Source organism: Ranitomeya variabilis, chromosome 2 (assembly GCF_051348905.1).
Source record: "Ranitomeya variabilis isolate aRanVar5 chromosome 2, aRanVar5.hap1, whole genome shotgun sequence".
Lineage (NCBI taxonomy): Eukaryota > Metazoa > Chordata > Amphibia > Anura > Dendrobatidae > Ranitomeya > Ranitomeya variabilis.
The window spans coordinates 495,909,906-496,458,438 of NC_135233.1; the positions used below are offsets into that span (position 1 = coordinate 495,909,906).

The following is a 548,533-nucleotide window of genomic DNA, read 5'->3' on the forward strand; positions in this document are numbered from 1 at the left end:
TTGGTGGGTTGAGGGGTTGAATAATAAATGACCCTCTGAAAAGACTTTTCACAATTTAAAAAAAAAATAAACAAAGAAATAACATTCTTTTTTGCTGCAGTGCATTTCACACTTCCAGGCTGATCTACAGTCCAAATGTCACAATGCCAAGTTAATTCCAAATGTGTAAACCTGCTAAATCTGCAGGGGGTTGAATACTACTTGTAGGCATTGTATACTTTTCTTAGTGGTGGTCAAACCACCTTTTGTAGACCAGAATAAGATTAGAAAATGTAAAGAAAAAAAAAAACAACAGTAAACCAGAAAGGTAAGAAAATATGATAAATTTATTACCACTATATTCGAGCAGCAGTGATTTGGTGTAGATCAGACGTTGGAGAAAGGAGCAGCATTAGATCATTTCGTTAATACTTAGAGGTAGATATTGAAGTTGATTTGCTAAGACTGACAATAAATATCATATGGTTTAAATTGTTTCAAGATTACAACACACGAGAATTTTAGTTCAAGGCATGAGCCAAGGGCAAAGTATCTAGGAAGGAAGTTACACAACTGGATGTTACCAGTGGGGAGAGACGCTACACAGTCTGACACTGTCCGACCAGAGCGAAAATGTATATGTGACTGGTCTAAATGTTTGGCACTGATAAAACAAAAAAGCCTATACTCACCTATACTGGTGACATTCCCGGGGTATTGGCACTCCCGGTCCTGAGGCTCTCGTGCGGTTCTTATGACATGTGACCTCGGCGCCCAATCAGCGTCACTGTCTCCGCCTTTGTATAAACTGACCATAAAGAGGAAGCTGGGGATCAGCTGCATCCCGGACTTCCTCTTCATGTTTAATTTGTCTGAAAGTAGGGCCAGTGCTGATTGGGCGACAGGCATCACGTCATAACAATGGCATGGGAGCCCCAGGACCGTGAGTGCCGATACCACAGGAGTGGCACCGGAATGGGAGGTGAGTATAGGCTTTTTTATTCTATTGGGGCCGAACATTTAGATCAAGAAGGGGTTGTCCTAGTAGTGAAGAATGCAAGCCATATCGGAATCTTGATTTATGATAGGAGGTATATTATCCTTATTAATTAAAATACACATTCTGAGAAGGTTTTCCCGGTAAAAGATTTTCAACCACTACGGCTTGCTCTAGGTGAAAATAATAATCTCAACCTCCCCTGCTCCGGAGACGCCACTGCTGCTCCTATCTTTGTTGATTGGTTGCAGCGGTGATGTCATGGCTACAGCTGCAGCCAATCACTGGGTTCAGCGCTCTAAGGCCGGCGTCACACTGGCGAGTTTTACGGACGTAAGAGCGCAGAAAATACGTCCGTAAAACTCGCAAAATAAACGGCACAATTATTCTCAATGGGGCTGCTCCTATCAGCCGTATATTACGGTTCAGTATTATACGGCTTTCTACGGCCGTACAAAATCGCAGCATGCTGCGTTTGTCAGCGTATTGCGCAAAAAAATCGCCAATGAAAGTCTATGGGGGCGAGAAAAATACGGATTCCACATGGACCATCAGTGTGACTTGCGAGAAATACGCAGCGGTGTTAGTGAAAAGTCGGTAATTCAATTGCCGGCTTTTCATTTCTCCTGCCTAAACCCGACAGGATATGAGACATGGTTTACATACAGTAAACCATCTCATATCCCCTTTTTTTTGCATATTCCACACTACTAATGTTAGTAGTGTGTATGTGCAAAATTTCAGCGCTGTAGCTGCTAAAATAAAGGTTTAAATGGCGGAAAAAATTGGCGTGGGCTCCCGCGCAATTTTCTCCGCCAGAGTGGTAAAGCCAGTGACTGAGGGCAGATATTAATAGCCAGGAGAGGGTCCATGGTTATTGGCCCCCCCCCGTGGCTAAAAACATCTGCCCCCAGCCACCCCAGAAAAGGCACATCTGGAAGATGCGCCTATTCTGGCACTTGGCCACTCTCTTCCCACTCCCGTGTAGCGGTGGGATATTGGGTAATGAAGGGTTAATGCCACCTTGCTATTGTAAGGTGACATTAAGCCAGATTAATAATGGAGAGGCGTCAATTATGACACCTATCCATTATTAATCCAATTGTTTGAAAGGGTTAAAAAACACACACACACATGATTTAAAAGTATTTTAATGAAATAAACACAGCGGTTGTTTTAATATTTTATTGCTCTCTCAATCCATTTGCAGACCCTCGCTTGGCAAAACAATAAACCCACAATATACATACCTTCTGCTGACCCGTCACGTCCCACAAGGTAATCCATCTGAAGGGGTTAAAATAATTTACAAGCAGGAGCCCTGCAAATGCAGCTGTGCTCGTGCTTATAATTCCCCGGCGAATGAAGGAAATGTAGGTCATTGACCTACATTTCCTTCAGTCGCGGTGATGCGCCCCTGCTGGATGTTCTCATGAACTGCAGCCTGGGAACTTTTTCCCACGCTCCAGGTCATATGAGGACATCCACCAGGGGGCGCATCACCGCGACTGAAGGAAATGTAGGTCAATGACCTACATTTCCTTCATTCGCCGGGGAATTACAAGCACGAGCACAGCTGCATTAGCAGGGCTCCTGCTTGTAAATTATTTTAACCCCTTCAGATGGATTACCTCGTGGGACGTGACGGGTCAGCAGAAGGTATGTATATTGTGGGTTTATTGTTTTGTCAAGCGAGGGTCTGCAAATGGATTGAGAGAGCAATAAAATATTTAAACAACCGCTGTGTTTATTTCATTAAAATACTTTTAAATCATGTGTGTGTGTGTTTTTTAACCCTTTAAAGCAATTGGATTAATAATGGATAGGTGTTATAATTGACGCCTCTCCATTATTAATCTGGCTTAATGTCACCTTACAATAGCAAGGTGGCATTAACCCTTCATTACCCCATATCCCACCGCTACACGGGAGTGGGAAGAGAGTGGCCAAGTGCCAGAATAGGCGCATCTTCCAGAAGTGCCTTTTCTGGGGTGGCTGGGGGCAGATGTTTGTAGCCAGGGGGGGGGGGCAATAACCATGGACCCTCTCCTGGCTATTAATATCTGCCCTCAGTCACTGGCTTTACCACTCTGGCGGAGAAAATTGCGCGGGAGCCCACGCCAATTTTTTCCGCCATTTAACCCTTTATTTTAGCAGCTACAGCACCCAAATTTTGCATACACACACTACTAACATTAGTAGTGTGGAATATGCAAAAAAAAAGGGGATATGAGATGGTTTACTGTATGTAAACCATGTCTCATATCATGTCGGGTTTGGGAAGGAGAAATGAAAAGCCGGCAATTGAATTACCGGCTTTTCACAGATATCGCGCTGTACAGACTATATATATACACTCACCGGCCACTTTATTAGGTACACCATGCTAGTAATGGGTTGGACCCCCTTTTGCCTTCAGAACTGCCTCAATTCTTCGTGGCATAGATTCAACAAGGTGCTGGAAGCATTCCTCAGAGATTTTGGTCCATATTGACATGATGGCATCACACAGTTGCCGCAGATTTGTCAGCTGCACATCCCAAAGATGCTCCATACAAGGCAGGATGGATCCATGCTTTCATGTTGTTTACGCCAAATTCTGACCCTACCATCCGAATGTCGCAGCAGAAATCGAGACTCATCAGACCAAGCAACGTTTTTCCAATCTTCTACTGTCCAATTTCGATGAGCTTGTACAAATTGTAGCCTCAGTTTCCTGTTCTTAGCTGAAAGGAGTGGTACCCGGTGTGGTCTTCTGCTGCTGTAGCCCATCTGCCTCAAAGTTCGACGCACTGTGCGTTCAGAGATGCTCTTAGGCCTACCTTGGTTGTAACGGGTGGTGATTTGAGTCACTGTTGCCTTTCTATCAGCTCGAACCAGTCTGCCCATTCTCTGACCTCTGGCATCAACAAGGCATTTCCACCCACAGAACTGCCGCTCACTGGATTTTTTTTCTTTTTCGGACCATTCTCTGTAAACCCTAGAGATGGTTGTGCATGAAAATCCCAGTAGATCAGCAGTTTCTGAAATACTCAGACCAGCCCTTCTGGCACCAACAACCATGCCACGTTCAAAGGCACTCAAATCACCTTTCTTCCCCATACTGATGCTCGGTTTGAACTGCAGGAGATTGTCTTGACCATGTCTACATGCCTAAATGCACTGAGTTGCCGCCATGTGATTGGCTGATTAGAAATTAAGTGTTAACAAGAAGTTGGACAGGTGTACCTAATAAAGTGGCCAGTGAGTGTATATATGTGTCTCAATGACATATATATATATATATATATATATATATATATATATATATATACTGTATATATGTTTTCCCGAACATTTGAGCACATAAATCCATTAGATGTCGGTTTTGCAAGCCTGCAAGAAAATATTGCAGTACGGATGCCATACGGATTACATACGGAGGATGCCATGCGCAAAGTACGCTGACACACCCTGCCTACGGATCACTATTTTGGGAACATTTCTCCGTATTACGGCCGTGTTACGGCCGTAAAATACGGACCGTATTGTCTTACGCCGAGTGTGACGCCGGCCTTATACCAACTACCTCAGCATCACGAATGAGCCCAGAGATGGACAGCTGAATTTATCTTTCTCATCTAGATTAAGCCAGTGGTGTTGAAAAATGGTACCATTGACCCCCTTCCTTTAAATGTATATTCTCGTTATTATGAATAATATACCTTCCCTCCTACTGAAAACTGTGAACTATATTAGATGACACATCACCATTCTGTGACTCCTTGGAATATTCCTACAATTTACAGCAGAGGCTACGTAAAGAGCCAGCTCTCCTGGTTTGCATTCTTCATTAAATGACAAGAAAGTCTGTCCACCAGTGATATGAAATTCCTTCTTTCCTTTCAAAGAAGAAAGGTCTGCAGCATTTGAGCGGTGTACTATGCTTTTCCTCAGAAGCTGCTATACAATGCAGCTGGTGAATACTCTCTTTTTTAAAAACAGAGGAAACACTTAATGCCAATCAATTAAAGGGAATATGTCAGCAGGTTTTTATCTGTAATCCGAGAGCAACATGATGTAAGAACAGAGAACCTGATTCCAGTGATGTATCACTTACTGGACTGATTGATGCAGCTGTGATAGAATTGCGGTTTTCTCTGTTGTAGAGGTAGCTGTTCTGAAATGCTGAGCTGTGTATAACCCTGCCCACTCCCCTGATTGGCAGCTTCCTGTGTACATTGACAGCAAGCTGCCAATTAGTGGTGGGGGTGTGGTTACGCAGATTAGCCTGACTGGTCTACAGGTGACACCTAGTCAGGCAGTGATAATCTCCTGCTGATAAAACACTGTATTGAAACTAGAACACACAGCCTAGTACGTAAGAAATCATTGGAATCAGAGTCTTTCGCACTATATTATGCTGCCCTCAGATTAAATAGCATGCTGACAGTTCCCCTTTAAGTCATTAACCTCCTTCTGAAGTGATTGGTGAAAGATGGCTTTCTCAGGAAGAGATGAGCAGTGGTGCCGCTCATGTTGTGCTGCTCATCTCTGTATAACCATCACGCTCTGTCATCAAAATGGGTCTCTAGAAATATTATTTACAGAACTTTTAGTAGAATGTGTCCATTACAAATGTTTAATTCTCGGAGTGCCATAAGATGCACTTATCATCTAATAAGAGTCACTTCTACTTAGTGTTCTTAGAAGGGAAGCACAGGTTTGTAATAAGTGACTTGCCCTATGGCGTTTTCTTTATAAAAACAGGAATTTGGTGCAGACTGCAGTTATAGTCCTGTAGTACTGTGCCTCCGTCAAACACCCGGGATGTGCTCATGTCCATCCATTTATAGTCTTTTCCAGGAAGGAAAACATCTCTTTGAATCTTGCCTTTCTCAGTGATGGGAGCGACAAGCATCTGTGAACAGAGACATAAAGACACTATAAGTCTTCTTAGTGCTTATTGGGGATAGAGTGGGATAACTTACAACACCCATCCTTGCACGATAAACCATAAAGACAAATGATGCTACAAAATATCTTAAAAATATATAATCTGTAATAGATATAAAATAAAACGAGTTTTGTAAAAAAAAAAACTCAGAGTATCACAATGATGGGCTAACAACAACTTCCCGAAACTATAAACAGTATATATAATTAATGTGCCCACATATCTATCGCAGTATGTTCCCTAATGGTCAAAACATACATCAGATTGAAGAGTATAGGAAGCAAACTTACAAAGCAATAATGTGGAGCTCTGATGGGTGTGTAGCCCTGTGCCCCAACATACGTGTCACTCAGAACATGTCCCCTGACGAAGCTGAGTGAAACGCGTGTCGGGGCGCAGGGCTGCACATCTCTCAGGGCTCCACATTATTGCTATGTAAGTTTGCTTCCTATACTATTTTATATCATGTAAATTTTAACCATAAGGGAATGTACCGCAATAGATAAGTGGGCATACTAATTATGTTTATATATTTATTTTATACTAGATGGTGGCCCGATTCTAACACATCGGGTATTCTAGAATATGTATGAGTAGTGTATAGCACAGCCCACGTAGTATATTGCACAGCCACGCAGTACATTGCGCAGCCCACGCAGTACATTGCGCAGCCCACACAGTACATTGCACAGCTCACGCAGTACATTGCGCAGCCCACACAGTACATTGCGCAGCCCACGTAGTACAATGCGCAGCCCACGTAGTACATTGCGCAGCCCACGTAGTACATTGCGCAGCCCACATAGTACATTGCGCAGCCCACGTAGTACAGTGCGCAGCCCACGTAGTACATTGCGCAGCCCACGTAGTACATTGCGCAGCCCACGTTGTACATTGCGCAGCCCACGTTGTATATTGCTCAGCCCACGTCGTATATTGCGCAGCCCACGTCATATATTGCGCAGCCCACATTGTATATTGCGCAGCCCACGTTGTATATTGCGCAGCCCACGTAGTATATTGCCCAGCCACGCAGTATATTGCCCAGCCACGTAGTATATTGCCCAGCCCATGTAGTATATTGCCCAGCCACGTAGTATATAGCACAGCCCATGTAGTATATTGCCCAGTCACGTAGTATATAGCACAGCCCATGTAGTATATTGCCCAGCCACGTAGTATATAGCACAGCCCATGTAGTATATTGCCCTGCCACGTAGTATATCGCACAGCCCATGTAGTATATTGCCCAGCCACGTAGTATATTGCCCAGCCCATGTAGTATATTGCCCAGCCCACGTAGTATATAGCAATGTGGGCATCATATCCCTGTTAAAAAAAAGAAATAAAATAAAAAATAGTTATATACTCACCTTCCGGAGCCCCTGGATCCAAGCGAAGCGGTTACCGATGCTGCTCGTGCACTCCGGTCTCAAGAGTGCATTGCGGTCTCGCGAGATGATGACGTAGCGGTCTTGTGAGACCGCTATGTCATCATCTCGCGAGATCGCATCATGGACCTGTTACCGGAGCGTCGCGAGCGGGAAAGGCCTGTTGTCGATCCGGGGGCCGACGAATGGTGAGTATATAACGATTTTTTATTTTTTTTATTATTTTTAACATTAGATCGTTTTACTATCCATGCTGCATAGGCAGCATGAATAGTAAAAAGTAGGTCACACAGGGTTAATAGCAGCGGTAACGGAGTGCATTACACCGCGGCATAACGCGGTCCGTTACCGCTGCCATTAACCCTGTGTGAGGGCAGACTGGAGGGGAGTACGGAGCGGGCACTGACTGCGGGGAGGAAGGAGCGGCCATTTTTCCGCCGGACTGTGCCTGTCGCTGGTTGGTCGTGGCTGTTTTGCCATGACCAGTGACTTGGGTTCCATGACAGACAGAGGCCACGACCAATGAATATCCATGACAGACAGACAGAAAGACAGACAGACAAACAGAAAGACGGAAGTGACCCTTAGACAATTATATAGTAGTTTTAATAGAGTTGATCTATTTGTAAGATATTTTGCAGCACCATTTTTCTTTTTGGGTTATCTCTTGATACTTAGGTGCATCATTATAGGGCTATTGGTTGACCCATCCTTACATGCAGCAGTTACCAGATGTAGGAGCCATACAATTTTTTTGAGAAAAATATATTAATTGCAGTTTGGGAAAATAACCATCCCATTGCCTAAGAAATCTGTCTGCCGTCTGTGAATAGGCTGCAGATTACAGACTGTCATAAAAAGGGACATTTTGATTAAATAAGAATGTTCTCTAGAATAAAACAGGCAAGGAAATGTGTTACTTTAGAAATTAGCAGCTGTGAGCCCCTGCTGTATCGTCTGTGTACTCACTTATCATAAGTGACTTATAAGTCCTCACCTCTGCCCAGGAGCTGAGGTATGATCAGACACAGCCATTACACAGAACACCCCAGGGGCACATCTATAAGATTATCTCAGCACAGGAACATTTTTAACACATTCAATTGTGGAACTTATTATTGTTCCAAGATCTATTAATTCAAATGTACTTTGTTCATCGGATAACCATCTTTAACTTAAAGAGAATCTTTCAGTAGATTTTTGCTACGTAATCTCAGGACAGCATGACGTAGGAGTTAAAACACAGATTTCAATTATGTGTCACTTATCAGGCTGTGTGTTGTTGTTTACTTACAACAAAGGTTTTATTTTTAGGACATTATTGTTGCCGTGAGCACATAGAGAGTCTGGTGTGGGCAGGGGCAGCTTTCTCAATTCTACTTCATGCTAAATCTAAGAACTGTGCTGCACCCAGTAATCAAAGTGATGCAGTGTTGGATTCAGCTTCTCTTTTTCTACATCAAGCTGCTCTCAGATGTGGTAGAAAAAATCTGCTAACAGATTTTATGCATCTATTTATATAATTATGGTGGTGTCCATGTACTTTTGCTCATGCAATGCACATTTTTAATATCCCTATAAAAAACATGAAGTTTATCTCAAATTTGTACAGACGATAATCACTGTTACATAAGTGTTAAAAAGACCACAGTCCATCAAGTTCAAACTTTCTCCAATTGTACATTTTTGTCACTAAATAATCTATAACGCACAAGGTTGTGTGTACTGAGGAAATCATCCGTCCCTTATATAAAAGTTGTTCTAGTGACTGACATTACTACCTCTTGTTTTTGGGCATTGCACAATCTGACTGCTCTAACTGTAAAGAACCCTTTCCTATTTAGTTATTGCCAATAATTTTACTTTATTGTTGTATACTAGACATTTTTTAGTATAGAGAAATGTTGCAGAAACAAATGCCCCTTGTTTTTTTTTTTTAACAATGAGAGTGAATAGGCGACATATGCATCTTCTATCTACAAATACGAGGTGAACGGAGACTAACATGGAAAATCAATAACAGGTGCAAAAAACTGTTGTACCAAAGGAATGTTTTACAATGAAAGAGCCTGTGTCTTGTCCAATCTCTTCTAAATATATTCTGTGTTTCCAGAGATTCTACTTTTGTAATGGAAAGGATGATTAATTGGCTTCAACTTCGGATAAGTGTGTGCGCCTCTCGCCTTATACTTTGGCCCCTGTAATGTATTTATGTGAATGTGTAAAACATTTGGCACAATGAACGAAATCAACATCAAAGCATCAGACACTAATATGATCCATGAAGGGGATCACTGCTTAACAAGGCTGATTTTTACCAATAAACTTTGGAATGTTAACAATCACAATGTGATGGGCAAAATTTCCAAAACTGCCCTGATGCCACATCCAGCAACCTCCATATATAAACCTATTAGAGCCTTAAGTGGGAACACATGGAAATAGTAAATTCTTTTACCTTATGACTTGGATAATATTTTGTTTTTTTATTGTATGATTTCTGTACCGCCACAATTATGTGCAACACTTATGGCCAAATCTATTAATCCTCTCTTTTTTACACATCGTTAGCTTGACTTAGATCAAGAAATGGTGTAACATTCTTTAAGGTGGCTCATGCTATCTAATAAATGTGGTCTGTCTGTCTACTCCGCTACATCTCATTCAGAAGTCCGGGCACATCAGTCCGAGATCGAAACACTAATGCACAGACTGGCCATGGGTTTCCTGACCCAAGTGTGGCTTCATGTGTTTCTATGAGGCTGATCCGCTCTGGCCAGTCTGTTCATTGCGTTCTGATCTCAGACTGATGTGCATGGACCCCGGAATGCCGAATGAGCCTTTATTGGCAGATCTTTGAAGCAGCATGTGGCGGCACACTGGGTGCTCCTTGTGACAAAGTTACTGAGACTTTTTATGCCTATGCACAGCTTTCGGATAATACAATTGTGCGAATGAGGCCTTTATAGAAAAATGCAAATTGTCTCTTCAGAGAGGAAGAGGACTAGAACTCTAGTGCCACCTATTGGAATGTAGCAATCCTACAAGTCAATGTCGACCCTTTAACGAGCCTTGTCACATGACAGGATAAAAGCCAAACCAGAATCTCAATTTGAAGACACTGTGTTTCGGGGTACTGCCCCTCGTCAGTGTAAAGTGTGAGATCTGGTTTGGCTGTGTGAGAGGCGTCTGACCAGGATCCAAGAAGTAACGTTTCTCCTTGCGGCGAGTGGAATGTTAAGCAAGGAGAAGCGATGCTGCCTTTATAGAAAGGAATTTAGTACAATTACTGTATTTGCAAGAGCCTATTTTTTAACATAGTCTTTAGATTTGTGTGTATACAGTAACATAGTGTTTTTTAAAATGGTGGTCTATGGACAACATATGGACGTGTATGGCATACATGGTAACCATAGTTATTTGACTTTCAGTCTGTCAGAAAGGGCTTTGCAGGACACCATTCTCTGGGTCACTGGGGTACTAGCTGTCAGACCTCCAGCAATTAATAAATTATTATCTATCGTATTGATAAAGGATAACTTTTAATCTTCAGAGAACCCCTTCAAGAAGAGTTCATATTACTACTGGTTTATTTGCCATTACCTCATCTCCAATCAGAAACTCATTGTCTACTGTGAAGGCCACTGGGTCATACGGACTGAGCCACCAGACAGGTCTAAAGATGGGGACACCTGTGTTCAGCCAGTCTTCTGAATATCTTAGTAAGAGTGGGGAGACCAAATCTTGATGCTTTTGTACGTATCGTCTTGTAAGGTTCAGTACCTGAAATTAACCAAATGATTGATCAAGAGTTTCAGTAATTAAACCACAAAATGCAGAATATAATAAGATGGTCCACTCTACCTTCATGATGTATGCGTTTGTATAAAACGGAAAAAAAACTTTTTAAGGTTATATGCATACAAGTTTTCTTTTCTGTGGGGGCAATGCTTATGACTTTTCTCAGAGGAAGATGTGTAGAAAGATGGACCGGGCCAGGGATGCTTCTCTCATGCTGGTTCTAGAACTATTGAGGCTGTCACCATTGTTGCAGGGGAAAGCTTTCCAACCCGGACAAACCTTTGCACTTGACTGTAGGGGGCGTGTTGGGTATAAAAGGGATGGTGAGCGGGAAAGCTGGACACTTGGCAGGAAGACTACCGGAGCTCTCACCCTGCAACGCTCCGCTACCGGCCGTGAGTGTGCGGCCTAGAACTGACCAGGCAGACCGTCGAGGACCTGGTACCTACACCCCTGGCACCAGGGCTGTTCAGCAACATCTTCCAGTGGAGGCAGAGACTGCGACACTTGGTGAACTTTGCCCCGGTAACCCGCTACCTCGTCTGAAGTCGTCAGGACACACTGTTTCCGTCGATATACAGTGCTTTACCTTCCTCCAGGAACAGGCCAGAGACTTCACACATCACCTACGCCGCCGCTGTGGGATTCCAAGCTTCCACCGCCCAGAAACCATCAGACTGATAAGTTTACCAGTTTCCTGTTTGTTCCTACCCTTATAACAAGCCCAAGTTTATTCCACTTTAACCCTGTCTCTCTCTGTGTGGAGTAATACCTGTAATAAACCTGTTAACTCTTGTTCTGCCTCCTGCTCATCACTGCATCCCGCGTTCCTGCTATCTCACATTTGGCATAGTTGGCAAGATGCAGTCTAACAGCACGGAGGCGGCAGATCAAGCAGTTGGGGTGGGCCCTAGGTCCAGTATATCTCTGGGGGCCATGCTGAATAATTTCCCTAAGTTTGCGGGGAATAATACTATGCTTTGGAGCTGGACTGAGAATCTGAGAGGGATGATGTGGATGCATCCCATGGTTCCTGCATTAGAGGCCGAGGTGGCCATGATGGCTTTGAATGGAGAAGCCAGAGACTCAGTCATGTTATGACCCCCCAGAGAACGAGACACCTTTATCAGAGTGTTAGAAATTTTGGAGAAGACTCATGGGGACCCTACGGACGTAGGGAAGTTAAGAAAGCGCCTATTTCGCCTTGTGCAAAGGGAGGGAGAGACGGTAATGCAGTACATGAACGCTCTCCAGGAAATTCACACTGCCATTGTTAGAAAAGACGACCAAGGCGTAGGACCGACTGATGTGATGTTGCGGGACCAGTTGGTGACAGTCTTGTGGGATGTGCTGACAAAGCAGGCCTTGAGGGAATGTTAGATCCACACATGACATTCTCTGAAGTGGGAAGTGAAGCACGCACACGCGAGCTAGAGCAGGGGGTGACAGTCCCGTTGCGGCTGCTAGACAGCTTGAATACATGTGGGGATTCCCTTGCAACCCCCACCTGTATTCAGGCTGGCTAGCAGCCATAAGTCATGCAGCTGCATCAACAAAAACTAAATCTCTGAGTAGTTACAAATACTCGGAGACCACCCGAGCATACTCGGGAAAACCTGAGCAACGAGTATACTCGCTCATCACTAATTAGCAGTCAAAATATTTGGCACCTAATGTGTTAATTTTTTTTTAAGTCATAGTGGGTATTATCAGGTAGAAGAAATTCTCACCCCCAGTGAAATGTGTATGCAATGTGTGTATGTAATGTTTGTAAATGTTTATGCAATGTGTGTATGTAATGTTTGTAAATGTGTATGCAATGTGTGTATGTAATGTGTGTACATGTGTATGTAGTGCAGGGCTGGACTGGCCATCGGGCAGTTCTGGTAAATGCCAGAAGGGCCGGTGCTAGTAGTGGGCAGCTGCGCGCCGACTCACCCTCCCCCCCAGCGCTGCCGCCGCCGCATTCAACTATACAGTTGAATGCAATGATGTAGGAGAGAGTGTCACCTGATGCTACCTCTCCCATCATTCCCCGCTCTGCTTGTGACACTGCGGGTGCGCGCGCACTCACTGTGTCCCAGGTAGTGCAGCGGCAGCCACCGAGACAGGAGGAGGGAGCACCGCGGGCACGAGGTGAGGTGAGGAGTGTGTTTTTTTTTTACTGGACTGTGGGGCCATTCTAGGCAGGGGAGGAGAGATATGGGCTCTGCTGTATACTATGTGGGCTGTGCTATATAGTACTGTGTAGGCTGTGCTGTATACTACTGTGTGGGCTCTGCTGTATACTACTGTGTGGGTTGTGCTATATACTACTATGTGGGCTCTGGTGTATACTACTGTGTGGGCAGCGCTGTATACTACTATGTGGGCTCTGTTATATACTACTGTGTGGGCTGTGCTATATACTACTGTGTGGGCTCTACTGTATACTACTGTGTGGGTTGTGCTATATACTACTATGTGGGCTCTGGTGTATACTACTGTGTGGGCAGTGCTGTATACTACTGTGTGGGCAGTGCTGTATACTACTATGTGGGCTCTGCTATATATTACTGTGTGGGCAGTGCTGTATACTACTGTGTGGGCAGTGCTATATACTACTATGTGGGCTCTGCTATATACTACTGTGTGGGCTGTGCTGTATACTACTGTGTGGGCTCTGCTATATACTACTGTGTGGGCTGTGCTATATACTACTATGTAGGCTGTGCTGTATACTACTGTGTGGGCTCTGCTATATACTACTGTGTGGGCTGTGCTGTATACCACTATGTGGGCTGTGCTGCATACTACTGTGTGGGCTGTGCTATATACTACTATGTGGGCTGTGCTATATACTACTATGTGGGCTCTGCTGTATACTTCTGTGTGGGCTGTGCTGTATACTACTGTGTGGGCTCTGCTATATACTTCTGTGTTGGCTGTGCTATATACTACTATGTGGGCTCTGGTGTATACTACTGTTTGGGCAGTGCTGTATACTACTATGTGGGCTCTGCTATATACTTCTGTGTGGGCTGCACTGTATACTACTGTGTGGGCTCTGCTATATACTACTGTGTGGGCTGTGCTATATACTACTATGTGGGCTCTGCTGTATACTACTGTGTGGGCTCTGCTGTATACTACTATGTGGGCTGTGCTATATACTACTGTGTGGGCTGTGCTATATACTACTATATGAGCTGTGCTGTATACTACTATGTGGGCTCTGCTGTATACTACTGTGGGGGCTGTGCTGTATACTACTGTGTGGGCTGTGCTATATACTACTATGTGGGCTGTGCTACATACTACTGTGTGGGCTGTGCTATATACTACTATGCAGGCTGTGCTATATACTACTATGTGGGCTGTGCTAAATACTACTGTGTGGGCTGTGCTATATACTTCTTTGTGGGCTGTGCTATATACTACTATGTGGGCTGTGCTATATACTACTATGGGCTCTGCTGTATACTACTATGTGGGCTGTGCTGTATACTACTATGTGGGCTGTGCTATATACTGCTGTGTGGGCAGTGCTGTATACTGCTGTGTGGGAAGTGCTATATACTACTATGTGGGCTGTGCTATATACTACTATGTGGGCTGTGCTATATACTACTGTGTGGGCTGTGCTATATACTACTGTGTGGGCTCTGCTGTATACTACTATGTGGGCTGTGCTGTATACTACTGTGTGGGCAGTGCTGTATACTACTGTGTGGGCAGTGCTGTATACTGCTGTGTGGGCAGTGCTGTATACTGCTAAGTGGGCTGTGCTGTATACTACGTGGGCTGTGCTGTATACTACGTGGGCTGTGCTGTATACTGCTATGTGGGCTGTGTTATCTCCTATGCAGGTTGTGCTATATACTATGGGGGGTATATTATATTCTATGGGGAGGCTGTGTATATACTAGTGGCTGTGTTATATACTATTGTGGGTGTATTATATTCTATGGGGAGGCTGTGTTATATACTATGGGGGGCTGCATTATATTCTATGGGGGCTACATTATATATTATGGGGAGGTGGGCTGTATTATATTCTATGGGGTGGCTGCATTATACTCTGTGTTGGCTGCATTATACTCTGGGGTGGCTGCATTATATTCTGTAGGGTGGTGGCTGCATTATACTATATGTGGGCTGCATTATACTGTATCGAGGACTATGGGGAGTACATTATACTATATGAAGAACTATGGGGTGCATTATACTATGGGAAGTGAATTGTACTACATGGATGACTATGGCGGTGCATTATACTATATGGAGCACTATGAGGAGTGTATTATGCTATATGGATGACTGAGCAGTGTATTTTAATATATGGAGGACTATAGGGAGTGTATTATACTATATGGAGGACTGTGGAGCACATTATAATATATGGAGGACTATGGGGTGTATTTTACTAAACAAGTAAAATGCTGCATATTCAGATTGTTTTTGCTGGAACAAAATCCTTGTTCTCAGCAGCACATCGTCGGTGTAAACTGTAGATGTGCTGCTGATAACATGATACTGCATACCTCCCAACTTTTGAAGATGGGAAAGAGGGACAAAGTTTGCAGCTTTGACACAAATGCATCACACATGCAGCCATCACACACACACACAGCCATCACACACACACGCAGTCATCACACACGCAGACATCACACACACGCAGCCATCACACACACACGCAGCCATCACACACACCAGATACCTCATACACACATGACACACACACAAATGCAGCATCACACATCTCACACACACACACACATCACACACACATCACACACACACAATCTCCTCTGTGGTGCAGGGGCGGCTGATCTGTCCATGTGCACTGCAGCTCTTCAGTTTCTCCGGCTGCTCACAGCTCTGCACTGTCCCGGCACCTCCCCCGTCTCTCCTTCGCCGGGATAGCAGCTAAGAGCAGGAGACGCCGGAGCTCCGTACACACACAGGAGGAAGTGAGTCGCTGACCTCTCATCTTGATCGCTGCTGGCTCTCTTCCTCAGCGTGGCAGCGCCGCACACACAGGGGGCGGGGGCAGGGGCGGGGGGGGTTGGGGGCGGGATCGGTCGGGAGGAGACCCAGCATGTATAAGAAAAAAAAAACAGCCACAAACCTAAGCTACTCAGGTGCCGCCCCCTGCATTGTCCCTGCCCTAGACACGGGACATTAGTGTCCCGCCCGGGATCCCGGGGCTGGCTGTCAAAATCAGGACAGTCCCGCGGGATCCGGGACGGTTGGGAGGTATGGATACTGTATGGTGATCTGTTAGTGATCTATTAGTGATCGTTCTGTCCCATCATTATTCCTCAGCTGGTGGAAAGAGGCCGGGAAACAAGCACTGAACAACTTCAGTATTGTCGATCAAACTCATTTAGCGGCCTGAACTCAGCGCTTGTAAATACAACCGAAATGCTTTTGTGTGATGTGCAATATGTTAGCATTTGGGGTGCCATTATAAACTTTGCCTAGGGCCCCACTTTGCCTAAAACCGGCCCTGCCTACAAGTGTACAAAGATATTATACAGTCACCATGTGACAAATGGGCCTGTGTAACTTCAAATGCCAGGGCTGAATTTTAGTCCCAGTCCGGCCCTGATGTAATGTGTGTCCATGTGTATGCAATGTGTGTATACAATGTATGTAATGTGTGTATGCAATGTGTGTATGTAATGTTTGTAAATGTGTATGTAATGTGTGTATGCAATGTGTGTATGTAATGTGTATACACGTGCATGCAAAGTTTGTATATGTGTATGCAATGAGTTCCTGAATAACCTTATAACAAAAAAAGTCTAGAATGAGACTCTTACTAAAAAAAATAATCTGTTTGGTAACATGGGGTCTGCAAGGGTTTTGCACATAACCTAGCCTGCCCTTGCTCTCTGGAGCTGCCCTCACAGCACTGTTAACATATCACAAGTGCTATTTATGACACCAATATGCTGTAAATGCAGAAATTAGAGGAGCAGTCTTTTACAGAATATAATCCCAATAATCCCTAGATAGATTACCCAATTATCACAGCAAACCCACGGAGGAGTATTAAATGGCATAACAGGTAGAAATGTGACAATTTGCAGCCACCGGATAAAAAGTTCTTCATCTGTTATGAATTCATCAGCTAGAGTCCCACCTGGAATAAAAGTGAAGAAAATACAGTTATTGTACTCTGAATACATAGAATCCAGGAAATGCTTATATTGCTAATGGGTACAAAAAGGAAAATTTAGCATTAAAATCAGCCGCCTAGTGCAAATAAAGGGCATCAACCATTAGCCAGAAGCTTGTGTTTTCAATATAATTCCTATCTGATAGATAATGACAACAGCTATATTCCAGACTTAAGGCCCCGTCACACTTAGCGACGCTGCAGCGATACAGACAACGATGCCGATCGCTGCAGCGTCGCTGTTTAGTCACTGTATGGTCGCTGGAGAGCTGTCACACAGACAGCTCTCCAGCGACCAACGATGCCGAGGTCCCCGGGTAACCAGGGTAAACATCGGGTTGCTAAGTGCAGGGCCGCGCTTAGTAACCCGATGTTTACCCTGGTTACCAGTGTAAAATGTAAAAAAACAAACAGTACATACTCACCTTCGCGTCCCCCGGCGTCCGCTTCCTGCACTGACTGAGCGCCGGCCCTAACAGCAGAGCGGTGACGTCACTGCTGTGCTGTGCTTTCACTTTACGGCGGCAGTCAGTCAGTGCGGGAAGCAGACGGCAAGGGACCTGACGGACACCGGAATGTGAGTATGTAGTGTTTGTTTTTTTTGACATTTACGATGGTAACCAGGGTAAACATCGGGTTACTAAGCGCGGCCCTGCGCTTAGTAACCCGATGTTTACCCTGGTTACCAGTGAAGACACCGCTGAATCCGTGTCACACACACCGATTCAGCGATGTCAGCGGGACCTCAACGACCAAAAAAAGGTCCAGGCCATTCCGACACGACCAGCGATCTCACAGCAGGGGCCTGGTCGCTGCTACGTGTCAAACATAGCGAGATCGCTACTGAGGTCGCTGTTGCGTCACAAAACTTGTGACTCAGCAGCGATCTCGCTAGCGACCTCGCTTAGTGTGACGGGGGCTTTAGTCTAGGGTTTTTGTTTAGGTTTTTTTTACTTGATTGTCAAAGGACCCCATAGAAAACTAATGGGTAATTTATCAGGTCTAATAGATCTATGTGAAAAATTAGACAGCATTATTGGATAAACACCAATAAGGGAAAATGCAAGCCATTAAAATCATTATAAATTTGTATTTGATATAATTATACAGACAATATTAAAAAAAAGTAAGAAAAGTGAGACACCACAGAAAAAAGTAAAACAATGAAGAACACCTATAAAGCAGAGTTGGAGCTATAGTAGGAATCTTACTATAGCTCAAACTCTGCTGTATAAGTGTCCCCCTTTTTTTACTTTTTCCTGTGGCGACTCATTTTTCTTATATATATATATATATTTTTTATATTGTCTGTGTAATTATATAAAATAAAAATGTATAATTATTTTAATGGCTTGCATTTTTTCCCTTATTGGTGTTACTGCTTGTTAATGCCTTACTGCATTGATTGTAAATGTAGGTGTTTATCAGAAATGGATAGCCACAGTGACATGAAGGGGTCTTGAAACAAATAAATATTACCAGTAGTGTTGAGCATTCCGATACCGCAAGTATCGGGTATCGGCCGATACTTGCGGTATCGGAATTCCGATACCGGGATTCCGATACTTGCCGCGTATCGGATACCGGAATCGGAAGTTCCCAGATTCAAAATGCACAAATTCATCCAATGAGAATGATTCCAAGTGTGGGCACATCCTGTTCAGCATGGAGGGCATGAAACAACTGGCAAGGCTGTGATTGGCTGCTGAAATGATGTCATGATGCAGTTTAAAAGTCGCTGGCGCCATTTTGCGCTCACTCTGCTGTGAATTCAGTTAGTGACAGGACGCTGTTTGCTGACTGAGGGACAGTTTAGAGATAGCGATTTGCTTCTTTGTGCTTTCCAAAGGCTAATTTAGCAACCGCTGTGTTCACCTACTATTCACCTTGCTTTTGCCTTGTAGCGCTGTTTTCACAGCGATCTGCAAGGTCTGTGTGTGTGTGTGTGTGTGAGTGCAGCCCACTCTCTAGTCTGAGTGCAGCCACATAGGCCATCCATAGCTGGTTGTATTCAGTTCAGGGAGGGTGGTTCATTGCCTCATACTGTTCTTTTTTTTTTTTTTTTTTCCAAGTAGTGTAGTCTGCTGCTAATTTTTAACAAAAAATCCTATTAGGGTATGTTTCCACGTTCAGTTTTGCTTCAGGCTTTGGTCAGGATTTTATGCAGGTAAAATCCTGACCAAAACTGCACCTGAGGTCACTGGCAGGTCACCTGCGGTGTACCTGCGTGTTTTGCTCATAGTAGCAACATGCTGCGTTTCGAAAAAACGCACCACGCATGCGTTTTCGCGGCAAAAACGCATGCGTTTAACGCATAGTGGAGTCTGGATTTCATGAAATCCCATCCACTATGCTGTAACATCTGGACGCTGCGTTTTTGATGCTGCGGAAAAACGCAGCGTCAAAAACGCAGCGTTTCCTGAACGTGGAAACATACCCCTAGTGTCTTTCCACCCGTCTCCAGCTAATTTGTGGAAAAACACTACATAGGATAACGTAGAGGAGGGTTTTTGGGCCTTGCAGCGCCGTTTACGGCTGTCTGCACGGTCTCCGTGTGACTGCAGCTCGCCCTGTAGTCTGTGAGCAGCCATAGCCTGGTTGTCTCCAGCTCAGGGTTGTTCACTGCGTCATACCGCCAAATCAATTTTCATTTTGTTTTAAGTAGTGCAGGCTGCTGCACATTTTTTCAAAAAATTCCTATTAGTGTCTTTCCACCTGTCTCCAGCTAACTTGTGGAAAAACACTACATAGGATAACGTAGAGGAGGGTTTTTGGGCCTTGCAGCGCCGTTTACGTCTGTCTGCACGGTCTCCGTGTGACTGCAGCTCTATCTGTTGTCAGTTCAGCCCCCAAAAAATAAATAAATAATAAAGTTCACCAAACACACCAGTGACACCACTTTACATTTGTGTAGGCCACATTAGCTCATATTAAAGTCTAGTCCACACTTTAGAAAATTAGTGTTTCTTATACCTGTTAGGAGGAGTTGTTCAGGAATAAGCACACAAATCCGTTAGTACTTTTCTGCTTATCTTTATCAGTCAACCAAGATGAAGAAGGCAGTGAGTAAGGCACGTGGGCGTGGGCGCGGAGCAGGGACGTGGGGATTCTGTGCCTGCTGCGGGCACCGGTGACTCATCAGCACCCACTTTCACAAGGGAACAGTCATTCATGCGCAGCTTTGTCGCAGAGCGCCGTACACCGCTGCTGCGTGAAGAACAAATTGAAGCCGTTGTCGGATGGATGGCAGCTAATGCATCAACTTCAATTAGTGCCACATCCTCTCAGACACAGAGCACTGGAGAGCAGCCATCTGTCTCTTCACCACCTGCCAAATTGCCCAGGCAGACAGAGAGCCCAGGACAGGAGCCGTCTCTACTTCTGTTCTCTGAATCTCTTGGCTTGGAAACAGGGGGCCAGCCAAGCAGCATTGGAGAAATGGAAGAAGAGGCAGGGTGCAGTGATGCCCAACAGCTTTTTCTCTCTTCCTCTGAAGAGGCGGGTGGGCCAGTGGCTCCGGTCACCACATCGCAGGCCGCATCAGCTGATGATGACACTCAGGTGCCACTTACTGGTGCGTGCTCTGCTGCTGAGACTACCCAGGAGGAGCAGTTGGGGGCAGAGGGTAGTGTAGATGATGAGGTCCTTGACCCATCTTGGCGTGAGGGACAGGAAGGTGGTGGGAGCAGCTCTGAGGAAGAGATTCCCCGTACGGCCCAAAGAGGGAGAGGGAGGGGGAAGACTGCGGATCCTGCAGCCTCCGCTTTGGCACCCGTTAGGAGCATGTCTCTTCCAAAAGCCAAAAAGGGCGCTCCCAAGACTTGCAGTGCCTGGTCCTTTTTTGACACAGTTGCAGATGACATATGCTATGTCAAATGCAAGGTGTGTCATCACAAAGTAAAAAGAGGTCGAAATGTCAGCAACCTCAATACCTCCAACATGTGGAAACATGTGCGCAACAGGCACGCGGCGGAGTTACAAAAACACACTGAAGAGCTAGGCCAAACAACAGCGGCAGCTACCACCTCTTCAGCTCGTGTTGCCTCTTTCTCCAGCTCACACGCAGCTGGTTCGGCTTCCTCCCAGGATCGCCGTGGAAGAACCTCTGGCCCTGTTGTCCAGAGACCCGCTGTAATTCCACCCGCAGCACCACTTTCCCAGTCATCCACACACTCCCAGCCCAGTCTACAGCCATCGGTAGTACAGGCATGGGAGAAAAGGCGGCCTTTCTCGTCAAACCACCCACGAGCACAGGCTCTGACTGCAGGCATTGCCAAACTTCTGTCACTGGAAATGCTGTCATTCAGGCTGGTGGAGACTGACAGCTTCCGTGACTTGATGTCATTGGCAGTCCCACAGTACAATGTGCCCAGCCGCTTTTACTTCAGCAGGCAAGCCGTCCCTGCCCTGCACAAGCATGTGGAGGGACACATAAAACACGCGCTACTGAACGCCATCAGTAGCAAGGTCCACCTCACCACCGATGCGTGGACCAGTCAACATGGACAGGGGCGATACCTTTCCCTCACTGCCCATTGGGTTAATGTCGTTGAGCCGGGTACAGACCGTGCGAGTGGCGCAGGACGTGTCCTGCCCACTCCAAGGATTGCAGGAATCCATTCTGTACGCATTGACTCCTCCTCCTACACCAGTTCCTCAGAATCATCGCTGCAGGAGCCGTCACAGTCCACCTCCACATGGACCCGTGATGAACGTGTACCTGTTACGACCGACATGAGCACAGCGGTGGCCAAACGTCAACAGGCCGTCTTGAAATTAATTTATTTGGGGAATCGAAGCCACACAGCGCAGGAGCTCTGGAATGCCATCAAGCAGGAGAGCGATGTGTGGTTTGTGCCAGCGAATCTCCAGCCAGGCATGGTAGTGTGTGATAATGGCCGAAATCTGGTGGCAGCTCTGGGCCTCGGCAACCTCACTCACATCCCATGTCTGGCACATGTGCTCAATTTGGTCGTGCAGAGTTTTCTGAGGGACTATCCGGATCTTGATGCACTGCTGCACAAGGTCCGCCTAGAGTGTGCTCACTTGCGGCGTTCCAGCACGGCAAAAGCGCGCATTGCGGCTCTGCAGCGCCGACACCGCCTGCCGGAACATCGCATCATATGTGACCTACCTACCAGGTGGAATTCCATGTTACATATGTTGGAGCGGTTGTGTGAGCAGCAGCAAGCTGTAATGGAGTACCAGCTGCTTCAGGCGCAAAGAAGTCGCAGTCAGCGCCGTACAGACTTCACAACCACAGAGTGGGCCACTATGAATGACGTCTGCCAGGTTTTGCGTCCCTTTGATTATTCCACGCGGATGGCGAGTGCAGATGATGCACTAGTCAGCATGACTGTCCCCCTTATCTGCCTGCTTGAAAAATCACTGCAAGCGCTAAGGGATAATGTTGTGGAAGAGGTGGAGGATGAGGATTCAGCATTTCCATCATCTTCTGGACAGTCAGCGCCACGTGGTTCCTCACAAACGCGTAGGCAGGGGACAGTTTGTGAGGAGGATGAGGAGGAGTCAATGGAGGAGGAAGACATCCGTCCAGAGGAGGGAGTTACACAATTGTCCAGTACTCAGTGTGTACAGCGAGGGTGGGGTGATGACGAGCGGGCAGAGATCACGCCTCCAGCAGGGGACAGCGTTTCTTGGGCAGTTGGCAGTCTGCAGCACATGGTGGATTACATGCTGCAGTGCCTGAGAAACGACCGCCGCATCGCCCACATTCTCAACATGTCTGATTATTGGGTGTTCACCCTCCTCGATCCTCGCTACCGGGACAACGTAGAAAGCCTCATCACACCGTTGAACCGGGAGCGAAAAATGCGGGAGTACCAAGACACACTGGTCAATTCCATCATCTTCTCCATTCCAACTGAGAGAAGTGCTGCTAGTGCATTCCAAAGCAGCTCAGTGCGTCCAGGCAGTGGTGGAGGCTCTGCACAAAGAGGGAGCAGAAGCAGTGCCTCTGCCCAAGGCAAGACCAGTATGGCCCAACTGTGGCACAGTTTTCTGTGCCCGCCACAAAAGTCTACACCATCACAGACGGCTCCAGTCAGCAGGAGGCAACGGTTCCGTCAGATGGTGACAGACTACATGTCTTGCCCTCTTGCTGTACTCCCAGACGGCTCTTCTCCTTTCAAGTTTTGGGTCTCAAAGCTGGATACATGGCCAGAGCTAAGCCAGTATGCATTGGAGGTGCTGTCTTGCCCTGCGGCCAGTGTATTATCGGAACGTGTCTTTAGTGCTGCAGGTGGTGTACTAACTGACCGTCGCATGCGACTATCCTCCGATAACGTTGACCGGCTTACTTTCCTGAAAATGAACAAGGCCTGGATCTCGCAGGAATTTGCCACTCCTCTTCCTGATTAAATAATTAGGTGACTGTCTACAGTATCCAGGTCTCCTGTTGTGTTCATCTTTCTACCACCTGAACTTAAATTCCTGGGCTCCAACACCGCCAGTTGAGGCTCAGAAGTGCCGTCTGCACAGTCAAAACATACGACCCAGTGTTATTGGGTTTCAGTAACGTCAGCTGATCCCCAGCTGTGTAGCCGGCAATGTGTCCTGCGACCGCCACGCTGACTGTCATGATTCTCAATGGCGAGAGAACATAGCCCAGCATATATGAGAACTAGCTCTTGGAAGATGGAAACTATACTGACCATGAACTAAACCTGCCGCACAACTAGAAGTGGCCGGGTAGCATGCCTACGTTTTTTATCCCTAGATGCCCAGCGCCAGCCGGAGAACTACCTAATCCTAGCAGAGGAAAAGACAGTCCTGGCTCACCTCTAGAGAAATTTTCCCAAAAGGCAGACAGAGGCCCCCACATATATTGGCGGTGATTTAAGATGAAATGACAAACGTAGTATGAAAATAGGTTTAGCAAAATCGAGGTCCGCTTACTAGATAGCATGAAGACAGAAAGGGCACTTTCATGGTCAGCAGAAAACCCTATCAAAACACCATCCAGAAATTACTTTAAGACTCTAGCATTAACTCATAACACCAGAGTGGCAATTTCCGCTCACAAGAGCTTTCCAGACACAGTAACGAAACAGCAGCTGTGAACAGGAACAAAATGCAAAAACACACAAGGACAAAAGTCCAACTTAGCTAGGAGTTGTCTAGTAGCAGGAACATGCACAGAAGGCTTCTGATTACATTGTTGACCGGCATGAAACTGACAGAGGAGCAAGGTTATATAGCGACTCCCACATCCTGATAGGAGCAGGTGAACAGAGGGGATGATGCCCACAAGTTAAATTCCACAAGTGGCCACCGGGGGAGCCCAGAATCCAATTTCACAACAGTACCCCCCCCTCAAGGAGGGGGCACCGAACCCTCACCAGAACCACCAGGGCGATCAGGATGAGCCCTATGAAAGGCACGGACAAGATCGGAGGCATGAACATCAGAGGCGGTGACCCAAGAATTATCCTCCTGACCGTATCCCTTCCATTTGACCAGATACTGGAGTTTCCGTCTGGAAACACGAGAGTCCAAGATCTTTTCCACAACGTACTCCAACTCACCCTCAACCAACACCGGAGCAGGAGGCTCAACGGAAGGCACAGCTGGTACCTCATACCTGCGCAACAATGACCGATGAAAAACATTATGAATCGAAAAGGATGCAGGGAGGTCCAAACGGAAGGACACAGGGTTAAGAATCTCCAATATCTTGTACGGGCCGATGAACCGAGGCTTAAACTTAGGAGAAGAAACCCTCATAGGGACAAAACGAGAAGACAACCACACCAAGTCCCCAACACAAAGCCGAGGACCAACACGACGACGGCGGTTGGCAAAAAGCTGAGTCTTCTCCTGGGACAACTTCAAATTGTCCACCACCTGCCCCCAAATCTGATGCAACCTCTCCACCACAGCATCCACTCCAGGACAATCCGAAGATTCCACTTGACCGGAGGAAAATCGAGGATGAAACCCCGAATTACAGAAAAACGGGGACACCAAGGTGGCAGAGCTGGCCCGATTATTGAGGGCGAACTCCGCCAAAGGCAAAAAAGCAACCCAATCATCCTGATCCGCAGACACAAAACACCTCAAATATGTCTCCAAGGTCTGATTAGTCCGCTCGGTCTGGCCATTAGTCTGAGGATGGAAAGCAGACGAAAAAGACAAATCTATGCCCATCCTAGCACAGAATGCCCGCCAAAATCTAGACACGAATTGGGTCCCTCTGTCAGAAACGATATTCTCCGGAATACCATGCAAACGAACAACATTTTGAAAAAACAGAGGAACCAACTCGGAAGAAGAAGGCAACTTAGGCAAGGGAACCAGATGGACCATCTTAGAGAAACGGTCACACACCACCCAGATGACAGACATCTTCTGAGAAACAGGCAGATCCGAAATAAAATCCATCGAAATGTGCGTCCAAGGCCTCTTCGGGATAGGCAAGGGTAACAACAATCCACTAGCCCGAGAACAACAAGGCTTGGCCCGAGCACAAACGTCACAAGACTGCACAAAGCCTCGCACATCTCGTGACAGGGAAGGCCACCAGAAGGACCTTGCCACCAAATCCCTGGTACCAAAGATTCCAGGATGACCTGCCAACGCAGAAGAATGAACCTCAGAGATGACTCTACTGGTCCAATCATCAGGAACAAACAGTCTACCAGGTGGGCAACGATCAGGTCTATCCGCCTGAAACTCCTGCAAGGCCCGCCGCAGGTCTGGAGAAACGGCAGACAATATCACTCCATCTTTAAGGATACCTGTGGGCTCAGAATTACCAGGGGAGTCAGGCTCAAAACTCCTAGAAAGGGCATCCGCCTTAACATTCTTAGAACCCGGTAGGTAAGACACCAACAAAATTAAACCGAGAGAAAAACAACGACCAGCGCGCCTGTCTAGGATTCAGGCGCCTGGCAGACTCAAGGTAAATTAAATTTTTGTGGTCAGTCAATACCACCACCTGATGTCTGGCCCCCTCAAGCCAGTGACGCCACTCCTCAAAAGCCCACTTCATGGCCAAAAGCTCCCGATTCCCAATATCATAATTCCGCTCGGCGGGCGAAAATTTACGGGAAAAAAAAGCACAAGGTCTCATCACGGAGCAGTCGGAACTTCTCTGCGACAACACCGCCCCAGCTCCGATTTCAGAAGCGTCGACCTCAACCTGAAAAGGAAGAGCAACATCAGGCTGACGCAACACTGGGGCGGAAGAAAAGCGGCGCTTGAGCTCCCGAAAGGCCTCCACAGCATCAGGGGACCAATCAGCAACATCAGCACCCTTCTTAGTCAAATCAGTCAATGGTTTTACAACATCAGAAAAACCAGCAATAAATCGACGATAAAAGTTAGCAAAGCCCAAAAATTTCTGAAGACTCTTAAGAGAAGAGGGTTGCGTCCAATCACCAATAGCCTGAACCTTGACAGGATCCATCTCGATGGAAGAGGGGGAAAAAATGTATCCCAAGAAGGAAATCTTCTGAACCCCAAAAACACACTTAGAACCCTTCACACACAAGGAATTAGACCGCAGAACCTGAAAAACCCTCCTGACCTGCTGGACATGAGAGTCCCAGTCATCCGAAAAAATCAGAATATCATCCAGATACACAATCATAAATTTATCCAAATAATCGCGGAAAATGTCATGCATAAAGGACTGGAAGACTGAAGGGGCATTTGAAAGACCAAAAGGCATCACCAAATACTCAAAATGGCCCTCGGGCGTATTAAATGCGGTTTTCCACTCATCCCCCTGCTTGATTCGCACCAAATTATACGCCCCACGGAGATCAATCTTAGAGAACCACTTGGCCCCCTTTATACGAGCAAACAAATCAGTAAGCAGTGGTAACGGATATTGATATTTAACCGTGATTTTATTCAAAAGTCGATAATCAATACACGGCCTCAAAGAGCCGTCTTTCTTAGACACAAAGAAAAAACCGGCTCCTAAGGGAGATGACGAAGGACGAATATGTCCCTTTTCCAAGAACTCCTTTATATATTCTCGCATAGCAGCGTGTTCAGGCACAGACAGATTAAATAAACGACCCTTAGGGTATTTACTACCCGGGATCAAGTCTATGGCACAATCGCACTCCCGGTGCGGAGGTAGTGAACCAACCTTGGGTTCTTCAAAAACGTCACGAAAGTCAGACAAGAATTCAGGAATCTCAGAGGGAATAGATGATGAAATGGAAACCAAAGGTACGTCCCCATGAGTTCCTTTACATCCCCAGCTTAACACAGACATAGCTCTCCAGTCGAGGACTGGGTTATGAGATTGCAGCCATGGCAATCCCAGCACCAAAACATCATGTAGATTATACAGCACCAGAAAGCGAATAACCTCCTGGTGATCCGGATTAACACGCATAGTCACTTGTGTCCAGTATTGTGGTTTATTACTAGCCAATGGGGTGGAGTCAATCCCTTTCAGAGGTATCGGAGCCTCCAATGGCTCCAAATCATACCCACAGCGTTTGGCAAAGGACCAATCCATAAGACTCAAAGCAGCGCCAGAGTCGACATAGGCGTCCGCGGTAATAGATGACAAAGAACAAATCAGGGTCACAGATAGAATAAACTTAGACTGTAAAGTGCTAATTGAAACAGACTTGTCAGGCTTCTTAGTACGCTTAAAGCATGCTGATATAACATGAGTTGAATCACCACAATAGAAGCACAACCCATTTTTTCGTCTAAAATTCTGCCGCTCGCTTCTGGACAGAATTCTATCACATTGCATATTTTCTGGCGTTTTCTCAGTAGACACCGCCAAATGGTGCACAGGTTTGCGCTCCCGCAGACGCCTATCGATCTGAATAGCCATCGTCATGGACTCATTCAGACTCGCAGGCACAGGGAACCCCACCATAACATCCTTAATGGCATCAGAGAGACCTTCTCTGAAAATCGCCGCCAGGGCGCACTCATTCCACTGAGTAAGCACAGACCATTTGCGGAATTTTTGGCAGTATATTTCAGCTTCATCTTGCCCCTGAGACAAGGACATCAAGGCCTTTTCCGCCTGAAGCTCTAAATGAGGTTCCTCATAAAGCAACCCCAAGGCCAGAAAAAACGCATCCACATTGAGCAACGCAGGATCCCCTGGTGCCAATGCAAAAGCCCAGTCTTGAGGGTCGCCCCGGAGCAAGGAAATCACAATCCTGACCTGCTGTGCAGGGTCTCCGGCAGAGCGAGACTTCAGGGACAAAAACAATTTGCAATTATTTTTAAAATTTTGAAAGTGAGATCTATTCCCCGAGAAGAATTCAGGCAAAGGAATTCTAGGCTCAGACATAGGTGCATGAACAACAAAATCTTGCAAATTTTGTACCTTTGTGGCGAGATTATTCAAACCTGTAGCTACACTCTGAAGATCCATTTGAAACAGGTGAACACAGAGCCATTCAAGGATTAGAAGGAGAGGAAGAGAGGAAGGCTGCAGTATAGGCAGACTAGCAAGAGATTCAATTAAGAGCACACTCAGAACTAGAGGGAAAAAAAAAAAAAAAAAAAAAATTGTAGCAGACTTATTTTTTCTCTCCTTTCTCAGCCAGTAATTTAACCCTTTTTTGGGCCAGTCAAACTGTCATGATTCTCAATGGCGAGAGAACATAGCCCAGCATATATGAGAACTAGCTCTTGGAAGATGGAAACTATACTGACCATGAACTAAACCTGCCGCACAACTAGAAGTGGCCGGGTAGCATGCCTACGTTTTTTTATCCCTAGATGCCCAGCGCCAGCCGGAGAACTACCTAATCCTAGCAGAGGAAAAGACAGTCCTGGCTCACCTCTAGAGAAATTTTCCCAAAAGGCAGACAGAGGCCCCCACATATATTGGCGGTGATTTAAGATGAAATGACAAACGTAGTATGAAAATAGGTTTAGCAAAATCGAGGTCCGCTTACTAGATAGCATGAAGACAGAAAGGGCACTTTCATGGTCAGCAGAAAACCCTATCAAAACACCATCCAGAAATTACTTTAAGACTCTAGCATTAACTCATAACACCAGAGTGGCAATTTCCGCTCACAAGAGCTTTCCAGACACAGTAACGAAACAGCAGCTGTGAACAGGAACAAAATGCAAAAACACACAAGGACAAAAGTCTAAGTTAGCTGGGAGTTGTCTAGTAGCAGGAACATGCACAGAAAGGCTACTGATTACATTGTTGACCGGCATGAAACTGACAGAGGAGCAAGGTTATATAGCGACTCCCACATCCTGATAGGAGCAGGTGAACAGAGGAGATGATGCACACAAGTTAAATTCCACAAGTGGCCACCGGGGGAGCCCAGAATCCAATTTCACAACAGCTGACACAACAACTGAAATGTAAGGGAACCTGTCCCCCCCCCCCCAAGGCGTTTGTTACTGAAAGAGCCACCTTGTACAGCAGTAATGCTGCACAAGGAAAAGGTAGCTATTTTTGTTTAGCTCCTTGCACACACAGAACTTAACACTTATAAAAGGTGTCCACTGATACCGTAAATCCGTCCCTGAGGTGGGACTTTCCTTCGTAATATGACGCAGCACAGCCGTCATTCCTACCCCCTTGGCGCCGTGCCCCGGCTCCTCAGCGTTGTTTGATTCCGTCCCGGAGCCTGCGCTGTTAAGTTATCCCTTGGCCAGGCACACTTAGCGCTGCCCGTCTTCTGACATCATTTGGTGTCAGGATGGCTGCGCCTGTGCGGCCGCGCTGGCCGACAGCCCGCCTCGCAGTGTCTTCTGATTTAATCCCACTGGGGGCCTGAGATCCATGGACATGCGCAGTGCATATCTGAACCTCCACCTCTCACTCATCTCCCTACGGCTTCTTCAGACTGTGCGGTGTCAGCTGGTCCCTAATAGCATGCCACGGCCGTGACACCGCACAGTCTTAAGAAGCCGTAGGGAGGGGAGTGAGAGGCGAGGATATGCACTGCGCATGGCCACGGATCTCAGGCCCGCGGTGGGGTTAAATCAGAAGACACTGCGAGGCGGGCTCTCGGCCAGCGCGGCCGCACAGGCGCAGCCAGCCTGACACCAAATGATGTCAGAAGACGGTGTTATGACCCCAATGGCGAGGGTCTCAGAGAAATAGGTAAGTCTGCGAAGTACAAAAATCCAGCTCATAGGGCAGTGGTAACTGGGTTGACCATATATCTACTCCTAACGCCAACACTAGAAGTAGCCGGGGAACATGCCTACGTTGGTCGCTAGATGTCTCGCGCCAGCCGGAGAACTAACTACCCCTAGAAGAGGAAAACAAAGACCTCTCTTGCCTCCAGAGAAAGGACCCCAAAAGTAGGATACAAGCCCCCCACAAATAATAACGGTGAGGTAAGAGGAAATGACAAACATAGAAATGAACTAGGTTTAGCAAAGAGAGGCCCGCTTACTAATAGCAGAATGTAGTAAGATAACTTATATGGTCAACAAAAACCCTATCAAACATCCACGCTGGAAATTCAAGAACCCCCGAACCGTCTAACGGCCCGGGGGGAGAACACCAGCTCCCTAGAGCTTCCAGCAAGGACAGGATACAGATTAAGTACAAGCTGGACAAAAATGCAAACAAAAACAAACAGCAAAAAGCAAGAAAGCAGACTTAGCTTAATCTAGCAGGAACCAGGATCAGTAGACAAGAGCACAACAGATTAGCTCTGATTACAACGTTGCCAGACATTGAACTGAAGGTCCAGGGAGCTTATATAGCAACACCCCTGAACTAACGGCCCAGGTGAGCATACAAGGGATGACTGACATACCCAGAGTCAAATCACTAGTAACCACTAGAGGGAGCCAAAAAGCAAATTCACAACAAGACGGGCAGCGCTAAGTGTGCCTGGCCAAGGGATAACATAACAGCGCAGGCTCCAGGACGGAATCAAACAACGCTGAGGAGCCGGGGCACGGCGCCAAGGGGGTAGGAATGACGGCTGTGCTGCGTCATATTACGAAGGAAAGTCCCACCTCCGGGACGGTCACACGGTATCAGGGGACACATTTTATAAGTGTTTAGTTCTGTGTTTGCAAGGAGCATCATGAAAAGAGCCACCTTTTCCTTTTGCATCTTTTTTGCTGCACAAGTTGGCTCTTTCAGCTACAAACGCCTTGGGGGGGGGGTTAAAGGTTCCCTTTCGACTTTCTCCAATCAGGCTTCGGCCTACATTGTGTTCCTCTGCTTCTCCTCCTGTCCCTGGGCTCCAACACCGCTAGTTGTTGCCTGGTAGTGCTGTACGCACAGTCAACAGTCCCTCCTCTGTTATTGGGGTTCAGTAACGTCAGCTGTTCCCCTGCTGTGTGTGTGGCAATCCCTCCTATCTCCTCCACCTCCACCTCCCCCTCCTGTCCCTGGGCTCCAACACCGCTAGTTGCCGTCCAGTAGTGCTGTACGCACAGTCAACAGTCCCTCCTCTGTTATTGGGGTTCAGTAACGTCAGCTGTTCCCCTGCTGTGTGTGTGGCAATCCCTCCTATCTCCTCCACCTCCACCTCCCCCTCCTGTCCCTGGGCTCCAACACCGCTAGTTGCCGTCCAGTAGTGCTGTACGCACAGTCAACAGTCCCTCCTCTGTTATTGGGGTTCAGTAACGTCAGCTGTTCCCCTGCTGTGTGTGTGGCAATCCCTCCTACCTCCTCCACCTCCACCTCCCCCTCCTGTCCCTGGGCTCCAACACCGCTAGTTGCCGTCCAGTAGTGCTGTACGCACAGTCAACAGTCCCTCCTCTGTTATTGGGGTTCAGTAACGTCAGCTGTTCCCCTGCTGTGTGTGTGGCAATCCCTCCTACCTCCTCCACCTCCCCCTCCTGTCCCTGGGCTCCAACACCGCTAGTTGCCGTCCAGTAGTGCTGTACGCACAGTCAACAGTCCCTCCTCTGTTATTGGGGTTCAGTAACGTCAGCTGTTCCCCTGCTGTGTGTGTGGCAATCCCTCCTACCTCCTCCTACCTCCTCCACCTCCTCCTCCACCTGTCCCTGGGCTCCAACACCGCTAGTTGCCGTCCAGTAGTGCTGTACGCACAGTCAACAGTCCCTCCTCTGTTATTGGGGTTCAGTAACGTCAGCTTTTCCCCTGCTGTGTGTGTGGCAATCCCTCCTACCTCCTCCTACCTCCTCCACCTCCTCCTCCTCCACCTGTCCCTGGGCTCCAACACCGCTAGTTGCCGTCCAGTAGTGCTGTACGCACAGTCAACAGTCCCTCCTCTGTTATTGGGGTTCAGTAACGTCAGCTGTTCCCCTGCTGTGTGTGTGGCAATCCCTCCTACCTCCTCCTACCTCCTCCACCTCCTCCTCCACCTGTCCCTGGGCTCCAACACCGCTAGTTGCCGTCCAGTAGTGCTGTACGCACAGTCAACAGTCCCTCCTCTGTTATTGGGGTTCAGTAACGTCAGCTTTTCCCCTGCTGTGTGTGTGGCAATCCCTCCTACCTCCTCCTACCTCCTCCACCTCCTCCTCCTCCACCTGTCCCTGGGCTCCAACAACGCTAGTTGCCGTCCAGTAGTGCTGTACGCACAGTCAACAGTCCCTCCTCTGTTATTGGGGTTCAGTAACGTCAGCTGTTCCCTTGCTGTGTGTGTGGCAATCCCTCCTACCTCCTCCTACCTCCTCCACCACCTCCTCCTCCTCCTGTCCCTGGGCTCCAACACCGCTAGTTGCCATCCAGTAGTGCTGTACGCACAGTCAACAGTCCCTCCTCTGTTATTGGGGTTCAGTAACGTCAGCTGTTCCCCTGCTGTGTGTGTGGCAATCCCTCCTACCTCCTCCTACCTCCTCCACCTCCTCCTCCTCCACCTGTCCCTGGGCTCCAACACCGCTAGTTGCCGTCCAGTAGTGCTGTACGCACAGTCAACAGTCCCTCCTCTGTTATTGGGGTTCAGTAACGTCAGCTGTTCCCCTGCTGTGTGTGTGGCAATCCCTCCTACCTCCTCCTACCTCCTCCACCACCTCCTCCTCCTCCTGTCCCTGGGCTCCAACACCGCTAGTTGCCGTCCAGTAGTGCTGTACGCACAGTCAACAGTCCCTCCTCTGTTATTGGGGTTCAGTAACGTCAGCTGTTCCCCTGCTGTGTGTGTGGCAATCCCTCCTACCTCCTCCTACCTCCTCCACCACCTCCTCCTCCTCCTGTCCCTGGGCTCCAACACCGCTAGTTGCCGTCCAGTAGTGCTGTACGCACAGTCAACAGTCCCTCCTCTGTTATTGGGGTTCAGTAACGTCAGCTGTTCCCCTGCTGTGTGTGTGGCAATCCCTCCTACCTCCTCCACCTCCCCCTCCTGTCCCTGGGCTCCAACACTGCTAGTTGCCGTCCAGTAGTGCTGTACGCACAGTCAACAGTCCCTCCTCTGTTATTGGGGCTCAGTAACATCAGCTGTTCCCCTGCTGTGTGTGTGGCAATCCCTCCTACCTCCTCCTACCTCCTCCACCTCCTCCTCCTCCACCTGTCCCTGGGCTCCAACACCGCTAGTTGCCGTCCAGTAGTGCTGTACGCACAGTCAACAGTCCCTCCTCTGTTATTGGGGTTCAGTAACGTCAGCTGTTCCCCTGCTGTGTGTGTGGCAATCCCTCCTACCTCCTCCACCTCCCCCTCCTGTCCCTGGGCTCCAACACCGCTAGTTGCCGTCCAGTAGTGCTGTACGCACAGTCAACAGTCCCTCCTCTGTTATTGGGGTTCAGTAACGTCAGCTGTTGCCCTGCTGTGTGTGTGGCAATCCCTCCTACCTCCTCCTACCTCCTCCACCTCCTCCTCCTCCACCTGTCCCTTGGCTCCAACACCGCTAGTTGCCGTCCAGTAGTGCTGTACGCACAGTCAACAGTCCCTCCTCTGTTATTGGGGTTCAGTAACGTCAGCTGTTCCCCTGCTGTGTGTGTGGCAATCCCTCCTACCTCCTCCACCTCCCCCTCCTGTCCCTGGGCTCCAACACCGCTAGTTGCCGTCCAGTAGTGCTGTACGCACAGTCAACAGTCCCTCCTCTGTTATTGGGGTTCAGTAACGTCAGCTGTTCCCCAGCTGTGTGTGTGGCAATCCCTCCTATCTCCTCCTCCACCACCTCCTCCTCCTCCTGTCCCTGGGCTCCAACACCGCTAGTTGCTGTCCAGAAGTGCTGTCCGCACAGAGCCAAACACCTCGCCAATGTGTTGGTGGGGTTCAGCACCGCCAGCTGTTCCCCTGCTGTGTATACGGCAATGTGTACTGCGACCGCCACGCAGGCACAACAAGTTAAATTTAAGGGAACCTGTCCCCCCCCCCCCAGGCGTTTGTTACTGAAGGAGCCACCTTGTGCAGCAGTAATGATGCAAAGGGAAAAAGTGCCTCTTTTCGTGGTGGTCCTTGCACATGCTGAACCTAACACTTATGAAATGTGTCCCCTCCTACCGTGATATCGTCCGGAAGGTGGAACTTTCCTTTGTGATGTGACGCAGCACAGCCGTCATTCTTACCCCCTTGGCGCCGTGCGCCGCCTCCTCAGCGTTGTTTGAATCAGTCCCGGAGCCTGCGCTGTTAGGTTAGCCCTTGGCCATGCACACATTTTGCGCTGCCCGTCTTCTGACATCATTTGGTGTCAGGCTGGCTGCGCCTGTGCGGCCGCGCTGGACGAGAGCCTGCCTCGTAGTGTCTTCTGATTTAATCCCACTGGGGGCCTGAGATCCATGGACATGCGCAGTGCATATCTGAACCTCCACCTCTCACTCATCTCCCTACGGCTTCTTCAAACTGTGCGGTGTCAGCTGGTCCCTAATAGCATGCCACGGCCGTGACACCGCACAGTCTGAAGAAGCCGTAGGGAGATGAGTGAGAGGTGGAGGTTCAGATATGCACTGCGCATGTCCATGGATCTCAGGCCCCCAGTGGGATTAAATCAGAAGACACTACGAGGCGGGATCTCGTCCAGCGCGGCCGCACAGGCTCAGCCAGCCTGACACCAAATGATGTCAGAAGACGGGCAGCGCAAAATGTGTGCATGGCCAAGGGCTAACCTAACAGCGCAGGCTCCGGGACTGATTCAAACAACGCTGAGGAGGCGGCGCACGGCGCCAAGGGTGTCATGATCTCCATGGCCAGAGAACTAGCATAAGCCTCTATAGGAACAAGCTCTTGGAAGATGTAACTATACTGACCATGAACTAAACCTACCGCATCATCTAGAAGTAGCCAGGTAGCATGTCCTACTTTTTATCCCTATATGCCCAGCGCCGGCCGGAGAACTAAATAATGCTAGCAGAGGGAAATATAAGACCTGACTCACCTCTAGAGAAATGCCCAAAAAAAGGAGACAGAGGCCCCCCACATATATTGGCGGTGATTTTAGAAGAAATAACAAACGCAGCAGGAAAATAGTTTTAGCAAATTTGAGGTCCGCTTTCTAGATAGCAGAAGACAGAAAGCATACTTTCATGGTCAGTAGAAAACCCTAACAAAACACATCCAGAAATTACTTTAGGACTCTGGCATTAACTCATAATACCAGAGTGGCAATTCCTGATCAACAAGAGCTTTCCAGACACAGTAACGAAACTGCAGCTGTGAACTGGAACCAAAATACAAAAACAAAACATGGACGAATGTCCAACTAATCTAGTAGATGTCTGGGAGCAGGAACAAGCACAGAGAGGCTTCTGATAACATTGTTGACCGGCAAGCATCTAACAGAGAAGCCAGGTTATATAGCGACACCCAGATCTAATCAGAACAGGTGAACAGGGAAGATGATGTCACAAGTTCAATTCCACCAGTAGCCACCGGGGGAGCCCAGAATCCAAATTCACAACAGTACCCCCCCCTCAAGGAGGGGGCACCGAACCCTCACCAGAACCACCAGGGCGATCAGGATGGGCCCTATGAAAGGCACGAACCAGATCAGAGGCATGAACATCAGATGCAGTGACCCAAGAATTATCCTCCTGGCCATATCCCTTCCACTTGACCAGATACTGGAGTCTCCGTCTGGAAACACGGGAGTCTAGGATTTTTTCCACAACGTACTCCAACTCACCCTCAACCAACACCGGAGCAGGAGGCTCAACGGAAGGCACAACCGGTGCCTCATACCTGCGCAATAACGACCGATGAAAAACGTTATGAATAGAAAAGGATGCAGGGAGGTCCAAACGGAAGGAAACAGGGTTAAGAATCTCCAATATTTTATACGGACCGATGAACCGAGGCTTAAACTTAGGAGATGAGACCCTCATAGGGACAAAACGAGAAGACAACCACACCAAATCTCCAACACAAAGCCGAGGACCAACACGACGGTGACGGTTGGCAAAAAGCTGAGTCTTCTCCTGGGACAACTTTAAATTGTCCATCACCTGCCCCCAGATATGATGCAATCTCTCCACCACCGCATCCACTCCAGGACAATCCGAGGATTCCATCTGACCGGAGGAAAATCGAGGATGGAACCCCGAATTACAGAAAAACGGGGAAACCAAGGTGGCAGAGCTGGCCCGATTATTGAGGGCGAACTCCGCCAATGGCAAAAAAGCAACCCAATCATCCTGGTCAGCAGACACAAAACACCTCAGATATGTCTCCAGGGTCTGATTAGTCCGCTCGGTCTGGCCATTAGTCTGAGGGTGAAAAGCAGACGAAAAAGACAAATCTATGCCCATCCTAGCACAAAATGCCCGCCAAAATCTAGACACAAATTGGGTTCCTCTGTCAGAAACGATATTCTCAGGAATACCATGCAAACGAATAACATTTTGAAAAAACAGGGGCACCAACTCGGAAGAAGAAGGCAATTTGGGCAGGGGAACCAAATGAACCATCTTAGAAAAACGGTCACACACCACCCAGATGACAGACATCTTCTGAGAAACAGGCAGATCTGAAATAAAATCCATCGAGATGTGTGTCCAAGGCCTCTTAGGAATAGGCAAGGGCAACAATAATCCACTAGCCCGAGAACAACAAGGCTTGGCCCGAGCACAAACGTCACAAGACTGCACAAAGCCTCGCACATCTCGTGACAGGGAAGGCCACCAGAAGGATCTTGCCACCAAATCCCTGGTACCAAAAATTCCAGGATGACCTGCCAACGCAGAAGAATGCACCTCAGAGATGACTTTACTGGTCCAATCATCAGGAACAAACAGCCTATCAGGCGGACAACGATCCGGTCTATCCGCCTGAAACTCCTGCAAGGCCCGCCGCAGGTCTGGAGAAACGGCTGACAAGATAACTCCCTCCTTAAGAATACCTGTGGGGTCAGAGTTGCCAGGTGAATCAGGCTCAAAACTCCTAGAAAGGGCATCCGCCTTAACATTCTTAGAACCTGGTAGGTACGATACCACAAAATTAAACCGAGAAAAAAATAATGACCAGCGCGCCTGTCTAGGATTCAGGCGCCTGGCGGTCTCAAGATAAATCAAATTTTTGTGGTCAGTCAATACCACCACCTGATGTCTGGCCCCCTCGAGCCAATGGCGCCACTCCTCAAACGCCCACTTCATGGCCAAAAGCTCCCGATTCCCAACATCATAATTCCGCTCAGCGGGCGAAAATTTACGGGAAAAGAAGGCACAAGGCCTCATCACGGCGCAGTCAGAACTTTTCTGCGACAACACTGCCCCAGCTCCGATCTCAGAAGCGTCGACCTCAACCTGAAAAGGAAGAGTCACATCAGGCTGACGCAACACAGGGGCAGAAGAAAAACAGCGCTTAAGCTCCTGAAAGGCCTCCACAGCATCAGGGGACCAATTAGCAACATCAGCACCCTGTCTAGTCAAATCGGTCAATGGCTTAACGACATCCGAAAAACCAGAAATAAATCGACGATAAAAGTTGGCAAAGCCCAAAAATTTCTGAAGACTTTTAAGAGAAGAGGGCTGCGTCCAATCACAAATAGCTTGAACCTTGACAGGATCCATCTCAATGGAAGAGGGAGAAAAAATATATCCCAAAAAGGAAATTCTCTGAACCCCAAAAACGCACTTAGAACCCTTGACACACAGAGAATTAGACCGCAAAACCTGAAAAACCCTCTTAACTTGCCGGACATGAGAGTCCCAGTCATCCGAAAAAATCAGAATATCATCCAGATACACTATCATAAATTTATCCAAAAAATCGCGGAAAATATCATGCATAAAGGACTGGAAGACTGAAGGGGCATTAGAAAGACCAAAAGGCATCACCAAATACTCAAAGTGGCCCTCGGGCGTATTAAATGCGGTTTTCCACTCATCCCCCTGCCTGATCCGCACCAAATTATACGCCCCACGGAGATCAATCTTAGAGAACCACTTGGCCCCCTTTATGCGAGCAAACAAATCAGTCAGCAACGGCAATGGGTATTGATATTTAACCGTGATTTTATTCAAAAGCCGATAATCAATACATGGTCTCAAAGAGCCGTCTTTTTTTGACACAAAGAAAAAACCGGCTCCTAAGGGAGATGACGATGGACGAATATGTCCCTTTTCCAAGGACTCCTTTATATATTCTCGCATAGCAGTATGTTCAGGCACAGACAGATTAAATAAACGACCCTTTGGGTATTTACTACCCGGAATTAAATCTATAGCACAATCGCACTCACGGTGCGGAGGTAGTGAACCCAGCTTGGGTTCTTCAAAGACGTCACGATAATCAGACAGGAACTCAGGGATTTCAGAGGGAATAGATGATGAAATGGACACCAAAGGTACGTCCCCATGAGTCCCCTTACATCCCCAGCTCAACACAGACATAGCTCTCCAGTCAAGGACTGGGTTGTGAGACTGCAGCCATGGCAATCCCAGCACCAAATCATCATGTAGATTATACAGCACCAGAAAACGAATAGTCTCCTGGTGATCCGGATTAATACACATAGTCACTTGTGTCCAGTATTGTGGTTTATTATTAGCCAATGGGGTGGAGTCAATCCCCTTCAGAGGAATAAGAGTTTCCAAAGGCTCTAAATCATACCCACAACGATTGGCAAAGGACCAATCCATAAGACTCAAAGCGGCGCCAGAGTCGATATAGGCGTCAGTAGTAATAGATGACAAAGAGCAAATCAGGGTCACAGACAAAATAAATTTAGACTGTAAAGTGCCAATGGAAACGGATTTATCAAGCTTTTTAGTACGCTTAGAGCATGCTGATATAACATGAGTAGAATCCCCACAATAGAAACACAACCCATTTTTCCGTCTAAAATTCTGTCGCTCGCTTCTGGACAGAATTCTATCACACTGCATGCTTTCTAGCGTCTTCTCAGTGGACACCGCCAGATGGTGCACTGGTTTGCGCTCCCGCAGACGCCTATCGATCTGAATGGCCATTGTCATGGACTCATTCAGACCCGCAGGCACAGGGAACCCCACCATAACATCCTTAATGGCATCAGAGAGACCCTCTCTGAAAGTAGCCGCCAAGGCACACTCATTCCACTGAGTAAGCACAGACCATTTACGGAATCTTTGGCAGTAAATTTCAGCTTCATCTTGCCCCTGCGATAGGGACATCAAAGTTTTTTCTGCCTGAAGTTCCAAATGAGGTTCCTCATACAGCAAGCCCAAGGCCAAAAAAAACGCATCCACATTGCGCAACGCAGGATCCCCTGGTGCCAATGCAAAAGCCCAGTCTTGAGGGTCGCCGCGGAGCAAGGAAATCACAATCCCAACCTGCTGTGCAGGGTCTCCAGCAGAACGAGATTTCAGGGACAAAAATAGCTTACAATTATTTCTAAAATTCTGAAAGCTAGATCTATTCCCTGAGAAGAATTCCGGCAAAGGAATTCTCGGCTCAGATACCGGAGCATGAATAATAAAATCTTGCAAATTTTGTACTTTCGTGGTGAGATTATTCAAACCTGCAGTTACACTCTGAAGATCCATTATTAACAGGTGAACACAAAGCCATTCAAAGATTATAAGGAGAGAGAAAAAAAAGAAAGACTGCAGCATAGACAGACTGGCAAGTGATCCAATTAAGAGCACAGAGAAAAAAAAAAAAAAAAAAAAAAAAACTCTCAGCAGACTTCTTATTTCTCTCCTTTCTCAGCCAAGGATTTTAACCCTTTAGTGGGCCGGTCAAACTGTCATGATCTCCATGGCCAGAGAACTAGCATAAGCCTCTATAGGAACAAGCTCTTGGAAGATGTAACTATACTGACCATGAACTAAACCTACCGCATCATCTAGAAGTAGCCAGGTAGCATGTCCTACTTTTTATCCCTATATGCCCAGCGCCGGCCGGAGAACTAAATAATGCTAGCAGAGGGAAATATAAGACCTGACTCACCTCTAGAGAAATGCCCAAAAAAAGGAGACAGAGGCCCCCCACATATATTGGCGGTGATTTTAGAAGAAATAACAAACGCAGCAGGAAAATAGTTTTAGCAAATTTGAGGTCCGCTTTCTAGATAGCAGAAGACAGAAAGCATACTTTCATGGTCAGTAGAAAACCCTAACAAAACACATCCAGAAATTACTTTAGGACTCTGGCATTAACTCATAATACCAGAGTGGCAATTCCTGATCAACAAGAGCTTTCCAGACACAGTAACGAAACTGCAGCTGTGAACTGGAACCAAAATACAAAAACAAAACATGGACGAATGTCCAACTAATCTAGTAGATGTCTGGGAGCAGGAACAAGCACAGAGAGGCTTCTGATAACATTGTTGACCGGCAAGCATCTAACAGAGAAGCCAGGTTATATAGCGACACCCAGATCTAATCAGAACAGGTGAACAGGGAAGATGATGTCACAAGTTCAATTCCACCAGTAGCCACCGGGGGAGCCCAGAATCCAAATTCACAACACAAGGGGGTAAGAATGACGGCTGTGCTGCGTCACATCACAAAGGAAAGTTCCACCTACCGGACGGTATCACGGTAGGAGGGGACACTTTTTATAAGTGTTAGGTTCAGCATGTGCAAGGACCATAATTAAAAGAGCTAAGTTTACCTTTTCCAGCATTAGTGCTGTACACGATGGCTCTTTCAGCTACAAACGCCTGGGGGGGTGTTAAAGTTTCCCTTTCAACTTGCTCCAGTGCAGGCTTCGGCCTACACTCTGCTCCCTCTCCTCCTCCTGCTGACCCTGGGCTCTAACACCGCCAGTTGGGGCCCAGATGTGCTAGCTGCACAGAGCCAAACACCAGCCAATGTGTCAGTGGGGTTCAGCACCGCCAGCTGTTCCCCTGCTGTGTAGCCGGCAACGTGTCCTGCAACAGCCACGCAGACACAAGAACTGAAATTGAAGGAAACCTGTCCCCCCTCCCCCAGGCGTTTTTACGTTTTACAGCCACCTTGTACGACAGTAATGCTGCATGTGTGCAAGGTGGCTCAGAAACGTATTCTCCTTGCCCATGTTGAAGTGAACACGTCTAAAAATGAGTCCTCTGCGACCATTAAAACGTCCCTCAGGTGTGATTTTCCTTTGTATTGACACGCAACAAGCTCCTTGGTAGCGCTGCCCGTCTTCTGGCATCATTGTTTGGCAGCCTGCGCCTCTGCGGCCGCCTTGCCCCACACAACGCCCCTCGGTGTCTTATTTATTTGGACTGCGAGGGTGTGATTGATGGGCATGAACGGTGCATTTCTTCGCCTGTCCCTCATCTCCTTCCGCCTTCTTCGGACTGTGCGTCTTCACGGCCGTGGCATGCGATAAGGGATCAGCTGACGCCGCATAGTCTGAAGCGGGTGTAAGAACCCAAGCGAGAGGCGAACATATGTACTGCGCCAGGCTATGAATCCCAGCCCCGCAGTGTTTTAACAATGTTAAGACACTGGGGGGCTGGGATTCATGGTCATCGCAAACCGCAACAGCCGACATAACATGATGTCAGAGGATGGTCAGCGCTAACAGCGCAAGGCCAAGGGATAACACAAAAGCGCAGACTCCTGTGCAACAAATAACGATGCTCAGGAGGCCGCGCAAAGCACCAAGGTGGCATTTTTGCCAGCTGTACTGCGTCTCTTTACGAAGGGAACTCACGCCTCAAAATCAGTTTGACTGTGTAAGGGCCTAAATGTTATACGTGTTCCTTTCAGCGTGTGCAAGGAGCAAAATTAAAAGAGCAACCTTTGACTTGTGCAGCACTACTGCTGCATAAGCTGTGGCTCTTCTACTTTGTAACCCCTGAGTCGGGGTTAAAGGTTATCTTTGAAATTGGTTCAATTAGGCTTCGGCCTACACTCTGCTCCCCCTGCAGAGCCCGGGCTCCAACACCGCCAGTTGGGGCCCGGTACTGCTAGCTGCACAGAGAAAAACACCAGCCAATGTATCAGTGGGGTTCAGCACCGCCAGCTGTTCCCCTGCTGTGCAGCCGGCAGCGTGTCCTGCAACTGCCACGCAGGCACAACAGACCCAAAGCTGCCGCCAGTGCAGGCTTCGGCCTACACTCTGCTCCATCTCCTCCTCCTGCTGACCCCGGGCTCTAACACCGCCAGTTGGGGCCCGGTACTGCTAGCTGCACAGAGAAAAACACCAGCCAATGTGTCAGTGGGGTTCAGCACCACCAGCTGTTCCCCTGCTGTGTAGCCGGCATCGTGTCCTGCAAAAGCCACGCAGACACAAGAACTGAAATTGAAGGGAACCTGTCCCCCCTCCCCCAGGCGTTTGTACGTTTTACAGCCACCTTGTACAGCGGTAATGCTGCATGTGTGCAAGGTGGCTCATAAACGTATTCTCCTCGCACATGTGGAACTGAAAACACGTCTGAAATGTGTCCTCTGTGTGACCATTTAACCGTCCCGGAGGTGTGACTTTCCTTTGTAATGACACGCTGCAACCCCCTTGGTAGCGCTGCCCGTCTTCTAGCATCATTGTTTGGCTGCCTGCGCCTCTGCGGCCGCCCTGACCCACACAACGCCCCTCGGTGTCTTATTTATTGGGACTGCGAGGGTGTGATTGATGGGCATGAGCAGTGCATCAGTTCGCCTGTCCCGCATCTCCTTCCGCCTTCTTCAGACTGTGCGGCTTCATGGCCGTGGCATGCGATAAGGGATCAGCTGACGCCGCACAGTCTGAAGCGGGTGTAAGGACCCGAGTGTGAGAGGCGAACATATGTGCTGCGCCAGGCCATGAATCCCAGCCCCGCAGTGTTTTAACAATGTTAAGACACTGCGGGGCTGGGATTCATGGTCATCGCGAACCGCACCGACCGACATTAAATGATGTCAGAAGATGGGCAGGGCTAACAGCACTAGGCCAGGGGATAACACGACAGCGCAGACTCCTGTACAGCAAATAACAACGCTCAGGAGGCTGCACCCAGCACCAAGGTGGGATTCTTGACATCTGTGCTGCGTCTCATTACGAAGGGAACTCGCGCCTCCAACACAGTTTGACTGTATAAAGGGCTAAATGTTATACGTGTTTCATTCAGCGTGTGCAAGGAGCAAAATTAAAAGAGCAACCTTTGACTTGTGCAGCACTACTGCTGCATAAGCTGTGGCTCTTCTACTTTGTAACCCCTGAGGGGGGGTTAAAGGTTACCTTTGAAATTGGTTCAATTAGGCTTCGGCCTACACTCTGCTCCCCCTGCAGAGCCCGGGCTCCAACACCGCCAGTTGGGGCCCGGTACTGCTAGCTGCACAGAGAAAAACACCAGCCAATGTGTCAGTGGGGTTCAGCACCGCCAGCTGTTCCCCTGCTGTGCAGCCGGCAACGTGTCCTGCAACTGCCACGCAGGCACAACAGACTCAAAGCTGCCGCCAGTGCAGGCTTCGGCCTACACTCTGCTCCATCTCCTCCTCCTGCTGACCCCGGGCTCTAACACCGCCAGTTGGGGCCCGGTACTGCTAGCTGCACAGAGAAAAACACCAGCCAATGTGTCAGTGGGGTTCAGCACCGCCAGCTGTTCCCCTGCTGTGTAGCCGGCATCGTGTCCTGCAAAAGCCACGCAGACACAAGAACTGAAATTGAAGGGAACCTGTCCCCCCTCCCCCAGGCGTTTGTACGTTTTACAGCCACCTTGTACAGCGGTAATGCTGCATGTGTGCAAGGTGGCTCATAAACGTATTCTCCTCGCACATGTGGAACTGAAAACACGTCTGAAATGTGTCCTCTGTGTGACCATTTAACCGTCCCGGAGGTGTGACTTTCCTTTGTAATGACACGCTGCAACCCCCTTGGTAGCGCTGCCCGTCTTGTGGCATCATTGTTTGGCTGCCTGCGCCTCTGCGGCCGCCCTGACCCACACAACGCCCCTCGGTGTCTTATTTATTGGGACTGCGAGGGTGTGATTGATGGGCATGAGCAGTGCATCAGTTCGCCTGTCCCGCATCTCCTTCCGCCTTCTTCAGACTGTGCGGCTTCATGGCCGTGGCATGCGATAAGGGATCAGCTGACGCCGCACAGTCTGAAGCGGGTGTAAGGACCTGAGTTTGAGAGGCGAACATATGTGCTGCGCCAGGCCATGAATCCCAGCCCCGCAGTGTTTTAACAATGTTAAGACACTGCGGGGCTGGGATTCATGGTCATCGCGAACCGCACCGGCCGACATTAAATGATGTCAGAAGATGGGCAGCGCTAACAGCGCTAGGCCAGGGGATAACACGACAGCGCAGACTCCTGTACAGCAAATAACAACCCTCAGGAGGCTGCACCCAGCACCAAGGTGGGATTCTTGACATCTGTGCTGCGTCTCATTACGAAGGGAACTCGCGCCTCCAACACAGTTTGACTGTATAAAGGGCTAAATGTTATACGTGTTTCATTCAGCGTGTGCAAGGAGCAAAATTAAAAGAGCAACCTTTGACTTGTGCAGCACTACTGCTGCATAAGCTGTGGCTCTTCTACTTTGTAACCCCTGAGGGGGGGTTAAAGGTTACCTTTGAAATTGGTTCAATTAGGCTTCGGCCTACACTCTGCTCCCCCTGCAGAGCCCGGGCTCCAACACCGCCAGTTGGGGCCCGGTACTGCTAGCTGCACAGAGAAAAACACCACCCAATGTGTCAGTGGGGTTCAGCACCGCCAGCTGTTCCCCTGCTGTGCAGCCGGCAACGTGTCCTGCAACTGCCACGCAGGCACAACAGACCCAAAGCTGCCGCCAGTGCAGGCTTCGGCCTACACTCTGCTCCATCTCCTCCTCCTGCTGACCCTGGGCTCCAACACCGCCAGTTGGGGCTCTAGGAAGACAAGCTTGAATAGGTCCCCATCCTGGTTCCAGCACCGTCAGCTGGTTCCAGGCAGAGCCTTTGGCTTAGGTGCCTCCCTCTGGGTATCCGAGTTCCACCAATGTCAGGTGGTCCTTGGTAGTGCTTTCAGGCACGGGTACCTCCTGCTTAGTAACCGGGTTCCAGTAACGTCAGCTGGTCCTCGGTAGTTCCATTGGCTCTTGGACCTTCGGCTACCCATCCGGGTTCCAGCACCGTCAGCTGGTTCTCGGCAGTGTCTTTTGCTCTTATACCTTCTGCTCCCCATCCTGGTTCCAGTACCGTCAGCTGGTTCCGGGCAGAGCCTTTGGCTTAGGTGCCTCCCTCTGGGTATCCGAGTTCCACCAACGTCAGGTGGTCCTTGGTAGTGCTTTCAGGCACGGGTACCTCCTGCTTAGTAACCGGGTTCCAGTAACGTCAGCTGGTCCTCGGTAGTTCCATTGGCTCTTGGACCTTCGGCTACCCATCCGGGTTCCAGCACCGTCAGCTGGTTCTCGGCAGTGTCTTTTGCTCTTGTACCTTCTGCTCCCCATCCTGGTTCCAGTACCGTCAGCTGGTTCCGGGCAGAGCCTTTGGCTTAGGTGCCTCCCTCTGGGTATCCGAGTTCCACCAACGTCAGGTGGTCCTTGGTAGTGCTTTCAGGCACGGGTACCTCCTGCTTAGTAACCGGGTTCCAGTAACGTCAGCTGGTCCTCGGTAGTTCCATTGGCTCTTGGACCTTCGGGTAGCCATCCGAGTTCCAGTTCCATCAGCTGTTTCTCGGCATTTTCTCAGCCTTCTTGTACCTTCTGCTACATTTCCAAGTTCAAGAGACTAAACACGATGACCCGGAAGACCACCCCTAAGATGACGACGACACCAGAGACGACAACCACCGTGATGACGACGACCCTGGAGACGATGACCCTGAAGACCACCCCGATGACGACGACCCCGGAGACGACAACCACCGTGATGACGACGACCCTGGAGACGATGACCCTGAAGACCACCCCGATGACGACGACCCCGGAGACGACGACCCTGGAGACGACGACGACCTGGAAGACCGAGAAGCAGAAGAACAAGAGGCTGCAGAACAAAGAGCAGAAGAACATTAAGCATAAGACTAAATATCAGAGCAAAAGATATTATCTAAATTATAAGCAGAAGAAGACTAAGCAGTGTATGGGGGTGAGTCCGTTCCTCCTCGTGGTGCCCCTGGATAAAGCCTGATGCTGCAGGCCAAACTGAACGCGGACAAATGTAACTGTTTTGTGACAGGCAGAACGGAAGGTGTAATCTTCAAACTTTTATAGATAACAACTACGGGAATGCCTGTCACAAATAAGAATATGATGAAGAAGTTGAATATGAAGAAGATAATAGTAAAATAAAAAGAATATGAACAATGTAACAAAAAAAATAATAGGTAGAAGACGAAGAAGAAGATGAATAAGGTGAAGAAGTTGATGTCAAAGAAGCTGATGATGAGGATAATGAAGAAGAAAGTGTGGGAGAAGTAAAAAAGAAGGTGAATGGCATGGAAGTAGTGAAACATCAATATCTGACAAAATAAAATAAAAAAAAATAACAGTCAAAATCTTTCTAACGCCAAACGTCATAAAAAAAAATAAAAATCCTGCTATTCTATTTGATTGGGCTAAACCTCTGTGCCTTTAATGTCTCCGCCACCTCCCCCAATACATCCTACATTATTCTTAGTTGTTTTCCTTCATGTAGAATGAACCTACAAGTTTATAAAGGGTTTATTTTAATTCCGATATTTTCGTCCCATTGACTTGCATTGGGATCGGGTATCGGTATCGGATTAGATCCGATACTTTGACGGTATCGGCCGATACTTTCCGATACCGATACTTTCCGATATCGGAAGGTATCGCTCAACACTAATTACCAGTGCACGAGAATTAGTGAATTAGTAAACTTGCACACGGCATATTACTTGATGTGGCCCTAACTTTCGAAGTGAACAGCAAGCATAACAGACAAAGCCCAAATGGCCTTACACAATCCTTTATCTCCTTGGTTGGTCACACCCTTTTCCACCCCCGGGAGGGTCCTTATCCACCTCCCCTGCAAGTTTGTAGATATCCTTCCCCCCCATCCTTCACATTATCGTTTTACTATAATCTGTCACTGTAAACAGGCTGCTAATACACTCAATGTTGGATTGAATGATCTTTTGCACAGAGCAAAAGTTCATCGCTCTCGCCAGCACAACGCCCTATATTAATCGTTCTCACCAGCACTTCACCCTATGAAAACAGGACCTGTGCTGCCAAAAACAATGGCAGCCTATGTTCATTGAGTGGTCTGCTACAAACTGTTCAATGCACATCGTTTACTTGTCTGCCTGAGTAAACAGGCCATTAAACAACCACCGATATGTAAAGGTATCGCGCCATCAGTCCATCCGTGTGAACAGGTTCTGCAGAATGCCAGGTTTATGGTACTGAGTGAGAAGGGAAAGGCAGCTGATAATAGAAGAATGTATCTGTAGTTGGCCGAGTTATCTATGGCTGGTTGGTGATAGAGCAACATTACTCACTCAATTGGCTGACACTGTGAGTAAAGTAATAAAGTAATATTAAACCACTTTAAATAAAAAAAATGATCTTATCCTTTTTAGAACTGAGAACTGAATCAACATTTGTTGCGTTGTTTATACTCGTGGTTGCATTTTCACACTTGGAAAATGACATATAAAAAAAACCTGTGCTACATAATATGTTTATATTTTCTACTCGTTTTTAAACTCACTTGAATAAAATTAGCATGAAATAAATGTCTGCGGTGGGTAATTACACTGTCTAAGAATTTCTGGGCAATGATAGGCCAAATAAATCTGTTATGAATAATTAGATGAATGTTTTAAGTTGTTTCAAAGCTAAAAATGATCTTGTTGCCTTTCCCCATCCATAACAGGTGTCAAGAACTAGAGGTTGAGCTTCAACAAGAGTACAAGGCAGTCAGTTGACTAGATGAACATATTGGCCCAGAGTAATCATTGGCTTTGCACCTGTTTTCTTATTTAGTTTTGTGTCTTTTGTACCCTTTTTTCTTTGCACCTAATTCATTATTGTATTAGCACCTATTTTTATTTTGCAACCAATTCATTATTCTATTTGCACCTTTTTTTCTTTGCACCCAATTCATTATTCTATTTGTGCCCTTTTTTGTTTGCACCCAATTCCTTATTCTATTTGTGCCCTTTTTTATTTGCACCCAATTCATTATTCTATTTGTGCTGTTTTGTTTGCAGCCAATTCATTATTCTATTTGTGCTTTTTTGTTTGCACCCAATTCATTATTCTATTTGTTCCATTTTTTGTTTGCACCCAATTCATTATTCTATTTGTGCCCTTTTTTGTTTGCACCCAATTCATTATTCTATTTGCTCGTTTTGTAAGTCTATTTTATATGTACTCGCCTGTGGTTTTTTTCTGCTTTGTGGGAAGAGTTTAGCAATTCTAGATGTTTGCACCTGATTCATCAATGTTGATTTTTTTTTTTTTAAGTTGACTCATTTTGCTCAACTTCACCCCAAACCACCCTGGACTGATTTTCTGCTCTTAAATTTAACGTTGCATCTTTTGCGGCATTTTGAAAAAGTTACGACTTTTTGCTCAAAAAGCTGCAAAAAAAGCCCTTTTTTTTACCTTGCACCAAGTTCACAAACCATGTGTGCCAAGACTAGAAAAGGCGACTTAATAAAAAAACAAACATGATGAATCGGGGTCACTGCATTTATTCACATATATAGGTTGCCCAGAAGCTTGAGAACAAAACCATCTCAGAAAGAAAACTGCGGCAACAATTCTGTGTTTTTCAGCAGACTAATATTAGCGGCTCTGCGAATTTAAATGGAAGTAATCATCACAGAGTTCGAAGCTAAATAAGATGGCATGTTGTTAACTAGAAGCAACTTCTGCAGCTTACCAGGACTTCACTGCAGCGCATGCAACAAATGGCTAGTGCCAACATCAGGATGTTCTTAGTGCGCGGAGTTAGTGTCCTATGCCCCTGTCCCAAAGATGAAGGGAGCAGTTGCAGTATCTCCTATGTAATCCACACAGCAGCCGGTGTATCCTTAGTGATGTTCCGCCATGGCCGAAAGTGTTGAAACCCTTGAAATTGTTCCAGAAAATTAAGTATTTCTTCCAGAAAATTATTGCAATTACACATGTTTTGTTACACGAAATTTTATTTCCTTTATATGTACTGGAACAACACAAAAAAAACAGAGAAAAAAGGCAAATTGGACATAATTTCACACAAAATCCCCAAAATGCACTGGACAGAATTTTTGACATCCTCAATTTAATATTTGGAATAAATGACAGCAATCAATAACTTCCTATAACCATCAACAAGCTTTTTACACCTCTGTCAGCTGGAATTGTGGACCACTCTTCTTTTGCAAACTGCCCCAGGTCTCTTATTTTAGAAGGGTGTCTTCTCCCAACAGCAATTTAAAGATCTCTTCACAGGTGTTCAATAAGATTTAGTTTCAGACTCATTGCTGCCATTTCAGAACTCTCCAGCGCTTTGTTTTCATCCTTTTCTGGGTGCTTCTTGAAGTATGCTTGGGGTCATTATCCTGATGGAAGACCCATGACACAATCCCAGCTTTCTGACACTGGGCACTACTTTACAACCCAAATCCATTGGTAATTGTGGCGACAAAGTGTTCTTAATTATGCAAGATGTATTGCTCAGTACGTGATTGGACATGAGTAGGGTTGAGCGAAATGGATCGGTCATTTTCATAAGTCGCCGATAGGGTTGAGCGACCTTAGCTTTTTTAGGATCGAGGTGGGTTTTGTGAAACCCGACCTTCTCGGATGTCGGATCGTATGGAATCGGCCGATTCTACTGTAAAGTCGGGTTGTATGTCAATGAAATAATTTTTTTTATTCTCTCTCTCTCTCTCTCTCTCTCTCTCTCTCTCTCTCTCTCTCTCTCTCTCCCCTCCGTGCAAGGCATATGTTATTTTTTGACTCCGGAAATTACTACGTCCGAAAACGTAACATAGCACTATGATGCCGCAGGAGCCGGAACCTATGTCATCACGCTGCCCACAATTAATTGGCTCAAAAAAATGGCGGGGAAGGCGTCATTCGAAACGCGACTTTGGCGCCAAGTTCGCGTTCCACGTGGCCGACCCACACTGGGATCGGATCGGGTTTCATGAGACGCCGACTTTGCCAAAAGTCGGCGACTTATGAAAATGAACGACCCGTTTCGCTCAACCCTAGTCGCCGACTTTTGGCAAAGTCGGGTTTCATGAAACCCGACCCGATCCCAGTGTGGGATCGGCCATGCGGTACACGATCTTCGCGCCAAAGTCGCATTTCATATGACGCTTTCAGCGCCTTTTCTCAGCCAATGAAGGTGGACGCAGAGTGTGGGCAGCGTGATGACATAGGTCTCGGTCCCCACCATCTTAGAGAAGGGCATGGCAGTGATTGGCTTGCTTTCTGCGGCGTCACAGGGGCTATAAAGGGGCATGCACGCCAACCGCCATCTTACTGCTGCTGATCTGAGTATAGGGAGAGGATGCTGACGCTTCGTCAGAAGCAGGGATAGCGTTAGGCAGTGTACATTAACCCCCAAACCGCTTGTGCTGTAGCGATTTCCATTGTCCAACACCACCTTTTCTTTGCAGGGACAGTGGAGGCTCGATTTCTGTGCAACAGCTCTGTAGCTTATAAGGCTCCCTGATAGCTGCGATGCTGTGTGTACGCCGCTGTGCAAACCAACTGCTTTTTTAAAAGCAAAAATCCTGTTGCTCCTTCCTTTCTGCACAGCTATCTTGTTTGTTTGTCCTCATTTTTTGTGTGCAGCAGTCCTTTTTATTGCTGCTTGACATACTTTTCAGAGATTATTGTAGGGAGATAGTAATTGTAGTACAGTCCCCCTTTTTTTTTTTTAATATCTTCCAGCCCCTGAAACTGTGTAGTGTAAAACAGTGGGCCTGTATTTTTCTGCACTGTCCCACACCTAAGAAGGGAGATTTATATTGCCAATCAGTGCATCTGTGCCAGTGCTGTCTGGTATCTCTGTCAGTCATTTTGTGCCACAGAAACTATACTGTGATATAGTGGGCCTGATTTATTCACTTGTCTCCCATATCACAAAAAAAAAATTAAAATAAAGGGAGAATAATCTTGCCAAATCTGTGCATCTGTGCCAGTGCTGTCTGTGGTATCTGTCATTCATTTTGTGCCACAGAAACTATACTGTGATATAGTGGGCCTGATTTATTCACTTGTCTCCCATATATAAAAAAAAAATTAAAATAAAGGGAGAATAATCTTGCCAAAATCTGTGCATCTGTGCCAGTGCTGTCTGTGGTATCTGTCATTCATTTTGTGCCACAGAATCTATACTGTGATATAGTGGGCCTGATTAAATCACTTGTCTGCCATATAAAAAAAAATAATAAAATAAAGGGAGAATAATATTGCCAAATCTGTGCATCTGTGCCAGTGCTGTCTGTGTATCTGTCATTCATTTTGAGCCACAGAAACTATACTGTGATATAGTGGGCCTGATTAAATCACTTGTCTCCCATATAAAAAAAATAAATAAATAAAGGGAGAATAATCTTGCCAAATCTGTGCATCTGTGCCAGTGCTGTCTGTGGTATCTGTCAGTCATTTTGTGCCACAGAAACTATACTGTGATATAGTGGGTCTGATTTTTTCCTGCATTCTCCCACACATAAAGAGGGAGATTTCTATTGCCAGTGTGTGCATCTGCGTGCGTCAGTCCTGTTCGTGGCATATCTGCCAGCCTCTTTCTGCCAATCAAACTGTGTAGTGTAATACAGTGGGCCTGATTTTTTCCTGCATTCTCCCACACATAAAAAAGGGAGATTTAAATTCACAACAAGTTTACGTACACCTTCTACCTGCTTGTACAGGACCACATAACGGTTGTTAGTTTTGGTTACATTTTTCCAAAAATGAGGAAGTCTGGTGGAAGAGGTCATTGGCAGCTGGTAATGATGGTAGTGGTGGTGGTCGTGGAGCATCAGGTGGTCGTGGGAAAAGCAATATAGACCCTAAGTCTCGAGTTGTTGAGCCAGCGTCATCGTCTGGCTACTTTCTATCAACACTGAGCGATACCGTCCGATATTTGAAAGTATCGGTATCGGATTGGATCGGCCGATATCCAAAAAATATCGGATATCGCCGATACCGATACCCGATACCAATACAAGTCAATGGGACACAAATATCGGAAGGTATCCTGGATGGTTCCCAGGGTCTGAAGGAGAGGAAACTCTCCTTCAGGCCCTGGGATCCATATTCATGTAAAAAATAAAGAAAAAAAATAAAAAATATGGATATACTCACCTTTCCGGCGGACCCTGGACCTTAGCGATGTAACAGGCAGCCTCCGTTCCTAAGAATGCAGTGAGTGAAGAACCTTCGATGACGTCGCGGTCACGTGAGCGATCATATGAGCGGTCACGCGACCAATCACAAGACCGCGACGTCATCGCAGGTCCTGTACACTCACTGCATTCTTAGGAACGGAGGCTGCCGGTTACACCGCTAAGGTCCAGGGTCCGCCGGAGGGGTGAGTATATCCATATTTTTATTCTTTATTTTTTACATGAATATGGATCCCAGGGCCTGAAGGAGAGTCTCCACTCCTCCAGACCCTGGGAACCATACACTAGGAACTTCCAATTTCCGATATCACAAAAATATCGGAACTCGGTATCGGAATTCCGATACAGCGAATATCGGCCGATACCCGATATTTGTAGTATTGGAATGCTCAACACTACTGGCTACACAAGGCCTCGTACGCTCCCTTTTCTGGGAATAGGAAAACCGCTTTTAAAGCCGGAGCAGCAGGAACAAATTTTGGCTTTCATTGCTGACTCTGCCTCTAGCTCTTTCGCCTCCTCCTCGGAAAGTGCAAAATGTAAAAGCAGCGTGTCGTCAGTGGATGATCCCGGTCAGGGACAAGTCACTTCCTTGTGTTCTTCACCCAGAACAACAGAGAAGGATGTGTCAGGCGACACAACAGGTTACTCCATGGAGCTCTTTACACATACCGTGCCTGGGTTAGAAAGGGAAATTGTTGACAGGCCTTGCCCATTACAAGATGAATCGGACATGGAGTGCACAGATGCACAGCCACAGCCCGATTATTATGCTGCTCCTTTGACCCAGATCAGAACATTGCCCTCGCAGTGTACTGATCCAGAATCTGACCCTGATGAGACTATGGAGCCCCGTCACGAACGCTATAGCACCGGCTTACATGGTGACCCAGAGGAAGGTGCACAGGACATAGAAGAGGAGGTCATAGATGACACAGTTGTTGACCCTGATTGGCAGCCATTGGGGGAACAGGGTGCAGGCGGCAGTAGCTCTGAAGCGGAGGAGGAGGAGCCGCAGCAGGCATCAACATCGCAACAGGTTCCATCTGGCAGGCCCGTATCTGGCCAAAAACGTGTGGCAAAACCAAAACCTGTTGTAGGACAACAACTGGCGTGGCCATCCTGTTAAAGTAGCTCAGTGTGCAATGCCTGAAAAGGTATCCGATAGTAGGAAGAGTGCAGTCTGGCATTTTTTTTAACCAAGATCCAAATGATCAGTGCAAAGTCATCTGTAAGAAATGCTCAAGGACCTTCAGCAGAGGTCAGAATGTTAAAAATCTAAATACAAGTTGCATGCGTAGACATTTCACCACCATGCACTTGCAAGCCTGGACTAACTACCAAACGTCCCTTAACGTTGTAGCACCCTCTCACAATGAAGCTAGTCAGCAACGCTACATCCCTTCCCTCACTGTAAGCCCACCGTTTACCACACCACCTGCAGCGGTTTCGTCGCAAGGCCAAAGCAGTCAGGGAATCACCAGGTTCGTGGTAGGAAACACTGTATGTAGGGCAACAGCAAGAATACCATCACCAACCCTCTCTCAGTCTGCCATGTCCACCGGCACCCCCGCTAGTTCCACCTTATGCAGCTCTCCAGTCCAGCTCACCCTACATGAGACTCTCGTTAGGAAAAGGAAGTACTCATCCTCGCATCCGCGTACACAGGGTTTGAACGCCACATTGCTAGACTAATCTCGTTAGAGATGATGCCCTACCGGTTAGTTGAAAGCGAAGCTTTCAAAGCCCTGATGGACTACGCTGTACCATGCTACGAGCTACCCAGTCGACACTTCTTTTTGAGAAAAGCCATCCCAGCCCTCCACCAGCATGTAAAAGACCGCATTGTCCATGCACTCAGGCAATCTGTGAGTAGAAAGGTGCACCTGACAACAGATGCATGGACCAGTAGGCATGGCCAGGGGCATTACGTCTCCATCACGGCACACTGGGTTAATGTGGTGGATGCAGGGTCCACAGGGGACAGCAATATTGGGACAGTTCTGCCTAGCCCACGGTCTAGGAAACAGTTGGCTGTAGGCGTTCGTCCCCCCTCCTCCTCCTCGTTCTCCAGCAGAAGCGAGAGCTCGTCCACAGACCGCAGTCGCACGACCACTCCATCCGCAGCTGCCACTGTTGCACACGAGGTGTCCCATTATGGAACAGCAAGTGGCAAGCGTCAGCAGGCTGTATTGGCAATGAAGTGTTTGGGCCACAACAGACACACTGCGGAAGTTCTGTCCGAGTTCTTGCAGCAAGAAACTCAGTCATGGCTGGGCACTGTACATCTTGAGGCAGAAAAGGTAGTGAGTGATAACGGAAGGAATTTTATGGCTGCCATAGCCCTTTCACAACTGAAACAGATTCCTTGCCTGGCTCACACCTTAAACCTGGTGGTGCAGTGCTTCCTGAAAAGTTATCCGGGGTTACCCTACCTGCTCCTGAAAGTGCACAGACTTTGCTCGCACATCCGCTGTTCGCCCGTCTACTCCAGCCGTATGCAGAACCATCAGCGGTCTTTGAAACTTCCCCAGCATCGCCTAATCATCGACGTTGCAACAAGGTGGAACTCCACACTGCACATGCTTCAGAGACTGTGCAAACAGAGGCGTGCTGTTATGTATTTGTGGGAGGATACACATACACGGGTAGCCAGTTGGATGGCAGACATGGAGTTTTCAGGTGTGCAGTGGTCGAAGCTACAAGACCTGTGTCAAGTCCTTCAGTGTTTTGAGGAATACACACGGCTGGTTAGTGCAGACAATGCCATAATAAGCATGAGCATCCCCCTAATGCATCTGCTGATGCAGTTTGACGCACATAAAGGAGCAGGCCTCTGCAGCCAAGGACGAGGGAAGCCTTGATGACAGTCAGCCATTGTCTGGTCAGGGAAGTCTACAGGACGAGGTGGCGGGTGAAGAGGAGGAGGATGAGGAGGATGATGGGGATGAGTATTTTTTGGATGAGGAAGCTTCTCAGGGGGCAATAGAAACTGCTGGTGTTGCAAGGCCGGAATCAGGCTTTTTGAGGGAGACAAGTGACGTTGATTTGCCCGAAAGTGCTCCTCAACCCAGCACATGCACTGATTTGACAACTGGAACATTGGCCCACATGGCGGATTATGCCTTGCGTATCTTCAAAAGGGACCCACGCATTATAAAAATGATGACCGATGACGATTACTGGTTGGCCTGCCTCCTTGTTCCTCGCTATAAAGGCAAATTGCAAAATATCATGCCACATGAGAACCTTGAACAAATATTGGCAACCAAACAAGCAACTCTTGTAGACCTTTTGATTCAGGCATTCCCAGCACACAGCGCCGGTGATGGTTCTCACACGAGCTGCAGGGGGCAACAGGGCAGAGGTGTTAGAGGTGCACAAATCAGAAGTGGTGTTGGAAAGAGGGGTTTTCTGACCAGGTTGTGGAGTGATTTCGCAATGACCGCAGACACGACAGGTACTGCAGCATCAATTCAAAGTGACAGGAGACAACATTTGTCCAGTATGGATACAAACTATTTTTCCGCCATTATCGATGTTCTCCCTCAACCGTCATTCCCCTTTGATTACTGGGCATCCAAAATAGACACCTGGCCTGAATTGGCCGAATATGCATTGCAGGAGCTTGCTTGCCCAGCAGCTAGTGTGCGATCAGAAAGAGTATTCAGTGCTGCTGGTTCAATACTGACCGAAAAAAGGACTCGTCTGGCTACCAAAAGTGTTGATGATCTAACCTTCATTAAAATGAACCACTCATGGATTTCTAATTATTTTGCCCCACCTTTCCCGGCTGACACCTAGCTTTCCTGAAAAAAGGTCTTGCTTTGGGACTGGTGTTACTGACTGTTCCAATCTCTTAATTAGCAGCTACTGTTTATACAGCATACGACATGTTTACACCTCCCTAAATGGCCTAACTCCCCCCACGGGGCCGTGGTCTCGCCACTTGGCACAAGCACCCGGCAGAGTGCCGTTTGTTGGAAGAGGTGGGTGTGCACACTTTTGGCCGACGGCACTGCCACTGGGTCCCTCATAGTACAATGAAGTGTCTCCGGCGATGGTGGCGCGCTCCCAACGTCAGACACACCGTTGTAACATGAGGGGCCCTGGGCCTGTACCGCCGGCCACGAGAGAGTGCCCCCCCCAGCTCAAACAGTGCTCTACCACTTGCAAAATTATCTCTCACTGCTCCACCACTGTTTAGTCTATGCGCTAAATCCTTCAATGCCTGGCACTGACAATAACAATTTGTTGACATGTATGATGCTAGTTAAAATAGGCGGGGCCCTGTCCTACATTTACACCAGTAAATACTTTGCGCCAAATTACAATGTCTGAAAGTCAGCATAGGAGCCCACCCCTGTACCTAAGTATGCCACCCTTTTTTTTTTTGGTTTTGTTTTTTTGCAAGACATTAACATCTATTTAGTTTTTGGGAGTACTTACTGTCTGCGGTCCCTCCTTCCAATTGTCCTCCGCTGACCACACCAATGCTGCCTGTGTACCCCTGCCACATAATGGAAGCTGCATAGAGCCTATTTTGTTATTTTAGGCCTACTAAGTCTGTCTGCGGTCCCTCCTTCCAATTGTCCTCCGCTGACCACACCAATGCTGCCTGTGTACCCCTGCCACATAATGGAAGCCGCATAGAGCCAATTTTGTTATTTTAGGCCTACTAAGTCTGTCTGCGGTCTCTTCTTCCAATTGTCCTCCGCTGACCACAACAATGCTGCCTGTGTACCTCTGCCACATAATGGAAGCCGCATAGAGCCTATTTTGTTATTTTAGGCCTGCTAAGTCTGTCTGCGGTCCCTCCTTCCAATTGTCCTCCGCTGACCACAACAATGCTGCCTGTGTACCCCTGCCACATAATGGAAGCTGCATAGAGCCTATTTTGTTATTTTAGGCCTACTAAGTCTGTCTGCGGTCCCTCCTTCCAATTGTACTCCGCTGACCACACCAATGCTGCCTGTGTACCCCTGCCACATAATGGAAGCCGCATAGAGCCTATTTTGTTATTTTAGGCCTACTAAGTCTGTCTGCGGTCCCTCCTTGCAATCGTCCTCCGATGACCACAGTAATGCTGCCTGTGTACCCCTGTAGCCTAATTTAAACCGCATCGAGCCTGCTTTAATATTTTAGGCCTAGGAAGTCTGTCTGCAGGCCCTCCTTGCAATCGTCCTCCGATGACCACAGCAATGCTGCCTGTGTACCCCTGTAGCCTAATTTAAATCGCATCAAGCCTGCTTTATTATTTTAGGCCTAGGAACTCTGTCTGCGGTCCCTCCTTGCAATCGTCCTCCGATGACCACAGCAATGCTGCCTGTGTACTCCTGTAGCCTAATTTAAACCGCATCGAGCCTGCTTTATTATTTTAGGCCTAGGAAGTCTGTCTGCGGTCCCTACTAGAAATCGTCCTCCGCTGACCACAACAATGCTGCCTGTGTACCCCTGTAGCCTACTTTAAACTGCATAGAGCCTACTTTCTATTGTAGGCCTACTACCTGTGTCTGTCTTGGCCAGTCCACTCCGTACAGTTGTCCTCCACTGAACAAAGCTATGCCGCTTGTGTACTCCTGTTACCAATTTTGAATTGCATTTATCCTACTTACTTATTTGTGCCTAGTAACTGTGTAAGCCTCTCATAACAGTTGTCCTCCACCACAGAACCCAGCTATGCCACTTGTGTACTCCTTTTACCAATTTTGAACTGAATATAGCCTTCCTTTTTATTTTAGGCCTACTCCGTGTGTCAGAGACACTAATTACACATGCCCTCCTCCGCTGAACCACGCTATGCTGCAAGTGTACTCCACTTACCAATTTTGAACTGCATTTTGCCTAATTACTTATTTAGGCCTACTTATTGTGTCTGTCTCCCATTACAGTTGTCCTCCACTGTACAAAGCTGAGCTTCAGTCTTCAGCCTCTCATTAAGTAGTTGTTGTTAATATAGCAGTGCAGTTGGCCTACTATTTTGGTTGGGGACTACTAACGGTGTCTGCCGCTCCCTGGTGTTGTCCTCCACTGCACAAAGCTGAGCTTCAATCTTCAGGCTCTCATTAAGTAGTTGTTGTTAATATAACAGTGCAGTTGGCCTACTATTTTGGTTGGGGCCTACTAACGGTGTCTGTCGCTCCCTGGTGTTGTCCTCCACTGCACAAAGCTGAGCTTCAATCTTCAGGCTCTCATTAAGTAGTTGTTGTTAATATGTGTGGTTGGGGCCTACTAACGGTGTCTGCCGCTCCAAGGTGTTCTCCAGGTCTACTTGCCTGAGCTTCAATCTTCAGGCTCTCATTAAGTAGTTGTTGTTAATATGACAGTGCAGTTGGCCTACTATATTGGTTGGGGCCTAATAACGGTGTCTGCCGCTCCCTGGTGTTGTCCTCCACTGCACAAAGCTGAGCTTCAATCTTCAGGCTCTCATTAAGTAGTTGTTGTTAATATGTGTGGTTGGGGCCTACTAACGGTGTCTGCCACTCCAAGGTGTTCTCCAGGTTTACTTGCCTGAGCTTCAATCTTCAGGCTCTCATTAAGTAATTGTTGTTAATATGACAGTGCAGTTGGCCTACTATTTTGGTTGGGGCCTACTAACGGTGTCTGCCGCTCCCTGGTGTTGTCCTCCACTGCACAAAACTGAGCTTCAATCTTCAGGCTCTCATTAAGTAGTTGTTGTTAATATGTGTGGTTGGGGCCTACTAACGGTGTCAGCCGCTCCAAGGTGTTCTCCAGGTTTACTTGCCTGAGCTTCAATCTTCAGGCTCTCATTAAGTAGTTGTTGTTAATATAAAAGTGCAGTTGGCCTACTATTTTGGTTGGGGCCTACTAACGGTGTCTGCCGCTCCCTGGTGTTGTCCTCCACTGCACAAAGCTGAGCTTCAATCTTCAGGCTTTCGGCCTATAGTATCAGATATTAAACTGCATTAGGCCTACGAGTTTGGTTGGGGCCTACTAACGGTGTCTGCCGCTCCCTGGTGTTGTCCTCCACTGTACAAAGCTGAGCTTCAGTCTTCAGGCTTTCGGCCTATAGTATCAGATATTTAACTGCATTAGGCCTACTTGTCTGGTTGGGCCCTACTAACGGTGTCTGCTGCTCCTGGGTTTTCTCCTGTTTGGTTTTCTTGAGCTTCAATCTACAGGCTCTCATTAAGTAGTTGTTTTAAATATAACACTGCAGTTGGCCTACTAGTGTGGTTGGGGCCTACTAACGGTGTCTGCCGCTGCTTTCTGTTCTCCACTGAACAGAGCTGAGCTTCAATCTTCAGGCTCTCATTAAGTAGTTGTTGTTAATATGTGTGGTTGGGGCCTACTAACGGTGTCAGCCGCTCCAAGGTGTTCTCCAGGTTTACTTGCCTGAGCTTCAATCTTCAGGCTCTCATTAAGTAGTTGTTGTTAATATAAAAGTGCAGTTGGCCTACTATTTTGTTTGGGGCCTACTAACGGTGTCTGCCGCTCCCTGGTGTTGTCCTCCACTGCACAAAGCTGAGCTTCAATCTTCAGGCTTTCGGCCTATAGTATCAGATATTAAACTGCATTAGGCCTACGAGTTTGGTTGGGGCCTACTAACGGTGTCTGCTGCTCCCTGGTGTTGTCCTCCACTGTACAAAGCTGAGCTTCAGTCTTCACGCTTTCGGCCTATAGTATCAGATATTTAACTGCATTAGGCCTACTTGTCTGGTTGGGCCCTACTAACGGTGTCTGCTGCTCCTGGGTTTTCTCCTGTTTGGTTTTCTTGAGCTTCAATCTACAGGCTCTCATTAAGTAGTTGTTTTAAATATAACACTGCAGTTGGCCTACTAGTGTGGTTGGGGCCTACTAACGGTGTCTGCCGCTGCTTTCTGTTCTCCACTGAACAGAGCTGAGCTTCAATCTTCAGGCTCTCATTAAGTTGTTGTTTAGATAACACTGCAGTTGGCCTACTATTTTGGTTGGGCCTAGTAACGGTGTCTGCCGCACCTTGGTGTTGTCCTGTGTTATTTTCCAGAGCTTTAATCTTCAGGCTTTCGGGCTATATTTGTAATATTAAACTGCATTTGGCCTACTACTGTGGTTGGGCCCTTAAAACGGTGTCTGCCGCTCCTGGGTTTTCTACTCCACTGAACAAACCAATGCCGCCTGGTTAGTCCTGTTACCAATTTTGAACTGCATTTAGCCCACTTTATTATTTGGGCCTATATCTTGGTTTCATCCTCATCCTGCCCATTGCCCAGCCAGTGCTAGATGAGTCTTGTGGTACATTGACCCAGACCACTACATTCCCCTTGCACGCTACACAGCAACAATCTGACCCTGCTGAAAGTCAGGTTCCCCTTCCCGCATACTATACCACCTTACACAGGGACAAAGAGGAAGGTGCAGATGAAAGTGCAAGTTCCTTCATCAGGTGGGGGGGCATACTCATTGGCGATGTCACAGGCACAGGACCCCTCAGAGTATGCAAAAGTGTCGCTGCCGGTGGGAGGCGCCCCCGCCGTGCAAACACACCGCCGTACTTTGAGGGGCCCTGTAGCAGTGCCAATGCGAACAAGTGGGCCCCCCCTGCTTGCTCAGGATCACAGCACTTGCAAACTTGAAATACTTACCTCTCACTGCTCCACCGCCGTGACGTAGTCCACATTTCCTGGGCCCACTAAAAACTTGAACCAGCCCTACCCCCCACAACTTTAGCCAAATGACCCCCAATTTCCAATGCCTAACTATTATTATAAAGTTAATTAAGATTGACAAGCCTCAGTAACAAGAATGGATGTTTTTGCCACTAAAATGGGCACTGTAGGTGTTTTCCTGGCCCCCACTCACTGCCGACTATGCTTCCCCATTGATTGCATTGGCTTTCGTGTTTTGGTCGATCCCCGACTTTTCGCGATAATCGGCCGATTGCACTCGACTCAACTTTTGAGATAGTCGGGTTTCACAAAACCCGACTCGGCCCAAAAAAAGTAAAAGTCGCTCAATCCTAGACATGAGCCATTGTTTCATATGAGCCTGTATTTTGACTCTTATTGTGTACTGTTTTTTATTCAGTAGGTCAAGAGACATGAGCATTGTTTTGTATTAGCCTGTATGTTGACTCTTGTATGTTAATTTGTGAATGCCTGCTGATTACATATTTCTTCAGCGTTCTTCAGTTTACTAATATAAACACTTTAGGACAAAAATACAGGTTAATTGAGCAAATGAACAATGAGGCATTATCTCTCCCCTATTCTGTAAACGAATGTCCTGAATGGTAGCTGTGGGTATAAAGTCTCTGGTTCCCTCTGCAGAGGGACTCTTGGGGAACAGCCCAAGGGAATCATGGCTCCATTTGGTTGACTACAGATCTGCTCCAATGCTCATCACTGAACTCGCAAAGACATTTGGGACACTCAGGTAACCTGACAATATACCTCACGGTGCTTGGTCATCTTCCTAAGCTTGCCACTACCTCCTCTCTGAGTGTGCCCACCAAAAGCAGGATGCTACTGGTTAGGGTAATTGGCCCTGAAGTCACAGAGGTTCTAATCTCTGGCAAGCCATCAGAAGGGTGAGACTGTCATTTTCAGCATTTTTTGTACTTGCTGGGACTGTACTGTATGTTGTTACTGGCTGGAGCCGGATGCACGAGTAAGGTTGTGGTATCCATCATTTGGAGGAGCATGGACTGTGACTACAAAGTTTACTGGTTGGAAATACAAAGCTATGGGCAAACCAAAACTTGGGAGACAGTGGGTATCACCTGGTACAGGGGCAGTGGAACTATGAGTTCCAGGCTGGGATCTTGTGGACTGAGGGCATTATATTTTGGCCATCTAACCCAATTTGCTGTAAGACCATTGATGTAAGGAATTAAAAAATAGTTGCATAGTTAACCTGTCTAGGTGATTATCATAGCCCACAACCTCAGATCTTCACAGTAATTTCATAATGCCTTGCACACAGCCAAATCAGCCAGTATCAGAGGCAGCAAAACAAAGCCAAAACATCTTTGAACCTCCACTATATTTGACTGTAGGTACTGTGTTCTTTTCTTTGTAGGTCTCATTCCATTTTCTGTTAACAGTAGAAGGATTGGCTTTACCAAAAAGCTGTATCTTGGTCTCATCTGTTTATAAGACCCTTTCTCAGAAGGATTTTGGCTTACTGACATACATTTTGGCAAACTGCAGTCCAGCCTTTTTATGTCTTTGTGTCAGCAGTGGGGTCTTGCTGGGTCTCCTGTCATAGCATTTAATTTCATTCAAAAGTTGATGGATAGTTTGAGCTGACACTGATGCACCCTGAGCCTGCAGGACAGCTTGAACCTCTTTGGAACTTGATTGGGGCTGCTTCTCCAGCATCTGGGCTATCGTGCTATGTAACCTTTCATCAATTGTTCTCTGACCTTCATGTCGAGGGAGATTATCTACAATACCATGGGTTGTAAACTTTTTAAATATGTTGCGCACCATGGACAAAGACTCATCAAGATCTCTGGAGATGGACTTGTAACTTTGAGATTGTTGATGTTGTTCAACAATGTTGGTCCTCAGACAGTTCTCTTGTCTGCATTCTGCTCTCCATGCTTAGTGTGGCACACACATACACACAATGAGTCAACTTCTACACTTTTTATCTGAATTCAGGTGTGATTTTCAAATTGCCCACACCTGTTACTTGCCACAGGTGAGTTTGAACGCGCAACACATGCTTGAAAGCTTGAAACAAAGTTGTTTACTCACAATTTTGGAAAGGTGCAACAATTTTGTCTGGCACATTTTTTTGTGATATGATGTTCAATTTGCTTTTTCTTCTCTATTTTGGTTTGGTTTTCAAATACTCACAAAGGACATAAAAATGTGTATAACAAAACATGTGCGATTGCAAAAATTTCTGGGAGACAGACTTCATTTTCTGGAGCAATTTCAAGGGTGACAACACTTTCAGCCATGACTGTATGTACACCAGTCCCAGTGTCTACTATGTGATAGGGACTGGTGTATATACAGCACATGGGAGACACTGGGACTGATGCATACACAGGATAAAGGAGACACATGGACTGGTGTATATATGTGTCTCCTATGAGCCCCAGTGTCTCCTGTGTGATGTATATACAGTACAGACCAAAAGTTTGGACACACCTTCTCATTTAAACATTTTTTCTGTATTTTCATGACAATGAAAATTGTACATTCACACTGAAGGCATCAAAACTATGAATTAACACATGTGCAATTTTATACTTAACAAAACAGTGTGAAACAACTGAAATTATGTCTTATGTTCTAGGTTCTTCAAAGTAGCCACCTTTTGCTTTGATGACTGCTTTGCACACTCTTGGCATTCTCTTGATGAGCTTCAAGAGGTAGTCACCGGGAATGGTCTTCCAACAATCCTGAAGGAGTTCCCATAGATGCTTAGCACTTGTTGGCCATTTTGCCTTCACTCTGCGGTCCAGCTCACCCCAAACCATCTCGATTGGGTTCAGGTCTGATGACTGTGGAGGCCAGGTCATCTGGCGTAGCACCCCATCACTCTCCTTCTTGGTCAAATAGCCCTTACACAGCCTGGAGGTGTGTTTGGGGTCATTGTCCTGTTGAAAAATAAATGATGGTCCAACTAAACGCAAACCGGATGGAATAGCATGACGCTGCAAGATGCTGTGGTAGCCATGCTGGTTCAGTATGCCTTCAATTTTGAATAAATCCCCAACAGTGTCACCAGCAAAGCACCCCCACACCATCACACCTCCTCCTCCATACTTTACAGTGGGAACCAGGCATGTAGAGTCCATCCGTTCACCTTTTCTGTGTCGCACAAAGACACGGTGGTTGGAACCAAAGATCTCAAATTTGGACTCATCAGACCAAAGCACAGATTTCCACTGGTCTAATGTCCATTCCTTGTGTTCTTTAGCCCAACCAAGTCTCTTCTACTTGTTGCCTGTCTTTAGCAGTGGTTTTCTAGCAGCTATTTTACCATGAAGGCCTGCTGCACAAAGTCTCCTCTTAACAGTTGTTGTAGAGATGTGTCTGCTGCTAGAACTCTGTGTGGCATTGACCTAGTCTCTAATCTGAGCTGCTGTTAACCTGCGATTTCTGAGGCTGGTGACTAGGATAAACTTATCCTCAGAAGCAGAGGTGACTCGTGGTCTTCCTTTCCTGGGGCAGGCCTCATGTGAGCCAGTTTCTTTGTAGCGCTTGATGGTTTTTGCCACTGCGCTTCTGGACACTTTCAAAGTTTTCCCAATTTTTTGGACTCGGACTGACTGACCTTCATTTCTTAAAGTAATGATGGCCACTCGTTATTCTTTACTTAGCTGCTTTTTTCTTGCCATAATGCAAATTCTTCAAAACAGTCTTTTCAGTAGGACTATCAGCTGTGTATCCACCAGACTTCTGCACAATACAACTGATAGACCCAACCCCATTTATAAGGCAAGAAATCCCACTTATTAAACCTGACAGGGCACACCTATGAAGTGAAAACCATTCCCGGTGACTACCTCTTGAAGCTCATCAAAAGAATGCCAAGAGTGTGCAAAGCAGTCATCAAAGCAAAAGGTGGCTACTTTGAAGAACCTAGAATATAAGACATAATTTCAGTTGTTTCACACTTTTTTGTTAAGTATATCATTGCACATGTGTTAATTCATAGTTTTGATGCCTTCAGTGTGAATGTACATTTTTCATAGTCATGAAAATACAGAAACATCTTTAAATGAGAAGGTGTCCAAACTTTTGGTCTGTACTGTATAATAGCACCAGTATCTCCTAGGTGATATATACTGTATACTCCAGTCCCAGTGTCTCCTATGTGATGTACATACAATAGCCTCAATGCCTCCATTGTGATGTATATACTAGTTCCAGTATCTCCTATGTGATTATTTATATATATATACATATATACTGTATATATATATATATACACACACACATTTCCCAGTGTCTCCTAAGTGATGTACTGTATATATACCACTCCCAGCATCTGCTATGAGATATATTTACTCCAGTCTAGTGTCTTCTAAATTATGTATATATACCAGTCCCAATGTCTCCTATGTGATGTATATACCAGACCCAGTATCTCATCTGCGATATATGTACCTGTCCCAGTGTCTCCATGGTAATATATATGCACCAGTCCCAGTATTTCCTATGTGATATATACATATACCCCAGTCCCAATGTCTCTTATGTGACATGCATACATCAGTGCCAGTGTCTCCTATGTGAAATGTATACACCAGTTCCAGTGTCTCCTATGTGACATATACACCAGCCTCGGTGTCTCCTATGTGATGTATATACACCAACCTTGATGTTTACTATGTTATGTGAATAATAGAGTCTCAGTGTCTCCTATGGGATGTATATTGTCAAGGTGTGACTGCGGGATAGCAAATGTGCACCTATACTGACTCTCAGACTAGGGGTCCCTAGCCATCTCTGTCCCCATGATTACCCTTGAATTTGAGGATGCCTGGCCCCTTTCCTTACTATGCTCCTAAATAGCACTAGTTTGTGCAGTGTATGGGGAAATACAAACAAGACAGACAGGGCAAAAAAGGAAGCACAATCACACAACACTCTCTCAGGGAAATACACAAAGGAATATAGAGTGTAAAAATGGAAAGGCAAGAAAGTAACATAAAGACTTCTAAGGAAAAATGAAAGGGTTAACCAATCACCACTTGTAAAACATTTGGAAATAACCACTAATGACCAGGAGATGTTCACTTCTCTAGACCAGGAAAGAGAAACTATTGCTGGCATTACCTGTAAAGCAGAACTAGATTAAATAGAGAAAGGACAGACATGCTTCCCCCTCAACATGTGACCAAGCAATTAACAGCCTCAGCCCAGAAAAGATTTAACTCTTGCTAACCTGACCAGGAGCTGCAGCTCTAAGAGTCGATGCCCTAGTCACCCTGAGCAGATCATAGCTATCAATGGAGTCACAAGGAGGAGTTTAAGAATCTGTAGAATCCACAGACTCCGACACCTCTATGACAGTTGGTGATATTAGAGAAAACCTCCTTGTGACATATATACGCAATTTTGATGTTTCCTATGTGATGTGTAAATGGCAGTCTTACTGTATCCTATGTGATGTATATACAGCAGTCTCAGCCTATCCTATCTGATATATATTCAGCAGTATCAGTGTATCCTATGTAATGTATACTCCACACCTCCCACTGCTTGAGTTCTGTGTTATGTGAAAGTGGTGAATTTCCTTCTTTGAGAAAACATGCAGTATATTATACATCTGTGTTCAGAACAATTTTCTGCTGTGAGTTATTTACAAAACGTATAATTGCAAAGAGGTCACAGCTCTCCAAACAGACTCAATTGTGGAAAGCAGTCCATCATCAATACCATCTAACATAACAGCCACACCAATGAGAAGCAGTAATATTTAGACTGCAGACTTATGAATCTCCCCAGCACACACTGGATGGTCGCATCACTATTCGGGTGTGGCCACTATCCACACAAGTATATGGAGCAAGTCCGCGACCACTGGATGGGCTCTGGCTGGGAGTATGTATAACACATACATACCTTCCGGTCCCGACTCAGAAACTGGTGAATCCCCGCAGCTCACAACTGCGTTGGGGGGATTCATAGGTCTGCAGTCACACAGAGTGACTGCAGACTTATCGATTTGGACCAGACAGCCCCTTTAATGAAATGTTAGACAAAATATAGCAGGGTAACTTTTTTAGGTTGATCATTTTGTATTGCCCCCGCAGTATGGTATAAATATCCAAATGGACCTTGGCAGAAAAAAAAGGTTCCCCACCCCTGACTTGGTACCCTGAGTCCTGACTAAAACTGGCCATGTACATTAGATGAATGTTAATGGAACCTGTTAATTTCAGCAGGATCAGTCCACCATTTGCTGGGCATGGGGGCCTCCCAACTTTCCCCTGATGGCTGATGTCACAGGACAAAATGTTTGGGGGTTGCATTTAATCATACCTGATCCTTTCATTTCCGTACAAGATAAGCCTCCACCAGAGATTTTTGGCTGTGGCTTACTCCCCTCTCCCCAAACAGAACATACCCACACCATATGCCACTTAATATTCATGCAGTGTATGGGGGATTGAGATAGATAGCTGGTGGCCAACAAACATTCTGCTATTGGGTTTCTGATGTGAATGGCCAGCCTTGGTCTTCAATTGTTTAATAATATATTCAGTTTTAGGTACCATCATGTGTCACAATTGTTTAGGTCTGTTTGGACATTGAAGATTTTTAGTAGCACCAGTGCCTAATGGTGGAGATGTTAGTAATGGCAGGAACAGACCAAGTAGTATAGAAAGGTTTCAGGAATGAAAAAACAGGAAACAAACAATCATTTCTGCTAATAAAGTCAACAAATGCAAAAAAAAAAAGAAAAGAAACCTTTACCTACGGCATCTGGAATGAAAAAATTGTATCCTAACAAACTGTAGTGTAGAACAGATGGGACGATTCCTTTTAGTCCATGGTAACTCCAATCTGAACGAAGTGGATGCATCTGAACAAAGAGTGGCAAATGATTTGATCTGATGGTGAAAAACAGATTTTTGGAATCAAATTTTACTCAACCCATTATCTTTCAAACCATGTTGTAAAGCTCAACCCGAACATACAGTGAGCGACCTCTATATTAAAGACACCTGCCCTTTCTCACTTCTATCCTCCCAGTATGGAAATTAGCATCACATTAAGTGAGCAAGTTTAGCGTCAATCAGTTTCTGTGTAAATCCACTTTAAAATGCAAAAATTGGATGAATTGAGCAACTTTAAACAAGGCAGGGTCATCAGTGCTAACCTAGCTGGGGGATTTGTGCACTGATATAAAAATACTAAACATAGTATGATCGAGAAAAAACTCAAGTGAAAGGGGATTCTGTGACAAGTAATGACAAAACAGGTCACAGAAGGATGTCAAGAATCATGCTGACGGACAAGCAGGTCAGAAACAAATAAATTATAGCAAACACTGGTGTTCCAACCAACGTATTGTCTGCCCAATGGGCTATAACAGCAAATGACCCGTCTGAATGCCATTGTCGTCTAAATGATACAGAAAATCATGACTCCAAAGGGCAAAAAAGCTTAAAGGGAATCTGTCCCCCCGGGACGTATATGACCTATTAATGACATACAGGTTATAGAAATGTTACACTAGTCCTACCTCTATGCCTCATATTAATGGTCTTATAGCTGAAAAATATTACATTCCTTCCTTATCATAATGATTTCTTCCAGGCTCCGAGGCGTGTGGTGCTGTAAAGAATCCTTACCTCCTGTCCTCATTGTAATACTACCCCCTCCCATGTATGACAGTTACGGAATCCTGCGCCTGCATTCCCTCAGAAATACACACCTCTTCCTCTCTTCTGTGGGCACTGCATTCAGGGATCTTCTGGGCAGGCGTCGATGACTTCCTCTCCAGTGACCTCCGATGTGCGCACCAATAAGGTGCTCTCCCCACTTCCTCCCTGCACAGTCATCGCCATGTACCCTATGGTTTCTAGCGATGACCATAACTGACGCTGATGGGAGGGAGTAGTATTACAATAAGGAGAGGCGGCAGGGATTTCTTACAGCACCGCACGCCCCGGAGCCTGGAAGACATCATTAACTTATAGAAGGAATATAACATTTCTCAGCAACAATTCCATTAATATGAGGCATACAGGTAGGACTAGTGTAACATTTCTATCACCTGTATGCCCATATTAATAGGTCGTACATGTCCTGAGAGGTGACAAATTCCCTTTAATAAAATGGATCTTGGAGCAGTAGAAAATCATTGACTGGTCAGATGAATCTGGATTTCTTTTGCTCCATGTTAATGAGTAGGTCAGAATTTGGTGCAAGCAGCATTAATAGACGAACCTTTCTGTCTGCCGTCAACACTTCTGACAGCGGAAAGTGCCCATTGAGTGTGTCCCCAATAATGTTTCCACCAAATACAGTTATTCTAATACTTTCTTGTCATTCAAAGACTATAAATTGATATTTCAGTATAAAAAATGATGATGGTCTCATTGAAGGGAAGGCCACCAAATGGGTTGACCAGTAGAATATCTGCATATTGGCATTCATTGCTGACTTCTCCTTCAGAAGTGTTTTTCTGGAATATTTATTGACAAACGACCTCCAGCCCCATGTAACTATTCCGTCGTCTACATCCCTTAATAACTGACCATATCATACAGCTCCAAAGTACTGACCATCTTAATTGTAAAAGGATCTAAAAGAGAGAAAACAGGAGACTGTGCCATAAACAATATATTTTCTGTTTATGGCACCAGACAGGGCATTAATTTATTGTACTCTAGTCTTAAATTGCACCCAATGATCAAAAGTATTTCTGTTATGACAATGATATATTATAAGAAGGAATATTAGTATACATACAGTATATGCTTTATAAATGGTTGGAAATTACAAGAGGAAATGCAATTACTTATTAATAATTTGATTCAATGTTACATTTTTAATTTTTTAATTGTCTTTGTACCAATAAGATTCAATGGAATTGGCCAAAAATGTAAATACGCTGTATGATCAGAAATCAGTTGTCTTACCGAGTACTGGCAGTAAGAATTGCAGAATTTCCAAGCTTTGTAACGGCGGCTACTGCTAGATATTCGGTGTAAGAGTCCCCCTCCATTTCTTTGGGAGCTTGTATTGAATGCTCCAGAAATGTATTCCCTTCTGCCCCTTCGAAGATGACATATTCGGCCCCAAGCCTCTTTATTAAATTATTCACATTTGTAAAGTACCAGTGAATCGCAGCGTCATTGGTGATATTAAGTCTCGCAGCAAACTGGTCCTTCCATTTTGCCAGGATTGGTGTCTATAAAGAGAAAATCATAAAAATCAGTTTTGTCTAATCTGTGAGTATTAAGGGTGGTGCACACGTAGCGTAAGATCTGCAATTGGAATTAACGGAAATCAGTATCAAATTCTCAAAAAAATCAGGATTTTTTGCTGAGGATTTGCTGCAGATTTCACCGTCTATATTAAATGGGGTGAAATGAGTGTAAAAAAATCTACAACAGAAATTAACTTTTAATGTCACAGCTCAATTACTCACAGCTCAATGCTGAGTGGTGCAGAAAAATTCTAATGTGGATAAGATTTTTTTAAAGAATTCTTCCACATGACCGGTAATGTAATCTGCTGCAAATGTTCTGTGTGTAACTCTGCGGCATTTCCATTACAATTGGTGGGTGCCCAACACATTACAAACTGTGCAGAGAGGTACAATTGGTCTCTGACGCACCCCATCCGAATGGAGTTATGGAGATTCATGCGTACCACCATTACATTCATTGTCTAAGGGACTGCCGGATGTTGTAGATGACAACAAGGAAGTTCTATGGACCATAAATGGAGTGAAGGTATGAATGTGAATCCATCGCTTTATTAAAACAAGGGAATTCAGATCCCCATTCTCTGGAACATTGGGGGTCCCAGTAGTACTCTATAGTTAAAGTAATAATTTGCTGAGCAATTCACCATCAATTTTTATAGCATGAACATTTTTTAAAATATATGTTTTAATCTGTTCATTAAAAAATACTAAACATACAAAAGACTAAAAACACCAAAATGACAATATATACAGCAAAGGGGGCACAATCTACCCCTGTGTATATGCAGCGCCCCAGAGTCCTGGTCGTTGCAGTGATGTCGCTCTGCCACTAAGGGGAGTGATGGTACGTCTGATTGCACGAAAGGAGTTCACCTGACCAGGTATCACAGTCACACATTACACTTCACACTCTGGCCACCAGGGGGAGCAAAGGGTTCTATGTATTAGGCCACTCCTCACACTCTGGTAAAACTGGGGGTTGGATAAGAAGTTAGGGAGAAGCTGACTGGGTTTTGCCCAGGCAACATCCTGTGAGAGAGGGAGTTCCTGGGAAGATTCAGGGGGTCTCTGTCAGGGGTGGGATCCTGACAGTGACCTAGCGAACAGAACAGAACGTTACCGAGCCGCGCCTGCACCTGTTGCGGCGGCATCCTAAGAAAGGACATGAAGCGAGGTTTATTGTGGAGAAGTGAGAAACGAGATCGCAGCAAAAAGGAGATAAAGCCAGTAGGAGTCGTGCCATAAGATCGAGGTAACATCCTACTGAGGCGCGTAGCCGGTGGCCAGAACGCCGAGGAAGTATTAGGCTCCAAGCAATACTTCAAACAGCGGCAGGACAGTTAACTCTAGGTTGGCTGTCTCACCTAAATCACCTAAGCAGACAACGGAGGCAATTGTGGGAGAGGGGCGTCTCTAGGGTCCCAGAATAACTCCAGGCCTACCCCATCATACGGGTGCGTCCTAGCCATATCATCTGGGGGACGGAGAGAAAGAACATCAGAATAGATACGAGTTGTGAGAAAGAACATCAGAAACAGACACAACAGTTGTGAGGACTATCCCGTGGTGCTCAGCAGGGAGGTACTACAACACACAGGTGCTAGAAGGTAGGCACTGATTTCCACCTGCAAAGGAATCTCTGGATGTGCCTTCGGACCGGCCGGTCTCAGCCAGCCCTGTTAGCAGTACTCTGGATTGCGGATCCTGAAGCCTTCAGTAAAGAGGTAAAGAGACTGCAACCCTGTGTCCTCGTTATTCATCGCACCTTGCACCGCACACCATCATCACACCTTTCATTGGACGCCCCTTAGCAGGGTCACGGACCGGGTCTAGCCACCGTGACAACCCCAGGACCGAGACAGAAGAGGTCCGGTACCGAGTACCCTGCGGCCCTGTGTCTGGGGGCGCTCCAACTATCCTTATTCTTTCTCCTACCTTGCACTTGCAGTGGAGGTTGATATTCTAAACCTGCGCAGTTGGTTCCCCATTTGATGGCGGCTGACCCTTCTCACCCTATTATACCCTGCTGATGTGAAGAGGGAAGTATTATCGAAACAATCATTATATACTATAGCTGTCTGTGGGTGTATTGTTGTTCAAAAACTGGGAAGGTGAGAAGTTAATATCAGAGCATATGATACCAAAACTCGATGTGCAAGGTACCGGTACTAACCTGTTGTTTCTCTATTTGTATTAAGCCTTTTTGGACATGTGCACTCCCAATAGCCACACGTGATTTCTAGTAGTTAGCTGGTCAACTCCTGACCCTTAATTTGCAGGCTTTTTTTGCCCAGGAGAGGTGACAAAACAGAACAGGGACCCAATTTACGAAGGACGCCTTGACATGGCAATAGGGATCACATACATTGGCCAATCTATGCGCGAAGTACATTGCTTTTTTCATAGCAATTTTTGCAGATAAATATTTCATGTGTACATTATATAGCGCTTTTTCCTCATTTTCTATGGCAGTAATGGATTTTCAATGTTCTAGAGTAATCATTTTTGGTAAATCATGGTGCAACCTTTATCGTGTAACAATTGTTTAACATACCTTAACTTCTCTTCCTATACCAAGAGTGATTATTAGGGTGAGAAGGGTCAGCCTCCGTCGAGTGGGGATGAAAGATTGTGTTCTTCTAGTTGTAGCTATTGCAGTCTTGTTCTTTTGCTTTACCTTTATCAGATTGCATTGGCACATACATTACATAGGGGACTTCCCTCGATACGATACCCCTATATCGGTAAGGGCTGTTGACTTGTCAACAGTAGGTTAGTACTAGTACCTTGTACATCGACTTTTGGTATCCTATGCTCTGACATTAGCTTCTCCCCTTCCCAGTTTTGCGACAGACAGCTATAGTATATAATAATTGTTTTGATAATACTTCTCTTTTCACATCAACAGGGTATAATAGGGTGAGAAGGGTCAGCCGCCATTGAGGGAGGTGCCAGCTGCACAGGTTTAGGGTGCCAACCTCCGCTGCAAGGTAGGAGAAAGAATAAGGATTTAAACAGGGATAGATTGTGTATATATTGTCATATCGGTGCTGAATTTTGTATGTTTTGCATTTTTAATCAACGGATTAAATGTTATATTTTAATAATTTTTCATGGTACAAAAATTTGCGGTGAATTAGTCTAAAATAGTTTGTACCTTAATATCTGATATCTTGTGATTTTAATAATTTGCTAAGGCGGTATAACCCTTTAGATATAGAACAGATAATAAAAGCATGATATATACCAGCGAGCCGTCTAAGTGAGAACGCAGGCTGAGCCAGTAGTTATGTCCTCCTTCATTTAGATAGTTCTGCAGTTGTTCAGAGTTAACACTTTGGTATAGGGATACAGTTATTGATATATTGAGGTTCTTAATACTATATGGATCCCTCCGATGTCTTTGAGTCTCTCCACCTTGGTCTGTGATTGATATGTGGTCCTTTTAAAAAAAAAGTAAGAAATAAAATATTTTTACAGTAATTAAAATACATTTTTTTATTACGTTGACTTGTAGTTTTTTATATGAATTTTTTTATTATTATTGTGGAACAATTTTTCTTCTACATATTGCAAGATGTAACCGACAAGTAAGCCTACCTTCATAGAGAGTACCATAGTGGAATGTTCATTGAGGGAGATCAGGCATTCCCCCAGCCCATGCCTCCTCAGCTTATTATGGAACGATCTCACTTCTCTTTCAAGTTTTGCTGCAGAATCCGACACCCCATAGTGTTTCCAGATTGGCATCCTGTTTTTGTGATAAAATAATCTTCATTAACTTGTACTGCTTCATACTCTAATCAGTGTAAATTTAGGGTCATGGAGACAACCGTATTTTCAGTCCAAATATGATCTGACAAAACAGTGGATCGCAGTAGTACCGATGGTATTCTATGGTGCCATGCACATGTCCGATTTTCCAGAAAAATTGCAGCATGCTTGATTTGCATCTGATATTTGAATCGCACTTGGCCATGCAAATCAATGAGTCTCTGGAAAACATTGTACTGCACTCAGATGCCATCTGAGTGCAGTCCGATTATCACAGACTGAAAAAATGGAAAAGATGGCGACATTTTTTTTCTATCTTCTCCTCAACCAAGAAAATTGGATCACACACAGAGTTTGATGAGAGTATGAGAAGCATAATCAGCCGTATTCTCGCAGATGAGACACAATATGGCGGAGTGACCCAAACCTTAGGCTGAACTGTTAAAACAGTTGGGCTATGTTCCCACAATGAGGTTTTTATGCTGTGTATTTTGGAAAAAATGTAAGTGACCCAACTTCGTACATTCACAGGTTCAATATTTGGTCAGTATTTTACATTATAAGCCAAAACCAGGAGTGGGTGATAAATACAGAAGTGGTGACGTGTTTCTAATATAAAGTAAATAGAGGTAAACTGACTGAACAGCAATCTAGACTGAACTGGTGCATAACCAAAAAAAGGACTTACATAGCAAATAGATCAATGGCTGCACTCAACTGTACTAAAGCAAGGAAATGTGCGATACATGAAATGTGAATAGCATAATGGCTTGTGAAATCTATGAAAAAACACATGAGATGCTTAGCACAAGATTTGGCCAAAAAATGTGAGCCCATCCACCAAACGTCAAGGTAATCTCAAATCGGATGTTATACAATGTTATTAGCCAGAGGTAAGTGTTCACACTAGGCAGTCAGGTCAGGGACCCATCTGATCTGAGATTACCTTGACGTTTGGTGGATGGGTTTACATTTTTTGGCCAAATCTTGTTGCTAAGCATCTCATGTGTTTTTTCATAGATTTCACAAGCCATTATGCTATTCACATTTCATGTATCGCACATTTCCTTGCTTGAGTACAGTTGAGTGCAGCCATTGATCTATTTGCTATGTAAGTCTTTTTTGGTTATGCACCAGTTCAGACTAGATTGCTGTTCAGTCAGTTTTCCTATATTTACTATGTACTATTTTTTCTGACTTGAACGCCCCGCCCTTCACCATGCTGTGATTTTAATTACATCCAAACACAATTGGTTCCGACCTTCCTATAAATGCAGGCTTTACCATGTTATTAGCCAGAGGTAAGTGTTTTGGCCAAAATCTTGTGCTAAGCATCTCATGTGTTTTTTCATAGATTTCACAAGCCATTATGCTATTCACATTTCATGTATCACACATTTCCTTGCTTTAGTACAGTTGAGTGCAGCCATTGATCTATTTGCTACTTTTCCTCTGATTGTTCCTCTCCTGGTTTTGGCTTAAAAATCAAATACTGATGTAAAATACTGATAGTGTGAACGTGGCTTTACAGATACAGACAGACAGGAAACATTGTGGTGTCATCACTGCATAGTCTATACTGATTTACACATTGCATGTATTGTATATGATTAAGTAACACCTTCCTGCTGGACAAGCATAGTAATGTACCCCTGTATCGCGCTTTAGGGTATAAAATATACAGCATACATGTAGAGTTGGCTGCCGGCACCTGGGAAAAGACAAGTATTTTGTCCCCCTAAATCATGGACTGCTCACACTCTGAGTCTCTTCCACCAGTCCAGCATAGACCCCACTAGCACATGTATTTAAAAAAATACTGATGTATTCATATTTTGTAGATTGCCATTTGTTACTCTACTTTATTCTGCTTTTTACTTAAATCTGTCACTAGGAATACTACAGGGTCTGCCTGTGGGAGGGGATGCTGCCTTATACTACAGTCTGCCTGTGGGTGGGTGCTGCCTTATACTACAGGGTCTGTCTGTGTGGGGTGCTGCCTTATACTACAGAGACTGCCTGTGGGGGGTGCTGCCTTATACTACAGAGTCTGCCTGTGGGGGGTGCTGCCTTATACTACAGGGTCTGCCTGCGGGGGGGTGCTGCCTTAAACTGCAGAGTCTGTCTGTGGGGGTGCTGCCTTATACTGCAGAGTTTGCCAATGGGGTACTGCCTTATACTAAAGGGTCTGCCTATGGGGTGCTGCCTTATACTACAGAGTCTGCCTATGGGGTGCTACATTATACTACTGTACAGAGTTTGCCTATGGGGTGCTGCCTTATACTACAGAGTCTGCCTATAGGGTGCTGTCTTATACTACAGGGTCTGCCTATGGGGTGCTGCGTTATACTATAGAGTCTGCCTATGGGGGGCTGCCTTATACTACAGGGTCTGCATATGGGGTGCTGCATTATGCTATAGAGTCTGCCTATGGAGGGCTGCCTTATACTACAGGGTCTGCCTATGGGGTGCTGCATTATACTACAGTTTGCCTATGGGGTGCTGCATTATATTACAGAGTTTACCTATGGGGTGCTGCCTTACACTACAGAGTTTGCCTATGGGGTGCTGCCTTATACTACAGGGTCTGCCTATGGGGTGCTGTCTTATACTAGAGTCTGCCTATGGGGTGCTGCCTTATAATACAGTGTCTGCCTATGGGGTGCTGCCTTATACTATAGAGTCTGCCTGTGGGGGGCTGCCTTATACTACAGAGTTGGGGACGCAGGATGAGAGCACCACATTACAGGATAGGGGTGCAGAATTGGAGTACCACATACCAGGATGGGGCAGCACATACCAGGATTGGGGCGCAAAATGGGAGCACATGACAGGATGAAGGCACAGGAAGAAAGTATCACATGACAAGATGGAGGCACACAAAACAGGATGAGGGCACAGGATGGGGGCTGCACATGACAGAAAGGGGGTGCAGGATGTGGGCTGCACATGATAGGAAGTGGGCGCAAGATGGTAGCAGCACATGACAAGATTAGGGCACAGGATGGAAGCAGCACATACCAGGATGGAGACCATATACCAATATAAATGCTCTCCACCCGGCCGTACAAAGGGTTCAATAGCTAGGAGATATATATATACTGTATATATATATATATATATATATATATATATATATATATACTGTATATATGTACAATATGTGTAGGGAATGGGGTGAGGGGTGTTGTTACAGTTATTTTGTACAGAGAAATATTATTCTCTACAATTATTCATTAAAAGGACAGAGATTGGACCTATCAAATGGGGAGAAAATGATGAAATGACAGCTCCAGGATGCTGCAAAAATGCTAAGATGATCCGTTTGCTTGTGGTTTTGGGGTTACCTGACAATGCTGAGGTTGGGGAGCTTCCTCTGGTTCTTGTACAGCTGGTTTCCTATTTCTTGATGGACAGTCTGGATGGTTTGCCCAGCACATATAGTATATTGCAATGGAAACCTCTCAGGGCTCGCTGGTGTCTCCACACAGAAATATTTATTCCTCTCAATTGTCATGGAAATCGGAGTATCTGAATTGATTAGCACTGAAACCCCTGGTAAATAATAATAATAATAATAATAATAATAATAATAACACATCATCCACCAAATGCAGAGAATATTGTACAGTTACAAAGAGAATCCTTCCTAGTTTTCCTTACTTAATCTTGTGGTGGTATGATGACTGACAATGCCTGTCAACCATTGTTACTGTCTAATAAAGGGTTAGAGGTTCCTAATTCAGTAGGCACTAGATAGGCAGTCATGTGAGGTAAGGTAGGGAAATGCCTTCTGTACTGTTATTTTATCATATTGGTAACAGCTCAGAAAAGTAACACTGATCAATGCTTTATTTCACATTTCTCCAAATCTGAGGAATTCCCTGAATTTGGATTAAAAAAGTCCTAAATTCTGGATCATGAAGCTGATTGATTATGTGAGGTCCTGCCACCAGGACTTACTGCAACCAATCAGTATTTCTGTAGAACCGGGTATCAATAGTTTAATTTCCCTCATGCGGTTGTTGTGACACGTGACGCCGACACCCAATCAGCCCTGACGTCAATGTCTCCTCCTTCGAACAGATTGAATGTAAAGAGGAAATCCAGGCTGCAGCTGATCCCGGACTTCCTCTTCATGTTCAAAATGTCCGAAGGTGGAGACAGTGACGTCAGCGCATGAGAGCCCCGGGGAGAGCGAGTGCCAACACCACAGGAATGGCGCCGACATGGGAGGTGAGTATAGGCCTTTTTATTGGCCCCAAACATTTAGATCAAGATGGGGTTGTACTAGTAGTGAACAATCCCTTTATCAGGCAGGTAGTTGCTAACTACCTGCATGTTCTGCCCACTGCCAGCACAGATCGGTCACAGACCACTCCTGCTGGCAATATTGCTGCTTCACATCAACCGAGTAGCTGTTCCTCCTCTTCCGCTCTGCTTTGTTAATTGGGTGTGACTGTTAGCCTCATACTGATTGACAGCCAGCTCCCTGCAGTTAGGCAGTGGGAATCTGCCTGTCAATCAGCATGACATTGGCAGTGACGCCTCATTGATAGAGTAGATCAGAAGAGAAGCAGCTGCCCTGTTGATGTTAGCAACTACCTGCCTGTAAGTTCTTAGGTCCATAAGAAACAAATAAATTAGTTGATGATAATATGATGTGGCAGATGCATATTACCTATCTGAAGTTTAGATGCAACCCTATTTATGAAGTCTTAATTTTCTAATAATATTTAGGGAAATACAGTCTTTAAACCAGATCACTAATTTCATCATTTAAGGGCTCATTAATTGGTGAAAGAGTATATCAACCATTGCTTGTAATGCTCAAATGGATCTAAAATAAAAGATTTAGCAACTTTTAAAATAGCAATTTGATGTATTCTGTTGTCTGTATACAGCTCCTATGCAGAGCTATGCTGCTTCTCCGTGGCAACGGACTAGTTCTGCAGCGCTAATCCTTTCAGTCTGTCTTCTTGGTAGATTACAACAAGGCAGGTATAAATGCAGGGGAAATGTAGTGCACAATCTAGTACTTGTCTTTGATGAGTCCTATAGATTGTCTCCTATTGGCTAATATAGGGGGATTCTAAGAGAGGAAAACGCCTTAATGATTTTCATACACCCTTATTATCCGATTTGGAAAGTAGTTATAAAAAGACATTACATTCATACAGAAATATCCATTTTCATTTTGTTGCAAATATTACACAATTTAACTTTACAATAATCAATGTCACAATTACCCTAAGGCCCCCAATGACCGGGCTGCCTTCTGCACTTCTTTTCCACCATAGTTGGTGTACCTGTTATAGAAATCAAAAAATACTGTACAAGACATGACTGTCCTGAGGAGACTATCATACAAAATACCGTGTGCACTACTGAAAAGGGTGGTGCTTAGGTTAGGTTCCCAAACCTTCATAGACCATAATCAAAAAGAACCTAGCACTCAACTTGATGCCTTTAGCGTGAGTTTTATTTGTAGTGGTACAAAATAAACGTTTCGGTCCAACACCTGGACCTTCGTCAGTAACGTACTGCTGTAATAGCAAGTGAGACAAAAGGGATGGTAGACACACAGTAACGGCGTCTTAAAGCTGTAATATACAGGGTCGGTACTTATAGAGACCGTGGCTGGATTAGGTGGGAGCAGACGCGGATTCCAGTCCGCGTCTGCTCCCACCTAATCCAGCCACGGTCTCTATAAGTACCGACCCTGTATATTACAGCTTTAAGACGCCGTTACTGTGTGTCTACCATCCCTTTTGTCTCACTTGCTATTACAGCAGTACGTTACTGACGAAGGTCCAGGTGTTGGACCGAAACGTTTATTTTGTACCACTACAAATAAAACTCACGCTAAAGGCATCAAGTTGAGTGCTAGGTTCTTTTTGATTATGTCCTGAGGAGACAACCTCCAGCATTTACTTGTGATTGCTCTGTTTTATTTCACATCTGCAATGATCCATTAAGAGATCCATCAATAATTTAGGAAGGTCTCAATTATTTACAATTTTCTCTTCTTCTCTCTCTAAGGGGAACTTGTGATCGGGATTTGGCCCACGAGACTCCTCCTAGGTTAAGCTATCTAATAGGAAAGTACTAATAGTAATAAGCGATGCTTTAAAATACAGCAAATGTTTAAATAGACATTCCCAAATTTCATAAAGTTTATTGTAGCCAATATAATGTGACAGTGGTGGTCAATACCTGGGCCATCACAAATCAACGGTTCTCAGTGGAGCATTTTCCATATACAAAGTCACTGGATAAGTCTTTCTCTTGTATATAGTAATGTCTTATGAAGGGCGGGGTCCCTCTCTCTTCCTCCTGTAGAGTGTAAGCTCTTATGATCAGTGGGGTCCTATCTCTCCTGTAGAGTGTAAGCTCTTATGATCAGCAGGATCCTCTCTCTCCTGTAGAGTGTAAGCTCTTATGATCAGCAGGATCCTCTCTCTCTTCTGTAGAGTGTAAGGTCTTATTATCAGCGGGGTCCTCTTTCTATCCTGTAGAGTTATTATACAAAGAGATAGTGGATTATATCCGCTCTGCCAGACAACTCAGAATACAAAATACGGTTAAAGGATGATGGTGGTTTATTCTACGCGTTTCGAAGTCATCAGGACTTCTTCAGGAAATACCACAAGTCCTGATGACTTCGAAACGCGTAGAATAAAGCACCATCATCCTTTAAACGCACTTTGTATTCTGAGTTGTCTGGCAGCGCGGATATAATCCACTATCTCCCTGGATAATAGCTGTAATTAGGTCGCTTGTTGACCCGTGGATCTGCAGCAGCTGACATACAAGCCTTGTTTCTACACCACCAGGTGAGCAGTTTTTGATCAAAATTGCACATTGTATAACGTGGGATAAGACCCTATCTGCGCTCCTTGTTTTCCTATAGTTTGCACTACTAGTATCCTGTAGAGTGTAAGCTCTTGTGATCAGCAGGGTCCTCTATCTCTCCTGTGGAGTGTAAGCTCTTATCGTCAGTGGGATCCTCTCTCTCTTCTGCAGTGTGTACACTGTTGTGATTAGCGAGGTCCTCTTTCTTTCCTGTAGAATGTAAGCTCTTATGGTCAGCGGGGTCCTCCTTCTTTCCTGTAGAATGTAAGCTCTTGGTCAGCAGGGTCCTCTCTCTCTTCTGTAATGTGTAAGCTCTTATGAACAGTGCTGTCCTCTTTCTTTCCTGCAAAATGTAAGCTCTTATGGTCAGCGGAGTCCTCTTACTCTCTCTCTCTTGCCTGTAGAGTTTAAACTCTTATTGTCAGTGAGGTTCTCTCTCTTTCTTTCTCCCCATGTCTATATTTTGAGTAATTACAATTTTCCAGTTTTGAGTTCCATGCAAATTTATTTGCTGTGAATTGTATTTTTGTGTGGGTATTTGGCAAAACTGGCAAATTATTTATACGTATTTCAAAATATCCGCTCATCTCTAGTGCCCATGAGTTGCTAGTGGTGAAACCTACGTTATATAAATGGCAACATCGCTTTGAGGCTGCAAAATTTCCTTTTTTGATCATTACTGACAACAACAATTTGGAATATCTCAGTTGACCCAAAGATGCAACCAATGTTAAGCACACTGGCTACTCTTGTTCTCTTCATTTTATTTCACCTTTGTATACTGTCAAATGGAGAAAATTTGAAGAAAGACACTATCTCCATGTCCTTTGGCCCATTTAACTCGTTTCCTGCAGATCCAGTACATATTATCAATCCAAATTGCATTCTACGGTAGCTGCCGTGACCGAGGTACACATCCTCTGTGGCCTGTCATTCTACGGGAAAATGGGAGTCCAGGCTGGGAGTGTGTGCTTCTGTTACTTTGGCAACATACCTCTGTGGACTGCATGCTGCCACTTGACATGGCAGGCCAAGATCAGATGAAACAGAGATTAATGAGAGAGACCAAAGTCCAAAAATAAAATTTTCTTCTCTGAACAACTTGATGAGAAGTATATACATCAAATAGCAACAACAACGCTTTAAGAACACTTCTTCTGCGCAATCCAGAGACAAAAACCTTACGGTTATATGTGGCAGTACATTGCTTCTGTTACAGGTTCCATCAGACCAGCAAACCATTATGGGAACCTCCATATTCCCCTGTGATAACCGCATGGGTTGAGGTGTGTTGCTATGGCCCCTCACAGCTAGTCTCAACTCCCAGTTGATTCATGAGGACCTCACTGGCTGAGTTACGTTGGTATGACACCTCACTACAACTCTCCTAGTGCATTTGATGAAGGCCACAGCATCCTTCCCATGCCACTGTGTCATGATATGTACTTTTTTCCCTGTCCTGTATTTTGTATAATATGTCATGATGTGGTGCGACTTCTCTTTGGTTGTATTTACTGTACACTTTGCAATGTCATGGCATGTATGTAACTCAACCTGTCTCCTTCTCCCAATACTTGCAGCCCTAAGCTATAATGTAATTAAGCTTTGTCAACACCACTAGTGAAGGAATAGCCATTCTTCCTCACAGCAGGTGGCTAGTCAAATGCACATACTGGATAGACTAAGCGGAGCCGACCAGTCTAGAATCTTCTGGTGGACCCAACCATTGAATAGAAGGTGTGACCCCTACCCCCTTCGTGGGCTGATCCCAGGAGCTCAGACAATCCATTCTTATTTTTGAGATCAGATGTGAGTTGACCCTTGAAGGAGAAGGAGTGGGGATTCTTAGCTGAGGCAAGACCCCCACGTCCATCTGTGACTGCGGAAGCGAACGGGGCGAGACTTGAGCTGAGGACATATCTCGTCATTCGTGGGATTGTTTTAAGATCCCTTGGACTCGTGTGGACTATTGCTTTGTTAGCTGGCACAATGATTATCGGGAGGTGCCCCCGAATCTGTTCCGTTGGACTCGTGTGGACTATTGCTTTGTTAGCTGGCACAAGGATTATCGGGAGGTGCCCCGAACCTGTTCCATTGGACTAATTGTGGACTCTGTAGATCTACCTGCATGTGTTGTTCCAGCGTTCTTGATAATAAATCTGTTGAATCATCCCTTGGCCTGTTGTCCCTTCTTGCTCTGCCGTACACCTCGTCACAAACAGGTGGCAGCAGTGGAATCAGAGCAGAAGGAATGGAGGACAAAGGCCCATCAACATCGGGAACCAGCACCGCAGAGTACAAGAACTGGACTGCGATGAACCTACAAACAAAGGTCCGTGAACTGGGAGTCGGCTACAAGGGACTCTCCAAGGAGCAGCTAATTGAGGCTTTGGAAGGAGTTCGCCTGCAAGATTACGCTGAGGAAGGATCCCCACAGCAAACGGAGGAAAGACGGCAGCCGGAGGTAAATACCCAAAAAAGTCAGTGGGTTGTGTGGTACAAGGAGGAGTTGGCATTGCTGGGAGAAGAGGCCACCATAGACGATAAGAGGGAGGCCATTCACAGAGCTCAGGAGATGGCATTGCTGGAGAGGCAGATCGCTTTGGAAGCAGCTAGAAGCTCCAGACAAACTGTAACCCCAGCACCCACCATGAGGGAACTCCCCATAGTGTCCCACAAAGACTTCAAGCCGTTTAATGAGGCTGCAGGTGACATTGAGGGCTTCTTCCAGGACTTTGAGCATCAGTGTCGATTAATGGAAGTCCCGCAAAGGGAGCGAGTCCGACATCTGGTGGGTCTCTTAGAGGGTGGAGCTGCCGCAGCCTATAGAGCTATGGACCCTCGGGGGAACTGTGAGTATACGGAGATTAAACAGACTATTCTAGAACATTATGCTGTTACCCCAGACACTTATAGGACTCGGTTCCGTACTTTAGCCTGTGATGAGGAAGTGTCTTTCAAGATATATGCCCATAGACTCAAACAAATATGTCATCGCTGGCTGGAGACCGAGGAGGCCTTAACCTGGGAGACCTTCCTCTAGGTTATCCTAAAAGAGCAGTTTTACTTCAAGTGCCCTGCTGAGATCCGGGAATGGGTGCGTGAGAGGAGACCAGCCACTGTGGAGAAAGCTGCTGCTTTAGCTGATGAGGTTCTCACCATCAAGCCTCAGTGGAAAAATTTACTGGTGGATGGAGTAAAAACTACCAACACCCCACCACCAGTGGTCTCTTGTCCTTCAGTCCCCAAAGTTTGCTGTCCCACTAGACCACCACCTCATGTTGATACCCATGTGACTCACCTTCCAGCTAGTCCTGCCCCTTCCTCTGAAATGCGAAAGTAGTAGAGCGCAGGTGTTATGGATGTGGGCATCCCGGGCATCTGCAGGCCACCTGCCCAGCTATACAGTGGAGAAATCAGTCTCAACCCCAACAACCACTGCATGCACTATCACATAGATATCAGCCTCCAGGTTCCCTTACCTCCATCCCCAGAGTGCACATGGGAACAAGTGCGATACAGCGCAGATGTTACCGATGTGGGTCAATTGAGGAATGACCCTGCACCAAATCGGCCTATCGATTATTTACAGCCAAATACAATGGAAGAAGAGGTGCCACCGCTACAAATTGATTTGCCTAATAGCTCAGAAACCCATGTTCGACCATTAGGGGTTTATGGGGTGCGGGCCACAGCCACAAGTTCCTTTAATCCGCAAAGAAAGCACGTACAGGAGGTCATGCTGGATGGTCGTAGAGTTCTTGGCTTTTGCGACTCTGGGGCATTTCTCACCATAGCTGATCCCAGAGTGCTTCAGCCAGAGGCAATACAGCATGGACCTGGGATTACCATTGAATTAGCTGGAGGCCAATGGAAGAATATCCCAAAAGCAACTGTAGAACTGGACTTTGGCTTTGGGGTCAAGCAAAGCATGGTTGGGATGATGAGGGGCCTGCCTGCAGATATTGTCCTAGGAAATGATGTGGGAGAGCTACAATGTCGATTTGTGGGTGCAGGAAGCAGAGTTTAAGTCAAAGAGGATGTAAAATGGAGCCCGCCTTTAAGCCTACAACTGCACCATACAAAAAAGATGAGCTAGTCGACACACACGCTAATGGATTGTCCCACCAGGAGCCATGAGTTATGTCGGCCATATTTATGTGTACTTAACCAGCGACCTGTAGAGGTCCCTAGTACGTACACAAATTGGGAGGGTAAGGGATTGTCATGATATGTACTTTTTTCCCTGTCCTGTATTTTGTATAATATGTCATGATGTGGTGCGACTTCTCTTTGGTTGTATTTACTGTACACTTTGCAATGTCATGGGATGTATGTAATTTAACCTGTCTCCTTCCCCAATACTTGACAAAGCTTAATTACATTATAGCTTAGGGCTGCAACACCACTAGTGAAGGAATAGCCATTCTTCCTCACAGCAGGTGGCTAGTCAAATGCACATACTGGATAGACTAAGCTACACTCTAGCTTCTTAAGGTACCGTCACATTAAGTGACGCTGCAGCGATATAGACAACGATGCCGATCGCTGCAGCGTCGCTGTTTCGTCGTTGTGTGGTCGCTGGAGAGACAGCTCTCCAGCGACCAACGATGCCGAAGTCCCCGGGTAACCAGGGTAAACATCGGGTTACTAAGCGCAGGGCCGCGCTTAGTAACCCGATGTTTACCCTGGTTACCAGTGTAAATGTAAAAAAAACCAAACACTACATACTTACATTCCGGTGTCTGTCGCGTCCCCTGGCGTCCGCTTCTCTGCACTGTGTAAGCGCCGGCCCTAAAGCAGAGCGGTGACGTCACCACTGTGCTCTGCTTTATGGCCGGCCAGCGCTGACACAGTGCAGGAAGCGGACGCCGGGGGACGCGACAGACATCAGAAGGTGAGTATGTAGTGTTTGGTTTTTTTTACATTTACACTGGTAACCAGGGTAAATATCGGGTTACTAAGCGCGGCCCTGCGCTTCGTAACCCGATGTTTACCCTGGTTACCAGTGAAGACATCGCTGGATCGGTGTCACACAGACCGATCCAGCGATGTCAGCGGGTGATCCAGCGATGAAATAAGGTGCTGGCCTTCTAGCTCAGACCAACGATATCACAGCAGGATCCTGATCGCTGCTGCGTGTCAAACACAACGATATCGCTATCCAGGACGCTGCAATGTCACGGATCGCTATCGTTATCGTTGTTAAGTTGTTCAGTGTGAAGGTACCTTTACTAGTATAGATAATGTGTTACTTAAGACCAGCTTTCCTGAGAGATAAGGAATCCTTCCTGAAGCTTAATTCTTGCTTTAGGCCTCCTTGCCTGAGTTCATACATCCCTCTGCCACTTAGTCCTTATTTCTTTCAGAACATGCTATCTGATATGGCCTCCCTTTCTTGTCAAAGAAGCACCCATTTCAAAGCAGTTCTGCAAGCATTAAAGACCATAGATCTTTCCACTTCTAAATACTTCACCCTATTTCTTTAACAACAGGAAAATGAACTGTCTTGTGCCCATATAATTCATGCCATTCTGGTCCTAATAATTAACACTGTCTTTGGCTAACCCACTGCTGCAGAACACAAACCAGGAAAAACAACATTTATCACATAGCAATGCATTATATAACCATAACATCTTCTAGATGATGAGGGATGCTTCTCCACTCCTTTACACAACCATAGCCAATGCTTCCCTTGAAGTTTTTCCCATAGGACAATCATTTTGAATCTTCTTATCTACACCATAAGGTATTGTCTTGGACTGAGTCCTTTCCTTACGCCCAATAGTCAGACTCAATTGTGAATTTGCCTCTCAATATTATTGGTGACCAGAGTAAGTACGTCAAGGAGATGAGGATTGAAAGGTGGACAACCAAAGTAATAAAAAAAGAGGACTAGAATACTCATACAGATTATCAAAATTAGGATTATTTAGTTCAGAAAAAAACGATGTGTAAATGTGTAAAGATATCAAACATCAATACCAGCAAATACCAAACATCTGTGTCAGGACTCTGAACATTTTTTACCTTTTGTGCATTACTGCCCTTTTTCAAGATGGCGTCTTTGGTCTCATGTGCACTGTGTCTCCTGCTATAAAAATCCACCCCAGCCTTCAGTCTGTGCTAGAGTATTCTGCCTTGCATCCAGCTCCTGACCTCTGATTACTCCCTGGCTATACACCTGCTCCTGTGAACCTGTGTGGTGATCCTGCTACTCTGCTCTGAGTTCCTGCTGCATACACAAGTTTCCAGTAATCCTCCTTCATCTGCTGTTCGTGTTTACTTCCATCTGCATTTGCTGGTCATGTAAGCTGTTGCTGCTTTGCAATAACCTGAGACTATTAACCAGGCCTCCCTGGTTGAGCTAAGATATGATTTGAACTGCCTAATAAGCATATCTATCTGTGCCTGGACTAAGACAAGGATTTATTTCTGTCAAGTATCCTCAAGAATAACTGTGCTTCATAGACTTTCTGCTTGTTTGCATTTTCCTCTGAAGTTTCCTATAGACTGCTAAGCTGCGTTTATTATTTGCACCAAGTGTTGTGGACTTGAGTTTCTCTCTGCACCTGTTTGAATCACCGTGTGATAATATAGACTTTACCACTTATAAAACTGTGTCCTGTAGTTGTCTTGTTCCACGCAAAGAGTCTCCTGAGTTATCCCCTATATTTATTACAATCTGCTTCCCCTCAAGCAATGAGTACTCTGCCAGAGGATGTTTTTATGGTGAAATCATTAAAACGGGTGAAAAATAGCTCCTTTGTAGTACATCTGCCTTTACAGGCTCTGGCAATGTCTCTGAAACCAGCAATTAGCTCTATTGGGTTGACATGGTGAGCTGCTACAGCTGATGAAGTCAGACCTGACAGTCTATGTCAAGCAGTAGCTGCCATGAATTCCTGCTGGTTAAGGTACGGTACATCCGTTATTTGTCTTTTCTTTCTGATTCCTGATTCAGATCCTGACTTTGGATTTTTTTAGACTGCTTCCATTTCACTCCTTGGATTTGGTGCCTGATGTGTTATCCTATGCCTTGTGCTGGCCCTTGTCCTGTTCTCAGATTACATCTTGATCCTATCCTCTCATTCTTGTTATATTTCTCAGATTACATCTTGATCCTATCCTCTCATTCTTGTTATATCTTGACCACTTTCTTGGTGACAAATCCTGGCTCCATTTCTGTCTAAACTACCATCATTCTCTTTTTGCATCAAAGAAGATTTATCCAACACTTGTCCCGAAAGACTGAACATCTGTTTATTAGAACACGTTAAGATCCACCAATACAAAGCGCCCTTTCTAGGACATATTATACCGCTGAATTTTAACACGTTCTTGTAAAAGAGGACTTGTTCCAATCAATCTGGATTGTGTGCTGGATCAATATTCTCTAATGCTCTACTGACTGTGACTGTCATGCAATACTGTTCAATGCATCATCAAGCAAATATTGGCTGTGGATTTAGGATCTACTATAGGTTGAGCGAAAACCAAACCCCTTTCTCTGTTTGAAACATTTTCGTTGCTTTGCGCAAACAAAAAAATGATCTAAAAAGATATAAAGGTATTGATGTTCCTACAAATACAGTTCGAATCAGAGTTCTCAAGTTCAATGTTAAAAAGAACTCTGGATATGCTACCTGGACATGGCAGAAAGAGAAAGTTGTCACCAGTAGCCACCACATTCCTGAGAAGGCAGGTGGTCAAAAATGCTGAAGGAAAAGGAAATCCAGCTTCCAAAGTTTGCAAATTTATTGAAAAAGTTCTAAAATAACACAGTATGTATGTCGGGAGTAATGTGTTTCAATCACAACAAGCGCTTGTTGTCATAGTGCTTCATTTTCCTTCATGGTTTCCTTCACAAGCAGTCCCTTGGAACATGTAACTGCTTCCGATAACCGGAACAGCTAATTGATGGAAGTTCTGGGTGTCGAATCCCCACAGATCTAGTATTGATTACCCACCCTAAGGATGGGGCAACAACAGTAAAATACCAGACAATATCTTTAAATTCAGGCATCTAGAAGAAATATTTCCATAAGATGTCCAATGTCTGTTACTTGCTTCCAACAACTCACCATTGAACCAAACATAATAGAATTTGATAGGCATTATGCCATAAGTTGTTTTTTCTTTGGATTAATTTATGAAAAAATACAAAAGCCATCAAAAACATCAGCAGACAATAGGCAATAAATATCTTGAAGATTGTCCTCACAGTCCACTCATCAGCCTAGGCATGTGGTCTCAAAACTATAATAAAAAATGTAAGTATTTAAACTTACCAGTTGATCCTAAAAAATATTTTTCTAAAACAGATCCATAGGCACCATGGCTGGATTTCAGGTTACTTATCACAAATTGTTGTAAAGCCACATTTGCATTGTTCATGGGCCAGTGTTGAGCGCTGAGGCTTGCTCCACCATACCATGATACATTTGTCATTGAAAAGCAATCCTAAAATTAAAAAAATATGTATTAGATAAAGGGAACCATTAAGAACTATATACAGACTGGGCACAGGTGAGTAGTACAGTTCCTCAGATTTATTTTACATCTTAAAAAGTCACACTGTACCTCCTTAAGTTATGCACTTTCTCCTCCTTTTGCTTCATTGTCCTATTCATGGATTCTGAGGAGCAGCAGGTGTAGATGTAAGAGATCACATCTTAAAAATCCTTGCCCATTCTTTAACTTATTCTACATTTCCGCATTATCTGGATGATCTCCTGCAAATGTTATAGTGTTCCCCCATAAGACCCTGATCAGTATTGGAAGGCAGAACTAAATGGATTCTGACCCAATTGTCCTCAAGCTGATAACATGAGTCTTGGAGCTACTTATGTATTTTTCGAGTTGTTACAAATATTGTGTGTTGCGAATAATATTCTGTGGTCAATCTTCAATGCCTAAATTGAAGTTATATGAGACGTGTAGCCAGATCTGTTTGCACATTGCAAATAATTTAATAAACACCAGCTAATATGGATGACTGGACATTTAGGAGTAATGTAACCTCCAATGAGGGGTGAGGCACGCTTATGAGTTATGTCAGCAATTTGCTTTTTCAGCAGTGGTAGCCATTTGTCTAGATGGAAAAAAAAATGTCCAGTCGTCTTCTCCTTTCACCACGGCTACATTTCTTCTCTACCATGTGTTCAGCTCTTTCATTGCTGTAACTTACATACACCATCTCTTGTAACTCTACAAAATAATTTGTTTACACTGTCTCTCAATTCCTTGGTTAGGGTGGTGACCTCTTGTACTAAGAACCAAATCTAAATTGGGTGACAGCTTTTAAATTACTTTAGTCATGCTGTGTCACCTGAGAATTCAGATAGAGGAGCTATATTTAAACGCATAGAAGGATGTTAGCATCTATCGAATCTATAGTTTGGACGCTTTGTTTAAAACACACAAAAAATATTGCTGAATCCTCTTAGGTCTATCTAGCGCCGGTAACAGCTGATCGTGGGTGTGCTGGATGTCTCACCCCATATTGATCACAAACTGATGAAATATCCTAAGGAAAGGCCATCAATGCAAAAGTCCCGGACAACCCCTTGAGTAACTCCTCGTCAAATATACATGTATTTTATGATGATTTGTCACAGACTGAAACTGAAAAATAACATTCAGAATAGGGGCACTCTTTGAGGGAGAGGGACAGCGTGGAAAAAGATGGATAGGGAGATATGGAGTAAAAGGCGGATGAGGAATATGGGGGGGTCAGACTATCAGAGAAAGAAAGAATGGAAAAAAATCTATGAAGCAAAGGAAGGGAAATACCCTATATGATGTGAAGAGGATTGGGGATCAGTCTGGGAAAAAGAAGAGGAGTAGGGGTAAACTATTAAGAACACTGAGTCATGGAGGGGACTTTATAAGTGTTTCAGAGATGAAGCTTCAGGAACAGTCTGCAATGGCGGAGCGGGCACAGTGGGAACGTATGGGCATAGGGGCTGTCTGTGAGGAAGATGTGACATAAGGGAAGGCTCTAAGCAACAAGTGCATGGAGGGCTGTTTATCAGGGTGAGGGTGGTACATGAGGTTGAGGGAAACATGGAGGACAGTTTATGAGGTGGAGGCAGACATGGAGGGTAGTCTATGAGGGTGAGGGAGACATACAGGACAGTCTGAGGGTGAGGCAGACATGGAGAGTAGTCTATGAGGGTGAGTGAAACCTGCAGGACAGTCTACGAGGGTGAGGCAGACATGGAGGGTAGTCTATAAGGATGAGGCAGACATGGAGGGTAGTCTAGGAGGGTGAGGGAGACATGGAGAACAGTTTATAGGGTGGAGGAACACATGTAGGGTAGTCTATGAGTGTGAGGGAGATGTGGAGACAGTCTATGAGAGTAAGGCAGACATGGAGGGTAGTTTATGAGGATGAGGCAGACATGGAGGGTAGTCTACGAGGGTGAGGGAGACATGGAGAACAGTTTATAGGGTGGAGGCACACATGTAGGGTAGTCTATGAGTGTGAGGGAGATGTGGAGACAGTCTATGAGAGTAAGGCAGACATGGAGGGTAGTTTATGAGGATGAGGCAGACATGGAGGGTAGTCTACGAGGGTGAGGGAGACATGGAGAACAGTTTATAGGGTGGAGGCACACATGTAGGGTAGTCTATGAGTGTGAGGGAGATGTGGAGACAGTCTATGAGAGTAAGGCAGACATGGAGGGTAGTTTATGAGGGTGAGGGAGACATGGGGGACAGTTTATGGGATGGAGGCAGATATGTAGGGTAGTCTATGAGGGTGAGGGAGACATTGAGGGTAGTGAAAGGGAGGTATGGTGTAATCTGTGAGAGAGAGGGAGAGGAGTAATGAAGGGCAGTCAATGAGAGGGACCTCCTTTTAACCCCTCTATTCAAGGTTCAAACCTGTGCCATATTGAATTAATTCATCCTGAATAGAGATCCATCTTTGGCATTAATATTGCTGATCCTCCACCAATACCACATAACTCAAGCTTCTGTGTCCCTCATGCATAGCCCATGTCACCATCAGGTACTGGGACTTGGGACCTAATACTTTTTATCAAACTTAAAGGTGAATGAGCCTTATGATGAGCATGCTTAACGGCTTTTCTTAAAAAAAAAAAAAAAAAAGTCTACTTTCTCTTTAGAAGCAGCTCCACAATACAAATGACTGAGTCTAAGCTGTAATACTGGTGGACACTGACCAATGACAAAAGTCTAGCTCTTCTTAGGAATATATAAGACTTTTTTTCTTTTTCCAGGGTCCATCTTTAAAGCTAGTTGTGGATGTGAGGAGTTGTACTCATCAATATGATTGCATTATGGCGAGGAAATGGGTCCAATCACATTACACTGATTGACCGCACGGTTGCAGCATTGTCCCATTCATGGTGACACTGTATCTGCTGCTTATCTGGTCACTGCATACCTGTGTACGACACTGTTTATCTGGAAGCTCTACAGGTGTAATTGATACCGGGACTTACATCCATTCAATGAATATCACCACACATGAGACGGGACAAGGTACTAGAAGACAGAGAGGTGTGACTGGACAATTCTTATGTTTTTTGCTACTTCTTTATTTTAAGCAATGAGGACTGTTCTTACATGGAGCCACTTGCTAGTTTTGCATGGGACTGCTGTGCCGTTAAAAGTCGGCAGATAAAATTAGGCCACTAATGGATGAAAATACCAATCTAGCAAATACTAAGAACCCTTACTGGATCAAGTCCTTTTCTCGCATCAACCATAGATTGGAAAGTTGTGTTTTGGGACTTGGCTTTCAACATGTTCTTCAACAATCCTCCCAGCATCCAGGATAAACCTGAAGGATTATTACTGCAATCTTTTTTTAAAGATGAATTGTTTATCATAATAAGGATATAGTAGATCAATCTCAACCCTTCATTGGAGCTTCTGATACCCCTGGTCCACAACCACTTCTTTTTGCCTAAAAATAGTCTTTGAAAATGCAAAAAAGGAGTCTTTTTAATCTGCAAAAAAATATTTAGTGCTTCCTTTAAGCAGATGTAAGTGTAGTTTATCTCAATGATAGATGGACTATTTCTTTGCTGAGCATGCACGATTTGGTCTGTGTGTTCACTATTTTTTGGCAGCTGTTTGTACCAGTCGGTTGCTGTGTGCCATAATTATTTGGTTGGTCTTTTCACTACATATTTGCTCTCTATGTCAAAATTGCATTAACTTTTACAAAGGGGCTAACATTTTCCAAACAGCCCAGAACCTGATGGTCCTCCTCATTCATCCATGCTTTTGGCAGGTTTCATAACAACTACAGATAGTTTGCTGTTCATAATTAAAGAAGCCCTCGTCCTCCTATCAAAGTTTATATCTTTTTAATATATTGTGATCATCATGTATCATATACAGTAGCTCTGTGTTCTTACAATTGCACCTTTTACCTTTCTACCAAGTTAATGCTTCTCTTTTCTCTGCTCTATGTAGAAACACGAAGTCTCTTGTAATTGCATTTATCATTCCGCTATTCTGCTCCTGTCCCAGCTGCTCCCTTCTGCCCCTGCCAGGAACATTTGCAGTGACGTATGACTCACACAGGAAATATTGACTTCCTGTTTCTACATAGAGCTTAGAAGGATTCAGCTAGTCAGTAATTAATCATGTGACGTCATAGACCTAATGAAAAAGAGAAGAATTAATTGGTTAGAAAGGAAAAATTACAATTGTAAGTACACAGTGCTGTATAATATGGTGATTGCAATGTATTAAGATGATAAAAACTTTGATGGGAGGAGGAGAAGTGCTTCTTTAAAAGTAATTTATCTTTGGCTTGTTCCTGATTGTCTCATTGCCACTCATCACAGGGCTGTCAGCTGTTCACTAAACTGCTCCATGATGTGAAGAGATTACTTGCTGGACTTTTGCAGTTTAATAACACTCAATGATAGATCTACAGCAAAAAAAGCAAAACTATTTTGGAATCCAGAGTTTGGTAAATGGAATCTGAAACCTATTGGCCTCATTACTAATCTTATATATCAATTAACATTTTTTTTTCTAATTCCCAAGAGAAGATTAGCCAGATTTAGCAATTCACATGACTTCTTAATGGTGAAAATCATATTACTAAACCAAAGCGCTGTTGTTCCCATAGATGATCCTGGAGGCACAACGTGATTGTGGAGGATTGGTGACCTGTTGGAACATTGCATATATAGAATTGTACAACAAATGCAGCATAAACCATATTTCTATTTTATTTTAATAATCTTTTTATCACAGGTAAAGATGCCAACATAGAGATGGGAAGCATATTCCTACCAGCAAGGTACGGCAAACTGTTCCAATGTAGAGTTGAGCAGATCGCTTCTCACAACCCCGGTCGATGGTCAATGTCAGTGCTCTCTGGCCATACACAATAGCTGTGGGAATTTCCTGAGCAGCATTAGATTCACTGGCCTGACGTGACATCACCTGTGTGGTGTGTACCAGGGAAGTGACATCTTTCCAGTCCAGCTGGAAATAAGTCGAGGCTGGGATCCCCAAGAATAAGGAAATTTGGGCAGATCATGTCCATGGCCGGAAAGCTCTGACCTGGACCGTGGACTGGGTTTGCGAGAAGTGATCTGCTTACCTCTACTTTAAAGTAATCAGAATATAGCAGAGCTAGTTTAACCAATACAATCCTAGTGGCACAAGGGGGATCGGTTACCTACTAAACTAGGAAATAATGCATGAATGCACTGAAAAACTTCACTCATATATAAAAAAAAAATCGATGCCTTAATTAGGCATTCTGAATGTTGTGGGTATAAAAAAAGGTCCACCCGTAGCCATTCGTGACCTTAAAGAGGATCTAAATAACAAAAGAATGACAGTCACTTCCAAAAAGAAAACTGGTGTGTACAGGTGCATACTAAGAGCAGCCATGTCCATACATAACCAACAAATAAAGTTGCACTCTGTAGCACTATAGAATGTAAGCATGAAATATAAGAAATATGAATTGCATTACTGCTCTAGAAAATAAGAAAAAACAGATTGTGGTTGTTGTGAAGAAGAAATATGTATACTTCGAAACTCGTTGACAAATAACCCACCTACACTCGGATTGGCATGCTTCATCTTTTCAACATGGCAGTGCAGATTTAACCCATTCGTTTCTCCATTACCTGCATTTTCATCTTTTCGTAGGTCTGCAGCAGCCGAAGCGTTATCAGTGGTTGTGTGTGCACAACCAAAGCAGGTGAGCGCCATGATACAATTCTTTGGCATTTTGTACCCAGATAAGACCCAATTTGCGCTTTGTGTCTTTTCAGTCTTCTTTTATTTGGTTATTTATACATAGGCTCTCTGACCGAGCACTCCACCATTCAGCCCGTGGCAGTTTTAATTACAGCAAGATCCTACCTACCCATATACATAAATGCAGGCTTCAGCCTAGGAGAGGATTCACATTAGGATAGGTTCCCAGCAACAGGAGATCTCCTTGTCGCTGGCTGCTGGGCATGCATGAATTGGCAAAATTATGTGCTAAGTATCTAAATTTTTTCCTATTATCTAGAGCAGTTTTTTTTATTGATATTTCATATATTTCATGTTTAATGCTATAGCTCTGCAGTGTGCAACTTTATTTGTTACTTAAAGAGAATCTATCACAAAACCAAAATTGGTCAGTTTTTCCCATTATTTTATGCCTGCTGCCCTCCTAGGTATTCTTGTTTTTTTCTTTAAAAAAAATCCACCATACATATGACACTCTTTATTTAGTGCATCAAATATGCTAGTTTTTATGTTAATTTTATATGGTTTATTATTAAGGGGGCGTTGCTGACATAGTAACTCTGCAGAGCAAGCTTAAGACGTGTTCCGGGAAACTCCTGTGTGAGTAACACCCCTATAGTAATAACTTTCCAACTAAAATAAAACTTACAATATTGGATGCACTAAATAAAAAGGTCCATATCTCTGGACCCATAAGGGAGGTTAAAAAAACAGTTATGGGAGCAGAAGGAGTGAAATAGGATAAAGGGGTTGTACAGCTAAAAAAAAACCTTTAAATGTGTTTAAAATGGCAATATAAACTTATTAATATACTTTAATTTACAACGTTATTCCAATCTCCAGATATCAGCATGGTTTGCGAGGCTGGGCAGATTCACTTCAAGAATTGATAGACGCAGGAGAGCCGCTCCTGTGTTGGCACATGATCATTGTGAGTTCACGGTGCAGCATGACTGCTTTACATCAATGGCTAAGCCAGTTCCCTTTTCTGTTGGCATTGGCTGTATCAGCGCATAGGTAAGGTATTTTTTGTTAATTTACTACATACACAGCAGCCAGAATTATTATTTTTTTTAAACCGAACACCGGCCGTAAATTATAGAGTTACAAGCATCTGATCTTCCCCAGTGAGTATGTGCGCTATTAAAAATCTGACATATCGTCCTGGTTCAAGAACCACAAGATTACTAGAAAATGACTACCGGTTTGTTTTGAATAAAGTCTACACAACCTGAAAAGTCATAGTATGGAACATGGATCCTGACACTTGACAAAGAGCTTTAACCCCCTAATGGGGGGGTTCAACTAACAGACTCCTATTGGTTTTCTAACATCTTTTGGATGAAGACAAGGTTTAGTGCTAAATACCATCAATGGTACTCATACTTTGAAGTAGCTTTTCTGAATAAGCTGCTATGGGTGTAGATGAAGATTGCCACCACATCTGGCTATTAGATGACTTGTTTCCTGGGTTTTAACCAGTTTTCCTTTCTGCGGGCTGTATGTATTAATTTGCAATCCACTCTGAGCTGGAGGGTGGACACTATGTGCTATGTGCTATGATGTCTCCCATACAGAACACAGTGGTGTATTCCTGATCTTCATTCCTTTTTTAGCACATGGAGACAAATAAAAAGAGCATGGAGGAGATTATAACGCAGTAGTGATGACTGTAGATTTGAATCCAGCTCTTGGGTGTGACTTGTTAGAAAGCTCAGCTCATTCTTTATCTCTTTTTCTGGCATAAATTACAATTGATGAATTTGCCAGGCAGTCTTTGCCCTTCGCTGAGCTGGCTGGAACTGGCATAAAAATGACAAAAGTTGTAAAGTTTTGGGGAACCTTTAAGTTGTCTAGTAATTTGACATAATTTCATGGTGTTTCACACCAGAAAACTTTCCAAAACACCTTGATAAATCGGTCCCAAAGTGCCTTCTAATGACATTAGGAATTTTTGTATACATAAATAAGGTATACAAAATAATATAAATAAGGTATAAAAATAAGGTTTCACAATGAACTGTGAAAAAAATAGAGTTGTGACTAAGTGGTTGTTCCACCTTAAAGTGTGTCATCATCAAGATTCTCCAAAGATTATAATCGGAAATTATTAAAAGTGTGATAATACCAAACCATAGAATTCTCATAAACTGTACTAAGATCTCCTTCTCAATCTACTATTGCCAGTCAGCAAATATGCATGTCTGTCTTGTGTATGATCCGCACAAGTTGAAGATAATGAATGATATAGATAAAGCCAAAAATATAATCAAACCAACATATTACATTCCATTATCTGTGTTTGCCTTCATGATTCCATTAAACAAGGCTGAGAGTTAGCAAAAAAGTGAAGCCAATAGACTTAAGAAAATAAAACACAACAGGGATCTACAACACATATGAAAAATAGTCAGGTGGCTTAGATATGTAGCTAGGAGATATGGGCTCCCCGTACTGGCGTTCTATTTGGGTCCACAAAAAAAATCTGTGGCCGAGCGTTAGTTGAAAGCAGGATAGTATTGGAATATACTAAAATGTGTAGAGGCTCAGATGAAGAATTATTACTCAGAATGCGATCCTTTATTCCTTGGTGCCAGTTTTGTGACCTCCATGTACCTAAACCTTTTAATTTGACTTTTAGGGTATGTACATATGTTGAGTATTTGGATGCATAAATTTTTGCACCATTTCTACACATCTTGGCAAGAAAAACACAGCCTGCACTCTTTTATGCGTTTTTGCATGTATTTTTCATTTGCGTTTTTGTAGCATTTTTGCACCACAATGAATAATTGCACCCTGTGGAGCTTACTGGACAGATTTTTATGGTTAAATAAATAAATGAAAAAAATTACGTTGGGTCCCCCCCTCATTTTTTGTAACCAGCAAAGGTAAAGCAGGCAACATATTTTTTTATTACGGGGTTAGTAATGGAGGTTCTGATAGACACTTCTCGATTACTAACACTAGGGCTTGATGCCAGCTATGTTTTTGGACAATTCACTTCTGACATTAACTCCAAGCCCCATTACCCCGATTGCCACCAGTGCATCGGGAAGAGCCAACTAAAATGATGCGCCACTTCAGGAGAGGCTGTGGGTTGTTATTTTTAGGCTGGGAAGGGTGCAATAACCATGGGCCTTCCCAGTCTGATAATATAAGTCCACAGCTGTCTACTTTACCTCTGCTGGTTATCAAAAATAAAGGGGGGGGCGTCATTTTTTCAATTACTTATTTAATCATAAAACACTGTCCTATAAGCTCCACAGGGTACAATTTTATAAAATGTCAGGGGCATGTGCACTATCTATATGTCTGTGTGTCTATATGTCTGTCTGTTGTTCTCTATATATCCAACAGAAAAAAGAGACTCTCTTCTCCAATGATTAATGTAAAAACCTTTTATTGGTACATCAATAGGAATGTGTAGGATGCAAAAAACAGACCCAGGGCACAATATAAAAACACCACATTGGTTGTAAAGCCTTCAGGTTTTTGTGACAAATCCCACGCCTAAAAAACGCACACAGCCTTAGGCAGGTCATTCCCATACTCTCAGCATTATGAGCATGGAAGCCGCAGTATGAGAATAGTCTTTGAGAATAACAAGACAAAGTGAAGGCTAATACTTTCACGACATTTCCCATGTCACCGTTAGTTGCCTTTGATATGTAATGAAATAGTAATGACATCAATCCAATTATAGGACTCTTTCAAGGTCCTGTAATTGGGGCAAGTAAACTTCACATCCTTCTTAAGTATACAGCGGAGAGAAGCCTGGTTTCAGCAGGTGCAGAAATTTCATCTTCAATACATATATTTATATTTCTGGAGCTAAATTCTCTAACTAGTGATTTACAATATGAGTGAATCCTTCTCTCCAGGAGTGTAAGTACTAAGGTACAGAGGCGGCAGTTGTATGTGTCACGTTAAGCCTATGGTGGCTCAAAAAAAGACTGTTTTTTAAAAAGACTAATAAGAAAGCGAAGTGTGATATTTGGACCATATTATAAATTTTGCATTTTGTCCAGAAATGTAAAGATACACCTCTCCTTTTCTATTGAAATTTGCAAATAATATGTTTCTAAAAATGAAAAAGCAGAAAACTGCCAACAACTATCAGCATCTATACATTTGTATGGTGGATATTTGAACTGGACTTAAAAGGGGTTGTCCGGCCTTATGGTACAAGTCTGCAGTTAATGTATGTGACTGCAAACTCATGAATCCTCACATCTTGCGCACTGCACATTATAGGATTCTCCTGTGCTGGCAAGTAACCACAAGTATTCTATTTCCATGCTCCCAGCTACTATTCTTGTCCAACCTTTCTCAATTCACTTGTATTGAGCAAAGTCGCACCTATCTAGTCTGCATGTGACCACATGTGTGCCAATCACATACTTAGTGTCAAGTTCTTGTTGTTCCTGGCATGGGAATCGGAGAAGCCTCACAGTGCACATTCCACACGATGTGAAGATTCACAAGTCTACAGTCACATAGTTTGATTGCAGACTTGTATCCTAAGGGCGGACACCCTCTTTAAAAGCTTTTTATTTGGTGGATACACCATGAGAAGCTGAAATGAAAAGACTTTAAAAAGGTTGTACAACAAAGAGATATTGTTGTTGTTTAGGTATAGATGGCTTTAAAACAAAAAAACAGAGGCATACTCACCTTACAGCACCCCCAGGAATACGGCACATGCTGCTCCGGAGACCTATGCCAGCTCCGGAAGAGATGTTTACTTCATTCAAAAGGCAATAGTACTGCTGCAGCCTGTGATTGGCTGGAGACTGGAAGAGTACCTTACCAGAGAAACATGTTTTACTAGTAAACTCACCGCTGCAGCCAATCACAGGCTTCAATGGTCCTTATTATTTCCAAATGGAGCAGATATCACTTCTGGAGCCGATGCAAACCTTCCAAGTGCCAAATCTACTCGTGTGCTGGAACGTGAGCATGCATTCATTTATTATTTTTAAATCATCAAAGGTAAAATAAATATATATATATATATATATATATATATATATACATATACACTACCGTTCAAAAGTTTAGCGTCACTTAGAAATGTCCTTATTTTTGAAAGAAAAGCACAGTTTTTTCCAATGAAGCTAACACTTAAGAAATTCAGAAATATACTCTATTCATTGTTAATGTGGTAAATGACTATTCTAGCTGCAAATGTCTGGTTTGTAATGCAATATCGTCATAGGTGTATAGAGGCCCATTTCCAACAACCATCACTCCAGTGTTCTTATGGTACTTTGTGTTTGCTAACTGTGTAAGAAGGCTAATGGATGGTTAGAATACCCTAGAAAACCCTTGTGCAAGTATGTTAGCACAGCTGAAAACAGTTTGGCTGATAAGAGACCCTATAAATCTGATCTTCCTTTGAGCTAGTTGAGAATCTGGAGCATAATAATAATCTTTATTTTTATATAGCGCTAACATATTCCTCAGCGCTTTACAGTTTACACTACATTACATTACATTTGTTGGTTCCATTAAACTCTCAAAATGGCCAGAAATAAAGAACCCTTCATGTGAAACTAGACAGTCTATTCTTGTTCTTAGAAATGAAGGTTATTCCATGCAAGAAATTGCCAAGAAATGAAGATTTCCTACAACGGTGTGTACTACTCCCTTCAGAGGAGAGCACAAACAGGCTCTAACCAGAGTAGAAAGAGAAGTGGGAGGCCCCGCTGGTCAACTGAGCAACAATACAAGTACAAAGAGTCTGTAGTTTGAGAAATCAACGCCTCACATGTCCTCAACTGGCAGCTTCATTAAATAGTACACGCAAAACACCAGTGTCAATGTCTACAGTGAAGAGGCGACTCCGGGATGCTGGCCTTCAGGGCAGAGTGGCAAAGAAAAAGCCATATCTGAGACTGGCTAATAAAAGGAAAAGATTAATATGGGCAAAAGAACAAAGACATTAGACAAAGGAAGATTGGAAAAAAGTTTTATGGACAGATGAATCCAAGTTTGAGGTGTTTGGATCATACAGAAAAACATTTGTGAGATGCAGAACAACTGAAAAGATGCTGGAAGAGTGCCTGACGCCTTCTGTCAAGCATGGTGGAGGTAATGTGATGGTCTGGGGTTGCTCTGGTGCTGGTAAAGTGGGAGATTTGTACAAGGTAAAAGGGATATTGAATAAGGAAGGCTATCACTCCATTTTGCAACGCCATGCCATACCACACCCTGTGGACAGCGCTTGATTGGAGCCATTTTCATCCTACAACAGGACAATGACCCAAAGCACACCTCCAAATTATGCAAGAACTATTTAGGGAAGAAGCAGGCAGCTGGTATTCTATCTGTAATGGAGTGGCCAGCGCAGTCACCAGATCTCAACCTCATTTAGCTGTTGTGGGAGCAGCTTGACCGTATGGTATGCAAAAAGTGCCCATCAAGCCAAACCAAGTTGTGGGAGAGGCTTCTGGAAGCATGGGGTGAAATTTCTCCAGATTACCTCAGCAAATTAACTACTAGAATGCCAAAGGTCTGCAATGCTGTAATTGCTGCAAAGGGAGTATTCTTTGACGAAAGCAAAAGAAAAAAATATTATTTCAAATAAAAATCTTTTTTTCGAACCTTGTCAATGTCTGGACTAGATTATAAATTTGTTTGGCAACTCATTTGATTAATAAAAGTATGAGTTGTCATGGAAAACACAAAATTGTCTGGGTGACCCTGAACTTTTGAACGATAGTGTTTTTATATATATATATATATATATATATATATATATATATATATATATATATATATATATATATATATATAAATATAAATATATATATGTATATATACTGTATATACATATATGTATTATGTTATATTTTGTATTATTATATATATTGTATCTCTCTCTCTCTCTCTCGCTCCTCTCTCTCTCTCTCTCTCTCTCTATATATATATATATATATATATATATATATATATACAGTCATGGCCAAAAGTATTCACACCCCTGCAATTCTGTCAGATAATACTCAGTTTCTTCCTGAAAATGATTGCAAACACAAATTCTTTGGTATTATTATCTTCATTTAATTTGTCTTAAATGAAAAAACACAAAAGAGAATGAAGCAAAAAAGCAAAAATTGATCATTTCACACAAAACTCCAAAAATGGGCCAGACAAAAGTATTGGCACCCTCAGCCTAATACTTGGTTGCACAACCTTTAGCCAAAATAACTGCGACCAACCGCTTCCGGTAACCATCAATGAGTTTCTTACAATGCTCTGCTGGAATTTTAGACCATTCTTTTTTGGCAAACTGCTCCATGTCCCTGATATTTGAAGGGTGCCTTCTCCAAACTGCCATTTTTAGATCTCTCCACAGGTGTTCTATGGGATTCAGGTCTGGACTCATTACTGGCCACCCTAGAAGTCTCCAGTGCTTTCTCTCAAACCATTTTCTAGTGCTCTTTGAAGTGTGTTTTGGGTCATTGTCCTGCTGGAAGACCCATGACCTCTGAGGGAGACCCAGCTTTCTCACACTGGGCCCTACATTATGCTGCAAAATTTGTTGGTAGTTTTCAGACTTCATAATGCCATGCACACGGTCAAGCAGTCCAGTGCCAGAGGCAGCAAAGCAACCCCAAAACATCAGGGAACCTCCGCCATGTTTGACTGTAGAGACCGTGTTCTTTTCTTTGAATGCCTCTTTTTTTCTCCTGTAAACTCTATGTTGATGCCTTTGCCCAAAAAGCTCTACTTTTGTCTCCTCTGACCAGAGAACATTCTTCCAAAACGTTTTAGGCTTTTTCAGGTAAGTTTTGGCAAACTCCAGCCTGGCTTTTTTATGTCTCGAGGTAAGAAGTGGGGTCTTCCTGGGTCTCCTACCATACAGTCCCTTTTCATTCAGATGCCAACGGATAGTAAGGGTTGACACTGTTGTACCCTCGGACTGCAGGGCAGCTTGAACTTGTTTGGATGTTAGTCGAGGTTCTTTATCCAACATCCGCACAATCTTGCGTTGAAATCTCTTGTCAATTTTTCTTTTCCGTCCACATCTAGGGAGGTTAGCCACAGTGCCATGTGCTTTAAACTTCTTGATGACACTGCGCACGGTAGACACAGGAACATTCAGGTCTTTGGAGATGGACTTGTAGCCTTGAGATTGCTCATGCTTCTTCACAATTTGGTTTCTCAAGTCCTGAGACAGTTCATTGCTCTTCTTTCTTTTCTCTATGCTCAATGTGGTACACAAGGACACAGGACAGAGGTTGAGTCAACTTTAATCCATGTCAACTGGCTGCAAGTGTGATTTAGTTATTGCCAACACCTGTTAGGTGCCACAGGTAAGTTACAGGTGCTGTTAATTACACAAATTAGAGAAGCATCACATGATTTTTCGAACAGTGCCAATACTTTTGTCCACCCCCTTTTTTATGTTTGGTGTGGAATTATATCCAGTTTGGCTTTAGAACAATTCTTTTTGTGTTTTTTTCATTTAAGACAAATTAAATGAAGATAATAATAACAAAGAATTTGTGTTTGCAATCATTTTCAGGAAGAAACTGAGTATTATCTGACAGAATTGCAGGGGTGTGAATACTTTTGACCATGACTGTATATTATGTTATTTATTACTATAGATTTTATTTTTTTATATTGCAACACTAAATATTATATATACCGTATATACTCGAGTATAAGCCGAGATTTTCAGCCCAAATTTTTGGGCTGAAAGTGCCCCTATCGGCTTATACTCGAGTCATGATCGGCGGTGGGGTCGGCGGGTGAGGGGGAGAGAGGACTGTCGCATAGTCACCTAGTCCCGGCGCTCCTGGCGCTCCCCCTGCCCGTCCCACGGTCTTCGGTGCCCGGAGCTCTTCCCCTGTTCAGCGGTCACGTGGGACCGCTCATTAAAGTTATGAATATGGACTCCACTCCCATTGAGGTGGAGCCGCATATTCATTCCTCTAATCAGCGGTAACGGTGACCGCTGACAGAGGAAGAGGCTGCGGCACCCGGAGACCATCTGTCCGGGATAAGGAGCCAGGGACGCCGGGAGCAGGTTAGTATGTCATAGTTACCTGTCCGCGTTCCAAACGCCGGGCACCGCTCCGTCTTCCCGTCCTCTTGCTCTGACTGTTCAGGTCAGAGGGCTCGATGACGTACTAGTGTGCGCGCCGCCCTCTGCCTGAACAGTCAGTGTGGAGAGATGCTGAGACGGGACGCTGAGGAGCTGCGGGCAGCAAGAGAGGTGAGTATGTCATTTTTTTTTTTTTATTGCAGCAACAGCAGCAGCATTATATATTGCACAGATTTATATGGAGCATCTATGGGGCCATAATGAACGGTGCAGAGCATTCTATATGGCACAGCTTTCTGTGGAGCATCTATGGGTCCATACTGAACGGTGCAGAGCATTATACATGGCACAGCTTTATGTGGAGCATCTATGGGACCATAATGACTGGTGCAGAGCATTATATATGGCACAGCTTTCTATGGAGCATCTATGGGGCCATAATGAAAGGTGCAGAGCATTATATATGGCACAGCTTTATATGGAGCATCTATGGGACCATAATGAACGGTGCAGAGCATTATATGTGGCACAGCTTTATGTGGAGCATCTATGGGGCCATAATGAACGGTGCAGAGCATTATATATTGCACAGATTCCTATGGAGCATCTATGGGACCATAATGAAAGGTGCAGAGCATTATATATGGCACAGCTATATATGGATCATCTATGGGGCCATACTGAACGGTGCAGAGCATTATATATGGCAAAGCTTTATGTGGAGCATCTATGGGACCATAATGAAAGGTGCAGAGCATTATATATGGCACAGCTATATATGGAGCATCTATGGGGCCATACTGAACGGTGCAGAGCATTATATATGGCACAGCTTTATGTGGAGCATCTATGGGGCCATAATGAACGGTGCAGAGCATTATATATGGAGCATCTTATGGGGCAATAATGAACAGTATGGAGCATTTTATATGGCACAGCTTTATGTGGAGCATCTATGGGGCCATAATGAACGGTGCAGAGCATTTTATATGGCACAGCTTTATGTGGAGCATGTATGGGGCCATAATGAACGGTGCAGAGCATTTTATATGGCACAGCTTTATGTGGAGCATCTATGGGGCCATAATGAACGGTGCAGAGCATTATATATGGCACAGCTTTATGTGGAGCATCTATGGGGCCATAATGAACGGTGTGGAGCATTTTATATGGGGCAGCTTTATGTGGAGCATCTATGGGGCCATAATGAACGGTATGGAGCATCTATTTTTATTTTTGAAATTCACCGGTAGCTGCTGCATTTTCCACCCTAGGCTTATACTCAAGTCAATAAGCTTTCCCAGTTTTTTCTGGCAAAATTAGGGGGGTCGGCTTATACTCGGGTCGGCTTATACTCGAGTATATACGGTATATATATATATATATATATATATATATATATATATATATTTGTGTCGGAATACCACTATAAGCCTTGTGACTCTAATGTGATGTGAACAGGGCAAGTGAGCTTACACACTGTGTGACCCATGGGCTCTACTCAAGTCACTGTATGAGAGTCGTATTTTGCACTGTACTTGAAGGCAATGCTTCCTTTCTAATATGACTTGATGTATACTAGAGGTATGAGGAGGTCAAGATCCTCGGTAGCTTCACATTGTAGTTTGCTTTCACTTCTGCAACTTTTTCTAATTCTATTTAAAGCATTAAAAATCTGAAGAAGTCCCAAACTAACAGAACATGAGATGTGTTCTAGCTTTCTAATACACTTTCATGGAATGCAGGTCCCTCAAGTCAGACATCTGTCTTCTGACTGCTTTAATTAACAATTCTTTTCAATTTTCTCTTTACAAATATTCTGTTGTGCCTTATTTGCATGAAAATCTCACTGGATGCACAACTACACGTGACTGGCACACGACTCAACACATCTGTACTGTCATTTATACTTTTATATGAAGAAAAGAAAAACTAACTGCACTTCTGGCTCCACCACAAGGACCCCAACAGCGCTTGATGGATCTCTTTGACGGTGGTAGGGTTTGTAGAGTTTCCATCATGGTGTACGTCATCTTAGCAGAGCAAAATAATATACTAAGATATATATTCTGGATTATTTGACAGAGCCTGAGATTGATGGGCCGTAACAGGTGTGAATTTAGCCTAACGACACTTTATAAAAGTTCTGCCATGTCATCAAAGTACATTGTATGTACACATAGATCCCTAAGGATGTCTCCGCTTTCCATAAATAATACGTGTTAAAGAATTTTTTTCACTTTGCAACCAAATCAAATCAAAAATATATTACAATTCCAGTTCATGTTTGCGCTGTAGTCATTTTTACATCTCTATGGAAGTGACCTTAAATTGCCACCTTGCATGATCCATGTACACTGCCTAGAAAGAAAATCACAGATTCAGCCATGGACTGGCACCATCCCTAAAAAATGGACTTAACGTTCAGTTAAGATTGTTTCCTTTTCTTTGTAGTTTGTAAACATAAGCATTGATTAGTTCTTATTTAATAAACATACCTTTAACTTCACATCACAGTGTATCGGGGTCCAGGTTATACTGTAGCACTCAGTACCAGCTGAGAATTTTCGGTCTAGTGTGATCTTAAGATCTGTTATAGAATCCCAAGTATAACAAAAGTCACTCTTATTCAGCCAGCATAAGTTTTTAACAAAATTTTGCTCCATGTCGGGGAAATTTCCAACATCTATCTCCACGTAAGTCTTGTTCTCACTCAGTGTCTGCAGTATCAGAGTGTGAGTATTCCTCTCCCATATCAGCCCGCTGACTGCTCCTTTCAGGATCCAGTTTTTGTTAGGTTGGTCCATCACCTGCCAATAGATAATGCCAATCGTCATAATGAAGAATATTGCAACCCCAATACAGGCAACAGCTCCTTTCCATGTTTCGTTCATTTCCTTGAGCCCAACATCCCAGTTAACATCAGGGATAGGGCTGGAGCTCCTTGTACGTGTGTGAGGCATTGCAATCAATAGCAAACTGGTTATAATATCGCTCCTCCAATAAAATCTGTTTCTTCTTTATAAGAAAAGGACATCAAACATTATGTTGGATAAAGCATTTTCATATGGGAACTTTGCAAAGCCATCTCCAACCTAACACATGTTGTAATAAGTAATGGGAAGTTATTCTAGTCTAGTTGTACTCTGTACTCTCAGCGGAAGAGGAGAGTCTTGAAATAGCTACAACTGGCACTAAAAGGAATCAGCTCAGAGCCGTCCCCCTGCCAGATTTGTCTCAGGTGCTTCAGCAATGACGTCTAGAGCATGTGGACTGCACCTAATCAATTACACCACTTGTCGCCCTAAAAAGCTTCCTTCACATTCCAAGAAAATTAAATTTACCATACATACTAACCAGTACAGTTACTTCATTATTTATTTATTTGCATTCATTGTGTATTAGAATTTGTTCCTTTTGTAAACAATGGGAGTCTGCAAAATTGTCAAGCATGGCATGTTACATTTGACCGGTTAGCTACTGTATGTTGAGGCAGAACTGTCGGATTCCACAACACAAGCAGTATACATTATTATATAGATCTCCTAGACCTAATGAGGGTGGTGTAATTACTTTGAAAATCTTTTCCAAAATGACTATAAAATCCTGAACTAAAAATGAGCATTTTATGAGTACAGCTAGAGTTAAAAATAAAAATCTGATCTGCAGTATCCGGCAACAGCTGCTACACAGTGAACAGAGTTGTGCTGCTATCTATGCTCAATGTTTACATCAGGCAGAGCTAATAACAGATTGTAAGGCCATGTGCACACGTTCAGTATTTTTCGCGTTTTTTTCGCGTTTTTTCGCTATAAAAACGTGATAAAAACGCAAAAAAACGCTAACATATGCCTCCCATTATTTTCAGGGTATTCCGCATTTTTTGTGCAAATGTTGCATTTTTTTCCGCGAAAAAATCGCATCGCGGAAAAAAAAGCAACATGTTCATTAAATTTGCAGAATTGCGGGGATTCCGCACACCTAGGAGTGCATTGATCTGCTTACTTCCCACACGGGGCTGTGCACACCATGCGGGAAGTAAGCAGATTATGTGCGGTTGGTACCCAGGGTGGAGGAGAGGAGACTCTCCTCCATAGACTGGGCACCATATAATTGGTAAAAAAAAAAAGAATAAAAAAAAAAAAATAGTCATATAGTCACCCTCTGATGGCACCCGCAGTCTTCCCGCCTCTCCGGTACATGCCGCTGCTTCGGTTCCTATAGCTGGTGTGTGTGAAGGACCTGCGATGACGTCGCGGTCTTGTGATTGGTCACGTGACCGCTCACGTGACCGCTACTTCATCGAAGGTCCTGCGCACACACACCATCTAAAGGAACGGACGCCGCTGAGGAGATCGGCTGTCTGCAGGAGAGTATAACCATTTTTTTTATTTTTTTTATTTTTTTTAAACATTCTATCTTTTACTATTGATGCTGCATAGGCAGCATCTATAGTAAAAAGTTGGTCACACTTGTCAAACACTATGTTTGACAAGTGTGACCAACCTGTCAGTCAGTTTTCCAAGCGATGCTACAGATCGCTTGGAAAACTTTAGCATTCTGCAAGCTAATTACGCTTGCAAAATGCAACAAAAAGCGCAAAAAAAACGCAAAAAAAAAAATGCGGATTTCTTGCAGAAAATTTTTGGTTTTCTTCAGGAAATTTCTGCAAGAAATCCTGACGTGTGCACATACCCTTAGGGTACCAGGTCTCGGACCTCTACTGATTGCTTACCTAAACTACGAACAGCTTGTCAATATTTTATGGCTCTTTACGTGTATACTCACAGGACCTCAATATTGAGTTGAATGCCAACTTAATACAGAGGCATGCAGGTTTAAAAAAGAAAATTAGATTCTGTATGAATAAACAGAATAACACATAGTGGTATGCTCCACTGGATACTATATATATATTTAAAGATTTTTCTGTATTTTCATGACTTTGAAAATTGTACATTCACACTGAAGGCATCAAAACTATGAATTAACACATGTGGAATTATATACTTAACAAAAAAGTGTGAAACAACTGAAAATATGTCTTATATTCTAGGTTTTTCAAAGTAGCCACCTTTTGCTTTGATGACTGCTTTGCACACTCTTGGCATTCTCTTGATGAGCTTCAAGAGGTAGTCACCGGGAATGGTCTTCCAACAATCTTGGAGGAGTTCCCAGAGATGCTTAGCACTTGTTGGCCCTTTTGCCTTCACTCTGCAGTCCAGCTCATCCCAAACCATCTCGATTGGGTTCAAGTCTGGTGACTGTGCACCCCATCACTCTCCTTCTTGGTCAAATAGCCCTTACACAGCCTGGAGGTGTGTTTGGGGTCATTGTCCTGTTGAAAAATAAATGATGGTCCAACTAAACGCCTGGTTGCTGCTGCCGTCCCAGGTCCAGCTATAGTAACCAGCATTAGTCATTTGCAAGCAGACGCTCCTGGGACTAAGTCCTGCTTTTTGCCTGCTGAGCATGCCCATGAGATGACCACTCATTGGTGGTCAGAGGTCACATGCCCAGGTCCTCAAGCAGCTCTGCTTGGTCAACTGGCAAGGTCCCAGAAGGCTGCAACTATAAATGGATCGCATGGCCATGCGCTAGTATATCCAAATTGTGTTGTGTGTGTGCAAGCGAGTCTGTTTCTGTTGAAAGCTCCTAATGATCCCCTTCCCTCTGGTTGTGCATGTGTAAAGGGTGATTGGAGTCAGAAGCAGCGCCTAGTAAGTGGCTTTGCCTGTATACCACTGTGCATTCAGTCCGCACTCCACAGTAGCCAGCGTCTATTAGTGGAGTTCGCCAGTGTGACGCCGTGCGCACTCAGTGCACTAAATCTATTAGCCAGGTTTTGTCCAGGCATCGCTGGTGCAATGCCATGCCCTTAGTGGGTCTAAAGAGGCTCTTACCCCACGTCCTTGGGGTTGAGTCTTGTGACCAAACACTAGCGCTGTTTCAGCTGTGCCCTGTGACAGTTAACAAGGTACCGTATCTGTGCTCTGTGGTTCCGTGGCTCTGTAAGGTAACAGAGCTTGTCATAGGTACACACCACGTGTGTTCTGTGCGATACCGCCATTTTGTGTCCGCCATTACCGAGCAGCAGTTAACATCTCTGCACGGTGGACCCAGGGCCGCGAACGCACCTTATTTCTTATATTATTTGGTGCCTTCCGCCAGCCCTAACATTATACTAGCTCCAGGGTCTGGCTTGTAATGGCGGACGAGCAGTGACTGCAGTGTTACATCCAGCAGCTGGAGGGCAGGTTGGCATCTCTCGAGCATACAACCTGTTGTGAACTATATTTCTTGGCTCCCTCTTGTGGTCACTAGCGGTATGGCACTTGGATTGTTTTTCCCCAGGTTGGTCCTCACCTGGTTCGTTAGGCCTTGGGTGTTCCTATTTAGACTTCCTGGAAACTCAGTCTAGTGCCTGGAATCGATGTAATCAGTCTATGTCTGTTTTCTCCTGACTCCTGGTCTCCTGATTTTTGCAAGATAAGCTAAGTCCTGCTTTCTTATTTTTGTTCATTTGCATTTGCTCTTATTTTGTTCCAGCTTGTTCAAAATGTGATTCCTGTTCTTGCTGGAAGCTCTAGGGGGCTGATATTCTCCCCCCACACCGTTAGTCGGTGTGGGGGTTCTTGGATATTCAGCGTGGATATTTTTGTAGGGTTTTTTTTGCTGACCGCATAAGTTTGCTTCCTATTTTCTGCTATTAATTAGTGGGCCTCTCTTTGCTAAATCTAGTTCATTCTTGAGTTTGTCTTTTCTTCTTACCTCACCGTTATTATTTGTTGGGGGCTTGTATTATAACTTTGGGGTCTTTTCTCTTGAGGCAAGTGAGGTCTTATTTTCTCTGAAAGGGTTAGTTAGTTCTCCGGCTGGTGCGAGACGTCTAGAATCAACGTAGGTACGTTCCCCGGCTGCTTCTAGTTGTTGTGCTAGGATCAGGTATGCGGTCAGCCAAGTTACCACCTCCCTATGAGCTGGTTTTTGTGTTTGCGGACTTAGCTGGAACTCCTGAGATCCTCTACCACTAGGATCATAACAGTATTCCAGGCCAAAAAGTGAATATTTAATGCATTGCAGAAGCGGGATTAAAAGAAAAGAAGTTCTGAGTTTTTTTTTTTTTTTTTTTCTTCTTCCCCTTTTTCTCTGAGTGTCTTGAAGCTCTGCTGCAGACATGAATGTTCAGACTCTGATTACTAGTGTGGATCAGCTTGCTGCACGAGTGCAGGGCATTCAGGTTTTTGTTATTAGTGGTCCTATGTCAGAGCCTAAGATACCTATTCCTGAGCTGTTCTCTGGAGATCGATTTAAATTTGGGAACTTTCGGAATAATTGTAAATTGTTTCTATCTTTGAGACCTCGTTCGTCTGGAGACTCAGCTCAGCAAGTTAAAATTGTTATCTCCTTCTTGCGTGGCGACCCTCAGGATTGGGCTTTCTTATTGGCATCAGGAGATCCGGCATTGGCAAATATTGATGCGTTTTTTCTGGCGCTCGGATTGCTTTATGAGGAGCCCAATCTTGAAATTCAGGCAGAAAAAGCGTTGCTGGCTATCTCTCAGGGCCAGGATGAAGCTGAAGTGTATTGCCAAAAATTTCGGAAATGGTCCGTGCTTACTCAATGGAATGAGTGTGCTCTGGCCGCAAATTTCAGAAATGGCCTTTCTGAAGCCATTAAGAATGTGATGGTGGGTTTTCCCATTCCTACAAGTCTGAGTGATTCTATGGCTCTGGCCATTCAGATTGATCGGCGTTTGCGGGAGCGCAAATCTGCTAATCCTCTGGCGGTGTTGTCTGAACGGACACCTGACTCAATGCTCTGTGATGAGACCTTGTGCTTTTTTTTCTAGGAAATTTTCGCCTGCTGAGCGGAACTATGATGTTGGTAATCGGGAGTTGTTGGCTATGAAGTGGGCATTTGAGGAGTGGCGTCATTGGCTCGAGGGAGCTAAGCATCGTGTGGTGGTCTTGACTGATCACAAGAATCTGATGTATCTCGAGTCTGCTAAGCGCCTGAATCCTAGACAGGCTCGTTGGTCGTTGTTTTTCTCCCGTTTTGACTTTGTGGTCTCATACCTGCCTGGTTCGAAGAATGTGAAGGCTGATGCTCTTTCTAGGAGTTTTGTGCCTGACTCTCCTGGAGTCTCAGAGCCAGCTGGTATTCTTAAAGAGGGAGTAATCTTGTCGCCCATTTCTCTTGATTTGCGACGTGTGTTGCAGAGATTTCAGGCTGGTAGACCTGACCCTTGCCCACCTGATAGACTGTTTGTTCCTGATAAATGGACCAGCAGAGTTATTTTCGAGGTTCATTCCTCAGTGTTGGCAGGGCATCCTGGGATTTTTGGTACCAGAGATTTGGTGGCTAGGTCCTTTTGGTGGCCTTCCTTGTCGCGGGATGTGCGTTCTTTTGGGCAGTCCTGTGGGATTTGTGCTCGGGCTAAGCCTTGCTGTTCTCGTGCCAGCGGGTTGCTTTTGCCCTTGCCCGTCCCGAAGAGGCCTTGGACACACATTTCCATGGATTTCATTTCAGATCTTCCGGTGTCTCAGGGAATGTCTGTCATCTGGGTGGTGTGTGATCGTTTTTCCAAGATGGTCCATTTGGTGCCCTTGCCTAAGTTGCCTTCCTCTTCCGATCTGGTTCCTTTGTTCTTTCAGAATGTGGTTCGTTTGAACGGCATTCCTGAGAATATCGTGTCTGACAGAGGATCCCAGTTTGTGTCCAGATTCTGGCGATCTTTTTGTGCTAAGATGGGCATTGATTTGTCGTTTTCGTCTGCCTTTCATCCTCAGACTAATGGCCAAACGGAGCGAACTAATCAGACGCTGGAGGCTTATTTGACATGTTTTGTTTCTGCGGATCAGGATGATTGGGTGACCTTCTTGCCATTGGCTGAGTTTGCCCTCAATAATCGGGCTAGTTCCGCTACTTTGGTTTCGCCATTTTTCTGCAACTCTGGTTTTCATCCTCGTTTTTCCTCGGGTCATGTTGAGCTTTCTGACTGTCCTGGGGTGGATTCCGTGGTGGATAGGTTGCAGTGGATTTGGAATCATGTGGTGGACAACTTGAAGTTGTCACAGGAGAAGGCTCAGCGTTTTGCCAACCGCAGCCGCGGTGTGGGTCCCCGACTTCGTGTTGGGGATTTGGTTTGGTTGTCTTCTCGGTATGTCCCTCTGAAGGTTTCCTCTCCTAAGTTTAAGCCTCGCTTTATTGGTCCTTATAAAATTTTGGAAGTCCTTAACCCGGTGTCTTTTCGTTTGGATCTTCCGGTGTCGTTTGCCATTCACAATGTGTTCCATAGGTCCTTGTTGCGGCGGTACGTTGTGCCTGTGGTTCCTGCTGTTGAGCCTCCTGCTCCGGTGTTGGTTGAGGGCGAGTTGGAGTACGTGGTGGAGAAGATCTTGGATTCTCATCTCTCTAGACGGAGACTTCAGTATCTGGTCAAATGGAAGGGCTATGGTCAGGAGGATAATTCCTGGGTGGTCTTGGTGAGGGTTCGGTGACCCCTCCTTAAAGGGGGGGTACTGTTGTGAACTATATTTCTTGGCTCCCTCTTGTGGTCACTAGCGGTATGGCACTTGGATTGTTTTTCCCCAGGTTGGTACTCACCTGGTTCGTTAGGCCTTGGGTGTTCCTATTTAGACTTCCTGGAAACAGTCTAGTGCCTGGAATCGATGTAATCAGTCTATGTCTGTTTTCTCCTGACTCCTGGTCTCCTGATTTTTGCAAGATAAGCTAAGTCCTGCTTTCTTATTTTTGTTCATTTGCATTTGCTCTTATTTTGTTCCAGCTTGTTCAAAATGTGATTCCTGTTCTTGCTGGAAGCTCTAGGGGGCTGATATTCTCCCCCCACACCGTTAGTCGGTGTGGGGGTTCTTGGATATTCAGCGTGGATATTTTTGTAGGGTTTTTTTGCTGACCGCATAAGTTTGCTTCCTATTTTCTGCTATTAATTAGTGGGCCTCTCTTTGCTAAATCTAGTTCATTCTTGCGTTTGTCTTTTCTTCTTACCTCACCGTTATTATTTGTTGGGGGCTTGTATTATAACTTTGGGGTCTTTTCTCTTGAGGCAAGTGAGGTCTTATTTTCTCTGAAAGGGTTAGTTAGTTCTCCGGCTGGTGCGAGACGTCTAGAATCAACGTAGGTACGTTCCCCGGCTGCTTCTAGTTGTTGTGCTAGGATCAGGTATGCGGTCAGCCAAGTTACCACCTCCCTATGAGCTGGTTTTTGTGTTTGCGGACTTAGCTGGAACTCCTGAGATCCTCTACCACTAGGATCATAACAACAACCTCAGCTGTGGATGTTCCGCTGTAGCCGTTCAGGCTGCTAGTGAGGCTGCAGCCCATATGTCTGCTGCCACCCCTGGTCCAACATTATCCTATGTCCCGCTGCCAGACAAGTACTCCCGCGATAGCAAGTCATGTAGGGGATTTGTGAACTAGTGTGCGATACACCTTGAGCTCCTGGCTGCACGTTTCCCCTCAGAGTGGACTAAAGTTGGATTTATAATATCTCTCTTGTCAGACAGGGCGTTGGAGTGGGCTACGCCGCTGTGGGAGCGTGACAATTATGTGGTACAGAGTGCTCCACAGTTTCTCAGCACTCTGAAACGGGTCTTCTTGGAACCGCGAGTCACCCATTATGCAGCACCCCAACTGCTGGCACTGACACAGGGCTCATCCATGGTCAGTTACTTTGCCGTCCACTTCCAGACTTTAGTATCAGAGCTGGAGTGGCCGGATAAAGTCTTCATGCCCGTATTTTGGAGTGGGCTGGCTGACCATATGAAGGATGCTCTGGCCACTAGGGAGATTTTCGCCACACTGGAGGAACTAATAGCAGTCTCCACTCGCATAGACCTTCGTTTTACCGAGCGAAGGTTGGAGCGAGCCCAGATTAGGCAGAGGTTTCGGCTGGCTCCTAACTTCGCCAGACCTCTGGAATCCCTGGATCAGGCATCCAAGCCACAATAGGCTATGGAGGTTTCTCGAGTGGGATCTAAGTCCCTGGTCGCTCGTGTACCCATGGTCTGACTTGTCTGCCAGCAGTCGGGACATTTTGACAAGAAATGTCCCCAGCGGTCGGGAAACGACCGTGTCTAGTGGCCATAGGAGGGGGCTCACTAGACACAGCAGCGTTTTCCTCCAAACTGTCCTTCAAAGGGACATTCACAGTAGGCCCATCCACTCATGCGGTAGAGGTTTGTGGGTATTCCGGGGTGGAAGGCAATTTCATGTCTTCTGCCTTTGCCCAATGGCATGCAATACCAATCATCGTCCGAGTGGTAAATGGGTTAACACTGCCCTCACAGATCACACACCAGACCATCCCACTTACTCTCACCATGTCTCCAGCCCATCAGGAGATAATCACCCTATTAGTCATACCCGAGGTTATTGATGTGGTCCTGTTAGGGGTACATTGGCTGTGCCACCACTCTCCTCATATTGAGTGGTCCTCTGGGAGAATTGTGGGATGGAGTGACTCTTGTGAGGACAGATGTCTGAGGGAGTGCGTTCAGTTTGCTACTACAGGGGTACCCGCAGATCTTTCCTCTCTCCCCAAACACTATTGGTGCTATGCAGATGTTTTCTCCAAAAGGGCTGCGGAGACCCTTTCGCCTCGCCGCCCCTATGACTGCCCTATTGACTTCTTGCCAGGTGCAGAGCCTCCCCGGAGTCGAGTCTATCCGTTATCTCTCCTGGAGACAGAGGCAATGTCTCAGTACATCAAGGAGAATCTGGCGAGAGGGTTCATTACGAAGTCAGTGTCGCCTGCAGGGCCTGGATTCTTCTTTGTGCAAAAGAAGAATGGAGAATTGCTTCCATGCATAGACTACAGGGGTCTTAACGCCATAACCGTCGAGAATAAATACCCTCTGCCTCTTATTTCGGAGCTCTTCGATAGGTTGTGGGGAGCGAGGGTATTTACTAAGCTTGATCTGCGGGGTGCTTACAATCTGATTTGCATCCATGAGGGGGATGAATGAATGACGGCATTTAACACCAGGGATGGCCATTATGAGTACCTGATGATGCCCTTCGGCTCTGTAATTCCCCAGGCATCTTCCAAGACTTTGTGAATGACATCTTCCGGGATCTGTTATCCACCTCAGCCATGGTCTGTCTGGATGATATCCTCATCTACTCTCTAGATATCGACTCCCATCAGATTGATGTCTGCAAGGTCTTCGACCTCCTATGGGATAACTCCCTCTATACAAAGCTTGAGAAGTGTGTGTTTGATCAGGAGTCCTTGCCTTTCCTGGGCTATATCATCTTGGCTCAGGGATTGGCTATGGATCCAAACTGGAGTCCGTGATGAACTGGCTAGAACCCCACTCTCTTAAAGGGGTGCAGCACTTTATGGGGTTCATTAATTATTATTGACAGTTTATTCCCCACTTCTCAACATTGGTAGCTCCTCTGGTTGCCCTCACCAAAAAAGGAGCTAATACCCAGTTGTGGTCGGAAGAGGTCTCGAAGGCCTTCCTGTCTATTAAGTCACACTTCGCTAGTGCTCCCATTCCACATCACCCCGATGTTGATAAACCATTCATTATGGAGGTGGATGCCTCTTCCGTCGGTGCAGGAGCTGTCCTTTTCCAGAAAGATGCTCAGGGTTGGAAACATCCTTGTTTCTTTTTCTCTAACACCTTCTCACCGGTGGAGAGGAATTATTCCATCGGGGACAGGGAGTTGCTAGCCATGAAGTTGGCCTTTTCAGAGTGGAGGCATCTCCTTGAGGGGGCCCGTTACTCCTTCCAAGTGTACATCGACCACAAAAACTTGGTGTATTTGTAAACAGCACAGTGGCTGAATTCCCGCCAGGCAAGATGTCCTCGTTGTTCTCCCAATTCAATTTTTCCCTCCATTTTCTTTCCGGGGAGAACACTCTTGCTGACGCTCTCTTCCACTCTGTAGTTTCATCTGAGAAGGGAGAGGAGCCGCGGCTAATTGTCCCTTCGGAGAGCATGAGAACCATGGCCCCGGACTCGCTAGAGTCTGTGCCCCCGGGCAAGACTTTTGTCCCATTTAATTTGTGACTGGAGGTTCTCTCTTGGGCTAATTCCTCCAGGGTAGGGGGACATTTTGGGACCAAAAGGACATCTGAGCTCCTGGCGAGATCGTACTGGTGGCTGCATATGGCCCGGGATGTGGGAGACTATATTCGGATATGTGTCTCCTGCGCCAAGAATCGGTCCCCCCGGCAGCCTGCGGGTGTACTGTATCCCCTGCCGGTGGTGGATAGGCCCTGGGAAATGGGATGGATTTTGTTGTGGGTTTACCCAAGTCCTGGAATTGTACCATCATCTGGGTTGTCACCGATCATTTTTCTAAAATGGTGCATTTAGTGCCTCTCCCTCGGGTACCTGCTGCACGGGCTTTGGCGGCGCTGTTCATTAAACACGTCTTCTGTCTCCACAGTATGCCTGACAAAATTGTCAGTGACCAGGGACCCCAGTCTAGGTTCTGGAGAGAGCTTTGTCGTCTGCTCAGCATTGAGCTAAACCTCTCTTCAGCTTACCATCCCGAGACGAATGGGTTGGTAGAGAGGGCCAACCAGTCCCTGGTCACATATCTGCGACATTTTGTTTTGGCCAGGCAGGATGACTGGGCATCCTTGCTACCGTGGGCGGAGTTTGCCCTTAACAACGCCGTTGCAGATTCCACTGGGCAGACCCCTTTCCTCCTTAATTGTAGCCAGCATCCACATGTCCCTGTGCCCATGCCCATGTCGTCCACTGACTCTAGGGTAGCAGACTGGGCAGTGGAGGCATGTGACATTTGGGAACGCACACAAGAAGCCATCCGAGTCTCCAAGGAGAGAATAAGGGTCTCTGCCAATGCGCATCGGTGCCCCGCTCTGACTTTTGCCTTTGGCGACTTAGTGTGGATCTCTGCCTGCAACATCAGGCTGCAAGTTGAGTCCACTAAGTTTGTGCCTCTCTATATCGGTCACTTCAAGGTCCTGGAACAGTTCAATCCTGTGGCCTACCATCTGGCCCTTCCTCCACGCCTGGGTATCACCAATACCTTCCATGTGTCCTTCCTAAAACCCGTTCACATGTCCCAGTTTTCTGAGTCATCTGCCAGGACATCGGGCTCGTCTGCGGATGATTATGAGGTGAACGCCATTGTTGGGTCCAAGGTGGTACATGGCAAGAGGTATAATCTGGTGGACTGGAAGCGTCACGGTCCAGAGGACAGGACCTGGGAGCCTATTGAACATCTCCGGGCTCCTCAGCTCATTGCAGCCTTTGAGCATGGTGAAGTCCAAGGGGTGGGCCCTAGGAGGGGGGCAATGTTAGGCATCGAGATTTGACCAGCATCTTGCTCAGGCTAATGCTATGCGTCTGGTTGCTGCTGCCATCCCAGGTCCAGCTATAGTAACCAGCATTAGTCAGCGGCAAGCAGACGCTCCTGGGACTGTCCTGCTTTTTGCCTACTGAGCATGCCCGTGAGACGACCACTCTTTGGTGGTCAGAGGTCACATGCCCAGGTCCTCAAGCAGCTCTGATTGGTCTACTGGCAAGGTCCCGGATGGCTGCGATTATAAAAGGATCGCATGGCCCCACGGCCATGCGCTAGTATATCCAAATTGTGGTGTGTGTGTGTGCAAGCGTGTCTGTTTCTGGTGACAGATCCCCTTCCCTCTGGTTGTGCATGTGTAAAGGGTGGAGTCAGAAGCAGCGCCTAGTAGTGGCTTTTCCTGTACACCACTGTGCATTCAGTCCACACTCCACAGTAGCCAGCATCTATTAGTGGCGTTCGCCAGTGCAACGCCATGCGCAATCAGTGCGCTAGAATCCCTAGTCAGGGTGGTTAGTGATGTTCGCCAGCTCGACACTGCGCGCACTCAGTGCGCTAAATCTATTAGCCAAGTTTTGTCCAGGCATCGCAGGTGCGACGCCGTGTGCTTAGTGGGTGTAGAGAAGCTCTTACCCTGCGTCCTTGGGGTTGAGTCTTGTGACCAAACACTAGCGCTGTTTCAGGTGTACCCTGTGACAGTTAACAGGGTACGGTATCTGTGCTCTGCGGTTCTGCGGCTCTGTGTGGTAACAGAGCTCGTGGCAGCTACACACCGGGTGGCGTATAACCCACGTGTGTTCTGTGCGATACCGCCATTTTGTGTCCACCATTACCGATCAGCAGTTAACATCTCTGCACGGTGGACCCCGGGCTGCGAACGCACCTTTTTTCTATCGTTATATTATTTGGTGCATTCCGCTAGCCCTAACACATATTGCTTGAAACCTGTGGCCTGCATAATAGTGTGGAACATACTCCAGCAACATATACTAATAACATACTCCAACAGCAATACTAATGTTTTAACTCAGGAAGAGTTCAGAAGTCAATATTTTGTGGAATAACCATGATTTTTCATCACAGCTTTAATGCGTCTTGGCATGCTTTTCACCAGTCTTTCATACTGCTTTTGGGTGACCTTATGCCACTACTTGTGCAAAAATTTAAGCAGTTCTTTGTTTGATGGCTTGTGATTATCCATCTTTTTCTTGTTTACATTACAGAGGTTTTCAATCGGTGTCAGGTCTGGAGATTGGGCTGGCCATGACAGGAATTTGATGTGGTGGTCCATCAGCCACACCTTGATTGACTTAGCTGTGTGGCATGGCGCATTGTCCTGCTGGAAAAATCAGTCCTTAGATTTGGGGAACATTCCTTCTGCTCAGGCAATCAACTGTTTATCCAGGATAACCTTGTATGTGGCGTGATTCATACATCCTTCTCAAAGACAAACCTGCCCAATTCCAGCCTTGCTTAAGCATCCCCATATCATCACCGATCCCCCACCAAGTTTCACAGCGGGTGCAAGACAATGTGGCTTGTATGCCTTTCCAGGTCTCCATCTAACCATTAGATGACCAAGTGTTAATCTGAAGATGCTTCAGCAAGGCTGGAATTGGGCAGGTTAATCTTTGCGAAGGACGTATGAATCAAGCATACAAAGTTATCCTGGAAAAATAGTTGATTCCTTCTGCTCAGGCAATGTTCCCGAACTCCGAGGGCTGTTTTTTCCAGCAGGACAATGCTCCATGCCACACAAATAGGTCAATCAAGGTGTGGATGAAGGACCACCACATCAAATCCCTGTCATGGCCAGCCCAATCTCCAGGCCTGAACCCCATTGAAAACCTCTGGAATGTAATGAAAAAGATGGGTAGTCAGTAGCCATCAAAAAAAAAAAAACTGCTTACATTTTTGTACAAGGAGTGGCATAAGGTCACCCAAAAGCAGTGTGAAAGACTGGTGGAAAGCATGCCAAGATGCATGAAAGCTGTGATGAAAAATCATGGTTATTCCACAAAATATTGACTTTTGAACTCTTCCTGAGTTAAAACATTAGCATTGTTGTTTCTAAATGATTATGAACTTGTTTTTTGTTTTTGTTTTTGCATTATTTGAGGTCTGCAAGCAATGCATTTTTTTTGTTATTTTGACCATTTCTCATTTTCAGAAAACAAATACAAAATTTATTGCTTGGAACTTCGGAGACATGTTGTCAGTAATTTATAGAATAACAGAACATTTTACTAAAAAATATACCTATAAAGCGAAAAATCAGACAAACTGAAAATTTTACAGTGGTCTCTTAATTTTTGCCAGAGCTGTATATGGTCTGTTGGGCACTGGTGATGTCCTGATATTCCCATTATATGGTCACTGAATCAGTCCTAGGACAGTGGTTTTAATAAATGATCAGTATGGTGGTATTATCACTACTGCATATACTAGTAATATTTGGTTATGTCTGGTGGTATTTGTCTGTCATATTGCAGTATTATTATTATTATTCTTATTATTATTTCTTATACACTCACCGGCCACTTTATTAGGTACACCTGTCCAACTTCTTGTTAACACTTAATTTCTAATCAGCCAATCACATGGCGGCAACTCAGTGCATTTAGGCATGTAGACATGGTCAAGACAATCTCCTGCAGTTCAAACCGAGCATCAGTATGGGGAAGAAAGGTGATTTGAGTGCCTTTGAACGTGGCATGGTTGTTGGTGCCAGAAGGGCTGGTCTGAGTATTTCAGAAACTGCTGATCTACTGGGATTTTCACGCACAACCATCTCTAGGGTTTACAGAGAATGGTCCGAAAAAGAAAAAAAATCCAGTGAGCGGCAGTTCTGTGGGCGGAAATGCCATGTTGATGCCAGAGGTCAGAGGAGAATGGGCAGACTGGTTCGAGCTGATAGAAAGGCAACAGTGACTCAAATCGCCACCCGTTACAACCAAGGTAGGCCTAAGAGCATCTCTGAACGCACAGTGCGTCGAACTTTGAGGCAGATGGGCTACAGCAGCAGAAGACCACACCGGGTACCACTCCTTTCAGCTAAGAACAGGAAACTGAGGCTACAATTTGTACAAGCTCATCGAAATTGGACAGTAGAAGATTGGAAAAACGTTGCTTGGTCTGATGAGTCTCGATTTCTGCTGCGACATTCGGATGGTAGGGTCAGAATTTGGCGTAAACAACATGAAAGCATGGATCCATCCTGCCTTGTATGGAGCATCTTTGGGATGTGCAGCCGACAAATCTGCGGCAACTGTGTGATGCCATCATGTCAATATGGACCAAAATCTCTGAGGAATGCTTCCAGCACCTTGTTGAATCTATGCCACGAAGAATTGAGGCAGTTCTGAAGGCAAAAGGGGGTCCAACCCGTTACTAGCATGGTGTACCTAATAAAGTGGCCGGTGAGTGTATAATGGTGTTATTAAAAATATTGGTCTAGTAGGAAATCTTGATCTCCTACAGGCAGGGTAATATTAGTAATAGAGACCCCATTTGGGCCCCGTGGGCAGGGACAGCATGGCCTTGTGAGCTTCCAAATGCTCAGGCTGAATTTCCATTGCCGTCTCACTGCATGCAAGAGTGTTATTTGAGAGGCCGCAGTAGTTGAGGCGGGAGATGATGAGAGCATGCACTAACATTGTTGTAGATTCAAGGTTGAGGAATGGATGGATTTTGAAAGTATTTTTGAGTTAGAGGTGGTAGGACAGAGTGAAGGGTTTCTCTGATACTGCAGAGCTGTGATACAGGGGAAAGCATGATGTAATTTATTGTGACACTTAGATATGGAGATTGAGTGAGATGGAGGAAAGATGATGGGTTTAGTTTTATCCACATTGAGTTTTAGAACGCGTGAAAGAAGAAGAAGAATATAGCTAATTGACTCTATTGGATTCTGGAGAGCAGAGAGGCGACATCTGGGCTAGACAGGTAGATTTATTGTCATCAGCATATAGGTGGTACTGGAATGTCACTTGTGCAAATCCTTTTGTCTCTTCATGTAATCCCAGACGGACTAGATGATGTTGAGATTAGGGCTGTGTTGGGACCATAGCATCATGTTCTTCTTTACGCTGAAAATGGTTCTTAATGACATTGGTTGTGTGTTTGGGTTTGTTGTCCAGCTACAAAATAAATTTGGAGCTTATCAGAAACCATCTTTTTTCTCAGCATTATGGACACCAAGAAACGGACAATGCTGTGTACTGTAGATGCAGTGGTCGATCAATAAAGCTTAGTGCAGCAGATGAAAGAAATGTCATGCATACTTTTGAACTTGGAATATGTTCTGCAGTGCCATCAACTCAGAGCTGGAAACAACCAGTAGGACCCAACTATACCCATCTATTCTTCAGAGAAGTCTGGTGAGGAGTGGTCTCCATGGAAGAATTGCTAAACATGGAAACAAGGATAAGTGACTTAATGATGAAAAATTTGCACGAACACATCATTTATTTGCCTGTAAGCATTACCACCAATCCACTAACCACTTATTTTAGTCTAAGCCAGAAACAGGACAAGCCTCGTAAAGGTTTCATTGTCCAGTGAATGGTAGCCCTCTTATGAGGTAGGAATGGTGATACAGATGGTGATGCTGACACAGATAATCAAAAGGGAGGAAATTCCTAATAAATTAGATGCTTCCTTCTCTGGCCGGCTTTATAGTTCTTTTTTATATTTAAAAACTGAGATGATATAATTTAATTCTGTAAGTTTTATTTAGAGAAAACTATTCTGAAACAGGTAAAGAATATATATTTTCCTGCAAATGTTCTCATCACATCAGTTCAATGCTTGTTTGTTATTTTCTTTTAATTTTAGATGCTGCACCTGCACATGGATGATAATTATCTAACTGCAGAATTTTTTAGTGAAAAGGTAAATATGGCAGATGTAGAATGGGCAAAAAAATGGGAATCATTGTATGTTTGGGGTAATGTACATTCTACATGACAGGTACCTATGAATGCCCAACCACTTGACACCTCTGTACAATTCTTTAATATCCTGCAGGATGTCTTCACCTATGGTCAATTCTTTTTTGATCCTTACGGCATATGCAATGGAAAAGCTCAAGGGACAAATGCCATAAATACATAGGCCCCTGTTCTCTCCACAAAGTCCCAAACAGTATCTTTTGTCGTGATCATACCTTTGTTAATTGGTAGTCATTACAAGACCAGTGAGCCCAGTAATTGACTGCGGTGGTGATTGAGTGTGCGTGTGCATAGAAGAGTTTGCTATATTTAGCCTCGACAAGCCTTATCTGTAAAAAATGATTTTTTGGGGGGGAAAAATCCTTTCAATGCCACAGACAGGGCTTTATAGAAGATCACTAAATGAAGAATGCACCGCTAAACGTAAGTATTGCAATGTATTGTATTTGCAATCAAATGCTTTAAAGTTCAAGTCCTCCGGGGGAACTAAAAAAAGACTTAAAAGAATAATAAAATAAAATACCCCTCTTTTTTGCAATCTATAAATCTACAAGTGCTTCTCACTTAATTAGAATATCATCAACAAGTTAATTTATTTCAGTTCTTCAATACAAAAAGTGAAACTCCTATATTATAGAGTCATTACAAACACAGTGATCTATTTCCAGTGTTTATTTCTGTTAATGTTGATGATTATGGCTTACAGCCAATGAAACCCCAAAAGTCATTATCTCAGTAAATTAGAATACTATATAACACCAGCTTGAAAAATGATTTTAAAATCCAAAATGTTGGCCTACTGAAATGTATGTTCACTAAATGCACTCAAAACTTGGTGAGGGCTCCTTCTGCATCAATTATAACAATATAATAATAATTTGTATTTATATAGCGCCAACATATTCCGCAGCACTTTACAATTAAGTGGGGACATGTACAAACAATAAATTCGGTACGAGTTAAGACAATTTAAACAGTGACATTAGGAGTGAGGTCCCTGCTCGCAAGCTTACAATATACAAGGAAATGGGGGGAATTACAGCCTCAATGATTGTGGACCCTACTGATACAGACTAAAGGCCTTTTTTAAACGCTTAGCAAGCCTTTGCAGGTGTTTTTGTTCATTATTCTATTTTTCTGCTATAATGACTTTTGGGTTTTCATTGGCTGTAAGCCATAATCATCAACATTAACAGAAATAAACAATTGAAATAGATCACTCTGATTGTAATGACTATATATAATACTTGAGTTTTACTTTTTCTATTGAAGAACTGAAATAAATTAACTTTTTGATATTCTATTTAAGTGAGGAGCACTTGTATGTGTTATGCATACTTGCGGCCAGAAACCGACTATTGGGCGTAGTATCTCTCGATAAACTTGTATTGAGCAAGGCCGCGCATGGTAGATGGGTTCTTCTCAGGAGTATGCATATCCCATACGTAGTTGCCAGTCCTGTCTCAGAAACCACTGAACCCTGGTAGCACACTGTGCGTGCGCTGGGGGATTCATAAGTCTGCAGTCACACAGAGAGACTGCAAACTTATAATTTTAGACTGGACAACACCTTTAATGGTTAGTTAGGAATTAAGTGGCCTTCAATCTATATAAAGTGAGATCTCCCAGGGTCAAAAGCCTTTTCACCACAGTTTTTTCCTACCCTCCCTCCTTGAATACTATATAGAGGAATATGGGTAGTGCATTATACTATATGGAGGACTATGGGGAGTGCACTATACTGTATGGAGGACTATGAGGTGCATTGAACCATATGGAGGACTTTGGGGAGTGCATTATACTATATACAGAACTATGGGGAGTGCATTATACTATATTAATCCCTTTCTGCCAGCTGACGGAATAGTACGTCAGCTGGCAGATCCCCTGCTTTAAGGTGGGCTCCGGCGGTGAGCCCACCTTAAAGCCGCGACATGTCAGCTGTTTTGTACAGCTGACATGTGCACGCAATGAGCGCGAGCGGAATCGCGATCCGCCTGCGCCCATTAACTAGTTAAATGCCGCCGTCAAGCGCTGACAGCGGTATTTAACTAGCGCTCCCGGCCGTGCGGCCGGAAGTGCTCGCACCGCTGACCCCCGTCACATGATCGGGGGTCAGCGGTGCATCGCCATAACAACCAGAGGTCTCCTTGAGACCTCTATGGTTGTTGATGGCTGATTGCTTTGAGCGCCACCCTGTGGTCGGCGCTCATAGTACACCTGCCTTTCTGCTACATAGAGATGATCTGTGCTTCACCTCTATGTAGCAGAGCCGATCGAGTTGTGCATGCTTCTAGCCTTCTATGGAGGCTATTGAAGCATGCCAAAATTAAGAAAAAAAAGTGTTTAAAAATATAAAAAAAATAAAAAATATATAAAAGTTCAAATCACCCCCCTTTCGCCCCAATCAAAATAAAACAATAAAAAAAAAAATAAACCTACACATATTTGGTGTCGCCGCGTTCAGAATCGCCTGATCTATCAATAAAAACAAAGGATTAACTTGACCGCTAAATGGCGTAGCGAGAAAAAAAATCAAAACGCCAAAATTATGATTTTTTGGTCGCCACGACATTGAATTAGAATGCAATAACGGGCGATCAAAAGAATGTATCTACACCAAAATGGTATAGTTAAAAATGCCAGCTTGGCATGCAAAAAATAAGCCCTCACCCGACCCCAGGTCATGAAAATTGGAGACGCTACGGGTATCGGAAAATCGCACAATTTTTTTTTTTTTTAGCAAACTTTGGAATTTGTTTTTACCACTTAGATAAAAAATAACCTAGACATGTTAGGTGTCTATGAACTCGTAATGACCTGGAGAATCATAATGGCAGGTTAGTTTTAGCATTTGGTGAACCTAGCAAAAAAGCCAAACAAAAAACAAGTGTGAGATTGCACTTATTTTGCAATTTCATCACACTTGGAATTTTTTTCCCGTTTTCTGTTACACGGCATGGTAAAACCAATGGTATCATTCAAAAGTACATCTCGTCCCACAAAAAATAAGCCCTCACATGGCCATATTGACGGAAAAATAAAAAAGTTATGGCTCTGGGAAAGAGGGGAGCAAAAAACGAAAACGAAAAAACGGAAAAAGCTCCGGGGGTGAAGGGGTTAAGGACTATGGGGGTGCATTATACTATATGGAGGACTAGGTGGTGCATTATACTATATGAGGCACTATGTGGTGTGAGTCGCCCTGCCAGGGCCGTGGGGTACCCGGTACCAGGTCCAGTGTTCACAGGGGGATGTCACGGTGGCGACCCGGTCCGTGGCCCTGGGCACCCATGTAACAGGGTAAAGTCTTTAAAGGGATTTAGTGAATACAGTTTATGTTCGTCATGCCACCTGTGGTATTCGGTCAGTGGGGACCGACGCTGCTTTAAGGGGTCCACTGGGGTGATGTTATTGCAGCTAGATGGTATAACTTCCCACAGGTGAAGTATATCCCCAGGGCTCCCGGTGTGTAGATGGAAGATGGTGAATGGTGCAGAAAAGAACGAGGACACAGGTTTGCAGACTCTTTACCTGGTTTACTGAAGACTTCAGGCAGCCACAGTCCAGGGCACCAGGTCACAGGGCAGGCAGGGTCTGGCCGGCTTGGAAGTGAATCCAGAGTCCCCTTTACCAGGTGGAGTTAAAAGCCTTCCTCTAGCACAGTGGTGTTGTAGTCCCTTACTGCCTATGGCTTCACATAAGGTCCTCACAGTTGTTCTCTCTGTCCCCCATATAGGATAGGACATAACCTGTATGACTGGTGACTTGAGCCTTTTTACAGGTACTCTAGCATGCCCCGGGCTCTATAGGTGTCCTGGGTATTAAGGCGGACAGGTAACTTGCAGTTCAGCTGCCCTGCCGGTCTCTGATGTAAGTCGTAGAGTCCTTACAACCTCGGTGGTCTGGCTATCGGTTATCTGCGCCTTCGAGGGAGGCAGCCTGCTCTTAGCTGGTCTCCCCTGATGTTCCTCTTCTGTGCTTCGCTCTCTTGCACGCTCACTGAACAATGTTCGGCATTCTGTATATCTCTTTCCAGGAGCTGTGGTACTTCAGATCACACGGCCCCTTCAGACCTTCTGACCCTCTAGGTCGGTCTGCTCTCTCCTCTGTGAAATGACAGAAAAACGACTGGCACATCCAAACTAGTGTGAATAGGTGCATACCAGGAGCAGCTACCTCCATATACAATATACAATAAAGGTTGCACTCTATCATGCCAAAGCATGTCTAATATGAAATACATGAAATATGAATAGCAAAATGGCTTTTGAACATTAGGAAAATATTTGAGAGATGCTTTGCACAGAATTTGATCAAATAGTGTGAGCCCATCAACCATCGTCAAGGTGGTCTCATTAATCTGATGAGTCCCTGACCTCCCTGTCCAAATGTGAACACTTACCGAAGGCCAATGTCTGTATGTCTGGGTGAATGTGGACACCTCTGTCAGCAAAGCCTACATATGGGTTGTCAGGAACCCGGATGTTTTTAATTACATCTAATCACACTTGGTTCTGGCCAACCCATATGTAGGCTTTGCTGACAGAAGTGTCCACATTCACCCAGACATACTGACATTGGCCTTCGGTAAGTGTTCACATTTGGACAGGGAAGTCAGGGACCCATCAGATTAATGAGACCACCTTGATGATGGTTGATGGGCTCACACTGTTTGATCAAATTCTGTGCAAAGCATCTCTCAAATATTTTCCTAATGTTCAAAAGCCATTTTGCTATTCATATTTAATGTATTTCATATTAGACATGCTTTGGCACGATAGAGTGCAACCTTTTTTGTATATTGTATATGGAGGTAGCAGCTCCTGGTATGCACCTATTCACACAAGTTTGGATGTGCCAGTCGTTTTTCTGTCATTTCTATGTTCGCTTACTGACTGAGCACCCCTGCCTTCACCATGTGGTTTTTAATTACATCTAATCACACTTGGTTCCGGCCAACCAATATGTAGGCTTTGCTGACAGAGGTGTCCACATTCACCCAGGCATACAGACATTTGCCTTCGGTAAGTGTTCACATTTGGACAGGGAGGTCAGGGACACATCAGATTAATGAGACCACCTTGACTATGGTTGATGGGCTCACACTATTTGAACAAATTCTGTGCAAAGCGTCTCTCAAATATTTTCCTAATGTTCAAAAGCCATTTTGCTATTCATATTTCATGTATTTCATATAAGACATGCTTTGGCACGATAGAGTGCAACCTGTTTTGTATATTGCTCTCTCCTCTGTCTCAGACTGCTCCAGCCTGCTATCTGGCACAAACTACCTAACTTTCCCTCCAAACCACAATATATACAGGTCCTTCTCAAAAAATTAGCATATAGTGTTAAATTTCATTATTTACCATAATGTAATGATTACAATTAAACTTTCATATATTATAGATTCATTATCCACCAACTGAAATTTGTCAGGTCTTTTATTGTTTTAATACTGATGATTTTGGCCTACAACTCCTGATAACCCAAAAAACCTGTCTCAATAAATTAGCATATTTCACCCGGCTAATCAAATAAAAGTGTTTTTTAATAACAAACAAAAAAACCATCAAATAATAATGTTCAGTTATGCACTCAATACTTTGTCGGGAATCCTTTGGCAGAAAGGACTGCTTCAATGCGGCGTGGCATGGAGGCAATCAGCCTGTGACACTGCTGAGATGTTATGGAGGCCCAGGATGCTTCAATAGCGGCCTTAAGCTCATCCAGAGTGTTGGGTCTTGCGTCTCTCAACTTTCTCTTCACAATATCCCACAGATTCTCTATGGGGTTCAGGTCAGGAGAGTTGGCAGGCCAATTGAGCACAGTAATACCATGGTCAGTAAACCATTTACCAGTGGTTTTGGCTCTGTGAGCAGGTGCCAGATCGTGCTGAAAAATGAAATCTTCATCTCCATAAAGCATTTCAGCCGATGGAAGCATGAAGTGCTCCAAAATCTCCTGATAGCTAGCTGCATTGACCCTGCCCTTGATGAAACACAGTGGACCAACACCAGCAGCTGACATGGCACCCCACACCATCACTGACTGTGGGTACTTGACACTGGACTTCAGGCATTTTGGCATTTCCTTCTCCCCAGTCTTCCTCCAGACTCTGGCACCTTGATTTCCGAATGACATGCAAAATTTGCTTTCATCAGAAAAAAGTACTTGGGACCACTTAGCAACAGTCCAGTGCTGCTTCTCTGTAGCCCAGGTCAGGCGCTTCTGCCGCTGTTTATGGTTCAAAAGTGGCTTTACCTGGGGAATGCGGCACCTGTAGCCCATTTCCTGCACACGCCTTTCCACACCAGACTCAGTCCACTGCTTCCTCAGGTTCCCCAAGGTCTGGAATCGGTCCTTCTCCACAATCTTCCTCAGGGTCCGGTCACCTCTTCTCGTTGTACAGCGTTTTCTGCCACATTGTTTCCTTCCAACAGACTTACCATTGAGGTGCCTTGATACAGCACTCTGGGAACAGCCTATTTGTTGAGAAATTTCTTTCTGGGTCTTACCCTCTTGCTTGAGGGTGTCAATGATGGCCTTCTTGACATCTGTCAGGTCGCTAGTCTTACCCATGATGGGGGTTTTGAGTAATGAACCAGGCAGGGAGTTTTTAAAAGCCTCAGGTATCTTTTGCATGTGTTTAGAGTTAATTAGTTGATTCAGAAGATTAGGGTAATAGGTCGTTTAGAGAACCTTTTCTTGATATGCTAATTTATTGAGACAGGTTTTTTGGGTTATCAGGAGTTGTAGGCCAAAATCATCAGTATTAAAACAATAAAAGACCTGACAAATTTCAGTTGGTGGATAATGAATCTATAATATATGAAAGTTTAATTGTAATCATTACATTATGGTAAATAATGAAATTTAACACTATATGCTAATTTTTTGAGAAGGACCTGTATATAGGGGAGTCACCTATCAAATAGGATCACAAGCTCCCTCTTGTGGCCTGGAGTGTGAACATGTTGTGTGTATGATAGTTACCTGATAAGAGTTATCCTTCATCGCTTCCAAACGTAACATCACTCTCCCTGTGAGGAAAGCAATGCTACTGTGATGACCAGGACCCTGGGGCGCCACAGGTGCATTATACTATATGGAAGACTATGTAGTGTACATTGTTCTGTATGGAGGGCTAGGAGGAGTGTATTATACTATATGGAGGACTATGGGGAGTGCATTATAATATATGGAGTACTATTGGGAAGTGCACTACAATATATGGAAGATTGGGGAGTGCATTATACTGTATAGAGGACTATGTGGTGCATTACACTATATAGAGGACTCTGGGGTGCATTATACTATATGGAAGCTACTTAGGGGGCCAACATACAGCGTGGGGGCTACTGAGGGGACCATCAAATAGTGTAGGGACTACTGTGATGGGGCCACTATATAGTGAGGGGCCATCATACACTGGGGGCCACTATACAGTATGGGAGCCATCATACAGTGTGGGAGCTAATGTAGGGCTTTTGTACAGTGTTGGGGCTATCAAACAGTCTGGGGGCTCCAATATGATCAGTATACTGTGTGGGGGTACTATAAAGTGTGGGGCCATTATACTATGTATAGGAGAGCATCATACTGTGTAGAGGGGACCTGTACAAGGGGGGAGACTCAGGACATTATTAAATGTTACGTGGGTACTTATTATTATAGGGGAACTGAAGTTATTATGACTGTCCAAGGGGCACAAAGAGGGCACTATTACTTTGTAGGGGCAAAATGTAGACACTGTTTTCTAGGACCCTTGAACAGGGCATTAAAATATCCTAGAGTTTTGTTTAACCATCTAGAGAGCACACAGTAAAGCACAGTAGGTGCAGTAATAGGGGCACATACGACAGCAGCGGCTCAGCATTGGGGTATCAGTAGATGATGAGTTTGTGCAGGTTGGGGATAGATGGGGATGGTGCTGGAAATGTGAGAAGTTATATATGTATTTTTTGTAATGTATAATGTAAAGTGCTGCTGAATATGTTGGCGCTATATAAATAAAATTATTATTATTATTATCTCCGCAGCTGTCCTGGCTGTAAGAAGTTGACATGTCGGTCTGGGCCAGAGGGAAAAAAGGAAAAGGTGAATTACTTCATCAGAAAGAACGTCAGCGGTAAGTCATGTGGTAGATCGGCTCACTTGGCTGCACATAGAGGTAGACACAGGAACACTGTCTCTTTAAATCTTCCACTGGTTTATTAAAAGTACTCCATAAACCAGTGCAATGTTAGCAAAAACAAACCCGGCCTTCCTGGCCTAACAGGGATACAAAAACAACATATGGCACAGTCCTTGTTGCTACGGGAATCCTCCCGCTTCAGGAACAAACAACCAAACTTTCAGCTTTCTTAACATGAAAAACACAGCTCCGAGCTTTACACCTCTAGGCCCACCCATTCTGAATGCTCTAGAAGGCTGGGTATTTATCCTCTGTACTCCTCCCACTCTACAGCTATTCAATCAACCTAGCACTAAACTTTGCTGATTAACCCCTTTCAGCACTTAGTGTGCTGGAGCAATTTCCTAGGTTGCTATCACTAAAGCTAACACCCTTAGTGAAACACAGCTCCCCTCAAGTACTTTGCCAGTGCCTTTGTCACATATCCTCCCCCCTCTACCCAAAGCTGGGGGTTTTGGCACCTTCAGTCACCAAACAGGAAAGTCTAGACAGTGCATCTGTGTTACCTTGCAGCTTCTCGGGCCTGTGTTCCATATGAAAGTTGAAGTCCTATAGCCCTGAGTTTCAACTCTTGGAATGCCATCTGTCATGTTCTCAATGGCAAGAGAACATAGCATCAGCATATATAGGAACTAGCTCTTGGAAGATGGGAACTGAGCTGACCATGAACTAAACCTAACACACAACTAGCAGTGGCCGGGTAGCATGCCTACGTTGATTCTAGATGCCCAGCACCAGCCGGAGGACTAAATAATGCTAGCAGAGGAAAATATTAGTCCTAGCTCACCTCTAGAGAAATACCCCGAAAGGAGACAGAGGCCCCCCACATGTATTGGCGGTGAATTAAGATGAAATAACAAAACGTAGTATGAAAATAGGTTTAGCAAATTTGAGGTCCACTTACTACATAGCAGAAGACAGAAAGAACACTTTCATGGTCAGCTGAAAACCCTATCAAAACACCATCCAGAAATTACTTTAAAACTCTGGCATTAACTCATAACACCAGAGTGGCAATTCCTGTTCACAAGAGCTTTCCAGACACAGTAACGAAACTACAGCTGTGAACTGGAACAAAAATGCAAAAACAAACATGGACAAGAGTCCAACTTATCTAGTAGTTGTCTAGGAGCAGGAACAAGCACAGAGAGGCTTCTGATAACATTGTTGACCGGCAAGCAACTAACAGAGCAGCAAGGTTATATAGCGACTCCCACATCTTGATGGGAACAGGTGAACAGAGAAGATGAAGACACCAGTTCAATTCCACCAGTAGCCACCGGGGGAGCCCAGAATCCAAATTCACAACAGTACCCCCCCCTCAAGGAGGGGGCACCGAACCCTCACCAGAACCACCAGGGCGATCAGGATGGGCCCTATGAAAGGCACGAACCAGATCAGAGGCATGAACATCAGATGCATTCACCCAAGAATTATCCTCCTGGCCGTATCCCTTCCACTTGACCAGATACTGGAGTCTCCGTCTGGAAACACGAGAGTCTAAGATTTTCTCCACAACGTACTCCAACTCACCCTCAACCAACACCGGAGCAGGAGGCTCAACGGAAGGCACAACCGGTACCTCATACCTGCGCAATAATGACCGATGAAAAACGTTATGAATAGAAAAGGATGCAGGGAGGTCCAAACGGAAGGAAACAGGGTTAAGAATCTCCAATATCTTATACGGGCCGATGAACCGAGGCTTAAACTTAGGAGAAGAGACCCTCATAGGGACAAAACGAGAAGACAACCACACCAAATCCCCAACACAAAGCCGAGGACCAACACGACGGTGGCGGTTGGCAAAAAGCTGAGTCTTCTCCTGGGACAACCTCAAATTGTCCACCACCTGCCCCCAGATCTGATGCAATCTCTCCACCACAGCATCCACTCCAGGACAATCCGAAGATTCCACCTGACCAGAGGAAAATCGAGGATGAAACCCCGAATTACAGAAAAACGGGGACACCAAAGTGGCAGAGCTGGCCCGATTATTGAGAGCGAACTCTGCCAATGGCAAAAAAGCAACCCAATCATCCTGGTCAGTAGACACAAAACACCTCAGATATGTCTCCAGGGTCTGATTAATCCGCTCGGTCTGGCCATTCGTCTGAGGATGGAAAGCGGACGAAAAAGATAAATCTATGCCCATCCTAGCACAGAATGCCCGCCAAAATCTAGACACGAATTGAGTCCCTCTGTCAGAAACGATATTCTCAGGAATACCATGCAAACGAACAACATTTTGAAAAAACAGAGGAACCAACTCGGAAGAAGAAGGCAACTTGGGCAGAGGAACCAAATGGACCATCTTAGAGAAACGGTCACACACCACCCAGATGACAGACATCTTCTGAGAAACAGGCAGATCTGAAATAAAATCCATCGAGATGTGCGTCCAAGGCCTCTTAGGAATAGGCAAGGGCAACAATAATCCACTAGCCCGAGAACAACAAGGCTTGGCCCGAGCACAAACGTCACAAGACTGCACAAAGCCTCGCACATCTCGTGACAGGGAAGGCCACCAGAAGGACCTTGCCACCAAATCCCTGGTACCAAAAATGCCAGGATGACCTGCCAACGCAGAAGAATGAACCTCAGAGATTACTCTACTGGTCCAATCATCAGGAACAAACAGTTTATCAGGTGGGCAACGATCAGGTCTATCCGCCTGAAACTCCTGCAAGGCCCGCCGCAGGTCTGGAGAAACGGCTGACAATACCACTCCATCCTTAAGGATACCTGTGGGCTCAGAGTTACCAGGCGAGTCAGGCTCAAAACTCCTAGAAAGGGCATCCGCCTTAACATTCTTAGAACCCGGTAGGTATGACACCACAAAATTAAACCGAGAGAAAAATAATGACCAGCGCGCCTGTCTAGGATTCAGGCGCCTGGCGGTCTCAAGATAAATCAAATTTTTGTGGTCAGTCAATACCACCACCTGATGTCTGGCCCCCTCAAGCCAATGGCGCCACTCCTCAAAAGCCCACTTCATGGCCAAAAGCTCCCGATTCCCAACATCATAATTCCGCTCAGCGGGCGAAAATTTACGGGAAAAGAAGGCACAAGGCCTCATCACGGAGCAGTCAGAACTTTTCTGCGACAACACTGCCCCAGCTCCGATCTCAGAAGCGTCGACCTCAACCTGAAAAGGTAGAGCAACATCAGGCTGACGCAACACAGGGGCAGAGGAAAAACGGCGCTTAAGCTCCCGAAAGGCCTCCACAGCATCAGGGGACCAATCAGCAACATCAGCACCCTTCTTAGTCAAATCGGTCAATGGCTTAGCAATATCCGAAAAACCAGCAATAAATCGACGATAAAAGTTAGCAAAGCCCAAAAATTTCTGAAGACTCTTAAGAGAAGAGGGCTGCATCCAATCACAAATAGCTTGAACCTTGACAGGATCCATTTCAATGGAAGAGGGGGAAAAAATATATCCCAAAAAGGAAATCCTCTGTACCCCAAAAACACACTTAGAACCCTTCACACACAAAGAATTAGACCGCAAAACCTGAAAAACCCTCCTGACTTGCTGGACATGAGAGTCCCAGTCATCCGAAAAAATCAGAATATCATCCAGATACACAATCATAAATTTATCCAAATAATCGCGAAAAATATTATGCATAAAGGACTGGAAAACTGACGGAGCATTTGAAAGACCAAAAGGCATCACTAAATACTCAAAGTGGCCCTCGGGCGTATTAAATGCGGTTTTCCACTCATCCCCCTGCCTGATTCGCACCAAATTATACGCCCCACGAAGGTCAATCTTAGAGAACCACTTGGCCCCCTTTATGCGAGCAAACAAATCAGTCAGCAACGGCAATGGGTATTGATATTTAACAGTGATTTTATTCAAAAGCCGATAATCAATACATGGTCTCAAAGAGCCGTCTTTTTTTGACACAAAGAAAAAACCGGCTCCTAAGGGAGATGACGATGGACGAATATGTCCCTTTTCCAAGGACTCCTTTATATATTCTCGCATAGCAGCATGTTCAGGCACAGACAGATTAAATAAACGACCCTTTGGGTATTTACTACCCGGGATTAAATCTATGGCACAATCGCACTCTCGGTGCGGAGGTAACGAACCAAGCTTGGATTCTTCAAAGACGTCACGATAGTCAGACAGGAACTCAGGAATTTCAGAGGGAATAGATGATGAAATGGAAACCACAGGTACATCCCCATGAGCCCCCTTACATCCCCAGCTCAACACAGACATAGCTCTCCAGTCGAGGACTGGGTTGTGAGATTGCAGCCAAGGCAATCCTAGCACCAAATCATCATGTAGATTATACAGCACCAGAAAGCGAATAATCTCCTGGTGATCCGGATTAATACGCATAGTTACTTGTGTCCAGTATTGTGGTTTATTATTAGCCAATGGGGTGGAGTCAATCCCCTTCAGAGGAATAGGAGTCTCCAAAGGCTCTAAATCATACCCACAGCGTTTGGCAAAGGACCAATCCATAAGACTCAAAGCGGCGCCAGAGTCGACATAGGCGTCCGTGGTAATAGATGACAAAGAGCAAATCAGGGTCACAGATAGAACAAACTTAGACGGTGAGGTGCAAATGGAAACAGATTTACCAAGCTTTTTAGTGCGTTTAGAGCATGCTGATATAACATGAGTAGAATCACCACAATAGAAACACAACCCATTTTTCCGTCTAAAATTCTGCCGCTCGCTTCGGGACAGAATTCTATCACACTGCATACTCTCTGGCGACTTCTCAGTGGACACCGCCAGATGGTGCACTGGTTTGCGCTCCCGCAAACGCCTATCGATCTGAATAGCCATTGTCATGGACTCATTCAGACCCGCAGGCACAGGGAACCCCACCATAACATCCTTAATGGCATCAGAGAGACCCTCTCTGAAAGTCGCCGCCAGGGCGCACTCATTCCACTGAGTAAGCACAGACCATTTACGGAATCTTTGGCAGTAAATTTCCGCTTCATCTTGCCCCTGAGATAGGGACATCAAAGTTTTTTCTGCCTGAAGCTCCAAATGAGGTTCGTCATAAAGCAACCCCAAGGCCAGAAAAAACGCATCCACATTGAGCAACGCAGGATCCCCTGGTGTCAATGAAAAAGCCCAGTCTTGAGGGTCGCCCCGGAGCAAGGAAATCACAATCCTGACCTGCTGTGCAGGGTCTCCGGCAGAGCGAGATTTCAGGGACAAAAATAATTTGCAATTATTTCGAAAATTCTGAAACCCAGATCTATTCCCCGAGAAAAATTCCGGCAAAGGAATTCTCGGCTCAGATACAGGTGCATGACAAACAAAATCTTGCAAATTTTGTACCTTCGTGGCGAGATTATTCAAACCTGCAGTTACACTCTGAAGATCCATTACAAACAGGTGGACACAGAGCCATTCAAAGAGAGAAAAAAAAAAAAAAAAATTTCAGCAGACTACTTATTTCTCTCCTTTCTCAGCCAAGGATTTTAACCCTTTAGTGGGCCGGTCAAACTGTCATGTTCTCAATGGCAAGAGAACATAGCATCAGCATATATAGGAACTAGCTCTTGGAAGATGGGAACTGAGCTGACCATGAACTAAACCTAACACACAACTAGCAGTGGCCGGGTAGCATGCCTACGTTGATTCTAGATGCCCAGCACCAGCCGGAGGACTAAATAATGCTAGCAGAGGAAAATATTAGTCCTAGCTCACCTCTAGAGAAATACCCCGAAAGGAGACAGAGGCCCCCCACATGTATTGGCGGTGAATTAAGATGAAATAACAAAACGTAGTATGAAAATAGGTTTAGCAAATTTGAGGTCCACTTACTACATAGCAGAAGACAGAAAGAACACTTTCATGGTCAGCTGAAAACCCTATCAAAACACCATCCAGAAATTACTTTAAAACTCTGGCATTAACTCATAACACCAGAGTGGCAATTCCTGTTCACAAGAGCTTTCCAGACACAGTAACGAAACTACAGCTGTGAACTGGAACAAAAATGCAAAAACAAACATGGACAAGAGTCCAACTTATCTAGTAGTTGTCTAGGAGCAGGAACAAGCACAGAGAGGCTTCTGATAACATTGTTGACCGGCAAGCAACTAACAGAGCAGCAAGGTTATATAGCGACTCCCACATCTTGATGGGAACAGGTGAACAGAGAAGATGAAGACACCAGTTCAATTCCACCAGTAGCCACCGGGGGAGCCCAGAATCCAAATTCACAACAGCCATCTCTGCTTCAAGAGACCATTTGGCCATCCACGTCTTCGTCAGTCAGGGGTGCAGCTATCATGGCGAAATTCGGGATAAACCGCCGCTAGACTCCCACTATTCCCAGACTATGCCCAAACCTATTTCTTGGAGACTGGTCAAAGACAATTTTGGATTGCTTCTCCTTTATTCACTTGCTGCTTTATGTAGACTTTTCCAACGATGTATCCAAAATATTTTTTTCCTTCCCTTTACCCATAGCACACATTGTGTTTATAGTAACCACTCCCCATCCCCACAGCACATCCAGCATGGCTTGGACCTTCTGCAGATGACTTCCCCAATCCAGGCTGAATGTCACAATGTCACAATATCGTCAAGTTAAGCTGCAGTGTACTTTTTGTGAGGGCCTAACATCCGGTCCATGGCTCTCTGTAAAGTAGCTGGGGCTCCTTGCTACCCGAACGGAATTCTGACATACTGGAAGAAAGTGTCAGACTTAGAAAAGGCTATCTTCTCCTTTGCACTCTAAGAGAGAAGGATTTGCCAGTAACCTATCATTAAGTCCAGACTGGTGATTAGTGATGAGCGAGTATACTCGTTGGTCGGGTTTTCCAGAGCACGCTCGGGTGGTCTCTGAGTATTTGTAACTGTTCGGAGATTTAGTTTTCATTGCCGCAGCTGAAGGATTTACAGCTGATAGACAGCTTGATTACATGTGGGGATTCCCTAGCAACCAGGCAACCCCCACATGTACTCAGCCTGGCTAGTAGCTGTAAATCATTCAGCTGTGTCAACAAAAACTAAATCAACGAGCAGTTACAAATACTCGGTGACCACCTGAGCATGCTCTGGAAAACCCGAGCAACGAGTACACTCGCTCATCACTAGTGGTGATGTATCTGGCTGAACCTAGCTTCTCTATGAGATCATCGACGAGGTGCTTTGGATATGCGACACATTTAGACACCACATTTAGTTTCCTGTGGTTGTTGCCAAAACGCCACTCTCTACCAGGCTTCCGCATAAGGACAGTGGGGCAGGACCAGCCGCTCTTTGACTCCTTTGCAATGTCTAGGCTCACCATTTTTTTTCACCTCCTTCTAAATCACCTCGTGGTGGGCTTTGGGAATTCTATATGGCTTTTGGTTCACCCGCACATGTGGTTCCATCAGGATTTCATGTTCAACAACCTATGTACGCTCTGGCAACCCTGAAAACAGGACCCTGTTCTGCTGAAGCAGTTGTTGGAACTGTTGGATCTGAGCTGTGACAGTATTTCTGGCACTGTGACATCCTTAATATCCCCTTCTGGCTTGTCCAGACAACATGGAGTTTCAATGGGGCCCCTCTCTTGCCTTGACTTGATCGGTAGCTGCTCAAGAGGATTTTGGAAGTGAGAGGTTGTGGCAGGTAACTGGCAGGTGGGACAGGACTTGCAATATCTTAGCATTTTCCAGTGACATCCGGGTCAATTAAACCTTCACATGACCTGTTCTTGAATTTGCTCCAGCCCCATATGGCCACCAAAGACAAGATAATGGGTCACGTCCAACAACCTTTGTCTATAGGGTCCTGGTATCAACAATTTCTCCACTATCTCCTGCCTCCCCTTAGTGACCCAGTTCAATAAGTCCCCACTCAACATGAAATAGGAAAACCTGGGGTCAGCTTCTTCGGGATCTTGCCGCATTCTCCACCAATTGTTGTAGATCAGCTCACTTGGCTGCACATAGAGGTAGACACAGGAACGCTGTCGCTTTAAATCTTTCACTGATTTATTAAAAGAACTGCATAAGCCAGCGCAATGTTAGCAAAAACAAACCCGGCCTTCCTGGCCTAATAGGAAAGCAAAAATATAACATGTGGTACAGTCCTTGTTGCTACGTGAATCCGCCAGATTCAAGAACAAACAACAAAAGGTTCAGCTTTTCTTAACATGAAAAACACAGCTCCAGAGCTTTGCTCCTCTAGGCCCAACCTTTTGGAATGCTCTAGAAGGTTGGGTATTTATCCTCTGGACTCCTCCCACTCTACAGCTGTTCAATCAACCTAGCACTAAACATGGCTGATTAACCCCTTTCAGCACTCGGTGTGCTGGAGCAATTTCCTAGGTTGCTATCACTGAAGGTAACACCCTTAGTGAAACATAGCTCCCTTCAGCGTCGGACTGGAGCACCTTGGGTCAGCCAAAGAAAATCATTCTTGGGGCCCATTATGTACAGCTACATAAAAATAAATACAAGACCACCAATTGTGAGGTAAAACACGCTAATTTCAGGGTATAATATAAGGTAGTACACATCTTAATTATATAGCAGGGATTGGGGTAGCCCCCCTCATAAAATATAATGTAGCCCCCCTCATAGAAATATGATGAAGCGCCCTCATAGGATATAATGTAGCCCCCATAGGGTATAATGCAGACCCCTCAGTGGGTATAATGAAGCCCTCCCCATAGAATATAATGCAACCCCCTCAGAGTATAATGCAGCCCCCCATAGAATATAATGAAGCCCCATCAGCGTATAATGCAGCTCCCTCATAGGGTATAATGCAGCCCTCTCATAGGGTATAATGCAGCCCCCTCATAGGGTATAATGTAGCCCCCTCATAGGATATAATGCAGTCTCTGTTGTGAACTCTATTTTTGGGCTCCCTCTAGTGGTCACAAGCGGTACTGTGTAGTGTTGTCTTTCTGCAGGTTGGCAGCATCAGCTGGTTCGTTATCCTTGGTTGGTTTCCTATTTAGCTCACCTGGATACTCAGTTCCTTGCCTGCTCTCAATGTATTCAGTGCTCTTCAGATTCCTTGTGACTACCTTGCTCCCAGTCTCTCCAAGACAAGCTAAGTTTTTGTTTGTTTATTTTTTGATTATCAGCATTCATCATGTTTCTTGTCCAGCTTGCTAAAATGTGATTTCCTCGCTTGCTGGTTGCTCTAGGGGACTGAGTTTCTCCCCCCACACCGTTAGTTGGTGCGGGGGTTCTTGAAATCTCCGTGTGGATATTTTGTAAGGGTTTTTTACTGACCGCACAGACCCCTTTTCTATTTTCTGCTATCTAGTATTAGTGGGCCTCATTTGCTGAATCTGCTTTCACCCCTGTGTATGTGCCTTCCTCTTACCTCACCGTTATTATTTGTTGGGGGCTTCTATATCTTTGGGGATTATTTCTCTGGAGGCAAGTGAGGTCTTTCTTTCTCTCTAGGGGTAGTTAGTTCCTCAGGCTGGCTCGAGACGTCTAGGATTTTAGACACGTTCACCGGCTACCTTTAGTGTGTTGGATAGGTTCAGATTTGCGGTCAGTCCAGTTTGCCACCTCTCTAGAGCTTGTCCTATGCTTTGTTACTTAGCTGGAGTATTTTGTGATCCTCAACCACTAAGGATCATAACAAGTCTCCTGATGGAATATACTGTAGCCTCCTCATAGGGTATAATGCAGCCTCCCCATATTATGTAGCCCCCTTATAGGGTATAATGCAGCCCTCCCCAGAGAATATAATGCATCCCCCTAATATAGTTTAAAGCAACCTCCCCATACAATATAATGCAGCCCCCTCATAGGGTATAATGCAGCCTCTCATACTGTATAATGCAGCCCCCCATAGAATATAATGTAACCCCCCTCATAGGGTATAATGCAGCCTCCTCATAGGGTATAATTAGCAATCCCCATAGAATATATATTGCAGCCCTCTCATATAGTATAATGCAGCCCCCCATAGAATATAATGCAGCCCCCTCATGTGGTATAATGCAGCCCCCGTGGAATATAATGTAGCCCCCCTCATAGTGTATAATGCAGCCCCCATAGAATATAATGTAGCCCCCTCATAGGGTATACTTGCAGCCCCCCATAGTGTATAATGTAGCCCCTCACAGGGTATGATGCAGCCCCCCTCATATAGTATCATGCACCCCCCTCATATAGTATAATGCAGCCCCACATAGAATAAAATCCAACCCCACAGTATTAGGGCCACCAGTACCCACACACTGATATATACATAAAAAAACACAATATTCACCTCTCCTCCTCATTCCCCCGCTGATCCTGGCTCTGCTCCGGTCTCAGAAGATGAAGTGACATCATCACACACCTGCTGTGTCAGAGGCAGAGGGGATTATGGGGGAGGGAGCATCATCTGATGCTCTCTCCTCCATTATTGCTTTCAACTGCATCAGCATTTATGATGCCGATACAGTTGAATTCTGCTCGCGCTGGGGGGCAGTGCTGGCGCTGGATGGGCCTCCCGACTCACGGGCCCAATAGCAGCCTAGTGGTGTGTCATTATTAACAGCACACTACTGGCTAGGGGTCTCTGAGGGCCAGTCTGCCAGCCCCTAACACCGCCACCGATAGTGTGCAGCTGCTGCAGGAACCAGTGGCTGTAGCAGCGGGCACAGGCTTTAGCCGCAGAAGCCGGCTCCTGCCTCCTGTCATCCGCAGCTCCACCGCTGCTGCTCTGCTGGAGCCAGGCGGGCCCCCCCGACTCTTGGGCCCCATAGCAGTTGCATGGTGTGTCGCTGTATGCCAGCAGATGTCAGTGTCTGGGCCCACCGGAGAATCCTCCGATTCTCCGGTCGGCCAGTCCGACTGTGGATCCCCTCCAGTACTTTTTCAGTGACTTTGTTACAGTCACTATTTGTAACTGTACTGTAATTTCTTACATGTTCTGCAGGTGTTATGGAGTGACCTGAGTTAGAGTAGTGGTATTGAAACCACTAGGGGCAGCAGCGGTAGGTAGCATAGTCAGGGATAGCCAATGGGTCGTTACACGGAGCAGCAATGTAGTTTTAAGGAGCAGCACATAACGTAGTAAGGGATAGCCAGGGAGTTGGTACACAGCAGCAGCAATCTAGTTTTAAGGAGCGGCACGTAGCATAGTCAGGGATAGGCAGTTTTCCGTACACAGAACGGCAGTAGAATCTTGAGTATAAGCAGCAGATGAAAGGATGCTTGACTAGAGGCTGGTAGCTCAATAACCTCGCAGGGGAGTTTAATGCCAGGTTTAAAAAGGGTGTTCATTCAATGAGGATGGAGACAATCAGGAACTCAGGGTGGAGACAAACAGGAACGCAGGGTGGAGATAATCAGAAACAACACAGGTACACGTATTTGGGTTAGCACAGAACTGTCCAATGAGCTGAATAGCTCAAAGGACAGAGTTGCTGCCTGGTGCACAAGAGCTGCTAGGTTTGAATTTTGACAGCAGGACTGATGTTTACCACTAGCTCTATATGATCACTATATGGTGGTAATATCAGTGTTGGTCTTTGTATAGAGTCATCTGCTGAGGTTCTCCTACATCCACTACTAGCGTGTGCCACCATAGTTGTAATCAGGGTTACCAGACTAGGGGCCCACTCAGAAGTTTCGCACCCTCTGACCCAGACCCCTAGCTACGCTTCTGCTGGACCATCTTCTGATTTGTAAGCCCAACGTGAAATCATTATCACTGTGTGACACTTTACATTGTACCAGGCTTACTAATCATAAGAGATGCCAGGCAGGTAGGAGGTAATTCTCAGGGCTTCTGAGCAGCGGTCATGGAATACTGATGTGGCCAATGGTATAAGGTCCTATGAATGGATTTGTACATCTCTGCTTATTATCTGGATTAAAGTAATTTAGCTGTAAATTAAAATGTTAACTTACGTTTATTAATGATGCTGTTTCCGACCACAAAGTCAACCCGAGATTTAATGGAAAGTTTGTTATCTCTATTAGTAAAATCATTGTTTAGGGACTGAGTGTAGTAGTTAGTAAAATCATTGTTTAGGGACTGAGTGTAGTAGTGAAAGTCGATTAGATTTGGGTAATTCTCTGTTGAAAGGGTCACAGTCATCTGGCCCTATTAAAATCTTATTTTCTGTTAGTTTAGGTTACCATCTAGTGGTTACTCTGTGTAAAAAGAGGTTTGAAAGAAAATGCAACTAGTTAGCAATGCTAAATTGCACACTTATAAAATGCCTGGGTCTACCACACTCTTTCATTTGGGCGAGTTAAAGAAACACAGCTGGTTCTATTTCTTAGATATCAGATATATATGTCACCATAATGATGGTGAAAATAAAAAGTTAAAGGGTAGCTAAAAGTATAAAGGGAATTGATCACCAGATTCAAACAACGGGCAGCATGAATCAGAAACTTGCTGTACGGTTGCAGACAGATATGCTTTACTCTGAAATACTGTAGCCTTCCATAGTTAATAAATCTGAAAAAGCTGGCCAGGGACTATCTTTCTCTGCTGACTAGTGAGAGGTGAGGTCCCGGCCGGCTTCACCTTCCGCCTGTATCCCTTTGACTGACAAGTCTCTAACCTGTCAGTCAACTGCAGTGGAGTGGGGAGAAGCCAATGACGTGAATAAGGAGCCCAGCAGGACTGTCCAGCCGCATCAAGATTTTGTCCGGATTTCTAATACTCACCTCTCTGCCCTACAACGACTTCATCATAGCTCCTTTTCCTTCTCCTCAGGGGCAGGGATCTCTGCTCATACCTAAATTAAATTAACCCATTCCCTTGTTCTCAGGTCTTCCTGAGTCTCAAACTCCTAACACCAAATTTGCAGGCAATAGCGCTAGCTATGAACCACAGCCCACAATCATATAGACAGTAGAATTTGATAATATTGAGCTATATTTCAGGCAGTGAACTCAGAAGTAGATTATACAGTACATGCACCTAGAGATACATTGTGTACAGCAGTGTATATCTATGTCATTTTTTTACTAGAGGTGAAAAAAAAGTCAGGTTTTTTAATCCTATAAAACACTTTTAATCCTAATAAAAACACAATTACAAAGTTGTCATTGTGGATCACCCCCAGTGTAGGGCAATGGGGTACTCGGCACCGGGTCCTGGGGTTCGGGGGATGTCACGGTGGCTGACCCAGTCCGTGGCCCTCAGGGGTGTCCAGTAAAAGAGTTTATATATGGGCAAGGTGCAATAAAGAACGAGGAGACAGGTTTGCAGTCTTTTACCTTGTTTACTGAAGACTTCAGATGGTATCCTCAGCCTGGAGCACCAGATGACAGGGCAGACAGGGTCCGGTCAGTCTGAAGGCAATTCCAGAGTCCCCTTATCCAGGTGGAAATCAGTAGCCTTCCTACTAGCGCCTGTGTGTTGTAGTACCTCCCTGCTGAGCACCACAGGATAGTCCTCACAACTTTCGTGGATGTTTCTGATGTTCTCTCTCTCTCTGTCCCCCAGATGGTATGGATAGGACAACTCATATGACTGGGTAGGCCTGGAGCTTATTTATAGGGACCCTAGAGACGCCCCTCTCCCACAATTTGCCTCCGTGTCTTCTTAGGTATTAAGGTCGGGCAGCCAACTTGGAATTGACTGTCCTGCCGGTCTCTGGAGCAAGGCTTGGAGACAGTTACTCCCTCGGTGTATCTGGATACCGGCTTCTGCGCCTCAGAAAGGAGAAGCTTGTTCCTGGCTGTTCTCCCTCTGGTATTTCTCTCCTATGCTCCGCTTTCCTGCACACTCTCTGCAGTATATTCACCTTTTAGTGTCTTTTCCCAGGAGTTGCAGCACGTAAGGCCAGCAGAGCTCCTCTCCTCTCTGCCTGACAGGAACTGAACTCTTTTTCTCCAAATCAGGATGTAAATAGGGGAGTTCGCCCTAAACAGGCTTAGAGCTCCTCCTTCTGGTCTGGAGTGTGAACATGTTGCATGTGTGTAATACCTGAATGTGGTTGTCTTTCATTGCCTTCAGACATGACATCACTTCTCCCCTGAAAGGATAATGACATCACTGCGACGACCAGGACAATGGGGTGCCGCACTCCCCCCTGTTAAATCCAGTACTCCGGGACTGGGAAAAGAAGAACAACAATACATTAGCAAAAAGACATACAAAATTTTGAAATGCTTTAAAACAAATTAATTTAACAGTGCTTCCCTTTGTGGGAGATGAGGACACTTGAACGTTGCGAAAGTCTCGGTCATGCACAGTTCATTACTCCCAGTTCAGTGAGTGCAAACTTGAAACAGCAGGTATCCCGGGTATACAAAGGGATCCCTTTTAAAAGTATAATGAAAGTTTTGGAGCAATTGACTGTCCATTACTCCATTGTCCATTTTAAATCTGTAACAAAGATATATATACAAACATTTTCAACCAAACAGAAGCAACCGTTAATATTTCCAAGTTTTGTAGTGAATTGGGGTCTGATTTTTAGTGCTACGTGTAGACCTCCGCAATGCAGGGGTTGCTAGTGACCTAACAGGGTCCACTGTGCTTGCTATCGATGGTGTAGTGCACTGTCTTTTGGCTACACTTCTAGTGAGTCTAGGTAGCACTGGTATGCTGGAGCTCTCAGGACCACTTCTACTACTTGTAGGCATGGCAGATTCACCGACAGCAGAGGATGGACTTGCCGATTCAACTGTTGGCATGGCGTCCTCTGTTGGAGTCTGCTGTTGGTGAGTTACGGCTGGGATCGCGTCGGCTGTTGGAATCTGTTGGTGCAGAGTCTCACTTGGCTCCAGATGATCTGGCATCACATTTGGTTCCGGCGGTTTCAGCTGATGAAACGTCAAAACAGGTACCACGATGGCCTGATTTATTTGAGTCCAAGACTGGGGAAAGTCCCCAAGAACAGTGTGCATCACCTTCTCCTCTTCCACAGGTGGCGATGTTCTTGGATCTGTTTCTCTATCTCTCAGCTTGTCAGGGCATACTTTGAGGTGGTCCCTGGATATTGCTGTCGACATTTCTCCTCCATCTTTGCTGATGAGACAGATCTTTGTTTTGTCAAAGTCGGATGGCAGGATGGTATATGGTTCCGCTTCCCATTGGTCGTCAAGTTTGTGTAGTCTCCTCTTCCTTTTGAGTACTGCAGGAGCATGCTGGTTGTAGTCCCTTTCTTGATTTTGTCTGGCTTGGGCTAGACTTCTTTCCATGCATTCCTGTACTTTGCTGTACCTTTGCTGCCTTTCTGTATCCCAATCTGCATCTGGCGAGGTATCTTCTGGGGTTAAGACCCCCATGTCTAGATCAACAGGTAACTTGCTGGATCTTCCTCTCATCAGGTATGCTGGGGTACAGTTGGTGGAATTCACTGGGATGTGGTTGTACATGTCTACCAAGTCGGGCAACTTTGCTGGCCATAAGTTCCGTTCCTCCACAGGCAAAGTCTTCAGTAAGTCAATTACCACTTGGTTCATCTTTTCACACATCCCGTTGGTTTGGGGGTGATACGGTGTCGTCCTGATCTTTTTACACCCGTATAAGTTGCAGAATTCCTGGAACACTTCTGCTTCAAAGGCTGGTCCTTGATCAGTCAGGACCTTTTCCAGGTACCCGTGTGGTCTACAGAAGTACTGCTGGAAGGCTTTGGCTGCTGTCCTTGCTGTCAGATCTTTGACAGGCACAACTACCAGGAATCTAGAGTAGTGATCTACGATGGTTAGGGCGTAGACATAGCCTGACCGGCTGGGTGGTAGCTTCACATGATCTAGCGCGACCAGTTCGAGCGGTCGTTTGGTGATAATGGGCTGGAGGGGAGCCCTTTGGCTGTCACGGTCCTTCCTGCATAGGCTACATGGGCCACACTCTCGGCACCACTTTTCGATGGCTTTCTTCATGCCAATCCAATAGAACCTTCCACGAAGCAGACTCTCCAACTTCCTCCATCCAAAGTGTCCTGCTCCATCGTGGTACGCTTCCAGAACCATTGGCGCATCTTGCTTTGGGACTACTATCTGCCATACCAACTCATGGGTGCGTGGGTCGATGCTTCTTCGGCACAGCTTACCATCGTAGATAAACAGCTTGCCTCTCCCCTTCCACAGCTGTTGCGTCTCCTGTGGATCCTCTGGGCCAGGGTGCGAACCTGCTTGCGTCAGGAGCTCTTTCACCCGATGGACCGCGGGGTCACTGTCCTGAGTCTCTGCCCATCCATGGTGTGGCAGAGGATTCAGCGTGGTGTCCTGCTTGTTCTTGCGCCTGTTCCCCACATGATGGGAATACTGGGTGGCCTTGGGGCGATGGAAAGCTGGCAACTCTATTTCTTCGAGTGCTTCCGAGTCTTCTCCCGTTTCTGGTAAGTTGGGCATCCTGGACAATGCATCGGCATTCGCATTCTTGTGCCCTGCCCGGTACTTGATGGTGAAATCGTAATTGGACAACCGGGCCATCCACCGCTGCTCTAAGGCACCAAGTTTTGCTGTGTCCAAGTGTGTCAGTGGATTGTTGTCCGTGAAGACGGTGAATTTTGCTGAGGCCAGGTAGTGCTTGAACCTCTCCGTCACTGCCCAAATGATGGCGAGGAACTCCAGCTTAAAGGAACTGTAGTTGTCAGGGTTCCTTTCAGTGGGACGAAGTTTCCTGCTGGCGTAAGCAATTACCCTCTCTTTGCCTTTCTGGACCTGGGACAACACAGCTCCCAGTCCCATGTTGCTGGCATCCGTATACAGCACAAACGGTTGGTCATATTCAGGGTAGGCCAGTACCTCTTCTCCCATCAGCGCCAACTTCAAACAAGTGAAGGATCCCTCCAGTCCATCGTTCCAGTCAAATGGGGTATTCTTACCCTTGGTTTTCTTGGATTGGCCCACCAACAGGTCTTGCAATGGCACGGCTTTCTTGGTGAAGTCTTTGATAAACCTCCTGTAGTAGCCTACCAACCCGAGGAACTGCCGGACTTCATGGAGGTTGCTGGGCTTCGGCCAGTCTCTGATCACAGTGACCTTGTCAGGGTCTGGGGCCACCCCTTCGGCACTCACTACATGGCCCAGGTACTGCACTTTGGGCTTTAACAGATGGCATTTGGACGGTTTTACCTTTAGGCCAAAGTTGGACAGGGCTTCGAACACCTCTGCCAGGTGCTTCAGATGGTCCTCATAAGTCTTGGAGAAAACACTGACATCGTCCAGATATAGCAACACGGTTTCAAAGTTCTTGTGTCCAAGACAGCACTCCATCATCCTTTGGAACGTTCCTGGGGCGTTGCACAGTCCGAATGGCATGTAGTTGAATTCACAGAGACCCATCGGTGTGGTGAAGGCCGTCTTTTCCTTGTCCGCCTCTGCTACGGGAACCTGCCAGTACCCACTGGTGAGATCCAAGGTAGAGAAGTAGTTAGCAGATTTTAAAGCAGCTAAGGACTTCTATTCTGGGCAGCGGGTATGCATCCTTATGTGTAATGCGGTTTATCTGCCTATAATCAACACACATCCTCATTGTGTCATCCTTCTTTCTGACAAGGACTAATGGAGCTGCCCAGGGGCTACAACTGTCTCTCACTACCCCAGCCTCCTTCATCTCTCGCAACATGTCTTTGGCACACTGATAATGAGCTGGGGGTACAGGACGGTATCTCTCTTTAATGGGTGGATGATCTCCTGTGGAGATATGATGTTGAATCCCTTTTACCTGCCCAAAATCATACAGGGCAGACAGGGTCCGGTCGGACTGAAGGCAATTCCAGAGTCCCCTTATCCAGGTGGAAATCAGTAGCCTTCCTACTAGCGCCTGTGTGTTGTAGTACCTCCCTGCTGAGCACCACGGGATATTCCTCACAACTTTCGTGGATGTTTCTGATGTTCTCTCTCTCTCTGTCCCCCAAATGGTATGGATAGGACAACCCGTATGACTGGGTAGGCCTGGAGCTTATTTATAGGGACCCTAGAGACGCCCCTCTCCCACAATTTGCCTCCTTGTCTTCTTAGGTATTAAGGTCGGGCAGCCAACTTGGAATTGATTGTCCTGCCGGTCTCTGGAGCAAGGCTTGGAGACAGTTACTCCCTCGGTGTATCTGGCTACCGGCTTCTGCGCCTCAGAAAGGAGCAGCTTGTTCCTGGCTGTTCTCCCTCTGGTATTTCTCTCCTATGCTCCGCTTTCCTGCACACTCTCTGCAGTATATTCACCTTTTAGTGTCTTTTCCCAGGAGTTGCAGCACGTCAGGCCAGCAGAGCTCCTCTCCTTCTCTCTGCCTGACAGGAACTGAACTCTTTTTCTCCAAATCAGGATGTAAATAGGGGAGTTCACCCTAAACAGGCTTAGAGCTCCTCCTTCTGGTCTGGAGTGTGAACATGTTGCATGTGTGTAATACCTGAATGTGGTTGTTTTTCATTGCCTTCAGACATGACATCACTTCTCCCCTGAAAGGATAATGACATCACTGCGAGGACCAGGAAACTGGGGCGCCGCACTTGCTCTCCCCATTACTTGAACTCACAATCTTCAACATTACATGAAGGAGTTAAAGGGATTGAATCACATGTTCTGAAGATGTCACTGGGAGAATTTTGTGTACTTGGCCTGAATTGCAGGCTCTGATTTCACAGACAGATTGTCACACATGTGTGGTGCACGTGGTTCATGGACCCACTGTGCCACAGGGCCGAGGTTACCTAGCAAGGGTGTGGCTACCTAGTTTTCTTTGGAGCTCCTGATGGTGGATTCAGGCTTCAACTGCAGGTAGCCACCATATGCCACTGCCAGGCAGTCCCCAGTACTGCAGCAGACTTGCAGAAATGGACTGGACTCAGCATAACTGTCAGGACAGGGATCGGACTCTGTTCAGACTACACAGATTCTGAATCCTTGGGCGGAATGGATACTGTCACGGAGTCACACACAGGGATGGATTCGGATACTGCAACAGGCTCCGACAGTATGGACACTGGAACACTAACCAAGACTGACACTGATGCAGGTTCAAGTACTGCCGGAACGGTTGCAGGTTTGGGTACTGCCGGTGAGGCTTCAGGTTCATGGACCACTGGGTTTTGGCTTCAGGTTCAGTCACTGGCCACACAAGGGTCAGGAGTTCATGTTCATCTACTAACTGCACAGGATACTAGGATGGGGGACCTGGCAACATACAGTTGCACACACACTCTATGTAAGGAACTACAGGGGCTGCTCAGGCACCATCCTGCTGGGGAGGATACCTTTAATATTAGATGCCTCCGAGCTATTGGTTGAGGGCATTATTAAGGTGTGCACTGCCCTTTTATGAAAAGGGGAGCACACGTGCACTAGACGCACCACCAGGAAGTCTGTGTGTCATGCATAGGAAGCAGGAGACGGAGAGGTCACCGCGCTGCCGGGACAGTAAGTATGTCGGCATCCCTGCATGGAGGGGTAAGAAGGATCATGCAGAACACCGGCATTAGTGTTACACTGATACATCTGTATATAACAGTGTATTTCTATGTCCCTGGATTCTAGAGGGAAAATAAGAGATGTGTTTTTTTCTATAAAATTACCAAAAGCTATGAAAAGCAATTTCAATAATAACAAAACACACAGATCAGATAATTTACCGGGATCGGTAAATGGCATAAAAAAGGATCGGTAAAGGGCATAAAAAAATGAGTTATTGATTTTTTTCTATTAAATCCATAAAAAATGGAATACAAATGTAAAGCTGAGGCCTTGTTCACACGTAACGTAAATGCTGAGTTTTTTCTACTCCTTTTTTCCGCATGTTTTCTGCAGGTGTCTTCACGACATGACACAATAACGATCTTCTCTGATTATTGCGTGTTTGCTGCATTTCTCTGCAGCGTCCAGATGTTACAGCATAGTGGAGGGGATTTAATGAAATCCCGTCTCCACTGTGCAGGAAAAAACGCATGCGTTTTTCCCGCGAAAACGCACATGTGGTGCGTTTTTTGTCAGAACGCAGCATGTTGCTACAATGAGCAAAACACGCAGGAACTCCGCAGGTGACCTGCCAGTGACCTCAGGTGCATTTTTGGTCAGGATTTTACCTGCATAAAATCCTGACCAAAGCCTGATGCAATCCTGAACGTGGACACATACCCTTAGGCTGTGTTCACATGTAGCAAAAATACTGCATTTTTTCTGGTGCATTTTTGTACAGAAATTCTGCTGTGTTTAACTGTCCAATCAAAGTGGATGTGATTTCATGAAAACTCCTGTCCACTGTGGTCTAAAGATGCTACTGAGCTGTGCGGTTTTGGTGCTTTTTTTTCTCTAGAGGCTTCTATGTGGAGCCTAAAAATCGTATGTATGAAACTTCAGTTACTTTTTAAGTGCCGAATAGAAGCTTTCTGTACTATTAAAAATACATCCAAAACACGGCTTCACATCCAAAACACATGAAATAAGGGGGAAAAGGTATACAAAAGTTTGTGATTGTTTAGTTTGGTGAGACACCTGCAGAAAACAAAAAAAACACACAGTATTTCTGCAACATCTGAGCTTTGCCTTACAGACAAAAAAAAAGCCAGATGTCATATAGTGAAGCTGCATAAAGATGAGAAAGGTCTGGCTACTTTGACTGTGAAAGAAGGAGCAAAAACTAAATCCAACTAAAGGTGAGCAGGATGCAAAGATGATGTCACACCACCTCTGGCTAATCAAAACCCACACAGGGGAAACCACGAATCTCTTACCTTCCGGTGTCCATGGCGTGGCTTTTGATTAGCCAGTGCCAGCATGATGTCATCTTTGCGTCCTGCTCATCTCTAGTTGGTACTTATGGATTTATATTTGGCTCATTCATTCACAGTCATAGGAGCTAGGACTTTCTCATCTTCATGTAGCTTCACTATATGACATCTCAGCTGGACGGTGGACTGGAGTCCTGTGAATCAATTCGTTCAGCTCTATTCCCAACTGTCCAGGATACAGCAGACAGTCCTGGATTTGGGTCTCTGCCCTGCAGTCTCAGGCATCTGCTGAATGTCCCTCACTGCCACCGCCCCTCTGACATCTTCTGCCAGCTTGAAAGAAATGGGCGTGAATTAGGGTGTGGCCAGGGCGTAGCCACAACTTGCTGTGAACATAGCACACTACATACTTTGCCCCTCTTTCTGTTCTTTAAAAGTTGGGAGATACAGTATGGGAACTTATAGCATTTCAGGGTTAACATACTTTGAAAAAGGACTATGTGTCTTGGCTGACTATTTTGTTGCAGCCCCCAGCTGGCTTTTTCAAGTATGTTAACTTCAAGCTGCTACAAGGTCCTCTTCATCCTCCATTTCTAGGGGCTCTGTTCGATATAGTGATGAGCGAGTATATTCGTTACTCGAGATTTCCCGATCATGCTCGAGTGTTCTCCGAGTATTTGGGTATGCTTGGAGATTTAGTTTGTGTTGCCGCAGCTGCATGATTTGCGGCTACAAGACAGCCTGAATACATGCAGGGATTGCCTGTTTGTTAGGGAATGACCACATGTATTCAGGCTGTCTAGCTGCCGCAAATCATGCAGCTGCAGCGACGCAAACTAAATCTCCGAGCACACCCAACTACTAGGAGACCACCTGAGTGTGATCAGGAAATCACGAGTAACGAGTATACTCGTTCATCACTAGTTCAGTAGAATCATAGAACCATAGAATGTTGGAGTTGGAAGGGACCTCCAGGGTCATCATATCCAATCCCCTGCTCAACTCAGGATTCACTAAGCCATCTCAGACAGATGTCTGTCCAGCCTCTGTTTGAAGACTTCCATTGAAGGAGCCCGGTGGCTCAGTGGTTAGAACTTCAGCTTTGCAGCGCTGGAGTCCTGGGTTCAAATCCCACCAAGAACAATATTTGCAAGATGTTTGTATGTTCTCCCTGTGTTTGTGCGGGTTTCCTCCAGGTTCTCTGGTTTCCTCCCACATTCCAAAAGACATACTGATAGGGAATTTAGATTGTGAGCCCCATCGGGGACAGCGTTGATAATGTGTGCTAACTGTCAAAGGTTTTTTCTAATATCTAAGGGTGGTTTCACACTTGCGTTGAAAAGGGCTGCGGATGGCAGCTTAATTCCTCCTTTCTTCATCCGTGAAGCTCCACGAATGCTTTCACTTCACACCTCAAATCGCCGCATGCGGACACATCCTCATACAATGCATGTCCCTGCGTAACTAATGTTAAAGGGAACCTGTCACCCCCAAAATGGCTGGTGAGGTAAGCCCACCGGCATCAGGGGATCAGGGGCTTATCTACAGCATTCTGTAATGCTATAGATAAGCCACCGATGTTACCTGAAAGAGGAGAAAAAGACGTTAGATTATACTCACCTGGGCGGTCCCGCTGTGGTCCGTGGTCAAATGGGTGTCTCCGGTCCGCTCCGGCACCTCCCATCTTCATTCCATGACGTCCTCTTCGGGTCTTTACGCCGCGGCTCCGGCGCAGGCGTACTTTGTCTGCCCTGTTGAGGGCAGAGCAAAGTACTGCAGTGCGCAGGCGCCGGGCCTCTCTGACCTTTCCGGCACCTGCGCACTGCAGTACTTTGCTCTGCCCTCAACAGGGCAGACAAAGTACGCCTGCGCCGGAGCAGCGGCATAAAGACCAGAAGAGGACGTCATGGAATGAAGATGGGAGGTGCCGGAGCGGACCGGAGACACCCATCCGACCTGACCACACCGGGACCGCCCCTGGGTGAGTATAATCTAACGTCTTTTTCTCCTCTTTCAGGTAACATCGGGGGCTTATCTACAGCATTACAGAATGCTGTAGATAAGTCCCTGATGCCGGTGAGCTTACCTCACCAGCCATTTTGGGGGTGACAGGTTCCCTTTAAAGATAGGTACGCAGGAAAATGCAGGACACATGCGGCAGTAGGCGGAGCATGGGCAGAGCTTCACGGAGGAAGAAAGGAGTAAGTAAGCTGCCATCTGCAACCCTCCTCAATGCAAGTGTGAAACTACCCTAATCTGTATCTTCTCCCTTTCAGTTTCATTCCATTGCTTCTTGTGTTTCCATGTGCAAATGAGAATAAGAATGATCCCTCTACACTGTGACATCCCTTCAGTTCTAATCCCTGTAGTTCTAATGCTGTCAGTATAGCATGCACAGATTTGCCTAATGAACCTGTCTAAAATGCTGTGCTGCATATCCCTTAGAAATCACACAGTGAAGCAAAGGAAGAAACCTGTAGCACTGTGAGGTAGCAGGGTGCTACCAGTCTTATATAATAAGTGCAGGACTTCCCATTCAGGTCTGTCTATGAAACTAGATGTACAGAGGGCCAGGAGAAGATGAGAAAAGACAGAAAAGGTACAGTGCAGACCAAAAGTTTGGACACACCTTCTCATTTAAAGATTTTTCTGTATTTTCATGACTATGAAAATTGTACATTCACACTGAAGGCATCAAAACTATGAATTAACACATGTGGAATTATATACTTAACAAAAAAGTGTGAAACACCTGAAATTATGTCTTATATTCTAGATTCTTCAAAGTAGCCACCTTTTGTTTTGATGACTGCTTTGCACAATCTTGGCATTCTCTTGACGAGCTTCAAGAGGTAGTCACCGGGAATGGTTTTCACTTCACAGGTGTGCCATGTCAGGTTTAATAAGTGGGATTTCTTGCCTTATAAATGGTGTTGGGACCAACAGTTGTGTTGCGCAGAAGTCTGGTGGATACACAGCTGATAGTCCTACTGAAAAGACTGTTAGAATTTATATTATAGCAAGAAAAAAGCAGCTAAGTAAAGAAAAACGAGTGGCCATCATTACTTTAAGAAATGAAGGTCAGTCAGTACAAAAAATTGGGAAAACTTTGAAAGTGTCCCCAAGTGCAGTGGAAAACCATCACCTCTGCTTCTGAGGATAAGTTTATCCAAGTCACCAGCCTCAGAAATCGCAAGTTAACAGCAGCTCAGATTAGAGACCAGGTCAATGCCACACAGAGTTCTAGCTGCAGACACATCTCTACAACAACTGTTAAGAGGAGACTTTGTGCAGCAGGCCTTCATGGTAAAATAGCTGCTAGGAAACCACTGCTAAGGACAGGCAACAAGCACAAGAGACTTGTTTGGGCTAAAAAACACAAGGAATGGACATTAGACCAGTGGAAATCTGTGCTTTGGTCTGATGAGTCCAAATTTGAGATCTTTGGTTCCAACCACCGTGTCTTTGTGCGATGCAGAAAAGGTGAACGGATGGACTCTACATGCCTGGTTCCCACCGTGAATCATGGAGGAGGAGGTGTGATGGTGTGGGAGTGCTTTGCTGGTGACACTGTTGGGGATTTATTCAAAATTGAAGGCATACTGAACCAGCATGGCTACCACAGCATCTTGCAGCGGCATGCTATTCCATCCAGTTTGCGTTTAGTTGGACCATCATTTATTTTTCAACAGGACAATAACCCCAAACACACCTCCAGGCTGTGTAATGGCTATTTGACCAAGCAGGAGAGTGATGGGGTGCTACGCCAGATGACCTGGCCTCCACAGTCACCAGACCTGAACTCAATCGAGATGGTTTGGGGTGAGCTGGACCGCAGAGTGAAGGCAAAAGGGCCAACAAGTGCTAAGCATCTCTGGGAACTCCTTCAAGATTGTTGGAAGACCATTCCCGGTGACTACCTCTTGAAGCTCATCAAGAGAATGCCAAGAGTGTGCAAAGCAGTCATGAAAGCAAAAGGTGGCTACTTTGAAGAACCTAGAATATAAGACATAACAAAAAAGTGTGAAACAACTGAAATTAAGTATATAGTTCCATATGTGTTAATTCATAGTTTTGATGCCTTCAGTGTGAATGTACAATTTTCATAGTCATGAAAATACAGAAAAATCTTTAAATGAGAAGGTGTCCAAACTTTTGGTCTGTACTGTTCAAGAAATAAACTTTCCATTTGGCTTCATGGGCAGACATACCGCAAGTGCAGTCGGTGCGGCTGCTCTGGGGTCCAAAGGTGGAGGGGGGCCACTGCAGGGTGGCTAACACTGAGAGCAATCTGGCCAGGCTCTGCTGCCTATGTGAAAAAATGGCAACGGAACTGCACAGATTCGTTCTGCTTCCTGCCATGCTTCCTGTCTGACACAGCAGCGCAGCTGGATGACGGCAGCATTCAGCGCACAGCTGTTTCAGAGAGAAAGCTGCCAGCAACAAAGATGCTGCAGGGAACATGCAGAGAGGTGAGTGGTGTGGGTGTGTGTGTAGGTGATGGAGAGGGCAATGATGGGGGATGATGGAGAGTGCAGTGATTGGGGTGGTGGAGGAGAAAGCAATGATGGAGGTGGTGGAAAGGGCAATGATGGGGTGGTGGGGGAGAAGGCAATGATGGAGGTGGTGGAATGGGCAATGATGGGGTGGTGGGGGAGAAAGTAATGTTAGAGGTGGTGGAAAAGCCAATAATGGGGTAGTGGGGGAGAAGGCAATGATGGAGGTGGTGAAGAGGAGAATGATTGGATGGAGAGGGAGAGCAATGATGGGGTAGAGGGGGAGAACAATAATGGAGGTGGTGGATGAGAACAATGATTTGGGGTGGTGGAGAGGGCAATGATGGAGGTGGTGGAGAATGCAATGATGGGGTGGTGGAGAAGGCAATGATGGAGGTAATGGAGAGGGAAATGATGGCAGTGATGGAGAGTACAATGATGAAGGTGGGGGAGAGGACAATGATGGGATGCAGGGGAGGAGGATAATGAGGGATGTGGGGGATTGGGATGGGAGGAAGGGGGACTTATAATGGACTTACAAACAGGGGGAGGGGAGGAAGACATTAGATATGGATGTAAAATTAATTTGGTGTTGGAGGAGGGTGCTAAGCCCTTGATAGTATCCTCCCCATCTCACAATTCATTGTGATGCTATCAGGACTTAAAATTTATTGGGTTTGGGAAAGGAGGCGATAAAGTGTATAGGACCATTTATAATGAACTGAAAAGTGGGAGAAGATGCTGCCAGGGAATTGTAATGAATTGGGAGGTGGCGAAGAATACTCAGTACATGATAGTGTCTTCGCCCACCACCAAATTCATTATGAAGCTATCAAGTGCTTATAATGAATAGGGAGGGCACAGGACAGGGACAAAGGCAATGTGCACACGTTCAATATTTGAAGGAGAAAATTCTGCTGCATGTCCTAATGTGTTGGCAGGAAGCAAGTTGCGTAAAATACATTTTTTTTTTCCACGTTTTTGCCATGCTTTTGTTACGTATTTTTCCCAATTAATATGGGTGAAGTGGGCTGCAGGAATTTACATTATGCAGATTTTAATCTGCTGCAAATCTGCAACGAAAAAATAAGCAACATGTGCATGAGACGTCAGAGATGCATACTTTCCGTGTGCACATAGCCTTAGAGTTAAATGGGGAGAGTCACAAACTGAATAATTTATATTAGTGGGAGTCAGAGATTATAGTGAATGGGGGGCACACTGCTGCTTATCACTATGTTTTTAATGGTGAGGTACATATTTGTATTCAGGGGGGGACACATGTATGTGTACAATGTATTGTTATTTTCAGGGCTGCAAAGATCATCGTGACAAGACGAGTTGTGGCTGGGAGAGGTCGACATGAAGGTCTGACCAGATGGAGAACATAGAGGAGAAAATGGCTCTAATCAGACGAGACGTCAGCGGCAAGTGCCTGGCTGTAGATATTATTCTGTATCTGTTCTGTGTGATTTGGAGCGATAATGTTTTTTTTGTAAAATCCCTTATTCTACATTCTCACATTTGTGTGGTGAAATATCTGTGTGCTTCCAGGTTTATTTTTGTCACAAGCCAAAAGGGGAGAGGAAGCTGATGCTTCCTGAGAACTGCCTGGGACTCTGGTCAGGGCAGACGTGATTGTCAGACGGTTCACTACCAGACCCCCCAAACAGAAGAGGTCTGTTGCCCCAGACTCAAAGCACTCAAGAGGGGTCCCAATGACTCAAAGGACTCAAGAGGGGCCCCAAGGACTCAAAGGACTCCAGGGACTCAAGAGGAGTTCCAAGGACCAGAGGATTGAAGATCACAACACGAGCCCTAGGACTTTAGAACGGCCCCCGCTTCTGAAGTGGTAATCACTGCGTGTAGACTACTGTCTATCTGTGGCTGCTGCAGCTGCTGTGGGTGCAGCTGCGAAGCATGTTAAGGAGATTGATCAGGAATCCAGTGCTGTATTCTTCTGTTATTCTGCTCCATTCCTGTTTATTAAAAGTTATGTTTTTTGCTGTTGGAGAACAGCTGTCTTTCTGGAGTATTAATCGCCTGTCCTGCTGTGACCAGAACAGAGAAGGCAACTCTTATTGGGGGAAAAGCTGAATCCATCCCAGATTGCATGTACAACGGGCCGGGGTGTCTACAGACTGTGTTTAGTGGGTGAGCTCGGTCCGGACTACCACCCCGTTGCCCCTTGTTACACATCAGCCATCATTGCATTATATATCTAACCAGACAGGATGGTATGTAATAAAGACAGGGCTCTATATAATCTGATATGTAAGGGACGGTGCTGTTCATAACAAGAGAGAGGGCACTGTGTAAAAAGGAATGGCAATATACATAAAATTAGGCTTGTACTGTATATTTCCAATAGTATTGTAGATACTGTACTATGTAAAAAAAAACTGCCATTGTGGAAATAACTGTTTAATTAACTATATATAAATGTATCTACATAGCACAGACAGATATTAGGGTCCATCCTCCAAGGTCCAGAGTCAGAGAAGGAGCAATCAAACCATTTCATCAGCATCCCATGAGACACATACAGTGAGACTGGACCTCTCAATTTATTTTAGAGAAGCCAACAGTCTTAATCAGAGTGCTGAAAAAGAGTGCCGATCTAATGCCGCTAGGCAAAAATATATATAACTGAACATGAGGTTCTTAGTTTAACATTGTGATCAGACTGTATGAAGCCCACTGCCATGTCATACCTCTTAGTAGGTCCCTATCACCCTAACGGAGTAGAGCCGTGCACCGACCACCGCCACAGCGACAATGCACCAACGGTGAATGGCCTGGTGCCTCAGAGCACCCATGCTGGAAGACTGAGTCCCCATGACTTCCGACTGCGCTGCGCCACTTGCACAGAACCGCAGCAACAATGTCTGCCTCACAGCACCAACCCCAAGTGAAAGAATTGAAACTCGCCTTCCTCAAGCTCTCCAGTGAGAGCTTAAATGGGCTAGACCCCTTTCTTTGCAGTCTCCTGCTACTTCAAAATCACCTGTGCCAAATGGGAGGAGTGCACATCTAAAGAATAAAAAAAACAGATCATGCAATATGCTGAAAAAGAGAATGGACAGCACCTCCAAAAATCATACAATAATCTAATGTCGCTAGGCAAACATATATACATAACTGAACATGAGATTCTTAGTTTAACATTCTGATCAGACTGTATGAAGACCACTGCCAAGTCACGGCAAACCGTGATTTTTGGAGGTGCTGTCCATTCTCTTTTGAGATGTTAAGATTATTGTTATTAAGTATAAAGAGTATCTATTGTCCCTTCCAACACAAACCAAACATTGTCCATTTTTGTACCCATTGTATTTTGCTGATGGTATCTCTTTGGAAGATTTCCCTCTCTTCCATGCACCCAAAAGGCGTTGGCATAGGAGGGGGCACAGGAGGCCCCCATAGCAGTGCCCTGGGTTAAGAGATAAGTGTGTTTTTTGAAGGTAAAGATGTTATAATTTAGGACAAATTCCAATAGAGTTAATATTAAATCAATCATGGCAGGCTCGATATTGCTGATTTTAAGGTACCAATCCGCTGCTCTGAGGCCATCTTCATGTCTGATGGAGGTGTATAGGGCCTCAGCATAAGCTGTGAGCATTACCATGTGATCCTCAAGGCATAGATGGTTTAATTTTTGTAGGGCTACAGTAGTGTCTTGAATGTAGGATGGAAGTGTGTTATGATCCGGTGGTAGGATCTCAAAACTGACCTGACACATATGACCAGAATATAGGACAAGTTCTGGGGATGTGGAAGCTATACTGACCGCAATCCTGATCCTATCCACAAACACTAAAGGCAGCTGTGGAGCGTTCCTAAAATCCTAGACGCCTCGTTCACAGCCTGAGAAACTGACTACCCCTAGAGAGAAAGCAAAGACCTCACTTGCCTCAGAGAAATAACCCCAAAGTTATAGTCAGCCCCCCACAAATAATAATGGTGAGTTAAGGGGAAAAGACAAACGTAGAAATGAAACAGGTTCAGCAAATGAGGCCCGCTAACACTAGATAGACTGAAAATAGATAGGAGTCTGTGCGGTCAGTACAAAACTATCAAAAATAAACCACGCAGAGAATACAAGAACCCCCACACCGACTCACGATGTGAGGGGCGCACTCTGCACCCCAGAACTAACCAGCAAGCGAAAAATCACATATAAGCAAGCTGGACTGAACTCATCATATACAGAGAAACGTTTTCAAGGAAATAATGAGCAAAATTAACAAACAAACTTAACTTCTCCAGCAGGAGACTGGTCACAAGGAATATTCAGGAGCTCTCAGAAACAGGACTAAATACACCGACAGCAGGCAACAAATGAAGGTCCAGGTGAGTTAAATAGGCCCAGCATAGAAGGAAATGAAGCAGCTGAGCCCAGCCATATCGCTAAAGGCCACCAGAGGGAGCCCAAGAACAAACTCACACAGTACCACTCATGACCACAGGAGGGAGCCCGAGAACGGAATTCACAACAGTACCCCCCCTTGAGGAGGGGTCACCGAACCCTCACCAGAGCTCCCAGGCCGATCAGGACGAGCCGAATGAAAGGCACGAACCATGGACATCGGAGGCGACAACCCAGGAATTATCCTCCTGACCATAGCCCTTCCATTTAACTAAGTACTGAAGTTTCCGTCTCGAAATACGAGAATCCAAGATCTTCTCCACCACATACTCCAACTCCCCCTCGACCAAGACAGGAGCAGGAGGATCAACAGAAGGGACCACAGGCACCACATATCTCCGCAACAATGACCTATGGAACACATTATGAATGGCAAACGATGTTGGGAGGTCCAAACGAAATGACACAGGGTTGAGGATTTCCAAAATCTTATAAGGACCGATGAAACGAGGCTTGAACTTAGGAGAGGAAACCTTCATCGGGACATAACGAGAAGACAACCACACCAAATCCCCCACACGAAGTCGGGGACCCACACCGCGGCGGCGGTTAGCAAAGCGCTGAGCCTTCTCTTGGGACAACGTCAAATTGTCCACCACATGGTTCCAAATCTGCTGCAACCTATCCACCACAGAATCCACCCCAGGACAGTCAGAGGGTTCAACCTGACCCGATGAAAAACGAGGATGAAAACCAGAATTGCAAAAGAAAGGTGAAACCAAAGTAGCAGAACTAGCCCGATTATTGAGGGCGAACTCAGCCAATGGCAAAAAAGTCACCCAATCATCCTGATCAGCAGAAACAAAACATCTCAAATAAGTTTCCAAGGTCTGATTAGTTCGTTCGGTTTGGCCATTCGTCTGAGGATGGAAGGCCGACGAAAAAGACAATTCAATGCCCATCTTAGCACAAAAGGACCGCCAAAATCTGGACACAAACTGGGATCCTCTGTCAGACACAATGTTCTCCGGAATACCATGTAAACGAACCACATTCTGAAAAAACAGTGGCACCAAATCAGAGGAGGAAGGCAGCTTAGGCAAAGGTACCAAATGGACCATTTTAGAAAAACGATCACAAACCACCCAGATGACAGACATCCTCTGAGAGACAGGAAGATCCAAAATAAAATCCATGGAAATATGCGTCCAAGGCCTCTTCGGGACAGGCAAAGGCAAAAGCAATCCACTGGCACGAGAACAGCAAGGCTTGGCCCGAGCACAAATCCCACAGGACTGCACAAAGGAACGCACATCCCGCTACAAGGAAGGCCACCAAAAGGAACTCGCCACCAAATCCCTGGTACCAAAAATCCCAGGATGACCTGCCAACACCGAAGAATGAACCTCGGAAATAACTCTACTGGTCCATCTGTCCGGGACAAACAGTCTCTCCGGTGGACAACGGTCAGGTCTATTGGCCTGAAACTCCTGCAACACCCGTCGCAGATCAGGAGAGATGGCAGACAAAATCACCCCCTCTTTGAGGACACCAGTCGGTTCAGAAACTTCCGGGGAGTCAGGTACAAAACTCCTAGAAAGGGCATCAGCCTTCACGTTTTTCGAACCCGGAAGATATGAAACCACGAAATTGAAACGAGAGAAAAACAGCGACCATCGAGCCTGTCTCGGATTCAACCGTTTGGCAGACTCGAGATAAGTCAAATTCTTGTGATCCGTCAAGACCACCACACGATGCTTGGCTCCCTCAAGCCAATGTCGCTACTCCTCAAATGCCCACTTCATTGCCAACAACTCACGATTACCAACATCATAATTCCGCTCGGCAGGTGAAAACTTTCTTGAAAAGAAAGCACATGGTCTCATCACAGAGCCATCAGAGCTTCTCTGCGACAAGACAGCCCCTGCTCCAATCTCAGAAGCATCAACCTCGACCTGAAAGGGAAGAGAGACATCGGGCTGGCGCAAGACAGGAGCCGAAGAAAATCGACATTTCAGCTCCTGAAAGGCCTCCACGGCCGCAGGAGACCAATTCGTCACATCAGAACCCTTCTTGGTCAAATCCGTCAAAGGCTTAACCACACTAGAAAAATTAGTGATGAAGCGACGGTAAAAATTAGCAAAACCCAAGAACTTCTGAAGACTCTTCAAAGATGTAGGTTGAGTCCAGTCATAAATAGCCTGGACCTTGACTGGATCCATCTCAATAGTAGAAGGAGAAAAAATAAAGCCCAAAAAGGAAACCTTCTGGACTCCGAAGAGACATTTAGAGCCCTTCACAAACAAGGCATTGGCACGCAGGACCTGAAATACCATCCTGACCTGCTTCACATGAGACTCCCAATCATCAGAAAAGACCAAAATATCATCCAGGTACACAATCATAAATCTATCCAGATACTCTCGGAAGATGTCATGCATGAAGGACTGAAACACAGAGGGGGCATTAGAAAGCCCAAAAGGCATCACCAAGTACTCAAAATGGCCTTCGGGCGTATTAAATGCTGTTTTCCATTCATCGCCTTGCTTTATGCGCACAAGATTATACGCTCCTCGAAGATCTATCTTGGTGAACCAACTGGCCCCCCTAATCCGGGCAAACAGATCGGACAACAGTGGCAAGGGGTACTGAAATTTTACCGTGATGTTATTTAGAAGGCGATAATCTATACAGGGTCTCAGAGAATCATCCTTCTTGGCCACAAAAAAGAACCCCGCACCTAAAGGGGACGAGGACGGGCGAATATGCCCCTTCTCCAAGGACTCCTTTATATAACTCCGCATCGCGGCATGTTCTGGTACAGATAAATTAAAAAGTCGTCCCTTAGGGAACTTACTACCAGGAATCAGATTTATAGCACAATCACAATCCCTATGAGGAGGTAGAGCACTAGATTTGGGCTCATCAAATACATCCTGGTAGTCCGACAAAAATTCAGGGACTTCAGAAGGAGTAGAAGAAGCAATTGACACCAAAGGAGCATCGCCATGAATTCTCTGGCAACCCCAACTTGACACAGACATAGCTTTCCAATCCAGGACTGGATTATGAGCCTGCAGCCATGGCAGACCCAACACGACAACATCATACAAATTATGTAGCACAAGAAAGCGAATCACCTCCTGATGTGCAGGAGCCTGTTGTGGATTCTGTTTTTGGGCTCCCTCTGGTGGTTACAACTGGTACTGGGTGACTTTGGTGGGTTGCGGTCTCTGGTTTCCACCTGTCCATCAGTGGCTGGGTGTTTCCTATTTAACCTGGCTTTCCTGTCATTCCCTTGCCGGCTATCAATGTATCAGTGTGTGTCTCTGTTACCTGCTCCTAGGCCTTCAAGACAAGCTAAGTCTGTATTTCCCTGTTTCATGATTGCTTTCATGTTTTTTAGTCCAGCCTGCAGATATGTAATTCTCTGCTGCTGGTTGCTCTAGTGGGCTGAAATTACCACTCATGTACCATGAGTTGGCACATGAGTTCAAGTAATTTCAGGATGGTATTTTGAAGGGTTTTTCAGCTGACCGCGCAGTTCACCTTTTGTATCCTCTGCTATCTAGCTTAAGCGGGCCTCATTTTGCTGAATCTGTTTTCATAACTACGTTTGTGCCTTCCTCTCATTTCACCGTCATTATATGTGGGAGGCTGCTATCTCTGTGGGAATATTTCTCTGGAGGCAAGTGAGGTCTGTTATTCTTCTGATAGGGGAAGCTAGATCTCCGGCTGGCGCGAGACGTCTAGGGCCCCCCAGGAACGTCCCCCGGCTACTGTTAGTTGAGTGTTGAGGTTCAGGATCGCGGTCAGCTCAGGTTCCATCACCCTAGAGCTCGTCCTGTTTTTGCCCGTGTTATGTTGACACATTCCCTGCCATTGGGAATCATGACAGTATAGCCGGCCCACAAAGTGTTAATTGTTTGGGCTGAAGCAGGAGAAAAAGAAGTGTTGAAGGGAATTTTTTTTTTTTTTTTTTCCCCTCAGAGTTTTGCTGCCTAGCCCTTAATTGCTTTCTAGCTGCTTCTTACCTCCTCTTAACCCTTGAATGGCTCTGACCTTAGCTGTTTAACATGGATGTCCAGAGTTTGGCTTCCAGCCTGAATAATCTTGCTGTTAAAGTTCAAAATATACAGGATTTTGTTGTTCACACTCCTATGTCTGAACCTAGAATTCCTATTCCAGAGTTTTTTTCTGGAGATAGATCTACCTTCCTGAATTTCAGGAACAATTGCAAATTGTTTCTTTCTTTGAAATCTCGCTCCTCTGGAGACCCTGCTCAGCAGGTCAAGATTGTAATATCTTTCCTGCGGGGCGACCCTCAGAATTGGGCATTTGCATTGGCACCAGGGGATCCTGCATTGCTCAGTGTGGATGCGTTTTTTCTGGCACTGGGATTGCTCTATGAGGAACCTAACCTGGAGATTCAGGCTGAAAAGGCTTTATTGGCCCTCTCTCAGGGGCATGATGAAGCGGAAGTATATTGTCAAAAATTTCGGAAATGGTCGGTGCTTACTCAGTGGAATGAGTGCGCCCTGGCTGCAAACTTCAGAGATGGTCTTTCTGAGGCCATTAAGGATATTATGGTGGGATTCCCTGCGCCTACAGGTCTGAATGAGTCTATAACTATGGCCATTCAGATTGATCGGCGTTTACGGGAGCGCAAACCTGTACACCAGTTGGCGGTGTCTTCTGAACAGGCACCTGAGACTATGCAATGTGATAGAATTCAGTCCAGAAGTGAACGGCAAAATTATAGGCGGAAAAATGGATTGTGTTTTTATTGTGGTGATTCAGCTCATGTTATATCAGCATGCTCTAAACGCACAAAAAAGGTTGATAAATCTTTTGCCGTTAGTACTATGCAGTCTAAGTTCATTTTGTCTGTAACTCTGATTTGTTCACTGTCATCCATTTCCGTCGATGCCTATGTGGATTCGGGCGCTGCCCTGAGTCTTATGGATTGGTCTTTTGCCAAACGCTGCGGTTTTAGTCTGGAGCCTCTGGAAGTTCCTATTCCTTTGAAGGGAATTGACTCTACACCATTGGCTATGAATAAACCGCAGTACTGGACACAAGTGACCATGCGCATGACTCCCGTTCATCAGGAGGTGATTCGCTTCCTTGTACTGTATAATTTACATAATGTACTAGTGCTTGGTCTGCCATGGTTACAAACTCATAATCCAGTCCTGGATTGGAAAACAATGTCTGTGTTAAGCTGGGGATGTCAGGGGGTTCATGAAGATGCACCTCTGATTTCAATTGCTTCATCTACTCCTTCTGAGGTCCCTGCGTTTTTGTCTGACTATCGGGATGTTTTTGAGGAGCCTAAGCTCAATTCGCTCCCTCCTCATAGGGATTGTGACTGTGCTATAGAATTAATTCCTGGCAGTAAGTTCCCTAAGGGTCGTTTATTTAATCTGTCAGTGCCAGAGCATACTGCTATGCGGAATTATATTAAGGAGTCCTTGGAAAAGGGACATATTCGTCCATCTTCGTCCCCTCTGGGAGCAGGTTTTTTTTTCGTGGCTAAAAAAGATGGTTCCCTGAGGCCTTGTATAGATTATCGCCTTCTGAATAAGATTACAGTCAAATATCAGTATCCATTGCCATTATTGACTGATTTGTTTGCTCGCATTAAGGGGGCTAGGTGGTTCACTAAGATAGATCTTCGCGGTGCGTATAATCTTGTGCGGATAAAGCAGGGTGATGAGTGGAAAACCGCATTTAATACGCTTGAGGGCCATTTTGAGTATTTGGTAATGCCTTTTGGACTTTCTCATGCTCCTTCAGTCTTTCAGTCCTTTATGCACAATATTTTCCGTGAATATCTGGATAAGTTTATGATTGTGTATTTGGATGATATTTTGGTGTTTTCTGATGACTGGGAGTCTCATGTTCTACAGGTCAGGAAGGTGTTTCAAGTCCTGCGGGCCAATTCTCTGTTTGTGAAGGGCTCAAAATGTCTCTTCGGAGTCCAGAAGATTTCTTTTTTGGGGTACATTTTTTCTCCTTCTACTATTGAGATGGATCCCGTCAAGGTTCAGGCGATTTGTGACTGGACACAACCTACATCTGTTAAGAGTCTTCAGAAGTTCTTGGGTTTTGCTAATTTTTATCGTCGGTTCATTTCTAATTTTTCCAGTGTTGTTAAACCTTTGACTGATTTGACTAAAAAGGGTGCTGATGTTGCTAATTGGTCTCCTGCGGCTGTGGAGGCCTTTCAGGAACTTAAGCGCCGGTTTTCTTCTGCTCCTGTGTTATGTCAACCAGATGTTTCACTTCCTTTTCAAGTTGAGGTTGATGCTTCCGAGATTGGAGCGGGGGCGGTTTTGTCACAGAGAAGTTCCGATGGCTCGGTGATGAAGCCATGTGCGTTCTTTTCTAGAAAATTCTCGCCCGCCGAGCGCAATTATGATGTGGGTAATCGGGAGCTTTTGGCCATGAAGTGGGCATTTGAGGAGTGGCGTCATTGGCTTGAGGGTGCTAGACATCGTGTGGTGGTCTTGACTGATCACAAAAATCTGATTTACCTTGAGTCTGCCAGGCGTTTGAATCCTAGACAGGCTCGTTGGTCGTTGTTTTTTTCTCGTTTCAATTTTGTGGTTTCATACTTGCCAGGTTCAAAGAATGTGAAGGCAGATGCTCTTTCCAGGAGTTTTGTGCCTGACTCTCCTGGAGACTATGGGCCTACTGGCATCCTTAGGGATGGGGTAATATTGTCCGCCGTCTCCCCAGACTTGCGACATGCATTGCAGGAGTTTCAGGTGGATAAACCTGATCGGTGTCCACCAGAAAGACTGTTTGTTCCGGATGATTGGACCAGTAGAGTCATCTCCGAGGTCCATTCTTCTGTGTTGGCTGGTCATCCTGGAATATTTGGTACTAGAGACTTGGTGGCCAGGTCTTTTTGGTGGCCTTCCTTGTCAAGGGATGTGCGCACCTTTGTGCAGTCTTGTGAAGTGTGTGCTCGGGCTAAGCCTTGCTGTTCTCGGGCCAGTGGGTTGTTGTTATCCTTGCCTATTCCGAAGAGGCCTTGGACGCACATTTCCATGGATTTTATTTCAGATCTCCCTGTCTCACAGAAAATGTCCGTTATCTGGGTTGTGTGTGACCGCTTTTCTAAGATGGTTCATTTGGTACCCTTGCCTAAGTTGCCTTCCTCCTCTGAGTTGGTCCCTTTGTTTTTTCAGAACGTGGTTCGTTTGCATGGGATTCCGGAGAATATCGTTTTGGACAGGGGATCCCAGTTTGTGTCTAGATTTTGGCGGACGTTTTGTGCTAAGATGGGCATTAATTTGTCTTTCTCGTCTGCATTCCATCCTCAGACGAATGGCCAGACGGAGCGAACTAATCAGACCTTGGAAACTTATTTAAGGTGTTTTGTTTCTGCTGATCAAGATGACTGGGTTGCCTTTTTGCCACTGGCCGAATTTGCCCTTAATAATCGGGCTAGTTCTGCTACTTTGGTTTCTCCTTTCTTTTGTAATTCGGGGTTTCATCCTCGTTTTTCCTCTGGTCAGGTGGAGCCTTCGGATTGTCCTGGAGTGGACGTGGTGGTGGATAGGTTACATCAGATTTGGAATCAGGTGGTGGACAATTTGAAGTTGTCTCAGGAGAAGGCTCAGCAGTTTGCTAATCGTCGTCGCCGCGTGGGTCCCCGACTTCGTGTTGGGGACTTGGTGTGGTTGTCTTCTCGTTTTGTCCCTATGAAGGTCTTTTCTCCCAAGTTTAAGCCTCGGTTCATCGGTCCTTATAAGATCTTGGAGATTCTTAACCCTGTATCTTTTCGTTTGGATCTCCCAGCATCGTTTGCTATTCATAATGTGTTCCATCGGTCGTTATTGCGGAGGTATGAGGTGCCCGTTGTTCCTTCGGTTGAGCCTCCTGCTCCGGTGCTGGTGGAGGGAGAATTGGAGTATGTTGTTGAGAAGATCTTGGATTCTCGTGTTTCCAGACGTAAACTTCAGTATTTGGTTAAGTGGAAGGGTTATGGTCAGGAGGATAATTCCTGGGTGGTCGCCTCTGATGTTCATGCGACTGATTTGGTCCGCGCCTTCCATAGAGCTCATCCTGATTGCCCTGGGGGTTCTCGTGAGGGTTCGGTGACCCCTCCTCAAGGGGGGGGTACTGTTGTGGATTCTGTTTTTGGGCTCCCTCTGGTGGTTACAACTGGTACTGGGTGACTTTGGTGGGTTGCGGTCTCTGGTTTCCACCTGTCCATCAGTGGCTGGGTGTTTCCTATTTAACCTGGCTTTCCTGTCATTCCCTTGCCGGCTATCAATGTATCAGTGTGTGTCTCTGTTACCTGCTCCTAGGCCTTCAAGACAAGCTAAGTCTGTATTTCCCTGTTTCATGATTGCTTTCATGTTTTTTAGTCCAGCTTGCAGATATGTAATTCTCTGCTGCTGGTTGCTCTAGTGGGCTGAAATTACCACTCATGTACCATGAGTTGGCACATGAGTTCAAGTAATTTCAGGATGGTATTTTGAAGGGTTTTTCAGCTGACCGCGCAGTTCACCTTTTGTATCCTCTGCTATCTAGCTTAAGCGGGCCTCATTTTGCTGAATCTGTTTTCATAACTACGTTTGTGCCTTCCTCTCATTTCACCGTCATTATATGTGGGAGGCTGCTATCTTTGTGGGAATATTTCTCTGGAGGCAAGTGAGGTCTGTTATTCTTCTGATAGGGGAAGCTAGATCTCCGGCTGGCGCGAGACGTCTAGGGGCCCCCCAGGAACGTCCCCCGGCTACTGTTAGTTGAGTGTTGAGGTTCAGGATCGCGGTCAGCTCAGGTTCCATCACCCTAGAGCTCGTCCTGTTTTTGCCCGTGTTATGTTGACAAATTCCCTGCCATTGGGAATCATGACAGGAGCCATGCACATGGTCACTTGGGTCCAGTACTGAGGTTTATTCTTGGCCAATGGCGTAGCATCAATTCCCTTTAGTGGGATAGGGAACTGTAAAGGCTCCAAGATAAAACCACAGCGCCTGGCAAATGACAAATCCATCAAATTCAGGGCGGCACCTGAATCCACAAAAGCCATAACTGAGTAGGATGACAGAGAGCAAATCAAAGTAAAAGACAAAATGAATTTAGGTTGTACAGTACCAATGGTGACAGACTTGGCGAACCTTTTTGTGCGCTTAGAACACTCTGAGATAACATGAGTAGAATCACCACAGTAAAAGCACAACCCATTCTGACGTCTGTGGTTTTGCCATTCAACTCTAGTCAAAATCCTGTCGCATTGCATAGGCTCAGGTTTCTGCTCAGAAAATACCACCAGATGGTTCACAGGTTTGCGCTCCCGCAGACACCGATCTATCTGAATGGCCAAAGACATAGACTCATTCAGACCCACAGGCGTGGGGAACCCCACCATAACATCTTTAAGGGCTTCCGAAAGACCCTTTCTGAAAATCGCCGCCAGGGCGCACTCATTCCATTGAGTGAGCACAGACCACTTCCTAAACTTCTGACAGTAAACCTCTGCTTCATCTTGACCCTGAGAGAGAGCCAGCAAAACCTTCTCTGCTTGGTCTACCAGATTAGGTTCCTCATAAAGCACTCCAAGCGCCAGAAAAAACGCATCCACATTTCGCAATGCAGGATCTCCTGGCGCCAGAGAGAATGCCCAATCTTGAGGGTCACCACGTAACAAAGAAATAACAATTTTAACTTGCTGAACAGAATCACCAGAGGAGCGAGGTCTCAGAGAAAGGAATAACTTACAATTATTCTTAAAGTTCAAAAACCTAGATCTATCTCCGGAAATCAGCTCAGGAATTGGTATTTTAGGCTCTGACATAGGACTGCGGACTACATAATCCTGAATGCCCTGTACCCTTGCAGAGAGATGATCCACACTAGAAGACAGACTCTGAATGTCCATATCTGCAGCTGAGTTCAGAACCACCCAGAGATTAAGGGGAGGAGAGAGACTAAACACAATGCAGAGGAAAAAAAAAAATGACTTCAGGATTTCTCTTCTCCCTCTTCTGCTGCATTAACACTTTTTGGCCTGCTGTACTGTTATGATCCGGTGGTAGGATCTCAAAACTGACCTGACACATATGACCAGAATATAGGACAAGTTCTGGGGATGTGGAAGCTATACTGACCGCAATCCTGATCCTATCCACAAACACTAGAGGCAGCTGTGGAGCGTTCCTAAAATCCTAGATGCCTCGTTCACAGCCTGAGAAACTGACTACCCCTAGAGAGAAAGCAAAGACCTCACTTGCCTCAGAGAAATAACCCCAAAGTTATAGTCAGCCCCCCACAAATAATAACGGTGAGTTAAGGGGAAAAGACAAACATAGAAATGAAACAGGTTCAGCAAATGAGGCCCGCTAACACTAGATAGACTGAAAATAGTTAGGAGTCTGTGCGGTCAGTACAAAACTATCAAAAATAAACCATGCAGAGAATACAAGAACCCCCACACCGACTCACGATGTGAGGGTCGTAATCTGCACCCCAGAACTAACCAGCAAGTGAAAAATCACATATAAGCAAGCTGGACTGAACTCATCATATACAGAGAAACGTTTTCAAGGAAATAATGAGCAAAATGAACAAACAAACTTAACTTCTCCAGCAGGAGACTGGTCACAAGGAATATTCAGGAGCTCTCAGAAACAGGACTGAATACACCGACAGCAGGCAACAAATGAAGGTCCAGGTGAGTTAAATAGGCCCAGCATAGAAGGAAATGAAGCAGCTGAGCCCAGCCATATCGCTAAAGGCCACCAGAGGGAGCCCAAGAACAAACTCACACAGTACCACTCATGACCACAGGAGGGAGCCCGAGAACGGAATTCACAACAGAAGTGTAAATACCAATAGTTTCAGATATTGATCAATAAAATCAAAAATAACCTCACAAAGACCTCCATTACCAGATATGATTGGCCTGCCTGAGGGATCCATTGGGTCTTTGGGAATTAGGTACAGTGTTGGTAATTTAGGGTGAAGATTACGAATGGTGTCAACGATATTTTTAGGGATGATGCCATGTTGGAAAACTTTCTCTATAATTGAAAGGAGTTCGGCCTGGAACTTGGGAAGGGAATTGTATACTAGTTTGCGGTGACACAAGGGGGCGTTTAGTAACTTATATGCTTGTTTCTCATACAAAGTTATTGGCCAAACCACCAAATTAACCCCTTTGTCCGCAGGTTTAAACACTACGTCTTGGAGTGATTGTAGGTTAACAAGAGCTTGCTTTTCTTCCCTATTTAAGTTTGATGTCCAGGAAGGTTTTTGTAGAAGGGCTTCAATCTCCAAGGTGAGAACATTGGTAAAAACTTCTATGGCAGGGCATATACTAATAGGAGGGAATTTCATTGATTTGCTAAATAGCTTGTGGAGAAAATTTCTTACCTGTGGTATTTTGCTTTCCGCTAAAAGTTCTTCTAAGTTTCTCAAGGCTTCCCTCTCTTCCATCGTGGTAAAGGTGTCATTGATGTGATTCTTGTGATGCATTTTTTTGAAATTAGCTTTCTGACAAAAAGGTGTAAGTCTCTCACCGTCGTGAACCTGTCTAAACGACATGAGGGTGAGAATGCCAAACCCCTCTCCAGGAGCCCAACCTGGGCTTTAGTTAATATATGTTCAGACAGATTAATTACCTTGAGTTGGTCTTCCTGAGTGCAGTGGTTCATAGACCTCGGAGTCTTTTTTCATTTCTTAAGACCCTCTGGGTACTGGATGTCTCACTATTTATCTCACCATCACTTAATGAGGTGTTGTTATCCGATGTAGACGGAACACAGCTTTCAGAGGGACTCTATGGTAGGAGAGTCTTGTCTTTTGGTTTATATTTTTTCCTTTGTTAGGTGGATTGTTTTTTTTTTTGCTTTGCCAACAGTATATTTTATTAATGTTATAGTCATTTAGATCTCTTTGGAATTTTTTAATTTTGTTCTACCTTTTGAAGCTCATCAAGAGAATGCCAAGAGTGTGCAATGCATCAAAGCAAAAGGTGGCTACTTTGAAGAACCTAGAATATAAGGCATATTTTTAGTTGTTTCACAGTTTATTTTTAAGTATATGATTTCACATGTGTTAATTCTTAGTTTTGATGCCTTCAGTGTGAATTTACAATTTTCATAGTCATGAAAATACAGAAAAATCTTTAAATGAGAAGGTGTGTCCAAACTTTTGGTCTGTACAGTACTGTACTTCACTTTCCCACTTATCCGCATCCTTGTTAACGTCCATCAGGATTTTATCAATATTTTCCACAAGTACATCTTTTAGAATTAGCTTTTCAAGATCCTCAATGTCTGCGTCAATATCTTTTAAACACGCACTGTCTTTGTCAATAATAATGTGGATGAATTCCAGTGAGCAAGTACTGTAGTTGCTGCTGAAATCCATTGTTTGATCAAAACCCCTGCATCTGTGGTACTTCCTGATGAAGAAGTCATAGAACTTCGAAACGCATAGAATAAGGCTACTTTCACACTAGCGTCATTTGCAATACGTCGCAATGCAACCCATTGCTAATGCGACACATTAGCGACCCATTGTGACGTATGGCCACACGTCGCAACCGTCGTGCGACGGTTGCGTCGTGTTTTGGTGGACCGTCGGCACAAAAAACGTTACATGTAACTTTTTTTGCGAGTCATGTCCGCCATTTTCGACCGCGCATGCGCGGCCGGAACTCCGCCCCCTCCTCCCCGGCCTTTATAATGGGGCAGCAGAAGCGTCGTAAGGCTGCTTCCGCTGCCCACGTCGGGCATTACTTTCACAATGCGCAACGGCCCTGTGCCGACGCTAGTGTGAAAGAAGCCTTAGCCACACTTCTTTATGAGTGCACGTCCGGACCTTTAGTTATTCGGCAGTGCAGATTATTTGCACACTTACCCATGTCTTTTAACTTGAATATTAAAAGATTCCCTCATCTTCACCATAAAAATCTGATTATTTGTAATATTTATTTTTATAAAGCACATTATAAAAATGTGATTATTGTAATTATTTATGTCATTGCACCAATATATTTAGCAACTGAATAGAAAATATATATTTTGTTACTTTTTAGGTTTTTTTAACTTATAGTGTAGATGTGTTAAGAGATGTATGTCTATGTACCAGTACAATATGCCTGTAAAGAAAAAGAATATCATTTATATGTTTAGGCAGAGAAAATTCAGATTTCTTAGCTTCTGCTTACCTTTGTACATATCCAGAATATAAGTCCTGTGAAAGGCTAGCTAAAAGGAAAACAAATAAATCTATAAAGACATCTACCGAGCAGTCTCATCTCCCAACTTCTTGTAATGTTAGAGTAAAGGACACAGCAGATAAATACATCTATGGAAATATTGGCAGAAATTACCTTTCACATGGGACCTTTTTTCCACACAGGCCTTTGTGCCACTGAACAGGCTGTGCTGGTGGTATATCTACCCCTGGTCTTCAGATCTCGCCAATCGCTCAAACCAAGGTTTAGCAAAATATCTTATGAACCAGACCCCACTGATCAACTTTACTGAACAGTAGCCATAACATAAAAACATGTTAAAAAGTTTAGTTAATACTAGAGGTTGTGTGGTTTGACCCACTGGGCGCAGATGTAACAAGTCTTCTGATTCCATGAACAACTGGATAATTGGAAGGTTTGAGGAACCCAAGAGTCCCACTGAGATTCATGATGAAGTCACAGGTGCGAGTACGGAGTGGCTGCACTACACACAGCATTCTTCATAGATTACATACAGAAATGTAGACATTACACTATTGGTACACATGTAATAATGTGAGGCACTTTTAATCACGGTGTGAGAGCGCTTTGAGGTACTTCAATGTACTACACATATATTGTATGTGTGTATCATCTTTGTAACACGCAAACACATAATTTACTGTGTAAAATCTTTTTATTCAATATAAATCATGGTATGATGGCAGGATGAGCAAAGCCTAAATCTAACAACTTCTATTGTGCCATGTAGACATCTCCGGAGTCCAGTCTGAGACATTTGGGAGATTTTTAGTTTTAAACAATCCAAGAAACTCAAAATACATTCAAAGGTGTTAAGGTCTGGGCTCCTCATCTGGTAAGCACTTACCATGGGTTTGGGGTTGTTATCTTATGAAGGAATACATTTTTCAGAGGGTATTTCATGTATTACAGCTAACCCAAAAGTTTTAGGCATCCCATAAAATGCTGTGATTGCCCATTATTCGAGACCAGTAGATGTAGACATGGTTATATGGGATTTTCATTACTTTAAGTCTCAAATAAGGACCCCTCAGTGTTTAAGAGCTTACTCCAAGTGTCACGTGGTCAGCTTCAGTTGTCCAGATGGAATATTTTTATTTTTTGTCTTTTTCCTTCTAAACATTGCTTAACCTTACAGGCCCATAGCATGTAAGCTCATGTAGGCCCATTCTTCCTCACAGAAGAATAGGTAGAAGCATCTGTGGATATTTTCAGAACTGTCTTAAACCTTCTCAAGATGATGTTTTTCTGATGGTGACAAAAACAGAGCAGTGTCCTAACAGTGTGTACATTACTCACTGTTAGGATTCAAAATCATACAGTCAGATAAAGTCCAGGCCAAAATGTATCTGTCGCCAAGAAAACTCCTATAATTTATTTTTAACTCCAAATGTCAACATTCTATTGTTTTCTACTTGTCTGTCTTTGACTTTCCTGTTCCTCATAGAAATAGACTATGAAATATTTGAGAAAAAAAGAGTGGGAAACCCTAATATTTTACCACGTGCATACAGGTACGCGCAAAGAATATGATAAAACAGGTTCGACCTTTTTAGTTAATAGCAGAATCTTCCTACCTCCATAGATGGGTGAAGGTCCGTAATGTTTCTGCTTACGTTCCGGAGTCCAGCAGATATCGTGGTAAGAACAGGTGGCTGCCCCGGCCGGCAGCAAGCCACCACTAACTAACCTCCTATGAAGAGCGGGGTCCAGCAGAGTTTGGTGCCGCAAGAAGTTCCAGCGGTAAATGCAAGCGGCGTACAGGCATGCAGGACCTGTGTGACACACCAAGTCACGTGACCGCAATTCTTGGAGGGTGAAGTACGGAGTGCGGATGGGATCCGTACTTCACCCTCCAAGAATTGCGGTCACGTGACTTGGTGTGTCACACAGGTCCTGCATGCCTGTACGCCGCTTGCATTTACCGCTGGAACTTCTTGCGGCACCAAACTCTGCTGGACCCCGCTCTTCATAGGAGGTTAGTTAGTGGTGGCTTGCTGCCGGCCGGGGCAGCCACCTGTTCTTACCACGATATCTGCTGGACTCCGGAACGTAAGCAGAAACATTACGGACCTTCACCCATCTATGGAGGTAGGAAGATTCTGCTATTAACTAAAAAGGTCGAACCTGTTTTATCATATTCTTTGCGCGTACCTGTATGCACGTGGTATACTATTACGTTTATTTGGACTATTTACAAACCGTTAGTGGAGGTTTGTTTGGTAGCGCTGCAGGAAATCCATACCAGCACCTAGACTTCGCGCCACCTTTTTGATTGTAAACCCTAATATTTAGTGGAGTATTTGCTTTGGAATTTGTCAGTGTCTCTTTGAACAGAGCTATATAGTTAATGAGATCAGAAAAATAAATATTTATTAATAAAGTTCAATGCGGGGAGAGAATATACAAAGGGAAGGAAAGTAAAATAGAAAATAATTAAAAAAACATACATAACAAATAACGTTGTGTATGGGGCGCCTTTTTGTTAGAAGTTAGAAGGTTTTGGTTTCCAGATTAGAAGAATGGAAGTTTAGGGTGATACATTTAATATAATTTACCTCTGGGAAAAACATACTGTGTCTGCTATTTTTTCTGATACTGGACTGTTTGTAACAATTTTTGTCTGCGTTATTCCTCAGCATATACATTACTGTGCTAAAGTTTTAGGCAGCTGTGGAAAAAATGCTGCAAAGTAAGAAAACTGTAAAAAATGCAGGTGTTAGTTTGTTTTAATCAATTTATAAAATGCTAAGTGAATGAACAAAAGGGAAAAAAAAGCAAACAGATATTTGGTGTAACTGCTCTTTACTTTCAAAACACAATTAATTCTTCCAGGGTAAATACTTGTCACTTGCACATAGGTTTTGAAGGACTTCAGCAGGGAGACTGTTCCAAACATCTTGTAAAAGTAACCACAGATCTCCTGTGGATGTCGCTTGCACAAATCCTTCATGTAATCCCAGAAAAACTCGATGATGTTGAGATCAGGGCTCTGTTGGGCCATAACATCACTTCCAGGACTCCTTGTTCTTCTTTACACTGAAGATAGTTGTTAATGGCATTGGCTGTATGTTTGGGGTCATTTTCCTGCTACAGAATAAATTTGGATCCAAATGCCTCCTGATGGTATTGCACAATTAATACGTTTCTGCCTGCATTAATCACATTGAAGATATCATTAATCTTGACCAAATTCCCAAGTCCATGTGATTAAATGCCGCCCCAAATTGGCAAGGACCCTCCACCATGCTTCACTGTTATCTGCAGACGATCATTATGGTACCAGCCTCCAGTGTGTAGGCAAACAATCCATCTTATGTTACAGCCAAATATTGCACACTGTGACTCGCAAGTCCAGAATACATGCTGCAATTTTCTGCACCCCAGTTCCCATGTCTTCATGCACAGTTGTGTCACTTAGCTTTGTTTCTATGTCCTTGGTATGGTTTTGTCCACAGCTCTTTAAGGAATACCACTTATGGTCAGACATCTCCGAAAAGTAGATGGGGGTAGCTGGGTTTCACTGGTTGCTTCCAGTTTTGATGGCGCTGCTGGACATCTTCTGATTTCGAAGGGAAGTCGGCATTAAGTTTCCTTGGCCAATAACTACATTACAATCGTTAACATTATTCATTTTTGGTGTCCTCAGTACTGAGAAATACAGGCAGATACTTGTCCATCATGCAATACCATCAGGGAAACGGCTTATTGGCTCCAAATTTAATCTTCAGCAAGACAACAACCACAAACAATGTTACTATGTCCAGGGTAAAGAAGAACAAGAAGTTCCCGGAAGTGATGATATGGCCCCCACAGAGGCCTGATCTCATCATCATGGAGTCTGTGTGGGATTACATAAAGCGACAGAAGGATTTGCGTAAGCCTACATCCACAGAAGACCTGTGGTTACTTCTCCAAGATGTTTGGAACAATCTCTCTGCAGAGTTGCTTCATAAACTGTGTGTAACGACAAGAATTGATGTTTTGATGCTATTTTGAAAGCAAAGGGTGGTCACACTAAATATAGGTTTGATTTAGATTTCTCTTTCGTTCATTCATATTGCATTTTGTTAATTGTTAAAAATAAACTTTTAACTCTTCTATTTTTGAAAGCATTCTATGCAGCATTTTTTCCCACCAGCCTAAAATGTTTTAATGATATTGAGTATTGCGGGGGCAAGATGCCTGAGTGAAAGTAATGTGATTTGGATAGTAATGTATTTTTTTTCTTATGTTGGTTATAGGGAAAGGACAAAATGCACATTAGAGAAATGTGTCCTTCTAATGTGTACCGTGTACTGATTGGCAAAGCCACAGCTCCGGCAGCAATCTTGGGAATGACAATGGCCCAGTACTGAGAGGTTGGAAACTGCCTTACTGCGAAGATTAATATTACAGAGCTGTAACATGCAGAAAGGAAATGAGTCGTGGGAGAGCGAACATTACCTTCTAGAGTTCATCCTTACTGACACCTAGGTTTGCAGGATTAAATCAGTTGTAAAAAAAAGCTCATGCCTCTGCTATTTTTTCCTGTGCCAAGAAAGAGGTGTATATTGAACCCCATAGTCACAGAGCCAGCTTTGGCTAGCATGTATAAAGCATATTTATGCAGGTCACCATGAGCTCAACAACAAACTCATTTCATCAGATCTCACAAATTATTTACAATATTATTTTTTTTCATACAAATCTTATTTACAATATTTTATACAAATATAAACATTTCTCTCATCACTTTTTTATACTTTAAATTTCTTTCCTTGTCTCAGTTCCCAACAAATTATATAATTCCAGTTCTTAAAGGCAAACTACCAAGAGATCTATGTTCATGGCCTTAGTAGACGTACGTATTTCTTTCAATATCTCAACCTTGAATCTGTCACCAATTCAAAAGTGGCTAGCTTTTGCTCTTATGCTATTCCAACTACTCCCCTGAGTAAATAATTTTTATTTTTTCTTTCTAAATCTGCCATACTGTTCCAGAGAAATTGACCTTTTTATTTGGCGATAATTTGTATGGTCCTTACTAATGGGTCATGGCTGAAATGATCCTCTGGGGCGGGTCTTTCAGCTTCTCTTCAGTGTTACCCTGTTCGCCACACCTTCTTAGTAAAGATCATAAAAATCAGCACTAAATAAAAAAGCCCATATCTCTGGAGCCGCATGGTGGATGTATATGGAACAAAAAACTGAATACTCAGGTGAGGAGCATGAATAAAATAACAGCAAAAATGCCCACTTATGAGCAGGTGATAGGTCCCTTTAAGCTACCAGAGGTTAAAATTGCAATTCAACACTCCCTGTCTTTTCATTGTTAAAAAAGAGACCACAAACCATGTAATTGTCTCCTTTTTACAGTGGCATGTAGAAGTTTGAGCACCCCTGGTCAAAATTACTGTTACTGTGAACAGATAAGCAAGTTGAAGATGAAATGATCTCTAAAAGCTCTAAACTTAAAGGTGACACATTTCCTTTGTATTTTAGGAAAAAAAATCTATATGTACCAAAAGGATAATTGACAAATGCAAAAACTTGGCCACCCTTGGATAGTTGTGTGCTCAGATAACCTTGACCATGGTTTCAGACCTTACTTAGCCTGTTAGGGTTACAGCTTGTTCGCTATCATCATTAGGAGCAGCCATGTGATGCAAATTTCCCAGCTTTATAAAAACCCAGCCTTCTCTACCCTTGTGCCAAAAAACTGCAGCTTATGGGATCTTCTAAGCAGCTGCCTAGTACTCTGAAAATTAAAATGGTGGAGGCACACAAAACAAGGTAAGGCTATACGAAGATAATAAAGCTTTTTAAAGTTGCCTTTTCCTCATTTCAACATGTAATTAAGAAATGGTAATTAACAGAAACAGTGGAGGTCAAGATAAGGTCTGGAAGACTAAGGGTACTAAGGGTTACACTAAAAAACTTACCAACGATCACGACCAGCGATATGACCTGGCCGTGATCGTTGGTACGTCGTTGTGTGGTCGCTGGGGAGCAGTCACACAGACAGCTCTCTCCAGCGACCAACGATCAGGGGAACGACTTCGGCATCATTGAAACTGTCTTCAACGATGCTGAAGTCCCCCTGCAGCACCCAGGTAATCCAGGGTAAACATCGGGTTAGTAACCCGATATTTACCCTGGTTACCATTGTAAAAGTTAAAAAAAAAACCACTACATACTCACCTTCTTATGTCTGTCACGTCCCCCGGCATCCACAGGGTTACGCGCTGCTGCCGAGAATTTCCTGCACTGAATGTATCAGCGCCGGCAATAAAGCAGAGCACAGCAGTGACATCACCGCTGTGCTCTGCTTTCCGGCCGCGCTGACACAGTCAGTGCAGGAAGTTCTCGGCAGCAGCACGTAACCCTGTGGACGCCGGGGGACGTGACAGACATCAGAAGGTGAGTACGTAGTGTTTTTTTTTTTACTTTTACAATGGTAACCAGGGTAAATATCGGGTTACTAAGCACGGCCCTGCGCTTAGTAACCCGATATTTACCCTGGTTACAAGGGAACACATCGCTGGATCGGTGTCACACACGACGATCCAGCGATGACAGCGGGTGATCTGATGAGGAAAGAAAGTTTCAAACGATCTGCTACGACCTACGATTCTCAGCGGGGTCCCTGATCACAGTAGCGTGTCAGACACAGCGAGATCGTAAGTATATCGCTGGAACGTCACAGATCGTGCCGTCGTAGCGACCAAAGTGCCACTGTGAGATGGTACCTTAAGCTAAATTTCAGTGATAGCTGCTCGTAGGATTGCTAGAGAGGCAAATCAGAACCCCAGCTTGACTGCAAAAGACCTTCAGAAAGATTTTGCAGACTGTGCAGTTGTGGTACACTGTTCTACTGTTCAGAGACAACTGCACAAATATGGCCTTCATGAAAGAATCATCAGAAGAAAACGTCTCCTGTGTCCACACCATTAAATTCAGCATCAAAAGTATGCAAAAGAACATCTAAAAAAGCTTGATGCATTTTGGTATGTGTGGAGAAAAAAGGGAACCGAATTTCAGGAAAAGAACATCTCGCCAACCATTAAGCTTTGGGGTTTTGTTGCAGTTAATGGCACAGGGAACATTTCACGGGTAGAGGGAAGAACGGATTCAATTAAATTTTAACAAATTCTTGATGCAAACAGAACACCATCTGTAAAAAAGCTGAAGTTGAAAAAAGGATGGCTACTTCAAATGGATAATGATCCTAAACACATGTCAAAATCCACAATAGACTACCTCAAAAGGCGTAAGCTGAAGGTTTTACAATGGCCCTCACAGTCCCCTGATCTGAACATTATTGAAATCTGTAGCTACACCTCAAAATAGCAGTGCATGCAAGACAACCCAGGAATCTCACAGAACTGGAAGAATTTTCCAAGGAAAAATGGATTAACTATGCAGGGTGCCTAAATTTTGTATTGGACCGTTTTCCTTTTTGTAATTTTTAAAATGTAAAAAATAACAATATTTTTTGCCTAAAATACAAAGGAATGTGTCTTCTTTATCTTTAGGCCTTTTAGAGATCATTTCATCTTCAACTTGCTTAACTGTTCACAATAACAGTAATTTTGACCAGGGGTGCCCAAACGTTTAAATGCAACTGTATGTACATACGCTTTAGTTTCTAATTGGTTGATATCATGACTAGTCCAGATATACACTAGACACAGACACATTTGCTGGGATACTTGTCAGATCAGGAATACACCTAAGAGAGGTTCTTAATATCTGAGCTCCTAATACTTAGAAACTGAGGTTCTAAGAAATGACATTGTTTTAGCTGCAATGTGGCTGAGCTCATAGCCTGCTGCTTTACTGTTAAAGGGGTTTTGAGTTTTGTTAAAAATGCAGTCAGATAAGTTTATTCTCAAGCATCATGGCACTTACTAATGTAGATTAATTTTCCATCTTTCAATCCCTCCATGCTATTGACATCTGAGGCTGCAGCACTGGCAATAGTCTCGGAGTGCATCATTTTATAGCCAAAGATGGGAAGACCTGCAAGATCCGATCACATGCCATGTGACTAACATGTCTGTGCTTACAGCCTGCTCTCGTCACTATACAGGACACATGTACTGATTTCACTGTACAGTCCATTACATATTGCTTCATGCTGTGTCCCATCCAGAGCCTTTACACACTGTCGGGAATATGTAACATGTCTGGAAGGGGCAGAGCATGGTGAAATGTATTGGATTTACAGTGACATGGCATGACATTATTGCTGAGATGTGATACCCATGTGACATCCCTCCATGACAGCTAATCACAAGAAGAGCAGCAGATGCCGTCAGTTAGGGGGCAGTTCAAAGGACTCCCATAAAGGGCCACAGATTATTAATGTGGCCCCTGGACCGGCTCTACTAATCAATTTGTATTTATTTTTATTGGGAGCTCTATTATTCCTTATGGATTAGGCTTCATTAGTGGTGGCTACTAGGAAATCAACATATCATGTAACTGTATACAGTAGATATATGAGGAAAGGAAAGAGGATTTAGAGCTTGGTATTAGAAGAAATGTGTCTACTTAAATGCAATGCAAACCTTAGGTAACATCCTTGTCCTAAAAATCGCAAACAACTGAGACATCGCTCGCAGGACTATAACCCTAAGGAGTAAATTTCTGTCTCATCTGGAGTAAGAAGGATGTGCTAGGTCACTGGACATAACCATTACATCTAGGGACCAGGTAGCCTTTCCAAGAATCAGACACAGTCTCTCGGTTCAAGGAACATCCACACTGGAGATCGCTGCTTTAGGCCAAACTCCAAACAGTACTTGATTGGGGTGAATAGCAATGTTAAGATATGAAAAAAAGAAGAAAAATTATTAATTTTTCATCATCTTAAATCCCCTCCATTAACCACTGCTTCATTTCAAAAGATCAAGAATATGACACGTTAGACAAATTCTTGGACAATAATTATAATGAAAGAGGTGGGAGTATTTAGTTGTCTCCAAAATGGATAACGCCACGTGTGAAAACTTCCCATTAAAAATTCTCTATCTGGACACGGCCAGAGAAGCTGTTCTTGGTGAAGCCTTTAACTTCAGTCTATGGTAACGTGGCACAATAACACTAAAGAAACACTGGTATAGCTCTTATGTCACCTCTCCATAAAGGACAGAAGAATAATCCATCCGATAAGGTGAAATAAAGAAAGCATCATGCCGTTGATGCAATGCCTTCATCTTAATTAGGTTAATTAGTCCTCTGGTGTCATTCTCCTAAATATCTTGGGCCACTTGCCAAACAAACAACATAAATCTAAGTATTTTAGTGTGTTGTGGCAAACGTGTATCCACCCTGCTGACCATACCCCACTAGTGAAGACATCCGCATGTCTTTTCATTCTAGCATACTCAAGAGTTGTGCTCAACATTCATGTAGTAAATCAGAATTCTCCTTCATTGCTTTTTATCAATGCAAATCATTCCTGAATATAATCTCGAAAAGAATTGAAACTTAAACTTCGACCATTCGCATTTAGAGCAGAATTGGCATAAATTTTGGGAATCTTTTCCATCAATTTGGATACATTTCTTTTTTTGAAAGTCCCAGGAGAAAGGCTTCCTTGTCTAAGTAGTTCATAGTAAAGTGTGTTGAAGACCAGAGCTGTTTCTTCATAACTGTCCCTGGTGGAAATTTCATAGTATGGATGCTTCAAGGCCTTTGAGAGTTTTTCCCCATCTTCAGTGGACACCATGCGATCATACTGGAGATCTTTCTTGTTCCCCACAATAACTATAGGGGGTTGCTCTGTTGCTCCTTTCTTATTTGCAGAGTGAATGTGATTAATTAAGAAGCATAATCTCATGACTTCATCGAAGCTGCAGCGATCTGTTACGGAGTACACCACTGCAAAACTATCGCCCCATTTAATTTTCTCTTCAATCTGAAGGGAGTCCTCCTCCTTTAAAAAAAAAAAAAAGTAATGCATTAAAACAAGGAAAAGATGTAATTTCCTATATTATTTGTAATGAAAGCTAATTAATACCTTCCAACATCAAGATATCAGTGGGGGCTGTCCACTGAAATGGACCTTAGAGGTGAAGTCTTGGCAAGTGTGCCAAATAGATGGTTGTGTGGCTAAAATATAGAGAGGCTTGAAATAAAATTACAAAATGTATAGCGCTCATAGTCATAATATAGCAACAAATTTATTTTATTCTCTTTTGTAAAAAATAAAACATAGCAAAAACAATATAAATTTGGTATTACCATTATCATACTGACCCACGCAATAAAGTTAAAAGGTAATTCCCAAAAAAATCAAATTGTTCCTATATATGCGAAAGCGGTTGCATTGCTGATCACTGGGGGCCCGACATCTTGGACCACCAAGGCTCCCAAGATTGTGGTTATTGAACCAACCCCCATAAAAGGGTACTGCAGTCCCATCATGAATATAGCGGAGATGTGTATGTGAGGCCCAGGACCGCTACAAAATATCTTGGTGCCTTAGACAGCTGAAGCCAAAGGCGCCTCCCCCCAAGCAAAGGAATGGGTCGCAGACTAAGGTGACAGGACCCCCAACGCAGCGCCTCCACCCTCTGATCGGTAAGATAACAAGCACTGATGACCACTTCCACTGAAATTGTTACCTTTATCACCAAAAGATACTAGGAAAAATAAAACATTTGGTGTACTTTAGGGGTGAGGCTTAATAGGGAGATAAAAGTTATACTGTATATAGAATCATTCATTGTTTGTGGATCATTTAAACAATACAATAGACAAATAGAGATATTCACCCTAACATTTAATATTTTAAATGTCAGGTCCAGACTTAGGAAGGCAAAAGGTAGCGCCCTAGGCAAGTGCCTACCCTGCCTACCCCTCCTCCCAGCCCTGGGTAAGAACTTTGCTTTACTTCCTGCCATAAATCTTTCATGTATAATGTGGATTAGTATTGATTCTGCCTTTCAGAGTGTTATATATTGTGAACGTGTTCTGTGCTTACATTTTGTCACATCTTTCAGCTGTCGTGCACCAGCGTCAGAAAAGTGATCTAGTAATGGACTTACCTACATTTCAGTCATTTACACTACTTTTATGGTGTAGATAATGATGAATTACATTACTTTCCCTGAGGAAGCCACATTCACTGTGGCGATACACGTGGGCTTTTTCCCACATTATTCACCTCTTCAGCACTTATGGCTCTATTCAGGTCCTGAGAACGTTTGCAACTTTTGGCCCAGGTCACCTCTTGTTCCTCTGACTTCAGAGAAAACTGGGTAATCTTTCAATCTCCATGGCTTTATTTTGTGCCTTGATAAGCTATTAGACTTGTAATTCGGCATATGCATCTACATGGCATTTATCTATACTTTCAAAAAACTGACCGTCACATCCAAACATAGACCAAGTGTGAACAGGTGCTGAACCTAGAGTCACCAACTCATATACAGTCAAGTAAATAAGGCAGCACACTGCAGCGCTGAAACATGCAAACATGAAACATGAAAACTAAACTGCATTACTGCACTAGAAATATGAAAAATGAGAGCGTTTAGCGCATAAAATGGCCAATTTTATGTGTACCTGGTAGCCACTTTAGGGCATTTCTCGTATACCAGGTCCTATGCTTTCCTTTCCTCGCTGAGAATAAACGTCTCCATCTGAATGGGTACCTGTGAAACCTCTTCTTAGACTAGCATTCTCTCTCTCTGTGGAGGGGTAATGGACCTGTTGCGATTAAAACACCTGTGGCTAAGAGGCGGAGTGCTCGGTCAGAAGGCTAAAGAATACATTTCAAAAAACTGACCGTCACATCCAAACATAGACCAAGTGTGAACAGGTGCTGAACCTAGAGTCACCAACTCATATACAGTCAAGTAAATAAGGCAGCACACTGCAGCGCTGAAACATGCAAACATGAAACATGAAAACTGAACTGCATTACTGCACTAGAAATATGAAAAATGAGAGCTTTTAGAGCATAAAAACAGGGAGAGAGAATGTTAGTCTAAGAAGAGGTTTCACAGGTACCCATTCAGATGGAGACGTTTCATGGAGATGTTTCATGTTTCATGTTTGCATGTTTCAGCGCTGCAGTGTGCTGCCTTATTTACTTGACATTCATCTACACGTTAGGTCCTTTCAATCTTATGGTGGCTAACTGGTCCATTTCTATGGTACTGTGAATGAATTTGATTCAAGATGCATTCATCTATCTATTTTGTGTAATTTAACTACTATGTGGTGACTATTGCAACTACTTGTTGGTTTTTTGAGCCATACTGAAAACATATATGTATCTTTTCATGTGTTGAGAATTATTGTGTGGGCAGCCTTGGCCTTTATATTAAGGCATGGCTAGGCAAAACGTTCTTTGCAGATTTTAAATGTTTTTATCTGTTACTGTGTCCTGTTCAGAGTTGTGTTTTTTCAAATAAAGTACGTATTACTTAAATTATATATTTGGGTGTTCCCATTCTTGGGGGTGTAGTCTTTTTTCTTTTGTTGTTCCAGTGCTTATTACATGCTCATGGAGAACCCCTGTTGTACTGTTTAGTGGTGCCCTCCAAAGCCCTTACAATTCTCAATAATGATGAATTTGTCGCCCAAGCTGTGGCACAATCCCCTGCATCCTTTACCCACTTTTCAAAACGTTGGTGGAACGGAAACGTAAAAATATGAAAAGTTGCAAAATTTCACGACATTTCAAAAAGTTTTATGCCCAACTTGTTAGGCAAACTTTTTGATGAATGTTCATGTTCCCATGAAGCAATGGAGTTTCTAAAGTTAGAAAGGGTGTTACGTAGCCAGATCTGATGGAAAAGCCCATGCCAGCCTCTGCAGGGAGAAACAATACCAGATCTGATGGAAAGGCCCATGGCAGCCTCTGCAGGGAGAAACAATAACAGATCTGATGGAAAGGCCCATGGCAGGCTCTGCAGGGAGAAACAATACCAGATCTGATGGAAAGGCCCATGGCAGCCTCTGCAGGGAGAAACAATAACAGATCTGATGGAAAGGCCCATGGCAGCCTCTGCAGGGAGAAACAATACCAGATCTGATGGAAAGGCCCATGGCAGCCTCTGCAGGGAGAAACAATACCAGATCTGATGGAAAGGCCCATGGCAGCCTCTGCAGGGAGAAACAATAACATATCTGATGGAAAGGCCCATGGCAGGCTCTGCAGGGAGAAACAATAACAGATCTGATGGAAAGGCCCATGGCCGCCTCTGCAGGGAGAAACAATAACAGATCTGATGGAAAGGCCCATGGCAGGCTCTGCAGGGAGAAACAATAACAGATCTGATGGAAAGGCCCATGGCAGCCTCTGCAGGGAGAAACAATACCAGACCTGCCGACATCAGAAAACAGAAAGATGCAGAGTTATTTGAAGAACTTACAGAGGGCAGAAAATCCTTTAAAAGATTTTTTTTAGAACAGCGATGATTATTTAATTACATATGTAGCATGGCTAAAGGGTGTGTAGTCGACGGGAGGTATGTGCCACATAAGTGCCTTGTTGCTGTAATGTAGCCCGGAGTATTTCTTTGTTGTATATAACCATGTATATATGTGTGTTCCAGGACCTGTGGTGATGTCAGACCACATGGCTAATCATGTGATGGGTTACTGGGTGTGGTTAGCTCTATATAAGACAGGCAAATGCTTAACACAGGGGATATGTGTGGAGGTGAAACCCTCCTGAGTGTGTTAAGGCTACAGGACTGAGCCTGGTGGACTGGACACTTTGTTTTGCTTTTCCTGAACTTAAGGCTATTTGTTTGCTGTTATTTTTCCATGTGGTTTATGACGTAATAAACCCTGTGAACTTTAAAGGAACGTGCCTCCTGAGTGTCAGCCGTCGCACCTGAGTGAGTGAAATCCCTACAATTGGTGGTAGACGTGCGGGCAGCGTTCCCAGCGGAGACGAAAAGTCTGTTATTGTATGTCCTGGGTCAAGTCTGTTGTAAGTCAGCCGGGGAAAATAGAGGAACTGCTGAAACACTTGGTCCAGTTGCAGTCACAGCAGCAAGAGACCAACAGGCAGTCGCAGTCACAGCAGCAAGAGGCTAACAGGCTGTTTATGCAGCAGTTGCAACAGAACCAGCAAGAGACCAACAAGCTGTTGACTCAGCAAATACAACAGAGTCAGCAGGAGCAACAGCAGAGCCAGCAGGAGCAACGGCAGCAGATGCAGCTTCTGGCAACCGCCATCCAGGGCAAGACGAGTGCCCCAACCCCAGGTCTGGCTGATGACACCCACGTCCGGAAGACGGTAAGACGCGCATTGCAGAAAATGACCCCCGGGGATGATGTTGAGGCCTTCCTGACGGTGTTTGAGAGGGTCGCTGAGAGGGAAAAACTCCCGCCAGAGCAGTGGGCAGAGGTACTGGCACCATACCTGACGGGAGAACCCCAGAAGGCATACTATGATTTGAATTGCAGGATGCCAAAGAGTATCACAAGTTGAAAGTCGAGATTCTCGCACGTTTGGGGGTGACACTGACTGTCAGGGCACAGCGAGTTCACAGCTGGGCCTACCACCGGGACAAACCACCTCGCTCTCAAATGTTTGATCTGTTGCACCTGGTCCAGAAATGGCTGCAGCCAGAGTCATGTACACCTGCACAGATGGTGGAACGAGTGATGATGGATCGGTTTGTGCATTCCCTCCCGAGGTCCATACAGACTTGGGTTGCCCAGGGTGATCCCCAGAATGCCGACGAACTGATCGGACTGGTCGAGAGATACCAAGGGATGGAAGGCTCCTTTGGGAGGCAGCCCGTGCCGTACTGGGGGTCCCAGAAAGCTGCTGAGTCCCAAAAAGGGGTGGCGCGTCCAAGGTCACAAAGGGCGGGGGAGGTGGTGCCCAAGGTCCCTACGGGTGATATTATTTGCTGGAGGAGCCACGGGCCAGGACATATAGCTGCCCGTTGTTCCCAGACCACTGAGCAGATGGACTGCAGCATGGGACGCCGTTGTTCATACTATGCGTATCCAGCCTGCAGTGTGAACTCTCCGCCCAACGAGGGACCTCAAGCGTGTCCCGTAAAGGTGAACGGTCGAGCAGTAACGGCACTGTTAGACTCGGGGAGCCTAGTGACTCTGGTGAGGGCCACTTTTCCTCTCCACCTGCTCCCGGGAAGGAAGGTCGGAGTGCGGTGCATACATGGTGATGCAAAGGACTACCCTTTGGCCAGGGTGGACATTGAAACGGCATGTGGCACTGAGTCCCACATAGTCGGCGTCGTGCAGGACTTGTTGCACCCTATAATTATTGGCCGGGATTTCTGTTTGTTTTGGGATTTGTGGGGAAAAGGTTCTGAGCTCCCTAGCAAGAGTAGGGAACCAATGAACCCTGGAAGAGTGTCGCCACACCCGGAGTCAGACAGGTTTCCTTTTTGTGTTCTGGTTGGGGATGAGGAGGAAGTGTCCCCTGCATCTGACATTCTGGAGTTAGAGGTAACCGGTGAAAATTTTGGGACTGCCCAACATAGGGACCCCACTCTGAGGGAAGCCTTTAATAATATCACAGTTATTGACGGGGTGGTACAGGAGCCAGGGGCAGACACAAGATTTCCCCATTTTCTGATGAGTGGGGAGTTGTTGTACCGGGTCACGAAAATAAGGGAGGAGTTGGTAGAGCAGTTGCTAGTGCCGGGTCCATATAGACGGAAGGTGTTGGATATGGCCCATTCACACATCTTGGGTGGACACCTAGGGGTGGAAAAAACGCAGGAACGGGTTGTGCAGAGGTTCTATTGGCCTGGGTGTCACCGGAAAATAGTGAACTACTGCAGGTCCTGCCCTACATGTCAGCTAACTGCTCCCACTCCTCATTTCCGGAACCCCCTTGTGCCCCTGCCCATTATTGAGGTGCCGTTCGAGAGAATTGCCATGGACTTGGTCGGTCCCTTAGTTAAATCAGCCCGGGGCCATCAGTATATATTAGTCATCCTGGACTAAGCCACACGCTATCCTGAGGCAATTCCTCTGAGAAATTCTTCCTCGAAGAGTATAGCCCGCGAGTTGGTCCATGTCTTTTCCCGGACAGGTCTGCCAAAGGAGATCCTGACTGACCAGGGGACACCTTTCATGAGCAAAGTGATGAGGGAGTTGTGCAAAGCCCTGAAAATCTCCCAGTTGAGGACCTCGGTGTACCATCCCCAGTCAGATGGCCTTGTTGAGAGATTTAACAAGACACTGAAGAGCATGCTGAAAAAAGCTATAGAGAAAGATGGTAGAGACTGGGATTGTCTCTTACCCTACCTGATGTTTTCCATTCGTGAAGTTCCACAGGCCTCCACAGGATTCTCACCGTTTGAGCTTCTATATGGCCGACATCCGCAAGGACTCCTGGATGTAGCCAAGGAAACCAGGGAAGCCGAAGCCACGCCCCACAGAAGCGTCATTGAGCATGTGGCCTGATGCAGCAGAGGATTGCAAAGGTGATGCCTATTGTGAAAGAACACCTCCTCCAGGCACAAGAAGCTCAGGCCAGAGTCTACAACCGGTCTGCAAGACTGAGGCAGTTCAATCCGGGAGAACGAGTTCTTGTGTTAGTTCCGACGGTGGAGAGCAAGTTCTTGGCCAAATGGCAAGGGCCATATGAGGTTGTCGAGAAACTTGTTGAAGTAAATTATAAAATTCACCAACCAGGAAGACGGAAACCATTCCAAGTATACCATGTCAACCTCATCAAGCCGTGGCAAGATAGAGAGCCGACAGTAACTCCATCGCTGTTAAGCAACCCAGAAGGTGAGGTTGGAGCGGTTACTATAGCGGAGACGCTATCGAAGTCCCAGAAACAGCAGTGCCGGGAGTTACTCCAGAAAAACAGGGACCTGTTTTCAGAGTTGCCAGGACACACGAAGGTCATAGAGCACGAGGTCCTAACAGAGCCACATGTGCGGGTGAACGTGAAGCCCTATCGTATTCCTGAGGCTCGTCGAGAAGTTATCTCCAAGGAAGTGGAGCGTATGTTGAAGCTTGGAGTCATTGAGGAATCCAAGAGCGGTTGGTCGAGCCCAATTGTCCTGGTCCCAAAACCTGATGGAGAGTGGAGGTTTTGCAACGACTATCGGAAGTTGAATGAGGTCTCCAAGTTTGACGCTTATCCCATGCCCAGCGTTGATGAGCTCATCGAAAGGCTTGGGCACGCCAGATATATATCCACCTTGGATTTGACAAAGGGGTATTGGCAGATCCCCATGGCATGGGAAGCCAAGGAGAAGACAGCCTTTTCGACACCTGATGGATGCTTCCAGTATGTCCGGATGCCGTTTGGCCTACAGGGAGCTCCGGCGACCTTCCAGAGGGCTATGGATAGAGTCCTTGCACCCCATAAGGCCTACGCTGCTGCGTACCTAGATGATATCGTCATCTTTAGCCCAGACTGGGAGAGTCATCGGGAGAACGTCCAAGCGGTGTTTGATGCTCTAAGAGAGGCGGGGTTTACAATAAACCCGAAGAAGTGTGCCTTGGGTAAGGAAGAAGCTAAATACCTAGGCTATATAGTGGGTCGTGGAGAAATAAAGCCCCAAATCAGGAAAGTGGAGGCAATCCAAATATGGCCGAAACCACTCTCCAAAAAGCAAGTTAAAGCCTTTCTGGGAATCGTGGGATATTACGCGTTATTGCGCCTCTGACTGATCTGCTAAAGGGGACAAAATCAGTGATGGTTAAATGGTCCGAAGAGACAGAGTCAGCCTTCCAAGAGTTGAAAGGGGCTCTATGTAAGCAGCCCGTTCTGATGGCCCCAGACTTTAATAAAGAATTTATTCTTCAGACAGATGCCTCAGATGTTGGGGTAGGAGCAGTTTTTTTCCCAAGAGCTACATGGGGAGGAGCATCCTGTCCTCTATCTGAGTAGAAAGCTGTCCTCATCTGAGAAGAACTACTCAGTCGTGGAAAAAGAGTGTTTGGCCATAAAGTGGGCGGTGGACACGTTACGGTACTATCTGCTGGGTCGTAAATTCAGATTGATACCTGACCATGCCCCACTAAGATGGATGAGGGAAACAAAGGGTAGAAATGCTAGGGTCACCCGTTGGTTCTTAGCCCTGCAGGACTTCAGTTTCCATGTGGAACATAGGGCCGGAAAGCTGCACGGTAATGCGGATGCCCTATCAAGAATCCCTTGTTTAGTGGGGAAAAGTGCCAAGCCCCACGGCTTTAGGCAGAGGGGGGTGGTATGTAGCATGGCTAAAGGGTGTGTAGTCGACGGGAGGTATGTGCCACATAAGTGCCTTGTTGCTGTAATGTAGCCCGGAGTATTTCTTTGTTGTATATAACCATGTATATATGTGTGTTCCAGGACCTATGGTGATGTCAGACCACATGGCTAATCATGTGATGGGTTACTGGGTGTGGTTAGCTCTATATAAGACAGGCAAGTGCTTAACACAGGGGATATGTGTGGAGGTGAAACCCTCCTGAGTGTGTTAAGGCTACAGGACTGAGCCTGGTGGACTGGACACTTTGTTTTGCTTTTCCTGAACTTAAGGCTATTTGTTTGCTGTTATTTTTCCATGTGGTTTATGACGTAATAAACCCTGTGAACTTTAAAGGAACGTGCCTCCTGAGTGTCAGCCGTCGCACCTGAGTGAGTGAAATCCCTACAATATTAGATTCCAATAAGATTATTGCAGAAGGTGCTGATAATAGTGTAAGTTGCTATGTCCATTCCTCTTTACTAACTGTGACTTAACAGCTTCCTTTACAATCGTAGTGAGAGGATGGGAGTTGTTGTTACCAGCAATCACCAGATGACCTAATGTAATTATGGAAGGGGATGAATAATTCATATAGAATGCTGCATACAGTAAAATATTTAAAGGGAATGTGTCACCAGACAAAACGCTGTTAACCTGCAAATATGCGGTCAATCTGCAGGTTAATAGCATTACTAACCTGGCCGGTGCCTTATCGCAGCTGAATGCACAGGGGAGAAAATGAACTGTATTCCCCCCTTCAGCACTCAGTGTCAGTCATGGGGGCGGTGCCAGCGCTGGATCAGTCACTGCTCTGAGTATACAGAGCAACCGCTGTAACCACATCCCGGCCCTGATTGACAGCTGGCCACAATGTAGAGCCAGTGTCAGTCAGGGCCAGGGGTGCAGTTACAGCGGCCGCTCTGTATACTCAGAGCAGTGACTGAACCAGCGCTGGAGCCGCCCCGTGACTTAATCTGAATGCTGGCGGAGAGAATAAAGATCATTTTCTCCCTGCTGCATTTGGCTACATGCAGGCGCCAGACTAACCCCATATCTGCAGGTTAACAACATTATTTCTGGTCACAGGTTTCCTTTAAGTTCCAAAAAGATGAGCAAATTTATTCAAGTGGAATTAAATACCACTCAAATTTTACAAAAATCCACATTTGCCAAAATGCGGATTACTTCGTAATTCGCTTCTCCACAGATTCAGCCAGCCACCAATTTACCAAATTGAAAAGAACCATCAAAACGTTACCAAAAATACTTACAGCATACTCACCTTACTGCTCATCAAGTGCTGTCATATTCCAGAAATGCAACCTCCCTGGAGTGCCCAGGTGCTCGGAGAAATGGCCGAGGTAAAGGAGGCTGAAACCTGACCACCACTGAACTCCATCTCTGAGGAGTCCAGAGCAGAGGCCAGCGAGGAGAGGTGAGTTTTTAATTTTTTTTATATATGTTTGGAGCAATATATGGGGACCATTATATGGGGGGCCTTTATATATGGAGCATTATATGGTGCCAATCATACACTGGAGCATCATATATGGGGCCTATCATATAATGAAACATCATATGGAGACTGTTATATATGGAGCCCATTATATATGGAGTATTATATGGGTCCAATTATATATGGAGCATTTAATGGGGTCCATTATGTTTTGAGCAATATATGGGGCCGATCATATACTGTATGGAACATTATAAGGGGCCCATTAAGTATGGATCATTATATGAGGACCATTATACAGTACGGAGCAATATATGGGGCTCATTGTACTGAATGGAGCAATATACAGAGAATATTACATAGTGTATGGAGAAATATATGGGGCTCATTATTCTGAGAGGAGCAATATTTGGGACTCATTAAACTGTATGGAGCAATATATGTGACTCATTATACTGTATGAAGCATTATATGGGGTCAATTATTCTGTATGGAGCAATATATGGAGGTCATTATTCTGTATGGAGCACTATGTGGTGCCTATAACACTGTATGGAGCAATACATGGGGCTCATTATTCTGTATGGAGCAATATATGGGGCTCATTATACTGCATGGAATATATAGGGCTCATTATTATATGGGGTACATTATTCTGTATGGAGCAATATATGGGGCTCATTGTTCTGTATGCAGCACTATGTGGTGCCCAAAATACTGTATGGAGCATTATATGGAGCCCATTATACTGCATGGAGCAATATATGGAGAATATTATATAGTGTATGGAGAGAAAAGAGGGAGACACAAAAGTGCAAATAGGGTCTTATCAAACGTTACACAAAGTTGCCCACCAAGAGAACTACTCACCTGGTGAGATTGAAGGAAGGACATATATTAATGGCGGCTGCTGCAGATCCACAGGTCAGTGCAGGACCTGATTGAAATGCACACTTAGGTAGGAGAAAAAAGGATCATCCCCGCGCTGCCGCAAGAAGAATTCCAAAAATTGTAGAGGTTTCAACGTGGTTTATTCTACGCGTTTCAGGGTTCAGGTGACCCCTTCATCAGGACATACCACAAATATTGTACAGGGTTTAAAGGGAAGGTGCCATCAAAAAATTTTTTTTTACAGAAATTGTAAAAATGTAGAGAATTAATGTTTACATTTTCTTAAAAAATATTATCATTTGTTTATAATTTAGTAAAATATGAAAAATAATTTGAAAAGTTTTGGAATTTCCACTTTTAAACACTAGGGGGAGCAGCTGCTGAAATTTCAGAAAAACCTCGTGTACAACTAGCTCACATTACTGCACTGCAGTAATTATGGGCGGAGTCTGCTGACGTGTGTGATGTCACTCCTCTCCTTCCCTTCTGGGTGTCTGCTAAGGGATAAGAGAGGATGATATTCAGGAACCCAGTGAGCAGCCATTTTGTTGGTGACTGCAGAGTAAGGCTGCCGTCACACTAGCAGTATTTGGTCAGTATTTTACCTCAGTATTTGTAAGCCAAAACCAGGAGTCGAACAATTAGAGGAGAAGTATATAACAGAAACATATGCACCACTTCTGTATTTATCACCCACTCATGGTTTTGGCTTACAAATACTGAGGTAAAATACTGACCAAATACTGCTAGTGTGACGGCAGCCTTAGGCTACTTGCACACTAGCGTTGTTGGCTGTACGTCGCAATTCGTCGTTTAGGAGAAAAAACACATCCTGCAAAGTTGTCTGCAGGATGCGTTTTTTCCCCATAGACTTACATTTCCGACGCGTTGTGACGTATTGCCACACGTCGCAACCATTGTGCGATGGTTGCGTCCTGTTTTGGCGGACCGCCGCCACAAATAAAACATTACATGTAACTTTTTTTGTGCGTCGAGTCCGCCATTTTCGATCGTGCATGCGCAGCCGAAACTCCGCCCCCTCCTCCCCGGACCTTACAATGGGGCAGCGGAAGCGTCGTAAGACTACATCCGCTACCACGTCGGGCATTTATTTCACAGCATGCGTCGGTATGTCGGCCCGACGCACTGCGATGGGCCCGTACCGATGATAGTGTGAAAGCAGCCTTACACTGACAAGTAGACAGTCACCGAGGATGGCAGGCAGCAAGGATTCTGGGAGATATGTGGTGGAGGGAGCAGGGTGACAGCAGCACAGAGTATTTCAGGAGAGCAGTGTGCTGGTCTATGGGAAGGCACCATGTTCAGTGTGCGGAGCAGCCAGGGATTGTACATAGAGCACTGTCTTTTATACACGTGGATGGACCGTCTGCTCCACAGAAATCCAGGAAACATTTCTGTGGATTGATGGCCTGTTCTGATCCAGACTTTGCATGCAGACCCCATTCCCCTCCTTAGATCCTGTCTTCTCCATCCTGTCCTGGCGATGTGTGAAAGTGAGGCGACAGGCGAAGTACGGGGTGACGCTGGGAAGGAAATGTAGCCATATAGTAACGATAAAAATGAGACCCCTCTCTTCAGCTGCCTCACCAGCCTTCCCCTGACTGCACCTAACTGAAGGTCATGCTGCCCCTCTATTACCCCAGACCCGTGTGCAGGTGCTCAGCCAGAACCACCATAGAATGGGTCTGCTTTCTGAAGATAATACTGCCATAGTGTTCTCACATAATACCGCCATATAGATCACACACAATACCATCAAATAGATCACACAATACTGTCATACAGTTCTCACATACCACCATATAGATCACACATAATACCGCCATATAGATCACACACAATACCATCAAATAGATCACACAATACTGTCATACAGTTCTCACATACCACCATATAGATCACACATAATACCGCCATATAGATCACACACAATACCATCAAATAGATCACACAATACTGTCATACAGTTCTCACATACCACCATATAGATCACACAATACCGCCAGTGTTCTCACTTACCGCCATATAGATCACACATAATACTGCCAGTGTTCTCACATAATACCACCATATAGATCACACAATACTGCCAGTGTTCACATAATACCGCCATATAGATCACACACAATACCACCGTATAATTCTCACAATACTGATCAAGCATAATCACCACCATACAGATCACATAATACCATCATATAGATCTCACATAATGCCATAATACAGCATGACCCCTGCAGCTCCTGTTATCGCACGCATTGAGTTGTGTGTGCAATGGGGAAAGATATGCAGGGGGGAGAGGAGTGCATAGGAGAGGATTAGATACACGGTTCACCAGACAGTATCACACAGGATAGGATTAGATACACGGCTCAGCATTCAGTATCACACAGTATAGGATTAGATACACGGCTCAGCACAGTATCACACAGGATAGGATTAGATACACGGCTCAGCATTCAGTATCACACAGTATAGGATTAGATACACGGCTCAGCACAGTATCACACAGGATAGGATTAGATACACGGCTCAGCATTCAGTATCACACAGTATACGATTAGATACACGGCTCAGCATTCAGTATCACACAGTATAGGATTAGATACACGGCTCAGCACAGTATCACACAGGATAGGATTAGATACACGGCTCAGCACAGTATCACACAGGATAGGATTAGATACACGGCTCAGCACAGTATCACACAGGATAGGATTAGATACACGGCTCAGCACAGTATCACACAGGATAGGATTAGATACATGGCTCAGCAGACAGTATCACACAATACAGGATTAGATACACGGCTCAGCATTCAGTACAGTATAGGATTTGATGCATGGCTCAGCATAGTATCACACAGGAGAGGATTAGGTACAGGGCACAGCAGACAGTATCATACAGGAGAGGATTAGATACATGGCTCAGCACAGTGTAGTGATAGATACACGGTCTGATGTCCTTGATCAGTGGCTGCAGTGAGTCAGGGTCGGAGCAGCACAGAGCCTCCCCCGTTACCTCTCTGCAGCTCCTGATAGAGGACATCAGACCCCAGCACTTCACCCTCTCTAGCGATTCTAGAGATTAGAGCCAGGGCACCAGGCAGCAGAGGACAGGGAACGGCCGACTGCTGACAGTGTGAGAGGAGAGGCAGCTGGAGCTGCCCCTCCAACAGCACAGCTCTCAGTCACAGTGGAGCTCACACACTGTGGGCTGAAGAAACATGGCACCGACCTCCTGCCTCTGCTGTAGTGATGTGGAGACAGCCCAGGGGGCGTGGCCAGATCAGAGCAGGAGATAACGCGGTCGGCTCCCGACTGCTGAGTCCTATGCACAGAGCTGCCGTAAGTGCAGAGAGAAACTGTCGTGCTGTGACTCTTACACTCCTGCAAATCAAAATGGCGGCGCCCAGTGGCTGCAAAAATTATTAATAATAAAAAAGATATTAAGGTTAAAAAAAATAATTTTGTATTAAAGATAATTGTTTCTATAAACAATCATTTTTAATACAAAAACAAAATTGCGGCACCTTTCCTTTAAGTACACGTCAGCATTTAGAAGCGACGCCCAATGGATCAGATAACACCCAGTGTCAGAGTTCAGGCTCATCAGGAAGTTCACATGACAAGATTAAAAATCATCAGAGAAATACAAATTGATATTTTACACATTTAGCCTTATTTTTGTTTATAGGATAACAAAAATTGAAAAGAGAGAAAGACAAGAAAAAAAAAAAAAAGAGAGAGAAGCACGGTCTCACTGAGAGTGGAACCGAACTTACATTGGAAAAAATGAAACAAATTCTGAGGTGAAGGCATTTACTTTGAGCTACTGAGCTCTGTGCTCTGTACTGTGTACTGTGTACTGTGTACTGTGTCCAGTTTTGGGCACCGGTGCTCAGGAAGGATATAATGGAACTAGAGAGAGTACAAAGGAGGGCAACAAAATTAATAAAGGGGATGGGAGAACTACAATACCCAGATAGATTAGCGAAATTAGGATTATTTAGTCTAGAAAAAAGAGGGGCGATCTAATAACCATGTATAAGTATATAAGGGGACAATACAAATATCTCGCTGAGGATCTGTTTATACCAAGGAAGGTGACGGGCACAAGGGGGCATTCTTTGCGTCTGGAGGAGAGAAGGTTTTTCCACCAACATAGAAGAGGATTCTTTACTGTTAGGGCAGTGAGAATCTGGAATTGCTTGCCTGAGGGGGTGGTGATGGCGAACTCAGTCGAGGGGTTCAAGAGAGGCCTGGACGTCTTCCTGGAGCAGAACAATATTGTATCATACAATTATTAGGTTCTGTAGAAGGACGTAGATCTGGGGATTTATTATGATGGAATATAGGCTGAACTGGATGGACAAATGTATTTTTTCGGCCTTACTAACTATGTTACTATGTTACTATGAGCTGGAAGGATAGCCTCATGGAGAACACAGGTTGTCAGTGTTGAACCATAGTTAAAATACTTTTTTATTAATAAATATTAAAATTACTTTTTTATATTAAAAGTGGAAATGTGTTTGTCAAATTATTTGGGAGTATGTCATACCACAAAAAGAAATAATTAAGAAACGGGGAGATAAAACACTGGAGCATACACCAAATGAAGATCACTTCACTAGGAGAGAGAGAAAAAATGAGCACATCTGATCGATTCATGGATAGTCCAGAGGACAAATGCTCCCCCAGTCATATGGAATAAAGCTGACGGGTTCAAGCACCAGCAGAGCGCAAAAAGGGGTTTGGCTTCCCAGAAAGGCACAGAAACTTAATGATTTAGACAAAGAAGAAGCACATAGACATAATATATAAATATAAACAAAACCTTACAGCCATTAAAACTTAGTATTAAGGTAATTTTTAGTTCTACAAAGATATATAAAATATGTTAATGATAAATATATAAATAGATATAAAAAATATAAAAATATATATATATATGAAAAAATAAAAATAGGTAAACTGACTGAACAATATATATAATAATTTATACTAGTGCATAGCCAAAAAAGATACATACAAAATAGATTATGGCCGCACTCATCTGTGCTAAAGTAAGGAAATGTGAAATATAAGGAAATATGAATAGCATAATGGCTTGTGAACTTTATGAACAAACACATGAGATATTTAGCACAAGCACTCCTATATAAGTAGGCTTTATCATGTCATTAGCCACAAGTAAGTGTTCACATTGGGCAGTCAGCTCAGATACCATAGGTAAGTGTTCACACCAGGCAGTCAGTGTAGTTACCCATTCGATCTGAGATTACCTTGACGTTTGGTGAATGGGCTCACAACGTTTGGCCAAATCTTGTGCTAAATATCTCATGTGTTTGTTCATAAAGTTCATAAGCCATTATGCTATTCATATTTCCTTATATTTCACATTTCCTTACTTTAGCACAGATGAGTGCGGCCATAATCTATTTTGTATATGAAAAAATAGTCAGCCCACATACATTAAAAGCCTGCAAAAATCAGATAAAAACTTCAGTAATTTCATTAAGACCATGAGGTTTCAGGCTGCCTAGCTTGTAAATCGAATAAACCTCTTTTCTGTTCAGCTTCATGACTCTGTTAGGGACATGTGCTGGGATATGATCAATAGGACTAATTTTTACAGCTTTAAAATCTTTATTATGTACCAAGGTATAGTGCCTAGAAAGGCCATAGGTGAGGAGACCATTTTTTATATTATATCGATGCGAATTAAGTCGGAGGGGTAATGCTTGTGTAGTTCTCCCGACATATTGTTTTCCGCAGGGGCATTCAATAACATAAATCACAAAATCGGAGTTGCAGTTCAAGAAAAAGGGGACCATAAAACTCTCTTTGGTAGTGAAAGAAATAATATTCTTAGTTCTGTGATTAATACTGAGGCAGCAAAGGCAATTCTTGGTACCACATTTAAATATGCTCTTATTTGTAACCTCATTAGCATTAATATTTCTTTTCAGGCGACTGGGGGCTATTAGGTCCCTGATAGTGGGAGCCCTTCGGAATGTGATAGAGGGATTCCTTGGAAGGAATTTATTCAATATAGGGTCGTTCAGTAAAATATGCCAATTTTTTTGAAGGACATCACGAATCTTTTTGTGCTCATCAGAATATTGTGTAATAAAATTCAATACATGCTTGCCTATAACAGGGTTTTTTCTCTATGTACAAGTAATGAAAGCTGGTCTAATTTTGCCGAGTTTTTGAAGGCGTTAGAAATAAGATAAGAAGGATATTTTTGGACAGCAAATTTATTCTTCAATAAATTAGATTGTTCCTTAAAATCATCAGCAGTGGTACAGTTTTTTCTAATCCGGCGAAACTGGTTATTATTATTAGGGATGTTTTTGAGCCATTTCTTGTTATGCCCACTGCTAAAATGAATGTACCCATTAGTATCGACTTTTTTAAAAAACGTTTTACTACATACTTTATTATTTACAATAAATAAGGTGACATCTAAAAAATTAATAGAAAGATTGTTATAAAAAGCCATAAAGGAAAGACCCCAATTGTTAAAATTTATTTGCTGAACAAAATCCTCAATATTGTTGTCAGAATTATCCCAAATAAAAAATAGATCGTCTATAAATCTCTTATAAAAAATTATGTTTTTGCCCCAAATGCCATTTAGAATAAAAATCTCTTCAAAGACCCCCATAAATAAATTTGCATATGTCGGTGCTACTTTTGAGCCCATTGCGGTGCCTTTGATCTGATGGTAAAATACATTTTCAAAAGTAAACAAATTATTATTCAATATAAAATCAATACCTTTCAGAATAAAGTGCTTCTGTGCCTCAGATAATCTATTGTCGAATTTTAGAAAATGATCAAAACAAATCAAACCGATATTATGTGGAATGTTGGAGTAAAGTGATGTTACATCCATGGTAACAAAAATATAGCAAGGTCTCCATGGTATTTCATTAAGAAGCCATAATAAATGCATGGAATCCCGAAGATGACTCTTAAGATTAAAAACATGGGGTAACATGATTCTGTCTACATAGTGTGCCAAATTAGATGTTAGTGAGTTGATGCCAGCAATAATGGGTCTGCCTGGTGGATTATGCAAATTTTTGTGCACTTTGGGAAGGTGGTAGAAGAATGGAATACTGGGGTTTTTTATGCACAGAAAGTTTTTTTCTTTATTATTAAATATATTAGAAACTACCCCTTCAGTAATGAGATCGTTGTATGCCTGGATTGAACGAAAATATATCTCATATGAACTTTTTATATAATAACTTGTATCAGAAAGAATTCTTAATGCCTCATTGACATAGTCACATCTATTTGGGATTACTATGCCCCCTCCTTTATCCGCTGATCTGATGATTATTGAATTATTCATAGAAAGAGCTTTCATTGCTTGCCTTTCTTGTGGATTTAAATTCATTTTCTTTTCGGTAAACCCCTCCTTAGATGTACTTCTCGGGTCACGAACAATACTCTCAAATTGTTTCAATAAAAGGTCGCTGAAAACATTGAGATGGTGACTTTTGTCCTCAATAGGATAAAATTTAGACTTAATAGGTACATTCAGGTGAAAAGAATCATGTGTTTCCTCAGTATTTTCTGTATTAGTTAAAGGAGTGTATTTATTTTCCTTAATAAAAAAAAGTCTTTTAAGGGTTAATTTCCATATGAAAATTTGTAAGTCTAAAAATAAATCAAAATCCTTAGGTTTGTTGGAGGGACAGAAGGACAATCCTTTAGAGAGGAGTGATTCCTCACTTTCAGAGAGTTTATAGTCAGAAAGATTAAAAATATTAGAGGTTAATTCATTAGCAATAGAGGGGGTTAGGGTGCTATTTTTCCTCTCTTTTTTCCTCCCTCCCCTAGTTCCTCTGTAGTGCTTTTTCTTTTTACGGTTTTGGGTGCAAAAAATTGGTTCAGTTGGGAGTTTTTTATTACCCGGGGTAAAAAAGGAACTGTGCCGGATTTTGTGGCATTTGAATTATCCAATACAATAGTATTATTGGAAAGGGTTGATACAGTAGAGGTCTCAGGATTGTCAGGACCTATTGAAATAGTGGTTTGCGAAGGTACCAACATGCTTGGAGTGGTATCATGAATGGATAAATCAAGAAGTGAGATGGGAAAGGAGTTGGACAGATCAGAATTAATGTTGCCCCCTTTTGTCCCAGAATTATTGTTACCTATTGATGTCTTTGGGACAGCAGTGGTTTTATTTTTAGCTTTATCCTCATTTATTTGATTAATTTGTAATCTAATCTTTTCTAGATGCTTCCTGGCTTCGGATAGTGTTTGAGAGTGATTTAAAAAACTGTCGTTCATTGTTTTAGAAGCGGCTTTTGGTGTACTCATATTTCCAGGGTGGTTGACAGAAATAGAATTTTTATCACCGTTAGTTGTAGATAAGGCTAAATGTGTAAAATATCAATTTGTATTTCTCTGATGATTTTTAATCTTGTCATGTGAACTTCCTGATGAGCCTGAACTCTGACACTGGGTGTTATCTGATCCATTGGGCATCGCTTCTAAATGCTGACGTGTACTTAAACCCTGTATACCTATGACTCTTGTACAATATTTGTGGTATGTCCTGATGAAGGGGTCACCTGAACCCTGAAACGCGTAGAATAAACCACGTTGAAACCTCTACAATTTTTGGAATTCTTCTTGAGGCAGCGCGGGGATGATCCTTTTTTCTCCTACCTAAGTGTGTATAGTGTATGGAGAAAAATATGGGGCTCATTATTCTGAATGGAGCAATACATGGGGCTCATTATACTGTATGGAGCAATATATAAGGCTCATTATACTGTATGAAGCATTATATGGGGTCCATTTTTCTGTATGGAGCATTATGTGGTGCCCATAATACTGTATGGAGCAATATATGGGGCTCATTATTCTGTATGGAGCAATATATAGGGCTTGTTATACTCTATGGAATATATTGGGCTCATTATACTGTATGAAGCATTGTATGGGGTCTATTATTATGTATGGAGCAATATATGGAGCTCATTATTCTGTATGGAGCACTATGTGGTGCCCATAATACTATATGGAGCAACATATGGGGCTCATTAATCTGTATGGCGCACTATGTGGTGTTCATAATACTGTATGGAGGACTATACTGACTGTTCTAGAATGATAAGTCTGCAGTGACTATGTGTGCTGTGTGCTGCAAGGATTCACCGGTTTCTGAGCTATTGTAGAATTTACCATAGATATCACTCATGTAATGTAAGAAGTAAGTGAAATTTGTGGCATTGTGCTATACCTATATTTCTTATCTGTGAATCATAAATCGTGGTATGTTTTAAAAGGGCCCACTGAGACTCTTTCGCCTGTGGCCCACGAAAACTTGGAGCTGGCCCTGAATACTGCTATGAGCTGGAATTATTAAAGATTAGCTAGTTGGATCCTTTTGGGTAAAGTATGGACTCAAGATCAACTCCCAAACCTACTGTCAGTTTTTAGAACAGACTTTCTTTCAACAGAGGTGCTGGAAAACATTTGCATCTTTCAAGAAAACCATGATTTTTATGCAGGACAGTGTTCCATCGCAACATCGAACTCTCCACTGGTGGTCTTCCAGGAAAGCCTGAAAAATGAAAGGATAAGGACATGGCCCCCTCCTCAACTGACCTAAACCCTATTGAGAACTTGTGGACCTTTTTTAATCAGGAGATTTACAGTGAAGGAAAACAGATACTTCTCTGAGCAGTGTCAGGGAGGTTGTGGTTGGTGCCAGGGCTGCCACTAGGCATTTCAGGGCCCCATACTGACCAAATTTTAGGGGCCCCCTTGAGAGCCCACCCAGGCTCCACCCCAGCCCCACCTCCACCCCTTGAACCGTCTACAGTCCCACTATCCTCTCGGAGAAACTCCACTTCTTCACCACATCCTCACCAATCACACATTTACAGTTCCCATCACCACATATATAGCCAATAGCTTTTTTTTAGCCAAAAGATTTTTTAATCCGCCATCATGACATGGTAGACTCTTTTGGCCGGGTTCTACTCTACTGTAACTTACTAACCATTTGTTCAAATATCCATTACAAATTAGGTATATTTTTATTTATTTTTCAATTTTTAAAATGACCAATAATATCACAAACATTGAATAAACACCACCACACCATGTCCAGACCACATATTACTACCATATAGTCACCAAATAATACCACATACAAGGAACAAATACTGCCACACCATGACCAAGCAACATATTACCACCACATAGTGACCGATTAATACTACATACAAGGAACAAATACCGCCAACCATGTCCAGACGACATATTACCACCATAGTGACTGAATAATAGCACACACAATTATCACCACATAGTGACCACATAATAGCACATACAATGAACAAATAGCACCACCCCATGACCAGATCACAAATTACCACAACATAGTGACCGAAAAGTACAATGTTGATCATTAGTAAAAAAAAATAAACACAATACTAATATCACCATAAGTGCCATTATACACAGGAGATATGTCCTTTGTATACAGTGTCCGTGTACAGGTAATACAGTGATCACTGGTGACATTATACACAGAAGCTCTGTATATAGTATACAGTGTATAGTGTCAGTGTACAGGTAACACACTGACTCATCAGACAAGTCTCTATTTGAAGTCCTTCATCTTCGCTTTTCATCTTCATCCAGCGCAGACCGTCATCACTTCTTCCAGCCAGGACTCGTCTCTGCAGAAAATGACACAGTTATCTATAGCACATTCCCCATTTTTCCCCAACCTCTACACTAGGCTAGATGAAGAAAAAAGCAACCATATCGCCGGCACAGTAACAGGACCTTTCCTCCCCACACTGAAAAGAGTATCCTCAAAAATAATATCCGATAATTAGCTCTACAGTAATAATATCCCACATTCTGGACCCCACGTGTCCTCCCATTCTGGACCCCACGTGTCCTCCCATTCTGCCTCATGTCTCTCCATACTTCCCCCATGTCTCTCCATATTACCAGCATAGTAATCCATGATACTATAATGTACCTCATAGTCATATATAGCAGTATAATGGACCCCCATAATAGTATAATATACTCCATAGTCATATATAGTATAATGCACCCCAATAGCAGTATAATGCACCCCCATAGCGGTATAATGCACCCCCATAGTGGTATACTGCACCCCCATAGGTGTATAATGCAGCCCCATAGTAGTATAATGCAGCCACATAGTATAATGCACACCCATTGGAGTATAATGCACCCCCATAGCAATATAATGCACCCCAATAGCAGTATAATGCAGCCCCATAGCAATATAATGCAGCCCTGTAGTAGTATAATGCAGCCCCATAGTATAATGCACCCCCATAGCAGTATAATTAGCATAATGCACCTCCATAGCAGTATTATACATCCCCATAGTAGTATAATGCACCCAAAGAGCAGTATAGCGCACCCCAATAGCAGTATAATGCACCCCCATAACAGTATAATGCACCCTATTGTACTATAATGCACACCATAGCAGTGTAATGCACCCTATAGTACTATAATGCACAACCATAGGATTATAATGTACCCCATAGTATAATGCAGTCCCATTGCAGTATAATGCACCCCCATAGTAGTATAACGCATCCCATAATATAATGCAGCCCCATAGCAGTATAATTCACCTCCATAGGATTATAATGCACTCCATAATATAATACTGAATATTACTGAAGCGGCCGCTGGGTCCCGGTGAGCAGAAAAGAGGAGAGGGGCCTGCTGCGGGCCCCATCTGCTTATCGGGCGCCATTCGCCAGTAAGGGCAGTACTGCCCAAAAAGTTGATTCTGAACAGATTAAGAAACTGACAAATTCCATGGATGAGCGGCTTATGAATGTTACTGAACAGAAGGGCGGCTATATTGGGCACTTACCGTATTTTCTGGCGTATAAGACGACTTTTTAACCCCTAAAAATTGTCCCAAAAGTCGGGGGTCGTCTTATATGCCAGGTACGGCATGTGCAGGGAGCGATCCTGGATGTTCCCAGGGTCTGAAGGAGAGGAAACTCTCCTTCAGGCCCTGGGATCCATATTCATGTAAAAAATAAAGAATAAAAATAAAAAATATGTATATACTCACCCCTCCGAGAAGCCTGGCTGTCACTGCTGCAAGCGTCTGCCTCCGTTCCTAAGAATTGCAGAGCGTGAAGGACCTTCGATGACGTCACGGTCAGGTGACCGGTCACATGAGCGGTCACGGACCAATCACAGGACTGCGACGTCATCGAGGGTCCTTCATGCTCTGCAATTCTTAGGAACGGAGGCAGACACTTGGAGCGGTGACAGCCAGGCTTCTCAGAGGGGTGAGTATATTCATATTTTTTATTTTTATTCTTTATTTTTTACATGAATATGGATCCCAGGGCCTGAAGGAGAGTCTCCTCTCCTTCAGACCCTGGGAACCACACGCCGTATAAGATGACTGGGCGTATAAGAAGACCCCAGTCTTATACAGCGGGCATATCCCAAATTCCATATTTTATATGGAAAAGTTGGGGGTCGTCTTATACGCCCAGTCGTCTTATACACCAGAAAATACGGTATATTTTTTTAATTGTCAGAAAAGTATTTTTATACATTTTGATTTGTTTGTTTATTATTCTCAGTTTAACAGATGACAATAAACAATTGAGATCGGAAAGTTATATTTTTCATTTAGTTGCATAATAATTCTGCACACAAATAGTTGCCCAGTAATTCTGAACATCGAGATATTCCCCTAAGAAAGACAAAACCTCATTTTTAATTTTCTAAATTTTTCAGGTTTCAGGTTTATTAACCTTTGAATTAACCAACAGCACTGTAGTTGTTCAATAATAAAATGAATCATAAAAAATACAAATTGTGCACACAGTGTATATATGTACATGTATACATCTGCAAAAGTTTGGTTCAGCATACTTCAAATTTCATGTCTATCTATTATCTATCTATCCATCTATCATCTATCTATTCTATCTATGTATCTATCTATTGAATATCATCTATTCTATATATCTATTATCTATCATCTATCTATTCTATGTATTATCTATCTATCTATCTATCTATCTATCTATCTATCTATCATCTATCTAACTATCTATCATCTATCGATCTATCTATATATCTATCTATCTATTATCTGTCATCTATTTATTCTATCTATTTATTTATCTATCTATCTATGCTCTATCTATCTATCTGGAGAAAAATAATCATTTAATAGTTACTTACAAGTGGGTGCCAGGCTTACAAGCAAATGTCAAATTTGTTTCATAATAAGAATCCCATAGAAGGCAGCACTCCAAGTAAAACGAAAGAAAATTGAAAAAAAAAGGACTTTATTGAGCCCAAATGGGGCAATGTTTTGGTTTATAGAACCTTACTAAAGTCATTTATCTATCTATCTATCTATCTATCTATCTATCTATCTATCTATCTATCTATCTAAAATAGATAAAGTAACAGAACAGTTAAAAATAAGGTGGTTCCAAGCCTCACAGGTACATACCAGTCCTTATGAATAACATCAAACAGATTGAGGCAGCATACCGTAATCAAATAGAAAAAAGTGTTCCTTTAATGGCCCATATGGCGATGTTTCGATCCAAGTGTGGATCTTTCTCAAGCAATTGCTTGAGAAAGATCCACACTTTGATCGAAATGTCGCTATATGGGCCATTAAAGGAACACTTTTTTCTATTTGATTACGGTATGCTGCCTCAATCTGTTTTAAGTTATCTATCTATCTATCTATCTATCTATCTATCTATCTATCTATCTATCTATCTGTCTGTCTATCTATCTATCTATCTATCTATCTATCCCATATCTATCTTTCTATCTATCTATCTATCTATCTATCTATCTATCTATCTATCTATCTATCTCTATCATCTCTCTCATGGTGACATCAGAATAAAACCGATGTCACAAGTGATGTGATGACATAATCACATTCTATATTCCAATATTACAGCCTAAGGCCGGCGTCACACTAGGCGTAAGACAATACGGTCCGTTTTTTACGGCCGTAATACGCAGAAATGTTCCCAAAAGAGTGGTCCGTATGTCATCCGTAAGCAGGGTGTGGCAGCGTATTTTGCGCATGGCATCCTCTGTATGTAATCCGTATGGCATCCGTAATGACCTCAGGTTAGCATCCTCAATAATCAGAACCTCCCACTCCCGTCTCCAAGACTTTACACGTGCTGCGCCGATTCTTTGGAATGCACTACCTAGGTTAATATGATTAATCCCCAATCCCCACAGTTTTAAGCATGCCCTAAAAACTAATTTGTTCAGATTGGCCTACCGCCTCAACGCATTAACCTAACGATCCCTGTGTGGCCTATCATAAAAAAAAAATTTTTAAAAACCCATAATCAGGTTCCTCATATCATGTTCTCATACACTTTATGCAGTTAATAGCCCTCTGTGTCTGTACTGTTACATACTTAGGCAGTTAACTGGTTCATGCAGCTTTACATGAACACCCGAGCCTTAAGGTACCTTCACACGAAACGACTTTGTAACGATATCGCTAGCGATCCGTGACGTTGCAGCGTCCTGGCTAGCGATATCTGTTGTGAATTCTGTTTGTGGGCTCCCCCGGTGGTGTTTTATGGTAGTGCCACTTATTTGCCTTCTTCTATCCTTGATCACCTGTTGACACCCATTAGGGGAGTTTCCTATTTAAGGCTGCTTGGCTGCTGGTCTGATGCCGGCCAACAATGTATCAGTAGCATTCTGTTGCATTCTCCTGCCTCAAGATCCTGTTCAGCTAAGTTGAATTTTGTTTCTAGTTTATGCTATTTTTGTCCAGCTATTTGCAATGTGACTCTCTGTAGCTGGAAGCTCTCGTGGACTGAAATTGCCACTCCAGTGGCATGAGTTGTCACTGGAGTTTTAAAGTAATTTCAGGATGGTGTTTTTGAGTAGTGTTTTGAAGTTGACCGTGAAGTAACTCTTTCCTGTACTTCTGCTATCTAGTAAGCGGACCTCACTGTGCTAAATCTGCTGTTCATCCTACGTATGTCTTTTCCTCTTGACTCACCGTCAATATCTGTGGGGGGCTGCTATCTCCTTTTGGGGTTCATCTCTGGAGGTAAGGCAGGCCTGTATATTCCTCTGATAGGGGTAGTTAGATCTCCGGCTGGCGCGTGGTGTCTAGGGCATCGTAGGAAACACTCCCCGGCTACTTCCAGTGTCGTGTCAGGTTCAGGTCACGGTCACTTTAGTTCCCATCACCCGAGAGCTAGTCCGTTGTTATTTTGATTTCCCTGCCATTGGGAAAATCATAACAGTTTGGCCGGCCTACATGTGTTAAAACTATGCACTAAAGCAGGAAAGGATATGAAAAGGTTTTTTTTCCTTCTGTGTTTGGAAAGTGCACCTTAGTGCTTATTTGTACTCCTTGCTTAAACTGCAGTCTTCAGCCTTTTTTTTTTTTTTCCTCTCCTCTTAATCTCTGAATGGCTTTGGTTACACCTGTTTGAATCATGGATCCACAGAGTTTGGTTGCAGGTTTGAATAACCTGGCTACAAAGGTCCAGAACTTACAAGATTTTGTTATACGTGCTCCAATGTCTGAACCTAAGATCCCTATGCCTGAATTTTTTACCGGAGACAGATCCCGTTTTTTGAATTTCAGAGAGAATTGTAAATTGTTTTTGTCTCTGAAATCTCACTCTGCTGGTGATCCTGCGCAACAGGTTAAAATTGTTATTTCTCTATTGCGGGGTGACCCACAAAGTTGGGCATTTGCATTGTCGCCAGGGGATCCTGCGTTATTAAATGTGGATGCGTTTTTTCTGGCTTTGGGGTTGCTTTATGAAGAACCTAATTTAGAGATTTTGGCTGAGAAAGCCTTGATAGCTCTTTCCCAAGGGCAAGATGAAGCTGAGATATACTGCCAAAAATTTCGTAAATGGTCGGTGCTTACTAAATGGAATGAGTGCGCTCTAGCAGCTAATTTCAGAGAAGGTCTCTCTGATGCCGTGAAGGATGTCATGGTGGGGTTCCCTGTGCCTACAGGTCTGAATGATGCCATGAAATTGGCTATCCAGATTGATCGGCGTTTACGGGAGCGCAAATCTGTGCACCATATGGCGGTATCTTCTGAGCAAAAATCTGTGCACCATATGGCGGTATCTTTTGAGCAAAAACCTGTGCACCATATGGCGGTATCTTCTGAGCAAAAACCTGTGCATCATTTGGCGGTGACCTCTGAAAAGGCACCAGAGCATATGCAATGCGATAGTGTATTGTCTAGAGGCGAACGACAGAATTACAGGCGCAAAAATGGGTTGTGCTTCTATTGTGGAGATCCAGCTCATGTTATATCAGCATGCTCTAAACGCATAAAGAAGGTTGATAAAAAGGTTGATAAATCTTTTTCTATGGGTACCTTGCAGTCTAAATTTCTTTTGTCCGTGACATTGATTTGTACTTTATCATCTGTTACTGTGGATGCTTATGTGGATTCTGGCGCCGCTCTGAGTCTCATGGATTGGTTCTTTGCCAAGCGTTGTGGGTTTGATTTAGAGCCTCTGGAGGTTTCTATTCCCTTAAAGGGTATTGATTCTACACCTTTGGCTAGCAATAAACCACAATATTGGACACAAGTGACTATGCATCTTTCCCCAGACCATCAGGAGATTATTCGTTTCCTTGTGTTATATAATCTACATGACGTATTAGTACTTGGATTACCATGGTTACAAATTCATAATCCAGTCTTGGACTGGAGATCAATGTCTGTGCTGAGCTGGGGATGTCAGGGGATTCATGGGGATGCACCTTTGGTTCCCATTTTTTCATCTACTCCCTCTGAGATCCCAGCATTTCTGTCAGATTTTTATGATGTCTTTCAGGAGCCTAAAACTGATTCTCTCCCCCCTCACAGAGAGTGTGACTGCGCTATTGAGTTGATTCCCGGTAGTAAATTTCCTAAGGGTCGCTTGTTTAATTTGTCTGTACCTGAACATACTGCTATGCGGGAGTATATCAGAGAATCTTTGGAAAAGGGTCATATTCGCCCCTCTTTGTCTCCACTGGGGGCAGGGTTTTTCTTTGTGGGTAAAAAGGATGGTTCATTGAGACCTTGTATCGACTATCGACTTCTGAATAAGATTACAGTTAAATACCAGTACCCGTTACCTTTACTGACTGATCTTTTTGCTCGCATAAAGGGGGCGAAGTGGTTCACTAAGATCGATCTACGTGGTGCGTATAATTTGGTGCGGATTAAGCAGGGGGATGAGTGGAAGACCGCATTTAATACGCCTGAAGGCCATTTTGAGTATTTGGTAATGCCTTTCGGTCTCGCGAATGCCCCTTCCGTTTTTCAGTCCTTTATGCACGATATTTTCCGTGAATATCTGGATAAATTTATGATTGTGTATTTGGATGATATTTTGATTTTTTCGGAGTACTGGGAATCTCATGTTCAACAGGTCAGGAGAGTTTTTCAGGTTTTACGAGCTAATTCTCTATTTGTGAAGGGCTCAAAGTGTATTTTTGGGGTTCAGAGAATTTCCTTTTTGGGATATATTTTTTCCCCTTCATCTATGGAGATGGACCCTGTTAAGGTTCAGGCTATTTGTGATTGGGTACAACCTACTTCTCTAAAGAGTCTTCAGAAATTCTTGGGATTTGCTAATTTCTATCGCCGATTCATAGCGGGTTTTTCTGCCATTGCTAAACCTTTGACTGATTTGACCAAGAAGGGTGCTGATGTTGCTAATTGGTCCTCTGCGGCTGTGGAGGCCTTTCGGGAGCTTAAGCGCCGCTTTTCTTCTGCTCCTGTGTTGTGCCAGCCTGATGTTTCGCTCCCGTTCCAGGTTGAAGTAGATGCTTCCGAGATCGGAGCAGGTGCAGTTTTGTCTCAGAAAGGTCCTGACTGCTCAGTGATGAGACCATGTGCGTTTTTTTCTCGAAAGTTTTCGCCCGCTGAGCGAAATTATGATGTTGGAAATCGGGAGCTCTTGGCCATGAAGTGGGCATTTGAGGAGTGGCGTCATTGGCTTGAGGGTGCTAGACACCAGGTGGTGGTCTTGACTGACCACAAAAATCTAATTTATCTTGAGTCAGCCAGGCGTCTGAATCCTAGACAGGCGCGCTGGTCGTTGTTTTTCTCTCGATTTAACTTTGTGGTTTCATATCTGCCTGGGTCTAAGAATGTGAGGGCGGATGCCCTCTCTAGGAGTTTTGAGCCTGACTCGCCTGGTGATTCCGAACCTACTGGCATCCTGAAGGATGGGGTGATATTGTCAGCTGTCTCCCCAGACCTGCGGCGCTCTTTGCAGGAGTTTCAGGTGGATAGGCCTGATCGCTGTCCGCCTGGTAGACTGTTTGTCCCTGATGACTGGACCAGTAGAGTTATTTCGGAGGTTCACTCTTCCGCGTTGGCAGGTCATCCTGGAATTTTTGGCACCAGGGATCTGGTGTCTAGGTCCTTCTGGTGGCCTTCCTTGTCTCGAGATGTACGTATTTTTGTGCAGTCTTGTGATGTTTGTGCTCGGGCTAAGCCCTGCTGTTCCCGGGCCAGCGGGTTGTTGTTGCCCTTGCCTATTCCTAAGAGGCCTTGGACGCACATCTCTATGGACTTTATTTCTGACCTTCCTGTTTCTCGTAGGATGTCCGTCATCTGGGTGGTGTGTGACCGTTTTTCCAAGATGGTTCACTTGGTACCTTTGCCCAAATTGCCCTCCTCCTCTGAGCTGGTCCCTCTATTTTTTCAGAATGTTGTGCGTTTGCATGGTATTCCTGAGAATATAGTGTCTGACAGGGGTACTCAGTTTGTGTCTAGATTTTGGCGGGTGTTCTGTGCCAGGATGGGCATCGACTTGTCTTTTTCGTCTGCATTCCATCCTCAGACTAATGGCCAGACTGAGCGTACTAATCAGACCTTGGAGACTTACTTGAGGTGTTTTGTGTCCGCTGATCAGGACGATTGGCTTGATTTTTTGCCATTGGCAGAGTTTGCCCTTAACAATCGGGCCAGTTCTGCCACTTTGGTTTCTCCATTTTTTTGTAATTCAGGGTTTCACCCTCGCTTTTCGTCCGGTCAATTGGAGTCTTCGGATTGTCCTGGAGTAGATGCTGTGGTTGATAGAATGCATCAGATTTGGGGACAGGTTGTGGACAATCTGAAGTTGTCCCAGGAGAAGACTCAACAGTTCACTAATCGTCATCGGCGTGTCGGTCCTCGTCTTTGTGTTGGGGACCTGGTTTGGTTGTCTTCTCGATTTGTTCCTATGAAGGTCTCGTCTCCTAAGTTTAAGCCTCGGTTTATCGGCCCTTATAGGATTCTGGAGGTTCTCAATCCTGTGTCCTTTCGTTTGGACCTCCCAGCATCTTTTACTATTCATAATGTTTTTCATCGGTCATTGTTGCGGAGGTATGAGGTGCCGGTTGTTCCGTCTGCTGATCCTCCTGCTCCTGTGCTGGTTGAGGGTGAGTTGGAGTATGTGGTGGAAAAGATCTTGGACTCCCGTGTTTCCAGACGGAAACTTCAGTATCTGGTTAAGTGGAAAGGCTATGGTCAGGAGGATAATTCTTGGGTGACAGCATCTGATGTTCATGCTCCTGATTTGGTTCGTGCATTTCATAGTGCTCATCCAGATCGCCCTGGTGGTTCTGGTGAGGGTTTGGTGCCCCCTCCTTAAGGGGGGGGTACTGTTGTGAATTCTGTTTGTGGGCTCCCCCGGTGGTGTTTTATGGTAGTGCCACTTATTTGCCTTCTTCTATCCTTGATCACCTGTTGACACCCATTAGGGGAGTTTCCTATTTAAGGCTGCTTGGCTGCTGGTCTGATGCCGGCCAACAATGTATCAGTAGCATTCTGTTGCATTCTCCTGCCTCAAGATCCTGTTCAGCTAAGTTGAATTTTGTTTCTAGTTTATGCTATTTTTGTCCAGCTATTTGCAATGTGACTCTCTGTAGCTGGAAGCTCTCGTGGACTGAAATTGCCACTCCAGTGGCATGAGTTGTCACTGGAGTTTTAAAGTAATTTCAGGATGGTGTTTTTGAGTAGTGTTTTGAAGTTGACCGTGAAGTAACTCTTTCCTGTACTTCTGCTATCTAGTAAGCGGACCTCACTGTGCTAAATCTGCTGTTCATCCTACGTATGTCTTTTCCTCTTGACTCACCGTCAATATCTGTGGGGGGCTGCTATCTCCTTTTGGGGTTCATCTCTGGAGGTAAGGCAGGCCTGTATATTCCTCTGATAGGGGTAGTTAGATCTCCGGCTGGCGCGTGGTGTCTAGGGCATCGTAGGAAACACTCCCCGGCTACTTCCAGTGTCGTGTCAGGTTCAGGTCACGGTCACTTTAGTTCCCATCACCCGAGAGCTAGTCCGTTGCTATTTTGATTTCCCTGCCATTGGGAAAATCATAACAGATATCGTTTAGTTTGACACGCAGCAGCGATCAGGATCCTGCTGTGATGTCGCTGGTCGCTGAATAAAGTCCAGAACTTTATTTGGTCGTCCGATCGCCGTGTATCGTTGTGTTTGACAGCAAAAGCAACGATACCAGCGATATTTTACACTGGTAACCAGGGTAAACATCGGGTTACTAAGCGCAGGGCCGCGCTTAGTAACCCGATGTTTACCCTGGTTACCAGTGTAAAATGTAAAAAAAACAAACAGTACATACTTACATTCGCATCCCCCGCCGTCTGCTTCCCACACTGACTGAGCGCCGCAAAGTGAAAGTGAAAGCACAGCACAGCGGTGACGTCACCGCTGTGCCCTGCTACTGCCGGCGCTGTCAGTCAGTCAGTGCAGGAAGCGGACGCCGGGGGACGCGAAGGTGAGTATGTAGTGTTTGTTTTTTTTACATTTTACGCTGGTAACCAGGGTAAACATCGGGTTACTAAGCGCGGCCCTGCGCTTAGCAACCCGATGTTTACCCTGGTTACCCGGGGACCTTGGCATCGTTGGTCGCTGGAGAGCTGTCTGTGTGACAGCTCTCCAGCGATCAAACAGCGACGCTGCAGCGATCGGCATCGTTGTCGCTATCGCTGCAGCGTCGTTTCGTGTGAAGGTACCTTTACACTATGGCTGGTCCAAATAACTAAAGCAATTGTTACCATCCACCTCTCGTGTCTCCCCTTTTCCTCATACCGTATATACTCGAGTATAAGCCGACCCGAGTATAAGCCGACCCCCCTAATTTTGCCACAAAAAACTGGGAAAACTTATTGACTCGAGTATAAGCCTAGGGTGGAAAATGCAGCAGGTACCGGTGAATTTCAAAATTAAAAATAGATACTCCATACCGTTCATTATGGCCCCATAGATGCTCCACATAAAGCTGTGCCATATATACAATGCTCTGCACCATTGCCCCATAGATACTCCACATAAAGCTGTGCCATATATACAATGCTCTGCACCGTTGCCCCATAGCTGTGCCATATATATAATGCTCTGCACCGTTGCCCCATAGCTGTGCCATATATATAATGCTCTGCACCGTTGCCCCATAGCTGTGCCATATAGTGCTCTGCACCATTGCCCCATAGCTGTGCCATATAATGCTCTGCACCGTCCATTATTGCCCCATAGCTGTGCCATATAGTGCTCTGCACCATTGCCCCATAGCTGTGCCATATAGTGCTCTGCACCATTATTGCCCCATAGCTGTGCCATATAGTGCTCTGCACCATTATTGCCCCATAGCTGTGCCATATAGTGCTCTGCACCGTTGCACCATAGCTGTGCCATATAGTGCTCTGCACCATTGCCCCATAGCTGTGCCATATAGTGCTCTGCACCGTTGCCCCATAGCTGTGCCATATAGTGCTCTGCACCATTGCCCCATAGCTGTGCCATATAGTGCTCTGCACCATTGCCCCATAGCTGTGCCATATAGTGCTCTGCACCGTCCATTATTGCCCCATAGCTGTGCCATATAGTGCTCTGCACCATTATTGCCCCATAGCTGTACCATATAGTGCTCTGCACCGTTGCCCCATAGCTGTGCCATATAGTGCTCTGCACCATTGCCCCATAGCTGTGCCATATAGTGCTCTGCACCGTTGCCCCATAGCTGTGCCATATAGTGCTCTGCACCATTGCCCCATAGCTGTGCCATATAGTGCTCTGCACCGTTGCCCCATAGCTGTGCCATATAGTGCTCTGCACCATTGCCCCATAGCTGTGCCATATAGTGCTCTGCACCATTGCCCCATAGCTGTGCCATATAGTGCTCTGCACCGTCCATTATTGCCCCATAGCTGTTGCTGCTGCAATAAAAAAAAAAAAACATACTCACCTCTCTTGCTTGCAGCTCCTCGGCGCCATCTTCCCGGCGTCTCTCTGCACTGACTGATCAGGCAGAGGGCGGCGCGCACACTATATGCGTCATCGCGCCCTCTGCCTGAACAGTCAGAGCGGAGAGACGCCGGGAAGATGGCGCGACACCCGGCGTATGGAACGAGGACAGGTGAATATGTCATACTTACCTGCTCCCGGCGTCCTGCTCCTTCCCCCTGCCTGTCTTCGGTGCCGCAGCCTCTTTCTCTATCAGCGGTCACCGGCACCGCTTCATTAGAGAAATGAATAGGCGGCTCCGCCCCTATGGGAGGTGGAGCAGCCTATTCATTTCTCTAATGAGCGGTCCCACGTGACCGCTCAGGGGAAGAGGCTGCGGCACCGAAGACAGTGTGACGTGCAGGGGGAGCGCCAGGAACGCCGGGACTAGGTAAGTATATGACAGTGCTCACCCGCCGACCCCACCACCGATCATGACTCGAGTATAAGCCGAGAGGGCACTTTCAGCCCAAAAATTTGGGCTGAAAATCTCGGCTTATACTCGAGTATATACGGTAGTTTGTAAGCTTGCGAGCAGGGCCCTCACTCCTCTTGGTATTTGTTCTAATCTGTGATTATTATGCTGTAATGTCTATTGTCTGTACAAATCCCCTCTATAATTTGTAAAGCGCTGCGGAATATGTAGGCGCTATATAAATAAAATTATTATTATTATTATTATCCGTACTGCGATATTTTCTCGCAGGCTTGCAAAACCGACATCTAATGGATTTATGGGCTCAAATGTTCGTTAAAACATATATACAGTCTATATATATATATATATATATATATATATATATATATATATATATATATATATATGTCATTGAGACACACATATATATATATATATATATATATATATATATATATATATATATATACTGTATTTATATTTAATTCAGCGCGAGATAGCACAAAAGCCGGTAATTCAATTGCCTGCTTAGGCTATCTCCTTCACAAACCCGACATGATATGAGACATGGTTTACATACAGTAAACCATCTCATATCCCTTTTTTTTTTGCATATTCCACGCTACTAATGTTAGTAGTGTGTATGTGCAAAATTTGGGCGCTCTAGCTTGTAAAATAAAGGGTTAATTCACGGAACAAATTGGCGTGGGCTCCCGCGCAATTTTCTCTACCAGAGTGGTAAAGCCAGTGACAGAGCAGATATTAATAGCCTAGAGAGGGTCCATCGTTATTGGCCCCCCCTGGCTAAAAACATCTGCCCCCAGCCAACCCAGAAAAGGCACATCTGGAAGATGCGCTTATTCTGGCACTTGGCCACTCTCTTCTCACTCCCGTGTTACGGTGGGATATGGGGTAATGAAGGGTTAATGTCACCTTGCTATTGTAAGGTGACATTAAGCCAGGTTAATAATGGAGAGGCGTCAATTATGACACCTATCCATTATTAATCCAATAGTACGAAATGGTTAATAAAACACACACACATTATTAAAAAGTATTTAATGTAATGAAGACACAGGTTGTTTTAATATTTTATTATACTCTTAATCCACCTGAAGACCCTCATTCTGTAAAAAAGGAAAATTAAAAAATCAACAATATCCCATACCCTCCGTTGTTCAGTTACGTCCCACGACGTAAATCCATCTGAAGGGGTTAAATCATTTTACACCCAGGAGCTCTGCTAATGCAGCTGTGCTCCTGTCTGTAAAATGTTGTGAATGAATGGAGTGCAGGGGAATGTCCTGTAGTTACCTTGAGTCGCGGTGATGCGCCCTCTGCTGGATGTCCTCATATGAACTCGAGCGTGGGAACTTTTCCCAGGCTCGAGTTCATATGAGGACATCCAGCAGAGGGCGCATCACCGCGACTCAAGGTAACTACAGGACATTTCCCTGCACTCCATTCATTCACAACATTTTACAGACAGGAGCACAGCTGCATTAGCAGAGCTCCTGGGTGTAAAATGATTTAACCCCTTCAGATGGATTTACATTGTGGGACGTGACTGAACGACGGAAGGTATGGGATATTGTTGATTTTTTATTTTTCCTTTTTTACAGAACAAGGGTCTTCAGGTGGATTAAGAGTATAATAAAATATTAAAACACCCTGTGTCTTCATTTCATTAAAATACTTTTTAATAATGTGTGTGTGTTTTATTAACCATTTCGTACTATTGGATTAATAATGGATAGGTGTCATAATTGACGCCTCTCCATTATTAACCTGGCTTAATGTCATCTTACAATAGCAAGGTGACATTAACCCTTCATTACCCCATATCCCACCGCTACACGGGAGTGGGAAGAGAGTGGCCAAGTGCCAGAATAGGCGCATCTTCCAGATGTGACTTTTCTGGGGTGGCTGGGGGCAGATGTTTTTAGCCAGGGGGGGCCAATAACCATGGACCCTCTCTAGGCTATTAATATCTGCTCTCAGTCACTGGCTTTACCACTCTGGCAGGGAAAAATGCACGGGAGCCCACGCCAATTTTTTCTGCGACTTAACCCTTTATTTTTCAATCTACAGCGCCCAAATTTTGCACATACACACTACTAACATTAGTAGTGTGGAATATGCAAAAAAAAAGTGATATGAGATGGTTTACTGTATGTAAACCATGTCTCATATCATGTCGGGTTTGTGAAGGAGAGAGGAAAAGCCGGCAATTGAATTACCGGCTTTTCTATAGAACACCGCTACGTATTTCTCGCAGGTCACACTGCTGGTCCGTGTGTAATCCGTATTTTTCTTGCCCCCATAGCCTTTCATTGGCATATTTTTTGCGCAATACGCTGACAAACGCAGCATGCTGCGATTTTCTACGGCCGTACAATACTGTATATTACGGATGCGTAATATACGGCGGATAGGAGCAGCCCCATAGAGATTCATTGGGCCGTGTGTAATGCGTATTTTACGGACGTATTTTCTGTGCTCATACGTCCGTAAAACTCGCTAGTGTGACGCCGGCCTAAGGGAATCACTGTCTTACAGACTCCGAAGGGTAGGTAGCCCCTTTTGTTTTTCGTGATAAACGAAGCAAAAATTGATCATTAAATGGATAAAGAGAGAAGAGCCCAAAGAGATCGGGTTCTGAGAGAGAGGAGAGGAATCAATGAAGAGCAGGTACCATTGTTCGCTTTAGGGCGAAAAGACTCTATACTACCGGACATAGACACTGACGCCTCAGAAATGGCGTCCAAACGTCAAAATCTGAAAAAAATGAGAAAGAACGAAAGACAAGAGATCCTTACAAAGAAAAGGAATATGGAGAACCTCATGGGGGATCAGGAACAGCAGAGACTGGGTTGTCCAATGTAGTACACGTCCCATCTATGCCAAACCTATTATAAATGGGAATGGTGCATTACGGAGGTCCAGGACATCAGCTGAGAACATCTCCATCCCAGAGAACAAACAGCTGAGTGATTCTCCACCAAATACACCACTGGATAAAGAGGAACCAGGTAAGATGGAAACTGCTCTGCATAATAAGACTGGGGTGAGGGGGATTATACTCCGAATATTATGTACTGCCACAATTATCAAAAGTTGTCCATAGCAACCAATCACTATACAGCTTTCATTGTTCCATGGAATGTGAAGAAATGGAATCTGTGCTGTGATTCGATGCTATGGGCAACAGGGATGTTTTTACTATTTCCTGCTCATTTACATAATTCTGTTTAAAATTGTAATATTTGCTCTGGAGCTATGTTTGTTAACCCCTTTTTGACAGTGCAACCTTCTGGGTTTTTTTTCCTCCCTCCTCCGAAAACCCATAACTATTTATTTTTATTTTTTTCTTCCCATGTAGCCGTATGTGGACTTGTTTTTTTAGTAGGCCGAGCTGTAATTTTGAAAGACATTGTTTATTTTGACAAGTGTGGTAAAATTGTGAAGAAAAAAGTGTTTCCACTATTGTTTTTTTTACTGAGTTCATTGAGTGGCAAAAATGACGTCATAAAATGTTTCTCCACGTCTGTTACGACTGCAGTAATGCTGAACAGGCAGAGGGGGATCTTCACTTAACTGGTGAAAGAAAATTAGGAATTTTATTAATAAAACCAATTGGTTTGTGTCTCCATATTGTGAGACATTGTAACTTTTTCATTTTGATAGCTCGATGAAGCTGTGTGAGGGCTTGTGTTTTTGAGTGGCGAGTTGTTGCTTTTCTTGAAACCTTTCCTGGGTAGACCGAACATTGGGATATACTTTTATTGCAATTTTTTTTATGAGGATACGGTTTCCTAAAAAAAAAACACAATCCTGGTAAATCAATTTTCTTTCTCATGTTAGTGTTTACTGTTTAGGATCATTGATTTTATATTATTTGCATATCACACTTATACAGATGTGACGATACCAGATATGTATTATTATTATATTATAAGCCGTTATGCGCATTTAACAGCCACAGGTGGAGCCGAGCTCCTCACACAGCTCTTAGGCCTCTTTCACACTAGCGTCGTGCACTGCACGTCGCTATGCGTCGTTTGGTTGAAAAAACGCATCCTGCAAAAGTGCTTGCAGGATGCGTTTTTTCACCATTGATTTGCATTAGCGTCGCATTGCGACGCTTTGCCACATGTCGCAACCGTCGTGCGACGGTTGCGCCGTATTGTGGCGGACCGTCGGCTGCAAAAAACGTTACATGTAACGTTTTTTGCTGCCGACGGACCGCCATTTCTGACCGCGCATGCGCGGCCGGAACTCCGCCCCCACCTCCCCGCACATCCCCGCACCTCACAATGGGGCAGCGGATGCGTGGAAAAACAGCATCCGCTGCCCCCGTTGTGCGGCGCAATCACTGCTAGCGTCGGTACGGGAAGTAGGGACTGCACAGTGCCAGGAGCAGGTGAGTATAACGGGGAGGGGAGCGCTGCGCTGCGCGATATTCATCTGCTCCTCGTTCCAGCCGCCGCTCCGTCTTCTGCAGTGACGCTGAGGTCAGAGGACGCAATGACGTAGTTAGTGTGCGCCCTCTGCCTGAACGTCAGTGGAGAGGAGGCGGAAGATGGAGCGGCGGCTGGAACGAGGAGTAGGTGAATATTGAAAGTGCCGGGGGCCTGAGCGACGGAGAGGTGAGTATGTTGGGGTTTTTTTATCACAGCAACAGCAAATGGGGCAAATATCTGTATGGAGCATCTATGAGGCCATAACGTTTGTGCAGCACTATATGGGGGCCATAATGTTTGTGCAGCACTATATGGGGGCCATAACGTTTGTGCAGCACTATATGGGGGCCATAACCTTTGTGCAGCACTATATGGGGCCATAATGTTTGTGCAGCACTATATGGGGGCCATAACGTTTGTGCAGCACTATAACGGGGCAAGTGTCTGTATGGAGCATCTATGGGGCCATAACGTTTGTGCAGCACTATAACGGGGCAAGTGTCTGTATGGAGCATCTATGGGGCCATAACATTTGTGCAGCACTATAATGGGGCAAGTGTCTGTATGGAGCATCTATGGGGCCATAACATTTGTGCAGCATTATATGGGGCAAGTGTCTGCATAGAGCATCTTATGGGACCATAACATTTGTGCAGCACTATAACGGGGCAAGTGTCTGTATGGAGCATCTATGGGGCCATAACGTTTGTGCAGCACTCTATGGGGCAAGCGTCTGTATAGAGCATCTTATGGGGCCATAACGTTTGTGCAGCACTATATGGGGCAAATGTCTCTATGGAGCATCTTATGGGGCCATAATCAACGTTTCTGCAGCACTATATGGGGCAAATATCTTTATGAAGCATCTTATGGAGCCATAATCAACGTTTCTGCAGCACTATATTGGGCAAATGTGTCTATGGAGCATCTTATGGGGCCATTATTAACCTTTATGCAGGATTATATGGGGATCCTGATTCAATATGGATATTCAAAAACACTTAACCTACTGATGTCTCAATTAATTTTACTTTTATTGGTATCTATTTTAACATTATGGGGATTCAGGAACGTACCTTGGCTCAGTCATACAGTTTCAATAGAGTTAAGGTTCAAATGGGGGAGGGTTTTTTTTTGGGGGGGCACCAAACTGATTCTTTGCCCCGGGTGCAGGAAAGGCTAGATACACCTCTGGGTATCTGCGCTCTGCCAGGCAGGTAGCCCAGTCGCTGCTATTCGCCCTTGTTGTCACTCTCCTGTGCTTCCCTCTCCGGCACGTAAGCTAAAAGTTGTTCGTCCTTCTGTATCTCACTATTTAGTAGTTACAACACCTCAGGCTGTACGGCCTCTCACCCGTCCTTCTGCCTCAGACTGCTCCAGTCTGCTGTCCAGCACCGTCTAAATCTTCCTAACTGCTTAGCAACTAACTCCTCTTCCCGACCAGAGAAAATAGCTCCCCTTAAGTGGGTTGTAGAGCTCCCCATTCTGGCCTGGAGTCAGAAGGGTGTTGTATGTGCAAATTACCTGTTAAGAGGAATCTTCCATTGCTCCCAAGCGTGACATCACACTCCCCGTGAGGAAAGCAATGCCACTGTGACAACCAGGACCCTGGGGCATCACACTCCCCAGATAAATCCAGTACTCCCGAATTTGGAAACGAAAACAACAGTTACAGGTTATTAAAACTTTTTCTTCTCTTTATGGGAGGCATTTCTTTAACGTTGCATTAACTATATAAAGTGCAGAAAATAACTTTGCTTCCCTTTATGGGAGGTTTCTTTCTTGAACGTTACATAACACAAATGTAAACATTTTTCAAGTGCACATTACATTAATAACACTTTTGGTTCCAAGGCAGGTCCTCAGGCCTGCATCCTCCTGGACTGGACTTAGCTGGATCTTCTCCTTTGGGGGCATTGGCATGGACTGCACGATTTTGGCTAGTGCAGCCACACTTTTGGTCAGTTCCTGGATCTGGAGATGTAGGTCTGCAGAGTATTTTTTCAAAGTCACTGAGCGTGTGGGGCTTCTCCAAATATTGTGGCAACAAGGCCACTCCTGGTATATAGGGCATAGATAGCAGCATTATTGGAGCTGTTACTGTGGTGGGGTCTGGCCTATTTGCAGGAGCTGCGGGCACTGTGGGGACTGGTGGCATTATGGGACCTGCGGCTGCGACCGCCGCTAGTCCTCCTCCCAGGTCCGACATTTCCATTCCCCCGTGCTAACCTTCAGTCTGGCTGACATCTCTCCTCCGGAGTCTGCAGCGGTTCCTCCTGTGTGCAGTTAGTCACTCTTTCCAGTCCTCCGTCCAGGGCTTTGCAGCGTCTTCACTTGCGTTCTCCTGCATGGCATCCTCACTTGCGGCTTTCACTTCAGGCTCCACCCACAATAGCACACCCTTTTTTTCCTGCGCTCCTCGCAGCACTCCTTCTTGCGGCTGTTGGTGGTTATTTTGAAAATAAAGTGCTCGCACCATGTGACGCAGTGATGGCGGCAGTTATGGTGTGACGCAGTTATAGCGATGTTTTGATGGCGATGTTTTAGAAACCCATTAAAGTCTCTGGCATACAACTTAATAAAGTCTTTCTTTTAACCACAGTCTCATAGGTGCACAAGACCCGCTTACTGGGTTGGTCCATCCTGTTCGTGACGCCAAAGTGAAACGCCCACCAGGCCCGTGGGGTACATAGTACCGAGTACAGTACTTAAAGGGATGTTTCACGGCGGTGGCGACCTGGTCCGTGGCCATGGGTGCCAATGTTAAAGGGAAGGTCTTTACAGGGGTGTGTGAATTAATAAAAGTTTGTGATGCCACCTGTGGTATTCGGTCAGAGGTGACCAACGCTGCTTAACCCCTTTCTGACCTCGGACGGGATAGTAAGTTTGAGGTCAGATCCCCTGCTTTGATGCAGGGCTCCGTGGTGAGCCCGCATCAAAGCCGGGAGATGTCAGCTGTTTTGAACAGCTGACATGTGCCCGCTATTAACTAGTTAAATGCCGCTGTCAAACGCAGACAGCGGCATTTAACCGGCGCTTCCGGCCGGGCGGCCGGAAATGAGCGCATCGCCGACCCCCGTCACATGATCGGAGGTCAGCGATGCTTCTGAATAGTAACCATAGAGGTCCTTGAGAACATCAGATCGCTGCTATGTAGCAGAGCCGATCGTGTTGTGCCAGCTTCTAGCCTCTCATGGAGGCTATTGAAGCATGGCAAAAGTAAAAAAAAAATTGTAAAAAAAATGTGAAAAAAAAAAAAAAAATATAAAAGTTTAAATGTTTCAATGTTTAGGCACATCAGGGGCTCTCCAAACGCAACATGGCGTCCCATCTCAATTCCAGTCAATTTTGCATTGAAAAGTCAAATGGCGCTCCTTTCCTTCCGAGCTCTGCCATGCGCCCAAACAGTGGTTTACCCCCACATATGGGGTATCAGCGTATTCAGGACCAATTGTACAACAACTTTTGGGGTCCATTTTTTCCTGTTACCCTTGGTAAAATAAAACAAATTGGAGCTGAAATAAATGTTGTGTGAAAAAAAGTTAAATGTTCATTTTTATTTAAACATTCCAAAAATTCCTGTGAAGCACCAGAAGGGTTAATAAACTTCTTGAAAGTGGTTTTGAGCACCTTGAGGGGTGCAGTTTTTAGAATGGTGTCACACTTGAGTATTTTCTATCATATAGACCCCTCAAAATGACTTCAAATGAGATGTGGTCCCTAAAAAAAAATGGTGTTGTAAAAATGAGAAATTGCTGGTCAACTTTTAACCCTTATAACTCCCTAACAAAATAAAATTTTGGTTCCAAAATTGTGCTGATGTAAAGTAGACATATGGGAAATGTTACTTATTAAGTATTTTGCATGACATATGTCTGTGATTTAAGGGCATAAAAATTCAAAGTTGGAAAATTGCGACATTTTCAAAATTTTCGCCAAATTTCCGTTTTTTTCACAAATAAACGCAAGTTATGTCAAATAAATTTTACCACTAACATGAAGTACAATATGTCACGAGAAAACACTGTCCGAATCGCCAAGATCTGTCGAAGCGTTCCAGAGTTATAACCTCATAAAGGGACAGTGGTCAGAATTGTAAAAATTGGCCCGGTCATTAACGTGCAAACCACCCTTGGGGGTGAAGGGGTTAAGGGAAAAAGAAAACCAAACCTACAGGGCCCTGTGTACAAAAGTGATTGACTCCTCAACATAGTAACTGGTTGGGCCACCCTTAACATCAATAACTGCAATCAAGCGTTTGTGATAACTGGCAATGAGTCTTTTACAATGGTCTGGAGGAATTTTGTCCCACTCCTCCTACAGAATATTGTAATTCAGCCACATTGGAGGGTTTCCTAGCATGAGCCACCTTTTTAAAGGCACACCACAGCATCTCAATCGGATTAAGGTCAGGACATTAACTAGGCCACTACAAAGTGTTAATTTTGTTTTTCTTAAAGCATTCACTTGCTGGTATGTTGTGGACAAACATGCAAAAGAATAGGAAATCAGGAAGGTGGAAAAAAACTTTTTTACACAATTGTATATGGGACCGGAGGAAATAGCTGAGCACTGTGCCCTGCAGTCCCATAGACAATGAATGGAGCAGAGGTTCCAGAGCACCAATCTTGAGATTCATGAATGTCCCAGCAGTGGCAACCACCAATGATCAGCAAGCCATCCCCTATCATGGGGATACCAGATAACTTTCTCCAATGGCTTCTCCTGCTGCATGCCAGTCTCTGTGTATTGGACCTTCATAAGAGTGAGATGGCATTTTTCCCCTTTTTTAGAATATTTTTTATTTGCAATGCATTATATAATACATTAGATTGTGCCATTAAAAATACAACTTGTCCTGCAAAAAAACAAGTTTATTATATGGCTGTGTAAACCTGCCAAAAATATCTGTAGAGTCCATAGGCAAAAAAGGTGAACGAAACCTCTGCACAGGAAATTTCCAATGTTTGAGTGTTTACCAGTAGTCTAAATCTAAAATTATGAATTATTTTGCTTACTTTACTCAAAGTTCTTTAATAATTGTGTTATTCTCAATATAAGACTGAAATCCTAATGTATGGTAATGACAGCAATGCTGCCAGCAACTAACCCTAATAAACAATAGCGCCATCAGAGTGACTCACATGCCAGCCATTACCCAATAATCAATGCCGCCAGGAGAACGTTGTATTATACATAAGGGCATTTAATAATTATGTAAAAAGCATACTGTTATCTACCAGAAGATGGCATCAAGAGAAAATTTTAGGCCGCTGGTGTATAGAAGGAACGCTGATGCATTGTATTCCGGATCACTGTTTTAACCCCTTTCCGACATTGGGCATAATAGTACACCCTCTCTTTGATGTGGGTTCCGGCGGTGAGCCCACATCTTTTCTGGCACATGTCAGCTGTTTTGAATCGCAATCCACCAGCTACTATTAACCTGTTAAATGCCACTGTCAAACACTGACAGCGGGATTTAACATGCGCTTCCAGCAATCGCTCCCGAAACCCACCCATCGGTGACCCCCATCACGTGATCGCTGGTCAATGATGGATTGGCATGACAACAAGAGGTCCCCTGCAGACCTCTATGGTTGTCAATGCCGGATTGCTATGAGTGCCGATCACCATAATGAGTAATTCTGCTACATACAGACAATTTGATCATCGCCTGCATGTAGCAGAGCCGATTGGTTAAGGCAGCTTCTAGTCTCCCATGGAGACTATTGAAGCATGCCAAAAGTAAAAAAAATGTTTTTAAAAATATTTAAAAAATATAAAAGTTCAAATTGCCCCCTTTTGCCCCATTCAAAATAAAACAATTAAAAAAATCAAAATACTCATATTTGGTATAACCGTGTTCAGAATTGCCCGATCTATAAATAAAAAAAAGACTAACCTGATCGATAAACGGCGTAGTGAGAAAAAGTCAAAACACCAGGATTACGTTTTTTTTGTCGCCGCGATATTGCATTAAAATGCAAAGATGGGAGATCAAAAGATCCGTATCTGAACCAATATGATACCATTAAAAATATCAGCTCAGGTCCTCAATGCAGAAATAGGCATCAGGACCTGAAATTACGTCACGGCTTGCTGTGATTGGTCGCGTCGCGGTCACATGGGCGGCACGCAACCAATCACAAGCCGTGACGTAATTTTAAAAATGCGCGCGTCTCCTGCCTCCCGTGACGTCACGGCTTGTGATTGGTCGCGTCGCCCATGTGACCGCGACGCGACCAATCACAAAGCCGGAACGTAATTTTAAAATACTGAATGCCTAGAAGGACCTGAAAATTACGTCACGGCTTGCTGTGATTGGTCGCGTCGCGGCCACATGGGCGGCACGCGACCAAACACAAGCCGTGACGTCACGGAAGGAAGTAAAAGCGCGCATTTTAAGCAAAGAACGCTGCTGGTTCCCTCGGTGAGGTCCAGGCTGCGTCGGAGAGGTGAGTATAGCAATATTTTTTATTTTAATTCTTTATTTTACACATTAATATGGTTCCCAGGGCCTGAAGGAGAGTTTCCTCTCCTTCAGACCCTGGGAACCATCAGGGATACCGTCCGATACTTGAGTCCCATTGACTTGTATTGGTATCGGGTATCGGTATCGGATTAGATCCGATACTTTGCCGGTATCGGCCGATACTTTCCGATACCGATACTTTCAAGTATCGGACGGTATCGCTCAACACTAGTCTTCACCCAACCCGAGATCATGAAAAATGGAGACGCTATGGGTCTCGGAAAATGACGCAATTTTTTTAAAATAAAGTTTGGAATTTTTTTTCACCAGTTAGATAAAAAAGAACCTTTACATGTTTGGTGTCTATGAACTCGAAATGGCCTGGATAATCATAATGGCAGGTCAGTTTTAGCATTTAGTGAACACAGTAAAAATGGAATACAAAAAACAACTGTTGGATTGCACTTTTTTTGCAATTTCACCACATTTGGAATTTTTTTCCCGTTTTCCAGTACATGATATGTCAAAACCAATGATGTCGTTCAAAAGTACAACTTGTCCTGCAAAAAACAAGCCCTAACATGGCCATTTTGACAAAAAAAATTTAAAAGTAATGGCCGTGGGAAGAAGAGGAGCAAAAAACGGAAAAGCAAAAATGAAAATACCTCTGGTCATGAAGGGGTTAATAGAGTTTGTCTTGCACCTGGCAAATAAATCTCATTTACTGGCATAGGAGAGTTGATCTGTTTGGTCAATGAAGAAGTAAAGATGTAATAAAGGCAACATTGTCACTAAACTGCATTATGACTAATTTGCTGGATGCCAGAAATACAGTCAGGAGAGGTTGTCTTCTCACCTCACCTCATTGAGATGAGGATCTCATGGTGGACTCCTGTGTACTACAGCATGATATGGAACTGCACACACGCACGTTTTGTAAAATGAATCCATCAACGCAGTATGTGGGGGAAAGCCACTGTTTGGGCACATGGCAGAGCTCAGAAGGGAGGGAGCACCGTTTGAGTTTTTGAACATAAAATTGTCTGGAATCAATGGCGGGGCCGTGTCGCATTTGGAGACCCCCTGATGTACCTAAACAGTGTAAAAACCCCAATTATAACTCTAACCCTAACACAGCCCTACCCCTAACCTTATTCCCAACCCTAACCGCAACCATAACCCTAACCACAGCCCTAATCCCAACCCCAACACCACCCTAACACCTCAACCGTAACCTCAACACAACTCTAAACCTAACACAACCCTAACCCCAACACAACCCCACCCCTTGCCCCAACCCTAACCGTATCTCTAACCCCAACCCTAACCCTAGCTCAACCCTAACCCTAGCTCTAACCCGACTCATAGGGTCTATCACAGTGATCAAAATGAACCAATAGGAAAAATCTATTGTTGCCGGGCACCGGCCGGCAGATCTCGGCGGGCACACTCTGCATGTGCCCACCATTTTCTTCCAGGAAGAAGACGCCAAGGGCCGGTGGACAAAACCGGAGGGTCCAGGGATGGCGGAGGTACCGGGGGGGGGGGGTGTTGGGGGACCCCATTTCTCTCTTCTCTGGTCTGCTAGATTATATCAGAGGAGAGAGAAATGAATGGGAAATCTGACTTTTTTTTGCGATCGTTGTTATTTGGTGAATAACAGCGATCACAAGACTGGAGACGGTAAGAACCAAATCCCTCGGTAGCTGCTATACCCTTATTTCTCAGCGCCGTATAATAGTGGTGCTGCGGAATAAGGCCCCTTAACTGCCCAGGTTAAAAAACGCATCATGGTCGTTAAGGGGTTAAGGCCAAGTCACATGACCATATTTTCCTCCAATATTATTCCATGGCGCAGTGCAGATGAGCGATTTTCTGCACTAGTTTCTGCAGTATGTCGGGTAATATTTGTCTAACTTTGGGTGCGAAAAAAATAGATCCCATGCGGATCAGCCATCAGTTTTTAGAGACACAATTTTTAACAAAATAAACTGTATTTGCTTTTGTAAATGTTAATAACTGATGATACAAAAACTGTTGCCATATGGATTACATACTGATCACAAAACAGAAGGAAATTGTCCATTTTTTCTGGATGAGAAACAGACTTTTTTATACACTGGTGTGAACCCGGCCATTTTACAGGATTTGCGCTCGTTCTCCACCTCATTCGCTTAACACTTTCCTGGTTTCCATACCTTGTGTCCTAGCTCCACATCCTACAACCTGCAGGAACATTGCTCCATTATATGAGCCTACTGCTGGACTCCAGCACTGTAGCTGTATGGATCTGTGAATGGAAATGTACAGAAAGCTCCTCACACCCGTCCTGCAAGCTGCATGCATTTTACTACAATGGAAGACTAGTAGCGGCCAGAGTTGCGTTCTCTTATATTCCTGACTACCCACTACCAATATTCCTGACGTTCTTGGTACCATTCACTTTATGCATACATGCTGAGCAGCATCCGGGAGATACTCAGAGCAAACGCACTGACATCAGCCCTGACGGCTTGAACATTTACTGCATGGAAGCTAAGTAACAAGGCAGAGAACTTCATAAGCTTCCTAGGAACATAGGAACAGCTTACTGTACTTTAATAGCTGTCACCCCCCGGCCATCAAAAATGCTATCCCTAAATCTCAGTTCCAACGGGTTAGTAGGATAGTCTCTGATGAGACTACAAAAGTAATTAGATTAGATGAGATGCAGGACAAATTTTGCACAAGGGGATATCCAAACGCAACATTGACTAAGGCCAGACAAGGTGGTGCTTCCACAAGGGCCAATGACAGTGGTAAACGTATTCCTTTTGTCAGCACTTTTCACCCTTTTTCAAATCTAGTACAGTCCACTATCAGACGCCACTGGAATCTATTGTAAAAAAGTTATCCTACCATCCCGGAAATTAAGTTGCCCTTCCTCTCATGTTTCTGCAGGGCTAAGAATAGGGATAAATATAGGGATAAATTGATAAAGGCTGATGTGGGTTCTAAAATTCTCATACCCAGGCAAACTTTTTTGCAGACACAGAAACAAGGTACCTTTCCTTGCTTGAGTTGCCTACAATGCAACAACGTACAAAAAGGTCATAAAGTCTTCCATCCCCATACGGGGCAAGGTATCCCAATTAAGGGCTTCTACACATGTGAGTCCTCTTTTGTTGTTTACCTAATAAAGTGCCCATGCGGCCTAGCCTACGTGAATGAAACTACTCAGCCGATCAGGGATAGGGTGTCACAGCACAAGTCTACCATTCGTTGCAAGAAAAACCATTTGCCCCTCTCATATCACTTCCACGAAAAGAATCATAACATATCCCAGCTTAGGTTCCAAGTTCTAGAACAAATTGACCCCAATTGAAGAGGTCTTAATAGGATCAAAATGCTTAAAAAAAGGAAAGCCTTCTGGATATTCACACTCCAGACCGTTGAGCCCAAAGGGCTTAATAGGGAATATGATCTAGCATCCTTTTTGTAAATGTATATACTGTATATGCTTATTGTGATATGACATAATACTTGTTTATTGTTTTTAATTATTTCTTTCCTTTTATTCTAGAATCGGTAACACAACACCATTCACTGCACTGGGCACCACTATCGTCCTGCATGGTATAGTGCATATAATATTGAGCACCGCTGTATTCGCCCTTGGTCTCATATTGGTTCGTTTGTGCCTTCTCTATTACCTTTTAGCCCAGTTTTCTTCTTTTCTTTCCTTTCTTTTCCTCTTTTTCCTCTTCCTCTTATTGGCCCTAGTTTGCCTCCGATATATTCTATATATCTTCCTTGGCATAGCTCTAGATCCCGCCTTCCATATATCCCATATATCTTATATGTCTTGGCTATTCTCCTTATACCAATAATGATGAGTCCCCTTTTTTTCGCTCCCCATCTGGGATTCTGCGCATGCGCTCTTTTCCCTAGGCGGTCACATGACCACTATGGCGCTACCGCCAGCCGGGATTTAAACCCGGAAGTAATACAGCACTGCGGCGTACCTCCTGCTGCACGGCACGCTCTTACGCCCCCTCTTCACTGATCCAGACACAGGTAAATACAGGGAGACATTGTCCCCCATGCCCCCGATTAGCTCTCAGGTTTTTACAGTATGTACACCTTCATTACAGCGCTTTGCTCCCGCAACTTCTGTTGCTCCAGACCCCGGCGCTGATTCTCCTTTCTTGATTGGTGTCCTTCCCTTCAGCTATTAGGCACAAATGTGCTATATTCTCTATGCCCCTATTTCCTTTATCTCGTGATTCATTATATGTCCTGTGATCTTTGTTTGCCCTCTATAGTATTTTTCCATCGCAGCAGGCTTTCAGAGTGTGGACGCACTTTTTTTCTCCTTTATTGCCTCTACATCCAGGTATATTTTGCCTCAGTGTAATCTATTTCTTTATATTTCTTTATATTTCCTTATTCTTTTTTTTCCTGGGCTATCTATTTCTACCACTTTTTAGTGGGCACCATATATGTCAACCCTCTCACCAGATACGACATAATATCTGGTTTATACTATGTACACATGCCATTAATGCCTGCTCATATTTTCTAGGTCTCTCACTTGATACTCACTATTATTGGCTGTTTAGACCATCACAGATACAACTATCAAAGTCTCTATATTATCATATACTGTGTTCACTCTATGGAAGATATATCATACTACGTATCCTTCACTATTTAGTGTTATTGGGATTCTATGCTTCATTATAAGTAGTCATGTATATAGTTGCGTCACTGTGTATTTCCCTTAACATGCTACACAGCACGATCTGCAGCCTCACTGGAACCTCCAATAGTCACGGAGCACTCACTCTGTTTTTGTACATATGTTCTTGTTTGAATAACATATGATCATTAATATTGTATATCATTTCTCTGATTCTATTTGCATCATATGACATTGCGTGTTTACTGATGGTGTTTTCACCTTATGTATTCGTAGAACATGTCAAAGAATTGTCTGATGAAGGTCCTATGCCAGACCGAAAACGTTTATTAGTTATATTTTTTGTCTGGATGCATTAATAAAAAGGAAGCAAAAATACTTTTCAAATATCGAGTGCCAAGTTCTCTTGCTATTAGTATATGAGACATGGTTTACATAAAGTAAACCATTTCAAATCCATTAGATTTTTACATATCCCTCACTAATGATGTTAGTAGTTTGTGTGTATAAAAATTTTGGAGCTCTAGGTGTTAAATTAAAGGATTAATTCACAGAAAAAACTGGCGTGGGCTCCCGCACAATTTTCTCTGCCAGAGAGGGAAAGCCAGTGACTGAGGGCAGATACAGTGCCTTGCGAAAGTATTCGGCCTCTGGAACTTTTCAACCTTTTCCCACACGTCATGCTTCAAATATAAAGATACCAAAAGTAAATGTTTGGCGAAAAATCAACAACAAGTGGAACACAATTGTGAAGTTGAACGAAATTTATTGGTTATTTTAAATTTTTGTAGAAATTCAAAAACTGAAAAGTGGGGCGTGCAATATTATTCGGCCCCTTTACTTTCAGTGCAGCAAACTCACTCCAAGAGTTCATTGTGGGTCTCTGAATGATCCAATGTTGCCCTAAATGCCTGATGATGATAAATATAATCAACTTGTGTGTAATCAAGTCTCCATATAAATGCACCTGCTCTGTGATAGTCTCAGGGTTCTGTTTGAAGCACAGAGAGCATCATGAAGACCAAGGAACACAACAGGCAGATCCGTGATACTGTTGTGGAGAAGTTTAAAGCCGGATTTGTATACAAAATGATTTCCAAAACTTTAAACATCCCAAGGAGCACTGTGCAAGCGATCATATTGAAATGGAAGGAGTATCATACCACTGCAAATCCACCAAGACCCGGCCATCCCTCTAAACTTTCATCTCAAACAAGGAGAAGACTGATCCGAGATGCAGCCAAGAGGCCCATGATCACTCTGGATGAACTGCAGAGATCTACAGCTGAGGTGGGACAGTCTGTCCATAGGACAACAATCAGTCGTACACTGCACAAATCTGGCCTTTAGGGAAGAGTGGCAAGAAGGAAGCCATTTCTCAAAGATATCCATAAAAAGTGTTGTTTAAAGTTTGCAACAAGCCACCTGGGAGACACACCAAACATGTGGGAAAAGGTACTCTGGTCAGATGAAACCAAAATCTAACTGTTTGGCAACAATGCCAAATGATATGTTTGGCGTAAAGGCAAAACAGCTCATCACCCTGAACATACCATCCCCACTTTCAAACATGGTGGTGGCAGCATCATGGTTTGGGCCTGCTTTTCTTCAGCAGGGACAGGGAAGATGGTTAAAATTGATGGGAAGATGGATGGAGCCAAATACATGACCATTCTTAAAGAAAACCTGTTGGAGTCTGCAAAAGACTTGAGACTGGGATGGAGATTTGTCTTCCAACAAGACAAGGATCCCAAACTTAAAGCAAAATCTACAATGGAATGGTTCACTAATAAATGTATCCAGGTGTTAGAATGGCCAAGTCAAAGTCCAGACCTCAATCCAATGGAGAATCTGTGGAAAGAGCTGAAAACTGCTGTTCACAAACGATCTCCATCAAACCTCACTGAGCTCGAGCTGTTTGCCAAGGAAAAATGGGCAAGAATTTCAGTCTCTCAATGTACAAAACTGATAGAGACATACCCCAAGCGACTTGCAGCTGTAATCGCAGCAAAAGGTGGCGCAACAAGGTATTAAGTTAAAGTGGCCGAATAATATTGCACGCCCCACTTTTTAGTTTTGAATTTCCACAAAAATTTAAAATAACCAATAAATTTCATTCAACTTCACAATTGTGTTCCACTTGTTGATTCTTCACCAAAGATTTACATTTGGTATCTTTATGTTTGAAGCATGATATGAAGGAAAAGGTTGAAAAGTTCCAGGGGTCCGAATACTTTTGCAAGGCACTGTATTAATAGCCTAGAGAGAGACCATGGTTATTGGCCCGCCCCTGGCTAAAAAAAATCTGCCCCAGCCACCCCAGAAAAAGCACATCTGTAAGATGCTCCTATTCCGGCACTTAGCCTCTCTCTTCCCACTGCCCTGTAGCAGTGGCATATGGGGTAATAAGAAGTTAATGTCACCTTGCTATTGTAAAGTGACATTACCCCTGGTTAATAATGGAGAGGTGTGAATTAGACACCTATCCATTATTAATCCAATAGTATGAATGGGTTAAAAAAATACACACACATTAAGAATAAAGTATTTTAATAAAACAATTAAATACAGGTTTTCCATCTTTATTACACTCTCAATACAAGTGAAGCCCTCATTCTTCTTTAAGAAAAAATCCAAAATAAAAAAGCAACAATAACCCATACCTGTTCGCTGTACAGTCAAGTCCCACGCTGCAATCCATCTCAAGGAGTTAAATAGTTTACAACCGGGAACAATGCTAATGCTACTGGCCGGGCTGTAAACCATGGAGGAATGAATGAAAATCTGCCTGCACAGCCTCCCTGCATGACCGGACATGAACTCATTAGCGTGGGAAAGTTGCTGAACAGTTTCCCATGCTGTCAAGTTCACCTCAGGTCAGGCTGTAAATCTGCGCAGCCTCAGTGATGTCAGCGGTAGTCATCCCCGCCTGACACATGGTAAACTGACAGCGTGGGAAAATGTTCAGAAACTTTCCCATGCTAATGAGTTCATGTCCAGTCAGGCGGGGAGGCTGATCAGGCAGCTTTTCTTTCATTGCTCCGTGGTTTACAGCCCGGCCGGTAGCATTAGCACTGCTCCCGGTTGTAAACTATTTAACCCCTTGAGATGGATTGCAGTGTGGCACTTGACTGTACGGTGGACAGGTATGGGATATTGTTGCTTTTTTAATTTTGGATTTTTTACAGAAGAACGAGGGCTTCGCTTGGATTGAGAGTGTAATAAAGAGGGTAAACCTGTGTGTTTAATTATTTCATTAAAATACTTTATCCTTAATATGTGTGTATTTTTTAACCCACTCATACTATTCTTATTGACACCTCTCCATTATTAACTAGGCTTCATGTCACCTTACAATAGCACTCCTTATTACCCCATATGCCACCGCTACAGGGCAATGGGAAGAGAGTGGCTAAGTGCCGGAATAGGCGCATCTTACAGATGCGCCTTTTCTGGGGTGGCTGGGAGCAGATGTTTGTAGCCAGGGGGGGCAATAACCATGGTCCCTCTCTAGGCTATTAATATCTGCCCTCAGTCACCTGGTTTTCCCTCTCTGGCAGGGAAAATTGCGCTGGAGCCCACGCCAGTTTTTTCCGTGAATTAATCCTTTAACTTAACACCTACAGCTCAAAAATTTTACACACACACACTACTAACATTTTAAGTGGGGGACATCCATGTGTCATATCCTGTCGGGTTCTGTAATGATTTTACAGATGTCGACAATTGTATTATCGGCTATTCTGCTACTTAACTCTATATGAAATATAAATAAATAAATATATATATATATATATATATATATATATATATGCACCTATACTATGTGTAGACATTTAGTCTATCTATTCTATTTTAACCTGTCAGTGTGGTTTTACATTACACCACTGAATTGCCGGCTTTTCTAAAGGACACCGGTGCGTTTTTCTCGCAAGTCACACTGATGGTCCGTGTGGTGTGCAAGTTTTTCTCGCACCCATAGACTTTCATTGGAGAGTCTCGGCCGATATACGGTGCAAATTGCAGCATGCTGCGATTTCACTAGCACATGTAATATGGCCGAGAAAACAACGGATGATGGAAGCTGCCCCATAGATTAACATTGGTCTGAGTGCTGTGCGATTTTTTTCTCACATAGCACTCGTCCGTATTTCTTTCTAGTGTGACCCCGGCCGTATTTTGAGTCTGGGCCACATTTAAGGGCTCCATCTAGTCCGCTCCTTCTGTTGCCTGTAGGTTAGCAAAAAAGAGGAAGAAGGGAGAATCTACCCACATTATTTGTAGCCCATAACCATAGATCTAGATTTAATCAAGACTATTAGCAAAGTTGTATCAACTTTTAAAGCACTTATGCAATACTAATGACTGAAAGATTGATATTAAACAGGTCAGGAAAATAGATCCTACCTGACCGGCGGTGTCCAGGATTTCAAAATGGACAAATTCTCCATCTATTGCAGCCGTGTGTCTATAAATCATTTCTGTGAAGAGAGGAAATATTCTTTACCATGACAAGAATAAAATCACATCCATTAAAATGTCTTCATACTGTATGTATTATCATAACTAACCTCAAAATGAACGCTATAGACTAGCTGATTGCAATCTGTCACTCTCAAGTTACTGTGAAACTACAACTTTCAGCAAGATGTCCACCAATCTCATGATCTGCTGTAGATGTATGCAGATGTACGGTGGGTGTACATGTGTAAGGAGGTGACAGAGTCCATCATGTGTCTTCCCCTCTTTGGACACTGTACACATGTATCACTTGCGGCACCTTGTAATTTACTAATATTAATGTAATGTTGCTGTACTGTTTATGTACTGTAATATAGATATGTGTCATGTATAGAAGTAGGGATAGAATAGAAGATAGCATAGGACAATAATGGGAATAGATTAGTGGGGCACATTAGAGATAGGGAATAGGATTATTAGCTTAGTTTTAGTTAGCATTAGGGGTTTGTCAGTTGGGAGTGGCTACAGAGCTGTGCAGCATAGAGCAGTGGGATATGGAGAGGGAATTCCTGGTCAGGGTCAGTCAGGATGCAGCAGTGAAGAAAGACAGTCTTCTAGACATGGGGATAAGGCTGCTAAGGCAGGAAGGGGTCCCAGGCTGAGTGACGTGCAGGTGGTCACCAGCGTGAATAGAAACCAACCCGAAGAGGACCCGGGGTCTGTGACTGGGGCAGGTGAAGCTGAGATGGTGAGCCTGGCACCTTTTCCTATTGAAGCCGGACCAGGGGATGGTAGGAAGCTGGTGAGCCTAAAGGCACGGACAGGACAGAGATTGTCCAGAAGCGGGACAGAGATTGTCCAGAAGCGGGACAGAGATTGTCCAGAAGCGGGACAGAGATTGTCCAGAAGCGGGACAGAGATTGTCCAGAAGTGGGACAGAGATTGTCCAGAAGTGGGACAGAGATTGTCCAGAAGTGGGACAGAGATTGTCCAGAAGTGAGGCGGGGACTGCCAGAAGGAACAGAGGTTGCCGAGAAGGCAAGGAAAGCTTGAGAGATGCCCCTCTGTGTTCACTGCGCTGCACGTGTGATGGATACCCTACTGCTCAGTAAAGTTAAACTGTTGAAAAAGGACATTGTCTCTGAAGTGGTTGTGGAGCTCGTAGATCAAGAGCTGGAGTGACAGCAGCCGAGGGGACTTTGACAGTGAATGTGAGAGTACTGCTGCGCACGCTGCACATGCAGCAGAAGGGACATTGTATTTCATCTGTGGGGAACCAGGGGGTGGGAACGCTACAGCCTTTTGCCACGACTACCACCCTGGCTGCCATACAGAATTGGCGTAATCGACAGGATTGCGATGCCTTGTATGCAGAGAGTGGAGGAGCCTTGAAAACGGCAAAGATGGTGGTCGTTAGAGACTTTAAGATGGCGCTGAACGCTGACATGAAGATGGCGGTCAGTGGCACAAAAAATGGGAGTGGTGCCGCCAATCGTGAGCTGAGCATCCTAAGTAGAAAAGGGTGTGAAGACCAACTTGGCAGAAGCAGTGGCCTGAGCCAAGACCACCTTCCATAGTGACTGGTGCCCATCTGAGATGGGCACTGCAAAGGAAGAAGCCCAGACCCCTACTGCAGATCCCTGAGGAATGGAAGGAGACTGAAGCCGAACGGGTGGGGCAGCCGGAAGTAGCTCCACCCACGAACAGTCAGAGTCCAAGAGAGACGCCATTCCCACCCGAGTTACCTGTCTCCATGCAGCAGCAGAGTATGTCCTTCAGCGGAGGAATTGGGCGGCAGGACTGGAAGAGGTCCGTGGCCCAGGCGAAGTCAGACTCTCATCCTGGGGGCTGGTGGATGGCAGAACTGGAGGACTGGTTCCCATTTAGCTGGCTGGAAAGGAAGAAGATTGTCTGGAGCTGGAACACTGCGGGTTCAGAGAAGCAGGAGCTGGAAGCAGCGAGAAACCGGAAGTTGTGGAGAGAAGGATCGTTGCAGCCGTGACCCCGAAATCGCGTGGGTGCAGTGGAGGACCGTCGCAACCGGATGCAGCCCCGGTGAGTGTGACACCGACCCTCACCCCAGTCCACGCACCTGCTACTGCCCAAGCATTTTCTCCAGTCCCCGCACCTCCCCACGGCGGCTACCTAGATGAGCCCCGGGTGTTGTGAGTTTGGATTCTGGGCTCCCCCGGTGGCCGCTTGTGGAATTGGACTTGTCATCCTCTTTCCTGTTTCACCTGGTTCCATCAGTAGTGGGTGTCGCTATTTAAGCTCATTTCTCTGGTGGTTTCTTGCCGGTCAACAATGTTATCTGATGCCTCTCAGTGCTTGTTCCTGCTTCTAGACAACCACTAGATAAGTTGGACTTTTGTCCATGTTTTGTTTTGCCTATTTGTTCCAGTTCACAGCTGAAGTTTTGTTACTGTGTCTGGAAAGCTCTCGTTGATCAGGGATTGCTACTCTGGCGTTATGAGTTAATGCCAGAGTTTAAGGTAATCTCTGGATGGTGTTTTGTTAGTGTTTTTCTGCTGACCATGAAAGTATACTATCTGTCTTCTGCTATCTAGTAAGCGGACCTCAAATTTGCTAAGACTATTTTCCTGCTGCGTTTGTTGTTTCATCTGAACTCACCGTCATTATATGTGGGGGGCTACTGTCTTCTTTGGAATATTTCTCTAGAGGTGAGCCAGGTCTTATATTTCCCTCTGCTAGCTATTTAGGTCTTAGGCCAGAGCTGGGCATCTAGCTATAAATAGGAAATGCTACCTGGCTATTTCTAGTTGCGCGGCAGGCTTAGTTCATGGTCAGTATAGTTCCATCTTCCGAGAGCTTGTCCCTCTATAGGCTTGCTATGATCTCTGCCTGCAGAGATCATGACAGTTTGACCGGCCTATAAAGTGTTAAAGACCCAGGTTGAGAAAGGAGAGTTATAAGAAGTCTGCTGGAATATTTTTTTTTTTTTTTTTTTTTTTCTCCTCCAGTCTGCCTTGCTGCAGTCTTTTTTCTCTCTCTCCTCCTAATCTCTGTATGCTCTGTGTGCACCTGACAATAATGGATCTCCAGAGTGTAACTGCGGGTTTGAATAATCTCATCACGAAAGTACAAAATTTACAAGATTTTGTGGTACATGCTCCGGTATCTGAACCGAGAATTCCTTTGCCGGAGTTCTTCACAGGGAATAGAGCTAGCTTCCAGAATTTCCGAAATAATTGTAAGCTTTATTTGTCCCTGAAGTCTCGTTCAGCTGGAGACCCTGCTCAGCAGGTTAGGATTGTGATTTCCTTGCTCAGGGGTGACCCTCAAGATTGGGCCTTCTCATTGCCAGCAGGGGATCCTGCGTTACGCGATGTGGATGCGTTTTTTCTGGCCTTGGGCTTGCTTTATGAGGAACCTCATTTGGAACTTCAGGCAGAAAAAACTTTGATGGCACTATCTCAGGGGCAAGACGAAGCTGAAGTTTTCTGCCAAAAATTCCGTAAATGGTCTGTGCTTACTCAGTGGAATGAGTGCGCCTTGGCGGCAACTTTCAGAGAAGGTCTCTCTGATGCCGTTAAGGATGTTATGGTGGGGTTCCCTTTGCCGGCAGGTCTGAATGAGTCCATGACAATGGCTATTCAGATTGATAGGCGTCTGCGGGAGCGCAAACCGGTGCACCATCTGGCGGTGTCTATGGAAAAGACGCCAGAAAGTATGCAGTGTGATAGAATACTGTCCAGGAGCGAGCGACAGAATTTTAGACGGAAGAATGGATTGTGTTTCTATTGTGGGGATTCTACTCATGTTATATCAGCATGCTCTAGGCGTACAAAGAAGCTTGATAAGTCTGTTTCCATTGGCACCATTCAGTCTAAGTTTATTTTGTCTGTAACCCTGATTTGCTCTTTGTCATCCATTGCCACGGACGCCTATGTTGACTCTGGCGCCGCTCTGAGTCTTATGGATTGGTCCTTTGCCAATCGTTGTGGTTTTGATTTAGAGCCTTTGGAGACTCTTATTCCTCTGAAGGGGATTGACTCCACCCCATTGGCTAATAATAAACCACAATACTGGACACAAGTAACCATGCGTATCAATCCGGATCACCAGGAGATTATTCGTTTCCTGGTGCTGTATAATTTACATGACGATTTGGTACTGGGATTGCCATGGTTGCAGTCTCACAACCCAGTCTTGGACTGGAGAGCAATGTCTGTGTTGAGCTGGGGATGTAAGGGTATTCATGGGGACGTACCTTTGGTTTCTATTTCGTCGTCCATTCCCTCTGAAGTCCCTGAGTTCCTCTCTGATTATCAAGACGTCTTTGACGAACCCAAGCTTGGGTCGTTACCTCCGCACCGTGAGTGCGATTGTGCCATAGATTTGATACCGGGTTGTAAATATCCAAAGGGTCGTTTGTTTAATTTGTCTGTGCCGGAACATGCTGCTATGCGGGAATATATAAAGGAGTCTTTGGAAAAGGGACATATTCGTCCATCTTCTTCTCCCTTGGGAGCTGGGTTTTTCTTTGTCTCAAAAAAAGACGGCTCTTTGAGACCATGTATTGATTATCGGCTTCTGAATAAGATCACTGTTAAGTATCAATACCCATTGCCATTGCTTACTGATTTGTTTGCTCGTATAGAGGGTGCTAAGTGGTTCTCTAAAATTGATCTTCGTGGGGCGTATAATTTGGTGCGGATCAGGCAGGGGGATGAGTGGAAGACCGCATTTAATACGCCCGAGGGCCACTTTGAGTATTTGGTCATGCCTTTTGGTCTTTCTAATGCCCCTTCAGTTTTCCAGTCTTTTATGCATGATATTTTCCGCGATTTTCTGGATAGATTTATGATAATATATCTGGATGATATTCTGATTTTTTCTGATGACTGGGACTCTCATGTCCAGCAGGTCAGGAGAGTTTTTCAGGTTCTGCGGTCTAATTCTTTATGTGTGAAGGGGTCTAAGTGCGTTTTTGGGGTCCAGAAAATTTCCTTTTTGGGGTATATTTTTTCTCCCTCTTCCATTGAGATGGATCCCGTCAAGGTGCAAGCTATTTGTGACTGGACTCAGCCCTCCTCTCTTAAGGGTCTTCAGAGATTTTTGGGCTTTGCCAACTTTTACCGCCGATTTATTGCTGGTTTTTCGGATGTCGTTAAACCACTGACTGATTTGACCAGACAAGGCGCTGATGTTGCTGATTGGTCCCCTCATGCTGTAGAGGCCTTTCGGGAGCTTAAGCGCCGTTTTGCCTCTGCCCCTGTGTTGCGTCAGCCTGATGTGAATCTGCCTTTTCAGGTTGAGGTTGACGCTTCGGAGATCGGAGCTGGGGCAGTGTTGTCGCAGAAAGGTTCCGACTGCTCCGTTATTAGGCCTTGTGCCTTTTTTTTCTCGCAAATTTTCGCCCGCAGAGCGGAATTATGATGTTGGGAATCGGGAGCTTTTGGCCATGAAGTGGGCGTTTGAGGAGTGGCGCCATTGGCTCGAGGGGGCTAGGCATCAGGTGGTGGTATTGACTGACCACAAAAATTTGATTTATCTTGAGACTGCCAGACGCCTGAATCCTAGACAGGCGCGCTGGTCTTTATTTTTTTCTCGCTTTAATTTTGTGGTGTCATACCTACCGGGTTCTAAGAATGTTAAGGCAGATGCCCTTTCTAGGAGTTTTGACCCGGACTCTCCTGGTAATTCTGAACCCACAGGTATCCTTAGGGAGGGAGTAATTTTGTCGGCCGTTTCTCCTGATCTGCGGCGGTCCTTGCAAGAGTTTCAGGCGGATAGACCGGATCGTTGTCCGCCTGATAGACTGTTTGTTCCGGATGATTGGACCAGCAGAGTCATCTCTGAGGTACATTCTTCTGCATTGGCAGGTCATCCCGGAATTTTTGGTACCAGGGATTTGGTGGCAAGATCCTTCTGGTGGCCTTCCCTGTCACGAGATGTGCGAGTCTTTGTGCAGTCATGTGACGTTTGTGCTCGGGCCAAGTCTTGTAGTTCTCGGGCTAGCGGACTGCTGTTGCCCTTGCCTATTCCTAAGAGGCCTTGGACACACATCTCGATGGATTTTATTTCAGATCTGCCTGTTTCCCAGAAGATGTCTGTCATCTGGGTGGTCTGTGACCGTTTCTCTAAAATGGTCCATTTGGTTCCTCTGCCCAAGTTGCCTTCTTCTTCTGAGTTGGTTCCTCTGTTTTTTCAGAATGTTGTCCGATTGCACGGTATTCCTGAGAATATTGTTTCTGACAGAGGTACCCAATTTGTGTCTAGATTTTGGCGGGCATTCTGTGCTAGGATGGGCATAGATTTGTCTTTTTCATCTGCTTTTCACCCTCAGACTAATGGCCAGACCGAGCGGACTAATCAGACCCTTGAGACATATCTGAGGTGTTTTGTCTCTGCTGACCAGGATGATTGGGTTGCTTTTTTGCCATTGGCAGAGTTCGCCCTCAATAATCGGGCCAGTTCTTCCACCTTGGTGTCCCCGTTTTTCTGTAATTCGGGGTTTCACCCTCGATTTTCCTCCGGTCAGGTGGAATCCTCGGATTGTCCTGGAGTGGATGCGGTGGTGGAGAGATTGCATCACATCTGGGGGCAGGTTATGGACAATTTGAAGTTGTCCCAGGAGAAGACGCAGCGTTTTGCCAACCGTCATCGTCGTGTTGGTTCTCGGCTTTGTGTTGGAGATTTAGTGTGGTTGTCTTCTCGTTTTGTCCCTATGAGGGTCTCTTCTCCTAAGTTTAAACCTCGGTTCATCGGCCCTTATAGAATATTGGAGATTCTTAATCCTGTTTCTTTCCGTTTGGACCTCCCTGCGTCCTTTTCCATTCATAACGTTTTTCATCGGTCGTTATTGCGCAGGTATGAGGTACCTGTTGTACCTTCAGTGGAGCCTCCTGCTCCGGTGTTGGTTGAGGGTGAGTTGGAGTACGTTGTGGAGAAAATTTTGGACTCTCGTGTTTCCAGACGGAAACTCCAGTATCTGGTCAACTGGAAGGGTTACGGCCAGGAGGATAATTCTTGGGTCAATGCATCTGATGTTCATGCTTCTGATCTTGTTCGTGCCTTCCATAGGGCTCATCCTGGTCGCCCTGGTGGATCTGGTGAGGGTTCGGTGCCCCCTCCTTGAGGGGGGGGTACTGTTGTGAGTTTGGATTCTGGGCTCCCCCGGTGGCCGCTTGTGGAATTGGACTTGTCATCCTCTTTCCTGTTTCACCTGGTTCCATCAGTAGTGGGTGTCGCTATTTAAGCTCATTTCTCTGGTGGTTTCTTGCCGGTCAACAATGTTATCTGATGCCTCTCAGTGCTTGTTCCTGCTTCTAGACAACCACTAGATAAGTTGGACTTTTGTCCATGTTTTGTTTTGCCTATTTGTTCCAGTTCACAGCTGAAGTTTTGTTACTGTGTCTGGAAAGCTCTCGTTGATCAGGGATTGCTACTCTGGCGTTATGAGTTAATGCCAGAGTTTAAGGTAATCTCTGGATGGTGTTTTGTTAGTGTTTTTCTGCTGACCATGAAAGTATACTATCTGTCTTCTGCTATCTAGTAAGCGGACCTCAAATTTGCTAAGACTATTTTCCTGCTGCGTTTGTTGTTTCATCTGAACTCACCGTCATTATATGTGGGGGGCTACTGTCTTCTTTGGAATATTTCTCTAGAGGTGAGCCAGGTCTTATATTTCCCTCTGCTAGCTATTTAGGTCTTAGGCCAGAGCTGGGCATCTAGCTATAAATAGGAAATGCTACCTGGCTATTTCTAGTTGCGCGGCAGGCTTAGTTCATGGTCAGTATAGTTCCATCTTCCGAGAGCTTGTCCCTCTATAGGCTTGCTATGATCTCTGCCTGCAGAGATCATGACACCCGGGCCCCTACAGCAAGAGGGGCTCAGTGGGTGAAGGGAGTCAGAAGAAAAGAAACAGCTGGAGTGCCAGATACATGGGAAGCTGCGTCGCCCCTGGTGGAGGAATCATGTCTGGTCAGATGACATGCGGCCTGCTGAGGTACTTTAACCATACCCGAGGGTATAGGTTCATCCAGGAGGCCAAGACTGAAGACAAAATATACGTAAATGTCGGGTCCATTACACATAATGGACCCTTGCAGGAGTGGGACCAGGTGACTTTTGTACGAGAGGAAGGACCCCAGGGACCGTATGCCGTGGTGGTCACAGTGGTTGCTGGGAGGCACAGTGTGATTGGCGGCACGGGAGCGGGAGGCTCCAAGTTTGCTGAGCCGATCGCTAGAGGAAAGGAGTCAGAGCCACAGTGGGGAGTCATCCTCTGATGGTACTTCCTCCTGAGCCTCGGCAATCTCAGCCTCAACCTCTGTCATGAGAGCTGAGACCACTACACCCTTTTGAAGGATGGGTACCGGATCTTTCCGAGGTTTCCCCCCGGAAAACACCTGGATAAAGCATCTGCCTTAGTGTTCTTAGACCCCGGACGGTACGTGACAAAAAAGTTAAATTGCGTGAAAAACAATGCCCAGCGAGCCTGCCTGGGGGACAGACGCTTGGCTGACTCTAAATAAAGCAGATTTTTATGGTCGGTGATAACTGTAACCTGGTGGACCGACCCCTTCAAGAAGTGTCGTCATTCCTCAAACGCCAACTTGATAGCCAACAACTCCCTGTTGCCGATATCGTAGTTACGTTCGGCGGGCGACAGCTTCTTGGAAAAGTAGGCGCATGGACGCAACTCGCCCAAGGATGAGCCTTGTGACAGCACCGCCCCCACTCCAACCTCAGACGCATCGACTTCCACGGTAAATGGTTTTGATACGTCCGGTTGCACCAGAATGGGGGCCGAAGCAAAACTGTTCTTCAGAAATTCGAATGCGCGCACAGCAGCCTCAGGCCAGGTGGAGAAATTGGTACCCTTTTTCGTCATGTCAGTAAGCGGTTTAGCAATGGTAGAAAAATCTTTGATAAATTTTCTATAATAATTAGAAAATCCAAGGAACCGCTGGAGTGCTTTTAGGTTATCAGGCCGTTCCCAATGCAGCACCGCTTGCACCTTAGCGGCATCCATTTTAAACCCTGAAGCAGACACAATATGGCCCAAGAAAGGCAACTCCTTAACCGAAAATACACATTTCTCAAGTTTTGCATAGAACTTATTTTCTCTGAGTAGCTGTAACACCTGCCTCACATACTCTAAATGAGTATCACAGTCGCATGAATAAATGAGAATGTCATCTAGGTACACACTAACGAATTTCCCCAGTACATGCGAGAACACATCATTTATGAAATGTTGAAATAAAGCAGGCACGTTTGTCAACCCAAATGGCATCACCAAATTTTCGAAATGACCCTCAGGAGTATTAAAAGCCATCTTCCACTCATCACCTTGACGGACTCATATGAGGTTGTACGCCCCCCTGAGGTCAAGCTTGGAAAACCACTTAGCACCAGCCACCTGGTTGCACAAATCAGGTATCAGTGGCATAGGGTATGGATCACGAACCGTAATCTGTTTTAACTCCCTGAGGACGAAGGCCTGATGTGCCCTTTGCTCAAACTCTCAGCAATGTAGTCTTTTAAAGCTTGCCTCTCAGGACCAGAGATGTTAAACATCCTAGCTTTAGGCAATTTGGCCCCTGGTTTAAACCTAATAGTACAGTCATAGGGTCGATGTGATGGCAATTCTGAGCAACCCTTCTCAGAGAACACATCTGCGAAATCCAGCAGTGACTCAGGAATGCTGGGAGTCACAGCGGACACATGTGGCCAGGCAATTCTCCTGGCAGAATTTGCTCCACTGAATTATGTCCTGAGTTTTCCAGTCAATCAACTGGGTTGTGCATAGACAACCATGGAAAACCCGGAACCATTTGTGCAGGAAGATTACTGAGCACCCTACATGTAACTTGCTCAGAATGTAGGACCCCAATGTGGAGTTTAACCTCAGCCACAAACTCAGTAATCTCCCCCCTGTGGGAGTGGAGTAGCATTGATGGTGACCACCAGGATAGGATGAGGCAGTTTTTCGACCGTGAACCCGGCCGTGCGCGCAAACTCCTCATCAATGAGATTAGTGGCCGACCCACTATCCACAAAAACAGTGATTGGCAGCTCTCTGCCAGCGACCATAACTTTGGCAGGGAGCATACATTGAGAGACCACCATGGGGGATATGCATAAGCTCAGATTGGCCTCCTCCACACCCTCTGAGCTTAGTAGTTTTCCGCCGTTGCGCTTTTCTTAGAAAACAGAGGACAAGCATTTACATAATACCCTTTTTTACCACAGCAAAAACAGGCTCCCTGCTTCCTGAGTGAGGGGGCTCGATGATGTGATACCCCTGCGATTTGCATAGGCTCCGTGGGCTCACCTGCAGCAACCTCACGTGCACCTACGCCCTCCCCCATAAGCGGCGTCTCTTGCACCCCCTGACGAAAACGGCGATGAATGCGGACAACAAGACTCATGGCAGACTCTAGAAAAGCAGGAGTCTCATACATCAGGAGGGCTTGTTTAACCCTTCTCGAAACCCCATGTACAAACTGACTCCACAGCGCAGGGTTATTCCATTGTGTGTCCACCGCCCAGCAGCGAAATTCAGAACAGTAATCTTCCGCCATTCGCTCCCCCTGGCGGAGAGTGCATATTTTAGATTCTACTAGAGCCAATCTGTCAGGGTCATCATATATGAGTCCAAGAGCAGAAAAAAAATCTCCACAGAGTTAAATGCAACTGAATCAGATGGTAATGAAAATGCCCATGCTTGGGGGTCTCCGTTCAGTAATGACAATACCAGGCCCACACGCTGAGCCTCATTACATGAGGAAACCGGGCGCATACGAAAATATAATTTGCAAGCTTCACGAAAAACAACAAATTTACTGCGTTCCCCAGCAAACCTCTCAGGTAAAGGGATCTTTGGCTCTGCAACTCTACCTGCAGTTTCAGCTTGCCCATTAGATACTACAAGACCCTGTTGCTGAACTGCCCCCTTCAACTCAGTGACCTGTAAGGACAGCGCCTCCAACTGGCGGGTTATGGAAGTCATAGGATCCATGGCATCCAAAATTTATTTAGGCCGATTATAATGTCACGGGGGTACTGGGTAGACTACAGCTGATTACCCGGGCCCATGCGATATCCCTCAGACTAGGGAAAACCCTGTCTGTCCCTCTCCCAGAATTTACACTGATGGTGTGCTTGTCTGGGCCGCCAGGCCTGACCCTGACTCCTGTTTCAGCCCTATGCTGAAACCTCCACCCGCTACCTCGTGATTAGACCACACACCAACCTCCACAGAAATCACAGACAGGGAAAACTAAAAAAACGCACCATGCCGCAGACACACAGGAAAACACTATAATGTGCACAGGGCAAAACAAACACAAATATAGGAAGGAGAAATATGACAAAGGATAATACACCACCAGATACGATATTTCTTCTCCTAGACCACCACTCCAGACAGAGATCACCAGGCACAAGACACAAGCTATAATCGGCGACACCCAAAGTCCAGAATGACTATTTAAAGGCCACGGGCGTGACCCAGCCTCCAACCAGATTACCAGCTACATTAACCCCGGACAACCTGGATAAAATCTAGCCGGCGCCACTGAGCGTATAGTGGACGAATGTGGAATTACCGCTGTCTGTCGGATGCCCTAGTGTGAATAGCGTCCGACATGACAGTGCATCTGCGTCAGTCCTGTTTGTGGCATATCTGCCAGCCACTTTCTGACACTCAATCTGTGTAGTGTAATACAGTGGACCTGATTTTTCTGCTGCCTCCCACACATAAAAAGGGAGATTTATATTGCCACTGAGTGCATCTGCGTCAGTCCTGTTTGTGGCATATCTGCCAGCCACTTTCTGCCACTCAAACTGTGCAGTGTAATACAGTGGGCCTGATTTTTTCCTGCATTCTCCCACACATAAAAAGGGAGATTTATATTGCCACTGAGTGCATCTGCGTCAGTCCTGTTTGTGGCATATCTGCCAGCCACTTTCTGCCAATCAAACTGTAGTGTTATACAGTGGGCCTGATTTTCCCAGCAGTCTCCCACACCTATAAAGGAAAATTTCTATTGCCACTGAGTGCACCTGCGTCAGTCCTGTTTGTGGCATATCTGTCAGCCACTTTCTGACACTGAAACTGTGTAGTGTTATACAGTGGGCCTGATTTTCCCAGCAGTCTCCCACACCTATAAAGGGAAATTTCTATTGCCACTGAGTGCACCTGCGTCAGTCCTGTTTGTGGCATATCTGCCAGCCACTTTCTGCCACTCAAACTGTGTAGTGTAATACAGTGGGCCTGATTTTCCCAGCAGTCTCCCACACCTACAAAGGGAGATTTTAATTCACAAGTCTACGTACACCTTCTACCTGGTTTTACAGTACCATATAACGGTTGTTAGTTTGGTTACAGTTTTCCAAGAATGAGGAAGTCTGGTGGAAGAGGTCGTGGCCGTGGGCGGTCATTGCCAGCTGGTAATGATGGTAGTGGTGGTGGTCGTGGAGCATCAGGTGGTCGTGGGAAAAGCAATATAGCCCCTAAGTCTCGAGTTGTTGAGCCAGCGTCATCGTCTGGCTACACAAGGCCTCGAACGCTCCCTTTTCTGGGAGTAGGAAAACCGCTTTTAAAGCCGGAGCAGCAGGAAAAAGTTTTGGCTTTCCTTGCTGACTCTGCCTCTAGCTCTTTCGCCTCCTCTTCCGAAAGTGCAAAATTTAAAAGCAGCACGTCGTCAGTGGATGCTCCCGGTCAGGTACAAGTCGCTTCCTTGTGTCCTTCACCCAGAACAACAGTGAAGGATGCGTCAGGCGACACAACAGGTTACTCCATGGAGCATAGAATATATGTAACTATATGATCATGGATTATACAATTTTGAATGGACATGTATTATCATTTACACAATTTTATGAATATCTAATTGGTTGTTTTGTTCTGTTTGTATACTTTAGTCTGACGAAGGTCAATGTAAAGACCGAAACGTTACAGCATAATTTTGGAACGTGTTGCTTCAATAAAGATACTTTTGTCTAAATAGTACCACTTTTTGAGTGCCGGGACTTATTTTTCTTCCTTGCTGACTCTGCCTCTAGCTCTTTCGCCTCCTCTTCCGAAAGTGCAAAATTTAAAAGCAGCACGTCGTCAGTGGATGCTCCCGGTCAGGTACAAGTCGCTTCCTTGTGTCCTTCACCCAGAACAACAGTGAAGGATGCGTCAGGCGACACAACAGGTTACTCCATGGAGCTCTTTATACATACCGTGCCTGGATTAGAAAGGGAAATTGTTAACAGGCCATGCCCATTACAAGATGAATCGGACATGGAGTGCACAGATGCACAGCCACAGCTAGATCATTATGCTGTTCCATTGACTCAGATCACAACATTGCCCTCGCAGTGTACTGAGCCAGAATCTGACCCTGATGAGACTATGGTGCCCCGTCCCGAACGCTATAGCACTGGCTTACACGGTGACACAGAGGAAGGTGCACAGGACATAGAAGAGGAGGTGATAGATGACCCAGTTGTTGACCCTGATTGGCAGCCATTGGGGGAAGAGGGTGCCGCTGCCTGTAGCTCAGAAGCGGAGGAGGATGATCTGCTGCATCTATCTACATCGCAAAAGCTGTCATCTGGCAGGCCCGCATCATGCCCAAAACGTGTGTCAAAAACCACAACATGTGTAGGACAGCGTTGCAATCCGGTGATAGTAGCACGGCGTGCAAAGCCTGAAAAGGTATTCCATAGTAGGACGAGTGCAGTGTGGCAATTTTTTAACCAAGATCCGAATGATCAGTCCAAAGTAATATGTAAGAAATGCTCCAAGACCTTTAGCAGAGGGAAGAATCTACAAAGTTTAAATACAACGTGCATGCGTAGACATCTAACCAGCAGGCACTTGGAAGCATGGACTAACTACCAAACTTCCCGTACCGTTGATGCACCTCCTCATATTGAAGTTAGTCAGCAACGCAACTTTGCTTCCCTCACTGGAAGCCCACCGGTTATGGCACCACCAGTAACAAATGTGGAGGTATTGTTGCAAGGCCAAAGCAGTCAGGGTCCTGGAATCACAAGGTTCTTGGTTGGAAACACTGTAGGTAGGCCCACATCAAGAATACCATCACCAAGCCTCTCTCAATCTGCCATGTCCACCCCCCCCCCGCTAGTTCCACCATATGCAGCTCTCCAGTCCAGCTCAGCCTACAAGAGACTCTAGATAGGAAAAGAAAGTACTCTTCCTCTCATCCACGTACACAGGGTTTGAACGGCTACATTGCTCGACTAATCTCGTTAGAGATGATGCCCTACCGGTTGGTTGAAAGCGAAGCTTTCAAAGCCCTGATGGCCTACGCAGTACCACGCTATGACCTACCCAGTCGACACTTCTTTGCGAGAAAAGCCATCCCAGCGCTCCACCGACATGTCAAAGAACGCATTGTCCATGCACTGAGGCAATCGGTCAGTAGAAAGGCGCACCTAACAACTGATGCATGGACCAGTAGGCATGGCCAGGGACGTTACGTGTCCATCACGGCACACTAGGTTAATGTGGTGGATGCAGGGTCCACAGGGGACAGCCATAGTGGCACAGTTCTGCCTAGCCCACTGTCTAGGAAACAGTTGGCTGTAGGCGTTTGCGCCTCCTCCTCCTCCTCCAGAAGCGAAAGCTCGTCCACAGAGCTCAGTCGCACGAACACTCCATCCGCAGCTGCCAGTGTTGCACCCGTGGTGTCCCATTATGGAACAGCTTGTGGTAAGCGTCAGCAGGCTGTGCTGCAAATGAAGTGTTTGGGCGACAACAGACACACCGCTGAAGTACTGGCCGAGTACTTGCAGCAAGAAACTCAGTCATGGCTGGGCAGTGTACATCTTGAGGCAGGCAAGGTAGTCAGTGATAACGAAAGGAATTTTATGGCTGCCATAGCCCTTTCCGAAATGAAACACATACCTTACCTGGCTCACACCTTGAACCTTGTGGTGCAGTGCTTCCTCAAGAATTACCCTGATTTACCAGCCCTGCTCCTGAAGGTGCGCAGACTTTGCTCGCACATCCGCCAGTCGTCCGTACACTCCAGCCGTATGCTTAACCATCAGCGATCGCTGAATCTTCCCCAGCACCGCCTAATAATAGACGTTGCAACAAGGTGGAACTCTACACTGCACATGCTTCAGAGGCTGTGCGAGCAGAGGCATGCTGTCATGTATTTGTGGGAGGATACACATACACGGGCAGGCAGTTGGATGGCAGACATGGAGTTGTCTGGTGTGCAGTGGTCGAAGCTCCAAGACCTCTGTCAAGTCCTTCAGTGCTTTGAGGAATGCACACGGCTGGTCAGTGCGGACGACGCCATCATAAGCATGAGCATCCCTCTAATGCGTCTGCTGATGCAAAGTTTGACGCATATCAAGGAGCAGGCGTCTGCGGCCGAGGAGGAGGGAAGCCTTGATGACAGTCAGCCATTGTCTTGTCAGGGAAGTCTCTGGGACGAGGTGGCGGATGAAGAGGAGGAGGAGGATTATGGGGCTGAATATTTATGGGAGGAGGATTGTTGTGAACTATACTTCTTGGCTCCCTCTTGTGGTCACTAGTGATTTGGCACTTGATTGTCTTTTACCAGGTTGGTACTCACCTGCTTCGTTAGGCCTGGGGTGTTGCTATTTTAACTTCCTGGATTCTCAGTCCAGTGCCTGGCATCGTTGTAATCAGTTCATTTCTGTTTGCTCCTGTCTTCAGGTCCTGGTTCTTTGCAAGATAAGCTAAGTCCTGCTTTCTTATTTTTGTTTATTTGCATTGTTCTTATTTTTGTCCAGCTTGTACAAAATGTGATTCCTGATATCGCTGGAAGCTCTAGGGGGCTGATATTCTCCCCCCTCACCGTTAGTCGGTTTGGGGGTTCTTGGATACTCAGCGTGGATATTTTGCAGGGTTTTTTGCTGACCATATAAGTCATCTTTCTATCTTCTGCTATTTAGTCAGTGGGCCTCTCTTTGCTAAAATCTAGTTCATTCTTACGTTTGTCTTTTCTTCTTGCCTCACCGTTATTATTTGTTGGGGGCTTGTATTACTTTGGGGTCTTTTCTCTGGAGGCAAGAGAGGTCTTATTTTCCCTGATAGGGTTAGTTAGTTCTCCGGCTGGCGCGAGACGTCTAGGATCAACGTAGGCACGTTCCCCGGCTACTGTTAGTGTTTGTGCTAGGATCAGCTATATGGTCAGCTTAGTTACCACTTCCCTATGAGCTGGTATTTATGTTTGCAGACTTTGCTTTAATCTCTGAGATCCCTTGCCATTTGGATCATAACAGTATGCCAGGCCATTAATAGTTAATGCATTGCAGAAGTGGGATTAAAAGAAAAGGAGTTCTGAGTTTTTGTTTTTTTTTTCCTCCTCTTTCTTCCTTCCCCTTTTTCTCAGAGTGGCTGTAAGCTTTGCTGCAGACATGAATGTTTGGACCTTGATTACTAGTGTGGATCAGCTTGCTGCACGAGTGCAGAGTATTCAGGATTTTGTTGTTAGCAGTCCTATGTCTGAGCCTAAGATACCTATTCCTGAGCTGTTCTCTGGAGATCGATTTAAATTTAGGAATTTTAGGAATAATTGTAAATTGTTTCTATCTTTGAAACCTCGTTCGTCTGGAGATTCAGCTCAGCAAGTTAAAATTGTTATCTCCTTTTTGCGTGGCGACCCTCAGGATTGGGCTTTCGCGTTAGCGCCAGGAGATCCGGCATTGGCGGATGTTGATGCGTTTTTTCTGGCGCTCGGATTGCTTTATGAGGAGCCTAATCTTGAAATTCAGGCAGAAAAAGCTCTACTGGCTATCTCTCAGGGCCAGGATGAAGCCGAAGTGTATTGCCAAAAATTTCGGAAATGGTCCATGCTTACTCAATGGAATGAATGTGCTCTGGCCGCAAATTTCAGAAATGGCCTTTCTGAAGCCATTAAGAATGTGATGGTGGGTTTCACAATTCCTACAAGTCTGAATGATTCTATGGCGCTGGCTATTCAGATTGATCGGCGTTTGCGGGAGCGCAAATCCGCTAATCCTCTGGCGGTGTTGTCTGAACAGACACCTGTTTCAATGCAATGTGATAGAAACCCCGATCCAGCAATGCAATGTGATAGAATCCTGACTAGAACCGAACGACAAAATCATAGACGACAGAATGGGCTGTGTTTTTACTGTGGTGATTCTACACATGTTATATCAGCATGCTCTAAACGCCTAACCAAGGTTGTCAGTCCTGTCTCCATTGGTAATTTGCAGCCTAAATTTATTTTGTCTGTGACTTTAATTTGTTCATTGTCTTCCTACCCTGTTATGGCGTTTGTGGATTCAGGTGCTGCCCTGAGTCTTATGGACTTGTCATTTGCCAAGCGCTGTGGTTTTGTCCTGGAGCCTTTAAAAGTTCCTATTCCTCTCAGAGGAATTGATGCTACGCCACTGGCGGAAAATAAACCGCAGTTTTGGACACAAGTGACCATGTGCATGACTCCTGAACATCGGGAGGTGATTCGTTTTCTTGTTCTGCATAAAATGAATGATTTGGTCGTGTTAGGTCTGCCATGGTTACAGACCCATAATCCTGTTTTGGATTGGAAGGCTATGTCTGTGTCGAGTTGGGGTTGTCAGAGAATTCATTGCGATTCTCCGCCGGTGTCTATTGCTACTTCTACTCCTTCAGAAGTTCCTGAGTATTTGTGTGACTATCAGGATGTATTCAGTGAGTCCAGGTCCAGTGCTCTTCCTCCTCATAGGGACTGTGACTGCGCTATAGATTTGATTCCTGGCAGTAAATTTCCTAAGGGACAATTATTTAATTTGTCTGTACCCGAACATGCCGCGATGCGTTCTTATGTCAAGGAGTCTTTGGAGAAGGGGCATATTCGTCCATCCTCTTCCCCTCTTGGTGCGGGATTCTTTTTTGTGGCCAAGAAGGACGGGTCTTTGAGACCTTGTATAGACTATCGGCTTCTGAATAAAATCACTGTTAAGTTTCAGTATCCTTTGCCACTATTGTCAGACTTGTTTGCTCGGATTAAGGGTGCCAAGTGGTTCATAAAGATAGATCTTCGTGGTGCGTACAACCTTGTGCGCATTAGGCAGGGAGATGAATGGAAAACTGCATTCAATACGCCCGAAGGTCATTTTGAATACTTGGTGATGCCCTTTGGGCTCTCTAATGCTCCTTCAGTGTTTCAGTCCTTTATGCATGATATCTTCCGGAAGTATCTGGATAAATTTATGATTGTTTATCTGGATGATATTCTGGTTTTCTCGGATGATTGGGATTCTCATGTAAAGCAGGTCAGGATGGTGTTTCAGGTTTTGCGTGATAATGCTTTGTTTGTGAAGGGCTCAAAGTGTCTCTTTGGAGTGCAGAAGGTTTCCTTTTTGGGTTTTATTTTCTCCCCTTCTGCTGTGGAGATGGACCCAGTCAAGGTCCGAGCTATTCATGATTGGACTCAGCCCACGTCTGTTAAGAGTCTTCAGAAGTTCTTGGGGTTTGCTAATTTCTACCGTCGCTTTATCGCTAACTTTTCTAGCGTTGTTAAACCTTTGACGGATATGACCAAGAAAGGTTCTGATGTGGCTAATTGGGCCCCTGCAGCCGTGGAGGCCTTCCAGGAGCTGAAGCGCCGGTTTACTTCGGCGCCTGTTTTGTGCCAGCCTGATGTCTCACTTCCCTTTCAGGTTGAAGTGGATGCTTCTGAGATCGGTGCTGGGGCTGTTTTGTCGCAGAGAGGCTCTGGTTGCTCTGTGATGAGACCATGTGCTTTTTTCTCTAGGAAGTTTTCGCCTGCTGAGCGGAACTATGATGTTGGTAATCAGGAGTTGTTGGCCATGAAGTGGGCATTTGAGGAGTGGCGTCATTGGCTCGAGGGCGCTAAGCATCGTGTGGTGGTCTTGACTGATCACAAAAATCTGATGTATCTCGAGTCTGCTAAGCGCCTGAATCCTAGACAGGCTCGTTGGTCATTGTTTTTCTCTCGTTTTGACTTTGTGGTCTCATACCTGCCTGGTTCGAAGAATGTTAAGGCTGATGCTCTTTCTAGGAGCTTTGTGCCTGACTCTCCTGGAGTCTCGGAGCCAGCTGGTATTCTTAAAGAGGGAGTAATCGTGTCGGCCATATCGCCTGATTTGCGACGTGTGTTGCAGAGATTTCAGGCTGGTAGACCTGACTCTTGTCCACCCGACAGACTGTTTGTTCCTGATAAATGGACCAGCAAAGTCATTTCCGAGGTTCATTCCTCGGTGTTGGCAGGGCATCCGGGAATTTTTGGTACCCGAGATTTGGTGGCTAGGTCCTTTTGGTGGCCTTCCTTGTCACGGGATGTGCGGTCATTTGTGCAGTCCTGTGGGACTTGTGCTCGGGCTAAGCCTTGTTGTTCTCGTGCTAGCGGGTTGCTTCTGCCCTTGCCCGTCCCGAAGAGGCCTTGGACACACATTTCCATGGATTTCATTTCTGATCTTCCGGTGTCTCAAGGAATGTCTGTCATCTGGGTGGTGTGTGATCGTTTTTCCAAGATGGTCCATTTGGTACCCTTGCCTGTTGTGAATTGACTTTTTGGCTCCCTCTTGTGGTCACTAGTGGTATGACTCTGGGATTGTCTTTCTTCAGTTTGGAACTCACCTGGGTCGTTAGTCCAGGGGTGTAGCTATATTAACTTCCTGGATCCTTAGTCCAGTGCCTGGCATCGTTGTAATCAGATCCTTCTGTTGCTCCAGTCTGCTGGTCCTGGCTCTTGCAAAATTAAGCTAAGTCTTGCTTCTTTGTTTTTTGAGTTATTTGCTTTGCTCCTATTTTTGTCCAGCTTGTACTAAATGTGATTTCTGACCTTGCTGGAAGCTCTAGGGGGCTGGTGTTCTCCCCCCGGCCGTTAGTCGGTTCGGGGGTTCTTGAATATCCAGCGTGGATATTTTAATAGGGTTTTTGCTGACCATATAAGTCATCTTACTATATTCTGCTATTAGCTAGTGGGCCTCTCTTTGCTAAATACCTAGCTCATGCTTATGTTTGTCTTTTCCTCTTACCTCACCGTTATTATTTGTTGGGGGCTTGTATCCAACTTTTGGGGTCTTTTCTCTGGAGGCAAGAAAGGTCTTTCTTTTCCCTTCTAGGGTTAGTTAGTTCTCCGGCTGGCGCGAGACGTCTAGAACCAACGTAGGCACGTTCCCCGGCTGCTTCTATTTGTGGTGCTAGGATTAGATATATGGTCAGCCCAGTTACCACTGCCCTATGAGCTGGTTTTTTCTGTTTGCAGACTTGGTATTATTTCCTGAGACCCTCTGCCATTGGGGTCATAACACTTGCCTAAGTTGCCTTCCTCTTCCGATCTGGTTCCTTTGTTTTTTCAGAATGTGGTTCGTTTACACGGCATTCCGGAGAATATCGTGTCCGACAGAGGATCCCAGTTTGTGTCCAGATTCTGGCGATCTTTTTGTGCTAAAATGGGCATTGATTTGTTGTTTTCATCTGCCTTCCATCCCCAGACTCATGGTCAAGCGGAGCGAACTAATCAGACACTGGAGGCTTATTTGAGATGTTTTGTTTCTGCGGACCAGGATGATTGGGTGACCTTCTTGTCATTGGCGGAGTTTGCCCTTAATAATCGGGCTAGTTCCGCTACTTTGGTTTCGCCATTCTTCTGCAACTCTGGTTTTCATCCTCGTTTCTCCTCTGGTCATGTTGAATCTTCTGACTGTCCTGGGGTGGATTCCGTGGTGGATAGGTTGCAGCGGATTTGGAATCATGTGGTGGACAACTTGAAGTTGTCACAGGAGAAGGCTCAGCGTTTTGCCAACCGCCGCCGCGGTGTGGGCCCCCGACTTCGTGTTGGGGATTTGGTTTGGTTGTCTTCTCGGTATGTCCCTCTGAAGGTTTCCTCTCCTAAGTTTAAGCCTCGCTTTATTGGTCCTTATAAAATTTTGGAAGTTCTTAACCCGGTTTCTTTTCGTTTGGATCTTCCGGTGTCGTTTGCCATTCACAACGTGTTCCATAGGTCTTTGTTGCGGCGATACGTTGTGCCTGTGGTTCCTGCTGTTGAGCCTCCTGCTCCGGTGTTGGTTGAGGGCGAGTTGGAGTACGTGGTAGAGAAGATCTTGGATTCTCGTCTCTCTAGACGGAGGCTTCAGTATTTGGTCAAATGGAAGGGCTATGGTCAGGAGGATAATTCCTGGGTGGCCGCCTCTGATGTTCATGCGGCCGATTTGGTTCGTGCCTTCCACGCTGCTCATCCTGGTCGCCCTGGTGGTCTTGGTGAGGGTTCGGTGACCCCTCCTTAAAGGGGGGGTGCTGTTGTGAACTATACTTCTTGGCTCCCTCTTGTGGTCACTAGTGATTTGGCACTTGATTGTCTTTTACCAGGTTCGTACTCACCTGCTTCGTTAGGCCTGGGGTGTTGCTATTTAAACTTCCTGGATTCTCAGTCCAGTGCCTGGCATCGTTGTAATCAGTTCATTTCTGTTTGCTCCTGTCTTCAGATCCTGGTTCTTTTCAAGATAAGCTAAGTCCTGCTTTCTTATTTTTGTTTATTTGCATTGTTCTTATTTTTGTCCAGCTTGTACAAAATGTGATTCCTGATATCGCTGGAAGCTCTAGGGGGCTGATATTCTCCCCCCTCACCGTTAGTCGGTTTGGGGGTTCTTGGATACTCAGCGTGGATATTTTGCAGGGTTTTTTGCTGACCATATAAGTCATCTTTCTATCTTATGCTATTTAGTCAGTGGGCCTCTCTTTGCTAAAATCTAGTTCATTCTTACGTTTGTCTTTTCTTCTTGCCTCACCGTTATTATTTGTTGGGGGCTTGTATTACTTTGGGGTCTTTTCTCTGGAGGCAAGAGAGGTCTTATTTTCCCTGATAGGGTTAGTTAGTTCTCCGGCTGGCGCGAGACGTCTAGGATCAACGTAGGCACGTTCCCCGGCTACTGTTAGTGTTTGTGCTAGGATCAGCTATATGGTCAGCTTAGTTACCACTTCCCTATGAGCTGGTATTTATGTTTGCAGACTTTGCTTTAATCTCTGAGATCCCTTGCCATTTGGATCATAACAGAGGATGCTTTTCAGGGGGCAATAGAAACTGGTGGCATTGCAAGGTCAGGTACAGGGTTTTTGCAGGCCACAAGTGACTCAGGAATGCTGGGAGTCACAACGGACACACATGTGGCCAGGCAATTCTCCTGGCAGAATTTGCTCCACTGAATTATGTCCTGAGTTTTCCAGTCAATCAACGGGTTGTGCATAGACAACCATGGAAAACCCGGAACCATTTGTGCAGGAAGATTACTGAGCACCCTACATGTAACTTGCTCAGAATGTAGGACCCCAATGTGGAGTTTAACCTCAGCCACAAACTCAGTAATCTCCCCCCTGTGGGAGTGGAGTAGCATTGATGGTGACCACCAGGATAGGATGAGGCAGTTTTTCGACCGTGAACCCGGCCGTGCGCGCAAACTCCTCATCAATGAGATTAGTGGCCGACCCACTATCCACAAAAACAGTGATTGGCAGCTCTCTGCCAGCGACCATAACTTTGGCAGGGAGCATACATTGAGAGACCACCATGGGGGATATGCATAAGCTCAGATTGGCCTCCTCCACACCCTCTGAGCTTAGTAGTTTTCCGCCGTTGCGCTTTTCTTAGAAAACAGAGGACAAGCATTTACATAATGCCCTTTTTTACCACAGCAAAAACAGGCTCCCTGCTTCCTGAGTGAGGGGGCTCGATGATGTGATACCCCTGCGATTTGCATAGGCTCTGTGGGCTCACCTGCAGCAACCTCACGTGCACCTACGCCCTCCCCCATAAGCGGCGTCTCTTGCACCCCCTGATGAAAACGGCGATCAATGCGGACAACAAGACTCATGGCAGACTCTAGAGAAGCAGGAGTCTCATACATCAGGAGGGCTTGTTTAACCCTTCTCGAAACCCCATGTACAAACTGACTCCACAGCGCAGGGTCATTCCATTGTGTGTCCACCGCCCAGCAGCGAAATTCAGAACAGTAATCTTCCGCCATTCGCTCCCCCTGGCGGAGAGTGCATATTTTAGATTCTGCTAGAGCCAATCTGTCAGGGTCATCATATATGAGTCCAAGAGCAGAAAAAAAATCTCCACAGAGTTAAATGCAACTGAATCAGATGGTAATGAAAATGCCCATGCTTGGGGGTCTCCGTTCAGTAATGACAATACCAGGCCCACACGCTGAGCCTCATTACATGAGGAAACCGGGCGCATACGAAAATATAATTTGCAAGCTTCACGAAAAACAACAAATTTACTGCGTTCCCCAGCAAACCTCTCAGGTAAAGGGATCTTTGGCTCTGCAACTCTACCTGCAGTTTCAGCTTGCCCATTAGATACTACAAGACCCTGTTGCTGAACTGCCCCCTTCAACTCAGTGACCCGTAAGGACAGCGCCTCCAACTGGCGGGTTATGGAAGTCATAGGATCCATGGCATCCAAAATTTATTTAGGCCGATTATAATGTCACGGGGGTACTGGGTAGACTACAGCTGATTACCCGGGCCCATGTGACAGGGTTTTTGCAGGCCACAAGTGAGGTATATTTTCAAGAAAGTGCTCCTCAACCCAGCACAAGCAGTGAATTGACTCCTGGAACTTTGGCCCACATGGCAGAGTATACCTTGCGTATCCTAAAACGGGACCCCCGCATTATCAAAATGATGACCGATGACGATTTCTGGTTGGGCTGCTTCCTGGATCCACGATACAAAGGCAAATTACAAAATATCATGCCACATGAGAACCTTGAGCAAATATTGGCTACCAAACAAGCAACTCTTGTAGACTGTTTGGTTCAGGCATTCCCAGCACACAGCGGCTCTGATGGTTCTCAAACGAGCTGTAGGGGGCAACATGGCAGAGGTGCTAGAGGTGCACAAAGCTGAAGTGGCATTGGACAGAGGGGATTTCTCACCAGGTTGTGGAGTGATTTCGCAATGACCGCAGACATGGCAGGTACTGCAGCATCGATTCAAAGTGACAGGAGACAGCATTTGTCCAGTATGGTTACCAACTATTTTTCCGCCATTATCGATGTTCTTCCTCACAGATCATTCCCCTTTGATTACTGGGCATCTAAACTAGACACCTGGCCCGAATTGGCAGAATATGCATTACAGGAGCTCGCTTGCCCAGCTGCTAGTGTGCTCTCAGAAAGAGTCTTCAGTGCTGCTGGTTCAATACTGACCGAAAAAAGGACACGTCTTGCTCCCCGAAATGTTGATGATCTAACCTTCATTAAAATGAACCAATCATGGATTTCAAATTATTTTGCCCCACCTTCCCCTGCTGACACGTAGCTTGCCAGAAAAAAATTTCTTGTTTTTGGCCTCCTCTTACTGACTGCTCCAATTCCGCCATTTGCAGGTGCCAAATGTTCACCATAGGCCATTTGTATACCTCCCTAAATGGGTGGACTCCCCCCACAGGGCCGTGGTCACAACATGGCGCAAGCACCCGTGTGAGTGCCGTTTGCCTTGACAGGTGGGTGTGCCCACTCTTGGGCCACGGCACTGGCACAGGGTCCCTCATAGTACAATAAGGTGCCCTGGGCCAGTACCGCCGCCCACGAGACAGTGTTCCCCCCAGCTCGAACTGTGCTCTACCACTTGCAAAACTTTCCTCTCCCTGCCCCACCACTGTGTAGTCAGTGCTGTTAAATCCTTAAATGGCACTGCCATAACAAATTTGTTGCAATGATAGATGATAGTAAAAATATACAGGGGCCCTGGCCTCCATTTAGACCCCTTAATACTTTGCGCCAACTACCCCTGTCTGCAACTCTGCAGAGGAGCCCACCCCTGTACCTCGCTATGCCACCAGTTTATTTATGACCAATTCCTTGGCTGACATTTAGGCCACTTTAGTATTTTGGCCTACTAACTGTGTCAGCCACTTCTAACAGTTGACCTCCGCTGAACAAAGCTATGCCACCTCTGTACTCCTGTTACCAATTGTGAACTGCATGTAGCCAACTTACTTATTTGTGCCTAGTAACTGTGTCAGCCTCTCATAACAGATGTCCTCCCATGCTGAAACAAGCTAGGCCGCCAGGTTAGTCCTGCTAGAAGTTTAGAACTGCATGAAGCCACCGTTTTTTAGTTTAGGCCTCTGTCTGTCTGTCTGTCGGCGCCACACATTACAACAGTCCCCCCCTGAAACAAGCTAGGCCGCCAGGTTAGTCCTGCTAGCAGTTTTTGAACTGCATTTAGACACCGTTTTTTAGGTTAGGCCTCTGTCTGTCTGTCTGTCGGCGCCACACATTACAACTGACCCCCCCCCCGAAACAAGCTAGGCCGCCAGGTTAGTCCTGCTAGCAGTTTTTGAACTGCATTTAGACACCTTGTTTTAGGTTAGGCCTCTGTCTGTCTGTCTGTCTGTCGGCGCCACACATTACAACTGCCCCCCCGAAACAAGCTAGGCCGCCAGGTTATTCCTTCTAGCAGTTTTTGAACTGCGTTTAGACACCTTTTTTTAGGTTAGGCCTCTGTCTGTCTGTCTGTCTGTCTGTCGGCACCACACATTACAACAGTCCCCCCCTGAAACAAGCTAGGCCGCCAGGTTAGTCCTGCTAGCAGTTTTTTAAACTGCATTTAGACACCTTTTTTTGTAGGTTAGGCCTCTGTCTGTCTGTCGGCGCCACACATTACAACTGTCCCCCCCCCCTGAAATAAGCTAGGCCGCCAGGTTAGTCCTGCTAGCAGTTTTTGAACTGCATTTAGACACCTTTTTTTAGGTTAGGCCTCTGTCTGTCTGTCTGTCTGTCTTCGCCACACATTACAACTGTCCCCCCCGAAACAAGGTAGGCCGCCTGTGTACTCCTCTTACTAATCTAGAACAGCATTTAGCCTACTTATTTATTTTGTCCTAGTAACTGTGTCAGACTCTCACAACAGTTGTCCTCCACCGCTGAACCCAGCAAGGCTGCCTGTGTACTCCTCTTACCAATTGTGAACTGTATATAGCCTTCTTTTTTATTTTACGCCTACTCAGTGTGTCAGAGCCACTAATTACACTTGTCCTCCTCCGCTGAACCACGCTATGCCGACTGTGTACTCCTATTCCACATTTTGAACTGCAATTAGCCACCTTTTTTAATTGTAGGCCTACTCTGTCTGCCTGAGCCTCTTATTACAGTTGTCCTCCGCTGAACAAAGCTATGTCGCCTCCACTGTACTCCACTAACCAGTTTTGAACTGCATTTTGCCTACTTTCTTATGTATGCCTACTAGCTGTGTCTGCCTCCCATTACAGTTGTCCTCCAGTCAACAAAGCTGAGCCTCAGTTTTCATCCGATGTCAGATATTTAACTGCATTTGGCCTACTTGTTTGGTTGGGCCCTAGTAACGGTGTCTGCTGCTCCTTGGTGTTCTCCTCCACTGAACAAAGCTGACCTTCAATCTTCAGGCTTTCGGCCTATAGGAAATTTTAAACTGCATTTGGCCTACTACTTTGGTGGTTAGGCCCTAGTAATGGTGTCTGCCGCTCCTTGCTTGTCTCCTCCACTGAACAAAGCTGAGGTTCAATCTTCAGGCTTTCGGCCTATAGGAAATTTCAAAATGCATTTGGGCTACTAGTTTGGTTGGGCCCTACTAACGGTGTCTGCCGCTCCTTGGTGTTCTCCTGTGCAGTTCTCCTGAGCTTCAATCTTCAGGCTTTCGGCCTGTATTTAGAATTTTAAACTGCATTTGGGCTACTAGTTTGGTTGGGCCCTACTAACAGTGTCTGCCGCTCCTTGGTGTTCACCTCCACTGATTAAAGCTGAGCTTCAATCTTCATGCTTTCGGCCTGTATTTAGAATTTTAAACTGCATTTGGCCTACTAGTTTGGTTGGGGCCTACTAACGGTGTCTGCCGCTCCTTGGTGTTCTCCAGGGTTTTTTTCCTGAGCTTCAACCTTCTGGCTTTCGGCCTATATTTTTAATATGAATAATCAGGAGAAAAAAAGGAGCGTTCAAACTGTAATATTAAAAGAGTATAAATTTTATTAAGACACTGAAAATACACATACAAACACGTATTTAAAACTAAGGACACTAAGACCCATCCCCTAGGCCTGGACAGTGTTACAAGAAGATCACATAGTAGTAAAGAGGTTATGTCATGTCCAAAAAACATATACAAAATCATACATCCATGATCCAATCCATGGACCTATTTGGCAGCCTCTGGGTGGTGCTGATGTATTAATGATCCGGACTCCGGAAAGAACTACAAAAGGCCCACCATACCGCTGGTACCATAAATGCAAATAGTGTAAAAAAAGTTGCGGTAATGGTGCTACTGCTAACCTAGGATACCTCTTACCCAGGTGCGGGAGATGGGTCAAGTTGGGAGACACCCCCGATGCACGTTTCGCTCCAGCGTTCTGTTAGCTTTCTCAAGGTTTGGACTGCAGTGCGCAGGCGCCCGTTTGCTCACTGCTCCGCCCCTCCTCGGTCCGGCCGCTTGGTGTCGCTGACCGGTGACTGGGTGTCATGGCAACGCCATGCTCTCACTCACCCGGCCTGTGAACCTGGATGGGCGGGGTGGTTGCGGCGCCGGGGGCCATGGACGCATGCGCCGCTTACAGGCAGTCCTGCAGACTTCCGGGTCACATGTCCTTTCATGTGACCGGAAGCATTGGATATAAGGCTCTTTCGGTGGAGCGAGGACACTTCCCCTTGAGAAAGCTAACAGAACGCTGGAGCGAGACGTGCATCGGGGGTGTCTCCCAACTTGACCCATCTCCCGCACCTGGGTAAGAGGTATCTTAGGTTAGCACCATTACCGCAACTTTTTTTACGCTATTTGCATTTATGGTACTAGCGGTATGGTGGGCTTTTTGTAGTTCTTTCCGGAGTCCGGATCATTAATACATCAGCACCACCCAGAGGCTGCCAAATAGGTCCATGGATTGGATCATAGATGTATGATTTTGTATATGTTTTTCGGACATGACATAACCTCTTTACTACTATGTGATCTTCTTGTAACACTGTCCAGGCCTAGGGGATGGGTCTTAGTGTCCTTAGTTTTAAATACGTGTTTGTATGTGTATTTTCAGTGTCTTAATAAAATTTATACTCTTTTAATATTATAGTTTGAACGCTCCTTTTTTTCTCCTGATTAATCAGATTGCCATTTGGAGCAGGATTTGGTGGTGTCCAGGACATGGTGTCTGGACACTTGGCATTATGAGTCTGGGTATATATATAATGATATATGTTTCTGTGCTTTTCACAGCAGGTCCCAGCATTACTAGGATGGACTTTCGGGCCCGCGATGGTGCATGGCTTACGCAGTTAAATGATGTTTTTAAGGACACTAAGGAGTTGGGCTCGGAGGGGAATAATGTTGGGCTACAGGACACGGTGTTGAGATTCAAAGATTTATTGAGAAAAAGAACCAAGATATGGTGGAATCATGCCTTTCTTGACAAATACCTACAAAAGGGATTAATTCCAAGGGGCCTTCGGGTACAAGTGTTCCCCTCCTTCCCGGTGGAAGATGCTAGCATCAGGGAAAGGTGGGAGAAATGTGCCAGTAAATGTTCTATGGGCTTCATGGAAATCCTTAAAGAGATGAACTCGGTCTCTATTAGAGAAATTGAGAGCGAAATTGAGGCTCTACAAACTACAATAAAAAAGGACATGTCCAGTGAAGCCCTAAATAAATTTAACAAGGAAGTAGAGGTTGAGGTTCAGAAATGGGTGGAGGATATTCAGCAAATTAAATCTAAGAAGTTTCAACGGGATATTAATGACAAACAAACAAATAAAATGTATAGATGGAGAAGTGGGAACGAACGGTCACGCCCATATCAAAGGAGTGGGTCACGGTCAAGGTCCCGATCCACATCCTATAAATCCTCTACATCTATGGATGATAGACACACAGCAAGAAAGGGTGTCCAAGACACGGATAAGGATGATTCCCAAACCAGTACAAGAATGACTACAAGACAGAATGTTAAAAGGGGCCCGATGGGGAAACAGTCGGACGGTCAGAGTCAGGGGGGAATTCAGGTAATCAACCTGTCTGACCATGTCCTCTCTGAGAGCCAGCTAAGTGTATTGAGTAGAGGCTTGTCTTTTTCTCCCACTAATGGGTTTGATTTTTTCACAGCTTTAAAAGACTTGCACTTGTTCTCAAGAAAGTTGATCCTTAAAAAGTTACACTCCAGAGGTGGACATGGATCAGATGCTACTGACTGCACTGAGGAGGAGGCTCTCCGGATTTTGGAAGAGTTGCTGGAGGAGCAGTCTGCCCCTGCTAAAGGTGAGTTCCCACCGGCGATACTTCCGAAATCCACAAAATTTCCCCCTTTATCCTTGTGCCCCGCGGTGGAGGTGTTCACCAAATTGGTGACTGAAGACTTCAAAGAGCTCTCCACGCGGAGGCGTTTCGATAATTTAACATGGAAAGAGAGGGAGGCTATTAAACAACTTCAGTCCCTCAATGACGTGGTTTTTAAGGCCGCGGATAAGGGGGGAAATATTGTGGTATGGCCGGTGGAGAAGTATGAAACAACTACGTAATCATAATATCTATTCCAGGCTCACCCATAACCCGGTTGCCTCCTTCTCGGTGCAGTTACAGGCTATTCTTTATAGGGCCTTTGAGGTGGGAACAATCGATAAGAAGGTTTTAGATGGCCTGACGGTCAAATTTCCTAAAGTACCTACATTCTACCTTCTTCCAAAAGTCCACAAAGACCGTGTCAACCCTCCAGGACGTCCCATTGTGTCAGGGATGCAAGGCTTATGCGACCCAATATGTAAGTTCGTGGATTTTTATCTTAAGAAATTGGTGGAAACACTACCATCATTTGTGAAGGACACAACGGACGTCCTGGCGAGGGTTGACGGAGTCTCTGTGGACCCGGACACTTTATTAGTCACAGCGGACGTGGAGGCCCTGTATACCTGTATTGATCACACCGATGGCCTTCGGGCGGTCTGCTTTTTCCTGGAGGCCTCCGACCTGGACGGCCCATTGTGTGAGCTTATCCTCGAGCTGCTGGAATTCGTTCTGACGCATAATTTTTTTACTTTTAAAGATCTTTTTTATCAACAGAAGCGCGGCGCAGCCATGGGGGCGCCCTGTGCACCGGCTTATGCCAATCTCTTTTGGGGTTTTTGGGAGAGGTTGGTGTTTGGTGGTGCAGGGGGGGAGGCCGCCGACCATGTGCTGTGCTGGTGGCGCTATATTGATGATGTTTTGTTTTTATGGCGTGGAACTGAACATCAGCTAGGGGATTTTATGACTGTGCTCAATACTAATAGTTTTAACATCAAATTAACCTATAAGTTTGATCCCCATGAAATTGACTTCCTGGATATACTTCTGAGGGTAGGAGAGAATCAGCTTATAGAGACAGAGGTTTTTCGGAAGTCCACAGCGGTGAACGCCTTAGTTCATGCTACCTCTGGGCACAGTCAAGCCACAATTAGGGCTGTCCCGGTCGGACAGTTTCTCCGGGTTAGGCGGATCTGCTCAAATGATCAAACCTTTGAAAGACAGGCAAGTGATCTGAGGGAACGCTTTCAACAACGCGGATATAGCCATCGGTGTGTGAAATATGGGTATAACAGGGCCAAAAATACCCCACGGAATCGGTTGTTGTACTCCAAAAAGGAGAAAAAAGGGATGGATGAGTCAATACGATTCATATCCGAATTTAACCATGAATGGGATAGTACTATCCTAAGTAAACATTGGCAGATCTTGAGCACCGAGCCCTCCTTGAGTACGTAACACTGTCCAGGCCTAGGGGATGGGTCTTAGTGTCCTTAGTTTTAAATACGTGTTTGTATGTGTATTTTCAGTGTCTTAATAAAATTTATACTCTTTTAATATTATAGTTTGAACGCTCCTTTTTTTCTCCTGATTAATCAGATTGCCATTTGGAGCAGGATTTGGTGGTGTCCAGGACATGGTGTCTGGACACTTGGCATTATGAGTCTGGGTATATATATATAATGATTTTTAATATGAAACTGCATTTGGGATACTGGTTTGGTTGGGCCTACTAACGGTGTTTGCCGTTCCTTGCTTTTCTCCTCCACTGAACAAAGCTGAGCTTCAATCTTCAGGCTTTCGGCCTAAAGGAATTTTTAAAATGCATTTGGCCTACTAGTTTGGTTGGGCCATAGTAACGGTGTCTGCTGCTCCTTGGTGTTCTCCTCCACTGAACAAAGCTGAGCTTCAATCTTCAGGCTTTCGGCCTATATCAGATATTTAACTGCATCGAGGCTACTAGTTTGGTTGGGGCCTACTAACGGTGTCTGCCGCTCCTTGATGTTCTCCTCCACTGAACAAAGCTGAGCTTCAATCTTCAGGCTTTCGGCCTATATCAGATATTAAACAGCATTTGGCCTACTAGTTTGGTTGGGGCCTACTAACGGTGTCTGCCGCTTTTTGGTGTTCTTCTCCACTGAACAAAGCAGTGCCGCCTGTTTACTCCTGTTACCAATTTTGAACTTTATTTGGCCCACTTTATTATTTGGGACTACTAACTGTGTCTGCCTCTCATTACAGTTGTCCTCCACTGAACAAAGCAATGCCGCCTGGTTAGTCCTGTTACCAATTTTGAACTGCATTTAGCCCACTGTTGTGAAATTGGATTTTGGGCTCCCCCGGTGGCCACTGGTGGAATTGAACTGGTGTGCATCATCCTCTCTGTTCACCTGTTTCCATCAGGATGTGGGAGTCGCTATTTAGCCTTGCTCCTCTGTCACTTCCATGCCGGTCAACATTGTAATCAGAAGCCTTTCTGTGCATGTTCCTGCTGCTAGACAACTCCCAGCTAAGTTGGACTTTAGTCCTTGTTTGTTTTTGCATTTTGTTCCAGTTCACAGCTGTAGTTTCGTTTCTGTGTCTGGAAAGCTCTTGTGATCTGAAATTGCCACTCTGATGTTATTAGTTAATACTAGAGTCTTAAAGTAATTTCAGGATGGTTTTTTGATAGTGTTTTCAGCTGACCATGAAAGTGCCCTTTCTGTCTTCCTGCTATCTAGTAAGCGGACCTCAATTTTGCTAAACCTATTTTCATACTACGTTTGTCATTTCATCTAAAATCACCGCCAATATTTGTGGGGGCCTCTGTCTGCCTTTCGGGGAAATTTCTCTAGAGGTGAGCCAGGACTATATTTTCCTCTGCCAGGATTAGTTAGTCCTCCGGCCGGCGCTGGGCGTCTAGGGATAAAACGCAGGCTACGCTACCCGGCTACTGTTAGTTGTGTGTTGTGAAATTGGATTCTGGGCTCCCCCGGTGGCCACTTGTGGAATTGTACTTGTGTGCATCATCCCCTCTGTTCACCTGCTCCTATCAGGATGTGGGAGTCGCTATATAATCTTGCTCCTCTGTCAGTTTCATGCCGGTCAACAATGTAATCAGAAGCCTTCTGTGCTTGTTCCTGCTACTAGACAACTCCTAGCTAAGTTGGACTTTTGTCCTTGTGTGTTTTTGCATTTTGTTCCTGTTCACAGCTGCTGTTTCGTTACTGTGTCTGGAAAGCTCTTGTGAGCGGAAATTGCCACTCTGGTGTTATGAGTTAATGCTAGAGTCTTAAAGTAATTTCTGGATGGTGTTTTGATAGGGTTTTCTGCTGACCATGAAAGTGCCCTTTCTGTCTTCATGCTATCTAGTAAGCGGACCTCGATTTTGCTAAACCTATTTTCATACTACGTTTGTCATTTCATCTAAAATCACCGCCAATATATGTGGGGGCCTCTGTCTGCCTTTTGGGAAAATTTCTCTAGAGGTGAGCCAGGACTGTCTTTTCCTCTGCTAGGATTAGGTAGTTCTCCGGCTGGCGCTGGGCATCTAGGGATAAAAAATGTAGGCATGCTACCCGGCCACTTCTAGTTGTGTGGCAGGTTTAGTTCATGGTCAGTATAGTTTCCATCTTCCAAGAGCTAGTTCTCATATATGCTGGGCTATGTTCTCTCGCCATTGAGAATCATGACAGTTTGACCGGCCCAAAAAAGGGTTAAATTACTGGCTGAGAAAGGAGAGAAAAAAGAAGTCTGCTACAATTTTTTTTTTTTTTTTTTTTCCTCTAGTTCTGAGTGTGCTCTTAATTGAATCACTTGCTAGTTTGCCTATTCTGCAGCCTTCCTCTCTTTCTCTCCTTCTAATCCTTGAATGGCTCTGTGTTCACCTGTTTCAAATGGATCTTCAGAGTGTAGCTACAGGTTTGAATAATCTCGCCACAAAGGTACAAAATTTGCAAGATTTTGTTGTTCATGCACCTATGTCTGAGCCTAGAATTCCTTTGCCTGAATTCTTCTCGGGGAATAGATCTCACTTTCAAAATTTTAAAAATAATTGCAAATTGTTTTTGTCCCTGAAGTCTCGCTCTGCCGGAGACCCTGCACAGCAGGTCAGGATTGTAATTTCCTTGCTCCGGGGCGACCCTCAGGACTGGGCTTTTGCATTGGCACCAGGGGATCCTGCGTTGCTCAATGTGGATGCGTTTTTTCTGGCCTTGGGGTTGCTTTATGAGGAACCTCATTTAGAGCTTCAGGCGGAAAAGGCCTTGATGTCCTTGTCTCGGGGGCAAGATGAAGCTGAAATATACTGCCAAAAATTCCGCAAATGGTCTGTGCTTACTCAGTGGAATGAGTGCGCCCTGGCGGCGATTTTCAGAGAAGGTCTCTCTGATGCCATTAAGGATGTTATGGTGGGGTTCCCTGTGCCTGCGAGTCTGAAAGAGTCCATGACGATGGCTATTCAGATCGATAGGCGTCTGCGGGAGCGCAAACCTGTGCACCATTTGGCGGTGTCTACTGAGAAAACGCCAGAAAATATGCAATGTGATAGAATTCTGTCCAGAAGCGAGCGGCAGAATTTTAGACGAAAAAATGGGTTGTGCTTCTATTGTGGTGATTCAACTCATGTTATATCAGCATGCTTTAAGCGTACTAAGAAGCCTGACAAGTCTGTTTCAATTAGCACTTTACAGTCTAAGTTTATTCTATCTGTGACCCTGATTTGTTCTTTGTCATCTATTACCGCGGACGCCTATGTCGACTCTGGCGCTGCTTTGAGTCTTATGGATTGGTCCTTTGCCAAACGCTGTGGGTATGATTTGGAGCCATTGGAGGCTCCGATACCTCTGAAAGGGATTGACTCCACCCCATTGGCTAGTAATAAACCACAATACTGGACACAAGTGACTATGCGTGTTAATCCGGATCACCAGGAGGTTATTCGCTTTCTGGTGCTGTATAATCTACATGATGTTTTGGTGCTGGGATTGCCATGGCTGCAATCTCATAACCCAGTCCTCGACTGGAGAGCTATGTCTGTGTTAAGCTGGGGATGTAAAGGAACTCATGGGGACGTACCTTTGGTTTCCATTTCATCATCTATTCCCTCTGAGATTCCTGAATTCTTGTCTGACTTTCGTGACGTTTTTGAAGAACCCAAGGTTGGTTCACTACCTCCGCACCGGGAGTGCGATTGTGCCATAGACTTGATCCCGGGTAGTAAATACCCTAAGGGTCGTTTATTTAATCTGTCTGTGCCTGAACACGCGGCTATGCGAGAATATATAAAGGAGTCCTTGGAAAAGGGACATATTCGTCCTTCGTCATCTCCCTTAGGAGCCGTTTTTTTCTTTGTGTCTAAGAAAGACGGCTCTTTGAGGCCGTGTATTGATTATCGTCTTTTGAATAAAATCACGGTTAAATATCAATATCCGTTACCACTGCTTACTGATTTGTTTGCTCGTATAAAGGGGGCCAAGTGGTTCTCTAAGATTGATCTCCGTGGGGCGTATAATTTGGTGCGAATCAAGCAGGGGGATGAGTGGAAAACCGCATTTAATACGCCCGAGGGCCATTTTGAGTATTTGGTGATGCCTTTTGGTCTTTCTAATGCCCCTTCAGTCTTCCAGTCCTTTATGCATGACATTTTCCGCGATTATTTGGATAAATTTATGATTGTGTATCTGGATGATATTCTGATTTTTTCGGATGACTGGGACTCTCATGTCCAGCAGGTCAGGAGGGTTTTTCAGGTTTTGCGGTCTAATTCCTTGTGTGTGAAGGGTTCTAAGTGTGTTTTTGGGGTTCAAAAGATTTCCTTCTTGGGATACATTTTTTTCCCCTCTTCCATCGAGATGGATCCTGTCAAGGTTCAGGCTATTGGTGATTGGACGCAACCCTCTTCTCTTAAGAGTCTTCAGAAATTTTTGGGCTTTGCTAACTTTTATCGTCGATTTATTGCTGGTTTTTCTGATGTTGTAAAACCACTGACTGATTTGACTAAGAAGGGTGCTGATGTTGCTGATTGGTCCCCTGATGCTGTGGAGGCCTTTCGGGAGCTCAAGCGCCGCTTTTCTTCTGCCCCAGTGTTGCGTCAGCCTGATGTTGCTCTTCCTTTTCAGGTTGAGGTCGACGCTTCTGAAATCGGAGCTGGGGCGGTGTTGTCGCAGAGAAGTTCCGACTGCTCCGTGATGAGACCTTGTGCCTTTTTTTCCCGTAAATTTTCGCCCGCCGAGCGGAATTATGATATTGGGAATCGGGAGCTTTTGGCCATGAGGTGGGCTTTTGAGGAGTGGCGTCACTGGCTTGAGGGGGCCAGACATCAGGTGGTGGTATTGACTGACCACAAAAATTTGATTTACCTTGAGTCTGCCAGGCGCCTGAATCCTAGACAGGCGCGCTGGTCGTTGTTTTTCTCTCGGTTTAATTTTGTGGTGTCTTACCTACCGGGTTCTAAGAATGTTAAGGCGGATGCCCTTTCTAGGAGTTTTGAGCCTGACTCCCCTGGTAATTCTGAGCCCACAGGTATCCTTAAAGATGGAGTGATATTGTCTGCCGTTTCTCCAGACCTGCGGCGGGCCTTGCAGGAGTTTCAGGCGGATAGACCTGATCGTTGCCCACCTGGTAGATTGTTTGTTCCTGATGATTGGACCAGTAGAGTCATCTCTGAGGTTCATTCTTCTGCGTTGGCAGGTCATCCTGGAATCTTTGGTACCAGGGATTTGGTGGCAAGGTCCTTCTGGTGGCCTTCCCTGTCACGAGATGTGCGAGGCTTTGTGCAGTCTTGTGACGTTTGTGCTTGGGCCAAGCCTTGTTGTTCTCGGGCTAGTGGATTGTTGTTGCCCTTGCCTGTCCCGAAGAGACCTTGGACGCACATCTCGATGGATTTTATTTCGGATCTGCCTGTTTCTCGGAAGATGTCTGTCATCTGGGTGGTGTGTGACCGTTTCTCTAAGATGGTCCATCTGGTTCCCTTGCCTAAGTTGCCTTCTTCTTCCGAGTTGGTTCCTCTGTTTTTTCAAAATGTTGTTCGTTTGCATGGTATTCCGGAGAATATCGTTTCTGACAGAGGGACCCAATTCGTGTCTAGATTTTGGCGGGCATTCTGTGCTAGGATGGGCATGGATTTGTCTTTTTCGTCTGCTTTCCATCCTCAGACTAATGGCCAGACCGAGCGGACTAATCAGACCTTGGAGACATATTTGAGGTGTTTTGTGTCTGCGGATCAGGATGATTGGGTTGCTTTTTTGCCTTTGGCGGAGTTCGCCCTCAATAATCGGGCCAGCTCTGCCACCTTGGTGTCCCCGTTTTTCTGTAATTCGGGGTTTCATCCTCGATTTTCCTCCGGTCAAGTGGAATCTTCGGATTGTCCTGGAGTGGATGCTGTGGTGGAGAGGTTGCATCAGATTTGGGGGCAGGTGGTGGACAATTTGAAGTTGTCCCAGGAGAAGACTCAGCTTTTTGCCAACCGCCGTCGTCGTGTTGGTCCTCGGCTTTGTGTTGGGGACTTGGTGTGGTTGTCTTCTCGTTTTGTCCCTATGAGGGTTTCTTCTCCTAAGTTTAAGCCTCGGTTCATCGGCCCGTACAAGATATTGGAGATTCTTAACCCTGTGTCCTTCCGTTTGGACCTCCCTGCATCCTTTTCGATTCATAATGTTTTTCATCGGTCATTGTTGCACAGGTATGAGGTACCGGCTGTGCCTTCCGTTGAGCCTCCTGCTCCGGTGTTGGTTGAGGGTGAGTTGGAGTACGTTGTGGAAAAGATCTTGGACTCTCGTGTTTCTGGACGGAAGCTCCAGTATCTGGTCAAATGGAAGGGATACGGTCAGGAGGATAATTCTTGGGTCACTGCCTCTGATGTTCATGCCTCCGATCTTGTCCGTGCCTTTCATAGGGCTCATCCTGATCGCCCTGGTGGTTCTGGTGAGGGTTCGGTGCCCCCTCCTTGAGGGGGGGGGTACTGTTGTGAAATTGGATTCTGGGCTCCCCCGGTGGCCACTTGTGGAATTGTACTTGTGTGCATCATCCCCTCTGTTCACCTGCTCCTATCAGGATGTGGGAGTCGCTATATAATCTTGCTCCTCTGTCAGTTTCATGCCGGTCAACAATGTAATCAGAAGCCTTCTGTGCTTGTTCCTGCTACTAGACAACTCCTAGCTAAGTTGGACTTTTGTCCTTGTGTGTTTTTGCATTTTGTTCCTGTTCACAGCTGCTGTTTCGTTACTGTGTCTGGAAAGCTCTTGTGAGCGGAAATTGCCACTCTGGTGTTATGAGTTAATGCTAGAGTCTTAAAGTAATTTCTGGATGGTGTTTTGATAGGGTTTTCTGCTGACCATGAAAGTGCCCTTTCTGTCTTCATGCTATCTAGTAAGCGGACCTCGATTTTGCTAAACCTATTTTCATACTACGTTTGTCATTTCATCTAAAATCACCGCCAATATATGTGGGGGCCTCTGTCTGCCTTTTGGGAAAATTTCTCTAGAGGTGAGCCAGGACTGTCTTTTCCTCTGCTAGGATTAGGTAGTTCTCCGGCTGGCGCTGGGCATCTAGGGATAAAAAATGTAGGCATGCTACCCGGCCACTTCTAGTTGTGCGGCAGGTTTAGTTCATGGTCAGTATAGTTTCCATCTTCCAAGAGCTAGTTCTCATATATGCTGGGCTATGTTCTCTCGCCATTGAGAATCATGACAGTTGTGCGGCAGGTTTAGTTCATGGTCAGTTTAGTTTCCATCCTTCCAAGAGCTAGTTCTGATGTTTGCTGGGCTATGTTCTCTTGCCATTGAGAACCATAACAGTTTGACCGGCCGGAAAGGGTTAAATTAATTGACAGAGAAAGGAGAGAAAAGAGAAGTCTGCTGAAGATTTTTTTTTTTTTTTTTTTCCTTCAGTTCTGAGTGTGCTTGTATTGAATCTCTTGCAAGTCTGCCTATATTGCAGCCTTTCTCTCTCTCTCTCCTTCTAATCCTGGAATGGCTCTGTGTTCACCTGTTTAAAATGGATATTCAGAGTTTAGCTGCAGGTTTGAATAATCTCACCACGAAAGTTCAAAATTTACAAGATTTTGTTGTTCATGTTCCTATATCTGAACCTAGAATTCCTTTGCCTGAATTTTTCTCGGGGAATAGATCTTGCTTTCAAAATTTCAAAAATAATTGCAAGTTGTTTTTGTCCCTGAAATCTCGCTCTGCTGGAGATCCTGCTCAGCAGGTCAGGATTGTGATTTCCTTGCTCCGGGGCGACCCTCAGGATTGGGCTTTTGCATTGGCTCCAGGGGATCCTGCGTTGCTCAATGTGGATGCGTTTTTTCTGGCCTTGGGGTTGCTTTATGAGGAACCTCAGTTAGAACTTCAGGCGGAAAAGGCCTTGATGTCCCTATCTCAGGGGCAAGACGAAGCTGAAATATACTGCCAGAAATTCCGTAAATGGGCTGTGCTTACTCAGTGGAATGAGTGCGCCCTGGCGGCGAATTTCAGAGAGGGTCTCTCTGATGCCATTAAGGATGTTATGGTGGGGTTCCCTGTGCCTGCGGGTCTGAATGAGTCCATGACAATGGCTATCCAGATCGATAGGCGTCTGCGGGAGCGCAAACCTGTGCACCATTTGGCGGTGTCTACTGAGAAGACGCCAGAGAATATGCAATGTGATAGAATTCTGTCCAGATGTGAACGGCAGAATTTTAGACGAAAAAATGGGTTGTGCTTCTATTGCGGTGATTCAACTCATGTTATATCAGCATGCTCTAAGCGTACTAAGAAGCTTGATAAGTCTGTTTCAATTGGCACTTTACAGTCTAAGTTTATTCTATCTGTGACCCTGATTTGTTCTTTATCATCTATTACCGCGGATGCCTATGTCGACTCTGGCGCCGCTTTGAGTCTTATGGATTGGTCCTTTGCCAAACGCTGTGGGTATGATTTGGAGCCTCTTGAAACTCCTATACCCCTGAAGGGGATTGACTCCACCCCATTGGCTAGCAATAAACCACAATACTGGACACAAGTAACTATGCGGATTAATCCGGATCACCAGGAGATTATTCGCTTTCTTGTGCTGTATAACCTACATGATGTGTTGGTGCTTGGATTGCCATGGCTGCAATCTCATAACCCAGTCCTTGACTGGAAAGCTATGTCTGTGTTAAGCTGGGGATGTAAGGGGACGCATGGGGACGTACCTGTGGTTTCCATTTCATCATCTATTCCCTCTGAGATTCCTGAATTCTTGACTGAATATCGTGACGTTTTTGAAGAACCTAAGCTTGGTTCATTACCTCCGCACCGGGAGTGCGATTGTGCCATAGATTTGATTCCGGGTAGTAAGTACCCTAAGGGTCGTTTATTTAATCTGTCTGTGCCTGAACATGCTGCTATGCGAGAATATATAAAGGAGTCCTTGGAAAAGGGACATATTCGTCCTTCGTCATCTCCCTTAGGAGCCGGTTTTTTCTTTGTGGCTAAGAAAGATGGCTCTTTGAGGCCGTGCATTGATTATCGGCTTTTGAATAAGATCACGGTTAAATATCAATATCCGTTGCCACTGCTGACTGATTTGTTTGCTCGCATAAAGGGGGCCAAGTGGTTCTCTAAGATAGATCTCCGTGGGGCGTATAATTTGGTGCGAATTAAGCAGGGGGATGAGTGGAAAACCGCATTTAATACGCCCGAGGGCCACTTTGAGTATTTGGTGATGCCTTTTGGTCTTTCAAATGCCCCTTCAGTCTTTCAGTCCTTTATGCATGACATTTTCCGTGATTATTTGGATAAATTTATGATTGTGTATTTGGATGATATTTTGATTTTTTCGGATGACTGGGACTCTCATGTCCAGCAGGTCAGGAGGGTTTTTCAGGTTTTGCGGTCTAATTCCTTGTGTGTGAAGGGTTCTAAGTGCGTTTTTGGGGTTCAAAAGATTTCCTTTTTGGGATATATTTTTTCCCCCTCTTCCATCGAGATGGATCCTGTCAAGGTTCAGGCTATTTGTGATTGGACGCAACCCTCTTCTCTTAAGAGTCTTCAGAAATTTTTGGGCTTTGCTAACTTTTATCGTCGATTTATTGCTGGTTTTTCTGATGTTGTTAAACCATTGACTGATTTGACTAAGAAGGGTGCTGAATTGTTGCTGATTGGTCCCCTGCTGCTGTGGAGGCCTTTCGGGAGCTTAAGCGCCGCTTTTCTTCCGCCCCTGTGTTGCGTCAGCCTGATGTTGCTCTTCCTTTTCAGGTTGAGGTCGACGCTTCTGAAATCGGAGCTGGGGCAGTTTTGTCGCAGAGAAGTTCCGATTGTTCCGTGATGAGACCTTGTGCCTTTTTCTCGCGTAAATTTTCGCCCGCCGAGCGGAATTATGATGTTGGGAATCGGGAGCTTTTGGCCATGAAGTGGGCTTTTGAGGAGTGGCGTCATTGGCTTGAGGGGGCTAGACATCAGGTGGTGGTATTGACTGACCACAAAAATCTAATTTATCTTGAGTCCGCCAGACGCCTGAATCCTAGACAGGCGCGCTGGTCGTTGTTTTTCTCTCGGTTTAATTTTGTGGTGTCCTACCTGCCGGGTTCTAAGAATGTTAAGGCGGATGCCCTTTCTAGGAGTTTTGAGCCTGACTCCCCTGGTAATTCTGAACCTACAGGTATCCTTAAGGATGGAGTGATATTGTCTGCCGTTTCTCCAGACCTGCGGCGGGCCTTGCAGGAGTTTCAGGCGTATAGACCTGATCGTTGCCCACCTGGTAGACTGTTTGTTCCTGATGATTGGACCAGTAAAGTCATTTCTGAGGTTCATTCTTCCGCGTTGGCAGGTCATCCTGGAATCTTTGGTACCAGGGATTTGGTGGCAAGTAGTGTTGAGCGATACCGTCCGATACTTGAAAGTATCGGTATCGGAAAGTATCGGCCGATACCGGCAAAGTATCGGATCCAATCCGATACCGATACCCGATACCAATACAAGTCAATGGGACTCAGGTATCGGACGGTATTCCTGATGGTTCCCAGGGTCTGAAGGAGAGGAAACTCTCCTTCAGGCCCTGGGAACCATATTAATGTGTAAAAGAAAGAATTAAAATAAAAAATATCGCTATACTCACCTCTCCGACGCAGCCGGGACCTCACCGAGGGAACCGGCAGCGTTGTTTGTTTAAAATTCGCGCTTTTACTTGGTTACGTGAGGTCCCGGCTTGTGATTGGTCAGGGCGGCCATGTTGCCGGGACGCGGACCAATCACAGCAAGCCGTGACGAAATTACGTCACGGCTTGCTGTGATTGGTCCGCGTCCCGGCAACATGGCCGCCATTAACCAATCACAAGCCGTGACGTCACGGGAGGCTGGACATGCGCGTATTTTGAAAAGCGCGCGTGTCCAGCCTCCAGTGACGTCCCGGCTTATGATTGGTCACGGCGCCATGTTGCCGGGACGCGGACCAATCACAGCAAGCCGTGACGAAATTACGTCACGGCTTGCTGTGATTGGTTCGCGTCCCGGCAACATGGCCGCCATTAACCAATCACAAGCCGTGACGTCACGGGAGGCTGGACACGCGCGCTTTTCAAAATACGCGCGTGTCCAGCCTCCCGTGACGTCCCGGCTTGTGATTGGTTAATGGCGGCCATGTTGCCGGGACGTCACTGGAGGCTGGACACGCGCGCTTTTCAAAATACGCGCATGTCCAGCCTCCCGTGACGTCACGGCTTGTGATTGGTTAATGGCGGCCATGTTGCCGGGACGTCACTGGAGGCTGGACACGCGCGCTTTTCAAAATACGCGCATGTCCAGCCTCCCGTGACGTCACGGCTTGTGATTGGTTAATGGCGGCCATGTTGCCGGGACGTCACTGGAGGCTGGACACGCGCGCTTTTCAAAATACGCGCATGTCCAGCCTCCCGTGACGTCACGGCTTGTGATTGGTTAATGGCGGCCATGTTGCCGGGACGTCACTGGAGGCTGGACACGCGCGCTTTTCAAAATACGCGCATGTCCAGCCTCCCGTGACGTCACGGCTTGTGATTGGTTAATGGCGGCCATGTTGCTGGGACGTCACTGGAGGCTGGACACGCGCGCTTTTCAAAATACGCGCATGTCCAGCCTCCCGTGACGTCACGGCTTGTGATTGGTTAATGGCGGCCATGTTGCCGGGACGCGGACCAATCACAGCAAGCCGTGACGTAATTTCGTCACGGCTTGCTGTGATTGGTCCGCGTCCCGGCAACATGGCCGCCCTGACCAATCACAAGCCGGGACTTCACGTAACCAAGTAAAAGCGCGAAATTTAAACAAACAACGCTGCCGGTTCCCTCGCTGAGGTCCCGGCTGCGTCGGACAGGTGAGTATAGCGATATTTTTTATTTTAATTCTCTTTTTTACACATTATTACATTAATGTTGTTGCGATACCCGATACCCGATACCACAAAAGTATCGGATCTCGGTATCGGAAATTCCGATACAGCAAGTATCGGCCGATACCCGATACTTGCAGTATCGGAATGCTCAACACTAGTGGCAAGGTCCTTCTGGTGGCCTTCCCTGTCTCGAGATGTGCGAGGCTTCGTGCAGTCTTGTGATGTTTGTGCTCGGGCCAAGCCTTGTTGTTCTCGGGCTAGTGGATTGTTGTTGCCCTTGCCTATCCCGAAGAGGCCCTGGACGCACATCTCGATGGATTTTATTTCGGATCTTCCTGTTTCTCAGAAGATGTCTGTGATCTGGGTGGTGTGTGATCGTTTCTATAAGATGGTCCATTTGGTTCCCCTGCCTAAGTTGCCTTCTTCTTCCGAGTTGGTTCCTCTGTTTTTTCAAAATGTGGTCCGTTTGCATGGTATTCCGGAGAATATCGTTTCTGACAGAGGTACCCAATTCGTGTCTAGATTTTGGCGAGCATTCTGTGCTAGGATGGGCATAGATTTGTCTTTCTCGTCTGCTTTCCATCCTCAGACTAATGGCCAGACCGAGCGGACGAATCAGACCTTGGAGACATATTTGAGGTGTTTTGTGTCTGCAGATCAGGATGATTGGGTTGCTTTTTTGCCTTTAGCGGAGTTTGCCCTCAATAATCGGGCCAGCTCTGCCACCTTGGTGTCTCCCTTTTTCTGTAATTCGGGGTTTCATCCTCGATTTTCTTCTGGTCAGGTGGAATCTTCGGATTGTCCTGGAGTGGATGCTGTGGTGGAGAGGTTGCATCAGATTTGGGGGCAGGTACTGGACAATTTGAAGTTGTCCCAGGAGAAGACTCAGCTTTTTGCCAACCGCCGGCGTCGGGTTGGTCCTCGGCTTTGTGTTGGGGACTTGGTGTGGTTGTCTTCTCGTTTTGTCCCTATGAGGGTTTCTTCTCCCAAGTTTAAGCCTCGGTTCATCGGCCCGTACAAGATATTGGAGATTCTTAACCCTGTGTCCTTCCGTTTGGACCTCCCTGCATCTTTTTCTATTCATAATGTTTTTCATCGGTCATTATTGCGCAGGTATGAGGTACCGGTTGTGCCTTCCGTTGAGCCTCCTGCTCCGGTGTTGGTTGAGGGCGAGTTGGAGTACGTTGTGGAAAAAATCTTGGACTCCCGTGTTTCCAGACGGAAACTCCAGTATCTGGTCAAATGGAAGGGATACGGTCAGGAGGATAATTCTTGGGTGACTGCCTCTGATGTTCATGCCTCCGATTTGGTCCGTGCCTTTCATAGGGCTCGTCCTGATCGCCCTGGTGGTTCTGGTGAGGGTTCGGTGCCCCCTCCTTGAGGGGGGGTACTGTTGTGAAATTGGATTTTGGGCTCCCCCGGTGGCCACTGGTGGAATTGAACTGGTGTGCATCATCCTCTCTGTTCACCTGTTTCCATCAGGATGTGGGAGTCGCTATTTAGCCTTGCTCCTCTGTCACTTCCATGCCGGTCAACATTGTAATCAGAAGCCTTTCTGTGCATGTTCCTGCTGCTAGACAACTCCCAGCTAAGTTGGACTTTAGTCCTTGTTTGTTTTTGCATTTTGCTCCAGTTCACAGCTGTAGTTTCGTTTCTGTGTCTGGAAAGCTCTTGTGATCTGAAATTGCCACTCTGATGTTATTAGTTAATACTAGAGTCTTAAAGTAATTTCAGGATGGTTTTTTGATAGTGTTTTCAGCTGACCATGAAAGTGCCCTTTCTGTCTTCCTGCTATCTAGTAAGCGGACCTCAATTTTGCTAAACCTATTTTCATACTACGTTTGTCATTTCATCTAAAATCACCGCCAATATTTGTGGGGGCCTCTGTCTGCCTTTCGGGGAAATTTCTCTAGAGGTGAGCCAGGACTATATTTTCCTCTGCCAGGATTAGTTAGTCCTCCGGCCGGCGCTGGGCGTCTAGGGATAAAACGCAGGCTACGCTACCCGGCTACTGTTAGTTGTGCGGCAGGTTTAGTTCATGGTCAGTTTAGTTTCCATCCTTCCAAGAGCTAGTTCTGATGTTTGCTGGGCTATGTTCTCTTGCCATTGAGAACCATAACAGCCCACTTTATTATTTGGGCCTATATCTGTGTTTCCTCCTCATCCTGCCCATTGCCCAGCCAGTGCTACATGAGTCTGCTGGTATATTAACCCAGACCGCTACATTCCCCTTGCACTCTACACAGCCAGAATCTGACCCTGCTGAAATTCAGGTTCCCCTTCCCGCATACTATACCACCTTACACGGGGACAAAGAGGAAGGCGCAGATGAAAGTGCAGGTTCCTTCATCAGGTGGGGAGGGCATACTCGTTAGGGACGTCACTGTCACAGGGCCCCTCATAGTACGTAAAAGTGTCTCTGCCGGTGGGAGGCGCCCCCGCCATCAAACACAATGCTGTACTTTGAGGGGCCCTGTGCCAGTGCCAATGCGAACGAGTGGGCCCCCCCTGCTTGCTCAGGATCACAGCACTTGCAAAGTTGAAATACTGACCTCTCCCTGCTCCACCGTCGTGACGTAGTCCGCGTTTCCTGGGCCCACTAAAAACCTTGAGCCAGCCCTAACCCCCCACAACTTTAGTCAAATGACCCCCAATTTTCAATGCCTAACTATTATTATAAGGTAAATTAAGATTCACAAGCTTAAGTTACAAGAATTGATGTTTTTGACATTAAAATGGGCACTGTAGGTGTTTTCCTGTCCTCCACTCACTGCCGACTTTACTCCCCCATTGACTTACATTGGGTTTCGTGTTTCGGTCGATCCCCGACTTTGCGCGATAATCGGCCGATTTCACTCGACTCGACTTTTGACAAAGTCAGGTTTCGCAAAACCCGACTCGATCCTAAAAAAGTAAAAGTCGCTCAAGCCTATTCTTCATGCCTTAAGCTCTCTTCAAGTCCCTCTCTCAGCCTGTCCTTTAAGTGGAACACTAACCACATGGCGGGCAGATCAAGCTTTTTCTTGGTGTCACTCCCTCGTGGTGCTCCAGGCTCTAGTTTGTTGCGATGCCTTCAGGCGTCAGATGTGGCCAGAAGACCTGCAATCTCCTGTTCTCCGGATTCAGTTGCTGGGCATGCAGTTCCCACACAACCACGGACTCCGGTGTCCGGTCTGTTGCGCTTAGTCCTGGGGTGAGCTCAGTCGCAGCTCCAGTCCACAGATTCTCCTCACTTGCTTTCTCTTCCTTCATTGTCTCACACTAAACTCACTCTGACTGACCCAGCCTCCAGATCAGAACTTGTAGGGAAGCTCCCCTGAAACCGGGTTTAGAACTCCCCCTTCTGGTCTGGAGTCAGGAAGGTGTTGTATTCCAGTGTTACCTGCTAAAGGGATCCCTTCTTGCTTCCAGGCTTGGCATCACCCCCTGTGAGGGAGGCAATGCCATTGTGGCAACCGGACTCCTGGGGTGCCACATTTATACTATATTAAGGACTATGGGGAGTGCATAATAGTATATGGAGGACTGTGGGGTGCATTATACTATATGGGGGACTATGGGGTACATTATACTAAGTGTTAGACTATGGGGAGTGCATTATACTATATTGAGGACTGTGGGGGTGCAATATACTATATGGAGGCTACTCAGGAGGCCATCATACAGTGTGGGGACTACTGGGAGGGTCCATCATTCAGTGAGGGGCTGTCATGCAGTGAAGGGGTCATTATACCGTGTGGGAGATAATGTGTGGCATTTGTACAGTGTGGTGGCCATTGTAGTGTTGAGGCCATCAAACAGTTTGGAGGCTACTGACGGAGCAGTATACTGGGTAGGGGGTTCTATACAGTGGGGGGCATTATACTGTGTATAGGAGATCATCGTACTGTGTAGAGGGGAGCCTCAGGACATTATTATATTTTAAACTTATTGTTATAGGGGCACTCAAGTTCTTGTGACTGTCAACTGAGCATACAGAGGGCATTACTACTTTCAAGGGATAAAATGTTGGTACTGTTTCATATTAATATATCCTACAACCCCTGGCAAAAATTATGGAATCACCGGCCTTGGAGGATGTTCATTCAGTTGTTTAATTTTGTATAAAAAAGACATAGCACAAAACTAAGGTCATTTCAAATGGCAACTTTCTGGCTTTAAGAAACACTAAAAGAAATCAAGAGCAAAAATTGTAGTAGTTAGTAATGGTTACTTTTTATAACCAAGCATAGGGGAAAAATTATGGAATCACTCAATTCTGAGGAAAAAATTATGGAATCAGCCTGTGAATTTTCATACCCAAAAATAACACCTGCATCAAATTAGATCTGCTCGTTAGTCTGCATCAAAAAAGGTGTGATCACACCTTGGAGAGCTGTTGCACCAAGTGGACTGACATGAATCATGGCTCCAACACGAGAGATGTCATTTGAAACAAAAGAGAGGATTATCAAACTCTTAAAAGAGGGTAAATCATCATGCAATGTTGCAAAAGATGTTGGTTGTTCACAGTCAGCTGTATCTAAAATCTAGACCAAATTAAAACAACATGGGAAGGTTGTTAAAGGCAAACATACTGGTAGACCAAGGAAGACATCAAAGCATCAAGACCGAAAACTTAAAGCAATATGTCTCCAAAACAGGAAATGCACAACAAAACAAATGAGGAACGAATGGGTGGAAACTGGAGTCAACGCCTGTGACCAAGCTGTAAGAAACTGCTTAAAGGAAATGGGATTTACATACAGAAAAGCTAAACGAAAGCCACCATTAACTCCTAAACAGAAAAAAACAAGGTTGCAATGAGCTAAGGAAAAGCAATCGTGGACTGTGGATTACTGGATGAAAGTCATATTCAGTGATGAATCACGAATCTGCATTGGGCAAGGTGATGATGCTGGAACTTTTGTTTGGTGCCGTTCCAATGAGATTTATAAAGATGACTGCCTGAAGAGAACATGCAAATTTCCAGTCATTGATGATATGGGGCTGCATGTCAGGTAAAGGCACTGGGGAGATGGCTGTCATTACATCTTCAATAAATGCACAAGTTTATGTTGATATTTTGGACACTTTTCTTATCCCATCAATTGAAAGGATATTTGGAGATGATGAAATCATTTTTCAAGATGATAATGCATCCTGCCATAGAGCAAAAACTGTGAAAACATTCCTTTAAAAAAGACACATAAGGTCAATGTCATGGCCTGCAAATAGTCCGGATCTCAATCCAATTGAAAATCATTGGTGGAAGTTGAAGAAAATGGTCCATGACAAGGCTCCAACCCGCAAAGCTGATCTGGCAACAGCAATCAGAGAAAGTTGGAGCCAGATTGATGAAGAGTACTGTTTGACACTCATTAAGTCCATGCCTCAGAGACTGCAAGCTGTTATAAAAGCCAGAGGTGGTGCGAGAAAATACTAGTGATGTTTAGGAGTGTTTTTTTGTTTGTTTGTTTTTCATGATTCCATAATTTTTTCCTCAGAATTGAGTGAGTCCATAATTTTTCCCCTATGCTTGGTTAAAAAAGGTAACCACCGTCGGACTGGGGCACCGGGACACCGGAGAATCCTCCGGTGGGCCCCGCCCCCAGCCCCTGCCTCCTTCATTTGTGCCTGCCCTGCATGCTCATAGCTGCGGGAAGCAGGGCGCACTTTATTGTATAGCCGGCAGCGGCTGGCAGACTGCACAGGTGATGGGAAATGCAGGCACAGCTCCTTCACATCACCTGCTGCCGCTGCCGGCTTCTATTACTCTGCCAGGAGTTGTGTGTGTGCCGACCCTCACTTCAGCCAGCACAGTCAGCAGAACAGCTGACTGTGAGGCTGAGTCTGAGAGGAGACACACACTGGCACACAACAGTTGTCCCGCAGTCACCTGTCTCCTGTGCTGCGTATCTCTGCTCCTCTTCCACAAAGCCCTGGGCAGCAGTGTAAACGCTGATTGGCTGCAATTCAGCCAATCAGTGTTAGTTTTCTTTGTGTGAGCTCACAGCACAGCTCAGGCAAGGAGCTGTGCTGTGATTGGTCAGCAGTCCTACCCAAGCAGCGCACGGCATGGCCATGTATTGTGCAGTGGAGCAGAGGGAGTCTGATGGCTGTAAGTAAATATCTATATGATGCCTGCACCCTGACTAGATCTCTGGCCATAGAGGCAGTTAGGGGAGGGGGCCTCATGCATCCTAAAGGTAACGGGAGGGGGCCCACAGTGATATTCCAATTTTCTTGTGGGTCCCCTCCCCCATTGTGTCAACCACCTCTATTTTACTGTGGCTCCCCTTTCCCTCTCTCAGTAAGCCCACAGGAAAATAGAGGTGACACAGTGGGGGAGGGGCCCACAGGAAAATAGAGGTGACACAGTGGGGGAGGGGGCCCACAGGAAAATAGAGGTGACACAGTGGGGGAGGGGGCCCACAGGAAAATAGAAGTGACTCAGTGGGGGAGGGGGCTCACAGGAAAATAGAGGTGACACAGTGGGGGAGGGGGCCCACAGGAAAATAGAGGTGACACAGTGGGGGAGAGGGCCCACAAGAAAATAGAGGTGACACAGTGGGGGAGGGGGCCCACAAGAAAATAGAGGTGACACAGTGGGGGAGGGGACCCACAAGAAAATAGAGGTGACATAGTTGGGGAGGGGGCCCACAGGAAAATAGAGGTGACACAGTGGGGGAGGGGGCCCACAGGATATTGGGTGACACAGTGGTGAAGGGGGTCCTCAGGTAATTAACACCTTTACGACATCTGCCTTACATGTATGGCTCGTGTTATATGCCACTGTCAATCTCTGACAGCAGCATATAACACATGTCAACATGCGTGCGCGTCATTCTCTCACCCATTGGTGCCCATGATGTGATCGTGGGTCGCCGATGGGTTGTAGCGACAGCCAGGGGTCTTCTTCCTGTGGCCAGGCCATAATTTCTGCTATATGCAGTGATGCTGTGGCATCACTGTATATAATAGCACATGCGATCGGATGATCGCATTTTCATGTCCTCTAAGGGGGCTAACTGTACCAGTGAAAGGTAAAAACAAAATTAAAAAAATTCCTAAAAGTTCAAATCACCCCTTTTTATCCAATTGAAAATAAATATATTTAAAAAAATAAAAAACAACACATATTTGGTATTGCTGAGTTCAGAAAAGTCTGATCTATCAAAATATAAAAACAATTAACTCGATCAGTAAACACCGTAAACAGAAACAACTCAAGAACGCCAAATGTCCTTTTTTCTGTTCGCCACAATTACACAAAAAAAGCTATAACAAGTGATGAAAAAAATCACATCTATCCAAAATCATACTAATAAAAACAATGTCTCGCCCCAACAGAAAGCTTCCCTGTGTGTAATAAAATATGCAGCAGTCGCCGTCTTCTGCCGCTGTGTCGTTGTTTCTGTCAGATGCACAGTGACACCATCTGCAGCAAGTTGATGCTCCAGCTCTCTGGAGGTGGTCTGAGGATTGTCCTTGCCTGATCTCACCATTCTTCTTCTCTGCCTTTCTGATGTTTTTCTTGACCTGCCACTTCTGGTCTTAACAAGAACTGTACCTGTGTTCTTCCATTTCCTTACTATGTTCCTCACAGTGGAAATTGACAGGTTAAATCTCTGAGACAGCTTTTTGTATCCTTCCCCTGAACAACTATGTTGAAAAAACTTTGTTTTCAGATCATTTGACAGTTGTTTTGAGGAGCCCATGATGCCACTCGTCAGAGGAGATTCAAACAGGAGAACAACTTGCAAGTGGCCACTTTAAGTAGCTTTTCTCATGATTGCATACACCTAGCTATGAAGTTCAAAGCTCAATGAGGTTACAAAACCAAAAAAAGTGCTTTAGTAAGTCAGTAAAAAGTAGGTAGGATTATTTTAAACAAGAAAATGATAAGGGTGCCCATACTTATGCACCTGTCAAATTTTGTTTGAATGCAGTTTGCTTATTTTCTGTTAGCACAATAAACCTCATTTCAAGGCAGAAACATTACTGTGTCCAACAGTTATTAGTAGTGTTGAGCATTCCGATACCGCAAGTATCGGGTATCGGCCGATATTTGCTGTATCGGAATTCCGATACCGAGATCCGATACTTTTGTGGTATCGGGTATCGGTATCGAAACAACATTAATGTGTAAAAGAAAGAATTAAAATAAAAAATATTGCTATACTCACCTCTCCGACGCAGCCTGGACCTCACCGAGGGAACCGGCAGCGTTCTTTGCTTAAAATGCGCGCTTTTCCTTCCTTCCGTGACGTCACGGCTTCTGATTGGTCGCGTGCCGCCCATGTGGCCGCGACGCGACCAATCACAGCAAGCCGTGACATAATTTTCAGGTCCTTCTAGGCATTCAGTATTTTAAAATTACGTTCCGGCTTTGTGATTGGTCGCGTCGCGGTCACATGGGCGACGTGACCAATCACAAGCCGTGACGTCACGGGAGGCAGGAGACGCGCGCATTTTTAAAATTACGTCACGGCTTGTGATTGGTCGCGTCGCCCATGTGACCGCGACGCGACCAATCACAAGCCAGAACGTAATTTTAAAATCCTGAAGGACCTGAAATTACGTCACGGCTTGCTGTGATTGGTTGCGTCGCGGCCACATGGGCGACGCGACCAATCACAAGCCGTGACGTCACGGGAGGCTGGACACGCGCGCATTTTAAAATGCGCGCGTCTCCTGCCTCCCGTGACGTCACGGCTTGTGATTGGTCGCGTCGCCCATGTGACCGTGACGCGACCAATCACAAAGCCGGAACGTAATTTTAAAATACTGAATGCCTAGAAGGACCTGAAAATTACGTCACGGCTTGCTGTGATTGGTCGCGTCGCGGCCACATGGGCGGCACGCGACCAATCAGAAGCCGTGACGTCACGGAAGGAAGGAAAAGCGCGCATTTTAAGCAAAGAACGCTGCCGGTTCCCTCGGTGAGGTCCAGGCTGCGTCGGAGAGGTGAGTATAGCAATATTTTTTATTTTAATTCTTTATTTTACACATTAATATGGTTCCCAGGGCCTGAAGGAGAGTTTCCTCTCATTCAGACCCTGGGAACCATCAGGGATACCGTCCGATACTTGAGTCCCATTGACTTGTATTGGTATCGGGTATCGGTATCGGATTAGATCCGATACTTTGCCGGTATCGGCCGATACTTTCCGATACCGATACTTTCAAGTATCGGACGGTATCGCTCAACACTAGTTATTAGATATATGAAACTGAAATAGCTGTTGCAAAAAAAACAATTTTTATAAAACATTAAGATTAATAGGGGTGCCCAAACTTTTTCATATAACTGTATAAAAAGGATTTGTCAACTCTCTTGTGTGGTGTAGTATATAGAGGATCTGTCAGCTCTCCTGTGTGGTGCAGTATATAGAGGATCTGTTGGCTCTCCTGTGTGGTGTAGTATATAGAAGATCTGTCGGCTCTCCCGTGTGGTGTAGTATATAGAGGATCTGTCAGCTCTCCTGTGTGGTGTAGTATATAGAGGATCTGTCGGCTCTCCCGTGTGGTGTAGTATATAGAGGATCTGTCGGCTCTCCCGTGTGGTGTAGTATATAGAGGATCTGTCGGCTGTCCAGTGTGGTGTAGTATATAGAGGATCTGTCAACTCTCCTGTGGTGTAGTATATAGAGGATCTGTCGGCTCTCCTGTGTGGTGTAGTATATAGAGGATCTCTCAGCTCTTCTATGTGGTGTAGTATATAGAGGATCCGTCAGCTCTCCTGTGGTGTAGTATATAGAGGATCTGTCAGCTCTTCTATGTGGTATAGTATATAGAGGATCTGTCAGCTCTCCTGTGTGGTGTAGTATATAGAGGATCTGTCAGCTCTCCTGTGTGGTGTAGTATATAGAGAATCTGTCAGCTCTCTTGTGTGGTGTAGTATATAGAGGATCTGTCAGCTCTCCTGTGTGGTGTAGTATGTAGAGGATCTGTCAGCTCTCTTGTGTGGTGTAGTATATAGAGGATCTGTCAGCTCTCCTGTGTGGTGTAGTATATAGAGGATCTGTCAGCTGTCCTGTGTGGTGTAGAATATAGAGGATGTCAGCTCTCCTGTGTGGTGTGGTATATAGAGGATCTGTCAGCTCTCCTGTGTGGTGTAGTATATAGAGGATCTGTCAGCTCTCCTGTGTGGTGCAGTATATAGAGGATCTGTCAGCTGTCCTATGTGGTGTAGTATATAGAGGATCTGTCAGCTCTCCTGTGTGGTGTAGTATATAGAGGATCTGTCAGCTCTCCTGTGTGGTGTAGTATATAGAGGATCTGTCAGCTCTCCTGTGTGGTGTAGTATATAGAGGATCTGTCAGCTCTCCTGTGTGGTGCAGTCTATAAAGGATTTGTCAACTCTCTTGTGTGGTGTAGTATATAGAGGATCTGTCAGCTCTCCTGTGTGGTGTAGTATGTAGAGGATCTGTCAGCTGTCCTGTGTGGTGTAGAATATAGAGGATGTCAGCTCTCCTGTGTGGGGTAGTATATAGAGGATCTGTCGGCTCTCCCGTGTGGTGTAGTATATAGAGGATCTGTCGGCTCTCCCGTGTGGTGTAGTATATAGAGGATCTGTCAGCTCTCCTGTGTGGTGTAGTATATAGAGGATCTGTCGGCTCTTCTGTGTGGTGCAGTATATAGAGGATCTGTCAGCTCTCTTCTGTGGTGTAGTATATAGAGGATCTGTCAGCTCTCCTGTGTGGTGTGGTATGTAGAGGATCTGTCAGATCTCTTGTGTGGTGTAGTATATAGAGGATCTGTCAGCTCTCCTGTGTGGTGTAGTCTATAAAGGATTTGTCAACTCTCCTGTGTGGTGTGGTATGTAGAGCATCTGTCAGCTCTCTTGTGTGGTGTAGTATATAGAGGATCTGTCAGCTCTCCTGTGTGGTGTAGTATATAGAGGATCTGTCGGCTCTCCCGTGTGGTGTAGTATATAGAGGATCTGTCAGCTCTCCTGTGTGGTGTAGTATATAGAGGATCTGTCGGCTCTCCCGTGTGGTGTAGTATATAGAGGATCTGTCAGCTCTCCTGTGTGGTGCAGTATATAGAGGATCTGTCAGCTGTCCTATGTGGTGTAGTATATAGAGGATCTGTCAGCTCTCCTGTGTGGTGTAGTATATAGAGGATCTGTCAGCTCTCCTGTGTGGTGTAGTATATAGAGGATCTGTCAGCTCTCCTGTGTGGTGTAGTATATAGAGGATCTGTCGGCTCTTCTGTGTGGTGCAGTATATAGAGGATCTGTCAGCTCTCTTCTGTGGTGTAGTATATAGAGGATCTGTCAGCTCTCCTGTGTGGTGTGGTATGTAGAGGATCTGTCAGATCTCTTGTGTGGTGTAGTATATAGAGGATCTGTCAGCTCTCCTGTGTGGTGTAGTCTATAAAGGATTTGTCAACTCTCCTGTGTGGTGTGGTATGTAGAGCATCTGTCAGCTCTCTTGTGTGGTGTAGTATATAGAGGATCTGTCAGCTCTCCTGTGTGGTGTAGTATATAGAGGATCTGTCGGCTCTCCCGTGTGGTGTAGTATATAGAGGATCTGTCAGCTCTCCTGTGTGGTGTAGTATATAGAGGATCTGTCGGCTCTCCCGTGTGGTGTAGTATATAGAGGATCTGTCAGCTCTCCTGTGTGGTGCAGTATATAGAGGATCTGTCAGCTGTCCTATGTGGTGTAGTATATAGAGGATCTGTCAGCTCTCCTGTGTGGTGTAGTATATAGAGGATCTGTCAGCTCTCCTGTGTGGTGTAGTATATAGAGGATCTGTCAGCTCTCCTGTGTGGTGTAGTCTATAAAGGATTTGTCAACTCTCTTGTGTGGTGTAGTATATAGAGGCTCTATCAGCTCTCCTGTGTGGTGTAGTATATAGAGGATCTGTCAGCTGTCCTGTGTGGTGTAGAATATAGAGGATGTCGGCTCTCCTGTGTGGTGTGGTATATAGAGGATCTGTCAGCTCTCCTGTGTGGTGTAGTATATAGAGGATCTGTGAGCTCTCCTGTGTGGTGTAGTATATAGAGGATCTGTCGGCTCTCTGGTGTGGTGTAGTCTATAGAGGATCTGTCAGCTCTCCTGTGTGGTGTAGTATATAGAGGATCTGTCGGCTCTCCCGTGTGGTGTAGTATATAGAGGATCTGTCAGCTCTCCCGTGTGGTGTAGTATATAGAAGATCTGTCAGCTCTCCCGTGTGGTGAAGTATATAGAGGATCTGTCGGCTGTCCCGTGTGGTGTAGTATATAGAGGATCTGTCTAACTCTCCTGTGGTGTAGTATATAGAGGATCTGTCAGCTCTTCTATGTGGTGTAGTATATAGAGGATCTGTCAGCTCTCCTGTGGTGTAGTATATAGAGGATCTGTCAGCTCTTCTATGTGGTGTAGTATATAGAGGATCTGTCAGCTCTCCTGTGTGGTGTAGTATATAGAGGATCTGTCAGCTCTCCTGTGTGGTGTAGTATATAGAGGATCTGTCAGCTCTCCTGTGTGGTGTAGTATGTAAAGGATTTGTCAACTCTCCCGTGTGGTGTAGTATATAGAGGATCTGTCAGCTCTCCCGTGTGGTGTAGTATATAGAGGATCTGTCGGCTCTCCCGTGTGGTGTAGTATATAGAGGATCTGTCAGCTGTCCTGTGTGGTGTAGTATATAGAGGATCTGTCAGCTATCTTGTGTGGTGTAGTATATAGAGGATCTGTCAGCTCTCCTGTGTGGTGTAGTATATAGAGGATCTGTCAGCTCTCTTGTGTGGTGTAGTATATAGAGGATCTGTCAGCTCTCCTGTGTGGTGTAGTATATAAAGGATTTGTCAACTCTCTTGTGTGGTGTAGTATATAGAGGATCTGTCAGCTCTCTTGTGTGGTGTAGTATATAGAGGATCTGTCAGCTCTCTTGTGTGGTGTAGTATATAGAGGTCATGTCAGCTCTCCTGTGTGGTGTAGTATATAGAGGATCTGTCAGCTCTCTTGTGTGGTGTAGTATATAGAGGATCTGTCAGCTCTCCTGTGTGGTGTAGTATATAGAGGATCTGTCAGCTGTCCTGTGTGGTTTAGAATATAGAGGATGTCAGCTCTCCTGTGTGGTGTGGTATATAGAGGATCTGTCAGCTCTCCTGTGTGGTGTAGTATAAAGAGGATCTGTCGGCTCTCCCGTGTGGTGTAGTATATAGAGGATCTGTCAGCTCTCCTGTGTGTTGTAGTATATAGAGCATCTGTCAGCTCTCCTGTGTGGTGTAGTATATAGAGGATCTGTCAGCTGTCTTGTGTGGTGTAGAATATAGAGGATGTCAGCTCTCCTGTGTGGTGCAGTATATAGAGGATCTGTCTGCTCTCCTGTGTGGTGCAGTATATAGAGGATCTGTCGGCTCTCCTGTGTGGTGTAGTATATAGAGGATCTGATAGCTCTCCTGTGTGGTGTAGTATATAGAGGATCTGTTAGCTCTCCTGTGTGGTGTAGTATATAGAGGATCTGTCAGCTCTCCTGTGTGGTGCAGTATATAGAGGATCTGTCAGCTCTCCTGTGTGGTGTAGTATATAGAGGATCTGTCAGTTGTCCTGTGTGGTGTAGTATATAGAGGATCTGTCAGCTCTCCTGTGTGGTGTAGTATATAGAGGATCTGGTAGCTCTCCTGAGTGGTGTAGTATATAGAGGATCTGTCAGCTCTCCTGTGTGGTGTAGAATATAGAGGATGTCAGCTCTCCTGTGTGGTGTAGTATGTAGAGGATCTGTCAGCTCTCCTGTGTGGTGTAGAATATAGAGGATGTCAGCTCTCCTGTGTGGTGTAGTATATAAAGGATCTGTCAGCTCTCCCGTGTGGTGTAGTATATAAAGGATCTGTCAGCTCTCCTGTGTGGTGCAGTATATAGAGGATCTGTCAGCTCTCCCGTGTGGTGTAGTATATAGAGGATCTGTCAGCTCTCCCGTGTGGTGTAGTATATAAAGGATCTGTCAGCTCTCCTGTGTGGTGCAGTATATAGAGGATCTGTCAGCTGTCCCGTGTGGTGTAGTATATAAAGGATCTGTCAGCTCTCCCGTGTGGTGTAGTATATAAAGGATCTGTCAGCTCTCCTGTGTGGTGCAGTATATAGAGCATCTGTCAGCTCTCCCGTGTGGTGTAGTATATAGAGGATCTGTCAGCTCTCCTGTGTGGTGTAGTATATAGATGATCTGTCAGCTCTCCTGTGTGGTGCAGTATATAGAGGATCTGTCAGCTCTCCTGTGTGGTGTAGTATATAGATGATCTGTCAGCTCTCCTGTGTGGTGCAGTATATAGAGGATCTGTCAGCTCTCCCGTGTGGTGTAGTATATAGAGGATCTGTCAGCTCTCCCGTGTGGTGTAGTATATAGAGGATCTGTCAGCTCTCCTGTGTGGTGTAGTATATAGAGGATCTGTCAGCTCTCCTGTGTGGTGCAGTATATAGAGGATCTGTCAGCTCTCCCGTGTGGTGCAGTATATAGAGGATCTGTCAGCTCTCCTGTGTGGTGCAGTATATAGAAAATCTGTCAGCTCTCCTGTGTGGTGTAGTATATAGAGGATCCGTGAGCTCTCCTGTGTGGTGTAGTATATAGAGGATCTGTCAGCTCTCCTGTGGTGTAGTATATAGAGGATCTGTCAGCTCTCCTGTGTGGTGCAGTGTATAGAGGATCTGTCAGCTCTCCTGTGTGGTGCAGTATATAGAGGATCTGTCAGCTCTCCTGTGTGGTGTAGTATATAGAGGATCTGTCAGCTCTCCTGTGTGGTGTAGTATATAGAGGATCTGTCAGCTGTCCCGTGTGGTGTAGTATATAGAGGATCTGTCAGCTCTCCCGTGTGGTGTAGTATATAGAGGATCTGTCAGCTCTCCCGTGTGGTGTAGTATATAGAGGATCTGTCAGCTCTCCTGTGTGGTGCAGTATATAGAGGATCTGTCAGCTCTCCCTTGTGGTGCAGTATATAGAGGATCTGTCAGCTCTCCTGTGTGGTGCAGTATATAGAAAATCTGTCAGCTCTCCTGTGTGGTGTAGTATATAGAGGATCCGTGAGCTCTCCTGTGTGGTGTAGTATATAGAGGATCTGTCAGCTCTCCTGTGGTGTAGTATATAGAGGATCTGTCAGCTCTCCTGTGTGGTGCAGTGTATAGAGGATCTGTCAGCTCTCCTGTGTGGTGCAGTATATAGAGGATCTGTCAGCTCTCCTGTGTGGTGTAGTATATAGAGGATCTGTCAGCTGTCCTATGTGGTGTAGTATATAGAGGATCTGTCAGCTCTCCCGTGTGGTGTAGTATATAGAGGATCTGTCAGCTCTCCTGTGTGGTGTAGTATATAGAGGATCTGTCAGCTCTCCTGTGTGGTGCAGTATATAGAGGATCTGTCAGCTCTCCCGTGTGGTGCAGTATATAGAGGATCTGTCAGCTCTCCTGTGTGGTGTAGTATATAGAGGATCTGTCAGCTCTCCTGTGTGGTGTAGTATATAGAGGATCTGTCAGCTCTCCTGTGTGGTGCAGTATATAGAGGATCTGTCAGCTCTCCCGTGTGGTGCAGTATATAGAGGATCTGTCAGCTCTCCTGTGTGGTGCAGTATATAGAAAATCTGTCAGCTCTCCTGTGTGGTGTAGTATATAGAGGATCCGTGAGCTCTCCTGTGTGGTGTAGTATATAGAGGATCTGTCAGCTCTCCTGTGGTGTAGTATATAGAGGATCTGTCAGCTCTCCTGTGTGGTGCAGTGTATAGAGGATCTGTCAGCTCTCCTGTGTGGTGCAGTATATAGAGGATCTGTCAGCTCTCCTGTGTGGTGTAGTATATAGAGGATCTGTCAGCTCTCCTGTGTGGTGCAGTATATAGAGGATCTGTCAGCTCTCCTGTGTGGTGTAGTATATAGAGGATCCGTGAGCTTTCCTGTGTGGTGTGGTATATAGGATCTATCCTGTGTGGTATTTTTAAACAGCATGATGGGCCCCAAGAAAGATTTTTCTCTGGTGGGCCCAAGGTTCTCCAGTCCGACGCTGAAGGTAACCATTACTGACTACCACATTTTTTGTTCTTGATTTCTTTTAGTGTTTCGTAAAGCCAGAAAGTTGTAATTTGAATGACTGTAGTTTTGTGCCATGTCTGTGATCTGCTTTTTTTCTACAAAATTAAACAACTGAATGAACATCCTCCAAGGCCGGTGATTCCATAATTTTTGCCAGGGGTTGTAGTCGTTTGTTTTTGAGGGCACACAGTACCAAACAGTAGGTGCAGTATTAGGGACACATACGGCAGCAGCTGCTCCGTATTGGGGTGACAGAGGAGGAACTTGTCCAGGTTGGAGATAGATGGAGCCATTGCTGGAAATGTGAGAAGTCATATATGTCTTTGTTGTATCCTCTGCAGATGAGTTCTGGCTGGAAGAAGTTGTCATGTTGGACTGGGCCAGATGGAAAATACAGGAAAAGTAAATGACGCCACAAGGTAAGAACTTCAGCGGTGAGTCACCATCTGTAACTGTGCTGTAATCTCTCACATGTTCTGCAGGACCGGTATCTACCACTATATGGTCATATGGCGGTAATATCAGTGTTTGTCTTTGCATAGAGATTTTTTTAGTAACAACATAGTCATCTGCTGAGGTTCTCCTAATTCCAATATGAGGCCGGGGTCACACAAGCGTATGTTCACTCATGCGGCAGAATCGGGACGATAATGCTAATGACACTCGGCTCATACTCTGCTGTGAATGTGAGCCGAGTGTCAGTGCTCTGTGCTCCGATCCTCTCACGTGACAGAATCGCAGCACAGGTGCGTAGGAGACGGTGAAAGTAATTTATCCATCTCCTCTATTGCCGGTATCCTTGGTAGTCACACTTCACTTGGATGACATCAGAGTGCAGTCCATTGTTTCACACACACCCATAGACTTGTATGTGTGCGTATGAGCAGAGTCTTAATGCCAATCGCAGCGATTGTTGTCTCATACCGAATTAGCATGAGAAAATAATCTCAGATCTGAGCTGCCCCATAGAATAACACTGGTCCGAGTGCTATGCAATGTTTTATGTTTTACGCTCGTGTGAGCGAGCTTTTAGGCTGTGCCACCATAGATATAACCAGGATTGCCTGGTTAGGGGCCCACTCAGAGGTTTTGCCCCCCTGAAGCAAACCCCTAGCTATGCCTCTGGTTATACAGATATAATTTCACATGTAACATGAAGAAACTCCCACATATTTGTCATCCCCATGTTGGTGGCAGCCTAACCTTTTTTAACAAGTATTTTTTATTTTGCTTGTACCACAACATTAAATTAATTAAAACAAAATTACCACTCTAAGTATACCCCAAAATGGCAAAAAGAGAAAGCACATGTTCCACAGATTCATTCAGGTTGATGCAAAAATAAAAGTAAAAAATAAAGAAAAAGTTTTATTTTGCTAAACACCAAGATGAAAAATAATAATAAAAAAAAAATTGGCCAGTTCTTCAGAGGTTAAAGAATTATTTATTCCTACAATTTATTCTACAAATCATTTATTTTCTTTAGGATTCTTTATTTAATTGTAAAGTAATTCACTAGTTGCTTGCTCGTACAAACGGTTCATTCAATAAATGAGAGGATGAGGGTTCACTTGAATATGTCATTGTATCGCTCCAAAAACAACAACAATATAAAACATAAAACATCGTTATGTTAAAGTGTCTATTTAAAAAAAAGTATAAAACATTCTGAACATTTGGAAATTAATCAAACAAATAAATGTTTCTTCTCTGGGATATACAGTGACTCATTTAAGTGACTACTCACCATCTGCCTTCACTTGTGGGTGCTGTTAGTTGTACATGAGATTTCATGTCCTTTGGTTGTGCAATAACATATATCTACGATACTTGTTGTACAGGATAAGACATGGCTGCTAACCTCTAGGAACAGTGATATACACCTCCACGAGCTGTATCTGGTTTTGCTGCTCAGCTCCATCAATACTACACACAAACTGTGGACAGTTGTGCATCAAATCTGGGAACAGCCATCTTTTTGGTCTCTCTGCCAGCCTCTCTCATCCTTAGGCCGGGGTCACACTGGCGAGTTTTACGGACGTATGAGAGGCGCAGAAAATACGGATTGCATACGGTACAATGATTCTCTATGTCCCAGCTCCTGGGAACTTTTCAGAATATTTTCCCAGGCTCGAGTTCATATGAGTTCATCCAGCAGAGGACGCATCACCGCGACTCGAGGTAACTACAGTACATTCCCCTGCATTCCATTCATTCACCAAGTTTTACAGACAGTAGCACAGCTGCATTAGCAGAGCTACTGGGTGTAGAATGATTTAACCCCTTCAGATGGATTTACAGCGTGGGTCAAGACTAAACGACGGAAGGTATGGAATATTGTTGTTTGTTTTTATTTAACTTTGTTCCAGGTGACAAGGGTCTTCAGGTGGATTAACCCCTTAATGACAGCCAATACGTCTTTTAACTGACCTGAGATATAAGAGAATAGCCTCCCCATACAGGTGACAATCCAGCAGCTGTCAGCTGTCCACTATAGCTGACAACTTGCTGCATCAGCCACGATCAGTATTTGCACCGTCCATATCTATTTAACCCCTTAGATGCTGCTGTCAATAGTGACTACATCATTATAAATGGTTAACAGAATGTGGGAGCTTCCTCTTTATCCCAATTGGTGCCCTCAGTTCATGATTTTGTGGTCCTTATGTTTGCCATGGCAATTCATGACCAAGTAGCGGCCTTAGAGTCTGATGGCTGTAGTAATCTGTTCAGAAGTTAGAGGCATTGAGGTGGTAAAAATACACATTTTCATTTCTATCATGCCACTTTGCATTAATTCCTGAAAAGCACCTGAAGGGTTAATAAACTACCTAACAGCAGTTTTCAATATGTCAGGGGGTGCTGTTTTTAAAATGTTATAACTTTTGGGGGTTTCCCAATATATTGGACCCCTAAAGGCACTTCAAACCTGGATAGGTCCCTAAAAAAATAAATTTTGTAAATTTCCTTGAAAAAATGAAAAATGACTGCTACATTTTTAAACCTCCTAAAATGCTAGCAAAATAAAATAACATTTTACAAATGGTGCTGATGTAAAGCTGACATGTGGGTAATGTGATTTATTAATGTTTTGCTGTGGTATGACTATCTGGATTAAAGGGATAATCATGCAAAGTTTGAAAATTGCTAATTTTTTTACACTTTTCTCAAATTTCTGGTATTATTTATAAATAAACACAAAACGTATCGACATAAATTTACCATTATCATAAAGTATAATGTGTCACGAAAAAACTGTCTCAAAATCACTGGGATCCGTTGAAGCATTCCAGAGTTATTACCACATAAAGTGACACTGGTCAGATTTTAAAAATTTGGCTCCGTCACTAAGGGGTTAAGAGTATAATAGAATATTAAAACAACATGTGTCTTTAGTTCATTAAAATACTTTTTAATAATGTGTGTGTGTGTTTTATTAACCATTTCGTACTATTGGATTAATAATGGATAGGTGTCATAATTGACGCCTCTCCATTATTAACCTGGCTTAATGTCACCTTACAATAGCAAGGTGACATTAACCCTTCATTACCCCATATCCCACCGCTACACGGGAGTGGGAAGAGAGAGGCTAAGTGCCAGAATAGGCGCATCTTACAGATGTGCCTTTTCTGGGGTGGCTGGGGGCAGATGTTTTTAGCCAGGGGGGTCCTATAACTATGGTCCCTCTCTCGGCTATTAATATCTGCCCTCAGTCACTGGCTTTCCCACTCTGGATTTTTTCCGGGATTTAACCCTTTAATTTAATAGCTAGAGACCCCAAATTTTACACAGAGACGCTTCTTACATTAATGAAGAGGAATATGTAATAAAAGAAGGGATATGAGATGGTTTACTGTGTATGTAAACTATGTCTCATATCCTGTTGGGTTTGTGAAGGAGAGAGCAAAAGCCGGCAATTGAATTACCGGCTTTTATGCTATCTTGCGCTGAATTAAATATAAATATATATATATGTCTCACTGATATATATATATATATATATATATATATATATATATATATATATATATATAGACTGTATATATGTTTTAACGAATATTTGAGCCCATAGATCCATTGTATGTCGGTTTTGCAAGCCTGTGAGAAAATATCGCAGTACGGATGCCATACGGATTACATACGGAGGATGCCATGCGCAAAATACGCTGCCACACCCTGCCTACGGATGACATACGGATCACTATTTTGGGAACATTTCTGCGTATTACGGCCGTAAAAAACGGACCGTATTTTCAGACGCCTAGTGTGACGCCGGCCTTACTGTGCTGCAGATCTAGCAGAGCTCGGAATGCTGATTCCTGTATAACCCCGCCCACACCACTGATTGCCAGCTTTCTGTGTACACTGTGTATTGGCAGAAAGCTTCTAATCAGTGCTGAGGGAGTGGCTGGACCAGTAGGCATGAGACAACTAGTCCTGCAGTGATTATCTCCTGCTGATAAAACATTGACTATTCACATAGCAAAACACAGTACAGTAAGTGATACATCACTGTAATCAGGGTCTCAGCTAGTGATGAGCGAGTGTACGCGTTGCTCGGGTTTTCCTGAGCACGCTCGGGTGACCTCCGAGTTTTTATGACTGCTCGGAGATTTAGTTTTCATTGCCTCAGCAACATGATTTACAGCTATTAGCCAGCTTGATTACATGTTGGGATTACCTAGCAACCAGGCAACCCCCACATGTCCTCAGCCTGGCTAATAGCTGTAAATCATTCAGCTGCCGCGATGAAAACTAAATCTCCGAACACTAACAAATACTTGGAGGTCACCCGAGCGTGCTGGGGAAAACCCGAGCAACGAGTACATTCGCTCATCACTAGTCACAGCCCCTACAACATTCTGCTCTCAGATTATATAGCAACAATCTGCTGACAGATTCCTTTTAAGTTCCCATGAGTTTTTTACAGTTCTAGCAAAGTGAATGTGATTTATAGAAATGTCATATCCACTGTGCTTTTTTTTTTTTTAAAGTAACATAAACTGACCTGCAGTGCGTTTTTTTTTAAATATTCAACATGTGAATTTCTCTTGCTGGAATGCTGAGTTTTATGTGTGCAGATTTTCCCCATAAAATTTCAATAGATGTTGAAAACTCGTAGGTAAAAAGTACATGCATTTTTAGTGAGTTTCCACAGCGGAAATGCACCGAAAACACATGCACTCTAAAATAAAGTTTTATCAAAACCAAATACCAGAAAGTACCAAAAAGAAAGCAGCTTTATTCAAAACATAATATACCAAAAAGAGACAAAAACCGCAGCAGAAAAAATTCAATAAAAAAGCATGTATAAAAACGCACTCAAAAACGCAATGAAAAAACCCAAGTAACCTAATTTACTCAATAAAGTGAAAATGTAGAAGAATCCAGCGGTAGGTGGAGGTAGCTAAAAATAACTTCTTCCAGGCTAGAAAATAGACTACACATATTGTGTAAGCACTAGCACACTGTTAGGAAAGATCAACGTGATTCGACTTGCGTCTTAGTCATGATCTGACCTAGTGGCAAAAAAACACAAATATACAATAATCTAAAACATCTGATTAGTTATATAGTTAAAATAATTAACATATATGCAGGTAAACTGACTTTTCCACCTTTTCTTCCTAATTTACTCAATAGGTGCAGAAATGGTGCTGAAAACCTACAACATCTAAAACTTACCAAATATTCATTATGGGAACTTAGCCTTAAAGAGGTTCTGTCACTAGGTCAAAAGTGTCCAGGTTTTGCGCTGATTTTATTCTCGCTGCTCCCCTAAGCACTCCATTCTTTGATTTTTGTAAATCTGACATACGAATCCAGAGATATGGACCTTTTTACACAGTGCTAGTTTTTTGGATTCTATTAAGGGGGTGGGGCTCAAATGATTCCTCATGGGCGTGGTTTCAGGCTGTTCTGCATTATTACCCTGAGAGTCACGCCCCTTCATAGGGACCAGAAAATGTAGCAATACATAAAAAACATAAAAAGGCCCTATCTCTGGAACCATATGGCTGATTTACAAAAACAAAATACAGATTACTCAGGGAAGCTGTGGAAATAAAGTGAGAGCACAACCTTTCTACTTTTGACCTGGAGACAATTTTTCTTTATTGTGCCCTGTTGCTGTGTGTCCATCACATGACCTTGACAGATTTGTATCCCCAAAAAGTAAGATATAACATCTCCCTATTAAACCTCAGTAAGCAGAGATCTGAATAACACTGATACAGAAAACATTAAGAAACTGAAAAACTTTTCAGTCTACAAAAAATGTTACTTTTGTACCATTTCATGCCAAGAATTTATGGAACAGAATTACTGTTTTAACTTAAATTGCTTGTTTTCTCGGAACTTCTTATGTCCCCAAATAAACAGATTAAGTGGAACTAACTCCCAGAACTGTTTTACCATAAAAGGCACACGCAATGAATGATGGAGTGGATTTTAAGACCAGAAAAAGATAAATGCCCTGGATTTACTTGAAGACCAAGTTACGAAGGGAATTAAAAGAGCAGATCAGCAGCAGAACAAAGTGTCTTCGTGTAACAGAGAAACATAGAGCAACACTGAATGAAGCGTACAATAATTCATAAAGAATATATTGATCATCTAATCTATTTTTTTTACAAGATACATGATAAAGGGGATTTCCAGTTTCACTATATAATTATACCTATTTGAATAATAAAAATATTACAATTTTTGTTGCAGTCAATAAATACAAACCTTTAACCTCTTAGTGACAGAGCCAATTTTGAACTTAATGACTGACCAATTTGTACAATTTTGAACACTGCCAATTTATGAAGTTATAGCTCTGGAACATTTCAACGGATCCCACTGATTCTGAGGCTGTGTGCACACGTTCCAGATTTTTCACGCTTTTTGTGTTTTTTCGCTATAAAAACGTGCTAACAACGCATAAAAAAAGCATACAGACTGTATGCATCCCATCATTATAATGCATTCCGCAATTTTTGTGCATATGTTGCATTTTTTTTCCGTGATTTCCCACTATATTATTGCATTGGGAACCTCCGGAGAAATCCGCAAAAAAAACGCGAAAATATCGCATGCGGATTTCTTGCAGAAAATGTCCGGTTTTGTTCAGGAAATTTCTGCAAGAAATCCTGACGTGTGCACAGCCTGAGATTGTTTTTTGTGACATATTGTACTTCATGTTAGTAGTAACATTTATTCGATATGACTTTCATTTATTTATGAAAAAAAAACAGATATTTGGCAAAAATGTTGAAAATTTTGAAATTTTCTAATTATTTATTTGTGTGCCCTTAAATCAGAGCGTCGTGTTGCACAAAATAGTTTACAAATAACATTTCCCGCATGTCTACTTTCAATCAGCACAATTTTCGAAACCAAATTTTTTTTGTTAGGACGTTATAAGGGTTAAAAGTTGAAAACAAAAAATTGATGTAATAAGGAATTAAATTAATTTTTGTGAACATAAACTCCTATAAAACTGAATTTTATTATAAATATTTAAAAAGATCACCCACCCAATGTGACTAAACAGGTTAAATACCATCAATAAATGTCCTAGAAGGGCATATACAGTATATGATGTGTATTACTGTGGAAAGTGTCTCTGGTGGGAGCAGTATTAATGGCTGATCACGGATGTTTTTGTTGTTGTATCTTTAATTTTTTCATACAATATTCCTGCTGAATTAGGTCTATTAAGTGTTTGTTATCCAAAAGACTCTCTTCATCCCTATTCTGTTTGCATATTGTTTTCCAACCTTGTGGCAAGGGTTGTGATAGGGAAGACAGGGATAGACTACGGTGAGTGGGGGTGCCAGACAAAATTTACAAAACTATTTTTTTTAGGGACCACCTCAGATTTGAAGTGAGTTAGGGGGTCAATATGACAGAAAATACCTAAGAGTGACACCATTCTAAAAACTGCACCCCTCAAGGTGCTCAAAACCACATTCAAGAAGTTTATTAACCCTTCAGGTGCTTCACGAGAACTAAAGCAATGTGGAAAGAAACAATGAACATTTTACTTTTTTTCAGAAAAAAATTACTTTAGACCCAAACTTTTTTATTTTCACAAGGGTAGCAAGAGTAATGGACAACAAAATTTGTTGTTCAATTTCTCCTGAGTACACGGATACCCCGTATGTGTGGGGAAAACCACTGTTTGGGCGCATGGCAAGGCTCAGAAGGGAGGGATCACCGTTTTCACTTTTTGAACGCAAAATTTGATTGAATCAATAGCGGACGCCATGTGGCATTTGGGGACCCCCTGAAATACCTAAACACTGGAAACCCCTCAATTCTAATTCTAACCCTAACACAGCCCTAACCACAACACACCCCTATCACTAATCTCAACCCTAACCGTAATCCCAACTCTATCCACAACCATAACCCTAACTACAAACCTAACCCAAACACCACCCTAACCCCAACACCACCCTAAACCCAACACCACAACCGTAAACACAACCCTAACCCCAACATAACCCTAACCACAACACAACTCCAACCCTAACCCTAGCCACAACTCTGACCCTAGTCCCAATTCTAACCCTAGCCTAACCCAAACCCTAGCTGCAACCCTAGCCCCAACCATAACCCTAGCCCCAATTCTAACCCTAGCCCCTAACCCTAACCGTAGCCCAACCCTAGCTCTAACCCTAGCTCTAACCCTAGTCCAACCCTAACCCTAGCTCTAACCCAAGCCCCAACACTAACCATAGCCCAGCCCTAAACCTAGCTCTAACCCCAACCCTAACCCTAGCCCCAACCCTAACCCTAGCCAACCCTAACCTTAGCTCTAACCCCAATCCTAACCCTAGCTCCAACCCTAGCCCAACCCTAACCATAGCTCTAACCCCAACCCTAACCCTAATGGAAAAAATATATATTTTATTTTATTATTTTTACCTAAGGGGGTTATAAAGGGGGGTTTGATTTACTATTTTTTCTATTTTTGTCACTGTGATAGGGTCTATCACAATGATCAAAATGAACCAATAGAAAAAATTTCCTATTGTTGCCAGGTGCCGGCCAGCAGATCTCGGCGGGTGCACTTTGCATGCCCCCACCATTTTCTCCTGGAAAAAGACGCCAGCGGTTCAGGGGACTTCATGGGGTTTGCCGGGTGCCACCATTTTCTTCCGGGAAGCTGATGTGGAGGCCAGGGGACCCGAATGGTCCAGGGATGTCGGAGGTACCGGGGGGGCTTGGGGGACCCCATTTCTCTCTTCACTGGTATGCTAGATCATATCAGAGGAGAGAGAAATTGGGAAACCGATCTTATTTTTTTAACCATTGACGTTATTCGGTGACAGAAAAAAAACGACCCAAATAATGTTCTCTGGGGTCTCGGCTACCCCCGCTTGGGGGCGCTATACCCTTATTTCTCAGTGCCAGTAAAAAGCATCCTAGCATTAGGAATTGCTCTGTTCGAGTAATGAGCATCTGAGCATTAGGAATTGCTCTGTTCGAGTAATGAGCATCTGAGCATTAGGAATTGCTCTATTCGAGTAATGAGCATCTGAGCATTTTAGTGCTTGTTCATTTCTACTGATTGTATGATAATATAATCATCCCAGCAGAATCTGGCAAGGAGAAACAAGTATTATTCAAGTGGAAAATCACCGTACACACAGCAGCCGCGTTCATGGGCAGCTGGCTAAGAAATTAATTCTGTTCTGGCATATGTGGGAGGTAAAGGAATTCATTTACGTATTTATAGGATTTATTATCATTGTTATTTATCATGCAATTAAGCATATTAAATAGAAGCAAAATGTGGCTAATATCCAGTAAACAGAAACAAAATATGTGACCTGTAATAATGTTTGGTCAGTGGAATGAAAAGATCTGACCCGACAGTGCATTTGGTTACCCCTTAAAAAATATTTCTGCATAGTCAGTGCTTAGAGAGAAGCTTATCATTAGAAAATAACCTATTGTTTAAATCAGGATTTTGTGTTAAAGGGAACCTGTCACCTGAGTACTAATATTGCCTTGCGCAGGCATGTACTCCGGAGGACAGAGAATGAACTTCAATCCAGTATTGCGGCCAGCATGCAGCCAGCGGGTAAGGAAAGGGTGAATCAAACACCCAAAAACCCCGCCCATATGACCCAAAACTGGTCCCGCCAAACTCAGGTGACAGGTTCCCTTTAAAGGCCGGGGTCACACTTGCGAGTGCAATGTGAAAAACCCGCTGGAGTCTCTCGCATCAATGCCTGGCACTGCCGCCTGCATTCGGGACCGGACCTTTCAGCTGCGTAGAAATACATGCAGCCGCATGCTCCGGTCCCAAGTACCGGTGGCAGTCCCGGGTATTGATGCGAGAGACTCGTGTGAGATTCTCGCATTGCACTCGCAAGTGTGAGCCCGGCCTAAGGGGTGTTCACAAGTTATTCAATTGTTTTAATTACCGTATTTTTTGGACCATAAGACACACTTTTCCCCCCTCAAACTTTCTAAGGAAAATCGGGGTGCGTCTTATAGTTCAAATGTAGGGTTTCCGGAGTTTTGCTGCTGTGGTGCAGCAGGGTCCCTTTCTCAGCCGACACCCCCCCCCCCCCCCATTTTCCTTCCAAATTTTGGGGGAGGGAAGTGTGTCTTATAGCTTGAAAAATACGGTAGTTAAAATAATTGAATAACTTGTTAACACCTCTTTAACACAAAATCCTGATTTAAACAATAGGTCATTTATGAGAACTGCCTCACAGTAAGATCGATCAGGTTGCCTACGGCCACTACAGTAATAACTGGGGCCTCATTTATGAGAATTGTCTCACATTAAGATCGTTCTGGTTATCTATGGCCACTACAGCAGTAACTGGGTCTTCATTAATGAGAATTGCCTCGCAGTAAGATCGTTCAGGTTGCCTACGGCCACTACAGTAGTAACTGGGGCCTCATTTATGAGAATTGCCTCACAGTAAGATTGTTCAGGTTGCCTATGGATACTACAGTAGTAACTGGGGCCTCATTAATGAGAATTGCCTCGCAGTAAGGCCGTTCAGGTTGTCTATGGCCACTACAGCAGTAACTGGGTCTTCATTAATGAGAATTGCCTCGCAATAAGGCCGTTCAGGTTGTCTATGGCCACTACAGCAGTAACTGGGTCCTCATTTATGAGAATTGCCTCACAGTAAGATCGTTCAGGTTGTCTATGGCCACTACAGCAGTAACTGGGTCCTCATTTATGAGAATTGCCTCACAGTAAGATCGTTCTGGTTGCTTATAATAACCAGAGTGCAGCTTTCAGCATTGAAGCTGCTGAGGTAGAGTGAAAGCTGAGCTCTGATTGGTTGCTGTGGACAACTAGAAGAGTCTGACTGTGAGGCAGTCGCACATTTTCTGCTGTATATGTAGTGATAAACAAAAAGTAGAAAGAGATGCGGCACTCACCCTTTTTGCTTGTGAAATTGTGCTGTTTTTATTTGGATCGACATGAAAAAGTTGTTACATGTCCATGTAATACATCAGGCATACAGGAGGGTGCGGGGAGAGAAGGTGGACATGTAACAACTTTTTCATGTCGGTCCAAATAAAAACAGCACGATTTCACAAGCAAAATGGGTGAGTGCCGCATCTCTTTCTACTTTTTGTTTATCAGATTACATGCTATTAATGCTGAGCACCTTAAACCCTGGGATTTCGTGCAGGCTGTTAAATTGGATTCACGTGTATCCGAGTCCGGATGGTGTACTCCTCTGGTGCCGTTCATACTACAAACTTTTTCTCTTTTTGGTCTTTATATATATAGATTGACCTATTAGATCTCTGATCAGTCTGAGTTGATTACTAAGGATCTGAATCTACTGGGCAAGTTAATCTAAAAGCTAACAAAGCAAAACTGTCTCAAAGACTGGAGACAAATGAACAATGTGAGCCCCTGCTTGAAAGGAAACTGATGAAACAGGCTGAAAAAAATGTGTTAAAAAATTAGTTGTTGTTCGCCTCAGTGTTAGGGTATGTGCACACGTCCGGATTTCTTGCAGAAATTTCCTGAAGAAAACCGGAAATTTTCTGCAAGAAATCCGCATTTTTTTTTTGCGTTTTTTTCCCGTTTTTTTTTTGCGTTTTTTTAGCATTCTGCAAGCGTAATTAGCTTGCAGAATGCTAAAGTTTTCCAAGCGATCTGTAGCATCGCTTGGAAAACTGACTGACAGGTTGGTCACACTTGTCAAACATACTGTTTGACAAGTGTGACCAACTTGTTACTATAGATGCTGCTTATGCAGCATCTATAGTAAAAGATAGAATGTTTAAAAATAATTAAAAAAAAAAAAATGGTTATACTCACCCAGACGATCTCCTCAGCGGCGTCCGTTCCTATAGATGCCGGTGTGGTTCAGGACCTGTGATGACGTCGCGGCTTGTGATTGGTCGCGTGAGTCACATGAGCGGTCACGTGACCAATCACAAGACAGTGACGTCATCACAGGTCCTGAACCACACCATCTATAGGAACCGAAGAGAGAGCATGCACCGGAGAGGCGGGAACACTTCGGGGTCCATCAAAGGGTGAGTATAGGACTATTTTTTATTTTAATTCTTTTTTTTTTGACCAATTATATGGTGCCCAGTCCGTGGAGGAGAGTCTCCTCTCCTCCACCCTGGGTACCAACCGCACATAATCTGCTTACTTCCCGCATGGTGTGCACAGCCCCGTGCGGGAAGTAAGCAGATCAATGCACTTCTAGGTGTGCGGAATCCCCGCAATTCCGCATTTTTAATGAACATGTTGCTTTTTTTTTCCGCGATGCGATATTTTCGTGGAAAAAATCGCAACATTTGCACAAAAAATGCGGAATACCCTGTAAATAATAGGAGGCATATGTAAGCGTTTTTTTCACGTTTTTATCACTTTTTTATAGCGAATAAACGCGAAAAAAACACGAAAAATCCTGAACGTGTGCACATGGCCTTACGACAAATTTGTAAAAATAAATAATTGTTAAAGCCAAACTAACAAAAAAGAAGAGTTGAAAAAACTAATTTTAAAGCTGAAGATGTCAGCTTTGTGGTGAAACTGAAAATAAACTCTTAGCAAAAATAACCAACAATTTAACACATCATTTTTCAAGAGCAATGCCACGTGTATTTTGCTAGTAATAATATATAGGAGAATAAGAGGTTGCACTCCAAACATTGCAAAAAAAGTGAAAAAGAAAATGTATTCTATGCCAAAAAGTATGTAACCCCTTTCTCATGTACAGCACCATGGAATTAATGGTGCTATATAAAGAAAATAATAAGAATAATAAAAAGTACACAATGTTTTGGTTTAATGTCTGAGCCTTTCTCAAGTCTTTTTCATAGATAGATAGATAGATAGATAGATAGATAGATAGATAGATAGATAGCTAGATAGATAGATGATAGATAGATAGATAGATAGATAGATAGATAGATAGATGATAGATAGATAGATAGACGATAGATAGATAGATAGATAGATAGATAGATAGATAGATAGATAGATAGATAGATGAAAGATAGATGATCGATAGATAATAGATAGACAATAGATAGATAAATAATAGACATATAATAGATAGATGATTAGATAGATAGATAGATAGATAGATAGATAGATAGATAGATAGATAGATAGATGATAGATAGATAGATAGATAGATGATAGATAATAGATAGATAGATAAATAGATGATAGATAGATAGATAGATAGATAGATAGATAGATAGATAGATAATAGATAGATAATAGATAGAGAGATAGATATTAGAGAATAAAAAGAGAGACTTACCAAGGGTTGGATCATAATCTCCAATAAACCGTTTAGTGATGAATCTGACAGTAAGTGCTGATAAGAAAAAGAAAGTCTGATTATAAAAGGCACATTAGTGAAATGAATTACTGGCAATATCAGCTCCATACTGAATACACATCATACTTTCATTAGTGCTACAATCTGTGATTACTCAGAGAACATAAGGATGTACCTTCCCCCCTTCTCCCAGTAATGGCAGCAGGCATTTGTGATCAACCTGTCATTGGGAACTGCAATATGAAAGCCGTTCGCTGGGACCCGACCACCCCTCTAACATATGCTCTTTAACTTATACCGGCAGCAGCCATATTATAGCTATTCAAAAACAATATGGAAACATAACACAGGTGAGCCTTTGGAGGAATTTTCTAAGACTCACATTTCATGCATTGTTCTCTAACAGAAGCCTTATTAAACAACTTGGTGGGCCCTGAGCTGTCTATGAGACAACACATGGTCCGCTATTTGTTATTTGCCAGTGTGGTTGGCACTGTGAAAAGAATTTCTTACAAAAACATAATGAATCAAGACTTGAAAGTGGAGTTATTGATGGAACCTCTTTATTATGCCAACTGCATTATGCCAAGTGTAACCCCGGTGAGGTTTGTGCTGTACACCAGGAGGACCCTCATTACTGCTCAATATACGGTAGTTAAATGCCCATGGCAGCTCCCAGACAGGGGTCACGTTTCTGAAACCAAGTGCTGAAGATCAGAGAACGGTGTAAGAATGAGCTAGGCAAAGAAAATGTGAATACAGTCAAAATAGGTCAATGCATTTCTAAGCTCTTATTTCTAATTTCAGTTACCTAAATCTGATCAAAAGCTGGACGAATAAGCCCTGACAAGTAAATCTGAGATGTGGCTCATTAGAAAGAAATTGCTAAAACTGGTAAAAGTACAAGTCTTTCTTTTGAGGTCAGTAGATCTGTCAGCAAACTGACCATACGTCCCATGTCCATGTCTTCAGGAGGTTGGTACAGTTTATTAGGTATTTATGTGCAAGTAACTAAAGAAATAACAGATATATTGTATAACGAAAAAATCCTATTGTACTACTGTGTCAGCCCAACCCAATTTATGGACCTCTAAACATAGTTTACAATGCATAGTGAGTCTCAGAATAACCCCTTAAGCCCCAAGGGTGGTTTGCACGTTAATGACCGGGCCAATTTTTAAAATTCTGACCGCTGTCCCTTTATGAGGTTATAACTCTGGAACGCTTCAACGGATCCTGATGATTCAGAAACTGTTTTCTCGTGACATATTGTACTTCATGATAGTGGTAAAATTTCTTTGATATTACCTGCGTTTATTTATGAAAAAAATGGAAATTTGGTGAAAATTTTGAAAATTTCACAATTTTCCAACTTTGAATTTTTATGCCCTTAAATCACAGAGATATGTCAAACAAAATACTTAATTAGTAACATTTCCCACATGTTTACTTTACATCAGTACAATTTTGGAACCAAAATTTTGTCTTTGTTAGGGAGTTATAAGGGTTAAAAGTTGACCAGCAATTTCTCATTTTTGCAACACCATTTTTTTTAGGGACCACATCTCATTTGAAGTCATTTTGAGGGGTCTATATGATAGAAAATAACCAAGTGTGACACCATTCTAAAAACTGAACCCCTAAAGGTGCTGAAAACCACATTCAAGAAGTTTATTAACCCTTCAGGTGTTTCACAGGAATTTTTGGAATGTTTAAAAAAAATGAACATTTAACTTTTTTTCACAAAAGATTTACTTCAGCTCCAATTTGTTTTATATTACCAAGAGTAACAGGAGAAAATGGACCACAAAAGTTGTTGTACAATTTGTCCTGAGTACGCCGATACCCCATATGTGGGGGGGAACCACCATTTGGGGGCATGGCAGAGCTCGGAAGGGAAGGAGCGCCATGTTGCGTTTGGAAAGCCCCTGATGTGCCTAAACATTGAAACCCCCCACAAGTGACACCATTTTGGAAAGTAGACACCCTAAGGAACTTATCTAGATGTGTGGTGAGCACTTTGACCCACCAAGTGCTTCACAGAAGCTTATAATGCAGAGCCGTAAAATAAAAAATCACATTTTTTCACAAAAATGTTCTTTTCGCCCCACATTTTTATTTTCCCAAAGGTAAGAGATGAAATTGGACCCCAAAAGTTATTGTGCAATTTGTCCTGAATACGCTGATACCCCATATGTGGGGGTAAACCACTGTTTGGGCGCATGGCAGAGCTCGGAAGGGAAGGAGCGCCGTTTAACTTTTCAATGCAAAATTTACTGGAATTGAGATGCGACACCATGTTGCGTTTAGAGAGCCCCTGATGTAATAATAATAATAATAATAATTTTTATTTATATAGCGCCAACATATTCCGCAGCGCTTTACAACTTACAGAGGGGACTTGTACAGACAATAGACATTACAGCATAACAGAAATCACAGTTCAAAACAGATACCAGGAGGAATGAGGGCCCTGCTCGCAAGCTTACAAACTATGAGGAAAAGGGGAGACACGAGAGGTGGAAAAAATTTTTTTTACTTCAGCTCCAATTTCTTTTATTTTACCAATGGTAACAGGAGAAAATGGACCCCAAAAGTTGTTGTACAATTTGTCCTGAGTACGCCGATACCCCATATGTGGGGGTAAACCACTGTTTGGGCGCATGGTAGAGCTCGGAAGGGAAGAAGCGCCATTTGACTTTTCAATGCAAAGTTGACTGGAATTGAGATGGGACGCCATGTTGCGTTTGCAGAGCCCCTGATGTGCCTAAACATTGAAACCCTCACAAGTGACACCATTTTGGAAAGTAGACCCCCTAAAGAACTTATCTAGATGTGTTGTGAGAGCTTTGAACTCCTAAGTGTTTCACTACAGTTTATAATGCAGAGCCGTGAAAATAAAAACTCTTTTTTTTTTTCACAAAAATTATTTTTTAGCCCCCAGTTTTGTATTTTCCCAAGGGTAACAGGAGAAATTGGACGCCAAAAGTTGTTTTCCAATTTGTCCTGAGTAGGTTGATACCCCATATGTGGGGGGGAACCACCTTTTGGGTGCATGGCAGAGCTCGGAAGGGAAGGAGCACCGTTTGGAATGCAGACTTAGATGGAATGGTCTGCAGGCGTCACATTGTGTCTGCAGAGCCCCTAATGTACCTAAACAGTAGAAAATCACCACAAGTGACCCCATATTGGAAACTAGACCCCCCAAGGAACTTATCTAGATGTGTGGTGAGAACTTTGAACCCCCAAGTGTTTCACTACAGTTTATAATGCAGAGCCGTGAAAATAAAAAATCATTTTTTTCCTCAAAAATGGTTTTTTAGCCCCCCAATTTTTATTTTCCCAAGGGTAACAAGAAAAATTGGACCCCAGAAGTTGTTGTCCAGTTTGTCCTGAGTACACTGATACCCCTGTTTGGGCACACGGGAGAGCTCGGAAGGGATGGAGCACTGTTTTACTTTTTCAAAGCAGAATTGACTGGAATTGAGATCGGATGTCATGTCACGCTTGGAGAGCCCTTGATGTGTCTAAACAGTGGAAACCCCCAATTCTAACTGAAACCCTAACCCAAACACACCCCTAACCCTAATCCCAACTCTAACCATAACCCAAACCACACCCCTAACTCGAACATGCCCCAACCCTAATCCCAACCACAACCCTAATCCCAACCACACCCCTAACCCCAACACACCCCTAACCCCAACACACCCCTAACCCTAATCCCAACCCTAACCCTAACTTTAGCCCCAACCCTAACCCTAACTTTAGTCCCAACCCTAACCCTAGCCCCAACCCTAGCCCCATCCCTAGCCCGAACCCTAGCCCTAACCCTAGCCCTAACCCTAGCCCTAACCCTAACCCTAGCCCTAACCCTAGCCCTAACCCTAAACCTAGCCCTAACCCTAGCCCCAACTCTAACCCTAAAGGGAAAATGGAAATAAATAAATTTTTAAAATTTTATTATTTTTCCCTATCTAAGGGGGTGATGAAGGGGGGTTTGATTTACTTTTATAGCGGGTTTTTTAGCAGATTTTTATGATTGGCAGCTGTCACACACTAAAAGACGCATTTTATTGCAAAAAATAGTTTTTGCGTCTCCACATTTTGAGAGCTATAATTTTTCCATATTTTGGTCCACAGAGTCATGTGAGGTCTTGTTTTTTGCGGGACGAATTGATGTTTTTATTGGTACCATTTTCCGGCATGTGACATTTTTTGATCGCTTTTTATTCCTATTTTTGTGAGGCAGAATGACCAAAAGCCAGCTATTCATGAATTTCTTTTGGGGGGGGGCGTTTATACCATTCCACGTTTGGTAAAATTGATAAAGCAGTTTTATTCTTCAGGTCAGAATGATTACAGCGATACCTCATTTATATCTTTTTTTATGTTTTGGTGCTTTTATACGATAAAAACTATTTTATAGAAAAAATAATTATTTTTGCATCGCTTTATTCTGAGGACTATAACTTTTTTATTTTTTCGCTGATGATGCTCTATCGTGGCTTGTTTTTTGCAGGACAAGATAACGTTTTCAGCGGTACCATGGTTATTTATATCCGTGTTTTTGATCGCTTGTTATTCCACTTTTTGTTCGGCGGTTTGATAATAAAGCATTGGTTTTTGCCATTTTTTTTTACGGTGTTCACTGAAGGGTTTACCTAGTGGGACAGTTTTATAGGTCGGGTCGTAACAGACACGGTGATACTAAATATGTGTACCGTTATTGTTTTTTTTTATAAAGAAATGTATTTATGGGAGCAATATATATTTTTTTTCTTTATATAGGAATTTTTGTTTATGTATATATAAATATTTGTGAATATTTTTTTTTTACTTGACAAAATTGCCTCGGGGGGGGGGGGGGGGGGGCATCATGTTATAGGGTCAGATCGCTGATCTGACACTTTGCAGAGCACTGTGTCAGATCAGCGATCTGACATGCACTGCTGGAGGCTTGCAGGCACCTGCTCTGAGCGGGCGCTTGCAAGACACCTCCCTGGACCTCCTGGGACCTGGAAGCAGCCCCGCGGCCATATTGGATCCAGGGCCTGCAGGGAGAAGGAGATAGGAGACCCTCGGAGCAACGCGATCACATCGCAGGGAAGCACGCAGGGAGCCCCCTCCCTGCTCGATGCTTCCCTGTACCGCCGGAAAATTGCAATCATCTTTGATCGCAGTGTGCTGGGGGTTAATGTGCCAGGGGTGGTCCGTGACCGCTCCTGGCACATAGTGCCAGATGTCAGCTGCGATAGTCAGCCCCCCCCCTGTGAGCGCAGCGATACACTATGACGTACTATCCCGTCACTGGGAATTAAGTCCCAGGTCACTTTGACGGGATAGTACATCATATGGGGTTAAGGGGTTAAAGGATATCTGTCAGTAGGATGAACCCTCGTAAGTCGCCTATTATTATTATACATTTTTATAGCGCCGTTTATTCCATGGTGCTTTACATGTGAACAGGGTGTTAGGTGTCGAGTTCCCACCTCTGCACAGGGGGAATCTCGAACCAACTCCGCTGCAGTCTCCCATTCTTTTCCAGCCGCAGTGGAGTCTGCTCAGCTGAGACGTCGGTCCCTACGTCTTGCTCAGTCTGACTCTGTGCAAAGGGTTACTGCTGCCTTTCCAGCTTCTGCCATTGTAGCCAGTACTGGGCAGCGGCGAGCAGACGTTTTTGGGACTAAGTCCTGATTTTCCTCTTCTGAGCATGCCCAGGGCAAGATCTCGTTGGAGATCAAGGGTCACATGCTTAGATACTGCAGCAAATCCCATTGGTCCTCTAGGAAGGTCCTGAAGGTGCTCAACTTCTGTGACAGCCTCCCATTGGTCCTTCTGGGAAGGTCCTGTACTTGCTGCCGCTATAAAAGGTTTGCATGGCTGCTCGGCCATGCGTTAGTGTACACTTGTAAACGTGTGTGTGTTGATGTGTGAAAAGTTGTTCATTAATTATCCCCTCCCTTGTGTATGACTGCTCGCGTAAGGTGGATGATTGCTATCTAGTGCCCGACTTAGTCATCAGCACGTGACACACAATACAGCATCTATTTGCTGTGCCAGTGCGGCGCCGTGCGCTTTCACAGTGCTTTCCTTATCCAAGCCTGGGTGGTTAGTGGCATCTGCCAGAGCGGCACCGCACGCACTCCCGTGCATCTAAATTATTATTTTGGTTACGCTGACACCCCAGTTGCGGTGTCGAGCGCAAGAGGTCTAGTTGTACTCTAATGCCGAGTCTAGGGGTAGAGTTCTGTGACTCCTTGCTTGCATTCTGGCCCTGTGACGCAACAGGGTTCGCTTTCTTCATACTGGGTGAAGTTAACCCGTGTGTGAATCCATATTGTACCGCCATCTAGTCCGTCATTACTTAGCAGCAGGTTCCATCTCTGCACGGTGGACCCCGGGCTGCGAACGCACCTTACTCTATCTTTCTAATTATTTGGTGCGTTCCGCTAGCCCTAACACAGGGCAAATATAGACAAGTACAATAAACATGAGTAAAACAAGGCACACACAAGTACAGAAGGAGAGAGGACCCTGCCCGTGAGGGCTCACAGTCTGCAGAGAATGGGTGAGGATACACTAGGAGAGGGTAGAGCTGGTCGTGTGGCGGTTCAGTAGGTTGAGGATCACTGCAGGTTATAGGCTTGCCAGAAGAGGTGGGTCTTCAGGTTCCTTTTGAAGGTTTCCTTGGTAGGTGAGAGCCTAATGTGTTGGGGTAGAGAGTTCCAGAGTATAGGGGAAGCACGGGAGAAGTCTTGTATGCAGTTATGGGAAGAAGCGATGAGAGAGGAGTAGAGAAGGAGATCATGAGAGGATCGAAGGTTGTGTGTAGGTAAGTATCGGGAGACCATGTCACAGATGTATGGAGAAGACAGGTTGTAAATGGCTTTGTATGTCATTGTTAGTGTTTTGAACTGTAGCCTCTGGGCAATAGAAAGCCAATAAAGGGCCTGGCAGAGAGGAGAGGCTGGGGAATAACAGGGAGACAGGTAGGTTAGTCGGGCAGCAGAGTTTAGGATGGATTGGAGTGGTGCCAGACTACTAGAGGGGAGGCCAGAGATTAGGAGGTTGCAGTACTCGAGGCGAGGGATGATAAGGGCATGCACTAGTGTTTTTGTGGTTTCGTGGTCAAGGAATGCACGGATCCGGGAAATGTTTTTGAGTTGGAATGGGCATATAGATCACAGAAAGCTGAATATCAGGATACCTTGATATTTGCTATCCAATGTCTTATTCCAGAGAAATCCACATTTTTCTTAGTATGTAAATGAGCTGTTAAGATCTATCGGGTTGACATGGACCTCCCTGAGAATCTGCCTCCAGAGCTTATTGTAAATGAAAGGGAGAGATACCAGTGTGAGACATGTAGATGAGGAGAGCAGACTGTCAGTCATTACATGTCTCACACTGGTAACGCCTCATTGTCATTTCCAATAATCTCTGGGGACAGGTTCTCAGGGAGATCTATGTCCAGCCCATAGATCTAACAGCTCATTTACTGTACATATTAAGAAAATGTGGATTTCTCTGTAATAAGGTATTGGAACGCAGATATCAAAGTATCATTTTATTCAGCTTGCTATGACCTGTATGCTATACAAAAAGAAACACGTTAGTGGGTCTTGGACTGCGGCAATGCACAATCAGTTTATTTATGTGAAAAATGCTTGTATTGTGCAAAAAGTAGTAAAAAGCTTTATTATATTAATAATTCACTGAATACAGTTAACAACATCTTTACTATACAGCCTATGCCACAAAAATAAAGCCAGGAAAAAATGTCCGAATTGTAGTTTTATTCAGTCTTCACTCCTTCACAGAAAAAAATGTAAAAGTTATTGGATACATCATACTGAAAAGAGTTGTAGTAAAAATAAAATGTACCCTATAAAAACATAAGCAGTTGTACATAAAAGGAGTGGGCACATAGGTACAGGAAAAGGTATGTGTCCATTTTTCACCTCGAGCAGACAAAGTTGTCAACTGACTAGTTCCACCCATCAGTGCAAATCAGTCTAAGACTGGTCTACAATGCATGGACTGACTGCGGGTCTCCGGACCGGAAAATCCATCTGCAGAATTTTGTAGTTTGCTAATATATCCTATTGATCACAGCATCAAATGTGCACAGGCTGGAAAAGAAATGATACAGAATTACTTTCCTGGATTGAACGTTTCTGCCAACCAGTTAATGCAGAAATGTTATAGAAAGGTTGACGGCTTGCACATTCCTTCCTGTGGCTGGATATATGAAGCCTGTACATCTCCCAGCCTGCCAGCATAATCTGCCATTTATCAAGCTGGGAATCATCTGCCTTGTAGTGTACGACAAGGTCACTAAACAAGACATTTGTTGCAATGTTTACAATGTTTTGGGGACTTGGTCACATTATTTCTCTTACAAATGTGCTCCGCTTTGCCCTACTATTGTCATTCCATCTCCATCAGGCTCAGGTCACACCTGTATTGTCAATTCTGGAATAAAAGCAAAAAAGAAAAAATTGAAGGAATGCTGGATCCATGACACGATGGGCACTAGCAGTCGCTGATGCACCCCACTAATTTAATGCATTAATACTAATAATGCTTGCCAGAGACAAATTAAAGGGCCTCTGTCAGCACAGAATGACTGTTCAAACCAAGCACAGGCACTCGGTGCTTCATGGCGGCCAATCATTTATACACACCTTCTCCCACCTGCTTGTTTTCCCTCTATCTCCACCCCCCTCTTCTTTGACTGACAGCTCTCACTTCATAGAATCAGAGAATGTATTTCCATTGACATTGGCATTTTTTCTTTTACCATAGATCGTCACTACATTATAACTAACTTTTGGAACTGTTTTCAATCACAATTTCCCCATTTCCTAAAAGGATTGAAAAAAGAAAACTGCTAGGTAGGATTCTTAAAAACTTCATCTGCAACAGGACACGATGTGGAGTGTAAAACAGGTGCGCAAAACTACTGTAGTTTGTGACACACACACTTTGTGAGGGAGACAGTCACAGTTAAATGTCGGGATAATTTCATATTTTCTTTTGCATTTTTTTTTTCAATACAAATTATTACCCTATTCCCAAAAAGAACTAATTAACAAATGCTAAAAAAAATCCTTAAAACACCATTGGCAACAGGCAGTATTGATGTTGGATGTCAAATTTGACTATTAATATAATAATAAATTAGGAAAGGTAGTAGCGTTTTCACTAGACTTCTATTCATCAAGAGCATGCAGACATCCTAAAGTGGTGAAAATTGCATAAACTCATCTAGCACAATAGTTACTTAAGACTAATCAACCCCTTATAGTGCTTGTCCGGCTTTATCCTACAAGTCTGTGGACCCTCACAGTAATGGCGGGCATGTGGCTGCCACAATGTGATTTGCATATATATAATCACATGCTTACTAGACTCTATCCAGCCTCGCTCAATGCAAATATATTGAGCGAGGCCGGACAAGACTAGTTGGAATGTGACTGATAGTATGCAAATTGTTTATTTGCAGACACATGACCTTCTGCTCCCGGGGAAACCTCACAGCGCACACAGCACACGATCTGAGCATTCACAAGTCTGCAGTAACATACAGTGACTGCAGACTTGTAGAATAACGGTGGAAAACCTCCTTAAATGTTTTTTTCTAATAGTTATAATCCAAACCATTTAATGGTTGGATTGCACAAAATGTCAGTTCTAAGCGATGGAAATCTGATCCACTCCTCAAATTTGCCAGTCATCCACATAAATGCAAGGTCTAATTTAATGAAATAATACATTTTCTGCTATACGAACTGGAGGTGAAGAATAATTTTTTAAACCAATGATATTTTCACCAATATTTTCCACATTCAAATGCAAATGTATTATTTGTTCCGTAGTTCCAGTATTTTTGCATTGTTCACACCACAAGGTATCCCAGTTGTGACGAGCCCATTGCTACATACTATAAGTACGTTACAAAGAAAATAGAAAAATACTGATGGAAACCGTCAGGGACTGATATAGCCCCGCTCATAGTGAATAGTAGAGCAATCACAGGCTTATCACATTCCTCTTTATGTACTAATTACCAATCTACAGAGACACTCTATTTTACCACTTCCAATCCAGATTTTGTGAATAGCTTACACATTTTTTGATCATCATACATTTCATTAATGACAATGTGGTGGGGGGGTGAGACAAATAACATAACGCACCATAGCAAAACTCAGGATGGGCCACACTTCCTACTTTTGTCATTGACTTTGTGCATGAAAGAGTTCACTTTCCTCTCAGTAAGCAATGTCTGTCCCACATCTGAGACCCTCACCAATTGTCGGTATAGAAAAGGCTGCAGTTCTGCTTCACTACTGCATCTCTTGAAAGGAATCTGTCACCAGGTTCTTGCTAACCCACGTGAGAGCAGCATGATATAGTGGAAGAGACACTGATTCCTGGGAGGCGTCACTTACTGGGTGGGCTGTTTGCTGCAGTTTTCATAAAGTCCCTCTTTTATCTGCTGCACATTTGTCTGTTGTCTGAGTGCTCGGCTGATTGGCAGCTTTCTGTGTACACTGTGCATAGGCAGAAAAATGGCTATCAGTGATGGGGTGGGGTTGTACAGAGCTCATGAATATGGAGAACTACATGGCCTTATGTTTACTAGTCCTCTAGAGATAATCTGCTGATTAACTTTGATTTTACCAAAACTACAGCAAGCAGCCAAGTAAGTGACACATCACTGGAGTCAGAGTCTTTGTCACTACATTATACTGTTTTCAGATTAGGTGGACAAACCTGGTGAAAGATTCCCTTTAACAATTTTTCTTCTACAAAGGGGCAGCCCAGCTCCATACAAATAAATAGGGCCAAACTGCTGTCCCTTCAATATTTTGGTCTCTAATAGTGATGAGCAAACGTGCTCAGTGCTACTCAGTTATCACTCGATGGGCTCAGTACTCAGTAATGGAAGGTGCTTAATGTAAAACTCGAATCCCCGCAACGCATCTTTGTCGCCTGTTGCTCAGCCAATAAGCATACTGTATTGGGATTGCCTGTGAGTCACTGTAATGCTGTAGCCATCTTGGTAGTGGCATTACTGTGATTGGCTGGCCGTCGGACATCATCAGAGGTTATAAAAGGACAGGCACCTCCTGGCTCGGCACACTGCCGCCATTGTACAGCTCTGTGACACTTTGTATTGGAGGTAGAGTGCTTGTCTAGGCCTGTGTATGCACAGTATAATGAATCAGAGGCCTGTAGTGTTTATACTGGTGCTGAAGCTGATCCATCATACTAACAGCCCTTCTAAGGGCTAATCGTTTGCTTTTCTGTATCACATACAATCTGCATTTAGCCTAGGGAGGGAGAGAGAGTGGCAGGAGCAGGGAGAGTGACAGAATCCAGTCTGTAGACAGGGATTAGGCCTGTGCAGTCCGGTGGCAAATACTGTATATAGCTGCAGGTTTTTTGTGGGTGCTGGAAAGATGAAATATATTTTGATCCATCGAGTTTTACATGCTTTCAGGTAATTTTTTGTGTTATATAACACACCCAAAAATCGTTGAAACATTTCCCTGGATTGTTGCATTGCTGCATTGTTTAGCTATATAGTGTTCCATGTTCTGGGAACATTTCTGTGATCTGTAAAACTGCCAAAAAGCTTTTAAAAATGTTGTAGGTTTCCATTTCTCAGACATAGAGTATTACTTCATCTGTGAATATTTTTGTGATCTCTAAAAGCGAACAAAAGCTTTCAAAAATTTTGTACAAAAGTATTCATAGTCTTTATGAATGTAGGAGACCACTACATGACAATTTGAACAGAATGTGTATGACGCCCTCCTTTATGTCTAATACAGGGTGTATCAGAGTCCCTTATTTTTGCCAGTTCTTGCTTCCTTCATAAATTACACTGAAATTATCTATTTTGTAATTAAAAAATCAATTTTGATTTCCTTAAATTATATTTTTTAAAATTATTTTTCAATTTTTGCCTCATATACTGGAAAAAAAGTTTCTTAACATTTTCTTGTAAAATGCAATTTCTTGTCGGTTTGGAATGTTTTATTGTCAGTCCTTAAAGTGGAGTAAAAGTGTGACACCATTGTTTTCAGCAGCGATCTGGGCGTCAGAGATGCTTTGCCATGCTGTTCTCCTTCCAGTCAGCACTTTTCCCATCCATTTGAACATTCTCACTGCCCCCCAGACCTCTTTGTATGGTCTGACGGAAAAAAAACTCAGCTTTCCCATTGACTTCCATTATACTCGTTATTTGAAACGAGCATGCGAGTATTAGGAATTGCTCGGTTTGAGTAACGAGCACCCGAGCATTTTTAGTGCTCGCTCATCCCTAGTCTGTAACCTTAGCAAAAACTGCAAGCTCGATGAGGTCAGGAAGGGTTCCCGGACTCCAACTCTAATATTTTTTCTTCCAGTACTCATCTTCGGATTGCTTGTTATTATGGCTCTTGAATCTCTGTTAACTTGACTTTGATAATTTCCCAACAAGAACATTATTGATTTGAAAGAAGATTGCTTCTTTGCTTTGTTTGTACAAAGTTCTTATACTTACATGACCCTTTTTAAAAAGGACTAAAAATGGGTTCACCTCCTTATTACAAACTACATGGATTGTTGTTCCCGCCTCAGCTCCACTTTTACGTGCTGACCTGTCCAGGATTGTCACCTTTGCCAGTTGTTATGGGTTAACACTGAACCTGTTGCATTGGAGGAGGTACCAGTTTGTTACCAAAGTTGCAGTATTACTATACTTATATCATATTAAAGGGGTTGTCGGGTCTTAGGGTACAAATCTGCAGTCACTCTATGTTGTGCACTGCATGCTGTGGTGAAGATTCTCCGATGGAGGCAGCGGTTATGTGACCACAAGTATGAGATTTGCATACTTACGGCCACATTTTGACTAGACTGCATCCGGTCTCACTGAATACACTTGCATTGAGCGAGGCCGTGCCCATCTAGTCAGCACGTGAGCACATGCTAGCAAATCACATAATTGCTGTCACGCACTCTGTGCCGGCACCGCAGCATCCTCACAGCGCAGTTGCGACCGATGAGAGGATTCACAAGGCTGCAGCCACATTAAGTGACTTAAAATCAGACAACCCCTTTAATGCTAAACTAATTTGCCACATGTGAATGTGTGACAGATCTAGTGAAGTGCCGCATGCGTGATGCAGAAGATTCATAATGTGTGAGTCAGTACGTTCTATGGGAGGAGAGCCCAATATTTTACATGGCCAGAGAGGGTGCTACTTGTACTAGTAGTGAGGTATGAAGTGCAGAATGTAGAGCATGATAAGGTATAATACCAAACTTGCTTTGTGAAATGTTTGGTCTTGGGGTACAGCATTAGCATGCATGCGTAGGAGCCCTGAGTGCGTACAAGGAGCTTAAATGCTCCTGTGTTTCCATCTTGTAGAAAGCAGATACATGAAGACTAGCAGTCTTGCAAACAGTGGCAAGTAGCACCTCCTCCCAATTGTTGAGCTGCCTCGGGCACCAATGGCCAAAGGGTAACATGCTACAAGCTTTAGCCTGAGTCTCTTGTGTCATTTGTCCCAGGTGAAGAAGTGCAGACAACTTACATGAGAGTACAGCCATTTGTGAGGATTGGCAACCCAGAGGAGAACATAAAGGCTCAGTACTGTGAGTGAAGAAAATTTTGCAGAGATGGCGATGTTCCTTAGTAGTGTTGAGTGATGCCTCAATGTCAAGGTTGCCACATAAGAGCAGGTCAGAGACTAGTTTCTGTGTGTGAGGAATTATGACACAAGAGTGCACAAATTGCCTACAAAACCGAAGTGTAGTGAGTCAACTAAAGCAGGACTGCTCAACCTTTTTTTCTAGGGCATCACCAGGCAAACCAAAATGATGCCGGGGTCTCAATATCAGTAGTGTTAGATTTTACGTGTCATGTCAGCTTTGTGCATAGTACCCTGGTAGCTCTCAATACGACTTCCACAGACAGGCTTTACCCTAGCCATTCTGTATAGAAAATCCTAGGGGGTGCCATGGCCTTCAAATTTTATAGATATCTGGATTTACACAGGGGCACTCTGGGCTGAGTCCACGGAGTCGCTGCTGACCAATGAAGTGGGCTGGCATGGGATGTGCAGAAAGCTGTATCAATACCAGAAGGTCAGGATTCAGGAACAGAAACAGAATTGTGAGGAAGAAGAATGGGCAATATGCAGACCAAAATCAGAAACCCGAGTCAACAAGCAGAGAAGTAGCAGAGAAACATATGGGAACTGTTGTGATCCACTTTTTGGCTCCCCTGGTGGTGGCTGGTGGTACTGGAGACTTGTGTGTGCTTTTCTGCCTCAGCTCACCTGCTTCCATCAGTTTTGGGAGTTCCCTATTTAGCCTTGCTCTCCAGTCACTTCCTTGCCGGTCATCATTGTAACCTGAGTCATTCAGTTGCATGTTCCTGCTACTAGTCTGCTGATCAGCTAAGTGGACTCTTGTCCTTATTGTTTTGTTTTTCTTGTCCAGTTTACAGTTTTGTCATTTCCTGTTACTGGAAGCTCTTGTGGACTGAAATTGCCACTCCTGTGTCATGAGTTGACACAGGAGTCTTAAAGTAATTTCAGGATGGGTTTTTTGAAAGGGTTTTTCAGCTGACCGTGAAGTCCTCTTTTGTATCCTTCCTCTATCTAGTAAGTGGACCTCGCTTTGCTAAATCTACCTTCATACTGTGTATGTCTTTTCCTCTGAACTCACCGTTAATATATGTGGGGGCTACTATCATCTTTGGGGAATTTCTCTAGAGGTAAGCCAGGTCTGTTCCTTCCTCTTCCAGGCGTAGTTAGTTCTCCGGCTGGCGCGTGGCATCTAGGCAGCCGTAGGAATGCTTCCTGGCTACTGTTAGTTGTGTGGTAGATTTAGGTCACGGTCAGCTTGAGTTTCCATCACCCGAGAGCTAGTCTGTTATTTTTGTGTTTCTGATGTTCCCATGCCATTGGGGAATCATGACAGTATGACCGGCCAATGTTAAAGTAATTGGCAGAAGAAAGGAGAGTAAAAGAAGTCTGTAGATTTTTTTTTTTTTTTTCCTCTCATGTTTGCTACTTAGTTGGCTCAGTTGTATTTCTGCTCTATTTACAGCCTTGCCTTTCTCTCCTTCTAATCCTTGAATGGCTCTGATCTCTCCGGTTTAAGGATGGACTCTCAGAGTTTGGCTGCAGGTTTAAATAATCTTGCTACGAAGGTTCAGAATTTACAAGATTATGTTACACGTACTCCTATTTCTGAACCTAAGATTCCTACACCAGAGATATTTTCCGGAAATAGATCTCGGTTTCTGAATTTCAAATGTAATTGTAAATTATTCCTTTCTCTCAGACCTCACTCCTCTGGAGATCCTGTTCAGCAGGTTAAGATTGTGATTTCTTTGCTGCGAGGTGACCCTCAAAATTGGGCATTTTCATTGACACCAGGGGATCCTGCGTTGCGCAATGTGGATGCGTTTTTTCTGGCTTTAGGGTTGCTGTATGAGGAACCTAATTTGGAGATTCAAGCTGAAAAAGCTGTAATAGCCCTGTCTCAAGGGCAAGATGAAGCTGAGATATACTGCCAAAAATTTCGTAAATGGTCTGTGCTTACTCAGTGGAATGAGTGTGCCCTAGCGGCAAATTTCAGAGAGGGCCTTTCTGATGCCGTTAAGGATGTCATGGTGGGGTTTCCTACGCCCACAGGTCTGAAGGAGTCCATGACAATGGCGATTCAGATTGATCGGCGTTTGCGGGAGCGCAAACCCGTGCACCATTTGGCGGTATCTTCTGAAGGGACGCCAGAGAAAATGCAATGTGACAGAATTCTGTCAAGAAGCGAGCGGCAGAATTATAGGCGCAAAAATGGCTTGTGCTTCTACTGTGGTGATTCTGCTCATGTTATATCAGCATGCTCTAAACGTACTAGGAAGGTTGACAAGTCTGTTTCTATTGGCACTTTACAGTCTAAATTTCTTCTGTCTGTAACTCTGATTTGTTCATTGTCAGTTATTACCGTGGATGCCTATGTGGACTCTGGCGCCGCTCTGAGTCTCATGGATTGGTCCTTCGCCAGGCGCTCTGGGTTTGATTTGGAGCCTCTGGAAGTTCCTATACCTCTGAAGGGTATTGATTCTACACCTCTGGCTTGTAATAAACCACAGTTCTGGACGCAAGTGACTATGCGTATGACTCCAGACCATCAGGAGATGATTCGCTTCCTCGTGTTGTATAATTTACATGATGTTTTAGTGCTTGGATTACCATGGTTACAATCTCATAACCCAGTACTGGACTGGAAAACTATGTCTGTGTTAAGCTGGGGATGTCGGGGGGCTCATGGGGACATACCTTTGGTTCCTATCTCGTCATCTATTCCCTCTGAGATTCCTGCATTTTTGTCGGATTTTGGGGATATTTTTGAAGAGCCTAAAATTGGTTCTCTCCCTCCCCACAGAGAGTGTGATTGCGCCATAGATCTGATTCCAGGCAGTAAATTTCCAAAGGGTCGTTTGTTTAACCTATCTGTACCTGAGCATGCTGCCATGCGAGAATATGTTAAGGAGTCCCTGGAAAAGGGACATATTCGTCCTTCTTCATCACCTTTAGGAGCTGGGTTTTTCTTTGTCTCTAAAAAAGATGGCTCGCTGAGGCCTTGTATTGATTATCGACTCCTGAATAAAATTACTGTCAAATATCAGTATCCGTTGCCGCTGCTTACTGATTTGTTTGCTCGCATAAGGGGGGCTAAGTGGTTCTCCAAGATTGATCTCCGTGGGGCGTATAATTTGGTGCGAATTAAGCAAGGGGATGAGTGGAAAACCGCATTTAATACGCCTGAGGGCCACTTTGAGTATTTAGTAATGCCTTTCGGCCTTTCTAATGCGCCTTCAGTTTTTCAGTCCTTTATGCATGATATTTTCCGTGAATATCTGGATAAATTTATGATTGTGTATTTGGACGATATTTTGATTTTTTTCTGAGGACTGGGAGTCTCATGTTCAGCAGGTCAGGAGGGTTTTTCAGGTCTTGCGGGAGAATTCTCTGTGTGTAAAGGGTTCTAAGTGTGTTTTTGGGGTTCAAAAGATTTCCTTTTTGGGGTACATTTTTTCCCCTTCTTCTGTTGAGATGGACCCTGTCAAGGTTCGGGCTATTTGTGACTGGACGCAGCCTACTTCTCTAAAGGGTCTTCAGAAGTTCTTGGGCTTTGCTAATTTTTATCGTCGATTTATAACTGGTTTTTCTGGTGTTGCTAAGCCTCTTACGGATTTGACTAAGAAGGGTGCTGATGTTGCCAATTGGTCCTCTGCCGCTGTGGAGGCCTTTCGGGAACTTAAGCGCCGCTTTTCGTCTGCCCCTGTGTTGCGCCAGCCCGATGTCTCTCTCCCCTTTCAGGTTGAGGTCGATGCTTCCGAGATCGGAGCGGGGGCGGTTTTGTCGCAGAAAAGTGCCGATTGCTCAGTGATGAGACCTTGTGCGTTCTTTTCTCGAAAATTTTCTGCCGCCGAAAGAAATTATGATGTCGGTAATCGGGAGCTTTTGGCCATGAAGTGGGCATTTGAGGAGTGGCGTCATTGGCTTGAGGGTGCTAGACATCAGGTGGTGGTTTTGACTGATCACAAGAATCTGATTTATCTTGAGTCTGCCAGGCGCCTGAATCCTAGACAGGCGCGCTGGTCGTTGTTTTTCTCTCGGTTTAATTTTGTGGTCTCATATCTACCAGGTTCTAAGAATGTGAAGGCGGATGCCCTTTCTAGGAGTTTTGAGCCTGATTCCCCTGGTGATTCGGAACCTACAGGTATCCTTAAGGATGGGGTGATATTATCCGCTATTTCCCCAGATCTGCGACGTGCTTTGCAAGAGTTTCAGGCGGATAGACCTGATCGCTGTCCACCTGGTAGACTGTTTGTTCCTGATGATTGGACCAGTAGAGTCATCTCGGAGGTTCATTCTTCTACGCTGGCGGGTCATCCTGGAATTTTTGGTACCAGGGATTTGGTGGCTAGATCCTTCTGGTGGCCATCTCTGTCTCGTGATGTGCGTGTTTTTGTGCAGTCTTGTGATGTGTGTGCTCGGGCCAAGCCTTGTTGTTCTAGGGCTAGTGGGTTGTTGTTGCCCTTGCCTATTCCGAAGAGGCCTTGGACGCACATCTCGATGGACTTTATTTCTGATCTTCCTGTCTCTCAGAGGATGTCTGTTATCTGGGTGGTGTGTGACCGTTTTTCTAAGATGGTTCATTTGGTGCCATTGCCGAAGTTGCCTTCCTCGTCTGAGTTGGTTCCTTTGTTTTTTCAAAATGTGGTTCGCTTGCATGGTATTCCTGAAAATATCGTTTCTGATAGGGGTACCCAGTTCGTTTCTAGATTTTGGCGGGCATTCTGTGCCAGGTTGGGCATTGATTTGTCTTTTTCGTCTGCCTTCCATCCTCAGACTAATGGCCAGACGGAGCGAACTAATCAAACTTTGGAGACGTATTTGAGGTGTTTTGTGTCTGCGGATCAGGATGATTTGGTTGCCTTTTTGCCGTTGGCGGAGTTTGCTCTTAACAATCGGGCCAGTTCTGCCACTTTGGTTTCCTTTCTTTTGCAATTCGGGGTTTCATCCCCGTTTTTCTTCTGGTCAGGTGGAGTCTTCGGATTGTCCTGGAGTAGATGCTGTGGTGGATCGGTTGTATCGGATTTGGGAACAAGTGGTGGACAATTTGAATTTGTCCCAGGAGAGGACTCAGCGGTTTGCTAACCGCCAGCGTCGGGTTGGTCCTCGCCTTTGTGTTGGGGACTTGGTGTGGTTGTCTTCCCGTTTTGTCCCTATGAGGGTTTCTTCTCCTAAATTTAAGCCTCGGTTCATCGGTCCCTATAGGATTTTGGAGATTATTAACCCTGTTTCCTTTCGTTTGGACCTTCCGGCATCTTTCGCTATCCATAATGTGTTCCATCGGTCGTTGTTGCGGAGATACGAGGTGCCGGTGGTTCCTTCTGCTGGGCCTCCTGCTCCTGTGCTGTTTGAGGGTGAATTGGAGTACGTTATAGAGAAGATCTTGGACTCCCGTATTTCCAGGCGGAGACTCCAGTACCTGGTTAAATGGAAGGGCTATGGTCAGGAAGATAATTCTTGGGTAACTGCCTCTGATGTTCATGCCTCGGATTTGGTTCGTGCCTTTCATAGGGCTCATCCAGGTCGCCCTGGCGGTTCTTGTGAGGGTTCGGTGCCCCCTCCTTAAGGGGGGGGGTACTGTTGTGATCCGCTTTTTGGCTCCCCTGGTGGTGGCTGGTGGTACTGGAGACTTGTGTGTGCTTTTCTGCCTCAGCTCACCTGCTTCCATCAGTTTTGGGAGTTCCCTATTTAGCCTTGCTCTCCAGTCACTTCCTTGCCGGTCATCATTGTAACCTGAGTCATTCAGTTGCATGTTCCTGCTACTAGTCTGCTGATCAGCTAAGTGGACTCTTGTCCTTATTGTTTTGTTTTTCTTGTCCAGTTTACAGTTTTGTCATTTCCTGTTACTGGAAGCTCTTGTGGACTGAAATTGCCACTCCTGTGTCATGAGTTGACACAGGAGTCTTAAAGTAATTTCAGGATGGGTTTTTTGAAAGGGTTTTTCAGCTGACCGTGAAGTCTTCTTTTGTATCCTTCCTCTATCTAGTAAGTGGACCTCGCTTTGCTAAATCTAGCTTCATACTGTGTATGTCTTTTCCTCTGAACTCACCGTTAATATATGTGGGGGCTACTATCATCTTTGGGGAATTTCTCTAGAGGTAAGCCAGGTCTGTTCCTTCCTCTTCCAGGCGTAGTTAGTTCTCCGGCTGGCGCATGGCATCTAGGCAGCCGTAGGAATGCTTCCTGGCTACTGTTAGTTGTGTGGTAGATTTAGGTCACGGTCAGCTTGAGTTTCCATCACCCGAGAGCTAGTCTGTTATTTTTGTGTTTCTGATGTTCCCATGCCATTGGGGAATCATGACAGGGAACCACCCGAGTAAGATAGTTAATAACTGGTGGCTCGCACCCCAAGGGCCGTGGGGTACTCGGTACCGGGTCCTGCGGTTCACAGGGGGATGTCACGGCGGCTGACCCGGTCCGTGGCCCGTATAAAAGTGAAAGGTCTTTAAAGCGATAAAGTTTATGTTCGTGACACCACCTGTAGTATTCAGTCAGGGTGACCGACGCTGCTTTAAGGGGTCCGCTGGGGTGATGTTATGGCAGCTAGATGGTATACCTTCCCACAGGTGAAGTATATACCAGGGCTTCCCGGTGTGTAGATGGTGGTATGGTGAGAGGCGCAGAGAAGAACGAGGACACAAGGTTGCAGTCTCTTTACCTTTACTGAAGACTTCAGCATCCAGAGTGCATGGTACCAGATCACAGGGCAGGCAGAGTCCGGCCGGTTTGGAGGCAAGTCCAGAGTTCCCTTGTCCAGGTGGAAATCAGTAGCCTTCCCTTGCACTGCGGTGGTGTAGTCCCTTACTGCCTATGGCTTCATATAAGGGTCTTACAGAAGCGATGTCAACGTCAATTTGCATGCTAAACCAGAGATTTCTGCTGCCATAAAAAGGTTGTATCAGAGTCAATGTAAGACGGTCATTTAGGAGAGCTGAGGAGGCAGCCCCAGGGATAAGGGAAGTGCCAGGAACCGCAGCAGCTCCAGCCGAAAACCTCCAAAGGAAAGGAGGATAGACACAGGGTTAAAGGTAGAAATCGGTGACAGGAGTGCTGAAAGGAGACATTGACACAGGATAAGAGTTTAGCCACAGCGCGCTTCAACGGACATGCTGTCTTCATGAAAACTGCCACCTGATGAAGACAACATGCCCGTTGAAACGCGTTGTGGCTAAACTGTATCCAGTGTCAGTGTCTCCTTTCAGCGCTCCTGTGACCGACTGTCCTCAGCTGAGTCTTCAGAAATAATGGAGCACCTTACTGGTAATGGCAGCCTAACAAACTGGGAAGCACTGTCCTAGAGTACAGTGGGGACATATAAAAGAGAACTACCATTATAGAGTTCTCTGCGAACCCCAGAGATTGTCACTAGGTAGCAGAAAGAAAATTCTTGACCACCTTTTCCAAGACTACTTAGATAAATTCACAAGAGAAAGGCGAGGAGATAATATCCACTGAAAAATAATAATAATAATCTCTTTATTTTTAAGAAGATGCCCTCTGAGGTAGCAATGCAAACTCTTTTGTTCAGGATCTTTATAATTGTGTGGGAGAAAATTAGATTTTTCAGTAGCAAAAATAAATTTGACTGAATCTTAACTATGCTGTTATCATCCCGTTTGTCACAAAAATGAAGGAACCTTGGTCAAGTTGACTTTTTTCTTCCACACTACAGCTTTTTCATGTGGTCCTACAAGATTTCCACCTTCTAAATCGATAAAAAATAAGAAAAATGAATGAGTGTGTAAGTGAAAAGCCACATACAGTAAAATGGTTAGCAAAAATGAGCACAAATGTTATAGGGCTTGTCCTCCGTAAGAAAACCTTTTTTTTTCTTTTACAAGCTACTGTTTTCATAAAAAAAACAACTGAGTATTACTTTCTGTACTTTCTCCGGTACCAGCAAGTTTTCTCTGCTGCCCCAATCTCTTTTGTTTGTATGCAGTATGTAGATTAGCGCTGCAGTCAATCAATTAAGTCAGGGGCTCTGACCATGTACATGACACAAGCCGTTGATGGGAGGTCAGTACTGCAGACACTTAATCAGCAGGAAAGCACCAATAGAAGGTCGAATCAATAGTTTCAATAGTTAAAACCTAACTTTTATTAATCAATGATAAAATCTCTGAAATATAACACAAACAAGGTGATCAGCAAAGAGTAAAATCGCATATGTATGATAATAAAGTGCTCCGTGATACCAGTGCTTCATCAGCCTTGTACTTCTGTTTTCGTGTGTGACTTTGCTTCCCTACAAGAATTGGATGAGATCAAACCTTTTTATTGACACTGGTATCACTGAGAGAAGAAATGACACAACTGCTGACACTATACAGGGCAGATTATAGTCATTTTTTAATTACTGGTAAATTAATTTGGGTTGTGGTTTATATTCCATTATACAAATTATATTTATTTTAATCCAATTGGTCCTCGATGTTTGATGTTGAAAGAACTATGAAGAAATTGAACTAATTTACATTTAGCAGAGCACTACATTCCTAGAGAACAAGCACTATTACTACACTATAACCCCAAAATTGTTGCATTATTATCTTTCCAGGTGGGTGCACACAGTCATGATGAGACATTAGATGAAATTTGGCAAATCATGCCTATATCCATGGGTTCAGATGACTGTGCAGTACGGAGGTCCCTGACTTTCCCTCGACAAAGGATGTCGGGGGACAGAAGGATCCAGGATGGGAAGTCTAAAGGCCCCGTCTCACATAGCGATTTACCAACGATCACGACCAGCGATACGACCTGGCCGTGATCGTTGGTAAGTCGTTGTGTGGTCGCTGGGGAGCTGTCACACAGACAGCTCTCTCCAGCGACCAACGATCAGGGGAACGACTTCGGCATCGTTGAAACTGTCTTCAACGATGCCGAAGTCCCCCTGCAGCACCCGGGTAACCAGGGTAAACATCGGGTTACTAAGCGCAGGGCCGCGCTTAGTAACCCGATGTTTACCCTGGTTACCAGTGAAGACATCGCTGGATCGGTGTCACACACACCGATTCAGCGATGTCAGCGGGACCTCAACGACCAAAAAAAGGTCCAGGCCATTCCGACACGACCAGCGATCTCACAGCAGGGGCCTGATCGCTGGTACGTGTCACACATAGCGAGATCGCTACTGAGGTCGCTGTTGCGTCACAAAACTTGTGACTCAGCAGCGATCTCGCTAGCGATCTCGCTATGTGAGACGGGGCCTTAAGTTCAGATCGCCAAAGCTTTTGTTCTCTAAAAGATAAGCAACCACCAGAGATGTCTACAGGCAGCTCTCTCATAGAGAACACAAGAGCGCGCCGCTCAGTGAAGTGAGCGCTCCTATGTATCGGAGAGTCAGGCGATATAGCTTCTGCCCAAACTATCATCTGAACCATCATTTGTTGGCCAGCTATTTAATGTGTATAGGGGCTTAAGGATACCTTTTTGGTGTTCTTGAGAAAGCAAGAACAGGAGTAAAAAAAATAAGTTATCCTCCATGAAGTATCCAATAGAGACTTCTATTGTACCTCCTTAAAGTTTTGATGTAATTTTGTATGTGAGAGATAATATATCCCATATATTCCTCCCAAACGTGGATTCTTACAGTGACACACAGAATCTCTGCTACATCGGACTCTACGTCATGGCTTTACACTGTGCAAGAGATCTAATATGTACAGAATGAATACCTGAAGAAAATGTACTGTATAAGGTGTGAAAATGTTCCCTTTAAGTGAGAATATCACATTGTCCATGAAGGATCAGTGTATCCACACCATTTAAAGGGGCACCCCACGTGACTATAACCACAACATCCTACCCCTGGTAACATAAAAGAAAACAGCCCTGGATTTAAAAAATATATACGGTATATCAATTCACGTATTATTATGTCCCAACTACATTTGTTCTAGAAAAAAACTGCTAGCTGGAACTTCTACAGTCGTCACATTGAAGCATATAAGCTAGAATGTCTTCTCCTTACTGTCAATAATGACATTTTTATTTTTGGATTGGAGGTATCCAAGGAATGACCATATTGCACCATCTCAAGTAGAAAAGTTTTTAACCATCCAGTTAGATAGCTCACTATGGCCCCGGTTCATCGAAGCAATTTCGCCAGAATTATAGCATGAATTACTTTGAAAAGACACAAAATTTTGGCACAACTCGGATTTGAGCAAAAATGTTGTGGTCACTCCCAGCTCTGCCAAAAAGGACAGAGCTGGGGAGAGACAAGGACGCAAAGGGTGCGTGATACTGTAGAAATCGCAGGAACGCGGGATGTCGCCACGGACAGGAAGCAGATCAAGAGTTAAAGTATTTATTGAACAATAAATGCACTCCACGCAGGGAGTAGTGGGTTGCAGGGTGGTGGTAGGAAATGAGGCAGAGCTAGAAGAGTGGCAGAGTAGGACAGGGACGAATGAAAGATCAGAATTAAAGGGGTGAGACTTATCAGACTGTAGTCTTCTTCTGTGTGGCATCTCTGGGTTCAGCGGTGGCACCGACAACAGCGGCACGTGATGTCTCAGCGAAGTCTGTAGCAGATAGGAATCCAGTGGCGGCACTGACAACAGCAGTGCGTGACATCTCAACACAGTCTCTGGGAGCGGGTGGATTTCCCTTACTTAAAGGTGTCTAGCACGGTACTGAGTCCAACATAAGAGCCTGCCGGAACAGGATTTCGCTCTGCGGCGTACACTGGTCCTGGGTGACAGGGCTCAGGCCTAGTCATCTGCCGTCGCACACCTGATACAGTCCCCGATGTCAAGTCTGCATCTTCTCCAGTCACGGAGGATGGCGGGGGTCTGTCGCCTAGTAGTACATCAGCGGTGGGCCTATGTAAAGGAGTACTGTCGGCTCGGGCTATATGCACGGCACGCTCTGCCCTGTCAGCAGACACCCGACTCACCACTCGGCTTTCCTGCCCCTGCTCTGGTCTGTACACATAGCTCTGCACGGCTCCGCTGACACACTAATCCCCCCAGCACTACAGCTGCTTTCCTGCTGGATGGCAGCAGCATGGCCTTTCGCAGGCCTGGTACTCTCAGGTGGGGGAAGGGGCATCCCAGCTCACTGCTCTCCTCTGCGCTGCTCTGCGCTGGCGTCTGACTGACTGGCTTCGCGCGCTTTTTCCTTTTTTGTCTCTGATGCTGCGTGCTCTCCAACGGCTCTCCCTGCCCCCTTCTGTCAGCAGAAAGCTCCGGCTTGCAAGTGCTTCCCCACGGCTGCAGAGGAAGAACCGCCTTCTTAAAGCTTCCCCCCGGGAACAGGATGCAGCCTTTTCAGTTCCGGGCCCTTTCAGATACCACGGCTTATCTGATTCATGAAATCTTATTCCAGTCGCTGACTAGAGTAAAATTTCTGGCATGGCAAAAGGAGGCATGCACATGTTCATGAATCAAGAGCGCCTGACTCTACCATGTGTTGTGAATTAGACTTTTTTGGCTCCCTCTTGTGGTCACTAGTGATATGACTCTGGGATTGTCTTTCCTCAGTTTGGCACCCACCTGGGTCGTTAGTCCAGGGGTGTTGCTATATAAACTTCCTGGATCCTCAGTCCAGTGCCTGGCATCGTTGTAATCAGATCCTTTCTGTTTGCTCCTGTCTGCTGGTCTTGGTTCTTGCAAAATTAAGCTAAGTCCTGCTTCCTTGTTTTTTTGGTTATCTGTATTGCTCTTATTTACTGTCCAGCTTGTACTAAATGCGATTCCTGATTTTGCTGGAAGCTCTAGGGGGCTGGTATTCTCCCCCCGGGCCGTTAGACGGTTCGGGGGTTCTTGAATATCCAGCGTGGAAATTTTGATAGGGTTTTTGCTGACCGTATAAGTCATCTTACTATATTCTGCTATTAGTCAGTGGGCCTCTCTTTGCTAAATATCTAGTTCATTCTTACGTTTGTCTTTTCTCCTTACCTCACCGTTATTATTTGTGGGGGGCTTGTATCCAACTTTTGGGGTCTTTTCTCTGGAGGCAAGAAAGGTCTATCTTTTCCCTTCTAGGGTTAGTTAGTTCTCCGGCTGGCGCGAGACGTCTAGAACCAACGTAGGCACGTTCCCCGGCTACTGCTATTTGTGGTGCTAGGATTAGATATATGGTTAGCCCAGTTACCACTGCCCTATGAGCTGGTTTTTTTTATGTTTGCAGACTTGGTATGTACTTTTGAGACCCTCTGCCATTGGGGTCATAACAGTATGCCAGGCCAAAGTTGAATGTTTAATGCATTGCAGAAGTGGGATAATAAGAAAGGAAATTCTGAGTTTTTTTTTTTTTTCCCTCTCTTTGTTCCTCCCCTTTACCTCTGAGTGGCTTGTGCTTGCTGCAGACATGAATGTCCAGACCTTGATTACAAGTGTGGATCAGCTTGCTGCTCGTGTGCAGGGCATACAAGATTTTGTTACCAGTAGTCCAATGTCTGAACCTAAAATACCTATTCCTGAACTGTTCTCTGGAGACCGATTCAAGTTTAGGAATTTCAGGAATAATTGTAAATTGTTTCTATCTCTGAGACCCCGTTCATCTGGAGACTCAGCTCAGCAAGTTAAAATTGTTATCTCTTTCTTACGGGGCGACCCTCAGGATTGGGCCTTCTCGCTAGCGCCAGGAGATCCGGCATTGGCAAATATTGATGCGTTTTTTCTGGCGCTCGGATTGCTTTACGAGGAACCCAATCTTGAAATTCAGGCAGAAAAAGCCTTGCTGGCTATTTCTCAGGGCCAGGATGAAGCTGAAGTGTATTGCCAAAAATTTCGGAAATGGTCCGTGCTTACTCAGTGGAATGAGTGTGCTCTGGCCGCAAATTTCTGAAATGGCCTTTCTGAAGCCATTAAGAATGTGATGGTGGGTTTCTCCATTCCTGCAAGTCTGAATGATTCCATGGCGCTGGTTATTCAAATTGACCGGCGTTTGCGGGAGAGCAAAACTGCTAATCCTCTGGTGGTGTTGTCTGAACAAACACCTGATTCAATGCAATGTGATAGAATTCAGACTAGAAATGAACGGAAAAATCATAGACGTCAGAATGGGTTGTGTTTTTACTGTGGTGATTCTACACATGTTATATCAGCATGCTCTAAACGCCTAACAAGGGTTGTTAGCCCTGTCGCCATTGGTAATTTGCAACCTAAATTTATTTTGTCTGTGACTTTAATTTGCTCATTGTCTTCCTACCCTGTTATGGCGTTTGTGGATTCAGGTGTTGCCCTGAGTCTTATGGATCTGTCATTTGCTAAGCGCTGTGGTTTTGTTCTTGAGCCTTTGGTAAATCCTATCCCTCTTAGAGGTATTGATGCTACGCCATTGGCGGAAAATAAACCGCAGTTTTGGACACAGGTAACCATGTGCATGACTCCTGAACATCGGGAGGTGATTCGTTTTCTTGTTCTGCATAAAATGCATGATTTGGTCGTTTTGGGTCTGCCATGGTTACAGACCCATAATCCAGTCTTGGATTGGAAGGCAATGTCTGTGTCAAGTTGGGGCTGTCAGGGAATTCATGGTGATTCCCCGCCGGTGTCTATTGCTTCCTCTACTCCTTCGGAAGTTCCTGAGTATTTGTCTGATTATCAGGATGTATTCAGCGAGTCCAGGTCCAGTGCTCTGCCTCCTCATAGGGACTGTGACTGCGCCATAGATTTGATTCCAGGTAGTAAATTTCCTAAGGGAAGACTATTTAATCTGTCTGTACCTGAGCATACCGCAATGCGTTTGTATATCAAGGAGTCTCTGGAGAAGGGGCATATCCGTCCATCCTCTTCCCCTCTTGGTGCGGGATTCTTTTTTGTGGCCAAGAAGGACGGATCTTTGAGACCTTGTATTGACTATCGGCTTCTGAATAAAATCACTGTTAAATTTCAGTATCCTTTGCCTCTGTTGTCGGACTTGTTTGCCCGGATTAAAGGTGCCAAGTGGTTCACCAAGATAGATCTTCGTGGTGCGTACAACCTTGTGCGCATTAAGCAAGGAGATGAATGGAAAACTGCATTTAATACGCCCGAAGGTCATTTTGAGTACTTGGTGATGCCTTTTGGGCTCTCTAATGCTCCTTCAGTGTTTCAGTCCTTTATGCATGATATTTTCCGGAAGTATCTGGATAAATTTATGATTGTTTATCTGGATGATATTCTGTTTTTTTCTGATGATTGGGACTCGCATGTAGAGCAGGTCAGGATGGTGTTTCAGGTTTTGCGTGAGCATGATTTGTTTGTTAAGGGCTCAAAGTGTCTCTTTGGAGTACAGAAGGTTCCCTTTTTGGGTTTTATTTTTTCCCCTTCTGCGGTGGAGATGGACCCAGTCAAGGTCCGAGCTATTCATGATTGGACTCAGCCCACGTCAGTTAAAAGTCTTCAGAAGTTCTTGGGTTTTGCTAACTTCTACCGTCGTTTTATCGCTAATTTTTCTAGCGTTGTTAAACCTTTGACGGATATGACCAAGAAAGGTTCTGATGTTGCTAACTGGGCTCCTGCAGCCGTGGAAGCTTTCCAAGAGTTGAAGCGCCGGTTTACTTCAGCGCCTGTTTTGTGCCAGCCTGATGTCTCATTGCCCTTTCAGGTTGAAGTGGATGCTTCTGAGATTGGGGCAGGGGCCGTTTTGTCGCAGAGAGGCCCTGGTTGCTCTGTAATGAGACCTGTTGTGGATTCTGTTTGTGGGCTCCCTCTGGTGGTTACTGCTGGTACTGGGTGACTTTGGTGGGTTGCGGCCTTTGGTTTCCACCTGTCCATCAGAGGCTGGGTGTTTCCTATTTTACCTGGCCTTTCTGTCATTCCCTTGCCGGCTATCAATGTATTCAGATGTGCTCTGTTTGGTTCCTGCCTACCTGCTTCCAGATCTTTCAGGATAAGCTAAGTGCTGATTTTCAGTTGTTTGGTTTTTGTCCAGCTTGCTTATTATGTCTCTATGCTAGCTGGTAGCTCTAGTGGACCGAGGTTCTCCCCATGTGCCATGAGTTGGCACATGGGTTCTTGTAATCTCAGGATGGTTTTTTTTGATTAGGGTTTTTTGCTGACCGCTCAGTCCCCTTTTGTATCGTTCTGCTTTCTAGTTTACAGCGGGCCTCAATTTGCTAAAGCTATATATATCATCTCTATGTGTGTGCCTTCCTCTCATTTCACCGTCAATACATGTGGGGTGCAACTATATCTTTTGGGGTTCATTCCTCTGGAGGCAAGTGAGGTCTTTATTTTCTCTGCAGTACTAGTTAGCTCTTAGGCTGGTGCGTGGCGTCTAGAACCAACGTAGGCACGCTCCCTGGCTATCTCTAGTTGCGTTTGTCAGGCGTAGGGCAGCGGTCAGCCCAGGTTCCATCACCCTAGAGCTCGTCCGTTATTTATTTGTACTTTGCTTGTCCTGTGCTATCCCTAGCCATTGGGATTCATGACAGTATAGCCGGCCCACAAAGTGTTAATTGTTTGGGCTGAAGCAGGAGAAAAAGAAGTGTTTAAGGGAAATTTTTTTTTTTTTTTTCCCTTCAGAGTTTTGCTGCCTAGCCCTTAATTGCTGTCTAGCTGCTTCTTACCTCCTCTTAACCCTTGAATGGCTCTGATCTTAGCTGTTTAACATGGATGTCCAGAGTTTGGCTTCCAGCCTGAGTAATCTCACGGCAAAAGTTCAAAACATACAGGATTTTGTTGTTCACACTCCCATGTCTGAACCTAGAATTCCTATTCCAGAGTTCTTTTCTGGAGATAGATCTACCTTCCTGAATTTCAGGAACAATTGTAAATTGTTTCTTTCTTTAAAATCTCGCTCTTCTGGAGACCCTGCTCAACAGGTCAGGATTGTAATATCTTTCCTGCGGGGCGACCCTCAGAATTGGGCATTTGCATTGGCACCAGGGGATCCTGCATTGCTCAGTGTGGATGCGTTTTTTCTGGCATTGGGATTGCTCTATGAGGAACCTAACCTGGAGATTCAGGCTGAAAAGGCTTTATTAGCCCTCTCTCAGGGGCATGATGAAGCGGAAATATATTGTCAAAAATTTCGGAAATGGTCGGTGCTTACTCAGTGGAATGAGTGCGCCCTGGCTGCTAACTTCAGAAATGGTCTTTCTGAGGCCATTAAGGATATTATGGTGGGGTTCCCTACGCCTACAGGTCTGAATGAGTCTATGGCTATGGCCATTCAGATTGATCAGCGTTTACGGGAGCGCAAACCCGTGCACCAGTTGGCGGTGTCTTCTGAACAGGCACCTGAGACTATGCAATGTGATAGAATTCAGTCCAGAAGTGAACGGCAAAATTTTAGGCGGAAAAATGGATTGTGTTTTTATTGTGGTGATTCAGCTCATGTTATATCAGCATGCTCTAAACGCACAAAAAGGGTTGATAAATCTTTTGCCATTGGTACTCTGCAGCCTAAGTTCATTTTGTCTGTGACTCTGATTTTTTCACTGTCTTCCATTTCCGTCGATGCCTATGTGGATTCGGGCGCTGCCCTGAGTCTTATGGATTGGTCATTTGCTAAACGCTGAGGTTTTAGTCTGGAACCTCTGGAAGTTCCTATTCCTCTGAAGGGAATTGACTCTACACCATTGGCTATGAATAAACCACAGTATTGGACACAAGTGACCATGCGCATGACTCCCGTTCATCAGGAGGTGATTCGCTTCCTTGTACTGTATAATTTACATGATGTACTAGTGCTTGGTCTGCCATGGTTACAAACTCATAATCCTGTCCTGGACTGGAAAACAATGTCTGTGTTAAGCTGGGGATGTCAGGGGGTTCATGATGATGCACCTCCGATTTCAATCGCTTCATCTACTCCTTCTGAGATCCCTGCGTTTTTGTCTGACTATAGGGATGTTTTTGAGGAGCCTAAGCTCAATTCGCTCCCTCCCCATAGAGATTGTGACTGTGCTATAGAATTGATTCCTGGCAGTAAGTTCCCTAAGGGTCGTTTATTTAATCTGTCACTGCCAGAGCATACTGCTATGCGGAATTATATTAAGGAGTCCTTGGAAAAGGGACATATTCGTCCATCTTCGTCCCCTCTGGGAGCAGGTTTTTTTTTCGTGGCAAAAAAAGATGGTTCCCTGAGGCCTTGTATAGATTATCGCCTTCTGAATAAGATTACAGTCAAATATCAGTATCCATTGCCATTATTGACTGATTTGTTTGCTCGCATTAAGGGGGCTAGGTGGTTCACTAAGATAGATCTTCGCGGTGCGTATAATCTGGTGCGGATAAAACAGGGTGATGAGTGGAAAACCGCATTTAATACGCCTGAGGGCCATTTTGAGTATTTGGTAATGCCTTTTGGACTCTCCAATGCTCCGTCAGTCTTTCAGTCCTTTATGCACAATATTTTCCGTGAATATCTGGATAAGTTTATGATTGTGTATTTGGATGATATTTTGGTGTTTTCTGATGACTGGGAGTCTCATGTTCTACAGGTCAGGAAGGTGTTTCAGGTTCTGCGGGCCAATTCTCTGTTTGTGAAGGGCTCAAAGTGTCTCTTCGGAGTCCAGAAGATTTCTTTTTTGGGGTACATTTTTTCTCCTTCTACTATTGAGATGGATCCCGTCAAGGTTCAGGCGATTTGTGACTGGACACAACCTACATCTGTTAAGAGCCTTCAGAAGTTCTTGGGGTTTGCTAATTTTTATCGTCGGTTCATTGCTAATTTTTCCAGTATTGTTAAACCTTTGACTGATTTGACTAAAAAGGGTGCTGATGTTGCTGATTGGTCTCCTGCGGCCGTGGAGGCCTTTCAGGAACTTAAGCGCCGGTTTTCTTCTGCTCCTGTGTTGTGTCAACCAGATGTTTCACTTCCTTTTCAGGTTGAGGTTGATGCTTCCGAGATTGGAGCGGGGGCGGTTTTGTCACAGAGAAGTTCTAATGGCTCGGTGATGAAGCCATGTGCATTCTTCTCTAGAAAATTCTCGCCCGCCGAGCGCAATTATGATGTGGGTAATCAGGAGCTTTTGGCCATGAAGTGGGCATTTGAGGAGTGGCGTCATTGGCTTGAGGGTGCTAAACATCGTGTGGTGGTCTTGACTGATCACAAGAATCTCATTTACCTTGAGTCTGCCAGGCGTTTGAATCCTAGACAGGCTCGTTGGTCGTTGTTTTTTTCTCGTTTCAATTTCGTGGTTTCATACCTGCCAGGTTCAAAGAATGTGAAGGCAGATGCTCTTTCCAGGAGTTTTGTGCCTGACTCTCCTGGAGACTCTGGGCCTACTGGTATCCTTAAGGATGGGGTAATATTGTCCGCCGTATCCCCAGACTTGCGACGTGCATTGCAGGAGTTTCAGGTGGATAAACCGGATCGTTGTCCACCAGAAAGACTGTTTGTTCCGGATGATTGGACCAGTAGAGTCATCTCCGAGGTCCATTCTTCTGTGTTGGCTGGTCATCCTGGAATATTTGGTACTAGAGACTTGGTGGCCAGGTCTTTTTGGTGGCCTTCCTTGTCTAGGGATGTGCGTACCTTTGTGCAGTCTTGTGAAGTGTGTGCTCGAGCTAAGCCTTGCTGTTCTCGGGCCAGTGGGTTGTTGTTATCCTTGCACATCCCGAAGAGGCCTTGGACGCACATTTCCATGGATTTTATTTCTGATCTCCCGGTTTCACAGAAAATGTCCGTTATCTGGGTTGTGTGTGACCGCTTTTCTAAGATGGTTCATTTGGTGCCCTTGCCTAAGTTGCCTTCCTCCTCTGAGTTGGTCCCTTTATTTTTTCAGAACGTGGTTCGTTTGCATGGGATTCCGGAGAATATCGTTTCTGACAGGGGATCCCAGTTTGTGTCTAGATTTTGGCGGACGTTTTGTGCCAAGATGGGCATTGATTTGTCTTTCTCGTCTGCATTCCATCCTCAGACGAATGGCCAGACGGAGCGAACTAATCAGACCTTGGAAACTTATTTGAGGTGTTTTGTTTCTGCTGATCAAGATGACTGGGTTGCTTTTTTGCCACTGGCCGAATTTGCTCTTAATAATCGGGCTAGTTCTGCCACGTTGGTCTCTCCTTTTTTTTGTAATTCGGGGTTTCATCCTCGTTTTTCCTCTGGCAGGTGGAGCCTTCGGATTGTCCTGGAGTGGACGTGGTGGTGGACAGGCTACATCAGATTTGGAATCAGGTGGTGGACAATTTGAAGTTATCTCAGGAGAAGACTCAGCAGTTTGCTAATCGCCGTCGCCGCGTGGGTCCCCGACTTCTTGTTGGGGATTTGGTGTGGTTGTCTTCTCGTTTTGTCCCTATGAAGGTCTCTTCTCCTAAGTTCAAGCCTCGGTTCATCGGTCCTTATAGGATCTCGGAGATTCTTAACCCTGTATCTTTTCGTTTGGATCTCCCAGCATCGTTTGCTATTCATAATGTGTTCCATCGGTCATTGTTGCGGAGGTATGAGGTGCCCATTGTTCCTTCGGTTGAGCCTCCTGCTCCGGTGCTGGTGGAGGGAGAATTGGAGTATGTTGTTGAGAAGATCTTGGATTCTCGTGTTTCCAGACGCAAACTCCAGTATTTGGTTAAGTGGAAGGGTTATGGTCAGGAGGATAATTCCTGGGTGGTCGCCTCCGATGTTCATGCGACTGATTTGGTCCGCGCCTTCCATAGAGCTCACCCTGATCGCCCTGGGGGTTCTTGTGAGGGTTCGGTGACCCCTCCTCAAGGGGGGGTACTGTTGTGGATTCTGTTTGTGGGCTCCCTCTGGTGGTTACTGCTGGTACTGGGTGACTTTGGTGGGTTGCGGCCTTTGGTTTCCACCTGTCCATCAGAGGCTGGGTGTTTCCTATTTTACCTGGCCTTTCTGTCATTCCCTTGCCGGCTATCAATGTATTCAGATGTGCTCTGTTTGGTTCCTGCCTACCTGCTCCCAGATCTTTCAGGATAAGCTAAGTGCTGATTTTCAGTTGTTTGGTTTTTGTCCAGCTTGCTTATTATGTCTCTATGCTAGCTGGTAGCTCTAGTGGACTGAGGTTCTCCCCATGTGCCATGAGTTGGCACATGGGTTCTTGTAATCTCAGGATGGTTTTTTTTGATTAGGGTTTTTTGCTGACCGCTCAGTCCCCTTTTGTATCGTTCTGCTTTCTAGTTTACAGCGGGCCTCAATTTGCTAAAGCTATATATATCATCTCTATGTGTGTGCCTTCCTCTCATTTCACCGTCAATACATGTGGGGTGCAACTATATCTTTTGGGGTTCATTCCTCTGGAGGCAAGTGAGGTCTTTATTTTCTCTGCAGTACTAGTTAGCTCTTAGGCTGGTGCGTGGCGTCTAGAACCAACGTAGGCACGCTCCCTGGCTATCTCTAGTTGCGTTTGTCAGGCGTAGGGCAGCGGTCAGCCCAGGTTCCATCACCCTAGAGCTCGTCCGTTATTTATTTGTACTTTGCTTGTCCTGTGCTATCCCTAGCCATTGGGATTCATGACAGAGACCATGTGCCTTTTTCTCTAGGAAGTTTTCGCCTGCTGAGCGGAATTATGATGTTGGCAATCGGGAGTTGTTGGCCATGAAGTGGGCATTTGAGGAGTGGCGTCATTGGCTCGAGGGTGCTAAGCATCGTGTGGTGGTCTTGACTGATCACAAAAATCTGATGTATCTCGAGTCTGCTAAACGCCTGAATCCTAGACAGGCCCGCTGGTCATTGTTTTTCTCCCGTTTTGACTTTGTGGTCTTGTATTTACCAGGTTCAAAGAATGTGAAGGCTGATGCTCTTTCAAGGAGCTTTGTGCCTGACTCTCCTGGAGTCGTAGAACCAGTTGGTATTCTTAAAGAGGGAGTTATCTTGTCAGCCATTTCTCCGGATTTGCGACGTGTGTTGCAAAGATTTCAGGCTGGTAGACCTGACTCTTGTCCACCTGACAGACTGTTTGTTCCTGATAAGTGGACCAGCAGAGTCATTTCCGAGGTTCATTCCTCGGTGTTGGCAGGGCATCCGGGAATTTTTGGCACCAGAGATCTGGTGGCTAGGTCCTTTTGGTGGCCTTCCTTGTCACGGGATGTGCGGTCATTTGTGCAGTCCTGTGGGACTTGTGCTCGAGCTAAGCCTTGCTGTTCTCGTGCCAGCGGGTTGCTCTTGCCCTTGCCTGTCCCGAAGAGGCCTTGGACACACATTTCCATGGATTTCATTTCAGATCTTCCGGTGTCTCAGGGCATGTCTTTCATCTGGGTGGTATGTGATCGCTTTTCCAAGATGGTCCATTTGGTATCTTTGCCTAAGCTGCCTTCCTCTTCCGATCTGGTTCCTTTGTTCTTTCAGAATGTGGTTCGTTTACACGGCATTCCTGAGAATATTGTGTCTGACAGAGGATCCCAGTTTGTTTCCAGGTTCTGGCGATCCTTTTGTGCTAAGATGGGCATTGATTTGTCGTTTTCGTCTGCCTTTCATCCTCAGACTAATGGACAAACGGAGCGAACTAATCAGACTCTGGAGGCTTATTTGAGGTGTTTTGTTTCTGCAGATCAGGATGATTGGGTGACCTTCTTGCCGTTGGCTGAGTTTGCCCTTAATAATCGGGCTAGTTCCGCTACTTTGGTTTCTCCTTTTTTTTGCAACTCTGGTTTCCATCCTCGTTTTTCCTCGGGACATGTGGAGCCTTCTGACTGTCCTGGGGTAGATTCCGTGGTGGATAGGTTGCAGCAGATCTGGAATCATGTGGTGGACAACTTAAAGTTGTCACAGGAGAAGGCTCAGCGTTTTGCCAACCGCCGCCGCGGTGTGGGTCCCCGACTTCGTGTTGGGGATTTGGTATGGCTGTCTTCTCGATTTGTTCCTATGAAGGTCTCCTCTCCTAAATTTAAGCCTCGCTTCATCGGTCCTTACAAGATAATGGAAATCCTTAATCCTGTGTCCTTTCGCTTGGATCTTCCGGTGTCGTTTGCCATTCACAACGTGTTCCATAGGTCTTTGTTGCGGCGGTACATTGTGCCTGTGGTTCCTTCTGTTGAGCCTCCTGCTCCGGTGTTGGTTGAGGGCGAGTTGGAGTACGTGGTGGAGAAGATCTTTGATTCTCGTCTCTCCAGACGGAGGCTTCAGTATCTGGTCAAGTGGAAGGGCTATGGCCAGGAGGATAATTCCTGGGTGGTTGCCTCTGATGTGCATGCGGCCGATTTAGTTCGTGCCTTTCACGCTGCTCATCCTGATCGCCCTGGTGGTCCTGGTGAGGGTTCGGTGACCCCTCCTTAAAGGGGGGGTACCGTTGTGAATTAGACTTTTTTGGCTCCCTCTTGTGGTCACTAGTGATATGACTCTGGGATTGTCTTTCCTCAGTTTGGCACCCACCTGGGTCGTTAGTCCAGGGGTGTTGCTATATAAACTTCCTGGATCCTCAGTCCAGTGCCTGGCATCGTTGTAATCAGATCCTTTCTGTTTGCTCCTGTCTGCTGGTCTTGGTTCTTGCAAAATTAAGCTAAGTCCTGCTTCCTTGTTTTTTTGGTTATCTGTATTGCTCTTATTTTCTGTCCAGCTTGTACTAAATGTGATTCCTGATTTTGCTGGAAGCTCTAGGGGGCTGGTATTCTCCCCCCGGGCCGTTAGACGGTTCGGGGGTTCTTGAATATCCAGCGTGGAAATTTTGATAGGGTTTTTGCTGACCGTATAAGTCATCTTACTATATTCTGCTATTAGTCAGTGGGCCTCTCTTTGCTAAATATCTAGTTCATTTTTACGTTTGTCTTTTCTCCTTACCTCACCGTTATTATTTGTGGGGGGCTTGTATCCAACTTTTGGGGTCTTTTCTCTGGAGGCAAGAAAGGTCTATCTTTTCCCTTCTAGGGTTAGTTAGTTCTCCGGCTGGCGCGAGACGTCTAGAACCAACGTAGGCACGTTCCCCGGCTGCTGCTATTTGTGGTGCTAGGATTAGATATATGGTTAGCCCAGTTACCACTGCCCTATGAGCTGGTTTTTTTTATGTTTGCAGACTTGGTATGTACTTTTGAGACCCTCTGCCATTGGGGTCATAACAACCATGCCTCCTCTTCAGGACCGGTGAGAAAATAATAATAATATAATTTTTATTTATATAGCGCCAACATATTCCGCAGCGCTTTACAGCTTAACAGTTTCAAACACAACAGTCATAAGTAACAACGTTAGCAATACAATAATTAAAGCAAAATAAGACGACCCTGCTCGTGAGAGCTTACAATCTACAATGAGGTGGGGAGATACAAAGTACAGATGTGTATTTACAATGATGTATTTACAATGATGGTCCAGCCATCTTCAGGGGGTGGGGGATAGATGGAAGTAGTGAATGGGCTACACACAAACAAACATAAAATGACTTTGATTAGTAAACGTGGTAGGCTGCTCTGAACAAATGTGTTTTGAGGGAGCGCCTAAAACTATGCAAATTGTGGATGGTCCTAATATCTTGGGGTAGAGCATTCCAGAGGATTTGCGCAATGTGGGAGAAGTCTTGGAGTCGGGAGTGGGAGGTACGGATTAGTGCAGAGGTTAGTCGAAAGTCATTTGCAGAGCGCAGTGGTCTGTTAGGCCGATAAACAGAAATGAGGGAGGAGATGTAAGGGGGTGCCGCACTGTGGAGAGCTTTGTGGCTGAGAACAAGTACTTTGAATTGTATCCTGTAATGAATAGGCAGCCAGTGTAACGACTGGCAAAGAGCGGACGCATACGAGTAACAATTAGCTAGATGGACGACCCTGGCTGCTGCATTAAGGATAGACTGGAGAGGGAAATTCGAGTAATGGGGAGGCCAATCAATAAAGCATTGCAGTAGTCCAAGCGGGAGTGGATCAGGGCGACAGTGAGGGTTTTTGTTGTTTCCATGGTGAGAAAAGGGCGGATTCTAGAGATGTTCTTTAAGTGTAAGCGGCACGAGCGGGCAAGAGATTGTATATGGGATGTGAAGGAGAGATCGGAGTCAAACATAACACCCAGACAGCGCACTTGCTGCCAGGGTGTTATTATGCTGCCACCCACGGAGAGGGAAATGTCAGATTTAGGGAGGTTAGTAGATGGTAGGAGCAGGAGAAGTTCAGTTTTGGAGAGGTTGAGTTTCAGATAGAGAGCGGACATGATGTTGGTGACTGCGGACAGACAGTCACTGGCGTTCTGTAGTACAGTGGGGGTAAGGTCCGGGGATGACGTGTATAGTTGGGTGTCATCAGCATAAAGATGGTACTGAAAGCCAAATCTGCTGATGGTCTGTCCAATTGTGGCCGTGTAAAGGGAGAAGAGAATGGGGCCAAGGACTGAGCCCTGAGGTACCCCAACAGTGAGAGGAAGAGGAGATGAAGTGGAGCCAGAGAACAGAAAATCACTGATCTTGATGAATTGGAGTCTATGTTCCTAGTCCTTTCACTCCTGATAAGTGTTATCATATCTGCCTTGCAATTTCCTTTAGTATTTAGTATTTGCCTTTGTGTTTTATTAATCAGTAATTTATAATTGAAATAAACTGCAATGTTTTCCTTATTATTAATTCCAAGTGTTCTACGTAGAGAGTCTGGACAGAGAGCCATTATGCAGGGCATATTTCCAGGCCACCATGCATTAAAAGCAATTTGCTTCACCAATAACTTCAGTGAATGCTCACTGTCTGATGACATTAATTGGGTGAATGTGTTTAGTATCGAGCAGTGTGCCCCAGACAGAGGACACAGAGAACATACCACCAACCCTGCACATCCAGCATTGTCTCACAATGAGAAATGAGCTACAATGTAACACAATCAACTTTTCTGATTATTTCATATTATTTTAATATTTCTGACTGTTTACACCACTTACAACTGTTTTAGTTTTCAAGGAGATATACAAATGCATCATAGCATTATAAAATGTGTTATCCTGCTCATAGCAGCAGTTTCAGTTTTTTCTTCATTCTATTGCAGAGATAAGCGCTCCAAAATTACTGTGGGTAATTTTCTTATCGTTCACCTGGGTGTTTTCTTTTGGCTTTGTGGGCTTTTTTTTTGCAGCCCACTAGGACGCTGTCCAATCATAAAAGGCAGAATTATACGGATGAAAAAGTAGACGCCCACTGTTCTGACCGAAATAACACACCCATAGAGAAGACCAAAACTGTGCGTGTATGATCACGTGAGACTTTATCTCTCACATACATAACCTAGCATGACCACACCTCATTCCCAGCACATCCTGTTATTAAAGCACCAGGAAAGGAAGCGGAGAGCAGAATAAAAGTGAGTAGCATTGTAGGATCAGCTGAGGAGGACAGACCTACTGCGCTGTCTGTTGGAATTGTTGTGGACCAACGTGGCCCACTGGTGGACCTGCCCACCTCGCATTTGCAAGAATTGATGGTATTAGATGATAAGTCTGGTCATGCTTGGGGACCATGAGCAAATAAAACAGTCAAACAATCTGGGTCATAACGTAAAAATAAACAAATATTAACAGGATACAGGGCATTAAACACTATAATGTCAAGTTCACATACTGTATTTTCTGCCTGAGTGCTGTCTGTGAAAAAAGGACAGCACTTAAATGTTATTGTTATCTTCACCAGGTGAGGTGGATCCTTAAAGCCCTAGGTCCAAGTGTGCACACCGGACAAAGGCATCGGTGCAACAGATAGGTGGGGAACGCGGGACACCCGAGGGAAGAGACTGCAGGCAGAATGTAGGAAACCGCAGGCAGGAATACGAGGTCCAGGATACCGCAGGCAGATGGGCGATGTCCAGCAAACCACAGGCAGGATGATGGAAACCGCTTGCAAATGATCACAGCAAGAAGGTGAGAGATGTCCAGGAGGCCCCAAGCAATCAAACAGGAATTGTCCAGGAGACCACAGGCAAGCAGGTGGGAGAAATTCAGTAAACTGCAGACAAGCAGACGGGAAATGTCCAGTAGACCTGCAGGTGGGAAATGTCCAGAAGACAGCAGGTAGTCAAGCGGAAGATGTCTAGGGGTCCGCAGGCAAGCAGGCGAGAGACTTCAAAGAGACCGCAGGTAGGCAAGCGGAGGATGTCCAGGAGACTGCAGACAGCAGCTGAACAGGTCAAGGTGTATAGAGCAAGTCAGACTCTAGTTACACTGAAGCCTTAATACCAAGACACAGATGTGTGTCTTGGTGAACCTTATATAGGCCCTGGTAGATGCTCACATGGGATTATGCCGAGACATCTCTAAAGCCCAACATATAGCACTACAGAGTCTTGAAGATTGGTATGAAAGAAGCAATGCGCAGATCTGGGACAGGTGCATATCAGTTATTCAATGGGGCACTGCAGATTAGTAATATTTTTCAAGGGGCAAATCTCTGCATGAAAAAAATCACAGCATGCACTAGTATCTTCCATGTGTCGTATGAGACTTGTACATGGGTGCACAAAAAAAATTGGATCCCGTACGCAGCCACAATTTAGTATCAGATTTTTATGGCTATGTTGCACTTCTTTATCATAAGAAACTGGAAATTGTATTTTAAATTTTTAATAACTGCTGCTATATAAAAACAGATTTCACAGGTATGACACGAGAAAAAAAAAAATCAACTTTTCTGGATGAAATTAGACCGTTTTTCATAGGCTCATGTGAACTTGGCCTTAACAAAAGCAGATGAAATCAAGTAATAAGGCTTCCCCATCTCTGCTTTGTTCACTAGTAGTGATGAGCGAGTGTACTCGTTGCTCGGGTTTTACCGAGCGCGCTCAGGTGGTCTCCGAGTATTTGTAAGTGCTCGGAGATTTAGTTTTCGTCACCACAGCTGCATGATTTACGACTGCTGGACAGCTTGAATACATGTGGGGATTCGCTAGCAACCAGGCAACCTCCATATGTACTCAGGCTGTCTAGCAGCTGTAAATCATGCAGCTGAGTCAACAAAAACTAAACCTCAGAGCACTTAAAAATATTTGGAGACCACCAGAGCGTGCTCGGGAAAACCCGAGCAACGAGTATACTCGCTGATCCTATTCACTACCCATGCACAGCTCGCCATCTTTGCTGGCTCCTCCAGAAGCACAGTGCTGCAGGTTATTAGAATGATAATCCTCACTTGAGGAGCATTGCCCCAGCAAGTTTCTGTATAGCATATAATATCTTAATGGGATATGCAGAGTCATGGCTTCATCTCTGTCCCATCACATATAGTAGGATTTATCTGATATCTTTTTGGCCTTATGAATTCAGACCATGTTTTAGATATTTCTGTCTGAGATACACTGATGAGTGAACAGACAGATTTGCAGTTTGTATATCTGTAATATCGCCCATATTTTACACACATTTCGAAATAGTTTCTCTCTAGTAACCAAACTTTTTAGTAAAAGAGAATTTTGTTTTACACCCTACGGAGTAGCTCTATTAAGCCACACATAGATTTCAGTGTTGAGATCTCATCTCTCGAGATCTTGGTCCCGAGATCTCCATCTGCGCATGCGCCACCTCCCGGCGGCCATTTTTCCGAAGTCCACCGCACAGGAAAGCATGGACGAACTGCCAGGGAGCTCTGGCCTTTCACAAAATGTCCGCAGAGCCCCCCGCAGCACTGGAGATGCCAGCATCACCCTGGGTGGCAGCAGACACCCCCTCATCCCAGCCTGCAATGGTACATCTGCATTGTAAGACGCACCCCCATTTCCCCCCCAAATTTGGTGGAAAAAGTGCGTCTTCCAAAGTGAAAAATACGGTATAACGATGCTGTTGCTTCTCCTCAAATATCTGTTCTAGTAAATGCTTACATTACACATAAGATAAAAATTCTAGAGCGTCTTTACTTAGAACTAAGTTTTTTGTTTTCCTCTGTCAATACTACTTGGAAGAGAGTGTCTGTCCCTAATGGGATACTTTCTATGATGCAACTGATTTTAATATAATGGTCCAGCATGTCATTTTCTGGAGGGCAGCTGTCATCTGTTAACAGTAAAACCAGGAGTATTCGGACAGGCAGAATCTCTCTAGCCTCTATTATTATCTTTTATCATGGTAGATGTGCCACAATTAGGACTCTACTAGTGGTGGGGTTGAAGTGAAGACTGTGAGCAAGAGTGGGAATCGGCCATTCTCCTAGCAGGTTATCAAACTGACACCTGGTAAGGAGAACATGTTCCTGGCTCTCATCATTCAAATATATTTGCATCTTTCAGGCTTGAGGAGACAGTATGGGGTGCGGAGTAATGTGTGAGGAGACAGTATAAGAAGTGAGGAAATGTGCAAGGACACAATATGAGTAGAGGGAGTATATGAAAGGCCAGTATTGGGAGGAGAAAGAATTTGTAAAGAGACAGTATGGGCACGAGTAGGGAATATGTGAGGAGACAGTATTGGGAGAAGTCAGTGGGGGGTAGTGTGAGGGCGCAGTATGGAAATGGGGAGTGGATAGTATGAAAAGTGGGGGAATTTGTGAAGAGACATTATAGAGGAGAAATATGTAAGGGTATGTGTCCACGTGCCGTTTTACATCCGGAACCGCAGCATCCAGATGTTACAGCATAGTGGAGGGGATTTTATGAAATCCCGTCTCCACTATGCTTCGTGACATGCACCCGGTGGCCCTGCGATTACGGACATGTGGCGCGTCTTTTTAGATCGCAGCATGTCCGTTTACCTTGCGGCGACGCTGCGACGCCGCAAGGTAAATCACAGGGCCCTATGTGTGGGGTGCGATGATGCCGGATGTGTGCAATGAACACATCCAGCATCATCGCGTCTCCAGAAGGGGGCGGAGCTTTGGGCGGAGCAAGTTTGCCGCTCCGTCCAAACCGCCGGCCATCCTGAAAGTGGACACATACCCTAAGGGGACAGTATGTGGAGAAAAGTGTGGAGGACAGTATGGGGGAGTAAATTGTGAGGGGACAGGATGTGGGGAGAAAAGTGTGAAGTGGCACAGTATAGAGCCTGGGTAGAGTCAAGGTCTGTATAGAGGGGGCTTAGGCTTGGGGAAAGTGTGAGGGCACAGTATGGAGCGGACAGCATGCAGAGGGAGGAATGTGATGAGAGGACAAAGTATAGAGACTGGCCAGTATAGGGAGGAGGCATTAAGAAGAAGGGGTACAGTATGGATTGAAGAGGATAGTATGGAGGGAGCACAGTGAGGTAAATTATTCATGGACACAGCATATGGAAGATAATTTTATTCTGAAGCATTATAATGACAATTTTATTTAAGGGCACTGTATTGGGATGTGCTGCAGAAGACTAGAGAAGATGGAAATCTGCAGATAATAGCTATGAATGTGAAACGTCATCATGGCTTCTGTAAAAGATGGAGGAGGATTCAAACAGAATGACTCCAATCAGAGAAGTTGTCACTAGGGTTGAGCGACTTTCATTTTTTTAAGGTCGAGTCGGGTTTTGTGAAACCCGACTTTGTCCAGAGTCGAGTCGAGTGCAGTCGGCCGATTATCGCTAAAAGTCGGGGATCGACCGAAACACGAAACCCAATGCAAGTCAATGGGGAAGCATAGTCGGCAGTGAGTGGAGGCCAGGAAAACACCTACAGTGCCCATTTTAATGCCAAAAACATCCACTCTTGTTTCTGAAGCTTGTCAATCTTAATTACCTTTATAATAATAGTTGGGCATTGGAACTTGGGGGTCATTTTGCAAAAGTTGTGGAGGGTAGGGCTGGTTCAAGCTTTTAGTGGGCCCAGGAAACGTGGACTACGTCATGGCGGTGGAGCAGTGAGAGGTAAGTATGTCAAGTTTGCAAGTGCTGTGATCCTAAGCAAGCAGGGAGGCCCCCTCGTTGGCATTGGCACTGGCACAGGGCCCCTCAAAGTACAGCGGTGTGTTTGCACGGCGGGGGCGCCTCCCACCAGCAGCGACACTTTTGCGTACTCTGAGGGGCCCTGTGCCAGTGACGTCGCCAACGAGTATGCCCCCCCACCTGATGAAGGAACCTGCACTTTCATCTGCACCTTCCTCTTTGTCCCTGTGTAAGGTGGTATAACATGCGGGAAGGGGAACCTTACTTTCAGCAGGGTCAGATTCTGGCTGTGTAGAGTGCAAGGGGAATGTAGTGGTCTAGGTCAATGTACCAGCAGACTCATCTAGCAGTGGCTGGGGAATGGGCAGGATGAGGAGGAAACAGATATAGGGCCAAAGAATAAAGTAGGCTAAATGCAGTTCAAAATTGGTAACAGGACTAAACAGGCGGCATTGCTTTGTTGAGTGGAGTAGCAAACCCAGGAGCAGCAGACACTGTTTTAAGGGCCCAAACACACTAATAGGCCAAATGCAGTTTAATATTTGCTACTGTAGGCCAAAAGCCAGAAGGTAGAAGCTCAGCTTTATTCAGTTGAGGACAACACCAGGGAGGGGCAGACACCGTTAGTAGGCCGGAACCACCAATTTTTTAAAAAACAGCACTTAATGAGAGCCAGAAGGTAGAAGCTCAGCTTTATTCAGTTGAGGACAAACACCAGGGAGCAGCAAACAGAGGTATTAAGCCCCATACAGCAATTAAAAAAAAAAAAAAAAAAAAAAAGCTTAATCAGAGCCAGAAGGTAGAAGCTCAGCTTTATTCAGTTGAGGACAACACCAGGCAGGGGCAGACACCGTTAGTAGGCCCATAACCACCTATTTTTAAAAACACAGCACTTAAAGAGAGCCAGAAGGTGGAAGCTCAGCTTTGTTCAGTTGAGGACAACACCAGGGAGGGGCAGACACCGTTAGTAGGCCGGAACCACCAATTTTTTTAAAAAACAGCACTTAATGAGAGCCAGAAGGTAGAAGCTCAGCTTTATTCAGTTGAGGACAACACCAGGCAGGGGCAGACACCGTTAGTAGGCCGGAACCACCAATCTTTTAAAAAACAGCACTTAATGAGAGCCAGAAGGTAGAAGCTCAGCTTTATTCAGTTGAGGACAACACCAGGCAGGGGCAGACACCGTTAGTAGGCCGGAACCACCAATCTTTTAAAAAACAGCACTTAATGAGAGCCAGAAGGTAGAAGCTCAGCTTTATTCAGTTGAGGACAAACACCAGGGAGCAGCAAACAGAGGTATTAGGCCCCATCCAGCAATTAAAAAAAAAAAAAAAAAGCTTAATCAGAGCCAGAAGGTAGAAGCTCAGCTTTATTCAGTTGAGGACAACACCAGGCAGGGGCAGACACCGTTAGTAGGCCGGAACCACCAATCTTTTAAAAAACAGCACTTAATGAGAGCCAGAAGGTGGAAGCTCAGATTTATTCATTTGAGGACAACTTGAATTAGGGACTGCAGACAGACTTACCAGGCTGTCCCCTGTGTGGACCATGCATCCAATACATTAACCCATTGCGCCACAAAGGACACGTAACCTTCCGTGGCCATGCCTACCGCTCCATGTGTCTGTTGTCAAGTGTACCTTTGGACTCACAGATTGACAGAATGAAAGGACAATGTGGTCTTTAACATGCTGGTGGAGGGGTGGGATGGCTTTTCTCGCAAAAGAATTGTCAACTGGGTAGCTCATAGCGTGGTACAGCGTAGCCCATCATGGCTTTATTAATATTAAATAAAATAAAAAATAGGCTCTATGCACTGTAAAATAGGTTCCAGGGGTACACTGGCAGCAGTGGTCTGGTCATTGGAGGCCTAGTGGAAGGAGGGACCGCAGACAGGCTTCGAAGGCCTAACATAATAAAATGGGCTGGCTGTAGGCACTTTATAATTGGTTCCAGGGGTACATGGGCAGCAGTGGTCAGGTCAGTGGAGGCCTAGTGGAAGGAGGGACTGCAGACAGGCTTCCAAGGCCTAACATAATAAAATGGGCTGGCTGTAGGCACTTTATAATTGGTTCCAGGGGGACACGGGCAGCAGTGGTCTGGTCAGTGGAGGCCTAGTGGAAGGAGGGACCGCAGACAGGCTTCCAAGGCCTAACATAATAAAATGGGCTGGCTGTAGGCACTTTATAATTGGTTCCAGGGGTACACGGGCAGCAGTGGTCAGGTCAGTGGATGCCTAGTGGAAGGAGGGACCGCAGACAGGCTTCCAAGGCCTAACATAATAAAATGGGCTGGCTGTAGGCACTTTATAATTGGTTCCAGGGGGACACGGGCAGCAGTGGTCTGGTCATTGGAGGCCTAGTGGAAGGAGGGACCGCAGACAGGCTTCGAAGGCCTAACATAATAAAATGGGCTGGCTGTAGGCACTTTATAATTGGTTCCAGGGGTACACGGGCAGCAGTGGTCTGGTCAACGGAGGCCGATTGTAATGAGTGTCTGCCAGTTAGTAGTCCAAAACAACAAATAAATGTGAATGTCTCGCATTAAAACAAAACAAAAACACTAAAGGGTGCAATCATTAGATTCAGGGGTGGGATCCTCTGCGTTGTTTCAGACCTACTAATTTAGCGCAAAGTATTTACTGTGGTAAATAGAGGACACTGCCCCTGACTATGTTAAGTACCATCATACATGTCAACACAGTGGTATTGTCAGTGGCAGGTATGGAAGGATGTCAGCGCATAGACTAAACATTGGTGGAAGTGTGAGAGATAACTGTGGAAGTGGTAGAGCAATGTTTGACCTGGGGGTGGGTGAACTCTCTTGTGGCCGGCGGTACAGGCCCAGGGCCCCTCATGTTACAACAGTGTGTCTGACGTTGGGTGCGCACCACCACCGCCAGAGACACTTTATTGTACTATGAGGGACCCAGTAGCAATGCCGTCGACCAAAAGCGAGCACACCCACCTCTTCAGACAAACAGCAGTCTCACGGGTGCTTGCGCCAAGTCGCGATACCACGGCCCCGTGTGGGGAGTTTGGCCATTTAGGGAGGTGTAAACATGTCGTATGCTGGACAATCAGCTGCAGCAAATTAGACATTAGAAAAGTAATTCACAGTAGTCCACAGGCAAGAGCTTTTCATAGGAAAGCTAGGTGTCGGCCGGGCAAGGTGGGGCAAAAGATTTTGAAATCCAGTTGTGGTTCATTTTAATGAATGTTAGATCATCAACATTTTGGGTAGCCAGACGAGTCCTTTTTTTGGTTAATATTGAACCCGCAGCACTGAATACTCTTTCTGATAGGACACTTGCTGCCGGGCAAGCAAGCTCCTGCAATGCATGTTCTGCCAATTCTGGCCAGGTGTCTAATTTTGATGCCCAGTAATCAAATGGGAATGACGGTTGAGGGAGAACATCGATAAGGGATGAAAAATAGTTAGTAACCATACTGGACAAATGTTGTCTCCTGTCACTTTCAATTGATGCAGCAGTACCTGTCCTGTCTGCGGTCATAGCAAAATCACTCCACAACCTGGTCAGAAAACCCCTCTGTCCAACGCCACTTCTGATGTGTGCACCCCTAACACTCCTAGTCTGCTGCCCCCTGGAGCTCGTGTGAGAACGATCACGTGCACTGTGTGCTGGGAATGCCTGAAGCAAACGGTCAACAAGAGTTGATTGTTTGGTTGCTAATATTAGTTCCAAGTTCTCATGTGGCATAATATTTTGCAATTTGCCTTTATAGCGTGGATCAAGGAGGCAGGCCAACCAGTAATCGTCATCGTTCATCATTTTCGTAATGCGTGTGTCCCTTTTTAGGATACGTAAGGCATAATCCGCCATGTGGGCCAAAGTTCCAGTTGTCAAATCTCCGGTTGTGATTGGTTGAGGGGCAGTTTCAGGCAAATCTACGTCACTTGTGTCCCTCAAAAAACCAGAACCCGGCCTTGCCACGCAACCAATTTCCAGTGCCCCCGGGAAAGCTTCCGCATTCAAAATATACTCATCCCCATCATCCTCCTCGTCCTCCACCTCCTCTTCGCCCGCTACCTCGTCCTGTACACTGCCCTGACCAGACAATGGCTGACTGTCATCAAGGCTTTCCTCTTCCTCTGGTGCAGACGCCTGATCCTTTATGTGCGTCAAACTTTGCATCAGCAGACACATTAGGGGGATGCTCATGCTTATTATGGCGTTGTCTGCACTAACCAGCCGTGTGCATTCCTCAAAACAATGAAGGACTTGACACATGTCTTGTATCTTCGACCACTGCACACCAGACAACTCCATGTCTGCCATCCTACTGCCTGCCCGTGTATGTGTATCCTCCCACAAAAACATAACAGCCCGCCTCTGTTGGCACAGTCTCTGAAGCATGTGCAGTGTTGAGTTCCACCTTGTTGCAACGTCTATGATTAGGCGATGCTGGGGAAGGTTCAAAGACCGCTGATAGGTCTGCATACGGCTGGAGTGTACAGGCGAACGTCGGATATGTGAGCAAAGTCCACGCACTTTGAGGAGCAGGTCGGAGAACCCAGGATAAGTTTTCAATAAGCACTGCACCACCAGGTTTAAGGTGTGAGCCAGGCAAGGAATGTGTTTCAGTTGGGAAAGGGAGATGGCAGCCATGAAATTCCTTCCGTTATCACTCACTACCTTGCCTGCCTCAAGATCTACTGTGCCCAGCCACGACTGCGTTTCTTGTTGCAAGAACTCGGACAGAACTTCCGCGGTGTGTCTGTTGTCGCCCAAACACTTCATAGCCAATACAGCCTGCTGACGCTTGCCAGTAGCTGGCCCATAATGGGACAACTGGTGTGCAACAGTGTCATCTGCCGATGGAGTGGTTGGCCGACTGCGGTCTGTGGAAGAGCTGTCGCTTCTGCAGGAGGACGAGGAGGAGGGGGTGCGAACGCCTACAGCCAACTGTTTCCTAGACCGTGGGCTAGGCACAACTGTCCCGAAATTGATGTCCCCTGTGGACCCTGCATCCACCACATTCACCCAGTGTGCCGTGATGGACACATAACGTCCCTGGCCATGCCTACTGGTCCATGCATCTGTAGTCAGGTGCACCTTTGTACTCACAGATTGCCTGAGTGCATGGACGATGCGCTGTTTAACACGCTGGTGCAGGGCTGGGATGGCTTTTCTGGAAAAAAAGTGTCGACTGGGTAGCTCGTATCGTGGTTCAGCGTACTCCATCAGGGCTTTGAAAGCTTCGCTTTCAACTAAACGGTAGGGCATCATCTCTAACGAGATTAGTCTAGCTATGTGGGCGTTAAAACCCTGTGTACGCGGATGCGAGGATAAGTACTTCCTTTTTCTAACCAGAGTCTCATGTAGGGTGAGCTGGACTGGAGAGCTGGAGATCGTGGAACTTTCGGGTGTGCCGGTGGACATGGCAGACTGAGAGACGGTTGGAGATGGTATTGTTTCCGCCGGTGCCCTAGATGCAATATTTCCTCCTACAAAACTGGTGATTCCCTGACCCTGACTGCTTTTGGCTGGCAAAGAAACCTGCACAGATACTGCCGGTGGTGCGGAAAATGGTGGCCTTACAGTGACGGAAGGGATGTTGCGTTGCTGACTAGCTTCATTGGCCGAGGGTGCTACAACCTTAAGGGACGTTTGGTAGTTAGTCCAGGCTTTAAAATGCATGGTGGTTAAGTGTCTATGCATGCAACTAGTATTGAGACTTTTCAGATTCTGACCTCTGCTTAAGCTAGTTGAACATTTTTGACAGATGACTTTGCGCTGATCAATTGGATGTTGTTTAAAAAAATGCCAGACTGCACTCTTCCTAGCATCGGATCCCTTTTCAGGGATTGCAGACTGAGCTTTAACCGGATGGCCACGCTGTCCTCCAACAGGTTTTGGCTTTGACACGCGTTTTGGCCCAGATACGGGACCGGCAGATGGAACCTGTTGTGATGTTGATGCCTGCTGCGGCCCCTCCTCCACCTCCGCTTCTGAACTACTGCCGCCTGCACCCTGTTCCCCCAATGGCTGCCAATCGGGGTCAACAACTGGGTCATCTATTACCTCCTCTTCGAGCTCGTGTGCAACTTCGTCTGTGTCACCGTGTCGGTCGGTGGTATAGCGTTCCTGGCGGGGCAACATAGTCTCATCAGGGTCTGATTGTGGATCAGTACCCTGAGAGGGCAATGTTGTGGTCTGAGTCAAAGGAGCAGCATAGTACTCTGGCTGTGGCTGTGCATCAGTGCACTCCATGTCAGAATCTACTTGTAATGGGCATGGCCTGTTAAGTGTTTCACTTTCTAAGCCAGGGACGGTATGTGTAAAGAGCTCCATGGAGTAACCCGTTGTGTCGCCTGCTGATCCTTCTCTCTTGTTGTTGTTTTTGCTGAAGAGGACAAGGAAGCGACTTGTCCCTGACCGTGAACATCCACAAGCGACGCGCTGTTTTTACATTTACCAGTTTCAGAAGAGGAGGCAAAAGAGCTAGAGGCTGAGTCTGCAAGGTAAGCCAAAACTTGCTGTTGCTGCTCCGGCTTTAAAAGCGGTTTTCCTACTCCCAGAAAAGAGAGCGTTCGAGGCCTTGTGTAGCCAGACAACGAACCTGGCTCCACAGCTCCAGACTTAGGTGGAATATTTTTATCCCCTCGACCACCTGATGCTCCACTACCACTACCATCATTACCAGCTGACAATGAATGCCCACGGCCACGACCTCTTGCACAAGACTTCCTCATTGTTTTAAAAACTTAACCAAAGTAACTTTATTTGTTGCTGTCAAACAACTTACACGGTGAGCTATAACTTCAGTATGATTTCAATATCCCTTTACAGGTTGGTGAGACCACAAGGAAAATCAGGCCCAATGTTACACACTCTGTTTTCTGTGGCACCAAATCACAGAGATGCCACACACGCAGGACTGTCACTCAAGCACAATATGTCAATATTAATCTCCCACCTATTTTATTTTATTTTTTTTTCAGGGAGACTTTAGAAACCAAATAAGATAAAATGATTTTTTCAGGGACAATTTAGAAACCAAATAATAAAAAAAAAAAGGCTTTCTATGGCCCACTGAGTGAGAGATGGCACACACAGGAGTCAGGAGTGGCACACAAGCCCTGAGGCCAATATTTTTCTCCCACTGATTGATGTAGGGATTTTTTTTCAGGTAGATTTTAGAACCCAAATCAAGCAAAAAAATTAATAGGCTTTTTATGGCCCACTGAGTGAGAGATGGCACACACAGGAGTCAGGAGTGGCACACAAGCCCTGAGGCCAATATTTTTCTCCCAATGATTGATGTAGTGATTTTTTTTCAGGTAGATTTTAGAACCCAAATCAAGCAAAAAAATTAATAGGCTTTCTATGGCCCACAATTTGAGAGAGAGAGATGGCACACCCAGGAGTTAAGACTGGCACACAAGCAGAAAGGGCAATATTAATCTCCCACTGTTTTAATTTTTATTTTTTTTTTTCAGGGAGACTTTAGAAACCAAATAAGATAAAATGATTTTTTCAGGGACAATTTAGAAACCAAATAATAAAAAAAAAGGCTTTCTATGGCCCACTGAGTGAGAGATGGCACACACAGGAGTCAGGAGTGGCACACAAGCCCTGAGGCCAATATTTTTCTCCCACTGATTGATGTAGTGATTTTTTTTCAGGTGGATTTTAGAACCCAAATCAAGCAAAAAAATTAATAGGCTTTCTATGGCCCACAATTTGAGAGAGAGATGGCACACCCAGGAGTCAAGACTGGCACACAAGCAGAAAGGGCAATATTAATCTCCCACTGTTTTAATTTATTTATTTTTTTCAGGGAGACTTTAGAAACCAAATAAGATAAAATGATTTTTTCAGGGACAATTTAGAAACCAAATAATAATAAAAAAAGGCTTTCTATGGCCCACTGAGTGAGAGATGGCACACACAGGAGTCAGGAGTGGCACACAAGCCCTGAGGCCAATATTTTTCTCCCACTGATTGATGTAGTGATTTTTTTTCAGGTGGATTTTAGAACCCAAATCAAGCAAAAAAATTAATAGGCTTTCTATGGCCCACAATTTGAGAGAGAGATGGCACACCCAGGAGTCAAGACTGGCACACAAGCAGAAAGGGCAATATTAATCTCCCACTGTTTTATTTATTTTTTTTTTTTCAGGGAGACTTTAGAAACCAAATAAGATAAAATGATTTTTTCAGGGACAATTTAGAAACCAAATAATAAAAAAAAAAAGGCTTTCTATGGCCCACTGAGTGAGAGATGGCACACACAGGAGTCAGGAGTGGCACACAAGCCCTGAGGCCAATATTTTTCTCCCAATGATTGATGTAGTGATTTTTTTTCAGGTAGATTTTAGAACCCAAATCAAGCAAAAAAAATAATAGGCTTTCTATGGCCCACAATTTGAGAGAGAGAGAGATGGCACACCCAGGAGTCAAGACTGGCACACAAGCACAAATGTCAATATTAATCTCCCACCTATTTTATTTATTTATTTTTTTCAGGGAGACTTTAGAAACCAAATAAGATAAAATGATTTTTTCAGGGACAATTTAGAAACCAAATAGTAAAAAAAAAGGCTTTCTATGGCCCACTGAGTGAGAGATGGCACACACAGGAGTCAGGAGTGGCACACAAGCCCTGAGGCCAATATTTTTCTCCCACTGATTGATGTAGTGATTTTTTTTTCAGGTAGATTTTAGAACCCAAATCAAGCAAAAAACATTTATAGGCTTTCTATGGCCCACTGAGTGAGAGATGGCACACACAGGAGTCAGGAGTGGCACACAAGCCCTGAGGCCAATATTTTTCTCCCACTGATTGATGTAGTGATTTTTTTTCAGGTAGATTTTAGAACCCAAATCAAGCAAAAAAATAAATAGGCTTTCTATGGCCCACAATTTGAGAGAGAGATGGCACACCCAGGAGTCAAGACTGGCACACAAGCAGAAAGGGCAATATTAATCTCCCACTGTTTTATTTTTATTTATTTTTTTCAGGGAGACTTTAGAAACCAAATAAGATAAAATGATTTTTTCAGGGACAATTTAGAAACCAAATAATAAAAAAAAGGCTTTCTATGGCCCACTGAGTGAGAGATGGCACACACAGGAGTCAGGAGTGGCACACAAGCCCTGAGGCCAATATTTTTCTCCCAATGATTGATGTAGTGATTTTTTTTCAGGTATATTTTAGAACCCAAATCAAGCAAAAAAATTAATAGGCTTTCTATGGCCCACTGAGTGAGAGATGGCACACACAGGGATGGCAATCTAGCAGAAATGCCAATCTTAATCTCCCACAAAAAAAAAACAAAAACACAGGGACTGTCCTACAATTACTATCTCCCTGCAGTAATCTCAGCCAGGTATGGCAGGCAGCAATAAGGAGTGGACTGATGCACAAATTAAATAAAAAGTGTGGACAAACAAAAAAGTTAGCTGTGCAGAAAGGAAGGAACAAGAGGATTTGTGCTTTGAAAAAAGCAGTTGGTTTGCACAGTGGCGTACACACAGCAATGCAGCTATCAGGGAGCCTTCTAGGGCAGCCCAATGAGCTACAGCGCTGAGGGAAAAAAAAAAAAATGTAGCTTCCACTGTCCCTGCACACCGAAGGTGGTGTTGGACAGTGGAAATCGCTACAGCACAAGCGGTTTGGTGGTTAATGGACCCTGCCTAACGCTATCCCTGCTTCTGACGAAGCGGCAGCAACCTCTCCCTAAGCTCAGATCAGCAGCAGTGAGATGGCGGTCGGCGGGAACGCCCCTTTATAGCCCCTGTGACGCCGCAGACAGGAAGCCAATCACTGCAATGCCCTTCTCTAAGATGGTGGGGACCAGGACCTATGTCATCACGCTGCCCACACTCTGCGTTCACCTTCATTGGCTGAGAAGTGGCGCTTTTCGCGTCATTGAAACGCGACTTTGGCGCGAAAGTCGCGTACCGCATGGCCGACCCCGCACAGGGGTCGGACCGGGTTTCATGAAACCCGACTTTGCCAAAAGTCGGCGACTTTTGAAAATGAACGACTCGTTTCGCTCAACCCTAGTTGTCACATATAAGGTTCCAGGATGTAAGTGTTTATTTGTGATATTTACCATGTCTTGTCAGTATAGTGGTTCCTGTATGGAACGCAGTCTGATGATGGCTGGCAATAGCTACTAGCATCTGCTTACCATTGTTAAGGACATATAGAGAATTGTAGATTTATGTGATACAATTTTATATGGGGCTTACCTGACATTACAATTGATCATTATACTAAGCTTGGTGATGTATTCATGTACTTATGAAGGGATTGGTGCTGTACTTGCAGTGCCCCAGAGTCCTGGTCGTTGCAGTACTGTGGCTCCCCCGCTAAGGGGGGCTATGGTACGTCTGATGGCACTGAAGGAGTTCATCTTACCAGGTATCACATACACCAATACATTTCACAGTCGGGCCTCCAGGGGGAGCTAAGGGTGCTATTTATTAGGCCACTCCTCACCACTGTGGGTAAACTGGGGGTCAGGCAGGAAGTTAGTGGAGAAAGCTGACTGGCTTGGACCAGACAACACCTGGTGGCAGAGGGTGTTGTGGGGGAAGATTCGGTAGGGTCCCTGTCAGGTTTGGGACCCTGACAGAGGCCTGGCTACAAGAAGGAACGTCACGGGACCGTGCCTGCTCAGCATAGCGGCGGTGCCCTAAGAAAGGAACAGAAGCGAGATATATTGTGCTGAGTGAGAAACGAGATCAAAGCAAGAAGGAGAAATACCAGTAGGAGTCGTGCTGTAAGACCGAGGCAACATCCTACTGAGGCGCACAACCGGCGGCCAGAACGCCGAGGAAGTATTACTATATTCAGCTTCAGGCAATACTTCAAACCAACGGCAGGACAGTCAGTCATAGGCGGGCTGTCTCACCTAAATCACCTATGCAGTCTTGGGGGGCAACTTGTGGAGAGGAGCGACTCTAGGGTCCCGGAAGAGCTCCGAGCCTACCCGTCATACGGGTGCCGTCCTAACCGTAACATCAGGGAGGGACGGAAGATTAGCAGAACATCATCTAATCGAGTTGTGAGGGAACTTAAGAAACAGACACAACAGTTGTGGGGACTTTCCGTAAGCACAGCAGGGAAGGACCACAACACATAGCGCTAGCAGGTAGGCACAGATTTCCACCTGCAAAGAGAACTCTGGAAGTGCCATTGGACCGGCCGGACTTGCGCAGCCTGGTGAACCGTATTCCGGACTGAGGACCCAGAGACCTTCAGTAAAGAGGTAAAGAGACTACAACCTGGTGTCCTCGTTATTTACTGCACCGCACCACCACCACCATCCACAACCATCATTTACTGTACGCCCCTCAGCAGGGTCACGGACCGGGCCTAGCCACCGTGATAACCCCCAGAGCAGAGACTCAGAGGCCCGGTACCGGGTACCCCTCGGCCCTGCGGCAGTGGGGGCGCTACAAACGTATGCACAAATTGTGGTTCTGGTGATGTTTTCCGGTACTGATGGTGGTTCTGGTGTTGTGTTTCTGTATTGATGGTGGTTCTGGTGATGCATTCTTGTGCTGTTATTGTTTTTGATCCTGTACACATGTAGTAATTATAATTTATCAGATAACATGATACCTAACTTTGTTAATAAGGTATTGTGCCATCTGACAAGTTGAGGATTACTATATCTGTATTTATGTTACCAGTATTAATTATAAAATGAAGCTCTGTAGTATGTCAAATCCTTAAGGCCCCGTCTCACACAGCGACGCTGCAGCGATACAGACAACGATGCTGATCGCTGCAGCGTCGCTGTGTGGTCGCTGTGTTGTCGCTGGGGAGCTGTCACACAGACAGCTCTCTCCAGCGACCAACGATCAGGGGAACGACTTCGGCATCGTTGAAACTGTCTTCAACGATGCCGAAGTCCCCCTGCAGCACCCGGGTAACCAGGGTAAACATCGGGTTACTAAGCGCAGGGCCGCGCTTAGTAACCCAATGTTTACCCTGGTTACCAGCGTAAATGTAAAAAAAAACAAACAGTACATACTCACCATCTGTTGCCCGTCAGGTCCCTTGTCGTCTGCTTCCTGCTCTGACTGAGCCGCCGTACAGTGAGAGCAGAGCGCAGCGGTGACGTCACTGCTGTGCTCTCACTTTACGCGGCTCAGTCTTAGCAGGAAGCAGACGCCAAGGGACCTGACGGACATCAGATGGTGAGTATGTACTGTTTTTTTTTTTTTACATTTACGCTGGTAACCAGGGTAAACATCGGGTTACTAAGCGCGGCCCTGCGCTTAGTAACCCGATGTTTACCCTGGTTACCAGTGAAGACATCGCTGGATCGGTGTCACACACACCGATTCAGCGATGTCAGCGGGACCTCAACGACCAAAAAAAGGTCCAGGCCATTCTGACACGACCAGCGATCTCGCAGCAGGGGCCTGATCGCTGGTACGTGTCACACATAGCGAGATCGCTACTGAGGTCGCTGTTGCGTCACAAAACTTGTGACTCAGCAGCGATCTCGCTAGCGATCTCGCTATGTGAGACAGGGCCTTTACAGTGTGTAATTGTCGCGCTCACGCCCTGACTGGTGGGCGTGAGCTCGGGGGGATTGTGGCCCCACTGTGCCACAAACCAGACTACCTTGGAAGGGGCGTGACTATGACAGCTGCCTGGGTTTTCACTGGAGCCTCTGATGGTGAGGTCAGGCTTGTGCAGCAGGCAGCTGCCAGGTGCTACTCCAGGGTGATGTCTGGCTGTGGCTGCTGATCCCACTTGGGAGACAGGAACACTAGGACAGGTGTGGGCATCAGGCAGGACTGGCAGAAGAGCACGGCTGAAACTCAGACGAGTAGGCTGGCACGGCTGACACACAGGGCTGGGAGAGACATGGCAGAGAACACAGGGCTGGCAGAGACACGGCAGAGAACACAGGGCTGGCAGAGACACGACAGAGAACACAGAGCTGGCAGAGACAGCAGAGAACACAGAGCTGGCAGGAACACAGGACTGGCAGGAACGGCAGGAACACAGGGCTGGTTGATGTGGTGAATGAAGGAACACTGTCATGATCTCAATGGCAAGAGAACATAGCATCAGCATATATAGGAACTAGCTCTTGGAAGATGGGAACTGAGCTGACCATGAACTAAACCTAACACACAACTAGCAGTGGCCGGGTAGCATGCCTACGTTGATTCTAGATGCCCAGCACCAGCCGGAGGACTAAATAATGCTAGCAGAGGAAAATATTAGTCCTAGCTCACCTCTAGAGAAATACCCCGAAAGGAGACAGAGGCCCCCCACATGTATTGGCGGTGAATTAAGATGAAATAACAAAACGTAGTATGAAAATAGGTTTAGCAAATTTGAGGTCCACTTACTACATAGCAGAAGACAGAAAGAACACTTTCATGGTCAGCTGAAAACCCTATCAAAACCCCATCCAGAAATTACTTTAAAACTCTGGCATTAACTCATAACACCAGAGTGGCAATTCCTGTTCACAAGAGCTTTCCAGACACAGTAACGAAACTACAGCTGTGAACTGGAACAAAAATGCAAAAACAAACATGGACAAGAGTCCAACTTATCTAGTAGTTGTCTAGGAGCAGGAACAAGCACAGAGAGGCTTCTGATAACATTGTTGACCGGCAAGCAACTAACAAAGCAGCAAGGTTATATAGCGACTCCCACATCTTGATGGGAACAGGTGAACAGAGAAGATGAAGACACCAGTTCAATTCCACCAGTAGCCACCGGGGGAGCCCAGAATCCAAATTCACAACAGTACCCCCCCCTCAAGGAGGGGGCACCGAACCCTCACCAGAACCACCAGGGCGATCAGGATGGGTCCTATGAAAGGCACGAACCAGATCAGAGGCATGAACATCAGATGCATTCACCCAAGAATTATCCTCCTGGCCGTATCCCTTCCACTTGACCAGATACTGGAGTCTCCGTCTGGAAACACGAGAGTCTAAGATTTTCTCCACAACGTACTCCAACTCACCCTCAACCAACACCGGAGCAGGAGGCTCAACGGAAGGCACAACCGGTACCTCATACCTGCGCAATAATGACCGATGAAAAACGTTATGAATAGAAAAGGATGCAGGGAGGTCCAAACGGAAGGAAACAGGGTTAAGAATCTCCAATATCTTATACGGGCCGATGAACCGAGGCTTAAACTTAGGAGAAGAGACCCTCATAGGGACAAAACGAGAAGACAACCACACCAAATCCCCAACACAAAGCCGAGGACCAACACGACGGTGGCGGTTGGCAAAAAGCTGAGTCTTCTCCTGGGACAACCTCAAATTGTCCACCACCTGCCCCCAGATCTGATGCAATCTCTCCACCACAGCATCCACTCCAGGACAATCCGAAGATTCCACCTGACCAGAGGAAAATCGAGGATGAAACCCCGAATTACAGAAAAACGGGGACACCAAAGTGGCAGAGCTGGCCCGATTATTGAGAGCGAACTCCGCCAATGGCAAAAAAGCAACCCAATCATCCTGGTCAGCAGACACAAAACACCTCAGATATGTCTCCAGGGTCTGATTAATCCGCTCGGTCTGGCCATTCGTCTGAGGATGGAAAGCGGACGAAAAAGATAAATCTATGCCCATCCTAGCACAGAATGCCCGCCAAAATCTAGACACGAATTGAGTCCCTCTGTCAGAAACGATATTCTCAGGAATACCATGCAAACGAACAACATTTTGAAAAAACAGAGGAACCAACTCGGAAGAAGAAGGCAACTTGGGCAGAGGAACCAAATGGACCATCTTAGAGAAACGGTCACACACCACCCAGATGACAGACATCTTCTGAGAAACAGGCAGATCTGAAATAAAATCCATCGAGATGTGCGTCCAAGGCCTCTTAGGAATAGGCAAGGGCAACAATAATCCACTAGCCCGAGAACAACAAGGCTTGGCCCGAGCACAAACGTCACAAGACTGCACAAAGCCTCGCACATCTCGTGACAGGGAAGGCCACCAGAAGGACCTTGCCACCAAATCCCTGGTACCAAAAATGCCAGGATGACCTGCCAACGCAGAAGAATGAACCTCAGAGATTACTCTACTGGTCCAATCATCAGGAACAAACAGTTTATCAGGTGGGCAACGATCAGGTCTATCCGCCTGAAACTCCTGCAAGGCCCGCCGCAGGTCTGGAGAAACGGCTGACAATACCACTCCATCCTTAAGGATACCTGTGGGCTCAGAGTTACCAGGCGAGTCAGGCTCAAAACTCCTAGAAAGGGCATCCGCCTTAACATTCTTAGAACCCGGTAGGTATGACACCACAAAATTAAACCGAGAGAAAAATAATGACCAGCGCGCCTGTCTAGGATTCAGGCGCCTGGCGGTCTCAAGATAAATCAAATGTTTGTGGTCCGTCAATACCACCACCTGATGTCTGGCCCCCTCAAGCCAATGGCGCCACTCCTCAAAAGCCCACTTCATGGCCAAAAGCTCCCGATTCCCAACATCATAATTCCGCTCAGCGGGCGAAAATTTACGGGAAAAGAAGGCACAAGGCCTCATCACGGAGCAGTCAGAACTTTTCTGCGACAACACTGCCCCAGCTCCGATCTCAGAAGCGTCGACCTCAACCTGAAAAGGTAGAGCAACATCAGGCTGACGCAACACAGGGGCAGAGGAAAAACGGCGCTTAAGCTCCCGAAAGGCCTCCACAGCATCAGGGGACCAATCAGCAACATCAGCACCCTTCTTAGTCAAATCGGTCAATGGCTTAGCAATATCCGAAAAACCAGCAATAAATCGACGATAAAAGTTAGCAAAGCCCAAAAATTTCTGAAGACTCTTAAGAGAAGAGGGCTGCGTCCAATCACAAATAGCTTGAACCTTGACAGGATCCATTTCAATGGAAGAGGGGGAAAAAATATATCCCAAAAAGGAAATCCTCTGTACCCCAAAAACACACTTAGAACCCTTCACACACAAAGAATTAGACCGCAAAACCTGAAAAACCCTCCTGACTTGCTGGACATGAGAGTCCCAGTCATCCGAAAAAATCAGAATATCATCCAGATACACAATCATAAATTTATCCAAATAATCGCGAAAAATATCATGCATAAAGGACTGGAAAACTGACGGAGCATTTGAAAGACCAAAAGGCATCACTAAATACTCAAAGTGGCCCTCGGGCGTATTAAATGCGGTTTTCCACTCATCCCCCTGCCTGATTCGCACCAAATTATACGCCCCACGAAGGTCAATCTTAGAGAACCACTTGGCCCCCTTTATGCGAGCAAACAAATCAGTCAGCAACGGCAATGGGTATTGATATTTAACAGTGATTTTATTCAAAAGCCGATAATCAATACATGGTCTCAAAGAGCCGTCTTTTTTTGACACAAAGAAAAAACCGGCTCCTAAGGGAGATGACGATGGACGAATATGTCCCTTTTCCAAGGACTCCTTTATATATTCTCGCATAGCAGCATGTTCAGGCACAGACAGATTAAATAAACGACCCTTTGGGTATTTACTACCCGGGATTAAATCTATGGCACAATCGCACTCTCGGTGCGGAGGTAACGAACCAAGCTTGGATTCTTCAAAGACGTCACGATAGTCAGACAGGAACTCAGGAATTTCAGAGGGAATAGATGATGAAATGGAAACCACAGGTACATCCCCATGAGCCCCCTTACATCCCCAGCTCAACACAGACATAACTCTCCAGTCGAGGACTGGGTTGTGAGATTGCAGCCAAGGCAATCCTAGCACCAAATCATCATGTAGATTATACAGCACCAGAAAGCGAATAATTTCCTGGTGATCCGGATTAATACGCATAGTTACTTGTGTCCAGTATTGTGGTTTATTATTAGCCAATGGGGTGGAGTCAATCCCTTTCAGAGGAATAAGAGTCTCCAAAGGCTCTAAATCATACCCACAGCGTTTGGCAAAGGACCAATCCATAAGACTCAAAGCGGCGCCAGAGTCGACATAGGCGTCCGTGGTAATAGATGACAAAGAGCAAATCAGGGTCACAGATAGAATAAACTTAGACGGTGAGGTGCAAATGGAAACAGATTTACCAAGCTTTTTAGTGCGTTTAGAGCATGCTGATATAACATGAGTAGAATCACCACAATAGAAACACAACCCATTTTTCCGTCTAAAATTCTGCCGCTCGCTTCGGGACAGAATTCTATCACACTGCATACTCTCTGGCGACTTCTCAGTGGACACCGCCAGATGGTGCACTGGTTTGCGCTCCCGCAAACGCCTATCGATCTGAATAGCCATTGTCATGGACTCATTCAGACCCGCAGGCACAGGGAACCCCACCATAACATCCTTAATGGCATCAGAGAGACCCTCTCTGAAAGTCGCCGCCAGGGCGCACTCATTCCACTGAGTAAGCACAGACCATTTACGGAATCTTTGGCAGTAAATTTCCGCTTCATCTTGCCCCTGAGATAGGGACATCAAAGTTTTTTCTGCCTGAAGCTCCAAATGAGGTTCGTCATAAAGCAACCCCAAGGCCAGAAAAAACGCATCCACATTGAGCAACGCAGGATCCCCTGGTGTCAATGAAAAAGCCCAGTCTTGAGGGTCGCCCCGGAGCAAGGAAATCACAATCCTGACCTGCTGTGCAGGGTCTCCGGCAGAGCGAGATTTCAGGGACAAAAATAATTTGCAATTATTTCGAAAATTCTGAAACCCAAATCTATTCCCCGAGAAAAATTCCGGCAAAGGAATTCTCGGCTCAGATACAGGTGCATGACAAACAAAATCTTGCAAATTTTGTACCTTCGTGGCGAGATTATTCAAACCTGCAGTTACACTCTGAAGATCCATTACAAACAGGTGGACACAGAGCCATTCAAGGGTTAAGAGGAGGTAAGAAGCAGCTAGACAGCAATTAAGGGCTAGGCAGCAAAACTCTGAAGGGAAAAAAAAAAAAAAAAACTTCCCTTGAACACTTCTCTATCTCCTGCTTCAGCCCAAACAATTAACACTTTGTGGGCCGGTCAAACTGTCATGATCTCAATGGCAAGAGAACATAGCATCAGCATATATAGGAACTAGCTCTTGGAAGATGGGAACTGAGCTGACCATGAACTAAACCTAACACACAACTAGCAGTGGCCGGGTAGCATGCCTACGTTGATTCTAGATGCCCAGCACCAGCCGGAGGACTAAATAATGCTAGCAGAGGAAAATATTAGTCCTAGCTCACCTCTAGAGAAATACCCCGAAAGGAGACAGAGGCCCCCCACATGTATTGGCGGTGAATTAAGATGAAATAACAAAACGTAGTATGAAAATAGGTTTAGCAAATTTGAGGTCCACTTACTACATAGCAGAAGACAGAAAGAACACTTTCATGGTCAGCTGAAAACCCTATCAAAACCCCATCCAGAAATTACTTTAAAACTCTGGCATTAACTCATAACACCAGAGTGGCAATTCCTGTTCACAAGAGCTTTCCAGACACAGTAACGAAACTACAGCTGTGAACTGGAACAAAAATGCAAAAACAAACATGGACAAGAGTCCAACTTATCTAGTAGTTGTCTAGGAGCAGGAACAAGCACAGAGAGGCTTCTGATAACATTGTTGACCGGCAAGCAACTAACAAAGCAGCAAGGTTATATAGCGACTCCCACATCTTGATGGGAACAGGTGAACAGAGAAGATGAAGACACCAGTTCAATTCCACCAGTAGCCACCGGGGGAGCCCAGAATCCAAATTCACAACAGAACACGTAGGGACCTGTTCACACTGGAGGTGCAGGTACAGATATGTAGTATGGAGGAACAGGTAGGGACCTGTTTACACAGGAGGTGCAGGAAAGGAACCAAGCAGAAAGGAATGAGGTATGAAGGAACAGGTTGGGACCTGTTCAGACTGGAAGAGAACCGCAAGGCTGCGGATAGGAGCGGTAGAGCAGCAAGAGATAGCATAGCAATAAAAGCTAAGCAGTGCAGAACCACAAGGAATATGGAGAGGAGCTGCAGCAAGAGATTACTGCAGCTGCAGAAGCTAAGCAGAGCGGAGCCACAAGGAATGTGGAGAGGAGCTGCAGCAAGAGATTACTGCAGCTGCAGAAGCTAAGCAGAGCGGAGCCGCAAGGAATGCAGAGAGGAGCTGCAGCAAGAGACTACTGCAGCAGCAGAAGATAAGCAGAGTAGAAAGGAGCAGAACCGCAGGAGTGCGGAGCAGAGGTAAAGCCACAAAGGTACAGAGCAGGCAGAGCCGCAAGAGTGCGGAGTGTAAGCAAACTGAGAACACGAGGAAAGACACAGCAGGGAAGGAAACCACAGACAAGAAGACCGAGATAAGACTAAGTTCAGACAAGGAAATGGAACAAGACAAGACACAAGGACAAAGACACAGGGACCAGGATATTCTGCCTCCTGGAGGGCGGACAACAAGATCAAGGCAAGAATACAGAGTAAAGCCTCCAGAGAGGGAGTAACACAGAGCTAGGCCTGGCAAACTCAGAAGCAAAACACAAACTGAGCTAACACATTGCACAGATCCAGACCACTGGGTGGAGCTGCACTATATACTGGAGGCCTCTTGGTAATTGGTCAGGAACAGATTAGACAGATGCACCTGATTCCTATAAGAACCAGAGAGTTCAGGCGCCGGCCCCCTATGCACACAGCCAGGAAGCATGCAGAGAGCAGAGAGACAGAATATGCAGCTGGCATGAAACAGAAACCACATCATGGCCTGGAGCAGTGGGTAAGATAGTGTGAGAGATGTGAGGCCATGCCGTGATGCCAGCAGAGTTGTTGCAGTAATATACTCACTATCAGGATTTGACTCCACTTGCTGGATGCTTTGGTCCCCACATGACCACTCTTGAGCAATTTTCATACTTATAGTCACGTACTGCAATCTATGTCCAGTGTGTGTTTTTTTTTTTAATTTTTTTGCAGTTTGGAATGGTTAGCCAATAGCCATTCAGTTTCAGGACGCATAGACTGTTATTAATTATGGTAGATGTTGGGATACAGACTTTCTTTTTGCATAAGTTGTTACTTTCATTTATTTTGTGTGTTCTAATACAGGTATGGACTGGGGCTGAAATTCAGTCCTGGCATTTGAAATCACACAGGCACATGTTGTATCCATCTCCATGAACCAGATGGGATATATTACTAATATTACCCTGGATGGAGGAAAGGAAGATTTTCTACAAGACCAATATTTCCAATGATACCCGTGGTCGGCTGGGGTAAGTAAACCCAAAAGTCATTTTCTCAATAATGACCGTGGCCTGTGGCACTGCTCACATATTATGGAAGCCCAGGTTGCTTTGATAGCAGCCTCCAGCTCGTCTGCATTGTTGTGTCTGGTGTCTCTCATCTTCCTCTTGGCAATACCCCATAAATTCTCTATGGGGTTAAGGTCAGGAGAGTTTGCTGCCAATCAAGTACAGTGGTACTGTTGTTTTTTAACCAGGTATTGGTACTTTTGACAGTGTGGACAGGTGCCAAGTCCTGTGGAGAATGAAATTTCCCTCTGAATAAAGCTTGTCGGCAGAAGGAAGCATAAAGTGTTCTAAAATTTCCTGACAGACAGCTGCACTGACTTTGGTCTTGACAAAACACAGTGGACCTACACCAGCAGATGACATGGCTCCCAAAACCATCACTGATTGTGGAAACTTCACACTAGACCTCAAGCAGCTTGGATTGTGTGACTCTCAACTCTTCCTCCAGACTCTTGGACCTTGATTTCCAAATGAAATGCAAAATTTACTTTCATGTTAGGGCATGTTAGGTTAGGTTATGGGTTGAACTAGATGGACTTAAAGTCTTCCTTCAACCTTAATAACTATGTACTATATACAAGTGATGGAGTCAGCAACTTTGTGCTGCATCACAACGCTTAACAGTATGGGTATCTTGAGAACACCAATTCTGTTGCCCATGTAGCAGACAAGGCAGCCCATGACCAGACAGGCCCTTCTGGCATTTGCCAGATGGCCAGTCCGGCCCTGTTCTAATACATTTCAGTAGGCCAATATTTCGGATTTTTTAATTATTTTTCAAGCTGGTGTTATAAAGTATTCTAATTTACTGAGAGAATGACTTTTGGGTTTTCATTGGCTGTAAGCCATAGTCATCAAAATTAACAGAAATAAACACTTGAAATACATCAGTTTGTAAGGACTGTATATAATATATGAGTTTCACGTCTTGTATTGAAGAAGTGAAATAAATTAACTTTTTGATGATATTCTAATTTTGTGAGAAGCACCTGTATATTGTGTCAGGGACAGACGATCTCAGATGGAATACTCATTGGGGTTATTATGTATAAAGTGAATAGGAATATAATAACTTGTTTGAACGTTCTGCACCATTTTCATCCAACTATTGCTGTCAAAACAGTTTATAGAACAACATCTGCAAGGAGTGTTCGCCCCATGTTTACATTTCCTCCCACACTCCAAAGACATATCGATAAGAAATTTTGACTATGAGCCCCAATGGGGACAGTGATAATGATGACTGTAAAGTGCGGTAGAATGAATGGTGCTATATAAGTAAAATAAATAAATCTGCTACTGATTGTCCCTGTCTGTTTTTGGAACCCAGATACGTGCAGTATATATTGTAAAATGTACCTTTAAAGTTTAATATTTCATAACTTTTTTCTACATCTCCAATAGGAAATTACAACTGTAGCAATGATCGCTATAAGCCCCTCCTTTCAGATTGATCCTTGCCTAGAGAGGAGAAAGGAGAGTTATGCTAAAATTAAATGTTTTGAGGCTTTTTTTCATCCCGATTTTCAAGATGGAAAATGGCAAAGTATAACAGTAGTTTTGAAGTTGATAAGATTCTACCAAATCTCATCAATTTGCTGTGTAAAAACCATGTGGAATCTGCTCAAAATTTGACTTGTAGTGTAGATTTTAAATTCACAGTTTGTCAGCTTATGCTGCAAATATCCACCATGAATTTCACCCTGTCATGGCAAAAGTTATGCTGGATTTTCTTTCCCTAAATTTACAGCCTGTTTGGAAAGTATCCTATGAAAGTCTGAAGGTAAGAAGGTATTGAACTTCCCCTCTCACACAGGGTTAAAAACAGTCCAGAAATTCAAGGACGGTTTGTACAAATAGGAAACTTTTTTGCCCTGTCCGTGAAAAAAAATATTTGCGGTGTCTGTGATTTTTGTTTGAGATTCGTCAGATTACTACGACTGTATTTAGAATCATTTTACAGCTTACAGAGAATGCAGCTGATGCCTTCATACCAGAATTATGGGCTGTAGACAAAAGACAAATATCACTTATAATATGGGCAGCATGGTGGCTCAGTGGTTAGCGCTGTATGGTGGCTCAGTGGTTAGCATAATAGACTTGCAGTACTGGGATTCTGGGTTAAAATCCCCCTAGGACATCTGTAAGGAGTTTGTATGTTCTCCGCATGTTTGTATAGGGGTTCTCTAGTTTCCCTCTAAAGCTATACTGATAGACAATCTAGATTGTGAGCCCCAATGGGGGCAGTGATGATGATGTCTGTAAAACGTTGTGGAATTAATGGCGCTTTCTATGTAAGTAAAATAAATAATCTTAATTATGTGTTATGATTTTTTCGGTGTCGGTAAAAAATATTGTATGTCCATGTTTTTTTAAAAGCTGTTCATAAAAAATAAAAAGTCAAGTTAGCAACTTTAATAGCACAGGATGCAAACTCTAAGTCATACCATCATACCACATCATCCCCAGACTGGGCTTATTTTATATAAAATGGTCTGGGATGTATGCTGCTTCAAGTAGGATTCATACATCATCTGCCTTGAGATGTTAATTCTGTAGCTAGTGCTTCAGAGCATGCACTAGGGCAGATAACCATACTGATTGTAATGATTATAAGGGATAACTCAGGAGACTCTTTGCATGGAACAAGACAACTACAGGACACAGTTTTATAAGTGGTAAAGTCTATATTATCACATGGTGATTCAAGCAGGTGCAGAGAGAAACTCAAGTCCACAACACTTGGTGTAAATATTAAACGCAGCTTAACAGTCTATAGGAAACTTCAGAGGAAAATGCAATCACGCAGAAAGTCTATGAAGCACAATTATTCTTGAGGATACTTGACACGAATAAGTCCTTGGTAGTCCAAACACAGATAGATATGCTTATAAGGCAGGTCAAATAATATCTTAGCACAACCAGGAAGGCCTGGGTAAAAGTCTCAGGTTTAAGCAGAGCAGCAACAGCTTACATGTCCAGCAAATCCAGATGGAAACAAACACAAGCAGCCAGATGGAGGATTACTGGAAACCGATGTATGCAGCAGAAACTCAGAGCTGAGTAGCAGGATCTCCACACAGGTTCACAGGTGCAGGTGCAAAGCCAGGGAGTCGTCAGGAGCTGGATGCAAGGCAGAATACTCTAGTACAGACTGAAGGCTGGGGTGGAGTTTTATAGCAGGAAGACACAGTGCACATGAGACCAAAGGCGCCATCTTGGAAAAGGGCAGTAATGCACAAAAGGTAATCAAAATGTTCAGAGTCCTGACACTGATCTTGTGGTAGCGGCCTCCTTCAATACCTGACTGTGTACATAGAAACAGATTTATATATTCTGTATAATAAATGTTCAGATTTTACTACTAAACTTTTCAAATTATCAGTAATAAACAATTGATTTTTTTTTTCTACAAAATTAGAATTTACATTAAAGCCAGCAACTTTGTCATAGTCATTTATGTTAGGTGCAAAGAAGAACATTTTATATATAACTAATAGTGATGGGCGAACACTAAAATGCTCAGGTGTTGTGATCCGCTTTTTGGGCTCCCCTTGTGGTGGCTGGTGGTACTGGAAACTTGTGTGTGCTTTTCTGCCTTAGCTCACCTGCTTCCATCAGTTTTGGGAGTTCCCTATTTAGCCTTGCTCTCCAGTCACTTCCTTGCCGGTCATCATTGTAACCTGAGTCTTTCAGTTGCATGTTCCTGCTACTACTCTGCTGATCAGCTAAGTGGACTCTTGTCCTTTTGTTTTGTATTTTTTGTCCAGTTTACAGTTTTGTCATTTCCTGTTACTGGAAGCTCTTGTGGACTGAAATTGCCACTCCTGTTGTGGATTCTGTTTGTGGGCTCCCTCTGGTGGTTACTGCTGGTACTGGGTGACTTTGGTGGGTTGCGGCCTTTGGTTTCCACCTGTCCATCAGAGGCTGGGTGTTTCCTATTTTACCTGGCCTTTCTGTCATTCCCTTGCCGGCTATCAATGTATTCAGATGTGCTCTGTTTGGTTCCTGCCTACCTGCTCCCAGATCTTTCAGGATAAGCTAAGTGCTGATTTTCAGTTGTTGGTTTTTTTTGTCCAGCTTGCTTATTATGTCTCTATGCTAGCTGGTAGCTCTAGTGGACTGAGGTTCTCCCCATGTGCCATGAGTTGGCACATGGGTTCTTGTAATCTCAGGATGGTTTTTTTGATTAGGGTTTTTTGCTGACCGCTCAGACCCCTTTTGTATCGTTCTGCTTTCTAGTTTACAGCGGGCCTCAATTTGCTGAACCTATATATATCATCTCTATGTGTGTGCCTTCCTCTCATTTCACCGTCAATACATGTGGGGGGCAACTATACCTTTTGGGGTTCATTCCTCTGGAGGCAAGTGAGGTCTTTATTTTCTCTGCAGTACTAGTTAGCTCTTAGGCTGGTGCGTGGCGTCTAGAACCAACGTAGGCACGCTCCCTGGCTATCTCTAGTTGCGTTTGTCAGGCGTAGGGCAGCGGTCAGCCCAGGTTCCATCACCCTAGAGCTCGTCCGATATTTTGTATTACTTTGCTTGTCCCTTGCTATCCCTAGCCATTGGGATTCATTACAGTATAGCCGGCCCACAAAGTGTTAATTGTTTGGGCTGAAGCAGGAGAAAAAGAAGTGTTTAAGGGAAATTTTTTTTTTTTTTTTTTCCTTCAGAGTTTTGCTGCCTAGCCCTTAATTGCTGTCTAGCTGCTTCTTACCTCCTCTAAACCCTTGAATGGCTCTGATATTAGCTGTTTAACATGGATGTCCAGAGTTTGGCTTCCAGCCTGAGTAATCTCGCGGCAAAAGTTCAAAACATACAGGATTTTGTTGTTCACACTCCCATGTCTGAACCTAGAATTCCTATTCCAGAGTTCTTTTCTGGAGATAGATCTACCTTCCTGAATTTCAGGAACAATTGTAAATTGTTTCTTTCTTTAAAATCTCGCTCCTCTGGAGACCCTGCTCAACAGGTCAAGATTGTAATATCTTTCCTGCGAGGCGACCCTCAGAATTGGGCATTTGCATTGGCACCAGGGGATCCTGCATTGCTCAATGTGGATGCGTTTTTTCTGGCATTGGGATTGCTCTATGAGGAACCCAACCTGGAGATTCAGGCTGAAAAGGCTTTATTAGCCCTCTCTCAGGGGTATGATGAAGCGGAAATATATTGTCAAAAATTTCGGAAATGGTCGGTGCTTACTCAGTGGAATGAGTGCGCCCTGGCTGCAAACTTCAGAAATGATCTTTCCGAGGCCATTAAGGATATTATGGTGGGGTTCCCTACGCCTACAGGTCTGAATGAGTCGATGGCTATGGCCATTCAGATTGATCGGCGTTTACGGGAGCGCAAACCCGTGCACCAGTTGGCGGTGTCTTTTGAACAGGCACCTGAGACTATGCAATGTGATAGAATTCAGTCCAGAAGTGAACGGCAAAATTATAGGCGGAAAAATGGATTGTGTTTTTATTGTGGTGATTCAGCTCATGTTATATCAGCATGCTCTAAACGCACAAAAAGGGTTGATAAATCTTTTGCCATTGGTACTCTGCAGCCTAAGTTCATTTTGTCTGTGACTCTGATTTTTTCACTGTCTTCCATTTCCGTCGATGCCTATGTGGATTCGGGCGCTGCCCTGAGTCTTATGGATTGGTCATTTGCTAAACGCTGCGGTTTTGGTCTGGAACCTCTGGAAGTTCCTATTCCTCTGAAGGGAATTGACTCTACACCATTGGCTATGAATAAACCGCAGTATTGGACACAAGTGACCATGCGCATGACTCCCGTTCATCAGGAGGTGATTCGCTTCCTTGTACTGTATAATTTACATGATGTACTAGTGCTTGGTCTGCCTTGGTTACAAACTCATAATCCTGTCCTGGACTGGAAAACAATGTCTGTGTTAAGCTGGGGATGTCAGGGGGTTCATGATTATGCACCTCCGATTTCAATCGCTTCATCTACTCCTTCTGAGATCCCTGCGTTTTTGTCTGACTATAGGGATGTTTTTGAGGAGCCTAAGCTCAATTCGCTCCCTCCGCATAGAGATTGTGACTGTGCTATAGAATTGATTCCTGGCAGTAAGTTCCCTAAGGGTCGTTTATTTAATCTGTCACTGCCAGAGCATACTGCTATGCGGAATTATATTAAGGAGTCCTTGGAAAAGGGACATATTCGTCCATCTTCGTCCCCTCTGGGAGCAGGTTTTTTTTTCGTGGCAAAAAAAGATGGTTCCCTGAGGCCTTGTATAGATTATCGCCTTCTGAATAAGATTACAGTCAAGTATCAGTATCCATTGCCATTATTGACTGATTTGTTTGCTCGCATTAAGGGGGCTAGGTGGTTCACTAAGATAGATCTTCGCGGTGCGTATAATCTGGTGCGGATAAAACAGGGTGATGAGTGGAAAACCGCATTTAATACGCCTGAGGGCCATTTTGAGTATTTGGTAATGCCTTTTGGACTCTCCAATGCTCCGTCAGTCTTTCAGTCCTTTATGCACAATATTTTCCGTGAATATCTGGATAAGTTTATGATTGTGTATTTGGATGATATTTTGGTGTTTTCTGATGACTGGGAGTCTCATGTTCTACAGGTCAGGAAGGTGTTTCAGGTTCTGCGGGCCAATTCTCTGTTTGTGAAGGGCTCAAAGTGTCTCTTCGGAGTCCAGAAGATTTCTTTTTTGGGGTACATTTTTTCTCCTTCTACTATTGAGATGGATCCCGTCAAGGTTCAGGCGATTTGTGACTGGACACAACCTACATCTGTTAAGAGCCTTCAGAAGTTCTTGGGGTTTGCTAATTTTTATCGTCGGTTCATTGCTAATTTTTCCAGTATTGTTAAACCTTTGACTGATTTGACTAAAAAGGGTGCTGATGTTGCTGATTGGTCTCCTGCGGCCGTGGAGGCCTTTCAGGAACTTAAGCGCCGGTTTTCTTCTGCTCCTGTGTTGTGTCAACCAGATGTTTCACTTCCTTTTCAGGTTGAGGTTGATGCTTCCGAGATTGGAGCGGGGGCGGTTTTGTCACAGAGAAGTTCTAATGGCTCGGTGATGAAGCCATGTGCATTCTTCTCTAGAAAATTCTCGCCCGCCGAGCGCAATTATGATGTGGGTAATCGGGAGCTTTTGGCCATGAAGTGGGCATTTGAGGAGTGGCGTCATTGGCTTGAGGGTGCTAAACATCGTGTGGTGGTCTTGACTGATCACAAGAATCTCATTTACCTTGAGTCTGCCAGGCGTTTGAATCCTAGACAGGCTCGTTGGTCGTTGTTTTTTTCTCGTTTCAATTTCGTGGTTTCATACCTGCCAGGTTCAAAGAATGTGAAGGCAGATGCTCTTTCCAGGAGTTTTGTGCCTGACTCTCCTGGAGACTCTGGGCCTACTGGTATCCTTAGGGATGGGGTAATATTGTCCGCCGTATCCCCAGACTTGCGACGTGCATTGCAGGAGTTTCAGGTGGATAAACCGGATCGTTGTCCACCAGAAAGACTGTTTGTTCCGGATGATTGGACCAGTAGAGTCATCTCCGAGGTCCATTCTTCTGTGTTGGCTGGTCATCCTGGAATATTTGGTACTAGAGACTTGGTGGCCAGGTCTTTTTGGTGGCCTTCCTTGTCTAGGGATGTGCGTACCTTTGTGCAGTCTTGTGAAGTGTGTGCTCGAGCTAAGCCTTGCTGTTCTCGGGCCAGTGGGTTGTTGTTATCCTTGCCCATCCCGAAGAGGCCTTGGACGCACATTTCCATGGATTTTATTTCTGATCTCCCGGTTTCACAGAAAATGTCCGTTATCTGGGTTGTGTGTGACCGCTTTTCTAAGATGGTTCATTTGGTGCCCTTGCCTAAGTTGCCTTCCTCCTCTGAGTTGGTCCCTTTATTTTTTCAGAACGTGGTTCGTTTGCATGGGATTCCGGAGAATATCGTTTCTGACAGGGGATCCCAGTTTGTGTCTAGATTTTGGCGGACGTTTTGTGCCAAGATGGGCATTGATTTGTCTTTCTCGTCTGCATTCCATCCTCAGACGAATGGCCAGACGGAGCGAACTAATCAGACCTTGGAAACTTATTTGAGGTGTTTTGTTTCTGCTGATCAAGATGACTGGGTTGCTTTTTTGCCACTGGCCGAATTTGCTCTTAATAATCGGGCTAGTTCTGCCACGTTGGTCTCTCCTTTTTTTTTGTAATTCGGGGTTTCATCCTCGTTTTTCCTCTGGTCAGGTGGAGTCTTCGGATTGTCCTGGAGTGGACGTGGTGGTGGACAGGCTGCATCAGATTTGGAACCAGGTGGTGGACAGTTTGAAGTTGTCTCAGGAGAAGACTCAGCAGTTTGCTAATCGCCGTCGCCGCGTGGGTCCCCGACTTCTTGTTGGGGATTTGGTGTGGTTGTCTTCTCGTTTTGTCCCTATGAAGGTCTCTTCTCCTAAGTTCAAGCCTCGGTTCATCGGTCCTTATAGGATCTCGGAGATTCCTAACCCTGTATCTTTTCGTTTGGATCTCCCAGCATCGTTTGCTATTCATAATGTGTTCCATCGGTCGTTGTTGCGGAGGTATGAGGTACCCGTTGTTCCTTCGGTTGAGCCTCCTGCTCCGGTGCTGGTGGAGGGAGAATTGGAGTATGCTGTTGAGAAGATCTTGGATTCTCGTGTTTCCAGACGCAAACTCCAGTATTTGGTTAAGTGGAAGGGTTATGGTCAGGAGGATAATTCCTGGGTGGTCGCCTCCGATGTTCATGCGACTGATTTGGTCCGCGCCTTCCATAGAGCTCACCCTGATCGCCCTGGGGGTTCTCGTGAGGGTTCGGTGACCCCTCCTCAAGGGGGGGGTACTGTTGTGGATTCTGTTTGTGGGCTCCCTCTGGTGGTTACTGCTGGTACTGGGTGACTTTGGTGGGTTGCGGCCTTTGGTTTCCACCTGTCCATCAGAGGCTGGGTGTTTCCTATTTTACCTGGCCTTTCTGTCATTCCCTTGCCGGCTATCAATGTATTCAGATGTGCTCTGTTTGGTTCCTGCCTACCTGCTCCCAGATCTTTCAGGATAAGCTAAGTGCTGATTTTCAGTTGTTGGTTTTTTTGTCCAGCTTGCTTATTATGTCTCTATGCTAGCTGGTAGCTCTAGTGGACTGAGGTTCTCCCCATGTGCCATGAGTTGGCACATGGGTTCTTGTAATCTCAGGATGGTTTTTTTGATTAGGGTTTTTTGCTGACCGCTCAGACCCCTTTTGTATCGTTCTGCTTTCTAGTTTACAGCGGGCCTCAATTTGCTGAACCTATATATATCATCTCTATGTGTGTGCCTTCCTCTCATTTCACCGTCAATACATGTGGGGGGCAACTATACCTTTTGGGGTTCATTCCTCTGGAGGCAAGTGAGGTCTTTATTTTCTCTGCAGTACTAGTTAGCTCTTAGGCTGGTGCGTGGCGTCTAGAACCAACGTAGGCACGCTCCCTGGCTATCTCTAGTTGCGTTTGTCAGGCGTAGGGCAGCGGTCAGCCCAGGTTCCATCACCCTAGAGCTCGTCCGATATTTTGTATTACTTTGCTTGTCCCTTGCTATCCCTAGCCATTGGGATTCATTACACACTCCTGTGTGATGAGTTGACACAGGAGTCTTAAAGTAATTTCAGGATGGGTTTTTGAAAGGGTTTTTCAGCTGACCGTGAAGTCCTCTTTTGTATCCTTCCTCTATCTAGTAAGTGGACCTCGCTTTGCTAAATCTACCTTCATACTGTGTATGTCTTTTCCTCTGAACTCACCGTTAATATATGTGGGGGCTACTATCATCTTTGGGGAATTTCACTAGAGGTAAGCCAGGTCTGTTCCTTCCTCTTCCAGGCTTAGTTAGTTCTCCGGCTGGCGCATGGCATCTAGGCAGCCGTAGGAATGCTTCCTGGCTACTGTTAGTTGTGTGGTAGATTTAGGTCACGGTCAGCTTGAGTTTCCATCACCCGAGAGCCAGTCTGTTATTTTTGTGTTTCTGATGTTCCCATGCCATTGGGGAATCATGACAGTATGACCGGCCCCTGTTAAAGTAATTGGCAGAAGAAAGGAGAGTAAAAGAAGTCTGTAGATTTTTTTTTTTTTTCCTCTCATGTTTGCTACTTAGTTGGCTCAGATGTATTTCCGCTCTATTTACAGCCTTGCCTTTCTCTCCTTCTAATCCTTGAATGGCTCTGATCTCTCCGGTTTAAGGATGGACCCTCAGAGTTTGGCTGCAGGTTTAAATAATCTTGCTACGAAGGTTCAGAATTTACAAGATTATGTTATACGTACTCCTATTTCTGAACCTAAGATTCCCTCTGGGATTCCGGCATTTTTGTCGGATTTTGGGGATATTTTTGAAGAGCCTAAAATTGGGTCTCTCCCTCCCCACAGAGAGTGTGATTGCGCCATAGATCTGATTCCAGGCAGTAAATTTCCAAAGGGTCGTTTGTTTAACCTATCTGTACCTGAGCATGCTGCCATGCGCGAGTATGTTAAGGAGTCCCTGGAAAAGGGACATATTCGTCCTTCTTCATCACCTTTAGGAGCTGGGTTTTTCTTTGTCTCTAAAAAGGATGGCTCGCTGAGGCCTTGTATTGATTATCGACTTCTGAATAAAATTACTGTCAAATATCAGTATCCGTTGCCGCTGCTTACTGATTTGTTTGCTCGCATAAGGGGGCTAAGTGGTTCTCCAAGATTGATCTCCGTGGGGCGTATAATTTGGTGCGAATTAAGCAAGGGGATGAGTGGAAAACCGCATTTAATACGCCTGAGGGCCACTTTGAGTATTTAGTAATGCCTTTCGGCCTTTCTAATGCACCTTCAGTTTTTCAGTCCTTTATGCATGATATTTTCCGTGAATATCTGGATAAATTTATGATTGTGTATTTGGACGATATTTTGATTTTTTCTGAGGACTGGGAGTCTCATGTTCAGCAGGTCAGGAGGGTTTTTCAGGTTTTGCGGGAGAATTCTCTGTGTGTAAAGGGTTCTAAGTGTGTTTTTGGGGTTCAAAAGATTTCCTTTTTGGGGTACATTTTTTCCCCTTCTTCTGTTGAGATGGACCCTGTCAAGGTTCGGGCCATTTGTGACTGGACGCAGCCTACTTCTCTAAAGGGTCTTCAGAAGTTCTTGGGCTTTGCTAATTTTTATCGTCGATTTATAACTGGTTTTTCTGGTTTGGCTAAGCCTCTTACGGATTTGACTAAGAAGGGTGCTGATGTTGCCAATTGGTCCTCTGCCGCTGTGGAGGCCTTTCGGGAACTTAAGCGCCGCTTTTCGTCTGCCCCTGTGTTGCGCCAGCCCGATGTCTCTCTCCCCTTTCAGGTTGAGGTCGATGCTTCCGAGATCGGAGCGGGGGCGGTTTTGTCGCAGAAAAGTTCCGATTGCTCAGTGATGAGACCTTGTGCGTTCTTTTCTCGAAAATTTTCGCCCGCCGAAAGAAATTATGATGTCGGTAATCGGGAGCTTTTGGCCATGAAGTGGGCATTTGAGGAGTGGCGTCATTGGCTTGAGGGTGCTAGACATCAGGTGGTGGTTTTGACTGATCACAAGAATCTGATTTACCTTGAGTCTGCCAGGCGCCTGAATCCTAGACAGGCGCGCTGGTCGTTGTTTTTCTCTCGGTTTAATTTTGTGGTCTCGTATCTGCCAGGTTCTAAGAATGTGAAGGCGGATGCACTTTCTAGGAGTTTTGAGCCTGATTCCCCTGGTGATTCGGAACCTACAGGTATCCTTAAGGATGGGGTGATATTATCCGCTATTTCCCCAGATCTGCGACGTGCTTTGCAAGAGTTTCAGGCGGATAGACCTGATCGCTGTTTACCTGGTAGACTGTTTGTTCCTGATGATTGGACCAGTAGAGTCATCTCGGAGGTTCATTCTTCTACGCTGGCGGGTCATCCTGGAATTTTTGGTACCAGGGATTTGGTGGCTAGATCCTTCTGGTGGCCATCTCTGTCTCGAGATGTGCGTGTTTTTGTGCAGTCTTGTGATGTGTGTGCTCGGGCCAAGCCTTGTTGTTCTAGGGCTAGCGGGTTGTTGTTGCCCTTGCCTATTCCGAAGAGGCCTTGGACGCACATCTCGATGGACTTTATTTCTGATCTTCCTGTCTCTCAGAGGATGTCTGTTATCTGGGTGGTGTGTGACCGTTTTTCTAAGATGGTTCATTTGGTGCCATTGCCGAAGTTGCCTTCCTCGTCTGAGTTGGTTCCTTTGTTTTTTCAAAATGTGGTTCGCTTGCATGGTATTCCTGAAAATATCGTTTCTGATAGGGGTACCCAGTTCGTTTCTAGATTTTGGCGGGCATTCTGTGCCAGGTTGGGCATTGATTTGTCTTTTTCGTCTGCCTTCCATCCTCAGACTAATGGCCAGACGGAGCGAACTAATCAAACTTTGGAGACGTATTTGAGGTGTTTTGTGTCTGCGGATCAGGATGATTGGGTTGCCTTTTTGCCGTTGGCGGAGTTTGCTCTTAATAATCGGGCTAGTTCTGCCACCTTGGTTTCCCCTTTCTTTTGCAATTCGGGGTTTCATCCCCGTTTTTCTTCTGGTCAGGTGGAGTCTTCGGATTGTCCTGGAGTAGATGCTGTGGTGGATCGGTTGTATCGGATTTGGGAACAAGTGGTGGACAATTTGAATTTGTCCCAGGAGAGGACTCAGCGGTTTGCTAACCGCCAGCGTCGGGTTGGTCCTCGCCTTCGTGTTGGGGACTTGGTGTGGTTGTCTTCCCGTTTTGTCCCAATGAGGGTTTCTTCTCCTAAATTTAAGCCTCGGTTCATCGGTCCCTATAGGATTTTGGAGATTATTAACTGTTGTGATTCGGTTCGTGGGCTCCCCCGGTGGTCTCTTGTGGTACTGGTGTCTTGCAAGCTTTGCCTTCAGTTCACCTGTTCCTATCAGGATGTGGGAGTATCCTATTTAACCTTGCTCCTCAGTCATTCTAATGCTGGCCATCAATGTATCCAGAGTGATTCTGTTGCATGTTCCTGCTCCCAGTTTTCTGCTCAGCTAAGTTGGACACTTTAGTCCTTAAGTCTATTTTTGTATGTTTTGTCCAGTTTGCAATTATATGAATCTCTGCAGCTGGAAGCTCTTGTTGGGCTGAAATTACCACTCCAGTGGCATGAGTTGTCACATGAGTTAAGGTAATTTCAGGATGGTGTTTTGAAGGGTTTTGCAGCTGACCGCGAAGTCCTCTGTTGTATCTTTCTGCTATTTAGTTAGCGGGCCTCTCTGTGCTAAATCTGCTTTCATACTACGTGTGTCTTTTCATCTGCTCTCACCGTTATTATATGTGGGGGGCTGCTATCTCCTGTGGGGACATTCTCTGGAGGCAAGCCAGGACTGTGTTTTCTTCTACCAGGGGTAGTTAGTTCTCCGGCTGGCGCGCGGCATCTAGAGACAACGCAGGAATGCCCCCTGGCTACTTCTAGTGTGTGTGTAGGTTTAGCATCGTGGTCAGCTCTAGTTTCCATCACCCGAGAGCTTGTCTGTTTATTCTATGCTTCTGATGTTTCCTTGCCATTGGAAACCATAACAGTATGGCCAGCCCAAATGTTTAATCTATAGGCTGAAGCAGGAGAGAAAAGGAACTGTGTGAAACCTTTTTTTTTTTTTTTTTTTTTTCCTTCCTCTGAAGTTGCACTCCAGCTCTAATTGCAGTCTCCTGTTTTCCTCTCCTCTTAACCCCTGAATGGCTCAGACTTTATCTGTTGAAATATGGATCCCCAGAGTCTGGCTACCAATTTGAGTAATCTTGCCTCTAAAGTTCAGAATATACAAGATTTTTTGTTACATGCTCCTCGGTCTGAACCTAAAATTCCTATACCGGAGTTTTTTTCTGGAGATCGATCTTGTTTTCTAAATTTTAAATACAATTGTAAATTGTTTCTTTCGCTGAGATCTCATTCTGCTGGAGATCCTGCCCAGCAAGTAAAAATTGTTATTTCTTTACTGCGGGGTGACCCCCAAAATTGGGCATTTTCATTGGCACCAGGGGATCCTGCGTTGCTCAATGTGGATGCGTTTTTTCTGGCTTTGGGGTTGCTTTATGAGGAACCAAATTTGGAGATTCAGGCTGAGAAAGCCCTAATAGCCCTCTCTCAGGGGCAAGATGAAGCCGAAATATATTGCCAAAAATTTCGAAAATGGTCTGTGCTTACTCAGTGGAATGAGTGCGCTCTGGCGGCAATTTTCAGAGAAGGTCTCTCTGATGCTGTAAAAGACGTCATGGTGGGGTTTCCTGCGCCTACTGGTCTGAATGAGTCCATGACAATGGCAATTCAGATTGATCGGTGTTTACGGGAACGCAAACCTGTGCACCAGTTGGCGGTGTCTTCTGAAGAGGCACCACAGAGTATGCAATGTGATAGCTTTCTGTCCAGAAGCGAACGACAGATTTACAGGCGCAAAAATCATTTGTGCTTCTATTGTGGAAATTCTACTCATGTTATATCAGCATGCTCTAAACGAACAAAGAAAGTTGATAAATCCTCTGCTATTGGCACTTTGCAGTCCAAGTTTATTTTGTCTGTAACTCTAATTTGTTCGTTATCTTCTATTGTTGCGGATGCGTATGTGGATTCTGGCGCCGCTTTGAGTCTTATGGATTGGTCCTTTGCCAGGCGCTGTGGGTTTGATCTAGAGCCTCTGGAAGTTCCTATACCTTTAAAGGGTATGGATTCTACACCATTGGCTAGTAATAAACCACAATACTGGACACAAGTGACTATGCGTATGACTCCAGACCATCAAGAGGTGATTCGCTTCCTTGTACTGTATAATCTACATGATGTGTTGGTGCTGGGATTGCCATGGTTGCAAACTCATAACCCAGTCCTTGACTGGAAAACAATGTCTGTACTAAGCTGGGGATGTCAGGGAAATCATGGGGACACACCTTTGGTCTCCATTGCTTCATCTATTCCCTCTGAAATTCCTGAGTTTTTGTCTGATTATCGTGAGGTTTTTGAGGAATCTACTCTTAATTCTCTTCCTCCTCACAGAGATTGCGATTGCGCCATAGATTTGATCCCTGGCAGTAAATTTCCTAAGGGTCATCTATTCAATCTGTCTGTACCTGAACATGCTGCCATGCGAGAGTATATTAGGGAGTCCTTGGAAAAGGGACATATTCGTCCTTCTTCGTCTCCTCTTGGAGCGGGGTTCTTTTTCGTAGCTAAAAGTGATGGTTCTTTGAGACCTTGTATTGATTATAGACTCTTGAATAAGATCACAGTCAAGTATCAATATCCTTTGCCATTGCTGACAGATTTATTTGCTCGCATTGAAGGGGCGAAGTGGTTCTCTAAGATTGATCTTCGCGGTGCGTATAATTTGGTGCGAATTAAGCAGGGGGATGAGTGGAAAACCGCATTTAATACGCCCGAGGGCCATTTTGAGTATTTGGTGATGCCTTTTGGTCTGTCAAATGCCCCTTCGGTCTTTCAGTCTTTTATGCACAATATTTTCCGTGAATATCTGGATAAATTTATGATTGTGTATTTGGACGATATCTTGATTTTTTTCGGATGACTGGGAATCTCATGTTCAACAAGTTAGGAGAGTTTTTCAGGTTTTGCGGACCAATTCTCTGTTTGTTAAAGGTTCAAAGTGTGTTTTTGGGGTTCAGAAGATTTCTTTTTTGGGGTACATTTTTTCCCCCTCTTCTATTGAGATGGATCCTGTGAAGGTTCGGGCTATTTGTGACTGGACGCAACCGACTTCTCTTAAGGGCCTTCAGAAATTTTTGGGCTTTGCTAACTTTCATCGTCGATTCATAACTGGTTTTTCTAGCGTTGTCAGGCCTTTGACTGATTTGACTAAAAAGGGTGCTGATGTTGCAGATTGGTCTCCTGCTGCTGTGGAGGCCTTTCGGGAGCTTAAGCGCCGTTTTTCTTCGGCTCCGGTGTTGTGCCAGCCTGATGTTTCTCTTCCTTTTCAGGTGGAAGTTGATGCTTCCGAGATCGGAGCGGGGGCGGTTTTGTCGCAGAAAAGTTCAGATTGTTCAGTGATGAGACCTTGTGCGTTCTTTTCTCGAAAATTTTCGCCCGCCGAGCGAAATTATGACGTCGGTAATCGGGAGCTTTTGGCGATGAAGTGGGCATTCGAGGAGTGGCGTCATTGGCTTGAGGGTGCTAAACATCAGGTGGTGGTCTTGACTGATCACAAAAATTTGATTTATCTTGAGTCGGCCAGACGTCTGAATCCTAGACAGGCGCGCTGGTCATTGTTTTTCTCCTGGTTTAATTTTGTGGTTTCGTATCTGCCAGGTACTAAGAATGTGAAGGCGGATGCCCTTTCTAGGAGTTTTGAACCTGATTCCCCTGGTGATTCTAAACCTACGGGTATACTTAAGGATGGGGTGATATTGTCTGCTGTCTTCCCAGACCTGCGACGTGCTTTACAAGAGTTTCAGGCGGATCGGCCTGATCGTTGTCCGCCTGGTAGATTGTTTGTGCCGGATGAGTGGACCAATAGAGTCATCTCGGAGGTTCATTCTTCTGCGTTGGCAGGTCATCCGGGAATTTTTGGTACCAGAGATTTGGTGGCTAGGTCCTTCTGGTGGCCTTCCCTGTCTCGGGACGTGCGTACTTTTGTGCAGTCTTGCGATGTTTGTGCTTGGGCCAAGCCTTGTTGTTCTCGGGCTAGTGGGTTGTTGTTGCCCTTGCCTGTTCCTAAGAGGCCTTGGACACACATCTCTATGGATTTTATTTCTGATCTCCCTGTTTCTCAGAAGATGTCCGTCATTTGGGTGGTGTGTGACCGCTTTTCTAAGATGGTTCATTTGGTGCCCTTGCCCAAGCTGCCTTCCTCATCTGAGTTGGTGCCCCTGTTTTTTCAGAATGTGGTTCGGCTGCATGGTATTCCGGAGAATATCGTTTCCGACAGGGGATCCCAGTTTGTGTCCAGATTTTGGCGGGCGTTTTTTTCCAGGATGGGCATTGATTTGTCTTTTTCGTCTGCATTTCATCCCCAGACAAATGGCCAGACGGAACGTACTAATCAGACCTTGGAGACTTATTTGAGGTGTTTCGTGTCTGCTGATCAGGATGACTGGGTCTCCTTTTTGCCGTTGGCTGAGTTTGCCCTTAATAATCGGGCCAGTTCTGCCACTTTGGTCTCCCCTTTCTTTTGCAATTCAGGGTTCCATCCTCGTTTTTCATCTGGTCAGGTGGAGTCTTCGGATTGTCCTGGAGTGGATACCATGGTGGATAGGTTGCATCGTATTTGGGGGCAGGTGGTGGACAATTTGGAGTTGTCCCAGGAGAAGACTCAACGTTTTGCTAATCGCCATCGTCGTGTTGGTCCTCGTCTTCGTGTTGGGGACTTGGTGTGGTTGTCCTCCCGTTTTGTCCCTATGAGGGTCTCTTCTCCTAAGTTTAAGCCTCGGTTCATCGGTCCTTATAAGATTTTGGAAATTCTTAACCCTGTGTCTTTTCGTTTGGACCTCCCAGCATCCTTTGCTATCCATAATGTCTTCCATCGGTCATTATTGCGGAGGTATGAGGTACCACTTGTGCCTTCTGTTGAGCCTCCTGCTCCTGTGCTGGTTGAGGGTGAATTGGAGTACGTGGTGGAGAAAATCTTGGACTCCCGTGTTTCCAGACGGAGACTTCAATATCTGGTGAAATGGAAGGGCTACGGTCAAGAGGATAATTCTTGGGTTACAGCTTCTGATGTTCATGCTTCTGATTTGGTCCGTGCCTTTCATAGGGCTCATCCAGATCGCCCTGGTGGTTCTTGTGAGGGTTCGGTGCCCCCTCCTTAAGGGGGGGGTACTGTTGTGATTCGGTTCGTGGGCTCCCCCGGTGGTCTCTTGTGGTACTGGTGTCTTGCAAGCTTTGCCTTCAGTTCACCTGTTCCTATCAGGATGTGGGAGTATCCTATTTAACCTTGCTCCTCAGTCATTCTAATGCTGGCCATCAATGTATCCAGAGTGATTCTGTTGCATGTTCCTGCTCCCAGTTTTCTGCTCAGCTAAGTTGGACACTTTAGTCCTTAAGTCTATTTTTGTATGTTTTGTCCAGTTTGCAATTATATGAATCTCTGCAGCTGGAAGCTCTTGTTGGGCTGAAATTACCACTCCAGTGGCATGAGTTGTCACATGAGTTAAGGTAATTTCAGGATGGTGTTTTGAAGGGTTTTGCAGCTGACCGCGAAGTCCTCTGTTGTATCTTTCTGCTATTTAGTTAGCGGGCCTCTCTGTGCTAAATCTGCTTTCATACTACGTGTGTCTTTTCATCTGCTCTCACCGTTATTATATGTGGGGGGCTGCTATCTCCTGTGGGGACATTCTCTGGAGGCAAGCCAGGACTGTGTTTTCTTCTACCAGGGGTAGTTAGTTCTCCGGCTGGCGCGCGGCATCTAGAGACAACGCAGTAATGCCCCCTGGCTACTTCTAGTGTGTGTGTAGGTTTAGCATCGCGGTCAGCTCTAGTTTCCATCACCCGAGAGCTTGTCTGTTTATTCTATGCTTCTGATGTTTCCTTGCCATTGGAAACCATAACAATTAACCCTGTTTCCTTTCGTTTGGACCTTCCGGCATCTTTCGCTATCCATAATGTGTTCCATCGGTCGTTGTTGCGGAGATACGAGGTGCCGGTGGTTCCTTCTGCTGAGCCTCCTGCTCCTGTGCTGGTTGAGGGTGAATTGGAGTACGTTATAGAGAAGATCTTGGACTCCCGTATTTCCAGGCGGAGACTCCAGTATCTGGTTAAATGGAAGGGCTATGGTCAGGAAGATAATTCTTGGGTAACTGCCTCTGATGTTCATGCCTCGGATTTGGTTCGTGCCTTTCATAGGGCTCATCCAGGTCGCCCCAGCGGTTCTTGTGAGGGTTCGGTGCCCCCTCCTTAAGGGGGGGGTACTGTTGTGATCCGCTTTTTGGGCTCCCCTGGTGGTGGCTGGTGGTACTGGAAACTTGTGTGTGCTTTTCTGCCTTAGCTCACCTGCTTCCATCAGTTTTGGGAGTTCCCTATTTAGCCTTGCTCTCCAGTCACTTCCTTGCCGGTCATCATTGTAACCTGAGTCTTTCAGTTGCATGTTCCTGCTACTAGTCTGCTGATCAGCTAAGTGGACTCTTGTCCTTTTGTTTTGTATTTTTTGTCCAGTTTACAGTTTTGTCATTTCCTGTTACTGGAAGCTCTTGTGGACTGAAATTGCCACTCCTGTGTGATGAGTTGACACAGGAGTCTTAAAGTAATTTCAGGATGGGTTTTTGAAAGGGTTTTTCAGCTGACCGTGAAGTCCTCTTTTGTATCCTTCCTCTATCTAGTAAGTGGACCTCGCTTTGCTAAATCTACCTTCATACTGTGTATGTCTTTTCCTCTGAACTCACCGTTAATATATGTGGGGGCTACTATCATCTTTGGGGAATTTCACTAGAGGTAAGCCAGGTCTGTTCCTTCCTCTTCCAGGCTTAGTTAGTTCTCCGGCTGGCGCATGGCATCTAGGCAGCCGTAGGAATGCTTCCTGGCTACTGTTAGTTGTGTGGTAGATTTAGGTCACGGTCAGCTTGAGTTTCCATCACCCGAGAGCCAGTCTGTTATTTTTGTGTTTCTGATGTTCCCATGCCATTGGGGAATCATGACACTCAGGTGCTCGTTGCTCAGGTCGAGCAAATTGGAATATTCGGGTACTCGGCCAGAACAACGAGCCCAATGTAAGTCTATGGGAGACCCGAGTATTTTTACAGCGATCCCCCGGGGGTCCTTTTAAGGTCTAAAAACGTCTGAAAATGATGGAAACACTGCTCAAATGACACAGGGACCTCATGGGAATCACCCCCGGAAGCATTCCTGACTCCTAGTTCACAGCTTTAATCACTTTTTTCCGAGATTCATGCCATTTTTCCCGGTGCCACAAAAAACACATGAAAACGAAACCAAAATGGGTTTTGCTTGGAAATATGTCAAGGTACATCCTTTGCAGGTTAATGACTTGCCTGTAAGGCCAAACATTTAACCCCAGACAGAAAATTTCCTCTCCCACTTAGGCTTAGTTCAGACGCAGCGTTTTTGAAGCGTTTTTCAACTTTAACATTGCTTTCAACCACTGCAAATGCATTCACTGGGAAATGTCATTGTAACATTTAACACCCCTAGCTGGCCATGAGGTGTGTGACACATACGCAGACCTATCTTGTTTCATTAACGAAGGAGGGACTCTTAAAGTCACAGAGAGTATTTTTACTGGTGCATCAGTCGGCATTAATCTTCTTAAAGGGCCATTATGAAACAGTGGGTCTCCTTAGCTGTTGTAGCCTATGCTGTGAGTGGTTGGGCTGCCAAGAATTACGACGCACCACAATACCCCGGTCATAAGATGTCCAGGAGGGCCTCCTGAAAAAGTGTTGCAGGCCTGCCCTGCTACCAATTCATATGCACCCCAATAAGCCTTTGAACCCACATAGTGGATGGGCCCAGGAAAATCCACTTCACAATATGCATTTTGTGCTCCATACTCCTTTGTTTTACACATTGGCGGCAAGGCCAGCCCTGCTGCATAGTCAGTCATATGCACCCCATTAGGCCTTGGAATCCACATACTGGATGGGCCCAGGAAAATCCACTTCACAATATACATTTTGTGCCCCATTCTTTGTTTTATACATTGGCGGCAAGGCCAGCCCTGCTGCATAGTCATATGCACCCCATTACACCTTGGAACCCACATACTGGATGGGACCATGAAAATCCATCTCACAATATGCATTTTTTACTCCCACACTCCTTGGTTTTACACATTGGCGGCAAGGCTAGCCCTGCTTCATAGTCAGTCATATGCACCCCATTAGGTCTTGGAACCCAGATAGTGGATGGTCCTAGGAAAATCCACTTCACAATATGCATTTTGTGCTCCATACTCCTTTGTTTTATACATTGGCAGGAAGGCAAACCCTGCTGCATAGTCATATGCACCCCATTAGGCTTTGGAACCCACATACTGGATGTGCCCATGAAAATCCACTTCACAATATGCATTTTGTACTCTCGTACTCCTTGGTGTTACACATTGGCGGCAAGGCCAGCCCTGCTGCATAGTCAGTCATATGTACCCCATTAGGCCTTGGAACCCACATACGGGATGTGCCCATGAAAATCCACTTCACAATATGCATTTTGTACTCCCGTACGCCTTGGTTTTACACATTGGCGGCAAGGCCAGCTCTGCTGCACAGTCAGTCATATGAACCCCATTAGGGCCTTGGAACCCACATAGTGGATGGGCCCATGAAAATCCACTTCACAATATGCATGTTGTACTCCCGAAGATTAACTACATACAGTATAGTTAGATCATCACCAAGAGGCTTTTAAACATCATCCGTCTGGAATATCACAGAAGCAACATCAAGACAGAGAACCCTTGGGAGATTACCTACACTGCATGGGCGTCGCAAATTATGCAGATATCAGCACACTGTACATGTACAGGTACCCCAGTTTTGGCATCTGTCTTATTCATGTTTCTCTGGTCTTATATAGTGAATAACACTATGTAGCAACTCAAGTTTCACCCACACCTTCAAGTGGCCACTTTTTTGAGGGTTGGATGAAAATGAGATATCACGGAGTCATCAGACGAGGGGCCATAAACCCCTAGAAAATAAAAGCCACAAGGATTTAGATCAAACCACCACCGGCATAGTTCCAGTAAACCTTAATGTTTTACAATGACAAACAGCAAACATATAGAGGCTTAGAACTGTTTGTGAAGTGAATAAACAAACATTTATCAAGACTGTGTCACTATGAGCATTGTCTGTCACATCTCTAAATGTTTTACAAGAAATGCAGCTATGTGATTGTCTGAATGCATTCGTTATACAGTATTTCAATCTTGTTTACAAATCGTCATTTGTATATTCTCCATTTGTACATTTGAGGCAGACAAAGTTAAGGCTCGCAAGGAGAGAAACTAATATAGTGGACAAAGTTATATTTTTAATGAACTACTGAGGCAAAGTAACAGCATTGCTTTATCAAATTTATATGAAGTGTATTGTGTCCAATGTTAGCAACCAGGCAACACAAAAAGGAGCTTTTTGAGTGAGCTCTTTCAGGTACACAAATGTTATGAAGTGTTTGCCAACAAAGATGTGGTTTCACCAATGGGGGTTACCTTTTGTAAAAATAGACTAGTGCCATCACAGCCCCCCTTGACCAAACTTCACCGGCATATAACAGTACAAAGCACGTTCACCCTGGTGATCTAGTGGCAGTTAAATAAGAGACATTGCAGGAGACAGAGTTAAGAAGTAGGCCCAATGGAATGCCATGCCCAATTCCCTAATGTGGGGTCCTTTTTGGACTGATTAAAATAGTGCCATTACAGCCCTCTAGACCTAAATGCCCCGTACAGACCACGTTCACCCTGGTCATCTAGTGGCAGTTAAAGGACACATTGCAGGAGACAGACTTAAGAAGTAGGCCCAATGTAATGTAATGCCCAATTCCCCAATGTGGGGTCCTGTTGGTATACCTTCCCACAGGTGAAGTGTATCCCCAGGGCTTCCCAGAATGGCGAAAGGTGAGAGGCACAGTGAAGAACGAGGACACAAGGTTGCAGTCTCTTTACCTTTTTTTACTGATGGCTTCAGCATCCACAGTCCAGGGTACAGACCACAGGGTAGGCAGAGTCCAGCCACTCTGAAGGCAAATCCAGAGTTCCCTTATCCAGGTGGAAATCAGTAGCCTTCCTCTAGCGACTGTGTGTTGTAGTACCTCCCTGCTGAGCTTCTCGGTAAGGTCCTCACAACTGATGTTGGTGTTCTATATGTTATTTCTCTTTCTCTCTGTCCCCCAGATGGAATGGATAGGACAAACCCGTATGACTGATGGCCTGAGGCTTTTTACAGGGGCTCTACCATGCCCCGGCCCCCATAGTTGCCACCGTGGCTCCTGGATATAAGGTAGGGCAACTAATATGGAACTAGCTGTCCTGCCGGTCTCTGGAGCCAGGCTTGGAGACGATGACTCCCTTGGTGTTCCGGCTACCGGATTCCTGCGCCTCAGAAAGGAGGCAGCCTTTTGCAGGGCAGAACTCCTTCTGGTTTCCTTTCCTTTTGCTATGAACGTTTCTCACTCACTACAATACAATTCCCTTTCAATGTCTCTTTCTTAGGATGCTGCCGCACGTGGGGCAGGCGCAGCTCCGTGGCCTTCCATCTAGGAGTCTGACAGGATCCCACCCCTGTCAGGGACCCACTACCTGAGTGGAGATCAGATAGCAGCTTACTGGGTGAAGCCCAGCTCGCTTCTGCCTAACTTCCTATCCAGACTACCAGTTTTACCTAATTGTGAGGAGTGCCCTAGTGTCAGGACTCTGAATATTTTTTATTACCTTTTTGTGCATTACTGCCCTTTTCCAAGATGACGGCTTTGGTCTCATGTGCACTGTGTCTTCCTGCTATAAAACTCCACCCCAGCCTTCAGTCTGTGCTAGAGTATTCTGCCTTGCACCCTGGCTATATACCTGCTCCTGTGAACCTGTGGGGTTATCCTGCTACTCTGCTCTGAGTTCCTGCTGCATACACCAGTTCCAGTAATCCTCCTTCATCTGCTGCTCGTGTTTGCTTCCATCTGCATTTGCTGGACATGTAAGCTGTTTCTGCTCTGCAAGAACCTGAGACTATTACTCAGACCTCCCTGGTTGAGCTAAGATATTATTTGAACTGCCTTATAAGCATATCTATCTGTGTTGTGGACTAAGCAAGGACTTATTCGTGTCAAGTATCCTCAAGAATAATTGTGTTTCATAGACTTTCTGCCTGATTGCATTTTCCTCTGAAGTTTCCTATAGACTGCTGAGCTGCATTTGATATTTGCACCAAGTGTTGTGGACTTGAGTTTCTCTCTGCACCTGTTTGAATCACCGTGTGATAATATAGACTTTACCACTTATAAAACTGTGTCTTGTAGTTGTCTTGCTCCATGCAAAGAGTCTCCTGAGTTATCCCCTATAATTATTACACCTAGTAAATAGGAGCATGGCTCCCCCTGGCAGCCTGGAGTGTGAAGTGTGTTGTGTGGTTTGTGATACCTGGTAAAGAGATCTCCTTTATTGCCTTCAGACGTAATATCACTCCCCCTGGTGGAAGAACGACATTACTGCAATGACCAGGACTCTGGGGCGCTGCACGTGCACCATCTCGGCTTCAGGAAAATGGCCGCCGCGATCTCCATCTGCACACGCATGGCATCCTGCGGCCATTTTCCTGAAGCCCCGGGAAGCAGAGCACTCCATCTATGCACGCGCGGCCTCAGAAAGATGGCCGCCGCCACCGATAACCAGGGGAATAGCACAGATCACACTCTTTTGCGGCTGTTGCGCATGCGAGAACCACTATGCCAACGCCGGGAAGATAAGCAAGAGGTGGGGGAGAAACAGCCATTTCACCACGCCCTTTTGACCAGACCAGCATGATTGACAGGCGAAAACGGCGACTTTTGTAAGGTATTTCGGCAGCATAGGTGGTGAATCAGGGGACAAAAAATACACTATTCACAAATGCACAGCTCAGGCCCTATTTAACGGTATTTTTATCTCATGCTGAAAAAACGGGGTGACAGGTTCCCTTTAAGAAGTTGGCCCAATGTAATGTCATGCCCAATTCCCCAATGTAAAATCCTTTTTAAAAAAAAAGAAGAGTGCCATCACAGGCCCCTTGGCCAACATGCACCGTACAGAGCACGTTCACCCTGGTGATATAGTGGTTCTGGATGAAGAGGATGAGGATAAGGAGGAGGATAAAAACAAACAGACCAAATCTGAAAGCGGATACCCATGTGTGGTTGTGAAGAGGTGCATGAGAATACACCTCCCCAAAAAAAAGAATGTATTTGATGTTATGTTTCGCTGTTTTCACTTGGTGGTGTACAGAAGTCTTTCCCAATCCAGGCCTTGTTCATTTTGATAAGACTCAGCCTGTCAGCATTTTCAGTTGACAGGCGAATGCGCTTATCTGTTATAATTCCATCAGCAGCACTAAAAACCCTCTCTGGCAGAACGCTAGCAGCAGCGCAGACCAGGACCTCCAAGGCGTAGAGAGCCAGTTCATGCCTCGTGTCCAGCTTGGATACCCAATAATTAAAAGGCACAGAGGAATCACAGAGGACATTTGTACTATCTGCAAGGTACTCCCTCACCATCTTCCCAAACATTGCACTTCTTGTGACAGCACCCCTTGCCTCTGTGCCGCCACGATGGGAGGGTCTGAGAAAACTGTCCCAGAACTTGGCCATTGTTCCCCTGCCTGAGCTGGATTGTACTTCTGTCTCTCTTGCTTAGAGTCCTTGGTTGTACAACAAACTCTGATGTCTGCTGCAGGGCCGGACTGGGACTAAAATTCAGCCCTGGCATTTGAAGTTACACAGGCCCACTTGTCGCATGGTGAATATATAATATATTTGTGCACCCATATGTCATAAGATGTGAGGTGCGTTTAACAAGATTATATAACATACAGTCTCAGATGGTCCAGTATTATAGCTCAGTCTTATTTATTGCTCCAAGGCCGGGGTCACATGAGCATATAACATGGCTTAGTGCTATGTAATAAAACATCGTATAGCACTCGGCCCAGTGTTATCCTTTGGTGCAACTCAGATCTGCGATTATTTTCACATGTGGATTCGGCATGAGAGATCAATCGCGGCATGCTGTGATAGGAAGCGACACTCGGCTCACTCGCACCCACACAAGTCTATGGGTGCATGTGAAACATCAGACTGCATTCAGATGTCATCCCAGTGCAGTCCGATTTAGGCCGGAGACACACTGGTGCGAGATACGGCCGAGTCTCGCTGGTTAAAAGCAAGCTGTGGCACCGGCACTGTGGAGCGGAGCGTGCGGCCGCATAGGAATACATGGAGCTGCACGCTCCGCTCCCAAGTGCCGGCGCCAGAGCTTGGGTTTCACATGCGAGACACGGACGAGTTTCTCGCATGTGTGATCCCGGCCTTACGCAGAGACAGGTAATGGAGGAGATGGAGAAAAAACTTTCTCCATCTCCTCCGCAGCTGTGCTCAATCAGAGCTGTGCTCAATCAATCTCCCACGTGAGAGGATCGTAGCACAGAGCATGACACTCAAGTCAGAGCTGGAGCCGAGGGTCATTAGCATATCGCATCCAATGCGCTCGCATCTGATGTTATATGCTTAGTGTGATTCCAGCCTTAGTTGCAGTACCAAGAAAAGTTGCTACTTTACACACAGAGCAGGTAGACAATGTCTCGTAGACAATGAAGATGATGCTGCGCTCTCCATAGTGCTATGGTCTGGTCTAAAGTGACCACATTAGCTATATTTTGCTTCTATGGGAAAAATGTGCAGAGAAAATGTAGTAAATCTGCAAGAAAAATGAACATGTTGGTAATTTGAAGCACGCACTGCAGGTCAGTTTACACTGCATAAAAAAGCCCAGTGGGCAGATTTTTATATGGTAAATCCCATCCACATTGATGAACTGTAAGATGCTGCCTCTTTTATGCAACAAAAATATGTAGCGCCAAAAACACACCAAAATCTGAGACGCCGGCAGCGTTTTGGACACAGTGGACATGTGCTGCGTCCAAAGTGCTGCCTAAGGCTATGTGCACACGTTGCAGATTTGTGTGCAGATTTTTCAGCTCAGTTTCTGAAAAATCCTCAGGTAAAACGCACACGGATTTACAGCAGATTTCTAGCATTTTTGTGCAGATTTCACCTGCGTTTTACACCTGCGGATTCCTATAAAAGAACAGATGTATAGCGCTGCGGAATCCACACAAAGAATTGACATGCTGCAGAAAATACAACGCAGTGTTTCCGTGCTGTATTTTCCGCACCATGGGCACATTGGATTTGGTTTTCCATAGGTTTACATGGTACTGTAAACCGGATGGAAAACTGCTGCGAATCCACAGTGGCCAATCCCCTGCAGATCTGCAGGCAAATCCGCAATGTGTGCACATAGCCTAATACTGAACATCTATACATACCCTTAAAGTGAACCTGACCGCTGATACGTGCTGTGTGACCCATGGGCAGCACATATCCGGTATTGGCTGTACGATCTAAGCCAGATATGTTTGTCTCTGAAACGCTGCGGCATCACAGAGAAAAACATGTGTGACTTCTCCTCTTCGGCTGCCAATGACTGGTGTGTTTCTGTACTCGCACGCAGGAAGAAACTTGTCCCTCAGTGGGAGCGGATGGGGAGAAGCCTCCAGGGACCCACCTGTCTGACTAGTCACCCGTGTGGCCTTGGTTCTCAGCAGCTTTTAAGGTGTGTTTTCCTGAAACATAGCAGCATTTCAGAGTCAACCATACCTTTCTGGAATTATACAGCCACTGTCTGATACATGCGACCTGCGGAACAAGCAGCATGCATCAGCCATCAGATTCCCTTTAAGATCCCATAGGTGACATTTATGTCACATGGTTGACTATTATCCTTATCCCTTTGAGGAGAACTATAACTCCCAGCATGTACAGAAGCTCCTATGGCATGCTGGGAGTTCTAGTTCACCACAGGAGTGGTGATTTTCTCTTGAGTTAGGGTATGTTTCCACGGTCAGTAAATGCTGTGGATTGAACGCTGTGTCCAGCCGCAGCATCCAACCCGCAGCGTAAAGATGTTACACCATAGTGGATGGGATTTTATGAAATCCCATCTCCACTATGCATGCAGGGACACCTGCAGCTTCCCTGCGTATACACACATGCAGTGTGTCTTTCTAGACCGCAGCATGTCTATTTATCTAGGCGGAGACGCTTTGTCTCTGCCAGATAAATATCACATTCCAGTGAACACATGCAGAATCACCACACGTACAAAAGCTGGCAGCGCTTACGACGGAGCGGGTATGTGCTGCGTCCAGAGCGCTGCCAATACTGACCGTGGAAATATAGCCTTAGTGGCATTGGAGCAGAGTGGACACAGCTTTTTTTTTTTTAACTCTATTAATGCTTGCCTTTTAGCAGCTTCCTTTTTCCTAAGTACAACTCCGGGGCTTCCTGGGCTTCTGCTCAGGACACTCACGTTAAGGTTATCAGCAGCTACTAAATCTTTTCTGTCCCACTCCTTGCCGCTTTGCTGGACACAGTGGACAGGAGGAAGTGGGTGGTCTGATGTCGTGATCACCAGCTGCAGTAAGTGGCAGGGTCCGGGCAGCACAGCAGAGCAGAGCGCGCCTCCCCCTGCCTGTCTCTATATTACCTCACTGCAGCTGGTGTGACCAGGACACCAGACAGCAGCTGCAAACTTCATACCATACAGCAGCAGTGATTTTAACAGTAGCGTGCTGCTGGCTGCAGAAGCTGACAGCATGAAGGAGCAATAGATCGAGCGGCCCACTACAGGGACCGGCCGTTCTGGCATTTGCCAGAAATGCCCGATGGCCAGTCCGGCCCTGGTCTGCTGCTAGCGTTCTCACATGGGAATTTTCTAACTAATTCCGCTACAAGGGCCCTGTGGTACTGCAACATTTTTGTATACCTCTCTGCCTCAGGCAGAAGAGATTGAAAGTTCTCCTTGTAGCGTGGGTCTAGAAGTGTCACCAACCAGTAATGAGTGTCACCCAAAATTTTGATAATCCGAGGGTCACGTGAAATGCAGCGCAACATAAAGTCAGCCATGCGTGCCAGACTGCTAACAGGCAAGACTTCTGTGTCCTCACCAACAGGATGACTGACCATGCTGTCCTCCTCCTCCTCCCTGTCTTCAGGCCATCCCCGCTGAACAGAAGCTAATACTGATGAGTTTGTAGTACTGTCTATAGCGCATGAAAGTAGCTCCTGTTATTCCTCCTCCTCCTCATTGACTATCAATCCATGTTGAGAAGACATGAGGCTGGGCTGAGTGTAATCCCCCTGTTTGTTTCCTTGCTCCATGTCTTTGTGCTCCACCTGCAATGCATCCTCTTTGATTGTGAGCAGAGAGTTTTTCAGAATGCTGAGAAGCAGGATGGTAATGCTAATTATGGCGTCATCGCTGCTCACCATCTTGGTGCAGTCCTCAAAGTTTTGGAGGATGTTACATATGTCTGACATCCATGTGCACTCTTGAGGTCTTATGTGTGGAGTCTGACCTGAAATTCGATGGCCTTGTTAATGTTGGTAGTCAACAAAGGCCCTCTTCTGCTCACAAATCCTTTCTAACATATGCAGCGTAGAGTTCCAGCGCGTGGGGACATCACACAACAGTCAGTGAGCTGGAAGCTGAAACCGCTGCTGTAGCACGGCAAGGGAGGCTGAAGCTGTAGCTGACTTTCTAAAATGGGCAGCTCTGGGTAGCTTTTCAAAAAACGTTGAACCACGAGGTTCCATGGGCCAAGCAAGGTATGTGTGTGACCTCACCTTGCCTCAGAGCCGCCACCAGGTTATGGCCATTGTCACACATGACCCTGCCTGGCTGTAGGTTCAGCGGTGTCATCCAAACATCTGACTGCTCTTTCAGCGCTGTCCACAACTCTTCTGCATTGTGTGGTTTGTCACCTATGCAAATTATCTTCAGCACAGCCTGTTGCCGCTTGGCTGAGACAGTGCTACAGTGCTTCCAGCTTCTGCTTGATGTGTTGATTTCAGACATGGAGGATGAAGAGGTGGAGTAGGAGAAGGTGCAGGAGCTGTAGACTGTGGGGGCAACCCAGATTGATGTAGGGTCAGCAATACTCGCCGTGGGGAGGATGTGTTCCATCCCAAGGTCCGACTGGGTTCCGGCTTCCACTATGTTAACCCAGTGTGCAGTCATTGAGATGTACCATCCCTGCCCACAAGCACTTGTCCACATGTCCGTGGTTAGGTGGACTTTCCCGGTAACAGCATTGTTGAGGGCATGGCTAATGTTGTGGGACACATGCTGGTGTAATGCCGGTATGACACACCGCGAGAAATAGTGGTGACTGGGGGCCGAGTACCTTGGGATGGCCGCCACCATCAGGTTGCGGAAGGCTATTGTCTAAACAAGCCTAAAAGGCAGCATTTCTAGTGCAAACAGAAGAGAAATATTAGAATTGAGGACTGTGGCCTGTGGGGCGTTGGCAACAGGTGCATGGCTAGAGGCATCTTCACATGCATGGTGTACTGGGGATTGGCTTCTACGCAAAATAGTGGAAGAAGCAGTGGTGTGACTTGCAGGCAGTTGTCCTGGAGCCTGGGGTTTGGCCCTCAAAGTTGGGTGCTTTGCTTGCATTTGCCTGATCATGCTGGTGGTGGTCAGGCTGGTTGTCTTGCTACCCCTGCTGATGCAGGCATGGCAGGTGCTGCAAATGGCCTGTTTGGGGTTATCAGCAGAGTCTTTAAAAAATAGCCAGACTCAGGAAGATCTCACAGGTGGAATGGCAACTTCACTCATGTTGGTGTTACGGGGAACGGATGCATGCCTTCTGTAGTGGCCACCACACTGCTTCTTCCTGCCTGTTGGGGGGACATGCCTCCTTCCCCATTTGTGCTGCTGTCCTCGTTATGCAAGTCCTCCTGTCAGGTTGGGTCAGTCACTATGTCATCCACCACCTCGTCTTCCACATCCGCACCCTGCTTCTCCTCCTGACTTTCTGGCAATTGTGTCTCATCATCGTCCACCTCTTGTGACACTTGCCCACCATCGCCTTCCTGTGACCGGGGCTGGTCAAAGCTTTGGGCAGCTCTACATGTGATCTCATCTTTCCCCACTTCAAGTTGACCAGCAAAGATTTCTGAATCTTGAAATGGAAAACCGAACAGCTCTTCAGAGTGTCCAAGTGTGGGATCAGTTGTCTCAGGGCACTCGGCATGGTGGAAGGAAGGAGGATCAGGGTGAGGAATATCCTGGCCACACTCATGGCTACTCGGACTTGACCGTGTGGAAGACAAGGTGGTGGTGGCTAAGTGACTGGAAGCATTATCCGCTATCCAACCAACAACCGTTTCACACTGCTCTGGCTTCAATAGTGGTGTGCTGCAGTCCCCTAGAAACTGGGACAGGAAGGTCGAGGGAGAAAATGTGGGTCTTTGTTGTTGCCCACTTTCACCTTGCCCAAGGCCTCGTCCTCTGGATGCACCATCAGCATCACTTTCCCGTCCCTTGCCCCTTGCCTTGCCCATTTCAAATGGATTACTGCACTATTTCAAATGCTCAACACAAATGTCTTTATTAGTAGCAAAATAATATGTGATCAGTATGCCTGCAAATCTACCATTTTTCAAACCCAAACACCAGGCAGGCCTCAGCCTGACCTAACAGACTGTATTCAATTTTTTTTTATGTTAAATTATGCGAAATAGCGCTGCATAGGATTTGAGTATCACACAGCCAAAAAATAAGTACACTGGCCTCCAATGCCAAAACGTGGAGCAGAGATATATGACGGCTGTAACAGAAATACCACACTGGCAAATATGTGGCCTTTCAAATTTTTTTTAGGCGAAATAGCGCTGTATAGAATTTGAGTATCACACAGCCAAAAAATAAGTACACCGGCCTTCAATGCCAAAACTTGGAAAAGAGATATATGACGGCTGTAATGGAAATACCACACTGGCAAATCTGTGGCCTTTAAAAAATTTTTAGGCAAAATAGTGCTGTATAGAATTTGACTATCAGACAGCCAAAAAAAAAATACATCGGCCTCCAATGACCAAATTTGGTGCACGCAGATATATGAGGCCTTTTTCGGTGAATTTAAAACACCAAAAAACCCACCAATTTTTTTCTAGGCGAAATAGCACTGTATAGAATTTGAGTATCACACAGCCAAAAAATAAGTACACCGGCCTCCAATGCCCAAACATGGAGCACAGAGGTATATGACGGCTGTAACAGAAATACCACACTGACAAATATGTGGCCTTTCAAATTTTTTTTAGGCTGAATAGCGCTATATAGAATTTGAGTACCACACAGCCAAAAAATAAGTACACCGGCCTCCAATGCCAAAACTTGGAGCATTTAGCCGATACAGCTGATCGCATTGATGGCAGAAGGAGCGTTGCGCTCCTTCTCCCATCATCCCCATCATTGTCAGCGTCTGACGTCGCCGACACTGACAGTGGGCGCGATGACGTCACAAGCTGGCGCCCGCTGTCAGGAGATCAGCGGGAGCAGCGCAGGAACCAGGAAGAAGAGAGGTGAGTATTTATTTATTTTTTTATGGGTGCTGCTGCCTTATTACAGGGTCTGCCTATGGGGATCTGCCGCCTTATTACAGGGTCTGCCTATGGGGATCTGCCGCCTTATTACAGGGTCTGCCTATGGGGATCTGCCGACTTATTACAGGTTCTGCCTATGGGGATCTGCCGCCTTATTACAGGGTCTGCCTATGGGGATCTGCCGCCTTATTACCTGCCGCCTTATTACAGGGTCTGCCTATGAGGGGCTTCCTTATTACAGGGTCTGACTATGGGGATCTGCTGCCTTATTACAGGGTCTGCCTATGTGGATCTGCCACCTTATTACATGGTCTGCCTATGGGGATCTACCGCCTTATTACAGGGTCTGCCTATGGGGATCTGCTGCCTTATTACAGGGTCTGCCTATGGGGAGGCTGCTTTAATACAGGGTCTGACTATGGGGCTATGCCGCCTTATTACAGGGTCTGCCTATGGGGATCTGCCACCTTATTACAGGGTCTGCCTATGGGGATCTGCCGCCTTATTACAGGGTCTGCCTATGGGGGGCTGCCTTATTACAGGGTCTGCCTATGGGGATCTGCCGCCTTATTACAGGTTCTGCCTATGTGGATCTGCCGCCTTATTACAGGGTCTACATATGGGGGGCTGCCTTATTACAGGGTCTGACTATGGGGATCTGCCGCCTTATTACAGGGTCTGACTATGGGGGTGCTGCGTTATTACAGGGTCTGACTATGGGGGGCTGCCTTATTACAGAGTCTGCCTATAGGGGTGCTGCCTTATTACAGGGTCTGACTATGGGGGTGCTGCCTTGCTACAGCGTCTGACTATGGGGGTGCTGCCTTATTAAGGGGTCTGACTATGGGGGCTGCCTTATTACAGATTCTGACTATGGGGGTGCTGCCTTATTACAGGGTCTGCCGCCTTATTACAGGGTCTGCCTATGGGGGTACTGCCTTAATACAGTGTCTGTCTATATGGGGGCTGCCTTATTACAGTGTCTGCCTATGGGGGCTGCCTTATGCTATAGAGTCTGCCTATGGGGAGTATACTATATTGTGGACTATTTGGTGTATTATGCTACTGCAGCGCCCCAGAGTCCTGGTCGTTGCAGTACTGTGGCTCCGCCACTAAGGGGAGCTATGGTACGTCTGATGGCACTGAAGGAGTTCATCTGACCAGGTATCACAGACACCAATACATTTCACAGCCGGGCCTCCAGGGGGAGCTAAGGGTTCTATTCATTAGGCCACTCCTCACATACTGGTAAAACTGGGGGTCAGGCAGGAAGTTAGTGAGAAAGCTGACTGGGTTGGAACCAGGCAACACCTTGTGGCAGAGGGTGTTGTGGGAGAAGATTCGGTAGGGTCCCTGTCAGGGGTGGGATCCTGACAGAGGCCTGGCTACTTGAGAGAACGTCAAGGGACCGTGCCTGCTCAGCATAGCGGCGGTGCCCAAGGAGAGATTAGAAGCGAGATATATTGTGCTGAGTGAGAAACGAGATCAAAGCAAGAAGGAGAATACCAGTAGGAGTCGTGCTGTAAGACCGAGGCAACATCCTACTGAGGCGCACAACCGGCGGCCGGAACGCCGAGGAAGTACAGTGCTCCAAGCCATACTTCAAACCAACGGCAGGACAGTCAGTTACAGGCGGGCTGTCTCACCTAAATCACCTACGAAGACATAGGGGGCAACCTGTGGAGAGGGGCGACTCTAGGGTCCCGGAAGAGCTCCGAGCCTACCCGTCATACGGGTGCCGTCCTAACCGTAACATCAGGGAGGGACGGAGGATTAGCAGAACATCATCTAATCGAGTTGTGAGGGAACTTCAGAAACAGACACAACAGTTGTGGGGACTTTCCGTAAGCACAGCAGGGAAGGACCACAACACATAGCGCTAGCAGGAAGGCACAGATTTCCACCTGCAAGGAGAACTCTGGAGGTGCCATCAGACCGGCCGGACTTGCGCAGCCTGGTTAACAGTATTCTGGACTGAGGACCCAGAGATCTTCAGTAAAGAGGTAAAGAGACTGCAACCTGGTGTCCTCGTTATTTACTACACCGCACCACCACCACTATCTACATCTATTACTGTACGCCCCTCAGCAGGGTCACGGACCGGGTCTAGCCACCGTGACAACCCCAGAGCAGAGACTCAGAGGCCCGGTATCGGGTACCCCTCGGCCCTGCGGCAGTGGGGGCGCTACATTTTGGCATCACGAACAGGATCTACTTAAGCCTGAGGAATCGGGTCATGTGTGCCTTGGAACTGTGATTTATTATACTTGGACTGTGACTTATTACAAGGACTGTGTGTTACCACTTGCCGCCAAAAGTTACCACCAAAACCGCCGCCATTACAGCGCTAAGGAGAGCGCAGGAGAAGAAGAAGGGCGTGGAAGTGGGCGTACACAAGCTGGAGGGCGCGAAAGAGAATGGCCGCCCAGTCTAAGTATTTCTGCCCCTTGAGGGCGTGTCCATCAGCAGCCGAGTTCCGCATCCTCATCCTCAATGGAGGGCGGAGACAACGAAAGCGAAACCGCCCACAAAGGAGAGAGCGGGAAAAGGACGAGGAAGGAGGAGCGAGCCACATGGAGGACGCCATGGCCAGCTGCCCGGAGCCGGAGCGTGGGGTCGGAGCCGAGGACTCCCCCAGCTACCCGGAGAGGCACCGCAGCCAGACCTCCACCGCTGATGCTGAATTCCTGCAGGCTGGAGTGGACAAGCTCAGCGACCGACCCCGGCGGACGCAGCTGAGCACTGAGGCCGGGTGGAAGAAGATCTTCATCGGGAGCCTCGCCGGACGCCTGTCGGCAGCCTCGTCTGGCCCGGAGCAGGAAAGAAGTTCCAGCGCTCTGAAGCTGGAAAGCAAGGCCCTGCCGGAAAGCGAGATGCTGCAAGCAGAGATGACAACGCCGCAGCGCGAGGCCCTGCAACCAGCGCTACAGTGGAGACGGAGTAGACCGGCACCGGAGGGACCGTATCTGAAGCAGGTATGAAGGACGACCCTTGTTATGACCCCAATGGCGAGGGTCTCAGAGGAACGTGGAAGTCTGCAGAATACAAAAATCCAGCTCATAGGGCAGTGGTAACTGGGTTGACCATATATCTACTCCTAACGCCAACACTAGAAGTAGCCGGGGATCATACCTACGTTGATTCTAGATGACACGCGCCAGCCGGAGAATCTAGCTACCCCTAGTAGAGGAAAACAAAGACCTTTCTTGCCTCCAGAGAAGGGGACCCCAAAGCTGGATAGAAGCCCCCCACAAATAATGACGGTGAGGTAAGAGGAAATGACAAACACAGAAATGAATCAGGTTTAGCACAGAGAGGCCCGCTTACTGATAGCAGAATAAAGAAAGGTAACTTATATGGTCAACAAAAACCCTATCAAAATCCACACTGGAAATTCAAGAACCCCCGAACCGTCTAACGGTCCGGGGGGAGAACACCAGCCCCCTAGAGCTTCCAGCAAAGGTCAGGATATAGATTAGGAACAAGCTGGACAAAAATACAAAACCAAAACAAATAGCAAAAGCAAAAGGCAGACTTAGCTGATATAACTGGAACCAGGATCAGTAGACAAGAGCACAGCAGACTAGCTCTGATAACTACGTTGCCAGGCATTGAACTGAAGGTCCAGGGAGCTTATATAGCAACACCCCTAACTAACGACCCAGGTGCGGATAAAAGGAATGACAGAAAAACCAGAGTCAAAAAACTAGTAACCACTAGAGGGAGCAAAAAGCAAATTCACAACAGTACCCCCCCCTTAGTGAGGGGTCACCGAACCCTCACCACGACCACCAGGGCGATCAGGATGAGCGGCATGAAAGGCACGAACTAAATCGGCCGCATGAACATCCGAGGCGACCACCCAGGAATTATCCTCCTGACCATAGCCCTTCCACTTGACCAGGTACTGAAGCCTCCGCCTGGAGAGGCGAGAATCCAAGATCTTCTCCACCACGTACTCCAACTCGCCCTCAACCAACACCGGAGCAGGAGGCTCAGCAGAAGGAACTACAGGCACAATGTACCGCCGCAACAAGGACCTATGAAATACATTGTGAATAGCAAACGACACAGGAAGATCCAGACGAAAAGATACAGGATTAAGGATTTCCAATATCTTGTAAGGCCCAATAAAACGAGGCTTAAATTTGGGAGAGGAGACCTTCATAGGAACAAAGCGGGAAGAAAGCCATACCAAATCCCCAACGCGTAGTCGGGGACCCACACCGCGGCGGCGGTTGGCAAAGCGCTGAGCCTTCTCCTGTGACAACTTCAAGTTGTCCACCACATGATTCCAGATCTGCTGCAACCTATCCACCACAGAATCCACCCCAGGACAGTCAGAAGGCTCCATATGACCCGAAGAAAAGCGAGGATGGAAACCAGAGTTGCAGAAAAAAGGCGAAACCAAGGTGGCGGAACTAGCCCGATTATTAAGGGCAAACTCAGCCAACGGCAAGAATGTCACCCAATCGTCCTGATCAGCAGAGACAAAACACCTCAAATAAGCCTCCAAAGTCTGATTGGTTCGCTCCGTCTGTCCATTAGTCTGAGGATGGAAAGCAGACGAAAACGACAAATCAATGCCCATCCTACTACAAAAGGATCGCCAGAACCTGGAAACGAACTGGGATCCTCTGTCTGACACAATATTCTCAGGGATGCCGTGCAAACGAACCACGTTCTGGAAAAACACAGGAACCAGATCGGAAGAGGAAGGCAGCTTAGGCAAAGGAAACAAATGGACCATCTTGGAGAAGCGATCACATATCACCCAGATAACGGACATGCCCTGAGATAGCGGAAGATCAGAAATGAAATCCATGGAGATATGTGTCCAAGGTCTCTTCGGGACAGGCAAGGGCAAGAGCAAACCGCTGGCACGAGAACAGCAAGGCTTAGCTCGAGCACAAGTCCCACAGGACTGCACAAATGACCGCACATCCCTTGACAAGGAAGGCCACCAAAAGGACCTGGCCACCAGATCTCTGGTGCCAAAAATTCCCGGGTGACCTGCCAACACCGAGGAATGAACCTCGGAAATGACTCTGCTGGTCCACTTATCCGGGACAAACAGTCTGTCAGGTGGACAAGACTCAGGCCTATCAGCCTGAAATCTCTGCAACACACGTCGCAGATCCGGAGAAATAGCTGACAAGATAACTCCATCTTTAAGAATACCAACAGGATCAGCGACTCCAGGAGCATCAGGCACAAAGCTCCTAGAAAGAGCATCGGCCTTCACATTCTTTGAACCTGGTAAATACGAGACAACAAAATCAAAGCGGGAGAAAAACAATGACCAGCGGGCCTGTCCCGGATTAAGGCGTTTAGCAGACTCGAGATACATCAGATTTTTGTGATCAGTCAAGACCACCACACGATGCTTAGCACCCTCGAGCCAATGACGCCACTCCTCAAATGCCCATTTCATGGCCAACAACTCCCGATTGCCCACATCATAATTTCGCTCGGCAGGCGAAAACTTCCTAGAGAAAAAGGCACAAGGTTTCATAACAGAGCAACCAGGGCCTCTCTGCGACAAAACGGCCCCTGCCCCAATCTCCGAAGCATCCACCTCAACCTGAAAGGGAAGTGAGACGTCAGGCTGGCACAAAACAGGCGCCGAAGTAAACCGGCGTTTCAACTCCTGGAAAGCCTCCACGGCAGCAGGAGCCCAGTTAGCTACATCGGAGCCCTTCTTGGTCATATCCGTCAAAGGTTTCACAATGCTAGAAAAATTAGCAATAAAACGACGGTAGAAGTTAGCGAAGCCCAAGAACTTCTGAAGACTCTTAACTGACGAGGGCTGAGTCCAATCAAGAATAGCTCGGACCTTGACTGGGTCCATCTCCACAGCAGAAGGGGAAAAAATGAACCCCAAAAAGGGAACCTTCTGTACACCAAAGAGACACTTTGAGCCCTTGACAAACAAAGAATTTTCACGCAAAATTTTAAAGACCAACCTGACCTGCTCCACATGCGAATCCCAATTATCAGAAAAAACCAAAATATCATCCAGATAAACAATCAAAAATTTATCCAGATACTTCCGGAAAATGTCATGCATAAAGGACTGAAAAACTGAAGGCGCATTGGAGAGCCCAAAAGGCATCACCAAGTACTCAAAATGACCTTCGGGCGTATTGAATGCGGTTTTCCATTCATCACCTTGCTTAATGCGCACAAGGTTGTACGCACCACGAAGGTCTATCTTGGTGAACCACTTGGCACCCTTAATCCGGGCAAACAAGTCAGACAACAGCGGTAAAGGATACTGAAATTTGACAGTGATCTTATTTAAAAGCCGATAATCAATACAAGGTCTCAAAGATCCGTCCTTTTTTGCCACAAAAAAGAATCCCGCACCAAGAGGGGAAGAAGACGGACGAATATGTCCTTTCTCCAGAGACTCCTTGATATATGAACGCATAGCGGTATGTTCAGGTACCGACAGATTAAACAGTCTTCCCTTAGGAAACTTACTGCCTGGGATCAAATCTATAGCACAGTCACAGTCCCTATGAGGAGGCAGTGCACTGGACTCAGACTCACTGAAGACATCCTGATAATCAGACAAATACTCCGGAACTTCCGAAGGCGTAGAAGAAGCAATAGACACAGGCAGGGAATCCCCATGAATACCACGACAGCCCCAACTTGAGACTGACATAGCCTTCCAGTCCAGGACTGGATTATGGGTCTGTAACCATGGCAGCCCTAAAACAACCAAATCATGCATTTTATGTAAAACCAGGAAACGTATCACCTCGCGGTGTTCAGGAGTCATGCACATGGTAACCTGTGTCCAATACTGCGGTTTATTTGCTGCCAATGGTGTAGCATCAATACCCCTAAGAGGAATAGGATTTTCTAATGGTTCAAGAGTAAAACCACAGCGCTTAGCAAATGAGAGATCCATGAGACTCAGGGCAGCACCTGAATCTACAAACGCCATGACAGGATAAGATGACAGTGAGCAAATCAAAGTTACAGACAGAATAAATTTAGGTTGCAAATTACCAACGGTGACAGGACTAACAACCTTAGCTATACGTTTAGAGCATGCTGAGATAACATGTGTAGAATCACCACAGTAGTAGCACAAGCCATTCCGGCGTCTATGAATTTTCCGCTCATTTCTAGTCAGGATTCTATCACATTGCATTAAATCAGGTGTCTGTTCAGACAACACCATGAGGGAATTTGCGGTTTTTCTATCACATTGCACCGAATTAGGTGTCTGTTCAGACAACACCATGAGGGAATTTGCGGTTTTGCGCTCCCGCAACCGCCGGTCAATTTGAATAGCCAGTGCCATAGTATCATTCAGACCTGTGGGAATGGGAAAACCCACCATAACATTCTTAATGGCTTCAGAAAGGCCATTTCTAAAATTAGCGGCCAGTGCACACTCGTTCCAATGTGTCAGCACGGACCATTTCCGAAATTTTTGGCAATACACTTCAGCCTCGTCCTGCCCCTGAGACATAGCCAGCAAGGCCTTTTCTGCCTGAATCTCAAGATTGGGTTCCTCATAAAGTAAACCGAGCGCCAGAAAAAACGCATCAAGATCAGCCAATGCCGGATCTCCTGGCGCCAGCGAAAAAGCCCAATCCTGAGGGTCGCCCCGTAAGAACGAAATAACAATTTTTACTTGCTGAGCAGAATCTCCAGATGAACAGGGTCTCAGGGACAAAAACAATTTACAATTATTCACGAAATTCCTAAACTTAAACCTGTCTCCGGAAAACAGTTCAGGAATCGGTATTTTAGGTTCTGACCTAGGATTTCTGATAACATAGTCTTGTATGCCCTGCACACGAGTAGCCAGCTGGTCCACACTTGTAATCAAGGTCTGGACATTCATGTCTGCAGCAAGCATAGCCACTCTAAGGTAAAGGGGAAGAAAAGAAAAAAAAAAAAAAAAAAAACTCAGAATCTTCTTTCTTATAATCCCTCTTCTGCAATGCATTAAACATTTAATACTGGCCTGGCAAACTGTTATGACCCCAATGGCGAGGGTCTCAGAGGAACGTGGAAGTCTGCAGAATACAAAAATCCAGCTCATAGGGCAGTGGTAACTGGGTTGACCATATATCTACTCCTAACGCCAACACTAGAAGTAGCCGGGGATCATACCTACGTTGATTCTAGATGACACGCGCCAGCCGGAGAATCTAGCTACCCCTAGTAGAGGAAAACAAAGACCTTTCTTGCCTCCAGAGAAGGGGACCCCAAAGCTGGATAGAAGCCCCCCACAAATAATGACGGTGAGGTAAGAGGAAATGACAAACACAGAAATGAATCAGGTTTAGCACAGAGAGGCCCGCTTACTGATAGCAGAATAAAGAAAGGTAACTTATATGGTCAACAAAAACCCTATCAAAATCCACACTGGAAATTCAAGAACCCCCGAACCGTCTAACGGTCCGGGGGGAGAACACCAGCCCCCTAGAGCTTCCAGCAAAGGTCAGGATATAGATTAGGAACAAGCTGGACAAAAATACAAAACCAAAACAAATAGCAAAAGCAAAAGGCAGACTTAGCTGATATAACTGGAACCAGGATCAGTAGACAAGAGCACAGCAGACTAGCTCTGATAACTATGTTGCCAGGCATTGAACTGAAGGTCCAGGGAGCTTATATAGCAACACCCCTAACTAACGACCCAGGTGCGGATAAAAGGAATGACAGAAAAACCAGAGTCAAAAAACTAGTAACCACTAGAGGGAGCAAAAAGCAAATTCACAACAGACCCTGCCCTGACGACCGACACCACTCCAGTGACTGCTAGTGCCCCAGCTGCTGACTCCGTTCCAGTGACTGATCTTGCAGCAGCCGCTACCTCTGCTGCAGCAAATGCCCCTACTCAAGCTGCGCAGACCTCCATCGCTGCGCATGATTTAACTGTACATGAAAGACGGATTAACGGCGTTTGTCCAGCACTGGGTGTAACCCTGGACCTCACTTTGCCCAAGCCAAGAAGGGTTAAGTGCCAGGTGCAGCCTGAGTGAGAAATGAGATCAAAGCAAGAAGGAGAATACCGGTAGGGTCCCGGAAGAGCTCCGAGCCTACCCGTCATACGGGTGCCGTCCTAACCGTAACATCAGGGAGGGACGGAGGATTAGCAGAACACCATCTAATCGAGTTGTGAGGGAACTTCAGAAACAGACACAACAGTTGTGGGGACTTTCCGTAAGCACAGCAGGGAAGGACCACAACACATAGCGCTAGCAGGAAGGCACAGATTTCCACCTGCAAGGAGAACTCTGGAGGTGCCATCGGACCGGCCGGACTTGCGCAGCCTGGTTAACCGTATTCTGGACTGAGGACCCAGAGATCTTCAGTAAAGAGGTAAAGAGACTGCAACCTGGTGTCCTCATTATTTACTGCGCCGCACCACCACCACTATCTACATCTATTACTGTACGCCCCTCAGCAGGGTCACGGACCGGGTCTAGCCACCGTGACAACCCCAGAGCAGAGACTCAGAGGCCCGGTATCGGGTACCCCTCGGCCCTACGGCAGTGGGGGCGCTACACTACTGCATATGGAGGCTATCTAGGGGGCCATCATACAGTATGGAGATTACAGTGTGGGGGTCATTATACATTGTTGGAGCCATCAAACAGTTTGGGGGCTACTAAGGAGTCAGTATACTGTGTGGGTGGTACTAGACTGTGAGGGGGCATTATACTGTGTATAAGAGAGCATCATGGTATAGGGGAGCTGTATAGGGGAGAGACTCGGGACATTATTAAATGTAAAGTGGGCACTTATTGTTATAGAGGAACTCAGGTTATTGTGGCTATCAAAGGGGCACACAGGACAATATTACTTTCAAGGGGACAAAATATGGGCACTGTTTTCTAGGGCACTTGCACCTGGCATTACTATATTATAGTAATGTAAAACTGTAAAGCGCTGCGGAATATGTTAGCGCTATATAAAAATAAAGATTATTATTATTATTATTACAGAGAGTTGCTTTAGAATTTAGAAGGCACAGTGAACCACACAGCAGGTGTAGTAATAGGGACACATACGGTAGCAGCGGTTCAGTATTGGGGTATCAGGTGGAGTAATAGGGTCACATACAGCAGCAGCGGCTCAGTATTGGAGTATCAGGGGCAGTAATAGGGACACATACGGCAGCAGCGGCTCAGTATTGGGGTATCAGGTGCAGTAATAGGGACACATATGGCAGCAGCAGCTCAGTATTAAGGTATCAGGGGCAGTAATAAGGACACATACTGCAGCAGCAGCTCAGTATTAAGGTATCAGGGGCAGTAATAAGGACACATACGGCAGCAGCAGCTCAGTATTGGGGTATCAGGTACAGCAATAGGGTCACATACGGCAGCAGTGGCTCAGTATTGGGGTATCAGGGGCAGTAATAGGGACACATACGACAGCAGTGGCTCAGTATTGGGGTATCAGGTGCAGTAATAGGGTCTCATATGGCAGCAGCGGCTCAGTATTGGGGTATCAGGTGCAGTAATAAGGACACATACGGCAGCAGCAGCTCAGTATTGGGGTATCAGGTACAGCAATAGGGTCACATACGGCAGCAGCGGCTCAGTATTGGGGTATCAGGGGCAGTAATAGGGACACATACAACAGCAGTGGCTCAGTATTGGGGTATCAGGTGGAGTAATAGGGACACATACGGCAGCAGCAGCTCAGTATTGGGGTATCAGGTGCAGTAATAGGGCCACATAGAGCAGCAGCAGCTCAGTATTGGGGTATCAGGGGCAGTAATAGGGTCCCATATGGCAGAGGCTCAGTATTGGGGTATCAGGGGCAGTAATAGGGACACATATGGCAGCAGTGGCTCAGTATTGGGGTATCAGGTGTAGTAATAGGGACACATACGGCATTAGTGGCTCAGTATTGGGGTATCAGGGGCAGCAAAAGGGACATATACGGCAGCAGCAGCAGCTCACTATTGGGGTATCAGGTGCAGTAATAGGGACACATACGGCAGCAGCAGCTCAGTATTGGGGTATCAGGTACAGTAATAGGGTCACATAGAGCAGAAGCGGCTCAGTATTGGGGTATCAGGGGCAATAATAGGGTCCCATACGGCAGCAGCAGCTCAGCATTGGGGTATCAGGTGCAGTGATAGGGACACATACGGCAGCAGCGGCTGCTTTTTGGAAGTGCATCTGAACAGCAAGGTGGATTGCTGTTGAGGGGAGATAGAGAGAAAAAAAAAATCTATAAATCTTCAGCACAGCGAGTGTGAGCGAGCTGAGTGTGACCTGAGCGTAAGTGTGAACGGCGGTAAGTGTGTGACTTGTGATTCAGTGACTTTGGAATCAGGGAGTTCCCAAGGGAGGAATTGCTTCTGTTTTTTTTTTTTTTTTTTAATTAATACTTTGTATTTATTTTTAATTAAACGTTTCTGTGTGGTGCAATCCCCATTAGGAAATGTGCTCCACAATTGTTAATGCCATCCAGTGCACATCTTGCCACATGTATGCAGTCCTTGATCAGCCGGTCGAGGGTGCATACTGCTGTGCGAGATGTGAGCACATTGTGCATTTGGAAACCCAGATACTGGATCTAAATGTGCAGCTGGCAACACTGAGATCCATAGACAATATGGAGAGGAGTCTTCTGCTCACAGAGCAGACGCTCAATGGGATAGATGAGGAGGGGGATGGTAGGATGGAGCTGCAGGACAGTGTGGCAGTTAGCTGGGTGACAGATAGAAGGCGGGGTAGAGGGAAGAGTGCCAGGGAGGCTAGTCCTGATCTGGCACACCCCAATAAGTTTGCTAAGTTGGCAGATGAGGGGTGTGCCAGTACAGGGGTAGCACTGCTGCAGCCAGGCATGTCCTCTGGAAGCCGGAGGAGTGACTGCTCCAGTAAGCAGGGAAATAGGAGAGCAGGGCAGGCCAGACAGGTGCTGGTAGTGGGGGACTCAATTATTAGGGGAACAGATAGGGCAATCTGTCACAAAGACAGGGATCGTCGGACGGTGTGCTGCCTACCTGGCGCTCGAGTCCGACACATCGCTGATCGGGTGGACAGATTACTGGGAGGGGCTGGTGAGGACCCAGCGGTCATGGTGCACATTGGCACAAATGACAAAGTTAGAGGTAGGTGGAAGGTCCTTAAAGATGATTTCAGGGAATTAGGCTGCAAGCTCAAAGCAAGGACCTCCAACGTGGTATTTTCCGAAATACTGCCTGTACCACGTGCCACGCCAGAGAGGCAACGGGAGATTAGGGAGGTTAATAAGTGGCTCAAGAATTGGTGTAGGAAGGAGGGGTTTGGGTTCCTGCAGAACTGGGCCGACTTCTCAGTTGGCTACAGGCTCTACGCTAGGGACGGGCTGCACCTCAATGGGGAAGGGGCAGCTGTGCTGGGGGAGAAAATGGTTAGAAGGTTGGAGGAGTGTTTAAACTAGGGATTGGGGGGGAGGGTATTCATTTTATAGGAGGGGAAGATAGTGCAGATAGAGACCTGGGCACAAATAAGGAAGTTGGGGGTGGCGGTGGCATGGGGGGTGGGGTTAGAACAGTTAGTAATTTAAGAAAGAATAGAGGTACAGAGAGGAACATCAAGTGCATGTATACTAATGCCAGAAGCCTCGCCAACAAAATGGATGAATTAGAACTAATGTTGTTGGAGCATAATTATGACATGGTGGGGATATCTGAGACGTGGCTGGATGAGAGCCATGACTGGGCTGTTAACTTGCAGGGCTATAGCCTGTTCAGAAATGACCGTACAGATAAGCGAGGGGGAGGGGTGTGTCTATATGTAAAATCTTCCTTCAAACCCATCCTGCGTGATAATATAGGTGAATTTAATGAAAATGTAGAGTCCCTGTGGGTGGAGATAAGGGGAGGGGGAAAAATAATAAATTACTGATAGGGATTTGTTATAAATCTCCAAAAATAGAGGAAGCAATGGAGAATAGCCTCGTAAAGCAAATAGATGAAGCTGCGACTCAAGGAGAAGTCATTATTATGGGGGACTTCAACTACCCTGAAATAGATTGGGGAACAGAAACCTGCAGTTCCAGCAAAGGTAATCGGTTTTTGACAACTATGAGAGACAATTACCTTTCACAACTGGTTCAGGACCCAACATGGAGGGGGGCACTGCTAGACCTAATATTAACCAACAGGCCAGACCGCATATCAAATATAAGGGTTGGGGGTCACTTGGGGAATAGTGATCACAAAATAATAAGTTTTCATGTAACCTTTAATAAGATGGGTAGTAGGGGGGTGACAAGGACACTAAATTTCAGGAGGGCAAATTTCCAACGGATGAGAGAGGATCTTGGTGCAATTAACTGGGACGATATCCTGAGACACAAAAATACACAAAGAAAATGGGAGACGTTTATTAGCATCCTGGATAGGACCTGTGCACAGTATATACCGTATGGGAATAAACATACTAGAAATAGGAGGAAACCAATATGGCTAAATAGAGCTGTAAGGGGCGCAATAAGGGACAAAAAGAAAGCATTTAGAGAATTAAAGGAAGTAGGTAGTGAGGAGGCATTAAATAAATACAAAAAAATTTAATAAATTCTGTAAAAAGTAAATCAAGGCAGCAAAGATTGAGACCGAGAGACTCATTGCCAGAGAGAGTAAAAATAATCCCAAAATATTCTTTAACTATATAAATAGTAAGAAACTAAAAAATGACAGTGTTGGCCCCCTTAAAAATAGTCTGGGTGAAATGGTGGATGAGGATGAGGAAAAAGCCAATATGCTAAATGACTTTTTTTCATCAGTATTTACAAAAGAAAATCCCATGGCAGACAAAATGACTAGTGATAAAAATTCCCCATTAAATGTCACCTGCTTAACCCAGCAGGAAGTACAGCGGCGTCTAAAAATAACTAAAATTGACAAATCTCCGGGCCCGGATGGGATACACCCCCGAGTACTGCAGGAACTAAGTACAGTCATTGATAGACCATTATTTTTAATCTTTAAAGACTCCATAATAACAGGGTCTGTACCACAGGACTGGCGTATAGCAAATGTGGTGCCAATATTCAAAAAAGGGGCAAAAACTGAACTCGGTAATTATAGGCCAGTAAGCTTAACCTCTACTGTGGGTAAAATCCTGGAGGGCATTCTAAGGGATACTATTCTGGAGTATCTGAAGAGGAATAACCTTATGACCCAGTATCAGCACGGGTTTACTAGGGACCGTTCATGTCAGACTAATTTGATCAGCTTCTATGAAGAGGTAAGTTCCGGACTGGACCAAGGGAACCCAGTGGACGTAGTGTATATGGACTTTTCCAAAGCTTTTGATATGGTGCCACACAAAAGGTTGTTACATAAAATGAGAGTAATGGGGATAGGGGAAAATATGTGTAAGTGGGTTGAGAGCTGGCTCAGGGATAGGAAACAAAGGGTGGTTATTAATGGAGCACACTCGGACTGGGTTGCGGTTAGCAGTGGGGTACCACAGGGGTCAGTATTTGGCCCTCTTCTTTTTAACATATTTATTAATGACCTTGTAGGGGGCATTCAGAGTAGAATTTCAATATTTGCAGATGACACTAAACTCTGCAGGGTAATCAATACAGGGGAGGACAATTTTATATTACAGGATGATTTATGTAAACTAGAAGCTTGGGCTGATAAATGGCAAATGAGCTTTAATGGGGATAAATGTAAGGTCATGCACTTGGGTAGAAGTAATAAGATGTATAACTATGTGCTTAATTCTAAAACTCTGGGCAAAACCGTCAATGAAAAAGACCTGGGTATATGGGTGGATGACAAACTCATATTCAGTGGCCAGTGTCAGGCAGCTGCTACAAAGACAAATAAAATAATGGGATGCATTAAAAGAGGCATAGATGCTCATGAGGAGAACATAATTTTACCTCTATACAAGTCACTAGTGCGACCACACTTAGAATACTGTGCACAGTTCTGGTCTCCGGTGTATAAGAAAGACATAGCTGAACTGGAGCGGGTGCAGAGAAGAGCGACCAAGGTTATTAGAGGACTGGGGGGTCTGCAATACCAAGATAGGTTATTACACTTGGGGCTATTTAGTTTGGAAAAACGAAGACTAAGGGGTGATATTATTTTAATGTATAAATATATGAGGGGACAGTACAAAGACCTTTCTGATGATCTTTTTAATCATAGACCTGAGACAGGGACAAGGGGGCATCCTCTACGTCTGGAGGAAAAAAGGTTTAATCATAATAACAGATGCGGATTCTTTACTGTAAGAGCAGTGAGACTATGGAACTCTCTGCCGTATGATGTTGTAATGAGTGATTCATTAATTAAATTTAAGAGGGGACTGGATGCCTTTCTGGAAAAGTATAATGTTACAGGGTATATACACTAGATTCCTTGATAAGGCGTTGATCCAGGGAACTAGTCTGATTGCCGTATGTGGAGTCGGGAAGGAATTTTTTTCCCCATGGTGGAGTTACTCTTTGCCACATGGGGTTTTTTTGCCTTCCTCTGGATCAACATGTTAGGGCATGTTAGGTTAGGCTATGGGTTGAACTAGATGGACTTACAGTCTTCCTTCAACCTTAATAACTATGTAACTATGTAACTATGTAAGTATTGATGTATCAGGTGCAGTAATAGGGACACATACGGCAGAGGCTCAGTATTGGGGTATCAGGGGCAGTAATAGGGACACATACGGCAGCAGTGGCTCAGTATTGGGGCATCAGGTGTAGTAATAAGGACACATACGGCAGCAGCGGCTCAGTTTTGGGGCATCAGGTGGAGTAATAGGGACACATACGGCAGCAGCGGCTCAGTATTGGGGTATCAGGTGGAGTAATAGGGACACATACGGCAGCAGCGGCTCAGTATTGGGGTATCAGGTGGAGTAATAGGGACACATACGGCAGCAGCAGCTCAGTATTGTGGCATCAGGTGCGGTAATAGGGTCACATACGGCAACAGCGGCTCAGTATTGGGTTATCAGGTGCAGTAATAGGGACACATACGGCAGCAGCGCCTTAGTATTGGGGTATCAGGTGCAGTAATAGGGACACATACGGCAGCAGCGTCTCAGTATTGGGGTATCAGGTGCAGTAATAGGGACACATACGGCAGCAGCGGCTCAGCATTGGGGTATCAGGGGCAGTAAAAGGGACACATATGGCAGCAGTGGCTCAGTTTTGGGGTATCGTGCAGTAATAGGGTCACATACGGCAGCAGCGGCTCAGTATTGGGGTATCAGGGGCAGTAATAGGGACACATACGACAGCAGTGGCTCAGTATTTGTTATGGACTGGTAATTTAGGAGCGACATGCGACTAGCTCTGGGCAGGTGGTAACTATACAGACTGCAGTCCCTGATCTTAACACAACACTAGCAGTAGCCGTGGAATGTTCCTGTCACTCCCTGGACATCTCGTCACAGCCGGAGAACTAGCTACCCCTAAAGGTAGAAACGGAAAGCTATCTTGCTTCAGAGAAAATTCCCAAAGGATAGGACAGCCCCCCACAAATATTGGCTGTGAGAGGAGAAGGAAATGACATACGTAGTATGAAACAAGATTTAGCAAAGGAGGCCAATTCTAGCTAGATAGACAGTAAGGAAAGAAACACTGTGCGGTCAGTAATAAAAACTAGAAAAAGTCCACCGCAGAGATATGCAAAAATCTCCACACCTGACTAAAGGTGTGGAGGGCAAAATCTGCAGCCCAGAGCTTCCAGCTTAGCTAAATAGATACATACTGATAAGCTGGACAAATGAACAAAACATAAATGTGCTGAACAATAAGTCCACAAAAGTGGACTGCAAAAGGACAAACAGGGACTTAGCTTTGCTGAACGGGTCAGAGTGTCAGGGAAATCCAAGAGCCGTTCTTCCAGGCAAGAACAATTGGCAACTGGCATTGATTGAGGGATAAAGCCAGACTAAAATAGCCGAGCAGAAAGAAGATCAGTGGAAGCAGCTGCTGATACTAAATCCCAGAAGCAGCTATACCACTCAAAACCACAGGAGGGAGCCCAAGAGCAGAATTCACAAAAGTGCTACTTACAACCACCGGAGGGAGCCCAAGAGCGGAATTCACAACAGTACCCCCCCATCCATGAGGAGGGGTCACCGAACTCTCACCAGAGCCCCCAGGCCGATCAGGACGAGCCAAGTGAAAAGCACGAACCAAATCGGCGGCATGGACATCGGAGGCAACCACCCAAGAATTATCCTCCTGGCCATAACCCTTCCACTTGACAAGATACTGAAGCCTCCGCCTCGAAAAATGAGAATCCAACATTTTTTCAACCACATATTCCAATTCCCCCTCAACCAACACCGAGGCAGGAGGATCAACAGAGGGAACCACAGGTACCACATATCTCCGCAACAACGATCTATGGAAAACATTGTGGATGGCAAAAGAGGTTGGAAGGGCCAAACGAAAAGATACTGGATTGATAATCTCAGAAATCTTATAAGGACCAATAAACCGAGGCTTGAACTTAGGGGAAGAAACCTTCATAGGAACATGACGAGAAGATAACCAGACTAAATCCCCCACACGAAGCCGAGGACCAACACACCGACGGCGGTTAGCAAAACGCTGAGCCTTTTCCTGAGACAACGTCAAATTGTCTACCACATGAGTCCAAATCTGCTGTAACCTGTCCATCACGGAATCAACACCAGGACAATCAGAAGGCTCAACCTGCCCTGAAGAAAAACGAGGATGGAAACCAAAATTACAAAAAAAAGGCGAAACCAAAGTAGCCGAACTGGCCCGATTATTAAGGGCAAACTCGGCCAACGGCAAGAAAGCCACCCAATCATCCTGATCAGCAGACACAAAGCATCTCAAATAGGTTTCCAAGGTTTGATTAGTTCGCTCAGTTTGGCCATTTGTCTGAGGATGGAACGCCGAAGAAAAAGACAAATTAATGCCCATCCTAGCACAAAAGGAACGCCAAAACCTGGAGACAAACTGGGAACCTCTGTCAGACACAATATTCTCCGGAATGCCATGCAAACGAACCACATGCTGAAAAAACAATGGAACCAAATCAGAGGAGGAAGGCAATTTAGACAAAGGTACCAAATGGACCATTTTAGAGAACCGGTCACAAACCACCCAGATAACAGACATCCTCTGAGACACAGGAAGATCCGAAATAAAATCCATGGAAATATGCGTCCAGGGCCTCTCAGGGACAGGCAAAGGCAAAAGCAACCCACTAGCGCGGGAACAGCAAGGCTTAGCCCGGGCACAGGTCCCACAGGACTGCACAAAAGCACGCACATCCCGCGACAAGGAAGGCCACCAAAAGGACCTAGCAACCAAATCCCTGGTACCAAAAATCCCAGGATGACCGGCCAACACAGAACAATGGACCTCAGAAATTACCTTACTTGTCCATCTATCAGGAACAAACAGCTTCCCCACAGGACATCGGTCAGGTTTATCAGCCTGAAATTCCTGAAGCACCCGCCGTAAATCAGGGGAGATGGCAGAAAGAATCACCCCTTCTCTAAGAATGCCAACCGGCTCAAGAACTCCAGGAGAATTAGGCAAAAAACTCCTAGAGAGGGCATCTGCCTTAACATTCTTAGATCCCGGAAGATACGAGACCACAAAATCGAAACGAGACAAAAACAGGGACCATCGAGCCTGTCTAGGGTTCAGCCGCTTGGCCGACTCGAGGTAAATCAGATTCTTATGATCGGTCAAGACCACAACACGGTGCTTGGCTCCCTCAAGCCAATGTCGCCACTCCTCAAATGCCCACTTCATAGCCAACAACTCCCGATTGCCGACATCATAATTGCGTTCCGCAGGCGAAAACTTTCAGGAGAAAAAGGCACATGGTTTCATCAAGGAACCATCAGAATTCCTCTGTGACAAAACGGCCCCTGCCCCAATCTCAGAAGCGTCAACCTCAACCTGAAAAGGAAGAGACACATCAGGCTGACGCAAGACCGGGGCAGAAGTAAATCGGCGCTTAAGCTCCTGAAAGGCCTCCAGAGCCTCAGAGGACCAATTTGCCACATTAGCGCCCTTCTTCGTCAAATCGGTCAGGGGCTTTACCACACTAGAGAAGTTGGCAATGAAACGGCGATAAAAATTAGCAAAGCCCAAAAATTTCTGAAGGCTCTTCACAGATGTGGGTTGAACCCAGTCATGAATGGCTTGGACCTTAACAGGATCCATTTCAATAGACGAAAGAGAAAAAATAAACCCCAAAAAAGAGACCTTCTGGACCCCAAATAGGCACTTAGACCCCTTCACAAATAGAGCATTATCACGAAGGATTTGGAATACCATCCTGACCTGCTTCACGTGAGACTCCCAATCATTGGAAAACATCAAAGTATCATCCAAATACACAATCAAGAATTTATCAAGATAATTGCGAAAAATATCATGCATGAAGGACTGAAATACAGAAGGAGCATTAGAAAGCCCGAAAGGCATCACCAGGTATTCAAAGTGGCCTTCGGGCGTATTAAATGCAGTTTTCCATTCGTCACCCTGTTTAATACGAACAAGATTATACGCCCCTCGAAGGTCAATCTTGGTAAACCAACTAGCCCCCTTAATCCGAGCAAACAAATCAGAGAGCAAAGGTAAAGGGTATTGGAATTTGACCGTGATCTTATTAAGAAGGCGATAATCAATACAGGGTCTCAAGGAGCCATCCTTCTTGGCAACAAAAAAGAATCCTGCTCCCAATGGTGACGAAGACGGCCGAATATGCCCCTTCTCTAAAGACTCTTTAACATAGCTCCGCATAGCGGCATGCTCTGGTACAGACAGATTGAAGAGTCGGCCCTTAGGGAACTTACAGCCAGGAACCAAGTCGATAGCACAATCACAGTCCCTATGAGGAGGAAGGGAACTGGACTTGGGCTCATCGAATACATCCTGGAAATCTGACAAAAATTCAGGAACATCAGAAGAGGGGGAAGAGGAAATTGACATTAAAGGAACGTCACTATGTACCCTGTTATGATCCCAATGGCAGAGGATCTCTGATATTCCGGCAAGATAGTAAAAATATAAATACTGCTCTAGGGAGGTGGAAACTGGACTAACCGCATACCTGATCCTGACACAAACAACTAAAAGTAGCCGGTGAACGTGCCTACGTTGGTTCTAGACGTCTCGAGCCAGCCGGAGAACTGACTACCCCTAGAGGGAAAAAATAAGACCTCGCTTGCCTCCAGAGAAATTGAACCCCAAAGATATAGAAAGCCCCCAACAAATAATAACGGTGAGGCAAGAGGAAAACACAAACGTAGAGATGAACTAGATTCAGCAAAGTGAGGCCCAATAGTCTAGATAGCAGAAAATAGATAGTGGACTATGCGGTTAGCAGAAAACCCTACAAAACATCTACGCTGAACATTCAAGAACCCCCACACCGACTGACGGTGTGGTGGGAGAATATCAGCCCCCTAGAGCTTCCAGCGAGTCAAAAATCAAATGTAAAGCAAACTGGACAAAAACACTGAATAATGCAAACGATCCAAATTGTACAAAACAGACTTAGCTTTTCTTGCATGAGGCAGACTGAAAGGAATCCGGAGGAGACCAAATAGGTCTGGATACAACGATGCCAGGCAAGAGACTGAGTCCAGAGGAGACTCAAATAGGAAACACCCGCTGCTTAACGACACAGCTGGAGCTCAGGCCTGCAACAAGACATACCTAACACAATACCGTTAGTGACCACCAGAGGGAGCCCAGAAACACAGTTCACAACAGTACCCCCCCTTGAGGAGGGGTCACCGAACCCTCACCAAGACCCCCAGGGCGATCAGGATGAGCAGCGTGAAAGGCATGAACCAAATCAGCCGCATGAACATCAGAGGCGACAACCCAGGAATTATCCTCCTGACCATAGCCTTTCCACTTAACTAAATACTGGAGTTTCCGCCAAGAGATACGAGAATCCAGAATCTTCTCCACCACGTACTCCAACTCGCCCTCAACCAAAACCGGGGCAGGAGGCTCAACAGCAGGAACCATAGGCACCACGTACCGCCGCAACAAGGACCTATGGAACACATTATGAATAGCAAAAGACGCTGGAAGGTCCAAGCGAAAAGACACCGGGTTAAGGATTTCCAAAATCTTATAAGGACCGATAAAGCGAGGCTTGAACTTAGGAGAGGAGACTTTCAAAGGAACATGCCGAGAAGACAACCAAACCAAATCCCCAACACGAAGTCGGGGACCCACACCGCGGCGGCGGTTGGCAAACCGCTGGGCCTTGTCTTGTGACAATTTCAAATTGTCCACCACATGGTTCCAAATCCGCTGCAACCTATCCACCACAGAATCAACCCCAGGACAGTCAGAAGATTCAACCTGACCCGAGGAGAAACGAGGATGAAAACCAGAGTTGCAGAAAAAGGGTGAAACCAAGGTGGCAGAACTAGCCCGATTATTAAGGGCAAACTCGGCCAGTGGCAAAAAGGTAACCCAGTCGTCCTGATCAGCAGAAACAAAACATCTCAAATAAGTCTCTAACGTCTGATTAGTTCGCTCGGTCTGGCCATTAGTCTGAGGATGAAAAGCCGACGAAAAAGACAAATCAATACCCATCTTAGCACAAAAGGATCGCCAGAATCTGGACACAAACTGGGATCCTCTGTCAGATACAATATTCTCAGGGATGCCATGCAAACGAACCACATTCTGAAAGAACAAAGGAACCAAATCAGAGGAGGAAGGCAACTTAGGCAAGGGCACCAAATGGACCATTTTAGAAAAACGATCGCACACCACCCAGATGACAGACATCTTCCGAGAAGATCCGAAATGAAATCCATAGAAATGTGCGTCCAAGGCCTCTTTGGGATAGGCAAGGGCAAAAGCAACCCACTGGCACGAGAACAGCAAGGCTTAGCCCGAGCACAAATCCCACAGGACTGCACAAAAGAACGCACATCCCGCGACAAGGAAGGCCACCAAAAGGACCTGGCCACCAAATCTCTGGTACCAAAAATCCCAGGATGTCCCGCCAACACCGAAGAATGAACCTCAGAAATAACTCTGTTGGTCCATCCATCAGGGACAAACAATCTCTCTGGTGGACAACAATCAGGCCTATCAGCCTGAAATTTTTGCAGCCCTCGTCACAAATCTGGGGAAATGGCAGACAAAATTACTCCCTCTCTGAGAATACCAGCCGGCTCAGAGACTCCCGGAGAATCAGGCACAAAACTCCTAGAAAGTGCATCAGCCTTCACGTTCTTCGAACCAGGCAGGTACGAGACCACAAAGTCAAAACGGGAGAAAAACAACGACCAACGGGCCTGTCTAGGATTCAGGCGCTTGGCAGACTCGAGGTAAATCAGATTTTTATGATCAGTCAAGACCACCACACGATGTCTAGCTCCCTCGAGCCAATGTCGCCACTCCTCAAATGCCCACTTCATGGCCAACAACTCCCGATTACCAACATCGTAGTTCCGCTCAGCAGGCGAAAATTTCCTTGAAAAGAAGGCGCATGGCTTCATCACGGAGCCATCAGAACTTTTTTGCGACAAAACAGCCCCTGCACCAATTTCAGAAGCATCAACTTCAACCTGGAAGGGAAGAGAGACATCCGGCTGGCACAAGACTGGCGCTGAAGTAAACCGACGCTTCAGCTCCCGAAAGGCCTCCACGGCCGCAGGAGACCAATTCGCAACATCAGAACCCTTCTTGGTCATATCCGTCAAAGGTTTAACCACGCTGGAGAAATTAGCGATAAAACGAGGGTAAAAATTAGCAAAGCCCAAGAACTTGTGCAGGCTCTTAACAGATGTGGGCTGAGTCCAGTCATGAATGGCACGGACCTTAACTGGGTCCATCTCCACAGTAGAAGGGGAAAAAATAAAACCCCAAAAAGAAACCTTCTGTACCCCAAAGATACATTTTGAACCCTTCACAAATAGAGCATTCTCCCGCAAAACCTGAAACACCATCCTGACCTGGTTCACATGGGACTCCCAATCATCAGAAAAAAACAAAATATCATCCAGATAAATAATCATAAATTTATCCAGATATTTCCGGAAGATGTCATGCATGAAGGACTGAAACACAGAAGGAGCATTAGATAATCCGAAAGGCATCACCAGGTACTCAAAATGACCCTCAGGCGTATTAAATGCCGTTTTCCATTCATCTCCCTGCTTTATGCGCACAAGGTTATACGCACCACGAAGATCTATCTTGGTGAACCAACTGGATCCCTTAATCCGAGCAAACAAATCAGACAACAATGGCAAAGGATACTGAAATTTAACAGTGATCTTATTCAGAAGACGATAATCAATACAAGGTCTCAGAGACCCGTCTTTCTTGCCCACAAAAAAGAATCCTGCACCAAGAGGGGACGAGAATGGGCGAATATGTCCCTTCTCCAAAGACTCCTTTATATGACTCCGCATCGCGGCATGCTCTGGCACAGATAAATTAAAGCGTCGTCCCTTAGGAAACTTACTACCAGGAATCAAATCTATAGCACAATCACAGTCCCTATGAGGAGGAAGGGCACTGGACCTGGCCTCATTAAATACATCCTGAAAGTCTGACAAAAACTCAGGGATCTCAGAAGGAGTAGAAGAAGCAATAGACACCAATGGAGAATCGCCATGAATCCCCTGACACCCCCAACTAGACACAGTCATAGCTTTCCAATCTAAAACTGGATTATGGGCCTGTAACCATGGCAGACCCAAAACGACAACATCATGCATTTTATGCAGTACCAAAAAACGAATCACCTCCTGATGTACAGGAGTCATGCACATGGTCACCTGCGTCCAATACTGAGGTTTATTCTCTGCCAAAGTAGTGGCCGGAGCAAGGCCGCCCAACCCCCTCACCCAAGGCCTGGGCGGAGGCCAGCATGACAATGGGTTGGAGGTGGTTATTTAGGGTAATTGGGAGGAGGGATTAGGGATGGGGGTATTATGGGGTTAGTAGAGGGTGGGGCCTTTTAGTTCCCGCTCTCCGAAGCCCCAGAGCACACCACTTACTATGTCGGCGTTAGATCGGGCCTTGGAGAGCCTCAGGGCGGCGGCTGCTTCGCACCCTGATGGCTGGCTGGAAGCGCAAGTAGCAGGAATCCTCGGCGGGAGCTCGGTGGCTGCAGCGGTTCACCCTTTGGAGCGGCGTGCTCGACGATGCAGGCCCCCGGAAAGATTGTCCCCAGATATGGCTGCCAGGGGCCAGCGCAGGCGCAGGAGCCCCTCCAGGGACCCTCCAGGCCGGGCGCCGGTGAGTAGCAGTGCCAGCAGGCCCCGGCCTGGGAGGAATCCTATAGCCGCGCGGGCCCCATCGGCGGCTGCTAGGCCTCTGCCTCGTGGCAGAAGTGGGGCGGAGCCAGCGCGCGCCGGGCAGCGAGGGAGGCTCTGCAGTACGGGAGGCCGCAGCGGCGATGCTCCTGTCGCGCGGCCGGCCCCTCATGATCTGAGCAGCGTTGGAGTCACCAGTGGAGTGGACGGCACATTACAACCCGGCGATGTGCCGGTCCAGCCACCGCTGGCAGGGGGCTATCCTGCGCAACCGGACTTCAGCGGGGGCGCATCTGCGGCTCCTGGGATGGCGTTTGCAGGACAAGGGGATTCGGCTGGAAGGTCGGGAAGGAGTAGCACTCCAGTCCGAAGCGGAGGGTCGACCTCTTCCTCAGTGGTGGCACCGGGCCATACGTTCGAGAGGCAACGTTCGCGGCAGGCTTCGCCGAGGCCAGTGGTCGGGCTGCAGGATCGTCAGGAGACCGGCATTCCGGCTGGAGGGGTCACAGCCTCCTCGCAGCCCGGTGAGTGTTTGTCTGTGTATAGTTCATGTCTGCAAAATGTCTCCGTACCGGTTACTGGTGGTACGCGGGGTAGTGTAGTCGGTGCGGATGTTGTTAGTCGGTCGGGTTTTGCGGAAGGCGCAGGTGTACGGGAAGTTTTGGATAACGTGCAGGCTTTGTTGGCTAGGTTGGATAGGTGTTTGTTGGAGCAGCGGCAGCTGGCCGCTTGGGTACCCCCTTGCGGGCCCCTGATTGGTGTGGCAGCGACGCAGGTGCCAGTGTCGCCAGTGTCCGTGTCGGTACAAACTGAGAAGGAGAAGGAGTGCAGGGTGCATTTGGATGATAGGGCTCATGGAGAGGTTTTTGTATGTTTTGAGGGTCCTTTGGGGGCTCATCTTAAAAAGGAGGTGAAATAAAAAATTGGAAAAGATGAATACGTTGAGATATTTTCATTGCTTCCGCTAGAGAAGTTTCATTTGGATAAGGGTAGAAAAGAGGTAAGTAAAAAGGAGGACGAGGAAAAGCGAAGGTGGCGGCTGATACCGCAAACGTTTTCCAATTGGCTGCAGGCGTTTGCAATTTTAGCCAGCGTAATTGCTGAAAAGGCTCCAGAAAACACCGGTGGGTTGTTTTGCTACATGGACTCCATCGGCGAGGCGTATCGGGTCTATGGGGGGCAGGCGTGGCTCAGGTATGATGAGCAATTTCGGCAGCGAAAAGCTATTCAGCCTGCGATAAGGTGGGATCAGAAGGATATCGGCTTGTGGCTGAGGGTCATGGCGCAGTATAAATTCGGGCATTCCTTTCAGGGGGGATCCGGATCCTCAGGCCAGGCTAGTCATGCCGGTGGGTCGGGTTCCGGGGCCCAGTCGGGTAATTCTGGAGAGCGAAAACCGGGATTATGCTGGCAGTTTAATGAAGGGCAATGCAAGTTTGGGGCCAACTGCAAATTTAAGCATCTCTGCTCCCATTGCAGTGGCGCCTCTCATGGAGCCGCAAAATGTTTTAGGAAAGGCAAGCCCAAGTCCGGGGCTGGTAATACCCAAGGGGGTGACTCCGGTGAGTTTGGAAAAAATGGCCCCTTATGTAAGTAGATACCCTGATAAGGTGAAGGCCGAGTTAATATTTTCAGGTTTTCAGGATGGTTTCGTGATATCGGCGCCCAGTTTTGTAGTGCCACAAGGGGTTAAAAATTTACGTTCTGCTTTGATGCACAGTGCGGTGGTCACTGAGAAATTAGGCAAGGAAGTGGCGCTGGGTCGTATGGCGGGCCCGTTTAGGGTGCCACCATTGTCGGACTTAGTGGTGTCACCGTTGGGTGTTGTGCCTAAGAAAGAGCACGGGAAATTTCGTCTGATTCATCATTTGTCCTATCCACGTGGTTTATCTGTTAACGATGGTATAGCACCGGAGCTTTGCTCTGTGGTATATGTATCTTTTGATGAGGCAGTGGCTTGGGTGCGCAGGTCTGGTAAAGGGGCGCTGCTGGCCAAGACGGACATTGAATCAGCGTTTCATTTGTTGCCGGTTCACCCATCCAGTGTTAGGTTGTTAGGTTGTTTTTGGAATGGTGGATTTTTCGTGGACAGGTGTCTACCGATGGGTTGTTCGTTGTCCTGCGCTTTGTTTGAATCCTTTAGTTCGTTTTTGGAGTGGGTGGTCCGCGATGTGTCCGGTTGTGATTCCATTATTCACTACCTGGACGATTTTTTGTGCGTTGGCCCTGCAGGGTCCGATCGTTGTCGCAGGTTGTTGAATGCGGTTCAGTGGGTGGCTAATCGTTTTGGTGTTCCGTTAGCTCCTGAAAAAACAGAGGGCCCGGACACGTGTCTCTGTTTTTTGGGCATTGTGATTGACACGGTGCGGTGGGAGGATCGCTTGCCGATGGAGAAGGTAACAGGTCTTCGGGCCGAAGTGGCCAGGGCTTGTCGTTTGAAAAAGTTGTCTTTGCGGGAGGTGCAGTCTTTGTTGGGGAAGCTTAATTTTGCTTGTCGGGTTTTGCCCATGGGAAGAGTTTTTTCCAGGAGATTGGCTTGTGCTACGGCTGGAGTACGGGCCCCGCATCATTTCATCAGATTGTCTGCGGAGGTGAGGGAGGATTTGGTGATCTGGAATACGTTTTTGTCGGATTATAATGGACGCTCTTTGATCATGGATGAGGTGATGGATAGTGACACGCTGGAGTTGTTTACGGACGCCGCAGGAGGAATCGGTTTTGGAGCATATTTTAAGGGGCAATGGTGTGCGGAACAATGGCCTGAGGCCTGGGTTGCTGCAGGTTTGGTCAAGAATATTGCCTTGTTAGAGATTTTTCCTATCCTGGTGGCGGTCCATTTATGGGAAAAGGATTTCCGTGATAAGTGTGTGCGATTTAATTGTGATAACTTGGGTGTCGTCTGTGCTATCAACGGGCTTGCGGCGTCATCGCCCCCGGTGGTGCGTGTTCTGAGGCAGTTGGTATTGACATGCTTAAGGTTGAATGCGCATGTGACTGCATCCCATGTGCCGGGTTCTTGTAATTCAATTGCTGATTCCCTTTCTCGTACACAGTTCGACCGTTTTCGGTTGTTGGCCCCGGAGGCAGAGGTCGTCGGCTTGAGATGCCCTGTGGAGCTCTGGCAGGTGGTGTTCGAGACGCTGAAGGTTTGATTAGGTCGTTGTTAGCTCCTAGTACATGGGATGCCTATCAGGCGGTGTGGTTGTCCTGGGAGGGTTTCTTGGTGGCAGGGTGTTATGGGGCGAGCGCGCAGGATCAGGTGGGAGCGTTGTTATCCTGGTTAAGTGTTTGGGCATCGGAAGGTTGGTCTGCGGCTAAGGTGTCCCGTACTTTGGCGGCGTTAGCATTTGGTTTTAAGTTACGAGGGCAGAGAGATTTGTCTAAGGTATTTTTGGTTACACAGGCGGTTAAAGGTTTTCGTAGGCGTCGGGGTCAAGGGGATACCAGGCGCCCTGTGTCTTTCGCCTTGTTGGAGCGATTAGGTGAGATTCTGCCTTCTGTATGTTCGTCGGAATTTGAATGCTGTCTCTTCAGGTTGGCTTTTTCGTTTGCCTTTTTCGGGGCGCTTAGATTAGGGGAGCTGGTCGCTCCCAGTAAGCAGGTGGTGGGGGGTGTTCTAGCTAAAGATGTGTTGTTGTCTCCCGATCGGGTGGAATTTTGGTTGCGGAAGTCAAAAAACGATCAGGAGGGTCGGGGTCAGAGAGTAGTATTGGGGAGGGTTGCTGGTTCAGCTATGTGTCCGGTGAGTTGTTTAGCTAGCTTTGTTAGGCTGAGGCCCAAAAGGGATGGTGCTTTATTGTGTCATGCTGATGGTACGTTTTTGTCCAGATATCAGTTTACGGTGGTTTTCAGGAAGGGGGTGCAATGTTTGGGGTTAGACAGTTCATGTTTTGCACCTCACTCTTTTCGGATTGGGGCGGCAACTGAGGCCGCATTGCGCGGTTTGGGGGGTGAGGACATTCGCCGAATTGGACGGTGGCAGTCCAATAAGTATCGCAGTTATGTTAGGCCTCACCGGGTTTCCGCAGAATGTTAATGCCGTGTGTGTTGGGGGTATTTGCTTGGCTGGTTGGTTTTTTCTAAGTGTTTATTTTTTGTTGTTTCAGGGTCTTCGCCGGTTTTGGTGTGGATCTTCGGTCACTCGTTCGTTTATTGGGGAGCTTTGCGTGCCGACGTGCGGAGCCAGGGTAGACAACTGGGTTTTGAGCGAACGGTGGCCGTGGTTCGGTGGCTTGGTTTCCGGGGTATGCTTTGGAGCAGAGTTTTGAAAGAGGTGCACAACAGTGTGAGTTTGGATAGGGCACCTGACATCTTGGTTTTGCACGCCGGGGGGAACGATTTAGGGGTACGACCTTTCCGGGAATTGGTTAGGGACATTAAACAGGATTTGCTGCGGTTGTGGGTGTTGTATCCTGGCCTAACAGTTGTGTGGTCGGATATTGTGCCACGTACGCGTTGGCGGAACATGCGGTCTTGTTTTAAAATTAACAAGGCTAGGGTGAAGGTGAACAGAGCGGTGTCATCATTTGTGTCCCGGAATGGGGGTGTGGCCGTTCGGCATTTTGAGTTAGAAAAGGGTGAAGGTGGTTATTGGTTGGCTGACGGTGTGCATTTAAATGCAGTGGGTTGTGATCTTTGGGCTTTAGGCCTACAAGAAGGTATTGAAAGGGCCATGGCTTTTCGGTCTGGGGGGGTCTCGGGCCTTTGAGGGGTTCATCGGCCCTCGTTGTGGCGGCTGGGGGGAGTCCTTGGAGTTGGTGGAAATTGGTTCTGGGGATCCATTGGCATATGGGTCCCCTGTTTTCGGAGTTTAACAGGTTTGGATCTGGCGAATGGTGGGGGGACTTTCGGCTGGGGTGGCCGAATCCCAGTGAAGTTTTCGTGAACAGTTAAACCTTTGGGTTTATCGGTGCTCCCGAGCCAGGGTTGTATCGGCTGGGAGTAATTATGTGTTTACGGTTATGTTCACAGTTATGTTTTGGGTATTCGCCAGATTCTTTGTAGCTTCAAGGACTCCTCCTAGTACATGAGTAATATTTTATTGTGTGTAATTGTTATTTATTTTATGTGTTAAATAAAAGGCTGCTGTGGCCAAGTTATTCCAAAAAGTATTTCTTGTCATGTGTTTTTTCTGTGAGAATGGGAGAGTGGAGGGTGTAACGGAGGTGGGGAGAGGTGAACATGGTGTGTTAGGGGTAAAGGGGTGCTTACCCGGTATACCCAGGGTCTCGACAATACCAGTGTCAAGTAGTGGCCGGAGCAAGGCCGCCCAACCCCCTCACCCAAGGCCTGGGCGGAGGCCAGCATGACAATGGGTTGGAGGTGGGTATTTAGGGTAATTGGGAGGAGGGATTAGGGATGGGGGTATTATAGGGTTAGTAGAGGGTGGGGCCTTTTAGTTCCCGCTCTCCGAAGCCCCAGAGCATCCCGCCCTCCCGCCCTCTTTTTCTTTATTTTGTGGGTTCAATTTTTCTGGTTTGGTTGGTTACTTGCTTTGATGGGTCATTGCGGCTGCGGCTGGGGGGAGTCCTTGGAGTTGGTGGAAATTGGTTCTGGGGATCCATTGGCATATGGGTCCCCTGTTTTCGGAGTTTAACAGGTTTGGATCTGGCGAATGGTGGGGGGACTTTCGGCTGGGGTGGCCGAATCCCAGTGAAGTTTTCGTGAACAGTTAAAACTTTGGGTTTATCGGTGCTCCCGAGCCAGGGTTGTATGGGCTGGGAGTAATTATGTGTTTACGGTTATGTTCACAGTTATGTTTTGGGTATTCGCCAGATTCTTTGTAGCTTCAAGGACTCCTCCTAGTACATGAGTAATATGTTATTGTGTGTAATTGTTATTTATTTTATGTGTTAAATAAAAGGCTGCTGTGGCCAAGTTATTCCAAAAAGTATTTCTTGTCATGTGTTTTTTCTGTGAGAATGGGAGAGTGGAGGGTGTAACGGAGGTGGGGAGAGGTGAACATGGTGTGTTAGGGGTAAAGGGGTGCTTACCCGGTATACCCAGGGTCTCGACAATACCAGTGTCATGGCGTAGAATTAATTCCTCTAAGAGGAATAGGATTTTCCAAAGGCTCCAGGACAAAACCGCAGCGCTTGGCAAACGACAAATCCCTCAGACTTAAAGCAGCACCAAAATCCACAAAAGCCATAACTGAGTAAGAAGATAATGAACAAATTAAAGTCACAGACAAAATAAACTTAGGCTGAAAAGTACCAATGGCGACAGGATTAACTTTTTTCTTTAAACGTTTAGAGCATGCTGAGATAACATGTGTTGAATCACCACAGTAGAAACACAACCCATTTTGACGTCTATGATTTTGTCGCTCGGCTCTGGTCAGAATTCTGTCACATTGCATAGAATCAGGTGACCGTTCAGACAGCACCACCAAAGGATTATCAGATTTGTGCTCCCGCAAACGTCGATCAATTTGAATGGCTAGAGCCATTGAATCATTTAGACCTGTAGGGATAGGAAACCCCACCATCACATCTTTAATGGCTTCAGAAAGACCATTTCTGAAATTTGCGGCCACTGCACACTCATTCCATTGAGTAAGCACGGACCATTTCCGAAATTTTTGGCAATATACCTCAGCTTCGTCCTGACCCTGAGAGATAACCAGCAACATTTTCTCAGCCTGATTTTCAAGATTAGGCTCCTCATAAAGCAAACCAAGTGCCAGAAAAAACGCATCAACATTCACCAATGCAGGATCTCCTGGCGCCAGGGAGAAGGCCCAATCTTGAGGGTCGCCTCGCAAGAAGGAAATAACAATCTTAACTTGCTGAGCGGAATCACCAGAGGAACGAGGTTTCAGAGACAGAAACAATTTACAATTATTCCTAAAATTCGGGAATTTAGATCTATCTCCAAAAAACGGCTCAGGAATAGGTATTTTTGGTTCAGACATAGGGCTATGGATAACAAAATCCTGAATGCTTTGCACCCTAGCAGCAAGCTGATCCACACTAGAAGTCAGAGTCTGGACATTCATATCTGCAGCAGAGTTTCAGCCACTCAGAGAAAAAGGGGATGGAAGAAGCTAGGCAAACTGCAGCAAAAAAAAAAACAAAAAAACTCAGAACTTCTTTTTAATCCCGCTTCTGCGATGCATTAAACATTTTCTTTTGGGCCTGGCACTCTGTTATGATCCCAATGGCAGAGGATCTCTGATATTCCGGCAAGATAGCAAAAATATAAATACTGCTCTAGGGATGTGGAAACTGGACTAACCGCATACCTGATCCTGACACAAACAACTAAAAGTAGCCGGTGAACGTGCCTACGTTGGTTCTAGACGTCTCGAGCCAGCCGGAGAACTGACTACCCCTAGAGGGAAAAAATAAGACCTCGCTTGCCTCCAGAGAAATTGAACCCCAAAGATATAGAAAGCCCCCAACAAATAATAACGGTGAGGCAAGAGGAAAACACAAACGTAGAGATGAACTAGATTCAGCAAAGTGAGGCCCAATAGTCTAGATAGCAGAAAATAGATAGTGGACTATGCGGTTAGCAGAAAACCCTACAAAACATCCACGCTGAACATTCAAGAACCCCCACACCGACTGACGGTGTGGTGGGAGAATATCAGCCCCCTAGAGCTTCCAGCGAGTCAAAAATCAAATGTAAAGCAAGCTGGACAAAAACACTGAATAATGCAAACGATCCAAATTGTACAAAACAGACTTAGCTTTTCTTGCATGAGGCAGACTGAAAGGAATCCGGAGGAGACCAAATAGGTCTGGATACAACGATGCCAGGCAAGAGACTGAGTCCAGAGGAGACTCAAATAGGAAACACCCGCTGCTTAACGACACAGCTGGAGCTCAGGCCTGCAACAAGACATACCTAACACAATACCGTTAGTGACCACCAGAGGGAGCCCAGAAACACAGTTCACAACAGTACCCCTTGACAACCCCAACTAGTCACAGACATCGATTTCCAATCCAACACTGGATTGTGTACTTGTAACCATGGAAAACCCAGTACAACAACATCATGTAAATTATGCAACACCAGAAAACGACAATCTTCCTGATGTGCTGGAGCCATGCACATAGTCAGCTGAGTGCAATACTGAGGTTTATTCTTGGCCAACGGTGTAGCATCAATACCCCTCAAGGGAATAGGACTCTGCAACGGCTGCAAAGAAAAGCCACAGCGCCTGGCGAAATCTAAGTCCATTAAATTCAGGGCAGCGCCTGAATCCACAAATGCCATGACAGAGAAAGACGACAATGAGCAAATCAGGGTCACAGACAGGAGAAACCTAGGTTGTACAGTACTAATGGTAACAGATCTAGCGACCCTCTTAATACGCTTAGGGCAACCAGAAATAGTATGAGCAGAATCACCACAGTAAAAACACAGCCCATTCTGACGTCTGTATCCCCTCTGTTCCGCTCTAGTCAGAATCCTATCACATTGCATAAGCTCAGGATTCTGTTCAGAGGATGCTGCCATATGGTGCACCACTTTGCGCTCGCGCAGGCGCCGATCAATCTGAATGGCTAGGGACATAGATTCGCTCAAACCAACAGGCGTGGGGAACCCCACCATAACATCTTTAAGGGCTTCTGAAAGACCCTTTCTGAAAATTGCTGCCAGAGCATCCTCATTCCATTTAGTGAGCACAGACCATTTTCTAAATTTCTGGCAGTACAATTCTGCCGCTTCCTGACCCTGACACAGGGCCAAAAGTGTTTTCTCAGCATGCTCTACAGAGTTAGGTTCGTCATACAATAATTCGAGCGATTGAAAAAATGCATCTACATTAAGCAATGCCGAATCCCCTGACTCAAGGGAGAATGCCCAGTCCTGAGGGTCACCACGCAGCAGAGAAATAACTATTTTAACTTGCTGAGTGGGGTCACCAGAGGAACGGGGTTTCAGAGCAAAAAACAATTTGCAGTTATTTTTAAAGTTCAAAAACTTAGATCTATCCCCGTAAAACAAATCTGGAGTAGGAATTCTAGGCTCTAAGGCTGGAGTCTGAACAACATAATCTTGGATACTCTGAACTCTTGCAGCAAGCTGATCCACACGAGAAAACAAACCCTGAACATCCATGTCTGCACCCAAATCCACCCAGAGATTAAGAGGAAGGAAAAAGACAAAACAGACTAAAGAAAAAAAAAATGGCTCAGAACTCTTTTTCTTTTCCTTCTTTTGAGATGCATTCATCTCATTCTTGGCCAGTTGCACTGTTATGGACTGGTAATTTAGGAACGACATGCGACTAGCTCTGGGCTGGTGGTAACTATACAGACCGCAGTCCCTGATCTTAACACAACACTAGCAGTAGCCGTTGAATGTTCCTGTCACTCCCTGGACATCTCGTCACAGCCGGAGAACTAGCTACCCCTAAAGGTAGAAACGGAAAGCTATCTTGCCTCAGAGAAAATTCCCAAAGGATAGGACAGCCCCCCACAAATATTGGCTGTGAGAGGAGAAGGAAATGACATACGTAGTATGAAACAAGATTTAGCAAAGGAGGCCAATTCTAGCTAGATAGACAGTAAGGAAAGAAACACTGTGCGGTCAGTAATAAAAACTAGAAAAAGTCCACCGCAGAGATATGCAAAAATCTCCACACCTGACTAAAGGTGTGGAGGGCAAAATCTGCAGCCCAGAGCTTCCAGCTTAGCTAAATAGATACATACTGATAAGCTGGACAAATGAACAAAACATAAATGTGCTGAACAATAAGTCCACAAAAGTGGACTGCAAAAGGACAAGCAAGGACTTAGCTTTGCTGAACGGGTCAGAGTGTCAGGGAAATCCAAGAGCCGTGCCTCCAGGCAAGAACAATTGGCAACTGGCATTGATTGAGGGATAAAGCCAGACTAAAATAGCCGAGCAGAAAGAAGATCAGTGGAAGCAGCTGCTGATACTAAATCCCAGAAGCAGCTATACCACTCAAAACCACAGGAGGGAGCCCAAGAGCAGAATTCACAAAAGTGCTACTTACAACCACCGGAGGGAGCCCAAGAGCGGAATTCACAACAGTATTGGGGTATCAGGTGGAGTAATAGGGTCACATACGGCAGCAGCGGCTCGATATTGGGGTTTCAGATGCAGTAATAGGACACATACGGCAGCAGCGGTTCAGTATTGGGGTATCAGGTACAGCAATAGGGTCACATACGGCAGCAGCGGCTCAGTATTGGGGTATCAGGGGCAGTAATAGGGACACATACGACAGCAGTGGCTCAGTATTGGGGTATCAGGTGCAGTAATAGGGACACATACGGCAGCAGCGTCTCAGTATTGGGGTATCAGGTGCAGTAATAGGGACACATACGGCAGCAGCGGCTCAGTATTTGGGGTATCAGCAGGATGAGGAGTTTGTGCAGGTTGGGAATAGATGGTGTTGTGACTGAAATATGAGTTAATATAAGTTAAATGTGTCTTTGTTGTATTCTCTGCAGACGCGTTGTAGCTGGAAGAAGTTGTCATGTGTGTGTGGGCTAGATGGAAAAGACGGGAAAAATGAACGATTCCATAAGAGAACATCAGAGGTAAGACATTATCTGTAACTGTGCCGTGATCTCTGACATGTTCTGTAGGACTGGCATCTACCACTGACCATATGGCGGTAATATCTACAGTATGTTTATCGCTATATCTTCAGTAACAGCGCGGTCATTTGTTGAGGTTCTCCTCCACTATTAAGGGGCGTCACCCAGTTGTAATCAAGGTTACCTGGTTAGGGGCCCACTCAGAAGTTTCGCCCCTCCTGAAACAAAACCCTAGCTATGCCTCTGCCCTCAGTATATATCTTTATGTCATCACCCCTGTATATAGTATATACCTGTGTCATCTCCTCTTGTATACAGTATGTACCTGTATGTCATCTCCTCCTGTATATAGTATATACCTGTGTGTCATCTCCTCCTGTATACAGTATATACCTATGTGTCATCTCCTCCTGTATATAGTATATACCTGTGTGTCATCTGCTCCTGTATATAGTATATGCCTATATGTCATCTCCCCTGTATATAGTATATACCTGTATGTCATCTCCTCCTGTATATATTATATACCTGTGTGTCATCTCCTCCTGTATATAGTATATACCTGTGTGTCATCTCCTCCTGTAAATAGTATATACCTGTGTCATCTCCTCCTGCATGTAGAATATACCTGTGTGTCATCTCGTCCTGTATATAGTATATACCTGTGTCTCATCTCGTCCTGTATATAGTATATACCTGTGTGCCATCTCCTCCTTTATACAGTATATACCTGTGTGTCATCTCCTCCGGTATACAGTTAATACCTGTGTGTCATCTCCTCCTGTATACAGTATATACCTGTGTGTCATCTTCTCCTGTATACAGTATATACCTGTGTGTCATCTCCTCCTGTAAATAGTATATACCTGTGTGTCATCTCCCCTATATATAGTATATACCTGTATGTCATCTCCTCCTGTAAATAGTATATACCTGTATGTCATCTCCTCCTGTATATATTATATACCTGTGTGTCATCTCCTCCTGTATATAGTATATACATGTATGTCATCTCCTCCTGTATATAGTATATACCTGTGTGTCATCTCCTCCTGTATATAGTGTATACCTGTATGTTATCTCCTCCTGTATATAGTATATACCTGTATGTCATCTCCTCCTGTATATAGTATATACCTGTGTGTCTTCTCCCCTGTATATAGTATATACCTGTGTGTCATCTCCTCCTGTAAATAGTATATACCTGTGTGTCATCTCCTCCTGTATAAAGTGTATACCTGTATGTCATCTCCTCCTGTATATAGTATATACCTGTGTGTCATCTCCCCGTATATAGTATGTACCTGCATGTCATCTCCTCCTGTATATAGTATGTACCTGTATGTCATCTCCTCCTGTATATAGTGTATACCTGTATGTCATCTCCTCCTGTATATAGTATATACCTGTGTGTCATCTGCCCAGTATAAAGTATATACCTGTGTGTCATCTCCTCCTGTATATAGTATATACCTGTATGTCATCTCCTCCTGTATATGGTATGTACCTGTGTGTCATCTCCTCCTGTATTAGACCTCGTTCAAACGTTATTTGGTCAGTATTTTACCTTCGTATTTGTAAGCTAAAACGTGGAGTAAAACAATCAGAGGAAAAGTTTATTAGAAACACGTCACCACTTCTGTATTTTTCTCCCACTCGTGGTTTTGGCTTATAAATACTGAGGTAAAATACTGACCAAATACTGAACGTGTGAATGTAGCCTTATCTACAGCCTCCACCTGCAGTGCTTCACTCTCCTCTATACACAGCCTCATACTGCAGCAGCATGGCACTTCTCTCATTTTCCCCCTGACATCTCTATCCATGATGCTCCTCCCTTTTCCTTGTTGTCATACCTCACAGGAGCAACTTCATTCTAGACACGACGGAGCTAGATGTGGCCTGTGCCTGCTATGTGGAGTGGGCGTGGCTCAATACATACACACGTACACTCAACTTTAAATATATATAGATAGGTAATATCTAAACGTTTGTAATAACTTGAGAGAGTAAATGGTTCTTTGTTATCTTTCACTTTGTAATAATTCCAGCACTTCGTCCACAAATTCATACTTAAATATGTCCATACCTGTGAGATACATTGGTATTGTGTTACAAGTCTATGAACTAGAGTATACACACAAAGCTATACACGCTTAATCTGCTGTATATGGAGCGCCCCCACACCGCCGCAGGGCCGAGGGGTACCCGGAGCCGGGCCTGAGTCTCAGTTCTAGGGTTGTCACGGTGGCTAGACCCGGTCCGTGGCCCTGTCTGTCAGTGGGGGACGTCCGGTGCAATAAGTGGTGTTGTAACGGTGCAGTTGTGGGGTGCAGGTCGCGGTAAATAATGAGGACACCAGGTTGCAGTCTCTTTACCTCTTTACTGAAGGTTTTGGAGACCTCAGTCCAGAGCGCTGTTAACTGGGTTGTCAGAGACCGGCCGGTCCAAAGGCACATCAGGAGTTCTCTTTACAGGTGGGAATCAGTGTCTACCTTCTAGCGCTATGTGTTGTAGTTCTTCCCTGCTGAGCTCCCGGGATAGTCCTCACAACTGTTTCTGTCTGTCTCTGATGTTCGCTTTCTCCGTCCCCCAGATGATATGGTAGGACGCACCCGTATGACGGGGTAGGCCTGGAGTTCTTCCGGGACCCTAGAGTCGCCCCTCTCCCACAGCTGCCTCCGTTGTCTGCTTAGGTGTTAAGTGAGACAGCCAACCTGTAATTAGCTGTCCGGCCGTGGTTTGCAGTATTACTTAAAGTCTCTTACTTGCTCGGCGTTCCGGCCACCGACTGTTTGCGCCTCAGAAGGATGTTGCCTCGGTCTAACAGCACGACTCCTTCTGGTTCTAATTCCTCTTTACTGTATTCCCGTTGTTCACTGGCTTGTTCTGCTCTGAGGAGTCTGCCAGGATCCCATCCCTGACAGGTCCTCTCACTAGCTCTTCCCAGCTACTTCTCTCTGTCTTCCTGTCCAACCCCCAGTTTTACCAGAGTGTGAGGAGTAGCCTACTAGATAGGACCACCCCCCCTGGTGGCCGGAGTGTGAAGTGTGGTGTGAGTGTACCTGGTCAGAGAAACTCCTTAGTGCAATCAGACGTACCATAGCTCCCCATAGTGGCGGAGCCACAGTACTGCAACAACCAGGACTCTGGGGTGCTGCATATACACACCTAATCTATGGTATCGATGCCTATTCTATGGTATACACACCTAATCTATGGTATACACACCTAATCTACGGTATAGACACCTAATCTACGGTATAGACACCTAATCTCCTGTATACATGCCTAAACTATGGTATACACGCCTAATCTATGGTATACACACCTAATCTACGATATAGACACACCTATTCTACGGTATACACACCAAATCTACAATATACACACCTAATCTCCAGTATAGACACCTAACCTATAGTACACACAGCTATTCTACGGTATACACTCCTAACCTACGGTATACACGCCAAATCTATGGTATACACACCTAATCTATGATATAGACACACCTAATCTATAGTATAGACACATATTCAACGGTATACACACCAAATCTCAGGTATAGACACCAAATCTCAGGTATAGACACCTAATTTACAGTATATACACCAAATCTCAGGTATAGACACCTAACCTACAGTATAGATACCAAATCTAGGGTATACACTCCTAATCTACGTTATACACATCTAATCTGCGGCATACACATCTAATCTATGGTATAAATGCATAATCTACGGTATAGACACCTAATCTTTGGTATACACACCAAATCTATGGTATATACACCTAAGCTACAATATACACACCCATTCTACCTTATACACACCTAATCTACAGTATACACACCTAAACTACGGTACACACACCTAATCAACGGTATACACACCTAAACTACGGTATACACACCTAAACTACGGTGTACACATCTAATTTACGGTATAGACACCTAAACTATGGTATAGACAGCTAAACTACGGTATGCACACCTAATCTACAGTATACACATCTAATCTACGGTATACACACCTAATCTACGGTATAGATACCTATTCTACGGTATAGATACCTATTCTACAGTATTCACACTTAATCTACGGTATGCACACCTAATCTACGGTATACACACCTAATCGATACGATACGATACGATACGATACACTTTATTGATCCCGTGGGAAATTATGGTATCACAGCAGCACAACTTACATCATAAGAATCATAAAATGAATTACATAATTGACATAACAGTTTGTTGACAGAAGGACATTATACATTAGAATAGGACAAACACAGCGGGTGAACTGAAAAGTAGAAGAAATAAAGTAGACAATCCCCTCTATGATTTAACCCTAATGTTATTGTTGTACATCCCCATAGCAGTTGGCACAAACGATTTCCTAAATTTTTCCTTCTTACACCTCAGAAATATTAGCCGGTTACTGAAGGTGCTCTTCTGTCTCATGAATAGCTCATATAATGGATGTGCATTATTGTTCATAATTGCCATACACTTTTTCAGAGTTCTTCTCTCCACTACCTCCTCAAGAGAGTCCAGATTGCAGCCGACAGCAGAGCTTGCCTTTTTGATAAGCTTATTCAGCTTATTAGCATCAGAGGCCCGCACACTATTACCCCAGCATATGATTGCAAAAAAGATGGCACTTGCCACTACAGATTGGTAGAACATTTCTAACATTTTGCTACACACATTAAAAGACCTCAGTTTCCTTAGGAAATACAATCTGCTCATCCCCTTCTTGTAGACAGTCTCTGAGTGGCATCTCCAGTCCAGTTTGCTATCCAAATGGACCCCCAAATATTTATAACTCTCCACCTGCTCTACCTCCTGACCAGCAATAGTGATCGGTAAGCATTCCATCTTTATCCTGCTATAGTTGGCCACCAACTCCTTGGTTTTCTTAACATTTAGTTGTAGATAGTTACCATTGCACCAATCCACGAAATTCGACACCACCCTTCTATAATCTACGGTATACACACCAAATCTACAGTATACACACCAAATCTACAGTATACACACCTAATCTACATGTAAAGTTAATCCATAATGATCCAGCACATCTTTCTGATAATAAAAAACTTTTAACTTTATTCAAATCCTCTTAAAAACATTGTTAGAGATCAAGACAGAAAGGGATAGCTAGTCCCACATGAGAATAAAACTTTGCGTGTTTCGATCCATGTGTGGGTCTTAATCATCATTATTCCATGCACCTTCGTGGATAACTACACCTGCTGTGGACAATTCAAGGGTGAGCTGATGAACTTTTTTCTTATATTTTACACCTATTCTCCAGTATACAGTACACACCAAATCTACGGCATACACACCTAATCTACAGTATACTCACCTAATCTATGGTCTACACACCTAATCTATGGTCTACACACCTAATCTACGATATACACACCAAATCTACAGTATGCACACCTAATCTTTGGGATACACACCTAATCTACAGTATACACACCTAATCTACAGTATACACAACTATTCTTTGGTATACGCATTACGCACCTATTCTACGGTATACACACCTAATCTACAGTATACACAACAAATCTACAGTATATACACCTAATCTACGGTATACACACCTAATCTATGGTATACACACCTAATCTACGATATACACACCAAATCTACAGTATGCACACCTAATCTTTGGGATACACACCTAATCTACGGTATACACACCAAATCTACAGTATACACACCTAATCTAGGGTGTACACACCTAATCTACAATATACACACCTAAACTACAGTATACACACCTAATCTACGGTATACTCACCTAATCTATGGTATACACACCAAATCTACGGTATACACACCTAAATGAATCTAGTAGACACAATACCAATGTTGTCCCACAGGAGTCATGTTTTAACATATGTTCTGTAATTTTCGGAAATACATCTATTCTTATTGAAACACTTTAATTTATGGCGCACACAATAACATAGCATAAAGTTGTCAATTACATCATCCTACCTGTTTTCCCCACTGCGCTTTGCCCCAGAACCACAATGCGCAGAGTCCTAGCAGGAGCCAAACTCCAGGATCTTCTCAGAGGCCGAGGAAGTGGAAAGTTTGAGGTCATCGTATAATGTGTTTGGATGGATCGTTAATGTGACCAATTTAATTCAGCAAGCAGCAGATTACGAGTGTTGGAGGAATGCTGAGCTAGGCTGATATGCCATGTAATTCTGTCTCTGGTGCTGTGCTTTTTGGTTTGGCAAGAAATAAATTCATTTCTGTTCTCCAGCCAACCTCTCCTCTCTAAATCGAATATTTCCTGCCTACTTCCCAGTGTATTCCCGCCTCCTATTCTTCTGGCTGTTCAAGCAGAAAATTGCATGCAATGTTCTTGAGGACCTTCTAGAATAGATTGGGATTGTTTAGGAGCACAAATCAGTAAAGAGTGTCAAAAGGTTATGTTGAGTAAATTATGCAACTTTAACTCTTTATTTCCTAGGGGTTTGCATTCAAGATGTTTGGTTCAAATTCTAAAGTTTATTTATAGAGCGTTAAACTCCACTGCTTCAAGCAAAAGTGACTGATGATAAAAACCAAGAGAGACCAGAGGTGATGAGTGTTCTGCCTGATTACAGTTCACTAAGTATTTAACCCAGTACATTCTGCAGAAGTGGACAGAAGAAACTGAGCGTTCACACAGGCAGATCTTAGGTAAATGACAGCCAATATATGGCAAGGAGTAAGGACACAGCTTTATCTTGCCATATGAAAACCAGTTGTTGTGCTTTAAAATAAAGCAATGTGCACAGATTTAAAAGGTCTCACCTTAAAATTAACAATTACAGAGCTAATTTTATAAAATATAGTTCAATATAGCTCATACACCTATTACCTTTGGTTGACGACCACTAATGTCCTAGACTGCATGGTCCATACTACTGATGGTACTGAACTGAAAGAGAATATAACAGTGAAGGCTTTTTTTGTATGTTTTTTTTAACCTGAATGATGGTTTAGGCACCCTAAATTATGTCACCCCTTTTCATAGTCCCAGGAGTAGGACCAGTGTGATGTTCCCTCGTGAAGGCCTCTTCATGACATTTTCTACATAGTTTCCAAGACAAAAGCTGGACTAGTGTGGAAAGATAGTCCTCCATTTCAGCCTCCATTGCCATCATGATAGCAATGAAGAGCAGTAGCGTAAGGTCAAAGGATCACCTGTGGTCAGATGCCTGGCTTGTACTCAATGTTGTGTAAACGCCTTCTAATGATTTGTGTAGTCACCATTTGATGCCTTAGGCTTTATATACAGCTCCAATTTCACTTTCAGTACAGAATGGAACAAGTTTCTCAAAAGTTTACCAAAGCTGTTTTTTTTTGTTTTAACACGACAACGTCAGGCCGCATGTGGCTTATGCTTCTGTGAGCAGTCTCCATGGCGTAAATGTGCTACTAATGTGTTCAGAGTCTCCGGACTTGTCTCCCATCTGGCACATCTACAACACCTGGCAAAAATTATGGAATCACCGGCCTTGGAGGATGTTCATTCAGTTGTTTACGAACAAATAATGTGGTAGTCAGTAATGGTTACTTTTTTTAACCATGCATATGGGAAAAATTATGGAATCACTTAATTCTGAGGAAAAATCATGGAATCATGAAAAACAAACAAAAAAATACTCCAACGCATCACTAGTAGGGTTGAGCGACTTTTACTTTTTTGGGGTCGAGTCGGGTTTTGCGAAACCCGACTTTGTCAAAAGTCGAGTCGAGTGAAATCGGCCGATCTTCTTGCAAAGTCGGGGTCGTTGTTCGGCCGAAACACGAAACCCAATGCAAGTCAATGGGGAAGCATAGTCGGCAGTGAGTGGAGGCCAGGAAAACACCTACAGTGCCCATTTTAATGCCAAAAACATCAATTCTTGTTACTTAAGCTTGTCAATCTTAATTTACCTTACAATAATAGGTAGCCATTGAAAATTGGGGGGTCATTTGGCTAAAGTTGTGGGGGGTAGGGCTGGTTCAAGTTTTCAGTGGGCCCAGGAAACGTGGAGTACGTCACGGCGGTGGAGCAGTTAGAGGTAAGTATTGCAATGTTGCAAGTGCTGTGATCCTGAGCAAGCAGGGGGTCCCACTCGTTCGCATTGGCACTGGCACAGGGCCCCTCACAGTACGGCGGTGTGTTTGCACGGCGGGGGCGCCTCCCACCGGCAGCGACACTTTGCGTACTATGAGGGGCCCTGTGCCAGTGACGTCGCCAACGAGTGTGCCCCCCCACCTGATGAAGGAACCTGCACTTTCACCTGCACCTTCCTCTTTGTCCCCGTGTAAGGTGGTATAGTATGCGGAAAGAGGAACCTGACTTTCAGCAGGGTCAGATTCTGGCTGTGTAGAGTGCAAGGGGAATGTAGTGGTCTTGGTCAATGTACCAGCGGGCTAATCTAGCAGTGGCTGGGCAATGGGCAGGATGAGGAGGAAACACAGATCTAGGCCCAAATAATAGAGTGGCCTAAATGCAGTTCAAAATTGGTAACAGGACTAACCAGGCGGCATTGCTTTGTTCAGTGGAGGACCACTGTAATGAGAGGCTTACAGAGTGAGTAGGGCCAAATAAGTAACTAGGCTAAATGCAGTTCTAAATTGCTAACAGTAGGAAACAGGCGGCACTGCTTTGTTCAGTGGAGGAGAACAGCAAGGAGCGGCAGACCCCGTTACTAGGCCCCAACCCTAGTAGTATGGCAACTGTAGTGTTACATTTAAAAATACTTAATGAGAGCCGGAAGATTGAAGCTCAGACAAGGAAACCCGGAGGAGAACACCAAGGAGGAGGAGAACACCAAGGAGCGGCAGACCCCGTTACTAGGCCCCAACCCAAGTAGTATGGCAACTGTAGCGTTACATTTAAAAATACTTAATGAGAGCCGGAAGATTGAAGCTCAGACAAGGAAACCCGGAGGAGAACACCAAGGAGCGGCAGACCCAGTTACTAGGCCCCAACCCAAGTAGTATGGCAACTGTAGTGTTACATTTAAAAATACTTAATGAGAGCCGGAAGATTGAAGCTCAGACAAGGAAACCCGGAGGAGAACACCAAGGAGGAGGAGAACACCAAGGAGCGGCAGACCCCGTTACTAGGCCCCAACCCAAGTAGTATGGCAACTGTAGTGCTACATTTAAAAATACTTAATGAGAGCCGGAAGATTGAAGCTCAGACAAGGAAACCCGGAGGAGAACACCAAGGAGGAGGAGAACACCAAGGAGCGGCAGACCCCGTTACTAGGCCCCAACCCAAGTAGTATGGCAACTGTAGTGTTACATTTAAAAATACTTAATGAGAGCCGGAAGATTGAAGCTCAGACAAGGAAACCCAGAGGAGAACACCAAGGAGGAGGAGAACACCAAGGAGCGGCAGACACCGTTACTTGACCCCAACCCAAGTAGTATGGCAACTGTAGTGTTACATTTAAAAATACTTAATGAGAGCCGGAAGATTGAAGCTCAGACAAGGAAACCCGGAGGAGAACACCAAGGAGGAGGAGAACACCAAGGAGCGGCAGACACCGTTACTAGGCCCCAACCCAAGTAGTATGGCAACTGTAGTGTTAAATTTAAAAAATACTTAATGAGAGCCGGAAGATTGAAGCTCAGCTTTTTCAGTGGAGGACAGCGTGATTTAGTGGTGCAGACAGACAAAGGTAGTATCGTATGTGTTAACTAAAAAAGTTGGCTCTATGCAGTTTCAAATTGGTTCCAGGGGTATACAGGCAGCATTGGTGTGGTCAGTGGAGGACAATTGCAAGGAGGGACCGCAGACAGACTTCCTAGGCCTAAAATAATAAATTAGGCTCTATGCAGCTTAAATTTGGCAACAGGAATACACAGGCAGCATTGGTGTGGTCAGCGGAGGACAATTGGAAGAAGGGACCGCAGACAGACTTCCTAGGCCTAAAATAATAAATTAGGCTCTATGCAGCTTAAATTTGGCAACAGGAATACACAGGCAGCATTGGTGTGGTCAGCGGAGGACAATTGGAAGGAGGGACCGCAGACAGACTTCCTAGGCCTAAAATAATAAATTAGGCTCTATGCAGCTTAAATTTGGCAACAGGAATACACAGGCAGCATTGGTGTGGTCAGCGGAGGACAATTGGAAGGAGGGACCGCAGACAGACTTCCTAGGCCTAAAATAATAAATTAGGCTCTATGCAGCTTAAATTTGGCAACAGGAATACACAGGCAGCATTGGTGTGGTCAGTGGAGGACAATTGGAAGGAGTGTCTGACACAGTAAGTACTCCGAGTCCCAAAACCTAAAGTGATGTTAATGTATCCAAAACAAAAATAACCCCCCCCCAAAAAAAAAAAAAAAGGGTGGCATACTTAGGTACAGGGGTGTGCTCCTATGCTGACTTTCAGACATTGTAATTTGGCGCAAAGTATTTACTGGTGCAAATGTAGGACTGGGCCCCTGACTATTTTAACTAGCATCATACATGTCAACAAACTGTTATTGTCTGTGCCAGGCATGGAAGGATTTCAGCGCCTATACTAAACAGTGGTGGAGCAGCGACAGATAATTTAGCAAGTGGTAAAGCACTGTTTGACCTTGGGGGGGACACTCTCTCCTGGCCGGCGGTACAAGCCCAGGGCCCCTCATGTTACAACGGTGTGTCTGACGTTGGGTGCGCGCCTCCACCGCCAGAGACACTTCATTGTACTATGAGGGACCCAGTGCCAGTCCCGTCGACCAAAAGTGGGCACACGCACCTCTTCAGACAAACGGCACTCTGACGGGTGCTTGCGACAAGTGGCGAGACCACGGCCCCGTAGGGGGAGTTAGTGCATTTAGGGAGGTGAAAACATGTCGTATTCTGGAGAAACAGCAGCTGCAAATTAAGAGATTGGAACAGTCAGTAACACCAGTCCCAAAGCAAGACCTTTTTACAGGAAAGCTAGGTGTCAGCCGGGAAAGGTGGGGCAAAATAATTTGAAATCCATGAGTGGTTCATTTTTTTGAAGGTTAGCTCATCAACATTTTGGGTAGCCAGACGAGTCCTTTTTTCGGTCAGTATTGAACCAGCAGCACTGAATACTCTTTCTGATAGCACACTAGCTGCTGGGCAAGCAAGCTCCTGCAATGCATATTCAGCCAATTCAGGCAAGGTGTCTATTTTGGATGCCCAGTAATCAAAGGGGAATGACGGGTGAGGGAGCACATCGGTAATGGAGGAAAAATAGTTAGTAACCATGCTGGACAAATGTTGTCTCCTGTCACTTTGAATGGATGCTGCTGTACCTGTCGTGTCTGCGGTCATTGCGAAATCACTCCACAACCTGGTCAGAAAACCCCTCTGTCCTACGCCACTTCTGATCTGTGCACCTCTAACACCTCTGCCCTGGTGCCCCCTGCGGCTCGTGTGAGAACCATCACCGGCGCTGTGTGCTGGGAATGCCTGCATCAAACGGTCTACAAGAGTAGCTTGTTTGGTTGCCAATATCTGTTCGAGGTTCTCATGTGGCATGATATTTTGCAATTTGCCTTTATAGCGAGGATCAAAGAGGCAGGCCAACCAGTAATCGTCATCTGTCATCATTTTTAAAATGCGTGGGTCCCTTTTGAGGATACGCAAGGCATAATCCGCCATGTGGGCCAATGTTCCAGTTGTCAAGTCAGTGCTTATGCTGGGTTGAGGAGCACTTTCTGGCAAATCCACTTCACTTGTCTCCCTCAAAAACCCAGATCCCGGCCTTGCACCGCCAGCAGTTTCTATTGCCCCCTGAGAAGCTTCCTCATCCAACAAATAGTCATCCCCATCATCCTCCTCGTCCTCCTCCTCTTCGCCCGCCACCTCGTCCTGTAGACTTCCCTGAGCAGACAATGGCTGACTGTCATCAAGGCTTCCCTCGTCCTCGGCTGCAGATGCCTGTTCCTTTATGTGCATCAAACTTTGCATCAGCAGACGCATTAGGGGGATGCTCATGCTTATTATGGCGTTGTCTGCACTAACCAGCCGTGTGCATTCCTCAAAACACTGAAGGACTTGACACAGGTCTTGGAGCTTCGACCACTGCACAGCTGACAACTCCATGTCTGCCATCCAACTGCCTGCCCGTGTATGTGTATCCTCCCACAAATACATAACAGCACTCCTCTGTTCGCACAGTCTTTGAAGCATGTGCAGTGTAGAGTTCCACCTTGTTGCAACGTCGATGATTAGGCGATGCTGTGGAAGGTTCAAAGCCCGCTGATGGTTATGCATACGGCTGGAGTGTACAGGCGAACGGCGGATGTGAGAGCAAAGTCTGCGCACTTTCAGCAGCAGGTCGGGTAACCCCGGATAACATTTCAGGAAGCACTGCACCACCAGGTTTAAGGTGTGAGCCAGGCAAGGAATGTGTTTCAGTTGTGAAAGGGCTATGGCAGCCATAAAATTCCTTCCGTTGTCACTGACTACCTTGCCTGCCTCAAGATGTACAGTGCCCAGCCATGACTGAGTTTTTTGCTGCAAGAACTCGGACAGAACTTCCGCGGTGTGTCTGTTGTCGCCCAAACACTTCATTGCCAATACAGCCTGCTGACGCTTGCCACAAGCTGTTCCATAATTGGACACCTCGTGTGCAACAGTGGCAGCTGCGGATGGAGTGGTGGTGCGACTGCGGTCTGTGGACGAGCTCTCGCTTCTGCTGGAGGACGAGGAGGAGGAGTGGGGATGAACGCCTACAGCCAACTGTTTCCTACACCGTGGGCTAGGCAGAACTGTCCCAATATTACTGTCCCCTCTGGACCCTGCATCCACCACATTAACCCAGTGTGCCGTGATGGAGACGTAACGCCCCTGGCCATGCCTACTGGTCCATGCATCTGTTGTCAGGTGCACCTTTCTACTCACAGATTGCCTGAGCGCATGGACAATGCGGTCTTTTACATGCTGGTGGAGGGCTGGGATGGCTTTTCTCGAAAAGAAGTGTCGACTGGGTAGCTCGTAGCGTGGTACAGCGTAGTCCATCAGGGCTTTGAAAGCTTCGGTTTCAACTAACCGGTAGGGCATCATCTCTAACAAGATTAGTCTAGCAATGTGGGCGTTCAAACCCTGTGTACGCAGATGCGAGGATGAGTACTTCCTTTTCCTAATGAGAGTCTCATGTAGGGTGAGCTGGACTGGAGAGCTGCATACGGTGGAACTAGCGGGGGTGCCGGTGGACATGGGTGACAGAGAGAGGGTTGGTGACGGTATTCTTGATGGTGCCCTACATACAGTTTTTCCGACCACGAACCTGGTGATTCCCTGACTGCTTTGGCCTTGCGATGAAACCGCCACATTACCTGCAGGTGGTGTGGTAAACGGTGGGCTTACAGGGAGGGAAGGGATGTCGCCTTGCTTATTAGCTTCATTGTGAGAGGGTGCTACAACATTAAGGGACGTTTGGTAGTGTGTCCAGGCTTGCAAGTGCATGGTGGTTAAATGTCGATGCATGCAACTTGTATTTAAATTTTTAACATTCTGACCTCTGCTGAAGGTCCTGGAGCATTTCTTACAGATGACTTTGCGCTGATCATTGGGATCTTGGTTAAAAAAATTCCACACTGCACTCTTCCTATCGGATACCTTTTCAGGCATTGCACACTGAGCTACTTGAACCTGATGGCCATGCTGTCCTACAACTGGTTTTGGTTTTGCCACACGTTTTTGGCCAGATACGGGCCTGCCAGATGGAACCTGTTGCAATGTTGATGTCTGCTGCGGCTCCTCCTCCTCCGCTTCAGAGCTACTGCAGCCTGCACCCTGTTCCCCCAATGGCTGCCAATCGGGGTCAACAACTGGGTCATCTATGACCTCCTCTTCTATGTTCTGTGCACCTTCCTCTGGGTCACCGTGTAAGCCGGTGCTATAGCGTTAGTGACGGAGATCCATAGTCTCCTCGGGGTCAGATTCTGGATCAGTACACTGCGAGGGCAATGTTCTGATCTGAGTCAAAGGAACAGCATTATAATCTGGCTGTGGCTGTGCATCTGTGCACTCCATGTCCGATTCATCTTGTAATGGGCATGGCCTGTTAACAATTTCATTTTCGAACCCAGGCACGGTATGTGTAAAGAGCTCCATGGAGTAACCAGTTGTGTCGCCTGACGCATCCTTCACTGTTGTTCTGGGTGAAGGACGCAAGGAAGCGACTTGTTCCTGAGCGGGAGCATCCACTGACGACACACTGCTCTGACATTTGGCACTTTCCGAGGAGGAGGAGAAAGAGGTAGAGGCAGAGTCAGCAGTGAAAGCCAATACTTGTTCCTGCTGCTCCAGCTTCAAAAGCGGTTTTCCTACTCCCAGAAAAGGGAGCCTTCGAGGCCTTGTGTAGCCAGACGATGACTCTGGCTCAACAACTCGAGACTTAGGGGCTATATTGCTTTTCCCACGACCACCTGATGCTCCACGACCACCACCACTAACATCATTACCAGCTGGCAATGAATGCCCACGGCCACGACCTCTTCCACCAGACTTTCTCATTATTGGAAAAATGTAATCAAACTAACAACCGTTATGTGGTCCAGTAAAACCAGGAAGAAGGTGTACGTGAACTGGTTGTGAATTTAAATCTCCCTTTTTTATGTGTGGGAGAATCCAGGGAAAAATCAGGCCCACTGTATTACACAACAACACAGTTTGATTTGCAGAAAGAGGGTGGCAGATATGGCACTAGCCGGAATGACCAGATGCACCCACTGGCAATAGAAATGTCCCTATTTATGTGTGGGAGAATCCAGGGAAAAATCAGGCCCACTGTATTACACAACAACACAGTTTTGTTGGCAGAAAGAGGCTGGCAGATATGGCAGTAACAGGAGTGACGCAGATAAAAACACTGGCAATAGAAATGTCCCTATTTATATGTGGGAGAATCCAGGGAAAAATCAGGCCCACTGTATTACACAACAACACAGTTTGATTTGCAGAAAGAGGGTGGCAGATATGGCACTAGCCGGAATGACGCAGATGCACCCACTGGCAATAGAAATGTCCCTCTTTTTTTGGATATGGGAGACAAGGGATTGAATCAGGCCCACTATATCACGGTATAGTTCCTGTGGCACAAAATGACTGACAGATACCACAGACAGCACTCGCACAGATGCACAGGTTTGGCAAGATTATTATCCCTTTATTTTATTTTTTGGGGGGGATATGTGAGACAAGTGATTTAATCAGGCCCACTGCTACACAGTAGGTTTTCTGTGGCAGAAATTAAAAAAAAAAAAGATGCCGCACACACACGACTGCCACTAATGCAGATTTGCCAATCTTAATCTCCCACTTTTATTTTTTTTTCTGGGAGAATTAGGAAGAAATCAGCCCCACTGCTACACAGTAGGTTTTCTGTGGCAGAAATTTTTAAAAAAAAAGATGCCACACACAGGACTGGCACTAATGCAGATTTGCCAATCTTAATCTCCCACTTTTATTTTTTTTTCTGGGAGAATTGTGAAGAAATCAGGCCGACTGTTAAAAAAGTAGGTTTTCTGTGGCAGAAAAACAAAGACAGATGCCACACACAGGACTGGCACTGATGCAGACTTGCCAATCTTAATCTCCCACTTTTATTTTTTTTTTCTGGGAGAATTGTGAATAAATCGGGGCCACTGTATTAGAGTATATTTTCTGTAGCAAAAAGTGGCTTGAAGAGATATAACCAAAAAAAAAAAAAGGGACTGTACTACAATTACTATCTCCCTACAGTTATCTCGGAAAAGTATGTCAGGCAGCAATAAAAAGGACTGCTGCACACAAAAGTCAAAAGTGTGGACAAACAAACAAGATAGATAGCTGTGCAGAGATGAAGGAGCAACAGGATTTGTGCTTTGAAAAAAGCAGTTGGTTTGCACAGCGGCGTACACACAGCAACGCAGCTATCAGGGAGCCTTATAACCTACAGAGCTGTTACACAGAAATTGAGCCTTTACTGTCCCAAAAAGAAAAGGTGGTGTTGGACAGTGGAAATCGCTACAGCACAAGCGGTTTGGGGCTTTATGTACCCTGCCTAACGCTATCCCTGCTTCTGACGAAGCGGCAGCAACCTCTCCCTATGCTCAGATCAGCAGCAGTAAGACGGCGGTCGGCGGGAATGCCCCTTTATAGCCCCTGTGACACTGCAGAAAGCAAGCCAATCACTGCCATGCCCTTCTCTAAGATGGTGGGGACCAGGACCTATGTCATCACGCTGCCCACACTCTGCGTGCACCTTCATTGGCTGAGAAATGGCGCTTTAAGCGTCATATGAAGATCGCGTACCGCATGGCCGATCCCACGCTGGGATCGGGTCGGGTTTCATGAAACCCGACTTTGCCAAAAGTTGGCGACTTATGAAAATGACCGATCCGTTTCGCTCAACCCTAATCACTAGTATTCTGTTGCAACACCTCTGGCTTTTATAACAGCTTGCAGTCTCTGAGGCATGGACTTAATGAGGGTCAAACAGTGCTCTTCATCAATCTGGCTCCAACTTTCTCTGATTGCTGTTGCCAGATCAGCTTTGCAGGTTGGAGCCTTGTCATGGACCATTTTTTTCAACTTCCACCAAAGATTTTCAATTGGATTGAGATCAGGACTATTTGCAGGCCATGACATTGACCTTATGTGTCTTTTTTCAAGGAATGTTTTCACAGTTTTTTCTCTATGGCATGATGCATTATTATCTTGAAAAATGATTTCATCATTCCCAAACATCCTTTCAATTGGTGGGATGAGAAAAGTGTCCAAAAAATCAACATAAACTTGTACATTTATTGAAGAGGTAATGACAGCCATCTCCCCAGTGCCTTTACCTGACATGCAGCCCCATATCATCAATGACTGTGAAAATTTGCATGTTCTCTTCTGGCAGTCATCTATATAAACCTCATTGGAACGGCACCAAACAAAAGTTCCAGCATCATCACCTTGCCAAATGCAGATTCACGATTCATCACTGAATATGACTTTCATCCAGTCATCCACAGTCCACGATTGCTTTTCCTTAGCCCATTGTAACCTTGTTTTTTTCTGTTTAGGTGTTAATGATGGCTTTCATTTAGCTTTTCTGTATGTAAATCCCATTTCCTTTAGGCGGTTTCTTACAGTTCGGGCACAGACGTTGACTCCAGTTTCCTCCCATTCGTTCCTCATTTGTTTTGTTGTGCATTTCCTCTTTTGGAGACATATTGCTTAAAAGTTTCCAGGCTTGACGCTTTGATGTCTTCCTTGGTCTACCAGTATGTTTGCCTTTAACAACCTTCCCATGTTGTTTGTATTTGGTCCAGATTTTGGTGAGGATACAGATTGACAACTGACTCCATGCTGCCTTACTACAAGCTGGGTGTCAATAAGCATGATGTGGCAATTACTCCTCATCGACAGAGCAGCCCGGAAAAGGAAGAGCAGCTCTGTTGATGTGAAGCAGCAGAATCGCCAGCAGGAGCTGCAGTCTATGACCACAGTGAGCCAGTGCAGAGTAGAATAGGCAGGTAAATAGCAACTACTGGCCTTTTTTCTATGAGTCTAAGAATAAAAAGTAGAATAAATCCAAAATTTAATTAGGATTTTTTACGAATATCTCTTATCTATAAAAATACCCCACAATCATTATAGAAAAAGGTAACCTTACAGGTCAATACACTCTATCAAACAAGTCTGTGATGTTAAATGCTCTCAAGATTAGAGATCTGGGATATGGGGTGGACTTCCACCATAGCAAAGAGGCAAACCAGGACCAAGTATTGTGTCAAGTGAGCAGTGTGTAGGGCATGTAGGGGAGATTTTTCTGGATCATAGTGACAACATTGAAAAGATCTATAAAATTATATGGATTAGAGGCTACCTAATATTTTTGGTAGTCAAGGAAGGCAAATGTAACTATAATTTCCTCTGTCATAATACAGAAGTTTTTGGAAATTCTAGAAGAGTTAATTACTGAATGTCACTGTTAGTCTGGGGCGGCTAAGGGAAATGCTAAATATTTTTCATCATAAAAGGTAATAAATGATAATGTCCCTCAAAGGTTTAGGAGTTAGTATGTTATATATTTTGTAGTCTAATGGTGTTTAATTCATTGTGACTGACCTCAGTCATGCTGTCTCCGGCAGATTCTTGTCCTATTTTGATCAAAGTGATAAAGAAGGCTGCAGATGTCTATGATGTAATACAGCAATCATTGTGTATTAAAAGGAAACAGTTCCACCGAGCTTTCTGGCTTGAAAATTCCCTTTTCAAACGTATGTGTCATAGGTATCAATGACTCTACACCTGCAGTGTGTGTGTGTGTGTGTGTGTGACTGCAGAGTGTCTAGGTGTGCAAAGTGTGTGTGTGACTGCAGTGTGTGTAGGTGTACAGATTGTATGTAGATGTGTCATTGTTTGCATAGTGTGCAATCACAATATTTCTTCTTGTTAGAATCCCTTTGTCTAGTAACCCAAATTGGGTGTCATGAATGTATCCAACCAATGTACATACGACAGCTATTGCATAAACCTCAGGAGGTAAACACAATATGAAGACTTTACCTTGAGGGCTAAAAGTGCCTTTCCTACCATTGCCTACAAACCTTAAGGTACCGTCACACTAAGCGACGCTGCAGCGATAGCGACAGCAATGCCGATCGCTGCAGCGTCGCTGTGTGGTCGCTGGAGAGCTGTCACACAGACCGCTCTCCAGCGACCAGCGATGCCGAGGTCCCCGGGTAACCAGGGTAAACATCGGGTTGCTAAGCGCAGGGCCGCGCTTAGTAACCCGATGTTTACCCTGGTTACCAGCGTAAAAGTTAAAAAAACAAACAGTACATGCTCACCTGCGCGTCCCCCAGCCTCTGCATCCTGACGCTGACTGAGCTCCGGCCCTAACAGCAGAGCGGTGACGTCACCGCTGTTGCTTTCACTTTCAGTTTAGGGCCGGCGCTTTAGTGTCAGGAAGCAGAGGCTGGGGGACGCGCAGGTGAGTATGTACTGTTTGTTTTTTTAACTTTTACGCTGGTAACCAGGGTAAACATCGGGTTACTAAGCGCGGCCCTGCGCTTAGTAACCCGATGTTTACCCTGGTTACCAGTGTAAAATATCGCTGGTATCGTCGCTTTTGCTGTCAAACACGGCGATACACGGCGACCTAGCGACCAAATAATGTGCAGACCTTCTAGCAGCGACCAGCAATTTCACAGCGGGATCCAGATCGCTGCTGCGTGTCAAATTCAGCGATATCGCCATCCAGGTCGCTGCAACGTCACGGATTGCTGGCGATATCGCCTAGTGTGACGGTACCCTTAGAAAAACTACTCCAACTCCGCAACCGTCAGCTCGGAGTATCCACATCATACAAACCATTTGTTGGAGTCGTGGCATGATGCCTCGCTACTCGAAATCTGTACTTGAGACCACAGCACAGTCCCGGCGCCTGAGTTGTTTGCAATATTCTTTCCTGGGCAAAAAGAATCAACTTTCTCTGGTGTAAATTTAGGGTCACTGAACGCAACACTAGATGCTGCAGTGCTAATTCCGTAAGTGACATATGGACATGTGCAAAAGAAAGTTGATTCCTCTTCACAAAGCAAAAAAAAAAAATTGGCTTGCACCAGTCATAGAGATTTCAAGCAACACAAGGATGACATAGGGATGATTAGCATTAGAGATGACAAATTTCCTTGAGTGAAATTATATTGTTCTCAAATATACAAAAAATAGCATTTTTGACCATGCAGATTTTTATAAATTCGCTTTGCTCGGATTCAGCAAAATGGCGGCTGGCTGGATTTTTACTAAACCCTTGAAGGCTGCTAAAAATGAAAAAAAATATATATATACTAGCATCGCTGCTTATTGGTCTGGTCCTCAGAGCCACCTTGTCTTCCCCCGTCATATCTACCGACCTTCTTGGTCACTGCACGTCGTGACGTCACAGACATGTATGCAAGATGTAATCATGGCACTTCTGTCCTAGGTGCCCGAGAATGATCCTATCCATCCCATAGATCAAATTATAATATACTTGGCACTCAAAGATATATAAGAAGTAACTATTTGGTGCAAACAATCCAATAATAGACGTTTTGGGTCAATCAATGACCTTCATCAGTAGTGAGGATTGCTGTGGAAGGAACAAAGATATCAACACTGGAATAGCAATGCGTGCTGCATCTGAGTATAGAGTGGAAGGAACAGAGACAGTGGTATAACTAGAGCACGATGGGACCCGGTGCAAGGTTAAGACCCCATCCTGGTGTATATATAGTAACATAGTATTTAAGGTTGAAGGAAGACTAAGTCCATCTAGTTCCACCGATAGCCTAACCCAAACTTTCCTGATATTCCTCACCCTGTATCCGTCTGCTATTTTTGGTACGTCCGCTGGCTGCTATTACTTTTTTTTTCCCCTGCATGTTTTCTCATTATAATTCCTTTATGCCAATACACAGTTGGCTTTCTTTCCATTTGGATCTATTTCCCCTTGCATTTTCCCTTCTGACTTCTAATTAATTCTCTCCTGTATCTGTGATCAGTCTCCCTGCTGCTCCTCCCTCCTGATCACACCTGGCCTATTTCATGTGCACTTAGCCTGTTATAAATTCAGAGCCGCAGGTCTGTCTGGACCGTGGTCTGTCTCTATAAGGATGTCTCTAAAAGGATAACAGCAGAAATCAGCCAGAAGTAAACAGAAAGTAAGACTAACCACAGTTAATAAATGTACTAAATTTCTTTCCCTTTCCACCACACTTACTCATCATGCTGACATATGTTCTAACAGTTTTTGCTCCATTAATCTTCACTCTCTTTTGCTATTCCCAAACCCCAGCACCCTCTAACCAAGTAATAATATCTCCTTCCCTCCTGCCTCCCCACCTGACCTCCTCCGCTGACCTGCTCCTCAACCTCAGATCTCTCCTAATAAAACACAAAACAAGCCGCCTACTCTCCTTCTCCCACCTGCTCTGTCTCTCGCTGCTTCTCCTCACTGCTGGCGGCATATCTCCCAATCCTGGACCCCCACAGATCATACCTCCCATTTTTACCCCCTCTTATCGCTCCCCACCCAATATAAACACCCGAGATGTTGCTCACCGCAAATCCGTGCCCATGACGCCCACCACCCTGCACCCTCTCTCTGGATCACCAAGGAATGCCCTCTCCATCTGCAATAAACTGCACATGATTCACGACCTCTTTACCTCTCGTAATCTTTCCTTTCTGGGCATCACCAAAACATGGCTGACACCCTCTGACACAGCCTCCCCTGCTGCACTATGTTACGATGGCCTCCACTTCACCCACACTCTTTGCCATAGTAACAAACATGGTGGAGGAGTGGGCCTTCTCCTTTCTTCCAACTGTGCCTTTAACCCAATCCCACCTCTACCCTCCTTTATCCTCCCCTCTTTTGAAGTCCACTCTGTCCACATCTACTCCCCCTACAACCTCCAAATGGCCGTCATATACCGACCTCCGGGCCTGACCACTGCCTTGACCAATTCTCCACCTGGCTCCTTCACTTTCTGTCTGCTGACATTCCCACCATCATCATGGGTGACTTCAACATCCCCATTGACACCTACCAGTCAGCAACCTCCAAACTCCTGTCTCATACTTCATCTCTTGGACTTACTTAGTGGTCCTCCTCAGCTACCCACACAGACGGACGTACATTAGACCTGGTCTTCACCTGTCTCTGCTCCCTATTTAACTTCACAACCTCCCCTCTCCCTCTATCTGACCCCATCTACTCACTTTCTCATCCCTGTCCTCCTCAACTGTCACCCATGTCCAGCAACATGCGCACCCCCGCAGAAACCTCGCACACCTTGACACCCACATGCTCTCTGACTATCCTACCGCTAGCATCCATATCCTCACTCCACGACACAGACACTGCCACTAGTTTCTACAATGCCACTCTTGCATCAGCCATCGACTCGGTTGCCCCTGTCATGCATAGCAGAGTGCGACAATTCAATAAACAACCCTGGCACAATAACATCACTAAACAGCTTCAGCAAGTATTCAGAATTGCAGAACGGCGTTGGAAGAAAACGCATTTGCAAGATGATTTTACTGCACTCAAACAAGCAACACTCGCATTCAAATCAGCTCTCACCTCTGCTAAACAGGCCTATTTTACATCCCTCATATCTTCTTTATCCCACAACCCCAAACAATTGTTCAACACTTTTAACTCCCTCCTCTTCCTACCCCTCCGAGTTCTCTAATCGTTGCCGAGGACTTTGCTACGCACTTCAAAAATAAAATAGACCAAACAAGGCAAGTCTTTGTTGTCAAACCACCACAACCCCTTTGTATACCAGACCAATGCCCTAACCCCATAACTTCCCTCTCCAAAATCATTGAAGGGAAGCTTGCTCATCTTCTCTCCAAATCACACCTCACCACTTGTGCGCTTGACCCCATCCCACCTCCTCTCCAACCTCACTACCACACTAATACCATCCCTAACCCATCTCTTCAACCTATCACTAAGGCTAGGTTCACATTGCGTTAGAGCAGTCCAGTCAACGCATGTGGTAAACGGACTGCGCAATGCAAGTGCCTTTTAAAGATCGCATTATGCGATCGCGCTAGCGCAGATGCTCCATCTGCGCTAGCGGTGACGGACCCCCGAAAGCTGCAGACCGTGTCTGAGGGCCCATCACAGAATGATGGCACATCGCTTACACATGCCGATTATGACATGCGTTAGCGATGCGCTACATAATGACAGTAAATGGGTGTGCTAACGCATCCGTTACATAGCATTAGTGCCGCTATGTATCGGATGCCATCAGTGAATTGCCATGAACACAATATGAACCCTGCCTAACTTCTGGTACCTTCCCTTCTGCTTTCAAACATGTCACAATCACACCTATCCTCCAAAAGCCATCCCTTGACCCAAGCGCTATGTTCAGCTTTCGCCCCATATCTTTGCTGCCATTTGCTTCCAAACTCCTTGAACAGCATGTCCATGCTGAACTTTCCTCTCACTTTGCATCTAGCTCTCTCTTCGACAACCTACAATCTGGCTTCCGTCCCCACCATTCCGCTGAGACTGCCCTGACCAAAATTACTAACGACTTACTTACAGCCAAAGATAACTGACAATTCTCTGTAGTCCTCCTTCTAGACCTGTCCTCTGCCTTCGACACAGTTGACCACTGCCTCCTACTACAGATCCTCTCTTCCTTTGGTGTCAAATACCTTGCCCTATCTTGGATCTCCTCATACCTTACCAACCACACATTTAGCGTTTCCTACTCCCATACTACCTCTTTATCTTGCCCCCTCTTTCTGTTGGTGTCCCTCTGTCTGCTCTGTCCTAAGGCACTTACGCTTCTCAATCTATACACTTGGCCTGGGACAACTCATAAGGTCCTATGGCTTCCAGTACCATCTATATGCTGATGACACTCAGATCTACCTCTCTGGCCCAGATGTCACCTCTCTGCTTTCCAGAATCCCAGAGTGCTATCAGCCATATCCTCCTTCTTCTCCTCTCGCTTCCTCAAGCTCAATGAGGACAAATCTGAACTAATTATCTTTCCTCAATCTCGCATATCTTTCCTACCTGATCTATCTGTCAAAATAAATGAAATCACACTTTTCCCTGTCCCCAAAATCCTCGGAGTAACCCTTGACTCTGTCCTGTCGTTCATACCGCACATCCAAGCTCTCGCCACCTCCTGTCGCATCCAGCTCAAAAATATTTCCAGAATCCGTCCTTTCCTCAACCCTCACTCTACCAAAATGCTTGTGCATGCCCTAATCATCTCCCGCCTCAACTACTGCAACATCCTCCTTTGTGGCTACCTTCTAACACTCTCGCACCCCTCCAGTACATCCTTAACTCTGCTGCCCGACTAATTAATCTCTCTCCTCGCTACACTCCTGCTTCCGCTCATTGCAAATCACTTCACTGGCTCCCAATTTCCCAGCGTATCCAGTTTAAACTACTAACACTGACCTACAAAGCCATCCATAACCTTTCTCCTCCATATATTTCCAAACTAATCTCTCAATATCTTCCCTCACTTAATCTCCGGTCCTCCCAAGACTTCCTTCTCTCCTCTGCGTTTATTCGCTCCTCACCCAATGGCCTCCAAGACTTCTCCCAAATATCCCCGATTCTCTGGAATGCTGTGCCCCAACACGTCCGGTTATCCACCACATTTGGATCCTTCAAAAGAATCCTGAAAACCCACCTCTTCAAGAAAGCTTACAACCTGTAATGACCACACGGCCTCTTCAACACCATTGGAGCTACTGCAATCCCCAACCTACTGTCTCCTTCCCCATAATCCTGTAGAATGTAAGCCCACAAGGGCAGGGTCCTCTTCCCTCTGTACCAGTCTTTCATTGTTAGTTTGTTTACTGTAAGAGATATTTGTATTTTGATGTATCCCCTTCTCATGTACAGCACCATGGAATTAATGGTGCTATATAAATAAATAATAGTAATAATTTGGTCTGACATACACCGTGAGCTGTGTGGTCTTATAAAGACAGTTGTGTGCCTTTCCAAATCAAGTCCTATCAGTTTAATGACACACAGCTGGACTCCGATGAAGGAATAGAATCATCTCAAGGAGGATCACAAGGAAATGGACAGCATGTGATTTAAATATGAGTGTCTGACCGTTTGATATTTCAGTTTTTCTTCTTTATTAAATTTGCAAAAATTTCTGTTTTTTTTTCAGTCAAGATGGGGTACAGAATGTACATTAAGGCTAAGTGCACACGTCACAGAATTGCCGCGGAAATTTCCACGGCAATTTTGCAACTCCTGCCGTGGGTATATCGCATGCAGAATTGGCATGCATATTCCTAGCATTTTGCAAGCATAATTAGCTTGCAGAATGCTAGCGTTTTCCAAGCGATCTGTAGCAACGCTTGGAAAACTGATTGACAGGTTGGTCACACTTGTCAAACATAGTGTTTGACAAGTGTGACCAACTTTTTACTATTGATGCTGCCTATGCAGCATCAATAGTAAAAAGATATAATGTTAAAAATAATAAAAAAAATAAATAAAATGGTTATTCTCACCTTCTGATGGCCCCCAGAGTCTTCCCGCCTCTCAGCGGTGCACGCGGCGGCTTCCGTTCCTATAGATGCTTTGTGTGCAGGACCTGCGATGACGTCACGGTCACGTGACCGCGACGTCATCGCAGGTCCTTCACACAAAGCATCCATGGGAACGGAAGCGGCCGCGTGCACCGCTGAGAGGCGGGAAGACTCTGGGGGCCATCAGAAGGTGAGTATATCACTATTTTTTATTTTAATTCTTTTTTTTACCAATTATATGGTGTCCAGTCCGTGGAGGAAAGTCTCCTATCCTCCACCCTGGGTACCAACCGCACATTATCTGCTTACTTCCCGCATGGTGGGCATAGCCCCATGCGGGAAGTAAGCGGATCAATGCATTCCTAGGTGTGCGGAATCCCCGCGATTCCGCAAATTTAATGAACATGCTGTGTTTTTTTCTGGAAAGCGTTTCCACTCAGGAAAACAACACAGCATGTGCACAAAAAATGCGGATTGCATTCTATTAAATAGGATGCTTAATGTGAGCGTTTTTTTTCACTGTTTTATAGCGTTTTTATAGTGAAAAACCGTGAAAAAAAAGCAACGTGTGCATACAGCCTAATGCTAAAAATTTACTTTTTTGAATTTATCAAATGGCTGCAATGAAACAGAGTGAAAAATTTAAAGGGGTCTGAATACTTTCCGTACCCGTGTATGCATATACCAATTTTTAGTTATTTAATCCCTTAAATTTAATTTAAAGCCTATATTTTTCTCACTTCACCAACTTCAATTTGTGTGTGATGCATCAGCACAAAATAGTCTTGAGTACAAAAATGCTTAAACATAGGTTGTACTGGAACAAAGTAGGTAAAAAGCCAAGGGGCTGAATATGTGTGTCTGTGCATATGGAGCGCCCGCTAGGACCGTAGGGTACTTGGTACCAAGTCGACAAAGTTCTTAAAGGGGAAGTCACGGCAGCAGTGTCCCGGTCTGTGGCCCTGGGTGTCCAGTTAAGGGGGATACATGGAAGTGGAAATAAAGTCTAATGTATTAGTGTTCGTGACGCCACCTGTGGCATTCGGCCAGGGATGGCCGACACTGCTTAAAGGGGTCCATTGGAGATGATGGTATTGCAGCAGAGGTGGTATAGTTCCCCACAAGTAGAGCTTAGTCCCCAGGGCTCCCGGTGCAGTTGGTAAGGATGATAGATGTTGAAGTGTAGGAAAGAATTGGAGGACACAAGGGTGCAGTCTCTTCACCTTTTACTGGTGAAGTTCAGGTACAGGTTATAGGTGATCTTTGGAATCTGGGCAGCCTGGAAGTGATTCGGAATCCCCCCAGCCAGGTGGGGTTGGAAACCTTCCTTTCTGCACTGTATTCTCAGTCCCTTGCTGCCTGAGACTTCACACAAGGTCCTCTCAGTCTGTCCTTTCAGGTGGACACTACCCGAATGGCAGGCAACTCGAGCCTTTTTACAGGTGTCCCTCTCTCGTGGTGACTCCGGGCTCTAATCTGCTGCTGTGCCTTCGGGTGTAATTGTGGCCAGGAGACTTGGAATCTCCTGCCTGCTGATTTCTGCTGTGGGGCATACAGTTCCCGCACAACCTTGGGCTTCAGACCTCCGGTTTCTGCGCTCAATCCTGGGGATGAGCTCACTTGCAGCTCCACTCCCAGTATCTCTCTCCTCCTGTGCTCCTTCTCCCCTCACTGTCTCCTACAATCTTACTGCTAACTCCTCCAGCCAGAATATATAGGGGAGCTACCCTCAAGCCGGGTTCAGAGCTCCCCTTTTGGCTTGGAGTCAGAACAGTGTTATATGTACGTGTTACCTGTTAAAGGGATCCTTGTCGTTTCCAGGCATGGCATCACCCTCCCCGTGAGAAAGGCAATACCACTGTGACAACTGGCTTCCTGGGGTGTCACACATATATAACAGCTGAGTGTATATACACTTTGGGGAACATAATACTATGTGATGTTCGGGGTCTGTGGAGGCATCAACCTGCATAAGGAGCACTGTGGGGACCATGAAAGAAGAACCATTCTGTATGCAAACACTAATAGGCTTCGATAGAGAATATTTCTGTACGAGCACATATAAAGGAGTAGGTGAGCTTAGGATCCTGGCACTATACACTGTGCCTCTCTTTTATTTGTGAGGTATGTACAAGGACCCTTCTTCACTGATAATGCCATGTACAATAGTTCAGTTATTATATTCTGCAATGATCACTAACTTGTAAACAGCCTGCAGTCTATAATAAGCCGTGTTAATAATATGATGTCGCCATTAGTGACTGTGTATTGTCAATTTGACTGTATACTGTGTTGGTATTATACTTTCTATTTTTCCTCACTAGATGGCAGTGCAGCAGTGTAGATGTGTGAGAGAATGGGCTGACGGTGCCTTTAATAATCACTGGCGCCATTTTCTCTGTACTGCGTAAACTGGAGATAAACCTCAATCCAGTGGCGTATCCAGGGGGGGCAGCCGGGGCCCCGGGCACAGCTGACAGGGGGGTGCCAGCGGGCCGCCTGATGATGTGGTGGTCCAAGGAGGCTCCTCGTCGAGTCATACCCAGGGGTTGGCAGGGCCAGGGAGCGGGGGCTGTCTAATTATACTCACCTACTCCTGGCGCGGTCCCTGCAGGTCCCTGGCTGCCCGGCGCCCCAGCTTCTTCCTGTACTGAGCGGTCACATGGTACCGCTCATTACAGCAATGAATATGCGGCACCACATCCCATAGGGGTGGAGCCGCATATTCATTACTGTAATGAGCGGTAACGGTGACCGCTCAGTACAGGAAGAAGCTGGGGCGCTGGGAAGCAGGGACTGCACAGTGCCAGGAGCAGGTGAGTATAACGGGGAGGGGAGCGCTGCTCGATATTCATCTGCTCCTCGTTCCAGCCGCCGCTCCATCTTCTGCAGTGACGCTGAGGTCAGAGGGCGCGATGACGTAGTTAGTGTGCGCCCTCTGCCTGAACATCAGTGGAGAGGAGGCGGAAGATGGAGCGGCGGCTGGAACGAGGAGCAGGTGAATATTGAAAGTGCCGGGGGCCTGAGCGACGGAGAGGTGAGTATGTGATTTTTTTTTTTTTATCGCAGCAACAGCAAATGGGGCAAATATCTGTATGGAGCATCTATGGGGCCATAACGTTTGTGCAGCACTATATGGGGGCCATAATGTTTGTGCAGCACTATATTGGGGCCATAATGTTTGTGCAGCACTATATGGGGGCCATAATGTTTGTGCAGCACTATATGGGGGCCATAACGTTTGTGCAGCACTATATGGGGGCCATAACATTTGTGCAGCACTATATGGGGGCCATAACGTTTCTGCAGCACTATATGGGGCCATAACGTTTGTGCAGCACTATATGGGGCCATAACGTTTGTGCAGCACTATAACGGGGCAAGTGCCTGCATGGAGCATCTATGGGACCATAACATTTGTGCAGCACTATATGGGGCAAGGGCCTGTATGGAGCATCTATGGGGCCATAACATTTGTGCAGCACTATAACGGGGCAAGTGTCTGTATGGAGCATCTATGGGACCATAACATTTGTGCAGCACTATAATGGGGCAAGTGTCTGTATGGAGCATCTATGGGGCCATAACATTTGTGCAGCATTATATGGGGCAAGTGTCTGCATAGAGCATCTTATGGGGCCATAACGTTTGTGCAGCACTATAACGGGGCAAGTGTCTGAATGGAGCATCTATGGGGCCATAATGTTTGTGCAGCACTATATGGGGCAAGCGTCTGTATAGAGCATCTTATGGGGCCATAACGTTTGTGCAGCACTATAACGGGGCAAGTGTCTGAATGGAGCATCTATGGGGCCATAACGTTTGTGCAGCACTATATGGGGCAAAAGTCTCTATGGAGCATCTTATGGGGCCATAATCAACGTTTCTGCAGCACTATATTGGGCAAATGTGTCTATGGAGCATCTTATGGGGCCATTATTAACCTTTATGCAGGATTATATGGGGATCCTGATTCAATATGGATATTCAAAAACACTTAACCTACTGATGTCTCAATTAATTTTACTTTTATTGGTATCTATTTTAACATTGTGGGGATTCAGGAATGTGCCTTGGCTCGGTCATACAGTTTCAATAGAGTTAAGGTTCAAATGGGGGAGGTTTTTTGGGGGGGAGGTTTTGGGGGGGGCGCCAAACTGATCCTTTGCCCCGGGTGCAGGAAAGGCTAGATACACCTCTGCCTCATTCTCTTGTCTGCAGATATAATATTTCATACTTTTGTCATATTGATTAATTTGCACAAAGTTTTCCTGTTTACTGTTTAGACACAGGATGGTGGTTGCCTCCATTATATATGTGGACGTCTGTGCCTTCTAGGGCTTAAACACATCATATATATCTTGTTTTTACACTGCAGAGTCTGTGATGACCCGTAAAAATAAGCCAGAGGCTTCACAATTGTACTTAGTAGATAATAATATATTAATCTTGAATAAATGCTCCTGGTTTTACAATTTGGGCATTATGTTCCATTATGTAATATCAGGATATAAAGAAGGTTATTCTTTATTGATAAATCACCATATAATTCAGGTTAATGATTCTCATGATTTTGCTAATAAAAACACTATTAAATTGTACATGTGTCGTTGTTCTGTGATTGATCTAAATCCCAGCGACCTCAATTTATGTTTCCACATTGTTATGTATCTGCTGTCTATTACTGAGAAATCTTGGCCCGGGCTCGCTGATAGACATGGCAGTGCCATCATGACCAAGGTTATTTTCACATATACAGTTGTGCTCAAAAGTTTACTTACCCTGGCAGAATTTTTGCTTTCTTGGTATTTGGTATTTTTTTCAGATAATATGAATGGTTTCTTTTGCACACTCTGCGTGGTTTTTTGTTAGTTTTTTATGCTGACCGCAAAGATACCTTTTCTATCCTCTGTCTGTTTAGTTAGCCTGGCCTCCTATACTGAAACCTATTTCATTCCTGTGTTTGTGACTTCCATCTTAACTCACAGTCAATACATGTGGGGGCTGCCTATTTCTTTGGGGAATTTCTCTGAGGCAAGGTAGGCTGTATTTTCTGTCTTTAGGGGTAGTTAGCTCTTAGGCTGTGAAGAGGCGTCTAGGCAGAGTCAGGAACGCTCCACGGCTATTTCTAGTTGTTGTGATAGGATTAGGGGTTGCGGTCAGCAGAGCTCCCACTTCCCAGAGCTCGTCCTGTATTGCTAGTTTGCTCATCTGGTCATTTCTAGTGCTCCTAACCACCAGCCAAACATAACACCTGACACAGAGCCAGCAAAATTTTTTCTGCCTGATCCACAGAATTGGGTTCGTCATAAAGCAATCCAAGTGCTTGAAAAAATGAATCTACATTGAGCAATGCAGGATTTCCTGGCTCAAGGGAGAATGCCCAATCCTGCGGGTCGCCACGCAGCAGAGAAATAACAATCTTCACCTGCTGAATGGGGTCACCAGAGGAACGGGGTCTCAGAGCAAAAAACAATCTGCAATTATTTTTAAAGATCAAAAATCTAGATCTATCCCCAGACAACAAATCAGGGATAGGAATTCTAGGCTCAGAAACAGGAGTTTGAACAACATAGTCTTGGATACTCTGTACCCTTGCAGCGAGATGATCAACACGCGCAGACAGACCCTGAACCTCCATATCAGCAGCAAGCTCCTGCACCATCCAAAAATCAAGGGGAAAAAAAAAAAAGACGAAACAAGCAACAAGAAAAAAAAAACAATGACTCAGAACTTTCTCTTCCCTCTTTTGAGATGCATTTAACACATTGTGGGCCAACTGTACTGTTATGACCTGGTGGTTACGGAGTGGTACTGAGATGACCTGGTGGGTAAAACCAATCATGGACAAGCTCAGAGGAGGTGGCAGCTCCACAAACAGTAATCACCAATGTGACCTAGTGATTACAGAGCAGCACTGAAATGACCTAGTGGGTAAAACAAATAATGTACTAGCTCTGAGGAGGTGGTAGCTTTACTAACCGCAATCCCTACTCCTAACACCAACACTAGAAATAGCCGTGGAGCGTTCCTATCTCTGCCTAGACGCCTCTTCACAGCCTAAGAACTAGCTACCCCTGAAGATGGAAACGGAAAACTATCTCGCCTCAGAGAAACCCCCAAAGGAAGGATAGCCCCCCACAGATATTGACGGTGAGTGAAGAGGGAAATGACAAACTCAGAAATGAAACTAGATTTTAGCAAAGGAGGCCAATACTATCTAAATAGACAGAGATAGAAAAGGCTACTGTGCAGTCAGTATAAAAACTAAAAGTCCACGCAGAGTTTACAAAAATAACCTCCACACCGACTCACGGTGTGAAGGGGCAAATCTGCAACCCCAGAGCTTCCAACTAGCCGGAATATTTCATAATGACAAGCTGGACAAAAGAGACATAATTTAAACTGAACAGAAGGTCATAAGCAGGGAAACACCCAAAAACTAGCAGAACTTATCTTAAGCTGAAATGGACTGGCCAACAGAGAACTTCCAGGAAAGGACTGAATCCACAGGAAGAAACATTGACAGCTGGCATCAACTACAGCCAAAAGCCCAGTTAAATAACAAGGCCAGGGAACCGATTAGTGAGAGCAGCTGCTAAGTTCCACTTGAAACCACCAGAGGGAGCCCAAGAGCAGAACTCCCAAAAATACCATTCGCAACCACAGGATGGAGCCCAAGAACGGAATTCACAACAGGCAGCGCCTGAATCCACAAATGCCATGACTAGTGTTGAGCGATACCGTCCAATACTTGAAAGTGTCGGTATCGGAAAGTATCGGCCGATACCGGCAAAATATCGGATCTAATCCGATACCGATACCCGATACCAATACAAGTCAATGGGACTCAAGTATCGGACGGTATCCCTGATGGTTCCCAGGGTCTGAAGGAGAGGAAACTCTCCTTCAGGCCCTGGGATCCATATTAATGTGTAAAATAAAGAATTAAAATAAAAAATATTGCTAATTGCCTAATTCTGCATTCAGGACCTGAAAATTACGTCACGGCTTGCTGTGATTGGTCGCGTCGCGGTCACATGGGCGGCACGCAACCAATCACAAGCCGTGACGTAATTTTAAAATGCGCGCGTTTCCTGCCTCCCGTGACGTCACGGCTTGTGATTGGTCGCGTCGCCCATGTGACCGCGACATGACCAATCACAAGCCGGAACGTAATTTTAAAATCCTGAATGCCTAGAATTAGGCATTGAGGACCTGAAAATTACGTCACGGCTTGCTGTGATTGGTCGCGTCGCGGCCACATGGGCGGCACGCGACCAATCACAAGCCGTGACGTCACGGAAGGAAGTAAACGCGCGCATTTTAAGCAAAGAACGCAGCCGGTTCCCTCGGTGAGGTCCAGGCTGCGTCGGAGAGGTGAGTATAGCAATATTTTTTATTTTAATTCTTTATTTTACACATTAATGTTGTTTCGATACCGATACCCGATACCACAAAAGTATCGGATCTCAGTATCGGAATTCCGATACCCGCAAGTATCGGCCGATACCCGATACTTGCGGTATCGGAATGCTCAACACTAGCCATGACAGAAAAGGACGATAATGAGCAAATCAGGGTCACATATAAGAGAAATTTAGGCTGTACAGTACTGATGGTAACAGACCTAGCGACCCTCTTAGTACGCTTAGGGCAATCAGAAATAACATGAGCAGAATCACCACAGTAAAAACACAGCTTATTCTGACGTCTGGATCTCTGCCGTTCTGCTCTAGTCAAAATCCTATCACATTGCATAGGCTCAGGACTCCGCTCAGAGGACACTGCCATATGGTGCACAACTTTGCGCTCGTGCAGGCGCCGATCAATCTGAATGCCTAGAGACATAGATTCGCTCAAACCAGCGGGTGTGGGGAACCCCACCATAACATCTTTAAGGGCTTTCGAAAGCCCCTTTCTGAAAATTGCTGCCAGAGCATCCTCGTTCCATTTAGTGAGCACAGACCATTTTCTAAATTTCTGGCAGTATAATTCTGCCGCTTCCTGACCCTGACATAGGGCCAACAAGGTTTTTTCTGCATGATCCACAAAATTAGGTTCGTCATACAATAATCCGAGCGCTTGAAAAAATGTGTCTACATTAAGCAATGCCGGATTCCCTGATTCAAGGGAGAATGCCCAGTCCTGAGGGTCACCATGCAGCAGAGAGATGACAATCTTAATCTGCTGAATGGGATCACCAGAGGAACGGGGTTTCAAAGCAAAAAACAATTTGCAGTTATTTTTAAAGTTCAAAAACTTAGATCTGTCCCCAAAAAATAAATCAGGAGTAGGAAATTTAGGCTCTAAAGCTGGAGTCTGGACAACATAATCTTGGATACTCTGTACTCTTGCAGCAAGTTGATCCACACGAGAAAACAAACCCTGAACATCCATGCCAGTGCCAAAATCCTGAACCACCCAGAGATTAAGAAGAAAAAAAAAGTCAAAACAGACTGTAAAAAAAAAAAAAATGGCTCAGAACTTTTTTTTTCCTTCTTTTGAGATGCATTTAATTCATTTTTGGCCAGTTGTACTGTTATGAACTGGTGGTTTAGGAGCAACATGGAACGAGTTGTGGAGGAGGTGGTACCTGTACTAACCGCAGTTCCTGAGCTTATCACAACACTAGAAGTAGCCGTGGGATGTTCCTGTCACTCCCTAGACACCTCGTCACAGCCGGAGGACTAACTACCCCTAAAGATGGAAACAGGAAAGCTATCTTGCCTCAGAGAAAATCCCCAAAGGAAAGGCAGCCCCCCACTAATATTGACTGTGAGTGGAGAGGGAAATGACATAACGCAGAATGAAATCAGAATGTAACAAAGGAGGCCAGTCTAGCTAGATAGATAGAACAGGACAGAATACTGTGCGGTCAGTATTAAAAACTAGAAAAATCCACCACAGAGTTTACAAAAATCTCCACACCTGACTAAAGGTGTGGAGGGTAAATCTGCTTCCCAGAGCTTCCAGCTTAACTGAATAAATCCATATTGACAAGCTGGACAAGAAAAAACATAGAAAGAGCTGAACGATTAAGTCCACAATATGTGGACAGCAAAAGAACAAGCAAGGACTTATCTTTGCTAAATTGGTCAGAATATCAGGGAAATCCAAGCAGAGATGTGAATCCAACCAGGAACCATTGACAACTGGTCCAGGCTGAAGGATAGATCCAGGATAAATAGCCGAGCCAGAAAGACGATCAGTGGAAGAAGCTGCTGACTGCTAAATCCAAGGAGCAGCAGTTCCACTCAAAACCACCGGAGGGAGCCCAAGAGCAGAACTCACAAAAGTGCCACTTACAACCACCGGAGGGAGCCCAAGAGCGGAATTCACAACAACAGGTGACCATGCACATGGCGCCAGCCCATCAGGAAGATTGTCGATTTCTGGTGTTGCATAATTTGCATGATGTTATCGTGCTGGGTTTTCCGTGGTTGCAGGTACATAATTCTGTGTTGGATTGGAAATCTATGTCTGTGACTAGTTGGGGTTGTCAGGGGGTTCATAATGATGTTCCTTTGATGTCAATCTCCTCTTCTTCCTCTTCTGAAATTCCAGAGTTTTTGTCTGATTTTCAGGATGTATTCGATGAGCCCAAGTCCAGTTCCCTTCCACCGCACAGGGACTGTGATTTTGCTATTGACTTGATTCCAGGCAGTAAGTTTCCTAAGGGCCGACTTTTCAACCTGTCTGTGCCTGAACATACCGCCATGCGGAGTTATGTTAAGGAGTCTTTGGAGAAAGGGCATATTCGGCCATCTTCTTCACCGTTGGGAGCAGGTTTTTTTTTGTTTCTAAGAAGGATGGCTCCTTGAGACCTTGTATTGATTATCGCCTCTTGAATAAGATCACGGTCAAGTTTCAATACCCTTTACCTTTGCTTTCCGATTTGTTTGCTAGGATTAAGGGGGCTAGTTGGTTTACGAAGATTGACCTTCGGGGGCATATAAATTGGTTCGTATTAAGCAGGGTGATGAATGGAAAGCTGCGTTTAATACGCCCGAAGGCCATTTTGAATACCTTGTGATGCCATTCGAGCTCACTAACGCTCCATCTGTTTTTCAATCCTTCATGCATGATATCTTCCGGACTTATATTGATAAATTCTTGATTGTATATTTGGACGATATTTAGATTTTTTCCGATGATTGGAAGTCTCATGTGAAACAGGTCAGGATGGTATTTCAGATCCTTCGTGACAATGCTTTGTTTGTGAAGGGGTCTAAGTGTCTCTTTGGGGTGCAGAAGGTTTCTTTTTTGGGCTTTATTTTTTCTCCTTCATCTATGGAGATGGATCCGGTAAAGGTTCAGGCCATTCATGATTGGATTCAACCCACATCCGTGAAGAGCCTTCAGAAATTTTTGGGTTTTGCAAATTTTTATCGCCGGTTCATTGCTAACTTCTCCAGCATGGTTAAACCCTTGACTGATTTGACGAAAAAAGGCGCTGATGTGGCGAATTGGTCCTCTGCGGCTGTTTCTGCTTTTCAGGAGCTTAAACGCCGATTTACTTCTGCTCCGGTGTTGCGCCAACCAGATGTTTCTCTTCCGTTTCAGGTTGAGATTGATGCTTCTGAGATTGGGGCAGAGGTCGTTTTGTCTCAGAGGGATTCTGTTGGTTCTTTGATGAAACCGTGTGCCTTCTTCTCCTGCAAGTTTTCGCCTGCTGAACGCAATTTTGATGTCGGCAATCGGGAGTTGTTGGCTATGAAGTGGGCGTTTGAGGAGTGGCGACATTGGCTTGAGGGAGCTAAGCACCGTATTGTGGTCCTAACCGATCATAAGAATTTGATTTACCTCGAGTCTGCCAAACGGCTGAGTCCTAGACAGGCTCGATGGTCCTTGTTTTTTTCCCGTTTTGATTTCGTGGTTTCGTATCTTCCGGGTTCTAAGAATATTAAGGCTGATGCCCTTTCTAGGAGTTTTTTGCCTGATTCTCCTGAGGTCCTTGAACCGGTCGGCATTCTGAAAGAAGGGGTGGTCCTTTCTGCCATTTCCCCTGATTTACGGCGGGTTCTTCAGGAATTTTAGGCTGATAGACCTGACCGCTGTCCTGTGGGGAAATTGTTTGTTCCTGACAGATGGACTAGTAGAGTGATTTCTGAGGTTCACTGTTCTGTGTTGGCTGGTCATCCTGGTATTTTTGGTACCAGAGATTTGGTTGGTAGGTCCTTTTGATGGCCATCGTTGTCACGTGATGTGCGTTCTTTTGTGCAGTCCTGTGGGACTTGTGTGCGGGCCAAGCCTTGTTGTTCCCATGCTAGTGGGTTACTTTTGCCATTGCCGGTCCCTGAGAGGCCCTGGATGCATATTTCTATGGATTTTATTTCTGATCTTCCGGTTTCCCAGAGGATGTCGGTTATCTGGGTTGTTTGTGACCGGTTTTCTAAGATGGTTCATTTGGTGCCTTTGCCTAAATTGCCTTCCTCTTCAGAGTTGGTTCCGTTGTTTTTTCAGCATGTGGTTCGTTTGCATGGTATTCCGGAGAATATTGTGTCCGACAGAGGTTCCCAGTTTGTTTCTAGGTTTTGGTGGGCCTTTTGTGCTAGGCTGGGCATTGATTTGTCTTTTTCTTCTGCATTTCATCCTCAGACAAAAGGCCAGACCGAGCGAACTAATCAGACTTTGGAGACTTATTTGAGATGCTTTGTGTCTGCCGATCAGGATGATTGGGTGGCCTTTTTGCCATTGGCCGAGTTTGCCCTTAATAATCGGGCTAGTTCGGCTACTTTGGTTTCGCCTTTTTTTTGTAATTTTGGTTTTCATCCTCGTTTTTCTTCTGGGCAGGTTGAGCCTTCTGACTGTCCTGGTGTGGATTCTGTGGTTGACAGGTTGCAGCAGATTTGGGCTCATGTGGTGGACAATTTGGTGTTGTCTCAGGAGGAGGCTCAACGTTTTGCTAACCGTCGTCGGTGTGTTGGTTCCCGGCTTCGGGTTGGGGAATTGGTTTGGTTGTCTTCCCGTCATGTTCCTATGAAGGTCTCTTCCCCTAAGTTTAAGCCTCGGTTTATTGGTCCTTATAGGATTTCTGAGATTATTAATCCGGTGTCTTTTCGATTGGCGCTTCCGGCCTCTTTTGCTATCCATAATGTCTTCCATAGATCTTTATTGCGGAAATATGTGGTGCCCGTTGTTCCCTCTGTTGATCCTCCGGCCCTTGTTTTGGTTGATGGGGAGTTGGAGTATGTGGTTGAGAAGATTTTGGATTCTCGTTTTTCGAGGCGGAGGCTTCAGTATCTTGTCAAATGGAAGGGTTATGGCCAGGAGGATAATTCTTGGGTTTTTGCTTCTGATGTCCATGCTGCTGATCTGGTCCGTGCCTTTCATCTGGCTCGTCCTGATCGGCCTGGGGGCACTGGTGAGGGTTCGGTGACCCCTCCTCAAGGGGAGGGTACTGTTGTGAATTCTGCTTTTGGGTTCCCTCCGGTGGTAGTAGGTGGTAATGCAGTTGTCCCTGGGTTGCAGTCCTGGTCAGGTGTGTCTGCTGATTGCAGTTCTGACTGGGGTATTTACGTGTGCAGGATTCTTTAGTCCTTGCCAGTTGTCAATTGTTGTTGGGAGGTGTTGGACCTCTGCCTGGTTCCTCCTGTCTTTCTGCCAAATCAGCAAAGATAAGTGTCTGTTTTTTTTTTCCTGTGGCACACATGCTGTGTGCTTCACAATTCAGTGCTCTTCTTTGTGTTTTCTTGTCCAGCTTAGACTGTGTCAGTATTTTCTCAGTCTTGTTGGATTCTCTGGAGTGGCAAATATACATTCCATGTCTTTAGTTAGATTGTGGAACTTTTTGTATTATCTGCTGTGGATATTTTTGGAAGGCTTTTAATACTGACCGCCTAGTAATCTGTCCTATCCTTTCCTATTTAGCTAGAGTGGCCTCTTTTGCTAAATCCTGTTCTCTACCTGCGTGTGTCTATTCTTCTCCTACTCACAGTCATTATTCGTGGGGGGCTGCTGTCATGATCTCTGCAGGCAGAGATCATAGCAAGCCTATAGAGGGACAAGCTCTCGGAAGATGGAACTATACTGACCATGAACTAAGCCTGCCGCGCAACTAGAAATAGCCAGGTAGCATTTCCTATTTATCGCTAGATGCCCAGCTCTGGCCTAAGACCTAAATAGCTAGCAGAGGGAAATATAAGACCTGGCTCACCTCTAGAGAAATATTCCAAAGAAGACAGTAGCCCCCCACATATAATGACGGTGAGTTCAGATGAAACTACAAACGCAGCAGGAAAATAGTCTTAGCAAATTTGAGGTCCGCTTACTAGATAGCAGAAGACAGATAGTATACTTTCATGGTCAGCAGAAAAACACTAACAAAACACCATCCAGAGATTACCTTAAACTCTGGCATTAACTCATAACGCCAGAGTAGCAATCCCTGATCAACGAGAGCTTTCCAGACACAGTAACAAAACTTCAGCTGTGAACTGGAACAAATAGGCAAAACAAAACATGGACAAAAGTCCAACTTATCTAGTAGTTGTCTAGAAGCAGGAACAAGCACTGAGAGGCATCAGATAACATTGTTGACCGGCAAGAAACCACCAGAGAAATGAGCTTAAATAGCGACACCCACTACTGATGGAACCAGGTGAAACAGGAAAGAGGATGACAAGTCCAATTCCACAAGCGGCCACCGGGGGAGCCCAGAATCCAAATTCACAACAGTACCCCCCCCTCAAGGAGGGGGCACCGAACCCTCACCAGATCCACCAGGGCGACCAGGATGAGCCCTATGGAAGGCACGAACAAGATCAGAAGCATGAACATCAGATGCATTGACCCAAGAATTATCCTCCTGGCCGTAACCCTTCCAGTTGACCAGATACTGGAGTTTCCGTCTGGAAACACGAGAGTCCAAAATTTTCTCCACAACGTACTCCAACTCACCCTCAACCAACACCGGAGCAGGAGGCTCAACTGAAGGTACAACAGGTACCTCATACCTGCGCAATAACGACCGATGAAAAACGTTATGAATGGAAAAGGACGCAGGGAGGTCCAAACGGAAAGAAACAGGATTAAGAATCTCCAATATTCTATAAGGGCCGATGAACCGAGGTTTAAACTTAGGAGAAGAGACCCTCATAGGGACAAAACGAGAAGACAACCACACTAAATCTCCAACACAAAGCCGAGAACCAACACGACGATGACGGTTGGCAAAACGCTGAGTCTTCTCCTGGGACAACTTCAAATTGTCCATAACCTGCCCCCAGATGTGATGCAATCTCTCCACCACCGCATCCACTCCAGGACAATCCGAGGATTCCACCTGACCGGAGGAAAATCGAGGGTGAAACCCCGAATTACAGAAAAACGGGGACACCAAGGTGGAAGAACTGGCCCGATTATTGAGGGCGAACTCTGCCAATGGCAAAAAAGCAACCCAATCATCCTGGTCAGCAGAGACAAAACACCTCAGATATGTCTCAAGGGTCTGATTAGTCCGCTCGGTCTGGCCATTAGTCTGAGGGTGAAAAGCAGATGAAAAAGACAAATCTATGCCCATCCTAGCACAGAATGCCCGCCAAAATCTAGACACAAATTGGGTACCTCTGTCAGAAACAATATTCTCAGGAATACCGTGCAATCGGACAACATTCTGAAAAAACAGAGGAACCAACTCAGAAGAAGAAGGCAACTTGGGCAGAGGAACCAAATGGACCATTTTAGAGAAACGGTCACAGACCACCCAGATGACAGACATCTTCTGGGAAACAGGCAGATCTGAAATAAAATCCATCGAGATGTGTGTCCAAGGCCTCTTAGGAATAGGCAAGGGCAACAGCAGTCCGCTAGCCCGAGAACTACAAGACTTGGCCCGAGCACAAACGTCACATGACTGCACAAAGACTCGCACATCTCGTGACAGGGAAGGCCACCAGAAGGATCTTGCCACCAAATCCCTGGTACCAAAAATTCCGGGATGACCTGCCAATGCAGAAGAATGTACCTCAGAGATGACTCTGCTGGTCCAATCATCCGGAACAAACAGTCTATCAGGCGGACAACGATCCGGTCTATCCGCCTGAAACTCTTGCAAGGACCGCCGCAGATCAGGAGAAACGGCCGACAAAATTACTCCCTCCCTAAGGATACCTGTGGGTTCAGAATTACCAGGAGAGTCCGGGTCAAAACTCCTAGAAAGGGCATCTGCCTTAACATTCTTAGAACCCGGTAGGTATGACACCACAAAATTAAAGCGAGAAAAAAATAAAGACCAGCGCGCCTGTCTAGGATTCAGGCGTCTGGCAGTCTCAAGATAAATCAAATTTTTGTGGTCAGTCAATACCACCACCTGATGCCTAGCCCCCTCGAGCCAATGGCGCCACTCCTCAAACGCCCACTTCATGGCCAAAAGCTCCCGATTCCCAACATCATAATTCCGCTCTGCGGGCGAAAATTTGCGAGAAAAGAAGGCACAAGGCCTAATGACGGAGCAGTCGGAACCTTTCTGCGACAACACTGCCCCAGCTCCGATCTCCGAAGCGTCAACCTCAACCTGAAAAGGCAGATTCACATCAGGCTGACGCAACACAGGGGCAGAGGCAAAACGGCGCTTAAGCTCCTGAAAGGCCTCTACAGCATGAGGGGACCAATTAGCAACATCAGCGCCTTGTCTGGTCAAATCAGTCAGTGGTTTAACGACATCCGAAAAACCAGCAATAAATCGGCGGTAAAAGTTGGCAAAGCCCAAAAATCTCTGAAGACCCTTAAGAGAGGAGGGCTGAGTCCAGTCACAAATAGCTTGCACCTTGACGGGATCCATCTCAATGGAAGAGGGAGAAAAAATATACCCCAAAAAGGAAATTTTCTGGACCCCAAAAACGCACTTAGACCCCTTCACACATAAAGAATTAGACCGCAGAACCTGAAAAACTCTCCTGACCTGCTGGACATGAGAGTCCCAGTCATCAGAAAAAATCAGAATATCATCCAGATATATTATCATAAATTTATCCAGAAAATCGCGGAAAATATCATGCATAAAAGACTGGAAAACTGAAGGGGCATTAGAAAGACCAAAAGGCATGACCAAATACTCAAAGTGGCCCTCGGGCGTATTAAATGCGGTCTTCCACTCATCCCCCTGCCTGATCCGCACCAAATTATACGCCCCACGAAGATCAATTTTAGAGAACCACTTAGCACCCTCTATACGAGCAAACAAATCAGTAAGCAATGGCAATGGGTATTGATACTTAACAGTGATCTTATTCAGAAGCCGATAATCAATACATGGTCTCAAAGAGCCGTCTTTTTTTGAGACAAAGAAAAACCCAGCTCCCAAGGGAGAAGAAGATGGACGAATATGTCCCTTTTCCAAAGACTCCTTTATATATTCCCGCATAGCAGCATGTTCCGGCACAGACAAATTAAACAAACGACCCTTTGGATATTTACAACCCGGTATCAAATCTATGGCACAATCGCACTCACGGTGCGGAGGTAACGACCCAAGCTTGGGTTCGTCAAAGACGTCTTGATAATCAGAGAGGAACTCAGGGACTTCAGAGGGAATGGACGACGAAATAGAAACCAAAGGTACGTCCCCATGAATACCCTTACATCCCCAGCTCAACACAGACATTGCTCTCCAGTCCAAGACTGGGTTGTGAGACTGCAACCATGGCAATCCCAGTACCAAATCGTCATGTAAATTATACAGCACCAGGAAACGAATAATCTCCTGGTGATCCGGATTGATACGCATGGTTACTTGTGTCCAGTATTGTGGTTTATTATTAGCCAATGGGGTGGAGTCAATCCCCTTCAGAGGAATAAGAGTCTCCAAAGGCTCTAAATTAAAACCACAACGATTGGCAAAGGACCAATCCATAAGACTCAGAGCGGCGCCAGAGTCAACATAGGCGTCCGTAGCAATGGATGACAAAGAACAAATCAGGGTTACAGACAAAATAAACTTAGACTGAATGGTGCCAATGGAAACAGACTTATCAAGCTTCTTTGTACGCCTAGAGCATGCTGATATAACATGAGTAGAATCCCCACAATAGAAACACAATCCATTCTTCCGTCTAAAATTCTGTCGCTCGCTCCTGGACAGAATTCTATCACACTGCATACTTTCTGGCGTCTTTTCCATAGACACCGCCAGATGGTGCACCGGTTTGCGCTCCCGCAGACGCCTATCAATCTGAATAGCCATTGTCATGGACTCATTCAGACCTGCAGGCAAAGGGAACCCCACCATAACATCCTTAACGGCATCAGAGAGACCTTCTCTGAAAGTTGCCGCCAAGGCGCACTCATTCCACTGAGTAAGCACAGACCATTTACGGAATTTTTGGCAGAAAACTTCAGCTTCGTCTTGCCCCTGAGATAGTGCCATCAAAGTTTTTTCTGCCTGAAGTTCCAAATGAGGTTCCTCATAAAGCAAGCCCAAGGCCAGAAAAAACGCATCCACATCGCGTAACGCAGGATCCCCTGCTGGCAATGAGAAGGCCCAATCTTGAGGGTCACCCCTGAGCAAGGAAATCACAATCCTAACCTGCTGAGCAGGGTCTCCAGCTGAACGAGACTTCAGGGACAAATAAAGCTTACAATTATTTCGGAAATTCTGGAAGCTAGCTCTATTCCCTGTGAAGAACTCCGGCAAAGGAATTCTCGGCTCAGATACCGGAGCATGTACCACAAAATCTTGTAAATTTTGTACTTTCGTGATGAGATTATTCAAACCCGCAGTTACACTCTGGAGATCCATTATTGTCAGGTGCACACAGAGCATACAGAGATTAGGAGGAGAGAGAGAAAAAAGACTGCAGCAAGGCAGACTGGAGGAAAAAAAAAAAAAAAAAAAAATTCCAGCAGACTTCTTATAACTCTCCTTTCTCAACCTGGGTCTTTAACACTTTAGGGCCGGTCAAACTATCATGATCTCTGCAGGCAGAGATCATAGCAAGCCTATAGAGGGACAAGCTCTCGGAAGATGGAACTATACTGACCATGAACTAAGCCTGCCGCGCAACTAGAAATAGCCAGGTAGCATTTCCTATTTATCGCTAGATGCCCAGCTCTGGCCTAAGACCTAAATAGCTAGCAGAGGGAAATATAAGACCTGGCTCACCTCTAGAGAAATATTCCAAAGAAGACAGTAGCCCCCCACATATAATGACGGTGAGTTCAGATGAAACTACAAACGCAGCAGGAAAATAGTCTTAGCAAATTTGAGGTCCGCTTACTAGATAGCAGAAGACAGATAGTATACTTTCATGGTCAGCAGAAAAACACTAACAAAACACCATCCAGAGATTACCTTAAACTCTGGCATTAACTCATAACGCCAGAGTAGCAATCCCTGATCAACGAGAGCTTTCCAGACACAGTAACAAAACTTCAGCTGTGAACTGGAACAAATAGGCAAAACAAAACATGGACAAAAGTCCAACTTATCTAGTAGTTGTCTAGAAGCAGGAACAAGCACTGAGAGGCATCAGATAACATTGTTGACCGGCAAGAAACCACCAGAGAAATGAGCTTAAATAGCGACACCCACTACTGATGGAACCAGGTGAAACAGGAAAGAGGATGACAAGTCCAATTCCACAAGCGGCCACCGGGGGAGCCCAGAATCCAAATTCACAACAGGCTGCCTATCCTTTGGGGGTCTGCTCTGAGGCAAGATAGCATTCCTATTTCCATCTATAGGGGTATTTAATCCTCCGGCTGTGTCGAGGTGTCTAGGGTTTGTTAGGCATACCCCACGGCTACTTCTAGTTGTGGTGTTAGTTCAGGATTTGCGGTCAGTACAGGTTCCACCAACTCCAGAGAAAGTTTTCATGCGGCTCCAAGGTCACCAGATCATAACAACAAATATAGGAAGGAGCAAATAAGACAAAGGGAAATACACCACCAGCAACGATACTCCAACTACTAGCTCACCACTCCAGAACGAGATAACCACGCACAAGACAGAAGCTATAATCGGCGACGCCCAATGATCAGGAGAACTATTTAAAGGCAGTGGGCCTGGCCCAGCTTCCAATCTGAGCACCAGGTAAATTAACCCCGGACCAGCTAGATAAAATCTAGCCGACGCCAATGAGCGCATAGTGGTCAAAAGCGGAATTACCGCTGTCTGTCGAACGACCTGGTCTGAACAGCATCCGACATGACAGTACCCCGCCTTCTACGAGGGACCCCAGGGCCCTCACGGCTTATAGGACCCGGCTTGTCCGGATGGCGGCGGTGAAAAAACCTGACCAGCCGATCTGCATGAACGTCCGAGGCTGGTACCCAGGACCTCTCTTCAGGCCCATAACCACGCCAGTGTACCAAGTACTGTAAAGTGCGGCGCACTACACGAGAGTCAACCACCTTGGAGACTTCAAACTCCAAATTACCATCCACCAAGACTGGAGGTGGCATAGGCGCCGCGTCCACGGAACCCACCACCTTCTTTAAAAGAGACCTGTGGAACACGTTGTGTATCTTATACACCGTAGGAAGCTCCAATCGGTATGCTACTGGGTTAATGACGGCGGTGACCCTAAATGGACCAATAAACCGTGGACCCAATTTAAGGGATGGTATTTTGAGTCTTATGTTTTTTGTGGATAACCACACCCAGTCATCCACACTCAGGTCCGGACCTGGCACACGCCTACTGTCAGCCACACGTTTGTACCTAGCACCCACACTCAACAGGCGCTGTTTAACTCTCCTCCAGACTGATGATAATTGTGCTCCTAACTGGTCTTCCTCCAGGATGCCGGAAGAGCCCCCCTGACTCAAAGTACAAAATTGAGGATGAAGCCCGTAAACACAAAAAAACGGAGACTCCCCAGACGACTCCTGGCGGTGATTATTGATGGCAAACTCAGCCAAAGGAAGAAACTTCGACCACTCCTCCTGGTTATCCGAAACAAAGCAGCGTAAGTACTGTTCCAAATTTTGGTTCATATGCTCGGTCTGACCATTTGACTGAGGATGAAACGCCAAAGAATGAGACAACTTGATCTCCAGCCGTGAACAAAATGCTTTCCAAAATTTTACCACAAACTGAGACCCTCTATCAGAAACGATGTCAGACGGAACCCCATGAAGTCTGACCACTTCCTGCACAAATACCTGAGCCAAAGTCTTAATGTTAGGCAACGAAGGCAAAGACACAAAGTGCGACATTTTTGAGAACCGATCAACAATCACCAAGATGACTGTGTTCCCAGCTGAGGAGGGCAAGTCAGTGATAATATCCATGGAGATTTCCGTCCATGGCTTACTAGGTACCTCAAGAGGAAGTAGTGTGCCAACAGGACGGGAGCGGGGCGTCTTAGTCCTAGCGCTTGTGGTGCAAGCTGACACGTATGAGACCACGTCCTGTCGGATCTTGGGCCACCAAAAACAACGTGACACCAACTCCGAGGTACCCCTAACCCCTGGATGGCCAGCCAGGACAGCATCATGATGCTCCGCCAAAACCTTTAAGCGGAGATGAAGCGGTACAAACGTTTTGTTGACGGGAAGCTCAGATGGTACCTCCTCCTGTGCCTCGGCAATCTCAGCCTCAACCTCGGTAGTGAGAGCCGAAACCACAACACCCTTTTGGAGGATGGGTACTGGATCTTTCCGAGGCTCTCCCCCCGGAAAACACCTGGACAAAGCATCCGCCTTAGTGTTTTTAGAACCAGGTCTGTAAGTGACAACAAAGTTGAACCGCGTGAAAAACAATGCTGTTATGGTTCTCAATGGCAAGAGAACATAGCCCAGCAAACATAAGAACTAGCTCTTGGAAGGATGGAAACTAAACTGACCATGAACTAAACCTGCCGCACAACTAACAGTAGCCGGGTAGCGTAGCCTGCGTTTTATCCCTAGACGCCCAGCGCCGGCCGGAGGACTAACTAATCCTGGCAGAGGAAAATATAGTCCTGGCTCACCTCTAGAGAAATTTCCCCGAAAGGCAGACAGAGGCCCCCACAAATATTGGCGGTGATTTTAGATGAAATGACAAACGTAGTATGAAAATAGGTTTAGCAAAATTGAGGTCCGCTTACTAGATAGCAGGAAGACAGAAAGGGCACTTTCATGGTCAGCTGAAAACCCTATCAAAATACCATCCTGAAATTACTTTAAGACTCTAGTATTAACTCATAACATCAGAGTGGCAATTTCAGATCACAAGAGCTTTCCAGACACAGAAACGAAACTACAGCTGTGAACTGGAACAAAATGCAAAAACAAACAAGGACTAAGTCCAACTTAGCTGGGAGTTGTCTAGCAGCAGGAACATGCACAGAAAGGCTTCTGATTACAATGTTGACCGGCATGGAAGTGACAGAGGAGCAAGGCTAAATAGCGACTCCCACATCCTGATGGAAACAGGTGAACAGAGAGGATGATGCACACCAGTTCAATTCCACCAGTGGCCACCGGGGGAGCCCAAAATCCAATTTCACAACACAATGCCCAGCGAGCCTGCCTGGGAGACAGACGCTTGGCAGACTCCAAATAAAGCAAGTTCTTATGGTCGGTAATGACAGTAACCTGATGAACCGACCCCTCCAAGAAGTGTCGCCATTCCTCATAGGCCAATTTGATTGCCAACAACTCTCTGTTGCCGATATCGTAGTTACGTTCGGCGGGCGACAGTTTCTTGGAAAAATAGGACGCAAACCACTTAAGGATGAGCCTTGTGACAACACCGCCCCCACACCAACCTCAGACGAATCGACTTCTACAACAAAAGGTTTTGATACATCTGGCTGCACCAGAATGGGAGCCGAAACAAACCTGTTTTTAAGAGATTCAAATGCGCGCACAGCAGCCTCAGGCCAAACGGAGAAATTGGTACCCTTTTTAGTCATGTCAGTTAGCGGTTTAGCAATGATAGAAAAATCCTTGATAAACTTCCTATAGTAGTTAGAAAACCCAAGGAACCGCTGAAGTGCTTTCAGGTTATCAGGACGTTCCCAATGCAGCACCGCTTGCACCTTAGCGGCGTCCATTTTAAAACCAGAAGCAGACACAATATAGCCCAAGAAAGGCAACTCCTGTACCGAAAATACACATTTCTCCAGTTTTGCATACAGCTTATTCTCTCTGAGAAGCTGTAACACCTGCCTGACATGATCTAAATGAGTATCACGGTCGCAAGAATATATGAGGATGTCATCTAGGTACACAATAACGAATTTCCCCAAAACATGCGAGAACACATCATTTATGAAATATTGAAACACTGCAGGTGCGTTTGTTAACCCAAATAGCATCACCAAATTCTCAAAATGACCCTCAGGGGTATTAAAAGCCGTCTTCCACTCATCACCTTGACGGACTCTTATGAGGTTGTACGCCCCCCTGAGGTCAAGCTTGGTAAACCACTTAGCACCTGCCACCTGGTTGAACAAATCCGGTATCAATGGCATAGGGTATGGATCACGAACCGTAATCTGGTTTAACTCCCTGAAATCCAGACACGGCCGTAGTCCACCATCTTTCTTCTTAACGAAGAAGAACCCTGCTGCCACTGGTGAGGATGAAGGCCTGATGTGCCCTTTGCTCAAACTTTCAGCAATGTAATCCTTTAGCGCTTGTCTCTCCGGACCGGAGATGTTAAACATCCTTGCTTTAGGCAACTTGGCCCCTGGTTTAAACCTGATAGAACAGTCATAGGAGCGATGTGGTGGCAACTCTGAACAACCCTTCTCAGAGAACACATCCACAAAATCCAGAAGTGACTCAGGAACGCTTGGAGTCACAGCAGACACACATGTGGCCAAGCAATTCTCCTGACAGAAATCACTCCACTGAATTATGTCCTGAGTTTTCCAGTCAATAACCGGGTTGTGTGTAGACAACCATGGAAAACCCAGAACCAATTGTGCCGGAAGACACTTGAGCACCTTACATGTAACCTGCTCGAAATGAAGAACCCCAATATGAAGTTTAACCTCAGCCACAAACTCAGTAATCTCCCCCTGTGGGAGAGGAGCAGAATTGATGGTGACCACACGGATAGGATGAGGCAGTTTTTCGATCCTAAAACCAGCAGTGCGCGCAAACTCCTCATCAATGAGATTTGTGGCAGAACCACTATCCACAAAAACAGTGATTGGCAGCTCTCTGCCAGCGACAACAACTTTGGCAGGGAGCATGCACTGAGAAACCATCATGGAGGATATACATAAGCTCAGATTGGACTCCTCCACATCCTCTGAGCTTAGAAGTTTTTCCGCCGTTGCATTTTTCTTTGACAGCAGAGGACAGATATTAATAAAATGACCAGTTTTACCGCAGTAAAAACAGGCTCCCTGCTTCCTGAGCACAGGGGCTCGATTCTTAACATGTGATGCCCCTGCGATTTGCATGGGTTCCGTGGGCTCACCTGCAGCAACCTCACGTGAACCTAACCCTTCACCCACAGGCGGCGTCTCATGATCCCCCTGACGCAAACGGCGATCAATGTGGACAACAAGACTCATAGCGGAATCTAGTGAAGCAGGAGTCTCGTACATCAGGAGGGCTTTTTTTAACCCTATTAGAAACTCCATGAATAAAGTGACTCCGCAGCGCAGAATCATTCCACTGTGTGTCGACCGCCCAGCGGCGAAATTCAGAACAGTAATCCTCTGCAACACGCTCCCCCTGGCAAATAGTGCGTATCTTAGATTCTGCTAGAGCCATTCTGTCCGGATCGTCGTAAATGTGTCCTAGAGCAGAAAAAAACTCTCCACTGAGTTAAAAGAAAACGCCCATGCTTGGGGATCCCCGCTTAATAATGACAACACCAGGCCCACACGCTGAGCCTCATTACCGGAGGAGATCGGGTGCATACGGAAATACAGTTTGCAAGCTTCACGAAAAGAAACAAATTTACTGCGTTCACCAGCAAATTTTTCAGGCAAAGGAAACTTAGGCTCAGCAACTTTACCTGTAACTCCGGCTTGCACATTAGACACTGCTAGTCCCTGTTGCTGCACTGCCCCCCTTAACTCAGTGACCTGTAGGGACAGCGCCTCCAACTGGCGGGTTATGGAAATCATGTTGGCCGATTATAATGTCACGGGAGAGAAAGGAAAGAGCTAATAACCTGGGCCCCTGCGATTTCCCTCAGACTAGGGAAACCCTGACTGACCCTCTCCCAGAGTTTACACTGATGGTGTGCATGTCTGGGCCTCCACCCTCGCCCTATCTCCTGTTTCAACCCTAGGCTGAAATCACCACCCACCACCCAGTGAAGAGTCCACACTCCAATACCCACAGTTAGCACAGACAAGGATAACGGAAAAATAAGCACCATGCCACAGTCACTCAGGAATACACTAAAAATGCAAAGGGCAAAACAAATACAAATATAGGAAGGAGCAAATAAGACAAAGGGAAATACACCACCAGCAACGATACTCCAACTACTAGCTCACCACTCCAGACCGAGATAACCACGCACAAGACAGAAGCTATAATCGGCGACGCCCAATGTTCAGGAGAACAATTTAAAGCCAGTGGGCCTGGCCCAGCTTCCAATCCGAGCACCAGGTAAATTAACCCCGGACCAGCTAGATAAAGTCTAGCCGACGCCAATGAGCGCATAGTGGTCAAAAGCGGAATTACCGCTGTCTGTCAAACGACCTGGTCTGAACAGCGTCCGACATGACATAGGGGTGCCCAAACTTTTTCATATAACTGTAGATATATATATATATATATATATATATATATATATATGTTTTCATGAATATTTCAGCCCATGGATCCATTGTATGTCCGTTTTGCAAGCCGTCGCCGTACGGGTGCCATACAGATTACATACGGAGGTTTACATGCGCAAAATACGCTGCCACACCCTGCCTACGGATGATATACGGATCACTATTTTGGGAACATTTCTGCATATTACGGCCGTAAAAAATGGACCATATTTTCATACGCTGAGTGTGACGCCAGCCTTAACCCCTTCATGACCTTGGGATTTTCCATTTTTCTGTGTTCGTTTTTCGCTCCCCTCCTTCTCAGAGCCATAACTTTTTTATTTTTCCATCAATTTGGCTATATGAGGGCTTATTTTTTGCGGAACAAGTTGTACTTTTGAACGACATCATTGGTTTTAGCATGTCGTGTACTAGAAAACGGGAAAAAAATTCGAAGTGCAGTGAAATTGCAAAAAAAGTGCAGTCCCACACTGGTTTTTTGTTTGGCTTTTTTGCTAGGTTCACTAAATGCTAAAACTGACCTGCCATTATGATTCTCCAGGTCAGTACGAGTTCATAGACACCTAACATGTCTAGGTTATTTTTTACCTAAGTGGTGAAAAAAAATTCCAAACTTTGCTAAAAAAAAAAAAAAATTGCGCCATTTTCCGATACTCGTAGCGTCTCCATTTTTCATGATCTGGGGTCGTTTGGTGGCTTATTTTTTGCGTGCCGAGCTGGCGTTTTTAATGATTCTAATTCGGTGCAGATAAGTTCTTTCGATCGCCCGTTATTGCATTTTAATGCAATGTCGCGGCGACCAAAAAAACGTAATTCTGGCATTTTGATTTTTTTTCTCGTTACGCCGTTTAGCGATCAGGTTAATGCTTTTTATTTATTGATAGATCGGGCGATTCTGAACGTGGCGATACCAAATATGTGTAGGTTTGATTTTTTTTTTAATTGATTTATTTTGATTGGGGCGAAAGGGGGGTGATTTAAACTTTTATATTTTTTTTATTTTTTTCACATTTTTTTTAACTTTTTTTTTTTAACTTTTGCCATGCTTCAATAGCCTCCATGGGAGGCTAGAAGCAGGCACAGCACGATCGCCTCTGCTACATAGCAGCGATCTGCTGTTCGCTGCTATGTAGCAGAAAATCAGGTGTGCTGTGAGCGCCGACCACAGGGTGGCGCTCACAGCTGCCGGGGATCAGTAACCATAGAGGTCTCAAGGACCTCTATGGTTACAATGGAGAAGCATCGCCGACCTCCGATCATGTAACGGGGGTCGGCAATGCGCTCATATCCGGCCGTCCGGCCGGATGCGGTAGTTAAATGCCGCTGTCTGCGTTTGACAGAGGCATTTAACTAGTTAATAGCGGTGGGTGAATCGCAATTTCACCCGCCGCTATTGCGGGCACATGTCAGCTGTTCAAAACAGCTGACATGTCCTGGCTTTGATGCGGGCTCACCGCGGAGCCCTGCATCAAAGCAGGGGAGCTGACCTCGGACGTACTATCCCGTCCGAGGCCAGTAAGGTGTTAAAGTGATTCTTCCATTGTTTTTTTACTCTGATCATTGAGTGGAAAAACAACCTCACAAAATGTTTCTCCACGTCTGTTAGGACTGCGGTAATGCTGAACATGCAGAGGGTTTCATTTTACTTAAGTGGTGAAGGAAAATTAGGAATTTTATAAAAATGGCAAAAAAATGGTTTGTGTCCCCAGATTGTGAGACATTGTATCTTTTTGATTTTGATAGCTGGATGAAGCTGGGTGAGGGCTTTTTTTGTGGGTCGAGTTGTAGCTTTTGTAGATACCTCTCTTGCATAGTCAGGACATAGTGATATATTTTCATTGTAATTTTTTATGTGGGTACAGCGCCTTAAAAAAAAAAAATCACTATTCTGGTGTTTCACTTTTTTTTTCTTATTTCAGCGTTTACTGCTTGGGTTAATATATTTTTATATATCAAACTTGTCAAAAAATCACTTGCGCTATATATTGTGATAGAACTGTATATAGCTAAAGTAATATGAAATTAAGCCAGGCTAGTCTTAACAGGAGGAAAAGGCAGAGGCTTTCAGAAGGCCCAAGTAGTCATTTCAAACAAATGTCTACTTTCAGTCATGTCCTGGGGGGCCAATTGCATGCTGGTTCACACAAATCAGCAATCTCTTCATTTAAATACCATTGTCAGCATTGAAATGGTTAAGCAGCAGTAATCAGAGAACGCTCTGGTAGCTGCAGTTATAGGCAGGTAGCATCTATGTAATACGGCAGGAATATGCCTGGCATGGTGCAGGCTCAGCTCCTGAGCCCACTCCATACACTGCTGCACAACATGACGAACATTTCCATTATGTGTTCACTAAAGAATTAATAATTTTGTATCATCTCTGCAGATGGAATGGATAAGACACCCCGGCCACGACACATCAGACATGCCGGCACAAGGCCCTGGTGATGCCAATGTACAAATTTCTCCACAAAGAGAACTGGTCCACACAGACCAACCTATGGACCTTAACAGTCTCGAGTTCTGGAAAGATCTTGGAAAAGGAAGCTATGGAAAAGTAAGTGTCAATTTATATTTGTCCATGTTCCTCAATGTATCCTGCACAGATACACAGGAGTGATGTACTTATTCATTACAGGATGTTCATATGTAATGATACTTGGGATAAACTGGTGATATATTACACAGTAATAGATGGGAGTTTGGTCTGATCTGTTGTGATTTTTCTCCAGGTCAGCTTGGCCTCAGATCCGGTCAGTGAAGGACTGCTGGCCATTAAGTTAATGGACAAGAGTTCTTGTGAGGACATCATCTCCACAGAGCTAGACGTCCTGAGAATGGCTGACGGATGCCCCTACCTAATGTCCATGCGGGCGTTTATGGAGACACCGACAGAGTGTGCAATAGCCATGGACTATATGGCCGGAGGAGACCTGCGTCATCACATGAACGATTCAATGCTTAACACAAAGACAATAAGGTAAATGTCTTATACTGAACCTTAATAATCCACTGCCTGCACATTGTAGTCCTAGAGCAAAGGCTAACGACACAGAAGAAAATAATGACGTGAAAAGGACACGTGTGTGATCTCCTCATGTTCTCTGTATGATTGTGTATGCAACCACTGATCCACCCTTTACTTTCTACTCCACAGACTCTTTGCGGCAGAGATGGTGTGCGGACTCCAATTCCTGCATGAACACGGCGTCATACATGGGTAATCATTTCACCTCCATAAATCTGTCACCTGTGACTCTCTGTTGTCTCCTTACATATCTATTGTAGAAAATTCTTTTCTTGAATTATCTGTTATGGACCTGGTGGTTAGGTGCACCAGGAATGACCTGATAGTTAAACACGGAATCGGGACGAGCTCTGGGGAAATGGGAACTCTGCTGACCGCAAACCCTACTCCTATCAACACAACTAGAAATAGCCGTGGAGCGTGCCTGACTGTGCCTAGACGCCTCTTCACAGCCTAAGTGCTAACTACCCCTAAAGAAAGGAAACAATGCCTCACTTGCCTCAGAGAAATTTCCCCAAAGGTAAGAGCAGCCCCCCACAAGTATTGACTGTGAGTTAAGAGGAAATCACAAACACAGGATGAAATAGGCTTTAGCAAAGAGAGGCCAGTCTAACTAAACAGATTGAGGATAGAAAAGGGATCTTTGCGGTCAACACAACAAACTACAAAAAACCACGCAGAATGTGCAAAAAATACCCCCGCACCGACTCACGGTGCGGTGGTGCCACTCTGCACCCCCAGAGCTTCCAGCTAGCCAGGCAGTTTCATGATAGCAAGCTGGACTAGAACTTAGCAAGAAAAACCATAAGTAACAAATGACAAGCCGGAACTTAGCTTTTGCTGGAGTAGACAGGTCCTCAGAAAGATCAAGGAGAGATCTGAACCAGTACTAGAACATTGATAGCTGGCATGGAGTAACGATCTGAGTGGAGTTAAATAGAGAATCCTAGCCTAGCCCTAAACGAGGGCAGCTGGGGAAGGAATCTCAGAACCAGCAGCTCCCCTCACAGCCACCAGAGGGAGTCCAAGGACAGAACTCACCGAAGTACCATTCATGACCACAGGAGGGAGTTCGAGAACGGAATTCACAACAATTATCCTCACAATCAGTGTCTGCTCCTTCTCCCTGCAGTGATGTGAAGCCAGATAACATCCTCATCCAAGACACCGGACACATTAAAATCTCAGACTTTGGCTTATCAGTTGTAAATGTGTCTGAGGGTGATATAGTGAACTACATTAATGGCACTAATTGTTACAAAGCGCCAGAGGTAAGGAACATCTCTGTGTGATTGGTGCCGATAGTAGGACTGAGGGATAATCTGATCCCAATGTATCCTGCTCATATCTGATCACAGACCGGTCCTCATAGTCTCTGTGTGTAATTCCCCTTCCCGGTATATTCAGCTTCTCTCCAACCTCATGTTCCCACAGATAATGGACAATGAAGGATACAACCATCTGGCAGACTCCTCTTCCTTTGGCGTCATCCTATATATGATGAGTGTAGGGGACTATCCATTTTACAGCAAAGGCTCATTGGACGAATACCACCAGTCCCTGCGTGAACACATCCCTTATTTTCCACCAGGAATGTGCATTAATACCATGGCCATCATAAAAGGGGTGAGTAACATCAGATGGATAAGGATGATGACAAGAATACATAGAAGATAAGATGTGGACAGTCCATAGACATTGTGTAATAACTTAATCAGTAATAATATATGATATAATGACTAATGGTCTCTTTCATTTTTAGCTTCTCTGCAAAACTCCATCTGCCCGATTGGCCATAAAATCATCTATCACGTCCCACCCGTTCTTCCACTCCATAGACTGGAGCGATGTGGAGTGCGACAGATCCGAGCCACCATTCCCATATTACTATGTAAGTACAACACATACAGGCATCCATAATGTTATCACTACCCAGTAACACACTTACCCACTATACCCCTTATTGTTATATCCCCCGTACACTGCATATACTGAATGTGAGGAGCTGATTCTCACACGTGTGTATTTCTCTTCTTACAGCAGGAGTATTAGGCTGATAACAATCAGCCCCTTTCCAGTAACATCGAGGAATGAAGATTTACATTAATCGGATGAGACAAAGAAACTGGACTTTCTCATTTACCGGACTGTGACAAACCTACCGAGCATCCACCACATAACATCCACGTAGATTTGAGCACCAAACATCCAGGGATTTATTCCGATTGCCATATTTGGGGTCAGGAAGGAATTTTTTTCCCTTGATATGAGGATAATCCAAGAACGAGTCCTCAGAGTTATTTTTCGCCTCCCTCTGGAGCAACATAGCAAGTAATTAAAGGCTGAAATTGAAGGACTTCTTTCAGCCATACTTGCTATGTCACCATCTGGACGACTCATCTACAATGTGGTGGTAAAGAGAAGATTACTAGATATGACAGACAGAAGGAAGCGGCTGCTCCTTCACCTACTGGATATTTACAGAAAGAAGGCAGCGGCTGCTCCTTCACCTACCGGATATGGGCACAAAGAAGGAAGCGGCTGCTCCTTCTCCTACTTGGCAATGTACATACAGAAGGAAGCGGCTGCTCCTTCACCTACCGGATATGGACAGACAGAAGGAAGCGGCTGCTCCTTCTCCTACGTGGCCATGGACAGACAGAAGGCAGCGGCTGCTCCTTCACCTTCCTGCCCATGGTCAGACAGAAGGCCATATGGTTGATTGCGATGCTGTAGGAATCCAGGAAAACTCCAACTACACTGATCACACGTCACACATTTCTGCTCTTCTCTCTGTCATGTGTGATCCAGACCTGGATGTCCAAAATCAGCACAATTGCAAACCAAGGCCCGAGGAGCGGAATCATCATCATCTGCTCCTTTCTACAGAAAGTCACTGTATCTACACACTTTTGTTTTCATATTTGCATAATATTAACAACTATCATGCAGAAATAAATATATAAACACCTATGTTGCTTTTGGTTAGATTCTTCTATCTATTCTTCATATACAGACCTGCATTTTGGTATTTTTTATTAATATCACGATCAGGGTTGGGACAAGTTATTTTGGTGCCTTAGGCAGAGAAGGCAATGGACACCCGCCCAAAGCAAAGGAATCAGTTAGAAACTGTGGTAACAGGACCCCTATAACAGCACCTCCCACTCTGATCGGTCAGGTTGTGATAGGACAAATTAAGAAAGATTCTCCATTTTGTGCTTTTTGACTCTATTTTGCTGTTTTAAGATAAATTTTGTTACTAGGCTAAAGTTTACAGCTGTTATGAGACCTTGATTGTTGCAATCTGAACAGAACATGAGACTGAGGGTGTATTGTTCTACGAGACTTTGACGTACAGATTGTTCCTGCATTCTTATAGGTTAAGAATTGTGAGCATGTTCTTATGCTGATTGGTTGAAGTATAATTTCTATGACTATGAATAGTCATACACAATAAACGGGGGCCCAGAGATCTGCTTGATCCCCCCCAACATGTCTCCGTCTGGTCATTTTCAGTTGCCGGCAACGCCCTGTAGATTAATTTTGAAATCACAGAGTTAGCCGTGAAGGATCACTTTAGATCCTCCCTCAACAGTTGGTGCCTGAAACGTGGGGCCCCAAACAGGAATGCCTCTGACCCCTGGAGGACAACAAGACAAAGGACCCTCGGACCGGACACAGGCACTGGAAAATTGGGACTGATCATCCCCCACAACAACCACGGTAAGTTGGCAGTTATACTGTTCAAACTGACCGTTTGGTGTGGTTTTCCAGTGTTTGTTGCTGCAAAGAGGATCTGAGGTTTGTCCCCGATGGTGGGGTGATTCTTGGGTGGAATCATATAGAGGTGTAGTTCCATTGGGAGCCCAGTGCTCGAACCGTACCTCATAAGGGACGGACACCCCGGATTGACCAGTGATGTAATTCTCTTTATAGTCAAAATATCCTGAATTCCTTATCACTGTTAGAATCAGGCGCGGTGAGGTGATCGAAGATGGGTAGGATGCGTAACTCAGGAATATATAGATATATATGTATATGTCCAGGGGTATCCGGAGGGAAAGTCTGAGACCCCCTCCTCCTTTCACTGAGTACTGCGATTTTGGGTTGTCCCAGAGGGGGACAGGTAAACCCAGTGGAACAAACCAATACGGCCGCTCTGGTATTGTGCACGACAAAGTAAGGATATTTACTGTAGTTCTAAAGTAGAATCAGTTTCCGTGGAACAAAAAGAAGACTTTGAATTTGTGTGATGAATCTAATATTGTTAGCCCAAAGATGGATAAAATATTCTCAATCATTGGTTTTTCTAAGGTGTTCTGGCATGTGAATTGTGTGATGAAGGTTTTGTAGAAATTAATTAAGTCTGAGAACTGCTGTATTCTGTTTCTGTGTGAAATTTCTAAGATACTTGATGGGAGGGGTCAAATAGCTGCGCTATTGCTTTCTTCTTTCTGTGCTGAGGAATGCTGCGATTTTCTTATCACTGCTGTGTCTCTGGTATGGAGGGGGCTCTGTATTTTTTGTCCTTGGTGTAGTACGCGCTGGGAGATCTGTGTTTTGTTTAAAGCAACAATATTGTTTTGCAGTACAAAGAAATATTGTAAGTTGAAGTTGGAAGTTGAAAGTGAAATATGGTCCCTTCCCAGGAAATTAAGCCTCTACTCCCAACTGTAAGCCCTATGCCCCTTAACCCCAAGGCACCAATATATCCTTGACTGCCGAGAAGTTTTATGGGCGTCTTATGGTAGTATTTAAAGATCTGGGATTCTCATTGCAACAAAAAGCCCATACACACCTTTTTGTAGTAGCTTTAATGTCCTACCTTAAATCTGAATTGAAAGAGGCAATAATGTCAGTTAGACCCGATATTGAGACTTCCACTCCGGATGATGCATTAAAAGTAGTAAAAAAAAAAGAAGGTTTTTAGAACTTAGCCCATTCTGCATCAGCAGGGAAATCAAAAGGTTAAACCAGTAGCCGCAGCGATTCCTGCTCCAATCTCAGCCCCCCCCCACAGTTACAAGGACGCAGCTGGTTCCTTATCAGTGGTTCATGCAACAGACTCCAGCTCCAGCCCTCCCACCCTATACAAATTCAGTTCTCCAATATCCCTTTTAACCCTATGTCTGGGAATCTCCCTCCCAAGCCCTGCCATGTCAATTCTCAGACCAAGAGCTTGTTTTAATTAGAGTAGATGGCAGACCTAATAAATATACTCTTACAAAACCCATCCCTGTGGGACCTTTCCCTGAAGTTACTGCTGAGTTCGTAATCTCTCCTGTATGTCTGGTAAATTTACTGGGGGCAGATTTATTATCACAGTTCCGCTACAGAATACAATTCCAAGATGATGGCCCTGATAGGCCCAGTTCCACCCCCAATAATGCCTGTAGAACCAGTAAAAGTGTTTCTCAAACCTGGTGCCCCTTTTCCCAAAGTCCATCAGTACCCTTTGAAACATGATCAGGAGCGGGGCCTCAAGGGTCAAATACAAACGTTACTCGATAATGGTACCGTGTTTCCCCATGTAACACGCTCTTGTTTCCCGTTAAGAAAAAGACCCCACCCGGCCAACCCCATGTGTACCGGCTGGTACAAGATCTACGGGCAGTTATTGCAGCTACTGTTCTGGAAACACCGGTGGTGCCTAACCCACATATTCTTTTGTCCCAGATATCTCAGGATGCTGCTTGGTTCACAGTCATCGACCTCGCCAATGCCTTCTTCAGCATCCCATTACACCCAGATTGCCAGTTCTGTTTGCATTCACTTATCAAGGACGACAATTGACATGGACAGTTATGCCACAAGGGGCCCAAAACAGTCCCAATCAGTTTGCAAAAAAATATGGGCGAGTGTCTTTTACCCTGGCAGTTAGAATCTCCTTATGTCACGCTTAGTGTTGAGCGATACCTTCCGATATCGGAAAGTATCGGTATCGGAAAGTATCGGCCGATACCGTCAAAGTATCGGATCTAATCCGATACCGATACCCGATCCCAATGCAAGTCAATGGGACGAAAATATCGGAATTAAAATAAACCCTTTCTTTCCTTGTAGGTTAATTCTACATGAAGGAAAACAACTAAGAATAATGTAGGATGTATTGGGGGAGGTGGCGGAGACATTAAAGGCACAGAGGTTTAGCCCAAACAAATAGAATAGCAGTTTTTTTTGTTTTTTTTTATGACGTTCGGCGTTAGAAAGATTTTGACTATGTTTTTTTTTTTTTTCCAGATATTGATGTTTCACTACTTCCACGTCCTTCACCTTCTTTTTTACTTCTCCCACTTTCTTCTTCATTATCCTCATCATCAGCTTCTTTGACATCAACTATCTTCACCTTATTCATCTTCTTCTTCTTCTACCTATATTTTTTTTTTTTACATTGTTCATATTCTTTTTATTTAACTATCATCTTTTTCATATTCAACTTCTTCATCATATTCTTATTTGTGACAGGCATTCCCGTAGTTGTTATCTATAAAAGTTTGAAGATTACACCTTCCGTTCTGCCTGTCACAAAAGAGTTACATTTGTCCGCGTTCAGTTTGGCCTGCAGCATCAGGCTTTATCCAGGGGCACCACGAGGAGGAACGGACTCACCCCCATACACTGCTTAGTCTTCTTCTGCTTATAATTTAGATAATATCTTTTGCTCTGATATTTAGTCTTATGCTTAATGTTCTTCTGCTCTTTGTTCTGCAGCCTCTTGTTCTTCTGCTTCTCGGTCTCCCATGTCGTCGTCATCTCCAGGGTCGTCGTCTCCAGGGTCGTTGTCTCCGGGGTCGTCGTCATCGGGGTGGTCTTCAGGGTCATCGTCTCCAGGGTCGTCGTCATCTCAGTGGTCGTCGTCTCTGGTGTCGTCGTCATCTTAGGGGTGGTCTTCCGGGTCGTCGTCTTTAGGGTCTTGAACTTGGAAATGTAGCAGAAGGTACAAGAAGGCTGAGAAAATGCCGAGAAACAGCTGATGGAACTGGAACTCGGATGGCTACCCGAAGGTCCAAGAGCCAATGGAACTACCGAGGACCAGCTGACGTTATTGGAACCCGGTTACTAAGCAGGAGGTACCCGTGCCTGAAAGCACTACCAAGGACCACCTGACGTTGGTGGAACTCGGATACCCAGAGGGAGGCACCTAAGCCAAAGGCTCTGCCCGGAACCAGCTGACGGTACTGGAACCAGGATGGGGAGCAGAAGGTACAAGAGCAAAAGACACTGCCGAGAACCAGCTGACGGTACTGGAACCCGGATGGGTAGCCGAAGGTCCAAGAGCCAATGGAACTACTGAGGACCAGCTGACGTTACTGGAACCCGGTTACTAAGCAGGAGGTACCCGTGCCTGAAAGCACTACCAAGGACCACCTGACGTTGGTGGAACTCGGATACCCAGAGGGAGGCACCTAAGCCAAAGGCTCTGCCCGGAACCAGCTGACGGTACTGGAACCAGGATGGGGAGCAGAAGGTACAAGAGCAAAAGACACTGCCGAGAACCAGCTGACGGTACTGGAACCCGGATGGGTAGCCAAAGGTCCAAGAGCCAATGGAACTACCGAGGACCAGCTGACGTTACTGGAACCCGGTTACTAAGCAGGAGGTACCCGTGCTGAAAGCACTACCAAGGACCACCTGACGTTGGTGGAACTCGGATACCCAGAAGGAGGCACCTAAGCCAAAGGCTCTGCCCGGAACCAGCTGACGGTGCTGGAACCAGGATGGGGACCTATTCAAGCTTGTCTTCCTAGAGCCCCAACTAGCAGTGTTGGAGCAAAGGGTCAGCAGGAGGAGGAGAGGGAGCAGAGTGTAGGCCGAAGCCTGCACTGGCGGCAGCTTTGGGTCTGTTGTGCCTGCGTGGCTGTTGCAGGACACGTTGCCGGCTACACAGCAGGGGAACAGCTGGCGGTGCTGAACCCCACTGACACACTGGCTGGTGTTTTTCTCTGTGCAGCTAGCAGTCCCGGGCCCCAACTGGCGGTGTTAGAGCCCAGGCTCTGCTGGGGGAGCAGAGTGTAGGCCGAAGCCTAATTGAACCAATTTCAAAGGTAACCTTTAACCCCCCCTCAGGTGTTACAAAGTAGAAGAGCCACAGCTTATGCAGCAGTAGTGCTGCACAAGTCAAAGGTTGCTCTTTTAATTTTTCTCCTTGCACACGCTGAATGAAACACGTATAACATTTAGCCCTTTATACAGTCAAACTGTGTTGGAGGCGCGAGTTCCCTTCGTAATGAGACGCAGCACAGATGTCAAGAATCCCACCTTGGTGCTGGGTGCAGCCTCCTGAGCGTTGTTATTTGCTGTACAGGAGTCTGCGCTGTCGTGTTATCCCCTGGCCTAGCGCTGTTAGCGCTGCCCATCTTCTGACATCATTTAATGTCGGCCGGTGCGGTTCGCGATGACCATGAATCCCAGCCCCGCAGTGTCTTAACATTGTTAAAACACTGCGGGGCTGGGATTCATGGCCTGGCGCAGCACATATGTTCGCCTCTCACACTCGGGTCCTTACACCCGCTTCAAACTGTGCGGCGTCAGCTGATCCCTTATCGCATGCCGCGGCCATGAAGCCGCACAGTCTGAGGAAGGCGGAAGGAGATGAGGGACAGGCGAACATATGCACTGCTCATGCCCATCAATCACACCCTCGCAGTCAAAATAAATAAGACACCGAGGGGCGTTGTGTCGGGCAGGGCTGCCGCAGAGGCGCAGCCAGCCAAACAATGATGTCAGAAGACGGGCAGTGCTACCAAGGGGGTTGCTGCGTGTCATTACAAAGGAAAGTCACACCTCGGGGACGTTTTAATGGTCACACAGAGGACACATTTTAGACGTGTTTTCAGTTCCACATGTGCGAGGAGAATAAGTTTATGAGCCACCTTGCACACATGCAGCATTACCGCTGTACAAGGTGGCTGTAAAACATACAAACGCCTGGGTGAGGGGGGACAGGTTCCCTTCAATTTCAGTTCTTGTGTCTGCGTGGCTTTTGCAGGACACGTTGCCGGCTACACAGCAGGGGAACAGCTGGCAGTGCTGAACCCCACTGACACATTGGCTGGTGTTTTGCTCTGTGCAGCTAGCAGTACCGGGCCCCAACTGGCGGTGTTAGAGCCCAGAGTCAGCAGGAGGAGGAGAGGGAGCAGAGTGTAGGCCGAAGCCTGCACTGGCGGCAGCTTTGGGTCTGTTGTGCCTGCGTGGCTGTTGCAGGACACGTTGCCGGCTACACAGCAGGGGAACAGCTGGCGGTGCTGAACCCCACTGACACATTGGCTGGTGTTTTTCTCTGTGCAGCTAGCAGTCCCAGGCCCCAACTGGCGGTGTTAGAGCCCAGGCTCTGCAGGGGGAGCAGAGTGTAGGCCGAAGCCTAATTGAACCAATTTCAAAGGTAACCTTTAACCCCCCTCAGGTGTTACAAAGTAGAAGAGCCACAGCTTATGCAGCAGTAGTGCTGCACAAGTCAAAGGTTGCTCTTTTAATTTTTCTCCTTGCACACGCTGAATGAAACACGTATAACATTTAGCCCTTTATACAGTCAAACTGTGTTGGAGGCGCGAGTTCCCTTCGTAATGAGACGCAGCACAGATGTCAAGAATCCCACCTTGGTGCTGGGTGCAGCCTCCTGAGCGTTGTTATTTGCTGTACAGGAGTCTGCGCTGTCGTGTTATCCCCTGGCCTAGCGCTGTTAGCGCTGCCCATCTTCTGACATCATTTAATGTCGGCCGGTGCGGTTCGCGATGACCATGAATCCCAGCCCCGCAGTGTCTTAACATTGTTAAAACACTGCGGGGCTGGGATTCATGGCCTGGCGCAGCACATATGTTCGCCTCTCACACTCGGGTCCTTACACCTGCTTCAGACTGTGCGGCGTCAGCTGATCCCTTATCGCATGCCGCGGCCATGAAGCTGCACAGTCTGAGGAAGGCGGAAGGAGATGAGGGACAGGCGAACATATGCACTGCTCATGCCCATCAATCACACCCTCGCAGTCAAAATAAATAAGACACCGAGGGGCGTTGTGTCGGGCAGGGCTGCCGCAGAGGCGCAGCCAGCCAAACAATGATGTCAGCAGACGGGCAGTGCTACCAAGGGGGTTGCTGCGTGTCATTACAAAGGAAAGTCACACCTCGGGGACGTTTTAATGGTCACACAGAGGACACATTTTAGACGTGTTTTCAGTTCCACATGTGCGAGGAGAATAAGTTTATGAGCCACCTTGCACACATGCAGCATTACCGCTGTACAAGGTGGCTGTAAAACATACAAACGCCTGGGTGAGGGGGGACAGGTTCCCTTCAATTTCAGTTCTTGTGTCTGCGTGGCTTTTGCAGGACACGTTGCCGGCTACACAGCAGGGGAACAGCTGGTGGTGCTGAACCCCACTGACACATTGGCTGGTGTTTTGCTCTGTGCAGCTAGCAGTACCGGGCCCCAACTGGCGGTGTTAGAGCCCAGAGTCAGCAGGAGGAGGAGAGGGAGCAGAGTGTAGGCCGAAGCCTGCACTGGCGGCAGCTTTGGGTCTGTTGTGCCTGCGTGGCTGTTGCAGGACACGTTGCCGGCTACACAGCAGGGGAACAGCTGGCGGTGCTGAACCCCACTGACACATTGGCTGGTGTTTTTCTCTGTGCAGCTAGCAGTCCCGGGCCCCAACTGGCGGTGTTAGAGCCCAGGCTCTGCAGGGGGAGCAGAGTGTAGGCCGAAGCCTAATTGAACCAATTTCAAAGGTAACCTTTAACCCCCCTCAGGTGTTACAAAGTAGAAGAGCCACAGCTTATGCAGCAGTAGTGCTGCACAAGTCAAAGGTTGCTCTTTTAATTTTTCTCCTTGCACACGCTGAATGAAACACGTATAACATTTAGCCCTTTATACAGTCAAACTGTGTTGGAGGCGCGAGTTCCCTTCGTAAAGAGACGCAGTACAGCTGGCAAAAATGCCACCTTGGTGCTTTGCGCGGCCTCCTGAGCATCGTTATTTGTTGCACAGGAGTCTGCGCTTTTGTGTTATCCCTTGGCCTTGCGCTGTTAGCGCTGCCCATCCTCTGACATCATGTTATGTCGGCCGTTGCGGTTTGTGATGACCATGAATCCCAGCCCCGCAGTGTCTTAACATTGTTAAAACACTGCGGGGCTGGGATTCATGGCGTGGCGCAGTACATATGTTTGCCTCTCGCTTGGGTTCTTACACCCGCTTCAGAATATGCGGCGTCAGCTGATCCCTTATCACATGCCACGGCCATGAAGACGCACAGTCCGAAGAAAGCGGAAGGAGATGAGGGACAGGCGAAGAAATGCACCGTTCATGCCCATCAATCACACCCTCGCAGTCCAAATAAATAAGACACCGAGGGGCGTTGTGTGGGGCAAGGCGGCCGCAGAGGCGCAGGCAGCCAAACAATGATGCCAGAAGACGGGCAGCGCTACCAAGGAGCTTGTTGCGTGTCAATACAAAGGAAAATCACACCTGAGGGACGTTTTAATGGTCGCAGAGGACTCATTTTAGACGTGTTCAGTTCAACATGGGCAAGGAGAATAAGTTTCTGAGCCACCTTGCACACATGCAGCATTACTGTCGTACAAGGTGGCTGTAAAACGTAGAAACGCCTGGGGGAGGGGGGACAGGTTTCCTTCAATTTCAGTTCTTGTGTCTGCGTGGCTGTTGCAGGACACGTTGCCGGCTACACAGCAGGGGAACAGCTGGCGGTGCTGAACCCCACTGACACATTGGCTGGTGTTTGGCTCTGTGCAGCTAGCACATCTGGGCCCCAACTGGCGGTGTTAGAGCCCAGGGTCAGCAGGAGGAGGAGAGGGAGCAGAGTGTAGGCCGAAGCCTGCACTGGCGGCAGCTTTGGGTCTGTTGTGTCTGCGTGGCAGTTGCAGGACACGTTGCCGGCTACACAGCAGGGGAACAGCTGGCGGTGCTGACCCCCACTGACACATTGGCTGGTGTTTTTCTCTGTGCAGCTAGCAGTACCGGGCCCCAACTGGCGGTGTTAGAGCCCAGGGTCAGCAGGAGGAGGAGAGGGAGCAGAGTGTAGGCCGAAGCCTGCACTGGAGCAAGTTGAAAGGGAAACTTTAACCCCCCCCCAGGCGTTTGTAGCTGAAAGAGCCATCGTGTACAGCACTAATGCTGGAAAAGGTAAACTTAGCTCTTTTAATTATGGTCCTTGCACATGCTGAACCTAACACGTATGAAAAGTGTCCCCTCCTACCGTGATACCGTCCGGTTGGTGGAACTTTCCTTTGTGATGTGACGCAGCACAGCCGTCATTCTTACCCCCTTGGCGCCGTGCGCCGCCTCCTCAGCGTTGTTTGAATCAGTCCCGGAGCCTGCGCTGTTAGGTTAGCCCTTGGCCATGCACACATTTTGCGCTGCCCGTCTTCTGACATCATTTGGTGTCAGGCTGGCTGCGCCTGTGCGGCCGCGCTGGACGAGATCCCGCCTCGCAGTGTCGTCTAATGTAATCCCACCGCGGGCCTGGGATCCGTGGCCATGCGCAGTGCATATCCTCACCTCTCACTCCCCTCCCTATGGCTTCTTCAGACTGTGCGGTGTCACGGCCGTGGCATGCTATTAGGGACCAGCTGACACCGCACAGTCTGAAGAAGCCGTAGGGAGATGAGTGAGAGGTGGAGGTTCAGATATGCACTGCGCATGTCCATGGATCTCAGGCCCCCAGTGGGATTAAATCAGAAGACACTACGAGGCGGGATCTCGTCCAGCGCGGCCGCACAGGCGCAGCCAGCCTGACACCAAATGATGTCAGAAGACGGGCAGCGCAAAATGTGTGCATGGCCAAGAGCTAACCTAACAGCGCAGGCTCTGGGACTGATTCAAACAACGCTGAGGAGGCGGCGCACGGCGCCAAGGGGGTACGAATGACGGCTGTGCTGCGTCACATCACAAAGGAAAGTTCCACCAACCGGACGGTATCACGGTAGGAGGGGACACTTTTCATAAGTGTTAGATTCAGCATGTGCAAGGACCACCACGAAAAGAGGCACTTTTTCCCTTTGCATCATTACTGCTGCACAAGGTAGTTCCTTCAGTAACAAACGCCTGGGGGGGGGGACAGGTTCCCTTAAATTTAACTTGTTGTGCCTGCGTGGCGGTCGCAGTACACGTTGCCGTATACACAGAAGGGGAACAGCTGGCGGTGCTGAACCCCACTAACACATTGGCGAGGTGTTTGGCTCTGTGCGGACAGCACTTCTGGACGGCAACTAGCGGTGTTGGAGCCCAGGGACAGGAGGGGGAGGAGGAGGTGGAGGAGATAGGAGGGATTGCCACACACACAGCTGGGGAACAGCTGACGTTACTGAACCCCAATAACAGAGGAGGGACTGTTGGGACTGTGTGGACAGCACTTCTGGACGGCAACTAGCGGTGTTGGAGCCCAGGGACAGGTGGAGGAGGAGGAGGTGGAGGAGATAGGAGGGATTGCCACACACACAGCTGGGGAACAGCAGACGTTACTGAACCCCAATAACAGAGGAGGGACTGTTGGGACTGTGCGGACAGCACTTCTGGATGGCAACTAGCGGTGTTGGAGCCCAGGGACAGGAGGGGGAGGAGGAGGTGGAGGAGATAGGAGGGATTGCCACACACACAGCAGGGGAACAGCTGACGTTACTGAACCCCAATAACAGAGGAGGGACTGTTGGGACTGTGCAGACAGCACTTCTGGACGGCAACTAGCGGTGTTGGAGCCCAGGGACAGGTGGAGGAGGAGGAGGTGGAGGAGATAGGAGGGATTGCCACACACACAGCTGGGGAACAGCAGACGTTACTGAACCCCAATAACAGAGGAGGGACTGTTGGGACTGTGCGGACAGCACTTCTGGACGGCAACTAGCGGTGTTGGAGCCCAGGGACAGGTGGAGGAGGAGGAGGTGGAGGAGATAGGAGGGATTGCCACACACACAGCTGGGGAAGAGCAGACGTTACTGAACCCCAATAACAGAGGAGGGACTGTTGGGACTGTGCGGACAGCACTTCTGGATGGCAACTAGCGGTGTTGGAGCCCAGGGACAGGAGGGGGAGGAGGAGGTGGAGGAGATAGGAGGGATTGCCACACACACAGCAGGGGAACAGCTGACGTTACTGAACCCCAATAACAGAGGAGGGACTGTTGGGACTGTGCGGACAGCACTTCTGGACGGCAACTAGCGGTGTTGGAGCCCAGGGACAGGTGGAGGAGGAGGAGGTGGAGGAGATAGGAGGGATTGCCACACACACAGCAGGGGAACAGCTGACGTTACTGAACCCCAATAACAGAGGAGGGACTGTTGGGACTGTGCGGACAGCACTTCTGGACGGCAACTAGCGGTGTTGGAGCCCAGGGACAGGTGGAGGAGGAGGAGGTGGAGGAGATAGGAGGGATTGCCACACACACAGCTGGGGAACAGCAGACGTTACTGAACCCCAATAACAGAGGAGGGACTGTTGGGACTGTGCGGACAGCACTTCTGGACGGCAACTAGCGGTGTTGGAGCCCAGGGACAGGAGGGGGAGGAGGAGGTGGAGGAGATAGGAGGGATTGCCACACACACAGCAGGGGAACAGCTGACGTTACTGAACCCCAATAACAGAGGAGGGACTGTTGGGACTGTGCGGACAGCACTTCTGGACGGCAACTAGCGGTGTTGGAGCCCAGGGACAGGTGGAGGAGGAGGAGGTGGAGGAGATAGGAGGGATTGCCACACACACAGCTGGGGAACAGCAGACGTTACTGAACCCCAATAACAGAGGAGGGACTGTTGGGACTGTGCGGACAGCACTTCTGGATGGCAACTAGCGGTGTTGGAGCCCAGGGACAGGAGGGGGAGGAGGAGGTGGAGGAGATAGGAGGGATTGCCACACACACAGCAGGGGAACAGCTGACGTTACTGAACCCCAATAACAGAGGAGGGACTGTTGGGACTGTGCAGACAGCACTTCTGGACGGCAACTAGCGGTGTTGGAGCCCAGGGACAGGTGGAGGAGGAGGAGGTGGAGGAGATAGGAGGGATTGCCACACACACAGCTGGGGAACAGCAGACGTTACTGAACCCCAATAACAGAGGAGGGACTGTTGGGACTGTGCGGACAGCACTTCTGGACGGCAACTAGCGGTGTTGGAGCCCAGGGACAGGTGGAGGAGGAGGAGGTGGAGGAGATAGGAGGGATTGCCACACACACAGCTGGGGAACAGCAGACGTTACTGAACCCCAATAACAGAGGAGGGACTGTTGGGACTGTGCGGACAGCACTTCTGGACGGCAACTAGCGGTGTTGGAGCCCAGAGACAGGAGGGGGAGGAGGAGGTGGAGGAGATAGGAGGGATTGCCACACACACAGCTGGGGAACAGCAGACGTTACTGAACCCCAATAACAGAGGAGCGACTGTTGGGACTGTGCGTACAGCACTACCAGGCAACAACTAGCGGTGTTGGAGCCCAGGGACAGCAGGAGAAGCAGAGGAACACAATGTAGGCCGAAGCCTGATTGGAGAAAGTCGAAAGGGAACCTTTAACCCCCCCCAAGGCGTTTGTAGCTGAAAGAGCCAGCTTGTGCAGCACAAAAGATGCAAAAGGAAAAGGTGGCTCTTCTCATGATGCTCCTTGCAAACACAGAACTAAACACTTATAAAATGTGTCCCCTGAAACCGTGAGACCGTCCCGGAGGTGGGACTTTCCTTCATAATATGACGCAGCACAGCTGTCATTCCTACCTCCTTGGCGCCGTTCCCCGGCTCCTCAGCGTTGTTTGATTCCGTCCCGGAGCATGCGCTGTTATGTTATCCCTTGGCCAGGCACACTTAGCGCTGCCCATCTTCTGACATCATTTGGTGTCAGGCTGGCTGTGCCTGTGCGGCCGCGCTGGCCGAGAGCCCGCCTCGCAGTGTCGTCTAATGTAATCCCACCGCGGGCCTGGGATCCGTGGCCATGCGCAGTGCATATCCTCGCCTCTCACTCCCCTCCCTACAGCTTCTTCAGACTGTGCGGCGTCACGGCCGTGGCATGCTATTAGGGATCAGCTGACGGCGCACAGTCTGAAGAAGGCGTAGGGAGATGAGTGAGAGGCGGAGGTTCAGATATGCACTGCACATGTCCATGGATCTCAGGCCCCCAGTGGGATTAAATCAGAAGACACTGCGAGGCGGGCTCTCGGCCAGCGCGGACGCACAGGCGCAGCCAGCCTGACACCAAATGATGTCAGAAGATGGGCAGCGTTAAGTGTGCCTGGCCAAGGGATAACATAACAGCGCATGCTCCGGGACGGAATCAAACAACACTGAGGAGCCGGGGCACGGCGCCAAGGTGGTAGGAATGACGGCTGTGCTGCGTCATATTACGAAGGAAAGTCCCACCTCCGGGACGGTTTTACGGTATCAGTGGACACATTTTACAAGTGTTAAGTTCTGCGTGTGCAAGGAGCTAAACAAAAATAGCTACCTTTTCCTTGTGCAGCATTACTGCTGCACAAGGTGGCTCTTTCAGTAACAAACGCCTTGGGGGGGGACAGGTTCCCTTACATTTCAGTTGTTGTGTCAGCGTGGCGGTCGCAGGACACATTGCCGGCTACACAGCTGGGGATCAGCTGACGTTACTGAAACCCAATAACACTGGGTCGTATGTTTTGACTGTGCAGACGGCACTTCTGAGCCTCAACTGGCGGTGTTGGAGCCCAGGAATTTAAGTTCAGGTGGTAGAAAGATGAACACAACAGGAGACCTGGATACTGTAGACAGTCACCTAATTATTTAATTAGGAAGAGGAGTGGCAAATTCCTGCGAGATCCAGGCCTTGTTCATTTTCAGGAAAGTTAGCCGGTCAACGTTATCGGAGGATAGTCGCATGCGACGGTCAGTTAGTACACCACCTGCAGCACTAAAGACATGTTCCGATAATACACTGGCCGCAGGGCAAGACAGCACCTCCAATGCATACTGGCTTAGCTCTGGCCATGTATCCAGCTTTGAGACCCAAAACTTGAAAGGTGAAGAGCCGTCTGGGAGTACAGCAAGAGGGCAAGACATGTAGTCTGTCACCATCTGACGGAACCGTTGCCTCCTGCTGACTGGAGCCGTCTGTGATGGTGTAGACTTTTGTGGCGGGTACAGAAAAATGTGCCACAGTTGGGCCATACTGGTCTTGCCTTGGGCAGAGGCACTGCTTCTGCTCCCTCTTTGTGCAGAGCCTCCACCACTGCCTGGACGCACTGAGCTGCTTTGGAATGCACTAGCAGCACTTCTCTCAGTTGGAATGGAGAAGATGATGGAATTCACCAGTGTGTCTTGGTACTCCCGCATTTTTCGCTCCCGGTTCAACGGTGTGATGAGGCTTTCTACGTTGTCCCGGTAGCGAGGATCGAGGAGGGTGAACACCCAATAATCAGACATGTTGAGAATGTGGGCGATGCGGCGGTCGTTTCTCAGGCACTGCAGCATGTAATCCACCATGTGCTGCAGACTGCCAACTGCCCAAGAAACGCTGTCCCCTGCTGGAGGCGTGATCTCTGCCCGCTCGTCATCACCCCACCCTCGCTGTACACACTGAGTACTGGACAATTGTGTAACTCCCTCCTCTGGACGGATGTCTTCCTCCTCCATTGACTCCTCCTCATCCTCCTCACAAACTGTCCCCTGCCTACGCGTTTGTGAGGAACCACGTGGCGCTGACTGTCCAGAAGATGATGGAAATGCTGAATCCTCATCCTCCACCTCTTCCACATCATCATCCCTTAGCGCTTGCAGTGATTTTTCAAGCAGGCAGATAAGGGGGACAGTCATGCTGACTAGTGCATCATCTGCACTCGCCATCCGCGTGGAATAATCAAAGGGACGCAAAACCTGGCAGACGTCATTCATAGTGGCCCACTCTGTGGTTGTGAAGTCTGTACGGCGCTGAGTGCGACTTCTTTGCGCCTGAAGCAGCTGGTACTCCATTACAGCTTGCTGCTGCTCACACAACCGCTCCAACATATCTAACGTGGAATTCCACCTGGTAGGTAGGTCACATATGATGCGATGTTCCGGCAGGCGGTGTCGGCGCTGCAGAGCCGCAATGCGCGCTTTTGCCGTGCTGGAATGCCGCAAGTGAGCACACTCTAGGCGGACCTTGTGCAGCAGTGCATCAAGATCCGGATAGTCCCTCAAAAAACTCTGCACGACCAAATTGAGCACATGTGCCAGACATGGGATGTGAGTGAGGTTGCCGAGGCCCAGAGCTGCCACCAGATTTCGGCCATTATCACACACTACCATGCCTGGCTGGAGATTCGCTGGCACAAACCACACATCGCTCTCCTGCTTGATGGCATTCCAGAGCTCCTGCGCAGTGTGGCTTCGATTCCCCAAATAAATTAATTTCAAGACGGCCTGTTGACGTTTGGCCACGGCTGTGCTCATGTCGGTCGTAACAGGTAAACGTTCATCACGTGTCCATGTGGAGGTGGACTGTGACGGCTCCTGCAGCGATGATTCTGAGGAACTGGTGTAAGAGGAGGAGTCAATGCGTACAGAATGGATTCCTGCAATCCTTGGAGTGGGCAGGACACGTCCTGCGCCACTCGCACGATCTGTACCCGGCTCAACGACATTAACCCAATGGGCAGTGAGGGAAAGGTATCGCCCCTGTCCATGTTGACTGGTCCACGCATCGGTGGTGAGGTGGACCTTGCTACTGACGGCGTTCAGTAGCGCGTGTTTTATGTGTCCCTCCACATGCTTGTGCAGGGCAGGGACGGCTTGCCTGCTGAAGTAAAAGCGGCTGGGCACATTGTACTGTGGGACTGCCAATGACATCAAGTCACGGAAGCTGTCAGTCTCCACCAGCCTGAATGACAGCATTTCCAGTGACAGAAGTTTGGCAATGCCTGCAGTCAGAGCCTGTGCTCGTGGGTGGTTTGACGAGAAAGGCCGCCTTTTCTCCCATGCCTGTACTACCGATGGCTGTAGACTGGGCTGGGAGTGTGTGGATGACTGGGAAAGTGGTGCTGCGGGTGGAATTACAGCGGGTCTCTGGACAACAGGGCCAGAGGTTCTTCCACGGCGATCCTGGGAGGAAGCCGAACCAGCTGCGTGTGAGCTGGAGGAAGAGGCAACACGAGCTGAAGAGGTGGTAGCTGCCGCTGTTGGTTGGCCTAGCTCTTCAGTGTGTTTTTCTAACTCCGCCGGGTGCCTGTTGCGCACATGTTTCCACATGTTGGAGGTATTGAGGTTGCTGACATTTCGACCTCTTTTGACTTTGTGATGACACACCTTGCATTTGACATAGCAAATGTCAGCTGCAACTGTGTCAAAAAAGGACCAGGCACTGCAAGTCTTGGGAGCGCCCTTTTTGGCTTTTGGAAGAGACATGCTCCTAACGGGTGCCAAAGCGGAGGCTGCAGGATCCGCAGTCTTCCCCCTCCCTCTCCCTCTTTGGGCCGTACGGGGAATCTCTTCCTCAGAGCTGCTCCCACCACCTTCCTGTCCCTCACGCCAAGATGGGTCAAGGACCTCATCATCTACACTACCCTCTGCCCCCAACTGCTTCTCCTGGGTAGTCTCAGCAGCAGAGCACGCACCAGTAAGTGGCACCTGAGTGTCATCATCAGCTGATGCGGCCTGCGATGTGGTGAACGGAGCCACTAGCCCACCCGCCTCTTCAGAGGAAGAGAGAAAAAGCTGTTGGGCATCACTGCACCCTGCCTCTTCTTCCATTTCTCCAATGCTGCTTGGCTGGCCCCCTGTTTCCAAGCCAAGAGATTCAGAGAACAGAAGTAGAGACGGCTCCTGTCCTGGGCTCTCTGTCTGCCTGGGCAATTTGGCAGGTGGTGAAGAGACAGATGGCTGCTCTCCAGTGCTCTGTGTCTGAGAGGATGTGGCACTAATTGAAGTTGATGCATTAGCTGCCATCCATCCGACAACGGCTTCAATTTGTTCTTCACGCAGCAGCGGTGTACGGCGCCCTGCGACAAAGCTGCGCATGAATGACTGTTCCTTGGTGAAAGTGGGTGCTGATGAGTCACCGGTGCCCGCAGCAGGCACAGAATCCCCAGGTCCCCTCCCTGCTCCGCGCCCACGCCCACGTGCCTTACTCACTGCCTTCTTCATCTTGGTTGACTGATAAAGATAAGCAGAAAAGTACTAACGGCTTTGTGTGCTTATTCCTGAACAACTCCTCCTAACAGGTATAAGAAACACTAATTTTCTAAAGTGTGGACTAGACTTTAATATGAGCTAATGTGGCCTACACAAATGTAAAGTGGTGTCACTGGTGTGTTTGGTGAACTTTATTATTTATTTATTTTTTTGGGGCTGAACTGACAACAGATAGAGCTGCAGTCACACGGAGATCGTGCAGACAGCCGTAAACGGCGCTGCAAGGCCCAAAAACCCTCCTCTACGTTATCCTATGTAGTGTTTTTCCACAAGTTAGCTGGAGACGGGTGGAAAGACACTAATAGGAATTTTTTGAAAAAATGTGCAGCAGCCTGCACTACTTAAAATAAAAGGAAAATTGATTTTGCAGTATGACGCAGTGGAGAACCCTGAGCTGGAGACAACCAGGCTATGGCTGCTCACAGACTACAGGGCGAGCTGCAGTCACACGGAGACCGTGCAGACAGCCGTAAACGGCGCTGCAAGGCCCAAAAACCCTCCTCTACGTTATCCTATGTAGTGTTTTTCCACAAATTAGCTGGAGACGGGTGGAAAGACACTAATAGGAATTTTTTGAAAAAATGTGCAGCAGCCTGCACTACTTAAAATAAAAGGAAAATTGATTTTGCGGTATGACGCAGTGGAGAACCCTGAGCTGGAGACAACCAGGCTATGGCTGCTCACAGACTATAGGGCGAGCTGCAGTCACACGGAGACCGTGCAGACAGCCGTAAACGGCGCTGCAAGGCCCAAAAACCCTCCTCTACGTTATCCTATGTAGTGTTTTTCCACAAATTAGCTGGAGACGGGTGGAAAGACACTAATAGGAATTTTTTGAAAAAATGTGCAGCAGCCTGCACTACTTAAAATAAAAGGAAAATTGATTTTGCGGTATGACGCAGTGGAGAACCCTGAGCTGGAGACAACCAGGCTATGGCTGCTCACAGACTACAGGGCGAGCTGCAGTCACACGGAGACCGTGCAGACAGCCGTAAACGGTGCTGCAAGGCCCAAAAACCCTCCTCTACGTTATCCTATGTAGTGTTTTTCCACAAATTAGCTGGAGACGGGTGGAAAGACACTAATAGGATTTTTTTGAAAAAATTAGCAGCAGACTACACTACTTGGAAAAAAAAAAAAAAAGAACAGTATGAGGCAATGAACCACCCTCCCTGAACTGAATACAACCAGCTATGGATGGCCTATGTGGCTGCACTCAGACTAGAGAGTGGGCTGCACTCACACACACACACACACAGACCTTGCAGATCGCTGTGAAAACAGCGCTACAAGGCAAAAGCAAGGTGAATAGTAGGTGAACACAGCGGTTGCTAAATTAGCCTTTGGAAAGCACAAAGAAGCAAATCGCTATCTCTAAACTGGCCCTCAGTCAGCAAACAGCGTCCTGTCACTAAAGGCCCCGTCTCACATAGCGAGATCGCTAGCGAGATCGCTGCTGAGTCACAAGTTTTGTGACGCAACAGCGACCTCCATAGCGATCTCGCTATGTGTGACACGTACCAGCGATCAGGCCCCTGCTGCGAGATCGCTGGTCGTGTCGGAATGGCCTGGACCTTTTTTTGGTCGTTGAGGCCCCGCTGACATCGCTGAATCGGTGTGTGTGACACCGATCCAGCGATGTCTTCACTGGTAACCAGGGTAAACATCGGGTTACTAAGCGCAGGGCCGCGCTTAGTAACCCGATGTTTACCCTGGTTACCAAAAAAAACAAACAGTACATACTCGCCTTTCGGTGTCCAGGTCCCTTGCCGTCTGCTTCCTGCTCTCACTGACTCCCGGCCGTACAGTGAGAAGTGAGAGCACAGCAGTGACGTCACCGCTGCGCTCTGCTCTTACTGTACGGCCGGATCTCAGTCAGAGCAGGAAGCAGACGGCAAGGGACCTGGACACCGAAAGGCGAGTATGTACTGTTTGTTTTTTTTGGTAACCAGGGTAAACATCGGGTTACTAAGCGCGGCCCTGCGCTTAGTAACCCGATGTTTACCCTGGTTACCCGGGTGCTGCAGGGGGACTTCGGCATCGTTGAAGACAGTTTCAACGATGCCGAAGTCGTTCCCCTGATCGTTGGTCGCTGGAGAGAGCTGTCTGTGTGACAGCTCCCCAGCGACCACACAACGACTTACCAACGATCACGGCCAGGTCGTATCGCTGGTCGTGATCGTTGGTAAATCGCTTAGTGAGACGGGGCCTTTACTGAATTCACTATGTAACAACAGTCGCACTCAATAAGGAGAGTTCTTCTGAATTTTGTTAGTCAAAAAACGTGGTTTCTTTATTGTGAACAAACACCAAAATAAAGGTATCACCGCAGTGTTTCAAGGTAACGTTTCGACCCACAGGGTCTTTCTCAAACCTTACTGAAACAGAAAACAAAGTATACAAGGTATCACAAAACATGAACAAGTAACATATAGTATTTACAAAATTAATATATAGTATTTACAAAATTAATATGTACAAATACAAGGTCCCTATCTATTTGAAATATGTGTTATGTCGCCATGAAGGTCGACAGGAAGACAGCATTGCAGGACCCAACAAGATACTTGAGGAGATACATTGGTGAGAAACATCAGGGTAGTCCTCGGACGTAGTCATGGAAATGAGGAAACAATGGAATATCTGTGCGGCACAAGCTGCAGAAGCGGGGCGTACTGCAGGAATAATATCATACAGAAACCAAGACTATGGTAAAATCAACCAGTATTCTAGATAAACAATATAATATGAGTATAATGGTCAGGCAGGCAGAAATAGTATCGGACAAACATAATGCCATAATGCAGTGATATAGGTGAGGGTATGAGATACCCAGGTGGTGGATGCTGGTAGGGGCAAGAAAATGACAGAGGCAGGAAACTGAGGCAGGAAACTGACCTTTAAATAGTAGATACCGAGCAGAGGGCACATATCCCTGGAGAGGTGCAGGAGTCCCGTTAGGGGCTATGGGAAAGAATGCCACAGTGGTGAATATGATGTTGGATCCTTTTTTCCTTTCAACTAAACTTTACTTTATTTTTCCAGACACACTAGTCCTCTGCCTTCCCCGTAGGGTGAGTATGGTACATTGTGCAGTTATATTTTTTCCAAATTTTTCTAATTTTTTCCAATTTATTTTCATTTTTATTTTATATTTATATATTTTTTATTTTTATTTTTATTATTTTATTTTTATTTTTATTTTTATTTTTACTTTTATTTTTATCTTTATTTTATTTTATTCTTAATATTATTCTTCTTTTTCAATTTTCATCTCTCATTACGTTTTTTTCTATTTAAATTTTTCCTTTTATTCATTCATTTACATTTTGTTTCTACATATATCTTTCTATAAATCCCTTTTCTTCCCATTTTTTCATTTATTAGTATTTTCCATCATTTATTGTATTTTTTCATTCTTTATTTTTTCATTTTTTTTCTCTATTTTTTTATTTCTATTTTTATTTATTTCTAATTTATTTCTATTTTATTATTTTATTACTTTTTGATCATCCTTATTTTATTATCATTATTTTTATTATTGTTTATTTTTCATAATGTTCATCATTTTCTACTGCATTTTTATTTTCAGCAGTATGTTGTTGCATTGTTTTCCCATTGTTTCAGCTCCCTCTAGCTTCATTATTTGATTATTATTTTTTCATTTCATCTTATTTTTTCATTTCATCTAATTTTCCATTTCATCCATTTTTTACACACATTCTCTCCGTTGTATACAAGGTTATAGTTTCCTCTACATATAGTTCCTGCCCAATGTTTCAAGTCCTGCACACTAGGTCACATACAGCCAGCCCCCAGCAGGCTCTTTTCCTGTTTCGTTACTATGTACCACCAGCACTCCCAGCACATTATGCCTGAGACCTTTCGTTTCTCCTCATCATACCAAGCTATCTCTTCATGGGGAGTATGGCACTCTGTGTCCTCTTACACATCATTCTCACTTACAATCCATGTCTCACCGCTACTCTGCGCTCCTGCGCAGACGATTACCGCTGTGATCCCCGCCCCTCGCCCTTTGTGCACACTGCGCATGCGCAACTTGGCTCGTCTTTTCCAAGCGTTCCAGACCTCTCTCTGCGCACTGCACAGTGCGCCTGCGCACCCCATGCCCCGCACTTCCTGCCGCCCGGCACAAAAGGCGCCTCTTTTCCGGGTCCCACACACACCACCACCGCAGACGCCAGTCACTCTCTAGCTACAGGTAATTGTATCCGCTGTTCTCTCCTTTCCCCTGCTTTGTACTCATAGCCTCCAACATCATATTCACCACTGTGGCATTCTTTCCCATAGCCCCTAACGGGACTCCTGCACCTCTCCAGGGATATGTGCCCTCTGCTCGGTATCTACTATTTAAAGGTCAGTTTCCTGCCTCAGTTTCCTGCCTCTGTCATTTTCTTGCCCCTACCAGCATCCACCACCTGGGTATCTCATACCCTCACCTATATCACTGCATTATGGCATTATGTTTGTCCGATACTATTTCTGCCTGCCTGACCATTATACTCATATTATATTGTTTATCTAGAATACTGGTTGATTTTACCATAGTCTTGGTTTCTGTATGATATTATTCCTGCAGTACGCCCCGCTTCTGCAGCTTGTGCCGCACAGATATTCCATTGTTTCCTCATTTCCATGACTACGTCCGAGGACTACCCTGATGTTTCTCACCAATGTATCTCCTCAAGTATCTTGTTGGGTCCTGCAATGCTGTCTTCCTGTCGACCTTCATGGCGACATAACACATATTTCAAATAGATAGGGACCTTGTATTTGTACATATTAATTTTGTAAATACTATATATTAATTTTGTAAATACTATATGTTACTTGTTCATGTTTTGTGATACCTTGTATACTTTGTTTTCTGTTTCAGTAAGGTTTGAGAAAGACCCTGTGGGTCGAAACGTTACCTTGAAACACTGCGGTGATACCTTTATTTTGGTGTTTGTTCACAATAAAGAAACCACGTTTTTTGACTAACAAAATTCAGAAGAACTCTCCTTATTGAGTGCGACTGTTGTTACATAGGACTATATTCTGGAGTATCCCTCCAAGTTCAGTCTGCACCAACACTAGCGAGAGTGCACGTCTTGTCCTGTACTACTAACTGAATTCACAGCAGAGTGAGCGCAAAATGGCGCCAGCGACTTTTAAACTGCATCATGACATCATTTCAGCAGCCAATCACAGCCATGCCAGTAGTTTCATGCCCTCCATGCTGAACAGGATGTGCCCACACTTGGAGTCATTCTCATTGGATGAATTTGTGCAGTTTGAATCTGTGAACTTCCGATTCCGGTATCCGATACGCGGCAAGTATCGGAATCCCGGTATCGGAATTCCGATACCGCAAGTATCGGCCGATACCCGATACTTGCGGTATCGGAATGCTCAACACTAGTCACGCTACTTCAGTATGTGGCTGATCTTTTGTTGTGTGCACGGACAGAGCAGGAAGCCATTGTTGCCACTGTTAGCCTCCTCAAGTATCTGGCAGATCTGAACCGTCGTTTCGGCCTCGAAAATTCGATTCTGCCTTGGTCAAGTGACATTTTTGGATCACTGTCTCCTTCAGGGTGTCAGACACCTCACAGAAGAAAGAAAAATAGCCGTCAGCTTCCTTCCTTTTCCAAAAGATGAGACTGAACTCCAGCGTTTTCTTGGACTATGTACTTATTGTCATCAGGGAATACCGGACGCATCCCGCTTAATGCAACCTCTCTACAATGCCCTGAAAGACGAAGATATGCTGATGATTTTGGCAGATTCCACACCGGATACGCTGTTACTACGGAAGACACTGTAGTGCACGCAGCTGCACTCCCTCCCTCACTGTCAGCACAAGAAGTAGAACTACAGGCTCTGTCTACTGCATGTGCTCTGGCCAAAGACAGGCGGGCTAATATATACACGGACTCACAGTATGCATTTGGTATTGCTTATGATTTCGGAGCCCTATGGGCCAATCGAGGGTTTATTACTACCGCCGGGACTCCAGTGAAGAATGCTGAAGCTGTTAAAACCCTCATGGACTCAATTAAATTACCTACCCAGGTGGCCATTATCAAAGTTAAGGCGCACGGTTCTAGGAACAGTCCACAGACTGTTGGTAACGCCTTTGCGGATATGCAAGCAAAAGCTGCTGCTCTCCTACCTGTTGAACTGACCATACCAACTATGGTGACCACACGTTCTCAGCGTAAACAGTTACAAGAAACACTGACTCTACAGGAACCTGATGATCCACACCAGACTGAGGTTTTCTGCCGGACCCCGTGAGACCGCTTAATGACAATGCAGAGAATGTCCCCAAAGGAAGAAGTGAAGCTGTGGAAGGCTGATGGAGCACGTATGGACATGGTCTCTGGAAAAAGGACCAACTTGTGTGTCTCCCTAAGCGGATGTACCTTGCTATTACCATGTGGGCACATGGGCCCACACATCGAGGGAAAAAAAAAATGTACAAAAATTCTACTGGGCTCCAGGTATTTCTACAGTCCTGACAGCACACAACCATGCATGTAATCTCTGTCAGACCTGCAATCACAGTCAACTTCAACGTGTACCCCCGAAGCACCTTGCTAAGCCCGACTATCTGTTCCAAAGGCTCCAGGTGGACCATATCACGTTGCCTAAGTCTGGAAGGTATGATTATTGTCTGGTGGTTGTCGACATGTTCTCCAGTTGGCCGGAAGCATTTCCCGTTACCAACATGACTGCAAAAACCACAGCGAAGAAACTGGTGAAGGAAGTTATATGCAGATATGGTGTCCCAGAAGTCGTCGAAAGTGACCAAGGCCCGGCCTTTTCTTCTCATGAGTATCAGGAGGTTTTGATAATGCTTGGATCCACTGTAGCCCTCCATACTCCGTACCATCCACAATCTAGTGGGAAAGTTGAGAGGCTGAACGGCACACTGAAGGGACAATTGACCAAAATGATGCAGGAGACTACGGCTCCATGGCCAGAGCTCCTACCCATTGTACTGTACCACATTCGTAATACCCCTATTGCAAAACATGGCCTGTCCCCATATGAGATATTGTTTGGTGCTAGGCCCCCAGTTGCAAATTTCCAGCCTCAGTTATCAGAAGAAACTGACCGTGCTGTTCAATATGTTATTCAGCTTAGTAAAAATCTTGCTAACACCCATGTTTTAGTTTCTTCTTCCCTTCCAGATTCAGCAGAAACCGACACTTGTCACAATTTACAGTCTGGTGTTTTTGTAGTCGTGAAAAGGCGTGTCAGAAAATATGGACTAGAACCCTCGTATGACGGTCCCTACCAAGTCCTCAGTATCACTCCTATGTCAGTAAAGCTGGAAGGAAGGCCGACTTGGATCCACATATCGCACTGCAAGCTGGTCAAACAGACTAGTAGCAAATAAGGGGACATAATGTTTTGGTTTTTCGCATTTTCTATATTATTATTGGTAACCGCATGGGACAGCCTAAATTCCCCAATATCCTTAAATAATAAGTTTGTACAATATCATGAAAAATTAGTAGTACAGATGGGTATAGCCAATAAAATTCTCAGTTCTATTTTCATTTACCCTATGATTACACAAATGTGGGATAAATTGCTTAGGGCCACAGACTATCTAGATGATCAAATTTGGGATATATTGGATATATTTAATACTACGGTTGTTGTCCAAAACCAACTTATCATAGTCACTCAGAGATTAATATAATAAAGACAATGACCGTAATAAGGGCAGTTGGTGGGCAGACACCTTCTCCTTTTTTAATCCAGCCAATTGGTTTAAGGGATTTGGGGGCTGGATAGCTGAAATCTTGCAAAGTTTGTTATATATTGTTGCCTTATATATTTGTTACCTTTCTCATCAAAAATACCAGAAAAAGTCAAACATTGTGATGTACTTTAGGAGTGAGGGAGTGCAATTTTAATGTTATCTATAGGATCATTCATTATTTGTGGACCATGTACACAATGCAAGGGACAAATAGCGACATTCATCTTTGATACACTCCCTGACAGAAGTTATGTTGCTTATCCATGTTATGTAAATAAAAGCTTATAACCTGACGTTAAATTCATCCATTGGTTGTATAAATTATTCTTTTGAAAGCTGAAGCCCTCCGAAATGTGGATTAGGTTAAGAAAATAAATTGGCATCAATGAAGAAATATTGATCATTTAATGGACACAGAATGGTCAGATTTTGGCAAGACAAAAGTTTTGTCGCCCACAGAAAGTAATGTGATATTCAAACAAATAATTAAATAAAAATACAAATATGTGTTGCATAACATTGGTGAATGAGGTTGTGGTGCTATTAGAGTCATATTTAATATTTTGTTTGAATTCCTTGAGCTTGAAGGACTGCATCCATGCGGTTCAACAATGATTCATACAATTTATTAATCAAGTCATCAGGAATAGCAAAGAAAACCAAGCAAAATTTCAGTGAGAACTGCTCGTAGGATTGCGAGAGAGGCAAATAAGAACCTCTGCTTGACTGCAAAAGACCTGCAGAAAAATTTAGCAGACTCTGAAGTTGTGGTACATTGTTCTACTTTTCAGAGACACCTGCACAAATATGGCTTTCATGGAAGAGTTATCAGAAGAAAACCTCTCTGTATCCTCACTATATTATTCAACGTCAGAAGTATGAAAAAGAACATCTACACAAGCCTGATGCAGTTTGGAAACAAGTCCTGTGGACAGATGAGGTTAAAATACAACTCTTTGGTCACAATGATCAAAGGTATGTTTGGAGAAAAAAGGGACCAGAACTTCAGGAAAAGAATATCTTGCCAGCCATTAAGCATGGGGGTGGATCAGATGCTTAGCTATGGGTTCAGCTTGGGAGAGGGGGGGGCAATACTTCTGAATGGGCCTCTAACCACGTAACCCTGATTACAACTATGGTGGCAGACCCCAGTTGTGCGTATAAGGGAATTTCAGCAGATGACCAAAATACATCTCTATACAAAGACCAGAACTGATATTACTGCCATACAGTGACTATATAGTGGTACCAGTGCGGCAGACCATACAAGTGATTACAGTACAGTTACAGATAGTGACTTAAAGCTGCCCTTCTTTCTGATGGAGTCGATCTTTTTCCCGTCTTTCCCATCTGGCCCAGAGAGGGTTATAGGATGTTTTGGCCCCAGCAGTTCGCCCCTGGGTACATCCTGTTCGTGACGCCAAGTTGAATAGCCCACCAGGGCAGTGGGGTAATCAATACCAGGTCCGGTACTTGAAGGAGATGTCATGGTGGCTGCGACCCGGTCCGTGGCCGTGGGCACCCACGTAAAGAAAAAGGTCTTTAAAGGGAGTTTAAGAATAAAGTATGTTCATGACACCACCTGTGGTATTCGGTCAGTAGGGACCGACGCTGCTTAAAGGGGTCCTCTGGGGTGATGGTATGGCAGCTGGATGGTATAACTTCCCACAGGTGAAGTAAATGTACCCGGGGCGAACTGCTGAGGGCGACACATCCAAATCTCCCAGACAGACACGACAACTTCTCCAGCCAGGACTCGGCTGCAGAGATTACAACAAAGACACACTTCACTTCTCACATTTCCAGCACTGTCACTATCTATTCCCAGCCTGCACAAACTCCTCATCCTGCCATGTTGCCCTATTATTGCACCTGCTGTGTGGTACAATAACATTGCTCCTCTTAATGCCCACCACTATGCCCTTTACAAAGTAAAATGCCTCTTTTCTGCCCTCTAGATGGTAAAATTGCCCCATACAAAATATTAATACCCTGTGTAAATGCCCTAAATAATAGCGGCCACATTTTGTCCCTAGAAAGTAATAATGCTCCTTATGTGCCCCTTTGATGGTCACAATACTCTGAATGCCCCTTTAACAATAATGTTTAAGTGCCCACTTAACATTTAATAACATCCCGAGCCCCTCCATCTACAGTAATAATGTCCTCTGAGTCACCACATGTGAAGCTCTTCTATAGACAGTATAATGAGCAAACAGCTCATCCAAATACAGTATAATGTCCCCAATATGAAGTAAAATGTGCCCACAGCTCCCCTTTACACAGTATAATATGCCCACAGCTCAGCTATACACAGTATAATGGCTCCCACATTAGCTGCAGGCCTATATAATGGCAACCACATTAGCTGCCACAAAATGTAAAGGCCCCACAGAAGTTCCGAACAGTAAAGTGGACCCCAAATTAGTTTCCACACTATATAATGGCCCCACAGTAGGACCCAATAGTATAATGGTCTCCATATTAGCTGCCACACTATATAATGGCCCCCACATTAGCTGCCACACTGCCCAAAGCGGCGCAATTACGTCACCGTGCTGGGAGTTACACATCCTGCGCATGCACCGTCGCTCCAGGCGCTGCATCATCCTGCTGTTCTGTAGACTGCAGGTTTAAAGCGACTTGCAGTCTTTACAGTGGAGAACAGTAGTGCAAAGAGATTGTGTCTCCCTGCTCTACTGCAAGTCTTAACTAAATCAACACTCTGGGCACACAGATATAGTTAAAGGTAATGTAGCTCGAGGCCCCGGGCGACTGTACCCTCGGTAGCTACACTACTGGAGTGGATCAATCATGCTTTGGGGTTGTGTTGCAGCCAATAGCATGGGGAACAATTCACGGGTAGATGGAAGAATGGATTCAATGCAATCAATTGTTGATGCAAACATAACACCATCTGTAAAAAAAAAACCCTGACGTTGAAAAGAGGATGGCTTCTACAAATGGAGAATGATCCTAAACATGTTAAAATCCACAATAGACTACCTCAAAAGGCACAACCTGAAGGTTTTATAATGGCCCTCACAGTCCCTGATCTGAATATCATTGAAAATCTGTTACTAGACCTCAAAATAGCAGTGCATGCAAGACGACCGAGAAATCTCACAGAAGTGGAAGAATTTTCCAAGGAAGAATGGATGAAAATCTCTACAAGAATTGAAAGACTCTTGGCTGGCTACAAAAGCATTGTAACCTTGGCCAGATCTGTGCCTTGCCACAATTCTGTCACTGAGCTCCTTGACCAGTTCCTTTGACCTCATGATTCTCATTTGGTCTGACATACACTGTGAGATGTGAGGTCTTATATAGACACAGCTGGACTCCAATGAAGGAGTAGAACCATCTCAATAAGGATCACAAGGAAATGGACAGCATGTGACTTAAATATGAGTGTCTGAGGAAAGGGTCTGAATACTTATGACCATGTGATATTTCAGTTTTTCTTTTTAATAAATTTGCACAAATTTCTACATTTGTTTTTTTTAGTCAAGATGAGGTGCACCTCATCTTGACTAAAAAAAAACAAATGTAGAAATTTGTGCAAATTTATTGTGTGTACATTAATGAGAAAAAAAAAGAGCTTTTTTGAATTTACCAAATGGCTGCAATGAAACAAAGAGTAAAACATTTAAAGGAGTCTGAATACTTTCCGTACCCACTGAATATATATATCCCTTATGTTGGGTCCCACCCTGGTGGAAGAAACTGACATCTAACAATTCTATGGTATGGCAGTGCGTGCTGTGGCCGAGTGTAGGGTTCCTTTACTCAACCGGAGCACACACTTCCATTCCACAGCATTGTTATATCTCTGTTCCTTCCACAGCAAACCGCACTACAGATGAAGGTCACTGAATGACCAAGATGTCTATTATTGGATTATTTGTACCAAATAAAGTTACTTCTAATATGTCTTTGAGTGGCAAGTTTTCTACAATTTAAAGCGAACCTGTCAGCAGTTTTGGCCGATATACAGGTCCTTCTCAAAAAATTAGCATATAGTGTTAAATTTCATTATTTACCATAATGTAATGATTACAATTAAACTTTCATATATTATAGATTTATTATCCACCAACTGAAATTTGTCAGATCTTTTATTGTTTTAATACTGATGATTTTGGCATACAACTCCTGATAACCCAAAAAACCTGTCTCAATAAATTAGCATATCAAGAAAAGGTTCTCTAAACGACCTATTACCCTAATCTTCTGAATCAACTAATTAACTCTAAACACATGCAAAAGATACCTGAGGCTTTTAAAAACTCCCTGCCTGGTTCATTACTCAAAACCCCCATCATGGGTAAGACTAGCGACCTGACAGATGTCAAGAAGGCCATCATTGACACCCTCAAGCAAGAGGGTAAGACCCAGAAAGAAATTTCTCAACAAATAGGCTGTTCCCAGAGTGCTGTATCAAGGCACCTCAATGGTAAGTCTGTTGGAAGGCAAAAATGTGGCAGAAAACGCTGTACAACGAGAAGAGGTGACCGGACCCTGAGGAAGATTGTGGAGAAGGACCGATTCCAGACCTTGGGGAACCTGAGGAAGCAGTGGACTGAGTCTGGTGTGGAAACATCCAGAGCCACCGTGCACAGGCGTGTGCAGGAAATGGGCTACAGGTGCCGCATTCCCCAGGTAAAGCCACTTTTGAACCATAAACAGCGGCAGAAGCGCCTGACCTGGGCTACAGAGAAGCAGCACTGGACTGTTGCTAAGTGGTCCAAAGTACTTTTTTCTGATGAAAGCAAATTTTGCATGTCATTCGGAAATCAAGGTGCCAGAGTCTGGAGGAAGACTGGGGAGAAGGAAATGCCAAAATGCCTGAAGTCCAGTGTCAAGTACCCACAGTCAGTGATGGTGTGGGGTGCCATGTCAGCTGCTGGTGTTGGTCCACTGTGTTTCATCAAGGGCAGGGTCAATGCAGCTAGCTATCAGGAGATTTTGGAGCACTTCATGCTTCCATCGGCTGAAATGCTTTATGGAGATGAAGATTTCATTTTTCAGCACGACCTGGCACCTGCTCACAGTGCCAAAACCACTGGTAAATGGTTTACTGACCATGGTATTACTGTGCTCAATTGGCCTGCCAACTCTCCTGACCTGAACCCCATAGAGAATCTGTGGGATATTGTGAAGAGAAAGTTGAGAGACGCAAGACCCAACACTCTGGATGAGCTTAAGGCCGCTATTGAAGCATCCTGGGCCTCCATAACATCTCAGCAGTGTCACAGGCTGATTGCCTCCATGCCACGCCGCATTGAAGCAGTCATTTGTGCCAAAGGATTCCCGACCAAGTATTGAGTGCATAACTGAACATTATTATTTGATGGTTTTTTTGTTTGTTATTAAAAAACACTTTTATTTGATTGGACGGGTGAAATATGCTAATTTATTGAGACAGGTTTTTTGGGTTATCAGGAGTTGTATGCCAAAATCATCAGTATTAAAACAATAAAAGACCTGACAAATTTCAGTTGGTGGATAATGAATCTATAATATATGAAAGTTTAATTGTAATCATTACATTATGGTAAATAATGAAATTTAACACTATATGCTAATTTTTTGAGAAGGACCTGTAAGCTGCGGCCACTGCCATTCAGGGCTTGTATACAGCATTCTATAATGCTGCAGATAAGCCCCCAGTCCGACCTGAAAGATAAGAAAAATAAGTTTTATTATACTCACCCGGGGGTGGACCAGACCGATGGGTGTCGCAGGTCCGGGTACGATGCCTCCCATTTTCTTGTGATGCTGTCCTCCTGTTGCTTCATGGCTCCCCGGCATCACGCTGCTGTGCAGGTGTACTTTGTCTGCACTGTTGAGGGCAGAGTAAAGTACTGCAGTGCGCAGGCGCTGGGAAAGTTCAGAGAGGTCCAGCGCCTGCGCAATGCAGTACTTTGCTCTGCCCTCAACAGGGCAGATAAGTATGCCTGCGCAGCAGCGCGATGCCAGGGAGTGATGAAGCAACAGGAGGACAGCATTGAAGGAAAATGGGAGGCGCCGGCGCCGGACCCGCGACACCCATCGGACCAGACCGCCCCTGGGTGAGTATAATAAAACTTATTTTTCTTATCTTTCAGGTCGGATCGGGGGCTTATCTACAGCATTATAGAATGCTGTATATAAGCCCTGAAAGGCAGTGGCCACAGTTTATATCGGCCAAAACTGCCGACAGTTTCGCATTAACCATGCACCATGCAGTCATTTCTGAAACCTGAGTGAACAGGTTGGAAATGGAACAGTGGGAAGAAACAGACCAAATGGCAGTTGGCACTGCTCGAAATCTGGTTCACTCGTGGCCGGAAGTCCTGGTCTCCGAGGTTAATGCCCATTATACATCTGCAGTGTCACTCACGATGTACGACAATCAGTAACCTCGGAGGTTGGGTCATATCCAGAAGTTCTGGCCTAGGGTGAATGGGCCAGGTGATGCAACTTATGACAGAACAAAGTAGAGAAGGCTCTGAGGACAGGATGGCGGGCAGCGAGCAGCAGAGAGGCCAGATGTGTTAGCAGTGAGGCAATTAAGTTTTAAAAGTCCTCTTGCATGGTCTGGACTCACCCAATGGACTGGGCACTATTTGGCAATTGGCACCAGAGTCGATGAAAGGCAGTTTTTTAAAAAACTGAAAAGTTGGAAAGGCATTTTCAGTCCAGACAGGTTAGAAGGATTATACCTGTTCCCATTAAACCTTTTGGGCCGACATATAGCAAGCACCCTGAATGGTAATTTCATGTCATTCAACTCCTTTGCTAGAATTCATCATCAGTTACATGGTTTTCAGTACTCACTGTTGTAGCTCCGGGGGGGGGGGTGGTTCTGTGGATGCTTATCACAGAAGAGGTGTCAGTATAGAGATGTTATCAGGACTGCATCTCTGATCATCTATCCACACCAGGATGTGTTGAGCAACTGTCCCTAATTTATAACTAACCAGCTCCCATAATCCCGCTGTCCTCTCCCTGCACTTAGGGCCTATAAATTTAGATTAATTCTTAGGGGTGCACTCATATGTGGGGTCGCACGCATTCAGCAAAGCATCGCATTAGCTAAGCATCAAGTTATTGCAGTTATTCCATGGCAGTTAGTCAGGGCAGGAGTCAGGCAACCCACACTCTGCTCTCTCTACTATCCATGTGCTTTATTCCTATCCTCCTGTGTTCCCTTGCAATCCACATCCACCGCCCAATCCCCCCTCCATCATGACTCATATGCATCAGCTCCTCTCTCCTTCCCTCTGCCATGTACAGCTCCCATGCACTTCTTACCTTCCTGAAAAACCTCAGTCTGTCTAGCCAAAACACACTGAACAAAAAACTTCTTACAAATCCAAAAACTTCTTGCTTTTTATCTTCCTACTCCTACTGGTTTTGGGAGACATCTCCCCCAACCCTGGTCCACCATCCCACAATCTCAACTGCTACCCTACCTCACATCAAAACCATTCTAACCATATTAATATTACTTGCACTCCCTCATCTCCTTCTTTTAATTGTGCCCTTTGAAATCCACGGTCTGTATGTAACAAGCTTCGTTTCCTGCACAACTACTGAAACCTGGATCCAGGATTCTGACACGGTCTCCCCTGCTGCCATTTTTCATGGTGGCCTACAATTCTCCCATTCCCCGAGACCCACAAACAGACCTGGTGGTGGAGTCGGCATACTCCTCTCCCCACAATGCACCTTCCAGGTCATCCTACCAACTCCATCACTCTCATTCCCTTCTTTTGAGGTCCACATCCTCAGTCTCTTCCGTCCCCTCTCCCTCAGAGTAGCGGTCATATACCGGCAGCCAGGCTCACCCACCCACTTCCTGGACCATTTCTCTGCCTGGCTGCCGCACTTCATGTCCTCAGAACTCCCAACCCTTATCCTGGGAGACTTCAACATCCCCATTAACAGCCCCACTTTTACATCTGCATCCCAGCTTCTTTCACTCACCACTTCGCTCGGCCTCTCACAGCTCTCAACCTCTGAGACACACAAGGACACCCTTGACCAGGTCTTTGTCTGGCTGTGTTCAATCTCCTATCTAAATAACTCACCGCTTCCCTTCTCTGACCACAACATTCTCTCCTTCATGCTCACAAATCCTCGCTCACCCCAGCGCCCTCCTACCTACCATTCAGTCAGAAAACTACAAGCCATTAACCCTCATACACTTTCAGACTCCTTACACTCACCACTGTCCCCAATCTCCTCTTTTTCCTTTCCTGATCTGGCAGTACATCACTACAATGACACTCTTAGAAGCACCCTAGACCAAGTAGCTCCCCTCACCCTCAGAACCTCCAAGCACAGAGTAAAACAGCCGTGGCTCACTCTCCGCATTTGATCCCATCACAGAAGAAGTCTCCAGGCTCCTCTCTTCTTCTCGTCCGACTACATGCACTACCGACCCCATTCGATCTCATCTCCTCCAGTCGTCACTACTCACCTAACTACAATCTTTAATCTCTCCCTCTCCTCAGGCATTTTCCCGTCCTCCTTCAAACACTATCATTACTCCGTTACTAAAGAAACCCGCCCTCGACCCATCCTGCACAAATAACTACAAACCGGTCTCCAACCTCCCCTTCATCTCTAAACTCTTGGAGCACCTAGTCTACTCCCGCCTTACCCGTTACCTCTCCATTCACTCCCTCCTAGACCCTTCACAGTCCAGCTTCCGCCCCCTACACTCAACAGAAACTGCACTCATCAAAGTGACCAACGACCCTCTGACAGGAAAATGTAATGGTGACCACTCTCTGCTCATTCTTCTCGATCTTTCTGCAGCTTTCGACACTGTTGACCACCCTCTCTTTCTCTCTAGGCTCCAGTCACTTAACATTAAGGACACTGCTCTCTCCTGGTTCTCCTCCTATCTTTCTGACTGCTCCTTCAGTGTTCTGTTCTCTGGCTCCACTTCATCTCCTCTTCCTCCCACTGTCGGGGTCGTGGGTGGCACCATAATAACACCCCGGCAGCAGGCACGCTGTCTGGGTGTTATGTTTGACTCCGATCTCTCCTCCACATCCCATATACAATCTCTTGCCCGCTCATGCCGCTTACACCTAAAGAACATCTCTAGAATCCGCCCTTTTCTCACTATAGAAACAACAAAAACCCTCACTGTCGCCCTGATCCACTCCCGCCTGGACTACTGCAATGCTCTATTAATTGGCCTCCCCCTCACTTGACTTTCCCCTCTCCAGTCTATCCTTAATGCAGCAGCCAGGGTTGTCTATCTAGCTAATCGTTACTCAAACGCGTCCACTCTTCGCCAGTCATTACACTGGCTGACCATTAATTACAGGATACAATTCAAAGTACTTGTTCTCATCCACAAAGCTCTTCACAGTGCGGCAACCCCTTACATCTCCTCCCTCATTTCTGTCTATCGGCCTAACCGACCTCTGCACTCTGCAAATGACTTTAGACTAACCTCTGCACTAATCCGTACCTCCCACTCCCGACTCCAAGACTTCTCCCGTGCTGCGCCAATCCTCTGGAATGCTCTATCCCAAGAAATTAGGACCATCTACAATTTGCATAGTTTTAGGCGCTCCCTCAAAACACATTTGTTCAGAGTAGCCTATTATGTTCCCTAATCAGTTATTTTGTTTGTTTGTAGCCCATTCACTACTTCCATCTATCCCCCAGTCCCTGAAGATGGCTGGACCATCATTGTAAATACATCATTGTAAATACATACCTGTACTTTGTATCTCCCCCACCTCATTGTAGATTGTAAGCTCTCACGAGCAGGGTTATCTTGTGTTGCTTTAATTATTGTATTATTAACATTGTTACTTATGACTGTTGTGTTTGAAGCTGTTAAACTGTGAAGCGCTGCGGAATATGTTGGCGCTATATAAAAAAAGATTATTATTATTATTATATATACATACTGTATATTTGATTAATGCTGAATACTAAGTCCAACAGAACTAACTGCATTTTCTATAAGAGCTTTTATAGCTGCCAGGGGTTAGTCATGAAAATTACCTGCTGTTTCTTGGTCTTGTTTCCCACGGATGTTTTTAAGTCTGTCTTCAAGTCTTAATCACGGCTTTACTCATGCCTGCTAATGAGGCAGAAAGCTTAAAATACGTCATTTGATTATATCAAAGTACAGAAATGTAACTATTTCTTCTCTGTAAAACTTCACATCACTCTTTGTGATGACCACATAAAATTACACTTAAAAATACAAATAAGATGTGGTGTTACTATACTCCACCCATGGTTAAAGGGGTTTTCTGGGACAATTGTTTCCCTAATGGGCTAGCATATTACAGACAGGTAGTTCCTTATTGCCTGTCTGTTCTGCCAGCTCGGCAGAGCGATCACTGACCTTAATTCTGCAGCTTCAAGTCAACAGAGCAGCTCTTCTTCTTCTGGACTGCTGTTGATGGGGCGTGACTGCCGATGTCATGCTGATTGATAGCCCACTCTGCACAGTTGGTACAGTGGGAAGCCGACTGTCAATAAGTATGACATCGGCAGTCATACCCCACCAAGCAGAGCAGAGCGGAAGAGAAGCAGCTGCTCTGTCAACGTGACGTCACTGGAATTCGCATGTTCAGTGGCAGAAGCGGTCAGTGACTGTACTTTGCAGGCAGAGATCGAAGCCAGGCACAACAGGCAGGTAGCTAGAAACTACCTATCTATAGGATCTTAGTCCCATAGTAAACAAATTAAATAGTCCCAGATAATCCTTTTAAGAGTAGTTAATGTAATATCTCATGGTTTTATGATTGGATGTATGTTGAGATACAGAACATACTATTGGATAGAAATCTTGGCCAAACCCCAGGGTGATGCAACATTCTTCTTGTACATTTCATAACCAAGATCAGAGACTGTAGGCAACCAAGACCAAAGACTGGCAGGAAACAGTAGAGAGGTAGTGGTGGAGCGACAGGTGCTTCAATGCATAAATACAGAGTAACCCAAATGTTCCCGAATTTTGATTCAAAGTGTACAGCTCCTCCAAGTGCAACAGCACTTTTGCTCCAGTGCCAGAAAAGGAGCAAGATGGTCACCGGTGTGCAGGGGCTGGCTGGCAATTTTCAGCCTGGGGGGCAATCACAAGGCAGTGGCCCTCGAGTTGCGATGGCCCTCCTTTTCCCTGCTTATATCTGGCCACTGCATTAAAGTAGCAGAGATAACAGGATTTAAAAACAGGCTGGTACACAGATATGGGAACTGAACGGAGCTTGCTGCATAGATATGGGAGCAGAATCGACCTTACTACAGAGATATGGGAGCAGAACAGAGCTTACTATAGAGATATGGGAGCAGAACAGAGCTTACTATAGAGATATGGGAGCAGAACAGAGCTTACTATAGAGATATGGGAGCAGAACCGAACTTACTATAGAGATTGGGAGCAGAACCGAACTTACTAGATTCAGAGATATGGCAGCCAAACCGAGCTTACTGCAAAGATATGGGAGCAGAACCAAGCTTACTACAGAGATATGGGAGCAGAACCGAGCTTACTGCAATGATATGGGAGCAGAACGGGGCTTACTACAGAGATATGGCAGCAGAAACGAGCTTACTACAGAGATATGGGAGCAGAACAGAGCTTACTACAGAGATATGGGAGCAGAACCAAGCTTACTACAGAGATATGGGAGCAGAACCGAGCTTACTACAGAGATAAGGGGGCAGACCCGAGCTTAATAAGTCTACTACATGGAACCAAGTCTGCTACATAGAAACTGGAGCAGAACTGAGATTACGACATACATACAGTACCATCATCTAGATTACTACATTGATACAGTACCAGAACCAAGCTTATTGCTTAGATATGGTGCCATAACGGAGCTTACTTACAAACATACACACAACAATACAGCTACACAGTGCCTAGTACTATCCCCACTACACAGAGAATACATAATATTATAATACCACCATTACCTCTACATGAAACTACATTCTATACAAAGACCAATGATGCCACCATACACTCCCTGACAGAAGTTATGTCGCTTATCCATGTTATGTAAATAAAAGCTTATAACCTGACGTTAAATTCATCCATTGGTTGTATAAGTTATTCTTTTGAAAGCTGAAACCCTCCAAAATGTGGTTTAGGTTAAGAAAATAAATTGTTATCAAAGCAGAAATATTGATCAGTTAATGGACACAGAATGGTCAGATTTTGGCAAGACAAAATTTTTATTGCCCACAGACAAATAATTAACTTGAAATACAAATATATGTTGCATAACATTGGTGAATGAAGTTGTGGTGCTCATCTAGATTCTTAGCTTTTTGTCTTCCAAGCTTCCTCTTTCATCCTTCCCCAAACATGCTCAATGATGTTCATGTCTGGTGACTGGGCTGGCCAGTCCTTGAGCACCTTGATCTTTTTTGCCTGGAGGAACTTTGTTGTAGAGATGGATGTATGAGATGGAGCACCATCCTGCTGCAGAATTTGACCTCTTTTATGATTTGGAATATAAGAGGTAGCTAATACTTCTTGATATTTTAGGCTATTGATATTGCCTTCCACCTTGCAAATGTTTCGCACACCCCCATACTGAATGTAACCCCAGACCATGATCTTTCCACCACCAAATTTACCTGTCTTCTGGGTGTATTTTGGATCCATACAGGCTCCAGTAAGTCTCCTGCAGTGTTTGTGGCAGGCAGCTGTGGTGTAATTCTACTGAAGAGAAATCCACCTTCTGCCACTTTTCCAGTGTCCATCTGTTTAGCAGGCTGTGGGAGTTTGCAAATGCCACACGGTTTTTTATTTGCCTTTTGTTTAGTGCTGGCTTCTGGGCACTGATTCGACCATGGAGGCCATTTTGAGACAGAATCCTACAAACTGTTCTAGTTGACACAGGGACTTGAGGTGACCAGACCTGTTGGAGCTCTGCTGCTGTGGAAGAGGGGCTTGCTTTGGATTTTCTAACCAACAAACATTCCTCCTGAGCAGTTGTCTTGCGGGGTCTGCCGGACCTGGGCTAGTCAAACACATCTCCAGTCTCTTCAAATCTTTTTTTTAATTCTTTGTACTTGACACTGAGACACATTAAAGGTGCCAGCCACCTCTGCAGTGGATCTGGTCTTCAGCCTCTTGATAACCCAGGCTTTGGTCGCAGGGTGGATTTTTGGCATGTTGTCAGAGCTTAAGTTGCAGTTCAAGTGAAGGTCTGGGGTGCTGGGTTTCTTTTTATACACACACACACACACACACTAAATAACCGATCATTTACTGAGCACAGGTGAGGATGTAAACTAGGATTGGGTGCATTATATGACCAGGCGACAAAACTTTTGTCTTGCTAAAATCTGACCATTCTGTGTTCATTAACTGATCAATATTTCTGCATTGATGTCAATTTATTTTCTTAACCTAAATCTCATTTTGGAAGGTTTCAGCTTTCAAAAGAATAATTTATACAACCAATGGATGAATTTAACATCAGGTTATAAGCTTTTATTTACATAACATGGATAAGCGACATTACTTCTGTCAGGGAGTGTACACCTTTTACTACTTGTATACTACAATACTGATCATTAATTTTAAAAAAGCACAATACTAAGTGCCATTGTATACAGGAACTCTGTATTTACGGTCAGTGTAAAGATACTACAGTGATCACTGGTGACATTACACACAGGAGATCTGTATAAGGTGTCAGTGTACAGGTAATACAGTGATCACCACTGCCAGTGACATTATACACAGGAGCTTTGTATATAGTATACAGTGTATAGTGTCAGTGTACAGGTAATACACTGACTCACTAGTGACGTCTCTAGCTGAAGTCCTTCATCTTTGCTCTTCATTTTTATCCAGCACAGACTGCCGTCACTTCTTCCAGCCAGGACTCGTCTCTGCATAAAATAACACAGTTACCTAGAGCACGGCTTCCAGACCACATTCCCCACTTTTTCCCTTTCTTCTACACCATGTTCCAAATTATTATGCAAATTATATTTTTCTCGGATTTTCCTAATTGGTTGGTGCAAATGACAGTCAGTCTAATAAAAGTCATCACCTGTTAGAGTATACATCAAATTTTATTGAAGAAACCTCCCAATGATAACAGTATAATCTCCAAAATGAATAAAAACTCAAAATGCACTGTTCCAAATTATTAGGCACAGTAGAATTTCTAAACATTTGATCTGTTTTAAAGAACTGAAAATGCTCATTTGTGGAATTTGCAGCATCAGGAGGTCACATTCACTGAACAAAAAAGCTAAGCTAAACATCCTAACAGGCCAAGTCACATGTTACCATAGGAGCCCTTCTTTGATATCACCTTCACAATTCTCGCCTCAATTGAACTTGTGAGTATTTGGAGAGTTTCTGCTTGTATTTCTTTGCATGAAGTCAGAATAGCCTCCCAGAGCTGCTGTTTTGATGTGAACTGCCTCCCACCCTCATAGATCTTTTGCTTTATGACACTCCAAAGGTTCTCTATAGGGTTGAGGTCAGGGGAAGATGATGGCCACACCATGAGTTTATCTCCTTTTATGCCCATAGCAGCCAATGACTCAGAGGTTTTCTTTGCAGCATGAGATGGTGCATTGTCATGCATGAAGATGATTTTGATCCTGAAGGCACAATTCTGATTTTTATACCATGGAAGAAAGTTGTCATTCAGAAACTCTATATACTTTGCCGAGGTCATTTTCACACCTTCAGGAACCTTAAAGGGCCCAACAAGCTGTTTCCCCATGATTCCGGCCCAAAACATGACTCCTCCATCTCCTTGCTGACGTTGCAGCCTTGTTGGGACATGGTGGCCATCCACCAACCATCCACTACTCCATCCATCTGGACCACCCAGGGTTGCTCGACACTCATCAGTAAACAAGACTGTTTGGAAATCTGTCTTCATGTATGTCTGGGCCCACTGCAACTGTTTCTGCTTGTGAACACTGTTTAGGGGTAGCCGAATAGTAGGTTTATGCACCACAGCAAGTCTTTGAAGGATCCTACACCTTGAGGTTCGAGGGACTCCAGAGGCACCAGCAGCTTCAAATAACTGTTTGCTGCTTTGTAATGGTATTTTGGCAGCTGCTCTCTTTATCCAATTAATTTGTCTGGCAGAAACCTTCCTCATTATGCCTTTATCTGCATGAACTCTGTCTTTGCTCTGTTTCAGTCACAAATCTCTTCACAGTATGATGATCACTCTTAAGTTTTCGTGAAATATCTAATGTTTTCCTACCTTGACCAAGGCATTGCACTATTTAATGCTTTTTAGCAGCAGAGAGATCCTTTTTATTTCCCATATTGCTTGAAACCTGTGGTCTGCTTAATAATGTGGAACATCATTTTTAAGTAGTTTTCCTTTAATTAGAATCACCTGGAAAACTAATGATCACATGTGTTTAAGATTGATTTTAGTGATCCATTGAGCCCTGAGACACAATACCATCCACGAGTTTATTTGAAAAACAAAACAATTAAATCTTTATGACACTTAAATCCAATTTGCATAATAAATTGGAACATGGTGTACACTAGACATCTGAATACAGAGGTGCACCCACAAACAATATATAATTGGTTATTATGCAACCTCATAGATTGTAAGCTTGCAAGCAGGGCCCTCATTCCTTTTGGTATCTGTTGATCTATGTGTTTATTGCTATGCTTAATGTCCATTGTCTGTACAAGTCCCCTCTAAAATGTAAAGTGTTGGCACTATAGAAATAAAATTATTATAATTATTATTATTAACCGACCATTCCAAATATAAATTATAATCCACCACTGTGCACCCACTAACTATAAATAGCCACTTTCCCCATTTAATATATAAATTAATTAGCACCTGTACTCTTTCCCCAATTCATTACCAGTCACTTCATCCTCAACGCTCCCCACTATGTACCTACCACTCTAACCCTAACCCCGATTCATTATAGTTACATGCCCCTCCCACCCCAATTCATTATCATGTCTTTCTTTCTCACCCTCTATTCATTATCAACTGCTCTACCGCACATTCAATACATCATTTACTCCCCCACCCTTAAAATTCATTATTTGTTCTTCCCCTAGATCATCATTTCCTCTCCCCACCCCCTCTTCAATTGATCATTTGCTCTCCCCACGCCCACCTTCAATTAAATTGCTGTCCCTCACACTGAATGTATCATTTTGCAGCCCCCCCACTTTAATTTGAAGTCCCCTTACTTCATTCATTGCAGTCCCCTATCACCCCTCACTTCATCTGCAGTGCCCCTTCATCATTTGCAGCCCCCTATCCCCCTTCCATTTCATCATGAGCAGTGCCACATCAGACACACTTCATCATGTGCAGTCCTGCAGTCCCCTTCCCCGACTTCATCATGTGCAGTCCCCTTACCCCCCACTTCATCATGTGCAGTCCCCTTACCCCCCCACTTCATCATGTGCAGTCACCCTTACCCCCCACTTCATGTGCAGTCCATCTTACACTCCACTTTATCATTTGCAGTCCCCATTACCCCCCACTTCATGTGCAGATCACCTTACCCCCCACTTCATCATGTGCAGTCCCCTTTAACCCCCAATTCATCATGTGCAGTCCCCCTTACCTATCACTTCATCATGTGCAGTCCCCTTACCCCCACTTCATCATGTGCAGTCACCCTTACCCCCCACTTCATGTGCAGTCCATCTTACACTCCACTTTATCATGTGCAGTCCCCATTACCCCCCACTTCATGTGCAGATCACCATACCCCCCACTTCATCATGTGCAGTCCCCTTTAACCCCCAATTCATCATGTGCAGTCCCCCTTACCCCCCACTTCATCATGTGCAGTCCCCCTTACCCCCCACTTCATGTGCAGCCCCACTCCCCCTTCATCATGCGCAATCCCCCTTACCCCCACATCATGTGCAGCCCCATTCCATCATGTACAACCCCACTCTCCCCACTTCATCATGTGCAGTCTCCTTTATCCACTAAACTATCATGTGCAGCCCCACTCCCCCTTCATCATGTGCAGCCCCACTCCATCATGTACAGCCCCACTCAACCTTCATCATGTGCAGCCCTACTTACCCCCTAACTCCATCATGTGCGGTCTCCTTTAACCCCCATATTCCATCATGTGCAGTCTCCTTACACCACCCACTTCATCACTTGCAGTTACCCACCATAAAATTTCTTGTATAAAGAAAACAAAAAAGTTCTTCATACTTACCTCACCAGTCGCTCCCCTGCAGTGCCTCTCTGCTTCTAGCATCTGGGTCATGTCGGCGTGTGCGTGAGGACGCCATCGCTCATGCCCAACACCTAACCTGGAAGTATAGAGAACATGAAGGGAGCAGTAGCTGCGCAGCCGTCAAGGTGACAGCCAAGCATAGCTCCTGGCCCCAGCGCAGACGTGTGCGCTGACTGAGATGCGGCTGTGTCTGCTGCCGGCCATGTCACAGTACAGCAGACATGGCTGCGTACAATTTGCTGTGTGGCTGTAGCCACCACCAGGCAGCCGGCCCTGAACAGCTGCTGGGGGAGCGGCCCGGGGGGCATTTGCCTCTTTGCCACCTGGGCCAGTCAGCCCCTGCCGGTGTGCAGTGAAGGAACATGGATAAACAGATATTCCAGGGGGGTTGATGTAAGAGTTTTTCATTATCTTCATTTTTCTATTATCATGTAGGCATCTAAACATTGTATGAATTGATCTTACCATTTCAAAATGACTTTGTTATTTCACCATTTTTATCTATTGTTCTTGCTCAACGTACCGTCTATTAATGATGATGCTGCAAAACCACTACAGAACTTTGGATCTCTATGACAGCTGAGACTAGAGGGAGCTGTCTCATGGAGGCACTGATTTTCTATACACTGATCAACCACCACATTGTGCAAGTCCTTTTGTGCTACTAAAAGAGCTCTAAGGCCATGTGCACACGTTCAGTATTTTTCGCGTTTTTATCACGTTTTTATAGCGAAAAAACGCTAACATATGCCTCCCATTATTTTCAGGGTATTCCGCATTTTTTGTGCAAATGTTGCATTTTTTTCCGCAAAAAAATCGCATCGCGGAAAAAATAGCAACATGTTCATTAAATTTGCGGAATTGCGGGGATTCCGCACACCTAGGAGTGCATTGATCTGCTTACTTCCCGCATGGTGTGCACACCATGCGGGAAGTAAGCAGATTATGTGCGGTTGGTACCCAGGGTGGAGGAGAGGAGACTCTCCTCCACGGACTGGGCACCATACAATTGGTAAAAAAAAAAGAATTGAAATAAAAAATAGTCATATACTCACCTTCGATGGCCCCCGGAGTCTTCCCGCCTCTCAGGTGCATGCTGCCGCTTCCGTTCCTATAGATGGTGTGGTGAAGGACCTGCGATGACGTCGCGGTCTTGTGATTGGTCGCGTGACCGCTCATGTGACCGCTCACGTGACCGCGACGTCATCGAAGGTCCTGCACACACCATCTATAGGAACGGACGCCGCTGAGGAGATCGGCTGTCTGCAGGTGAGTATAACCATTTATTTTATTTTTTTTATTATTTTTAAACATTCTATCTTTTACTATTGATGCTGCATCTATAGTAAAAAGTTGGTCACACTTGTCAAACACTATGTTTGACAAGTGTGACCAACCTGTCAGTCAGTTTTCCAAGCGATGCTACAGATCGCTTGGAAAACTTTAGCATTCTGCAAGCTAATTTCGCTTGCAAAATGCAAAAAAAGACTCGAAAAAAACGGGAAAAAAACGCAAAAAAAAATGCGGATTTCTTGCAGAAAATTTCCGGTTTTCTTCAGGAAATTTCGTGTGCACATACCCTAACTCTTCAATGATTAGAACAATTGATTAGATTCCAAAAACATTAAAGGTTTCTTGTCGATCTAACACCAAGAGATTAGCAGCAGATTCGGGACCTTTTGTACATTGCAAGATGAGGTCTCCAGAAATGTGACTTGTTTTTTCCAGCACATTCCACAAATGCTCAATTGGATTGAGACTTAAGGAATTTGGAGGCTCAGTCCTATCTTCAACTTTTTGTCGTGTTCCTTAAACAATTCCTGATTTTTGTTTCCCCAATTTTTCAGGTGGTGCATTTAGTGCACATTGTCCTGACAAAAGAGGCCACTGGCATTAGCGAATACCGTTGCCATGAATGGTTGTATTTTGTCTGCAGCAAGATTGAGATCAGGGGTGCGTGTTCTAAAATAAGGCCTCCTTCACACTTCTGTCTTTTAGCTACGGTTGAAATCCGTCGATTTTTGAAAAAACAGGATCCAGCAAATTTTTCTGCTGGATCCTGTTTTTTCCCATAGACTTGTATTAGCGACGGATTGTGATGGATGGCCATCCGTTTCATCTGTTGTGCACTGGATCCGTCGGAAAATAGCGGTCCGTCGGGTGGAGAAAACTTTCAGAGGAATGTTTTTTGTGCACGTCGGAAAATCGAACATCGACGGTTCCTTCGCTGCCCGTCGTTGGCTATAATAGAAGCCTATGGACGCAGGATCCATCGCTGACCATCAAAAACAGGAATCCAGCGACGTATCCCGTTTTTTGTATTCTGAGCATGCCTGGAAGGATTTTTAAGTCAGGGGTGTTTCTCTCTCCCTCTCCTGAATTTTATACATTCAAATTCAGGCAGCGCCTAATTTGATGCATTCGTCAGGAAACTGGATGCGTTACATCCGTTTTTCACTATTTTTAACACATCCGTTGATACGTCGCATCCTGACGGCCGCCTGCCGACGGAAGTGTGAAAGAAGCCTAACTTGCATATAAATGTTAAGACTTGCTCAAGGAGCCATTACAAGTGCTTTTAAAAGTGAACATGGCTCAGCATAGGCACTCCATGTCTGTTGGCATTGGACCAGACAAGCTTTGCTCTCCACATGAATGACTGAGCCTTGAGCGCAGATGACCCAGTCACCGATCCTTAGACCACTTTTGATAGATACCAAACACTGCATACTGGGTACACCCCACAAAAAATGAGATTTTGGAGATGCACTGACCCTTCTTATTACGGAGATATTCTGATTGCTTCATCTCAACCCTTGTCAACTGGATGTGATAACCTGCAAGTGGTTTTAATAAGAGGCTCTTTCTCTGATGGACTCAATTCAAACACAGTTTATGCCCGCCATACAAATTAAATGGTTCGACCAACCATTCGCCCGCTAGCCCTCTCAGCCAGCTCTCCTATTCACTGGTGCTCCTGCGTTCCCTATGAGAAAGCCACTGGCACACATTTCTGTCAGTGATATGTGCCCAGGAGAACTAAAGGATTGGCATTCCGAAATCATACAATAAATTCCCCCAACAAAAAAATTGAAATTGCCCCAAAACATATTAAACTGCTGGCTAACCAGTTGATATTGGCAGATTCCTACTAATACTGTTTCATATCTGGAGGTTTATAAAGCTGTAGCCCTAGTACAGGATGATCTGTAAAGACTACCTATGCAGCAAATGATGGGTTGTCCGGCCTTAGTCTCCAAGTCTGCAGTTACTATGTGACTCCAGACTTGTGAATCCTAACACCGTGCATCATGCGTTAGGATTCCCTTGTGCCGGGCGGTCATGTGCCTGAAGCACGTGATTTGCATACTCCCGGCCACATTCCACCTAGACTGTGCATGACCTTGCCCAATGCACTCACTTTGAGTGAGGCCAATCACGTCTAGCCGGCACGTTGCCACATGTATGCAAATCACATACTTAAGGTCACACACCCACCGATCCTGGTGAATCTTCACAGACAGGACAACCCCTTGAAGGCCATTCATCAAGTGATGACGCCTTGATCAGAATTACCATCCACTATAGAGTAATACATTGGCAAAGGAAAGAGAATGTATCAAAAATATTAAAAATTCTTTTAAATGCAAATATATGAAAGTCGACACTTAAGTACATCTTTAGTATTTTGTAACATATTTATAGACTGTTTCTCCCACATTGCTTGTTTTGCAAGCAGTAGATTCCTTATTTCATTAACTGTTTTTTAGCACGCCTCTCTCTTAGTACTTAAAATTCTTTCAGCATTTTCAGCATAAGCAATGACATTGTCCACTTGTGCCCACAATGTGCTTCTTGGAAATTCCTAAACAATTGGATTTCTTTTTCTATTGATATTCTATGAATATGAATTCCATAGCAAGATTTCCAATCGTAACCTATTGTAACTGCTAGTAGATCATCCACAGAGGGCACTTATTATACCGATACTACATAACAATCCAAATTTCTTTTAAACAGCAGCTTTCTCTCTCTGATCATAACATGTATTTGTGCCGTAGATGTAGGTTGCCATCTGCTTGTTTTATCCGAGAGGCAACGTTTTAGAATGTCTTGTCCAGTTTTCGGATTAATTGCAAGAATTTTGGCAAACGGTCTCTGTTCAAAGTAAAAGATTCAGATACCATGATATTGTTGGGGTTCCTTTCTATTCAGCATGTTTATCTGCTTAGGAAATGAGCCGTTTATATTATTAAGGCTACAATTGCTTGCAGAAGTATTCAGCCCCTTGGAATTTTTTTGTGTTTTGCCATCTCACAATCTGGAATTCCACTATTTTTTTGAGGGTTTGCATCAGTTCATGTGAAGAGCATGCCTACAATTGTGAACATCTGTTTTTGTTTTTTTATGTGAAGCAAACAACAAATAGGACAAAATAACTGAAAACTTCAGTGTGCATAACTATTCAACCCCTAAAGACAATACTTTGTAGAGCCTCATTTTGCGGCAATTACAGCTGCAAGACACTTTGGATAAGTCTCTATGAGCTTTCCACATTTTGCCACTGGGATTTTTGCCCATTCCTTAAGGCAAAACTGCTCCAGCTCCTTCAAGTTAGATGGTTTCCTCTGGTGAACCACAATCTTCAAGTCTGACCACAGATTCTCAGTTGGATTAAAGTTTGGGCTTTGACTAGGCCACTTCAAAACATTTACGTTTCCCCTTATTCCACTCGAGTGGTACTTTAGCAGTATGTGTTTGGTCATTTGCCATGTTGGAAGGTGAACCTCCGTCGCAGTCTCAAATCATTGACAAACTGTAACAGGTTTTGCTCAAGAATATCCCTGTATACCATCCATCTTCCTTTCAGCTCAATTTTCCCCGTCCTTGCTGCTGAAAAACATCCCGGCAGCATGATTCTGCCACCACCGTTCACTGTGGGGATGGAGTTCTTGAGGTGATGAGCTGTGTTGATTTGGCTCCACACATAATGTTTACCTTGGGGGCCAAAAATGTTCAATTTTGGTCTCATCTGACCAGAGCGTGTTCCTCCATACATTTGGGGAGTTTCCCATGTCTTTTTGCAAACTCAAAATGTGCCTTACAATTTTGTACGTAAAGGATGGTTTCTGCCCACTCTTCCATAAACGCCACCTCTATGGAGTGCACAACTTATTGTGGTTGTATAGACAGATAATCCAGTCTCTGCTTGGGAATTCTGCAGCTCCTTCAGGGCTATCTTGATCTAGGGGATCAGAGATAGGGAATATGAATGAATATATATATATATATATATATATACAGGTCCTTCTCAAAAAATTAGCATATAGTGTTAAATTTCATTATTTACCATAATGTAATGATTACAATTAAACTTTCATATATTATAGATTCATTATCCACCAACTGAAATTTGTCAGGTCTTTTATTGTTTTAATACTGATGATTTTGGCCTACAACTCCTGATAACCCAAAAAACCTGTCTCAATAAATTAGCATATTTCACCCGTCCAATCAAATAAAAGTGTTTTTTAATAACAAACAAAAAAAACATCAAATAATAATGTTCAGTTATGCACTCAATACTTGGTCGGGAATCCTTTGGCAGAAATGACTGCTTCAATGCGGCGTGGCATGGAGGCAATCAGCCTGTGACACTGCTGAGATGTTATGGAGGCCCAGGATGCTTCAATAGCGGCCTTAAGCTCATCCAGAGTGTTGGGTCTTGCGTCTCTCAACTTTCTCTTCACAATATCCCACAGATTCTCTATGGGGTTCAGGTCAGGAGAGTTGGCAGGCCAATTGAGCACAGTAATACCATGGTCAGTAAACCATTTACCAGTGGTTTTGGCACTGTGAGCAGGTGCCAGGTCGTGCTGAAAAATGAAATCTTCATCTCCATAAAGCATTTCAGCCGATGGAAGCATGAAGTGCTCCAAAATCTCCTGATAGCTAGCTGCATTGACCCTTCCCTTGATGAAACACAGTGGACCAACACCAGCAGCTGACATGGCACCCCACACCATCACTGACTGTGGGTACTTGACACTGGACTTCAGGCATTTTGGCATTTCCTTCTCCCCAGTCTTCCTCCAGACTCTGGCACCTTGATTTCCGAATGACATGCAAAATTTGCTTTCAACAGAAAAAAGTACCAGGTCAGGTGCTTCTGCCGCTCAAAAGTGGCTTTACCTGGGGAATGCGGCACCTGTAGCCCATTTCCTGCACACGCCTGTGCACGGTGGCTCTGGATGTTTCCACACCAGACTCAGTCCACTGCTTCCTCAGGTTCCCCAAGGTCTGGAATCGGTCCTTCTCCACAATCTTCCTCAGGGTCCGGTCACCTCTTCTCGTTGTACAGCGTTTTCTGCCACATTGTTTCCTTCCAACAGACTTACCATTGAGGTGCCTTGATACAGCACTCTGGGAACAGCCTATTTGTTGAGAAATTTCTTTCTGGGTCTTACCCTCTTGCTTGAGGGTGTCAATGATGGCCTTCTTGACATCTGTCAGGTCGCTAGTCTTACCCATGATGGGGGTTTTGAGTAATGAACCAGGCAGGGAGTTTTTAAAAGCCTCAGGTATCTTTTGCATGTGTTTAGAGTTAATTAGTTGATTCAGAAGATTAGGGTAATAGGTCGTTTAGAGAACCTTTTCTTGATATGCTAATTTATTGAGACAGGTTTTTTGGGTTATCAGGAGTTATATGCCAAAATCATCAGTATTAAAACAATAAAAGACCTGACAAATTTCAGTTGGTGGATAATGAATCTATAATATATGAAAGTTTAATTGTAATCATTACATTATGGTAAATAATGAAATTTAACACTATATGCTAATTTTTTGAGAAGGACCTGTATATACATACATACATACATACACACACACTGCTCAAAAAAATAAAGGGAACACTCAAATAACATATCCTAGATCTGAATGAATGAAATATTCTCATTGAATACTTTGTTCTGTACAAAGTTGAATGTGCTACCAACAAAATCACACAAAAATCATCACTATAAATCAAATTTATTAACCAGTGGAGGCCTGGATTTGTAACGATACTCAAAATCAAGGTGGAAAATCAAATTGCAGGCTGGTCCAACTTCAATGGAAATGCCAGTGCAGCGCCCCAGAGTCCTGGTCGTTGCAGTACTGTGGCTCCGCCACTAAGGGGAGCTATGGTACGTCTGATGGCACTGAAGGAGTTCATCTGACCAGGTATCACAGACACCAATACATTTCACAGCCGGGCCTCCAGGGGGAGCTAAGGGTTCTATTCATTAGGCCACTCCCCACCATTGTGGGTAAACTGGGGGTCAGGCAGGAAGTTAGGCAGAAAGCTGACTGGGTTGGAACCAGGCAACACCTTGTGGCAGAGGGTGTTGTGGGAGAAGATTCGGTAGGGTCCCTGTCAGGGGTGGGATCCTGACAGAGGCTTGGCAATTTGAGCGAACGTAACGGGACCGTGCCTGCTCAGTATAGCGGCGGTACCCAAGGAGGGATTGGAAGCGAGATAGATTGTGCTGAGTGAGAAACGAGATCAAAGCAACAAGGAGAATACCAGTAGGAGTCGTGCTGTAAGACCGAGGCAACATCCTACTGAGGCGCACAACCGGCGGCCGGAACGCCGAGGGAGTATTACAATATTCAGCTTCAAGCAATACTCTAAACCAACGGCAGGACAGTCAGTCTAAGGCGGGCTGTCTCACCTAAATCACCTATGCAGTCTTGGGGGGCAACTTGTGGAGAGGGGCGACTCTAGGGTCCCGGAAGAGCTCCGAGCCTACCCGTCATACGGGTGCCGTCCTAACCGTAACATCAGGGAGGGACGGAGGATTAGCAGAACATCATCTAATCGAGTTGTGAGGGAACTTAAGAAACGGACACAACAGTTGTGGGGACTTTCCGTAAGCACAGCAGGGAAGGACCACAACACATAGCGCTAGCAGGAAGGCGCAGATTTCCACCTGTTAAGAGAACTCTGGAGGTGCCATTGGACCGGCCGGACTTGCGCAGCCTGGTTATCCGGATTCCGGACTGAGGACCCAGAGATCTTCAGTAAAGAGGTAAAGAGACTGCAACCTGGTGTCCTCGTTATTTACTGCACCACACCACTACAGCATCACCACCACCATCATCTATCCACATCTATTACTGTACGCCCCTCAGCAGGGTCACGGACCGGGTCTAGCCACCGTGACAACCCCAGAGCAGAGACTCAGAGGCCCGGTACCGGGTACCCCTCGGCCCTGCGGCAGTGGGGGCGCTTCAACTTGGCATCACGAACAGGATCTACTTAAGCCTGAAGAATCAGGTCATGTGTGCCTTGGAACTGTGATTTACTGTGCTTGGACTGTACTTTATTGCAAAGACTGTGGATTGTCACTTGCCGCCAAAAGTTTGCGCCAAAACCGCCGCCATTACAGCGCTAAGGAGAGCGCAGGAGAAGAAGAAGGGCGTGGAAGTGGGCATGAACAAGCTGAAGAGCGCGAAAGACAATGGCCGCCCAGTCTAAATATCTCGGCCCCTTGAGGACGTGTCCGTCAGCAGCCGAGATCCGCCTCCTGATCCTCAATGGTGGGCAGAGACAGAGAAAACGAAACCGCCCATGACGGAGAGAGCGGGAAAAGGACCAGGAAGAAGTATTCAGCGACATGGAGGACGCCATGGCCAGCCGCCCGGAGCCGGAGCATGGGGTCGGAGCAGAGGACTCCCCCAGCTACCCGGAGAGGCACCGCAGCCAGACCTCCATAGTTGACGCTGACCTCCTGCAGACCGGAGCGGACGAGCTGATCCACCAACTCCCGCAGACGCAGCTGAGCACTGAGGCCGGGTGGAAGAAGACCATCATCGGGAGCCTCACCAGACATCTGTCGGCAGCCTCGTCTGGTCCGGAGCAAGAAAGAAGTTCCAGCGCTCCGAAGCCAGAAAGCAAGGCCCTGCCGGAAAGCGAGATGCTGCGAGCAGAGATGACAACGTCGCAGCACGAGGCCCTGCAGCCAGCATTCCAGACCCCAGCGGAGGCAGAGCAGACCGGCACCGGAGGGACCGCATCTGAAGCAGGTATGAAGGACGACCCTGCCCTGATGACTGACACCACTCCCGCGACTGCTAGTGCCACAGCTGCTGACTCCGTTCCAGTGACTGATCTTGCAGCAGCCGCTACCTCTGCTGCAGCAAATGCCCCTACTCAAGCTGCGCAGACCTCCATCGCTGTGCATGACCTAACCGTACATGCAAGACGGATTAACGGCGTTTGTCCGGCACTGGGTGCAACCCTGGACCTCACTTTTCCCAGGCCAGGAAGGGTTAAGTGCCAGGTGCAGCCCTGGAAGCCGTCCAACTAAACCTCGGAAACCTGAAACTGTACATAGTTAACTGTTTGTTTCCCTGCTTTTTGCTACTTTAAACCCGACCTGGGTTATTCTTAAAGGGATCCCTTTGTTTACCCGGGATCCCTTCTTCTGCTTTTTGTTTTGTTTCCTGTTTATTCATCACTGAAAGAACTGCTGGATCATGAACAATGCATGATACAAACTCTTTGTAAATAGTTGCACCTTCTTAAAGGTGCTCCTTAATGGTTTTACATAAAAGAAGGACTCTTTGCGAAGATACCGCACCGGAGCCCTTACTGTGTACGGACTGGTAGCTTGAGAAGATGTGCTACCTCATAAAGACTTGGTCCCCTCTTAAAGGGGATGTTCACCTGTTACACTTAAAGGGTGATATTGCTTTAAGACAGATAGTAATAATGTCTTGATAGAAGGAAATGATGATG

General features: G+C 45.5%; 3 protein-coding genes across 3 annotated transcripts; 1 reads left to right on the plus strand and 2 right to left on the minus strand.

The window, feature by feature from the left end:
• Window positions 1–341: 341 nt before the first annotated feature.
• Window positions 342–107,708, minus strand: LOC143806938 (SITS-binding protein-like). Its single transcript, XM_077288010.1, has 11 exons — window positions 107,068–107,708; window positions 89,547–89,718; window positions 77,745–77,952; window positions 74,224–74,374; window positions 73,871–74,065; window positions 70,331–70,602; window positions 68,157–68,293; window positions 17,116–17,237; window positions 10,907–11,086; window positions 4,531–5,876; window positions 342–1,274 (listed from the first exon to the last, which is right to left on the minus strand). The coding sequence occupies exons 1-10, from the start codon at window positions 107,530–107,532 to the stop codon at window positions 5,700–5,702; spliced, it is 2,079 nt and encodes a 692-aa protein (XP_077144125.1). The 5' UTR covers window positions 107,533–107,708; the 3' UTR covers window positions 342–1,274; window positions 4,531–5,699.
• A 73,514-nt stretch (window positions 107,709–181,222) lies between these two features.
• LOC143806939 (ras-related and estrogen-regulated growth inhibitor-like) lies at window positions 181,223–447,088 on the minus strand. The gene is made up of 4 exons (XM_077288011.1): window positions 446,857–447,088; window positions 310,455–310,511; window positions 238,087–238,160; window positions 181,223–184,655 (listed from the first exon to the last, which is right to left on the minus strand). Exons 1-4 carry the CDS (start codon window positions 446,963–446,965, stop codon window positions 184,173–184,175), a joined length of 723 nt encoding a protein of 240 aa, XP_077144126.1. The 5' UTR covers window positions 446,966–447,088; the 3' UTR covers window positions 181,223–184,172.
• A 45,927-nt stretch (window positions 447,089–493,015) lies between these two features.
• Window positions 493,016–495,670, plus strand: LOC143803865 (protein kinase C beta type-like). The gene is made up of 6 exons (XM_077281628.1): window positions 493,016–493,147; window positions 493,323–493,570; window positions 494,751–494,889; window positions 495,053–495,244; window positions 495,381–495,509; window positions 495,659–495,670. Exons 1-6 carry the CDS (start codon window positions 493,016–493,018, stop codon window positions 495,668–495,670), a joined length of 852 nt encoding a protein of 283 aa, XP_077137743.1.
• The last annotated feature ends 52,863 nt before the right edge of the window (window positions 495,671–548,533 follow it).

Coding starts and splice junctions, on each gene's coding strand:
- LOC143806938 (XM_077288010.1), bottom strand. CDS start 107,532: ATGCCTCACACACGTACAAGGAGCTCCAGCCCTATCCCTGATGTTAAC. Junction 74,066..74,223: donor CTATGGTACTCTCTATGAAG/GTAGGCTTACTT, acceptor TTTTTTTAAAAG/GACCACATATCAATCACAGA. Junction 68,294..70,330: donor ATTCTTACTGCCAGTACTCG/GTAAGACAACTG, acceptor TTTCACCATCAG/ATCAAATCATTTGCCACTCT.
- LOC143803865 (XM_077281628.1), top strand. CDS start 493,016: ATGCCGGCACAAGGCCCTGGTGATGCCAATGTACAAATTTCTCCACAA. Junction 493,571..494,750: donor CTTAACACAAAGACAATAAG/GTAAATGTCTTA, acceptor TTCTCCCTGCAG/TGATGTGAAGCCAGATAACA. Junction 494,890..495,052: donor ATTGTTACAAAGCGCCAGAG/GTAAGGAACATC, acceptor ATGTTCCCACAG/ATAATGGACAATGAAGGATA.
- LOC143806939 (XM_077288011.1), bottom strand. CDS start 446,965: ATGACCTCAAACTTTCCACTTCCTCGGCCTCTGAGAAGATCCTGGAGT. Junction 310,512..446,856: donor AAGCGCAGTGGGGAAAACAG/GTAGGATGATGT, acceptor TTTTCTTATCAG/CACTTACTGTCAGATTCATC. Junction 184,656..238,086: donor TCCTGGACACCGCCGGTCAG/GTAGGATCTATT, acceptor TTTTTTTTAAAG/GAGGAGGACTCCCTTCAGAT.